The sequence below is a fragment of the Pongo pygmaeus genome, chromosome 2 (assembly GCF_028885625.2).
Source record: "Pongo pygmaeus isolate AG05252 chromosome 2, NHGRI_mPonPyg2-v2.0_pri, whole genome shotgun sequence".
NCBI classification, from domain to species: Eukaryota; Metazoa; Chordata; class Mammalia; order Primates; family Hominidae; genus Pongo; species Pongo pygmaeus.
This window is the reverse complement of record NC_085930.1, coordinates 5852576-6429291: the sequence shown is the minus strand read 5'-3', so window position 1 is coordinate 6429291 and position 576716 is coordinate 5852576. Positions and strand designations below refer to the sequence as shown.

General features: G+C 35.2%; 1 protein-coding gene and 1 pseudogene across 3 annotated transcripts; both read left to right on the top strand.

Annotated features, from left to right (window-relative positions):
* Positions 1-19046: 19046 nt before the first annotated feature.
* On the top strand, positions 19047-21848 carry LOC129033541 (little elongation complex subunit 2-like; annotated as a pseudogene).
* A 176988-nt stretch (positions 21849-198836) lies between these two features.
* EPHA3 (EPH receptor A3) lies at positions 198837-566667 on the top strand. 3 transcript variants are annotated; one of them, XM_054482953.2, is made up of 17 exons: positions 198837-199072; positions 224347-224411; positions 307974-308634; positions 438830-438985; positions 439669-440004; positions 485577-485701; positions 489062-489224; positions 496943-497045; positions 497739-497803; positions 502764-502889; positions 508859-509044; positions 518804-518865; positions 520802-521011; positions 539121-539270; positions 540066-540259; positions 556215-556370; positions 563938-566667. In XM_054482953.2, the coding sequence occupies exons 1-17, from the start codon at positions 198985-198987 to the stop codon at positions 564041-564043; spliced, it is 2952 nt and encodes a 983-aa protein (XP_054338928.1). In that variant the 5' UTR covers positions 198837-198984; the 3' UTR covers positions 564044-566667. The 3 variants fall into 3 exon arrangements, with proteins under 3 accessions (XP_054338928.1, XP_054338929.1, XP_063517533.1); XM_054482954.2 differs by having other exon boundaries at positions 198852-199072; positions 489065-489224; XM_063661463.1 differs by lacking the exon at positions 198837-199072 and adding an exon at positions 298132-298214 and having other exon boundaries at positions 224356-224411.
* Positions 566668-576716: the final 10049 nt, after the last annotated feature.

Sequence of the window (576716 nt, the reverse complement as noted above, 5' to 3'; positions counted from 1 at the left end):
TTACACAGAATAATTTTGTGTATCAAATGCCACAATGAATGCAAAACTCGACATTGATACTTATCGTTAGAGTCACTATACAAAGTATTGACAACTAATCACTATTTTTTCTAATGATATTCAAAATTTAATGAAGATCAAAACATTTAATTAAAAAAATGAAACTATGAGCAGAATTCCCGGTTTGTGCAGGATTTTATGGCAGGGACAAAGTCTCCCTGAGGCCCTTCAAATCACACCGGGTTCATATTAAGCACACAAATATTTGGTACCTACTATGGGGACATTACCACGGAAAAGAGAGATGGCAAAGTCATAAATCTACAGGGGCCCAGTGGTGTGCAAATGAGTGAATTAAACCACGTTTTGAAAGCTCAGTTAAGAGATTAAGAGAGACAAAGCTGGGTGGCTGGCAAGATGGCCGAACAGGAACAGCTCGAGTCTGCAGCTCCTAGGAGATCAACGCAGAAGGTGGGTGATTTCTGCGTTTCCAACTGAGCTAACCGCTTCATCTCATTGGGACTGGTTAGACAGTGGGTGCAACCCACGGAGGGCAAGCGGAAGGAGGGTGGGGCTAGGGGAACTCCTTCCGCTAGCCAAGGGAACCCCTGAGTTTTCATGGGACTTTTCAAACTCCCGAAAGCAAATGCGACTGAAGTTTGCCAGTTAAAACGTATAATGAATGATGAGGAAGATAGTGAAGCAGAGAATTTACTTCTTGCCTTCCTGCCTAAAATGTTTCCAAACATTATGCTTTAAAAAAAAAACTAAAATGGAAATTTTTATTGAAAATATTCCAATTCTTAAAAGTTGGCACAATGTATTTTTTTAAGTACGGGCACCAAAGCCAAACCAAAGCCACAGCAAAAACATGCTCCGGATGTTGGCCGGTAATAGTAAAGAACACAGACATGATCAACTGTAAGTTATATATTTACAATTTGAAAGGTGTCTTTCAATTTTTATTTGTTTTGTTTAATTATTAAAAAAATCCACTGGAAAATTATCTTCAGTTTATAAATGAGAAAACAGAAGTCAAAAGAAGTAAAGTAAATTGTTCCGGTAATGTAGCTGAAAGATTGCAGAGTTTACACTCATGCTCTAATCCAAAATGAATTTGAAATAGATTTGAAAATTCAGCGCAAAGTTTAAAGAAGTCCCTGATATAGCTTTATTATTTATCAATATATTTATTTATCTTGTTATACAACAAATATGTACCGGGCAACTGCTATGTGTCAGGCACTCTAAACACTGAGAAACTTTCAGATTAAAGATAGTAAGGCTACAATGAGACAGAGGAACATTCTTTTTGAATCTTACTTTTTAATTATTATAGAAGCTTATGCAATTGCAGATAGGACTGGCAGAAAAATGTTAGGCTTAAAGGTAGAGGATGTTGAATGCTGAAATAAGCGATTTTGACTTGAGTAGTTGAAAATGTGGCTTATACACGAAATTGTCGTAAACATTAGTAGATGTTTGAGCCATTACAAATTTTTATCAAAGGAGTAAAATAGAAGTCTCTTAATCTGTGAGTTATGAGCTTTTGTGAACTGTCCTAATTTTTGTTTAAAAGTTTATAAGCGCACCTGCATGCATGTGAATGTTTTTCTGGAGACGGGGCTCAGGATTTCCACATATTTTTGAAGGATTCTGTGACCACAAGGTTAATAAAAGCTAGAATTGAGTTTTCCCTTAAGAAAATTAATCTAGCAGCCGTAGGGAAAGAAGAGACTACCAAAGGCCACTTGAGAGATGACTAAGTATAGTAGTCCTGGTAAGAAGTAATTGAAACTTTGGCTAAGAAAGGAGAATCATTAACACATGAAATAATGTCAGTAAAACTTTTTTCTTCTTTTCTTCCCTCACTTTTCTTCTTTCCTTCCTCTTTCCCTTACTTCCTTTACTCTTGCCTTTTTTAGCCCTATACTGAAGCCTTCACACAGCTTCTTACAAGAACCAATTGTGAACATCTTTTCCAAACTGCTCAGTAATGTAATTTTTGTAACTAAAAATCAGCTATGGATGGGAGCATTTATACCAATTAAAGTGGAAAACACTAGAAATCAAGTTTTCCCACCTATAGAAATGATTGTTAAACATTTACAGATATACAACTTCTCTCTTCCTTCCTCTCTTTCTCCTTCCTTCCCTTCTTCCCTTTCTTCTTTCCTTCTTTCTTTCCTTCCTTTCTTCTTTCCTTCCCTCCCTCCCTTCCTTCCTTCCTCCTTCCCTCCCTCCCTTCCATTCTGCCTTCCTTCCCTACATCCCTTTTTAAACTTCCTTCCTTCTTTATTTATTATCCAGTTTCTAATCCACATTTCTGCTTGATTTATACAAGATCAGGAAGAAAGTGCACATGTAGCACATATGTTGAAAAAATCAAATTAAATAATTTGAATAATATTGAGCACATTGAACTAAGTTCTGTATGTAATCATCCATATTGCATATTAACCACAAATGAGGCATTCTATCTTCAAATGTATTTCAGTCATCTTCTGAAAATGTTTACTTCTTTGTAAACAATATTTTGGCCTTGATTAATTTTCTTGGTGAATGCAATGTAACATCACAGAATTTAAACATGTGTAAAAAAATAGCGCTCAGTCTCTGAAAGAACAATGAAGTCAAAACACAATATTTCAAGTCCTAGCTGTGCCACCTAATAAATTTGTGACATTGATCAAGTGACTACATCTTTTTGTGCATTAGCCTCTTAATAAACATGGATTGCTAATTTGTTTCTAGCTCTAAAACTCAAAAACTGTGCAAGTATAGAATGTTTGACGTAAATGTTTTTCCGTATTACATAATAGATCTGTGCTGACACAAAATATAATCAAACAGTCCAGTACTTAATTTACATTATCACTTAAGATATTATCAGTAAGAAGTAAGAGAGTGAGGCTACTGTGTGTATACCACAGACTATACCGAATTATATCTAAATGTGATCTTCTAAATGCCTGCACCTGCTTTGAATGATAATACTTATGTATAACTTTTAATACCTATGCATTCATTGGCCAATATCTTCAATCTTATTTATCAAATTTCTGTGATGTTTCTCTCAGTTGCATGTAATCATATAGCTTTCTGAATATTCACTGTAGATTCTTGTTTTTAATCTCTTCTAATTTTCCTTCTGTGGAGGAAAAAGTTTCCATAAAATAAACTTTAAGAATCAGGAAAATGAGAATATGAATTCTATACAATGAAATAACTATATATGTATTTACATCTGCATATGTAAGTAAGATTAAAAGAAAACACAATGGAAGTGTTTTTATTTAATATATTTAGGTTATACATATGTCAAAAAGGGCAGGTTAGCAATTACTAAAAGAAAAAATGCAAAACTTAAAAAATTGTGTTATCGATGGCTGTCCCTTTTTTTCCCTGAACAGTAATATTTAAAAACACTTATTTAAAATATAAAAGCAAATGTTTTAAAAGAAAATAATCTATATTTACTTAAATGCATATATTTACTATCTTTGGTTCCATTCCTAAAATTAGAAAGTATTCTTGCCTCTAATTGGATGAAACATGCAGGCTTTCAGTTTTACATTGTTGCTGTTACCTTTAATTTAATTATGTTAGTGTACTGAAGAGTTGTATAGATTTACTGGGTATTATTATAAATGTCATTTAACTCTGATGTTGGACATTAAAATGTCAGTTTTTTGCTTTTAGGTTAATAAAATGTTTTTACAGGAACAAGAATGGTGATATAAAATGCAATGCATAAACCCATTTTGATATGCACTTCATGTAATCACAGAAACTACTCCATAAACAATCTATTTAAGTTGTTTCTCCTAACAAAGTTGTACTAGAAGCTCTTACTTTTAGCATCATTATAGTGAGCAATGTAGCCTTCCTGCCTAGTTTATTCTATACCAGACAATTTCAGAATCTTCGAAGACTACAGAATCATTTCCTTCATTCCTGCTTTGCTAGTGATACAATCATCTGTCTGATAGGATGGCTATTAGGGAAGATAGCAAAGTGGCTAGGATATCTTTTGAGGCTGATAAAACATAGAGTGGCATCAGATAGTGACTGAGCGTCATTATATAAAATTGGAATCCTGCACCCTAGAGACCTCTCACTTGATCAGGTACCTATTTATGCCTCCTTGCAATACTTACTTTCAAGATAGAACAGAAAGCTTTAGTCTGCCAGATAATTACAGATTACCAGATTACTTGTGTTTTTGTTACCTGCATGAGTATAAGTTTAAACATTAATGTGTAAACATGAGAAAACCAAAGATCCCCTGATTCCGATGAGGCAGTGCTAGTCATTTATAAGCAAAGTCAAGATCTCCTTCAGCCTCAATTACTCAATTAGAATGCCGGTGGTTCTTGCCGATGACTTAGTTCATAGCCACAGGAAAATAGAAGAAATGTATGAAGGAGGGAGAACTGGGGTGGGAGGGGGGGAAGCAGCTACAATAGATGAAGGAATAGAGAAATTTTATTGATCAACCTTTACTATATTTAATAATTAATTTTATGGAGACAGACTATTTTATGTAATAGTCTGACCTATTTTTGATGCTTTGCTGCTGGCAAATTTTGAGCCTCGGCCTTCCCTCTTCCCCTTCTGCCTGTCCAACACGTGGGAAATCTGACAAGAATGCCTGATGCTTCCTGTTTTGGTGACGGCAAGAAGTTCAAAGAACACAAGCTCCTGTCACACATGGGAATCCTCACCATGGACCCACCCCTTAACCATCATAAAAAACCTGAAGCTAGTAACCTTATTTAGCTCTCTCAAGCCACCTTTGGACCTGCTTGGAAGGCCTGCCATGTTCTCCCTGGAAAGCCCTATTTGGTAAGGAATAAACCCTTTTAATATGCTTTTGGTGTGTGTGTGCTGTCATCATTCTTGACATCCAAACCTCATTTTGGGTATGGTTTCACCCTAATTCTATAAAGTGGCTACACAGAAACATAAATTTGTAAGAAAAAATCAATGACCAAGAAGTTGGTAGACATTTTCAATGATTTCAAATGATTAATGATGTCTAAATTATAAAATCATCGACTATTATCCTTTGCAATCACAGTAGTTCTTTTCATTTCTCTTTCAAATTTTATGTAATATTCTTGCCCAGTGGAGATCCTGATGAATATTAATGCTTTGCCAAGAAATATTCATACAACATTTAGCAAAATGACATATTTAAGAGAGAAAAATTACCATTTTCCTTATATATTAGTTTTTTAAGGCTGCTGTAAGAAGTTGGCACAAATTCAGTGGCTGAAAACAACAGAAATTTATTTTCTCACAGTTCTAGAAGTCAGTAGTCTGAAATCAGAGTACAAGCATGGAAGCTAAATTCACTCTGGAGGCTCCAAGGGAGTTGGTTTTTCCCCTTGTCTCTTTGTTTTTTTGTGGTTATCAGCATCCCTTGGCTTTGGCTTTATCTCTTTCTGCTCTTTCTCTCTCTTTTTTTTTTTTTTTTTTAACAACAGATTCTTGCTCTATCACCCAGGCTGGAGTGCAATGGCACAATCTTAGCTCATTGTAACCCCTGCCTCCCAGGTTCAAGTGATTCTACTGCCTCAGCCTCCCCAGCAGCTGGGATTACAGGTGACCACCACCATGCCCAGCCAATTTTTGTATTTTTATTAGAGACGGGGTTTCACCGTGTTGGCCTGGCTAGTCTTGAACTCCTAACCTCATGATCCACCCGCCTCGGCCTCCCAGAGTGCTGGGATGACAGGTGTGAGCCACCCCTCCTGGCCTCTACTCTCTTTTATATCGCCTTTTCTGTGGCATATCTGTGTCCTCCTTTATGTATTCCTCTTCTACTGCCTACTTCTTAAAATAACACTAGTAACTACTTTTATATCCCCATCGATAATCCAAGCTAAACTATGCTTCTCAAAGTCTTAACTTAATCACATATTTTTCCATACGAGATAATATATACTCTTTTACCATATAAGTTAGTATTCCGAGGTTCTGGGGATCTTGGAGGGTGCCACTATTCATTCACAACACTTTCGCTAATATTAATAGATACAAAACACCAAGGAATCTTTCCCCTGTACCAATGCCATGTTGAGACAGAGAATATTTGGACCTCTTCTTTCATTGAATTTATGGGAAGAATTCAGTTGATGTGAAGATAAACAAAGCAATTAACATGGATTTATCCAGATGACTTCAAAACTTATCTCACCTGTTTATGACCTTTTTCATACTCTTTGATCGTTGTAATGAACCACCTGGTATTCACTCTATAAGCCCTAAATTTCTGCACCCGGAATTCTTTTAGAAAAGTTCATTTAGCTCACAGTGTCCTTTTTTCTATTATGTAATGTTCATTTTGTATTATCCTGTATGATTTGTTAAAAAACCAATTGTTTAATCAAGTCTAACTAAACTATAAAATAACTAAGGGAATAAGTTCTACTAGTCACTTTTTTTCAGTACTAACATAATTCTTTTACACACTGTTACATAAATATTTAATGAAGTGATGAGTTGAAAGTGTCAATTTTTTCTTAAAGCTACAAATTTATTTCTGGACTCCATCCAAAGCACTCCCTATCTTTGATTTTTATTCATGACTACACTAGATTTCCTATATGACTGAGTGCTTCTCATACTTGCTCTTTAGGCTGATTCCTTGGATCATCTTTAGGTTGAGTTAGGGTTTTCTAAGTCCCCAATTTCAAATACGTGTTGTCCATGTCTGTAGGATTACTAAGCATTCCCCTATAGGATTCTGACCTGATTCTTTCATTCTAAGAGTCTGAGTTCTCTTGAATCACCAAAACTTAACTTTTAATATCATCTTTATGTCTCCTGCATATTCCTAGATTGAGATAAATGAGGTCGATTGGCCACATTTGCTAATGAGGTCAAACAGATTATCCCATCCAGCTCCTTGAACTTAGATCCCAACTGCTTGTCACGAAAAGAAATAGACCAACACTTTTAAAAACAGAAACACACAAAATCCTTACTTCCATCTGTTGGGGAAAATTGGATGGCTATGTTGAGACTAGAAGAGGCTATGTAACATTACCTTGCTCCCATTGGAAACAATCCTTATTTGACCTTCTTTTGTGTCATGGGCTCCCTAAAGGAGGAGCTGTGTGGCTGCCTTCCTGTTGTGCAGGTTGTAGAGAAAAGCATCTTCCTTGCCACTAATGGCGTTGGGTTCAGATAATCTGGGACCAATTTTCTCCTATGCTGCTCACTTACTTTATGACTTGGGCAAGTCGCAGACTATCTCTGGTCCTCTATGTCCAGAGATGGTTGGATTCAATGATAGAACTGACACTATTCATGACTATTGTTTACACATGATATAATTTAATACTATTTACTTCATCCTAGACTCATTAAATAGGTAACGTACCAAGCATTATGTTCCATGTTGTGATAAAGGGGACATAATTGCTGCACTCAAGAAACTCAGTTCCTCAGAGCCCCATGAAGAAGACAGACAAGTAAGTAAATTATTAGTAGCACAGATATTGTGGTGAGCATTATTGAGGTTTTAGTATCAGTGCATAGAAAGACATAACAGATGCCATGGAAAGACAAATAAAAAATAGTGAACATATTTGGGATAAGAAAATACTTGGAGAGAGATTGGTAAGTGATCTGAAATTTAAAAGACACTATCCAGATAAAGAAAGTACAGGGACAGAATCTCAGGCAAAGGCAATAGAATATACTAAACCATGGAGGCAAGAAAATATGATACATGCAGAGAAGTAGTATATTCATTTTTAACTTTCCAACAAATATTTATCGATCACTTATACTCCAGATACTAGTTATGCAATAATTTATAAGGCAAACAGTCTGTGTCATCACAGATGGTACAGTTCAGTGTTCAGAAGACAATTGCAGCTTACAGCAATTACTGCCAGCTGTCAGTGTGAAGACTCGAGCCTGGGAAGAGATGAAGCTATGGCGGTGGAGGGACATAAGTACAAAAACCTGATCTGCTGTACTAAGGGACTTACATTGCATTCAGTGGGCAATAATCACAAAGCAATAATAATTGATTATAAGCAAAGTGAAAATGTAATGAAATTATGTTTTTAAAGTATCACTCTGTGGCCAAGAAAATAACAGATTGAAAGGAGATATTATTAGAGAACTAGAAATTTATTAGGAGACAACCACAAGAATTCAAGAAGTGAATTATGGATGTTAACGTAAGATACTGAATATAAAGTTATTTTAAAAAAAGAGAACCCAAAGGAGTTGACAATGTCTTGTCTTTAAAGTGTCATAGAAGAGTCTGACATGGGTGGCAGATTTTATTCATTTGACTATTCAATAAATACTTATTGTTACTGCTAATAATTTACTAGTACAGAGCTAATATGGATTCTAACCATATATGAACAAAATCAACAAAAAATTTAGCCTGTATGAACCTTCTATCCAGTTTAGTGGAAACTAAACACAAACAAGATGAATAAGTAAATTATATGATTAAGTTGTAAGTATTACAGAATATAGAGAAGGAAAAGGAAGATTGCTACTGATTTGGGGAGTTAAATTTTTAATATAGTGGTCAGGGTAGGCCTTGTTGAGAAGGTGATAATTGAGAAAAGACATGAAACAGATGAGAACGTAAGTCATAAGCATATTTTAAAGGATATCATACAGAAGGAAGAAACTTAGCAAATGTTTTGAGGCATAGCACGCGTCTGGCATGTTGAAGTAAATAGCAGCTTGAAGGCCAGTGTGGACAAGAATCAGGGGCAATGAAGCAGAGTGAGATGAGGTGAGCCAGAGAGCAGGCAGAGGCCAGACAAAGTAGAACTTCAAGACCATCTTGCGAAGTTTGGATTGTTTTCAGATAGGGAAGATTTTGTGCCAAAGAGTGACCCAAATATACTTAAATTCTAAAAGGAATATGACACTGGATCTGTCATAAATAAGCAAAAAACCAAGGCAAACATGCAAAAAACACAGAGGCAAGAGAATATTTCAAGACAAGAATTGATTGTGACTTGGATATAGTGGTAGCTGTAGAGATGGTAAGAATTAGCTGTATTCTAGATATATTTTAAAAGTCAAGCAAACAAGATTTGTAGTTACATTGGATATTCAATAACAATAACTTTGTATACTAATGTAAAGATACAGGGGAGAACTACATTTGAAATAGTAAAAAAAGATAGGTAAGAGAATCAAGTGTGCAAGAAGAGTGCTTCCTTAGATAGAATCAGATAAGTTTCATCTTTAGAAATGGATTAGAAGGCAGAAGCATGAATATTGACTGTGGTAGTTAGATAGATGGGTTCCTGTGAATTTGAGAAAGTTCTCTTTGAACGATGTCACTTTGTTTGATGAAACAGGAACAATGATTACTTGAGAGTGAAAATGCGAAATTATGTGTTGTACCTTGAGAAAAGAAGAAAAACAATGCAATAGTCTGTATTAGTCCATTCTCACACTGTTATGAAGAAATACCTGAGACTGCGTAATTTATAAAGGAAAGAGGTTTAATTGAATAACAGTTCCACATGGCTGAGGAGTTCTCAGAATAATTACAATCATGGCGAAGACAAAGAAGAAGCAGGCACCTTCTTTACAGGGCACCAGGATGAAGCAAGCAGGGGAAATGTCAGCACCTTCTTCACAGGGCAGCAGTGAGTGCAAGCAGGGGAAATGCCAGATGCTTATGAAACCATCAGATCTCGTGAGAATCACTCACTATCATGAGAACTGCATGGTGGAAACCACCCCTATGATCCAATTGCCTGCACTCTGTCCCACCCTTGCCATGTGGTGATTATGGGGATTATAATTCAAAATGAGATTTGGGTGGAGACACAACCAAACCATATCACATTGTTTGCGATATATACTCTGGGGTTCATTGTCGCGTGCAAAGAAAATTTAGGATATGGGCACATACAAAGAGTCTAGAAGTGGAGGTTTAATAGGCAGAAAAGAATAGAAAGAGAAACACCTTTCTCTATAGAGAAAGGAGTCTCCAAGCAGAAAGGACTGGCTGGTGGCAAATGCGCTGGATTTTATAATCCAGTTTGAGGAGGCAGTGTCTGATTTACACAGGGCTTATAGATTGGCTTGATCAGGTATGTCCTTTACATAGTGCGCAGGGAAGGCTGGTCATCTCCCCCCAATCTTATCATCCAAATGGACTTTCCAGTTGATGGGTGCCATCTTGTCTGCTTCTTACTGTAGACGTTGCTGGCAGAGAGGGGAAGATGGAGTTGCCATCTTGAACATGTCTAATTCCTAGTTCCTGCCAGCATTCACCAGTTCAAGCTCCCAGCTTGCTTGTCTATATTTGCAGATCAGCTTTGCAGGTTGTTCTTTGTTAGGTAATGATTTGGATCTGCTTTTCAGAAAAGCCATACTGAGGACTTCCATACCCTTACTATCTGCCTAAGCAATTTCTTCTTAACTCCTGTAACCTGTTCACAATAGCAAAGACTTGGAACCAACCCAGATGCCCGTCAATGATAGACGGGATAAAGAAAATGTGGCTAATATACACCATGGAATGCTATGCAGCTGTAAAAAAGGATGAGTTCATGTCTTTTGCAGGGACATGGATGAAGCTGGAAACAATCATTCTCAGAAAACTAACACAGGAACAGAAAACCAAACACTGCATGTTCTCACTCATAAGTGGGAGTTGAAAAATGAGAACACATGGACACAGGGAGGGGAACATCACACACTGGGGCCTGTCAGGGCGTGGGGGACTAGGGGAGGGATAACATTAGGAGAAATACCTAATGAAGATGACGGGTTGATGGGGGCAGCAAATCACCATGGCATGTGTACACCTATGTAACAAACCTACACATTCTGCACATGTATCCCAGAACTTAAAGTATAACAATAATAATAAAACATAGTTTCAAGACTTCAGAATTTGAACTGCATGTTTTGGTTCAAACATCTATTCTCTCTCCATAATATTTCTGTCTCATGAATCCTACAAAATCAGTCCTACCATGACTTCTGAAAATATATTTATTTCTTATTTAAATACAAACAATAGGATTTATGCTACAACCATTATAGAGACTATTAATATGACAAATGCCTGTGCTTTGTTGTCTACAAAAAAATGTGTTTTGCCATGGTCATGCTATATAAGGTATGGCTGTAGAGATGATTTACCTAAGATATTCTACCTAAATTTGCTGGTTGACAGGAAAGGTTTTGCCTAATAACCAAATTGAAAATGCCAATAATGATTTTCAATAGATGTGAAAATATAAAGACTAAACAAATTCAATGTGGGCCAGATTTCCCCTGGGTGTTATTAACCCATAGATCAGCAGCTGAAGATAGATACAGGCCAGGCACAAGGCAGCAAATCAGTGTCATCCTAAGCATTGAAATGAACTCTAAAAGAAAAGCAAGGCAGTAAATTGTGACATTATCCCCTGGGTATTTAGTATGTATGCGACTACGTGCTCCAGACCTATATCACATCTATATCAAGAACAGCCCTATGCTTGTGAAATCATGTATGACAAATTAGTATTTAGGAGTGGTATGAAATATTTTTCCAATCAACGTCCCTTAACTATCATTTCAGTGTACATTCTTCACAGTGAACATTTTACCTAAGCTTAAAAAAAAGAGAATTTTATTAAAATTTATTGCTGAGACAAATCACAAAAACACTTTTATTTAAAAAAACAGATGTATAGATGCTGCAGAGGCTGATGATAATACTACTTAATTGATGGTTCCTTTTTTTCCTTGTTGCACACATCACTAAGGCAATCCTATGAACATCAGCATTACTCTTCAAGGTTTATCACCATTTTCGTAGGTCAATTTAGGTTTCCTGGAAATATATTAACTTTGTAATTCAATTAATATGAAAATCCATAGCAAGCTATTTGATTAAAATGTGTCCTATACTTCCCGTATGTGTATATTTTCCTTCTTTGAATCCCTTGAAGGAAGATTAATCTTAGAAACTTTCAAATTACTTTTAGTTTTTGAATTTTCAGTTTTTTCAAACAATTAACAAATTGGAGAAGAAAGCAGCCATAAAGTAGTTCCTTGTTAACACATATATTATGTTGTTAACACATATTTAGAGATCATTTGAAATTTAAGTGCCCGTTTATGGTCACGAAAATTATCTCTGAACATTTGTGTTCCACACACTCAGAGACAGTGAACATGGCAGTTTCACCTGGCTGGGGTTTAGATCTTATCAATACTCTCTCAATTGAATGGCCTTTGGTGCTAGTAATGGGTTTCCAATTTGTAAAACCCTTTGCAGATATCAGGGCTTACAGAGGAATGAAAGAGTGAAATGCAAGTAAAGAAGCAAAATATTAGTGAGAGAGAGAACATATTGTGAACATTTAGTTCCATATTTATATTTTATTTTATACCATTTTTCTATTTCATAAGATAGCCACACATGGCCTCACTCAAGGAGGAAAAGTGATGGTTTGGTGTTCTCCTTACTCAATTAGGACAAACATTAGAGCAGTTTATGTTCATGAATCAACTGTGCCAGAATCACCAGGAATACTTGTTTAGGATGACCATATAATGCATCTTCCAATCCAATACCCTTTTGAGAGAGAAACAGGGGGCTTTGATAATTAATCCAGGAGAACAAGCTCAAGACAATTATGCTTTATTGTCACCTTAGCTAAAATGCAGATTACTCATTCCCATTCTAGATCAAATAAATAAAAACAAATTCTTGGTTTAAAAGAGTAGAAAGAATTTGATATTTTTCAGTATTCTTTCATAAAAGGGAGATAATCTGAAGAGGAGAAGAAATAATATGAAGGAAAATTTCAAAATTATAGCAAGAGGCTATAATTATAATCATATTATAGCAAGAGGCCCTGGGGTGCCGCCCACATGGTAGGACATGCCTGACAATTTTTTGCACAGTGATGTCTACTGTTACAATTTAAGTTATTGCCAGTATTAACTGTAATATGTGTTTCTCTTCTTTGCATCCAAATATGAATTAAAATGTTTTTCCAATAGTACTTGACGATTAAGTAATACGTTTTTGAGAAGTGGTACTTTAAGATAAAGAGAAAATAGGGGTAGAATCCAAAATTCAGGAAAATGGCAAACAAAAAAACTTTTTGAGACAAGATGCACAGTGGAAACTGAGAATGCAAAGGAAACAGGCCATTGGAACAATATATGTGCGCAAGATAAATATACACTTCCTCAGTATCATCAACAGCATGGTGGAGCAAGTGAGTTTCTCATAGTATATGGAGTGGGAACCATTATAATAAAGGTCCACTCAAGTCTCAGGGACTTCGGTAACGAGTCACTTGAGTAACACTGATAATGTGAAGAACATGCTCATGCATAAAACTTTTTTGGGTGATTTTATGAAGGTAAATCTATTAATGGTGAGAGAGAGAGCTTAGAGCAACAGAGATTAGGAAGACTAGTTAGTGTGATATTGTGGAATATATATTTGGTCCTCATCTTCTTGTGTACAACTTCTGAAATCTCTAGAATCTTCAAAGTGATAAGTGTCATTTGTATGCTAATGAGATGATTAATGGCTGGCAATCCCTAGATAGCTTTGGGATGGGAGCTGGCCACCAGAAAAGCCAAGGCGGGATTAGAGGGTTGGAACTTTCAGCCCCACACTCCAACCATCAGGGAGGGGACATGGGGGTGCTGAAGGATATGTTGATCACCAATGGCCAGTGATTTAATAAATTAGGCCTATGCAATGTAGCTTCCGTTGAAAACCCAAAACGATTGGGTTTGGGGAATTTCAAGATAGCTGAACATGTGGATGTTCCTAAAGGGTGGCACACAAGGAGAAGCATGGGATCTCCAAACTCCTTCTCCCATACCTTTTTGTATGCATCTCTTCATCTACATCTTCTGTAATATTCTTTATAATAAACCTGTAAAAATAAGTAAGTGTTTCCCTGAGTTCTGTGAGCCGCTCTTGCAAATTAATCGAACCTAAAGAAGGAACTATGGGAACCTGGATTTACAGCCAGCCTGTCAGATGCACAGGTAAAGCAACCTGGGGCTTGTGATTGACATCAGAAATGAGGGGTAGTCTTTGGGGCTGAGCCCTCAACCTGTAGGATCTGAACCTATGCCCAGGTAGATAGTGTCAGAATTGAATTGAACTGAACTGGAGGAAACCCAGCTGGTATCTGTTGCAGAACTGATTGTTAGCTTAAGGTGTGGGAATAAACCTCTGCACACCTGATGTCAGAAGCATGTTGTGAAAGTATAGTAGGAGAAACTGAGGTTGTTTTTCTCTACTCTGTCAGCAACTGCAGAAATATGAATGAATGGAAATAATTTGCTGGAAGAGTATGACCAGAATTTATAGTAGAAATAGAAGAACTTTCACGTAAAGATTGATATGAACATCTCTACAAAATTCAAATAAAGTTATAGTACATGAAAACTAATTAAATATGGATTAGAGAGCATAGGAGGAGTCAAATAACTATATTTTTTAGATTTAAATAAGCATGCTCATAATAGTTTAGGCGATAGGCAAAGATATCTAGTCTCTCTGTGCCTCACTGTTCATATCAGTAATATAGCTATTTAGTACCTATAAATTATTTGTAACAGTACCTGCCTTATAGGTCATTGTGTTAATCATACATCTATATCACATATGATACACACACACGTATACATATACGTAAACACACACACATATATTCAATATAATATCAAGCTAAATAAGTACTGGCTGACTGGCTGTGAATTTATGGTTGTTTTGTTGTTATTATTATAAAATGATGCTTTTTCTTAAACATAACAGGGCCTCACAAAGGTGAATTATACTGATTACGTACATTTTTCCAGCCCGTATTATGTGCCAAGCCCTACCTCAACATTCTGTAACCATTACCTTGGTAAAGTGTGTTCAGTTCACCTGTGACCCCAACTAATTATTTTGGAAATCAGTAAATGCCTTCAATCATAAAGAGGCTTGGGTACATACGAATAGATGAAAACACATCCATCTGATTTCCTTGAAAAAACAGCTACACCACACAGGGCTCCTGATAGTTCAGCAGAGGCATTTCCTAAAAGAAGCACTGTGCTTGGTGGAGTAAACTGCTCTATAGAGAGCAATGCATTTCCAATAACTCAACCTTAAATGTCTCTCCTCAGTCATCTGTCTCTTTTTGTTATTTTTCTTTTGTGTGTTTCTGAATTCTTTTTTCTTTCTAATTTACACACACACACACACACACACACACACCCTTTATGCCTACAGCAAACATTTTCCTCACATAGGAAACTTAGCTTTAATCCTAAGGCTCTCAAGATACACGAGTTCTCTTAAAGTTCTAAAACACAGTAATGTCAAGCATTTGATTGTCTGAATCACCCTTATTATCCAAGGTGTAATATTATAAGGTAATTGTAATAATAAAATCCTACACCATTCTAAATCATAGCTTGCCATGTGCCACTGGAAATAATAAACAAAATAGGATACTTATTATTTCCTAAATGACTCATTGGTTCAATGTTTTTAGACCACAAAAAAAGACTGGCATAAAACTGTTTAACTGTGATGCCAAATGTAAATGACTATGACAACAGCCACTGGTGACAAATGATACTGTCAATGCAATCCATGATAATTACTTTTGTATCTATGAATGTATATAAGTTGATATTGACCTGACTTGAATACAAAAACCCCTTCTGCATTCTTCAGCTATAGTGGGAAGCAAGGCACATGAGCTACAAACATTTGTTGATCCAAACTATGTTTTGAAATAATTACTTCAGATTTTATTGACCCCAGCCATTACTCAGTGTTCACTCTATGACTCCAGCTGAAGCTTTTTCTTAGAATTCTCAATGAGGCCGCATTATTAAAACATGGCTTTAAGTTTCTTATCTTACAGGGTGATGCTGTGAAAGGCATTAGTATAACAGATTAAGGAGGGCATGTCTTATAAAAGCAAGTCACTAACCTTTCATGTCTACTTCTGCACTTTGTGTGCCACAATGCTCCCTAGATATTAAAAAACAGTGAATCAAATGGGGCTGTTCACTGCAAGGAAAGATCAAATTTTTTTTTTAGGAGATTCCCACAGATAGCCAAAGAAACTCACTCAATACATTTTTATATAAAGCTCTTAAATATCAATACGAATTGTATGTATCCAAAGGGGAGCCTAAATCAAGAAAAACATTAAGCAATGCTGACATTTAGGAGTTTTCCTGATAGCCATCATGAATAGAATTAGTATGTTACAAAATCAGTCACAAAGAAAGCCTAAATTTAGACCTTCTAAATTTTAAAAAAATTACTGGAATAATTAAAAATGCTAATATCGTTCTTAGATGTTACATAAAGTGTACCCCACTAGCAACACCACCACCAAAAACAAAAAGACCTTTCAAATTTTCAACACTTCCTCAGGTAGCAAATTATAGAAATGTTGTTATGATTTTCAAAAAGAACTAGGAATTCTTTTTAAGTTTGAGTTTAACATTGTGGATTGCTTCCTTTTATTTGAATATTTTCAATATGCCCATTTCATTATATCATATTCTTCTGAGAACAGATAATATTAAATCCTCTAATTCAGAGAGGGACTAAAATTCTATTCTTAGTCTCCATTATAAAAGTGAAAACTTCTATAAATCTATTGGATCTAGGACCTTAAAATTAAATATTTTACTTTACATTTCAGATGTTAATGATTACTTTCATAGAATTACTGTAATGTTTTTATTAGCAACTTGAAATTACGTGACTGTTTCAAAGTCTCTTGCATCATATTACAATTTTTATATATCTATAAAATCTTTTAGTAGTCAATTCAACAACCATTATGATGAAGCATACTGTATTTTCTACATTAAATCAACCTCTACTTTTAGAGAGGGTCATTCTCTATTCTTGAATGGTTCTTCCTAGTACATGCATACCTCATTTTATTACATTTCAATTTATTATGCTTTGAAAATATTGCATTTTTTACAAATTGAAGGTCTGTGGCATCCCTGTGTCGAGAAAGTCTATGAGCACCACTTTTCAACAGCGTGTACTCACTTCATGTCTCCGTATCACATTTTAGTAATTCTCACAAATTTTTAAAATGTTTTCATTATTATTATATGTGTTATACTGATTTGTGATCAGTGATCTTTTTCTACTATCGTAAACGTTTTGGGTTCCCCATGAACCACATCCATATTAAGATGGCAAATATAATCAATAAATGTGTGCGTGTTCTGACTACTCTGCCAACCAGTTCTTCTCTCAACGCTCTCATACACCTTGGCCCTCATTATTTCCTGACACAAAACTATATTGAAATTAGGACAATTAATAACATTACAATGGTGCCTAATAGTTCAAGTGAAAGGAAGAATTGCACATCCTTTACTTTAAATCAAAATCTAAAAAAGATGAAGTTTAGTGAGGAAGTCATGGCATAAGTCAAGATAGGGTGAAAGCTAGGCTTTCAATGCCAGTGAGCCAAATTATGAATGCAAAGGAAAATTTCTTGAAGGAAATTAAAAGTGCTACTCCAATAAACATATGAATGATAAGAAAGCAAAACAGCCTTATTGTTGATGTAAAGTTTTAGTGGACCAGATAGAAAATCAAACCAGCCACAACATTCCCTTAAGCCAAAGCCTAATCCAGAGCAAGTCCTTAAATCTCTTCAATTCTATGAAGACTGAGAGAGACAAAGAAGCTGCAGGAGAAAAGATTGAAGCTAACAGAGATTGGTTCATGATATTTAAGGGAAAAAGCTTTCTCCATAGCATAAAATTGCAAAAGAAGCAGAAAGTGCTGATGGAGAAACTATAGCAACTTATCCTGAAGACCTAATTAACATAATTGATGAAAGTGGCTACACTAAACAACAGATTTTTCAATGTAGAAGAAACCACCTTCTTTTGGAAGAATGTCATTTAGGGCCTTCATAACTAGGGAGGAGAAATCACTGCCTGGCTTCAAAGCTTCAAAGGGAAGTCTGACTCTCTTGTTAGAGGCCAATGCAGGGGATGACTTTAAGATGAAGTCAACGTTCATTTACTATTCTGACAATCCTAGGCCCTTAAGAACAATGCTAAATCTACTCTGCATGTGCTGTATAAATGAAACAAAGCCTGGATGACAATACATCTGTTTACAGCATGGTTTACTGAATATTTAAGCCCACTGTTGAGACCTAGTGCTTAGAAAAGAATTCTTTCAAACAATTACTCTTCATTTACAACGCACCTGGTCACCAAGAGCTCTGCTGGAGATGTACAAGGAGACTAATGTTTTCATGACTCCTAACACAGCATCAATTCTGCAGCCCATGAGTCAAGAAATAATTTGACTTTCAGGTCTTATTATTTAAGAAATATATTTTGTAAGGCTACAGCTGCCACAAATAGTGATCACAGTGGTTCCTCTGATGGATCTGAAAAATCACTTAAATCTACAAAGTAAATTGGAAATCTTCTGGAAAGGATTCATTCTCCTAGATGCTTAAAAACATTTGTGATTCATGTAAGAAGGACAAATATCAACATTAACAGGAGCTTAGAATAAGAGGATTCCAAACCTCATGGTTGACTTTGAGAGGTTCAAGACTTGAACTGAGAAAGTAACTACAGATCTGGTAAAAATGTCAAGGGAACTAGAATTAAAAGTGGAATCTGAAGATGTAACTGAACTACTACATCCTTGTGGTAAAACTTGAACAGATGAGTTGCATCTTATGAATAACCTAAAGAAGTGGTTTCTTCAGAGATGAAATTTATTCCTAGGGAAGATGCTGTGAACATTATCAAAATGACAACAAAAATTACATAACTTGGGCCATGTCCTTTAAATATGGCTTTCCCAGGTGCACACGACAATGTGAGGAGTGGGGTGGAGCATGTGTGGTGTGTGGCTGCCACCTGGGCAACATCCACCGCGGACCATGAGTTGAGTAAATTCTGGAGGGATTGTGCCTCTGTTGGAGCCTTTGCAGCCAGGCAGTTGTGAACTATGAGCTAGAGTGAAGCAGAAATCTAGGAAGATGAGTTCCAAGTTGGTCATAAGTGAACCAGGACTGAATTGGGATATTTTCCCCCAAAATGGCCTTAAGACATTTTTCTCTTGAGAAAATTATAAAGATGATCCCATGGCTCCAAGTTTAAAAGAACTATGTGTTTTATTGAACAGAGAGAGCAGAGGAGTTATGTGGACTTGTTGGTTAAATATGCAAAGATTTCTGCAAATTCCAAAGCTATCGGAATAAAGAAAAAATGACTTTTTGCAGTACTTGGATATGAAAAAAACATGTGAATGAAGAAGTTACTGAGTTCCTAAAGTTTTTGCAGAATTCTGCAAAGAAATGTGCACAGGATTATAATATGCTTTCTGAAGATGCTTGTCTCTTCACAGAGAAAATTTTAAGAGCTTGCATTGAACAAGTGAAAAAGTTCCTAGAATTCTATACTCTCCACGAGGTCACCAGCTTAATGGTATTCTTCCCATTCAGAGTAGAGATGGAATTAAAGTTAGAAAAAAAACTCTTCTTGCATTGGGCAGGGTAAAATATGTGAAAACAGTATTTCCCTCAATGCTTATAAAGTTGCAGCTCTCAAAAGATGATATATCTACCATTGAATTGCCAGAATGAACAGCTGAAGCTATGGATTATTATATTAGAAAAGATCCAAATGCAGAGAAGCTTGTTTCAAGATATCACCCTCAGCTAGCTCTAACTAGTCAATCATTATTTACCTTATTAAATAATTTTGGACCAATATACAAGGAACCCTGGGAACTTTCAGTATTGATTCAAGTAATACCTGTCGCAGGTTCAAAACCAGTTAAAGTAATAACTATTAATTTGCCACTTCCCCGAAATAAAATAACTATGAGAGAGAGAAAACAAATCTTTCATGAAGTTCCATTAAAATGTATGATGCCCCAAAACACATTTGTTCCAGTATCTGCAGTCTTTATGGACAAACCTGAAGAGTTTATATCTGAAATGGACATGTCCCATGAATTCAATGAGTGCCGAAAAACTGAGACTCTTGAAAGCTTGTATCTGGATTTTGATGATGAGGTCACAGAACTTGAAACTTTTGGAGTAACCACCACCAAGGCATCAAAGTCACCAATTCCAGCAAGTACTTCCACAGTACCTAACATGACAGATGCTCCTACAGCCCCCAAAGCAGTAACTACACCTGTGGCACCAAGTGCACCAGACATTTCTGCTAATTCTAGAAGTTTATCTCAGATTCTGATTGAACAATTGCAAAAGGAGAAACAACTGGTCACTGGTATGGATGGTGGCCCTGAAGAATGCAAAAATAAAGATGATCAGACTTTGAATCATGTGGTGATAAGGTATCAAATTCTGACAAGTCTTTGATGCAAGATAGTGACTTGAAAACATCTGATGACTTACAGTTAGAAAATTCTGAGGAAATTGAAACTTCTAATAAAAATGATATGACTATAGATATGGTACATGCTGATGGTGAAAGACCCAATGTTCTGGAAAACCTAGACAACTCAAAGGAAAAGACTGTTAGATCAGAAGCAGCTAAAACTGAAGATGCAGTTCTCTTCAGCAGTGGTACAGATGAGGAGTGTTTAATCATTGATAGAGAGTGTAAAAATAATAGTGATGGAAAGACAGATGTTGTGGGTTCTAACTTAAGTTCTAGATCAGCTAGTCCAAATTCTTTCTCAGGACAGGCTTCTGTAGGAAACAAGACTACTATTGTTTGTAGGCCTGCAGAGTCATGTGTTTTTTTTAAAAAAAAAAGTATCAAATGAGTATATAAAAAATATGATCCAGCTGTAGAAATTTTAAAAATGCAGGATGAGCTCTTAAAGCCATTTTCCAGAAAAGTACCCAAATTGTCCTTAATGAATTTAGAAAATTCTAAACAGTCTTCTGTTTCTGAGCAATTGTCTGTTCCTTCAGATGGCTCTAGTTGACTGAAATCTGGATGGCCTTCTGCATTTCAAAAGCCCAAAGGACAATTGCCATATGAACTTCAGGACTATGTTGAAGATACATCAGAATACCTAGCTCCTCAGGAAGGAAATTTTATTTATAAGTTATTTAGCTTGCAAGACCTGTTGTTTCTCATGTGCTGCAGTGTCCAGAGGATAGAGAAAAGACCACATTCTAAAAGAACAGAAGAAAATCAGAAGACAATTTCCAGTTGATGTACTACCAAAAGTAGAGTATCAAGCTCATTATGGAGTTGGAGCTCTGATTGAAAGTGAACTTTGTCACTTATGGACTGAAAGTTTATTACATTCCAACAGCTCATTTCATGTTGGGCATATCTATGCATTTACTTCAAAGCTTTTTCTACTGGAAGAAATTACCTCAGAAGAATTAAAAGAAAAGCTTTCAGCACTCAAGATTTCCAATTTATTTAACATCCTCCAACACATTCTAAAGAAATTAAGTAGCTTGCAGGAAGGTTCCTACTTGTTATATCATGCAGCAGAAGATTCTTCACTCCTGATCTATAAGGTCTCTGATGGAAAAGTTACTAGGACAGCACACAATTTGTATAAAACCCATTGTGGCCTTCCTGGTGTTCCTTCCAGTCTCTCAGTTCCCTGGGTCCCATTAGATCCCAGCCTGTTATTACCATATCATATCCATCATGGAAGAATACCTTGTACTTTTCCACCTAAATCACTGGATACCACAACACAACAAAAGGTTGGTGGAACCAGAATGCCTGTACGCAGCCACAGGATTCCAGTTTCCATAGAAACCAAAAGTAGTTGCTTGCCTGCTCAGCAAGTTGAAACTGAAGGAGTGGTTCCAAATAAAAGAAAAATAACTTGAGGGCTGTACCATGGAAAATTAAATTTAAAAAACAGTTATAACAAGGTTTAATTTAGAAAAGTTTGGTGGTACACCCCTGTAATCCCAGCACTTTGGGAGGCCGAGGTGGGTGGATACCTGAGGTCAGGAGTTTGAGACCAGCCTGGCCAACATGGTGAAACCCCGTCTCTACTAAAAACACAAAAATTAGCCAGGCGTGGTGATGCACGTCTGTAATCCCAGCTACTCGGGAGGCTGAGGCAGCAGAATTGGTTGAACCCGGGAGGCGAAGGTTGCAGTGAGCCGAGATTGCACCACTGCACTCCAGCCTGCACGACAGAGTGGGACTTTGCCTCAAAAAAAAAAAAAAAAAAAAGAAAAGAAAAAAAGTTTGAGGGGAAATATGACAAAAAGATCAGTAGGCAAGAGGAACATTTTTCCTGTAGTATCCTCAAGAGTTCTTAGAGTGCCTTGAAAAAATATGTTAGCTACGTGAAGGAATGCTTCCACTAAAACATAATATTATACTTTTCACCCTTAAAGTTTGAGGAGGATCTCGATAAGTTTGAACATTATCACAGCACGGAAATAGATAAAAACGAAAAATATTTTTACATTAAACCTTTTCTAAAAATTTTAAATAGAAAAATAATTTGCTTTTTTTTAATCAAGACCAACACTTACCATTATGTATTATGTTAGTTATATTGCCAGTCTGTTGAGACTGACTCAAAAGGTTAAATATTGCCACTGTTGAAGATAATTATAAGTATTGCAAACCTTGTTTCTGACCCATTTTGACAGTTTTTATATACTCCTTTAAAATGATGAATGTTGGAGGAGCCAAGATGGCCAAATAGGAACAGTTCCGGTCTACAGCTCCCAGCGTGAGCGACGCAGAAGACGGGTGATTTCTGCATTTCCATCTGAGGTACCGTGTTCATCTCACTAGGGAGTGCCAGACAGTGGGCGCAGGTCAGTCGGTGAGTGCACCGTGCGCCAGCCGAAGCAGGGGCGAGGCATTGCCTCACTCGGGAAGCGCAAGGGGTCAGGGAGTTCCCTTTCCAGGGGTGACAGAGGGCACCTGGAAAATCGGGCCACTCCCACCCGAATGCTGTGCTTTTCCGACGGGCTTAGGAAACGGTGCCCCAGGAGAGTATAGCCCGCACCTGGCTCAGAGGGTCCTACGCCCACGGAGTCTCGCTGATTGCTAGCACAGCAGTCTGAAGTCAAACAGCAAGTCGGCAGCGAGGCTGGGGGAGGGGCGCCCGCCATTGCCCAGGCTCGCTTAGGTAAACAAAGCAGCCTGGAAGCTTGAACTGGGTGGAGCCCACCACAGCTCAAGGAGGCCTGCCTGCCTCTGTAGGCTCCACCTCTGGGGGCAGGGCACAGACAAACAAAAAGACAGCAGTAACCTCTGCAGACTTAAATGTCCCTGTCTGACAGCTTTGAGGAGAGCAGTGGTTCTCCCAGCACGCAGCTGGAGATCTGAGAACGGGCTGACTGCCTCCTCAAGTGGGTCTCTGACCCCTGACCCCCAAGCAGCCTAACTGGGAGGCACCCCCCAGCAGGGGCAGACTGACACCTCACATGGCCGGCCAGGTACTCCAACAGACCTGCAGCTGAGGGTCCTGTCTGTTAGAAGGAAAACTAACAGAAAGGACATCCACACCAAAAACCCATCTGTACATCACCATCATCAAAGACCAAAAGTAGATAAAACCACAAAGATGGGGAAAAAACAGAGCAGAAAAACTGGAAACTCTAAAAAGCAGAGTACCTCTCCTCCTCCAAAGGAACGCAGTTCCTCACCAGCAACGGAACAAAGCTGGATGGAGAATGACTTTGACGAGCTGAGAGAAGAAGGCTTCAGACGATCAAATTACTCTGAGCTACGGGAGGATATTCAAACCAAAGGCAAAGAAGTTGAAAACTTTGAAAAAAATTTAGAAGAATGTATAACTAGAATAACCAATACAGAGAAGTGCTTAAAGGAGCTGATGGAGCTGAAAACCAAGGCTCGAGAACTATGTGAAGAATGCAGAAGCCTCAGGAGCCGATGCGATCAAATGGAAGAAAGGCTATCAGCCCTAGAAGATGAAATGAATGAAATGAAGCGAGAAGGGAAGTTTAGAGAAAAAAGAATAAAAAGAAACGAACAAAGCCTCCAAGAAATGTGGGACTATGTGAAAAGACCAAATCTACGTCTGATTGGTGTACCTGAAAGTGACGGGGAGAATGGAAACAAGTTGGAAAACACTCTGCAGGATATTATCCAGGAGAACTTCCCCAATCTAGCAAGGCAGGCCAACATTCAGATTCAGGAAATACAGAGAATGCCACAAAGATACTCCTCGAGAAGAGCAACTCCAAGACACACAATTGTCAGATTCACCAAAGTTGAAATGAAGGAAAAAATGTTAAGGGCAGCCATAGAGAAAGGTCGGGTTAGGGAAGCCCATCAGACTAACAGCGGATCTCTCAGCAGAAACCCTACAAGCCAGAAGAGAGTGAGGGCCAATATTCAACATTCTTAAAGAAAAGAATTTTCAACCCAGAATTTCATATCCTGCCAAACTAAGCTTCATAAGTGAAGGAGAAATAAAATACTTTACAGACAAGCAAATGCTGAGAGATTTTGTCACCACCAGGCCTGCCCTAAAAGAGCTCCTGAAGGAAGCGCTAAACATGGAAAGGCACAACTGGTACCAGCCACTGCAAAATCATACCGAAATGTAAAGACCATCGAGACTAGGAAGAGACTGCATCAACTAACGAGCAAAATAACCAGCTAACATCATAATGACAGGATCAGATTCACACATAACAATATTAACTTTAAATGTAAATGGACTAAATACTCTAATTAAAAGACACAGACTGGCAAATTGGATAAAGACTCAAGACCCATCAGTGTGCTGTATTCAGGAAACCCATCTCACGTGCAGAGACACACATAGGCTCAAAAATAAAAGGATGGAGGAAGATCTACCAAGCAAATGGAAAACAAAAAAAGGCAGGGGTTGCAATCCTAGTCTCTGATAAAACAGACTTTAAACCAACAAAGATCAAAAGAGAAAAAGAAGGCCATTACATAATGGTAAAGGGATTAATTCAACAAGAAGAGCTAACTATCCTAAATATACATGCACCCAATACAGGAGCACCCAGATTCATAAAGCAAGTCCTGAGTGACCTACAAAGAGACTTAGACTGCCACACATTAATAATGGGAGACTTTAACACCCCACTGTCAACATTAGACAGATCAACGAGACAGAAAGTCAACAAGGATACCCAGGAATTGAACTCAGCTCTGCACCAAGTGGACCTAATAGACATCTACAGAACTCTCCACCCCAAATCAACAGAATATACATTTTTTTCAGCACCACACCACACCTATTCCAAAATTGACCATATACTTGGAAGTAAAGCTCTCCTCAATAAATGTAAAAGAACAGAAATTATAACAAACTATCTCTCAGATCACAGTGCAATCAAGCTAGAACTCAGGATTAAGAATCTCACTGAAAACCACTCAACTACATGGAAACTGAACAACCTGCTCCTGAATGACTACTGGGTACATAACGAAATGAAGGCAGAAATAAAGATGTTCTTTGAAACCAACGAGAACCAAGACACAACATACCAGAATCTCTGGGATGCATTCAAAGCAGTGTGTAGAGGGAAATTTATAGCACTAAATGCCCACAAGAGAAAGCAGGAAAGATCCAAAATTGACACCCTAACATCACAATTAAAAGAACTAGAAAAGCAAGAGCAAACACATTCAAAAGCTAGCAGAAGGCAAGAAATAACTAAAATCAGAGCAGAACTGAAGGAAATAGAGACACAAAAAACCCTTCAAAAAATAAATGAATCCAGGAGCTGGTTTTTTGAAAGGATCAACAAAATTGATAGACTGCTACCAAGATTAATAAAGAAAAAAAGAGAGAAGAATCAAATAGATGCAATAAAAAATGATAAGGGGATATCACCACCGATCCCACGGAAATACAAACTACCATCAGAGAATATTACAAACACCTCTATGCAAATAAACTAGAAAATCTAGAAGAAATGGATAAATTCCTCAACACATACACCCTCCCAAGACTAAACCAGGAAGAAGTTGAATCTCTGAATAGACCAATAACAGGAGCTGAAATTGTGGCAATAATCAATAGCTTACCAACCAAAAAAAGTCCAGGACCAGATGGGTTCACAGCCGAATTCTACCAGAGGTACAAGGAGGAGCTGGTACCATTCCTTCTGAAACTATTCCAATCAATAGAAAAAGAGGGAATCCTCCCTAACTCATTTTATGAGGCCAGCATCATCCTGATACCAAAGCCTGGCAGAGACACAACAAAAAAAGAGAATTTTAGACCAATATCCTTGATGAACATTGATGCAAATATCCTCAATAAAATACTGGCAAACAGAATCCAGCAGCACATCAAAAAGCTTATCCACCATGATCAAGTGGGCTTCATCCCTGGGATGCAAGGCTGGTTCAATATACGCAAATCAATAAATGTAATCCAGCATATAAACAAAACCAAAGACAAAAACCACATGATTATCTCAATAGATGCAGAAAAGGCCTTTGACAAAATTCAACAACCCTTCATGCTAAAAACTCTCAATAAATTAGGTATTGATGGGACGTATCTCAAAATAATAAGAGCTATTTATGACAAACCCACAGCCAATATCATAGTGAATGGGCAAAAACTGGAAGCATTCCCTTTGAAAACTGGCACAAGACAGGGATGCCCTCTCTCACCACTTCTATTCAACATAGTGTTGGAAGTTCTGGCCAGGGCAATTAGGCAAGAGAAGGAAATCAAGGGTATTCAATTAGGAAATGAGGAAGTCAAATTGTCCCTGTTTGCAGATGACATGATTGTATATCTAGAAAACCCCATTGTCTCAGCCCAAAATCTCCTTAAGCTGATAAGCAACTTCAGCAAAGTCTCAGGATACAAAATCAATGTACAAAAATCACAAGCATTCTTATACATCAATAACAGACAAACAGAGAGCCAAATCATGAGTGAACTCCCATTCACAATTGCTTCAAAGAGAATAAAATACCTAGGAATCCAACTTACAAGGGATGTGAAGGACCTCTTCAAGGAGAACTACAAACCACTGCTCAAGGAAATAAAAGAGGATACAAACAAATGGAAGAACATTCCATGCTCATGGGTAGGAAGAATCAATATCATGAAAATGGCCATCCTTCCCAAGGTAATTTACAGATACAATGCCATCTCCATCAAGCTACCAACGACTTTCTTCACAGAATTGGAAAAAACTATTTTAAAGTTCATATGGAACCAAAAAAGAGCCTGCATCGCCAAGTCAATCCTAAGCCAAAAGAATAAAGCTGGAGGCATCACACTACCTGACTTCAAACTATACTACAAGGCTACAGAAACCAAAACAGCATGGTACTGGTACCAAAGCAGAGATATAGATCAACGGAACAGAACAGAGCCGTCAGAAATAATGCCACATATCTACAACTATCTGATCTTTGACAAACCTGAGAAAAACAAGCAATGGGGAAAGGATTCCCTATTTAATAAATGGTGCTGGGAAAACTGGCTAGCCATATGTAGAAAGCTGAAACTGGATCCCTTCCTTACACCTTATACAAAAATCAATTCAAGATGGATTAAAGACTTAAATGTTAGACCTAAAACCATAAAAACCCTAGAAGAAAACATAGGCAATACCATTCAGGACATAGGCATGGGCAAGGACTTCATGTCTATAACACCAAAAGCAATGGCAACAAAAGCCAAAATTGACAAATGGGATCTAATTAAACTAAAGAGCTTCTGCACAGCAAAGGAAACTACCATCAGAGTGAACAGGCAACCTACAAAATGGGAGAAAATTTTCGCAACCTACTCATCTGACAAAGGGCTAATATCCAGAATCTACAATGAACTCCAACAAATTTACAAGAAAAAAACAAACAACCCCATCAAAAAGTGGGCGAAGGATATGAACAGACACTTCTCAAAAGAAGACATTTATGCAGCCAAAAAACACATGAGAAAATGCTCACCATCACTGGCCATCAGAGCAATGCAAATCAAAACCACAATGAGACACCATCTCACACCAGTTAGAATGGCAATCATTAAAAAGTCAGGAAACAACAGGTGCTGGAGAGGATGTGGAGAAATAGGAACACTTTTACACTGTTGGTGGGACTGTAAACTAGTTCAACCCTTGTGGAAGTCAGTGTGGCGATTCCTCAGGGATCTAGAAGTAGAAATTCCATTCGACCCAGCCATCCCATCACTGGGTATATACCCAAAGGACTATAAATCATGCTGCTATAAAGACACATGCACACGTATGTTTATTGCGGCATTATTCACAATAGCAAAGACTTGGAACCAACCCAAATGTCCAACTATGATAGACTGGATTAAGAAAATGTGGCACATGTACACCATGGAATACTATGCAGCCATAAAAAATGATGAGTTCATGTCCTTTGTAGGGACATGGATGAAATTGGAAATCATCATTCTCAGTAAACTATCTCAAGAACAAAAAACCAAACACCGCATATTCTCACTTATAGGTGGGAATTGAACAGTGAGAACACATGGACACAGGAAGGGGAACATCACACTTCGGGGACTGTTGTGGGGTGGGGGGAGGGGGGAGGGATAGCATTGGGAGATATACCTAATGCTAGATGACGAGTTGGTGGGTGCAGCGCACCAGCATGGCACATGTATACATATGTAACTTACCTGCACATTGCGCACATGTACCATAGAGCCTAAAGTATAATAATAATAATAATAATAATAATAATAATAAAAAGAAAAAAAATGATGAATGTTGCAAGTTAAAATTACATAACTTAGTTAAGAAGGCAGTGGAAGGGTTTCAGAAGATTGACTGCAATTTTGAAAGACGTTTTACTGTGGGTGAAATGCTATCAAACATCATTACATGCTACAGAGAAACATTTCAAGAAAGGAAAAGTCAATTGATGAGGCAAACTTTATAGTTGTTTTCTTTTAAGAAATCGCTACAGCCACCACGATCTTTAGCAATACCATCCTGATCTATAAGCAGCCATCAGCATTGAGGGAAGATCTTCCACTAGCTAAGACCTTCCACTATGACTTGCTGAAGGCTCAGGTGATCAGTAGCATTTTTTTTTAGCAATAAAATATTTTTAAATTAAGATACATGCATTGTTTTCTATACTGTGTGCTTGAACACAGAACAGGCTACAATATTGTATAAACATAACTTTCATATGTCCTGAGAAACGAAGAAAAATTGTGTGACTTGCTTTATTGCAATATTTATGTTTTTGAGGTCATCTGGAAATGAACCCACAATATCTCCAAGGTATACCTGTGTTTATCACTATTAATATTCCATATGAAAGAAGGTGTGAATACCTCAGTGTGTAATTCCTTGAAATTATAAAGGAAAACACTTTACCATGTATACATTATCATCCCTAGTTATATTTCTTTAAGTGATAAAGAGAATAAAAGCTAGACAGGAAGCCATAGTGGGAAAATCAGGCCAGGGTTTGTCCAGGAGCACACAGGAATACCTCAAACTGGTAACAAAGTTGTCAATGAGACAGGCCAAAAAGTGGAGACCTAGATTCTAGAATATGTTTTGACAGAAGGATGTATGTAACATCAGAATAACTATATGCTTTCTGGGCTTTTTTTGTTCTTACCTTCAGAGTAAAGGGTGTTGGATGACATGGTAAACAAAGTCCTTTGATTTGTTATTATACTGATATTATATCACCTTGCTTGGAGGTGTATCACAAGCAATATACCCTAAAGGATGTAAGTTGAAATTGTATACTTCTTTTTTCTCTTTCTCTTTTTTTTTTTGGTAATAAGACAGTGTTGTGAAATAATAATCAAGATGCTTTCCACTTTGTAACATTACTACCCCCCCTCATTTTTTTCTGAAATGACCTAGCCAACACCCTAGAGCAGTTAATCAGTTATTATAGTTTCAGTGTGAACTTTTTAAAACAGTGAAGAAATTGATAGACTGGTTCAAAGTATAACGTTTGAAAGAATCCTTGCAGAGCAATTTTAAACTTTATTCGAGTATTTATATGTGTGTGCATGTATGTATGTATGTGTGTATTTTGTATCACAGAAGGAATCTCAACATCCTGGGATGCCAAAGAAAGAAAAAGCAGAGAGTTAGATGGATATTGAGGGCCTCTTATCTATCAGCACTCCCTAGTCCATTAGCTATAGGCCCCTATATACATTTTGTGGGATCGAGAAATTAAGAGAAACTGTATCCAACTTCCTTTTGAAGCCAGAAGAGCAGAGCAGACTGGTAAAAGTTTGCACCACCTCCTAGAGAGAGCATCAGTAAAGGAGTCATAGCTATGTTTGTAGCCAAGGTCAAAGACGTCAATACAGACATTGTAAATACCAATAAAAGATGAGGTACCTTGTAAATTTGTTGGAGTTCATTGTAGATTCTGGATATTAGCCCTTTGTCAGATGAGTAGGTTGCAAAAATTTTCTCCCATTTTGTAGGTTGCCTGTTCACTCTGATGGTAGTTTCTTTTGCTGTGCAGAAGCTCTTGAGTTTAATTAGATCCCATTTGTCAATTTTGGCTTTTGTTGCCATTGCTTTTGGTGTTTTAGACATGAAGTCCTTGCCCATGCCTATGTCCTGAATGGTAATGCCTAGGTTTTCTTCTAGGGTTTTTATGGTTTTAGGTCTAATGTTTAAGTCTTTAATCCATCTTGAATTGATTTTTGTATAAGGTGTAAGGAAGGGATCCAGTTTCAGCTTTCTCTATATGGCTAGCCAGTTTTCCCAGCACCATTTTTTAAATAGGGAATCCTTTCCCCATTGCTTTTTTTCCTCAGGTTTGTCAAAGATCAGATAGTTGTAGATATGCGGCATTATTTCTGAGAGCTCTGTTCTGTTCCATTGATCTATATCTCTGTTTTGGTACCAGTACCATGCCAAAAAGTGGGCAAAGGGCATGAACAGACACTTCTCAAAAGAAGACATTTATGCAGCCAAAAAACACATGAAAAAATGCTCACCATCACTGGCTATCAGAGAAATGCAAATCAAAACCACAATGAGATACCATCTCACACCAGTTAGAATGGCAATCATTAAAAAATCAGGAAACAACAGGTGCTGGAGAGGATGTGGAGAAATAGGAACACTTTTACACTGTTGGTGGGACTGTAAACTAGTTCAACCCTTGTGGAAGTCAGTGTGGTGATTCCTCAGGGGTCTAGAACTAGAAATGCCATTTGACCCAGCGATCCCATTACTGGGTATATACCCAAAGGACTGTAAATCATGCTGCTATAAAGACACATGCACACGTATGTTTATTGAGGCATTAATTGCAAAGACTTGGAACCACCCCAAATGTCCAACAATGACAGACTGGATTAAGAAAATGTGGCACATATACACCATGGAATACTATGCAGCCATAAAAAAGGATGAGTTCATGTCCTTTGTAGGGACATGGATGAACTTGGAAATCATCATTCTCAGTAAACTATCTCAAGAACAAAAAACCAAACACTGCATATTCTCACTCATAGGTGGGATGTGAACAATGAGAACACACAGACACAGGAAGGGGAACATCACACTCTGGGGACTGTTGTGGGGTGGGGGGAGGGGGGAGGGATAGCATTGGGAGATATACCTAAAGTATAATAATAATAAATAAATAAATAAATAAATAAATAAAAAGATGAGGTACCCGAGACACTGGGAATGTACCACAATTAGAGGCTTTAACTCATTTTTAGTAAGCAATTATGAATCTTCTAGCTTTTCTCTGGTGTTATTTTATTATAGCCATCTCAAGTTGTCAACAGCAACCTGCCATCTTTCCCTGTCTAAGAAAATCCTAGCTATCATTCTCATCCTTTTATTTTTTTGCTGGAAGATTTTGTTTTTTATGTTAACTGTACAAGTAGAATAAAAAAAAAACCTTCGGCTAAAATTAAAATTTTACCATGCTTATATTCATATCACAGAGGCCAAAGCCCTGTGAGAAACTTTCCAGTAAGCAGTAATTCTGATTTCATTGTTCATAGCAAGTAGGGAAGATATTATTCCATGAAATGTGATTAAATTTCATGTTGGGAAGAAAGTTTGAGTGTGAAACTATCTAGACTTTTTTGTGCTTAGGTAGAGGACAGAAATTTGAAAATGATAACACTGAGAAGTTATTCATTTCACACATTCCCCTTAAAATGACTAATAAGATAATCTTAACCTTCATGTTTATTAAATAATGTAGGTGAAAAGAAACTATTTCAAAGGAGATGTAAGAATATTTCTTAATTTAGGTTTATCTTCTAAGAAGTTATTTTAAATGTGTAAACATTAATTTTGATTTTGCATGCAAATTGCCTAATCCCATGTCTGGCACATAGTAGCCTCTCGATAAGTAGTTAGGTTTTTTGATGGTTAGCAATATTACTATTAATATCACTTGGCAACCGAATGTAGTTTATAAGGCTGAATATATAAAACTATTCAACATATTTTAGTGGACTTTATTTGATAAAATGACATTCATTAGGTGACATATTAATTTCACAAATAAACACAGATTTTACTAATTTTGTAGGTACATAACATTGGAAACAAAGAATCAAATATAAAATATAGACACTGGCTGGGCGCAGTGGCTCATGCCTCTAATCCCAGCACTTTGGGAAGGTGAGGCGGGTGTATCCCTTAAGGTCAGGTGTTCAAGACCAGCCTGGCCAACATGGCGAAACCCTTGTCGCTACTAAAAAATACAAAAAATAGCTGTGCGTGGTGGCCTATGACTCTAATCCCAGCTACTCGGGAGGCTGAGGCATGAGAATTGCTTAAACCTGGGAGGCGGAGGTTGCAGTGAGCCGAGATCGCACCACTGCACTCCAGCCTGGGCGACGGAGTGAGATACTATCTCAAAAAACAAACAAACAAACAAATACATACATACATACATACATAAATACATAAAAAATAGACATTGTAAAATATACTGCTTTTATGGATTATCTCCCTGAAAACATTAAAATAACTACTGCTGAGCCTGAAATGCTGAAGTGTATTGCAATAACGGTGAAAACGGCATCATGAAATAGTTTTATAAAATAAATAACCTATTCTTTGAAAAAAGTGCCCTTTAGAGACTGTAATGATCACCAGGTAAAAGCAAAATAAATGTTGAAATAAATTGATGATATTTCGGAAATCCTTCCCTTCCTTCAAAAAAAGTAACCTCTCTCCTAGATATTGATAAATGAGATTTTTTATGAAAAAATGAAACTCTGGGCCAGAAAATAGATTTGGGAAGCATCAGTCTTTTGCCCTTTCTCAAAATACAGACATAACTGAAGTGTCAAAAGTGGAACTGACAGTGATGGCCGAGCATCTGACAGCTCAAACACAGCTTGCTCGTCAGTCTGATGCTGCCAAGCAGGAGATGGCACGATTCCACCATATAAATACGTCTGTTATCTTGAGGTTAGGACTGGTTTTTGCCTTCGTGTGATTGGAGCTTATTATTATTATGATGAAGCATTGCTTACCACTTAGTCTACAACTTCAGGGCCAATATTCAAACCTTCACTTCCCCAGTTGCCCAGGATGTGCCTGCAATATTATCTCCCTTTGAATATACTTGATCAGAATGCAAAAAAAAAAAAAAAAAAAAAAAAAAAATGGGCAAGAGGGCGTATGTTCAGAAGCACTTTTGAGATCTGTCATATTTCCTCATTTGCAAGGCAGTATACTACGAAATCAAGTTTTGGATTCTAATTTTCTGGCTCAGTCAGATGATTTGAACTGGTGATGTCAGCACTTCATGATGCTGATGCTAAGCGTTGTTTATGCCTTCCTGTCCTCCAGGGACACGTAAATCCATCCTGCATCCACAAGCTGTCAGAGGAGAAGAAAGGCACTGGTCACTAATCTTGTCATGATCAGCACTGCTCTCAGCACCCTGGTTTATGTCTTGCCTGGATTGGAATGAGCCGGTAATATAAATGTGTACCTTGTACATCCTTTCCGTCATTGCCATCAGTTGATCTTCTTTTCTCTTGACATTCTTTTAAACCATGTTAGACAGGTGTTACACGAAGTTGAAAACATATCTCTACTAAAGAGTTTCATGCGTATGTGTTAAATGGCTATTGAACAATTTATTAGGGTTTTACAGGAGCAAGCAGTCCCTCCAGGTTCCTTTTTTCCCCTCTGAATTCTATTATAGTTAACAGGCTGAATATAAAGGAGAAGCCACTGCACGATGTGATATGAACAGCACTAAGACAGAAAGTTCCCTGCTTAAATGGCCCCATTAAATCCACCATTGCCCTTTGATGACCCATGATGGCTCATTTCTTTCCACAAAGAATACTACCAGTGTCGATGTCACGTTCGATAATCATGGACTGCTGTTCTCAGAAAAATATATATATATATCTTTCCCAAATAGTGAATGTTGAGCTTCAACGCTTCAAATTATTTTCAGTCTTTCAGTTCTCAGAATGAATAGACACAGAAGTTTATTTTCTCTTGTTTAGCATTTTTTATTAGTACACTTGGCTGTTCTTTTTGCCTTCAACAAAAATATTCTGATGTATATGGAGATAAGAGTTGTTTGTTTACTCATAGCCCATGTGCATAAACAAACGTCCTTACTATGTGGGAAGCCTTTATTTGCTACAACACGAGGAGCAATTTTTTAAAAAGCAAATATTTTATAGTTATCACTTCAGCCTGGATTAGAGCCTGTGGCTCATTTTGCAACCTGCACAAGTTTTTGGTACATGTAAATTCGTTGTTGTTAAATTTGGTCTTTCCACCTTTGGCCTGATATCAAAAGCTTTATATTTTCACTTTCTGGAAAAAAAAAAAAAAACCTTGATATTTTGAAATTCTCTGACCTTTCATTTATGCGTATCCATAATAGAAAACATGGCTTAATAGAATGGGCTTCAAATAATTTTGAAGGCAAACTGATTTTAGCACCAACCCTAACACTTCATATTTGTGTGCTTTCTGGCAAGATATTTAAACTCCACATCTTTCAATCGATTCAATAATAATAATAACAGCATCACTAACCTTGCAACGTTTTTGTAAGAAGCAAAGACATTATTTACAAAGTATCCAGAACATTTCCTTATATACAAACAAGGCTTAATATATAATAACTCTATATTTTATTTACGCAAATTACCAAGCTCTTTCACTTATAGTGGAGCCCTGCTTATTAGTAAAAGAAACTAATGCAGGTAAAATGAACATCTAGAGCATTCGTTAATTAAATAAAAGATACCCAGAGATCTGATTTTGTAGAAAAAAATAAAGTATATAAAAGCTGTGTGGACCTATTAATTGCTTTTGTTTTTATTAGAGATTTTATTGTGGATTGATTCAAATGTGCATGCACATGAGGTCTCTTCTGCACTGGCTGACAGTGTTTCCTCCTTCATGTCCTTTATCTATAATACATTTGAGAGTCTACCAATAATCCCAACCCCCAAACGAGCCAGAGCTTCTGTTTGCATTTCTCTGTCTTAGGAATGGCTCTGTCAGGTTTCTTTCTTAATTCATTAATCCAATTTCATCACTCAATAAAATATATGATCAATTCCAACACATATCCACTAGTTGATGACATAGCTCAGAAATATTTTTGTTTCTATGAAATATGAACAATAGTTTCAGTGGTACCTAGCTCAAAAATGTAACTTCCTTCAAGTTCCTCTTTGAAGTAGTTCCTCAGAACTACTTTGCAAGTGTCCACTTTGGTTAGCCAACAAAACAATTGTTTGTATATGAAAAAACAAAAATTGTTTTCTGTATATATCCTTTTCTACTCTTCAACACTAGTTGCACTAATTCCTACCCAAGAGATCACATAGGACGTCATTTCAAGAATAACATACACTTCTAATTCTTCTTGGGTTTATATAGTTCATGAGGCCTCACTCCAGATTCTTACTCGGATTGACCTTAGAGTTAAATGAATAATTTTGGAGACACTGTGTTTTTAGGAAATACTTTAAAGGATGAAAACATTTAGACCTTGTGGCAAAGCAAACAGAAACTCAGCTACTGGCTGGTCTCCATCTGACTTCTTTGAGCCCCTCTTTACCTTCAGTTCTCTCCCTTATGGAAAGCTAGCCTAACCATGCACTGATTATACTTTCAGTAGCAGAATTCTCTCTGAAGTGGTGTGAAAATGGAGATTTCTGGAGGGAGAGTTTCCATGGCTTATCTCAGATGTTGAAAAGAATCTCTGAGTCAAAAAACTTCCTCACGACAGTAATTCTACTGGCTCCCAAATATTCATATTTGTGGTTGCCAGCTCCAGGCTGTGTCATTTTGAGTCAGAAAAAAATAATAATAACCCACAATGTAACTCTCCAAAGAAAGTACTCAGTTGTCTGGCATATTTTTCCCCTGTTCCTCATTGATGCTTTCTTATTGACCTTTCTTTTTTGCTCCAATTTAGAATCTGTTAATCTGTTACCCCTGGGAGGTATGAATTTCCATATTCCGGTTGATTTATATGGATTTCCTGTAAACTGAAGACTGCAGGATGAAATTAATCACTGTGATGCCTATAGCAGTGGCCCAGGATAAGACTTAAAAAATACCTGATGTTTTCCATTCTTATTAGGAGTAAAATGAGGGCATACTATTTTCATGATGCTTCCTGTGCTGTAAAGATTATTTTGAGAACCTCACACTGGTAAGAGAAGAATAGGAACATGACATTTTGTACCTTTAGCTGATGTTTTATGATGGTGATGAAAGAATATCTGAAGGTTTTATCTGACCCTTTCAAGAACTGTAGAGTGTTACAGGACTCCTGTGTGTAGTAATACGATTAGTATCCCAGAATGTAAGAAATTGCTTTATTAACTCAGTTTAGCTATCATGCCAGCATTCACTAAAAAAGGGAATAGTTCTGAAATTCTGAGCTATATTCACATGTTGGAAGGAGAGTTGTTAGTGTGTTTAATTTCATTCGCTTTCTTATGAGATTATTTTTCTTACTGTTCTTCTGCATGTAGAAATATTCCATGTATATTCAGTTACCAAAAATGATGTAAATATCAATTACCTCCTTTTAGAAAGAATGAAATAGCATTCTGACAACCCCTAATATTAACAGCTATTAATTTAAAAAAAAACTACCTGACAAAGAAAATCCTGAGAGTCAAAGCTTAGGCCTTTTCTTTGTAGTTAAACTGCATTTAAGTTTTTTCTTTTCTCTCTCCTTTTTTATTTTAGTGTCCAGATTTCCATTTGTCATGGAAATTTAAAATTAAGCCTCTCCAATGTGCACATTTTAATTTAATATGAGGAAATGTAATTTATTATTTGGCACAGATTTATTGTTGTAAAAAGCTCCCACTGATGTCATGGTGAATTCTGTGCATGAAATGAGGGCAAACAAATGATTCATTTTTCATGAATATTAACAATCAATGTTACGTTCTCCTAAAACTGCAGTATAAGATTCTTTACCAAAATGCTCAACTGTATTTAGATATACTTCTTTTACTAAAGCCATGAGACACAGAAAATTTTCTGAAAAATAATAGTGTGGTTGGTATAACCACAAAAAGTGATATGGGATAAAAAGTCAATTTCCAGGTCCTTTTGAATGCAATAGATCCATGAATCCCTACGTCCAAGCAGTAATAACCCCATAGGTAGGGTCACCTTGTTACCTGTGATATATTTTATTAGAAACATTGCTGTCCTGTCTCTGTTGATTAGATATATGAAATAATTCTTATTTTCACATACAACTGCATCATAGAAATAAAGATCTCTCTTTACGAATCAACCCTTCTTTCATTCAACACATATTTATTACAGTTATTACATGCCTTTGCTGAGACAATACAACAAACAAGATAGACAATGTCACCAACATGTCAAGGAGCTTGTATTCTAGTGGGAAGCACTGACAATAAACCAAGATAAATGGGATAATTACAAATTATAAGTAATATTCAGTTTTTCTAACTGAAATCTAATTGCTTTCTAAAGCCTGATATATTATAAGGTGATTAGTGGAGAATAAGTTTTTAAATCACGAATTAATGCCCTTGTGTTTTATTTAACACACACACATACACACACACTTCTGTTTGTTTTAGTTTTCTCTGTGTCTTTTTCAGGTCAGTATTTCAATAAGAAAATGCTAAATGGATTTAGCTTACCATGCCACTGAGCTAAACAATTTGTGAAGTACTTATATACTCATTTTTGTTTCCTAGGGCTGACATAATAAATTACCACAAACTGAGCATCTCAAAACACCTGAAGTTTTTTTCTCTCACAGTTCTGGGGTCCAAAATTAAGGGTGGCAGGGTTGGTTCCTTCTGTAGGCTCTGAGGGAGAACGCATCCCTTGTCTCTCTCCCAGCTTCTGGTGCCTGTGGGCGATTGTTGGTGTCCCTTAGCTTGTAGATGAACTATTCCAATCTCTGTTTCCATCTTCACAGGGCCTCCTCCTCTGTTTCTCTGTGTCTCAAATGTCCCTGTACTTATTCTTATAAAAGCAAAAGTTATTGGGCTTAGGGCCCATCATAATTCGGGATGGTCTCATCTCGAAATTGTTAATTACATACGCAATGACCGTTATTCCAAATAAGATCAAATTCTGAGGCTCCTAGTGGAGATATCTTTTGGCGGAACAACATTTGCCCAAAACATTTGTAAATTACAATTTTATTCATTCCTGTGCATGTAAATAAGTATTATTTGTTAGGTTAACAAGTTAGCTCCCCCATCATCATCTGAAAACATAAACTTACAGCCATGGAACATGGGCAAGTTATTTCTCCGATATCTGTTGCATGTTCCTCATCTATAATATAATGGAGCTGCAAGGAGAAATAGTAGAATCTACCTTTATAGTTGGAGATGCCACCACCCTGCTACATGTAATGAACAGATCCAGCAAGTAGAAAATCAGTAAGGCTGTAGTTGAACTACATAGCACCATCAATAAACTGGATTTAATTGACAGAAAATACTTCATATAACAACAGCAGAACGCACATTTTTTCTCAAGCTCATACAGAACATTAACCAAGATAAACTGTATTCTGAGCCATGTAACACAACTTAATAAATATAAAAGAACAGAAATTATTCAAAATATGTTTTCAGAACACAATGGAATTAAACTAGAAATCAATAACATAAATATACCTGGACATTTCCAAAATTTTTGTAGACTGAAAACACTCTTAAATAACACCTGGGTCAAATACACCTGGGTCAAATACATTTCAAGAAAAATTTTAAAATACTTTAAACTAAATTAAAATACCTTAAACTAAATTAAAATAAAACAAAACATCAAAATGTGTGGAATGTAATACTTACAGAATTTTTTTCTTTTTTCTGAGATGGAGTTTCACTCTTATCACCCAGACTGGTGTACAATGGCGCAATCTCGGCTCACTGCAACCTCTGCCTCCAGGGTTCAAGCGATTCTCCTGCCTCAGCCTCCCGAGTAGCTTGGATTACAGGTGCCCGCCACCACGTCTGGCTAATTTTTGTATTTTTAGTAGAGACGGAGTTTCACCATGTTGGCCAGGCTGGTCTTGAACTCCTGACCTCAGGTGATCCGCCCACCTTGGCCTCCTGAAGTGCTGGGATTACAGGCGTGAGCCACCCAGCCTGACCTACTTATAGGAAAATTTTTTAGCATTGACTCCATACATCCAAAAAGAACAAAAATCGAAAATCAACAATCTAATCTTTCACTTCAGAAAATCAGATAAAAGAAGAAAATTAATTTGAAGTAAGCGGATTAAACAAATAATAATAATTAGGTGAGAAATCAACAAAATTATAAACAAAATGAATAGAAAAGGAGAATAATACGCAAAGTGTCTTTGACAAGCCAGATTTCAATGGTTTTATGAAACAAAGAACCTAGAAAAGATGAAAGAGATTTTTTAAATCAATAGGCACCTAAGGTTGAAAATTGCAGTAAATGTGAAGATCTAATGTTGATATAATATCACATGCTTTCAGAAGTAAACGAGAAAATAATTTCTATGAGTAAAAAAATGTTCAAAATTTAGTATTTAATGGTTTATTAAGACACCTTGTCAATTTTAAATATGTGATTGATTCTATGTTAAAGTCCTTTATAAACAGTAAAGAGAGTATTTTTATCATGATCCTCAGGTTAAAAACAGTTGCTATCTTAGACATGTGATCTTAAGAAAATCTACCTGTATATTTCTGTGAAACTGATGTGCTAAATTTAAAGAAATTAGGCAGGAACACTGTGTCTAGAAGAGCAGTCATTTCGGGTTATAACAATTCCTTAACAGCTAAAGCTGAACAAATTTTTGGTTTTGCAACACTTGCCTAAATGTATACTAGTACTGACCGAACTATTACCCTGATGCATAACATACTGGTAATTAGCATGATAAACCTGCTTTTTGAACAATGAGAATATCAAAAGTAATGAGAGAGAGATTATGATAATGTGAAATAAAAATTAGTGCATAGACACTATGACCTAGTGTTACTTTGCATGATGTGAGAAAACTCAGGGAAAAGCTCAAAGCACCAACAGTGGTATGTCTGTGTAACCCAAGGCTTTTCAGTCTGCTCTCTCTAGCTCATAAATCAGTGCTTCTCCAAGAGTGTCATGTACCCTGCACCCTCCTCATCAATGTTGATTTCTGCACCCATCTCCCAGGCAGGCTAAATCAGAAATTTTGGTGAGTAGGGCCATGGACTCTATGTTTGCTCATGTATCGTTGTTTGAAAATAACTAAATTAAACTAAATTAAAGCTGTTTAATGACATGAATCAGGTATTCATTTTAATATCGAGTCTCAAAAAAGTACTGTATATGTAGACTGAATATCTTATTACTGCACTAAACTAACAATAAGGTAAATTATAAGGCTATGATATTTAAATGATTTTATACTAGCAACTATAATTTTGTGCAAGTTTTAGGATTATTAGGTAAATGTCACGTTGTGGGTTTCTGAAATATTAGGAAATTATGAAGCTTATTAATAAATATAGTGTAAGAACTTGATGACTGTTAAACATAAATAAATCTTAGTCTAATGCAAAAAAAAATTAGTGCAAACAAAGTCTGCAATGGAGTAAGACACAGAGGTCAGGCAGAGTAGCAGTTATTTATAGAACATCTATATAAAAACTGCCCAACATATATTTTAAGTGCTTTTTTACCAATATTTCTGATATTTCCACCTAATGGCACAAATAAACATCTCACCAGCTGTTGCAAGTCGGGGTCCCTTGGAAAACCATTCTGAGATGGAGTTTAGAGTGCAAGTGTTTTGTTAAACCATTCTGAGATGGAGTTTAGAGTGCAAGTGTTTTGTTAAACCATTCTGAGATGGAGTTTAGAGTGCAAGCGTTTTATTAGAGAGCTGTTGGGTTCAACTGCTTTGGTAATAAATAAAGCAGCTAGGCAGAAGGAGAAGTTGAGCTGTGATACAGTCTCAGTGGAGGCATCAGACAAACCAACTGCAGCCAGAATAACCATTTATATTTATCCTGAACTGGGGTGAGAGAGCCAGATATTTATAGCCCTGTAGTGATTACCAGATGCAGACTGCCCCTAGAAGATGGTATGACCTTGAGCAATGTACCTGTCTGCAGCCAAGGCAAGCCCAGCATGGGGCTGGCAGATGAGGACTAGCTATGCAGACAGTTCTAGCAGCTGCATTCTTGAAGGGGCAGCTGGGAGAAGCCTACTGCTTGAACCACTTGGCATCACTTAATTTAAAAATTCAGGGAACAGTTAGCCCAGGAATCTAGTCAATCTCTCTTCTTAGGGAAATTTGGTTGAAGCAGATTAGTGAGAAAACCATGTACTCTACTGCTATGACTGGTCTTAGAACCACAAACATTATTTTTATTTTCCTCCTCTATCATCCATTCTATATACCCTTCCCTTCAACACTGACTAGCAGTTTTGCTGATCTTCCTGGCATGATGAATACCATAATCTCTGAGAAATTTGAGCCCTTGTTCCTCACGTTCTTATCAAATTAAGGTTGTTGCATTTGTCCATTCACCAATATTGGGAAAGAGAATATCAAAAGAAACTAAATGTACTACCTGAATGCTAAATATGTTTCTTCTTGCCACCACTATGTGACAACAGACCCACTGGATATTCCTGGTCAGATTTAATGAACTCTGCCAAAATGGTGACTGTCCTTCTTGTCTCCTTTTTCCCTTCAACCTTGTCCCCTGAACAAGAATCCTTAGATTCTCATCCCATGCATAATCACGGTGAGTAGGTCCTACAGTTCTTTTGAAGTATTATCAGTTTCCCTCCTTATTAGGCCCTGCTTGTCTCTAGCTGGGGTATATCATGACTTAACCCTAGAGACCAATAGGAGAACTGGGGACAAATCTTGAGGTGCACGAAGGAAGCCTTTTCATCATCTTCAAAAGAAGGGTAGACTGTTAGCCTTAAAAAAGAAGCAGTAAGCCACTTCACCCTCAAGGCTTAGGGGAATTTAGGGAATTCTAGGTCCAATAAATCTAGATGTCTCCATCCCATGTGTCAAGGTCACATTCTTTCCTAACTGGGGTCTTGGTCCTAGCATAGCAAATCTACTTCTATTGAGAGTTAAACCATCTTTGAAGCTCTGCCACTCCTGTGATTAAGTCCTGGACCTAGTCCCCAACTTTCTGTGACTCTAACTTCAGAAAGTGAAAATTTATTTATGTGGTAAAAGTCCCCTAGCTTTCACACTTAGCTTTCAATTATCGATTAATTGAAATTAATTGACAATTTATTATCAAAGGGAGATATTTATTATTTGATTTGATATCAATCAAATAATAATCAAAGGGAGATAATTTATTATCTCCCTTTCTTTTTTCTAAGGCAATAGCACTTATCTGACCCACAAGTTTTATGTCCTTATAGGTACCTTTATCCAATATTTCTCACACACCATACCTGACACAACACACCATTTAATGCAATCCCTTCTACCAATATACCAGCTTGGATAATTGTAAAGGTATTTTGTTTCAGGAGTTGTCTGTATTTTAATGACTCTCTCTCTTTCTAGGTTAAGGTGACTTCTCCCTCCCCACTACATTCAGACCAAGTTTGGCACTTTCTAGACTACTGGTACTTCTACTCTACTTGTGTTTCCTTACGCCATGCCCCCACCTTGGTAATAACTCCATCCGCAAATAAATCCTTCCCAAGTCATCCTAACTTGAGTGTATCCTAACTTATACAAACATCTTTTCTAATATTATCAATTGTCTGTAAACTCCGTTAGTGTTATATATCTGTGCCTGATTTGTATTTGTGTCTCCAATGTGCTCTAAGTGTTTAATAAGTATGCAATAATTGTGTTAAGTGAGGCTTTTTATAAAACAGATACACAGGATTTCTACTTAGGTCAATACTATTATCATTTGAGGTTCCAATTACTTCCTACTTTTGCCATGGTTGGAGAGAATGTCTTAAATGCTGTAACATTCACTGCATGTCATATTTTAGTTATAAATATAATATTGTCTAACTCATATTTTCAGTTATGTGACCTTATTATATAATGCAGAGACCATTTAACTAGATAATGAGAAGTGATAATTACTGAAGAGTCCAGTATGTGTATGTCCTGGTACTTGGTCTCAGGGCCTTATTTCTACATCTGTGCAATAAAAAAGTGGGAAAATAAAAATATCACTGAATACTTTGCAGTTCTAATCTTTTCTAGTGCTCTGATGCAAAAAGTTGTAAAATAAACACATTGCTTAGAATTTTTATTTTGTGTATCTTTTAACTTCTGGGACATTGTATTTTTTACACGTAATGTTCTAGGCAATTGATCATTATTTCCTGCCTTTTACTGAGACTTTGGCAAAGACAACAATGAGAGGTTCATAAATACTGCATTTCTGCCTTTGGTGAGGTGGCCATTGCTGAAAGTTAATGTCTTTGGCAGACCTAGATCGCCCAATGTTGATTGACTGACATAAAGGTCAACTGCTTAATTTATAAGCTTTCCTTCCAGAATAAAGTCATGATGCTGACCTACTGGCAGGATGGGGCTGCCATTGACACTGTTGTATACAATAGTATAGTAATGATAATTTTAAAATAATCCATTCACCTTATTTTGATCCTCGCTTCTTGTGATCAATGGCACTTAAGCCAGGTCAAGATAAGTTGTAGACACCTCTAAGGATATAGAACAAATTAAGGCCAACTTGCTAAAAGCAGTATTAACTTAATGTGCATTCTGTTCTAACAAGCTGAATAAGCCAGATATATATAGGTACTAACTATTACTCATACCACAAGTAAGTTCAGGATGGCATTTTCTATTAGCTCAAAACTGTTCAAACACAAATTCAGTCATTTAAGCACTCCATGCATTGACATTATTTTAAAATTTTATCTTGGAAGTCATTTTGTAATATCACATTCTATTCTACACGATTTTTGTCATTGAGATAATCAGGGTAATTTATAAAAGCTGGTAACTATAGCTGAATATGACTTAATTTCTTGAATTCCTTGAGAATATGAACACATCATTTAATTCAGAGTTTCTCAATCTAGCCACTATTGACAGTTTGGGCTAGATAATTCTTTCTTGGAAAGGGTTGTCCTATGCATTATACAATGTTTAGCATCAGTACAGGCTTCTACTCACTAGATGTAGTAGCAACTCTCCTCAGTTGTGACAACCAAAAATATTGCTAGACATTGCCAAATATCCCCCTGGGGAGAAAATCATCCCCAGTTGGGAACCACTGACTGATCTAATAATAAATATTTTAATTTTAGCTTCTTGCCAAGCATTGAGCACTGGGGACTCAAAGAACAGAATGTGGCTCTTACTTCCAAGAATCTTACAACTGGTTCAAAAACAGAAGACCACTAAGTACTACCATTGAGGTATGTATGGAAGTTTTTTGGATTTTTAAAAAAACTTTATATGCTTTCAAAGTGTTTTATTTAGTAATAATGTGTTAGACAGTAAATTTGTCATTAATTGATTAGGCTACTCCTTGCAGTTTTGTCTCAAGGGAAAAGGAGAACTTAAAATATCTGGAAGAAAGGATGAGAATAGGGACCGTAATGAAAATAGAATTGAAATAGCTAAAACAGATGCCTTGAACTTTGACACCTTAGTAAGGAAAAACATAAACATTAAGTCTGAAGATGAAAACTAATTTTACTAGCATGGCATCATCCTTTAAAAAAGTTATCAAGCAAATCTTCTAGATATTTGAAGTCAGATGTTATACAAGTTCAACATTTATATCTATATTGCCAGGAGACAACACTTCCAACCAAGTTTGCATGGCACTATCTTGTCATGTTGGTTTATTCACCTGAAAATGTAGGGCAGGTCTTGTTATCTCTCCTTTCCTGCTGCATTTTTAACCCCCAAACTGAAAGTCAAAATGCAGTGACAGTTCTCTGAAATGCAAAGAAATTAGAGGATGAACTCCAGCAGGGAAAAATAATGTTGTACCAATGTTGCTGCCACATACCAAGTGGGTAGGGTGGGACTTTATATAAAAGTCATGCTCAAAAGCAGTAGAAACGAAGATACTGGAATGACTAGACTTAGTGAGATCTACACAATAAAACTCTTCATGGAACACACAATTTTCAGTTGTGACAGTCAAATTGAATTAGTACTCTCTATATTGTTAAAAAAATGGTCACTTAGTTCATCCATTTTGGGACATGTCCAGGAAAATCATGAACTTATACAATTCTGCAATAGAAATCATTAAGACCCATAGCAGGTTTCCTATATATGGAATTATCCAAGTAATTTCAGCAGAAGTCCTGGAGTCAGAAAGGTACTGCAAGAAGTCCAGGAGAGCAGCAGTTATTTTTAGCTTAAAAATTCACATTTTCAGTAGCAACTAAATACTCAGACCAAATACTGAGCACAAATTTTCCAAAAAATGCAGAAAATTTGTACTTTATACAAAATTTAATTTTTTTCACTTGAGTGAAAATTACCTAGGTAGTTGGAAACAAAAATTGGACCATACAATTTTATCTTTTTTTGAGCAACAAAAGGTATTATCTCAAGCATATACCAAGGCCAATAAAAGGAGAATTATTTAATATGCCAACCAAAATTAACATCTTGTCTTAAGATCCATTCAGACTCTAAAGAGCAAATGGCCAGAATATTGTAAGAAACCTTTTTATTTTTTTTTCCTGTTTTCCAGGTTGAAATCAAAGGGCAGGTGTGCAAGCTTGATCCAGTAACAAGTTGACTTGTATAGTTGCACAAACTATTTTACAAATGGAGGCCCATCCTGTCCACAACTGTCCACAACCCACTATAAGAAAAGAGGACACCGCCTGAAATGGCAAAATAACAAGTAACAAAGAAGAGACTTTTAATATTTGCCTTAATTCATTGCCTACTTGGTTTGAACCTGTAATAGTTGCAAAGCTCTGTGTGAGATAATTCAAATACGAATTAGATTCCCTATTCTCAACTTGTTCACAACGTAGTGGGGGAGATTAATGCACAAGCAATTAACTAAAACAGACTTCATTAAAATACTCTTAACTAAAACACAAAGGAAATAATTAAACATAGAACATTGTGGAAAAGGGTACAGGGATAAAAATGGCGAATTGCTTTTTTCCTAGCTCTGGCAAGCTTTTGAAAATTTTTTGTATGTCCATATTCATAAAGTGAGTTAGTCTTATTTTTGTTGCTTATTCTATGTCCTTATATAAAAATTGTAGATAGTATCCTACAAAGATATAAGTGATTATGTTGTGGGTCATTTCAGGAAGGGTCAGTTTCTCTTTCAGCTATTTAAACTGAACCTAAGGTCTTCTTTGAAATTGGGGGTGTTCCAATCAGCATCTCAGAAGTATAAGAAAAACTCGAGCATGTATCAGAATTTTCCTTTTATTTTTTTGAAAGTGTCATTATATTAGAATGGTTGCAACACTTAAGAGTTTTAAAATATATTACACCAGAAAGCTTAGAACTTAATATTTGTTCAACCAGAAAATGCCATTATCCAATAAAAAATTAAGAAGCAGATGTAGTATTACTTTTCTTATAATGTTTCTACACATTTATAATTGTATTTTTATGTTTATATATGTGAGTGAATTTTGAGTGGGCATGTGTTTAATGACATACAGGTTGCAGGCTTATAGGAATGAAAACAATTTATTCTGTTTCTAGTCTCCATTATACTTAATTTTAATCCCAAACTGACTATTTAAATAATAGAATGCACTTACAGTCTAAATTATAGCATATTTATGCTAATATAGGGAATTACTATATATGCTATTTTTATAACTTTTGGCGTTGACATACGTATTACATAGTTGTAAAAATAGGTTCTTAGAGAATCTAAGGTGACTAGTTTAACAATAAGTGGTTATAAAAATGACTTATCTGAGATTTTTAAAAGATAAAAGTATTAATTATTCTTGAACCAGTATTATTTTTGCTAGAAGATAACTTAAAAGTGAGTCCTGACTAGAAAACATAAAACAAGAGCTTTATCAGGTTGAGAATTAAGGTTTCAGAAAATTGCTTCGTAAGTTTCATACACATACAGTTAAAACTGAAACACTTGCATATCACTTAAACCAATTTGATATCAAATGTACCAAGATGATATTTGAGAAGCAAATCAAAAATAAAATTCTGAGAAGTTCTTGTAGCTTAAATAGCAGTCTCAAGGGGGAATTAAACAGTGAGGTGGGTAATGATATGTTTTTACATATGATTAAGTTATTGATTTATAAAATAATGCTGAAGTTCATGTTCTGCCTTTCTACATATGAGTACAGTGCACTTGGAATGATCCTAATTTATCCACATAATGTTTTAAAAGTGTAACAAGAATCTGTATATATTGGGCTGCATAATTAAGAGACGACATTCCAACCACGATCACTAACAAATGAGCTTGGTGATAAACAGCTACCCAGAGAGACCAAATTTCCTAAGAAAGACTATAAAACACTTGGCACCTCTGTTAAAAGATTGTAACTTTTTTTTTTTTTGCATTTCGTTTACTAAATTGAAATCTTTATAACATGCTTGATTATGGCAGTTTTGCTAAACAGATTTCCCACTGAGCAGGTACAAAGTAAAATATCAGCAAAGCTGATTGGTCTTTAGGCAAAACATATTTGTAAAAATCAATTCTGGCACAGGAAAATATCTATGTTATATTTTATCGCCATGAAAAACTGATGTTAAAAAATAGTAATTATGCATCCAAGGAACAATTTTTAAAAACCACATCTTAAACAATGGTGTCATTATAACAATCATCCATAAACAAAATGAATATAAATGATAACACAGTCATTTCAAATACACTGAAAGCGGAATTATATGGTAGAAATAGCACTGTATTCATGTACATTTTAATTCATTAAATGCTATTCAGGAAAATGGAAACACCTTAGCAGGTGCAGAATACAAAGCAGAAAAATGAACATTATTTTAGATGCACCTGGATAGTCACAGCTTGGATAACAATAACTTGAAGAAATTCAATCATTATAGATTGTATGCAATGAGACACCACTACTTTTCTCTGGAAAGTTTCATTATTTCCTGTTCTGTTATATCTTTTCAAATTTAAATGGAATATCATTTGCAGTTTTAATGATGTGATGTAACCCACTAAATATGCGTGTAGATATGGAGTATTTTAGAAGTGTCACTTGAGAGTTATTCTGCAGCCCTCTATTAAGTATATAAACAGACATTACAAATAAAAATGTAATTTTTGAGTACTTATTGCCAAGTTCTTTACAGATATTAATTACCAAGTTGCTTGATCCAGCAAATTTAAGCTTCCTGAGAATCTTGGCCTAACAAAAATCCTAGGAGATAGGGCACAATGATTGCACAGAGTTTTATACACAAAGGTAAGATATGATGTTAAATATCTTGCCCGTTTCAAACAGAGGACATAATAGTAGATGTAGGATTTGAACTGAGTAGTATGGGGTGAAACTGTCATTTTTAAACATGATGCTATATATCCTGAATATAGTTCCTAACAGACACTTGGAGATGTCCCTTTCCCAAAACTAACATAGTTATGAAATACCTTGTTGATATTTTCTAAACATTAGAGAATAAAATTAAATCTATTCTATTTTTATTATTGTCGATTTTTTCTTCTGACCAACATCTTCCTATTGTTTGTAGATAGGATGTTGCCAGCCAGGTTCAGGTTTATTTTGCCCATGCTCAGTAAATCAATCACAATCACACTGGTTTTGCAAAAGAGAAAAGATTTATTTACAAGGGCACCAACCATGGAGGTGGGAGAACAGCTCTCAAATCCACCTCCCTGAAGATAAGGTTTAGAGATATTTATGGGTTAGGGAAATGGGTTGGTCTAAGGCATAGGGAGAGGTAACTGGCAGTGGGGAAAAATGAAGTAACAGACTTATTTTGAGCAACTGTAGTTGGGGTTCATGGCATTTCATAGGACTTATATATGCAGAAAAAGGTGGCGTTAACATGACCTGAGGGTGGAGCTTTTGGCCCTCTAATATCAAAAACTACCTCTAGGGCACTTGCACAGTCCCAGTGAAGGGTCAGTGATCTCAACTGGTTTGAACTGGACAGGAGTTCGCCCGTGTTCCTGAAAAGCAACTGAAATGACCATTACCACGATGACCTATGAATGTTATCTATAAAATAGATAGTGAAAGTTAAGTTTCAGCATTCAACAGCCAAGTTGTAGCCTTCGGCTACAATAGCCTCACCTTTTTTTTGGAAAAAGGAAACAAAAACAAAAATCAAGCACCAGAAGCAAGCGGGGAAGGAAGACATAGTCAAATTAATGCCTCGGTTTCAAGGATCTCAGGGATAATCTTCTCAGGTCAATTTTCTTTGGCAGAAATATTTACTTGATTAGAAGAGAAAGAAGCAGAAAAAGAGAAGGGGGAGAATAATTAAAGAAAGAACAATTCCAGTCTATATTAATAAAGGAAAAATGGAAAAGAAAGCAAAAACTGAAGGCCAAAGGCCTTTTACCAAAACCTAGTCAAGCTGTTCCTGCATTAAATGCACACATTGAAATCTGAGGGCCCCTTTATGGGATAGGATAGAACTGAATGAAGAGTATGCCCTGATAACAAAAAGACTGAAAAAGAAACAAAGAAAAGTTTCTTTGAAATAATTGAAACTCCTACTCCACACCATTCAGGTATCTGAAATGTAAAATAATAATAATAATAATACAAACTCCCCACATTTGGTTATCCAGGTAAATAGAGAAACACACAAAGAATCTATTCACTCTGTTTCTGAAAACCAGCTTTAAGTAAAATTGTCTCCAGTCAGAGGGGGGAAGAGAAAAGAGAATTCACATGGGTTCTGTACAGCTATTTTAGGGAGTAACAAATCAAAGAATGAATGCAGTAATCAAGAGATACACGGGGAACACAATCCAAGTAAATAGAAACAAGAAGAAAGCTTAAAGAAGAAATTCACCAAGTGCTAAAATAAATTTAGTAGACAAGTGCATCAAGTACTCAACCAAGTAGACCATACAATCTATGAAAAAGAGATCGATGATGAGATAATCAGAAAATTGATGAGGTTGTAGGAGAGCTAGTAGTAGTCAGAAAACAAAGTGAGGAGAATGGTGCCATCAGCGATAGTAGGTATATTAGAAACAGGAAGGAGGAATTGGAAAATCATTTCTAATGATAAGATATCTGTCTTGAGATTATCAGAGATTGAAGAGAGAAAAGACAAAGCTGGAGAAAAAAGGGGTAGTGAAATAAATGCTAGATTTTGGGAACAGAAACATACGGAAAATCGGAGCCTCCTTGACGCAGAAAGCAGAACAAATAGAAAAAAAAAAGAAATTAAATATACATTCCTGAAATGAGAAAATACCTGAATCTACACATTGACAAACTTCATTTTGTTCCCAGAAAATTTAATAGAGGACATTCAAAACTAGAACTTATCCTGTTGAATTATTGAATTATAGGGATAAAAAAACCACAATAATGACAAAGGCATGCAAACAAAAGAAGCAAGTCACCTATAAAGAAAAAAATCAAGAGGGCCTCAGACTTCTTTAAGGCAGTCATTGTGGATTGGAGTCAAGTCTGCTATGTTTCTAGGGAAAAGAAGAATACATTCAAATTCCATTCCTAGCCAAGTCACCCTTAATATGTAAAAGAAACAAAAAGACATTATCAGATTGTCTGCAATTTGAGAGACTTGCTTACCTGTAAGCAAATCTTTGTATAATTTATACAACTAAGATACTAACTGAAACAATGAAACCCTGATATGACAACTACTGAAACTAAACAAAATAGAACTATAGAAATATAATAAACTCACCAGTTACAAGGAGAAGTATGTCTTAAAAAAAAAAGTTGTATACAAGTGGCATGTTTAAAGTAAAGTAATTTGATTAAAAATGTTATTACCAGAGGGGCTTCAAGATGGCTCATTAGAGACATCTTTTACCTCTTCCACTATGAAGAACCAAAATTGTGAGTAGATAATTGCACTTCAAATACATTGTCCAAGAGAAAACAGTGGAATTCAACAGAGAAATGATAGGAAACACCTAAAGCAAGTAAAGGGAAGAAGGCAGCTAGCATGCTTATCTGATACTGGCTGACAGAGATTCCCCAATACAGGGAAAGGGTAAGAGAGAGGCCCCAGAAGTCCACATTCCCACCACTGACTCTTCGAATCCTAGCCACAGGAGAGTGTCTAAACCCTCATGGGCCCTGAGATTTATTTAAGGACTTCTTTGGAAGTCGCATTGCTCCATAGATGGTGCTCATGCTGAGTCCTACAATCCCTGGAATCTTTGGCAGTGGCAAAACAATGCCTTTATAAAGCACTGCCCACACCCCATTGGACTTGTCTGTCCTGCAACCAGGGCAAGGTAGCAGCCAAAGATAACAATCCTTCTTACCTTCTTACTATCCTTATACATCTTCTTGCCAAGGGGTGGCCACACAGTCTCATATACCCAGAGGACAAATTCCACTGCCCATAATTGCTTTGGCTATAGACTGCTGTGGACCAAGATACAGACAAAGCTTCTAATCCCCAGCTGGCTGTCTACAATTGCTCCAAAGGAAAGCAACTCTGCCTTCCCCAGTAGCAAGGTCACAACATAGCCATTGCTGCTTCCACCTCAGCATTCTGCTAGTGGTTTGCAACTCACCTCACTGCTGCATACCACAGCCAGTGTATTTTTCCCACTGCGGAGCGGGGTAAGGGGTGGGGGCTGAGGGAACAGCCCCCCCCAGGCTCCATGCTTCCCAGTACCTAGTTATACCATCCAGGGGCTTGGGAATCACCCAGCCCGGTCCACCAGGGATGGCACACGAGCACTTCCCAAGTACAGGAAGAGAATTAAACGTCCAGATACAGATAGCCTCGAGATCTCCAAATAAATATAACACACAAACGTTTTCACGGCACATTACCGTCAACTCTCTAAAGTCGAAGACTTTTTTGACTGAAGTCAAAAAACAGCAAGAGACAAGTGTTTAGTCATCTATAAAGAAATTTCCGTCATGCTAAAAGCAAATTTCTCAGTAAATACCTTACAGAACAGGAGAAAACATTATAATATATTCAAAGTGCTGTAAGAAAAAACTGCCAGCTGGGCGCGGTGGCTCACGCCTGTAATCCCAGCACTTTGGGAGGCCGAGGCGGGCGGATCATGAGGTCAGGAGATCGACACTATCCTGGCTATCACGGTGAAACCCCATCTCTACTAAAAATGCAAAAAATTAGCCGGGCTTGGTGGTGGGCTCCTGTAGTCCCGGCTACTCGGGAGGCTGAGGCAGGAGAATGGCGTGAACCTGGAAGGCGGAGCTTTCAGTGAGCGGAGATCGCTCCACAGCACTCCAACCTGGGCAACAGAGCAAGACTCCGTCTCAAACAGAAAAAAATAATCAAGAAATAAATAAAAAGAAAAAACTGCCATCCAAGGATACTATGTCCAGCAAAAATGAAGGAGAAATAAAGTCTTTCTAAGACAAGCAAATGCTCAAGGAATTCATCACCACTAAACTGGACGTATAATTAATGCTGAAGGGAGTCCTAACCCTGGAAGTGAAAGAGTGATATTTACCTTCATGAAAACACACAAAAGTACAAAACACATGGGTGAAGCAAACATCCAAATAAGAAAGAGAAAGGACTCAAATGGCACCACTAAAGAAAACTACCAAACTACAATAATAATTAAGAGGAAAAGAAAGGAAAAAAGTACATACAAAACAACCAGAAAACAATTAAAAATATGACAGAGACAAAACCTCAGATATCCATAACCTTGAATGAAAATAGATAAAATTAAGCAGGGCACAGTGGCTCACGCCTCTAATCCTAGCATTTTGGAAGGCTGAGGCGGGTGGATCACCTGAGGTCAGGAGTTTGAGACCAGCCTTCCAACATGGTGAAACCCCATCTCTACCGAAAATACAATAATTGGCTGGGCTTGGTGGAGCATGCTTGTAGTCCCAGCTACTGGGGAGGCTGAGGCATGAGAATTGTTTGAATCCAGGAGGTGAAGGTTGCAGTGAGCCAAGATTGCATCACTGCACTCCAGCCTGGGTGACAAAGCAAGACTTTGTCTCAGAAAGATAAAATCAAATAAATAGATTAAATTCTAAATTTAAAGACATAGGCTGGTTAAATCGATTGAAGAACAAGATCTAAATATATCCTGTCAATAAGAAATGCATTTTACTTGTAAAGATACATATAAACTGAAAGTAAATGGATGGAAAAAAATCAACACAAATGAAAATGAAAAGTGAACAGAATTAGCTACATTTATATCAGATAAAACAGACTTTAAGTTAAAAAATAACCAAAAAAATCCAAAAGAGTTATTAAATAATGATAAAGGGACCAAACCAGCAAGAGGATTAACAATCCTAAATATATATGCTTCCAATACTGGAGTACCCACATTCATAAAGCAAATATTATTAAATCTAAAGAGAGAAATAGGCTCTGATACAATAAAAGTAGGAGACTCACCTCACTCTCAGCATTAAACAGATAATCCAGACAGAAAAATCAAGAAGCATTGGATTTAAACTGAACTTTAGATCAATGAACCTAACAGATATTTACAGAACATTTTATTCAATAACTGTAGAATACACATTCTTCTCATTGGCACATGGAACATTCTCTAGAAAAATCGTATGTTAAGCCACAAAACAAGCCTCAGCAAATTTCAAAAAATTGAAATTGTATCAAGCATCTTCTCACATCACCTGGAATAAAATTAGAAATCACTACCAATGAGAACTCTAGAAACTATGCAAATGGATGGAAATTAAACAACATGAATCTGAACAACCATTGGGTCAATGAAGAAATTAAGATGGAAATTTTAAAAAGCTCTGAACCAAAAGAAATTGGAAACACAACAAACCAAAACCTGTGTAACACAGCAAAAGCAGTACCAAGAGGGAATTTTATAGCAATAAACACCTGCATTATAAAAACATAAAGATTTCAAATAAATAATCTAATAATACACCTCAAGGATCTAGAAAAAAAAAACAAGTAAAAGCCAAAATTTACAGAAGAAAATAAACAATAACCCTCAGACCAAAATTAAACAAAATGGAGACTAAAAAAAAAAAACAAATAAAAGATCAATGAAATTAAAAGTTAGTTATTTAAAAAGATAAACAAAATGGATAAACTGCTCACTAAACTAACCCAGAAGAGAGAAGATGCAAATAAACAAAAGCAGAAATAAAAAAGGAGACATTACAACTGATATCACAGAAATACAAAAATCATCAGATACTGTTATGAACGATTATACACTAAGAAATTGGAAAACCTAGAGGAAATGGATAATGTCCTGGAAAGATAAAACCTACAAAGAGTAAATCATGTGGAAAACCTGAATAGACCAATAATGGGTAGGGAGATTGAATCAGTAATAAAAAATCCCCCAGTAAAGAAAAACCCAAGACTGAATAAATTCTCAGCTGAATTCCACCAAACATATATGTAAAAACTAATACCAATCTTCCTCAAACCATTCCAAATAATTGAAGAGAAGAAAATTCTCCCTAACTCATTCTACAAGGCAGGCCAGCATTACCCTGACACCAAAGCTAGACAAGTACACAACAAGAAAAAGAAAAACACAGACCAATATCCCTCATGAACACTGATATAAAAATCCTCAACGAAACACTAGCAAACTGAATCCAACAACACAAGAAAAAGATGACTCAGCATATGCAGATAATAAATATGATATATCACATGAAAAGAACAAAGAACAAAAATCATAGTCATCTCAATAGACACGGAAAAAGCATTTGATAAAATTCAACATTCCATGATGATAAAAATGCTCAACAAACTAGGCATGGAAGTAATATAACTCAAAATAATAAAGGCCATATTTAAGGACTGACAGCTATCATTATATTGAATGGGAAAAATTTAAAAGTTGTTCCTTTAAAAACTGTAAGAAAGTAAAAAATCTCTACAAGAAAAACTACAAAATACTGATGAAAGAAATTGAGGAGGAAACAAACAAATGGAAGGATATCCCTTGATCATAGACAATAAGAATTCATATTGTTAAAATAACCATATTAACCAAAGCAATCTATATGTTCAGTGCAAGTCATATACCTGCAGAGATATATGAAAAAAATGTCCAACATCAGAAATCAAAATCACAATGAAATATAATTTTACCCCAGTTAAGCTGGCTATTACTAAAAAGACAAAAAAAAACCCAACAAAAAAAAAAAAACAGATGTTGGCAAGGATGTAGAGAAAAGGAAACTGTTGTACACTGTTGGTAGAAATGTAAATTAGTGTAACCAATATGGAAAACAATGCAAAGATTTCTCAAGAAACTAAAACTAGAAATACCATATCCAGCAATCCCAGTATTCAGTATTTACCCAAAGCGAAAAAAACACAATATGTCAAAGGGACACATGCATTGCCATGTTGATTGAAGTACTGTTTCAGAAGAACAAAAATATGGAATCAGCCTATGTATCCATCAATAGATGAATGGATAAAGAAAATGTGGTTTATATACACAATGGAATACTATTCAGCCATGAAAGAATGAAATCCTTATACTTGTAGCAGCATGGATGGAAGTGGACGTCATTATGTTAAATGAAATAAGCACATGTATAGCAGACATGTAATGCATACATATATAAACCAGGAGAAAATATTAAGATCACAAGTAACATTAACATCTGTATATTTATGCAAACATAAAACAAGAGATAATGTTAAAATCTGACAAAGCAAAGCGGCATTCAACAAAAAAAAAGTTTTCTTAATTGAGGCAAAGAAAAGTACTTTGATGAGAGATAATGTTTAGGAAAGACATGTGAGTATCATTAATATGTCCCAAATTACACAATATTAAATATTTCTTAAGGTCTTGGAAATTCAAAGAAAATAGTCAGATACAATAGTCCTCCCTTTTCTGCAGTTTCGCTTTCTTCGGTTTCAGTTACCCATAGTCAACTGTGATCCAAAACGAAGTGAATACAGTATGATAAGATATTTTGGCAGAGAGAAAATATATTGACATAACTTTTATTACAGTATACTGTTACAATTGCTCTATTTTATTTATGAGTTATTGTTAATATCTTAATGTGTCTAATTTATAAGTTAAATTCTATCATAAGTAGGTATGTATAAGAAAAAAAGGTATATATAGGGTTTGGTACGGTACACTGATGGTCTTGGAACAGTTCCCCCATGAGTAATGGGGAATGACTGTATACAAAAGTGGATATATATTTTATATATAGTGGGCCCACTGTATGTATGAGTTCTGAATTTGTGAATTCAACCAACCCCAGGTGAAAAATATTTGGAAAAATATTCCAAATAATTTCCAATACCAAAATTTGAATTTGTCATGCACTGAGGCACTGAGTACTAGAGTTTTGTTTGTTTGTTAATTTTTTAAATTTTCTTTTCTTTTCTTTTTCTTTACCTTTTTTTTTTTTTTTTTTTTTTTTGAGACATAGTTTTGCTCTGTCACCCAGGCTGGAGTGCAGTGGCATGATCATAGCTCACTGCAGCCTCAACCTCCTGGACTCAAGCAATCCTGCCCCTCAGCCTCCAGAGTAGCTAGGACTCAGGCATGCAACACCACCACTGGTTAGTTAAAAAAAATTTTTTTTGTAGAGGCAGGGTCTTACTATGTTGCCCAGACTAGTCTCAAACTCCTAGCCTCAAGCAATCCTCCTGCCTCAGCCTCCCAAAGCTTTGGGATTACAGGCATGAGCCACCATGTCTGTCTTGCATTGAGTACCACTTCGAATCTATACTAATGACATTATAAGTAAGTATTCACTTGTGTATTATAAGTAATCTAGAGATGATTTAAAGAATACGACAGGATGTACCTAGAATCTATGCAAATACCACACTATTTTACAGAAGGGTCTTGGGTATGGTCTTAGGTTTGGTATTTGTGAGGGGTCCTGAAACCAATCTTCCGTGGTTACTGAGCAATGACTGTATATAAGAAAACATTTCTATCAATTCTTAGAACAAATATACAAAAATAAATAATGCTCTGAATAACATAATTAATATGGTTGATTTAAAAGAAATATAAGAAACTCTATATGCAAGAAACAGAGAACATATCTTCTCAAGGATCCATAAAACATGAATTTAGCTTGAAATTGGCAAGGTAGAAAAATAATCTACTACTCAAAATTAGTTAATAAATGTGTAATCTTGATGTCTTCCCTCTGTGTTACCTAAGCAACTACTCGAAAGGGATCCCCTTATTAATCCACTTTATATTCAAATATTTCATTCAGTTTTTGATATAAAATAGAATATTTTTACCTGGCCATTTATACCTGGTTCATGTGATTGTATAAAATGAGGCATTTAAAAAGGATTCTTTCCACTAAGAACATTCAAAATACTTGCATATGTGCTTCATGTTCTGAGAAGCAGCATGCAATGTCAGTGATTGATGAGCTAGTTATTTCAGAATTCCATTTTGTGATAGTATTTCAGAAATGTTAAGTCTTGTGGCAGTTTTGCCAGATCAAAAAGCCGTAATTCAGTGTCGACCATAATGCTGAGCAGTTAGTTCTGGCCCTGTAGTTTGATGCCATCTTTACATTCAAAGATCAATCCCCCATACACCACTGCCACATAAAAAACACCCCATCGCACTGTACAATTTGGCATGATTGCCTAAGAGGCTTGGACTGAACTGGCATTAATTAGCTATGTCACACTATTATTCATTCCCCATGAATTTGCTCTTACCATTCAGATCAGGAATGAATTCACTAGTACAGCAGTATGTAGAGACAATATATGATCTACTCGATTGTGTTTGGTCTCATATTTTTACACAGAAGAGTCAGTGTTGCAGAATTTAAAGCGCTCTAAATGCTATTCCATCTTTCATACCTTCCTTTCATTTTTTAGCACAAATAATTCACATGTTAAGAGAATCTCCTCAGTTTGAAAATTCCAAGTGAAGGCTAGTTCCCTTTCTTCCCTTTATGGCAGCCCTGGTTTAGTCTCTTTGCCACATTCTCCCTGTGCCTGTCACATCCTCCTTTCTGTCAAAGGCCTACCTTCCTGGATTCAAATGTTTGAGGACTATTTCATCCTGGCTTCATATATAAATTCAGACATATATCCCTATTTATTCTGAATTGTGACCTTCTAAAAGGGAGAATATATAGTTCATGACTGTGCTTTTAATTAAATAATACGGAAAGATAGCTATTTACTAGGTAACATAAGAACCTTAGGTGACACCCTAACAATGTTCATTTTAAACTATTGTTTAGCATCTTAAAAGCATTTTATTGCTATTTTTTTGTCCAGTATTCTTGTTGCTGCCAGTAACCAGAAAATTATTTTGATTATTATTATTGTTGTTATTATTTTGACATGGAGTCTCCCTCTGTTGCCCAGGCTGGAGTGCAGTGGCACAACCTTGGCTCACTGCAGCCTCCGCCTCCTGGGTTCAAGTGAGTCTCCTGCCTCAGCCTCCTGAGTTGCTGGGAATTCGAGCTCCCTCCACCACGCCTCACTAATTTTTGTATTTTTTAGTAGAGACAGGGTTTCACCATATTGGCCAGGCTGATCTCGAGCTCCTGAGCTCAAGTGATCCACACCCCCTTGGCTTCCCAAAGTGCTGGGATTACAGGCATGAGTCACAGCACCCAACCAGAAAATTATTCTTTCTTAAAACTTGTCTACATCCAAGCAAGAATATAGAACAGAGACTATTTAATTTTGTAACCCAGAATCAGACTAGTCCCACAAAACTGTGGACAGTCTTCCAGATTGTGTGTGTTGAAAATAGTTGAAAAGGAAAAGTACTGCATAATCTTTTTTTCTGCTAATGAGTCTGAAACATAGACTAAAAAGAAAAAAAGTTTGCTGGAATGTCACTGTTAAAATGTATGTCATTAGAAGTTGTTTTAAAAACTCTACTATTACAAAATACTGGTGGTTATTTGTTAGGAAGCATTAAACTAGAAGTGACAGAAAAGTTTGACTCAGCAATAAAAAATACTTATCTCTTAAAAAGTCCTCAGGTAGGGCCTAATGGAGTATTCTAAAGACATCATGAAGGACCTTTAATCCTCAGTATATCAGCTTAGCTTTTGACATAATGGGAAGATCATTGCTACAATTTCGGACATTATATGCCGTCATTTTCCTATCCAGTAAAAGGAAAAAAAAAGAAAAAAAGAAACCTTTTCCAGGATAGTTGAGAAAACATCTTCCTACATTCCTTGGCCAGTATTATGTCACATCTCTAAGGTTAAACCAATGGCAAGTAAGGGGAGTAAGGCCACCATGACTGGCTTAGGCAAATCAGAAATTACCCTTGGACCTAAGAAAAGTGACATCCTTCCCTGAGTGACAATGGGGATTTTGCTATCAATAAAGGGGATTAAGGAAGCAACCAATCATATCTGGGAAATTCTTTTGCTGAATTTACCAATACATATTTTGTTTCTTATGAAAGTGAAACTCAAGGCAAGTTAATAATCTTTAGTGGAATTTATAACATTGATAGGATAAGGCCCACATGACTGAAGCAAATAATAAGGGATTAGACCAGAAAAAAACATTCATGTAGTGAAGATTTCATACTCATCTGACACGTTTATGTTAATGGGAACTGGCAAAGGGGGTTAGGGAGACTCAGTAGTTAAGGAGATGAAAGAGAAGGGAAGGTACTGAAAACACAATGTTTAAGGTGACAAATTTATCTTTTCATTTTGTTCTTAATTTAGACTAGGACGAAGAATTCAAACCATCTTTGCTCAGATTTTACAGATTCCAGGCAAATAGTTTTTCCTTCTATATTTCCCTCTCTTCATTCTGCCATAAATTTAACAAATATTTTTCTAGCTGACTGGACTGTGGCCATGAACGACATGGGAGAGAAATGTAAGGCAGGGTAATAAAGCAGGTGGGGTACACTTTAAAATCATGTATTTACATCACACTGTGTTGCAATGATATTTGAGCAAAGACTTTCTACTGTTCAAATCAGTTCGGTCTTAGTGTTAAGTTGTAATGCGAGTGTGAAGTCTTTGAGATAATAAACATCCCTCACAAAATATGAAAATGTGCTTATTAACTATTCTATAAAATCAAATATATTTTGTTAAACTATGTTATAAAAACCTTTTATTCTACTTTCTCTTTAAGTATCTCTAGAGGTAGCTTTTGGTTTCTGATATGTACTAAAAATTACCATGAAAATTGATTTCTTCCTTAAGTTATAACCAGTTCTAGGTTTATTCAAGCTACTATGCATTCCTTTAAGTTCTGCCACTCACTTGGCTGAACACTTGGCTTTCTAACTGGCTAAAATAGAGCCTCCTTATTTTCTTTCTGGGAAGGCTATCGTTCACTAAATAGAAGGAAGACTTGAGAAGAAGAGGGACACAAGTTTATGAGGAACTGAAAGGGGAAAGCTTCACCCACTTCCAAAATAGCCAATAATCAATCTTAGTGATCAAAGGTGTAAAAGATCGCCTTAGTATCTAGGTGGCTTTCTAGAAAAGCTATTGATTTATTTTCTGTGAAATAGAGAAAGCAGTACTCTTGGGCATAATTTTAAATCAATCAATGTTTATTTTTGATGTCTTTTGATGCCTTCTTCGTCTACATTCTCTGGATACCTAATGCACTTGTTATCTCGTTCTCCTTTCCCAAACTGTCCTAGGCTTTGAAGGTTTTGAATCTCTTCTTGTCATCCTTGTACACAGACTTCGTAGGTCCATGCCAGGTTACAGTACTAACTTGATAGATTATTTTGCACAAAAGTGAATATGGAAAAGGATATTATCATTTGTTCTAAGTTATATACTCAGATTTTTTCAAGGGTCTTGTACATCTTAATCCATATGGATGTAGTGGATAGTAATAGACATACAGGAAGCATCTTATAAAACAGGTGTGCTTCAAATCATAGTTCTGGCCAGAACATGAAGGCAGCACTCCCTAGGTTTTACTCTGTAGAAAATATTTCCTCTTCAGTTTGTTTTCTATCTCTCATTTCTAGAAATTTGAATTGTGGTATGATGTAATAGAGATTTTACAAACTCCTATAGGCAGGACATAAAAGTTTTAATGAATTGATAGTGTGGAACTTAGATTATAAGGCATATTACTCCCACCTAGAATTATTACCACCCCCCCTCCCCACCACTGCTAGAAATGTTTGGAAAATTGGGGGTATTTTAGAAGCAACACATACTTTGGGTGAGATCTCATACTAGTGGATGGAGATGCAACACATACTTTGGGTGAGGTCTCATACTTGTGGATGGAGATGAGCATGTTGAATATTCTTCAAGAGTAAGGGAATTTGTGTATTATAAAAACCTCCCACCCAAAATGCTCATAGTGCTCTTGTAAAGAAATGCTGAAACATGTAAGCTGGTAGGAGCAGTGAAGGGAGAAGAAAAGAAGAGCCTCCAGTTAACACTATTGAATATGTGGTGGATATTCAATATGGTGGTATGGTGGATAGGTATGGTGGATAGGTTAGGGGAAGTAGGAAAGAAGACAAACAAGCATGGGCAAAGTATCTGATCTGCTTCAAATACAAATGTAGGTAACCTTTTTATACTTTTCATATTAACAGAGCAATTCTCATTTTTACCACTGAAAACACTGAAGCTCAGAGATGTTAAATAATTCATACAAATTCAACATATTAGTAAGGGATGAAGCCAATATTCAAACACAATTTCATTTAACTCTAGAGTTCACATCCTTTCTCCTAGAGTGAAGGACACCAAAGCACTGCTGTGATCCCAAATGTAATTCATTGATTTATTTGCTTTACAAACACTATATATAAATATATATACTTCCCTTACAAACTTGTTTTGTCTATGGTGTCAGGATTTGTGTAAAAATATTGGATGCCAATAACATGGTTATTCGTAATAACACATTATACATAATAAAATAAAACAAAAGTAGTATTTTATTCTCTCTCTGAGGCTTCAGATGACTAGTGTGCTGAAGAATGAAAGCCCAGGCTGATACGATAATGTGATAAGCTCAGGCTGATATGATAATGTGATAGATTAACTGATTGCGTTCTTGGCCCCAATTCATAAATTAATGGCCTCTATTTAGCCCAGCTATCAGCCCTGTAACTTTATAGTCCCCTCCTAAGCTGACTCTGAACTGGCCTTGTGACTTGCCTTAGCCAAGAGAAAGCTACAGGGGTCATGGTGCACTAGTTATAGTCCTAAATCTTAAAAGGTCTTGCATTCCTTCTCTATCTTTCTTGTTTCCTCTTTGGACCTTGCTACCTCCACAAGAACAAGACTGGACTAGCTGCTAGAATACAAGAAACCATATGGAGCACAGCCCAGTTATCTCAGTCAAAGCCATCCTGGACTGTTCTATGGCAAGATGATCTCAAACATATGTGATGGACTAGAAAATCCATCGATATCTCTCTTAACTGTCTCTAGACATGACATATAAGGGAGCACAGTTGAGAACAAAACTATTGTGCAGCTGACCTATAGACATATGAATATTAAAAACAATTGTCATTTTTAACCATTAATATTTGGAGTGGCATGTTACATAGCAATAGACAACTAATACCGATGGTTTTCTTGAGTTATTTTTAATGACTAGTGTTAATGTCCCATGAGAACCAACACTGCTTTAGCTTCTCAGGACCTGGCAGTTCCGAGTGCATCAGAAGACCATATTCTTAATATAGATCTGGCAAACCCATCAAGGGAATGAGAGCATTAACTCATGAGAGCTCCTTCAGGAAGCTTCAAGGTCAGGAGCCATCTGCTAAGGGGAGCTGTCTAACAAGGAAGAACTTGGTACACAGATGATACATAAATAAATTGATCTGCTAAAAACATGAGTCATTCCTTTGGGGTACCCTAGACAGTGAACATTTCCTTTAGTCAAGCTTCTGATAGTTGAGTTATTATAATTCAGATTGAAAACAAATTTCTTCAAATTTTGGATCCTTAGAATAATAAGGCATTTGGCCTACCAGTTATACAAGCAAAGCTATCTTTCAATGCAGTTAATCACATGTGTCTGGAATGGTTCAGCTGAAGCCAGGGTGTTTGTCCAAATGACTTTTTGGCATCCTTTCTGACCCATAAATTCATAACTTTAAACAGAATTTTTCCAAAGGAATTGCCTATTCTTTATAGCACATTATTACTTATAATTGATACTTAAAAATGTTATATAATTCAGATCTCATATTTTAAAAAATTCACTAAATCCTTAAAGCTCATTATTGGGCAATCAGCATGCAATAAACCTGGAAGCCATTTTCAAAGAAAAAGAAGATTTACATGGGAGGATCTAAAGTCTAGGAATTACAATAATCAAATCTTGTGGTCAGGAGGCATTAGTTGCTGCTGTGAGGTCTATGGAACATAAACATGGCTGAAACCCACATTGAACCAATAGCTTACATCAACAAGTTTTGTACTATGTCCTACACAAACAGATTGGGTGGAAAGAGAAATCTTCCAGATTAAATCAGCTCATCATTTCCAGACAACATTCTTGTAACCCTACTGCCATCCAAATTAGGGAGGAGGTGAAGAAGGAAGATTGGAACCTCAGTAAAACATCTTATAACCACCAAAATGTCAGCTTTCCTGGTTTGGAATTAAGTAGGGTTGGCTTGTTCACCCAAGAATGTTCCTATGAGTGTCCTGGAAAACAATAAAAAATACTAAGAAAATATTTAAGAATAAGCTATAGGCTCATATTTTACTAATATGTTCTGCGTCTATAGTAATACTTTGTTAAAAACATTTTTCGTAGCATGAATGATAAAAGTATTAGTTCATGAAAATATGTTATGTGAAGTTTATATATGTGTGATTACTATTACAAGTCAAACCCTGTCATAACAAATAAGCACTTGTATAAAGTATTATCCAAATCTTAGTTATTCGATCACTTGTTTCACATATAAATATTTGAAAAAATTAACTTCCTTTAAAATAAAGGAAGGCAAATGTCTCTCTTCCTAATTTCATTTTAATCAAATCTTATCTGAATAAATAATAAAAATATGAATCAGCCAATTAGTTAGCAAACAATGTACTATGAATGTTTTATAACTTAGAAAGTATCTCATCAACCTAACAGTCTCAGCTAATGGAAAGTTTTTGGTTGAAACAGGAAGTCAGTACTATCTAAATGTGCAATTTCACCATTTCAAACAAAGATTACTATTTAAATTTTATTTGTTTTAAATATTCATCTAAGTAATGTTACAGATATTAACAAATTCTACAGTTTACAAAAGGTTATAAGGAATTGCAATAGCCTCTCACTCTCATCTCTTCCTACTAACCCTCTTATTTCACAAATCGTAAGAAAAAAATGGGTTTTACTCCATGAAAGTAAGTATTTCTGCTCAATGAAGGACACTATAGACAAAATCAACAGCTACTTCATAGATCAGGAAACAATATTTAAAATATCTAAAGCATCTGAAGATTAACAGTAAAAACATAAAAGGAACTCTTGAAAACCAAAATGAAAAAAATTAGAAAATGCTATGGATAACAGGCTACAGGTTATGAACAGATCCGTCACAGGAAAGAAAATTAGAATGCCTAAGAAGTAGACAAAGATATGACTAAACTCACTTTTAATAAGATGTTTCACTTATGTAATGCTACATAACACAAAACCCAAAATGCAGAGGCCTGAAACAAAAAAGTGATTTCTTCTTTGCCTCATGGGATAATGACTGGCTTATTACTCATTCAGCTGCATTTATCTTTGAGCTTTTCTAGAACTGGAACATCAAGGCTTGCTTCTCTTACATATGTGGAACCTCAGCTGGGATGGTTTGAACAGATGGGACCACACATCTCACTTTATCTGGGTATGTTTTCTATCAATGTAGATCACCTCGTTATACAGTTCAGGGGTCTCAGAGAGCAAAAGCAGAAGCATAAACTGGCATAGTATCATTTCTGCCACAATCTATTGGTTATAGTAAGTCACATAGCCAGATAAAGAAGGGGGAAATCGTCCAGGCGCGGTGGCTAACACCTGTAATCCCAGCACTTTGGGAGGCAAGCGGATCACCTGATGTCAGGAGTTCAAGAGCAGCCTGGCCAACATGATGAAACCCTTTTCTGCTAAATATACAAAAATTAGCCAGGTATGGTGGTGGGCGCCTGTAATCCCAGCTATTACGGAGGCTGAGGCAGAAGAATCACTTGAACCCGGGAGGCAGAGGTTGCAGTGAGCCGAGATCGTACCACTGCACTCCAGCCTGGGGACAGAGCCAGACTCCATCTCAAACAAACAAACAAACAAAAACAGAAAGAGGAAATAGTCGCAGTCTTTTAGTGCCAGAAGTGGTCAAGAGCTTGTGATTATATTTAACTGCAACATTAGTTAGGTGAAAAATCTTAAAACAATAGTAGTATACTACTTCTCACACATCAGATTGGTAAAAGGCATGAAATTTGAATAGGGTTGGTAAGGATCTAAGAAAGCAAAAACCTTAATGCACTTATATATAGGTAATATCAATATTGAGAGGACTCTGGTGAAGCAAAGAAATAAGTAGGATTTGCTTTCTGACCCAATATTTGTGATTATACATTCCAGAAATATTTTTGAAAAGCTCCCTAGGTGAACCTCTAAGAAAATATTCTTTGCAGTATTTTTTGTGGCAGTGAAGCTATGAAGGCATCTTATATGACAATCACTGTGGAATTCAGCAAGTAAAACAGGGTGGATTTATATTGAATCTCGTAAAGCTATTAGAATCAATGAAATAAATATACTCACGGAAACATGGAAACATCTTTAAAAACATAACGTTGACTGAAATAAAGCCAAAATGAAATAAATAAGCAATATAGCTCAATACACTTAATGTAAAGGAAAATAACACATCTGAGTTAATAAAAAAACTTTTCCCCCAAAAAAAAAATTGGAGAGGCAAAGCAAGATGGCCAAATAAAAGGCTCCAGTAGTCATCTGCCCCACAGGAGCACCTAATTTAACAACTATCTACATACACAAAAACACCTTCATGAGGACCAAAAATCAAATGAGCACTCACAGTACCTGGTTTTAACTTCATATCTGAAAGAGGCACTGAAGAAGGTAGGAAAGACAGTCTTGAATTACTGATGCCACCCCTTCCCCATTCACCCACAGAAGTGCCTTGCCACAGAGAGAATCTGTGCACTCAGGAGAGGGAGAACACAGTGACTGCGAGTCTTTGCATTGATCTTATTGCTGTCTTGTCATAGTAGAAAGCAGAACTAGGTTGGAACTAAGCTCACATCAATCCACGGAGGGCACATTTAGAATAGCCCTAGCCAGAGAGGAATTGCCCATCCCAGTGGCTGGAAGTTGAGTTCCAGCAAGCCTTGTCACTGTACTCTAAAGTACTTTGAGGCCCTAAATAAAGTTGAGAGGCAGTCTAGGCCATGAGGACTGCAACTCCTAGACAAATCATATTGCTGAGCCCAGTGTGGAGCTAGCGGATTCGGGGGGCATGCAAACTACTGAGACACCACCCAGAATGGCTAAGGCAGTGGTTGTGCAATGCTGCACAGGCAGCACAAACTGCAGCTCCAAAAGAGACCCCTTCCTTCCACTTGAGGAGAGGACAGGGAAGAGTAAAGAGCACTTTATCTTGCATCTTGGATATCAGCTAAGCCACGGTAGGATAAGGCACAGTCAGAGTCATGAGGCCCCCATTCCAGGCCCTAACTACCAGATGACATATCTATGCATGCCTGGGGCCAGAAGGGAACCTGTTGCCTTGAAGGAAATGACTCAATCCTGTCAGGATCCATCACCTGCTGAAAGACCTCTTGGGCCCTGAATAACAAACGGTGATACCTAGGTAGTAAGCCAATGGGATTAGGTGAGGCTCTGAGATGTGCTGGCTTCAGGTGACACCCAGCATATTCACGGTGGCTATGATGGGAAACTCTGCCTGCTTGACAGAAGCAGAGGAAAAAGTAAAGGGGACTTTGTCTTGTATCTGAGATACCAGCTTGGCTACAGGAGGGAAAAGCACCAAGTGGGCTCTTGGAGTCCTTGATTCCAGGCATTGGGTCCAGGATGGCATTTCTGGACTTTCCCTAGGCCAGATGGGAGGCCACTTCCCTGAAGGGGGAGTCTCAGGCCAGGCAGCATTCATGACAAGCTGACTGAAGAGCCCTCGGATCGTAAAGGGACATTGGTAGCCTGGCAGTACTCTCTAAGGGCCTTTGATGGTGTTAGCCACAGGCGGAGACTCCTCTGCATGTGGAAAAGGGAGGAAAGAGTGGGAAGGACTGCATCTCATGGTTTGAGTGCCAGTTCAGTCACAATAGACCACCAGGCTGATATCTAAGGTTCTTGAATTCAGTCTCTGGCTTATTATTAATCTCTTACTGCACCTAATTTATACATTAAACTTTATCATAGCTACGTATGCATAGGAAAAACCTCAGTATATATAGGGTTTGGTACTATCTGCAGTTTCACTAGGAATCTTTATCCACTGACAGTCTTAGAATGCACTCAAGAATAAGGAGTGAATACTGTGATATCTAAGATCAGCAGAAAATTTTTGGTTTACTTTTCTCTTTGCTATAAAGGTCACTTATTGTAGCTCTTGTTTAGTTTAGACCAATTAACATTTGCAATAGGTTTTGCAGAACAGCCAATATAACGAAAATACAAATTGAAGTTGTAAAATATGCTGCATGTGTATTGACTTGGGTCTGGATGATTAACCTTGATTAATACTATAGTCTAGTTAACATAATTAGTTAGCCATAATATGTATACCTCATGTTGTCTTTAGCACAAGAGATAATAATTTTGTGGAAAACTAAGTTTTATTTGGAAAATTACCACTTTCAATACAAATACTCAGAGAAACTTTCAACTCCACCTAAGTAAATCATCTTGAGAATAATATCTTAGTGATAATACAAATTAATAATTGCAGTGGGTCAAGTGGGAGTTTTGAAAATTCAAGAAGCAAACCAAAAAATTATCACAGTCTGGGCAACATGGAGAGACCTTATCTCTACAAAAAGGAAAAATAAATAAATTAGCTGGGCATGGTGGTGCTCACCTGTGATACAAGATGCTCAGAAGATTGAGGTAGGAAGATCCTTTGAGACAAGGAGGCAGAAGCTGCCGTTAGAATAGAGACCCTGTCTCAAAGGAAAAAAAAAACAAAACTGGGCGTGGTGGCTCACGCCTATAATACCAGTAGTATGGGAGGCCAAAGTGGGAGAATAACTTCAGCCCAGGAGTTCGAAACCAGCCTCCTCAACATAAGTGAGACCTTGTCCCTACAAAAAATTAGAAAAATTAGCCAGGCCTGGTGATGCCTAGCTGGGACTTCTGGTCCCAGCTATTCGAGTGGGGCTGAGGTGGGAGGACCGCTTAGGCCTGGGAGGTCTAGGCTGCAGTGAGCCGTGATTGTACCACTGCACTCCAGCCTGGGTGACAGAGCGAGGCACCGTCTAAATAAATCAGTAAAATTCATGACACTCAGTGCGATTCAAAAGGGGCAATGAAGTTGTGCTTATCCTGCAGATGTCAGCTGGTTCTCTTAAGTCATCATATATTGTTGTTACCTTTTTATTTGGTGAGTAGATAGGTGACTGGCTGTATAATCTAGAATGTATCCTTAAAATTATTTTCAAGGAAATCAAATTATGTGGTTTTGAGAGGAAAAAGTTTTCAATTTCAAGTAGAAAATGGATTATGTATTAATCCATAAAATTTTATATGCTAGTCCCCAATTATACTTTATATAGCTATAGTATTACATGTTTTGAGCATAGGAATGAATCTCTGTCTAGTCATCCCAGTCATTTATCTTTTATTTTCCCCATAGTATAGGACTAGAAGTAAGATGGATGAGCTGCCACTTTTCCACAGAGGGATACCAGTGAGATACAGACATTCCTGATGTAGGTTTTGGCAGTAGATGTAGGTTGGCATAAAACTCTCCAAAATTTCCTTAAATAACACTGATTAAGGTTTTATATGCCAACCTCTGCTCTTGACTGCATCTCTTTTGTGAAGGTTCTGGATAAATTTTGAATTTCGTTTGATTGGTAGGTTTATTCAATTGCAGAAAAAGCTGCTTTTTCCCATCACACACATTCTAGCCTTTTCCAAATTACCACTATCCTCATACCTTGGAAGGTACAGTTAGGTTGAGTAACAAATCCCTGAAGCAAATCTCTTTAAAAAATAAAAATCAATTTTTCACACTTATTCAAAAATGCATAATAATTTGGAGTTTGTCTACAGGGAGGTATTACTTTCTCAACCACAAGTTCCCTCCCTCCTGCTCAGTCTCCTTATTAGAAAACGCTTTGTGTAAACCTTAGGTGCACAGTATACTGCTATGATTCACTCTGCAGAGCAGTACATGCTGTGAGTGTCCTGCCTGAAGCAATTGTTCTGCATTCCTTTGGGGCACTAACATTCTCTGAACTAAAATTATGCTTGAAAGCCTGATAATTTAATAAATCTTTTAATTGTGAGCTGTAAATCGTCAAGTTCCTTTTTAGTTTGGTGTTAACAATATTAGCTCTCTGCAAAGAGCACACTGAAATGATTAGCTAGACAGCATCCTTTTAAAAGGCCAGACTATGGATTCTCTTTTTTTGTACCATCTTCCAGAAGCAGCCAAATAATGTAGACACTTTACTCTTATTATATTGAGATGAAGAAAGCTGAAAGTCTGACACATTCTTGGAAAGAATCAAAGAGTTCATTCCTTATCTCAGAAATTGGGTTTGCATTAATGTGCTGCCTTTAGGTATTTCAATCCATAGTACCAAGTATGTTCTTTCTTTTCTTGTACATAGCAACAATGCTGACACCAGAGATTTTTCTCTTTTTTACTCATTTCATTATAATACATTTTTATGTTCACTATGAAGAGGTGTGGAGTCAACATTTTACTTTGAAAGTTTTGAAATTAATGCAGAAATTTTCAATGGGTGTGTCACAAAAGGGTTTTGTAGTATCTATCTGACAACAGATAGCTTTTTTTGGCATTCATGTTATCAAAACAGGACAAATATTTTTGTCCAGTTACTCAGGAAAGAGGCCAAGAGGTACTAAAAAATTCTGGAAGAATCAGAGAGAGAAGACAGAGTTATACAATGGGTTAAAATTATATATATATGAAAAATTGGGGAGAGAATTTGAATCCTTGATAGTATGTCATAGCAACTTTATGCTTAATTTGAGTTTATTCAATTTTCGATATTTACACTTGAATATTAGTGCATAATATAGGCACAGAAATTAATCCCAGGAGGCTTCACACTTTATTTTTACAATATTTTATTTTTCCTGAAGACATAAATGTGCATGTTGAGATATTTATTTCTTTGCCTCAAGCAATACTGTCATCAACCTCCTGGTAGCAGCATTTTTTATGGTTTGAAATCTAATCTAGGCTAATTGGCAGCTGTTTTAGCTTGGCTATACATTTTACATCCTGGAGTTCCTGTTTCTTTATCTAGAAAATAAGTCAATAGCATGTTTTTTAATGGTATTTTAAATATCAAATGAAATAATATATGAGAAGACAAAATGTCTAGAAGTGTCTCATAAATGTTAGTCCTTTCTCAATTAAAAAGCAAATGTTCATTCAAGGTATAACACAAAAACTAACTGGGCATTAAAAATATCAAGTACATTTGGTTTGCAAATAGCTGTGCCAGTAACCTTAGTTTCTTAAGTACTAATTACCAGCGTCCTTTTGGAATACACAAAATGCACTAGATCTCTCTTAAATATATTTCTCATATAACAGCAGATAAAAATGAACTCGTAGTATGTTGTGAGGAATTTTATACTTCTTAGTTCTTTTGTATTCCTATTGCCTACAATTTCAGATTTTCAAAACTTTTTATCTGAATAGTGTTGTAGCCTTGTTATTTTTAATTACTTTTTATATCTCTATTATTAATATTATAAAGATAAGTGATGATCCTAAAATTGTCTATACAAATATCTTCAAAGGTTATTCATATCCCATTGAAAATATCTGATTTTTTTCCATTTTGGCCTTTGGCTTCAAAATTTATAACCATTATTTCTAGTTATTCCTATACATGTACCTTACACTTCAGCCAAATTAAGCTCTTTCTCATCTCTAAACATGTCTTACGTGCCCTTATGTTCTCTTACTCAAACCAACCTTTCTGTATGGGATAACGTCCCACCTGAAACAACCTTCTGCCTTTCATTCATTTGATAGAATTGTATGCATCTCTCGTAATCCAGGTCAAATGTGATGTCCTATACAAATGTATCCCTCGTGATACTGAGAAAATAATTCAATGTTCTCTACATTCTCTCTCTCTCTCTCTCTGTGTGTGTGTGTGTGTTTATCATATATATGTGGTAAAAAAAAATGGAAATTTCTCTGAGAGAGAGAGAGAGAGAGAAAGAGAGAGAGAGAGATTCATCTATCTTATGGCTATTACCATATTCCTAGTTTTTAGTTTACCTCCACATATGCCTTTGGAGCTTTATTTACAATCATCTTTTTGATACTGGGAATAGCTAGTATAATGAAATTAAATGAATCCCTTAATCCTTCTTCTAGATTAGAGTACTATGTCACAACAATGAGTATTTTTAAATGAAAAGGAATTGAGAAGTAGAAGGAAGAAATAACCTGGTAGAATAGATGTCCTGTCAGGAACTTGATGAGCTGGTGCTGGGGTGGGGATAGTAAGTGAGCAGGTTCTGAGCAAAAACAATTAGAGCACAATGAATGGAAGTGTATATACAGGTGAGAGATACTATTTCATGTTCTTGGCTAATGGTAACTCTGTTCCTATAGAAAATGGTGATGTAGAGCAACTCAGCCACCGGAGAAAAAAGAAGACTGTTTTCAAATGCAAAATTTGACCTTTAAACTCCATAAATGTTGCAGACTGTGCCCTAATAGCACACCTTTGCTCACATAATTCTGACACTGATCCCCTCAGAAACATTCAGATTCCTCTCATGACCTCTTTAGTCAACTGAAACTCTGTGTAGTGCCTGATCTATGATCTGGCACCTTTCAAAGTTGCCTTTGCCTAGTCTGATGCAGATACTGAAAACTCTAGCCAAACTAGGCTGCTCCAATATTTCACACATGACCTAGTTTTCCACTGTCATACAGTTTCTCATATTCTTTGATCTGACTGAAATACACTTCCATCTAACTTGTCTTCACTCCCCACAATCTCCATCTCTATTTATGTATTGAAATGCTACTCATGCTTCAAGACATAATTAAAATATCTGTTTTTATTTGAGGACTTCCGAGATTCCTAGAAGTATGTCACAAATAAGATATGATTTCTTCTTTGTACAAGCAAAATAATTTAAATAATTTGTAGAAATCATGGTATTCTGTTATAATGTATGCATACTTTTTAATATCCTTTATTAGTCTATAAATACCTAAAAATGGAGTACACATTTTTAAAAATTGCACATTGAATGAGCCAAGAAATATCCTACGAATCCACATGTAAATGATAGGAACTGTTTTCATAAATAAAGTCAGAATAAAATTAAGAAAGTAAAATATTTGATTTTTATGTGAAATAGAAAATTTCATTCTATTGAGAGATTAATATGGAATATGTTAAACTGGAGTTTGCAACAAAACATCAATTGGTTAGTTTCACAGAGATAGAAAAGGTTGTCGGGCATGGTGGCTTACACCTGTAATCTCAGCACTTTGGGTGTTCGGGGCATAGGATCACTTGAGCGCAGGTATTTGAGGGCAGTCTGAAAAACATAGGAAGATCCCATCTCTACCAAAAATAAAAAAATAAAAATAAAAATAAAATAAAATAAAAAGGCTGGGCATGGTGGTTCGCACCTGTATTCCCTGCTACTTGGGAGGCTGAAGTGAGAGGATCACTTGAGCCAGGAACCTGATGCTGTGAGCTGTGATTGTACCATTGCACTGCAGCCAGTGTGACAGAGCAAGGCCCTGTCTTTAAGAGAGAGAGGAAGGAAGGAAGGAGAAAAAGAAAGAAAGAAAGAAAGAGAGAAGGAGAGAGAGAGAGAGAAGGAAGGAAGGGAGGAAGGAAGGAAGGAAAGAAAGAAAAAGAAAGAAAGAGAAAGAAAGAAAGAAAGAAAAGAAAGAAAGAAAGAGAAAGAAAGAAAGAAAGAAAGAAAGAAAGAAAGAAAGAAAGAAAAAGAAAGGAAGAAAGGAAGGAAAAGAAAGTTGACAAACATCAGGAAAACAACTAGCATGAAAAAAAGTGACATCATAATCTAACAATTTTATAATAAAAAGAAATATTGACTGCTTTTGCATCAAGAAGCACCAAATCTCTCAGGAGTTCCAATGTCTAATTAATGCTGGTTCCCCACCAAAAAACTCTTAGTGAGAGTAGGAGACTAAAACTTCTGATGGCTGTGTATCTTGAATTCTCTACCAAAAGGCCATCACTAGATTTCTTGCTTGTTAAAATCTTAATTCTCTCACCCCTGGGCTATGATTTCTCCATCAAGCCCAGGCTTGGCTACTTTATTCATTTATTTGAATTCATTCATTTGACACCAAAAAAAAAATATAATCATTTGAAACACAAAAAAAGTATCACTCTTTGCTTGCCTCCCAAAGCAGTCCAGTTTATCTCTAAGATTGCAATAAAAGACAAAATTAAATTTCAAGAAGCAATTAGAAAGAAACATATAAGAATACATATGGAACGCCGAAAAATAACAGTAGTTATTTTAGGTAATGTTTCTCTTTAAAAATTCTAATTTGCTCAGATAGGTCATGTTTTAAATTGAATATTCCATATACAAGCTCAATCCACTTTTAATTATTATTTTGTATTTGAGATGCTTTCTTATCAGCCAATCTTGTGTATGGTATGTGATTTGGTATAATCATCTCAACAAATAATGAAATCCTCAACCATGATATCTAGCCTTTAACAGAAATTACTGTAGCACACACAATGATTTTATAAAATAAAGGTGGTAATGGGAAGCAGGCAATTAAACATCATCAGGAAAATGTTAAGTTGATTTTCTTCGCAACTAATTCAATCCATGACATAAAAATTTCTATGTTCTAAACTAAATTGATTTAACCTTTAACTTCAACAGATAACTAAAGAATTATGTTCCAAATGTATTTATTATTTAAAATGCATAATCATACATAAACCTGGAATGAATGCAATGTGATGCTATGTTAAATAGAGCAACAAGAAAAAGTGAAATGTATGACCTTGTTTTAACTAATCACTCATTGTCCTTATTGGGAGAGATTTCAATCCTTCCACCTCTTAACTTTTACACAATAGCTAAGGCAACAAGAGGAACACAGCCCTTTCTATGGAATGCACAACAACAAAATTCTGTCAGTATTCACTCTGCCAAAGTGCTATAATTAGAACTTGCCGGAAGTGAAATTACAGTGATAAATAATTATATTTTCTCTACCAACAGCACATGTGGGAATACAATAGAGGTAAACACAATGAGAGGGAGAGAGAGACAGAGTACTCTTTCTGTCTAACATCTCTGATAAAAACGGCACCAGAGACAGGCAATAAACTTAGTATGCAAGTAGTAACTCTCTCCCACGAACCCAGAGCTCCCCAGTTTGTCAGTGTCGAGAAAGAAAGAGTCCCAGGCATTCTTAGGAAATCAGTGACGGCGCCATGTTAAATGCTCCTTCATGGGTTATTACAGGTCAGTCTAAGAATCCCTTTATCCTCATTTTCTGTCACTTTGCTATTTTCTTTATGAGTTTTTAGTTTTCCTTATTGGGACATCATGATTAAACAAACATCAGAACTGCCAGTTAAATGCAGGTGGATTTGCTGGGCAAATATGAAAAGCAACATGACCTACAAATAGCACAAGGGATGTGTTATACAGAATGTGCTTTTCCACAGAAAAGACAATAAAGACTGAGTTGACAGTTGTAGAAAAATATTTATTTTGTCCAAATTACCTGGAAGAACTCTATTATGGAAATTGAAGCTGTTTTGTTTTGTTTTGTTTTCTTTTAAAAGGGATGTGATGTCTGTTCACAGGGAAACAGTCTCAACACAGAAACACCCCTAGATCACAGCTGGATTGTCCGGCACTCCAGCTCTTCCTTACTCTGTTCTTTCATATAATTAGTCCCCAGAAAGCCTGTCTAACCTATACCTCCAGCCAGTTCAGACTTGTCAAGGCATGTTGGTAGAGCTGGAGTCTTGAGCTCAAGGTGGATCTAACTTCTTGAAGAATCAGAAGCTGAAAAGAACAAAATATAACTAGGAGGCCAGCTATATGGTTTCAGGGACATAAATCTCTAGGCTGGTTGAGAAAGGTTCTCACATAGATCTGAGCACCAGTCTCATGTGGAATGGTCTGTTAAGTAAGGACTATCTGTGCATATTAATGGGGTGAAACCCAGATAGGCATATAACACAATTCCTGTTTGTTCTGAAGGGCTTGTGTGTGTGTGTGTGTGTGTGTGTGTGTGTGTGTGTGTGTGTTATGTTGGGGGACAAGGGAAATCAGAAAATGTAATAATAAAATAGAGGTAGTTTCACTGGAAATTCTTTATGAGACTAAAAGCAGAGTATTTTGTGACCTACCTGCTACACAGAGGAAATGTGTCCTGTATTTTCTCCAAGTTGATTGGTCTCTGGATAGCATCCTAGTAGCTAGCAGTTAGGGCTCCTTTCCATGAGCTACACACTTGAAGCTCAGTAGGGTCTTCTGTTTTTGAGACCCATTTCCTCCAACATTTTTATTATATTGAATCATTTTGCTTTTTCCACAAGACCTTCTTTTTTCCTACACTTCTGTTCTATGTGAGCAACAATTATGATTTTAAAAAAGCAAATATTACTACTTGTAGACTATTAACAACCTAATCGGTACTTTAGGCAAAGAGCCTCTGGATATTAGAATAAGTGGGGTCTTTATGGTTTTTCATCCATAATCTGGACCCTAGGTGAGATTTTATAATGAAACCAAGTGTTAAACTATGTGCTGTCCAGAATCTATGCTGTGGTCTGAATGTTTGTGTCCCCCTAAAATTCATATGCTTAAATCTTAATCCCCAAGGTGATGGTATTAGGAGTTGGGGTCCTTTGGAGTTGGTTTGTTCATGAGTGCTTTGCCCCTATTAATGAAATAAGTACCCTTAGAAAAGAGGCCCAAGAGAAACCTATTTCCATTCCACCACATAAGAACACAATGAGAAGCCACCCTCTATAAACCAGAAAGTGTGTCATCACCAGAGACAGAATCAGTAGAGAACTTGATCTTGAAATTACCAGCCACGAGACTGAAAGTAAATTTCTATTTATATGCCACCCAGTTTATGGTATTTTGTAATAGCAGTTTAAATGGACTAAGGCAACCTATAAGCACTCAGATATATAAAGTGATTCAGCTTCTACTTGTAGTATGGAGAAACTCCTCTCTTGGTCCCCCATCATGCTGAGATAGAAGACTCTCAATTCTGAGGATCTGGAGCAACCAGCCTTGTGGTTGGTTTAGGGGAATTAATCTGCCAAGAATCAAAGCTTTGCAGGAACAAGTGGGCTCTAGCATTTGACTCCTACATGAAAAAGAAGGCCCGTGTCACCTCTCTAAACACCTGTCTCGAACACCATCATTTTACCAGTGAACAATTACTTCCAACATCCTTTGGAGGCAGAGAAGCTGGATTGATATACTTGTGATAGGAAAAGGAGGCAGGAAAATTCTGGGCAGAAGAGGGCGAGTCTGTTGAGGGCCTCACCCTCAAGCGTGGAACCACGGCCCAAAGTGAGAACATGCATTCCTCTTTTCCTGCTGGAATGTTGCCTTTTCCAAAAGCACCCATGGCCCGCCTGCCCCCCATCCTCTACCGTTAAAACCCTCAGGCTTCACTGGCAGAGAGAGAGGAGAAGAGGAGAAGCAGCTGGAGGCCAGAGATTATGGTTTGATGTTGGAGAGAAGCAGCTTAACTTCAGAGGGATGGCTTGATGGCATTGCTTTGTAGAGATGTCCAGCTGGGGACAGTCAGACTCTGGGGGAAGATCCCCTTTCCAGCTCCCCTTCCAGCTGAGAGCCACTTTCATTGGCAATGAAATCCTCTGTATTCACCACCCTTCAATTCGTTTGTGTGACCTGATTTTTCCTCAATGCTGAACAAGAGCTCAGGTGCCATGGGCGCAGATGCTAAAGGCTGTCACACTGACCCTCTATCCTCACTGACAAAGAGCAACCACCTCATGCAAAAAAGCAGAGGGCCCACTGAGTTGTTTAACACTTAAGCTGTCTGTGGCTGGCAAAGCTATAAAAGCACTGTAACACACACCCTCTGGGGCTTTGTGGGTCACGGGTACTCCCTGTTAGATGCTGCAGGAGACCCACAAGGAATTTTGCTCCTACAGGCACTTAAAGGCACTCGCCCCAGCTCCTGCACCCTCTCACCTGTGCTGCCGCTCCTGCAAGGGGTGGAACACAGCAGGACCCAACAAGAGGAGTCTTCCCCTGCGAACACAGAAGTGGATGGCTAGTTCTAGCACCCGCGCACTCCCAGTAGCCGCCTGCAAAAGGGTCAGGAAAAATGTCCTGCTTCTCTTGGACCTTATGAAAACTCTATTATAATTTCTTTAATTTTCTCAGTGATGTAAGGATGTAATCAATTGAAAGTAGAGATGGAGAAGAAGGGTTGGAGGTGAAGAAAAAAGGAAGGGTATGAAATCAACATATAAGATAGTGGGAACATGGATGGATTAGGGAATGAAGTTTTATTTATTTGCAGTATTAGGTGCCCATTTGTTGTTATTAGTCATGATTTCAAGGTTGTTCACTTTGGTGATGCATTTTTTTCCTGACATATTCAACTGCATGAATGCAGATGTGGAATAAGCAAAACAAATGCACTTAAGTGGAATTAGAATTACATTCCATAACCAATGCTGAAATATTTTCAAAGAAATACAATATAAAGTATATAACATTATTTGTGACCCAAACTGTATATTTCCAGTTTCTTCTTCTCATTGTTACTTATTTAAATTGATAGTCTCAGAGATCCCAAATTGAACATGCCATCCCATTACCAACCTGTGTAAAATAGATTCTTTTTATTTATTCTATCCCTCAGCCCCATCCCCACTACCAACACCAAAGCATTCATCAAAATTATAATTAATCCATTTATTTGTTCTTTATCACTCTCTCTTTTTGAAATTATATGTGTAAAACATACATAATTCTTTGTTTGCCATTCTATTCTCAGCATCTGGCACAAAGTCTAGCATATAATAGATACTCAATACATATTTATAGAATGACTGCATGAATGAAGAAATGAATATGAGCAAATAAGTAACTGAAGGAAGAGAAAGATCTGGCTATGGTTTGTATCTTCCAATTTTCTGGTTGTGATGAACTAGAGATAGGTGGTTTATCACCATCCCTTGTGATTTCATAATACTTAGGCTGTTGACTTGGTGAGTTCTCGGGACTAGAGCCAGTCCTATCTCCTCTGCGGCCCTTCTTTCCCAATCATTATTGGAATATTATACAAGCAGTGAACCATTCATTTGGCATGAAGTAGTTATCTAAATTATGAAGAATCATGGACCAAAAACTCTTCAGGAACACTAAGAAGTGAATTTACTTTCATTGGTGTTGATAATTTTGGTTTAATACAAGCTGGCTTTACAGCTCTTTTCTGTTTCAGTCCTACCCACAGTAGGTTTGGCAATATTTCTAAGCTATTATATTTGGCAGGGCTCCAAATACAACTTCTGGGTTAAAGCTGGAGGTAACTCCTCCCAATTGACTGCTTCACGTGGTGGATAAGAGTCAGGATCTTTGGAACTTCTTTTTAAACATTCATACATGCACAGACTTACTTATTTTTATTTACTACTCTCATTTTTTACACCATATTTTCTTTGACTCTATTTCTTTTTCTTCTCTTATGTTAACCTACACTGCTTGGCAGGTGTTTTGCAGGTTACATACTCTTATTTTATGCTTTATGCTTACCCAGATCCCAAGACCTTAGTCACAATATTCTTCACACATTCTTCATTCAGAACCTGCATTCTTATAACATTAGCATCAATGATGGCCACATTTTCAAAAACATGCATGAGATATATTTTATATTAAGTGTAAAAATGACACATTTACAAAAACAATTGGGAAAAACTTACTCATTTAAAAAATTAGGAAATTATCTTTCTCTTTTTCTTATTTTTTTCTTGTTAAATGTATTTCCCAAAAAGCTTTGGAGAAATTTCCTGCTTTACTAAGCAAAAATAACAATGAAAATTTTGTTGTTAACAAAAATCTTATAATACTTAGGGCCATTACTATTAGCATTGTTTCTGCATTGAGAATATAGAACGTTTAAGACATAGGACTTGGCAATGGCTCATGTTAGATTTATTAGAATTGTTTCATTTGAAAACAAAGTATTATGTGAACTTTCTTTCTCTCTTTCTTTCTTTCTTTCTTTCTTTCATTTTATTTCTTTCTAATTTCTACTTTCTTCCAGGGGCTATATCAAAACTACTTTCTAACAGTGTAGTCATTAAAGGCTTACTCATTATTATGTTCCTACAATAAGTGAAGCCTGAAGTACACTTTGGCTCACTTATCCATCGTGATTTAAGCAAGTGAAATTTTAAAACCAAACTATCAGAAAATTGCCCCAAATCTCTATTTCCTTTGGTATGTGGACACAGTCTATAAAATATTTTGGAAGTGATTATTTGCTTCATTTTAAAACAGCTGATTCCCAGGATAAATTTAATAAAAGTAATTTATCATCACCATTGATTCATGGTAAGTAGCTATCCTGGGACTTTGGCATCACATACTAAACTTTAAAATTTTGCAGAACAGAACTTATAACTGCTACCTTCAAGAGTTTATCCATTGAAATACAGAGGGATGAAAAACTTTTCATAATCAGATGGATGATTCAGCAACAATAATGGCTTAAGCAAAGACCTTTACAGAAATTAATACCATACAGGGAGAAGGATGTATCTGGCCCACATCTTCATGAGGATGTTCTTAAAAATATGTCCAAATAATTATTAGGAACGTGTGAGGCTATGTTTTGTTTTGTAACCCTCACATTTTAACAATAATTATATTCAGAAAAAAATGCAAGTGAATTTTGCCAAACACTTCTCTCTCTTAAATTTTAATCCCAAGGAAATTCCAGTGGAATGCACTGCATATGATTCTGATTTATTTTTACTTATTCAATCATTAAATCATATAGAGACTATAATGAAGCACTGGATTTTACTTTTCTTTGTCTTTTTAACACAATTTCTATAGGAAGCAAATAGGCCTTGAGCTCCTTGCAGGATTCAAACTGTCCGCAAACTGCATGGTCTATAAATTGAAGGGTTTTGCAATTTTTCGGATCATGGTAAGCAGGACACAACAATTGAGAATGCTTCTTACTGTTAAATTATCATTCCTACTCTGAAAATGGAAGGAGAGATAATGACTCCCTATATAATCTACATAGCTTTTAGGGAGTGAGGGAAGAAATTCAAACTTAAAAGCACTAGAGAAACAGTATTATAGGAAGATGGTGGAGTAGAAATCACCACATACCACACACATATAACAATTACTCTAGCCGAATCTGTTTGTTGTAACTATTTTGAAACTGTAGACTCCACTGAAGGCTTATAATTTACAGGGGAAGTCCTGGTTAACAAATTACAGATAATATCAGTCAATTTCAGGTCTTATTTTGACAGCAGCTACCCATCCCTGAACCCTAGCCTCCTGGCAGGCAGCCATGCTCGTGTTCCTAGAACAGCTTGCATGCAGCATGCAAAAGCAAGAGTAGGCAATAAGGATCTGTCCCCCAAATATTGGGGAACTGTGATCTGATTATTGATTGCTGTGCTTGATTACAGAGGTACAGATACAGAGGCAGATAGCTATCGTTTTTGCATCCCCCCATTGTTGCAAACCCCCCAAATCTCTAGCTGAAGTGGTTTCTAAGGGATATAAAGGACTAGTAATTCTTAACCCCCTTTGTTCTTATCTTGTCCTCTTTTTAGGGGCTAGACATTAAATACAAGAACATTCCAAAGCAATCACATACACAGGAAAAATTGGAAAATCACTATGCATGCCCATGGAAATGTGCAGGATCAGAAAAGACCTACAAAGACCTTAAGATTATACCTTAGGCTCATTCTCAGCACAAAGACAGCTGACATCAATTTAAAAAGAAAAACTAAACAACAACATCAAATGCTGAGAAAGGGGAAAAATCTGATTTCCGGGAATTTACACATTATTAGACTCAAATATCCAGTCTTCAACAAAGAAAAAAATCATAAGGCATACAAAAAAGCAGAAAAGTATAACATAGTCAAAGGAAAAAAACAAACGAATGGAGACTGTCACTGAGGAAAACCTAAAAAGTTTAAAACAAGTGTTTTTAAAATTGTTAACAGAACTGAGGAAAGATACAGAGAAAGTGAAGAAAATGATGTATGAACAAAATGGAAAATACATTAAAAAGATAGAAAAGTCAATATGAAACAAAAAATATTCTAAAGCTTAAAAGCACAGTAACTGAAATAAAAAATTCACTACATGGATACAAAGGCAGATTTAAACAGACGGAAGAATTGGTGAACTTGAAGATAAGATCATTGAAATTATTGAGTCTCAGGAAGAGAAAGAAAAAAGACTGAAGAATAGTGGAAAAAGCCTAAGAGATCCATGAGACATCATCAAGCAAACCAACTTATGCACAGCAGCAGTCCCAGAAGGAGAAAAGAGAGAAAGGGGCAGAGACGGTATTTGAAGAAATAAGGCTGAAAAATTCCAAATGTGATAAAATACTTAAATATAAACATGACAGAATCTCAATGAACTCAAAGTAAAATGAAGTCAATGACACCCACACTGAGACACACTACAATCAAAATGTCAAAAGCCAAAAATAAGAATCTTGAAAGTAACAAGAGATGAGTGTTATCACATACAAGGAATTGGTAGTAAGATTGCCAGTACACATAAGAACTTTGGAGGCCAGAAGGCAATGGGTTGATATTCAGGCATACCTAAGATATTGCGGGTTCAGTTCTAAACCACCATGATACAGCCAATATTGCAATAAAACAAGTCACATGAATTCTTTCATTTTCCAGAGCATATAAAAGTTTATATTACTATAGCCTATCAAGTGTGCAATAGTATATCTCTAATAAAAACTACATACCTTAATTAAAAAATACTTTATTGCTCAAAATGCTAATAATCATCAGATCTTAAAGCAAGATTGAATATTTCCTGTTGGCGAGGGGTCTTACCTTCTTATTGATAACTGATGACTGATTAGAGTCATGGTTGCCTAAGGCTGGGGTGGCTGTAGTAATTTCTTAAAATTTATATTTTTCTTTTAAATGAATAAATAAATTACATTTATTAAATTTAAATAAACTTTTCCACATCAATTAAAGCTCCCTTTCACAAAATATTTCTCCATAGCAGGAAACACTATTTGATTGCATTCTGCCCTGAGTAAAAATTCTTTCAAAGTAGGAGTCAATTCTCTCAAACCTTGTTGTTTCACCAATTAAGTTTATGTGATATTTTAAATCCTTGATTGTCATTTCAATAATGTTCTGAATATCTTCAACAGGAGTAAATTTCATCTCAACAAACTAATTTCTTTGCTCATCTATAAGAAACTATTCATTCTTTAAAGTTTTATCACAAGATTGTGGCAAATCAGCCACATCCTCAGGCTCCATTTCTAATTCCAGTTCTCTTGCTATTCCACATGTGCAGCTGCTTCCTCCACTGAGGTCTTGAATGCCTAAAAGTCAACAAGAGGGTTACGATTAAATTCTTCTACACTCCTGCTAATGTTGATACTTTATTTTTTTAATTTTTAATTTTTGTACATACATAGTAGGTATATATATTTATGGGTTACATGAGATATTTTGATACAGGCATGCAATGTGTAATAAACCCATCAGAGTAAATGGGGTATCCACCATCTCAAGTATTTATCCTTTGTGTTTTGAAAAATCCAATTATACTCTTAGTTATTTTAAAATGTACAATTAAATTACTTTTGACTATAGTTACCCTGCGGTGCTAGCAAATACTAGGTCTTATTCATTCTTTCTAATTTTTTTTTTGTACGTATTAACTATCCCCATTTCCTCTCCACCACCACCCCTCGCCGACCACACTATTACTCTTCCTAGCATCTGGTAAACATCCTTCTACTCTCTATCTCCATGAGTTCAATTAATAAGTGAAAACATGCAAAGTTTGTCTTTCCATGCCTGGCTTATTTCACTTAACATAATGACTTCCAGTTACATCTATGTTGTTGTAAAAGACAGGATCTCATTTTTTTATAACTGAATAGTGCCATATATTGTCTATATGTACCACATTTTCTTTATTCATTCATATGAAGATGGACACTTAGGTTGCTTCCATTCTTGGCTATTGTGAATAGTGCTGCAATAAACATAGCAGTGCAGTTATCTCTTCAGATAAAGAAAATCTACTGATTTTCTTTCTTTTGGACATATACCTAAGAGTGGGATTGCTGGACTGTGTGGTAACTCAATTTTTAATTTTTGAGGAAGCTCTAAACTGTTCCCATAGGGGTTGTACTGATTTACATTTTAATCAACAGTGCATGAGGGTTCCTTGTTCTCCACATGCTTGCCCACATTAGTTATTGCTTGAATTTTGGATAAAAAACATTTTAACTGGGGTGAGATGATATCTGATTTTTAGTTTTGATTTCCATTTCTCTGGTGATATATGATATTGAGGACCTTTACATATGCCTGTGTTCCAGGCTACTTAACTTGATGTGATCCCATTTGTCTATTTTTGCTTTGGTTGCCTGTGCTTATGGGGTACTTCTCAAGAAATCATTGACTACTTCAATATCCTGGAGTTTCCCCAGTGTTTTCTTTCAGTAGTTTCTTAGGTTCAGATCTTAGATTTGGTCTTTAATCTACTTTTGATTTGATTTTTATATGTGGTGAGAGATAGGGATCAAATATCATTGTTTTGCATATAGATATCCAGTTTTCCCATCACCATTTATTAAAGAGATTCTCCTTTCACCAGTGTGTGTTATTGGCGCCTTTGTTGAGAATTAGTTCACTGTAGATGTATAGATTATCTCTGGGTTCTCCATTATGTTTCATGGACATGGGTATCTGGTTTTATTCCAGTAACATAATATTTTGTTTACTGTAGCCTTATAGTATAAAGTCAGGTAACATGATTCTTCCAGTTTTGTTCTTTGTGCTTAGGATAGGTTTGGCTATTCTGGGCCTTTTGTGGTACATATTAATTTTAGGAATTTTTTTTCTTTTCTGTGAAGAATACCATTGTTATTTTGATAAGAATTGCATTAAATATGTAGATTGCTTTGTGTAGTATGGACATCTTAACAATTTTGATTCTTCCAATCCATGAACATAAAACATCTTTCCATTTTTTTGTGTCCTCTTCAATTTCTTGCATCAATGATTTTTTAGTTTTTATTGTAGAGATCTTTCACTTCTTTGGTTAAGTTTACCCCTGGATATTTTATTTGTCATTATTTTAAATGGGATTACATTCTTGGTTTCTTTTTTGGATTGTTCACTGTTGGCATATAGAAGTGCTAGTGAATTTTGTATGTTGACTTTGTATATTGCAACATTATGGGATTTGTTATCAGTTCTAATAGCTTCTTGGCAGATCCTTTAGATTGTTTCCACATACAAGATTATATTATCTGCAAACAACGATAATTTGACTTCTTCCATTCCAATTTGGATCCCTTTATTTTTTTTCCTCCTGTCTTATTGCTCCAGCTGGGACTTCCAGTGCTATGTTGAATAACAGTATTGAAAGTGGACATCCTTATTGTGTTCTAGATCTTGGAAAAAAGACTTTCCATTTTTCCCCATTCAGTATAATACTAGCTATGGGTCTGTCATATATGGCTTTTATTAGGTTGAGATATGTTCCTCATATACATATTTTTTTGAGAATTTTTCTCATGAAAAAATGATGAATTTTATAAAATGTTTTTTCAGCTTCAATTGAAATGATCATGTGGTTTTTGCCCTTCATTCCTTTGATATGATGTGTCACAATGACAGATTTGCCTATGTTGAACCACTTGCATCCCTGGGGTAAATCCCACGTGGTCATGATGTGTAATCTTTTTTGCATTGTTGGATTCAATTTTCCAGTATTTTCTTGAGAATTTTTGAGTCAATATTTATCAGAGATAATGACCTATAGTTTTCTTTTCTCAATGTGTCTTTGTCTCATTTTGGTATCAGAGTAATACAGACCATGTAGAATTAGTTTGGAAGTATTCCCTCATCCTCTGTTTTTTAGAGTAGTTTGAGTAATATTGGTATTAGTTCTTCCTTAAATGTTGGTAAAATTCAGCAGTGAAGCCAAGGGGTCCCAGGCTTTTGGTGCTGAGAGAATTTTTATTATGACATTGATCTTGTTACTTGTTATTGTTCTGTTTACATCTGGAATTTCTTCATGTTTCAATGTTGGTAGGTTGTCTGTGTTTAGGAATTTATCCATTTCTCGTAGATTTTCCAATGTATTGCATATAATGGTTCACAGTGGCAACTAATGATCCTCTGAATTTCTGCAGTATCAGCTGTAATATCTACTTTTTCATCTCCGATTTTAATTATTTGGGTCTTACCTATTTTTTCTCGGTCTGGCTAAAGGTTTGTCACTGTTGTTTAATTTTTCTAACAATCAACTTTTTAATTGAGTTTTGTACTGTTTTCTTTGTTTTAATTTTATTTCTGTTCTGATTTTTATTATTTCTAACTTTGGGTTAAATTTGCTTTTGCTTTTCTGTTTCTTTCAGATGCATTGTTAGGTTGTTTATTTGACGTTTTTCTTCTTTCTCATATAGGCACTTACAGCTATAATCTTCTCTCTTAATACTTCTCTTCCTGTACATCATAGGTTTTGGTATGTTGTGTTTCCATCATCATTTGTTTCAAGAAATTGTTCGATTTTCTTTTTAATTTTTTCATTGACTTCCTGGTCATTCATGAGCACATTTTAAAATTTCCACGTATTTGTATAATTTCCAAAATTCCTCTTGTCCCTCCTGTTCTTGATTTCTAGTTTTACTTCATTGTGATCAGGGAAAATACTTGATAATATTTCAATTTTTTAATGTGTTAAGATTTGCTTGCGACCTAACATGTGGTCTATTCTTGAGAATGACCTGCGTCCTGAGGAAAAAAAATTGTCTTCAGCAGCCATTGGATGAAGTGTGTTGTAAACGTCTGCTTAATACATTTGGTCTCTAATGCAGATTAAGTACAATGTTTCATTATTGATTTTCTTTTTTTTTATTTTATTATTATTATACTTTAAGTTTTAGGGTACATGTGCACAGTGTGCAGGTTAGTTACATATGTGTACATGTGCCATGCTGGTGTGCTGCACCCATTAACTCGTCATTTAGCATTAGGTATATCTCCTAATGCTATCCCTCCCCCCTCCCCCCACCCCACAACAGTCCCCAGAGTGTGATGTTCCCCTTCCTGTGTCCATGTGTTCTCATTGTTCAATTCCCACCTATGAGTGAGAATATGCGGCGTTTGGTTTTTTGTCCTTGCGATAGTTTACTGAGAATGATGATTTCCAATTTCATCCATGTCCCTACAGAGGACGTGAACTCATCATTTTTTATGGCTGCATAATATTCCATGGTGTATGAACTCAAACAAATTTACAAGAAAAAAACAAACAACCCCATCAAAAAGTGGGTGAAGGACATCAACAGACACTTCTCAAAAGAAGACATTTATGCAGCCAAAAATCACATGAAAAAATGCTCACCATCACTGGCTATCAGAGAAATGCAAATCAAAACCACAATGAGATATCATCTCACACCAGTTAGAATGCTGATCATTAAAAAGTCAGGAAACAACAGGTGCTGGAGAGGATGTGGAGAAATAGGAACACTTTTACACTGCTGGTGGGACTGTAAACTAGTTCAACCATTGTGGAAGTCAGTGTGGGGATTCCTCAGGGATCTAGAACTAGAAATACCATTTAACCCAGCCATCCCATTACTGGGTATCTACAACTAAAAATACCATTTGACCCAGCCATCCCATTACTGGGTATATACCCAAAGGACTATAAATCATGCTGCTATAAAGACACATGCACACGTATGTTTATTGTGGCACTATTCACAATAGCAAAGACTTGGAACCAACCCAAATGTCCAACAATGATAGACTGGATCATTATTGATTTTCTATATGGACACTTTGTTCAATGTTGAAAGTAGATGATGAAGTCTCCAGCTATTATTGCATTGGGGTCTATCTCTTAGCTCCAATAGTATTTGCCTTACATATCTCAGTGCTTCAGTGTTGGGTGCATATATATTACAGCTGTTATATTCTCTTGATAATTTGATACCTTTATCATTATATAATCACCTTATTTCTCTTTTTCTTATACTTTTTGTCTTGAAACCTATTTTGTCTAACATAAGGACAGCTGCTCCAGCTTTTTTGTGGTTTCCACTGGTATGGAATATCTTCTTCCATCCCTTTATTTTAAGTCTATGTGTGTCTGTATAGATGAAGTGTGTTTCTTGTAGATAACAGATCATTGGTTCCTGTGGTTTTAACCATTCAGCTCCTCTATGTCTTTTAATCAGAGAGTTTAGTCCATTTACATTCAGTGTTACTATTGATGAGTCAGGACTCACTTCTGTCATTTTGTTATTTATTTTCTGGTTAGTTTGTGGTCCCCTCTCCTTTCTTTCCTTCCTGTCTTCCTATTAGTGAACAGTGGCCTTTCTGGGGTGGTATAACTTAATTTCTTGCTTTTTATTTCTTATGTATCTACTGCATGATTTTCTGATTTGATGTTAACATGATTCTTACAAATGCTATCTTATAACCCATTATTTTGAGCTGATAATGTGTCCGGAATTGGTGGGTTCTTGGTCTCACTGACTTCAAGAATGAAGCCGTGGACCCTCGCGGTGAGTGTTACAGCTCTTAAGGTGGCGCGTCTGGAGTTTGTTCCTTCTGATGCTCAGATGTGTTCGGAGTTTCTTCCTTCTGGTGGGTTCGTAGTCTCACTGGCTCAGGAGTGAAGCTGCAGACCTTCATGGTGAGTGTTACAGCTCTTAAGGCAGTGCGTCTGGAGTTGTTCATTCCTCCCGGTGGGCTCATGGTCTCGCTGGGTTTAGGAGTGAAGCTGCAGATCTTCGCGGTGAGTGTTACAGCTCATAAAAGCAGTGTGGACCCAAAGAGTGAGCAGTAGCAAGATTTATTGTGCATAGGGAAAGGACAAAGCTTCCACAATGTGGAAGGGGACCCGAGCGGGTTGCCAATGCTGGCTCCGGCAGCCTGCTTTTATTCTCTTATCTGGCCCCACCCACATCCTGCTGATTGGTAGAGCCAAGTGGCCTGTTTTGACAGGGTGCTGATTGGTGCGTTTACAATCCCTGAACTAGATACAAAGGTTCTCCATGTCCCCATCAGATTAGTTAGATACAGAGTTTCGACACACAGGTTCTCTAAGGCCCCACCAGAGCAGCTAGATACAAAGTATCGTTTGGTGCACTCACAAACCTTGAGCTAAACACAGAGTGCCAATTGGTGTGTTTACAATCCCTGAGCTAGACATAAAGGTTCTCCAAGGCCCCACCAGAGCAGCTAGATACAGAGTGTCGATTGGTGCACTCACAAACCTTGAGCTAAACACAGGGTGCTGATTGGCGTGTTTACAAACCTTGAGCTAGCTACAGAGTGCTGATTGGTGTGTTTACAATCCCTGAGCTAGACATAAAGGTTCTCCAAGTCCCCACCAGAGCAGCTAGATACAGAGCATCGATTGGTGCACTCACAGACCTTGAGCTAAATACAGAGTGCCGATTGGTGTGTTTACAAGCCCTGAACTAGATATAAAGACTCTCCACGTCCTCACCAGACTCAGGAGCCCAGCTGGCTTCACCTAGTGGATCCCGCACTGAGGCTGCAGGTGGAGCTGCCTGCCAATGGCGCTCGCACTCCTCAGCCCTTGGGTGGTGGATGGGACTGGGCGCCATGGAGCAGGGGGCGGCGCTCCTCGGGGAGGCTCCAGCTGCACTGGAACTCATGGAGGTGGGGGAAGGCTCAGGCATGGTGGGTTGCGGGTCCCGAGGCCTGCCCAGCGGGAAGGCAGCCAAGGCCCGGCGAGAAATCAAGCACAGCGCCAGTGGGCTGGCACTGCTGGGGGACCCGGTACACCCTCCGCAGCCGCTGGCCTGGATGCTAAGTCCCTCATTGCCAGGCCAGCAGGGCCGGCCTGCTGATCCGAGTGCGGGGCCGCCAAGCTCACGCCCACCCAGAACTCCAGCTGGCCCGCAAGCGCCGCACGCAGCCCCGGTTCCCGCTCGCGCCTCTCCCTCCACATCTCCCTGCAAGCTGAGGGAGCCGGCTCCGGCCTTGGCCAGCCCAGAAAGGGGCTCCCACAGTGCAGCGGTGGGCTGAAGGGCTCCTCAAGTGCCGCCAAAATAGTAGCCCAGGCAGAGGAGGCACCGAGAGCGAGCAAGGGCTGTAAGGACTGCCAGCACGCTGTCACCTCTCAATAACAGCTTAACACTGCTTGCATAAACAAAGAAGCAAAGTCAACTAATAAAAACCCTATACCTCAATGTCATCCCCAGTTTTTGTTACATTTTGTTGTTTTTATTTATATTTTATTGTATTGTCTGCATGTTAAAAAGTTGTTGTAATTATTTTTGATTGGTCATCATAGTCTTTCTACTTAAGAGTAGTATACACTTCACAGTTACATTGTTATAATATTTTGTATTTTTCTGTGTACTACCAAATGTAAATGATGGGTTGATGGGTGCAGCAGACCACCATGGCACATGTATACCTATGTAGCCAACCTGCACTTTCTGCACGTGTCCCAGAACTGAAAGTATAATTAAAAAAAAAAAAAGAACATGGAGATTACTCCAGTAATCAAAAATATCTGGAAAAGGAAAGTAATGGATCTGATGGCTTCATTTGTGAATTCTACCAAACATTTAAAGAAGAACTAAAATCAATCATTCTCAAAATTTTCAACGAAATTCAAAAGTAGGGAACAATTTGTAAATTACTCTATAAGGCCGGCAGTGCTGTGATTCCAAAACGAGACAAATGCACTACAAGAAAAAACTACAGACCAGTACCTCTTATGAACATTGATTAAAATGTCCTCAACAAAATGCTGTCAAACTAAATTCAGCAGCATATTCAAAGGATTATACACGATGACCAAGTGGAATTTATTCTTGGGATGCAAGGATGTTTCAGTATTTGAAAATTGATCAATATAACATACCACATTAGCAGAATGAAGGAAATAAAAAAAAACACATAACCATCTCCATTGATGCCGAAATCACATTTGACAAAATTCAACACACTTTTATGGTTAAAATAACATATTAAACAAACTAGAAATCAAAGAAAAATGCATATATATATATATATATATATATATATGGTGCCATATATAAAAACTCACAGCAGGCAGCAGGCATCAAACTAAATGGTGAAAGACTTAAGCTTTTTCTTTAGGATTAGGAAAACAGCAAGGATGCCCACTTTAACAACTTCTATTTAACATATTGCTTGGAATTCCAGCCAGATTATTTAAAGAAAAGGAAATAAAAGTCATCCAAATTGGAAAGCAAAGGTAAAATTATCTCTGTTTGCAGATGTTATGATCTTATACATAGAAAATCCTGAAAATTTCACTCCCCCCAAAAAAATGGTAAAACTAATAAATCTGGAAAAGTGACAGGATATGAAGCCAACACTCAAAAATCAGTTCCATTTCTACACACTAACAATGAACAATTTGAAAGGAATCAAGAAAACAATTCTATTTATGATCGCATCAAACAAATAAAATACTTAGTAATTAACCAAAAAACTAAAGACTTGTACAATGAAAACAACAAAACATTGCTGAAAGAAATTTAAAAAGACATAAATAAATAGAATATCTCATCTTCATGTATTGGAAGACTTAATATCTTTAAAATGTCAATACTATCCAAAGTGATCTAAAGATTCAGTACAATATTTTCAAAATCCCACTGATGTATTTGTAGATATAAAAACAATTCTGAAAATTTTTACATGAAATTTCAAGGGACCTTCAACAGCCAAAACAATCTTGAAAAAGAAGGACAAACCTGGAGAATTCATACTCTGATTTCAAAACTTACTACAAAGCTACAGTAGTCAAAACAATGTAGTTCTGTCACAAAGATAGGTTTATTGACCAATGGAATGAAATAAAAAGCCTAAATATAAACCCATGCATATATGGTCAAATGATTTTTTACAATGGGGCCAAAATTATTCAACAGGAAAAGGGCCTTCTTCTCAACAAGAGATTCTGGGAAAACTAAATATTCACATGCAAAAGAATGAAATTGGACCCTTACCTCCTACTGTATACAAGAATTAACTAAAATGAGTCGAAGACCTAAATGTAAGATCTAAAACTATAAAACTCCTATAAGAAAACGTAAGGAAAAAGCTTTATGACATTGGATTTAGCAATGGTTTGGATATGACACCAAAGACACAGGCAAAAACAACAAAAATATACACAAATCAGACTTCATGAAAACTTAAAAATTTTTGTGCATTAAAAGGCACCATCAACAAAGTAAAAATGCAACCTACAGAATGGGACAAAATATTTGCAAATCATATGTCTGGTAAGGAATTAATATCCAGACTATATTTCTAAATATAATATATTTCTAAAATTCATAGACAAAAGAAAAAAAGTAAAAACCAACAAAGAACTTGATTTGTAACTTATCAAAAGACAACATACAAATTACAAATAGGGACATAAGATGTTCAACATCACCAATCATTAGGGAAATGCAAATCAAAATTACCATGAGATACCACCTCATGTCCAATAAAATGGTTAGTCTCAAAAAAACCAACAAAACAAACAACAACAATAACAACAACAACAACAAAAAAAACCAGAAAATAACTATTGTTTGGAGGATATGGAGAAATTGGAACCATTGTACACTGTTGCAGAGAATGCAAAATGGTGCAACTGTCATGGAAAGCTGTATGGCAGTTCATAAAAAATTAAATATAGAATTAACATACGATTCAGCAATTCTGCTTCTGGGTATATGCCCAAAGTATTAAAAGCAGGGCCTTGAAGATATGTTTGCACACCCATGTTTACAGCAGCATTTATCTACAATAGGCAAAACATGGAAGAACCCAAGTGGCCTTTGACAGACAAATGCATTTTTTTTTCTTTTTTTGAGACGGAGTCTCCTTCTGTCGCCAAGGCTGGAGTGCAGTGGCATGATCTTGGCTTACTGCAACCTCTTCCTCTCGGGTTCAAGAGATTCTCCTGCCTCATCCTCCAGAGTAGCTGGGATTACAGACATGCACCACCACGCCAGGCTAATTTTTGTAGTTTTAGTAGAGACAGGGTTTCACCACGTTGGTCAGGCTGGTCTCGAACTCCTGACCTCGTGATACACCTACCTTGGCCTCCCAAAGTGCTGGGATTACAGGCTTGAGCCACAACACCTGGCCTGAATTTTTAAAATGTAGTGTGTATATATACGTGTGTGTGTGTGTGTGTGTATGCAGCATATATATATATATATATATATATATATATATATATGATCTCCATTATTTATCTCTATATAGTGGAACATTGATAAGCCTTAAAAAGGAAGAAAATTCTGACTTATGCGGCAACATGGATAAACCTTGAGGACATTATGCTAAGTGAAATAGCCAATCACGCACACAAAAATACTCTTTAATTTTATTTATATAAGGTATTTAGAGTAGCCAAATTCACTGAGACAGAAAGTAGAATGGAGGTTGGTGGGGGCTCAGGGAGAGGAGAATGGAGAGTAGTTTAGTGCGTATAGAGTTTCAATTTGTGAAGATAAATGAGCAGTGGAGATGGGTTGTGGTGATGCTAATACAATAACATGAAAGTACTTAATACTACTGAAATATAGACTTAAAAACAGTTAAGATGGTAAATGTTATTTTATGTGTATTTTACAACACTGATCAAAATCTGGGGGAAAAAAGAGTACCAGAGTTATACAAACATCCCTTTTAGTTATCATGCTCATAGATGTGATAAAAATGTTTATGTTAATGTAATTTAAATATTTATATTGGTGTTTCATCACGCTTGAGTTACCATTATTCTGTTTGTGTAAAAAATATGTCCTGCCTCCCTTCTTGAGATATGGACAGGGTCACTCCCTTTCTTTATTAAATTCTGCTTAAATGTTGTCTCTTTAGTGAGTTCTTTTCTGAACAACTTATGAAGAAGGATTATCTTCTCCTATCAGACCCCAAAGTCTCCTTGACTTTTATTCTTTTAAGTAAAATATTCATATTAAAACATATTAATCTGCTTACTTCTTTATTATCTGTCTCCCAATTTTGCCATAACTCACTGAGTGCAGAAACATGGTTCCATGTACCTCTTGTCTCCTGCAGAGAGAAAAGGGGTTCAATACAAATTTACTGGACAAATGGATGAGTCACATAATGCACTAAAATGGCAGGGGGCTATCTCTGCCAGCTGTTAACATTTTGGAGAAAAGGGCATTTACTTACTAACAGGGTTTTTTGTACATAAGACATAGTCAATACATATTAGTAGAAAAGAGTTCAAATGAAAGGATATTCTTTCAGAAATGTCTAATATCTTCCAGAGCTGAATTGGCAGGGGTAACAGTTTCAGTGACTGACATAGTTACAGATGGAACCTTTGCATAAGACAGTGAATGAAATAGCACCAACTGCAAGAAGCTAGCTCATTTGCAGTTCGTTGTTTTCATTAAACATACCCATCAATCAACTGAAACCAGCTGCTCAATTTTCAGAAACTATGGGTAACATTTTTTACTGAAAAGGATAATGAACTTATGACAAAAATACATGTGAGCCTTTAAATCAGAATTACTCGGCTAAGCTTTTATTAAACTCACATAGATTTTTTTTTCATTTAACTTTTGAATTTGTCTTGAGTTCGAATAACCTTCAGGGGTGAGAGAAATAGAAATCTTATTTTAGTGAAGCCTTTATATTCTGCTTCTGATAGATGAATACAGTTGAGGTAATCCTGAAGGATTTTTTTTTTCAATTTAAAAATATGATTTTAATCACAAGAACACATTTCAATCACTACTCACCCATTTGACTGAATTCATGCCTGACTGTAAACTACATGATTTACAGACCTCATAACTCAATCAAGCTTAGTCTTCTCACTACTCCTCAAGTGTGTGCCAACCACATTAGTGTTCCTTTAGTGTAGCTTTTCATCACATCCCAGATTCCTTAGGTATTTAGGATTTCCAAAATAATTTTCTATTACCAATTATAATGCTCAAGACAGCTCAGTTCTCTTTGTGTGACATATAGAATTCTGTAAGTGAGGTTTGATCAGAGCTTTAGCTCTAAGTTTCTCCTGTAAAAGCTGACTTTTCATATTCACAAGCTGTGTGAGTAGAAATTACGGTGTCAGTTCTGTGCCTTGCTCTTTATTTATATGGTATAATAAATGCATCTGGCAAAAGCATTCAGAACTAAAAAGAAGCCTATTTTCTTACTCCAGACTTGGATTATCCATACATTAGCCACTTTCTCCTGCTTTAGATCAATCCCTGCTATCAGAACACATCTTATTTATTAGCATTAATTGGACATCTAGATGTGCCTTTTTCTTAAGCTAAATAATTCTGCAGTGTTGATGGTCCCTGATCTAAAACGGGACTCATTATGTTAATTTCAATGGGTAGGCAGCAGAAACCCTGTCTGTCTAAGCTCTATTCTAGGAATGGCTAGGGTTTTAGAAATAAATGACTCTACTAAAGTATGTCTGAACTCTTTCGGCAAGACATTTATCTGAAAGGAGAATACAAAGGTAAGCTTTAACTTTGTCATTATATTTAATCTATTAGTTGAGCACCTACAAATGTGAAAAAATGAGCTCCAAAATAAATCATGCCTTCCTTGCATTCAAGAGGTCAAATGTGAAAGGAAATATAGATATGCAGGCAGTAACTAAAAACAATATACAAAAGACACACACAAACATAAGCATGCATTGCGGAGGATGTGCCGTTAAGAATGAGGTAGACTTCAATGCTCATATAAAATAAAATAAATGATCCATGCAGAAAGAATATAGTGAACAAAGATGTAAATATATAAAAGTGCACAGAAGTTTTGGGGAATAGAAAATGGTTCCATCTGGTCTATTGGTCAACCATTGATACTCAGAGATTCTGGGTGGCAAATGAGCCTGGGTATCAATCTGTATCTACTCAAGTGGGTCAGAGGTCTTATAGATTAGATCAGTGGCTCTAAAATGTTAGTGTCCTTAAGATTAACTGACAAGTTTGTTAAACATAAATTTATGATTGATCCACAAAGGTCTTGTTTCGGTATGTTTAGAGTGAAGTAAGAACTATGCATATTCAATGAGCACCTCAGGAAATTTTGATTTAGATCAATACCACTCTTAGGTCTAGGTAAGTGGGGTCCCTGCTGCAGGTCCTCACATCAGAGGCTCCTCATGTTTTGGAATGCTTTTCTCAAAACTTTCTAAGCTTCTATCAGGTACTTAGAATCAGCTGTTCTGGCTGTGTGGCACATACCAGTACCCACATGGGCTTTGGTCTAGTTTCTCTGAGTCCTCTTCAACCCTTTCCCACAGTTATGGGTTCAACATATGCCCAAGGACTTATGAGGTTGTTTCATGGCTCCAGTATTTCCTCCATGGGATCAGGTGAGATTGGGCTATGATCATAGAGATGGCACGCTGATTTAGGTAACACTCACATTAGACACCGAACAAGTTTAGCCCTCTAGGCTACCTACAGCTCTGACACTTAGGCTGTGAGTTCTGTATAGACCTGTGAATAAGCTTTTGACTTTCTGTTGGCTGTCATCTATCTGTGTTATGTCCCCTTGCTCTGTAGCACCTAAGTGTGGCAGATGTGATTGCAAGGATTCTTTATCCTATATTGTCATCACTACTAGAACCAAAGGAAGTTTTCCATTACCTTCACCAATTTTGTGTCATGAGTCAGGCAGTCCTTCATTGGTAGCCGTGCACTGCTCCATAATGTCAATGGGCCATTCTGATTCATATTCTTTTTTGCTTCTGAGTGATTCAGTCACCTGCTGCTCTTCTAGGTTAGTCTTAAGCTATGTCAGCTGAGGGATGGAGATTCCTATGACTTCTACATAATTCGGGTCCACAAATGTTTGTTGAGTGCCTATTGTATTCTAGACATGGTTCTAGGTGTGAGAACATAATGCTCAATTAAGTAATGACCGGGACACTCAAGGCAGTCAAAGTTTGTGAGATGGACACATAAAATAAAAGAGTACCTGTTATTACAGCACATTCTAGAAGAATAGAAAGCACACATTATTAGGAGAACATAGAAAAGTAAGTAATAATTAATGCCTGAACTTGCATTTAAATCGACCCAGAATATGTTTTTAAGTAAGTATTTGTTTATTCTTTCAAAAGGAACTATTTTGGTGCATGTCTACACCAGTATAATATGTGCTCGATATTACACTAGTCACTGACAATGGAGAAAACTGTCAAAGAATGGCATGAAGGGCACACAATTACACACAGAAACAAGCTGAACAATAAATGAACCTTTCTTAGGCTGTGGTTTTCCTCAGGGATATGTCCCTCGTCTGTTGATAATAAAGGCAAGATTTTTGTTTCAGAATTTTTGAATAAGTGAAAGGAAAAAGATTTGATGTTTTCAGAATTTAAAAAGGAAAGAAACAACAAACAACCAAACAGCATGTATCTCAGGCCCTTGAAGTCACTTTCTCCCTAATTACAAACTACCCACAGCAAGTTTGTTTAGAGTTGATCCCTACTTGACGGATGAATTGCTTGTCAAAGATTTAAGAGATGAAAATAATCTGAACGACGAGGAACTGGATAATATAGCATCCATGAATATAAGGTTCTCTATATTTTGTCATCATTCCTAACAGCAAACCTCTTAATTGACTCCTACACAGATGAACTTCTACATGTTAACTCAGTGAGCTGTTGGTTTGTTATTATTCCAGCCTCATCTCATCATTAGAAGGAGTTATTCATTATGCTTATTTGTTGAGTTCCTGTAATGTAACATATCCTGTTTGCCAATTGAGATAGTGAACTCTGAAAATAGCAGCAATTATTATTCTTATTATTGTCAATATTTTATTTTATATATATATAAAAGTACCTCCTGAGCTTAACATCACAATTATAAAAATAATAATTAATAGTATAGATTTTTGAAGCCATCTATTAATCTGCATTGTGTAGTTTGCTAAAGGAGGTCTTAGTGTTTGAAAACCACTGACTCGACCTATGTGGATGATCTAATTAGGACAGGGAGCAGTTGAAATGATATGAGATGAAAATTTTCATTGCATCGAATTTGGCAACTTTTCCTTGTGTCATCTCTGAAACATCCAACTGATGAACAATCATGTTACAAAACAGTGGATGTTTCATTCCATTTAAACCCTGTGTGGAAACAAAAAATATGATAGTCAAAACATTTGTGATGTCATTTCTTCAAGACACTGAAATATGAAATCAGTTAATGGTAGTCAGCATTGAGTCTTTTTTAAATGACAATTACCATTTAAATACATACATATATATATATATATATACATATATACATATATATATATATACATATATACATATATATATATACATATATACATATATATATATATTCATCCTGATAGTGACTCTAGGTTTTATACACACACACATGCATGCACGTGCACACACATACAAATAGCATAATATAGGGTAAATATTTATATAATTCAAGCTTTCTAGAGTGCTATATTATGCTGTCACTTCATAAAATACTTCTATTAGCTTGCATTTTGGACATATTTTGGCTTCCTCTGTAAATGATATTTTAGTTGAGATAGTTTCCAGGAGGAAATTGAGTTCCACAGAATTCTGTCTTTGAACTTCATCTTCAAATTAGTCATTACCAACAAGTATACAAATCAGTGCACAGAAATCTCAATGGCCTACATATTATCACCTTCAGGTATTTTGCCATGAAAAGGTACATCTGGCTACCTTATTCCAGAACACTTTAAGACATATATTTTTACCACGTTAAGACATGTAAGAATCATGTGGGGGCCTTTGAAATACAAAGATTTCTAGCCTCTGCAGAGATTGTGATTTATTTAGTGTGGAGGAAGGCTCTAACGATACTCAGCCACACTCAGACACGTTGCCTATAGAGAGGAGACCTAATGATTAGAATCTAAAATTATAGTGTCTCTTTATATTTGATAGTGATTTTTTTTCTTAATTATCTCTACATCAATTTCATGGTCTCATTAACTTCTGGATCAGTGATCTCCAAAGTAAAATGCAGGTATTTGAGGAGCAAAGATACTAGATTGAAATGTAGTAAAAGTATTAGAGCCCAATTTATTTTTAAAAATTCATCCTTTTTAATTTTTAATTTTTTACCTTTTGACTATATTTTATACTATAAAAATTTATAAGTAAAATACTAAAACACCAAAAGCAATGGCAACAAAAGCCAAATTGACAAATGGGATCTAATTAAACTAAAGAGCTTCCGCACAGCAAAAGAAACTATCATCAAAATGAACAGGCAACCTACATAATGGGAGAAAATTTTTGCAATCTATCCATCTGACAAAGGGCTAATATCCAGAATCTACAAGGAACTTAAACAAATTTACAAGAAAAAAACAACCCCATCAAAATGTGGGCAAAGGGTATGAACAGACACTTGTCAAAAGAAGACATTTATGCAGCCAAGAAACATGAAAAAAAGCTCATCATCACTGGTCATTAGAGAAATGCAAATCAAAACCACAATGAGATACCATCTCATGCCAGTTAGAATGGTGATCATTAAAAAGTCAGGAAACAACAGATACTGGAGAGGATGTGGAGAAATAGGGATGCTTTTACACTGTTGTGGGAGTGTAAATTAGTTCCACCATTGTGTAAGACAGTATGGTGATTCCTCAAGGATCTAGAACCAGAAATACTATTTGACTCAGCAATCGCATTACTGGGTACATACCGAAAGGATTATAAATCATTACTACTATAAAACACATGCACACATATGTTTATTGCAGCACCATTCACAATAGCAAAGACTTGGAACCAACCCAAATGCCCATCAGTGATTGACCGGAAAAAGGAAATGTGGCACATATACACCATAGAGTACTATGCAGCCCTAGAAAACGATGAGTTCATGTCCTTTGTAGGAACATAGATGAAACTGGAAACCATCATTCTAAGCAAACTAACACAGGAACATAAAGCCAAGCACCATATTTTCTCACTCATAAGAGGGAGCTGAACAATGAGAGCACATGGACACAGGGAGGGGAACATCACACACCTGTCCGGGCCTGTTGAGGGGTGAGGGGTTAGGGAAGCAACAGCATTAGGAGAAATACCTAATGTAGATGACGGGTTGATGGGTCCAGCAAACCACCATAGCACGTGTATACCTATGTAACAAGCCTGCACGTTCTACACATTGTATCCCAGAAGTTAATTTAAAAAAACTGCAAAAAAAACAAGCTATCACTTTTATAAATATGTATACATATTCCCCTATGTATATAAAATACTCAAAAATTTCAAAAGTTTGAAAATTACTGTTTCTAGATTACTGCCAATCTGGATTATGAATCCATAATAAATAAAATACAAATATCAGATCCTCAGTAGTACAAAAGTGTTGTTTTTATCTTACACAATGTCTGTTATAGATCTGGGCATCTCTCCAAGGCAGCTGTCCTTCATACAGCAACTTGGTGGGGAGGGTCAAGCATTCAGTAACTGCTTCATTATAAACACATGGCCTCAGGACAACAGGGGTCTCGGCAACAGGGAAAGAAAGAGGGGAGAGTTGTGCATAAGCTCTTTGATAGAGTTTGGTCGTGTGTGCCCGTCCAAATCACATATTGAAAAATAATCCCCAATGTCAGAGGTGGGGCCTGGTGGGAAGTGATTGGATCATTGTGTGGATTTCTCATTAATGGTTTAGTACCATCTCCCATGGGACCGTCCCCATGGTAGTCAGTTCTCCTGAGATCTGGTTGTTTAAAAGTGTGAAACTCCTTCCCCTCACTCTCTTGCTCGTGCTCTGGCCATGTGATAAGCCTACTCTCACTTCGCTTTGCCTTCTACCATGATTATAAGTTCCTGAGGCCTCCTCAGAAGCTGAGCAGTTGCCAGCACCATGCTTCCTCTACAGCCTGTGGAACCATGAGACAATTAAACCTCTTTTTTTTTTTTTTTTTTTTTGAGAAGGAGTCTCGCTCTGTCGCCCAGGCTGGAGTGCAGTAGTACAGTGGTGCAACCTTGGCTGACTGCAAGCTCCACCTCCCAGGTTCACGCCATTCTCCTGCCTCAGCCTCCTGAGTAGCTGGGACTACAGGCGCCGGCCACCATGTCCGGCTAATTATTTTTGTTTTTTGGGTTTTTTTTGTTTTTTTTTTTGGTATTTTTAGTAGAGACGGAGTTTCACCGTGTTAGCCAGGATGGTCTTGATCTCCTGACCTCGGCCTCCCAAAGTGCTGGGATTATAGGCGTTTCAACCACTTTTCTTTATAAATCACCCCATCTCAAGTCCCGTATCTTTTATAGCAATGTGAGAATGGACTAATACTCTCTTAAAGTCATATTTTGTTGGCAAAGCAAAGTCCAAGGCCATGATTTATTGTAGGGCAGTGGGGAATTGCAATAGTCACATGTACAAAAAATATTGGTAAGCAAATCTAATATCTACTACATAATTTAAACAAATTTTAATATTTAATACAATTTATCCAGTTCTAAATATTACATTGTAGTTGTTCAAACACAGTAACATACTTGCATATCAGTGCTGATCATAGAACTGAGAGGTGACAGCGTGCTGGCAGTCCTCACAGCCCTCGCTCACTCTCGTCGCCTCCTCTGCCTGGGCTCCCACTTTGGCAGCACTTGAGGAGCTCTTCAGCCCACCGCTGCACTGTGGGAGCCCCTTTCTGGGTTGGCCAAGGCCGGAGCCCACTCCCTCAGCTTGCAGGGAGGTGTGGAGGGAGAGGCGCCAGCGGGAACCGGGGCTGCGAGGGGTGCTTGTGGGCCAGCTGGAGTTCTGGGTGGGGGTGAGCTTGGCGGCCCCGCACTAGGAGCAGCCGGCCGGCCCTGCTGGCCCCGGGCAATGAGGGACTTAGCACCCGGGCCAGCGGCTGCGGAGGGTGTACTGGGTCCCCCAGCAGTGCTAGCCTACTGGCGCTGCACTCGATTTCTCGCCTGGCCTTAGCTGCCTTCCCGTGGGGCAGGCCTCTGGACTGCAGCCCGCCATGCCTGAGCCTTCCCCCGCCTCTGTGGGTTCCTGTGCAGCTGGAGCCTCCCCGAGGAGCGCAGCCCCCTGCTCCAGGGCACCCAGTCCCATCGACCGCCCAAGGGCTGAGGAATGCCAGCGCATGGTGCGGGACCTGCAGGCAGCTCCACCTGCAGCCTCGGTGCGGGATCCACTGAGTGAAGCCAGCTGGGCTCCTGAGTCTGGTGGGGCCTTGGAGAACCTTTATGTCTAGCTCAGGGATTATAAATACACCAATCCACACTCTGTATCAAGCTCAAGGTTTGTAAACACACCAGTCAGCACCCTGTGTCTAGCTCAGGGTTTCTGAGCGCACCAATCCACACTCTGTATCTAGCTGCTCTGGTGGGGCCTTGGAGAACCTTTATGTCTAGCTCAGGGATTGTAAATACACCAATCAGCACTCTGTACCTAGCTCAAGGTTTGTGAACACACCAATCAGCACCCTGTGTCTAGCTCAGGGTTTGTGAATACACCAATCCACACTCTGTATCTAGCTGCTCTGGTGGGGCCTTGGAGAACCTATGTGTCCATACTCTGTATCTAACTAATCTGATGGGGAAGTGGAGAACCTTTGTATCTAGCTCAAGGATTGTAAAGGCACCAATCAGCGCCCTGTCAAAACAGGCCACTGGACTCTACCAATCAGCAGGATGTGGGTGGGGCCAGATAAGAGAATAAAAGCAGGCTGCCTGAGCCAGCAGTAGCAACCCGCTTGGGGTCCGGCTCCACATTGTGGAAGGTTTGTTCTTTCACTCTTTGCAATAAATCTTGCTACTGCTCACTCTTTGGGTCCACACTGCTTTTATGAGCTGCAACACTCACCGCGAAGGTCTGCAGCTTCACCCCTGGAAACCAGCGAGACCACGAGCCCACCCGGAGGAAGGGACAACTCCAGATGCGCCGCCTTAAGAGCTGTAACACTCACCGCAAAGGTCTGCAGCTTCACTCCTGAGACAGCGAGACTACGAACCCACCAGAAGGAAGAAACTCCAAACACATCCAAACATCAGAAGGAACAAACTCCGGACGCACCACCTTAAGAGCTGTAACACTCACCGCGAGGGTCCGCGGTTTCATTCTTGAAGTAAGTGAGACCAAGAACCCACTAATTCCGGACGCAGAACGACATATATGTTTATATTATTACAAAAAATATTTTAGTTAATATACTGCATTTCACAATAGAGCTTATACGTTAAAGTTCTGCTAGCATATATTCCTTTTTATTTGAAAATCATCCTTTGATATAACATATCATATTATCTAACGCGAAGGAGTAAAGAATATTACTTTATATGGATAACTATTACACATAATGTAAAAGCAGTTGAAAACTAATAGTTTTCAGCATCGTTATCACATTAGGTATTTAAGTTGGAGGGGTGGAAATATGATTACAGAGAAACCTGAAATTTGGCATTCCTGTTCCACAGAAGCAACTGAGGTATTTAAAATATTTATTTGTTTAATTTAATTTAATTTAATTTTAGTATTATTATTATCCAGGCTGAGTCTTGCTCTGTTGCCCAGGCTGGAGTGCAGTGGCGTGATCTAGGCTCACTGCAACCTCTGTCTCCTGGGTTCAGGCGATGCTCCTGTCTCAGCCTCCAGAGTAGCTAGGACTACAGGCGCATGCCAACACACCCGGCTAATTTTTTTGTATTTTTAGTGGAGACGGGGTTTCGACGTGTTAGCCAGGATGGTCTTGATCTCCTGACCTCCTGAGTGCTGGGATTACAGGCATGAGTCACCATGACCGGGCTAAACTAGTTTTAAGAACAGGCAATTCACTGGTTTCTATGCCAAATTTCATCCACTTGAAGGGACTTGGCTTTTCACAGCCAAGTTTTAAGCATGAGGAAATTATAACTGGAAACATATTGTGTCCCCTGATCTTTGAGGTGGCAACTTTTCCTACAAAACTGGGTGGGAGATTAATCTCATTCTTTGGTTTTCTACTTTTTTTTTTTTTTTTTTTTTTTTTGCTGAAGAATTTAAATTTACTGTATTTTAACCAATAGTTTAAAAAAAATTGCACAGCCTCAGTTAAAAAAACATTGCTTCATAACTACATAATAGCTTCATCAACAAATAAGAGTCTGTTTCCTGCAATGAAGCCACAAATATGTTGAAAGGCCCCAGCTTTCTGCAGGATGTACAAAGATGTCCTTTCGAGTCACTTTTGGACTATTTTCCTTCTTTGTGGTGGCAGTGGTTGTCTGGATGCATGGGTGTACATTTAAAACACATCTTACAGATTTTTAATAATGCATTCTTTGGGAGGAAAGAAGACCAATTTTTTCCTATGCTGTGAGCACTTAAAGCACTTGTCTGATGACTTATTGGTTTTCTTTAGCAATTGAAGATTGATTGAACAGGGAAATAAAGAGGATTTTTGAAGGAAAGTAGAAAAAAGTACCTAAAACTTTTTATTATTATCAGGCTCATTTTATATTCATTTCTTGTCAGTGCCACAAAGTCTTTCATAGCCAAGTTAAAATCTCAACTGGAATTTATCATGGTGAATTAAAATATGTCAAACTCATTTATTTTGAAAGCTTTTCATCTGGTGATATTAGGTCCATAATGTTTATTTGTTAATTCACTCTCAATTTCCATTTGACATATTCAGTGATGGTGTGTTTCCAGCTCTAATTCATTATCATCTCAAAAGAAAAAAGAATTCTTCCAGGTCAGACTTTCTAGGGGCAAGTATCTTGAGTATTTTCATGACCTACTTATACTGATTATATGATTAGATGATGACTTTGGCAAATTTTCCCTGGAGAGTTTCCTTCTGATCTGTGTCTTTCACAGCAATTTGGATCTGTATTAGAGCAAACACATCTGATCCATTTCTATTGTTCTTTGTTTCAGGAGTAGGTTTCACATTCTTCAATGATATCATATAGAGGATAGTATCAATATGTTATGAGCAATTTTCTATGTTTACCTTGCTGTATGTCTAAAATGGATATTTAAACAAATCAATGTATTCATTTCAATGTTTTTAAGCTTATCATAAAATCCAATCCCTTTTCTCATCTAGTAAATATAAATTTTATCTGTTTGTCTCCAAGCTAGATTATAATTTAAGCATAATATATAGATGCATAAATAGGTAAAATAAAATAAACAGGTAAAATCAAAGGTTTGGTTGAAATTATTTCTCATGTCTCCAAACTCTTACATTTCATATTGTGTTATTTTAAAATCATTAAGGATGATTCTTTACCAATTTTAAGGAACTTTTTTTATTATAGATCCTTGTTTTTAGAAAATACATTCCTCATTAATAATCTGAATTACTCAAGTTTACATCGCTATTTTGTACCATTTTAAAAAATACTAAGTAATAAATAAATTTTAGAATTCCTGAACAATATACTAGATCACATCCCTTTTCTTAACCCCAAGAAAAAAATAATAATTTCTCAATTTTTCCAATGTTTAGACTCTTAGCAAAATGCTTTGTTTGTGCCATTTTCAGTTTTTCTGATTTTTTTCTTAATTTGTGATCTTCAGTCCTGTGTGATCACTAGGATAAAAGAGACAAGTTCACAGTTCTCAGCACCTGTGCTCTAATACTCCAATTTATGCATGGTAGCCTCTTCTACAGGACCTTTAGCTCACTGGTTTTTAAGCATCATCTTTATCTCACACCTCATATCCCGGAAAAATCTAGCAAAATGAACAGGCAATATCTTGCCCACCCCCTTGGAGAGTTTTTATAACTTAATAGAGAAAATATATAATAAAATTGATCCTTGAGCTTATATATCAAGAATAAACTCTCACAAAAATTTCTCATTCAACAGGTAAATGTGTGGATTCAGAAATAACAGAAGAAGGGATTTCAGGTTCAGGAAGGAATTTGATTTTGGAAAGCCTCTGAAGGCAAGCTTACTGTTTCCATAGACCTTACTTTGCAAGATACTTCATGAGGAGAGACATTGATTACACTGAAGCACATACAATGGCCACCAGAATTTATCCCTCTTCACTGCACACTCAGTTCAGCCCAAACTCAGGGAACATTTACTGTGAGTCAAGTACTGTCTACACATTACCTCGTGTAATGCTCATATCAGCCCTGTAAAATCCATGTCATAATTATCATAAGTTCACGTGAGGAAATAAATATTTACAGGCATGACATTATCCAAGGTCACACAACCAGTAAGTGACAGAATTGGAAATCAAACCCCAGACTCATCTGACTGCAAAGTCAGTGTTTCTACTGTGTAGGCTCTACTGTCTGTGCTTTATGACTGCTTTATGTGCCACATCACTTTTGTCCCTTTCATCATGGTCTTCCCCATTCAGATCAAGTGGTATTCCTGGGAATTTATTATTTAGCGTCTCTACTTGTTGAATTTCCCCACGTTTTACAAAAATGAATGAAAATAATTGTTTTAAATTCCCCCAAGTTTATTGTTTCTTCTTAATTTATGTTATTATTATTTTTTGAGATGTAGCCTCAACCCAGGCTGGAGTATAGTAGCGCTATATTGGCCCACTGCAACCTCTGCCTCCTGGGTTCAAGCGATTCTCCTGCCTCAGCTTCCCAAATAGCTGGGATTACAGAGAAGCCCCACCATGACCGGCTAATTTTTGTATTTTTGCTGAGATGGGATTTCACCATGTTGGCCAGGCTGCTCTCAAACTCCTGACCTCAAGTGATCTGCTTGCCTCAGCCTCCCAAAGTGCTGAGATTACAGTCGTGAGCCACTGCACCCAGTCAAATTCAAAATTTAAATTAACACAAATTCAAACGTTAAATATCAGCTGTTGAGATAAAGCAACTAAAATGTAATTGTGTTAAATTTTAGCTTTTTCAATAAAACAACAACAACAACAAAAAAGTGACATAAAGTAATTATTGATTGCAGAGTACACTATCTCCTACTCTCAGGAGACCTATTTCAACTAGGAAGTGTAGTTCATGCTCAGATTAAACTCTTCTCCATTTTCACTTATAAATATATGTGATTTGAAGCCAACATTGTCACAGACAGGACATCTAATATTTTCAGGATTGTGTCTTGATATTATATACTAGACTCAAAGCATCTGTAAAGCAATATGAAGTTTTAGATACTACATGAATCTTTCAACCCTGCCTGCCTTGATTACCCAGGGTCATTGCAAAGCTGTCCTCTCAGTTCCTATGGAGCCACTATTATAAATTAAAAATTAGAATAATTATTTCACAACAGAGGAGATGGAGAGTATACCTCTAAAGAGCAATATTGTTCTTTTTAAAAATTTATATGGCTTTAAAGACATTTTAGTTTCACTTGATGAATTTCCCTAATTGATCAGTAACCAAAAGATCAAAAGTAGGTCCAAATAATTTTATGATGTTGAACAGTAAGGAAAATTCAAAAATATTTCTTCTTGGCTGCCAACTTTTTCTTTGTTTTAGGACTGGATGCAGCTCCCAGTTAAAGCATCCTGGCTTTTTTTTTGAAAGCTACTTATTTGCTTCCTGACTACGATCATGTGCTTTCAATTTCTTTTGCATTTTACCACTTACTTTCTACAGCATTCTTTTATGGATGAATGACTGCCTGGCAAAATAGAAACTGAACCACACTATGTAATTAAGTTCTTTGCACAATGGAAGTTAGTCATCGACACAATTAAACCACTGGCTTCAGGATCCAGCGCTGAGGGAATGAACAGCACAACCAAAGAGTATTCATTTCAATAAGACTTTCCTAAATCATTGAATTGAAGAGTTCTGCCTGCTTTTTTGATGTCACAACAAGAATCCAAAGCAAACTCTCTTTCATAAACTGAAAAGAATTCATGTCATATAGTATTTTTTTCTATGTATTTTTTAAAGATTTTTTTTACCGTTTCTGAACTGTTAATAGAGATTTCAGAATATTGGTGGGAAGGTATAATTTAGGGATTATTTTCTTGTTAAAGCCTAGAAAAACTGTTCTAAAACATAAAGTGTAGTTTTTGAAAACAGAATATTTAAATATTTTTCTATTTTAATATAAAGTATTATCCAATAATAAATACAATAAATATAAAATCATTAAATAGATTTTAATATGTTTCAGTTTTTTAAAATATAAGTAACTTTTAGAGTTAGTTAAGAATGCTCTAGGACTGTTTTAACTTATTACATAAAATTCAATTTCAAGTGATGACCAGATACGTATCTAGATTAAAAGATGTAATAAAACAGCTATTAAGTTGCTGGAAAAGTATTTTTTAAAGAAATTTTTTAAATTGTAAGTATGTTTTTTTTAAAAAAAATTTTGAAGTGAGATATGAAGAAAAAAATCTTGAAGAGGAAACTATCAAAGGTCAATTGAGTTAATAAAAAGTTTCAAATTGCTCTTTGCCTTTTGATCATATTATTGATCAAAAACACATTCATAGAGTCTAGCTGAAGCACCTATGAAATCAGACAAAAGCACAAAATATAGAAAATAATCCCACAATGTCACAAAATTGTGATAACATTCAGTATTTCTGTGACTGCAATTGCTATTGATATGTTGAAGAAATACATTTATGTAAAGAATGAGTGTTATATGATCTTATTGTTTGTAAGTTAACAGGAACATTTCTTCTTTGATATTTTGCTGTAAAGTTTTCATTACAATAACTAGCATGTTTAGACTTGACCACACTCAAATGTGTAAAACTATAAATATCCAGAGAACTCCAAAGAAATTGGAGTTGCAATTAGTGTTTCTGTTGCAACTAATTTTTGTGATACTAGTTTTTGACTAGACATTTATTTTTCCTTTGAGGGAGGGTTATAAATAGTTTCTGGTTGATAGTAATTAAATATGGTCACTTGAGTTACTCCTACAACTAGTACACTATTTTATGAACTTTGAATTTAAGGACAACCACTAAATTCCTGGCAGAATAGTGGAAGAAATAAAACAAACATGTCCAAGTACAGTCTGACTTTGGAAAACTTGTTTTTTTCAAATTGCCTATGATCATTCCCCATCCACCTCCCTCTGATTGCACCATCCTTAGCTTTTCCCATGAGACATTTAAAAAATGTTTCTTCCCCCTTAAATATTACCATTCCCTCACAGGGCTTTTTCTCGGTGTTTTGCTATAGCTATTTTCTCCAATGAATTTATCCAATAATGCATTGGTGAATACCTGTCGGTTAATACACTGACTCTTTAGGAAAACAGGGAAGGCATTGTGACTTATACCAGAGAGAAAGGTTTCTTAAACACATAAGAACTTTCAGGTCCTCACTGTTGTTGGATAATATTTTGAGACAAATTTTTCCTTTCACACAAATGATGAAGGCAGCCACTTGCTTGACCTATGTCAGGGAAAAGCAACATCTGGCCTCAGGGTTAATATCATCATCATCTAACTTGATTTACACAAGTTTGTAGTATTCTGAGTCTCTGAAGGACAGCGTGGAATGTACCATTAACTATCCATTAATCAAGTTAGAGAGTAACATAAGTGGGCTGTCAGAGAGAACTAGGATTAAAAAATAAAATCTGCATTGGATAAAAATACTGGCAGCGTGGAGCTTATTGATTTTGCAGCTCAAAGAATTTTCAAAAGATTAAGTAGTTGGGAAATGGGTTGGAATGCTGGCAAGGGATGGTCATGGAAAGGAAGCAGGTTGCCATGTGGGCTGGGGTTTGGTGAAGAACCCGAAATCAGGAGTGGATGGTGGGAAGAACACCAAGGGTGTGCCAGCCTGGGCTTCTACTGACTGCCATCCCAGGTCTTCTTTGGTCTCCAGTGGAAACACTGTCAAAGTATGTACGTGGATTCTCACAGGAATTATTTTATGTGAGATGATTTTCAGTTCAATATTCATTCCTTTATGCATCTGCCCAAAAAGTTATTATTAAGTGATTATCACCTATCACCTAAGATGAGAATCTTGATGTTTACAAAGATGTAAGAATCTACGTAAAGGGAGAAATAAGTACCCAAACAGTACAAAGGGCTTGGTGAGAATATAGAAGATACGTGTAATATAAACTAAGAAGCTCAATGAGTTTACTGAAAGAGGAGACTCCTCAACAGTAATAATAATAATAAAAAAAAAAGATTAAGATGAAAAAATATTAGAAGTTTCCAGGTAGAGCATGAGCAAGGTCCGGAGGTGATGATTGAGCTCTTCAATACTTTAGAATCATACACAGAGTGAGAAAGAGAATGCTTCCAGTTTTTGCCCATTCAGTATGATATTGGCTGTGGGTTTGTCTTAAATAGCTCTTATTATTTTGAGATACGTCCCATCAATACCTAATGTATTGAGAGTTTTTAGCATGAAGGGTTGTTGAATTTTGTCAAAGGCCTTTTCTGCATCTATTGAGATAATCATGTGGTTTTTGTCTTTGGTTCTGTTGATATGCTGGGTTACATTTACTGATTTGCGTATATTGAACCAGCCTTGCATCCCAGGGATGAAGCCCACTTGATCATGGTGGATAAGCTTTTTGATGTGCTGCTGGATTCTGTTTGCCAGTATTTTATTGAGGATTTTTGCATCAATGTTCATCAAGGATATTGGTCTAAAATTCTCTTTTTTGGTTGTGTCTCTGCCAGGCTTTGGTATCAGGATGATGCTGGCCTCATAAAATGAGTTAGGGAGGATTCCCTCTTTTTCTATTGATTGGAATAGTTTCAGAAGGAATGGCACCAGCTCCTCCTTGTACCTCTGGTAGAATTCGGCTGTGAACCCATCTGGTCCTGGACTTTTTTTGGTTGGTAAGCTATTGATTATTGCCACAATTTCGGCTCCTGTTATTGGTCTATTCAGAGATTCAACTTCTTCCTGGTTTAGTCTTGGGAGGGTGTATGTGTTGAAGAATTTATCCATTTCTTCTAGATTTTCTAGTTTATTTGCGTAGAGGTGTTTGTAATATTCTCTGATGGTAGTTTGTATTTCTGTGGGATCAGTGGTGATATCCCCTTTATCATTTTTTATTGCATCTATTTGATTCTTCTCTCTTGTTTTCTTTATTAATCTTGCTAGCGGTCTATCAATTTTGTTGATCCTTTCAAAAAACCAGCTCCTGGATTCATTGATTTTTTGAAGGGTTTTTTGTGTCTCTATTTCCTTCAGTTCTGCTCTGATTTTAGTTATTTCTTGCCTTCTGCTAGCTTTTGAATGTGTTTGCTCTTGCTTTTCTAGTTCTTTTAATTGTGATGTTAGGGTGTCAATTTTGGATCTTTCCTGCTTTCTCTTGTGGGCATTTAGTGCTATAAATTTCTCTCTACACACTGCTTTGAATGCATCCCAGAGATTCTGGTATGTTGTGTCTTGGTTCTCGTTGGTTTCAAAGAACATCTTTATTTCTGCCTTCATTTCGTTATGTACCCAGTAGTCATTCAGGAGCAGGTTGTTCAGTTTCCATGTAGTTGAGTGGTTTTGAGTGAGATTCTTAATCCTGAGTTCTAGCTTGATTGCACTGTGATCTGAGAGATAGTTTGTTATAATTTCTGTTCTTTTACATTTATTGAGGAGAGCTTTACTTCCAAGTATATGGTCAATTTTGGAATAGGTGTGGTGTGGTGCTGAAAAAAAATGTATATTCTGTTGATTTGGGGTGGAGAGTTCTGTAGATGTCTATTAGGTCCGCTTGGTGCAGAGCTGAGTTCAATTCCTGTGTATCCTTGTTGACTTTCTGTCTCGTTGATCTGTCTAATGTTGACAGTGGGGTGTTAAAGTCTCCCATTATTAATGTGAAAGGATTCCCTATTTAATAAATGGTGCTGGGAAAACTGGCTAGCCATATGTAGAAAGCTGAAACTGTATCCCTACACCTTATACAAAAATCAATTCAAGATGGATTAAAGACTTAAATGTTAGACCTAAAACCATAAAAACCCTAGAAGAAAACCTAGGCATTACCATTCAGGACATAGGCATGGGCAAGGACTTCATGTCTAAAACACCAAAAGCAATGGCAACAAAAGCCAAAATTGACAAATGGGATCTAATTAAACTAAAGAGCTTCTGCACAGCAAAGGAAACTACCATCAGAGTGAACAGGCAACCTACAAAATGGGAGAAAATTTTCGCAACCTACTCATCTGACAAAGGGCTAATATCCAGAATCTACAATGAACTCCAACAAATTTACAAGAAAAAAACAAACAACCCCATCAAAAAGTGGGCAAAGGACATGAACAGACACTTCTCAAAAGAAGACATTTATGCAGCCAAAAAACACATGAAAAAATGTTCACCATCACTGGCCATCAGAGAAATGCAAATCAAAACCACAATGAGATACCATCTCACACCAGTTAGAATGGCAATCATTAAAAAGTCAGGAAACAACAGGTGCTGGAGAGGATGTGGAGAAATAGGAACACTTTTACACTGTTGGTGGGATTGTAAACTAGTTCAACCCTTGTGGAAGTCAGTGTGGCGATTCCTCAGGGATCTAGAACTAGAAATTCCATTTGACCCAGCCATCCCATTACTGGGTATATACCCAAAGGACTATAAATCATGCTGCTATAAAGACACATGCACACGTATGTTTATTGCGGCATTATTCACAATAGCAAAGACTTGGAACCAACCCAAATGTCCAACAATGATAGACTGGATTAAGAAAATGTGGCACATATACACCATGGAATACTAAGCAGCCATAAAAAAGGATGAGTTCATGTCCTTTGTAGGGACATGGATGAAATTGGAAATCATCATTCTCAGTAAACTATCGCAAGAACAAAAAATCAAACACCGCATGTTCTCACTCATAGGTGGGAATTGAACAATGAGAACACATGGACACAGGAAGGGGAACATCACACTTCGGGGACTGTTGTGGGGTGGGGGGAGGGGGGACGGATAGCACTGAGAGATATACCTAATGCTAGATGACGAGTTGGTGGGTGCAGCGCACCAGCATGGCACATGTATACATATGTAACTTACCTGCACATTGCGCACATGTACCATAGAGCCTAAAGTATAATAATAATAATAATAATAATAAAAAGAAAAAAAAAAAGAGTGAGAAAGAGGGCAAATGGCCATCTGACTTTAAAGGACATCTAATGTCTCAAACATAAGTTTGGACTTTATCCTCTAGGGAAAAAGGAACCATTGAAGGGTTTCAAGCAGAGAGGTGACACCTTTAGATTTGCCTTTTAAGAAGATTGTTCTGGGCACAGTGAAGAAAATTATTTGGAAAAGATCAAGATTAGAGGTGGGAAAACCAGTTCAGCGGTTGTGGCAGTTAGAAGGATAAATGGCAAAAATTTATTGTTTATGTAAGTGGTGACCATGAAGATTTTATACTTAATGTCATGAATTCTCATGTTTATTTAAATATCATTCAATTATTTAGCCTTTCCTGCTCCCTTTTAAACTTTTGATATCTCTTTTATTGTTTTAAATTAACCAAATTTCTGGACAAGGAATGTAATGGACTCTGTCAGAAATTAATAAACTTTTATCAAGAAAATATTATTTTCACCAAACAAGATATTTTCACCAAACAAGTAAACAGGAAATTCAGAAATGAGGCATCAGGTTCTAAATACCTTTCTATAACTAATTTTCATAATGAGATTTTATAAGATTTTTTTCTTTAAAACCAGTACCCAGGAAGGGTTCAAGCTAGTGCGGGTTGCTACTTCATTTTAAGGGTGGTCTGACCATTTATACAAAAATATATTAATAAAACACTCAACTCTTCCCATTTCTACAATCTATCTCTGCTGAACCGACTTTTCTCAAATTAATGGAAACTTTATTTACAGAAATAAAATTATTTTAATAAATATAAGAGGGCATTGATGTGGACATTTATAGAACATTAATTGGAACAAAAATCTGGCATATTGTTAATAAGAAATCAAGATGTGACACTCCTAGAAGGTAACCAAAGTTCTGCTTCTGTTAGTTTACCCTATGTGAAAATCAATAATTCTAAATTTTACATGTGAATCATATTTATTGATAGGAGAGCCTGGACATAAAGCCAGAATATGTGGGTCTAAATTTTAGTTTATTCTGCTGATTGTATATCAAAACTTGTCCATATTTTTGAGAATTTAGATGAGATAAACTAGATCAAGCTTACCTAACCCACAACCTATGGGCTGCATATGACCCAGGATGCCTTTGAATTTGATTTGATTCGAATTGGATTTAAAAGACAAATTTGTAATCTTTCTTGAAACGTTTTGAGTTTTGTTTTTTTTTTTTTTTGCGTTTTTGTTTGGTTTTGTTTCAGTTCATCAGCTATCGTTGGTGTTAGTGTATTTCATGTGTGAACACAGACAATTCTTTTCTTCCAGTGTGGCCCAGGGCAGCCAAAAGATTGGACACCCCTGAACCAGCTAATACCTAAAGGTTTTTTAAATTCTAGATTACTGTGAGTCTTTAGTTCTAATCATGTATAAATTTATAAACATATATACTATTTAGTAAAATGCAATAATGAAATATTTACAATCATTGATATCTATTTTTAATCACTTAATATTCCATCTCAATTTTCTTGAAATTATCCTTGCTCTATTACAAAGTCAATTTTTTCTCATCCATTCTTAATCATCTAAGACCATTTCTATTTAGTTGTGCATAAATATATGTATATCAACAATTCCAAATGTTGAAATTGAACTTATTCTATAATGTATAGAGTAACACTAGTCTTTGGATTTGGGGGTTGGTTCATTTAGATAAAAATAAAATAGTTGTAACAAAATAAATACATTAAAAACTCACACCATCAAGACTGAACTTCATGAAATTCTTTTTTTAATTTTTTTAATATTTTTATTTAATTAAATTAATTAATTAATTACTTTATTTATTTATTTTGAGACAAATCTCACTCTGTCAACCAGGCTGGAGTGCAGAGGCATGATCTCGGCTCACTGCAACTTCCGCCTCCTGGGTTCAAGTGATACTCCTGCCTCAGCCTCCCGAGTAGCTGGGATCACAGGCACGCACCACCACACCCGACTAATTTTTGTATTTTTAGTAGAGATGGGGTTTCACCATGTTGCCCAGGCTCATCTTGTACTTCTGACCTCAGGTGATCCACCCACATTGGCCTTCCAAAGTGCTGTGATTAAAGGCGTGAGCCACCGAGCTGGGCCTAAACTTCCATGAAATTCTGAAGATCTTCAAACCCCTTCATATATGTTACATAACACAATTATTAAAGATATTTAAATTTGACAGATACTCATTGTATGTTTTTTATTAAAATCACAGTTTTTAAATGAAGTTTCAATTGCACATTAGAGGTCTATTACCTAGGGAAGTATCGCATCATATTAATAGAAATCTTTTAAGTGCAAACTTATTCTCAAATCAGTGAAATAGTGGTGAATCTGCCTTAACTGGCTATGACCTAAGTATTCTCTTTAAATGTTACATTTTAGTATTTTTTTAATTGCAGAGATTTGAAAATAATGCTTTGATAAATTTTTTTCTCAAGACAACATAAACGTTGATGACTTGCTTCCACAGGCTTAGGAAATATAAGAGCTTTATATGACAATTTTATCTAGACATACGCTGCTTATCAAATGTCATTTGCAAGCTACATGCTTGGATATATTCTGTCTAGTATATAGGATGCTTCTACCGCTTGAGCAATGTGCGTGTTTCAGTAAGAGTACAATAAAACATTTGAGAGTTTGTGACAGCTAAAATCATGACCAAGATAAATCAATCATTTTCTGTGATCCTTAAAGCCAAAGTTTCATGTGCGTTTCAAAAATATATGTGTGTTTTGGAAAAGGTCATGTTTCATTAAACAAAATATGAACATTTTGATAATGTTCACTATTTTTGAAAACTACAACCGTATTCCCTATGATTCCCTCACTTTAGCAAAAGTAACTGTGTCCACTATCTCTTCAACCAAACATTACAATTGTCATTATTTGAATTGAATAAGAATGTATCAAGTACAAAAAAAAGTATAATCAATGGGGGTATTATGAAATATAGATGTCAAACTTCATATGTTCACTCTTGCAAATTAAATTTTAGGTATATAGATGGAAACGTTTAAGTGTTAAATCAGTTTCTAAAGCATCATAGATTTGTCAGAAGGCTTCACTTGGACCTAGGTGGGGTGCATGCGTGCGTGTGTGTGTGTGTGTGTGTGCGTGTGTGTGTTTCAGTGATAAGTTTGTGTGTGATTTCTGATTATAGAGTTTGAAATTTTTTCATTAAAACTTTTTGAACCAATACTAAAAATCGGAAATTTTCATATAACAATCTAGATGTTATTCTCTTTTTGAAAACCAGAAATAATGTGGAGATGCATAGAGGCTTTAGTTTGACACTCATTTACATTCACTTGAGACCTATAAGCATTTGAGTTTTAAACACAGTTTTAGACCAACTCAATGCGTTCATGGCTTCTTCTTACATTAGGCCCCAGAGATAGTGTAGAGGGGGAATTCAACTGTACAAAATAGTGGAATTTATATAGTAGCAGAAGCAAAGAGAGTAGATTTTAATTTTAGTTATGCTTATACAGATTTCAGGCATTTCTTGCTAAATGTCAGAAAACAGTTTCTGAAAATTAGACAACCTTAATGAATGCACTAACCTGGAACTTATTTTATCCTATTGTAACTATAAGAAATCATGACATGCCTTGTGGACTCAATATGTCTCATTTATTTTATGAATCATTATGCAAGTTTTGTCACATCTGTTTTAACTGTTAATTTTTTTTATTTCAGTAACTTGTTTCTAATAGATAACATTGTTCTGTGGTTAAATTTGTCAAAAGTGCCATTATTGTACATCCAAAGTAGGTCTTCACTATAACAGACTATGATGATTATAAAGAGTAATGCAATAATGAAAGGAAGACTTTGGAAACATCATACACAAATTAGCTATAATTTTCTATGTGAAAATTCAGAGTTATTATAAAAAGGAAAATTTGACAATAAATTTTCTTAGAAAACATTTGAGAGAAAACATCTATAAGTAGCCATTCAGGAATATGGAAATTTCATTTTGGAGGGCAACACACTTTAAATTTCTTTGCTAGAAGATTTTCCAATTTTCATATTTGGTTTTCTAAGCTGTAGTAAGTGGAAATTCTTTCTTTGTTTTTTGTTTTTTTTTTTTTTGACCATGGCAACAAAGGGCAAGTTCTATTCTAACCTTAAGCAATAAATTACGATTGGAATTGTTCATATACTTTGCTAATGAAAACACTGAAAAACGTGCTAACAAATATCTCTGAACCTTAAAAGTAATCCTTCCTTCCTTCCTTCCTTCCCTCCTTCCTTCCTCTCCCTTTCTTTTCTTTTTTCTTTCTTTCTCTTTCTTTTTCTTTTCTTTTTCTTTCTTTCTTTCTCTTTCTTTCTTCTTTCCTGCTTTCTTTCCTCTTTTTCTTTTGTTTATTCATTCTTTAGAGAGAGAGAAAAAGAAACTCTGTGTGTGTGTGTGTGATGTTTGTAGTTATGCAATAGTCTAATACTCATTAGCTAGGAAGTAGTCTTGATACGTAGTTTACCACAGACACTATTTCAAGTATTCGGGAAGCATAAAGAGTACATACATACATGCATACTTTCAAAAAAATCAATATACAAAGCTCGCTGGGAAAAAAAAATCATGTTAACTTTGTGCTATGGAAATTTTTTTTCAGAAAGAATAGGAAATACACACACATACATACACATTTAAGAGTATTTCATTGTTGGTTTTAAGATAATAATAGGAAACATAATTTTATGAGTCATAGTCTGCTTGACTTTAATCCTTTTAGACATTGCAACCATTTGATTAAGTGCTATATGAGCTTTCTCCCCCAACACTCTCAAAGTGTCATCTGTCATAGCCTTGCTGTCACAGCTATAAAATATGACTGTCTAATGATATTAGAACTAAGAAATATGATGTTGGGTTTGGCTTTTCAGATCACAATGATTCCTTACTGTAAGCCATGTAGCATGGTCCCAATGTACATAATGGAAAAGGAGATATTAAATCGAACACATAAACATAGCAGATTTTGGGGGGAAAGACTGGAAAAGTAACATTATTTTATGGTTAGACATATTCAATCCAGGATCGCATGAAAATAAAGACCTACTGTCCCCAAATTTTATTTTTTTCTAAGACCATTCCTATAAATTTATTATTTTGAGGATATGAAAAATTATATACATAAGCTAAATCACCTGATCAGAATATTTGCTTGAGTTGTCTATATTAATATTGTACCTAGATTTGTTATTATCTGGTCCCTAAAAATATCCTAATGCCTTGCTGACACTATAAGTGTCACCTAAATGTGGAGCATGATCTCATGGGATTTGTGATAAGAGAAAATATTTTCTATTTCCTGTTAAAATATATAATTCAGCTGTGTCACTGTGTCATATTGGGCAAGTTACTTAACTTCTCTTTCTTATTGTCCTTATGTATAAAACAATGCTTTCAATATTTGACTAGCAGAGACTAGAGTGAATTAAATTTAAAAAATACATGTGAAAAAATTAGGAGAAGTCTTGATTCATAGAAAGTGCTCAATAACATATAGTTATATTTATCATTGGGAATATTGCTGAAAACATGTGGTAAATCTATTCCTGTTCATATACACTGCCATAATTTAGATCTGTAATTTGGGAACTTTGGTCCCGTACTTCTAAAATAATTAAACAACTTGTAGAGAATACAAAGAACATAACAAAATTAATTGAGGAGATTAGGGTACATCCAAGAATCACTGCTTTGGTTCACAGAGCTTTATGAATTATGAGACATGTCAAAGTAGACAATAAAGAAATGTGAAAAGTAGAAATACCCTAAAAGGCAATAAAGATGACCTTTAGGGGAAAATATAATATTTTGAATGGATGAGGTTTAGCCAGACTATTATATGTGGAAAGTATGGTGTATTCTTTAGCAAACACCAACTGAGAAAAGTGTACAAAACTCAGATGCATAGAATCTGTCCTCTAAAAATACACGTGCGAGTAGAGGAACTGGAAAATACATAAATACCATAAGACAAACTTGCCAGACTGCAAAAATGTGCAAAGGGCAGGAAATACTTGTGGAATGGTAGTGTGAGGATTGCTTTGGACCCTCTTCTAAAACAAAACAACCATAGCTTTCCACAAAACAACTATAGCTCATGATAATTACAAAAAAAAAATTAAAATTAAAATTAAACCTCTTTAAGTCTCTGGAAATTGTCCTAAGGGCATACAGCAAACGGAGAAACATTTACTCAAGACAGTCTATGCAATTGGAATCTCTGCCATTTCACCTATAACCTACTCACCCTCCTCCGCCAGCTCAGTGTGATAAAAGTTCTACTGTAGGCAGGTGTAGCCAAGAAGATGGAATTTACTCTTCTCCCAGCTCCCTGTCTAACATTTTGACTTCTTCCTAAGAAGTAAAAGCTATGAGCATTACTCATCCATTCTTCCCAGCTCCAGTGAAAAAGCTTTATTCGGAGGGGCAGTTACAAGATGGCCGAATAGGGACAGCTCCAGTCTACAGCTCCCAGTGTAAGCAACACAGAAGATGGGTGATTTCTGCATTTCCATCTGAGGTACTGGGTTCATCTCACTGGGGCTTGTCGGACAGTGGGTGCAGGACAGTGGGTGCAGCACACCGAGCATGAGCCAAAGCAGGGCGAGGCATCGCCTCACCCGGGAAGCACGATGGGTCAGGGAATTCCCTTTCATAGCCAAGCAAAGCTGTGACAGAGGGCACCTGGAAAATCAATTCACTCCCACCCTAATACTGCACTTTTCCAATGGTCTTAGCAAATGGCACACCAGGAGATTATATCCCACCACCTGGCACAGAGGGTCCCACACCCACGGAACCTGGCTCATTGCTAGCACAGCAGTCTGAGATCGAACTGCAAGGCAGCAGCGAGGCTGAGGGAGGGACGCCCACCACTGCTGAGGCTTAAGTAGGTAAACAAAGCAGCCTGGAAGCTCGAACTGGGTGGAGCCTACCGCAGCTCAAGGAGGCCTGCCTGCCTCTGTAAACTCCACCTCTGGGGGCAGGGCATACCAAACAAAAGGCAGCAGAAACCTCTGCAGACTTAAATGTCCCTGTCTGACAGCTTTGAAGAGAGTAGTGGTTCTCCCAGCATGGAGTTTGAGATCTGAGAATGGACAGACTGCCTCCCAAAGTGGGTCCCTGACCCCCAACTAGCCTATCTGGGAGGCACCCCCCAGTAGGGACAGACTGACACACCTCACATGGCCAGATACCCCTCTGAGTTGAAACCTCCAGAACATTGCTGTTCAGCAATATTCGCTGTTCTGCAGCCTCCGATGCTGATACCCAGGCAAACAAGGTCTGGAGTGGACCTCCAGCAAACTCCAACAGACCTGTAGCTGAGGGTCCTGACTGTTAAAAGGAAAACTAACAAACAGAAAGGACATCCACACCAAAACCCCATCTGTACATAGCCATCATCAAAGACCAAAGGTAGATAAAACCACAAAGATGGGGAAAAAACAGAACAGAAAAACTGAAAATTCTAAAAATCAGAGTGCCTCTCCTCCTCCAAAGGAACACAGCTCCTCACCAGCAATGGAACAAAGTTGGACGGAGAATGACTTTGACGAGTTGAGAGAAGAAGGCTTCAGACGATCAAACTTCTCTGAGCTAAAGGAGGAAGTTAGAACCCATCGCAAAGAAGTTAAAAACCTTGAAAAAAGATTGGATGAATAGCTAACTAGAACAACCAATGCAGAGAAGGCCTTAAAGGACCTGATGGAGCTGAAAACCACGACACGAGAACTACGTGACAAATGCACAAGCTTCAGTAGCTGATTCGATCAACTGGAAGAAAGGGTATCAGTGATTGAAGATCAAATGAATGAAATGAAGCGAGAAGAGAAGTTTAGAGAAAAAAGAATAAAAAGAAATGAACAAAGCCTCCAAGAAATATGGGACTATGTGAAAAGACCAAATCTATGTCTGATTTGTGTACCTGAAAGTGACAGGGAGAATGGAACCAAGTTGGAAAACATTCCGCAGGATATTATCCAGGAGAACTTCCCCAATCTAGCAAGGCAGGCCAACATTCAAATTCAGGAAGTACAGAGAACGCCACAAAGATACTCCTCCAGAAGAGCAACTCCAAGACACGTAATTGTCAGATTCACCAAAGTTGAAATAAAGGAAAAAATGTTAAGGGCAGCCGTAGAGAAAGGTCGGGTTACCCACAAAGGGAAGCCCATCAGACTAACAGCTGATCTCTTGGCAGAAACTCTACAAGCCAGAAGAGAGTGGGGGCCAATATTCAACATTCTTAAAGAATTTTCAACCCAGAATTTCATATCCAGCCAAACTAAACTTCATAAGTGAAGGAGAAATTAAATCCTTTACAGACAAGCAAACGCTGAGAGATTTTGTCCACACCAGGCCTGCCCTACAAGAGCTACTGAAGGAAGCACTAAACATGGAAAGGAACAACCAGTACCAGCCACTGCAAAAACATGCCAAATTGTAAAGACCATTGATGCTAGGAAGAAACTGCATCAACTAACGAGCAAAATAACCAGCTAACCCATTACTGGGCATACACCCAAAGGATTATAAATCATGCTGCTATAAAGACACATGGACACGTATGTTTATTGTGGCACTATTCACAATAGCAAAGACTTGGAACCAACCCAAATGTCCAACAATGATAGACTGGATTAAGAAAATGTGGCACATATACACCATGGAATACTATGCAGCCATAAAAAAGGATGAGTTCATGTCCTTTGTAGGGACATGGATGAAGCTGGAAACCATCATTCTCAGCAAACTATTGCAAGGACAAAAAACCAAACACTGCATGTTCTCACTCATAGGTGGGAATTGAACACTGAGAACACTTGGACACAGGAAGGGGAACATCACACACCGGGGCCTATTGTGGAGTGGGGGGAAGGGGGAGGGATAGCATTAGAAGATATATCTAATGTAAATGAGGAGTTAATGGGTGCAGCACACCAACATGGCACATGTATATGTATGTAACAAACCTGCACATTGTGCACATGTACCCTAGAACTTAAAGTATAAAAAATATATATATATATTTAAAAAAAAAGAAAAAGCTTTATTCCATGCAAACATGACAGAAAGCACTGGGGTTTCCTTTTTCAACCCAGCCCTTACCTGCAAAATGGAAACTCTCAAGCTAGGTGCAGCAGACCAAGAAAACTAAGCCCCAGTTGCCTCCCACCTCAGTTTACTCATATGGTGGAGGTTCCATGCCAGTAGGAAAATTAGAAGACAAAACTACCATAGACCACCATCATTCCAATGTCCAAACCTAGGACAGAATTTTCATTCTAAGAGAACTGGGCCACTATTCCTGCCTCCTGGTCAGAAGCAGTGGAAGACTTTCTGTCCAAGGGGAGATGCATGCTATAAGAATAGAAACTGCTATCACTCTCTCAAAAGACATTGACTTTTAAGGATTCAAACCAAGCCTCAAAGTCCGGCCTGATGAAAATCTTTCAGTTTAATCCTGCAAAAGGGACCACACTCTATTTGGATGTGACTATGGAAAATTTTATGCCCCAGAGCATTGTTAAAAACAATACAACAACCAGCTAGTAATTAGTGAAAGGTAACTAGATTTGATGCCATTCGCAACAGATCATCCAAAGTTTAATAGGAAGATCAGTGAAAGAGACAAAGAGCTAAAACCCCAGCTAAAATCACAGTCATCTGTGTGAAGGTTAGGTGAAGACTCTGCGCATACCCAAGCCTGTCCCCTCTGAAGAGCAATGTGAGAAGCTGCACAGTGTGCAGTAAGTAGACTTCACTGAATTGGTCCAGTCGAGTCACTAAACAAGTATACAACCAAACAATAAGATGGGAAGTGGAGAGGTGTCGGGATCCAGAGTTATTATAACTACTATCTAAAATGTACAGTTTACAACAAAAAATTATCAGTAACGCAAAGAAACAAAAAAAATGGGACCCATACACAAGAAAAAATGCACACAGTAGAAATTGTCTTTGAGGATGCAGTTGATAACACTTAGCAGATAAAAACTTCAAACCAGCTATAACTATTTTGAAAGAAATAAAGACAACCATGTTGAATGAATTAAAGGAAGATATGATAACAATGTCTCATCAAATAGTGAATATCAATAAAGAGATAGAAAGTATTTTTTAATGAACTAAATAAAAATTCTGTAGATGAAAAGCACTGTTACCAAAATGAAGAACTTACCAGAGAGGCTCAATAGTAGTTTTGAGATGTCAGAAGAAAAAAAAGTCAGTAAACTTGAAGACAGATTGATAAAAATGATGTAATGTGAAGAATAGAGAAACAAAGAAAGAAAAATAAACAGAGCCTCAGAGAAACATAGGACACCATTAAATTAACCAATATATGAGCAATGATACTATGTGGAGGGGAAGTGAGAAGTGGAGAAGAAAAAAATATTATAAGACATAATGTCTGAAAATTTACCAAATCTGAAAAAATACATTATTTCACATGTCCAAGATTCTCGAAGAACTCTAGTAGGAGAAAAAACAAAGAGATCCAGCTGGGCGCAGTGGCTCACACCTGTAATCCCAGCACTTCGGGAGGCTGAGGTGGGCAGATCACCTGAGGTCAGGAGTTTGAAACCAGCCTGGCCAACATGCCCAAAACCCCTCTCTATTAAAACATAAAAATTAGCAAGGCATGGTGGTGGGCACCTGTACTTCCCAGCTACTCAGAAGGCTGAGGCAAGAGAATTGCTTGAACCCAGGAGACGGAGGTTGCAGTGAGCCGAGATCATGCCATTGCACTCCAGCCTGGGTGACAGAGCGAGACTCTGTCTCAAAACAATACAAAACAAAAAACAAAGAAATCCTCACTGAAAAATATCATGTTTAAAAAGGTTAAAAGTGTAAAATAAGGAGAAAATCTTACAAGCAGCAAATAAAACTCAACTTGTCACATGAAAATGCAAGGAGACTGGAATAAGAACAGCAGCTGCTTTCTCATCAGAAACAATGAAGTTCAGATGACAGTGGTATGATGCAATGATTCAAAGTGACTAAAAAGACCTGTCAGCCAAGAATCTTATAAATAGCAAATTTTTCAAAAACTGAGGTAAAAACAAATTATTTCCAGATTTTAAGTGAAGTAGTTTCTTGCTAGTAGATACACCATACAAGAAATATGAAATACGTATTTTAGGCAGAAAGCAAGTAACATCCGGCAGTAATTTGATTCCACACACGCTCAACAAAAAGAGCACTGGTAAAAACAAGTAGGTAGGTAATCATAAAGGCAGTATAATTGCATATTACTTCTCCCTTTTTTTTCCAGTTGGTTCTATGAGGCCAGTATTTCCCTGAGGCCAATGTCAGACAAACACATCACAAAATAGAGAAAACTTCAGACCAATATCTCTTATAAATGTAGATGAAAAAATTCTCAATTAAATATAGCAAACAAATCCAGTAACATCTACAAAGTGTTATATTCCATGGCCAAGAGGAATTTATCCCAGGAATGCAAGGTAGGTTTAACCTACAAGATCAATATAATTGATCATATTAATAGAATAAAAGATAAAAATCACATAATTATCTCAATAGGAACAAAAATTCTTTGAAAAAATTCAACACTCTCTCCTAATAAAATCACTCAAAAACTAGAAATCAAGGGGAAATTGTTCAACCTGATGAAGAGAATCTATAAAATGACACTTAATAACACTATAGTTAATGGTGAAAGACTAAAACCTTTCCCTCTAATCCTGAGAACAAGACATATAATTCTACTCTAACATTCTATTCAATATTGTATTTAATTTTTGTCAGGGCAATAAGGCAATACATATATACACACATATGTACATATATATATGTAAACAAGATTGGAAGGAAGGAATTTAAAAATTTCTTCTTTTGAAACTGATATAATTTTGTATGCAGAAATCAGAAGGAATCTACTAAACAATGATATAAGAGCTCATATAAGAGCTAATAAACTACTTCAGCAAGCTTGCAGGATTCAGTATCAATATCCAAAGATCAGCTGTATTTCTATACAGCAGTAATGAATAATCATCAAATAAAAATAAAATAATAAGGAATTAATTTAACAAAAGAAGTGCAGTACTTGTACTGTGAAAACTACACTATTTTGAAAGTTACTAAATGAGACTTAATACATAGAAAGACATCTATATTTATAAAAGCCTTGATATAGTTAGTATATCATGTAACTTTATATGATATAATACTATTTAAATGGAATGTCTAGAATGCCAATACTCCTAAATTGATCTAAATTTAATGCGAGCCCTATCAAAATTCCCACTGCTTTCTTTTTAAAGGAAATTGGTAAATTCATCCTGAAATACATATGAAAATTCAAGAGACCCAGAATAGTCAAAACAATCTTGAAATAGAACAAAGTTGGAGTATTTTCTGATTTCTAAACTTAATACAAAGCGTCTATGATACAGATAGATTGGTCTGCCATAATGATAGGCATATAGAAAAATGAAATTAGATTGAGTTCCAAAGATAACCTTCTACCTTTATTGTTAATTGATTTTTGAAAGTCATGCCAAGAAAATTCAAAGGGGAAAAAATAGTCTTTTCAAGTAATGATGCAGTGACAACTAGATGTTCACATGCAAAATAATTCTATATTCTTATTCATTATTCTTTATTCCAATATTTATATTATTCTATATTCTTATTGGTTATTATCCTATAACCTATAGCTAATTCAAATCCTAACTGTAAGCTAAACCTACAGAAGTCTTAGAGTAAAACATGGAGTTACTATGGGTTAAGAAATGCCTTCTTAGATATGACAATAAAAATACAAGCAACAAAAGAAAAAATAGTTTGGATTTCCTCAAAATTAAAAGACTTTCATGTCAAATCCACAGAATTGGGGAAATATTTGCAAACAATATGTCTGATAAAGGCTAAGTTTTTAGAAAATATAAAGGACTCTGATAACTCAAAAAGATAAATAACCCAATTTTTAAAAAATGCACAAAGCATCTGAATAGATATTTCTCAAAAGAGGATAGGTGAAGCCAAGAAATACGTGAAAAGATGCTCAACATCATTAGCCATTAGGGAAATGCAAATAAAAACTACAATGAGATACTGCTCCTGAAACCCACTGCAATGACTACAATAAAGAAGTAATTACAAGTGTTAGTGAGGAAATGGAGAAATTGGGACTCTCATACATTACTAGTAGGAGTGCAAAGTGGTACAATTGTATTGGAAAATAAAGTGACCATTCTTGAAAATATTAAGCATAGAGTTATCATATGACTCAACAATTCCACTTCTAGGTATACACCCACGAAAAATGGAAAAACACCTTCACACAATATGTGTGCAGGAATGGTCATAACATTATTCATTAAACTTAAAACCAAAAGGTTAAAATGCAAATGCCCATTAACTGCTGAATGAATAAATAAAATGTAATGTATCCATAACAGAATGTCACTTGGCAATAAAAAAAATTGAATACTGATATATGCTGCAATGTTGATGAATTTTTAAAATATTTTGCTAACTGGAATACATCAGTCACAAATAATCTTATATGATATAATGCTATTTAAATGGAATGTCTAGAATAGGAAAATAAACCTCTAGAGACAAAGAATAGATAAATGGTTTTAGAGGTGCCTGTGGCTGGGGGTAGAGAAAGGAGTACGGATTGTGAGTGACTGTTAATGTGTACTAGGTTTCCTTTTAAAATAATGAAAATGTTCTACAGTTAAATTGTGATGATGATTAACAACTCTGTAAGTACACTAAAACACATTGAACTGTACAATTTAAATGCATTATTTGTATAATATGTGAATTATATCTCAATTAAGCTCTTAAGAACTATACAAAGAAAACAGCTAAACTTAGCAGGGTTTAAGTTGGGGAACATTCAAGCAGTATATGGATATCATTGAAATAAAGAAAGAAATCATCTCATTGATATGTGGGTACAGCTCATCTCCAGGAGCCTGGAAGCAGAAAAAATATGTAAAATAAGAAATTCAGAGAGCAGACAGCTGAAAATTTTAGTAATGGGGGTTAGTAGGTAGTGGACATTTTTACAGAATTTCTCCTGAGAACAATTTTCTTTTCAGAAACTGGAAAATAATCAGCGTGAAGACTTTTTTGAAGCAGTCACATCTAGGAAGAGAAAAATAAATACTGTTGTTGGATTAAATAAATATCTGTTATGTCCATACACATGAAACGAACCAGATTCCCGTTGACCACCTCCTCTCTCTAGTTTATTTTAATCTGTTTCCAGTCAGACTGAGGATGAATTTCACAGATAAAAGATGACACATTATTGGAGTTTAGAAATGGTGGTATTAGTTTTGCAGGCTCTCATCCTGAGCCAGGGACACGGGCAGATTTACATTAATTCCAGAATTGGCCGGAAAACTTTAGTTTAGCATGCGAAGAAGAGTGAGATGTGAGTCACAACCACAAAATGCTTTATTTCATGTGAAACTGGTGTAAGTGAGAACTTTAAATGGTATTGACAGGAGTGTGAATTTTCTTTTTTGAGAGTTCCACCTGCCTAAAAGTGGAAGCTTCCCCTGCTGCTGCCCATGCTGTCCTCGTTTGAGGGATAAACAAAAGCCTCCTCTCCAAAAGTCTGTCAATCCAGCACTTTTCTGAGGCACTGAATTCATTTAAAGTAAAAAAAAAAAAAAAAAAAAAAAAAGTGCTAAACGAATACATTGTCAAACTAAAAATGATTTTAATTTTTTAAAGGGGAACTTGGCATACCAATTATTCTGAATAATTATCTCAGCAATGTGTAGTTTTGTGTTACCTATTACTATGATAGCAAGAAATACAATAATATACCTACTATTCTAAACAATAATTACTGCTGGTCTCCAAAGTATAACTAGCAAGAAATGACTCCCAAATTTGTGCACAAATGCTATAGAAGGTAAGCAAAAATGCTGCTTCAGTAAATATTATCAAAAAAAGCTAATACCGTATCAGATTGTCTGCTTTTATTTTATAAAATTAATCAAAAATTATATAAAAACAGGAATCTAATATCGTAAACCAAATAATTATTTTATAATTTCTTGACAACTGTACACTAATTTAATTCACAGGAACAATTTATTGAAGTATCAACTTGCTACCTTTGATTTTTAATATTTCTTTATTTTTCCATTTTGATCCAAGAAAGTTATTTTTAAAATTCTTTATTATTATTATTTTTAAAGCAAAAAAAATTCTGTGCTCTTTTTCAACTTGGAAACTAGTATAGGTCATTTGTTTAGGCTTATACAATAAAAATGTATATAATGTCTCCAGTTTTAATTCATCTCCTTTTTTTTCTTTGCAATAATGAAGTTGGGAACATTTTTTCAAGTGCTCCTTTCAAGTACTGCTCTTTAATTTCAATTCATTGGCTGCTACACATGATCTGATAAAAGATGGGATCTGGTTAATTCTCCTGATCCATTGTGTTCACGTTGGCTTCCTCTGTGGTACCGTGATCCAGAGCAGTGCACAATAGGAGGCATTTTGGTGCTTAATGTGCATAATTATTAAGGTGTGACAAAGGAACAGAGGAATTGCCGAGGCAATCTGTTCTTCAATCTGGGCTGTCTGAGGGCTCTTTCAGAGCAGCAGAGTGTTAATTTCCTGAACATCTCACGATAAGCAAAACAAGGCTTCTCTGACAAGAAGGTTGCCATAAAAACATGCGGTTGGTGCATGATTTATTCCCCAATGTCATAAAAACGCCAGTGAAACAGGATGGTTAGTTCTCAGGTAAAGAAACTCTTAAGCTTTTATAAACCACTTGTGTCCTCCTACCGAGAGGAAAAGAAAAAGGCAACTAGTATTTATTTATTTTTGATGGAGTTTCGCTCTGTCACCAGGCTGAAATGTAGTGCCACAATCTTCTCCTTCCTCAGCCTCCTGAGTAGCTGGGACTACAGGTGCAAGCCACCACGCCCAGCTAATTTTTGTATTTTTAGTAGAGGTGGAGTTTCACCATGTTGGCCAGGATGGTCTCCACCTCCTGACCTGGTGATCTGCCCACCACGGCCTCCCAAAGTGCTGGGATTACAGGCGTGAGCCACTGCACCTGGACTAGCTTATATTTTGAAAGTTAGTGAATCTCCTAATTTGCACTAATTTTTACTTCATATAAGCAGTGACAAATAAACAGAATTTATGATGATTCTGGTGATATGGAAGTCCATTCCTGTCCACATAGTGTAGCTTGCAAAACTTGCTTGACTATTGAAGAAATAGAGCTTACCATTGATAAATATTATTTCCTTGTGCATTGTTACAGATAGCTGTGAAAACCAGTGAACAGTAAAATTCCAGATACATATACCATGTAATAAAGTTATCACTTAAAAAATAAAAATGGATCTATTGTAATATGATGAGCTTGAAAATCAATCCTGTGTACTTCCTCTTCACCAGTCTTTAACATATTCTATTTAAAGCAAATGCCATATCAGAAAATGAAATGAACCAAAATTTACATTTCTTAACTTCCATAAATCTTATAAAAAGTGTTACTATAATGAATGATAAAAAATACCCATTTTCCCTCTTAGCTGGCAGTATCAGGTTGTGTTATATAATTTTGGTCTCCAAAGTAACCCATCAACTCAGAAGTAAAAAGCTGTGTTTCTTGGCCCCCTGTGAGGTTGCAGATCTAGTTGCCTGGGAGATTATTGCCTTTCTTATGCTGCACCTCAGGACTTTCAAAAATCATCCAGAGAGCTAACAGCAGTGGTCTTCAGTCTGAGCCTTTTGAAAGGAAAAAAAAAAAAAATCAAGAGCAGAGGCAGTTTGGAATATCCTCCCTTAGGCTTCTTTTAGGTGTGACTCTATTGGTATGCTCAGCAGCTTATGCTATTCCGCTCTATATGAGTGATTTGTGGATGTCTTTTATGGTGGTTTAAAAATCATCTCAGACTTCTTTTTCTTTGTCACATGGGTAGCAATTTAAGTAGATTAAATAAGAGTTAACCCATCTCAAACTGGGTATCTATTTCATGTAGAGAGAAACAGCAGTCCATTCCAATTAAGGTGTTGCCTAAGGTGGAAGTTAGGAGCCTTAAACAGAGATGTGTAACAAAATGGAATATTTGAGTCACACTCTGAAGACCAGTGATTCTGAAATTTAGTTTGTTAGAAATATAAATTGTTGGTTCTCTGTGTCAGAGTGTCTGACTCAGGTCCAGGTTGAATCAATCTGAATGTTTAACCAGTGTCTTTGGTGTTTTTGCAAATCACACTCTGATAAACCCACAATATGTTAAGTATTACCAAAATACATAAACGTTTCAGTCAGTTACTGACCATTACAATTAATCTCAAGCTGCAGTATGATATGAGCGTAGACTTGATTCAATCCTTCCTCTCATGAAGGGTTTCTGAAAGTTTGCACAATTAGGTGTGTCTCTATTAAATGTGGTAAATATGTGTAGTCTGCTGGGCTTTTTAACCTTTTATTCTCATTATCCCATATATGATTGTATTACCTGTTATTTCGAAGTATTTTTAAAAGTAAATTTTTTATATTTGTAAGGAAGTTTTATCCAGATTTCCAATCTTCATATGTGTTGTAACTAAAAGAGTAAAAATTTTTATTCCCTCAGACTCACTCTACTACCATCTTACCAAGAACTCAAGGTGGGGGCAGGGGTTGCTTATGTAGGGAAACTATAACCTAGAAATGCAATCTAGTCTAAATTTCAGAAAATGGCTGTTGGAAGGGTTGAACACATTTTACACAGTTCTCACTGGGTAGATCATTCTGCACTTCAGATGAAGTGCAAAGGTGAACATTCTGAAAACCAAGATATACACAAAGGGACAGTTAACTTCACACAGTAAACAAAGAGAAACTAGGGGTGAAAGAGAATAGAGAGAACAGAAGTATGGGAGAGGTAAGAGAGATGTGAGAGTGTATTAGTTTCTGTGGCTGTTGTGACAAATTCCCACAAGGTTTTTGGCATAAAGCAACGGAAATAAATTATTTCAGAATTCTTGAGACTAGAAGTCTAAAATCAAGATGGTTGACAGAGCTGCATTCCTTTTGAGGGTCTAGAAGAATCTGTTTCTTGTCTCCTTCAGTTTCTGATGGCTTCTAACATGCTTTGCTTGTGGTGACATCACACCAATCTTCAAGGCTAGCACTTTCAAACCTCTCTCTGCTCCGTCTGCACATCCTCTTCTTTCCTGTGTGACTGCCTGTAAGATCTCCCCTAGACTCCCTGTTATAAAAATGCAGATGATTGGATTTAAGGCCCATCCAGACAGGATAATCTTCCTGCTTCAAGAGCCTTAATTTAATCATAATTTTTTTGTTTTTGTTTTTGTTTTTGCCATCATGAGGTAACATTTACAGGTTCTGGGAATTGGGAATTAAGATGTAGATATCTTCTTGGGGGGGTGGGGGTTGTGATTTTTAAGCCTTCACAGGGGGGTAAGAGAGAACCTTTATCAGGAAGCTGAAGGTAGTACAGAAAGTAATCATTGGAAATATCCTAGATGGAGTAGCAGCCAGAGGCTGTAACAGAAATATCTAAGATCAATTTTAAATGGTATGCCTTGTTGAGATAAAAACTATCTTGATCTTCCTAAATTTTCAGTGACTACTGCTTCAAAAACAAAGCCTTATGGGAGAAGCTATCTGAGTTTCACAGAAGTAGAAATGTCCATCAAAAATGACCATGAGAATTTTAATCCCTGCAAGAATTGGCGGCAGGACTTCCCACAGGACTTGAGGTAAGAGCTTAAGCTAATTTTATCTAAATATCAAATAGCAGCGTTGCTTAGCTGATATCTGGATAGCAGTATTACTGTGGCTTACACTGGAGCTTAACAATGACTAGGTTTTTTTGTTGTCGTTGCATTAACTCTGTTCTTTCTTGACTATTCATACATTTCTGGGAGCCATCTTAGGTAACTCTATGCTTCCTTTTATGTCTTTTTTTGCTGACTCATTGTGACCTGAACACCTCCGGCCTAAGCTTGAATGAAAGAGCTTGCTGACACTCATTTGTATTTATGAAATATAAAAGATCTCAAGTGCATTGCAATAGGAGTTCCCATCTGCTTGCCCCTTGCATCATAGTTTTAACTCATTAAATATTGGCTGTTTTTTGTTTGTTTGTTTTTGCAGGGAGCTTTATTGCAGGGAACTTTATTGATAGTACTTGGTAAAATGTAAGACTCCCATTCTTCAGGGGTTCTGGGTTGAAAAATGCATCACGAAGGACAGAGTCTCAATGTGATAGGCGACTGAGTAGGGGCAGGGACTCTAGCAACTGAGTACCTCTCTCCCTCTCATGTTCTCTCAAAGGCTGGTGGACCAGGGAGCTTTTATTCCTTGGTGGCCATGTGGCCCGTCAGGTCCAACACCCCATTGCTATAGCCAACTTCATTGCCATACCAGGTAATGAGCTTGACAAAGTGGTCTTTGAGAGCAATGCCAGCTCTAACATCAAAGCTGGAAAGGTCGGTGTCACTGTTAAAATCGGAGGGAAAAGCCTGGTGTTCAGTGTAGGCCAGGATGCACCCGAGGAAGTGCCCCAATGCCTGCTTCACCACCTTTTTGATGTTATCATATTTGGCAACTCTCTTCAGATAGCATGCCAGTTCCACAACTGACACACTGGCAGTGGATACAAAAGGCCGTGTTAATGAGCTTCTCATTCAACTCAGAGATGACCTTGTACATAGCCTTGGCAGTGCCAGTAGGTGCAGGGATAATGTTCCGGAGAGCCCCATGGTCATCACCCCCGTCTCCCAGAGGGGCCATCCAGCATTTTCTGGGTAACAGTGATGGCATGCAATGTGGTTATGAAACTCTCCATGAGGCCAGAGTTGTCACAGATGACCTTGGCAAGGGGACTACGCAGTTGGTGAAGCCAGAGGCACAGCTGAAAATCATATGGTTGTTTTCATACCAATTATGGTTCACACATCACAAACGTAGGAGAATCGGCAAAAGGGTCAGAGATAATGACCCTTCTAGTTCTACCTTCTAAGTGAGCCCAAGCCTTCTCCAAGATAGTAAAGACACCAGTGTACTCAACAACATATTCAGCACCAGCATCATCCATTTGATTTTGGTGAGATCTCACTCCTGGAAGATGGAGGTAGGATTCTTGTTGATGACCAGCTTCCTGTTCTCAGCCTTGACAATGCCTTGAAATTTGCCATGGGTGAAATCACACAGGAACATGGAGATCATGTAACTGAGGTCAATGAAAGTGCCACTAATGGTGACAATATCCACTTTACTGGAGTTAAAAGCAACACTGGTGACCGGACATCAACACCACCAAATTCATTTACCCTGGCCTGCACTGTCACCATTGTTTCTCAGGGATGCAGTTGGCATTGTATGAGAAGATGTGGCTATCTGTCCAACAGGGAGGAGAACAGAGCTTTGCTCATAAAACTTAATATTCACATCTACAATGAGAGAGATTATTAATCCCCATCAGGAAACACTTTGGTTTTTGTGGAAAGGAGAGACTTGCCAGACTGACTTCAGAATTATGTAAGTGTTATGCATACCTGGTATTGATTGTCTGCCCTAAAGCTACCTGGCACCTCTAAAAGGCAAGCCTTCTTTAGTTAATTGCAAGGTCCGCATCAGTGTTTATAGTGAAAATAAAGAGATTATATTATATTATGTTATTTATATTATATTACAGAAGAGAAAACAAAGAGATTATCAATGGGCTGGCAGGAACAGGCAAAGAGAAAAGCCACTGATGCTATAAAGCCTTACACAAGTGGGTTTCATAGCACTGGTTCTGGCTTGCATTTCCTTACGTTTCCAGTTTCATAGACATCCCCAAATGCCAAAAAATAGGACACATAGTTCAGAATGAGGTGCTAGGTCACCTTTGCAGGGCATTCTAGTGGGCTGCATTAGAGCTGCTTCACTTACAGGATGAGATTGGACAGCAAAGCGGAGGCTGAGGATTCTCCTGGAGCATCAAGGGCATGAAGGGGAGGAGGTGTTTTCCCTCCGCCTCCAGGTAAAGGGAAAGGGGGTGCTAAGGCCGCTCTTCAAAAAACTTTACATATTTTCTCTAGAGCTTCAGACGCTAACATGTGACTCTTGCCAAGAAAAGAGTCTTGATGCCAGGGAGCTGTGCCTGGAACTGATACTTTCTGGCTGCACAAGGGTTAAGCCTGCATTGGAGTAAAGCTGAGCTTCCCCTGCTGGTGGGAAAAGGGTTTGCGAATTTACCTATGAACTAATCCTGTTTGAAAGAACCAGCCTAGTCTCCTCCCTACAGAAGACTGCCTGGATTCCTGAAGGGAAGCTTTAAAGAATAAAGCCTGTGGGTTGGACCAGGGGAAGGGATCTTTGAGGTTCTAGTTGCATTAGACTGGACCAAAGGTATTCAAATAGTTATTTAAAAGGAGTCAAATGGAATGTGGTGGAGAAACGTAACATTTTATTTTATTTTTTGCTTATACCACATGTAATCCAGAGCCTTTTCAACAAAATAGCTACAATCAGAAAGTAGTTGCATTTGTTCTTTGAATTTTACAGACTAGTAATATAATTTTAAGGAATATTAACAGTTAAGTTTACTCTGTATCATCATACAGCAAATATCAAAAAATAAAAATAAGGTGTTCAGGCCAGGTGCGGTGGCTCACGCCTGTAATCCCAGCACTTTGGGAGGTGGAGATGGATGCATCACCTGAGGTCAGGAGCTCAAGACTAGCCTAGCCAACATGGTGAGACCCCGTCTCTTCTAAAACTACAAAAAGGAGTTGGCGTGGTGGAGGGCGCCTGTAATCCCAGCTACTTAGGAGGCTGAGGCAGGAGAATCACTTCAACCCAGGAGGTGGAGGTTGCATTGAGCCGAGATTGCACCATTGCACTCCAGCCTGGGCAACAAGAGTGAAACTACATCTCAAAAAAAAAAAAAAAATTAAGGTGTCCAGTATTTATTAACTATTTTTTTCCTAAAATTTTTCTATCCTGATTTTCTAATAGCAGCTTTCCCCATTACTCTCATGCATACATCATAACTCTAGGAAAACCCTACCACTGACTTTTCCCTGAATACCCTTTTCTACCTTTATCCCTTGAAACCTATATGTGGATAATGTTAAATGTTACTTATTCATTCAAGCGTTTTTGTTTTTCTCCAGCCATATATAAAATTCTCACTTATTCTATTGAAAAGTGTCATGATGTTTTGTTCTCATGGTCATATTTGCTCTCCTTTAAATTGTATTTCCGTGCTTTGCCAGGTCAACCAATGTATTTATTCTTTCATTCAGCAAACACTTGATCACTGGTTATTATGTGCAAGGAATTGTGTTGCATTCCTTAAGCAAACAGAGATAGTCATTTTATCAAGCATAGTCACTAGGAAATTAATAGTATTCAAAAATTTGTTTTGAAGAAACATCAAACTGAGCATTTAATGAATGCATCTCTGCACAATACACTGTGTGGAATACAAACATGAATCTGATGCAATCTTGCCCACAAAAAGAGGAGCTTGTTATTCAATGATTAATTATGATATCATATTATACATGGTAAAATGTGACAAACGAGAAGCTGTAAGTATTTAGTTACAATAAGACAGTGCCATAAAGACTAAATTTCTGGTGTGGGTTATAAGTGAGTGAGTGTCTTGTTTATAACCTTTCTACCATCTCATATAAGTCTGCTTACCTTTTGAATGAGATAACACCACCACACAGAAATATATTTGTGTATTGAATACTATGTCATAAGTAAAGACTCTAAAGATGACTATGATCTGATCTCTCACCTCAAAAGAGGCTATGAGGCAAAGGGAGTAATAGACTTTTATGGGGATTATATTAATGAAGTGTGCGTGTGCCCAGGTGTGCGCATGTGTTTCCAGAATTGAAAGCCATACAAAGCATCTAGCTCTGTTGAGAAAAGTCAGGATATGGTTAAAGAGAAAATCAAAAATGATTTTAGAAAGAGCAAACTCTTTTACAGTAAAAAATAAAATAAAGTCTCTCTTTTTTCAAAAATAAAAGGAGTTTAAATGTAGAAGTGGTTGTCAGGAAACCAAGGAGATTGACTTAGCTGGGAGGTTTGCTGCTCACTCTGCCCATCTTCAATGTCAAAACAAGGCATGTCTCAAGTGTCGCCACTACTGTGAAGGCACAGCCCCTGGGCATCATATGAGTGAGAACCTTCACCACACACTTAGTTGTCACAATGCTACTTCTCAGGGGCAGTTTTCTGGACATAGAGCTCAATTCTTTTCTCCATTTGATGATATCAGCTACTAATCCTGATCCTCTTTCTCCCATTTTATTTCTCCTTAACCTAAATTTCTTTGTTGATGTCTGAAACTTATTTCTGAAAAATAACCCTACCTTCTCTCAACAAGGTTTTTATACAAATGCTAATCTCTCTTAAGGTAGTGTGATTTAATATACTGCCCAGATTCTGAAACTTTCACAACCAGGATATCACCCTTAGAGGTGAACTACTACCCATCTTGGCTTCATGGGTGAAGTCTGGACACTCTTCACAAGTGCCACTGTTTACAAATGCTAGAAAAATAGAATTTATTCCTCAACAAAGATTACAAAGGTTTACAAGAAAAAAAGTGGAAAGCAAATTTAAAAAAAAAATGACTACCAGATGATTTTTCAGAAGTATATTTGGGTTAGTTAAGTATAAATACTTTTGGAAGAATACATTTTCTATAGAATACATACTAAATGTAATGTGGATTGGCAATTGAACCTTGGAAAATAAACCACTGAAATTTCTTTTTTTCAAAACTAAATGCAAAACCAATTAGGACATTGCTGCTTTGACTAAGATGGACATTTTTAAATGTTTGGGGATTTAAATTTTGTATAACACATGCAGAAAAGAATTGCAAAACAAGGGACAATGTATTTTTTTTTTCATTTTGCAACACTTATCCAGGCATATCAGAAAGACCATATGTTAGTTGCAAGAAAAGTTTGCTCTGAGGGGTTTTAGTTAGAATTTTGCAGTTTGGAGACCGTATATGACAAGATAGGCTTTCAGAAAAGATTTAAGGCTTTTTGGTAATGGTAATACAATCAAACTGCATTATAATGTCTGGAGACCCTACTTACAGATATCGTATGCCAAAATAACTGAAGTGCATTTTGTTGTGGTCACCCCACAGAAGTGAGATGAACCCCCTCCCCCAACTCAAAATTTTGTTTGGATATCAAGATTGATGATGTCACACTCACCAAGAGGGTATTGAAAGGTTTATTACTCACATAAGTATTTCTGAGGAAAACAGAATGAGCTCTCAAGCAGGTCCCTGAATTTCTTGATAAAACAGAGAACAAAGACTGGCTTTAGGGTTTTTATAGTTGATAGGAGATGAGGAGTGGGTGAGGGTTCCTTTGCATGTTCTGGGACCTGCATGGTTTAAAATTCCCACCAGCACCAAGGATAGAGCATCGGGCTTTCTTATCAGCTTGCCCAGACGCAGAGCAGAGGGGAAAGGGAAGTGCTCAGGCTTGAAAGCTGCCAGCAGTCAAACATTAAAAATGGAATCTGACCCTGTTGCAATTCACCTCTGATATTTCACTAGCAGCTAAAGTGTGCAATGTTTCAGTTATCTGAATGTGAACTTGTTTAAATAAGCCATCACCATGTTCTATAGGCCTTTTGCCTGAGGCTGGTATGAGAGGTGAATGTTTTATTGAATGTATCATTCAAGAGTCCAGTATTGTATAGCTTTGGAAGTGAAATGAATGTCTTGGTCACTATCAATAGTGTCTGAAACTGAAGGGAGTATGCGATATCTTCATGAGGCCTTGTATTGTGGTTTTAGCATGTGCAGGACGTGTTTGATTTTTAATTTTTTGTATATTTGTGAAGCAGGAGATCATTAGAGCTCTTTACACGAAAAGAGGCGGTTGGGATATGCAATGTTTGTTGTTGCCATTGCTAGATGAGATAGCCAATCCACCTGCAATGAACAATAATATTTAAAAATAATAGCCAATCCACTGGCAATGACCAATAATATTTAAAAATGTGCAGATGGGGCCAATTGTTGGACAGTTTATCCAATGCTAACATGACTTCCCTAAAGTACAGATAGTTGTGCTGACCTTTGGATCCTATGGTGTCAGGGACATCCTGATAAAGGGATGAAGAGTAATCACCCTTCAGAAATCCTTATCACATGTGATGATGTTGCTGATGTCCATAAATTATCCGAAATCCTTTTCTGTTCACTCTGTTATGGCCAAGGGATATTCCTGTGGAACCATAACATCTACAAAGATTTGGGGGATGGGGATGGAAGGGGTCCTGTTCCTCCAGATGAGATATGCCAGAGCACTCACATTTTATTCTGTCTTCTAAGAGGAAGCCTCTGTGGTTGTATGGAACTTGTGGGGTACTATTTTTTTTAAATAAGGCTTTGCTCTGTCACCCAGGCTGAAGGTATGATCATATGAGGCTGCTCACTGCAGCCTCAGCTTCCTGGGCTCATGCAATCCTCCCCACTTGGCATCCTGAGTAACTAGGACTACAGGCGCTTACCACCGTGCATGGATTTTTTTTTTTTTTTTTTTTTTTTTTTTGGTTAGCGGGTAGAGAGTATGTCTTACAATGTGGTCCAGGCTGGTCTTGAACTCCTGGGATCAAGCAATCCTCCCACCTTGGCCTTCCCAAATGCTAGGATCACAAACTTGAGCCACCATGCCTGGAAAAGTGGGGTACTGCTTTTACATTGAAGATATAAGCACAATTAAATATGTAGAGTCACGGGTTCAGGGCCTGTGACAGCCTCTGTTTTCAGGAAAGCCCAGAATGCAGTCAGTAATGGCCACTGTAAGGGTACGTATGGTGTAGCCAAAGAGGACTATTTCTTACACAAAGAGGTCAATTTCTTAAGGTAGAAGTTCATGGACAATTTGTGGCTATTTTGGGTGGTCCAAAGACCCCAGAAAACTGGATGTTAATAGAGCCTCTAGAGTGAAAGAGTCTCTAACAGGCCCTAATGGAAATGCCTGTTGTCTTGCAATTTAGATGGATTTTGGAGCATTTCAGTGTAGGATGCTACAATCAAGGTTGGCTGACTTGTGAGTAACAGTATAAAAGGCTTAAGTAAAATTTGTAACTGAGGAATATGTTGCCTCCAGACCCCAAAAAGGCCTAAAAGATGTTTGCCTTCTTTAAAAAAAATTGTGGGTGCTGTGTGTTGACAGTGATGGGGGTAGCCATTTGTTGACAGTGTTAGGGATAGAGTGGACCTTAGTTTATCAAATAATTTTTGGAAATTTGTGGAGTCTTGGAGGTTGTGGACTCTGGTACTATTTGTGTGGCACTGGCCTGTTCCCTTTCTGCATGCTCCTTTGTGAGTATTTGTATGTCTTGAATGAGTATGTCAAACAAATCACCTTGGAAGATGATCATTATTATAATATCATACCAATGTTCCTGGAGAAAGGTGGATGTGATTAAGAACATGCCTGCAAACGTTTTGTGTGATGGCAGGGCTGTTGCAGTACTCCATGTGTAGCGAATAAAGGTGCATTAGGCTCTTCAGAGGTAAAGGCAAACTGGCTGAGAAACTGTTGAAATAGGAATAGAACATATCAGTTAAATCTATGACTACAAAGTATTCGCTAGTTGTTGATTGGATGAAACTGGCAATTTCAAGACTATTGGGTATTGGAACCCTAATGAATAAAACCAGGGCATTGAGTAATGCACCATTAGGCGGAATTCATTCTTGCTAAGTCAAAGAATAAATTAGGTTGAACTGCTAAAGAGAGAAGCAGTGGGACAAACCTCCCTTCTCTAAATAGGTCTTACATAATGGGTTTCAATTCTTGAAGGCCCTTTTTAAATTTATAATGCTGTTTAATGGTTATTTTTAACTTGGAAGGAGAAGGCCCGTGGAATTCAATTTTTTCTAGCCATTTGTAAATGGCAAAGACTTAATTAATTTTAATTTTGCATTCAATGAGTGGAAGCTTCTATGTCCACTATGGTAGGTTCTAGTGCAATGGGCTTTATAACTGTGAGGAATTTTGAAAAGGCAATAGCTCAATGGTTAAGGTGAGGCATGTTTCTTGTTGTCTAGTGTATATCCAGGAATTCTTCAGAGATTATAAAGGGGTCCGTTGTTTAAATAAAGTGGGATCATAAATTTAGCTAGAATTTGCACCTCAGTAGTTATTCTAATCTTGAAAGTTCACCAACTGGTGCATTTCAGCAGATATTAAAATTAATTCAGGACCTATGTTGTAGAGGCACAAAAACCAATCACTCTTATTTTATTGTATTATTGCATAAAATTTCTTAGTAAATTTTGAATTTTCAATTGAGTCAGATTGTGAAACTTTGTTTTAGATTTTATTTCTTCACCCTGTATCTGAGTGTTTTTTTTCTTTTTTTTCCTTTTTTTTTTTTTTTGCTAGTTTGTTTGATCATATATGAATATACTTCAGGGAGAAACCAAATTCGCATCTTCAGAGTTAGGAACCCTTCCCATGGCAATAGATGCTTTCTGGGTTTAAGGGCTGTGTACTTAAGTCAGGTTAGAACTAATTCCTTGGTTGTTCCATGGGCATGTCATAAGTGTGTTCCCTACAACTCTGAAAAATCAGGATCTTTGTCAGAGGATTAGGAAGCAGTAGCAACAAAGGAAATTTGTGCCTAGTTAGCCATCTGCTTTTAAAAGTGTTGCCTCAACATGTCACATGATAGATGCTTTTCCTCTACAAGCAACCACCCAATGAACTTATATACCCCACAGAGTATCAGCCTTTCCCCTGATCACTCTATAGTATGGGTTCCTTTCAACGCCTAGTTGAAACAAACAGACACACAGGGTAAGAGTTGCTACCTTGAGCCTGGCTACAGTAACAAAATATGCTGACACAGAAACACATGAATCAATCTAACACACAGAGAAGTCTGGGCCAATACGCATGACCCAGGGCCATTTTAAAAGGGCCCTAATCCCATACTCCTGTCCCTAAGTGCTGATTCTTGAAACCTAATATTCAGGTTAGTGAAAGCTGAAAGAGGCTCAGTAGCACTCAGCAAATGAAGCACAAAACAGCACAACTCAAAGCAAAAGCTTGAGAGCATGGAGGAAATCCAGTTTAGGAGCCAAGGCCAGAGAAAAACGATTCCCGGTGGTGATGGCCACTATCTAGACATCCTGATTGCTATGCCAAATGTTGTGGTCACCCGTAGCAGGGGAGTGGACCCTCCACCCAAAATTTGGTTCAGACGTCAAGACAAACGATGTTACACAATCCACGAAGAAGGTTTGAAAAGGTTTATTACTTACACAATGGGGCTCTCTGGGGAGAGCAAGGTGAACTCTCGACAGTGCAAAAAATGGCTTAGGAGAGGGAGGATAGGAGACTAGCTCTGAAGTTTCTATAGTAGTTAGGGGATGAGGTTCAGGAGAGAGGATCCCCACTCAGGCTGGGACTTACATGGTTTAACCTTTCCACAGCCAAAGGAGGGAGAACCCAAGGTTTCTTATCAGCTTTCACGTAAGCAGGGCCGAAAGGGAAATGATGGGACTCAAAAGCTTTCAGCAGCCGAACATCAAAAATGGAGTCTGATATTATATTACTTTATTACACAGTATGTATGTGGGTGTGTGTGTACATGTGACTGTGTGTGTTATATGTATGTTAGAAGGAAAAAATTGGTTTTGAATATTATACCATATTTTCACCTGAGCTCAGGATGAAATAATGATCTATAAGGAATCAAGATTGGTGTAGAAATAGCATGGATTTTAGAGTCAAACAGACTGAAATTCACTTGCTTTTTCTCAACAAGCAACCTAACCTGCTAAGTATTTATTCCATGCCCTTGGGAATAGATACGTAAATTTTTCGGTTTTCTTCACAATGTAAAATAAAAACTTCGTAGAACTGATGTGTATAGGGGCCAATGTGTGAATGCATATGAACTGTGTGGCGTGGTTCTTGGTATATGGTAGTTATTATTAATGCTAGTTACTTCTCCTTCAGTCACTCAGTAACTTCTATTAACTTCTGAATGGAAACCTTGGCAATAGTAATGTTTTCCCAGATAGTCAATTCCAAATTATTCACAAGGGCGTTCTCCTTTCTTGGAAATAAAGTGATACCCTGGGAGTTTCCTGGTTCCCATTTCAGCTGGCCAGCATTCTTCATCCTAGGGTAAGATCTGAGTCAAACCAGCTAATTTAATCACGTATTTAATTGAACCATTCAAAGTAGTTTCCTCTATTGTGTGCCTTTACATCATAAAAAAGCAAATTTGAATCCTTCCACTTAACGTCTATGGATCAATTATCTTTTTTAGCTATAAATTTTAAGATGCTTACTTATTATGTGAACTCTTATCATGGTACTTTTTCTTTCAACAGACATGAATTGTGCACATTATGGTAGGTCATGGTGACATGGTAGGCCTGAAGACATAGTAAAAAAATAAAAAGGAAAAGAATTCAAAATATGTACATGTAGCAAAGCAGAATATGCTATTGGTTGGTAGGTAGACCATGTGCTGCAGTGTCTTATTCATTTGCTCTGTGGCAGCAAAGGCAACAAACTCAGGACTATGAACTCCTCTAACTTGCTGTTTTCTTCAATTTGCAAGGGACTTTTTTTTTTCTTTTCTTTTCTTTTTTTTTTGATACAGGGTCTCACAGTGCTGTGGTGCCATCACAGCTCACTGCAGCCTCGACCTCCCAGGCTCAAGTTATCCTCCTGCTTTAGCCTTCCAAGTAGCTGGAACTACAGGAGCATGCCACTATGCCTGGCTTATTTCTTTTAAACTTTTTGTTGAGACAGGATCTTACTATGTCGTCCAGGCTGGTCTCAAACTCATGGACTCAAGCAATGCACCCGCCTCAGCCTCCCAAAGTGCTGGGATTATAGGCATGGGCCACCACACCCAGCCTTACAAGGGCCATTTTTAGCACTGTAGGTGATGTGTTGCTGTCCCAACTGTATCCCGTTTATTATATAATTACTGTGGACACAGGCTGATTCCAACTCTAATATTTGCCTCACTATACCTGATGATGCTCTCTAAATTCAGAGACCACTCTACTCACATGCTAGACATGCTTGAAATGCCAAGATTTAATATCCACCAGGGGTATATCCAATCAGTCACTGGTGGGAATTGCTCTGTAAGTAACCACCATTCCCATCTCTTAGAGAGGATAACTCAGAAGCATGTGCTTTATATGGACTTTCAGAGTCAAGTGTCAGGGGGCAAAGCAAAATTAGCTGTCTCTACTCCCTGCTCTCCAGGGGATTTTATCATAAGATAAAGGTCTCTGTTAAAATAAACACCTCCATCATCACAGTCTTACAATAAAGCACTCTTTAAACTTTTTTTCTGTGTCAATAGTAGAGTTTAGTGAGCATGAGAATAATGGGAATGGAATGTGCAGGAGCTAATAATACATCAGGCCCAGAATTCAAACTGTCTTCAATCCCATAGAAGAAACTTCTTAGCAATATGACTTTGGACAAGTTACATAGCATCTCTAGAATTCAATTCCAAATCTGTAAATGGGAATAATACAATTTCATTCATCAGGCATTATGTTCTCATGACTAAATGAGACAAACCATGTAAAGTTAATGGGTGGGCATCTGGCAGACATTAATCATCTCATACAAATAGTTATAATCCTCAGGTTTATACAATTTTCACAGTTGGAAGTTGAAAGTATTTGATACAATAGCACACATAAAATCAAGCCACCAGGCTTATTTGGCTACTGCTAAAGTGTTTTCAAAAGAGTTTTCCAAATGGGAGGTAGTCCTAATGTTTACAAGTTATAATATTTTTATCAAAATTGAAATCAGCTCACTATATAAAAATGTGACTGCGGCTTTCTAAATAGTGCCAACAAATTTTCAAAGAAGTTTTAGAAGACGTATCTATCGTTTATTTTTAAGAAAATCCCTACACATTGATAAGCAAGAAATAACACATTATCTTTATACAAATTATTTCCATGTACCATGGGAGATCTGAAGAGTTAATGTTTCAAAACACTGCTAAGTGGCTGATAAAAGTTTAAGTTTGAGGACAATTAGTCATAGAATTTAATAGCTAAGAAATACCAAACATAGAACACATGGTTCATTACCTGATGTTATTCCAATATGCTTTGCTATAATTGGAAATGAAGAAGGATAAGTATGTGTAAGCCTGCACCACAGGCGTCTGTGACACTTCTCTTGGGCAAGCCCCAACCCCAAAGCCACAAGTATGTCTTATTGGATAAACCTAGGGCTTCCCCACTTGCATGCACTATGACACAAGTCACAAATAGTGCTTGTGCCAACAGTTACATAACTTGCTTTGTAGCCATAATAATCTTGCTTCTTCCTCTCTGGGGCCCATTCAGTCACTGCTCATTTATCTTGTTCCACACCGCCCTGTTCAATTTCCCTATTCCTTTTAAGCCCTGGTGCCTGAGCTCCTTACCACACAACTCGCTCCCTAAAAATTGGCCTGGACTCTGCAAAGTGCAACAGATTCCCTTTTACTATTCACCTCTTATGTGACTCTGCCTCTTCTAAACTGGCTTCTGAACCTTTAGACTGCATCTCCCTTTCTCTGTGCATTTGGCATGAATGTGATATAATTCCTGAGGATGAGAGGGATGATCTTCTAATCCAACCTTCTCACTGTACAGATAATGAAAGGACTTCACTTTAGTTACTTTTAGATTAGAATGTTTCTCATGAAATTTTTGCAAAAATATTTACGAATCACTTCAAATGGTGGGCTAATTTCTGGAAGGTTACCACCAATGGCTAGTCCTCTCTTCTGTGTTATATTGATTCCTAATAGTTTTATTCAGAGGTTAAAATTTATACATTGTTCCCTGAGGTAAAAATGCCTCTTCATTAATAAGCCAATAGATCAGAAGAGAGAACGTATTGTTGTCTTTGCGTAAAAATGCACAGAAAGCAAGTTTTTAAAATGTATTTAAATTCTTTGTGTCATTAATTTAAATTATGTATCATTCATATGAATTATTCTGGAATTTATTTCTTCTTTCCTTGGTGCCCTGAAATTTCCACCTTTTGTGTGTATGTTACTTTATAGTATTTAAGGTATATCACATTCTTCTAATAAAAACAAATAATGCTGGATGGGAAAATGTACAATTTTCTTGTATAAGTGGATAAAATATGGATCATTTCTAGCTGGCTCGGTTAGACTACAGAAAGTAAGAAAAAAAAATTGTGAAAATACCAAGGATGTTGGTGAAAGCTGGAATGTTGATATACTTGAGATCCCAAATTCCATAATTTTCTCTTTCCAAAAGACGAAGTATTTAAAAATACTCACAGATGGTGAAAATATCCAATATACTGTCCCAAGTATGTCATTCTCTAGGTGTGCCAAAAGCATTTCTTTAGGCATTTAAGATTTAAACACTCTTTATGGTGTCCATTTCACAGTTAATTATTCTCTGTCCATGTAACACTGTTGAAAGATTCCAGAATCTATCATTGTCTTTGGAACTAGTTTTTACAAATTATGAGTACAAAGTTACTTTGAATTTTATGTATTTTATTACCTAAATAAACAAATAAAGCATGAGGTGAATAGTTGATAATTTTTTAAACATCTGTCAAGGTATCTCAAACTCCATTGGAAAAATATTGTTTAATGTTCCTGCTTGAAAGAGAGGATTTGAAAAAGAAAAGAAATAGACTGTTGTGTGTCTCATTTTTACCTCAAACCAGTTTCCTGGTTCTTATTTGGAAACCTTGGTTTAAAATCATACTGAGGAAAACCACAAGTGAATCCGTTAACTACTTCAGTGACACACATCCATTTTAAACAATGAAGACCTTCCATCCAAATTTACTAGTGTGTCACAGCTGCACTTTAATCCTTCCTTCTTTATCTAGAATATAGCAACTTCCTCTAATACTTTAAAAGAACGTTGGTCAAAATACTCCATCAACACTCTCTTTGTCCTTCCTAATACTCTTTCTTTCTTGTTATTTAAAGATTTTTGTAAAAGTATCTTTCCCCCTTTAAAATGTCAAGTTTTACTTGTTTAAAATATATGTGCTACTGTACCTCCATAAACCACTGGCTGGGCCTAGTGACAAGAATATGAGTTGGCTCCTCTTTAGGAAAGATGTCATAATTCCCCAACACCACCTTCATTCTGTAGAATATGGCCTCCAATTCTTCATTTAACAAAGCGATTCTGTTGAAAAGAACAACCATCTAACACAAACATTCATAAAATAGTTAAAATGGTTAATTACCTTTATGGTTTTTAACCAAGCATTGCTTTATTTCAGCATTGTCAGCATAATTTTATTCACCATAATATGTAATGTAGATTGTCATGTTGTTGCTAAAATTTAATAAATTGAGCAACTATTATTTAATTAATCCAATAACAGAACTATCAACCAGAACACCCAGCAAAATTTTCGCTTCAGTGTTCTTCTATGCATCAGAACAGAGAATGGTTAAAGTGCTTTACGGTCCTGATTTATATATTTCCTGAGTGATTTGGGACACACTGGAAAAAGTACTCCATAATAACCAGGAGATCTCAGTTCTCTGCAGCTCTGCGGCAAAGTAACCTTGTGAATCTAGGCCTGGGTGGTCTGGGTCTGATTCATACGTCTGCAAGTCTAAGATTAGATAAATAGATAGATACATAGATAGATAGATAGAGGTAAATAGATGAACAAACTGATAGATATAGAAGTAGAGACAGATATACAGTTATAAATGTGAATGTAGACATAGAAATAAACACAGATCTATTGATATATTGATACATAAATATAGAGAGAGCCGAACAGAACCCCTTTCACATATTGTTTTCTCCTGTTTGATCAAAAATTTATGAAAATTACCTGGCACCTGTAGGCATTTGCATGCTTATACTTTGTCCTAAGAAATGCAAAGTGACTAAAACATCTTTTTTCATAGCAAAAGGCCTCTACATGCCTGGAGTGAAGACTTTTCTAAGATACACACGTACAGCTCTTACTGAAGTGTGGCATCAACAAAGCATAGCGAACACTGGGCAAAAAACTGAGCTTTATAATTTTGTTAAAGCCCCATTAAGAAAGGTGTCCAATTACAACTCGCAAACGGAAATCTATATGCTGATCTTTAGAAATCTTTTATCCCACTTTAATGGCAATGTCTCTCAACTTATTTAAGCTTGAAGTTTATTTGCTAGTGTTATGTAAATGAAGAATGGCATATTGGTAGAAAAAGCAAATCTTCATTCCTTAAAAGATCCAAAGATTCATAAGGAAGTAAGTTGCATTAAGCACACACACACAAATATACACACGTGCACATGCATATCACACACATATAGACAGAAGTGAACACTTTCAAATTAATATATTAGATATGATTTTGTTAAATAAGCCAGTGTTACACAAATATAATGTTTTCACTATTTCCTGTTTTTTTTCTAGATATATTGTTTGAAATATGTCCACTTCACCAGAGAGAAGTGATAAAGATCAAATCAGGTTAAAAGTACTCTGCCTTTAATTCCTAGACTAATAACTCAAATTTACATTTTCAGTGACATGGCAACCACTGAATTTCCAAAGCAATGATTTTAGTCACAGTAATGTATACTTTTTGCAAGAAAAAGGGAAATAAGAAATGCCAAAGCCATCCAAGTACATGATAGATAATATGTTTGATTTATATGTTTGATATATATTGACTGGAGTGGCAGTTTGGAATAGTAGTTTTATATTTATCTGCCTCATATGCTATATTCTTAAATGTTGATATACATTTGACTGTTGTTGACTTGTTCTGTTTGCAAATGGTTTTGGCTCACAGAAGGCTGTTAGGTCCCTAAACTATTTCTCTCATGAACTGATGTAATTGTTTGCAAACATAATCTTAAATGCAAGAGACCAAAACCAACAGCAACAACAAAACATAGAAAGCAACATTACTGGAAAGTACTTTGGCTTAAGAAAAATAAAATATTTTTCAATAAACTAAAACATTTGTGTAGAAACCTTATAGACTTCTTTTCATATTTTTCAATCATTTTTGTATTGCTTCAGCTTCTGTAACTATGGTATTCAAGAATCCTGCTGGTAATTATCAAGATTAAACATTTATATATTATTTGGTTTGAAATTAATTACTCCTTAAGTCACAAATTGTTAGAACTTAGAACATACCTGGAATATCATCCAGTTTGTTTTCCATAGATGACTGATGCTAAACCTGAGGAGAAAAACAATACAACTATTTAAAGAAATATAAATATATGACATTTTTAACTTACATTAAGAAGACAGTAATCATCAAATTAATGTAGGTGTATTCTCAGAAAAAAATTCAAGTTTCTTTCAGTAAGACAAATTAAAGATAAAGGTGATTATTTAAAGGGCCATTTGCTTTCAAACTTTGTTTAATACCTACTACTTGCCATTCACAAGTTTATTTACTGAACATGAAGGAATAAACAAAGCAGAGGAAAAAAACAGCTATCTTGGAGCTCATATTTTAGTGGAGGAAGTGAGGTAAATGAGTAAAGTTAGGTATATCTTGTTTACAAATACATAAGCTGTAGGCAAATATTATGTTACCTAATAGTGTGTTGCTTACCTAGATTAATAGAGAAAACATCACAGAATCAAAAGCCCTTAATATTAATCTAGAGTCTGAAACTCTCAAGCCACTTTTATAAGTTATTTAGCAGTTTTAGCTTCAGTTTTGACTCAAGTTAATTGTGAATTATATATACACCCAGTCTTCCTCATACTATTTCTCTGAATCTCACATATGATCAATGTTCAATATAGCACTTTGTAAAGCTGTGTCAAGCATTGCATAAACAGAAAGCAGTGTCATTATAGCTAGAAGCTGATGTGGGGAAGAAGGTAAACTATAACGTGGCAAACAAAATCCATAGAGCATTCCTGGATCTTTTTATTTTTAGTTTTTATTTTAAGTTCAGGGGTACATGTGCAGTTCTGTTGCATAGGTAAACTTGTGTCATGGGGGTTTGTTGTACAGATTATTTCATCGCTTAGGCATTAAGCCTAGCAGCCATTAGTTATTTTTACTGATTCTCTCCTTCCTTTCAACCTCTCTCCTCCAAAAGACCCCTGTGTGTTTGCTTCCCCTCTATGTGTCCATATGTTCTCATCACTTATGTCCCACTTATAAGTGAGAACATGAGGTATTTAGTTTTCTTTTTTTTTTTCTCTCTTTTTTTTTTTTTTGAGATGGAGTCTCTCTCTGTCGCCCAGGCTGGAGTGCAGTGGCGGGATGTCGGCTTACTGCAAGCTCCGTCTCCCAGGTTCACACCATTCTCCTGCCTCAGCCTCCTGAGTAGCTAGGACTACAGGCGCCCACCACCACGCCCAGCTAATTTTTTGTATTTTTAGTAGAGACAGGGTTTCACCGTGTAAGCCAGGATGGTCTCGATCTCCTGACCTCGTGATCCACCCGCCGTGGCCTCCCAAAGTGCTGGGATTACGGGTGTGAGCCACCGCGCCTGGCCAGTATTTGATTTTCAGTTCCTGTGTTAGTTTGCTAAGTATGATGACCTCCAGCTCCATCCATGTCATTGCAAAGGACATAATCTCGTTCCTTTTTATGCTGTATAGTATTGCACTGTGTATCTGTACCAGGTTTTCTTTATCTAGTTTATCATTGATGGGCCTTTAGGTTGATTCCATGTCTTTACTATTGTGAATAATGTTGCAATTGTGAATAGTATTGTAATATCTTAGCAAGTGCTAGCAATTGGCCAGCAAAGTAACATAATTAATATGAGCCAGTAAATGAAGATTGTAAGAACTTTGGACCTGTACATACTCAGTTTTGCCCTATCCAGGTCCACCCTGAGCCTGTAGTGTACTGGAGCCTTCTCCTCAGAGAGGCTCATGTTTTAAGGGGACCAATTTGTTACATGACAAATGGTAATACAACAAGGATTCTAGGAACAGTCACTGGGATAAAAAAAGATCCCTCTCTCACTTACTTGTGCTACAAACCACTGACAACTTCTCAAAAAGGTACGAGAGAGCTGTCTCTACATTTTAAGGTTTTCCATTAATTTTTATTTTTAATTTAAATTTGTTCTTGACAGTCACCTTAAACCCATTGCATCTACTTTAAATGTAGGCATTAGGTCTGGAGTTAGAATGAGAAATCCAAGCAACATTTTTTTCTTAGGTTCTGTGCCTTCGATAGTAGTGGTTCTCAAAATAGTGTGAGTTGAAGTCAACTGTTGATCTTAGAGGACATTGACATCCTGGACACTAGCACAAATATTCTGATTTGGTAAGTCTGGAATGTGTCCCAAATCTGCATACTAGATAGTACCCACCTATCCCTCCATTTTAATTCTCGTGATCTTAATAATACATTTTGAAGAAAACAAATGAAGATTAATAGACAACCCTAAAAATACCTAGATTAATATTTTATTTTAGAAAATTACTTGCAAACTTTATAAATGAGATTACTTTTAGGGTTTTCTACCTAAAGAAACCAGAAAAATAGTGTAAATATATATACTTTGGCTTTCACTAATACATCTCCTACAACAACCTAAAAAATTCTGCCAGAATTGAATAAAGCAAGCTCAGGATTCTAGAAGATTCTACCCTCTGACTTGGGGATGCCAATAAGAAGACTTGGTGTTCAAGAATTTTTGTGTGAGTGTGCCTGTACGTGTGTGAGAGAGAGAGAGAAAGAGAAAGAGAAAGAGAGAGAGAATGTAAGTGTGTGTGTGAGTGTCTGCCCATGCACAACACACACACATTTAATTCCATGAGATAAACACTAATTTGCTTAAGTGTTTGGTGTGTGTTTTTATTTTAAAGATGCTGTTGATGCTTTGGAGAATGGTCAATTCTAAGAAAGCATCTAAAAGTACATTTTCTTTGAAATAACAAATATAAGGGAAGGGAGGAAAAGGAAAAGAATGGTTTTGATTAAGGTTTTCAATTGTCTTATATATGTCAAGAACTTCCTTTTCTCTTCCTACGTTTTAAAAGGCTCAGAAGTATTTGATGGGTTTTTATTTTCCTCTGAGTGTTTTCTTGGATACACTGTCTTGGGTTCTGAGAGTCATAACTCAATAGGATGTGATTGTGGCAACTCCAAAGTTGAAAATAAATAGCAAACTTGGGTAAAGGTTTAGGAAATAACATATATGTGGAATAGTAATAGAACAAAAGCAACCTTCGCTTTCATAAGACATGAATGAAAGATACTACAACTCTTTCAGCAATAACAAGGGCAATTACGTAGAGCCCTTGTCCAGGTGTTCATCTCCATTGAGGGCAGGAGAGGAAATGGATGAAACTGAATTATTTATTTTGAAATAAGAAACAAATTTCTGAGACTGAAGACCAAAAAAACATTGTAATTGTTATTGTGGTGGTGGTGGTTTGTGTGTGTTTCTGTTTTTTGTTTTTTTTTTTGAGACGGAGTCTCGCTCTGTCGCCCAGGCTGGAGTGCTGTGGTGCGATCTCGGCTCACTGCAAGCTCCGCCTCCCAGATTGACGCCATTCTCCTGCCTCAGCCTCCAGAGTAGCTGGGACTACAGGCGCCCGCCACCACACCCAGCTAATTTTTTGTATTTTTTTAGTAGAGACGGGGTTTCACCGTGTTAGCCAGGATGGTCTCGATCTCCTGACCTCATGATCCGCCCGCCTTGGCCTCCAAAGTGCTGGGATTACAGTCGTGAGCCACTGAGCCCGGCCACGTGTCTGTATTTTATGATGTAAAGGAGCCATACAATAAAATTTTCAAATTGGGCCTCGTTGGTCTCAGTTGGTTTAGGTGTGGTGCTGCATGAGAGAGAAAATAGTGTAAGTGAACTCTTAGAATACATTTTATACCTATCATTCTGTAAATTAAAAATCTGAGTGAATAGTTTTTTTTTTTCAGATAGTTTGAAACTAACTGACAAGATGCCTTTAGGGAGTTTTCCCTGAATTAAACATAAATTCTTTCCCACAATCCTCTTCTCCTTTACCCTTCATCCCATTCATTCCCAATTATTTCCTTTCTCATGATAGTGGAAGTTAAAGAGGGTGGGGCACACAGAGAATGTTTCAGATGCAGTCCTTTCTGCCTGAGTTAAAAAGCAGCATTTGGAAAAGTTTATGTTACAATTTCCTATGATCCTAAAATAGAAACCTTATTGAGATTAGTTTTCTGAAAAAGAAAAACACATATCAATAGCATCAGAAATACAAAAAAGTGTATTAATTTAAATGCCACTTTACAATGTGAAATTATGAATTACTCATTTCAAAAATGCAACTAAACTCGATTGATTTAAGGGAATGCCAAACTGTATTTTGTAATTGCAAAATTCTGTAGTGGCACAATACAGTGTAAAGTACAAAGAAAAGAAGGTAAAAACTCACGTCTTAAACCGCATCTTGGATATGAGGCAGATATTAGAGATATCTTACTTTATGAAATACAACCTATATTGAATTCAAATAATAATAGTTACATTTACATTCATATCATACCTTATAACTTATATTTTTAAAATTTAGTTTTATCCCAAAACACATTTCAATGGTGCCCTTTTCTCTGTCACTGAAGAGGATGGAGAAGATTACCCATGATGGAATAAAAAAAGCATTAAATAAAAATGATGCTTGGTGTCAATAGCCATTTCTATTTACCATATTGTTTTTATATCTGAATAATGACCTTGTTTGAGGCAACAATGTGGCCAAACTCGTGATTTTCTGTTTTTTGGTTTTGCCAGATGTTTGCCATTCCAGGTTCTTTCCAGCTGGGTGTGGCCACATGACATAACTCTGGCCAAGATGCAAAAGAAATATGCTAAGGGATTTTTACAAATTGGCACTGACTGTTTCTCATTCTTTGTGCTTTAAACATAGATGTGTTACATAGAGTTGAGGCAACCATGTTTTGACCATGACCAACTGGTAAAAAATGCTTGAAAATACATCCTTCAATAGAGTACACTTCCGGATGAAAAATAATATTTGTAATTATTGTGAGATTACTGAAAATGTTACTGAGTTTTTTAAGACAATTAATGTCCTGTTCAACAACTATAAATTTCATTCAGGCTGAAGAGAAAGATCTCTAAATCAGACAAATACACAAAAATTATTTGTGTTGCAAAAGTAAGTAATATCCTCAAACTGTTTTAATATATTCAAAGTGTTTTAAGGTATCCTTACATTTAATATTGAAAAAAATGTAGAAATATTTGTATTTGTTCTGTCTCTCTCTCTCTCCCCCATTATACATACCACATAAAACAAATGTATTTCGATATAATATGTAAATATTGGCACATATTCATATTTATTCCTAATACAGATCACAATATAACTTATATTGTGGTATTTAAAATATTTTAAGTATAATATACTTAAGCAATTTTTATATTTTCGAAAGGAATTTCTTTTTTTTATTATACTTTAAGTTTTAGGGTACATGTGCCCAACATGCAGGTTTGTTACGTATGTATACATGTGCCATGTTGGTGTGCTGCACCCATTAACTCATCATTTAGCATCCAGTATATCTCCTAATGCTATCCCTACCCCGTCCCTCCAACCCACAACAGGCCCCAGTGTGTGATGTTCCCCTTCCTGTGTCCATGTGTTCTCATTGTTCAATTCCCACCTATGAGTGAGAACATGCCATGTTTGGTTTTTTGCCCTTGCAATAGTTTGCTGAGAATGATGGTTTCCAGCTTCATCCATGTCCCTACAAAGAATATGAACTCATCATTTTTTATGGCTGCATGGTATTCCATGGTGTATATGTGCCACATTTTCTTAATCCAGTCTATCATTGCTGGACATTTGGGTTGGTCCCAAGTCTTTGCTACTGTGAATAGAGCTGCAATAAACATACGTGCGCATGTGTCTTTATAGCAGCATGATTTATAATCCTTTGGGTATATACCCAGTAATGGGATGGCTGGGTCAAATGGTATTTCTAGTTCTAGATCCCTGAGGAATCGCCACACTGACTTCCGCAATGGTTGAACTAGTTTACAGTCCCACCAACAGTGTAAAAGTGTTCCTATTTCTCCACATCCTGTCCAGCACCTGTTGTTTCCTGACTTTTAAATGATTGCCATTCTAACTGGTGTGAGATGGTATCTCATGGTGGTTTTGATTTGCATTTATCTGATGGCCAGTGATGGTGAGCATTTTTTCATGTATTTCTTGGCTGCATAAATGTCTTCTTTTGAGAAATGTCTGTTCATATCCTTTGCCCACTTTTTGATGAGGTTGTTTGTTTTTTTCTTGTAAATTTGTTTGAGTTCATTGTAGATTCTGGATATTAGCCCTTTGTCAGATGAGTAGATTGCAAAAATTTTCTCCCATTCTGTAGGTTGCCTGCTCACTCTGATGGTAGTTTTATTTTTTGCTGTGTAGAAGTTCCTTAGTTTCATTAGATCCCATTTGTCAATTTTGTCTTTTGTTGCCATTGCTTTTGGTGTTTTAGACATGAAGTCCCTGCCCATGCCTATATCCTGAATGGTATTGCCTAGGTTTTGTTCTAGAGTTTTTATGGTTTTAGGTCTAACATTTAAGTCTTTAATCCATCTTGAATTAATTTTTGTATAGGGTGTAAGGAATGGATCCAGTTTCAGCTTTTTACATATGGCTAGCCAGTTTTCCCAGCACCATTTATTAAATAGGGAATCCTTTCCCCTTTGCTTTTTTTTCTCAGGTTTGTCAAAGATCAGATAGTTGTAGATATGTGGCATTATTTCTGAGTCTGAGGGCTCTGTTCTGTTCCATTGGTCTATATCTGTGTTTTGGTACTAGTACCATGCTGTTTTGGTTACTGTAGCCTTGTAGTGTAGTTTGAAGTCAGGTAGTGTGATGCCTTCAGCTTTGTTCTTTTGGCTTAGGACTGACTTGGCAATGCAGGCTCTTTTTTGGTTCCATGTGAACTTTAAAGTAGTTTTTTCCAATTCTGTGAAGAAAGTCATTGGTAGCTTGATGGGGATGGCATTGAATCTATAAATTACCTTGGGCAGTATGTCCATTTTCACAATATTGATTCTTCCTACCCATGAGCATGGAATGTTCTTCCATTTGTTTGTGTCCTCTTTTATTTCATTGAGCAGTGGTTTGTAGTTCTCCTTGAAGAGCTCCTTCACATCTCTTGTAAGTTGTATTCCTAGGTATTTTATTCTCTTTGAAGCAATTGTGAATGGGAGTTCACTCATGATTTGGTTCTCTGTTTGTCTGTTATTGGTGTATAAGAATGCTTGTGATTTTTGCCCATTGATTTTGTATCCTGAGACTTTGCTGAAGTTGCCTATCAGCTTAAGGAGATTTTGAGCTGAGATGATGGGGTTTTCTAGATATACAATCATGTCATCTGCAAGAAATGGATAAATTCCTCGACACATACACCCTCCCAAGACTAAACCAGGAAGAAGTTGAATCTCTGAATAGACCAATAGCATGCTCTGAAATTGAGGCAATAATTAATAGCTTACCAATCAAAAAAGTCCAGGACCAGATGGATTCACAGCCAAATTCTACCAGAGGTACAAGGAGGAGCTGGTACCATTCCTTCTGAAACTATTCCAATCAATAGAAAAAGAGGGAATCCTCCCTAACTCATTTTATGAGGCCAGCATCATCCTGATACCAAAGGCTGGCAGAGACACACACAAAAAAGAGAATTTTAGACCAATGTCCCTGTTGAACATCGATGTAAAAATGCTCAATAAAATACTGGCAAACCAAATCCAGCAGCACATCAAGAAGCTTATCCACCATGATCAAGTGGGCTTCATCCCTGGGATGCAAGGCTGGTTCAACATACACAAATCAATGAACTTAATCCAGCATATAAACAGAACCAAAGACAAAAACCACATGATTATCTCAATAGATGCAGAAAAGGCCTTTGACAAATTCAACAACCCTTCATGCTAAAAACTCTCAATAAATTAGGTATTGATGGGACCTGTCTCAAAATAATAAGAGCTATCTATGGCAAACCCACAGCCAATATCATACTGAATGGACAAAAACTGGAAGCATTCCCTTTGAAAACTGGCACAAGACAGGGATGCCCTCTCTCACCACTCCTATTCAGCACAGTTTTTGAAGTTCTGGCCAGGAATCTCTTAATTACATTTGTGACTTTGAAGATCCACACGTAAATATTAAGGACTTATAAAAATTTTTATTCAACATATTCTGACTTTAGTCATCCTTGTACAAGCATAATTCCAAAGGCTTTTGAAATAAATACTTTGGACTGTGGCTAATAAAATAATTAAAGAGTTTTCAGTAGTTAATTACTTTTGTAATTGGCTAAAAACGTTTACATAAATTCTATTTCTCTTTTAAATTAAGTGATATCATAAAGAAGTATAATTTTTATTTTATGTTACTTTGTGAATCTCTCTGTGACAGAACATTTATTTTCAAATTTTATAATGCTAAATTGAATTTCAATCATGTTTTAAGACATATAATATACTTTAATCCTACTATTGCCATATTGAAACCTCAACTATTCATGTTTTGGGCGAGTGGAACAAAAGAAATAAATTAAAGGTAATAATCTTCATTGTTTTTCACAAACCATGTTGTAATTGTTTTACAAATGTTGAGTAATTTGATTACTTCAAAGAGAAACTGAAACTATAGATGTGTCTCTTTCATAGGAAATAAGACAAGTAGTTGTATACATTTTAAAAATAAGTATTATATACATTATTAAAAAATATATTCTTTTTGTGAGAACATAAAAATATTTACTTCAAAAAGAAGCATTAAGAATACTTAAGAAAAGTATTACCCAACACAATCAATTTGGAGAAGTAGAGAAAAAGCGAATTTGTAAATTTCTGTATATAATTCTGATTTATCCCTGTATTTGCAGAAAGTCCATGAGAAAAGTTATTATAAATTGCATTATATTTTAAAAGTTTATCTTAGAAATTACATTTTGTGGTTACTAACTCTGCTTGTCTTTGACGCTATTGTGGTACCTTTTATATATTCAGGTTGAAAAACTATCTATGGGCAATTTCTCATGTGTACCTAAAAGCTATTAATAAATTCTCATTATTTCCTCTGAACTTGACCCATTACTTTAGTTAAAACATGTATAATATTATGTGCAATGAACTTGATCATTAATGATTTTTACTTTTATTTGAAAGGTCTGAATGAAACAGATCATTCCTAACTCTTCATATATCTCCCCTTAGAAGGGGGTGAATTAAAAACAGTCTTGCTGAATCAAACCAGGTAATTTGGGTACAGATCTTTGAAAAACAATCAGAAATTTAGCCAGATGAAAATGAGTTTTCAGTTGAAATGAGTAAGAATGAGTAAGCAGTTAAAACAAGTTCCTAATCATTTTCATTATGAAAGAAACAAAAAGAAAGAACATAAACTTGATTATCAAATGAACAGAGGCAAAGCTAGGCCTTCATCATAGGGAGTTACATGGCAGTGCTTCTTAGAATTCTTTTTTTTTTCTCAAATAAACCCTCACACACAGAACAAAGAAGCCAATGCCTTTCCTCTCATCTCTCCCCTTGTCCCTACTGTTTTTAATAATGTACGTCTGACATGCTAACAATCAAGCACATGTTCTTTCATTGTTGTCTGATCTCAGCTGTCTGATAATGGCTTAAGAGGAATGATGAGTGGAATCACACATCAAGGGTCTCCTTTGTTGACAGTACAACCAAGGGTGTATTTCCAATTTGCAGTTTGGTGCTGCAGCTTTAGAAGTGCCACATTTGTTTGATATCCACTTGATGCAGTGCCATTAATCCACCAAACTCAGGGGTCAACTATCCCGACAATGTGTGAATGAGGAATCAAAGATACAGACTTTGAAGAAGTTTTTGAAAAATAAAAGAAACAGTTTGTTTCCCAGGTTTCTTTTTTTAATCTTCAGACATAAAATAACAAAATATCACTCTGCAAAAATCTAAGCATACCATATGATATGTACATACGTTCTCTACCATCTATAGATTTGGCCTAAAAAATGTTTCATGTTTTTCATAACGAATAAAGAGTCAATCTGTTCTGTGTTTTACCATTTGGAATTAATTCAAGACCAATTATTTTACAGATTATCCTCACAAATTTTCTGCATCTCAAACTCTTTTGGGGAAAAATACATCTTTTCAATATTTTAAACATTTTCTACTCTGAACATGTGTTACTTGAGCAATACTAAAAATTGTACTTAAAATATAAACTGTAAGATCTGGTAAAGACCTTCAAAAAGGTCTATTATTACAAATTAGAGAAGGCTTATTTATTTTAGAATATTAACTTTTCCCACTTCCAATAGTAGCCCATTGTTTTCATAAAGTTCACTCTCTGATTAACTAAAATATATTTCATAAATATTTTTTGTTTTATATAAAATGATGTTGATTAAAATTAAGTCTTTTCTGGTAGTGAAGCCATATTCACAGGTAAGAGACTTGAAACTATCTACGAATATTTTGTTTTCTTAGTATACATATATGTATGTGTGTATATATATATGCACACACATACAAAATATTTGTTACTTTCTCCTGTTTTATTTGATTAAGAATATAGAAAACAAACTCTACAAACATACAATTCATATCCTTTCAACATTAATAATCTCTCAGAAGATTGGTGCAAATGAATACATGTAGTCTAAATGAATTCATTTTTAATTCAAACATCCCTTTTATTAAAATTGATTTTAAATTTAAGGCACATTGGCATGCAGATTTTCAGAAATACTTTTACTTGCAAAAACACACCAAATTGTAAAGAACAGCGACACTGTGAAGAAACTGCATCAACTAACAGGCAAAACAACAAGCTAGCATCGTAATGACAGGATCAAATTCACACATAACAATATTAACCTTAAATGTAAAAGGGGTAAATGCCCCCAGTTAAAAGACACAGGCTGTCAAATTGGATAAAGAGTCAAGACCCTTCTTCAGTGTCCTGTATTCAGGAGATTCATCTCATGTGCAAAGAGACACATAGGCTCAAAATAAAGGGAAGGAGGAATATTTACCAAGCAAATGGAAAGAAAAACAAAAGGCAGGAGTTGCAATCCTAAACTCTGATAAAACAGACTTTAAACCAACAAAGATCAAAAGAAACAAAGAAAGCCATTACATAATGGTAAAGGGGTCAATGCAGCAAGAAGAGCTAACTATCCTAAATATATATGCACCCAATACAGGAGCATCCAGACTCATAAAGCAACTTCTTAGAGACTTAAAAGAGACATAGACTCCCACACAATAATAGTGGGAGACTTCAACACCCCACTGTTGATATTAGACAGATCAATGAGACAGAAAATTAACAAGGATATTTAGGACTTAAATTCAGCTCTGGACCAAGAGGACCTAATAGACATCTACAGAATTATCCACCCCAAATCAACAGAAGTACATGCTTCTCAGCACCTCATTGCACTTATTCTAAAATTGATCACATAATTGGAAGTAAAACACTCTTCAGCAAATTCAAAGGAATGGAAGTCATAACAGTCTCTCAGACCACAGTGCAATCAAATTAGAACTCAGGATTAAGAAACTCACTCAAAACCACACAACTACATGGAAACTGAACAACCTGCTCCTGAATGACTACTGGGTAAATAATGAAATGAAGGCAGAAATAAAGATGTTCTTTGAAACCAGTGAGAACAAAGACACAACATACAAGAATCTGTGGGACACATTTAAAGCAGTGTGTAGAGGGAAAATTATAAGTGGTCACAAGAGAAAGTAGGAAACATCTAAAACTGACACCCTAACATCAAAATTAAAAGAACTTGGGAAGCAACAGCAAATTCAAAATCTAGCAAAAGACAAGAAATAACTAAGATTAGGGCAGAACTGAAGGAGTAGAGACACAAAAAAAACCTTCAAAAAAATCAATGAATCCAAGAACTGGTTTTTTGAAAAGATCAACAAAATAGATAGACCACTAGCCAGACCAATAAACAAGAAAAGAGAGAAGAATAAAACAGACTCAATAAAAAATGATAAAGGGGATATCACCACTGATCCCACAGAAATACAAACTACCATCAGAGAATACTATCAACACTTCGCAAATAAACTGGAAAACTTGGAAGAAATGCATAAATTCCTGGACACATACACCCTCCCAAGTCTAAACCAGGAAGAAGTCGAATCCATGAATAGACCAATAACAAGTTCTGAAATTTAGGCAGTTGTTATTAGCCTACCAACCCAAAAAAGCCCAGGATGAGAAGGATTTACAGCTGAATTCTACCAGAGGTGCAAAGAGGGGCTGGCACCACTCCTTCTTAAACAATTCCAAACAATAGAAAAAGAAGGGATCATCCCAAACTCCTTTAATGAGGCAAGCATCATCCTGATACCAAAGCCTGGCAGAGACACTACAAAAAAGAAAAATTACAGGCCAATATCCCTAATGAACATCGGTGCAAAAATCTTCAATAAAATAACAACAAACCGAATCCAACAGCACATCAAAAAGCTTACCCACCATGATTAAGCCGGCTTCATACCAAGGATGCAAGGCTGGTTCAACCTATGCAAATCAAAAAATGTAATCCATCACATAAACAAAACCAATGACAAAAACCACATGATTATCTCAATAGACACAGAAAAGGCCTCGACAAAATTCACCAGCCCTTCATGCTAAATACTCTCGGTAAACTAGGTATCAGTGGAACATATCTCAAAATATTTATGACAAACCCACAGCCAATATCATACGGAATGGGCAAAAGCTGGAAGCATTCCCTTTGAAAATGCACAAGACAAGGATGCCCTCTCTCACCACTCCTATTCAACAAAGTATTGGAAGTTCTGACCAGGGCAATCAGGTGAGATTTTCTTGTGATAGTTTGCTAAGAATGATGGTTTCCAGCTTCACCCATGTCCCTGAAAAGAACATGACCTCATCCCTTTTTTATGGCTGCATAGTATTCCATGGTGTATATGTGCTACATTTTCTTTATCCAGTCTATCATTGATGGATGTTTGGGTTGATTCCAAGTCTTTGCTATTGTGAATAGTGCCACAATGAACATACGTGTGCATGTGTTTTTATAGTAGAATGATTTATAATCCTTTGGGTATATACCCAGTAATGGGATTGCTGTGCATGTGTTTTCCTATTTGAATAAGGCTATTCAAATAGGAGGAGAGGAAGTCAAATTGTCTCTGTTTGCAGATGACATGATTGTATATTTAGAAAACCCCATCATCTCAGCCCAAAATCTCCTTAAGCTGATAAGCAACTTCAGCAAAGTCTCAGGATACAAAATCAATGTGCAAAATTCACAAGCATTCTTATACACCAATAACAGACAAACAGAGAGCCAAATCATGAGTGAACTTCCATTCACAATTGCTTCAAAGAGAATAAAATATCTAGGAATATAACTTACAAGGGACGTGAAGGAGGTCTTCAAGGAGAACTACAAACCACTGCTCAAGGAAATAAAAGAGGATACAAACAAATGGAAGAACATTCCATGCTCATGGGTAGGAAGAGTCAACATCGTGAAAATGGCCATACTGCCCAAGGTAATTTATAGAGTCAATGCATGACTTTCTTCACAGAATTGGAAAAAACTACTTTAAAGTTCATGTGGAACCAAAAAAGAGCCTGCATTTCCAAGTCAGTCCTAAGCCAAAAGAACAAAGCTGGAGGCAACATGCTACCTGACTTCAAACTACACTACAAGGCTACAGTAACCAAAACAGCATGATACTGGTACCAAACAAGATATATAGACCAATGGAACAGAATAGAGGCCTCAGAAATCACACCACACATCTACAATCATCTGATCTTTGACAGACCTGACACAAACAAGCAATGGGGAAAGGATTCCCTATTTCATAAATGGTGTTTGGAAAACTGGCTAGCCATATGCAGGAAACTGAAACTGGACCCCTTCCTTACACCTTATACAAAAGCCAACTCAAGATGGATTAAAGGCTTAAACGTAAGACCTAAAACCATAAAAATCCTAGAAGAAAACCTGGGCAATATGATTCAGGGCATAGACATGGGAAAAGACTTCAGGTCTAAAATGCCAAAAGCAATGGCAACAAAAGCTGAAATAGACAAATGGAATCTAATTAACTAAAGAGCTTCTGCACAGCAAAAGAAACTATCATCAGAGTGAACAGGCAACCTACAGAATGGGAGAAATTTTTTGCGATCTATCCATCTGACAGAGGGCTAATATCCAGAGTCTACAAAGAACTTAAACAAATTTACAAGAAAAAAACAAACAACCCCATCAAAAAGTGGGCAAACAATATGAACAGACACTTCTCAAAAGAAGATATTTATGAAGCCAACAAACTTATGAAAAAATGCTCATCATCACTGGTCATTAGAGAAATGCAAATCAAAACCACAATGAGATACTGTCTCATGCCAGTTGGAATGATCATCATTATAAAGTCAGGAAACAACAGATGCTAGACAGGATGTGGAGAAATAGGAATGCTTTTACACTGTTGGTGGGAGTGTAAATTAGTTCAACCATTGTGGAAGACAGTGTGGCGATTCCACAGGGATCTAGAACTAGAAATACTATTTGACTCAGCAATCCCATTACTGGGTATATACCCAAAGGATTATAAATCATTCTACTATAAAAACACATGCACACGTATGTTCATTGTGGCACTATTCACAATAGCAAAGACTTGGAATCAACCCAAACATCCATCAATGATAGACTGGATAAAGAAAATGTAGCACATATACACCATGGAATACTATGCAGCCATAAAAAAGGGATGAGGTCATGTTCTTTTCAGGGACATGGGTGAAGCTGGAAACCATCATTCTTAGCAAACTATCACAAGAAAAGAAAACCAAACACCATATGTTCTCACTCATAAGTGGGAGTTGAACAAGGAGAGCACATGGACACGGAGAGGGGAACATCACATACTGGGGCCTCTCAGAGGATGGGGGGCTAGGGGAGGGATAGCACTAGGAGAAATACCTAATGTAGATGACGGGTTGATGGGTGCAGCAAACCACCGTGGCATGTGTATACCTATGCAACAAAACTGCACGTTCTGCACATGTACCCCAGAACTTAAAGCATAATAAAAAATTTTTTGAAAAAAATATATATACAAGAAACAATAAAAAAAGAATGTCAATTGCTGGACACTATTTCTTCTTTGTTTTGCATTCTTTTTGTAACAATCTTAATCATCTTTCATCAAATCTACTTTCTTGAGATTAATAAGAAACACTGATATTGAGTAGAACACAGAAGAAAAACAATAAATTTAATGTACTTCAAAATTTAATATATTTTAAACAATCTTTACTTTCACAAGTGAAAATTATAATTAAATAATAATTTAAAATAAATAAAATGTTAATGTTTCTTTTAATTAAATTAACTAATTAATAGGTTTGTTTTCTCAACAAACACTTATTGAGTCCTCCTATATTTCAGGTAGTGTTATTTGCCCTTGAGATACATCATTGAACAAGGAAGACAAATCTTTGCTTTATTTTGAGCTTTTTCTGGTGAACAGCGCAGGTATTATGAATTTTATTCTTTATCATGGCTTTAAGTACTATATCTGTATGCATTATATATGTTATATATAAGTACTATTATCTACATGTTGATAACTACTATTATTCAAGGTCTAATCTAGAAAAAATAAACCGTTGTGAGGATTCAAAAAAACTTTAATAGAGTCAACTGATACATAGGAGATTAAAGAGCTGAGAAAAAAAAAGAGAATGTGATAACCATTATGTTACAAACAGCTATACTCTTAGACCAGAGGCTGAAGGAATAGAGACAGAATTATCAAATAGTAGATGCAGGGCCTCAACAGATAAAAGCTGGAATTACAGCCAGGTTATGGGGTGGGAGCCACAGAGAATATTCAGCCACTGATGACACACAAGGCAGAGGGTGACTGAGGGAAATATCCTTGCTTCTCCATTCTTTCACCTTTCAATTTCTCACTAGTGCTTCCCATTGGCCAAACCCAATTTGAGACTTGGCCAACAGTACTTAGCCCACTTGTGAGGCAGAACAGAACAGGGAAGGCTGACAAGTGTATCTGAGGATAAACAGGATAAGATTGGCACAACTACAAAACTTCTATCTCCTAACATTATTTTTCTCCTGAAATTCAGGCACGTGTGTTCAAATGACTATGGGAGATTCTCCTTGAATATACAAAGGGCACATTATACTGCATATGTAAAACATTAAATTTGATTGCTGCCACATTAACTAAACATATACACCAAAAAATCTAAACTAACTAAAATGTGACCTCCTGACAGTGCCCTGATACATTAAAAACCGTATCAATTATCACAGTTGCTCAAGCATTATGGCTAGGGGTTCATCTTTTATCCTTCTCTTACCTGTACCTCCTACTCTTAACTGTACCTTACAGTTCATTGCACATGTAAGTCCTATCTTTAAAACATTCTGGGTCACTCTACTTCTTTTAATTTTCACAAAAACACTCTAGTCTAAGTCACCATTATATTTACCCTGGATTTTTTTAAGAATTTATTTTTGGGGGAAATTTTATGTTCACAGCAAAATTGCAAGGAAGGTACAAAGATTTCTCATTTCTCCTTGTCCCAACACATGCATAGCCTCCTTAGTTATCAGCATCCCCAACACAGTAGTACGTTTGTTATAATTGATGAACCTACATTGACACATCATTTTCACCCAGAGTTGATGGATTACATTAGGGTTCAGGTTTGGTGTTCATTTTATGGGTTTCACAAACGTACAATAACACGCATTTACTGTTATACTATCCTACAGATTAGTTTTATTGCCCTAGAGACCTTCTGTGCCCTCTCTATTCATGCCTTCTTCCGTCTTATCCCTGGCAACCATTAGCCTTCTCACGTCTCCATAGCTTTGCCCTTTCCAAAATATCACATTTTTGAAATCCTAGTTAGCCTTTCACGTATTTTTTTTCACCTAGTAATATGCACTGTAGTTTTCTCCATGCCTTTCAGTGCCTTAATAGTTCATTTCTTTTTAACATTGAATAATATTCTATTGTCTGGACATACCACAGTTTTTATCCTATATTCCTGCAATACCTCCTAACTGTCTGGTTGTGATAGATTGTATTTTTCAAAAATGGCTGCATCAATATCACTTATCTGTCATGATTTTTTTGCAACATGGCATTTCCATATCCCAATCAGGAGGCAAAATCAATTTCTCTATTCATTTGAATGTGACTGCCTTGACCAATAAGATAAAGTAAATGTAACACTGTATCAGTTTCCCACCTTTCAAAGCCATGAGCCGTTTATGAAATATACTTCCAGTAACTGCCATGCTGTGAGATAATCAAGTGGAGAGATTCTCGAGAATGAAACCAGCCATGAGGAGAGAGGGCTCAGGAAGTACTCAACACCAGATAAATGAATGAGATATCTCGGAAGTGCATCCTGCAGCCCCAGCTGCTCCAACCGATTTCCACAGAAAGTACAAGCTATAGAGTTACCATAGGATTCAATATTTCCACTTTTAAATAGCTACCCAAGATAAGTGAAAATATATATCCATATAAAAACTTGTACATGAATGTTCATGGTAGCATTATTCATAGTAGTCAAAAAGTAGAAAAGACTCAAATGCTAACTACTGAAGAATACATAAACAACATTTGGTATATCTATACATATACAATGAAATATTATTCAGCAATAAAGAGGGATGAAATACTGATATATGGTTCAACATGTACTAAACTTGAAAACATTATGCTAAGTGAAAGAATTCAGTTACCAAAAAAACATATCGTATAAACTATTTCCATAAAATTTCCAGAATAGGCAGATCTACAGAGATAGAACATAGATCAATGGCTTCCTAAGGCAAATTTTGTATGTGTGTGTTTGTGTGTGTGTGTATGAAAATGTTCTACAATTAGATTAAAATAATAGTTTCATAAATTGGTGAATATGCTAAAAACCATTGAAGCATTCACTTTCAATGGGGGAACTATACGGTATGTAAGTTACATGTCAGTAAAGTTGGTTAAAAAGAAAACATTGTAGTCAAATAATATCAACCCCTTCTTAAAACCCTTCCTTGCCTTTACATTCACCCAGACTAAATTTCACACTCTTATCCTAGGCCTGTAACCCTAAGAATAAATCTCTGTGGGGTCACAACCTTATCTACCATACTGAATTTGCCTCCTTCAACTCTCCCCAAAGCCCACTATATTTTAGCTGGGTTGACTTTTTTTTCAGGACTTCAGATAGTCTAAATTTGTCCTCTTCTTATGGTATTCACATTATTCCTAAACCTATTCCTGGAAGACTCTTCCCTTAGGTCTCGTGTTTGCATCCTCCTAGGTCTCCAGGTCTCTGCTCAAATATTAACTTCATAGGCCAGATTCAGTCAGTCAAAATAGGCCCGAGTCACTTTTTTACACAATACCCTGTCTCGTCTTTATCTCACTTCTAACACTATAAAACATTGTCAGGTCTGTTTTATTTATTTACTTGCGATGTCTTTTTTCCCCAGTAGAATCTGAGCTCCATGAGAGTTCAAATCTAATCTTTTGATCATCACTTTGCAGCACCTGACTGAGTGCACAGAGTAGATGCTTGGTAAACATTTGTTCAACGAGGAGTTCTTTACACTTAATTATCTTTTTACATTTATCATCATGGAGCAAATAATAGATTTTCACAATAGTGTATGTCCCAAAGATATTTTTTGTAACCTTCACTCTCACCTTTCTCTGCTCACTGCTGAGGAAATCTCAGGCTGCCTGTAGACGAAATAGTGCTATCCAGAGATGGTGCTATATCCCGTTCTTACCTGCCTGCTTCACAAGCTGTCTCGCAGATCTCCCACTGCTACAGTAATTACAGAAATACTTTATAAACTATTTTGTAAGTATTTATGGTTTATATTTTTACAATATGTGGTATACAAAGGTGAACAATGAACACATAGCAGAGAATCAGGAAAGCTGATATCTTGCTTGGATTCTGCCCTCAAAGAGGTCAAGTCACTCAACTGAGTCTGTGAAATATTGAACTTTCTTTAGATAGCTTCTGAAATTTCCTTCTGTTCCAACGTCAAATAAATTAGGCTACAGGAGCAATACCAATATGCCAACATTAAGAAGTCCTAGGTGTATGCCTTGGTGATTGTGTTTGATCTAATCTAAGTGCCTCCTTGGTTTGTCTGTGATGATTTTCTACTTTATTAGCCACACTCTTATGAGAAATTTCATGTGTTGAGCTGATTCACAACCTCGTGGCACTCCCTGGCCAGGCTAGTTTGGCTCAATCTTACAGGTGATGCTGGAGGCATTTTGTCATGTCACCTCCTCCATTCCACTCCTGCTCTGAGGCATAAAAGGAAACAGCTCAGCACTGGCTCAACGGACCAAGCATGAGAGGCTGTAAGCCGCTTGTGGTTGAGATGAGAATGTCTCTTCTTGATCATTCTGCAAGACCTTGTGCATTCCTCATACAGTGTTATGTTAGTTTGCAATTATTGGCTTACTTGTCTCCCTCTCCTAGAGAACTACGACAATGACTTGCTTAATGTAATGACATTTTTATCACAGTATCTGGAATAAAATAAGTGATAAGATAATGGAAGATTTTATTGAGTGCTTATTAATATCAGGTGTCATACTAAATGTTTTCATTTTTACAATAACCCTGTGAAGTAATTTCTATTTGTCCTTCATATTACAGATGATAAAATAAAAGCCCAGAGAGAAGATGTCATTCACCTAATGTCACACATTTCACATGAGGCAAGCTGAGATTTCAATACAGACAGTCTAACTCCAGGCCCATTAAGTACTATGTTATAGTGCATTCTAAGTATAGAATGAATTAATAAAATAAATTTTTAGGATTCAGTGCTCCAAGGTGGTTAAATTAAATGTAATTCAGACAGGCTTTGACTTTCCAACTTAATAGCTGTATGAATTTCAGTAAATTGTCTCACTTTTCTGTACCTCTTTATCTTTATTGCTAATATGTGGAAAAATGGTACATCCTCCTTTTAGGACTAAATGAGATAACTTTTATAAAGTGGTACACAGAGAGTGATTGTATTTGTTGAAATAAGTATAATAAATAGCTGCATTGCTCTTTATAAGCTTAGTTATTCTATGTTAAAACACCAATGCTTCAGTTGCTTAAAACAAAAAGTTTATTTCTTACTCTATCATAGGACTCAGGCTGATGGAGGATCTACCAACTGGCATATTACAGGTCACCAAGAGAGAAAGAAGAGAAGATAAAACATTAAAGATCAACTTTTAAGTGTTTGCTCCCTGGAAATGGCATATATCATTTCTATTCATGTATCTGACTATTAATGTCACATAGCCTTGTCTGTCATCAAGTTTCAATCCTGTCATGTGCTTGGAAGAAGAAAATTAGAATTATTAGTAAATTGTAATATTTATTACAGTAGTCGACATACATTTACTATTTTTTATTTTCATCATGCCTATTATTTAAAAAAGATCCTATATAACTGAATTGTTAGAGATGTATACCCAATTCAGTTCAATGTAGAAATCAGTTCTGAACTCATTCTCATGTTCAAGACACTAGGCTTACCTAAATCAGAGAGTTCTGATGCTCAAGATGCTTATAATAAAACGACAGAGACTGTCATGTATAAATTTGATGTTGGGAATACAATGTAAATTGAAAGGATGATTTCATAAATAAATAACCTCGAGTCAAAAAATGCAGTAATAAATTCTAACTGAAAAAAAAAAAGAAAGATCTACACACAAATGACATCCCAAGTAAAATATACTAGATAACAGTGATGCGTTAGAGAAAGATGGGGGAGATGAGGAAGTCTCATCCAGAGGAAAGATAAAGGCAAAGACCAAGTAGTGCTTCACAACCAGAATTGAGCCCAGGTTGGAGTGTGTAAACTTCGGAAAATGGGGCTAGTCCTCACTGAGGACTGTGCTTACCATGCTAAGGGGGTCAGTCTTTATTCTTTGGGAACTGGAGAACCAACTGAGTTTAAGATCAGAGACATAGGTGACTAGACTTTTATTTTAGAAAGAAGGATGTGTGATTGTAATTTTTTGCCTCCTGGAGGAAAGTGGAAAGAAAATTCTGGATATAGGGTACAAGGAATAATTTCCTCCAGAAGTACGAGAAGATACATTGGAAATAGAAAAGAGAGGTATCAAAGACAGATTTAAAAGACAGTGGAACCATCACACCCAATAAAATAGGAAGCACTAGAGTGTAATGGTCAAGAAAAGAACAAGATGAACATGGCATTAGGATTCTTTAACTACAGAAGAAATTACTGCTAGTAACAATAATTGAGGACCACAAAAAGAAAGGTGTTGTAGCAAAGAAACAGGTTTGACTTGCAAAATATGAGATAGAGGAGTTTGTAGGAGTTTCACGTGGAGCTGTTTAGTAATTAGACAGAGGTCCTAGCACACAGAAACTATGAAGACCAGAAACACAGAAAGAACAGAAGAGCCAAGGAGAGAGGGTGTGTGTGTGTGTGCGTGCATGTGTGTGTGTGTGTAGAAGTGTATGGCAGATTGTGTAAAATGCTGGGCAACGTGGCAATTTAAAAAATCATTGGCAAATTTTTAGTTTATCCTTAGATGAATGGTGAGGGCAGAAGCCAGCAAGCAGTGAAAAGACTAGAGCAGTAAATTGGAGATGATGAAGTGGATTATGAATTCAAGAAATTTGGCAGAAAGAGAAGAGTTATCACATTACCCCACTGCTCTAAGCCCTCCAGTCATTTCCAATCTTACTCCACATGAAATATGAAGTTTTTATCATGGACTACAAACCTCAACATCATCTGGAAGTTTCTGAACTCATATCCTGCACTCCCCTCAAGATCCCCTACAGCTAATACTGCTGTAGCCACATGGGAATCCTGGCTGTTTCTTGAACAAAACGCAGGCCTTCCCCTTGTCTCAGGCTTTTTCATTTGGAATTCTGTTAATTCCCCCAGTTATTCACATGCATTCCGTTGGTTCTTTCTGATAAACATCATCTTAACAAATGGACTATACGTGCTCACGTGATTTAGAAATAACCTGGTCCTTTTTATCACTAATTATCCTTCCGTGCTCTTCCTTTTTTAATACTTATTACAACTTGACATATTAAAATGCATGTTTTTGTATCCTTCCCTATCCTCCACCACCCCCAGAATATAAGCTGTGGTAGAGCAGGAATTTCCTTTCTTTTGACCAATGCCATATTTCTAGGACCTAGCATAGTGTCTGGCAGATACTAGTTTTTCAATAATTAATTGTTAAATGCATGAATAATGATATGAAGCTGTACTGAGAAGAATTCATAATATAAAGAATTTTCTTCGTTGAAGTGAATCTTAAGACTATCTCTGGGGAGAAAGGACAGATATGGAGGAGCAGATCGGTGACTCCTTCAAAGGAGATTGGTTGTAAATAGGCTATGAAGCAATATTCTGAAAGGAGAAGAGTATTGAATCACGTCAACAGGTCAGGGATAAATCTCAGAAAAAAGTAGGAGAATACCTCCATCTGAATCTAAAGAAAGGAATAAATGCACTGAAATAAAAATAACATCTGAGGAATGAATTTGAAACCATTTATTCTTAAACTGAGAAATAGAATTCAGGAATTCTGAGACAGGCCAGCAGAAAAAGTAAGGGAGAAGCTTGAGAAGGTCCAGGAATGGGGACTTTAGACATATTTCCTAGGGTGGAAAGAGACGGCTTCTACATTTCCTGAAAGTGAGCCCAGGGCAGGGTTCTCCCCATCTTTATCTAGTTTTGCAAATTGTTGCTAATGTAATACTCTTTCCAGAACAAAACTACCTGTACCATTTAGAATGAATACTTTATTCTACTAAAATCTTCAGGTTTAGTCTAATTTTCTGAGATAAATAGGATAATATGGGATGTCCTACACAGAAATTAATACACACACGCACACATACAAACATATATATATACACACACATATCTTGATTCTTGCATATATACGTACATACATATATGTTTATATTTGTGTAAATGTACATAAGTATTTAAATATACATATGTATATGTATAGAGATCTTTAATATAGCAAATTAATTACCTGCTTCTTATGTTTTCTTAGAATTGTCTAGTTAACTTTCAAGTATCTAGTATCTTTCTCTCTTGACACTGTATTTTCCACTTCATTCCTGACCAGCCATCATCACGTGCTCAGAATGGTAACTGTTATTTAACCTTTAATGGGAAAAACTACAAAATATTTATCTCCTCTGATAATCCAGCTGCTTTAATAGATGTTGGCATTTCTTTTTACTGTTCTGGCATCAGAAAGCCAGTGATAACAACACTTTTTTTCTATCTATAAAGAAATCCATGCATATTAAAAGGGAGAACATAGAGCAAAGAACATGAAAACTACCTGTGATTTTACAATCCAGTATAATCACTTGGTAATTTTAAAAGATTTTTTTAACCTATTTCTCTCCATATATTTTCAAGTATTACAACTAATACTATGTTTAATTCTACAGTTTGATTTTTTTCACATTTTCTTTTTTTAAAATTAATTAATTAATTAATTAATTATTATTATACTTTACGTTTTAGGGTACATGTGCACAATGTGCAGGTTAGTTACGTATGTATACATATGCCATGCTGGTGGGCTGCACCCACTAACTCGTCATCTAGCATTAGGTATATCTCCCATTGCTATCCCTCCCGCCTCCCCCTACCCCACAACAGTCCCCAGAGTGTGATGTTCCCCTTGCTGTGTCCATGTGTTCTCATTGTTCAATTCCCACCTATGAGTGAGAATATGCGGTGTTTGGTTTTTTGTTCTTGCGATAGTTTACTGAGAATGATGATTTCCAATTTCATCCATGTCCCTACAAAGGACATGAACTCATCATTTTTGATGGCTGCATAGTATTCCATGGTGTATATGTGCCACATTTTCTTAATCCAGTCTATCATTGTTGGACATTTGGGTTGGTTCCAAGTCTTTGCTATTGTGAATAATGCTGCAATAAACATACGTGTGCATGTGTCTTTATACCAGCATGATTTATAGTCCTTTGGGTATATACCCAGTAATGGGATGGCTGGGTCAAATGGAATTTCTAGTTCTAGATCCCTGAGGAATCGCCACACTGACTTCCACAAGGGTTGAACTAGTTTACAGTCCCACCAACAGTGTAAAAGTGTTCCTACTTCTCCACATCCTCTCCAGCACCTGTTGTTTCCTGACTTTTGAATGATTGCCATTCTAACTGGTGTGAGATGGTATCTCATGGTGGTTTTGATTTGCATTTCTCTGATGGCCAGTGATGGTGAGCATTTTTTCAGGTGTTTTTTGGCTGCATAAATGTCTTCTTTTGAGAAGTGTCTGTTCATGTCCTTTGCCCACTTTTTGATGGAGTTGTTTTTTTTTTTCTTGTAAATTTGTTTGAGTTCATTGTAGATTCTGGATATCAGCCCTTTGTCAGATGAGTAGGTTGCGAAAATTTTCTCCCATTTTGTAGGTTGCCTGTTCACTCTGATGGTAGTTTCTTTTGTTGTGCAGAAGCTCTTGAGTTTAATTAGATCCCATTTGTCAATTTTGGCTTTTGTTGCCATTGCTTTTGGTGTTTTAGACATGAAGTCCTTGCCCATGCCTATGTCCTGAATGGTAATGCCTAGGTTTTCTTCTAGGGTTTTTATGGTTTTAGGTCTAACATTTAAGTCTTTAATCCATCTTGAATTGATTTTTGTATAAGGTGTAAGGAAGGAATCCAGTTTCAGCTTTTTACATATGGCTAGCCAGTTTTCCCAGCACCATTTATTAAATAGGGAATCCTTTCCCCATTGTTTATTTTTCTCAGGTTTGTCAAAGATCAGATAGTTGTAGATATGTGGTGTTATCTCTGAGGGCTCTGTTCTGTTCCGTTGATCTATATCTCTGTTTTGGTACCAGTACCATGCTGTTTTGGTTACTGTAGCCTTGTAGTATAGTTTGAAGTCAGGTAGTGTGATGCCTCCAGCTTTGTTCTTTTGGCTTAGGATTGACTTGGCGATGCGGGCTCTTTTTTGGTTCCATATGAACTTTAAAGTAGTTTTTTCCAATTCTGTGAAGAAAGTCATTGGTAACTTGATGGGGATGGCATTGAATCTGTAAATTACCTTGGGCAGTATGGCCATTTTCACGATATTGATTCTTCCTACCCATGAGCATGGAATGTTCTTCCATTTGTTTGTATCCTCTTTTATTTGCTTGAGCAGTGGTTTGTAGTTCTCCTTGAAGAGGTCCTTCACGTCCCTTGTAAGTTGGATTCCTAGGTATTTTATTCTCTTTGAAGCAATTGTGAATGGGAGTTCACTCATGATTTGGCTCTCTGTTTGTCTGTTGTTGGTGTGTAAGAATGCTTGTGATTTTTGCCCATTGATTTTGTATCCTGAGACTTTGCTGAAGTTGCTTATCAGCTTAAGGAGATTTTGGGCTGAGACAATGGGGTTTTCTAGATATACAATCATGTCATCTGCAAACAGGGACAATTTGACTTCCTCTTTTCCTAATTGAATACCCTTTATTTCCTTCTCCTGCTTAATTTCCCTGGCCAGAACTTCCAACACTATGTTGAATAGAAGTGGTAAGAGAGGGCATCCCTGTCTTGTGCCAGTTTTCAAAGAGAAAGCTTCCAGTTTTTGCCCATTCCGTATGATATTGGCTGTGGGTTTGTCATAGATAGCTCTTATTATTTTGAGATACGTCCCATCAATACCTAATTTATTGAGAGTTTTTAGCATGAAGGGTTGTTGAATTTTGTCAAAGGCCTTTTCTGCATCTATTGAGATAATCAGGTGGTTTCTGTCTTTGGTTCTGTTTATATGCTGGATTACATTTATTGATTTGCGTATATTGAACCAGTCTTGCATCCCAGGGATGAAGCCCACTTGATCATGGTGGATAAGCTTTTTGATGTGCTGCTGGATTCAGTTTGCCAGTATTTTATTGAGGATTTTTGCATCAATGTTCATCAAGGATATTGGTCTAAAATTCTCTTTTTTGGTTGTGTCTCTGCCTGGCTTTGGTATCAGGATGATGTTGGCCTCATAAAATGAGTTAGGGAGGATTCCCTCTTTTTCTATTGATTGGAATAGTTTCAGAAGGAATGGTACCAGTTCCTCATTGTACCTCTGGTAGAATTCAGCTGTGAATCCATCTGGTCCTGGACTCTTTTTGGTTGGTAAGCTATTGATTATTGCCACAATTTCAGCTCCTGTTATTGGTCTATTCAGAGATCCGACTTCTTCCTGGTTTAGTCTTGGGAGAGTGTATGTGTCGAGGAATTTATCCATTTCTTCTAGATTTTCTAGTTTATTTGCGTAGAGGTGTTTGTAGTATTCTCTGATGGTAGTTAGTATTTCTGTATTTCTGTGGGATCGGTGGTGATATCCCGTTTATCATTTTTTATTGCATCTATTTGATTCTTCTCTCTTTTTTTCTTTATTAGTCTTGCTAGTGGTCTATCAATTTTGTTGATCCTTTCAAAAAACCAGCTCCTGGTTTCATTGATTTTTTGAAGGGTTTTTTGTGTCTCTATTTCCTTCAGTTCTGCTCTGATTTTAGTTATTTCTTGCCTTCTGCTAGCTTTTGAATGTGTTTGTTTTTGCTTTTCTAGTTCTTTTAATTGTGATGTTAGGGTGTCAATTTTGGATCTTTCCTGCTTTCTCTTGTGGGCATTTAGTGCTATAAATTTCCCTCTACACACTGCTTTGAATGCATCCCAGAGATTCTGGTATGTTGTGTCTTTGTTGTCGTTGGTTTCAAAGAACATCTTTATTTCTGCCTTCATTTCATTATGTACCCAGTAGTCATTCAGGAGCAGGTTATTCAGTTTCCATGTAGTTGAGCAGTTTTGAGTGAAATTCTTAATCCTGAATTCTAGCTTGATTGGACTGTGATCTGAGAGATAGTTTGTTATAATTTCTGTTCTTTTACATTTACTGAGGAGAGCTTTACTTCCAAGTATGTGGTCAATTTTGGAATAGGTGTGGTGTGGTGCTGAAAAAAATGTGTATTCTGTTGATTTGGGGTGGAGAGTTCTGTAGATGTCTACTAGGTCCGCTTGGTGCAGAGCTGAGTTCAATTCCTGTGTATCCTTGTTGACTTTCTGTGTCGTTGATCTGTCTAATATTGTCAGTGGGGTGTTAAAGTCTCCCATTATTAATGTGTGGGAGTCTAAGTCTCTTTGTAGGTCACTCAGGTCTTGCTTTATGAATCTGGGTGCTCCTGTATTGGGTGCATATATATTTAGAATAGTTAGCTCTTCTTGTTGAATTGATCCCTTTACCATTATGTAATGGCCTTCTTTGTCTCTTTTGATCTTTGTTGGTTTAAAGTCTGTTTTATCAGAGACTAGGATTGCAACCCCTGCCTTTTTTTGTTTTCCATTTGCTTGGTAGATCTTCCTCCATCCTTTTATTTTGAGCCTATGTGTGTCTCTGCACGTGAGATGGGTTTCCTGAATACAGCACACTGATGGGTCTTGAGTCTTTATCCAGTTTGCCAGTCTGTGTCTTTTAATTGGAGCATTTAGTCCATTTACATTTAAAGTTAATATTGTTATGTGTGAATTTGATCCTGTCATTATGATGTTAGCTGGTTATTTTGCTCGTTAGTTGATGCTGTCTCTTCCTAGTCTCGATGGTCTTTACATTTTGGCATGATTTTGCAGCGGCTGGTACTGGTTGTGCCTTTCCATGTTTAGCGCTTCCTTCAGGAGCTCTTTTAGGGCAGGCCTGGTGGTGACAAAATCTCTCAGCATTTGCTTGTCTGTAAAATATTTTATTTCTCCTTCACTTATGAAGCTTAGTTTGGCTGGATATGAAATTCTGGGTTGAAAATTCTTTTCTTTAAGAATGTTGAATATTGGCCCCCACTCTCTTCTGGCTTGTAGGGTTTCTGCCGAGAGATCCGCTGTTAGTCTGATGGGCTTCCCTTTGAGGGTAACCCGACTTTTCTCTCTGGCTGCCCTTAACATTTTTTCCTTCATTTCAACTTTGGTGAATCTGACAATTATGTGTCTTGGAGTTGCTCTTCTCGAGGAGTATCTTTATGGTGTTCTCTGTATTTCCTGAATCTGAATGTTGGCCTGCCTTGCTAGATTGGGGAAGTTCTCCTGGATAATATCCTGCAGTGTTTTCCAACTTGGTTCCATTCTCCCCGTCACTCTCAGGTACACGAATCAGACGTAGATTTGGTCTTTTCACATAGTCCCATATTTCTTGGAGGCTTTGCTTGTTTCTTTTTATTCTTTTTTCTCTAAACTTCCCTTCTCACTTCATTTATTTCATTTCATCTTCCAACGCTGACACCCTTTCTTCCATTTGATCGCATTGACTCCTGAGGCTTCTGCATTCTTCATGTAGTTCTCGAACCTTGGTTTTCAGCTCCATCAGCTCCTTTAAGCACTTCTCTGTATTGGTTATTCTAGTTATACATTCTTCTAATTTTTTTTCAAAGTTTTCAACTTCTTTGCCTTTGGTTTGAATATTCTCCCATAGCTCGGAGTAATTTGATCGTCTGAAGCCTTCTTCTCTCAGCTCGTCAAAGTCATTCTCCGTCCAGCTTTGATCCGTTGCTGGTGAGGAACTGCATTCCTTTGGAGGAGGAGAGGCACTCTGCTTTTTAGAGTTTCCAGTTTTTCTGCTCTGTTTTTTCCCCATCTTTGTGGTTTTATCTACTTTTGGTCTTTGATGATGGTGATGTACAGATGGGTTTTTGGTGTGGATGTCCTTTCTGTTTGTTAGTTTTCCTTCTAACAGACAGGACCCTCAGCTGCAGGTCTGTTGGAGTACCTGGCCGGCCGTGTGAGGTGTCAGTCTGCCCCTGCTAGGGGGTGCCTCCCAGTTAGGCTGCTCGGGGGTCAGGGGTCAGGGACCCACTTGAGGAGGCAGTCAGCCCGTTCTCAGATCTCCAGCTGCGTGCTGGGAGAACCACTGCTCTCCTCAAAGCTGTCAGACAGGGACATTTAAGTCTGCAGAGGTTACTGCTGTCTTTTTGTTTGTCTGTGCCCTGCCCCCAGAGGTGGAGCCTACAGAGGCAGGCAGGCCTCCTTGAGCTGTGGTGGGCTCCACCCAGTTCAAGCTTCCAGGCTGCTTTGTTTACCTAAGCGAGCCTGGGCAATGGCGGGCGCCCCTTCCCCAGCCTCGCTGCCGACTTGCTGTTTGATCTCAGACTGCTGAGCTAGCAATCAGCGAGACTCCGTGGGCGTACGACCCTCTGAGCCAGGTGTGGAATACAATCTCCTGGTGCGCTGTTTTTTAAGCCCGTCGGAAAAGCGCAGTATTCGGGTGGGAGTGACCTGATTATCCAGGTGTTGTCTGTCACCCCTTTCTTTGACTAGGAAAGGGAACTCCCTGACCCCTTGCACTTCCCGAGTGAGGCAATGCCTCGCCCTTCTTCGACTCATGCACGGTGCGCTCACCCACTGACCTGCGCCCACTGTCTGGCACTCCCTAGTGAGATGAACACGGTACCTCAGATGGAAATGCAGAAATCACCCGTCTTCTGTGTCGCTCACGCTGGGAGCTGTAGACCGGAGCTGTTCCTATTCGGCCATCTTGGCTCCTCCCCCCATATTTTCTGTCATTAGCAATTTGGCAACTAATTGAATGCTCTTTAGAAAATTATAGATTTCTAATAGCTATATAATACTCTGTCATATGGTATTTATTTAACCATTGTTCTATTTGGAATTTCTTCAATTTTTATTTTCCATTATTAACACTACCACAAAAAAATTCTACATAAATTCTTTATTTCAGGTCATGTATCTTAAAATCCTTTAAAATGTTATTGTTTCTGTGAAGAATTATAATTATAGCTGCTGCTACATTTTCAGTTTTAAACCAATATTTCAGACACAACATGAAATACTAATACATAATTCTGAATTTATATTTTCATAATTGTAATGTCTGAGAGGTTTCCATTTTGGGTTGTTACATTATCTTACCTAAGTATTCACAGTTGTGAATTTTCATGAATTTGTGCTCTAAGGCTGTTTGTATTGTGCATTTGTTAAGCTTACTTAAATTAAAAAATGTTGTGCCATATGCCTTCTTGGATATACTATATTAGAATTGGCACTAAATTTAGTATTTGTATCAAACTTTTTATAATCATCATGAGAAAGTACATTATTTTAATTTTGTTGAAAATAGCAAATGACATTGTCATCAAGATCAATATTTGGATACTGGGAGTTACCTTAAAAATTGTTTTATTTAAACCTCAGTGGATTTTTTGCATCAAAATATTCGCTGGTAGTATTAAAGCAGACATTATAAAGTCTTTAAGAATATACTTCATAAAAAATAGTTATGTGAAGGATTTCTTCCTCCCTGGGCAGAAATATCCTTCCTCGTTGCATTTCAAGAGCTCTTTCTTTTTGTTGTTATTGTTCCAGGAACATAAGTGCTCCTGAGTGAATGGGTAATGTTAGTTGAGAGAAGGGCATAGAAGAGGATAAATCTCATTGTTTCTATTTGGAATTCATCGATGACATCTGCTGATGTTCAAGGCAGACCAAGTTGCTTAAAATGCAAACTTTTTGCTGTTCCCACCACAATCAATATTGCACATCTTTCATACTTTAAAAGCATATTTTACTGTAAATCTTCAAACATTCCTTAGGTGATAAATGGCAGGCTTTTAGAGATCAGGCCATTTCAACTAAGATGGCAACTATATTTCTAAGATTCAGTTCTCTTTAAGATAAAATGGACTTTCTCTCTGATATAATAACAAGAAAAGAAAGGAAGACTTACTACCATTCTTACCCCTTTTGCTGCCGAATCATAGAATGACATACAGACAGTGTTTAGTTTCATTTGTTTGTTTGTTTCCTATTGGGATTTAAAATGTTCTTCTTCGAAAATTGCACCGTGAAGAAAAGAAAGCTTTTTTAAAAAATGTGGTACTTTCTCTTAGATCTTTTATGTTTTAGCTGAAGGCCATTGTAGAAAGCTTACTAAAGCCCATATTTTTCTCTGGGGAAACACTCTGTATCCAGCCAAAATCTCCAATAGGCAAATTTATATATATATATATATATATATATAAAAATTATGGTGATAGAATTTTTTTAAAAAAGATCATCTCTGGAAAGGGGACATAGAATTTCTATTCCTGTCACATCAGAACTGAGCTGCTGTTCACCAAGTAACAAATTTTATTTTTGCAGATTTGGGGTTGAAAAAGTGAGGAAAATAAAGTAGCTTGAGTAATGATTCAAGAAAAATGTAATCTAACACTTTTAAAAATTGGTTTGTACTGAATGGAGCTCAAAAATTAGTCGGAATGTCAAATGTTCTAACCATCCTCAGCTTTGTAAAAATAGAGACTTGAATTAGCTATAGGGGTCACTTATTTTTCATTTGTTCATTTTATTTCTTCTAAAGATATTTCTAATTACAGGAGATATATATAAAGATGAAAGACACTGTGTTTTCTGGGATCTCATATGACTGCTTTTCTTGAAGTGGATGTTATTTTTGGCTTTGAGTTGAAGGAAGAGGATGCTAATAGAGGGTATATCATGGTAGCCAACACCTTGACTATTGGTATCAAATGATTTTTTTAATCTATTAACAATAGCCAAGATATGGAAGCGACTTAAGGGTCCATCAACAGATGAATGGGTAAATAAAATGTGATATATATACAATAAAATATTACTGAGTCATAAAAATAATGAAATTCTGTAATTTACAATGACATGGGTAGAACTAGAGGCTATTATGTTAAGTGAAATAAGCCAGGCACAGAAAGACAAATATCGCATGTTCTCACTCATACACGATAGCCTAAAAAATTGATCTCATGGAGGTAGCGAGTAGAATGATGATTACCAGAAGCTCAGAAGAGCAGTGAGGACGGGGTATATAAAGGGTTGGTTAATGAGCACAAACACAGTTTGATAAAAGAAATAAGACCTAGTGTTTGATAGATAATACCTTGACTGTGGTTTACAATAATCTGTTGTATATTTCAAAATGACTACAGGGTCAGATTTGGAATGTTCCCAACACAAAGAAATAATACATTTTTAAGGTAGAATATCTCACTTATCCTGATTTTGTTATTACACACTGTTTTTTTTAGCGAAAGAACACATGCATCCCATAAATATATACAACTATTATATAACCATCAAAAATCAAAAATTTAAAATTTAAAAGTTTAAAATTAAAATAAGATGATTTTGAGAGGATGCCAGAACAATAAATAGAAAAAATATAGTCTTTTCAACAAATGATATTAGGACAACTGGTTATCCATATGCAAAACAATTAAGTTGGTCTCCTCCTTATACCATAACTCCCGCCTAAAATAATAACAGACCCACATGTAATAGCTAAAACTATAAAAGTCTTAGAAGCCCATGATTTCTCAAAAAAAAGTAATAGAGGTGGGATTACACATTGAGGGCTATGCTACGATGGCTGCAATAAAAAAGACAAACAATAACAAATCCTGGGGAGGATGTGGAGAAACTCAAACTCTCATCAATTGGTGGTAAAATATGTAAAACGGTGTAGCATCTTTGGAAAATGTTTTTCAGTTCCTCAAAAAGTTAATCATTGGGTTATTATATGGCCCAGCAACTTCACTTCTAAGTACATATCCAAAGGGAATGAAAACATAAATCTGCAGAAAAACTTGGACATAAATGTTTCTAGCAGCATCATTCATAATAGCCAAAAAGTGGAACCAACCCCAGTGTTTATGCCAACAGAAGAATTGATAAATAAAATGCAATATATACTAGAATAGCATATTATTAGTCAATAAAAAGAAATGAAAAAATAATGTATGCTACACCAAAGATGACAACAAAAGAAAGACTTTTCAACAAGTAGTGCTAAAACAACTGGATATCCATATTGGGAAAAAAGTGAACATTTTACCTCACACCGTAAGTAAAAATTAGCTTTAATCAGATATTTAAACAGAAAAAAACTAGAATTTCAAAAACCCAGGAAAAAAAAAAAGAAGAACGTTTTGACACTTTAAAACAAAAATTGCTTAGATAGGACACAAAAGCACAATATATGCAAAAATATGTAAACTGGACTTTATCAAAATGAAAAACTTATGTCTTAAAACACAACATTAGAACAACAAAGAGGTAAACCAAAGGATGAAAGAAAATGTTCCTAATACATTTATCTTACAAAAAATTATATTCAGAAAATATAATTAGTCTTTCTGATGCAATAATATGCAGACAACCAATTCAAAAATAAAGTGAAAGATTTGAGAGGCTATCACAAAGAAAGCTATACAAATGATGAACAGCACATGAAAAATTGTATGACACTATTAATAATAAGGTAAAATGCAAATGAAAACCAAAACGAGACACCACTATTCACAAATAGAATGGCTAAAATTAAAAGGTCAAATATAGACAAGAGTTGGAACAACTGGCTTTTGCATACTACACTGCTGTTACAAAATCAAAATTAAAAAATATATATTTAAAGCATTAATACAATTACTGTATAATCTAGCCATTTCATTTCTTGGTATTTACCCAATAAGAATGAAAATAAATATTTACAAAAATAAATATTTACAAAAATGCTTGTATGTGAATTTCTGTAGCAATTTTATTCACAAAAGCCAAAAACTAGAAAAAATGTGAAATGTCATCCAGAGTTGAAAAATATGCTATATTTCTACAGTGGAACATTTCTCAGCAATAAAAAGAAACAAACTCCTGATATGTACCAACAACATGAACGAATCTGAAATTCATGTTTCTGCATGCAAAAATACACAATAATATGTACTATAAGATTTTGTTCAATTAAAAGTCTGGAGAAACCAAGCTAATGGATAGTAACAGTGGTTGCTTGGGATTGTAAACAGACATAAGAAAACTTCCCGTCACGATGGAAACTTTCTGCATCCTGATTGTAGTGGGCGTTTCATGAGTGTACATATCTATCAAAATTCAAGTCACTTACAGTTTAAATGGATGCAGTTATGTGAAAATTATAAGTAAATGAAGGCTAATTTTAAAATGGAAATAAATAAATTGTCAAAGTATAGTATGTCCATAGGACTAAATGTTCATATAACCATAAAAATGATTTTAAAATGTTGGTAATATATATTTAAATGTAATAAAATGAATAGCTAATGGATGTTAGTTTGTCTAGGTGGACCAAAACTGTAAATCTATACATGCAAAACAACAAACAAAAAGAAAATACATCTCTTTCAGGAAGTTTTTTCTAATTTTGGAAAATCCTAAACACTGCATATATAAAAGAAATGTGTTTTGTTCTAAAACTATTTTTTAAGTAGCAAAAACTTTATTCAATACCCATACTATACATTAAGAATACAATCATTAGAAACAATATTTTAGGAGCCAAAAATGATATATACATCAATGTAATCAATATTTAATTTTACTTTTCTTTTAGATGGGGTTTTATTCTGTCACCCAGGCTGGAGTGCAGTGACACAATCTCAGCTCACTGCAACCTCTGCCTCCCGGGCCTCAAGTGATTCTCCTGCCTCAACCTCCTGAGTAGCTGGGACTACAGGCGCATGCCACCATGCCTGGCTAATTTTTTTTTAAATTATATTCTAAGTTCTAGGGTACATGTGCAGGTTTGTTACATATGTATACATGTGCCATGTTGGTATGCTGCACCCATTAACTCATCATTTAGCATTAGGTATATCTCCTAATGCTATCCCTCCCCCTCCCCGCACCCCACAACAGGCCCTGGTGTGTGATGTTCCCCTTCCTGTGTCCAAGTGTTCTTATTGTTCAATTCCCACCTATGAGTGAGAACATGTGGTATTTGTTTTTTTTGTCCTTGTGATAGTTTGCTGAGAATGATGGTTTCCAGCTTCATCCATGTCCCCACAAAGGACATGAACTCATCATTTTTTATGGCTGCATAGTATTCCATGGTGTATATGTGCCACATTTTCTTAATTCAGTCTATCATTGATGGACATTTGGGTTGGTTCCAAGTCTTTGCTATTGTGAATAGTGCCGCAATAAACATACATGTACATGTGTCTTTATAGCAGCATGATTTATAATTCTTTGGGTATATACCCAGTAATGGGATGGCTGGGTCAAATGGTATTTCTAGTTCTAGATCCTTGAGGAATCGCCACACTGACTTCTACAATGGTTGAACTAGTTTACAGTCCCACCAACAGTGTCAAAGTGTTCCTATTTCTCCACATCCTCTCCAGCACCTGTTGTTTCCTGACTTTTTAATGATCGCCATTCTAACTGGTGTGAGATGGTATCTCATTGTGGTTTTGATTTGCATTTCTCTGATGGCCAGTGATGATGAGCATTTTTTCATGTGTCTTTTGGCTGCATAAATATCATCTTTTGAGAAGTGTCTGTTCATATCGTTTGCCCCCTTTTGGATGGGGTTGTTTGCTTTTTTCTTGTAAATTTGTTTGAGTTCATCGTAGATTCTCGATATTAGCCCTTTGTCAGATGAGTAGATTGCAAAAGTTTTCTCCCATTCTGTAGGTTGTCTGTTCTCTCTGATGGTAGTTTCTTTTGCTGTGCAGAAGCTCTTTAGTTTAATTAGATCCCATTTGTCAATTTTGGCTTTTGTTGCCATTGCTTTTGGTGTTTTAGACATGAAGTCCTTGCTCATGCCCATGTCCTGAATGGTATTGCCTAGGTTTTCTTCCAGAGTTTTTATGGTTTTAGGTCTAACATTTAAGTCTTTAATCCATCTTGAATTAATTTTTGCATAAGGTGTAAGGAAGGGATCCAGTTTCAGCTTTCTACATATGGCTAGCCAGTTTTCCCAGCACCATTTATTAAACAGGGAATCCTTTCCCCATTTCTTGTTTTTGTGAGGTTTGTCAAAGATCGGATAGTTGTAGATGTGTGGTATTATTTCTGAGGGCCCTATTTTTATGAAATGTTGAGTGAGAAAGGTAGTAGGACTGGAGAATACTCAGGGAATTTCTATGTCCCATTTCAGTATTACTTAACTGTGTCCTATTTCTTCTAAAGAGGCTCTTCTAATGAGCTGCCTGCATTGCTTCTTGGGAGTCAGATGGGTAGTAGACAACCAGTTAACTTAGGCATTTCTTACTAAGTTGATAGTATTTGAAGTGGTTTTAAAGAGGAAAAGCAGGCAAAATACATAATAATGGCCATATACATTGAAGGAGCAAGTAAGTACACTACTGTTGAGATACTAAAACCAATTATATAATTTTCCACTTCAAATAAGTATGATGGTGTAGTACCCTAAAAGATATTTGTTTTTCCATTTCCTTTCTATATAAAAAATGTTTTAGAGTTAAAGAGGACTGTATAAGTCATAGGCCATAAAAACTTACTTTTAAGATTAAGACACTAGGACCTCAGGGGCTTTTGTTCAAGATCATACACCTAGTTTGGACAGAAATGAGACAGATACTTATCAGAACTTGGTTACTTTTATGAAAGCATAGGTCTTATTAGTCTTCGGGACCATATTGAATTAATTTTAAATGAACTTTTGTGTTTTTATTTCACTCAAAAAGCCTGGGTGAGCGTAAATTTTTAATCCATATCTTGCACATCTTTTAATTTCTGGATTACAGGAAATATCAAATTATAAAATTATCATTTGATGACTAAGGGTTTATAGTTACATTTAAAATGTAACCCTCTTTTTAAAGTTCCTATTTAGATTAGATAACTGCAATCACTGTAAAATCATATCTAAAGTATATGGCCTGACTCTCACCACAGCAACCATATACTCCAATCAATTGGATCCGTAAAATATAATAGAAAGAAAAAATCCTTTTTCACATTAAACTCTACATTACTCATCTTTTCTTTCTAGTGGTATAATGTTATAATATGACAAATAAAATAATTTGTCTTTGATCTTCACTATAGAACAAAAATCTAAAGAGCTTTTGTGTGTGTTCACATGTTGCTTAAAATGTCGATATTGACATTCCCATCACCGCATTCAAGTGATTATCATCATTCCCTTCACCAAACGTGTTGCTCTTAAATGTCTTTGGAGTTCATTCATTGTATAAAATTACTCTGATTGGAGTGAGCTTGTAGGTTCTGATCAATGACGACAATTGTATGTATCTCCTACTAAATAAAACGCCAATGTCTTCATAGTATTTTAGATATCTTTTTAAACAATGGAACTTTGCAGACAAGTTATAGCTGATGAAATCTATGAAACTATAGCTAATATTTTATTGTTTCCACAAGTCTAAAATCAAATGTTGATTTTGATAAGACACATAATTTTAGTAAGGGATTATAGGATCTTTATATATACATAGTAGGTGGTCTTGGATATTTAATTCCATGATATATGTTCTAACATCTTGCTAGCAAGGTAATTTTTTTCCCTCTAATTGAAGCAAGGCCTCACTCGAAATTACCATTCACTGGTCTTTCCACAAAAATAGGTAAGTGGAATATGCAAATTACTGTTTTCCCCATGGAAATATCTTGGAATTCCATTTTCTGGCAGAAGTGTCTTTGAAGACGTGTATCTGATATGCTGGTTCAACCCCCTAAATAATAGATACACCCTCTTTCAACTTTCCAAATTAATGTTTTTTATATTATATACATTTGGTCCAGGTTAGCTGCTTTTAAATGTCTAGTAAGAGATATTAATTAATAATATAATTCCAAATAGCAAATAAATATATTTTAAGAATCAGTGTATTCTTTTAATCTCTACCTTTAATTCATGCTTTTTAAATTTTAATTTTAAAATATTAGATTTCTGAAATTTTAAAACCTCTTAAACGAAATGTAGTTCTTCAAAACCAAATTACCATTCTTAGGAATATGGCTTAAGTCAATGATGCTAAGGTGATAACTATCAAGGAGTGGAGTGTCATTATTTGTTAAATTCCGTATTATCCCATTGGTTTTTACTTTCACACTCTTTTCCTTTGCTGTCATTATTTGCATAGAAGAAAAATACAAGATCGCTAAGAATGAGAAAACATTACTCCACATAAATCACTAATAAAATGCATCTATTGATCTCTAAATGTGGCCTGTTATCTAAATAGCTTTAAAGAGGCCATGCCTTCTGTATGTTCTGAGCTTGAACATTTACTCTCATTGTTATTTCTTGTTCTAGCTGCTGCTGATTGTTGCTTAATTACCCTGCCCAGTTTTTCTCTGGAAGTCATTAGCAAGCAGTAATACAGACATCTACATTTTTAGACTTCTTCCCAAAATATAGAAAGTTGTGATTCTCCATAAGGTAGCAAGTTCAGATAAAAAATTTGCTCTTAAGAAGACCTCTTGAAAAATTACTAATAATGAGATCATGTAGGAATTTCGAAATAGTTATTAAATGTTCATACATGGAGTAAGGTGATAGAAAGTGATATCTTGATCAGATAGATTGAATCATCGTGTCTGTCACATAAAATTATATTTACCCTATTTATCCAAGAGTTTATTGCTTTCTAGAGACTTCATGATTGAGCAAAAATAACTATTAGAATTTATTTTCAATATTAGGATAATTTGGGGAATATTATTAATCTTCTACAACCATAATTTACCTCAGCTTTTTCTTTTCCCATTTTATTTTTTTCTATTTATTTTATTGCAATAGAACTTGGTGCAAGATGTTTCCAGTTTTCCAAGTCCTAAGATTTCTTTGAAGAACTCCTCTAGTGTTGTAGGTCTTACTGAAACATCATTGACTGTTTTTTGTTTTGGACTGCAATGCTCCCTAAATCATAGACGCATACAACGGAATAAAGACTCATTTTTCCAAGTTGGGAAACCTCTCTAATGTTCAGAAGCTGTCTGTTAAACAGGCTAAATTCTGTTTTTAGCCCTACTACAAATATTTTCTTCAACCAAAGCCCTGTTAATTCTTAAATTACTGAATAACTGAATATAAAATTGTTGATGAAGGGGCTAGTTTGCTTTTTTACCTCACAAATAATGCATTAATTTTTTTTCTAAATTCTTTCCTATAATCTTTAAGACTGACGAAATGCAATTGGCTGTAAAAGGGTATTCAGATAATTTTAAATTGATGAGCAAAACAAATTAAACTCATAAAAGACTATATAATAGATACGAGCTGACCCATGAATGGGTAGAGCCACATAAAGGGAGCTGTGTGGCAGTATCTTTCCCTGTTATGTGCTTGTCCTGAGGACACATAAGGACTTTAAATCTCACAGCTACAAACAAGACTCTCTCTATAAATCAGATATTACATGTGTTTCCCTGCACAGTGAGTTATTTTCTTTATTTAAAAAGCTATTGCTACTCTGTTGAATATTTATGCTCCTAAAATGAATACCACTTACATGTGGCACAATTAATTAAAAATACAAATGAAAACTTGTGGAGATTAAGTAGTTTATTTAGTAAAGACTTTATTTTTCTGAGCAGTTTGAGGTTTACAACAAAACTAAGAGGAAAATACAGAGATTTCCCATATACCTCCTGCCCTCACACACGCATAGCCTCCTGCATTATCAGCACCGCCCAACAGAGTGGTACACTTGTTACAACTGATGAACCTACATCGACACATCACTTCACCCAAAGTCTATAGTTTACATTAGGGTATATTCTATGGGTTTGGACTCATTTATAATGATACACAGCTATCATTATAATATCATGCAGTATTTTCTCTGCCCTCAAAAATCTCTGTAGTCCCTTTATTCACCCTTCTCCATTAAATAGCTTTTGTGTAGGAAGTCAAAAAATTGAAATTTGTCTGCATATAATAATTATTTCTGGAGCCATTTAAAATGTTCATATAAAACAGTTAACTCCTTTATTATTTATGCAAGCATGAGGCCTAGGCTCTCTGTCTGTGTGATTTGATTTGCTGGAAGCTTAGTAGTATAAGAATGTCCTCCTTCTTGTTTTGGGAAAAGAAATCCATAAAATAAAATATTGCTTTTTAAGGATTTTAAATTTCAAAAACTAAAACTAAAGAGATGTAATAATCTTCCACATAGAAAATAATTTACATTATTTTGTTCAATTGCAATTTTGTTTCGCTTTCCTCACTCTTTAAATTTCTTTATATAAAATCAATTTATTATGAATGATAAATAAGTTAACATAAAGTTTGTTAAATAAATTAAAACAACAAACAGAAATATTTTGTCATTTATTTATTGATTATCCTGAGGATAATTTTTGACTATTTCTCTCTAGGGTCAATAGTTTATGTAAACAGTCCCTTAACATTGTTTGGTCAACCAGTTGTCTATGTTTTAAAGGACAGTATACGATTTCTGGTTTAATCTTTCATCAAAATGCAAGAAATGTATTAATTTATTGAAATATAATTGAATAATTATTATTAACACATTAGTATGTGATTAACTTATTTTGCTTAATTTTCTGGGCTATGTTAAACTGTTTGAAATGGAAAATTAAAGAAGTAAGTGAATAGGTAGGGTGTTGAAATCTGGCTTAAAATTAATCCAAAAGGAGACGAAACATAACTACAAAAAATAAAACTTTAATTATCATAAATAATAATTACATTTTCACTCATTCACCCAATATTGATTATAGACCTACTATGTGCCAGGCACCGTTCTAGATGCTGGGAATACAACAGTGAACAAAGCAGACCACAATCACTGCTCCCCTGGCACTTAATTCCAGAGTGTTTTGGATGAAGACATTCTTTGGCAGGATCAGACTTTGGTCACAGGTGGTCTGTAAGGCTACTTAGCATTCATGAGTTATCCTTATATTTCTAACAAAATAGTATTCTGCACTTCACTGCTCTCATCATAATACAACATTGTATTTCTTAAGTTTGGCATATTACTCCATAAATGAAGGATAACCAGCAACCCATGACATATAATGCTGACTTAGAATATTGTTAAACAATAACATTGTTAGATACTGTAGAAGTTATGCTTCTGAGGAATATTAAAAATAGATGATTGCAAGTTTTTATAGTAGATACAGAACATAGATTTTTTTTTCTACGTTAGGCATGTTCTTCTCCAAAGAAGATCACCCTCACAAAGATTTTATATATATATATATATGTATATTTTATTATACTTTAAGTTCTAGGGTACATGTGCACAACGTGCAGGTTTGTTACATATGTATACATGTGCCATGTTGGTGTGCTGCACCCATTAACTCGTCATTTACATTAGGTATATCTCCTAATGCTATCCCTCCCCTCTCCCCCACCCTACAATAGGTCCCGGTGTTTGATGTTCCCCTTCCTGTGTCCAGGTGTTCTCATCTTACAAAGATTTTTATGCACTATTCAAACAGTGAGTCATGCCTCTTCTGAAAATCACACTAGGGTACATCACTTTTACTGAAGTGAGCAAGACACATTCCACAGGAATGTCAGGTATGCTGCTGCCAAAAAAGGTTTAGGACATTTGGTCTATCCATTTTTCTCTTGATCTTCCTTGAAGCTTACACCTTTAAATAAAAGTGCTAAAAATAATTCAGTTTTTCCTATAGTTGTTGCTTTCCACAATACCTTTGTGAAGGCAAGCCACTGTCTTCCCTCTGTCCCAGACACTAAAGGGACTTCTTAAGACAACTATTCATTGTAGTGATCCTGTTTTTTAAATGTCAATTTTATCATATTTCCTTACCTTTTACTGCAAATTTTACAAAAACACTTTTTCTTTTTTTTTTTAGGAAATATCTGGAATATACGTAAATCTTACACTCCTGCCATTCTCATAAACATTTTCATGGGGAAATTAAATGAGGAAACACTGCATATAAAGAAGAAAGATTTAAAAATAAAGAAAATGTGCCACTTATCTAAACACTCTTTAGTGTGGAAATGGGTAGATTTATCTGAACAGGAAATCAAATGTGACAATGTGACACCTTTTCTTGATTCCTCAGGGCTATAATGAACTAATCATACAGTCCAGATAAGGTAAATACGAGGTTATGTGATTAGTTAAAACTCACAGATGTACACATGAATTCATACCCTTCTTAATTACTACCAATCAGGAAATTAATTAAACTGAACCTAAAAATAAAATTTGTGCTTATTCCTGTGAAGGCCTCTATGTCAAATCTGCCTCAATGAACAGATCTAAATACCCTAATCTTCAGCTGCAGAGGCTGCTGCCTCTTTAGAGCCCTCTAGTGGAGAGCACGGCCTATAGCAGTGCCCTATGCCGGCGACTTGACAATAAAAAAATCTTTCATGAAATCGACGGAAGTGAGGACTGGTATGTGACTCTATTCCTTCATTTGTTTAGATGTGATGATACCACCCAACAGACAGATTTCCTGCATGTGGACCTGTAAATGTATTCCAGCTTGTTTACTCTAAGGTGGATTGAAAAACGTCCAAGTTTTCAGTTGAGGCTTTACTTGTGCATATGTTTCAAAAACAATTACTGAATATTTGAGATGCTTAAATTAATTAAATCGTAGGAACTGCAAAATAAATGCACCTTAAATAAGAATATAAAACCAAAAGTTTGAATCCCCTCATTGCCATGATTAAAAATTGAATGAGGGCATACTCATTTTTCTAGAAAACTGTATCACTATATTTGTAATTATTTTTAAGTATTTTAGGTGCAATCTCCCTTACTTTGATTTATTTTTCAAACTGAGTTAATTCTGAGTTTCAATCATCTCTGTAAAACCTGTAATTTTGTGTGTAAAAAAACCATATTTGAATAGTAAAAAACCCAGAGTTAGAAACGGAAATAGCTTCCATTTAACTTGGGAAATATTGCATGGATAAAGATGACTGACATTAAGATGTGGACTACCTGCCATACTTTAAATTATTTATCATTATTTAACCACTGTATTGATGTGATATAATAGGGATCACTGACCCACAGCATAGTCTAGGAGACAAATTGGAAAAGCAGGTGAGGTTATTTGGACACTTGTGGAAACCAGAGCATCCGTGAAAAATCACAAATGTTTGACACTGTTGAATATAAGGCCTCAATGACTTAATAGGGATTATTTTTCCAGTTCCCAGCTGAATTGATGACTACGGTTAGACAAGTACATAATCAGTTAATTTTTCTGTATTGAGTAATTCTATTTTATGTTCAGGCTTGTGACATAGTTCAGAAACAAAACTGAAGTCACGTGTTCTCAAAATATACTTCTACAGAGCATTTAATAATCCTTTATCACCTTTCACTTTATGTAGAAAACTATTTTGGATGTCCTCTTGCTTTGATCTGAGCCGTAAAGATAGCATCTTTTATGACCTCCTTTAAAAAGTCCCTTCAATCAGTAGGCCATATTGCCATTACTTGTTCTACTGAACCATATAACAACACATTAAGGAATGAAAATGCCATTTTATATTTAAAATTAATTGATAAATAAAAGGACATTAATTTTTCATCTTTAGATAAATTTCTTAATATTTGCAAACACAAATTCATTTTGTATTAAATCATGGGTTTAACAGTGGTATTCTCATATTTGTTACGCCCTATATATCTTCTTGGATAGTTGAAATTTGGTCTTTTAATATATATCTCAAGAAATTATCATGCCACTATATTATCACCCATTTAACGTATCTGAAACAAAATGAAATAAGTTATTTTACGTTCTTGTGCTGAATAATGTTTTCACTTTTCTGGATTATGTTAGGTAATTTATTTTGTGGTTAAAGAACTTAAAATATTGGGAAGAAAATTCATATACTTGAAACAGTTAACTTACAATGCAGATCAGCAAATGATGAAATGCTTATGAGTGATTTAGATAAAGGAAAAGATGGTGTAGTCTTGACTACATAAAGCCATAAAGATAGCATCTGTTATGACATCCTTCAAGAAGAAAGGGATATAGAACAACGTAGTGTTATCTAAATAGTTGACTGGAGCAGTAGGTTAGTTTTGAAGTTTACTGGGAGATGAGTTTGAATAGACTGAGCCATGTATTCTCATTTTTTTTTTTTTACCATATCTGACTTTTTAATATTATAATGTCTGTATTTGAATATATTGTACATATTTACACTAATTTTCCAAATCAACCTATGTATTTTAGAACTTTGCTGCAAAGTGTCGTCACTTGCAGCAGACATCATCACCTCGGAGCTTGTTGGAAATGCAGAATCTCAGGTCCCGCTCAAGATTGCCTAAATAAAGTTCTGCATTTTAACACGCCCTGCTCTAAGAAAATACGATTGGATAGTGTATGGTATTTCTTGTTGATGGATACAATATTCCATATGTATGTGTATGATGAATGTACATATGTATGTATATTCATAATTATTTCTCAAAAATGGGTTTTAAAAGGACTACGATATAAGTCCTGTCTCATCCAAAATGTTCCCTTCACTCCTCCACCATCTCAAGCCCCATATGCTCTTGCTCAGAGTTTGCTCAGAGCCTTGGGATGTTTTCCTTAGATGTTAAGATGAACTCTTGGCTTGTTTTGACTGTCTTTTGGCAAGAGAAACAGAAGAGTAGGAAGTAGTGATAGTAGTAAAATTTGTTTTAAAAATGGAAAAATGTTTCAGAAGTAATTATAAAATTGAATGTAAGAGTATGTTTTAAATAGCATTGGTTTATCCTAACCAGCAAATCATATTTGTAAGTCTTTTTTTGCTTTTTTTGGACAGCTTTATAATAATTGGATTAAATCTTTCTAATTTATAATTAGTATTTTTCAATTAATTTGGGCATGCTAATTTTTATATTGATTGCATAAACTTGCATGTTTAAGACATATTAATTCAGTGGATATCAGTTAAAATACAGTAAATTAATTTGTGCAATCTGCTGTGACAATTTTCAAAGCCAAAATTTAGTAATTGTCCTGAAAAATCACTGTCCTTCAAGAAGCTTTCTTAGATTCTGAGATTATTCCATTCTTCTAATCACTTTCAAATACTTAGGCATCAAAGATTTCCTGCAGGGTTTCCCATATGTATTTTTTCTATTTTTTTAATAACTTTTTTTTATACTTTCTCTATTGTTGCCTTTGACCCTGTGAACATAATAATGTCACTAATGTTTGACTCTTTCTCTAACTGTAAAATGATAGGTTCTAAAAAATTTTGCAGCTGTAAACATAATTTTCTGGGAGAGAATTCCCAATCTTGTGGTCTTCCCACTCACTGGAAAGACTGTTTTCAGTTTTGATCAAACTTGACGTCTGTTTCGGTTGATTGTCCCCTTCTGGAAATTTTCATCTCTATTGTCCTCTCTGACTCATTCTCTTTACCTTGTTTTACAATATTTACTCCTATTCAGTTAATTGAGATAATTATTCAGTTTCCTTCTGCCTTTTGGATATTCTGTTTAATCTAAATCGAGGTTGGTTGTGATGGCTCATGCCTGGAATCCCAGCACTTTGGGAGGCCGAGGGGAGTGGATTGCTTGAGCCCAAGAGTTTGAGACCAGCTTGCACAAAATAGCAAAACCCCACCTCTACAAAAAAATACAAAAGTTAGCTGGGCATGCTGGCACACTCCTGTAGTCCCAGCTACTGGGGAGGCTGAGGTGGAGGGAGCACTTGAGCCCAGGAGGTAGAGGCTACGGTGAGCCAAGATCATGCCACTGCACTCAGTCCTAGGTGACAGGGTGAGACTGTCTCAAAATAATAATAATAATCTGAATTGTACACTGGGTTCTCATTTTCCCTCATTGTTCATAGTCTTTCTACTCTCACAGATTAAACTACTTTCATTTACCAACAATTTCCTGGCTTGCACTTTATGCCCTTCTGGGTTTCTTATTTTATATCAAACTACTGGCTTTATTGATTGCACTTAGATCTCACCAGGTTGTAAATAAAAAATTGATATTTTCCCCCCTTTTCTCTACCTCCCAAATTTGAACCACCGTATTTCTTGTCAATTAATTGCATCACTAATCAGCTAAGCACAGGAGAAGGAAACATATCAGCCTCTTCTATTTTACAATACTCTCATTGGATCTCACTTACCTCTTTTCCAGGCTTCTCTTCTCTTCTAAGCTTACCTTCTTGAAAGCGTAGGATATGTACTATTTCTATATCCTCACTTACCATTTACTTCTTTATCCTAATTGAACTTGTGATCCCATTACTATACCAAAAGTATCACGAAAGTCATCAAAATCTTCCCTGTAGAAAGAGGTATTCATGTTTGAAGGAAACTTACACGAGTGTCAAAATGAGCACAAAGCAAAACCAAGCCTGGGAATTAACATAAACAATATAGGATATTGAAATAGTAGACTCTCCAGATTAAGATACATCAAACATTAAGTAAAGAGTTTCTATAACCTGAGCACCATTCTGGATAGATGTGAAAAAGAGGGATGTCAACAGAGGAGAACAATAAATTTAACTGCAATGGGAATGGGAAAGATAGAGGTAAGGGCAGCAGATTCAGAGAAGGCCTCATCCAGAATGTTGTCAAATTCAGTTGTGACTTTTCAATCATCTTTTGGGATTTTTTTTTTTTTTGGCATGCACCACAGCTAAGAATGAATTATTTTTCAAAATTTTCATAAGCTTGATTTCTAATAAGTTATTTTTTCTAGTCCTTTGCTATTTATTTCTACCTGCCTTTTAAATACAGGTGTATGCTAGGGCTTCATACCCGGCCATCCAGCTGATCTTCCTACCAACACTCTGTCACCCAGGCTGGAGTCCAGGGATGCGATCTTGGCTCACTGCCACCTCTGCCTCCAGCGCTAAAGAGATCCTACCACCTCAGCCACCCCAGTAGCTGGGACTCCAGGCATGTGCTACCATGACTGGCTAGATTTTGTAGAGATAGGGTTTCTCCATTTTGCCCAGGCTGGTCTTGAACTCCTGGGCTCAAGCAATCCACCCACCCATCTCGGCCTCCCAAAGTGCTGGGATTATAGGGCTGAGCCTCCACTCCCAGCCTATTTTCATATACTAATGATTTCCAAAGAAATAACTCCATCTAGTTCCTTTTCTCCTAATATTTCATTTACCCTTGGCTTTCCCTCAGGTCTTTCCAACTAGACATATGTAAAACAGAAACCCTTACATTCCACGTCTGTTTTCTACCCTCAAACCTCTCTTACTCCTCACTAACTCCTCATTCAAGCCAGGAATTGAAAGGCCTTCTAGGCACTACCATCTGCCTAATTTCTCATAATCAATCTATTATGAAGTGTTGCCATTTCTCCCACTTAACATGTGCCTGGTTTCAGTTCTACTGTCACTGCTCAGTGTCACACTCTCTAGATCTCTCTTTTGGATCAAGATTTTTAAAAAACAGTATTGAATGCTTTTAATAATTCAGACACTAGGCTAACACTTTATCTGTACCATCCCAAATCTGATATAATCCTTACAACATTCCGATGAGATAGGATCTGTTATTATCCGGATTTCACTAAGAGTGACAGAGCCAGGTCAGTGACCTAGATTGCTCTGATTCAAGAGCCCCACTGGTAACCTCTACGTGGTATTGGCCATCCTACCGCAAAGGACTCCTAATTTGTCTTTTGGCTTCTCATTGGAGTTTTCACTTTCATTTTCCCCTCCTTTCTTAAATATGTCAAACTGATCTTTCTAAAATGCAAATGGAACTATTTCTGCCTTGCCCCTCAGCACCCCTGTCCAAGCTTTTTAGAGCAGCTAATACAACTCCTCATGACCCTGCTTCTTCCTAGCCGGTGTCTCCTCTTTCCCATACCCGCTGACACAATTTTGAAATCTATACTCTAATAATAGAGACATTTGTCATTTCCTCCAGAAATCTTGTTTTTCACTTTTCTTTAAAACGCTCCTTTTCAGTTTCCTCTCAATTGCCATCTCCCCCAGGGAACTATTCTTTAACTCCTAACTTGAGTTATGTACTAAATCCAGTTTTCCTTGGGGGAGTATTGTTTGTTTAACCTAAAATGGTCTTCTCATTTTCCCTTTTATCTTTCTTCTTTCTGAGAGATCCTAGTTCAGTTCCTTATCACTTTAGTCTTACTTGAAAAATAGCCTGAAGTCTAACTGGCCTACCTCTAATATTCCCTCCTTCACATTGAGCAGTGGTTCTCTGGGGACCCCAAGGATTACCTGAGAAGCTTTTGTGAAATTGCAGATTCCTGGGTTCCAACCTCGGAGGTTTAGATCCAGTAAGTCTGTGGTGGGAAGAAGGCATCACTTCTTAATAAGCATTGCACCCAGGTGGAGACATCCTGTTTTATGCTATCAGTAAAATTTTGTCCCCAGACTGAGACATGATCAATTTATTACTTGCTGAAATGCTTTCGATGTCTCTCTTTAGTTTAAAATATATTGTAAAATCATTGACATGTAGCATCTCTGCAGTTTTCAACCTGTCCTTTGAAGAATATTTCCCTACATTTTGTTTCCAATCCATACCTCCTCCTATTCTGGCCCTTTACCTACCACAAATACGCTAATATACTCTGTATTCCATATGTGCCAAATGCTTTCTTTTTTGGCTCAGTTGGACAGTCTCCCGCCTTGCCTGCCTGCAGTGCCTTCTGAATCATTTTCTTCCTAGTGAACTCCTACCCATCCTTCAAGCTACAACTCAACTACCACTTTCTTAATAAGGGCTTCCCTGCATCTGCTGCCCCCACCTCATCCTTTCCGCTCCTGCTATGGGCAAATCGATTGCTCTTCTGTGATTGTTGGCATCACTCCTTTTTCCCCATCTGCCCAGAATGGCGCCCACATAATGGAAACCTTTTACTTTTCACTAGAGAGTTGACAATTTAGAGATTCTATATCATTTACATTCTATTTTCAGGCCAGGTATTGCTTTGTACTCATCTTGCCACTCCTGTAGCTTTCTGCAAACGTGAATGCCTTTTTTTCCCAGTGACAAGCAGTTTTTAAGTTTTCAAGTGTGAAAAGAGAAATAGCATGAGGGGCGCCAATGTATCTGTGTGTCAGCCCATTGGCAGATTCTCCAAAATGTTTTCAAATTGTCAATTCCAAATAAGATTTTAGTTTCTTTCAAGTTTCAGAAAACGTGTATCTAACTTTGGAACAATATAAGTGTTGTGCTGGAACTTTGAAAAAACACCAGAGTCACCACTGTCTAAGTTCTCTGGGCAGTATCTGTTATTATTTTCAATTCTGACAGATTTGGCACTTGAGGATTGCACAGCCTCTGGTGACACAATGTGGAAAGAAGCTAGAGACACAAAGTAACATGGCACATACAGAAAAGTGAGAGGGGTCTCTCTTTTCCCCTGGCTGCTTCTATCCACCCCAATTCCCCACCCCAGTCATCAAACTATTATCTGGCACCATTAACTTAAATTCAAGTGAAAATTGTGTTCTCTAACTAAAAACATTGTGTTTGTGGACTGAATATATTATTAGCAAGGCCTTTTCAAACTTTCATTTAAATTTCATTACCAAGAACTCTAAAATTGATCACTGATCTTAAGATTATCAACGTACCTTTATTTTCTGAAGTTGTGAGAGGAATATAATAATCTTGTTTTCTTTTTAGTATAAGAAGAGATAGATGGGTGGAAGGATATCTGAGTAACCATTTTCTGGGAGATATTTTAAAGATAAATGATACTAGTTATTAAAATATAAATTACAAAATTGTTTGGCTGAAATAGATTGCAATAGATTGTTCAGCAATTGGATTGGAAATAACAGAGACCATTGATAGTCATGGTGTAAAATAAGTGAGAAAGTACAAGGACATTATTATTTAGCCTTTAGATTTGGAATGTTAAAGAATAAGAATACCCCAATATTATCAGACTATCAGTGGTTGAAAGTTGAATGGAGGAGCTGTGAATTATGCATTGTTTCTCTCGCAGAACCCAGAGATCCTAATGTGAGATGGTGAGGGAGGGGGATATGTATTGTTAAGAAATTTAGGTTTGATCTGTATTACTTTTACAACACAGAACGAGAAAAGAATGTAGACCTCAGGCTGGGGCTAGACTTGCTCCCTTCCCTAAGATGATGAAGGTTAACTTCCCTGTTTAAAAAAAAAACCAAAGTATGCTCTATGTGCGCAGAAAATCACTGTGCCATATCTAATAAAAAGCCACGATACCATTGGCTGTAGAAATGCAGAGACCCTCTGATCCAGGCTGTGTATTAGTGTCTTTCTGAATCACAAAGAACTCATGGAGAGTTATGATCATATTGAATACAGTAAAGGAATAACTATAATCATTTTTTTCAATTATACAAACACGATTGACTTTTTAACGAAAGACTGCTATTCTTTCAATAACACACGTTTCTCTCGCATTTCGGTTCCTTTTGCACTCACATTGCCATATGACACTCCTAGCAAGGTTGTGATATCTTCGGCGAATTAAGCAACAGAGCATGGATAGCAAACAATAAAATAGCTACTTTTCATGGAACACAAAAGAGGGAGCATTTTTCTCAGCACCGCGGCCTCATCACAACTTCTGTGTTTCCTGTCCCATGGGCGACGCCCCCACTCCCACCACGTCTCCTTCCCGAGCAGCTCTGGGCTGCAGAGCCAGCTGCGTGCCAGCCCCCTCTGCTTTAGCGCCCTCTGAAGACGGCACTAGGACCCAGGGAAGTCCCCGAGCGGGGTTCGCGGAAAGGCGGCCAGACTCCTCCTTATCTCCAGTGTCAAACTTGACATCAGCCTGCGAGCGGAGCATGGTAACTTCTCCAGCAATCAGAGCGCTCCCCCTCACATCAGTGGCATGCTTCATGGAGATATGCTCCTCTCACTGCCCTCTGCACCAGCAACATGGATTGTCACCTCTCCATCCTCCTCCTTCTCAGCTGCTCTGTTCTCAACTGCTTCGGGGAACTGATTCCGCAGCCTTCCAATGAAGGTAAGCCAGGTACCGCGACGCGCGGAGCTCTGCCCCGCGGGGCTCACGCTCTTCAAAGCACGTTCTCACCGAAGCCTTGCACGTCGGGAAGGTGCCTCCGAATAGAGCAGTTTGCTCTGAGAGTGAAGGAAAGATGTGCCTTTTTTTTCCAACTGTCTTCTAAAACACTTCAGGAGATCATTTTAGATGGTCTAAACCTTGAAAATGTGTTTTTAATCTGATACCAATTCGAGCAATTACCTTGTTTGCCAATTTGAGCAGAAAGAAAGAAAGAAAATCCTCCAGCGTTGCAACCCAGTTATGTTAATTGCCAAATAGCCAAGGCAGTATTTTATTTTCTAATTATGACCATGTGGTACTCCGAGAAGTTTGAAAGAAAATTCAGCCTTCCTCTCTAGACTCTTTAGTATGTTTAAAGGTAATGACAGGTTGTTCCTACTTGGGATCATGGCATTTATGAATGGACTAAAGGGAAATCAGAGTTTGCCGAAGCGGAGGTGCGTGTTTATGGTGCAAGGGCTGTACTGAAGTTGTGTGTATCCAGCCAGGCAATGGTTTGCTGTATGGTACAGGTTCTAATGAGCAGCATATGCCACATTAACATAAGTAATATTTGCAGGAATTACAATAAGCTTAGGTTGGATTCTCTTTGTTTAAAGGCTTATATACAAATAGGAGAATGTATTTAATGAATAGTGGATAGCTCCTGGGAAGATATAGTAAATAACTGAATAGTAGATTAAGAGAGAATGTTCATATGCAGCAAATGGCATTTCCTTGATGTTGTGTTATTTATTACCCTTGTAATGAGCATTAATTCCTTTTCAGTGGGTTAAAGTGCAAACCTAATGTTAAGGACACCAATGTGTTCTATAAGATTGTGTACTTAATACATACATTTTCTTTCTCCTGTATTCCTTTTATGATCTATTCTTGTGAATACAGTCACTAACTCTTAAAACAAACTTCTCTAAATAATTGATTAGTGTAAAGCCACACTTACAACATTAATTTCCTCTTAGTGATTTTGAACTTATAACAATAACATTTAGCAATTTATTTTGCAAGTTAACAATACCAAGCAACCGATATGCAAACATCATGTTATATACATCACGCCTTAGAAAATATATTGTCAAGTCAATACTGTTGTATATGTACCTTAATTTTAAAAACACGAGTAAAAACAAAATACTTAGAAAGTTTTTTATTAAATGTAAAAACTGCCTGATACTCGGTGACCTACTTTCACTGCTAATAGAGCAGTAATTTATCTCCTTCCTTACTGACTGCCTTTATCAATTTGGCAGATTTCATTAAATGTTCTGAATCTTTTTTCTAAATAAGAAAATGAAAATTCTAAAATATAAGGATCAAGAAAATTATCTTACCCACAAATGACTTTTTATTTTACAAACCAAATTAACATGTTTATTTGAAAGTAAGAGTCAATCATTCTTCCTGAATGAAAGGTAAGAGTATTCATTTGTATAACGGGTAACATGTATAATAGGTAACATATCAATAAATTAAAATTAATGTTTTAAAAATTTTTGTTCTTCACAGATATTAAAATATTGACAATAACTAGAAAAATAGTATTAAAATTCCCACATTGTCATGATAAGTTATATTTTCCAGATAGAATGTTTATGAACTATGTAGATATGGATATTACTGAATTAATTATGCACAAGAATGTAGCTGTTAGTCAGTATTTTTGTGGAAAACAACCTTTAGGTAAACTGCAAGAGAAAAAAAAAAGACACCAAACTATTTCACACTTATATAAAATTAATCAGTATTAATTCAATGAAACAGAGTTAATCAAATGCAAATTGCTTTTAAGCCTCACCTCATGTATGTTTGGGGATATAATGTACCTAATTACACAGACAGGTACACATTAACAATACGGATATAGAAAGGTAAATGTATTCAGAAAGCTGACATAATTGCATTTAATTTGCTTGGATAAAAGTTTATCCATCATTCATGGGATTATTCTTTCCAGATTGTGTCCTATGGGTAGTGTCTCTTTTCCTTCCTGTGATTGTGAAGGGAAGCTTTAAAACAAATTTAAGATGATTTAACTTAGGTAATACTTGAGTGAGATTTTAAATATTCATCCATAGCTTGGCTCTCAGTTGAGTTGAATAACATGAAAAGTGAAAATGCCAAGTATGTGCCAAGATTTCCGTGCGATTTTTCTAACAACGTAATTTAAATAGAAAGCAATTCTTTTGAAAATGTATATATGAGAGGAGTGGTGATTTAAAGATGGTATTAATGTAGTTTTCTGATATAATTTTTTAATTTTGAAATATGAAATACTAGACTGTATTTAAAATATTACGACTGAAATATTTCAACACTGTAAAAAATTTACGAGAAATTTACTGGAACATATTTACTAGAATATATTCTTCAATCTGTTATGAAGTTAGGCATTTGAGAACCAAAGAGAACAAAACCAGGCCATTGACTTAATTGCTAGGACATTTGCAGTTGTGTGATATGTTTTTAAATTTGAGATTTAATCATTAACTATCAATATTGAAATGCCATGGGTCCCTGATAAGAAAAATAACTTAGAAAATGTTTAATCTGAATTTTCCTTCTATTAATGTGTTTACGAATATCTCTCTTATATGCTTTCAAGAAAATGACTCCAGGTGATAATAGGGACTCATCAACGATAACAGATATTCATAATTCCAGTGATCACTTGACTCAGCAATTGGCCTATATACTTAAACAGAACTTTATAAAAACTTTATTAAATTCTTATCAGGTCTCTCTGTTTACGTGGCTTAAGAAAAGACTTTTAATGGGAAATCAGCTGTTTTTCATGGCAAAATATGATTGCTACACTATGTATTATTTTAAAAGTTCATATACTTACTCCTAGTTTGCATACCAGAGGGATGATTAATGGTAAACAGAAATAACGTTGGAACAAAGTTAAAACTGGATATAAAATAAAATTATCAACTGTGGTTACTTCAACCGTTTCAGAATTGGTAAAAGTACTTTCTTTAAACACTTTTATACATTTATGGCAGTCTGGGGTACAATGCACTATTAATTCATCAGTACATAATACACTAAATCATTTTTTTTATCCAGAAGAGTTCATCAATTGGATTAACATTTACCTAGAAAGCTCTTTATATTGAAAATAGAGTATCCAAAATAAAACTGAATAAAACTAAATTTTCTTATTTATATACTACCTTTTTTAAAGACTTTTTTTTTAGTAGCTAAGACACTATTTCTATGAAATGCATTTCCCTAAATATAAATATTCTAAATACTAGAGGAAACTATGCGATTGTTTAAAACTTAAAAGTAAAACTTGTATATGAACATTATAAGCTTCCCTCTGAGTATTAGGCAAATGTTGGAGAAAATAAATAATCAATTTTTTCATTTTTAAAAATTACTATAAATTAGCATCACTTTTCATATATAAACACTTTTCCTCAAATAAGAACACACTGTGATTAAAACATTAATAGAGAACTAAGCTATCATATCATCTTTATAAGTTTTTTTGGTTTGGAAGAGGGTTTACATTTGCTTTTAATAGCACTTCATCATGCTAGACTAAATAATTGAATGCATTATACATTTTTGTAATTTAATAGCTCTCCTAATAGCTCACCCCTACATACCCCCCGCCCGCCTCCATGGTTAACTGTGCTATTTGCCTCAAGGTAGGAGAAACCTTAATTTCACTATTTTATAACCCACAATAGTTAACACTTGACCTAGGTCATTAACAGGATTATCAGCAAATTTGTTTAAGCTTTTACTGACAATCTGAATTGCTATGATAATATTTTGAATGTCCCGTAAAGAAACTTTTTGTAACCTCTCAAAATCTATCATGAAATTAATTCATTCTGAATCTATATCTTTGTGAAGAGTAGTATTTATAATAGTAATTTGAGTGGTGAAAATGTTCACTCGGATACCTCAATCTCTTTATTTTTATGTTTCATAATCACACTATTCCAGTCCTTGTCATAAATGAGCAATTATAAACTCTTTTAGATATTATATCTTCTAGTAGTAACAATAGATTTATCAATACAAAAGTTTCGTAACTATCAATATTTCTAATTTTATATTTTTAAATTATTGTTACTGTAGTTGATAGGGTTTTTTTTTTTTTTTGCCTATTTTAAGGTTAAAAGTTAGTTGGATATACTTCTAACTCAGAAGTGACTGGACCTATAAAAGGGGAACTACATGTAATAAAACACCATTGCCACGTGTTAGATCATGGTTGTATTTTATATAAAGTTGTCTTTCCATGAGACGCTAGAAATTGGGAGCTATAATGAAAAACACGTTAATATAAAAATTTAAAACAAAATATTGTACAGAATCAGATCTTAGATAGTTATTTTTAACATTTTTTAGTAGGTTTAGGAAGTTTTCGGTAAAGTTTTTCATTTCTTCAATTTAATTATGGTTGGCTCCTTGGTCATATTAACAACTTAGTAATCTCACATTGCCCTTAATAAGTTTATTATTAAATAAATGATTTAGTAACATTCTTTATGTATTGCCTACATTTAACAGTCAAACTTTGGTGTGTTCCTTAAGGGTCCAACCATTTTTAATACTTTACCACAATAACTTTCTTTCTAATGTTAAAACCCTTTCAGAAATTTAAATTTTTTTCTGAAATAAAATATATGCAATTTTTAAATATCAAATAGTTACTTTTGCAAAGGATTTTTAAAGGCAAAATATATTTCCACAATATATTTGATTCACTAATTTCAACCCAAATGAAAAAAAATGTTCTTGAAAGTTACATTTTCCAAGTCATAAGATCTTCAGGAAAATATTAATAAAACTTTCCTCAAATAATCAAACTCGATAAGGTTTTATAGACATTTACTTAAAAAAATCTGTGATCTGGGCTACTTTTTATTTGAATCATTCTTTCAATGATTCGGTTTGGCATAAATACTAGATATAAGGGGAAATGTGTATTTCTTGGAAGAACATTAAGTTTTACAAGTTATTTTCTGTCAAGATCCTCAACTTTATTTATTTTTTTAGCCTGTACATTTTTTCTTTAAAATATTTAATATACCTTGTTCCTTTAATTCGTGTTTGAGAGAAGATTTAGAAGAACAGATGCAGGTGTCTCCTTTTGGGTTCTGTTTTCAGAGATCTGGATTTTATCATCAGGGAAGGTCAATAAAGGGCTTTTACCAAGTACACAAGTAGCTTTCCACAGATTTTTTAAATAAAGGGTTGACCAGTAGTGTGAAACATTCATTATATTATTCATCCAGGTATACAGAAAACCAGGATTAGAAATTTACTTCTCAAAAATGTGGAAACCTTAGCTAACTCTTCTGTAACAACTTTAGAAATATTAGTAAAAGCAATATTGTGACATTTATAAAATGCAAAGTCTTCCAAGTCACAAATCAATTCACCTAGGAAGACATCCCTCAATGTGTTCAGGGTGTGGATACATGTGCGACACTTGCTTGATTTCATTAAGTCTGTTCCCAGCTGCTTGGTATCAGGTAGTTCTTGGAACCTGGCAGGAGGTTTTCTCCAGGAAAAGTCTGAAAGTCAGCAAGTTTTAGTTTGCCTCCTACCAGCTTCCTTTATACAAAAAAAAAAAAAAAAAAAAAAAACAACAACAACAAAAAAAGAGGGGAGGGTGGTCGATTACAAAGAAAAAAGTTTTTGCAAGTGAAAAGAAAATAAAAAAAAGTTGATTAGAAAACTGGAGAAGTAGAGAAAAGCAAAGGTTTTAAAGCCAGTGTTAATATATAAATCATTTGCTTAAAAGAAAGACATTTATCACGTAAAACGTCTGGCTAATCAATTTTTATTAAATCCCTAAAAATCCCGCACACTTAAAATGGGGTTGAGGTGGGGGGGCGGGGGCTGCATTTCTTTGTTTCTCCTCCCAAGTTTACAAACTTTTGATTTTTTCCCAGAAGAAAATGTTTTATCCAGGAAAGTTTTAAGAGTGTCAGCCAAAAAATGCTAAAATGCTTCCCCCTTTGAATGTGTGGACGAATGCATGTGGAGGGGTGGATGGAATCAAAACCAGTTCAGCAAATAAAGCCTCAAACTTCGAGTGATGTTATTAAACTGGAAGCCCTGAGTGTGGACATCCCCCAACCCTTCATTTTCTAAATCATGTCCCGCTGTTCCAGTCAAAGCAAAGGGTGGAAATCCACATAATCCAAACCAACATGGTGAGAGAATAATAGGTGAGGAAGGAGGAGGAAAGCAAGTGGCAGCACTGTACAAACTGTTGTGAATATTCCTCGCCATGGACAGGAGTGGCCACAGGAGGGGATAACTACGTTTCTTTTTCTTCGACTTACACTTTCCACATTTGATAATGCAATCTTCATTAAATTACAAGTGTGTCGTGCGAAATTTTAGCACAAAGCAGAGCCGTACGGGTAGCGACAGTAATGTGGCAACAGGGAGATGAGCAAGTGCTCCTTGCTGCCACCACACCCACCATCAGGGTGTCTTAACCACAAACTATTCTCCGCTAGGTCCAGGCTCATTGGTGCAAAGGGAAAACAACGGTGTCTCTCAACAGTTCACTGCTTGCTCACTCTGCATCAAATTAAACATGAGATCATAAAAAAACATCTCCGGGTGCGCGTAACGCAGTCTCAGCCCTCTGGAGGCCAGTGGGTTCTTTGTGCACGAGTCTCTCCGCGCCTGGCTGCCCAAGTCCCTTCCCGGAGCGCGACCAGGGTGCCACGGCCTCCGTCCCGAGGTAGGGTGGGTGGGCGAGAGCAGTCTGATGCTCTTTTGCTCCGGGTTTCTGCCTCCGGGCGGACGGTGTAGACTCTGCGCTGTAGGCTGTAGCTAGCGGAGAGCGAAGGTGCAAAGTTAAGCGAACACGAGCGCCAGGCGGAGACTGGCAAACGTGCGCCCTCTGCCTGCTGCCGCGGATCTGCTGGCACTGGGAGAGCACGGCGTACTCCTTGCCACCTGGACCCTCCTTACCTGGGCGTCAGTAAGACGCCAGAGAGTCCGTGCGCCTTGGACGGGCCTGGCAGGTCCTGACTTGAGGAACAGACTTTAATTCAGGATCTACGATCGCCCTGCTGCCTTTCACATTGCTGTCAGCTAGGCTTTTCAGTTTGATGTCTGGAAGTGGCGTGTCTCTTTTCCATCCATTTTCATGGGTTCACCAGGCGACAGCCGGGGGAAGGAGATATTCTGCAAGGTTCGCTGCAGGATTGAGAAAGCATCTCTTACTGGGTGCGCTTGGTTGAGACTCACAGGAATTGCCTCATACGCCCTGTTGTCCAGCTTGCTGATTTCTAACCCTATCCCTTTACTATTTCTTCACCTTTTGGACATTCAACTCTTTTGGTGTCGCTAGACTAAAATGAAGAATCTCTTTTTTTTTTTTTTTTAGACAAATTTTCTTTAAAACTACCTGCTAGTGCCACCTGTTAGGCCCCTAGTAATTGCTGAGGGGATGTCAGTAAACTTTTCCCCTGTGCATATTCAAAAGTTGTCTGTGTTCTCCCAAAGCCCGTATTTGACTGACACCGTTTTATTAAAACAGGATTTTTCCTCTTCCAATATTGGGAGTAAACATGGAATGGGTCAGAGAGGGTTTTTGGGAGCTGTGCTATCGAGATAGCTTGGTGGTTGGATGATCCTGATGTCTCTGTGACTGTGTTAGAACTTCAGTGTTTTTCATAAAAGATGGTTTTGTTAAATCCTGTAGACTTCAAGACTAATATATCCTCAGTGCCGTGTTCAACATCGAGAAAATAATTGCTCAGTGTTCTGCTGGCAAATAGATTTTTCCCTTACATTATCATTCATGACTTACTGAACCTCATTTAATCGTTAAAGCAGCCCTAAAATAGGTAACATGACGTTTCCCATTGTTACAACTGAGGAAACTGAGAAAATGGATCACAATAAAGCAGTAACTAAGCGAAGCCCTCTCTCGTCTTTGTCTTTTGATTTTAACCTCATATGTTTTCTCCTAGACACAAATGCCTATGAACTAGGGAGGCATCATTGTCAGGAAAAGCACTAGCTTCTCAACCTTAATCCCGGTGACTGTACTAATTTGTCTTCTGACTTTTCAAGGATAATTTAGAAACATTCAGAAATTTGTAGTGAAAAATTGAAGAAAACCATATAAATGAGGATACTTTGGAACTGTAAAGTGGTTACACTCATAAGTTATGATTATCTGCATATGTGGGGGACCCACTAAGAAACTCAGTTAAAGGAATTTGATGTGGACAGAAGAGTAGATGAAAATATCTGTGATGACTGTTCTTCACGCGTTCTTACCTCTGTGTTCCTTTCCTGACACTCAAACACTCCTTTCCTCACCCTGGAAAGAAGATTTTGTCAGGAATTCCGTACATACAGATAGTGAGGAAATTGTCAATATAACCAGAGTGTGATTATTTAGGGTTATGTGTAATAAAAATGAAGTGTGAATTGACAATTGGATAGGAGAGAATAGAACATGGTCCAAAAAGTAGACTTTAGTCTCTGTGGAAATTTCCCCCCATTTAAAATATAATTTTTAAATTACTTAAGATGAGAAAATACATTTTCGTGATTTAGCTCGTCTTTCATAAAAACACTTGTATTCTATTTAACTCCAACCGTTGAGAAAAGGTAGCTAAAACAGGCTTTTGAAAGGCAGCAAATTAAGTTGGGGGCAATTATATTTTTCATGTGGGTATTTCAGCACATATGTTTTGCATTAATTGCTGCAATAAATTCTGTTAACCCGGCAAAGAGCACAAATAGCATATTGATGACATCAGGCTTCCATACAGAAAGCAGCTTTTAGTATCTTGCTTTCTTCACTGTAACATTAAAAAAAAGAAACAAAAAAAAAACTAATGTGTTGGCTAACTAAAGAGCTAGCCAATCTTTCAAGCTATTGGCACATTTTCCATGAACAAAAGTGAAGAATTAGCAACAAACTTTTTCCCCCTTACTTCCAGAGAATTCATGTCAATTACTCATTTTCCTATTATTTGATTTTTTTATATTCATATTTGTTACTCATTTTCCTATTATTTGATTTTTTTATATTTATATTTGGGTCTTCAGAGCTCTCCCAAATCAAGACAAATGTAAACTGACTTTAAAGGCTCCAAACTGAGCTGTCTTCCCTTTTAAGACAAACATCTTGACTGATTACATAGCAGGGCCTCAAAAGGGACTTAAGCAAATAGAGAATTGTGGGTTAATGTTATTACTGAGAAGTTTAGTTGGTCAATATCAAAACTGTTTCTTCTTGAATTTTAATACATTCATTTTGAGAAAGTTAATGTAGGTTTTTTCAATTAGTAGTTAAGAAAAATAGATGAATAAGCTCTACAGGTCCAGTAAGTGTAAATTGCCTCATGTAAGGCCTTAAAATTTTATTTTTTGCCTACGATAAAGTTGATTGATTTCCAATCAACAGGAAATTGTAACATTTCCTATCTACCTCAGATTGACTAAGGGAAACACAGAGTGGCTTGTTAGTAGTTAACATATATTTATGTCCTGATTTTCAAACCCAATTTAGCAATTAATAAAACTGTATGGCTTTTAAAGGGATATATTCTTTCATTGCATCTGATGGCAGTCTTCACACTGAGGGAAAGTCTGGGAAGCTAATTTGCAGTGTCTTCCATGTGGATTATCTAACTAATCCTCTGGGTAAGCAAAACACCACTCACAGGAAAAGTCTATTTGCAGCACTGTGTGGTGTGTTATATCACCAACAGTATTGTCCTCTTACAAAACTGAGCTATTCCCAAACTGTAAGCAAAATCTTATGAATAAATATATACCTTTTGACCTCACTATGGCATAATTTTTTTTTTTTGATTACAAACAGGTGGTGTGAAAAAAACAAAAACAACCATTGATTTATTTGTCACTATCTAATCTTGTTCATTTTCCCCAATTGTCCTCTAATCATCTATAATATTCAAAGGTGGCAAAAAGGCTAGAGTTATATACAAATTGAGATTTTTTTCCCCCTTGAATAAGTCACAGCTGATCATGGTAGATTTTGCTTTTTTACAGAATAAAAGAACTGACAGCATCATAGAAAACTAGAACTAGAATTAAGTCAGATTGTTGTTACTCTTTTATGAAATCTATAAACACCACCAAATCCAGTAACTGCCAAATATTGGAAATATTTTCAAAGATGCAATATAAAAGGACATAATATTTTTCTCTTGGTTTACTTTTACTATCTGGTTTACTATAGATAAATTAATACTCATTTACATTAGATAACTCAAAAAGTTAAACTTATTGATTTTATTATAGTGTTCTTGACACTTCTGATCTAAATTATGATTTGATTGTCCTTGTTCTCTGAAAAAGAAATTTCCACGTGTAATTATATGTATTTCATCTGACTAAACTAGTTAATCTCTGCTTAACAATGGTTTTTTTCTATATTTTCAGATACAAGTGATTTTCTTTGACATTTGTACATTGCATAAGGAAAATTTTTCTTATCTTTCAAAGTGATGTTCCAAATCATACTAAATGTTTTAATATTCCCACAAGAAATATAAAATGAGAGGAAGAAAACTAAAAAGATATAAAATTCGTAATATTCCTTTAAATTTTTCTTTCCAAAGGTGATCCTTTGGAAATTAACTAAGCATGTTTTGTTTTATGTTTGCCAGGTTTGTAGGAGGTTTACTACCCTAACCCTATTAGTGAAAATTTTGGAACTCTAAATGTAACGACAAAGGCACAACTTTAAGAATCATTACAATGAGTCAAGAAAAGGGTTGATATATAACTAATTGCCTATTACTTAATAATAACTCATCTTTTATATTATAATAATTTATTGTTTGTTTATTTACCAAACAGTGCTTATCTGAAGATTAGTTACCCACTGGAGTTTGAAAAAAATATACGCCAGGGACTGGAATGCTCTGTGCTCTTGAAGATGTCAAATTCAATGGGATAAATGAATCTAAAATAAATACTTATATAAAAATTGTTATAACATGGACATGAAAATTATGAAAAATACGATATGAATCTTTAGTGGAGGGTGAAATTTAAGTCCCAGAACAGAGTCCCTGAGAGACAGGGAGAATTTTTTTAAGGTAAAAGATAATAATAAATTCATAAAAACAAGGACTAGGAGATTAGATGATTTGCTTAAATTCATGTGGTGGGGATAATTTTAACCCAGATTTATTTTTAACTGCATGTAACTTTAAAAATAATTTAAATGAATATATAACAAAGACACACTTTTAAGCATGTCCAAAATAACTAAATATTCAGAAATAGTTCTTCTTATTAAGCACATACCTAAACTAATGTAAATTCTTTACATTACATGTGAGTGCATGTGAATGTATTCGAAACACATGTGACTGAATATCAAAATAGAACCATCGCCATATAAAAACTTCTGTAGGTGCTATTCCTGTTATGACTACACTACCCAAAAATATCTCATTGGTCTTTATTTGCATTCTGCCATCTCTTTCATCAATAAATTAAAAGTTTTCTGACTATTCCAGTGCAGAGTTTGATGCTTTCCATTCACACCATGCTCCTAAGATGCAAAGGAAAAGACTAGTGTTTTGAAATAAACTGCTAAGAATGTGGTACCATATTTGATCCTTTGTGGACCATTATAAAGACCCAAAAACAAATCTTGAAGAGTTTGTTCATGTGTGTGTGACCATGTTTGTAGATGTCAGTCAAATTTGTATTGTCATGATCAAAATAAATGATACACCTGAGATTTTAGACAATCCAGATATTCTGCAGAATATGATGAAGTCAAAGCTTTATTCTGATTTTAGTTTTCCAGAAACTTGTTTAATAAGGAAACCAATTTCTTCTAAGTGGGGTTCTTTCAAAAGAAATATGTGTGTATGTATGTGCACATGTGTGTTTGGGGATGCCAAAATATCCAGAGGATGTTTTTAAATTTAAACTTACTTTTGTTTCGTCACTACATTCTTTGTTTCCTATGCTAGAATTTTGAATCTTATATCCAACAGACTTCTAGGAACAATTTTTTTTTTCTTTTATTATTATTATTATTATTATTATACTTTAGGTTTTATGGTACATGTGCCCAATGTGCAGGTAAGTTACATATGTATACATGTGCCATGCTGGTGCGCTGCACCCACCAACTTGTCATCTCGCATTAGGTATATCTCCCAATGCTATCCCTCCCCCCTCCCCCCACCCCACAACAGTCCCCAGAGTGTGATGTTCCCCTTCCTGTGTCCATGTGTTCTCATTGTTCAATTCCCACCTATGAGTGAGAATATGCGGTGTTTGGTTTTTTGTTCTTGCGATAGTTTACTGAGAATGATGATTTCCAAATTCATCCATGTCCCTACAAAGGACGTGAACTCATCATTTTTTATGGCTGCATAGTATTCCATGGTGTATATGTGCCACATTTTCTTAATCCAGTCTATCATTGTTGGACATTTGGGTTGGTTCCAAGTCTTTGCTATTGTGAATAATGCCGCAATAAACATACGTGTGCATGTGTCTTTATAGCAGCATGATTTATAGTCCTTTGGGTATATACCCAGTAATGGGATGGCTGGGTCGAATGGAATTTCTACTTCTAGATCCCTGAGGAATCGCCACACTGACTTCCACAAGGGTTGAACTAGTTTACAGTCCCACCAACAGTGTAAAAGTGTTCCTATTTCTCCACATCCTCTCCAGCACCTGTTGTTTCCTGACTTTTTAATGATTGCCATTCTAACTGGTGTGAGATGGTATCTCATTGTGGTTTTGATTTGCATTTCTCTGATGGCCAGTGATGGTGAGCATTTTTTCATGTGTTTTTTGGCTGCATAAATGTCTTCTTTTGAGAAGTGTCTGTTCATGTCCTTCGCCCACTTTTTGATGGGGTTGTTTGTTTTTTTCTTGTAAATTTGTTTGAGTTCATTGTAGATTCTGGATATTAGCCCTTTGTCAGATGAGTAGGTTGCAAAAATTTTCTCCCATTTTGTAGGTTGCCTGTTCACTCTGACGGTAGTTTCTTTTGCTGTGCAGAAGCTCTTGAGTTTAATTAGATCCCATTTGTCAATTTTGGCTTTTGTTGCCATTGCTTTTGGTGTTTTAGACATGAAGTCCTTGCCCATGCCTATGTCCTGAATGGTAATGCCTAGGTTTTCTTCTAGGGTTTTTATGGTTTTAGGTCTAACATTTAAGTCTTTAATCCATCTTGAATTGATTTTTGTATAAGGTGTAAGGAAGGGATCCAGTTTCAGCTTTCTACATATGGCTAGCCAGTTTTCCCAGCACCATTTATTAAATAGGGAATCCTTTCCCCATTTCTTGTTTTTGTCAGGTTTGTCAAAGATCAGATACTTGTAGATATGAGGCATTATTTCTGACGGCTCTGTTCTGTTCCATTGATCTATATCTCTGTTTTGGTACCAGTACCATGCTGTTTTAGTTACTGTAGCCTTGTAGTATAGTTTGAAGTCAGGTAATGTGATGCCTCCAGCTTTGTTCTTTTGGCTTAGGATTGACTTGGCGATGCGGGCTCTTTTTTGGTTCCATATGAACTTTAGAGTAGTTTTTTCCAATTCTGTGAAGAAAGTCATTGGTGGCTTGATGGGGATGGCATTGAATCTGTAAATTACCTTGGGAAGGATGGCCATTTTCATGATATTGATTCTTCCTACCCATGAGCATGGAATGTTCTTCCATTTGTTTGTATCCTCTTTTATTTCCTTGAGCAGTGGTTTGTACTTCTCCTTGAAGAGGTCTTTCACATCCCTTGTAAGTTGGATTCCTAGGTATTTTATTCTCTTTGAAGCAATTGTGAATGGGAGTTCACTCATGATTTGGCTCTCTGTTTGTCTGTTATTGATGTATAAGAATGCTTGTGATTTTTGCACATTGATTTTGTATCCTGAGACTTTGCTGAAGTTGCTTATCAGCTTAAGGAGATTTTGGGCTGAGACAATGGGGTTTTCTAGATATACTATCATGTCATCTGCAAACAGGGACAATTTGACTTCCTCTTTTCCTAATTGAATACACTTGATTTCCTTCTCCTGCCTAATTGCCCTGGCCAGAACTTCCAACACTATGTTGAATAGAAGTGGTGAGAGAGGGCATCCCTGTCTTGTGCCAGTTTTCAAAGGGAATGCTTCCAGTTTTTGCCCATTCAGTATGATATTGGCTGTGGGTTTGTCATACATAGCTCTTACTATTTTGAGATATGTCCCATCAATTCCTAATTTATTGAGAGTTTTTAGCATGAAGGGTTGTTGAATTTTGTCAAAGGCCTTTTCTGCATCTATTGAGATAATCATGTGGTTTTTGTCTTTCGTTCTGTTTATATGCTGGATTACATTTATTGATTTGCGTATATTGAACCAGCCTTGCATCCCAGGTATGAAGCCCACTTGATCATGGTGGATAAGCTTTTTGATGTGCTGCTGGATTCTGTTTGCCAGTATTTTATTGAGGATTTTTGCATCAATGTTCATCAAGGATATTGGTCTAAAATTCTCTTTTTTGGTTGTGTCTCTGCCTGGCTTTGGTATCAGGATGATGCTGGCCTCATAAAATGAGTTAGGGAGGATTCCCTCTTTTTCTATTGATTGGAATAGTTTCAGAAGGAATGGTACCAGCTCCTCCTTGTACCTCTGGTAGAATTCGGCTGTGAACCCATCTGGTCCTGGACTTTTTTTGGTTGGTAAGCTATTGATTATTGCCACAATTTCAGCTCCTGTTATTGGTCTATTCAGAGATTCGACTTCTTCCTGGTTTAGTCTTGGGAGGGTGTATGTGTTGAGGAATTTATCCATTTCTTCCAGATTTTCTAGTTTATTTGCATAGAGGTGTTTGTAATATTCTCTGATGGTAGTTTGTATTTCTGTGGGATCGGTGGTGATATCCCCTTTATCATTTTTTATTGCATCTATTTGATTCTTCTCTCTTTTTTTCTTTATTAATCTTGCTAGCGGTCTATCAATTTTGTTGATCCTTTCAAAAAACCAGCTCCTGGATTCATTTATTTTTTGAAGGGTTTTTTGTGTCTCTATTTCCTTCAGTTCTGCTCTGATTTTAGTTATTTCTTGCCTTCTGCTAGCTTTTGAATGTGTTTGCTCTTGCTTTTCTAGTTCTTTTAATTGTGATGTTAGGGTGTCAATTTTGGATCTTTCCTGCTTTCTCTTGTGGGCATTTAGTGCTATAAATTTCCCTCTACACACTGCTTTGAATGCATCCCAGAGATTCTGGTATGTTGTGTCTTGGTTCTCGTTGGTTTCAAAGAACATCTTTATTTCTGCCTTCATTTCATTATGTACCCAGTAGTCATTCAGGAGCAGGTTGTTCAGTTTCCATGTAGTTGAGCGGTTTTGAGTGAGATTCTTAATCCTGAGTTCTAGCTTGATTGCACTGTGATCTGAGAGACAGTTTGTTACAATTTCTGTTCTTTTACATTTATTGAGGAGAGCTTTACTTCCATGTATATGGTCAATTTTGGAATAGGTGTGGTGTGGTGCTGAAAAAAATGTATATTCTGTTGATTTGGGGTGGAGAGTTCTGTAGATGTCTATTAGGTCCGCTTGGTGCAGAGCTGAGTTCAATTCCTGGGTATCCTTGTTGACTTTCTGTCTCGTTGATCTGTCTAATGTTGACAGTGGGGTTTTAAAGTCTCCCATTATTAATGTGTGGGAGTCTAAGTCTCTTTGTAGGTCACTCAGGACTTGCTTTATGAATCTGGGTGCTCCTGTATTGGCTGCATATATATTTAGGATAGTTAGCTCTTCTTGTTGAATTAATCCCTTTACTATTATGTAATGGCCTTCTTTGTCTCTTTTGATCTTTGTTGGTTTAAAGTCTGTTTTATCAGAGACTAGGATTGCAACCCCTGCCTTTTTTTGTTTTCCATTTGCTTGGTAGATCTTCCTCCATCCTTTTATTTTGAGCCTATGTGTGTCTCTGCACGTGAGATGGGTTTCCTGAATACAGCACACTGATGGGTCTTGAGTCTTTATCCAGTTTGCCAGTCTGTGTCTTTTAATTGGAGCATTTAGTCCATTTACATTTAAAGTTAATATTGTTATATGTGAATTTGATCCTGTCATTATGATGTTAGCTGGATATTTTGCTCGGTAGTTGATGCAGTCTCTTCCTAGTCTCGATGTTCTTTACATTTCGGTATGATTTTGCAGTGGCTGGTACCGGTTGTGCCTTTCCATGTTTAGCGCTTCCTTCAGGAGCTCTTTTAGGGCAGGCCTGGTGGTGACAAAATCTCTCAGCATTTGCTTGTCTGTAAAGTATTTTATTTCTCCTTCACTTATGAAGCTTAGTTTGGCAGGATATGAAATTCTGGGTTGAAAATTCTTTTCTTTAAGAATGTTGAATATTGGCCCCCACTCTCTTCTGGCTTGTAGGGTTTCTGCCGAGAGATCCGCTGTTAGTCTGATGGGCTTCCCTTTGATGGTAACCCGACCTTTCTCTCTGGCTGCCCTTAACATTTTTTCCTTCATTTCAACTTTGGTGAATCTGACAATTATGTGTCTTGGAGTTGCTCTTCTCGAGGAGTATCTTTGTGGCGTTCTCTGTATTTCCTGAATCTGAATGTTGGCCTGCCTTGCTAGATTGGGGAAGTTCTCCTGGATAATATCCTGCAGAGTGTTTTCCAACTTGTTTCCATTCTCCCCGTCACTTTCAGGTACACCAATCAGACGTAGATTTGGTCTTTTCACATAGTCCCACATTTCTTGGAGGCTTTGCTCGTTTCTTTTTATTCTTTTTTCTCTAAACTTCCCTTCTCGCTTCATTTCATTCATTTCATCTTCCAGGGCTGATACCCTTTCTTCCATTTGATCACATCAGCTCCTGAGGCTTCTGCATTCTTCACGTAGTTCTCGAGCCTTGGTTTTCAGCTCCATCAGCTCCTTTAAGCACTTCTCTGTATTGGTTATTCTAGTTATACATTCTTCTAAATTTTTTTCAAAGTTTTCAACTTCTTTGCCTTTGGTTTGAATATCCTCCCGTAGCTCGGAGTAATTTGATCGTCTGAAGCCTTCTTCTCTCAGCTCGAGATGTCTTTTCTGTGGATGTCTTTTCTGTTAGTTTTCCTTCTAACAGACAGGACCCTCAGCTGCAGGTCTGTTGGAGTACCTGGCCGGCCATGTGAGGTGTCAGTCTGCCCCTGCTGGGGGGTGCCTCCCAGTTAGGCTGCTCGGGGGTCAGGGGTCAGGGACCCACTTGAGGAGGCAGTCAGCCCATTCTCAGATCTCCAGCTGCGTGCTGGGAGAACCACTGCTCTCCTCAAAGCTGTCAGACAGGGACATTTAAGTCTGCAGAGGTTACTGCTGTCTTTTTGTTTGTCTGTGTCCTGCCCCCAGAGGTGGAGCCTACAGAGGCAGGCAGGCCTCCTTGAGCTGTGGTGGGCTCCACCCAGTTCAAGCTTCCCGGCTGCTTTGTTTACCTAAGCGAGCCTGGGCAATGGCGGGCGCCCCTCCCCCAGCCTCGCTGCCGACTTGCTGTTTGATCTCAGACTGCTGTGCTAGCAATCAGCGAGACTCCGTGGGCGTAGGACCCTCTGAGCCAGGTGCGGGCTATACTCTCCTGGGACACCGTTTCCTAAGCCCGTCGGAAAAGCACAGTATTCGGGTGGGAGTGGCCCGATTTTCCAGGTGCCCTCTGTCACCCCTGGAAGGGGAACTCCCTGACCCCTTGCACTTCCCGAGTGAGGCAATGCCTCGCCCCTGCTTCGGCTGGCGCACGGTGCGTTCACCCACTGACCTGCACCCACTGTCTGGCACTCCCTGGTAAGATGAACACGGTACCTCAGATGGAAATGCAGAAATCACCCGTCTTCTGCGTCGCTCGCGCTGGGAGCTGTAGACCGGAGCTGTTCCTATTCGGCCATCTTGGCTCCTCCCCGAACAATTTTATTTCTAAAGGAAATACTATATTAGAGTTATTCTATAGGCCAATTTTCTTCTTCTATTCTATTTTCACAGCCAACAGTCAAACTCTGGCTGAACAGATAGCCTGTACTATCTGGATGTCGATATTCTACATTTTATGATAATATGATTTTTTAAATACCAAGATAGACTGATTTTATGGGGTGAAGGAAAAATGCATATGCTGTAGTTTAAACTGCTATTTCCCTTAATGACTATTTGTATTTCATAATTGAGTAATATGTTTTCATTTTTCACTTTTTAATCTTTCAAAAAGGTCTCTCTGAATTGGATATAAACAAGTCATTCTATTACTTCTGGAACACTTTAAAAAGCAAAACTGTGAAAAATAAAATGCTGTTTACATAATAATGTCCTGGTTTTAGAAACTTACATTTTGGGAGACACATTTTACTTGTCTGAATGATTCATAATATCAGTTAACAATGGAGAGAAACAAAGAGCTGTTATTTAAGTCAGGCTGTTAGTGTACTAAAAATTTACTGGCAGTAGAGCATCACAACTCATTTATGTGAAAGGATTATTTTATTATAAGAACACATTTTCTACTGGTATCTTGATACCTGTTTGTTCCATAATAGTTTTGATATCAGTATGAACTTTATATTTCTCTGATTAAAAGAAAAGAAAAGGAAATTTTAACACTTTATGAGCAGCATAGGATTGACATTTACTAAAGTGTCCCAGTTTCTAGTAGAATTTTGTTCTATGTTATTTCCTGAATCACTCTAGTTATAAAAACACAGACTCATCTTACTGTGAGACTCTGTTTTGATTCCAAGGAGTTCCCCTTACTGTTGGCAAAGATTGAGACGAGACAGCTAATTACAGTTTCTTCTATAACTAAGATCTTTATAGAAATAAATCCAAAATTATTGCCCAGGAGAAAAAGCTAATGAGAAAGAATAAGTTAAGGGCAGAAATCTTCTTATATCACATAAATAGGCTGTTAAAATACCACCTGACCGAAGGTTTTTCATAACAATGTTTAATATGGCAGCATTTAAAAAATTATTACATCGGCCTGGCGTGGTGGCTCACACCTGTAATCCCAGCACTTTGGGAGGCCGAGGCGGGCAGATCACGAGGTAAGGAGATCAAGACCATCCTGACTAACGCGGTGAAACCCCGTCTCTACACAAAAACAAAATTAGCCGGGCGTGGTGGCAGGCGCCTGTAGTCCCAGCTACTCGGGAGGCTGAGGCAGGAGAATGGCGTGAACCTGTGAGGTGGAGCTGGCAGTGAGCGGAGATTGTGCCACTGCACTCCAGCCTGGGCAACAGAGCGAGACTCCGTCTCAAAAAAAATAAAATAAAATAAATTATTACATCATAATTTTAGCTGTTCATTTGATAAAAATTGCATAAATTAACATTTCTGTGATATAAAATGCTGCTAAATTTAACACAGTTTACAGGAACTTTTATCTGCACACAATTGCTGCATAATAGCTGACTTCGTTTATTGTACAACATTTTTATAATTTTTTATCTGTGAAATAAAATACTAATTAGATCTATTAAAATATTTTGGCTGGGTGCGGTGGCTCATGCCTTTAATCCCAGTACTTTGGGAGGCCAAGGCGTGCGGATCATGAGGTCAAGAGATCGAGACCATCCTGGCCAACATAGTGAAACCCCGTCTCTACTAAAAGTACAAAAATTAGCTGGGCGTGGTGGCACACGCCTCTAGTCCCAGTTACTCGGGAGGCTGAGGCAGGAGAATAGCTTGCATCCAGGAGGCAGAGGTTGCAGTGAGCCAAGTTTGTGCCACTGCACTCTAGCCTGGCAACACAGGGAGACCCTGTCTCAAAGAAAAAAAAAAAAAAATTATGCTTGGGTAGAAAGAAAATAAATACAAACAGGAAGCCCACAGGAATGATTAAATTAAGAATATACAAGCATGGTAGATAAAAGTTATGTTGCAATACATAAGTACATCAAAAAAACTATCTTCTCTAAACTTCTCAATGTCGTACCCTGGTGCTTACAGTAAAACAGAAAAGCTGAGCTTTGGTGAATTCCTATCAGAAAATATAGGTCGATTTCTTAATTCTGTATTATGTTTGACCAGAGAACTACACAGAGAATGATAACACAGAGAATGATAACACTGAGAACAAAATTTATTTCTTTCTGTATCATTTTCTTCAATTTGTGACATTTAAATATACTTAGAAGCAGTTTGAAGAGCTGTGTGTAGTCCTGTAACCTAGAGCAAAGTTATTCTGCTTATTATAACAGAAAGTGATGAAAATGATAAAGATAATTATTTGTGAAATGAGGCTGGGACAATTACAGTGATGGTGTGCATAGAAAGAAACTGTCATTACTCTAGTGAAAACAAGATGTAATCAAAGGATGGGCTTATTTTTGTTGTAGTGGTTTTATAGTTATTTGTACTTGGCTATAAAAGTCCCTTATAACTGAAGGTTTTACAAGAAAACATGTGCATTATTATATGAGTTTGAAATTCTTTAGCCATTAAAGCCTACTGTTCACCTTGAAATGATTGTTTAATAATTATTTATAACTCAGTTTCATAAAATGCAACTATAGCATTACCACAAAGCCTATGGGTGTATTATTAGGTAATTGGAAAGATCTGCTTCAGTAAAAAACTGTGGCATTTAATTTTAAAAACCTTTTAGAACTGTCTGCATGTTTGTGGCACTTAAAAGTCTTTCAAGGTGTGAATATTAGTTTCACTCTCAGTCTTTCTAAGTGGACAAGTAGCCACTATGAGTCAGAATTTAGAAATGTCCTTTAAAAATCTTTATGCATTAATAATTCTCTAAAAATCAAAACTCCAGAAACTTGTGCATTTTTAATCTGCCCTCACTAACTGGGAACATTTGTTTCAAGCTCTTATTTTAGTAACTGAGAGCTTGAAAAAAAAATCTTAGTTTGTTCCTTTTACTAAGAAGAAAAGACGATGTAAATTATTTGAATAGGCAATTATTTGTGACACTACCAATACTAATGAGCAATTTTACTAGGAGTGGACTTTTGATTGAGTCTCTCCATTGTGATAGAGGATAGGAAAGAAAGAGAGAGGATGACTCCGGGAATCTGAATCCCACAATCCAACAGACGGGGAAATGTAACAGTAGAAATCAGTGGCAGAAATGACATCCAGGTTTCCTCCTTTCCATAAGTAGTTATTACCAATTTGAGCCAATTTGCTCTATACTTTGTTCCTTTTTTTGTTTGTTTGCTTTGTTTTGTTTTGTTTGTTTTTGAGACGGAGTCTCGCTCTGTTTCCCAGGCTGCATTGCTGTGGCGCAATCTCAGCTCACTGCAAGCTCCGCCTCCGGGTTCAAGCGATTCTCCTGCCTCAGCCTCCCGAGTAGCTGGGATTACAGGCGTGTGCCGCCACGCTGGCTAATTTTTGTATTTTTAGTAGAGATGAGTTTTCGCCATGTTGGCCAGGCTGGTCTTGAACTCCTGACCTCCGGTGATCTACCCGCCTCGGCCTCCCAAAGTGCTGGGATTACAGGCATGAGCCACCGCGCCCGCCACTATACTTTGTTTTTACTCCTTTACTCCATTCTACACCTTCTTATTTACGTCAGAAACCACTATTTCTTCTTTCCAGATCTCAGTAACTTAGTGCCCATCTGAAAGCCAAATCAACAGTCCAAGTAAGGATTGCCTTCCCCTTCTTATGAATATAAGCCCCTTCTAGTCATACATCTCTATTTAAAAGCAATGAGAGGCAGTAAAACATGTGAAAGAAAAACCGAGAACCATATCCATCTATACTTAAGACAGTGATTTCCAAATTCATTTTTGCCCAGAAAAACTCCACTTATTTATTTACCAACTTAAATAGAATCATGACACTTAAAAAGATTTCCAATTTAAATCACTTTCATTAAAAAAGTTAATATATTCCACATACTTTTTTGAATATAAAATATTCTAAAATTAACAAAATAATGTGTTTTCTGTTACACACCAAAAATATTTGGCAATCACATCATTAGAATATGAAATCTGGGAAGGGGTAACTTACAGCTTTGATAGATAACTGGCATGAGATAGCCGTTAAGGAATGAAGTTTGCATATGTTCCTATCTAGCCTTAAGAAAGTTTTCTTTTTGTCAGATTTTATCATTGTGAACTCGCATTGTCCAGCAATTGAAATAAACTATCCAATTACTAGCGCAATTAAAACTCAGTCCACAGTAGTATATTTGTACGTCGCAACTCATCAGCCTATCCCATCTGTCCTAGCGTTTGAAAGGAAATGATCAGGTCTACATATGTTTAGAGAGGGGACAGCATTATAGTAACCAAAGTTCTTGCCTGTATCAGTGCGAGGTTTAAGATATGTATTGCAATGTTGCATTGAGTCAATGTATGCAGAGAAATCGCTCACAGATTTACTTTGAAATTCCATTCATTTTCTTTTCTTACCTCAATTACGCTATATACTCAAACAGTTCTACAATGGATCACGGGAGATTTGAGGTTTGTATCCTGGGAGTCCCAATTAAGTAACCATTCACTTTAAAGTATTTAGAATTCTTAGATGGTGTTATTTTTATTTGGGTACAAACAAAAGGCACTTTATAAATCCACAGTATGTGCTTTTAAAATGTGTTTTGAAGTTAACTATTCTACTCCACTAGATCATGTATTTAGGTCATGTAATTGAATTATAAATGTAATTCAGAAGCCAAAATGGAACTGTTGTTAAATAATATTAATGTATTAAATTTACAAGAAGGAAGTCTGTACAGCATGTTATAAACTCATGGTGGTTTTAAAGATATTTATGGTATTTGAACATCACAGCAACATTGCAAGATACTCAGGGTAGATATAATTGATAGACAATAGAATCAGAGTCAGAAGTAATGCTGCTAACTGTGTTTTTCTCATTTATGCTAAATGGAGTGCACTAAAAATTTAATTTCTGAGTAAATGCAATAAATTTAATTAATCTTCTACACTTACTTTAATTGACTGTATGGTCTAACCTATTTTGGTTTATTTGTTCTCCTTTGAGTAGAAACCAAATGCTGATGTGATTAGTCCAGTTCTTTTTCATTGTTCTTATTATCAGAAGAAACTTAAGGATATGGTAGTTCATTAGTTGACAACCTACATTCCAATAAGTAATTTACTAAATGGAGTCTGTGTAATAACCATATCTTCTTCTTCTCACTCTGGTTACTAATACTGAGATTAAACTAGTGATTGATCTTAGCATGTGGAGTAACGTATAATTATCATTTACTAATGTGCAATTATTACCTGAACACAATGATACATTAAGCCATTTAAACCCCTAAGGACATTGCAAATGTAATCTAATAATTTATGTATACTGGCAAGCTGATTTCTACTATGCAAATCCCATATAAAGCTCAGAGAAATTAAATGATTGGTATGACACAGCTAACAATTGAACTAGTTATATCTTTTATCGGAATGAATGTTGGTAATATCCTTTAATTCAAAGGTGAGGAAGTATTTTCATATTTTCGAAAATTTTCTAATACTGATCTGAAATATAATCTATAACATTGATTAATTGGTTGAGGTTTTTAAATTATTTTTCAGAGATAATTGCAATATAATTGAGCATACTGTTAATTTCCAAGCTGATATCCTGGGAAATAATTCAATTATGGAAATTATACTATGTAATCCATGCAGCGGCTATCTTCTGTTTTAATCTAAATACAATTACTTCTCATTAGGATTAATTTATTGGGAAAAATTCTTTAATCATTAAGGAATTATAATGTAAAAGGTAAAGTTTATGTTTGTCTTTCACTAGCAAAACTTAAAGAATCTAACTTTGAGAATTGTATTTCTTTTAAATTGTAATGATCAAGAGCCTTTTACCCACCTAATGTATTTATCAACTAACCAGGTAATCAAAATTTTAGTACTGCTTGAAAATTTAGAAACCTAATGTCTATCAAATATGTAATTTATTTTTCTTAACATTTTATAAGATTAATATTTCCTTCACCAAAAAAAGTTGAGATTATTTTTGAAAGTCTATCGAATACATAATTTATTTTTCTTAACATTTTATAAGATTAATGTTTGCTTTGCAAAAAAAATACTTGAGATGATTTTTAAAAGGATGGTGCTTTTCATGTATCAGGAAACACTTTATAAACAACATGAGAACATGTTGTGCAGTGTATGTATTTACATTATGTTTTGGTTTGTGTATATAAGTAACCCCTGAAAATGATTCCCTTCTATTGTATTTATTGATTTTCATGGTCTGGTTCATGTTAATAATGCATGCTTAGTTTATGTAACCTTCCTTCACATCCTCCATTAGTCAATCATGGGATTGTTTTCTAATTTGGAAGAAAGATGAGGTAAAACCATAGTTTCCATTATTTAATGGGTCAGATAGACAATCAAAGTGAACCTTTTGTTATTAATTGTATTTGAAGTGCCGTTGTGTATTTTATTTTCTAACCTATTACAAATGAATATTCAGTATGGAAAATAAACAATGTTCCATCTTCTTTTAATAATATATTAAAAATGCAACCATATGCATGTTATATTTTACTTTTTGTGTACAAATATCGATTAAAAGTCATTAGAACGAGCACAAAGTTCTGAGTAAAACCACTAAAGCCTTTGAGTAAAAATAACTACTTTAAATAAGTAAAGCTTTACACAGGTGTTATTATAAAACATGGTTTTACTTTGATTTCTCCTCAAATTGGTAGTTAAGCTTTTTGTGTGTTACATATAAGTAAATAATGAATACATTTTTAAAAAATACACATTGCAGAATAATATGTTGAGTATTAGCCAGGGATGATATGAAGGTGTCATATTAGATATAAATAAACAGATATATTGATTCACCCTGGCAACATATTTAAGAAATGAATTAATTGTGGAATCATATATAAATTTATCAAGTTTAATATTTTTGAAGTTATTTTGATATGCTAGCATTAATGTTGTTTTCTATTTTGCATTTTCATTGTTTCCTCTTTAAACCCGTAATTATTATGTCAGAAATTGTCAGTATATTGAACATTAACCTATCCTTGTAAACAAATGCAAACAGTTTAAAAGGACACAGAAACTTTTGATCTCTTAACTTTCCCTGTGTATTTTTTGTAATTTCCTTTTTTATACTAATTATAGACTTATAATGAGAAGGAAGAGTTATGTTTTTTGAGCAATATCAACAACAAACAATGTGAACCCAACAGAAGCAAATAGAAATAATTCACTGCTATTAACTGTGTTTGTGTATTATGTTTTATTTTAGTCAATCTACTGGATTCAAAAACAATTCAAGGGGAGCTGGGCTGGATCTCTTATCCGTCACATGGGGTGAGTTCAATAAACTATCAAAAGGAAACATTTTCTCCATTACCTGTCTTAGGGAGCAGATGAATTTATTGTATTCTCTAAAGAGAACTCTTGTACATCTGGTGACAAATTATACTTATAAGAGTATTCAATATATGGAGTAGCACAGCTTGACATTTGTGTCCAATGGAGCTACTGAGAATTTTGAAGATTTTTTTTCTTCTTAATTTATCAATTGCTTGAATGGACTGATTAAATCGTTTAATTATTATTGGCATCATGTCAATGATCTAAGAGTGGCTTTTTTTGATGTGATCAGAATAGGTGAATTAATTAGACTGCCTACATTTCAGGTAATGTAGGAAGTGTGTATTTAGAGATGGTGATCTCCAAATGTAGAAAGTGTGTATTTAGAGATGGTGATCTCCAAATGTAGGAAGTGTGTATTCAGAGATGGTGATCTCCAAATGTAGGAAGTGTGTATTCAGAGATGGTGATCTCCAAATGTAGAAAGTGTGTATTTAGAGATGGTGATCTCCAAATGTAGGAAGTGTGTATTTAGAGATGGTGATCTCCAAATGTAGGAAGTGTGTATTTAGAGATGGTGATCTCCAAATGTAGAAAGTGTGTATTTAGAGATGGTGATCTCCAAATGTAGGAAGTGTGTATTTAGAGATGGTGCTCTCCAAATGTAGGAAGTGTGTATTTAGAGATGGTGATCTCCAAATGTAGGAAGTGTGTATTTAGAGATGGTGATCTCCAAATGTAGAAAGTGTGTATTTAGAGATGGTGATCTCCAAATGTAGGAAGTGTGTATTTAGAGATGGTGATCTCCAAATGTAGGAAGTGTGTATTTAGAGATGGTGATCTCCAAATGTAGAAAGTGTGTATTTAGAGATGGTGATCTCCAAATGTAGGAAGTGTGTATTTAGAGATGGTGATCTCCAAATGTAGAAAGTGTGTATTTAGAGATGGTGATCTCCAAAGTCGTAGCCTTAGAATCAACCTCGGTAACTGCTCTTCCAAGTAGTTAGAATTTATTGGTCAACAGTATAAACCTATGTTGTCTTCATTTATTTGTTTAAAATGTCTACAATTTGCCAAGATCAGCTTAAAAATGGGAATATTACTTAGAAAAAATCTGCTGCTGCCTTTAAGTTTTAAACTTTTTATATAGCTTTGGTATTTTATCAGTCCAGATACAAATTACAGAGTGTGTAGCATTTTGGTGTTCTGAATGACTATAATGAGACTTTTCTGGGAGAATATTTTTCTTTTATTTTTTCTGAAAAATGGGGGGGTGTGTTACATTTCTCAAACTCTTTTCCCTACACAATTGTGTAATAAATTCCTGAGCATACCTTTTTGTTTCTAAGTAAAGTTTGTGAAATATGTGAAGTGCTATTTTGAAATATTTGTCATAGGAACAAATTTATGTATTCCTGTCCTTCTATGATAGTCATCTTTTCAAGAGATTGTAATTACTTCCACTTCGTATTGGCGTTCAGTCTTTAGATTTTTGTGCCTAAATATACACATTTTTATGATAGCACCAGCTTCTTCACCAGCGGATGTTTTCCATCATAGATACTTCATCTATCTGTCATCTTTGTATCTGCTTCTCTTCCTGACACACCTTGACTTTGACAATATGCCAAAACCTAAAATCAAGCCTTCATTAGTTACTTTAGAGGAGAGAGTATGAAGTAAGCCAGGATTTGATTTTCCCAGAGATGTAAAAGGAATCAAATGATTAGGATAAAAGCACAGCCTAGGTTTTCATAAAGAGTGAATTGAAACTCAAGATTGAGCTGGAAAACTCATTTGAAACTAATCATCTAAAAGTCAAACCTCACCTTAATTTGATTTTAGAAATTTAAATTTTTCATGACTCCTTCAGATAATATACCAGAGAAACTGCTGCTTCAGGATATAAGAAAAGCAAAAGCTATGGTAACATTTAGTAACTATATATTAGTGTATAGTATACTATATGCTAAATAATATAGTATATATATTACTATATTAGTATCTATAACTAATAGATATGTATATGTTTATTTTTTAAAACAAGAAATCATCTTATATTTCACAGCAACAGTCTGGCTTATGTTTTCCTTTAAAGAAGGTATAATGGTAACACATTTTTATATGTTGAGAATTGGGGAAAATGAATTCCCCCATTGTTATTCTCATAGATAATGTGATGGGATAGAGTTGGCACTTCTACTTCCAGAGCTATGTTGGAGGTAGACAGTGGGGTATTCTTAGCACCTTGCTGGATGAAGTGTGGCACAGGGACAAACCAGCAACATCAACATGTGGGAGATTATTAGAAATGCAGACTACCAGACCCTGCTCCAGACATTGTGAATCAGAATCTGCATCTCAATAGGTGACTCTTTAGCACATTAAATTTGAGAAACACTCCTCTGGATAAATTACCTCTTCACATTTCCCGTCTCTGGCCCAATTTACTATCTCTTCGTTGCCTAGAAATCTCTTGTAGCTTCCACAATCAAGTTTTCAGTTTCTTCTTTGGTTTACTGTTGCCTCAGAGATCCCCACTCGGACCCATTAGCTCCTCTTCATTGCTGTCCTCTGTTGATCTTGCAACTGTGATTTTCCTATTTCTGATGCATAAAATAGCCTAAAACAGTTGGTCATTCTCTTCAGGCTTATCATTATTATTTGCAGGGAGAAAAGAGAAACTCCCAATAGTTCATGAAACTTACAATACCTAAGAACTCCAAAGCTAAAAAAAAAGAATAAAATCAAATGATGTGAATTATTGTTCTGTGGTGATATGCGGTGTATATTTCCTTTAAATTTCCCACATATTATGTTAACCATAATATATATAAGGAAATATATGGTGCAGATTTAGAAAACATTAGATCAATTGTTTTTTTTTTTTTTTGAGAAACTGACCAAATTACTGGGTGAAAATAATGTATGGTAAGTTTAGATTTTGGATTTAATAGCCTGGCATATACAAATATTTGTGCCTCTAGATTCAATTAATTATTGTTATTGCTCTCATTTTTAATACGACAAGGATAGATTAGTTTTGTGGTTGTATTGTTTTTAAAGGAAATAGGTACTCATAACAATTGTGATATCCTTGCTGAAACGTTTTTCATTAAAAAAAGACAAGAGCTGGAAATGACTTTGAGTTTGTTATTTTTCAAATTAATTAACTCTAATAACTGGCAGTACATCTGACTGGAGGATAAGTAAAATATGACTGTAAACTTAAGAGGAAAAAAAATCATAATAACAATATTATACCATATTAAATCACTGCAAATTCTCACTCTTGATTTAGGGTAATGGTTCTTAACAGGTTGAGCGAGTAAGGGAAGAGGGAATTTTTATTTTGCCTCGGGGAGATATTTGGCAATGTTTGAAGACTTTTGTAACAACTGGGGAAAGCAGGCACTTTTACATTTAGTAGGGGAGACCAGGGGTACTGCTACATATCTTCCAATGAACATGGCAGCCCCTAAAAAGAAGAATGACCTGGTCTAAAATGACAGTGCCTAAATTGAGAAACTCTTACTTAGGGGATTAATAATAGCATTCCATCAGGAACTGTCCATAACTAAGGAGATTTGGGAGACTGCCAGCTCCTCCTCTAACTTCCAATCGTATTCTCATCAGAAGCTCTAAATTCCAAACCTGTTGAAATATAAATTTTAAAAAAATAAATAAGTGATTCATTTCAAATTTGAATCTTTCATGGAATGCTTGTATCATCTGAGCTATAAAAAATTAACATATTTGGAGAAAAATGGTGAAGAGTAGTTCATTCCTACGTATAATTTCTTTTCTATTTCTATTCTTCCTTTTCCTCCAAAGACGTATTCATACATGAAACTTTACAATTCGCCTAGGTAATTTTCTTGGGAGTAGTATTTCCATCTCCATTTTTTTTTTTTTTTTTTTTTTTTGAGATGGAGTCTCGCTCTGTCGCCCAGGCTGGAGTGCAGTGGCGCGATCTCGGCTCACTGCAAGCTCCGCCTCCCGGGTTCACGCCATTCTCCTGCCTCAGCCTCCCGAGTAGCTGGGACTACAGGCGCCCGCCACCACGCCCGGCTAATTTTTTGTATTTTTTAGTAGAGACGGGGGTTTCACCATGTTAGCCAGGATGGTCTGAATCTCCTGACCTCGTGATCCACCCGCCTCGGCCTCCCAAAGTGCTGGGATTACAGGCGTGAGCCACCGCGCCCGGCCCCTATCTCTATTTTTAAATGGTGCTTCATATCTTAGAGATAACCTTGTAGGGAAATACGATACTACATATATTATTAAGCCTTGGACTAATTCTCCAAATAAATATCTGGGAGTAAATTTAATGAAACTTTAATTTTCTACAAATGAAGGTCATGAAAATAATACTCAAATTTGTAAACTGAAATTATTTGTGGAGGTCGTGAATAGCAATTCATTTTTCAATGAAAGAGTTTTATTTGACACTCATATAATCTGGCATTATATTTGGTGCCTTTAGCAAAGCAGACAGAAGCAGTTACCTTCTCTGGCCGTATAAACTATGAATTATAATATGATATTTGAATCCAGGGCTTAATTTTATTCAGAAATTTGGGTAAATAATTCAATAGTTCTAATATTAATATTTGATTTTGAGAACAATAAACACATATCAAAGCTTCTATATATTGTTAGTTTATTGTTTTTTCTAAAAACAGCCTTTTGCTTACACATGACTTAAATTGATTGTACTTAAATTGATTGATTGATTGACTGATTGATAGTGTCAATCTACCACGTAAACTTTCTTAGGCTACATATCACTACATAAATGCATTGGAGGAGAGATCCAAGGAAGGTCGAGCTACACAGTTTTCACTTAGTATAGTATTGATATTCTGATTAACTAGTACAAAGAAATCATGAGCTATGACTCACTTAATTAAAGAAACTCCAATAAGAAGAGAGTGAGGACTGGCAGGGTTCAGGGAATGTAGAAAAAGCACTGTCTGAAATGAGTAATATATATTTGTGGAAAACAGAAAGAGGTATCGGAATTAGTAATTGTGGAATTAAGGTTTCTTTAGATATTTATTGATGTCTTAGCGGTGAACATGCACTTAAAGGAAAACACTCTTTTGGCAAATAGAGAGCTTGTTGATTGCCCACCCAATATCTGTTCGCTGGATTCTCCTTGCTGATGAAAGAAACATCGATATTATTCAAGTTTTCACCCTCCCAGGTGTTCCTGGAAAATGGCCCCTCTGCGACTCCGTGGGTTGAATGTTGATTCATCTGAGAACTAATCGTGACCATGACAGTTATTTTGGCAGGGATTGGTTGAAGCAAGTGTAAGTAAAGCCAATGAGACTGGTGCAGAATTCCAGTGATTTCTAGGAAAGGTTTTCCTCCTGATAGAGAGATAGGGAGAGACCCAGCATTTCCTCTGTTTGGGCTTGTTGTGTAAAGGTTCTGGGTCTGCAGCAGCTGCATTTCTCTCAGGACTAGGAAGGCAGAGCCCAGTGAGCATAAGAGAAGCCAACATGGAACGTTGATATCACGGAACCACTGAATTACGTGAAAGAATACCTCTTCTTTGTTATTTAAGCCATTCTTAGTGTTTTTCGTGCTTTCAAATAAAAGGCATCCTGATAGGAAGAATGTTTTATCTTTGCTCAAATATTCTAATTTCTAAATGGAGGCTATGGCTATGGCATAATTGTTTATTATAGTGTTATTTATATTTTCCAGATTGTCTTTTTTAGTACTTTAGTATGATGTCAAAAATAATAGAGTAGTAAAACAGGTTAAGCACATTGGTTAGAATTGAGGCATCTGCATTTCCATTCTCTCTCTACCACTTATTATATAATCAGATGTAAGCCAGCTCATCAAAAACTGACCAGGTGGCTCATACCTGTAATCCCAGCACTTTGAGAGACCAAGGCAGGAGAATCACTTGAGGCCAGGGCTTCAAGATCAGCCTGGGCAAACACAGTGAGAACACCCCATCTCCAATCAATCAATCAATCAATCAATAGAAATTAGCCTGGATTGGTGGCATTCACCTGCAGTTCTAGCTACTCTGGGGGCTGAGGTGAGAGGATTGCTTGAGCCCAAGAGTTCCAGGCTGCAGAGGGGTATGATTGAGCCACTGCACTCTAGCCTGGATGATGGAGCCAGACTCTGTCTCTCAAAAAGAATTTTTTTAAATCTTGAAAAAACATTTGTCTTCACCTCTAAAGAAAGGAATTAGAGTAATTCCTATGTCATATCACTTTAGAGAAAATGAGATTTGAGCAAATGAGATATTTCTATGCATCTAAGAATATATATATATAATACATGTGAAAGAGCTATATAAATATCATTTCTTATTCCAAGACAAGCTTTGAGGTTCTCCCGTTTTAATTCAAACTCTTTTGCTAAATTCATTTACATGTCTCCTTAAATCTCAGTCTACACTTGAGGTCTTGAATTTGTATTTAGGAGAAGGAAAGTTGACAGTGTTGTGTGAAGTCTCAGCAGGCACCTCTTCTCAATTCAGAGCCCAATACATTGCCTCTGATATCACTTCATTTTTATTCCATATAATCTGCACAGACAAAAGTTTGCATACAATCTTGCTGCAAAAGGAATTGCGGTTTTGGACCATGAATTTTAAATCATTATTACTAGGCTCGAACACATCTTTATTAGTCAAAGTAGGAAACATTACAATCATCACATTTTTGCCAACAAGAAATAAGTTTGTTTATTCCTGTAGAATAAAAATCCCTGCTTCGGGATTTCACGAACTCTTGGAAAGCATTTTCTGCATCGTGCTAGTTGTGGAAGCGATTTCCCTGCAAAAGGTTCTCAAGATGCTTGAAGAAGTGGTAGTCGGTTGGCGAGAAGTCAGGTGAATACGGCAGATAAGGCAAAACTTTGTAGCCCAATTTGTTCAACTTTTGAAGCATTGTTTGTGCGACGTGTCTTTGGGCATTGTCTTGGACAAGAATTGGACCCTTTCTGTTAACCAATGCCGGCTGCAGGAATTGCAGTTTTCGATGCCTCTCATCAATTTGCTGAGCATAATCTCTGAAGTAATGGCTTCACCGGGATTCAGAAAACTGTAGTGGATCAGACCAGCAGCAGACCACTAAACAGTGACCAAGGCTTTTTTAATGCAAGTTTGGCTTTGGGAAGTGCTTCGGAGCTTCTTCTTGATCCAACAACTGAGATGCTCATCATCAGTTGTATAAAATCCACTTTTCGTCACACGTTACAATCTGATCGAGAAATGGTTCATTGTTGTGTAGAATAATAAAATGACACTTCAGAACAACATTTTTTTTATTTTACTTTGGCTCAGCTCACGAGGCACCCACTTACCAAGTTTTTTCACCTTTCCAATTTGCTTCAAATGCCGAACGACCGCAGAACGGTCAACATTGAGTTCTTCGGCAACCTCTTGTGTAGTTGTAAGAGGATCAGCTTCAATGATCACTCTCAGTTGGTCCTTGTCAACTTTCTTTTTTCTTTTCTTTTCTTTTTTTTTTTTTTAATTATACTTTAAGTTCTAGGGTACATGAGCACAACGTGCAGGTTAGTTACATATGTATACATGTGCCATGTTGGTGTGCTGCACCCATTAACTCATCATTTACATTAGGTGTATCTCCTAATGTTATCCCTCCCCTCTCCCCACCCCACAACAGTCCCCGGTGTGTGATGTTCCCCTTCCTGTGTCCATGTGTTCTCATTGTTCAATTCCCACCTATGAGTGAGAACACGCGATGTTTGGTTTTTTGTCCTTGCGATAGTTTTCTGAGAATGATGGTTTCCAGCTTCATCCATGTCCCTACAAAGGACATGAACTCATCCTTTTTTATGGCTGCATAGTATTCCGTGGTGTATATGTGCCACATTTTCTTAATCCAGTCTATCGTTGTTGGACATTTGGGTTGGTTCCAAGTCTTTGCTATTGTGAATAGTGCCGCAACTTTCAATGGCCGGTCACTATGCTCCTCATCTTCAAGGCCCTCGTCTCCTGTGCAAAACTTCTTGAACCACCACTGCACTGGACCTTCATTAGCAGTTCCTGAGCCAAATGCGTTGTTGGTGTTGTGAGTTGTCTCCACTGCTTTACAATCCATCTTCAACATCAATAAGAAAATCGCTCAAATTTGCTTTTTGTCTAACATCATTTCCATAGTCTAAAACACATATAAAACAAACAGCAAATAATAAGTCATTACAAAAAATAAAATGAGAAATGCACATTAAAATGATGTGTAACATATTTCACACTTAATTCAGAATGTATTCCAATATCAAATGGCAAATCTCAACTATGCAAACACTGCAATTACTTTTGCACCAACTTAATAATTGAGGCAGTTTAAACATAGTAATTTGGTATGCAGTTTATTTGTAATTTTTAGTGATGAGAATGTTCTCAAATATTGATATTTCAGATTTCAGGTCAAATGTTACTTCTTCATGGAGACCTCCTGACTTTTTACAAGCCACCCTCCTGCCTCACCACCTCCTAAATGACCCTCACCCCTATCCCGAGCATATAACACCTGATAAGCTCATCTACCTCCTTATGCATGTTCTTTGTTGTATATCCACAGCTTACAATTATACATTAATGCAATCATTTGATTGATCTTTATTTCAGCCAGGAAACTGTAAGCTCTGTGAGGCCAATCCCCATTTCATGAAATTCTCCCTTAACTCTCAGCACTTACAGTTTCTATATTAATTGTCCATTAATTAAAATTATCTAAAAAATGAATAATAAAAGCTTTCCCAAATAAGAAAGCTAACACCGATTTCTGTTTTGTTTTGTTTTTTGAAAATAATTTGATGATTTACACTATACTACTTGAAATAATGTCTTTTAGGGATTTCATTGTCTCTTTTAATGGCATAAAATTAAGTACAATTCTTATATATAAACACGTATATCTTTTATAATCTATAATATATATTAAATATATTACATTGTCTTTTGTACTAGCAGACATATTTAGTTAAATGTAACTAGAAAATACAACTGATTTTTGAACTGAAGTTTAACTGAAAAAAAAGCTACGTAAAGATAGCTTCATATTGAAAATTATATTGATTGTTATAAAGGGGAAAAAAGTGAGAATCCTGTAAATAAATCCAGTCGAGCAAATCATAGAACTGTTTAAAATGAATAAATCCTAGAGAGGAATGAAAATAATGAAAATACTTTCTGAAATAAGTAATTATTTTTCTACTTTACAGTATGATGTTATTTGCCTGTAATATTAGAATTATTGCTATTTGGGAAGTTCGAGTTCTAAAAATCTTACCAACTGGATTTCTAGCTTTCGCTTTGTGAATGGGGTTTTATATGCAGAAGTAATATTTTGACAACTGCATGTCAGCAATAACCACCTGGGATTCTGCCTTTATGAATCACAGTCCAAATTCTACTTCATAGGCTGAATAGTCAATCCAGGAACATCAAATTTTTGACATATGTGATATGTGATTCTTGGTCACTTGAAATTTTTCTGCTTAGACTCTATTTTAAGTATGTCACTTTCACCTATTATGCTGACCTTTCAAGGAAAGATGTCTGATTAAATTAGAAAAACATGGCAAAATCTTACAGGCTTTTTTTTGTTTTGTTTTTTGAACCTTTCCTTGAAACAAAATGCACTCTCAAAAAAAAAAAAATGGGAAAATGTGGACAAGTGCTAGAAATCAGATAAGATAGAATTTATTCTAGCAACATTTAATTTATAAAAAATGAAATATTATCTTGGTGCTTTAAAAAAAAGAAGTGATTTTTCTGTTGCTAACACTATGTCTCTATGTGAATTGTGTTCTCTTCATCAAAACAGTGTTTATGTTTTAGGAGATTGCATTAGAATTTTAAAAATACGGCATGTACTATATTTCATTTCTTTTACTTTGATGTAAGCTTAGTGGGATTTAAAATAAAGGACACTTGAAACATAAGTGCATGGATTTTATTTCCTCCAGCTTTACTCATAAATTCATTTGTGCTTTATGATCCTTACCTAACATAGATTAACTATAAAGTTAAATAAAAAGCTAAGATGTAGTCAAATAATTTTCATTTCTATTTTGAGTGTTTAAATATTTCATATATTTGCTATAATCATTCTTTATTTTTTTAAAAGTAGATTTAAAAATTTCAAATAGAAGACAAAATTCTGCTTCTGCTAGTTTCTCATATTGATAACATTTTTTCTCTAAAACAAATAACTTTGGCACTAAGCTCTGTTTTGTTGTGCAAATTCAAATTAGCATATTTTGTGGTCAAAAATGCACAGTTATTAAAATAAAAGTGACCAAAAATATACATATTATAATTTTAAAATAATGGCTTTCATATTCAATTCGTTATACATTACATGTGTTGAAACGTGCAAAATAGTGTATGGTAGACTGAATAGGTTTGTGCACTATTAAGAAATGTCCTATTCCTTTAATATTTTATACAGAGTATATTCAGACTAAACATTATGTTTTCAAGCTTCCAAGTGTTCTTTTGTATGAAGGATATAAAAACAAGATACATACCCTGATGGAAAGGAGTTTCAACTGTGTCATTCCATTATGTGTAAAACAAGAATTTATAAAAATAATTCACACAAAAGCTTTGCTTATTTAAAATATTGCCTTCTTTATTAAAATTTTTAATTATTTTGATCCTTAGGCTTATTACACTCTGGTGCTTAATTTCTTTTGAAAGATTAAAAAAAGAAATTAAATTTAGTCTATAAAAAATATGGTATAGTATACTTTTTATATAAGTCCCATGTCCCAAATGATAGTCATTGAACCTAAGAATGCTTAATGGCTATGATGTATACAATTTAAACCACCTTAAGTATTTCTGCAACCATAATAGCCGGTAGATTACCATTACTTTTTTTCCTGCATATGATGCTCACTTTATTAAAAAATTATTATGTGAATAAAAATATTACCAAAGTAATGTGTGAGATTCCTTGGGAGTTGCTAAAATCATTCATCTCCATTACATGTGACATAAGAAGAAAAATGTCAAAGGGGCTGATACACTTGGATTTTTCTGATATGCCTAAAATCATATTATTACACATTATTTTTATTAATTTTGTTAATAAGGTAGTTTGATATATATAAACTAACAGATCAAAATGTTACCTTTAAACTTGTATACAGTAGTTGTTAGAAATGCAAAATTCTGGGCCCCAATCACGACCTGTTGCATTAGAAACCCTGAGGATGGGGCCCAGCAATAGGATTTTTAATAGGCTGTCCATGGGGTTCTGATGCTACTCAAGTTTGGGGATCGCTGTGTTAGAAAATCATTATCTGATGTAATGAGGCACACAGTACTTACTAAGATATTCAGCTGCTGCTTGATTCAGGGCTGTAGTTCATCTCAACCTCTAAATGCAGCACTGTGCATAATTCATGATTAATATAACTACTGATATTTTTTAAATACTGGATTTTACAATAAACACACAGCAAGAGAGAAAATGTGTTTCCCTGGCAACTTGGGAAATCTATTCCTGGAAATTTGTCATAGGAGTTTATTTCCAAGTCATCAAATTTATTTCATGTAATCTTGGAATTTAGTTTGAACCACATGTAGTATCTTCAATATTTACAAATACTTGTACAGTATTTATATATCTGGAATCCATTGCTCGTGATAAAAGAGATGATACTAAAATCCAAAAACTAAATAAACAATGAATTAAGTGATAGGGAAATGGAAATACAGAATTGGAAAGTCCCTGTCATGTACTTACTAGAATATAAGGTTGTCTGGGAAATGACTATTAACTGTTCCTAGAGTGTTGCTAGGATCAGATTGTGATGAATTTTATGTGCCACCCTAAAATACTCACATTAATCAAAGACAACATTTTAAGCAGGTGATCAGGGAGGATAGTGTAATTGAAGAACAAATAGGAGCCAGAAAGGGCACTGTAAAAGTTCCCATTATAGGTTAATGGGACCTAGAATGAGCCTTTTATTCTTTTGGTTATATATCTTGATGATTTAGCATCAAGTAGAACTTTTATTATTTTGTTAAGACTCCAGGAAGGGCTATTCTTAAAAATCAAATCTTCATTATTTTCTTTTCTTTTTTATTAATCAGATTATAGTATTTATTATAAAGGCACAAAACAAAGAGAAGTCATATATGAAGTCATATATGGAAACCTGAGTAACTTGTAGGACCTATAGAGGACTCAGTGAATATGAAAATTATCTAGTAAACTAAGGAAAGCAAAAGAAACAAACAAAAGAGTGTGTGTTGGGGGACAGAAGGTACTCTCACAGTAGAAGTGATTATGTTTCCCTTCTGTATGACAGTCAATATTCTTTTGGGCCTAAGGTTAAGAATAAGCTAATTTTTAAATAAATGTAAACGGCTACCTCCCTTCTCAATGTAAAGTGACAAGACCAAGAATCCAGCAATCGGGGAGACAGCCTAGCCTATTCAAGAAAGGAGAGATGCAATGCAATGTTTTGAAAGAATTTTAACCATTTTGGATGGTCTATACTTGGATACTATTCCATGCCATGGAATCCCAGGAAAACTGATAGCCGCACACTTCATAGGTTTACTCAAAAGCCTTCAATAGGATTTAAATCTTGTGGGTGATATGAGTCAATTTGGTAAAGTGTGTTTGTCCAGAAATTCCCTGAATAAATATGTAATCTGTACCCATATTGTTGGATGGATGTACTAGGTTGCCATTTCTTAAGTTGAATTAGTTACACAATTTTGATGGAAATTTGCCTATCCTGAGTGCTGAAAAGGCAGCAAATAAGCCATAAAAATATTATCTGTAGAATTTTGTGAAAAGGTTTATTGATAGAGCTGCTTCTCTTTTCCATTAAAGACAGAAAAATTTTACCTTATTTAGAGCAGTAAAATATATTTGAATGAGTAATCAAATTTTAGAGGTGGCAGAAGTGGCAGCGACTATAGAAATCATCTAGTGCAATACTCTAATTAGATAGACAAGCAATTGAGGCTCAAGTAGGCTTAGTGACTTGATGAAGTTCGCATCATTACCTTCTGGGTCTGGGTTCAGTGCTCTTTTCATTCCTCCTCTCTGTGGAGGAGTATTGGTCTGTGGACAGTGACAAAGAAGGATTTAAGATTCTGTGGTTTAATATTATCAGATTATACTTCATAGAATTTCAAGACTACTTCAACCGAGTGTCATGCATTGCAGCAGCACCCAAGGTAATATCCAAATCTTGAGACACAGCAGACAAAATAGAACTACTTTTCGCAGCAGGTGAAAAATGCTGATCTTTCATAAGCCGAAGAGAAAAATCAGGTTGTATAGGATTATTATTAGCTTTCCATTCTCATGAATGTGTATCCCTTCATCACAACTTGATTTATGATCCAGAGACTGAGCTGTCACTTGACGACTAAAGATTCTTAACTCATTTTCTGACAAGTAGAAATTGATTTTAGCTTGAATTCAAAGATTAATCTAAATCTCCTCGCATTTAAAGAGTATTTTCAAATGTTACTATGTAACTAAAATAAATATCACATAGTTTCAATTTCTGTATAAGCCAATTAATTTTTGGAGATCTTTAAAAAGTTGGTATATCATTTTCCTACAACTAGTCTTAAAACAGAAGGATTGGATATGTTATCTTCTAGCCAGTAAATCCTCAAGATTTAAAATATCTCTAAATTGTTGGCTTTATTTTGTGCTTTCTGAACTGCTAAAATAATCACTAAATACATGTTGTTCATATGTAGCTTTCAAAATAATTTGATAATATAAATTAGAGTAACAAGTTAGTCCTTCAACAATTTTTGGAGACTAAAATATAAAACAGAACAAACGAGCTTTATAACTCCCAAAAAACCTTTGTGGTGAAATTTGCTTTAATGATTATATCTTGGAAAATAAACACTTTTATTTTCTGAAATAAGTGATTCTGATTCAAAGAAAAGTTTAGGGGTAGAAAACATTTAGGGGAAGGTTAAGAGTAATAGCATTATTTCAGAAGTGAAAATATATGAGGTAATATTCATTTCTAGAACCTATCAAATTCTTAATAGTTTATGTAGCATACAAGGGGCTTGTAGAATCTTTGGTACATTGAAATTTGTTCACTCTGTTATCCAACAACTGCTTTAGCTCCTGCTATGTACTAGGTACTATTGTTGGCAGTAGAGATGCAAACAACACAATAGCTAATATTTCTCTAAAGGGCTATATACTATTCCTAGTGCTTTTGATGTATCATTTCATTTAATTCTCACCACAATGCCATGAAGTTTTATAAGAGAGAAGAGTAAGGCCCAAAGAATTTAAATAAATTGAACAAATTCACAAATCTAGTAAGTAAAAACATCAGGAATGGAAAGCAGACAATCTGATTCCCATAAAATGCATGTCACCACTACTTTATACTACATCTTGTAAGAGAAGTCAGCTATTTCCAAGGAAATCTTAAAGTTTAGTGGAAAAGACCAATACAGAGCCTCATACATTATGCCAAGGGTTTGGGTTCTATCTTAATGCAAAATTGTTATGAAGTCTGAGAATTAGGATGTTTACTCCATGGACTTAGACTGGAGGTGCAGAGATCAGACGGTCTACCAAAGTCATCAGAGAAAGAGGTCTAACAAGATATGGAAAGGAGGTAATAGATACCAGGTGATTTATGCTATCTGTTCTATAAGAAAGGGTATCAACTAGGCAGAAAGGGGGTAGAGAAATCAAGGATAATTTCCATGATTTCATGATTGATGATAACTGATGCATGTCTAGGTTTCTCCTAGATCAATGTTTCCCAAACTTTAGAGTACATCAGAACCATCTGAAGGATACCACCCTTATAGTTATGGATTGCGCTGCTAATGGTGCTTGTCCAAAGATCACACTTTAAGAACCAATGTCCTACATTAATACTAAGGCTTCAGCCTGCAAATAAATTTAAATGGTTTGATATTATGAAAGTTTAAAGGATAGAACTTAAATGAATCTTTAAAAAGAGATGTGATCTATTATTTATATATATATATATATATATATACACACATACATCTAGGTATGAATATATCTATGTATACATCTACATATGTATCTGCATCTATAACACATATCCTAACATATCCAGTGGTATCTCATGCGCTATTTCAATGTATGAAATTGTTTCATGGCCCCTATATTATGAGTAATTTCTAAATTGCTGGAAATTTAGAAGCTATAAATAGGAAATTCTTACACAGATTCCTCCAGGCAGTTGAAGAAATTTCTATAATGTACTTCCAGAGTTTTGGCAGAGTCAATTATGGGTATTTTGGCAGTAGAGTATATATAGAAGCTAAAAGTAAAACTTTTTTCTAAATATTAATTTTATATTGTATGCTATTTGCTATCTAAAACTGGTAGTTTCTAAAAATAATTATAAAATACACTCATGATATTTGGTTGACAAAAGGGAGGTAATCCTGAAACTTTAAATAGAATTTTAAACAATAATAGCCTTAGGAAATGTCTACCATATCACTTTTTTCCCCAATGTTCAATTTCCCTTTGAAAAGCACTGAAATGACACATACAACATTTGTAGAAATTATGATTCTTAATAGAAACTTTGGTATACATTTACCGCAATGTTTAAATGGGAGAGGAGTTATTGTTTAATCTGTTACTAGATCAGGGGATGTTCCATAGCAAGTGGCTGTAAACAAACAGAGCATGAAACCTCTCAAGGCACTTATAAGTAAGTGAGCTAACTTTTGTGGCCATAGGCCTGCTTTAAACATACCAAAAAGATCTCATGATTATTAGCATTAATTTCATCCCAAAATGTTTACAATAAAGTAAAAAGATGTTTTAATTGTTTAATTATTGGTCTTTATTCAAAATTGAAATAAACTGTTACTTATATTAACGTGCTTTTAGAGTACTTCCTCAGGAAATAGACACTTTTGAATTGTCATCTTAGAAGAATAGGATATCTTTCATCAAAGTACTGTGGCCAAAGTGCACGAAAAAAAGAAGATTTTTAAAATGTAAAAGCCATTTCTTTAAATTGTACATCCTTTTTTTATTCTTATAATCATTAGGAATTTCATAGATTGATTTAGACCAGTGAGCCATCAAATCTTTCCATAACCTCATGCAGTAGAGGTCCGCTTTATGCCTTTTCAAAAAAGGGCATGGATCAGGCACAATGCTAAATAAAGATTATATTCAAACAATTGAAATGACTGAACAGTTAACTAGCTGTAACATGTTTAACAATAGAATGGGGAAATCCTCTTTTAACCTTTTAGCTAATTATTAAATATCTTAATATGAAAGAATCTAAATATTATTTATAGAATATTCTATAAAATGTAACTAATGAAAAAATGGAAAGGTTGCCTGTACAAAAGGAACTATAACATTATATTTAATAAAATCTTTAAGTCGGGAATTCTGCATGATACCTACATAGTTTAGGAAAAAAAAATTAAATTGTTTTAATGGGACTAGATTTCTCTTTACTTTTCTAGTAATACTTTTGTGTTTCTTTTGGAATATACAATGTAGCTGGTCTATAAGCAATAATTCAAATTAAATAGAAAGCTGTCATATTAATTAATACAACCCAATCTGTACTACTAACTGGCGTTGAAAGATCTTGTTTTCACTTGATTCTAGGTGATTAAGTCATTAGTAATGTATAAGCACTTTTTTCGCTAGATATTTCAGAGTCAAAAGAAAGCTAGAAACAAGTCTTACCCACAAGGACCAAGTATATTAGTGTGTTTTGCCTTGTTCTTGCACTACAGCTATCAAAGTCAAGAAAGAATATGGTCTATAGTGGTTGGAAATTTCACTCTAGCTGTTAATTATTTCATGTATAATGTGGGTTTTACAAAATTTCTTTTTAAAATAATTTTAGATATATGGAAAAGTTGCGAAGATAGTACAGAGTTGCCGTTCTCTCCACCTACTTTCTCATAATGTTAAATCTTACATAACTGTGGTACACTATCAAAGCTAAGAAATTATGTAGGTACATTACTATAAGCTACAGACTTTATTCAGATTTCACTATATTTTCCAGTTACCTCCTTTTTCTGTTCCAGGATCCAATCCAGGGTACCACATTGCATTTAGTAGGAAGGAATTTTTTTCTTGTCTATTTATAGTCAATAATATATTTTACCACATATCATTTTGTCATCAGTTTAACTTTTTAAAATTAATAGATTTATTTTTAGAGCAGTTTTAAGTTTATAGAATGATTGAACAGCAAGTACAGAGAGTTCACATATATTCCCCATTTACCCCCACAATTTCCTCCATAAATAACATCTTGCACTGCTGGGGTATGTTTTTTGAAAACTGATGAACCAATATTGGTACATTATTTTAACTTAAGTACGTAGTCTGCATTAGAGTTCACTCTTTGTATTGTACAGTTCTGTTGGTTTTGCCAAATGCATAATACATATTTTCACCATTTCAATATCATACAGAACGGTTTAATTGCCCTAAATATCCCTTGTGCTCCACCTACTCATTCCTTTCCTCTTCTCACTCATCCATGGCAACCACGGATCTTTTGGCTGACTGTCGTCTTCCCTGTCAGAATGTCATATAGTTGGGGTGATGCAGTCCGCGTCTATTTCAGACTGGCTTTATTCACTTAGTGATATGCATGTAAGATTCCTGCACATCTTTTCACATATGATGCTGTTTTGTGTTGGCTTTGACCATCTATGTATCCTTCCAGTTCTACATATGTCATTTTGAATTCTGAGTTTACAAAAGAAGGCTTTGTCCATGTGTGCCTTCCATTTTGTACTTATTGAGGTGTGCTTCTTTTTGAACTTAGTTTTCTTTTGGAATTATTAATTGTAACATTACAACAAAACTTTCAGTGCAGTTTACTATTAGAAAATATCTGCACATATGAACACTTTCATTTCTTTGCATATTATCACTTGTAAGATGACCGTGTGCATTTCTTTTACATTTCTTGTTATTTTTACAATACCATACTATTATTTATTTTTGCTTAAACTGAGTCCTGAATACTAGGCTTGCTCCTCATTTCCAAACACTCTGTGGTTGTATTTTGTTTTGGTTTGATTCTTTTTACAGTAATAACAGATGGCAATTGTTTATATCTTCAATGCCCAAAGCTGATTATTAAACTTTGGGTGTTTAATAAGATTTGAGGAAAAAAGTCCAGAATAGGCATAATTTACCAATTGAAATAGACCAGTTTGTTGACCTACTTTGGTTGAACTGTTTGAAACAAATTAAGAAATAACAATCATATCATTCTTATAGTATCAATAGTAAGCATTTAATAAAACCACTGGATTTGATCGATGATTTAACAGGATAAAAATAAAATTGAATCTACCTTCATAAAATAAGATAAGTTTCTTTTCCCTTCCCAGGAAGAAAAGAATTCATCCTCTAAACAACATTTTGTTTTCTTGATAGAGGAGGAGGGGAGACAGGGACAGGGATTAAAAAGTTGATATTCTTTTCCCTACCTGAGTCATTGTTCTCAAAACTTTGCTGCTAATGCATTACTTTATTTTCTATAAATCAAACAAGTTAGAAACATTCTATTTTAGTTGTGTGTATTACATATATTCACAAACAGAAACACAGACACACACAAACATAATAGTATATTTACCTTTATATAGAGATTCTTCAAGGAAACATACAAAAATATTGTGTTTATTTTAAAATAATATCCATCATATCAACATTCTTAGTAAAACTACTGTGTGAACATACTCAATTTCTAGATATGTATATACACATGTATTATTTGAGCTAAATCAATTCTTAACACAGTTATTTAAAGCAATATAGAATGATCTTCATAATATAGCTCTTTGAAAGATCTTATCTTGCAATCTTTTCTTTATAAATTTGTCTGAATTTATAGCATTCAATAGCTTATATCCTTCTATTCTTTTCACTAAGTTGATTTAAATAAGTCAAATTTTTAAAATATGCTTTTTCTATATTGTCTATTTCAAATAATGTATCAAATATCCACTTAGTCACCTAATGTAGAGACCTTTGAGTCAGTCCTTATTTGTTGTTTTATTTTTATTCATATTCAGTATTTACCATTTCCTGAGGATTTTTTTTCTCAAGTGTGTCTAGAATCAATTTCTCACTCTCCATTTCACTGTTGCTTTATTTCCTTCAGTCAAACAAGTATCATCAAAGAAGACACCACTGTGTAATAATATCTTTGGCTTTAAAATAAGTTGCATAATTTAGTTAAAAAATAAAAATTAACATCAAAATAATAAATGAGATGTAGTGTTAAAAATGAATAGATGCTAATTTTGGAAAGAAAATCCTGACAGTAGTTCTCACTTATATGTGATTTTGATTTCTGTGCTTTCAGTTACCAGAAGTCAACAGAGGTCTGAAAACATTAAATGGAAAATTCTAGAAATAGTTCATAAGTTTTGAATTGCCTACTGCTCTGAGTAGTGTGATGAGATCTCTCTCTGTCCTGCTCCATCCCACTCAGGGCATGAATCACCCCTTTCTCCAGGGTATCCTCAATGTATACACAGGACCAGCCCATTAGTCACTTAGTAGCTGCCCCAGCTATCAGACCAACTGCTGCAGTTTCACATGGCTTGTGTTCAAATAATCCCCCAAAGTGCATGAGTAATGATGCTGCCAATTCAGATAGGCCAACAAAAAGTCATAAAGTATTTCTCTAATGACAACTGATCATGAGCTTTTTTTTTCATATATTTGTTGGCTGCATAAATGTCTTCTTTTGAGAAGTGTCTGTTCATATCCTTTGCCCACTTTTTTGATGGGTGGTTTGTATTTTTCTTGTAAATTTAAGATCCTTGTAGATTCTGGATATTAGACCTTTGTCAGATAGGTAGATTGAAAAAATTTTCTCCCATTCTGTAGGTTGCCTGTTCACTCTGATGATAGTTTCTTTTGCCGTACAGAAGCTCTTTAATTTAATTAGATCCAATTTTTCAATTTTGGCTTTTGTTGCAATTGCTTTTGGTACTTTAGTCATGAAGTCTTTGCCCATGCCTATGTCCTGAATGGTAATGCCTAGGTTTTCTTCTAGGGTTTTTATGGTTTTAGGTTTTACATTTAAGTCTTTAGTTCATCTAGAGTTAATTTTTGTAAAAGGTGTAAGAAAGCGGCCCAGTTTCTGTTTTCTGCATATGGCTAGCCAGTTTTCCCAACACACATATGTTTATTACAGCACTATTTACAATAGCAAAAACTTGGAACCAACCCAAATGTCCATCAATGATAGGCTGGATAAAGAAAATATGGTGTATATACACAATGGAATACCATGCAGCCATAGAGAAAATGAGTCCATGTCCTTTGCAGGGACATGGATAAAGCTGGAAACCATCATCCTCAGCAAACTAACACAGGAACAAAAAACCAAACACCACATGTTCTCACTCATAAGTGGGAGCTGAATAATGAGAACACATGGACACAGGAAGGGGAAGATCACATACCAGGGCCTGTCAGGGGTGGGGGTAAGGGAAGGGAGAGCATTAGGACAAATACGTAATGCATGTGGGGCTTAAAACCTAGATGATGGATTGGTAGGTACAGCAAACCCCCATGGCACATATATACCTATGTAATAAACCTGCACATTCTGCACATGTATCCCAGAACATAAAGAAAAAAAAAGTCATAGAGTGCTTTTCTAAATGTAAAGTTCTTAAGAAAAAAAAATCTTACAATAAAGTTGCTAAGATGTATGGTGAGAATAAATCTTCTATCCATATAATTGTGAAGAAGAAAAGGGAAATTTGTGCTAATTTTGCTTTGGCACCTCACACTGCAAAAGTTACAGCCACAGTGTGTGATAAGTGCTCAGTTAGGATGAAAACAACATTAAATTTGCGGACACGAACAGAATCGTGTTTCAATTGACCGCAATCAGTTCAATACTGTCTAGGATTTCAGGCATCCACTGGGGGTTTTGGAATGTACCCCCTAGAAAAAGCAGAGACTACTGTATTTACATTCAGTCTGATCTCAGGAATAATTCCTCACCCCTGAGGAATTTTGACCTGGAAGTATAATATGGGGCATCAAAAGATGCTAGTATGAAGGTGGAAATAATAACTACTAACAATTGAGAAAACAAAATGACTCATATATTAGCACAAAATAGGTTCAGTAAAAATCAGTCAGTTCTTTGACAGTAGCATGGAGTAGCTGGTCAAAAAGGAGGAAAACCAAAATGGAAAAGTCTTTATGTTTTGCCTATGGAATATTAAGGAAAAATAATGGATGGTGCATTAGGCTAGGAGAGTACAATACCATGAGAAAGAAAAAGGCATTTGGGTGTAATGATGTTATATTCTAGAAGTATACAATGTCTAGAATGTGCTAAGATTTTTACGAAAAAAAGGCATGAACTTGTGTGTTGATTAAATGCAAATATCAGTCAGTAACACACACATGTGCTCTCTGTGTGTGGGTATTTGTGCATGTGTGCCTGCGTTTTTAAAATGTATTATTGGAAAACTAAAATATTTATTAAAATGAAAACACTAACATATAAGGCACTTAATATCAGGGTCATTATTACTGAGAATAAGAGTCTATTCAAGTAACTGTTTTTAAAGCATCTAAAAGATAATGGAGAGTAGAGTTTATGAATTTACTGTTTTACCGGAAAGATTTTACTGATTAAGCAGAGAAGACAAGAAGCGTTAAGCAAATTTATTTAAAAGCAAACAAAAGAATTTATGAATAAATTAAGATTTTATGACAATACCAAAGGTTATACAAAATGTTTGTGTCTTTCATGAAACAGACATCCAAACTGAAGTTAAATTTAGTTTTCTCTAGGTTTTTTCTTCTTAAAGATTGAAAAGTTATCAGGGAAAATTGTGCTTTTAAACTTTGTGATAACATATGCTTTTAAGGAGCATGTATAACTTTCAGAATAATAAAACAAAAATGGCTATTTTAGAATATTCCTTGATGAATTAATCTTACGTTGTTTTCCAACATACCCATCTTAGGAAAGTTCTGTTTATCACGTCACTTATAGAAACAATTGGTGAATGCATCTGAATTATTTTCAATTCCTGTCACTTGCCTGTCAACCTGGAAAGGAAAAGAGGAAATCACCATCTTCCGCCATTCCTAAGTTAGGTATTTGCAAATAGAAAATAGAAATTATTGTTTATTTGGAGTCATAATTATAAACATATAATATATTATTGTTTCATTGGAGTCATATATATAATAAACTAATTATGTAAAATAGACATCAGGAACCTGAGGATACCGAGTCAGAGAAAGCTAGAATGCCATAATGCAAATTTTGAAGCCAGCACATACCAATCAGAGATTATAGTTCTTCAAAAGAGACAGAAAAACGGGAGCATGGTTTTTCCATTGAAACAGAAGATACTATTGCCTAAACAATCATAAAATATTATATGGTTCAAGGGATTTTATAGAGTGCTGGTTTCTACCTGAAACCAGATATGTCTGACATGGCTGTATGCAGGTCTGCTTTTGAAAAATATTTTCTTAGTCTATAAATATTTACCAAAAGCAATCTATTTACTGAAGCAGTACCAGACATTTTGTAAAGTATTACTTTGAGGATGGAACAACCACTATTTTACACTATCAGTCATATTTTGGGTTTCCTTTTCTGAAATAGAAAACCATTGAATTAAGTCACATAGGAGTGATATGTCACCCATCAGACACGAGGATTTGTTCTTCCCTTCAAGTGCTTGGTGTGTATTAAAAACTGCCCACATTAAATGCAGAGAATAATCTTTTTTTATTATTATTATACTTCAAGTTTTAGGGTACATGTGCACAACGTGCAGGTTAGTTACATGTGTATACATGTGCCATGTTGGTGTGCTGCAGCCATTAACTCATCATTTAACATTAGGTATATCTCCTAATGCTATCCCTCCCCCCTCCCCCCACTCCACAATAGGCCCCAGTGTGTGATGTTCCCCTTCCTGTGTCCATGTGTTCTCTTTGTTCAATTCGGCATTACAAAACTCCTATGGAAAATATGAGTTGTGGGTATTTATCTTTATAATATTTAAAAAGTTATAAGAAACTAAAGTTAAGATTCTTTAAAAGCAAAAAGAATTCACTGGTGTGTGACTATGTGATAAACAATGGAGGGGTGATTGATATTAATTAATAAGAAAGTTTAGGTCAAATATTCTCTCTCATCTCAGCTGTTATAATAAACAAATTAAATATTTAGTGAGAGTTTGCAAGTAAAAGCACCAAAATATATTTCTGTGTACAAGTGCCAGCTTGTTCTCAGGTATCACTAAAATCTACCTTTAAGCAGTAGTTGCTTCAAAGGTCCTGTGGTTGTACATCCATTTCCTTGTATCTCTGGCTCTCCTTTTAGTGACAATTTGGATGGGAAAGTATAAGATTCTTAACGGATATTGATTTCATGCTAATGACTTCATGATTAATTATTTAAGCATCTATCAAGTCAAATTATGTTAAATCACACCACAGACATTGCAGATATGAAAGTCTAAATGGTAGCCAACAATTTCAGATTTTCATGGGGTATATTTGGTCAGATGAACAAATACTGTAAATTTTAAGCTAGAAGTAAAGTCAACATGGTCTTCAGGAAATTCAGACAATAAAATTTGATACATATTCCCAAGATATATGTAACTTTTATTTATATGTTTTTTGTATAGATGGATAATAATGTGCATTTGTTATTGGAAAAAAAGATAAATTTAAAAGGCCAAAGCAGATATCAATAGGGGGTACCCATGCACCTCATTTTGGAGACCTTCTAGAGTAGGTAATAGATAATATACTTCATTTTATGACCAATAGTGATTTCTAGAATTTAAAAATTCATATAACTTCCCCAGATGCACATATACATATTATTGAGAAAACTCCAAAATGTTGAAAATGGATCCATATTCTATGTTACTGAAATGTTTACCAGATATCAATATGAATTTTATGCGTATTCAGTTTTTCCATAGCATTAATTCCTTACTTCATGTATCACCAAAATGACGGACTGTTTCAAGCAGACCAGAATATCATTTGTACCTTTAGAATACTTGTAATTTGACATTTTTAGTATAGAATTTATGCTTAGAAATTACAGCCTGGTATGGTGACTCATGCCTGTACTCCTAGCTACTCAGGAGGCTGATGCAGGAGGATCACTTGACCCCACGAGTTAGAGGCTGCAGTGAGCTATGGATCATGCCACTGCACTCCCGCCTGGGTGACAGAATGAGACCCTGTTTATAAAAAAGAAGACAATATAGAGAAGTTCTAACACCTTTTCTTGTTTACGCTTAACAGTAGACCCTGTAGAAGAAGTAACGCTTGATCTTTTAAGTCTGATAATAAGAGATATATTGTGAAAAAGCTAAATATTATACAGGAAAAGGAAAAATTCATGATGCCTAAAAGCAGCAGAGAGGTATATCTAATTATCATAGCTAAAGAATGTGCCGTCGAAAGCCATGTGTATCTAATAGTCTACTCTCAAATCCATTATCTTTACTAGAAGAAACCCGATTTTTATTCAGACATTCAGAGAATGTTTCATATATTTACTTCACTGGACTTCTACGACACCATTATACTGGCATTCTACTCAGCTAAAGGAGTACATTTCCCAGCTTCTATCGAATTGAAGTGTGTCTGCATGAAAGAATTTTAACTGAAGGGACATAAGTAGGGGTGTGGGACTCCTACAAAGATGCTGTACAGGAGATCTGGCATTTTGGTGGTGACTGGCACTACAGAAGCACCTTGGGGACATTAGAATGAGAGCTATGTCTTAGGGTCAGCATAGGGAGGAGCAGGAAGACACAGCTCACTGGTGCTTTGTGGGAGATGCCACAGCAGGTGCCAGCTGCCTATTTCTGAACTGTTTATGCAAGAAAATTAGACTTGTATATGACTGAAGATTTTCTAGTTTCAATCATTAGAGCATAATTCCAAACTAATATACAAACAATATATTATTTTAGGAAAAATTAACATAAATCAAACATGGATATGTGTATAAATACACAAATTCTCCATTCTCTACATGAGCATAATAGAAATAATAGTAATAAAATAAAGCATAGAATTTAAATATTAATATCAAAACACCCAAATCCATTTTGTGGTCTGGCATGGCCTGAAGCTCAAGTAAGAAAACTTTTCTCCAAATTCTGTTTGCAATGATTCACTTACCTTTACTCTTGGAAACAGTGAGAGGCCTTTACAGAAGGCTGCAGAATAGCTTTTTGTTTTTTAAATTATAGATTTTCCACATTTAAATTTTAATATTGTTTGGTAGAAAGGTTTGTTTTAATGAAGACTTCTGCCTTACCTTGAGATTATTCAGTGCATATGTTTATGTTATCTCACATACATTCCTTGGTATTTTAATTCATTTTTCTGTGGATCACGAAGGTACTCATCAACATTATGGTGTCCTTATTAATTTATATCCATGTGTTCTCTGCTTTACCTGATTAAAATTCCAAATTCTATCTCTAACTCAACAAATGATCAGAGGGAACACAACATACATAAGTCACCCATACATTAGAATTAACATAATACTCTCTGTTGTGTTCTGGTAAACCTAAAACGACCTCCTCATGCTGTTCTTTATTATGATTAAACACTCTCAGAAACTGCACAGGCCTTCTCTTTCCACCCACAACCTCCTTTCACATATGGAAGTTTTAACTTAGGGTCAAGACCATTCAAGATGTCTAGGTGATTTTACTCATCTGTTGTTATGAATAATTCTCAGGCCCTAAAACGTTCATACTGTTAAACTTTTTAGGGAAGACTAATGGAATACATACTATTATATATTTTTTAAAATGCTGGAATTCACATCATTATTCTTTCACTTATAGTTTCAACCTCCAGAAACTTAATTATACTTTTTAAAAAGAACATGCTTACATTTTCCATCTAGTCAATGTTTTTTACAGAGTCAAAATACACTAGGGTAAAAAGTAAAAACCATCTTTGTGGTTATAGGAATATATTTAACAAAAATGACTGTGAAAAATCACAAAGGAATGGTTAATATGCTTCTAAATGAACAAAGGAATGTAGGCATTATATATGGTGAGGAAAGTTTGAAAAGATTCATTACAAACTAGCAACTAAATTCCAGAATTTTGATACTAATTAGTTTGGTAAATTTAGAAAAATCACCCAAGGCTCAGTTTGTAGTATTTATCTGTAAAATTGTCTAATTATTTTTTGTCTACTATTTCATAAATATCATGTGTGTATTTATAAGCTATTATAGGTTGATGGATATAAAACCTAAACATAGATTTCTACAATAAAGCATATTTAAATAAGCACCACTGTAATAAGCACTATGCTATAAGTTAATTACTAAATGGGCTATGTATGCAAAAAAGCCACAGATGTTTGGAAAATGAAGAGTTCCATTGTGGATTGACATGGGTAAAGGCAAAGGCACTTAAATCTAGAATTTCAGCTTTGTCTTGAAGCAGGTAAATGAGTCAGAGAGAAGATGAGAATGTTTCATATATTCACTTCACTTAAGATACTATGCTCTCCTGCTTTAATTTTTTCACACTTGCGGGTCCTTCTTCATTGACTTTGCTGTTGCCTCTTTATTTTCAGCCTTTCGCAAAATGTAGATTCGTATATCCAACTTTCTTATTAATATCTCCATTTCTGAGATATTAAAAGGAAAAAAGTTGTTTTCCTCTTTTTCTTTGAGCCCACCCCCAAAACATACTTCTCCTGCAGTCTTCCTCATCTCAAGTCATGGCCACTTCTTCCTTCCAGGCATCAGGCCAAAAACTCTGGAGTCAACTTTGATTATTTTCCTTCTCTCACATTTCACTTGCCGTGGTGGCAATTCTTGTTGACTTTACTTTCAAAACATATCAAAAATATAACCATTTCTTACCCACCATCAATGCTACCATTCTGACCAAGCCACCACCATCTTTTACCTGTTTTTTGTTAAATCCAGGCTCCCTGCCCCTGCATGTGTCCTATTATAGTTACACTCTGTGTTCGTCATAGAATGATCCTGAATCTACTTACCTCACTCCTTTGCTGATGATCCTCTAAGGTTTTCCCATCACATTCAGAATAAAAGCCAAAGTCCTCAGAATGACCTGCAAGGCTCATCATGATTTGTCCCCCAGTGACATCTGTGACCTGCTCCTCTCTCTTTCCTTACACTGTTGCATCCTTGCTAGTGTCCACAGTGTCTACAAACAAGTCAGGTCTGCTTGTATCTCTGAGCTTCAGCACTTATTCTTCCCTGTTCCTGCAAATGGTTCCCCTTTGTCCTGAAGCCATGAGGCCCCCCAACATTTATTTCTGTTCTCCTCAAATATCGACCTCTCAATGTGGCTTGCCTTGATCACTCTATTTTAAATTGCATTTACTGCTTTTATTTTCTCCATAACAGTTATCATCTTCTAATATTCTCTTTAGTACATTTACTTGTTACTATTATTATTTATATCCCCGTTCCTTTTGAGCAGGAGAACAGGAACGTTTTGGGCTTCCTTGTTTTTTGTTTTTTTGTTTGTTTGTTTGTTTATTTTTATTTCTCATTCTTTGGATTTATAAAAAGGTGAACACTCAATAGATATTTGTTAAATGCATGAATAAGTTAATGAATTAATAAATGTAGGAAAGTGTCATTTCTCCATGATTTTTTTTTCAGAAAAAGTTATGAGTATCAATGGACTGTGTGGCGCATATATACTGCTAATTATGTATAAATGAAGTGCAGCAAAACATAGTCTCATAATAATTTCAAAAATACTGATTTTGGACCTAGCTTCTAAGATTTATCTATTTAATGAACAGCTATACTGAACAATATTTTAAGTTGTTTGATCGAACTAGGATTAATTATATAAATCATGTGAAAAATTTCAATCATTTGGCAGCCATTTTGTAAACAACTCACTCTATCATTTTGTAATTGGTAGATTGCTCAAATGTTGGAACAGTGTAATACAAAGTTTCCAGATTCAAATAGATCATGATTTTAAAAGGTCGGAACTTTAAAAAAAAACAGGATTTTATTTGAGACATTAGGCAATTATCCATATATTTCATCTAAAGACAAATGTAACACACAGCCAACTTCCTTTAAGCCACATTAAAGCATCTAAGAACATATATATATAAAATATATATTATATAATTATAAATATATAATATTTATAATTATCATTGCTCCACTATTATAACCATTAGAAACATAATTCTGTTTAAAAGTTTCGAACTTTTTAAAATTTTTTTAAAGAATAAATGTAATTAAATTTTCTTGAAGTTTATTCAAAATGACAGCTATTAAGCACTTACTGTGTATATGTCTGATAGTGCTGTACATTAAATATAGAAAGATGAATATATGTCATAATCCCCAGGATGAAGGCATTTTGGAGTTAATAGACTCAGAAATGTGTGTAAAATCAATACATAATGAGAACTATTCTAAAATATGAATAATGATCTTGTACATTTTTTATCGGTAATAGCTTAGGTACTATTTCTTTATTTGTAACTATGGTTCCAGCCTATCTGTGTCATTTAAAACAAACTTCTCAAACTTCAAGAAATATATAAAATATCCTTTTTCTAGTTATATTAATAAGACTATCAAGTAGCATTTAGTGGGTGTATACCTTGTGCCAAGCACTGGTGACAATATGTACTGTTTCATTTAATCTTTCCAAAAGTCCATTGACATTTCAAGCATAGTATTAACCAGACAATGCTCATATAGATAAAAGAGTAAACAAAGTTTGTAAGAAAGATTTCAGATTAGATCACGTTACAATTGCAATCCATTTTGATTTTCATAGGGGCTTTTTGATTGTTCATGGAATTTCTGAATGAGAAAATACATCTTCACAATGCCAGGCTTTACAAATATCATTTATAAAAGCTAAAAAGTAAAGCAAAATAACTACTGTTTTACAATTATGTTTTAATAATATTAACTTAAAAATTAAAAATAAAACCACTTCTCATATACCAGTTTGTGGAGGATTGAGTTCCCTGGAAGGAGTGAAAATATGGTCTTAGTGATTTCTTTTATGAGATTACCCTTTCTCATCTTTGAAAACATTGAACAGATTCATGCTTTATACAGTATGTAGTTGAACGTTGGGAACCAAGTCGTACTGCAGTGGTAGGAGTAATTACAGCTGTCAATTCGTTCAACATGAGAAAACAACCTTGTTTCAACTTTACAAGAAACAGATTGTAAGTATCCAAAGGAAAAGAAATAACAGTCTTTATGTGATGAACAGTGTGGTGATTGTTAAACTAGTAAACTCGGCCATTTGGAGCGATGTATTTACTGGAGGCTGTTGGGAAGAAGATACTGTTTACGTGCAAGTTTGAGAGTGTTTTATGAATGAACAAACAAAAACATGAGCACTAAGTATCTCATCAGGAAGATTATAATGACTGGTGGACTTTTCAGAGTAGAGACATTGTGTCTAAAGAAACTTGTCTTAACTGCTTTCATGTGAGTTTTGTTTTTGTGTGAAAGCACTTCCTTTGTATCTGGGTGTTCCTCACATCTGGTTTATTTGGATGTTAGAAATCCAGGACTTCCTTATATTAAACAAGAAGAGAGCAGATAAAATTGGAAAAAGTTGAAAACACATTATAAAATGAGGAGCAAGTGCTCTTATTTTTAACTACTCTGCAATAAATTGTTTATTTTTTAAGCTATTTGTTTAACATGTGCTTCTTCTCTTAATCTGTGTGGAGGGGGTTATTTGGTGTGCTTTTGGCAAAATTCAGTTTAAGTGCCAAAATCAGATGACTGGGAAACTGACAGAAAAGCAAATCCATTGTTTTTATTCCACTGTTAGGTAAAACTTAAGGTCCTGGTTTCAAGTGTTTGCTATTTTTTTTCTTTTCTTTGTGAAAATGTTTAGTTCTTAGGTAAAAAGAAGAATGATATTAGTTAGCAAATTAACCAAAAAGGTTAGTGTGCAAAAGCTAAAAGATGTTTTTAATGCTAAACAGAGCAGGAACATTTTATTTTAAAAAACGAGACCATGAAAGTGCTAAATATATAAGAACATAAGATTCTGATTACTTTTGGTGGCATCACTTTCCTTTATCTTTACATATTCACTCATGTCCACTACACATTTTATTTTAGTTTTTTGGGAAAAAAATGTAACTAAGGGCAGCCAGATGGCCTAGGACAGAAAACAGGACACCTCTTCTTGCCTGGACAGATTTCAAGATTGACACTGCATCAGTGCACAAATGAATCCAGATAATGTGGCAGAAACAAGGTGTCTGCCTCTTAATATGTAGCATGCAAAAGCTGAAGGAATAAAATAAACTTTCACTGACAGTTCTGGTTTGCAGATATATAAGAATGAAATTGTGATGAAGTGAAGGTTTGTACTGGGAAAGAAGCCAGGATGCTATGGCAGTGCGATCCAGTGTTCCAGTCTTGGCCAACCAAATTCTGCTCTTTTATGATCGAACCACTTATTCTCAAGTTCTGCTTTAGAAAAAGCAAGATTAATGTGGAAGTCTTCATTAAAATTCAATTGCCAGATATTCCTTAATGCAACTTTAATATAATTTTCAAGGATTGCCAAATTTAAATGAATTCTACTTGACCTTTATTAACAGGCACCCCTTCTCATACTTCAGCTGTTATCCATAACACCTGTAGCAAATTCCTATGGTGTTCTTTCACAAAACCAGATCTCTTGCAAAGCTGATGAAAAACGAAGAGGAACAAGGAGCATAGAATATCATATTTCTTTTAGGTGTTTCTCCTGATTTCCTTTGGGTTCTGGAACATGGGCTTAAGTTTACAGTTATCTGAATAACCCTGCTGCTCCAAGCAGATGACTGTTGTAAAGGGGTAACCTTGCGAGGATAAAACCAGGGCAGGGGAACCCAGAAGCAGAGATGAAACTCTCTGCGGGCTGATGATGTATGTATATTGATTTCACAATTGTCGTATAGGTACTAATTCCAGGAAGTTGCTTCTACATGTCTCTGGGGATACAGCAGTAAGTAAAAGAGAACAAATCATCCTTGGCAGTAGGGGAGATAGAAAATACCAACACTAATATATACAGTGTAGATAGTAACACTCACTCTGAAGAAAAAGAAAAAAAAAAGGAAAGAAATCAGGGGAAAGAGAGAGTTAATGGGCAGGGTTGAAATTTTGAATAGAATCGACAGAGAAAACCCTGAGAAAGTGACATAAATGCCTAAAGTTTGTGAGGTCTTTTCTGTCCACCTCAGTTGAAAGACCCTACCATTGCTTGTTTGTTTTTTTAACAAATACTTCGGTAGTTCTATGTATACCATTGCTTCACAAATATTAATTCATTTGAATCTACAAGATAACACAATTGGACACATTCTATTATAATTTTGTAGATGAAAAAAAAAACTACAATGAAAATAAGTAAATGATCCAAGGTTGTACAACCAGTTAATGTTGAAGATAAGATTTAAACCTAAACAGCTTGACTCCAGAATGTTCTAAGCCATTTTTAGATGTGTCTTTAAAAGTAGGTTTATTTCTGTGGATTCTATCACTTCGTTGAGGATTACCTTTAATGTTCATGGTAGACAGTATGTGGTTTCTCATCAGGTGACATTGTCTCTCACTTCTCAATTAAGGTATACTTACAAATTCTTGGGGCTTTCTTTCACACTGTCTATTAAAAGGAATGAAAGAATATGCAAAGTATTGGTTGGCTATTTAGTCTGGTCAAGAGTTCCTAAATTTGTTTATCAGAAAACAATGTATTATTACAAAAAATGTTAAAGATGTTAAACAAGATAAAATAAATGTACAGGATGCTACTTATTATGTCTGCTTTTCTCAGATTCATAATAAATGAACACATTAATATTTTATAGATTTGAGTAGTCCTTTTTCAAAGAGACAAGATTTGCTTTTTTATAGCCCATTGCTTCTCAAACATATTTTACAGTGGTCCTCTTCTTCTCAGCAACAACTGCAACATTCAAAGGACCCCAATGTGCTAAGGAGCATTCTTAATAAACAGTGCCAAAAGAGTACTGGATCAAGCCGTCTTCCAAATTTGGAATTAGTTCTATTTGAAAGGAGTGGAAACTTGGTAGGCAAATACGTATGAAAAAATACATATATTTGCCCTTAATTTTGTTAAAGAAAAAATTCCTATGCATGTATTTGGGGAAGAAGAAAAGAAACAACTACTTTTTTTTTTTTTGTTATAGGCCTAAATAATACATCACTGTAGGGCAAGGGCAATATATTATAAATAACCTCACCCACATTTCCTTAAGCATATGTGCATTATTTACCTAATTCATTAATACATTAGTTCATTTTGTACTAATATGTCTGGCATATTTTCAAATGTTTCTAATGTGATTTTACTGATTCATTAAGTCAATATTTATCAAATATCTACTAGGCATTTTGATACTCAAAGATTTTATTTTTAGCATCATTTCTATAGCCCTGATTATTTTAAACAAAACTGAAGTTCCTTTTACCAAAATCACATGCACGTTTTATGAATCAGAGCTCTTAGTTGTAAGCATCGGAAACCTGCTGAAGCTGATTTAGTCAGAAAAGAAATTTACTGAAAAGAGTATTAGTAACCCAGCTCAGAAAGCAGCTGGATACAAGTTAGGGAGGGTACAGTAAGGACCACAGCAAGCACCACCAAAATGCACTAGTGAAGTCCCTGTAATCACCACCACCGTTAGTCCCTGGTTATGGTCTCATTGACACCATGACAAGGCTGTCAATTGAAGTCAGATGGCATTGCCAAAGCTGCTGCCAAAATAATAAATTCTCCACTGCCTCACTCCCATTACAAAGTTCTAGGCAGGAATAGTCAATGAAACCAATTGTAACTACAGAAAATAAGTCCGATGTATTTGATGATTGTGTATCTAAATACAGGAAAGTGGCTCAGTTACTTGGAATCCAAAGTGGATAAATATCTTCATGGCCCCCAACCTTAATTACTATTAGTGCTATAATTTTCATCATTTTCATTGTTACATTGTAGTATATAGAAGTACTCACTGTAACGAAACATCTTAGCTTCACATGGTGATTTATGAGATTGTGTTGAGGTATAAAGAAGACTAATTAAGAAAACTCTAAACACCAACTAGGCTTTATATGGGCTATGAGTTCCTTCCTTCCTTCCTTCCTTCCTTCTTTTCCTTCTTCCTATTTTTGTATTTTTTAACTTTTTCTTCAAAAATAAAAGAAAAATTATACTAGATTTGGAAATATAACTAAATACTGCAATAACCCGACACTCTAAGACTGTTATCCTAAAGCAGTATACCAAAGAGTTTGAATAAGAAATGATGGTAATCAATTTCCTTACATTCTGTAAGGAGAAGGAAGTTTGCAAATGCAGTAAATGAGGATAATATATAATATATTAGAAGTCAATAATGTTTGGAACAATCAGAATGGATCTCACATTTGTTCTGGGGGTAACAGACAACAAATATATAATAAATACATAAATTGTATGCTATGTTAAAGTTTGAAAAGGGATATGAAAAGAGAAAAAGCAGTGTAGCATATCTTGTAAGTGTCTGTTTCTTACAGAAAATGATGGTAATATTTAGATTGTTTTCCTTCGGTTGTCTGGAGAATAAAATGAGACTTCATGTGAAGGCCTTCTGAAAAGTTGTTGATTACAAAATTGTTGATATTCTTAAGTAAATAATTATAAATAAATGTTCATAAGTAAATAAAGCTTTATATTCCACAAGTCAGAGAAAACTAGTATGAGATTGTGTGTGTGTGTGTGCGCGTGCGTTCTTTTTCTGTGTGTATTTCTTTCACCAAAGTTTGGATCATGTTGTAAAGCAAACTTGTATCCTTTTAATTGTCAGCCCTAAAGATTCAACCCTAAAGCTTTCTTCAGTATTGTCACAAACTTGGTATATCTCTTTGGCAACTGCTTTCCAGACTTTTAATAGGAAATCCATCAGCAAATTTTTCACTTTTTGTAGTCTCCTCAGCTTACAAAGTTGCTACTGTCTCAAACTTCAAAGATTTCTACATTAAAAACATTTTTTAACTACCTGTTTCAGAGTGGTTCTCCAATTTTTTGGTCTCAGGATTGTACTCTAAGAAATTATTGATGTTTTGCTTATGTTGGTTATGTCTGTAAATATTTACCCTAATGGAAATTAAACTGGGAAATTTAACGAAATTATTAATGCATCTAAAAATTAGCAGTAAGTCCACTAGAAGGATGTTACCATCTGAGTGATGATGTCATCTCACATCATACAGCTTCTAAAAGTCTCCACCAAACTCTGGTAAGACGATTAGAGTGAAAAAGACAAAGATCACCATACTGTTACTATGAAAATCATTTTGATTTCCCTGGATCACAGTTTAAGGACCATGCCATATTAGAAACTAGAATAAAAAAGGAAAATGTTTGAATGGGTAATACATTCACATGGTTACAATTTCAAAAATTATGGAAGAAATATAGTGAAGCCTCTCTCCACCTCTGCCAGTAAGTCATTGTTTCTCCTCTCTCAAGGCCATTAATAGTATTAGTTATGTGGTTATATGTATACAAAAATTGTGTAATGTTTATATACTATAAATATAACACCTACTTTTATACAAATTGAATCTTTCAATTATGTTTTATAGCTTACTTTTTTTGAAATCTAACAATATGTCTTGGAGATCTTTCATATAAAGAGCTTCCTTGTTCTTTATTTTTATGTTTGCATAGTATTACAGAGTATGGATATACCATGATTTATTTAATTAGTTTTTTACTGATGGGCAGTCATTCCTTTTATATACACATATAAAACAAAAACAGTGGCTGTAATGAATAACCTTGTGTGAATATCCTATAACTTTTATTATTTTAAACCTGACTTGGTCTAGGCACAGTGGCTTATGCCTGTAATCCCAGTATTTTAGGAGGCCAAGGTGGATGAGTCGTTTATCCCAGGAGTTCGATACCAGCCTGGGCAGCATGCTGAAACCCTGTCTCTATGAAAAGATATAAAACATTAGCTGGATATGGTAGCATGCCTGTACTCCCAGCTACCTGAGGGGCTGAGGTGGGAGGATCACCTGAACCTGGGGGGTAGAGGCTGCAGTGAGCCATGATTGCACCACTGCACTCCAGCCTGGGTGATGGGAGTGAGACTCTGTCTCAAAATAATAATAATAATAATAATAACTAATAAAAAATAAACCTTTCTTGCTTAATGAGCCTTCTTATCCAAGTGAGGTAATTCACTTAAAACACAAGTAAGAGATTTACACAGGAACTGGGAATTAGATGAACACATAATTATCCTCAGGGCAGGAATGCTTGAGGCTGAAAAGGGGTATTACTTAAAATTAAAATTGGGGATAACGTGTAGAAAGTAAGACATTCCTGGACATATTAGGTTATATGGTGTCCTGGAAATCATGCATTTTGGAAATGAGGAAAGCAGGAGTAAGTACAGGAACATGCCATATTCCAAATAAATTAGATCAGAAGAAATAAAGTACCTTATTAGTTAATAATGTCCAAATAATATATTTCAACCACTGTGAATGATGATGTTAGTTTTATGCAAAAGCAAATGCAATGGATTAGCAGCATTTGTTCTTTGAGGATCTGATTTCTGCTCATTTTCTAAAATGTTCCTTCACTCAGTATTGTTCTCTTCCTTCCTCTCTTACCCAGAAATCACTTGCCCGACCTCTCTCCCTTCTCCTCAATTGTGGTTTGGGTTCCCCTGGAATCAGACTGTAGGAAGGCATTTTGTATGCTGAATGTTTAGAAAGGAGTGCCTTTGGGATTCAAACCTGTGGAAAGGAAAGAAAGGAAGCAGGAATGGACAGAAGGTGAAGTGAAGCTGTGATCTAGACCTACCAAGGGTTTCAGCCCAACCCTGCGTGCTGGAACTGAGAGGGGCTTTTAGAAAGATCTTGAATTGGGCTGAGATGGCAAGGCCTTTTTATTCCTGCAAAATCACTGGATGTGCCAGCCTTGGGAAGGACCTGAACTCTAGCATGGCCACTCCATGCAGCAGAGACAATATCTGAAAGGGTTAAAAGCTGCAGGCTGTCTGCTGACAGCATCCCAGCAGCTGGGGCCTCAGTCCTTCAGTGAAGAGGTATCCAGGTGGCAAATTGCAGTGTCAGCCTCTTGTATCAACATAGTCACTCAACAAACGTGATTTATACTAAGATATAAATGATTAAAGTTTATGTTTACCAGGATATTTCATTTTAGCATGAGCAAAATAAATGAGCCAAATTACAGGAGTGATTATAGCTTTAGGATCATTCACACCTAAACTTGAATCCTGCCATTGCCTCTTATACACTGTAAGCTTCAGTTTCTTCTTCTATAATATAGGGATAATGATACCTATTTTGGAGGATGGTGTACAGATTAGAGGTTATATTTTATGTAAAGAACTTAAGCGCCTAATACATAGTGAGCATTTAGCAATGATGACCTATTTTTAACGAGTAATCATAAAATTGATATTAACTTGATTAACTTTTAGTCTGATACTAAATACTTTGATATGATTTTGAGGGGGTGGGGGAGAAGGGAACAATAAGAAAATAAGAAAGCTTTCCCAGAACATCTCATTTATATTGCTGCTGATGCTTTATACTAACCCTGTTACCATATTTTTTAATATTATTGATTTTATTACATTATAATAGCAATACATCATATTCATATGATATAAAAATGATATGTAGATGTTTTGTGAGTTCCGTTAATATCCGATGTATTCTTCTATGGAAACGTGGGAATGAAACTTTGTAAATAAACTAAATGAATACTAGTTGTGAGTATCTTAACTACACACCTGGGAAATCGGGGACTCTTGTCCGATTTCCCAGTCAGGCAAGATTGTGAGCTGTGGGTCTCTGCTGTAGCTGGGTGGCAGGTATAAATGGAACACTCCTGAACAAATCAGAATTAATTGCCAAGAGAACCTACAGTGTTACTTTCAAAGGATGATGGTATGGGGAAGGAAGAGACACAAAAACCCATTCTAAAGTGACTGTTTTCTCTTTGAGGTCAGTAAAACTTGTCTGGTGGTTTATCCAGGTGAGTAAGAGGCAGATTAAGGAATGACATCTTTTAACATCTGATTGTGCCTAGTTTTTTTGGATAGAGAAGTCAATAGCTAGGAGCAACAAACCAGAGCAGCAAATAATATTACCATATTATTTTCAAGGGGATAGAAATATCTCAAATTAATCCAGTGATGATTTTGAATTCTTCAGACAGAGGTAGTGTTTCAGACATGAAGGAGTAGAGAAGAGTAATTGATTTAGAAGCGCATGGATCTACCAGGTAGCCTAGACAAGGAATGTCCAATCTTTTGGCTTCCCTGGGCCAAATTGGAAGAAGAAGAATTGTCTTTGCGCCACATATAAAATACACTAACACTAACAACAGCTAATGAGCTTAAAAAGTAATCACAAAAAAAACTTATAATGTTTTAAGAAAATGTACGGATTTGTGTTGAGCCACATTCAAAGCCATCCTGGGCCGCATGCGGCCCCACTGGCTGTGGGTTGAACAAGCTTGGCCTAGACACTCCCCCCTAAAAAATCCAACAAACCTTTGCAGAGTGTATGCTATTGCTGGGATTAACTGGAAATCTTTCTTGGAAGACATTTTTCAGACCTGTGTCATAGCTGACATCTGAATTTTCCCATCCACAGCTTCTCTTGCCCTTTGGATCTGCTTCCACCCAGACTTGCTGTAGGGTAAATCCCACTAGTTTTTCTGTCTTCCTCTGAACTTACTAGAAATCTTCCAACACAAAATTCTAGATGCCTTTATGATCCTTTTCTTTTATGGAGAAAAAAAATTAAGTAGGCCAAGGAAAGGATCTCCAGATTATTCAATGAAAGTATATGCTTTTCTGCCCATTTACTCTCTAGAGAGCATACAATTAGTGCTAATAGAATGTGTGCTGGTAGGATAATGCCCCAGAACACCCTGCACAATAGTCATGGTATATCTCAGGCACTAGAAGAGGGTATTTAATAAATGAAATTATCTGATGATACTACATTTAAAATGGAGGTGTATTTACACAACTACACAGAGACAACTTGTAGTACTACTCAAACAAAAAAAATCTTTCAATGCAGCATTGCTGAGTCAGGGTTTTCATATCCTTATACTTCAGAAACTGTTTCTTACTTGGCTTTTAAACATTTCAGGTCCTCCTTACAGTCTTTCTGTCACCTCTGATTCTAATCAGTGAGGGATTAGGAACATAAAACAGATTAATACAGGAGACATTTTGTAAGTGATTCTAATGCAACAACATTCTAGACACTCCCACTGGGATCCATGGGAAAATTCAACCTCATTTCTTTTGTAGCTACAATTGAAACTCTGGGAAAGCTGAATGAGAACACAAAGAACTTTCACTTAAAATAAGACAAATTGCCAATGCTTAACTAATCCTCAAAAACAGATCTTTCTAAGAATTAAAACGAAATATCATAGTATGTAATCCACCCAACATACATTATCTGTATATAAAACATTCTTGAAAGAAATTATACTTTTCATAATAATTATTTTTAATAAATGCAATGCAATGCAAACATATTTCAAATTGGTTCACTTATTCCATCCCCAATGCTGTCACCATAGAACAGGCCATCTCTTAACTGTTCTAACGCATGGAATAAAAAGCTTCTGTGCTCTTCCGTGCCTTTCCTCTTTACATCTCCATATTGCAGTCAAAATAATCTATTCAAAAATGCAAGTCTTATGCTAATTCTCTGCTTAATTTTTAATGTTATTATCTTCAAAAAAAGTGTTACTTTTGTATTCGCCTTTTGAATTCTTGATCCAAATATCTTGCATCTTTACATACTCATCTTCTGAAATAAAAGAAGACATCAGCTTTTGTGCAACAAAATCCTGACTCCTTTCCAAGGCTGTTCAGGCCTTGGATGATAAAGGCCCCTGCCATTCTGGAACTTGGTCATGCTGTGGTTACACTGGCCAACAATCAGCTCCTCAGAAACACCAAATGCCCATTCAGGGCTTTTCTTCCTGTGTTTTCATTTTCTCAGAACACTTTTCCCTGGCTCTTCAAGCGCCGTTCACCCTATGGTTTGTTTTAGATGGTATCATCATCTTTGTTTTACAGATGATAAAACTAAAGCCAGAGAGGTTAAGTAATTTGCTCAAATGCTCATTAATAGCAAATGAGTGGCAGGATTAAAACCCCGGTGATCTAACTCCAGATTCCGGGCTCTTCACTGCATGAGATCTCTGTCTCAGCACCCTTCAGGTCTGGTTCTCAGCCGAAACGTCCGGGTAGCTTCCCCTGTTCCACTGTCTAAAGTAGGTTTAAGAACCATCTTCATCTTTTCATTCTTCCTTTATCTTCTTCTTCTTCATATAATTTATCAAAATTTGTAATTATTTATTATGGTAGTCGTTCAGCTTTTTAAATTGTACATTAAATTATGAGGTTTCTGTGGGCAAGACCAAAATATGCCCAGCACATATACTATCTTTTGAACAGAAGCACTCACTCCGTACATTTTTGCTTGAAATAACTAAAACACATTGGGAGGAAGGGTAGTTATTGGATGCCTGTAACTTTTGAAAATGATACAAAGTCATTTAAATTATAAATGTTTTTTTCTGATTTTTTACTCTGATAACCATGTTACAAGATTCTATTTCATTCAAAAGTATAAAAACAACACCAACCATAAAAACAGTTCTTTGAAACAATGAAGACAAATTAATTATCTTCTATCCTTAGCCTTTCTCCTTTTCTCTCGCAAATTCACCTGCTTCCTCTGATTTGCTCTCCTTTTTTCTTTTGCTTCTTGAAACTATCTGCATATAATTAGTTTCCAACACAGTGACGTATCATCAGAAATGTCATACTCTCAGAATATTTTAGAATGAGGTCTAGGGAGAACCTAAACAAAATGCACCCTTTTATTAAATTGACCTGACAATATTAAGGGGGTGCTTTTGAATGGATAATTCTTTGAAAGCATCAGTTAACAAATAGCACAAAAACACAAGCACAGCAACCCAGCAAGTATGATGTATTATTTAGGAAGGGGTGGAGTGGGGTCTTTATCTGACAGGTCACAGGCGGAAAACACATTCCTGCAAATTGCCCCATTTCTCCTCAAAATGTGTCTGAGGTGAAATGGAGCATCCTTTGTTTTGTACAAAGAAAGTAACTCAGGAAAATGACAGTTTAGTGATATATATCCTCACAGCCTAAAAGTCAATGACCTGGAAAAAAATGATGAAAACTAATTTGTTTTAATGGACAGATAGCATTGTTTATTTTTATCATGTACAACATAACGTTTTGAAGCATATACACATTGTGAAACAGATAACTAGCTGATTGATAGATGCATTACATCACAGAGTTTTTATTTTGGGATAAAAGTACATAACATTCACTCCGTTTACATTTTTTCAAATATAAAATGCACATACTTGGAAATTCAAAGGACATATAATTTAAAATATCACATTTATATTCTCTTTAATATTTTCTATTCTTTCAATAAGAAGATAAAGCATAACTACAAGGCTTAGCATGGGTAGGGGTAGGGGGAGAAATGAGAAAATGAAGTAGGGAGAAAAGCTATTTCTCTCCCCTGTGTGGGGAGAAATAACATTACAAAAAAGAAATAGAAGCTAAAATGCATCATCTTCAATTGTGTGTTATACTAACTCCATAGTTTGAAATTTGTAATTATTAGAAATCCTGGTGTCTGTGAATTCAAGGTAGTTGTCTCTGTTTTTGTCTTAAATGAAAGTCAAAGTTGAATACACTGAACTTTCTGAGGAGCAGCAGAATTTCAAGGGTTCCTTCCTTTAGAAATTATAGGGATTATCTGAGGACTAACTTGATGCTGGAGAAATATTTGCACATTGCTAAAACCCATTATTCTCTTTTCAACTGGAGCAAGATAGAATTCCCACAGCTAGGTCATTACTATACTTTGACTCCTAAACTCTCATGTTTATACTATGTGTCTACATATTTGAGAATTGCAAAAGCTGGGAGCAACACTTTCTTCACTGATTTCTATTATTTATTACATATACATATATATATACACACACATATATACGTACATATATGTACATATATTTTTAAACAAAATTATGATTAGCATTTTATTTGAAGAGTGTAAAGTACCTAAAAGTCACTAAGACAAAGGTTTGAAGTTGACACTGGATAAAAAGACAACCTTGAAATAATTTTAAAGTTTGCAATTAGCACAGATCACAGTGTGGCAAGTAGAAGTTTTAATAGCAGACTGGCCCAGGCCTTGAGGTAAATTATGCATAATTATTCATAACTGCTATTTTTGGCTTGCCTGATTTGTCCTAGACCTCTGGCTGAGGAAACAATTTGAAATAATTAGTGTACTAGTGCATTGACAATGATGAATGAATTGAATACTTCTTGTGCCAAACATAGATCTTGATAGGAAGCAGATAACTTTGACAACTGTGGTATTTTGTTATTAGATCTCTGAAAGTGGAAAGCTTATGTTATTTTTTGTGATTTTTTATAGGTTGTTTCATAAGTCATTCTCTAATGTCCTCAATCATTAATGAGGCTGTGATTAAAAACAAACCAAAAAAAATTTAAAAACAGCATTGATGTTTATTTATACCAAATTTTTACATGTTTAATGTTAAGAGTTTAAACTATGATATTCTAAAAATAACTTCATGGTAATTAAGGGACTTCCTTTCAATTTTAATTTCATGACTAAATTAGAGTTTAGTATATTATATCAAAACTATATTTAAGAAAAATGATACAGATAATTAAACACAATGCTTCTTGAAATAGAGAAGCTTTAAATTTTACATATGATACTTAGTAATTTTTTCTAAATATTACAAAATGCATATTTGCCTACATGTTGAATTCCTATTGCTAGGAAACAAAACCTTCCCTTTACATATGTTAGTATAGAAAATAATTTTCAATGATTATAATATGTAAATATATTGAAATTTAAAAATTTAGGAATTCTGGTACACCATCAAAAAATAAAACTAGCAGAAAATTATAGAAAACTCTCAGAGACATGTTTTTCCAATTCATTGTATGTAAATTATATAAAGCTCCTCTTTTAATTAAGCAAATACTCAGAACACAATATATTTGCATTTTTCAGTAGAATAAACACTAACAATTGTCTGTCTGGAGACAACTGTTTCTTGGCTGGAAGTTTGAACAGACAGGCAATCTTTGTTTTGGTATAAAAGCATCAGCCCATTTAGGTCACCTGAGTGAAAAGAATTAGACTTATTTTTTTCTGAAACCATAAAATAATTTAAAAGTATAAAAAGATGAATTCGCAGACAAACTTTGGCATCTATAATAATTTTATCACTGCTAATTATACATGTTTTCTTTTTCTAATTTTAAAAGGTTTGTTAGGGCATCCACATTTGCAGTAAAATTTTTTTATAGATATTGTACATATTTTTCAGACCGAAATTATAAACATTCATATTACACATGCACACAGTAGTTGGGTCTTAGCTGTGCTTCTGAAATACAGCATCTAATCAATGTTATCATTCTCTATTACTTATAACCATGACAAAATTATTTAAACGATTCTTGCTTTTCATGTAAAGAATAAATTGCAATCTTAAATAAACTGCTAATAAAATATATCAACTTGTTTGATGATTGTTATATATAAACTATTATTTTATGTAACTCTTACCCATAATGAAGAGATAAAAAATCACACAGGTGACCATACAGTGTTTTTGTGTATATTTTCAGATATCATATATTTCAGAATTGTGCCTCTGACCTTGAAAAAGCTGTTTTTTTGTGGGATCACATGGCTACATAAAGAGACACTTCTCTTAAGTTCTCTTGCATCTATTAGGTTTATTTCTTCAGTTTTACCGGGATGTATGTAAATTCTACTTCATAACCTTAATTTTGGTTTTTTTGTTCATATTTTCTGACAGTAGAAATTGGAGCATTCAATCTACTTTACCTGAAGCCTTTGTTAATTAGATACAGTTACTGGTTTTGACAGAGCCAGATGAACGGCTCTGAAAGTCAACAAACTCTAATATTGAGATTATAGCCGTGGCCGGGCGCGGTGGCTCACGCCTGTAATCCCAGCACTTTGGGAGGCCGAGGCGGGCAGATTCACGAGGTTAGGGGATCGAGACCATCCTGGCTAACCCGATGAAACCCCATCTCTACTAAAACTACAAAAAAAATTAGCCGGGCGTGGTGGCGGGCGCCTGTGGTCCCAGCTGCTCTGCTCGGGAGGCTGAGGCAGGAGAGTGGCGACAGCCCGGGAGGTGGAGCTTGCAGTGAGCAGAGATCGCGCCACTGCTTCCAGCCTGGGCGACAGAGCGAGACTCCGTCTCAGAAAAACAAAAAAGAGATTATAGCCTCATAAAATAATGATTTAATCACAGAACTAGAATTACTTAAGTTTAAACCTAAGGATACTTGGCTTAGTCTGTGAGATAGCTTTTTATTTTATTTTCCTCATAAGTATTTTGTCATATTGGATTACTTTGGACCCAAACCCTCAAGGACACTTAGCCTGGCTCTCTGTCCTGATGGAAACGGAATAGCGGTGGTCTGCGAGTCAAGATTTCAACTGGTCTATGGAATGCACACAACTTGGCTATAAAGTGTAGCCAAGGAGCTGATGACATATGAATTAGTTCTTCTAGACTTTTCTTCTGAGACAGGTGCTGTTGCCACTACTCTTGCTATTGAAGTGAAGATAGAGCAAAAGTGTAGACAGTGGGATCCCAAGCTCAAATATAAATATTTAACCCTAAGTATGAATTATAAAAATGATATGTTTCTATATGTCATTGCAGAAGAGAAACACTTGGGGATTTTGATACCCTTGAGTGAAAAAAAAGAAAAACAAGAATTTATTTGAGAACAATTTGAGAGCAATTTTTGTGAATGCTCATTTTGGTTATTTTTGTTAATATTACCTAGAATTAAGTTAAGTAGTTTTCTGGTCTAGTGGATCGTTAAATAGAAAATGTTTACAGCGTGAAGAGCGTATGCTAACTCTTTAAAACCATTTTTTTTTTTTTTAAGAATTGCATCTGATACTTTTGCTTAGCTGGATAAGGGAGGCAAAATTTTTAACAGATTGAACACTTTTAAAAGGCTTCTGTTTAGTATCACATTATGGGCATGCATTTTCAGATTGGTACAAATTAGCCTTGATATTACATGAAGATTTTTATGTCTCAAATTTATCAACGTTGTTTCAAAAACTATATGAAGAAAGAAGCATTTTACCCATTAAAATAAAATGAACTGTTATATAGCAGGCTTAACTACCTCTGTGGTAAGTTCTCGGTGAGAGAATATAAAATAAGCATATTTTATTTTTCAAATGCCTCTTGTCATTTGAAGCCAAGCAGATTCAAATTTGTGGCAATGGCTACATACTGAACTCTATGAGAACAATAATGTCTCAGATTGATTGAATATCACTAATCGGTACTAAAGAAGGTGATACTGTCTTTAAGTTGGAAGCAATTAATTTTGATGTACAATGAAGCAAGCAATGGATATAATAGGTGTTTTTCTTATGACACAAATTGATAACTTGATTTTGAGGCTTATGTTGAGTGAATGTCATGGGAAGTAATTTTACAAACTCATCTCACATTTGTTTCATTCTAAGAAAATGGTGAATGATAAAATAATGGGAAAGAAAACAGCATCTATAATTTATTCAGGATTGCACACTTTTTTCTTAATTGCTTTAGGGTACAACTTCAGAGCTCACTGCTAAAATGTTATATGTTTTCCTTCTGATGTGATTTTCTAATCACAGGGGAAAAAAATATGATATCATCCCAAAGGAGGTAGTTGAACAAAAGACAACACATAACCAGAAAAACAAAGGTTCATGGCCTGACTTAAAACTCCTTTGAATCAGGAACCACCTTATGATCACAACAGCCATGTTTAAATGCATGACTCGGAGATGTGCCTATCATTGATAACATTCCTGGGTCATTGTGTAAGCCTGACCATAATCTTTCTATAGACAGAAGCCCTCTGTTTGGGTGGAAGGCTTAAAAAGTAGTGTTCTGTGAGATAGATTGCAATTTCTCCCATTCGCTTTTGTTTCTTCCTTCTTCCTAACCAACTGCCCCTTCTTCTTTACTCCCCCACCACCCCCTTTACGTCTGAAGCCATCAATTCATGTGTTTAAATGTCCTTGGAAACTGAAAGTAATCTAGAAGGTTATTAGCATATTGTTATAAATGTTAATGGCCTGACAGCAAGGATGGGCTTTTTCTTTTATGCGTGTTGTTGTGAACATTATGAGTTTAAATGGGGTAAATCTTCCCCATTCAGAGTGTTGCCCTGGCCCTTCATTCACATGTCAGGAGCTCATTGTGTGCTCAAACCTTGTCAGAGGCTTCTAGATGTTTAGTGGCAGCAGCTTGCCATTGAGAGCTGGGAAGAGGGCTGTTTGGGATGGGGGAAAGACCAGCCTAGGCAGCCAGGTGGTGGCCAACTGGCCAGTAACTGACAGACAATTTAACCTAACTAGGCTGTACAGTCAGGCCTGTGTTACAAAAGACCCACATGTGTCCTTAGCAAGCTTCATTAACTCTTTTGGCTAGGGCTGTACTCCTCTGACATATTAATTAGTTGCAATGCTTTCTCCTACTCCAACTTAACCTTTCCATTGGTCACTCGATTCAAGTGGATCCATTGGAGGCTATTAGAATAATATGCAAAATAACTGGAAAAATAGCTGTAGGAGGAACAAGATTCCCTGTCACTTCACTGATTTTGTAAGAAACAACAATGTTGAAAAGAAAATGAGTGATCATTAATATTTCACTCAGAAAGGTGATCTATTCCATATTGTTAATAATAATAGGACATCAATTACGATGTAATTATGTGCATGTCATAGGTATAGAATTGTCATGATTTCTTCTGTCTCTGTAATAAAAATAAAGGAAAATACTGTAAAACAATATTTTGATGTATTTTAGGTTATCTTAATGACCAGAGTGACACGATGTGGGGATTATAAATTGGTTAAGCTGTTTGAGTAATTTTCACAAGTTAAAGTCTTAGTGAAGAAAAAATTGCAATATTCAAAAAAGTTAATATTTTTAATATTATAACAAGTACAGTATTCAGAATCTGTAAATATGTTTCATATGTACATAGGCAGAGATAGATATACATATAAATATATCCACCAAAAAAGATGAGTTTTTTGTGTACTCTTTGATATTTTACATTTCATAATCAAGTGCTGTATCATGTAACTCTAACTAGAGATGCATCAAGTATTGAATTTAATGACTATTGAATCTAATTTTTATCCTTTGTTTGTTTTGCTTATAGAATATTTTTTGTCAGAGGTATTCTATATGCATAAATTAAATGTCCAAATTTAATTTGGAATTCCTAAAATCCAAGGCCAAAAATGCATTTTATATATCAACCCTTACATAGGCAGTAAATCTTCAGTGGTATAATAGTTTTAACTTCTCACAGCAGATAAGTCACCTCTCAAATCCATTGGGTGAGTAAACTCAGTTTCGTTTTATCGTTTTAGATACTGTTATTTTTCCAACTTAAGCAAAGTTTCATATTACTTAGTTCAATATCCTAAAGAAAAAAATAGAAACAAGTACAATGTGTATACTTACTATTAAATGTTTTTATTAGCTATGTAAAATCAATAATTCTAAAAGTAGATTTTGCTTTAAACTCTATTACCAGAAAGAGAGAAGCTGTATTCAAAACCTGATGATGAGCATTGTCTGCTTACTTTTTGGTCAGCTTCACTATATTTTTCCTCACAATAGTTGGTTAATTTGAGTCAGGCTGACTCTAAAATAAGAATATCCTAGGCAATTCTTGAGAACTAAAACAATTTGTTTAGTTTTAAGTTACATATAAAAAATAACATACTGTCACATTTTAAGAAAAAAGAAAAAAAAAGATCCCTTCAACATTGGCTATTGTCTCTAAACCATGTTCTATAAAAAATAAAGTAAATTATAAAAAAAAAATGGTGAACAACCACAGTCTGGTAGCAAAGATGCATCTTATTCCCAAATCACATGTGTGTCTTTTGGGATATATATTTTGGGAAAATAGTTGATATTGGTGATAGAAGCAAGGAAAAATTACTCGGCTTTTACAGAGAACAAACTCAAGAAAAATGCTATGTAAGAAAAATGACTCATGGAGATAAGTTGTAATAGTTTTAATTTCAATTGATTTTAATTTAATTGTGAATCTTAGGGACTCAGAAATGATCTGTTTTCTGTTGGTGAAAGCTGCACATTAAATATCAAGAGGTCTTAGGTTTCCGTGGTACTAGGTGTTCTCATACTTAGTCTCATACATTTCCATAGTAATAAGATTATAATATCTGTCTCTAGGAGTGCTTAAGTCTTCTTTATCATCCACAAGCAATCTGAATTTACCTGATCAAGGCAAAAATGTGAGTGTGCTCATTATGAGTATTTCATTATTATTTTTATCAGGGAAATGAGATTATTTGCAGCTACATACAATGAGCTTATTATCTGTTAGTAGATTGGGTCTCTTTTTTAATCCATTTCTAAGCAGCATGTGCATTTACATAATGTCCATATCACTTCAGGAAGTAAAATTACAAAAAGATTGATTGCAGAGAGTATATTTACCCTATATTCTAGCAAGTTCATCATTTTTTTAAGAATCCCTGTCTTGAATGTAAATCAGAATTAATTATTATATCCTTAATAATATAGTTATAAATCAGAGCCAACAGTCTCAGAACCACACATCTTAATGAAGTTACTTTTTAAAATTAACCAAGTTAAATTATGAAATATATATTAGAGGATGACATTTGCCAGGTGATAATACTTTAAAAAAGATGTAGCTTTGGAAAGAATTTATACTAATCAATTTAATAGGATATAAATAATTATAAGATTTTTTGACCCTACATTTTAAAAAATCAAATCAAATTTGGTAAATCTGATGAGAATAGCATGTGCAGAGGAAAAAAAAAGCATGAAACATTGTGTGAACTAATTTGGTTGTCTCCGTTTAATTGGAAGCATGTATTAACGTTCTGTGGTTCTCCATAATACTTTTTCTGTTAAACTGAGCTTCAAAAATCTGATAACAACAGGTTTGGTAAAGAAAAAAAGTGATAGCATTTTTTTTTTTTTTTTTGTAATCTGGCCTTGAACGTTTCACCTGAGGAAATAAGCATGTGTTGGTTGTATTTGGCAGTAGAATGTTATCTTTGAAAATAGGCCCTTTTTATTTGATGTGATCCAAAATAAAGCTGAAACAAATTGGGTCACAGGTGCCAACACTTGATAATTTACAGTGTGGTAAAACTGATTGGTGTTTATAAGTATAATTTGCTCCGGCAAAATTTGAGACCACTTTAAGTTGGAAAAGTGTCAATATTTTATAATATATTTTCTACCAACCGTACCCAGATTGCAAGATCCTTTTTAACTACAAGCTCTAGTTAACTTTAAACTATTCATTTAAATTTGTGGCTTACAAGTATAGTATAAAGTCACTGGTCATTTATTAAAGCACATTCTTTAAATATTAAGACACAGGAATTGATAAACATATGTATTTTAATATGTGGAAGTTTATTTTGAACCTTGTCGAATTACTAACTTCAAAAAAATTTTGACCAAATTAGTAAAATTATGTTTCAGCCTTATTGGCTTTATAAACTTTAAAAGATTATAGGCGTTGAAGTTCAAAAACTAATATTATTAAACATTAGTAACTAACATTATTCCACTTTAAATTTTGATTTATACAAGTTAATTAAAATACTTCCTAAAAGGACGGGTTTTCATCTAAAATTTTCCTTTTGGTTTTTTTCCTTTTGGTTTCTGAACCATGCTTGCGATTCTATTCTGGTTCTTTTACATTCTGGTACCCTTAGCATTAAAAAAGGAAGAAGGAAGAGGAGAGAGAAGGGCAAAAACATCCTATTCTCCAGGACTGAATTCCTCCTTCTGATTAGAGTTATTCTGTTGTTATTGTTGTTTTTTACAGTTGTTTTCATTTTGGCCACCACTGACCCCAAGTGATGCTATCTCGTGCAACTTTGCTTTTATTTTTTAAGTTTCAGATATTTTTGCGAGATATTTTGTAATACTTTAATATAGAAACTGAAGTTTCTTTTAGCATTTTCCCATTTCATTTCTCTTTATGTGATACACATCTCAATATATTCCAATTTGGAGATATTAGTATATGCCACTGTAGAAAGATTATAGGTTTTGAAGTTCAAAAACTTGACTTAGAAATATCTTTTTTTGGCTGGACATGGTGGCTCACAACTGTAATCCCAGCACTTCAGGAGGCGGAGGCAGGAGGATCACCTGCGGTCAGGAGATCTGGACCAGCCCGGCCAACATATAGTGAAACCCCATCTCTACTAAAAAATGCAAAAATTAGCTGGGCGCCGTGGTGCATGCCTTTAGCCCCAGCTACTTGGGAAGCTGAGGCAGGAGAACAGGAGAATCTCTTGAACCCACCTGGGAGGCAGAGGTTGCGGTGAGCCAAGGTCGCGCCACTCTACTCCACCCTGGGTGACAGAGCAAGATTCCGTCTCTAAAAAAAAAAAACGAAAAAAAAAAGAAATATATGTTTTTTCACCTACTGTTTATTCTTACACCAGTTACCTAATCTTTCTAATTCTCAGGAATTTCTCTTGGAGAATGACAGTAATAATACGTGTCTCACAGAGTTGCCGTGTGCAACAATATTTTGTAAAGCATCTTACACATATTAACAGTCTTAAATATTATTTAGAATAATAGTGTTACTAATGTATTTAACTATAAGTTTATTAATAAATACATCATAAAATCCTTGTCTCTGCTGGCATTTGTTGTGCAAACCACTTGGAATTTATCTGGAATATACTATAGGAAAATGAATTGAAGAAAATAAAGTTTTCAAAATGGCTTTCAAATATTTTATTTTAATTTTATATGGAGATGAAAATAAATACATACAGATATTTTTCTTAATATTTCAGATTCTCTTGTAACAACAAATACACAAACACAGCCACATACGAGACACATATCTCTCTCACACACACACACACACACACACGGTTTTCTTAGACTAATTTGCAAAACCAAAACGCCTACTTGTATGTAGCATAGCATAAACGGTTCACGGTTCACTCTGCGTGTGTGTGTGTGTGTGTGTGTGTGTGTGAGGTATATCACTTCTCATAATCATTTGAAATTTCCTGAATATTATAAGAGTAGTTTTTCTTCTTATATCTGATTCCACATCTTAACAAAAACTTTTACCTCTAAGCATGGACAGAATGCGGTCAGCTACCTGCCAGCAATCTTTACATCAGATCCGCAAAAGGACACTTGTCTGGGTGTTGTGCCTGCCTTGGTGTGCACTGACAATTGAGTGTTAAATTCTCTGGGGGACATCCAGAGCAACCACAAGTCTGAGGTCTTGGATTGCCTGTTCACATTTGGGACTGTAACTGTGAAAAAAAGATTTCTCTCTCATACATCTGCCTTCTCTCTTCCAATTCGATGTTCCCTCTCCCATTGGTAAGATTTCAGTAAACAACTTCAAAGACTGACATAGGCTGACAGCACAAAGCAGATGTGAAGGGTTACTTCCTTTTTCTTTTAGGTTTCATTTTTAAAAAATTTTTGAAATTATCAATTAGCCTTAAGGTTTAGTTTGTTAGAAAGGGTTTTGAAAAGCCACTCAAATTGCCAGAAAAAGTAAAGGATAGCAAATCTTCAAGTTGTTAGTTCAAATTAGTGGTTGCTAATTAAATGCACTGTTTTATCAAATCACTCTGTACATCTCCTGTGGGTAATTTCAACTGTAGTCCTCACAATATTTGATGTGTTTTATGTTTGCATTCACTGTCTTTGATGCCTGCTTTATTTCCTCTTCTACCTCTCTTTCCCTCAATCGTGTTATTTCTCTCCTATGTAAATACTGTGCTATTCAATTAAATATTGATTGATTGATTTACTACACTCAGATTTTTCCAAAGAAGACTGAGTCACAAAGCAAAAATGTAATGTCTAATGATCATGAACATAATATCCTCCAAAGGAACCAAAGTATTAGAGGAAAATCCCAAGGGGTGAACTAAATTCATATCTATTTGTACATTTACATTTTTATTTTGGCTTTTACCACTGAAATTTTTCTCTTCTTTGTGGATAATCTTAAAGTATTGATTACAATTATTCTACTGAACTTTTTCAAGGTGCAGTTCCCCTGGCATGATGATTCATAAACAAATATTTACTAGGAATAAATGACATTTTAAGGGCTTATAATCAAGAGACATATGTAGCCAGTAGATAGATAGATGGTAAACAATTTCAAGTCATTTTTATGTTATTGTATCTTCTAAATATAATTTTGACTTCCATGTTGATATTCCTTTATTCCATTTGTGCAAAGATGGAACTAAGGTATAAAGAAATCCTATTAGCGTACTTATAATTACACATACATTATTGTTGATGAAGGAATTAGAAATAGGAGTCTGGCTGTGGAGTTATATGTCATAGCAAAGATGTACCAACTGTTTTGAAAGAAATTCTTGTTCTGAATTTTTAGTCCTTGGGGAATAATAGCTCGTGTGAATCCATTATTACTGTAGATAGTACGGTATCTATGAAGTTTGTGGATTGGAGCAGATATTGTTTAGATGTTTTAGATGCACTGAAAATTATATTATAAAACCTTTTCTGTTTTATTATTGATTCTGAATAATATAATGTATTAACTAAAATAAGAATATTTTCAATACTGTTATAAAGAATCCTGTATTTCTAAAGCATTTTGAGTACCATAACTTCTATTTGTTGAGCCACAGAAGAAGTTTATATTTTATTTTTATGGGTAAAAGAAAAATAAAGCGTTTTATATCAGTTACTGCTTATAACTAGCATCTGAATCTTCAGAATAACGTTTTCTGTATGTTTAAAGTCATAATTTTATTGCTTTTATCCATTATGTATTAAATCATAGTAAGGTAGTCAAAGTCAATAAATGTTTGTGGTATAAAAACTATATGCATATTATATTATTAATGTGGTATGTTTTTCTAAAAGCAAAATGGTACAAACTATATCACTTATATTTTATTATAAAAATTTTCATTTTTCTTTTTTTACTTGAATAAAATAATTTCTTTATACCTAATGAACCATTTGAGTAGTGTTATTTGTGTTTCTTGCAATGTTGAATTGTTTCATGTGCATTTTTATGTTTGCCAAAGATTCAAGTATTGTGAAATGATATTTGAGATGGAATTTATTTGGAAGACTAATTAATATGTCTTTTTCTAGTGTTTTTCCTACTGTTTTACTGATCTCTGATAGCTCTTACTCCTCCCTCAAAAATCACATGGGAATGGAGTATAGACAGAGTTATCAGAGAAGGGGTTTTAAACCAGTCTAATTTCTTTAAAAAGGAGGGGAACTTTTATAATTAGTTACCACTATTTGCCTTCATTTTTCATATAATAGGATACTTACTCCATCAACTAATAAGAAATAAATCATGATTCATAGTGAGTCTCTTTATGATCTTTGGTCCAGACCAGACCAAGGGGAATACAAACATAAAGTTTGAATCTTCTCTCATCTTTCTCGCTTAGATTGAGGTCACTGTTTGGGCAGAGCAGGGAACTGTGTGGTTAACTGTAGTGAAGACAGCCTTTGAGCCCAATGCTAAGTGTTATGTTCAAATGTTGCCAATATTTTTAAAGTCTGTTTAAAAAAAAAAAAGATCTTCAAAAAATGTGGACAATGAAATCCTTGTCTAGCTCCTTTTTCACTTTTTCCTATTAACACAGAAAGTCACAAATGCATGTTACCAAGTCAAACATACTCACACTTGTAGATACATGTTCCCAGCAGGGTTTCATTTGTGCTTAGTGCTGCGGTTTGGTGAAAAACCCTCTCATGTGTATAGTTGTTTTCATTTTTGAGCTTGTCACAGCACGAAATCAGTGTCTCACTGAGAGCAGGTTTTTTTTTTTCAATACCCTGAGACTTAGAGGCCAAGTAATTTAAATGTTTAAATATGCAGAAATACAACTCAAGTGCAGTTTGTCTATTCATATCAATTTCTTTTATAAAAGGTTATAACAAAATGCTGTAATCTGAGTTGAGGGTGTTTAGAAAACCTGTTCTATTTGTTTCCATGTTTTTCTACAACAGCATAAATTTCTTCCCTAAAAATCTACAAATGCATAGTGTGCCAATTAAATGATGTCAAAACAGCTCTACATTAATTTTTTTTTCATGAAAGCTTTCTTACCTGCTATACATCTAAGATATCTTAAATAGACCAGGCTTGAATGTGGAAATATTTAGGCATTGTCCTTTACGCAATTCCAAATCTGATTTTTTTTTTTTAAAAAAGTAAGTTATCCACTATACCATAAACAGAGTCAGAAGTTAGTTTCTCTTGATTTTCAAGTCTGTGTGTATTCAATTCCCTAAAGAGAAAGATGAAACCATTCTCTTAAATTTATGGTGTGTATATTTACTGACTGGCATGTGACAGGAACACTGGTTAGAAAGCCACAGCTTTATGATGCATTGGGTCAAATATTGTTTTGACATTATGCTTACTTTACAGTAATCAGCATATTAAACTGAGGAGCGTTTTCATACATATGCAAAATGCAGAGTATAAAGGCAGCAGTTTAGTAGCATTATAAGGCCATAGAAGGTTAAGGTTTGCTTGCCTTGTGGTGCAGCTGATAAAACAATTGGACTGTTTCCAAAATTCCTTGACTCCAGCTTTGTCATTTATTTTTCTCTGTCGTTATTTTTTAAGGAAAAAAATAGACTTATTTCCATGAAACTCTGAGGTGGCAAACCTGTACTTCACATAAAATAAAAACTTTTTTTGTAAGTGAAGTGCATATGGGACTACTCTGGCAAGTTTAGTTTGTGTAATTTGCTAAGACTTGCTTGTATAGGAGGAGCTAAAATAATTTCCAGAGAGTTGGAAAAAAAGAGATTTTGTCACAGCCTTTTGGACAAGATGTTGATAAACCAAGTGAATGATAAATCCCTTTAAATGGGATATTTTCCATACTCTAACACATAGTATGAAAATTTATTTTCATAGTTTTGAAAATGTTTCTTTTCATGTAAACAAAAACACTCATATTATAATTATGTAATTTGAGTTTGACAGACTTAAGTAATCTTCTAGTTTTATTTAAATGACTTTTGTATTCTACCTGTTTCTTTGATATTGAAGTTGACTCTTTGAGCATTTCAGTGAATTTATTGGTGTTCGTTGGTTTTCTGCCTCGTTTTCAAAATTGCAATAGGCATGTTGAAGACCACAAAAGAATTTCTGAGTTAATTTCCAGTTGAGCAAATATGACAAAGATATATTAAATAAATGAATACCGCCACAGAGTTTAATTCTTTTAACTTCTACTGATTATTTTTTTCTTACAGCAAAATATATCAATTATATATTTTGTCACATAGCTCAGTTTTGTACACTGATTAAAATATTTGAGAAGCCAGGCAGACATTCAAATAGACCTGTTTAATAGGTAGTCAATGACAGCCTCAGAAGGTGATGCGGCCAAATAAACAGAAAAATAAATAAAAGACAATGTAATGGAGATGGTAGTGGAGAGAGATATACTTAATACTGTGGTGTTTTAAATTTGAGCTTTTGGATTATTAGTGCCGTATGCAATCAGTAAGTATGCCATAAATCTTGTCCTTCAGAATTATGAGATATCAAGACCAGCTACATAATCTGAGGGGTATAGGGTATTTTTGAAATACCTTGTTCAAAAACTAACAACTTTAAGATTGTGAAAGCAGATCGTTAAATCTAAGCAGAGAGCCCTAGGAAACTACACAGATTGCATGCTCAGAAAGCTGGCCTGTCAAGCATGCTAATTGAGTGAAAGTCTTCAAAGTAAGAAATGGTTTTCAATTATTTGAATCATTATTCCTTGGCAAAACGCTAGTACCTTTTTTAAGGGTTCCTGGGAAGGTTGATGAAATATTTCATGTAAACTTCTTAGGCAACAGTGAGCACTTCAGATAGCATTTGACCAATGATAATTATTTTCATCCTTACTTATCTGTTAGCCCTTTTTTTGTACTATGGTTTTCCTCTTATTTGATGACCATACTATCATAAATTTTCCTTTATTTTTCCCCTTTATCCTTCTCTTCTCTTCTTTATGACTTTAATCGGTTTTTTCTCCTTTCATTGAAAATAAATACTGGTTTTATACCACTCTTTATTTCCTGTAACAAGGACATGCCATACTCAGCAGTGCCACTTTATAGCCCCAACCATGCCTCCATGCTGAGTGTGTCCTTTCATCAGATTTCCTTGACATCTGTAAAAGATCAGTCCGGGAATGTATAATTGCTAATGGTATAGTCTGTACAGTACAGAAAATATGGCTATTCATTGTGGAGAGTAGCCTAGTCGCTGAAGTTTAAATACATCAGAGTGTCCTTTAACAATAAGAGGTAGGAATGCATTGATAGCTTGGTGTAGGAAATTTTATAGTCTGAATAGATTCTCAATTGATTTTTCGTATAGTACACATAGATTTCTATTCACTTTAGTGGATAATTTACAAAAGGTATGCCTTACATTATGTCATGAAAAGGAAAATATTGAAAAAAAGGTCAATCCATACATAAATTTTGAACAGGGAAAGTATAGCTTAAATGAAATAGGTTTTTCTAATTATTGGTAATTTGTGTGGTGCGTGCATAGGCGTGTGTGTAATTCTTTTGCTTTACCTGGAAATAGTCTATGTATGTAAAAGTTGAGGTATAATCAACAAAAACTTAGCATATCTTTCTACATCTGTAACAATGTCAGGGAACTATGATGTCTCTCACACTCCTTTGACAGAGAACATTAAAAAAATCAAAACTGCCTCTAAGTAATATAAAAATCTATTCATTACTGGTTTTCAGAATCACATGGTATATATTACATTGTTTCTAAAATATTTTGAATGAAAATTATCTACAATAAATAGCTTATTATTTCCATTGAATTGCACAAAGCAGACATTGAAACTTGTCAGAATGTCAGACATTTTTTAAGATGAAAGGAAAACTGATTACAAATGTGATTTCAATTTGAGGACTCGGAGAGGTACTCCTTGAAGTCAGAGTTCCAGTATAATTTAAAACCATCCAAAACTTTTGATGATGCACTCTGATAGTTAAAATAATTATTGAGTTCCCACTATATGTATATTTATAGATAGCTACAGGTTTAGTTAATAAATTTCTACATGTACCTTTCTATATATTGTACACACAATTGAAATTAAATATAAATTTTAAAATGGACTGCACAAGGATGGATGAATTCCTAATCTCTTCCCGCTGTCTCACATGCGTCATTGAGCTCCTAAGAGGTTTATTCTATTACGCATAGTCCTGTATGGTGCTTTGGGTGAGATCTGCAAGATTTGGTCTTTTCTCATGGCTGCAATTAGGTCTTCTCTTGCTACATCACCCTACCAAACACCAAAAGATATGTCAATATTACCCTGATTAGAAGGTATGGTAAACCCACAGGACCTTTATAAATCAACTTTTGCCTCACCTTCCTCTCTATCACTTAGGGTCTTAATAATTATTGCCTGGAGTTCTGAAGTACTCCCTACACACACACACACGGTCTCCAACTTTATATTAAGGTGATTTAATAAAGAAACTATTTTTTAATGAAAACAGATGCATTCTAAGCCTTTTCTATTAACATGATGATTTTTAAAATAATTTATGTTCCTTTTGCTTTATGAAAAGAAATCTAGAATTTTATAACCCTTTATACTTTGTTTAATGGCTCAGGAAGTAGCTGTCGCTTTTTGGGAACTGGGAATTAGCTACAGATTTTATACTGCTGTCTTATCTGAAATTCATTTGCAAAACTCTAGGGTTGAAACTAATTGTAATTGTTAACGTCTGTGAGATTCTGCTGGTTACATGGAGACATTGAAATGATTAAGTAAATGATCATTTAAATCATATGACTGTATCCTATCCTATGACTATAAAAATATTTTAAGATATAATTTTTATAAACAGTATTTTGCGTTTTTTTAAAGGTTTGACCTTTTCCTTTAAATATATTCACATGATTCGGAGCAGTATTTGGAATTTTCAAGATGTTGGTATTCGAATATTTCAGGGACCAAGTAGTTATAGAGATCACTGGAAAATGATGGTGATTTTCCTCCTCAACTTATTCTTAGATAGAAATTGAAAGAAACCAGTTCCCCGAAGGGAAAATATTTTCCCTTGGCTTCATGAAGAAAACACAAGGATATGTGTGTAGAAGTAGTTGAATGGCTGGTTGACTTGAGTGGCTTCATCAAAATGGAGGCCCCTGTAGAGTAATGGTATCCTTAGTAGGTTCCAAGTTACAAGGATTTCTTGGCATCAAAACCATTGTGCTCTATTTGTGTTTAAAAGGCCTCCATTCATTGGGTTGGTGGTTTACATTGGCATTAATCTAATTACATTCCGGTTGTTTTGAATTTAGTTTAGATATGCCATAAGTGAGTCTACTTTCTATAATCATATGCAGAAATTACAAAGTAGCAGTCAACGAATTACTTTTAAAATAAGCAAACACTGGAACAACCAAACTCTTATGTTTTTCAGGAGCAAAATCCAAAATGTAAACACACTCTGAAAAGCTCTTTAAAAGTCAGTGAAAGATACTGTGCTCGTGGCACTCAAACTTTTCCAAGCCAGAATTCTTGGTTTCCCTTGTGATTGTTAAAACAAAAGGAAGCAAAAGTCTTGAAGTGGAATCGTTTTAGCATTTTCTTCCCCACATCTAATAAGAGGGAATGTTTTCCAGGAAGATAATGATGGGGAGTCAGGCAGTAAGATAGGGGACTTAAGAAAAGGGATAGCAGCAGTGATATTAGAATGTGAAGCTGGAAACTGCTGCTCCCAGGACTAAATCGTCTAAGTGCTCCCAACTCTTGTGTCCATTACCAACAGGGAGATTGGCATCCCTGGTTTGGAAAGCATGTTTTTAACTTGTATTTGTCTAAAATTAAAAAGCCAACTTCTTATTGGGTTCTTTTTTCCCCCTGCTGTCTCTGGATCATTTTTCTGCTGTGAGCTCGTGCTTTATCTGCATGTGTAGGCTGTGAAGATAGCATATGACTGTGCACCTATAATCAAAGTATGGTAAAGAATCTAAACCTAGAAACATATGTTGTTTCCTGTATAATTCAAAGTCAAAGCAGCATCAGTAATATAATTGTAACAAGGTCCAGCAAAGTTCTAGCTTTTCTCCTTTTCAAACATTTATTTATTTTCTTTTTAAATATCAAACACCATTTTAGATTTTAGAAATTAGGAAAAGAAAGTTTGGTGACTTTGCTGTCCCCTACATACATGTTGAACTCTCTGGTGGGTACTCCAGCACCTGTTGGGGCTGAATTAAGTATTTTATTGGCTACTTATGTAGAAAGGAAACTATATTTGATATATTAATATATTTAGTAGTTGAGAAAATAGATCTTAGGAAAGTTAAGTAATTTAACAGATATCAACCGATATTGTGAAAACAAGAATTAAAATCCAATTTTCTTAATTGTTCAATTCCCTGGTCCTCCTCTACGTTTTTCACTACTGGCTAGAGGACTGTCTTTTGTATCTTCTCTAGGGCTTAAACTTGGCAAAAATGTGAAGTAGGTGGGATTGGAGGAATGTGTTTTGTTCCTTCAGTTCTACCCTCTCACTTTTCATTTCACATGCATCCTCACAATTTCCACACAGCTCTCCCCTTCTACTTTGTCTACTGTCAGAGCCTTCTTGGTTCACATACTCACATTTACACAAATGATGGTTTAGGTTTAACATTCTGTTTTACCCAGGGGTGTGGTCATTTTTAGGGTCAAGCAACAGGATTTAGAGGGAAAAATTGTTCAGTAGTGGAATGTTGTCTTTTGAAAAGTGATATTTTGAGAGGAATAGCCCCTCTTTGTCTATTACTCAAATTTAATGAATATTACAAATAATGCTTATTTTGTTTGCAAGAAGTTTCATTTTTTTCTTTCTTCCTTCTTTTTACTTTCTCTTTTTTCTTTCTCTCTCTCCTCTCATTCTTTCTCTTTTTTTCTTCTTTCTCTCTCTCTCCCATTCATTCTTTCTTTCATCAAGTGGTACATGTCTACTGTTTGTTTCTAGAGATGAAACCTAAATTATAGTCTTACATTCATAATTGGCAGTTAGTGAGTCCACCTTATTTTTCATATAGACTTCTTTTGGTAAAATTTCACTGCATTATCATGATATATTAATCCATCTTGATACTATATTGTAACTTCCTCTAGATCTAACACCCTTTACCTTGTCTTTGAGGTCCAGGGACCTGTTTAAATGCCTCTGTTCATTTTTATAATGATACAATCTTTAACTATCAATACATGTCCCTGGTTTAAAAAAAATGTAAATAAGACAGTACGTTCACAACTCACCTATAGCTTTGTTAACCTTTTTTTCTTTAATTCTTAAAAATTATTTCAAAGTCAAAACTGCTTAAATTCACTTTCCACTGTCACAAATTTCACTCTGTGAAATGAGAACAACTCAAACTTCACATTGAGAAGTATTTTCTGATGTTTGTTAATTGTGCTTGTATAGTACTGCCAATTACATTTATTAGCCCTAAATATTAAACAGCAGTCAGAATTCCATTGTATATAAATAAGACATTTGAGACCTGGACAAGTGCCATGTTGAATACAGCCAGCTGGTGCTTTTTACAGTTTTATTCAGGCTACTAGTACTGATGCCAAAGTACATTCAGTGTTTAGGTAAATGACAATAGAAAAACATGTTGTGAATTGGGAATTGGAAATTCCATTATGTAGGAATATAGCATTTCAAAGACTTTTAAACCAAGGAAATGATACGTTATGCACCTGTTGATTGAATTTGTTGAATTTTGTGTCACCTGGACTATGTTTTTAATCTTTAATTTGCTGTGTGCCCATTTTATATTGCTGAGTTATGCCATGCAAAATGACAACTGCTTTTATGTTTCGTCTTCTAATAAAATAAATTTTTATTTCAGTTTTATTTTAATTATAAAAGTGTATTGAACTTAATAGTAGTATACAGTTTAGATTCTCACTTTATATGTAGAATTTACTCTTTCAGAGTACTACAGACTTTAATTTTTATCCTCACGAATATTTTTACGTTCATATTCTACCTTTGTTGAATTACTGTATAAAAGCCCTTTATTATTACATCAAATTTGTGTTTTTGAAAAGCAAACATATTTATAATATGCTTAATGTATATTAATAAGTAATTGATATTTATTTATGAATATATTTAATATATGAGTCTATACATTACCGATTTATTAGTATTCATTAATAAATTAATAAACATTAATAAATAATATACATTATAAATAAATGTATATATCTATGCATTTAATACATATGTATTTATATATTATTCATAAATGTATGAAGCTATACATGTATTATATAATTAATTTATCTTATTTAATGTATATAAATAAATAATTGACATACATTTACAATATGCTTATTGGATTGAATAAGACAGATAAATGATAGTAAAGTGACTTGAACTGTTGCAAATATAAAAAATATGTTAATTTAAATTAAAAAATAAATTTGAGCTGATGAATGTCAATGTGATTCTAAAAATGTCCCTTTGTTTTAAAAGACTATGTGTTCTTAAATTTAACTGGTAAATACTGTAGAAAATATTTGTTGATTTACATGATGTGCGAGAGTGTGTGTATGTATACAAGCATGTGTATGAAAAGTTTAAATTAAACAGTAGCCTTGTCACCATAAACACTTATCTGAGATAACTGGCCATGACATAGCTTTGTGGGAACACTTAAGAGGCTGCGTTGGGCTTGAGAAATGTAATATAACAACTCTCTTGACTTCAGTGAAATAAATGTATATTATATATTAATTAACACTAAAAATCTCTTAGCGCCACAAACCTGCTTTTTTGACAATTCTACATATATTTTAAAGTGTATAACTGGTATCTCCTAAAGAGAAACAAGTAATCTGAAAAAATTCAGGATTTTAATGGGCAATATATAACAAGTTACTTTATTCCAATAATATAAAAGGAAACTAGTAGGCAGAATTTTGTTTTTATTTATTTTGTGATTTAATGATTTTCATGATGACAATAAATGGATGCATTCTCGTTTGTAGTTCCCCCTTTAACACCCAAACATAATACTTACTCAAGAAAATGTTATTGAAGAAACAAATAGATGAAACACATCCAGATAAAAATAAGCCAGCTACGATCTCGTTCTATCATAGGCACGTGAATGACACCCACGTTGCCAAACGCTGTGGCTCAGTCGTCAACCGTCACCTTCCTCATCTTGCAGAAGTATTTGGAAGTGCTTACTGACTTTTCTTCTTTTCATCATCGACTTTTATTCTTCCAGAAACTTCTTCATTTGGTGTCAGCATACTATTTTCATAGTTCTCTTGCTTTACTGGACACTTTTTCTTAAGCTCTTTGCTAGATTATCCCAAAAATTCTTGATTTCTAATAAATGAAAAATTCTAGAACTCATTCTTCAAATTCCTTCTATTCTGTGTACAATGTTTTCCTAGCCAATATCACCATCTACATATTGACAGTCCTTCTATTATATCCTTGACTTCATCATGCTCCTAAATTCCAGACTCATAACAGGTGCTATTACAAACTCCACTTCTAACTAATATATCCAAGATAATTTTATATTCTTTCACCAAACCTGCTCCTTCTTCAGTTAATCTTTCCCATCTTAATAAATGATTTTCTTCTTCACATCATTCACACCTCTGCCCATGACAATGTATCAGAGCAGTGATCCTTGACCGCTGTGTCCCTCTATCCTCCTTCATTCTTCACTATCTGTTCTCTTTTTCCTCCTTAAAAGTAAGTTCCATGAAACTTGAGACTGCTATTTGTTTATCTAACAGCCTCTATCCCCAGTTTTGAAAAGTGTATGGTTCATACTAGGCCCTCAAGAAATACTTTTGAGTTAGTTAAATATAAGACTATAGTAAGTGCTTGTCTCGTGTGCTATCTAGACTAGACGCCTGTGCCTGGAGTGTAATACCTGGAGTCAAATTGATTCCAGTCTATGTAGAAAGTTTAAAAAACATTTCTGAAAGGAATAAATTTTAGTCTTTCTCAGGAGTATGAAGAGGACTAAATGGGAAGGACTGTCCTTACCTTATGAAATGAGAAACATACCTTAGACTATAATTGATATTAAGTGGGATTCTAGTATTAGTGTCCAAACCTTCATTGCATTAGTATTAATGTCCAGTTCTTCAGTTCTAATATAATATTGAAAACTATACCAAGAGACTGGGCACGGTGGCTCACGTCTGTAATCCCAGCACTTTGGGAGGCCAAGGCAGGTGGATCACGAGGTCAAGAGATCGAGACCTTCCTGGACAACATGGTGAAACCCCATCTCCACTAAAAATACAAAAATTAGCTGGGCATGGTGGCGCGCACCTGTCGTCCCATCTACTTGGGAGGCCGAGGCAGGAGAATTGCTTGAACCCAGGAGGCGGAGGTTGCAGTGAGCCAAGATTGTGCCACTGTACTCCAGTCTGGTGACAGAGCAAGACTCCGTCTCAAAACAAAAAACAAGAAAACTATACTAAGAGACCTAGCTCTAGTCTAAGCCACTTTTCTCTTCTTGAAAATTCCTCGTTTCCTGAGCGTTACTTTGAGTTCTGTATTGCTCCCCGTGTGCCAGCCCTGACAAATTCTTTTTATTCCAAAACAGAACCCTTGCTTTCATTTGCAATATTTTTTCACATTATCTATTTTTTAAAACTAAATTACTGTAAGTGCTCTATTTTAAACAACTGGTTACTAAGGAGGCATTAATTGTGTTCATTATGATCTGCAATTTATTATTAGTACGCCTTCCTTTGTTTAGTAGCCTTGCCATTTTTCACCGAGATTTAATACTGGAAAACAAATTTTAAACCCAGTTCACCTTATTTGGAAGTATAATTTCAATATGAGGTCTGAGCTGAAAACAGGTACTTCGTTCAGAAATTTGAACCTAAAACACTTCCTGTGCAACGGTATTAAACATCCTCCATCTGTAGCAGCTCAAGGTTTTACTATTTAACCATTTTATGACTGCTTTACCTAAAGGCTGCACCTGCTTCTTTGATTTATATTATATATCTTATTGAAATCAGGCCACACTTTCCTTTACTTATTTTTTTAACACTTACTAAGAGAAGCTGATAAAGAAAAATTTTAACATTTCTGGACTGGTCTGATGATAGTACTTTAAATTATTTTTTCTAACTCTCTTCAAGACTCGTTGTTTGCCAGGTGAGTCTATGAAAACAAATGAACCAGTCATTTCAGAGAACAATATATCTACCAATTAACTGGGTAACCAATTAACCAATTACCTATAAACATAAGCTTTATTTTAATATTAAACATTAAAATTTTGTGTAAATATTGTTACAAGATGTATTCTTTGTTACATATACTGTGACTAAAGACCACAGACTGGGTGGTTTAAACAAAAAATGTATTTTTCTCACAGGCTGGAAGTGTGAAATCAACATATTGACAGGATTGCTTCCTCTGATAACCTTGAAATACAGGTGTAATTGCATAAAGTTGTAGTTTTTATAAATATAACATTTGAAACCACAAAATAATATATTCTGTGAATATCTTCTCTTTATGTAGGCCATTTACAAAATATGGAAACCTTTGAGATACCACAGTTGAGAAGTATCTGTTTCAAGCCGCTCTTTCTGGCTTATAAAGGGCTGTCTTCTGTCTCTTCACATTGTCTTCCCTCAATATGTGTCTGTGTCCAGATTTCCTCTTCTTATAAGGCCTCCCTAGTATCTAATTAGAGCTCACAATAATAACTTCATTTTCATCTAATTACCTCTTTACAGATCTTCTCTCCAAATATACTCCCATCCGGAGATCCTGAGGGTTAGAACATCAACGTATGAATTTTGGGGGTATACGAATCAGCCCATAATATATGTTTAAACGTTTACCCATTTCATTTTATCCTTTTTATTGGAAATATTAAAATACAATGTTCCTCTTTCATTGGTGTAGTAAACATTGATTGGGTGACGCCTGCCAGATATTATGCTAGGTTAGAAGACAAAAATGGATGGATACATTTGAACCACAGTGCTTATTAAAAATTAAAGTGGAGTTTCTTCTGACCATTAATGCACTCTCCAGCTTACCAGAGTTCCCATGATTCCTAATCGTACCCAACTAGTATTATATTTTTATATTTTTTTATTTTTATTTTCATTTTTTAAATTTTTATTATTTTTTTTTTTTTGAGACGGAGTCTCGCTCTGTCGCCCAGGCTGGAGGGCAGTGGCACCATCTCGGCTCCCTGCAAGCTCCGCCTCCCGGGTTCACGCCATTCTCCTGCCTCAGCCTCCCGAGTAGCTGAGACTACAGGCGCCCGCCACCACGCCCGGCTAATTTTTTGTATTTTTAGTAGAGACGGGGTTTCACTGTGGTAGCCAGGATAGTTTCGATCTCCTGACCTCGTGATCCGCCCGCCTCAGCCTCCCAAAGTGCTGAGATTACAGGCCTGAGCCACCGCGCCCGGCCCCAACTAGTATTATAGATTTATAGATCTGCCTCTGCAAGTATATATTTCCAGCACTACGCTACAGTCTGCAGTTACACGGAGAATTTTTACTCTTGGAGATCACATGATTTTACCTTGAGGTAAAGTATAACCTTTTTGGAGGAAAACGTTAAGCAACTCAGTGCTGTGCTAGGTAATATATGCCGTAGTGGAACTGTTTAGAAAGTGGTGCAAGTGTACAGCTGAGGACCCAGTGACTCAAACTTGGCGAGGAGGGAAGAAAATCTTGGACAAGGTGCCAGTTAAACTGGGTCTTAAAATCAGCGAGTAGGCACTCACTGGGTCGGCACTCGAGGAGCAGGGGAAAAGCAAAAACAAAAATACAAAACAGAAAGAGAACTGAGATCAGCCAAACGAAACCAACAGGGAAGCAAGATTTTAGTATGTAAACTAGAACGCTGAAGTCAAAGCTCCTTTGTCTCGCCCTAGTGTGTGACTTCAGGACCTTCCTTAATCTTTTGGCAGCACCCTGTCTTCATCTTTTGAAAGGAGATATTATTTATTTTTAACTTGTAGGTTGGTTATGAGGACTATATTAGATTTATAAATATCAAGAACTTAGAAAAGTGTCTGGCCCATGAAAAACATGTAGTGTGTGATTAAGGATTTGGCAAACCCAGTGAAAGAACGTCCAGATCTAAGAGGAGAATCCTAGGTATAATATTTTGTTCTAGAAACCACACTACATTATGGAGTGTTCATTAACTTACATTCAACACCTACAATACTGTGAGTGACTGTTGATATTGAAAATGATGTACTCTGAGCCTTCTTAGATCCAGAGTTATAGGAGTAAAAGTTTAATTTTCTTCAAAATAGTAAGGCTAAGATTTGAAGCAGGAAACTATAATAATAAATATAAATAAAGGATAAAATATACTATGTATACTACATACACTAAGAAATATTTTATGTACCAAAATATATTCATATATGTATACACATCAAGTAGAAATAAATAAAATGACTGTAGGATTTAGGAATTAGTTCTCCAATAACCAGAATACACAATTGACCAAAATATTTGCCTTCTGGTATACTTGTAAAAATCTATAAAATATAGAGTTAGTGTTGGTTTTTTTCAATGTCATCCTACTTAATTGCATGGTATTGACTTGGATTTCAGATTTTGAATAGAGGATCCTAATACAGAGAAAACTGGCATATGTTACCATTTTAGGTGTCATAAAGCTCTAGAAGCTGAAGAATTCTCTGGAGACATGTAATATTAGGCAAATAAAATAAGGAGCCATCCCGCTCCTTATTCAGAGTAAGTAACTGCTTTAAAATATACTGGATTTATTTAGCCTCATCAGATTAGGATATAGCCAAAAGAAATAAATAATCACTTGTAAAATTTTAGGTAGAATTTGGAGAAATATTTTCAAATAAATATATTTTTACACACCTATTATTAATACGTAAACTTTGAGTTAGTTTGTAAACAATCTCTGAAATCTTTTGTACAAAGTTGGAACAAAAAAAATTTATCTGGATAATAAATAGAGGTATAATTGCATAACATTGTAGTTTACATAAATACAGTATTTGAAACCACAAAGTAATATCTGAATATCTTCTCTTTATGTAGGCTATTTGCAAAATATGAAAACATTTGAGATGCCACGCAAAAAAAATGGTTAAGCTGTGAATAAAGACAACAAGATCTTTGTAGCTTAAGTAGCTGGCCATTGTTTTTGGGTTTAAAAATTTCTTTTAAGTTCAAAATATTGCTCTGATGAGCTACAAGTTTGTAGCTGCTCCCCACCAAATGATAGTGGCCTTGGCATTACCATGGGAACAATTGTTACAATTTGATAATCCTATTTTTCACAATTCAATTTGTGATTAGAAAGATTTTCTTCATCCTTGATCATTTTGATGTAGAAAGGATTTGTTAAAAGACACAAAATTGCAGTTAGAGAGGAGGAGTAAGTGCTAGTGTTTTATACCACTGCAGGATAGCTACAGTTAATAAAATATTATATAGTTTCAAATAACTAGAAGGAAGATATTGAACATTTCCAACAGAAAGAGATGATAAATGTATGAGATCATAGATATACTCATTACCCTGATCTGTTCACTGTATGTTATATATTCCAAAATGTGACTATGTGCCCTATGAATATATACAATTATTATTTGTCAATTAAAATAATATTTTAAATGATATTAAACTACTTTTTTAGAAAAATTTACACAAAATGATATGAGTACACACTATTTAGCTTTTTAAGTGTTTCCCAATATGTTTACCTGCTATGAACATGTTATATAAATAGTATTGAACCATTTTTCTGAGCTCAAAATTTATAAATGTTCCTTCATCTCTGAAATTTCATGTCCAAGTGGCTATTTATGGTTCTAATGTATTTCATTATTTTTGCTTGTACACACATTCACATTAGGCTATGAAACTGAATGCACTATATATTATAGAACATTTGTGATCATATGATAATTTTCAAAGTGGAATACTTATCACTTATGATTTATTTATAATCATTTTTAGGTCAGGATTAAAATGAGATTTAGTCCATTCCCAAATATTCTTCCAGAAATGTAACTTTTCTTTAAAAATACTAATATTTCAGAACTTTTTAAAACGTACTCTTTATAGTACATAGATTGATGTGCTAACATGATATTTTAATAACTATGTTCATCTAAAATTATAGTAATACTATATTTCTGTATTTGTTTCAAAGTTATTAATATTTGCCTGTAACTGGCAAATCTCATATTAATCATTAGTAGAGCAGAGTTTTATCCAAACTGACTTTACAATTAGTCCCCTCTGCCTTGCAGAAACAATGTGGTTTACTGGCACTTGAACAGGTCTGAGTAAGAAGATCTGGTCTAGGTTGGACTTTAATTAGCTTTGACATTGGATGTGTTTCTGTCTCTCTCTCTAGATATCAATTAAGAAACCTGTAAAGAAAGTTCTCCAATCTCCTATAGAATCTATTGAATATTTTTCTATTTAGTAATAAAAGTGTTTGTTAGGACAAAATCTCTGTATCTGCTTTGACTTCTTCTCTGCTATGCTTTATGAAGTAAATGATGTTTTGTGAAAACCTCTGCTAACAAAAATACATGTATTTTTTATAGTCAGTATCTGTCTTCTTTTTTTTTTTTTTTTTTTTTTTTACTTTCAAAATATATATAGATTTTATTTCTTTAAAACAAACAATTTTTAAAAATATCAGATTGTTTATGATATGAAGTCATGGTTACAGTCACATTGCAGTTTACCATCTGTTCTTGTCCAAAATACAGGTCCAAGTTAGAGCCAGAATTGCAAAACGACAGTAAATGTCTGTTGGTCTTGTACAAAGCTCTTCTCAGTTAGACCATACTTTTTTTTTTTTTTTTCTTTTTTTTTTTTTCTTTTATTATTATTATTATTATTATCATTATTATACTTTAGGTTTTATGGTACATGTGCGCAATGTGCAGGTAAGTTACATATGTATACATGTGCCATGCTGGCACGCTGCACCCACCAACTTGTCATCTAGCATTAGGTATATCTCCCAATGCCATCCCTCCCCCCTCCCCGTCTTCTTGTCAGTTCACTCTCCTCAGACCATACTTTGCTCTAAAGCATCCTCTATAATACCTATACAGTTATTGAAATTCTGTTCTCTCTGGCAACTCTGACATTGTTTTTTCCTTATTCTATTCTCACCTCTGTAAATGCTCCTTTTCCAGCCGTATATACCACGCCGAACTTGAAAAACTTTTTGATGTGGGAACATTTCAATATGGATGTTGGAAAGAGCAATTTCGATAATACAGTACTTCCACTTCTCTCATCAGCTCATCGTTCTCTTCCTACCCTGTAAACACAAGCATTTCATAATACAGTTTCTGACATTTCATTTTTCTTGTATTTTTTCTTTTTTAATCATAAGATTTCTAAAACTTTAGTTATATGACTCCAAAATCTGAATTTATAAGCATGTAATTTTTTTTCTGAATTCTGGATATCCATTTCAACTTTTGAAAACATTTTCTTCTGTGTTTCATGTTGACATTATTAGATTCTACCCATATTAAATTTTTGCTCCTCTTCTTTGCATAAGTTCTCACACCTGTTTTGCTGCTCTTTCTGCTCATAACATTATTTCCAAGTCACCAGGACAGGTTCATATAAAACAGGAAAGCTGTGCAACTGAAGAGTTCTGGGTTTGAATCTAGGCTCCACCATTAACAGCTAACAGATTTAGGGGAAGTTATTGAACCCCTTCCTAAGCTTCATTTTGTCTCATCTATAGAATTAGTAGATGATGGCACCTGCAGCACAGGGTTTTCAAGGATAAAATGATGCAATGCCAGAAAGGCCCATTACCTTGAACATAAAATGGTCAATATGATTATCCAATGTTAGCTTAAAACCTCAGAGTCATTTTCAGGTTTTCAGTTTTCTCAAAGCAAATATCAATCATTTGTCAAGTCCTTGTCCTACTCCTAAAATATTTCTCTCATTCGAAAATTAGTTCATTTATTTGCTTATTCAATGAGTGGATTATGTGAAACTGTCCTGGGTGTTGGATATCAGTAATAAGCAAAATGAACAAGTCCTCATTACCTGTCCCTTAGCTAACCACAGTAACTCAGATCCATCTGCCTCCATTCCTCATCTAGCCCATCCTAAACACCCTTGCCAAAGCAATGTACTTAAATCTAATTGTTGCTTATATCTCACGAGTGATGAGAAAAACTTCCATTATATTGCAAACCATCCACATGGTCATTTCCCACTCTTCTAATTTTCTACTATTGTCTTTATAGCACCCAGAGTGATTCTAGGAAAAAGTAAGACTTGTCAGTCTTCTGCTCAGATCCCAGGATTGGGCTAAACTCTTCAACCCTTCCCCTTCCTTCTTCTCCCAGTCATTCTCTTTACCTCTCTCCTCTAAGGACATACAAGATACTGTCTACCTTGGGATTCTTTACTGCTGTTTCCTTTGCCTTGAATGATGTTTCCTGATGTATTCATATTCCTTTATTCACATAGTTCACCACGAAGTCTTCCTGTGACTTGTGTCATCCGTTGAGGTTTTATTTAAGTATCACATTTTCAGTGAAGACTTCCTAGGCCATTCATTTTGAAATCTTCCCCTCCTCTCAACATACACAACTGTGTCCTCTCTCTGGCTTCCTTCGTTGCTTCTCCTGAAAACATAACACTATGTAAGAAAACACATTTTAACACTTAATTTTGTTTTGTTGTATATCTCTCCCACTGGTATGGAAGCTCCCTGATGAGAGATTTCAAGTCATAGATTTCAAGTCATCATTTTCACTGCTGTAATAGCACCTCATAGAGTCACTAGTGCATAACCGGTGTTTGATAAATACATGTTGAGTTAGTCAATGAAAGATCAACTTCATCTCTCACTGCAGCTGCCCAGTGATGTCCAAATTCAGTTGGAATTTTGGGGGTTTTATGCCTTTTTCCATATCATTTCACCTGCCTGGAATGTGCTCATCCTCCTTCTTCCTCCTCATCTATTTTCGCTAGTCATAGTAGTCAAAATTATATATTTTGACATAGTAGTCAAAATTCTACTTATGTTTAAATTTCTTCCCTAAATGCCACCTCCTGACTGCTATTTTTTTCCTCTGGTTTTTGTACTGGGAGTGGCGACTTTCAACAGCATAAATCACATTCTCCACTTTTCTCTCATGTCCCACATCAAATCTATAAAATCCCGTGGCTCTACCACCCAGATGGTTTTGGAATCTGTTATTTTCTTCCTATTTCCACCAATGCTATCCTATCCAGACTCCATCCTATGTCACAAAAGTATTACAACAACCTCCCATCTCACTTCTTAGACCGTCACTCCTTGCTGTTTCTCTTCTGCACAGCAGCCTGTGACCCTTTTTTGACATGATTCAAATCATGTCACTCCTCTATTCAAACCCTTTACTAAATTTCCATTTGTCTAAGGATAAAATCCAGTCTCTCATATGACCTAAAAGGACCTCAATGACCTTCTACTCAACTACTTCTCTGACGTAATGTTTCATGACATCTTGATCATAATGGTAGCACCAAAAAACGGTTTTGTAGAATGTAAGGGCTCAATAAACATTTGTTTTACTCAGCAGGTAACAACTGTGTAAGCACTTACTATCGATATTATCTATTAAGCCACTAAGCAATCCTGTTAGAAAGGTGCTATTACTATCTCCATTTTAAACGTGATATACCTGAGGCTTAACATATTGCCTGATATGAAATAAAAACATAAAAGGAATACTTATTTTTATTAAAGTATGGAATATATCTCTTGACATGTTATGCAGATAGATGGCAGATATATTTTACTTTTAAAAAAGATAATAGTGAAAAGAAGTGAAGTCAAATATCTAATAAAATTACAGAAATATAGAACATGGTAAAGTGTGGAATACTATTGGCAAAGATTTTATTCCAGTTTAGAAGGGCAAATTTATCTTAGAAAAAAGACAGCAGACTCATTTCTAATAAAATTGTGGCTTGGGCACGGTGGCTCACACTATATTCCCAGCACTTTGGGATGCCAAGACAGGTGGATTTCTTGAGGTCAGGAATTCGAGACTAGCCTGGCCAACATGGTGAAACCCTCTTTCTACCAAAAATTACAAAGATTAGCCTGGTGTGGTGGTGTGTGCCTTAGTCCCAGCTACCGGGGAGGCTGAGGGGGAAGAATCGCTTGAACCCGGGAGACAGAGGTTGCAGTGAGCCAAGATCATGCCACTGTACTCCAGCCTGGGTGACAGAGCAAGACCCCGTCTCAAAAAAACAAAAATAAAAAAATAAATATGCAAAGCAGCCAAATATTCAGTTACCTTTTGTCAATTATATTTAGTGATTTTCAAGAGTGAAACAGACTTAGACTTGTCATAATTGTTATAGCCTCAAATTAGAAGAAACAGAAACTCTAGCAAATGAAAAGGAATAATAAATAGACAAACTTTGGATTTAAAATACATTTATACTATTTTATAAGGAAAACAAACTAGTATATTCCAGTGATATTTTTGGTTAACTCAGCTTTGTCAGCATAATAATAATGAATGTTTATTTGCTGCTTCCCAAGTGGCAAACACAGTTACAACCATTTTAAATGGGCAATCCAATTTTGTTCACAACATCTCTAGAAAATGTTAATTATTATTTTTCCCATTTTACAGATGTGTAAATTAAATCATACTCTATTGAATCTCTTAGTTATTAAGTAGTAGAGCTAGGTTTCAAACACAGGGTCTTTTATCTCTACAGGTTAGACCCTTAAATCTAGGCTCCCCAGGATACTCAATGGATAAAAGATTAAACATGTTTCTATGAAGTATTGTTGCTACCCTTGTGAAGAGAACAACAGAAGAGGTCTCTGTAGCTTTAAAATTGGTGCTATAAAACAGCTTGCATTTCAGAGAAGTGCTCTCAAAAATTACACTTATTTTGTTAAAAAGTTAATTTAGCTATCTGAAGATCTGTAAAACTTAGCATATGTTCCATAGTGCCACGAGTTAATTTCATTTCCGTCACTGGGAGTGCTCCGCAGGTATATTGTAAATTGCTATGAATTACTGTGGCTGTGACCCATTATCATAGCAGGAAATTGCATGAATCTCACAACTGATATGAAATGTACTGCTGTCACTGTTATGCATTAATTTCTAAGTAGTTGGCCATTTGTAATAATTCTGTAAATGTCCATCTTAGCACAGCTTTCAGTCTAGACAAGTTAAGCCAATGTGCATGGAATTTTCCTCATTATCTTCAAGCAGTTATACTGAATTCTAAAATTACTTTTTTATTGGACAATTTCACCTTGAACATCTTTCCAAGAATTGGAAACATGCTAGTCTCATTGTCCTGCTCTCTAATACTTAAGGGAAATTTACTCTATAAAAAGTAAAGCCATTTGGCTATATATGATTAGAAAGACAGAGTGAGAAAATCTCTGATGAATGTCAACAGTGTATTTTTTTCTTTCTAACTTGTATTGAATATATTAATGATTTATTAGATTATTTTTAAATCATATTGATCCTGACTTTACTGAGGTAATTTTCAGATGAGGGTACACTTCATCACTATAGTTTTAAAAAGAACATTTTTGCAGTAAGTGTCCTTTACATTATAAATAAACATATTTCACCATTTAAAAACCAAACCTTTGCAATGCAAATTATACTTTTCTTCTCTTTTCTATGATATTGACATTATTCTCCTCACAAGAAAGATAAATTCAAATAGCACACTTCAATGATACTTCTTGACAATGGTGAATTATATGTGGTCTCCCTATGTTATACTTTATATTTTAGCATATCATATCTGTTTCAAGTCAATGCTTCTGGCTAGAAATTCTCTTTGGTAAATCTTTGAGTGCTTTTAATAATTTTTGAATTTTTTTATTTCCACCCCACCGTATCTCAGGTTTTCAGATGCTTTTTCCTTTATCTTCCAAAATTATTTTCACCCTCTATTTCAAAAATCTGAATTATAAATTTACTGACGCATAGTTTCTAGAAATGTATACCTTCTTCTTTTTTCCTGTAAGTCTGTCATTGGTCTTATAGTTACTCAGTTAGGGATACTCTGACAGATAACTGTCTGCATTACTGATTTTCTAAATCCAATGCCTCATGTAGCCAAAAGCACACTTCTGTCTGTACTTTATAAATTACATAAGTTTGACATTTGGCACGTTGCATGCCATTTAATTTTAGTAAATTAAAATAGGGCGCTTACTTGGTTTTAGGCACAGGGCTAGATGCTTGGGAGCGGAAGATGAACAAAACCAGAGACCACGGAGGGCAGCAAGACTAATGAATCGAGAAATGAGTGAGTATGTTGTATATAAAATAACAGTAGATATAACTGGTAGACATTATGTTCTATAAGAACAGCTATCCTGTCTATCTCTGTTATAACTGCATTATCAATATACAGCCTGATACACAGTAGTCAATAAACAAAAATTTGAATGTTCTTGAAAGGAGAAATGGAGTCTAAATAGGACATTATTTCACAGAGAAAAATTAAAGATATCAATTTATTTATGTACGCGTACCTTGTCTATTTTTGTTGATGCTGCATCTTTCAGTACAAAAAAGAACCATTCTGAAATGTGTTTTGGTATATCAAAAATTCTAAGATAAGCTGAGTTACTATCTTCACATGTAGATATTCACTGTGTGCATTCATAAGAAAAAAGAGCATCTCTTTATAATCTTTCTGGGGAATGTTCAGTATATAATTATTCAACAGAAGTCATTTTAAGAAGTCTTGCCTGGGTCTTTGCCACGGTCTTCCTAAAGCTGTCCTCTTTTTTATTCTCTATTGTACCAACTCCCAGTCCAGAGCTAACCATGCACCTCTCTTCAGTAGTTTCTCACTGCAGCAAATGAGGCAGAGACACGTTGCACTGCCCAAATTGTTCCTGGCCTTACATTCCTAAGTATGCCAGGTCCTTGAATAAGGTAGTTTTGTCCAATATCTTTCATTGTAACACTGATGAGAAATAAATGTAATTCACAGCCAGGGACACTGTGTGAAGTGTTCACATTGTCACCATGGCTGCATGAGTTTTCCCCAGGTACTCTGTTTTTCTCCCGTAAACCAAAGATGTGCCCATTAGGTGAACTGGCATGTCTAAGTGTTCCCAGTCTGAGTGAATATGGTCTGTGTGAGTGTGCCCTTCAATACGATAGCTTCCTGTCCAGGGCTGGCTCCTGCCTTGTGCCCTGAGCTGCTGGGGTAGGTTCCAGCCACCCCAGCTCTAAACTGAAATAAGCAGGTGTATTAGTCTGTTTTCACGTTGCTATAAAAACACTACCTAAGACTGGGTAATTTAAAAAGAAAAGAAGTTTAATTGGCTTACAGTTCTGTAAGCTGTACAGGAAGCATGGCTGAGGAGGCCTCAGGAAACTTACAATCATGGCAGAAGGCAAAAGGGAAGCCAGCATATCCTACGTGGCTGGAGCAGGAGGAAGAAAGAGCAAAGAGGGAAGGTTTGCACACTTTCAAACAAGCAGATATCATGAGAACTCACTCAATATCATGAAAACAGAAGGGGAAAATCCACCCCCATGTTCCAATCACCTCCCACCACGTCCCTCCCCCAACATTGGGGATTACCATTCAACATGAGATTTAGGTGGGGACACAGAGCCAAAGGTTAGAGAATGAATGAATGAATGAATACAAATTATTTTAAAATAAAAATTTGTCATGTGTACAATAATCATACAAATACATGGCATTAAATGAGGCAGTACTGAGGCAGTACTAAGGCACTCGGCGAGCCACCGTATTTGCCGTGGTTTTTGAACTACACAGTGGGAGGAGGTGCTCCTTAAAGTGTTTACTTTGCAAATGTTCATTCCCAGATGTAACCCACTACCCATTCTGACCACTGTCTCGCAGCTATTCACCAAAAATTGGGTTAATAATCATCTTGTTTTCATGAATTTTTCTTAAATGAATCTGTACCTTACATTTATTTCCATGTTTAATATTAGAAGTGCTTTGAGTGTTTATTTAGAAATTTGGTGATGTTTTCATAACCAGAAATATGCCATGGGAAGTTAACTCTTGTTTATATCAATTAGCCCAGGGTAAAATTGGTTTTGTTATACATTGTTTAAAGTCACAGTTTCTAAGAATCTATCAAGGGTGTTAAGTGCGAACTTCAAGTACTTGTCCACATATCCACAGCCCACTGCCCTATATTCCAATCATACTGGAACCCAGTTACTTAAACAGGTTCTGTCCTCACATTTGCTAAGCCTGCTGACATTTTTTTTCCCTCTCTGTGTCCTCCTTAATTTTCACTTACAGAAGTTCCAATAATCCTATCTTTTCATTTCCGTATCCTTTTCCAGGACCTTCCTTCACATGATGATCTTTCCTTTCTCGATAACTCCTTGCAGTACCTCAAATACAGAACATATTGTCATCTACTGTATGTGTTATGCCTCCTCCACCAGCATCAATTTCTGATAAGAAAAATCACATTTTGTGGCCAAGCGTGATGTCTCACTCTTGTAATCTCAGCACTTTGGGAGGCCGAGGCAGGTGGATCACTTGAGGCCAGGGGTTAGAGACCAGCCTGGCCAACATGGCAAAACACCGTCTCTACTGAAAATACAAAATAAATAAATAAATAATTAAAAAGTAGCTGGGCATGGCGGTGCGTGCCTGTAATCCCAGCTACTCCGGAGACTGAGGCAGGAGAATCGCTTGAACCCAGGACGTGGAGGTTGCAGTGAGCCGAGATCGCCCCACTGCACTCCAGTCTGGATGACTGAGCGAGACTCTGTCTTAAAAATATATATATATATATATATATATATATGAAAAATTACATTTTACTTATCTTTTTACTGTACACAGTTTCTAATTTAAGCTTTGCACATATAAATATTTAATATGTCCATGTAAAATTGAATAAAACTGCAATTATAAGGGCGTTTTCAAAAATCACAAGTCACCACAGAAAATCACAGTGGAATGCTATCAAACTACAGCAAACTATAAAAATAGTAGCATGTCTAAAATCAATTGTCTTCTTCATACCAGTATAAATATGTGATTGAAACTTATTTCCCCACACACTGTTCGCATGTTTTTGTAATACACCTGTTTTGTCAGGTGTACTACCACCAGATGTGAAATAGAACACTGTGAGGATTTACTTGGTTTGTTATAATAATATCTTATCATTCCTTGTAGGAGGTAGAAGATGAGGTTATTCAGGTGAGCTTCTGTGTAAGGCATGTCTAGGCCTTGGCAAATCTGGAGTGAAAAACCAGATGGGATAAGGGCCTAACATAAGACCATGCTACAGAGACAGGGGAAGGACGACACTTTAGACGCAGTTTCTAAGGAGACCCAGAATTCATGGAAGCTGATATTGGAGAATCCTATCAGTTCAGGTAGAGCGCAGAAGTTAAAAGTCCAGTTGGCCAAAGGATATATAGCATTAGTTCTCAGTGTTGGGGGTTAGAATGTTAGAATCACCTAGGTTGTTTTTTTTTTTTTTTTTTTTTTTTTTATCTGGGAAGCAGTATTTTTGAAAAGCTTCCTGGTTCCCTGCTTAGCTGGAATTAAAAAAAACAATTACATAAAGGAATTAAACAGACTTAAAGGTATGGGACATTTGTCCAAAAGTGCAGTATCATTGCAACAGACCTGAGATCTCAGTACAGTAACCCTGAATTCCAGCTGGGAGGAAAATAACTTAAAGCTCCAGCCGGGCGCGGTGGCTCAGGCCTGTAAACCTAGCACTTTGGGAGGCCGAGGCGGGCGGATACGAGGTCAGGAGCTCGAGACCATCCTGGCTAGCACGGTGAAACCCCGTCTCTACTAAAAAAAATACAAAAAATTAGCCGGGGTCAGTGGCGGGCGCCTGCAGTCCCAGCTACTCGGGAGGCTGAGGCGGGAGAATGGCGTGAACCCGGGAGGCGGCGCCTGCAGTGAACCAACATCGCGCCACTGCACTCCAGCCTGGGCGACAGAGCGAAACTCTGTCTCAAAAATAAAATAAAATAAAATAGAAATATTAAGAAAAAAAATCTTAAAGCTCCTAGAATAGTGGAGCTGAGGCTACTTCAGGTCTTGTCTCAGTCTAGGGGTATTAAGGAACTAGAAGACAGAGAAGAAAAACACAGACATCTATGAACCCAGCTGCGAGGTTGCTGGGTAAAGTGGAGACAGAGGGGACAACATACTCAAACTTTCTGGAGACATTGTGCCTTTAATAGCCTGTATCTTGTTAAAACCACAGAAAGTACTGAGGTGTGCCCAATATTGATGAGAATTCTAAGCAGGGATCTTACGTGATTCTGTTCCTAGCTCTTCTCACTCTCTAAAATACTTTGTTGGCTTTCCTCATAATAATTCTGATTCTTTTACATTTGTCTTTGTTTCCCAGATCTTTTCAGTATACTTTGCCAAACTGTGATGTTGGCTTTTCTATATTCCATAAGGCAGTTCTACTACCATTACCAAATTTCTGCTGAAAACTTAGGGGCTAAAGGTGGTTGGGGACTGAATAGTAGCCATTATTATTATTAAGATAACTGTCCACATCTTCCCACATATGCCCTTTTCGGTCATATTTGTCTTCGGATCCTGTCCCACATCTTGTTAATCATAGGGATTTTCCAACATCAAATCTCCATCTTCTGTCTTCCCGACTCCTTGGCCACAAATGTAATTCTCTGATTTGACACACCACACAGACACACACACACACACACCACACAGACACACACACCACACAGACACACACACACACACACACCTCAAACAAAAAATAATTCTAGTCCTCATTTGTCTCAACTATTTGATATTACTCTGATCTTTTTATAATATACCTTTAGAAATATCTATCTGTGTGTAAATGTGTGTGTGTGTGTGTGTGTACTTTTGAGACCAGAATGGGCTAAGGAAAACTACTTATGAATAAATAGAAATATAATGATTTTTGTAGATATATTTGTGTGTGACACTTGACAGTGACAGCCTTGCTGTAAGAGATTCTGCATGCATGCTTAAAATGCTGCTGCCTGGTAAATGCCCAAATACTTCCAGGATGAAGACTGGATTTTGAAATGGCTATGAGTGTACAAGGGGAAATAAACATAAGAATAAAAAACTTGAGTGGAGAAAGGAATAACATGAACCAACTTAATATCACTTAAAATTACTGGGTGCAAGATTAATCATCATCAGCATTTTGTAAAGTGCAGAAATAGGTGTTTCTTATAAACCATTGAAATGCAAAAATAATGTAAATGTGACAATATTGCTGATGCATTTTCCTTATATTGTCATCCATAAATTTCTTAGAAACTGGTTTTAAGTCTTAAAAGGTAAATCATGATTATTTTGCACTCTTAATAGTTTCTAAATTATATTAGCTTGTGCACTAAATTTATTGCAGCTTCTGCTTCTCTTAAAGGAAGTGTAAACTTCCTCCTCACCTTACTACCCCTTGTTAGCAAATAACTAAAAATGTTTTCCATGAAAGTAATTAATATCAACAATAAATATAAATTCTTAATTACCATAATGATGATGATATACTAGCATAATAGTTATTAGGTTAAATGCCAGTTAATTATTAAAATATATGTTTCCCTCAAAAATATATGTTTGATTCAGTGACAAGGAACTGTGCTATCTAGAAATAAAAACTAAGAGCCTCCTTAGTATCTTATACTACCTTTGATGGTGGAGAGGTTTGGTGTGGTTATTTTCAGAATGGACTGTCCAGGGGGAGAAAGTTTGGATGCATACATTTCTTATACTTGAAATGATCCAGAAAAAGATGAAAATACAAGGAACCCGGTCTTGGCCTATGGGGTCTAATAATTAAAGCTTAAAGTCAAAATCTGGAAGCTAGGCTGAATATCAGAATTGTTGATTTTAATGAGTTAGAGCTTGAAAAAGTATTCTGAGCTCCTCTTTAGTTTATATTCCCTTTTGCTGAAGCTGTTACTGGTGGATACCAATCACAGAGATTTCTTGTAAGCATTAAGAAAATGAAGAGAAAGATGCTTTTCATCACCAAATTCTATGTTACCATTGCTATGTCTCCCTCTTTTTTTTCGTCTCTGCCTTGAGACAATTACTATAGCAGGATAGAATCTCTGATAATATATAATGATAATATATAATGAATATTATACATTAGTTCTTACAGTAGAAAAATGAATGAAACATGGGCATTCTTTACATTTACAAAGCATGAGCATTATAACAGCCACTTTAATTAATGATTTTTTCTTGTTGCTGCTGCTATGAGAAAATATTCATTTAAGGATTTTATTTCTACTGCCTTTAGTCCTCAGCAAATGCTAGAGTTAGAGACTTGTTGTTTTCACAAGTGGCCTGAGATGGCACATCACCATCCCTTACAAGCAATTTGGCCTTCATTACAAATTAATGAAGTGATAATTGCTCCTTGCAACCTTTTATGTGCAAAGAATGCCGGTGATGTTTGCATTATCTTCTTGCAATGTACACCTCTGTTTTCAAGGACTTGTAGTATCTTGCCAAATGTTAAACTACACTGAGATCTCCATAATTAAAATCATATTTTACATCAAGTTATGAAAATCTCTACACAATATGTTCTGTTTGATGTCCAGTAAAATGCTGTTCGTTGCAGAATAAATTTGCAAATGATTCATCAAAGTAACAATCTCATTTATTACTAAAAGGAAATATTGACTTAAGAAATTTAAAGTCAATTGGTTTACATTCAAATAATATTGTCACGATCGAACTTTCTATAAGATGATTGTGGAAAGCATTTATTCTCTAGAGTTTTTGCTACATCTGTACTTTAAAATGCCATTGTAGAACCAAGGTAATGATACTAGAGAAGACTCTATAAAACACTAACTTTTAACACCAGAGATTTTTGGAGCACCAAGTCTGCTGACTCTTTTTTTATATTCAACATATACATTCATTTTGCTTTGAATGTGACTGTATTATTATAGGCACCTCAATGTAAAACTCTAAGGACTGAGACTCTCATGTGATCTTATCTTCTTAAAAACTCAGTATATTACATACACATAGAGTGGATGCATGAAAATTGTATATTGGCAATTATTACAAATACAATGTGAATATTTTCTTTCCTTAAACTGACATTAGAATGTATCTTGTATATTACTTTTGAGATCCTCTAAAATAGTCTCAACTTGTTTCGTTGTTGAATCTCGGATGTGACAATGAAGCTAGGTCAATTTTGCCTCCAGAAAATGAGTGCCTATCTTGTAATTTAGATCCTGAATGATCAAGGTTTTTAAAATAAATAGTGCTGTTAACTTGTTTTGTTTGTAAGTTAATAGGTGAGCCATGAAGAACTAGAAGTTTTTAAACTGTGATTGTCACCCCAGTAAATTTCACAAATTGTTTTTTATAATTTAAGAATTTAGTATAAAAAAATTTCCCCAAATGAGGCTTAAAGGCCAAATAAATGTCATGTTCCTTTGCTTGTAATTACCAACAATTTAATAAATTAATATTTTATTTTATTTTGTGATTAGAAGGTGTGAATTAAAATTTCTGTGTCTCTAAAGATGGCAACAATAAAAACTAGGGACTGCTGAAGGAAAAAGGGAGGGAGGCAGCAAGATTTGAAAAACTAACTGTTGGGTACTGTGCTCACTCACAACCTGGGTGAGGGGATCAATCGTACTCAAAACTCGACCTCATGCGATGGACCAATGTAACAAACCTGCACGTGGCCCAAATTGGGAAAATATTCATACAGATGAATTTTAGGCAGTAATATTTTTTATTGTTTCTTTAAACAAACAAAGCAAAAAACATACAAGAAAATCATAACATAGTGTGAATAGAAATAGAAAAAAAGTGTTAATGCATTTTATATGATGTTGATTTAGTTAAAAGTGTTTAATGTCTATTGTTCCTGATGAAAATTATTAACTCCTTTATTGGAGAAAAATGTAGGAACACATTTATAATGGGCTTCACAAGGATTTTATTCATAAATTTAACTACAATATTTAAATATTTTCTCTAAGAAAAACATTTTGTTGTATTCCCATGAATAACTCTTACTTATATTATAAGAAAAATAATATTTGTGCATATACCAAAAGGTGAAGTTTTGTGCTCCATACTATAGTGAATATGAAGAGACCTGCCTAAAATTTAGCAAATGCCTATGAAACAAAATTAAACTAACTTTAGCATGTATCATGAATTAAATTTACAAATGAATAGTGGATTCAATAAGGGTTATAGAATACAGAAATTTTCTTAAGATTGTCAGGGTTATGGAAGGCATAAGGCAGAAGAATGCACAGTCCCATGGGGTTATACCGTAAGAAAGGTATATTCCGGATGGGCACAGTGGCTCATGCCTATAATCCCAGCACTTTGGGAGGCCAGGGCGGGTGGATCACAAGGCCAGGAGTTCAAGACCAGCCTGGCCAACATGGAGAAACCCCGTCTCTATTAAAAATATCAAAATTAGCCAGGTGTGGTGTCGGGGGCCTATCATCCCAGCTATTCAGGAGGCTGAGGCAGGAGAATCGCTTTAACCCAGGAGACAGAGGTTGCAGTGAGCTGAGATCGTGCCATTGCACTGTAGCCTGGGTGACAGGAGCAAGACTCTGTAAAAAAAAAAAAAAAAAAAGAAAGAAAGGAAGGAAAGAAAGAAAGAGAAAGAAAGGAGGGAGGGAAGGAAGGAAGGAAAGAAGGGAAAGAAAGAGAAAGAAAGAAAAAGAAAGGAAGGAAAGAAGGAAGGAAGGGAGGAAGGAAGGAAGGAAAGAAGGAAGGAAGGAAAGAAGGAAGGAAGGAAAGAAGGAAGGAAGGAAAGATTCCACAAGTTCCACAAGAAAAGAATAAAGGACAGAATATCCACCACATCTTTCGTAAACAATAAAAGAGTTTACATTGACAATAATACAATATGTGGAAATATTACTTATCTCGATTCAAACACTTAGAAAAATTAACATGTGGCTTAGGACCAGTTTTAAGAGGAACACAAATGTGAAACTTAAGAGTTAGAAAGTTTCTGCATAAATAACAGAGATCCCTAGAAAACTTGACATTCAAGAATGGCATGGCAAAAGATGTAGTTTCTTGCAAGAAGTAAGCAAAATGAGGCATGATAAGAAGAAAGTATGGACACATAGATAACAAAAACAATTGGTCTAATAGTTTTAGGATCATAAGTAACACACACTTATGATGCTAAGTTAAAAACTTCTCTAAATTTGTCCTAAGGATCACAGAAAATAGTGCTTCACTGTTCTCAAAAGTCTTAATGCTTTTAAAGGCTTTTTACAGTGATAAAAGTTGTACTAAGATAACCTTAACTACTATAAGAACAAAACCCCAAATATCTATCTATTTCTTGACTAAGAAAAAGTCCAGTGTGGGTGTAAAAGGCTTTAAGAATCGAATGTTTGCCATGTCTTCTGTTTTTCACACATAACTTGGTTATATATTTGGTGGGAGGCTGGGGGGTGAGGAACATTTGTATTTTTACTTCAGATTTTCTTTCACAGTTCTGCAACACATGTCCATTGAAATGACAGTACATTAAAAAATGTCATGCATGATGATACATAGCACAAATATCATTTATATTCACTTTATTTTACCTTATATCAGTTTTACCAAAAACCTGGCACAAATTGGGAAAAGGTTAATAAGCATGAATTTTAGGCAGTATTATTAATTTTTTCTTTTTTAAACAGAGAAAAACACCCAAAAACATATGAGAAAATAATATTATAGTGTCATTGGAGAAAACTGATTTGAGATTTTGATCCTGGAATGTTTGATTAGGCTCTATTAACTGCTAAGTGTCTTTTTCCTGAATATTCAACAAACTGCAATGCAATTGAAATGTGTTCATCAAAATTATAAATTACTTTATGTCCATTAACTCAGAGAACCTTGCAAATAAGAACGACAAACAAGAATGTTTTTAACGAGTAAATGATGATGTATTATATAGTGATGGCTCTGACACCCTTATGTTGTATTCTTTATCATTAATTCTGCCTCACTCTCTGTTTCTCTTTGATTCTTCAGTGGGAAGAGATCAGTGGTGTGGATGAACATTACACACCCATCAGGACTTACCAGGTGTGCAATGTCATGGATCACAGTCAAAACAATTGGCTGAGAACAAACTGGGTCCCCAGGAACTCAGCTCAGAAGATTTATGTGGAGCTCAAGTTCACTCTACGAGACTGCAATAGCATTCCATTGGTTTTAGGAACTTGCAAGGAAACATTCAACCTGTACTACATGGAGTCGGATGATGATCATGGGGTGAAATTTCGAGAGCATCAGTTTACAAAGATTGACACCATTGCAGCTGATGAAAGTTTCACTCAAATGGATCTTGGGGACCGTATTCTTAAGCTCAACACTGAGATTAGAGAAGTAGGTCCTGTCAACAAGAAGGGATTTTATTTGGCATTTCAAGATGTTGGTGCTTGTGTTGCCTTGGTGTCTGTGAGAGTATACTTCAAAAAGTGCCCATTTACAGTGAAGAATCTAGCTATGTTTCCAGACACGGTACCCATGGACTCCCAGTCCCTGGTGGAGGTTAGAGGGTCTTGTGTCAACAATTCTAAGGAGGAAGATCCTCCAAGGATGTACTGCAGTACAGAAGGCGAATGGCTTGTACCCATTGGCAAGTGTTCCTGCAATGCTGGCTATGAAGAAAGAGGTTTTATGTGCCAAGGTAAGAGCCTTCTCTATTTTTCTTTGAGTAATATTTCTCACCTGTGAGTTTATCATAGTGTCATTAAATGAAATGCACTCAGTCTCAACTCACTTGGCAGGAAAACATGCCTCAAACTGACCATAGTCTATTTATGGACTAAAATTAATTCCACTGGATGTGGTAATTCATGCTTTGCTGTAGAAATATTAAAGTAGTTGATTATACAGTGCTGGCCTGCACCCTATAAGAGGTGTTATATATACTATATTTAAGTTTTTCTGCTGTTTAATAACTAAGGTAATCTAATTCTAGACCACCTGAAAGAAAAACATTCTATCTTTTTATGTAGAAAGTTGAGAAATCTTTAGCACTCAGCTAACCTAATTCTAACAGAATTAGATTCTCTGGTGGTTATTTATGCTGGTGCTCATCTATCTTATAGCAATATTTACTTCATTGTTATAAAGTACAGTCTTTTCTTCACTGACATCTGGGTATCAAATACGTGTTTACTTACAAGAGATTAGTGCTTTTAGAAGATTATTTGATTTAAAAATCCAGAGCTGATGCCTCAATGTTTAATGTATACAGGCATGATTTTTAAGTGTCTTTTGCACCATGATTTGGCTCGTTTTAGTGCTCAAAAATTATGTGTATCATCCTTTAGGCTTGAATGCATATTTAATATTAATATAATATCACAGAACCAGAACTCTTTAATTAAGTTAATATGTATTAAAATCACTTTATATTTTAAGTGGAATCAGTTAAAAGATCATTTTATATAAAATTATGTATATCAGCTGTGCTTATCATATCATAATTTCACTTAATCCCAAAATTTACCTAGCATTAGGCAAGGTTTTATGCTGAAGAACACACTAAAATTGTTACTCAAATTTTAAATGAATAAATATATAGGAGAAGTTAAGCATATTGTCCTTGAAATTTTGTCCGTTTTAATGCCCTTGCTTGCTGTTACACTCTGTCAACTCTGGTGTTCTACTCCTGATCGCATAATCAGTCACTTTTCTCAAATGCATGTGGAATAAATGAGACTACTTTGTATATAAATTGTCCTCTTTAAATCTGGACAGAACATAATATTTTGCTTTTGACTATAGACATGGTTTACAGAATAAATTCCTCTTCCTCTTCCTCCTCCTCCTCCCCCTCCTCCCCCTCTCCCTCTTCCTTTTCCTCTTCCTCTTCCTCCTCTTCTTCTTCTTCTCCTCTTCCTCCTCCTCATCCTCCTCCTCCTCCTTCTCCTCTTTCTTTTGGCTAGGTAGGATAAGGAAAAAAGAAAGCTAAGAATAGTAAATGGTGAATTTTTCTCTTTCAATGGCTGTTTAGAGAGAGAAAATAAAGGAGGGTAGAAAGAAATATTGGTGGCTAAAGAATGATTTAAGAATCGCATGCCAAACAAACTCCAAAAAGCGCCAGGAAGGTAAAGAGTACTTATTACAATAAATTTGGTAAAATAGAAATGCATATAAAAATAACTATGCAAGCTTAAACTGACAAGGAGTAGTATAAAAATTAGTAAGGAAGGTAAGAAATTATGTGTCATACTGTTTACCAGGAATTTATCTAATATATTTTAAAATGTGACTTTTATTTAAATACATTATCTCTCATATTTGATGAAAGAGAAGGATACTGTAATATATTTTATTTAATTTACCATGTATGTAACTAAAAATTTATTTGGACCATGTTTCTGGGATCTGGGCAGACTTGCTGGATTTTGACAGCATGCTCAAATGGCAGGTGGGGTTGTTTTTTGGGGAGGATGTTCATAAACCTCCTTTTAAAAGGGTAACACTGAAAAATTAACATTATAAAGTGACATACTAAAACGGAGTCATCTGGCATTTGCTTTCAAGCATTGACGATATTTTACTTGATTATTTCATTTGGACATTTCATATTTTTTACATCCCAGCATAACTCTTCTTACTGGTTTTCTCTTTTTAAGATTGGAAGTGTGGGAAAATTTTGTACTAATACCGAGGAAACATCATGATCTTTTTTTTGCTCTTTTTAATCCTGGCTAATGAATTATGTTATCTGTTTTGGTTTAGTTTGGAGGGGAGAGATGAGAATGCTAATGGCTTTTTATATAGTCAGTTAATTACATTTGAGCCAGATAGCAGAAGGTTACTATAAATATTCCTTCTCATACAAACTTTGTTTAGACTTAGTGTACCAAATACCTTATTAATGTCACTGAAGAATTTGTTGCTCTGTGTTTTATCTCTGCACATTCATTGTGGAATGCTAACGTTGTTCCTTCTTCTTTTACACTAGCAGCTAAATAGAAAAGTGTGTTTGATGTGATGTATGAAGACACCTAGACTTTTTGATGACTATCCAAAATTATATTTGTTTTACTTATGACTTAGGATACCAGTTCTTACTCTCCACTCATTTCTCTGTTAATTCAGAAACTCTTAAAACAGCTGCCAAAGCTTCAATAACAGGATGATTTTAAGACTCTGCTTGCTCTAACAGAGGCACTAGAGAAAATTGAAAACCTTAGTATATTCTTTGCACCTACTAAGTCTGTGTGCACAATCAGAAGGCACCCTCTGGAACTGCAAGGTGTTCATGAGTGTAAATGAATTCAGAAGCATTCCTTTCTACTTGTTTTTTGCCTGGAAGTTCCTTAAGGGGAGACACCAGGAATGTCTTTTCTTAGAAACATCTTGCTTAGAACATAGCAGAATCTAATTGAGTAGGTTCTCAATTAGATACTTATAGGACATGTAATTACTGTGAGATTTCTATACCAACTATCCATTCTTAAAATAGAGGTCCTGAAGAGAACAGACTTTACATTATTTATCTTTGATTCCACTAGGCCTTTCAGAATGCATTGCAAATAAAGATGTTAACTTTATCTAATCTGAAATAAACATATTTGATTATTAGGTCACATACAGTTGCAGCCAGGCAATAATAGATTCATCTGACTTCTTGTTAGAATAACAAATAGATGATGAAGTAAAAGAATAACAAATATTTTTATGGTACCAAAGATCATACTTTTTTCTTTTATGAATTTATGATGAATATTATCTTTCTGCTTTAAAATAATCAACTGTTTCTAGATTAATACCTGTAATAAAGCAACGGTCTAAACAATTTTTGTAGATGCTGAAATAAATGTGGCATTTTTGTCCCTTAAATTTACTGATCTAGTGCTTAAAGCATTGGCTCACCTTGTAAAGACTACCCTATAATTATTGAGTTTCTTACCTTCAGTTATGAAAAATTTCCTTTCTCTGAGGTTAAAATGGCAGCTGTCTGTTTCCTCTTTGCCTTTAGCAGTTATACATCCATGATTTTTCCAACCAATAAATTTATTTAAATAAAAAGTATGGCACTGATAAGTAATAAGATAAATAACTTTAACATAACAAATTAAACAGATACATTATAGCTTTATAATAGCTATCAAGCCTCTGATTTTACAAGATTCTATGTCTTCTCATCAATTTATGTACATTAGCATAATGCAAAAAAATTTCTGCACTTGTCTTCAAATTACAGTTTGCATTTAATTGTTCTATTTAGCCAAAGGCTCTTGTCACTAACAAGTGTTTGAGGGCTTGGGCTTAGGAGTCCCAGGAATGCAGCTTGTTAATTTTGTGGCTAAACATTTTGAGCCTTAGTTTCTTCATCCACAAAAGAGATGGCCTTCAAAATGGCCAGTGGATGTATTGCTTAGTCCACTGCAAAATATACAACACTAGACACAAGGTACTTGAACGTCATTATTTTCAGTCATCAGAATCCCTGAAATGTGTTACCTTCCTTGTTTTCTTGTTTCAATACATTTTAAAACATTTAGATATGATGAAGTCACCCATTCAACAGCTTACCTTAGACCTTAGACATATTTTAAGAGATAAAACATGTATTTAATGAATGTATATATTTGTGTATTCATTATTTATTCATTGATTGCCCACCTTCTTCCAAACAAGGATCCAAAAGGATTGTGCTTTTCTAAAGAGACTTTTTTTTTGTTCAATTAAACCTCTAGTCTATTAAACTATGGGTGATATTTCCTCCATTATCTTATTGTTAAGTGTTATTTTTCTTCCAAACAGCAGTCACGCTTGATTTTTCCCATCTGGTATTGGACTCAGTCTCTTTTTTTTTTTTATAGTATGAATCTTCCCACTGATCTTTCAAAAGTGCCTTGAGTTTATAAATGTACATTTTTATATTGTATATTCAGAAAGACTTTTAGGTTTTAACTGATTTGATTTAAGAAAGTATGATTTAGGAAATAAGCAAACAACTGCAATGCAAAAATAAAATTAAAACTCTACATTTCAAAAATGTTAAGCCTAGGTTTTGTTCATACTGTGTTTGTGTCTTAACATTCCTTCTATAAAAGACGAGGTTAGATAGTTGGAAAGGATATACCAATAAATAATGCCCTTGCCTTGAAGGAATTATGTGAATCAAAAATAAGTAAGCAACTAGGAAAAAGAAAAATATCTGTTGAAACATTTTACCTGACTCTGGATAGAGCTAGCTTATCTATTTACTTTGCTTTAGGTAGTTATTATATATACTTAAGAATGGCCCAAATACTATAAAGGCAGTGGAGAAACAGTATAAGTTGTATGAAGTATTTGTCAAATGTGCTTACATGAATTATTATGTGATATTACTGGAAATCTGTGATCAAATTATGTGAGTGCACTATCTAAAAAGTAGTTAAAGTAAAAACTTATGATCAAATTATGTCAATGCACTATCTACAAAGTAGTTAAAGTAAAAACTTATTTTTTAATATGAAAAGTGAGGGAAAGCAAGGGAATATATTTGGTTTGTGACTTCTTAAATATTGCAGCTCATTTTTGAGTCTGTATAAAAACAATATAAATTTAAACCGTGGATTTGCATGTTTAGGAAAATAGAAATGTGAATTCTTTGTTCTGTATATACTACAAATCAGATTATTTTGAACACTCAGACACAATGTAATTGCAAACATGTTTAGGAGAAATATGTCTGTGGTTAAATTTAGGGAGTAGAACAAATTCATATCTAAGCATTTGAATACCTCGTAATGAATAAGAATAAGTTAAATGATCAGCAATGAACCACTATAACAGGCCTTAAAAATCACAAGAAGTTCCATAAATGTAGTAACATTCTTACACAGGATTACAATTAAATAAGACTTACAGTGTTTTAGTAAAATATGATCTGTTTTACCTTATTTGGGTTAACTTTAGTAATATAATCTCACCAATTCTGTTCAGAGGGAAAAATCTTCAAACACATTTTCTCTTTAAATAGGCATTTCACTCTACTTTATCCCAACCTAAAAGATGATTTTATAGGTCATTATTAAAGCGTACTTCTAAAGCTCTAATTTAGCTTACAGGCATTCCTTATCAAATGGCTGTGGGGTATCTGCTTTATAGTATCAAGTTCTTTTCATTAAGTTATTATTCTTACACTAAGTTCTTTGGGCTTTTAGATGCTTTGACTGGTCTAGTGTTTCAAATGTGCAAATAGTAATTTAGGTAATATCTATATGCCAAATGTATAATCTGTGGGAAACTTAAATGTGTCCATTGAGTAGTTTATTTGTTTGAGAGACTATGGTAATGTATGGGTTAATCTTCCCAGGATAGTATTCACTATGAGACTCTAAGGCATCAGAAAATAATTTCAGTTGCAGAAAAAAAGTAGCTCTCATTTTACTTGACAGGGGTTCTTTCCATTATTTCATTTTCAGTTTTCTGTCCAAAGGAAGATAGAACATTGCTTTGTAGACAACTCACTAAATATCTATTAAATGTAAACTTATCTGTAAAGTGATTGAAATTGTCCAAGAAAAAGACATGTCTAAGCTTCTTTTTTCTGTGAAGGGTGGGATATTGGTTATTGTGAATGTGTAAAAATTATAGTTCTCCTATCATCTTAATGAATATTATCTTGTCAGATAGCTCGTGAATCTGCCATCATAATTTACTGTCAAGGCTGGTTGGACCCTAAAGAAAGTCTTGAAATTCCTTTTCTTTAACTTAAGGTGTTTTATATGGATGACCTTCCTTAGCTCTGATTTGCTGCATGCCACTTTGTTAAACAACTTCTGTTAAAGTATACATGTTATATAATTTATGGCTTTTGTAAAGAACATTCATCTTTAATTCAAACATCCTTTTTATTCTAACTATTCAGATATTATAAAAGCTTTTGTGTTTTCAACTTTCAAGATGCAATGTAACCACTTTTTTCAGAATACATGTAATGATTCCAAAGAACGATTATTGATATTTCATTAACTTTTCCAACTAATGTTTCATTTTCTTTAGTCAACTTCTTCCAGTGTAAGGGGAATAAAACCCTATGCAAAATAAACTGAGAACTAGATCTTTTTTTCCCTCCTGATGGACTCAGATTCTGTGAAATATACTGGTAATAGTTTCACAAAGATTGCTTTGTCAGTGCAGATTCATTGAACACTTTCCACCTTTTTATCCTGTGATTTCTCCACCCCTTTCACTTCTGTCTGTGTTTAGAGTTTTGACAATCCCTTATTAGTTCCAGAGTAGAACTTATGAGAGCTAATAAGGGTTTACATTACAGCTCTGACAGCTGGCACTAAAGTTTAATAGAGAGCAATTGTAAAGAAATATAAGTGTTGATAATATTTGATGAAAGTGCTCTTAAAGAAAGAGCCTTTTGGAAATAATCACATAACTAGAAAAACTGCATATATGCTCTCTTTTTGTAGCTTCTCATCTTCCAGGATGCGGACAAAACATCCTGTTGGCAGATGACTCTGTAATTGCTTATGGATGCCTTTTCTAGGAACAGAATCCAGGATCGTTAAAAAAACAAAAACAAAAACAAAAAGAACTCTAAACTTTGGTCATATTCTTACCACTATTTGTATAAATCTCTGAAATTCATGTTAATTGTCCTTTAGAAACACAATCATAATGTAGACATCTAATCGCAGATTCATTCTGTGAGAAGAAACCCCAGGGATTCCAAAGGCGAGTCACTGAGATCATGAAACCCGTAAACCCCACATAATCCACCACAGACTTTTTGTATTATTAAAAATAAAAAAATAAAAAGCAAGAATGGCTTCAAATATAGAAAGACCCTGAGTGTAAAATATTTTTGAATTATCTGTTCGTTGGTCAGTTGCAATGCCACAAAAGGTTAAAAGAAAATGCTGCAATTGAAAACAGCTGTGGCTTTTTTGACATGAAGACTTTCAACAAAGAGAAAGCGTATGCTATGAGATGAAGGAACACCTGAATTTATTTGTGCACCAGGAACATGTGAAGTTTTATGAAACTGAGAAGTGAATCTGAATATATAAATAATTGGAAAGGAACATTTTTGCTTCTCTGAAAGTTATTGGAGAGGAAAATTTGTATTTCAGAGATTTAGATTCATTTACTGTTTATCTCATGCTTCTACATTGAATATAGAATACTTCACTCTATCTATCATCATGCATAAATGTTTTGTGGCATACAGAATTTATTAATGTATTGAATTGGGGGAAAGGAGGATATAGTTCTGGCTGTAAAGCATCTTGGATTTTATTATTATTATTATTATTATTATTATTATACGTTAAGTTTTAGGGTACATGTGCACAACGTGCAGGTTTGTTACATATGTATACATGTGCCATGTTGGTGTGCTGCACCCATTATCTCATCATTTAGCATTAGGTATATCTCCTAATGCTATCCCTCCCCACTTCCCCCATCCCACAACAGTCCCCGGTGTGTGATGTTCCCCTTCCTGTGTCCATGTGTTCTCATTGTTCAATTCCCACCTATGAGTGAGAACATGTTTGGTTTTTTGTCCTCGTGATAGTTTGCTGAGAATGATGGTTTCCAGCTTCATCCATGTCCCTACAAAGAACATGAACTCACCATTTTTTATGGCTGCATAGTATTCCATGGTGTATATGTGCCACATTTTCTTAATCCAGTCTATCATTGTTGGACATTTGGGTTGGTTCCAAGTCTTCGCTATTGTGAATAGTGCCGCAATAAACATACGTGTGCATGTGTCTTTATAGCAGCATGATTTATAATCCTTTGGGTATATACCCAGTAATGGGATGGCTGGATCAAATGGTATTTCTAGTTCTAGAAGAAGACATTTATGCATCCAAAAAACATATGAAAAAATGCTCATCATCACTGGCCATCAGAGAAGTGCAAATCAAAACCACAATGAGATACCACCTCACACCAGTTAGAATGGCAATCATTAAAAAGTCAGGAAACAACAGATGCTGGAGAGGATGTGGAGACATAGGAACATTTTTACACTGTTGGTGGGACTGTAAACTAGTTCAACCATTGTGGAAGTCAGTGTGGCAATTCCCCAGGGATCTAGAACTAGAAGCATCTTGGATTCTAAAGGAGATATGAACTGAATCTCTCTTAAAAGGAGGCAAGTATCCTATTCATAAGGAAAAATGTCTGGTAAGCATGAAAGACAAATGCTGTTTAGAGACTCATAATCTGCTTCTAAAGTGTCATCAAAGAGTTAAAGAGTTAAGGTTTCAATCTCCATGGAGTTTAATATTTCATCATTTGTCCATTTTTTCACAACAACTCTTTTTTTTTTTCGAGGTGGAGTTTTGCTCTTGTTGCCCAGGCTAAAGTGCAGTGGCATGATCTCGGCTCACCGCAACCTCCACCTCCCAGGTTCAAGTGATTCTCCTGCCTCAGCCTCCTGAGTAGCTGGGATTACAGGCATGTGCCACCCCGCTCAGATAATTTTGTGTTTTCAGTAGAGATGGGGTTTCTCCATGTTGGTCAGGCTGGTCTCAAACTCTTGACCTCAGGTGATCTGCCTGCCTCGGCCTCCCAAAGTGCTGGGATTACAGGCATGAACCTCCGTGCCCTGCCCCCCACAACAATTTATGAGTGTGTGCTATACCAAACGTCAACTGGAAATGTGGCACTAAACAAAACAGAAAAATGTTCCTGCCCTCAAGGAACTTAGATTTTAGTGGAAATATTAAGAAACCAAATGTTAATAGAGACCCTTCCAGTGTATTACCCATAGAATTTTGGAGTCTACACCAGTGTTCCTAGCCCAGGTGATGGTACCTCCAAGAGACATTTGGCAGTGTTTAAAAATATTTTTGGTTCTCACAGCTGAAGGAAGGGGTTGCTTACTGGCACCTCCTGTTTAGATGCCACACATGTTGCTAAATATTCTACAATGCACAGGGCAATGTTTATAGTAAAGAGTTATGCAGACCAAGATATAAATATGTAGTGGAAGAGTTGAGAAACTCTGGTCTAGTTTAATCATTGTCCTTTACAGATATGTCTATTAAGGCTAAAGGTTCGAATTATACATTAGCAGAGCCCGAATTGGTACTTGACATCTTGCGATTGTGCTTCAGGACACATTCGTTCAGGGATTTTCTTTAAAAATTAGTGAATTTTTGAAGGCATATAAAGTCTTACTAACTACTTAGATGATTGGAAAGTGACACCTCTGCAAGAAAAACATAACTAAGATGGCTTTTTTTCTGGGAGAAAGAAGAAAGATTTCAGGAATAGTGACATGAAGACGGATATTTTAAAACTGAAAAAAAAAGTTACCTGCAAAGAGCTGGTTAAGGTGACTGACATTCAGCGGGTAGAGTTTCGTAGTCTAAGAACTGAGAATGTGAATGGAGTAATAAAAGAGATATCAAAGATAAAGCATTTGGAGGTTGAGGGTGTTTCCGTATGCAAACAGTTCAGACAGCTGTTATAGAGTTAGTTTCCTTTGAGGATATTCTGACGTGCTGACATGAAATCAAATCTGACATTTGACTCCATTTTTTTCTGTAATGTGATACTAATACAAAAAATGACACGTAGATGTGGTTCTATTCCAGGACATATTGTGTTAATAGTCTTTGTATAAAAAGTTTCTATGCTTTAGTTTTAGTACTGGTCCTTTGACAATTAGAGCGGCACTTCGATATCAGCTGTTTCTTTTAAAAATAGCCATTTCTTTCCTTTAGCATGTAACTGAGCTTGGCACTTCATTTAATCCTCTCAACAACATATGAGGTTGGTGGAATCATGTCTTCATTTTGCATGATAGAAAACTGGAGGCTTAGAAAAATCAGACAATTGTCCAAGGTCACAATTAGTAAGTGGTTCAACTGGAATTTGAATGGTAAAACCGGAATTTGAAAGCGGAACACATTACTTGTGTGGGACCACTGTTTCCTATGCTTCCTGGCATACAGAGTCTGGGGTACCTGAAGCTCATCAGCCTGCTTTACCAGAAATAGTCCCTGAAGCACAGAGTATGTTTACTGTAAGGATGCTTCTCAGGATGTTATTCAATACTTTTCATTGTGTCCTCTCTCTGGGACCAATCACAGACATTTACTTCTGACTCCAAGGGTGGGAGTGATTGTGTTCCTTAAGCTACTCACTTGTTTTTTGCTTTTGGATATTGATTCACGTAATGGTCATCGTGTCTTGTTTGCATTCCCTATAGAAGAGCAGAAAATTACGTGTCTTCCTGTATCTGAAAAACATACATAGACATGCTCTCGTCCCATGCCTTTTAAATACTAAACTCACTATTTTATTTGTTCTCTTTATGTACCCTTTTTGGTCTACTCTTCACCTTCTAAAATGTATTTTATTGTAATCTATTCCATCTTGAATTGTGGGAATGCTTTCTCAAATATGAAAAGTCATACACACATTTAAATTGCTATTTATTGATTGCCTACTATGTACCCAGTGATTAATATACCATTTGATCCTCAACAAAAGCCTTACGAGGTAAATCTTATTATCGTTATTTTATCAGAACAGGTCTAAGAAAATTTACTAATTTGACCAGTGTTACAATGCCAGAATGTAAATTCAGGTCTGGCTGACTCTGAAACCTGATGCTTTTCATAATATAATATGTCAATAATTTTCATCTGAAATGCTTCTGCAAGTCACCATAATGAGAAAATTTGCAAGTTCTTGCTGCCAAGGGGATGGTTGGAGAAATTGGTCATAAGAGTTGAGAAAAAAAGATTGGCAATGGTTATATAAAAAGGCAAAAACTTCATATTAGTTAGCATAACACCTCTTTCTTTAATATAGAATTAGGTAAGCCTCTAACACGCAAATCTTTTCACAGGGCATCAATGGCCTTTATTTTCTAGGCATGTGGAACTGAGCCACACCTCTAATTGCTTCTGCTTCTGTTTCCATTGCTCCCGCTGTTGCTGAGGACATGATTGATAGGAGATGATGGCTAGTGGAGAACCAGGGCTCAGAAAGATACTTGCTATGTGCCCAATGTGTATGCTTGCACAATATGCTTCATTATTAGCTTGACAGATCTCCAAGTGGCAGATTGGGAATGAATTTTGGACCTGGCTAGCATTTCTGTTATAGACATTGGGTTTTTAAAAAAGCTCATAAGTACATATATATATGTATATACCTATATATCCACACACATATATATACATATATGTACACACACATGCATGTAAATATATACAGATGTACATGCATACTTGTGTGTGTATATCTATATAGACATAAAATGCAAAATTATGTATTATAGAAATATATATAAATATATGTACGTATAGATGTGTATATATGTGCATGTCTATACATGTCCATATACATATATGCACTTAGCACTCTATACTTGGTACATATACATTTTTAATAAATGTGTACTTATAAGTGTACTTTAAATTCTTTGTTTCTAAAAAATTGAGAAGAGCGAAGGCTGTAATAAAATATCACATCAATTTCTGATGGTATTGGACTGCTGCACACATTCCTACATTTCTTTTCTTGCTTTTAGAATGAGGCAGCACACAAAATACGTTGACATATATAATATGTATAACTTCCAAAACTTGAAGTGGTAACACATACTGATGAAGCTTTATACTTCATTAAGTAAATGAATGTGACTTAAAGTTACAGACTTCTTAAGTATCTGACCTGGTTGTTTTATACAAGGATCATGTGTGGAACTAATTTTCTTTGAAAATGTTATTGGTGTTACAGATTACAAACTTTTGTGTTGCTGTTAAATATTTCTTAGTCTTTTAACCTTTACAAAATCTAAAAGCTTATTTAAAGCAACCCTTTCATTAATATAATACAACTCTTTAAAAACATTGATAGTCAAGAACAGAAGTAATTACCAAGGGCTTTCATTGTTTATACTTGTTATGTTTTCATGACAAGATGTATGCTGCTTTAAAATCTATTTTTTCTCCTTTCTAGAAAACTCCTCTTACTATCATTCCCAATAAATCAAAATCTCTGCAAGATGATGGGTGGCATCATGGTGTTCTATGAGTGCTTCAGTGCAGAACTATTAGGAAAGGGAGGCTGAAAGGAAATGCTGACTCCATCCTTCATACGGTTGATGGTTGCTCTTATTAGTGATGAAAAGAAAATGAGAAAATGCATTGGCTTGCTTTTCATTAAGCACAGTAGGTAAAACAGATGAATGCTTGAAGGCTCATTGAGCTGCCATAAAGAAATTTAAACATTGTTCATATTGGCTAGTCGCCAGGCTCATGCTGCGAACTCCAGACGAGGCTCATGATTGCAGAGGAATTGTCAGCTCTATTGGTAGACAGTTTCTGTACGTTCCTAGTCTAGTAATAAACCTGAGATTTACCCAGCAGGGTTGGTGGGATTATGCTTGTCGTACACGACTTGGTATCCATCTTAATTCCTACAAAATAATTAAGATTTCTTAGCGTAAAATGATGGCGTGACTTGACTTTATACATTTGGATTTTGTTTGTATCGTTATATTATAATACCTTATATGTGTGAATAAATTTAGCTTCCTCATATGTAGATCTAGAATAATATCTAAGAGTAAGAGTGGAGAGAAAACCATATAATAAAGTACTAAAATATGGTTAGTAAATATGGTTCTAAAATATAGTAATGAATTTTTTGTTAAAAAATAAAGCTTTGTTATCATTATAATTTGTAATCTTTCTAAGATTAGCAGTGTGCTGTCCACTTCTTTGTAAATTCTTTCAAAGCCTGGTTCAAAATCTGAACACAGCTTTTGTGTGAATAATGATGATTATTTTATCGATCAATATTTTTGCTTCTTTATTAATAAATGTACTATAGCAATATCTAACAAAAAATGTGAAGCAATAAGAAAAGGCAGATAACTTTCTTGAACGTAGGCACACATGACGGATGTAAACGTGGACATTTGTTACGCTGTCATTTGTAGTTTATTTCAGAGATTTATAGCATCTCTCCTATCTACACAAATAATTTTCCATAAAATTTATTCAAAATTAAGCTTCATAAAATAGAGACATAATCCAAATATTTGGCTGAGTGATCATGCTGGCTGACTAAATCTTTAAATATTGAGATTGCCAGGGCAAATGAGTTGGAATAGTTAATTTACAAGAAAATGATAAAACAAATTCTGCTGTATTAGGTAACACCAAATTTGCCTCGTATCAGTTTACCTTTTTTTCCCACCTTCATTTTATTTTTAAAAAGTTACAAAAGAAAGTAATAAGAAGGTAACTGTTTTTATTTCTGAAGAAGGAAGATGGTTAGAAATAGTCATTAATTTCTGTTAAAGGTATAGATACTCTTATAAAGCATACACTTTTTGGTCAGGCATAGTGGCTCATGCCTGTAATCTCAGCACTTTGGGAGGCCAAGGCGGGCAGATCACTTGAGGTCAGTAGTTCGGGACTAGCCTGGCAATCATGGTGAAGCACTATCTCTACTAACAATACAAAAATTAGCTGGGAGTGGTGTCATGCATCTGTAATCCCAGCTACTCGGGAGGCTGAGGCAGGAAAATTGCTTGAATCCTGGGGGCGGAGGTTGCAGTGAGACAAGATCATGTCGCTGCACTCCAGCCTGGGCAACAGAGCAAGACTCTGTCTCAAAATAGTAATAATAATAATGATAATAAATAATAATAAAAAATAAAAAGCATACACTTTCTAAATACTCTTTGAATGCTGAAAATATAGATGGGAAAGGTTAAAGAGTGGCTGTGATTAGTGAGATTAGCTTTCCAATTTAAAGAAAAATTTAGCAATCAAATTCAGTTAAAAAGAAATGGATTACTTTAAGGATGTAAAAATGTGAAAGTTATTTGGAAATTCTCAAGTTATTTACAAGTGAAATTATCCATCTTGGAATCTCTATGTTAAGATATAAAGACGTGAAGGTAGTAATTTGTAATCACATTTTATTTGCTATTATTCATTCACTGGTCAGTCATGGCTATGATTATGTGCTACTGCTTTGATGGCTGTAATGATCAGAAAAAAAAATGCCTTTATAATCCAGTAGATTCTATGACTGGAAAAGTCAGTGAAAATATTCTATGAATCCTCGGAAAATACTCTTTACTTACTCCAAAAGTTTTTGGTGTGTTCAAAACAATTTTCTAAAACTACACTAGATATGAAAGTAAATTTTGTGGAACCTTTACATTTTCAACCAACTGTACCATGTTATACATCTCAGCCTCTTGCATATTGCTACATTTCTCTTAGCTTAATAGCTATTGTGTTCTCTAAGATGATGCCAGTTTATAAAATTTGGTCATAGTAGCCTAATATATTTTCAAAGAAAGTTGCATTTTTTCCCCAAATAATTTTACAGAAAACGTCTTTGGTAAAATTGCTAAGTGAGGAACACGGGCTTACAAATACATCCTCTAGGTATGCCATAAGTTCGTAGTGAAGTTCTTTACACTTTCAGGAACACTGAGGCTGCAGTCAGAGCCTACCCTATTTTAGGTACATAGTTTTAATATGCTGAGTAATTTGGTTTCAAAGCTCATAGGAGATGAAAATCTGAAAGTTGAAAGGGGTAAAGAAGTACATAGAATGAGTATAGTAAACATCACAATTGGCAGCCTGAGAATAGGAAAAGAACCCAAGGGGCTATGATAACATACACACGTGTTCAGGTTACATTTGCCTGGGGCCACTGTGGGACCACAGCCTTCTATGCCTCAGTAAACTCTGAGTGTTCACAGGACTGCAAAGTACATACAGCAAATAAAAATATTCGTAGTTGTGGCCTTGAGACATCAATAAATGTTTAAATTATATTCACTCCACTCTGGTAAAGAATCAAATCATTATGTAATATATTTTATATTTCCTCCATGGAAAACAAAGATTAGAAACATCATTGCTTTAATCAGCATAAATGGTATAAATCAGAGGTCCTGGGGTTTAGCTTGGCTCTATCCCTTATTTGCTATGGGACTGTGGACAAACTATGTAACAATTCTGGGTCCCAGTTTCCTCACATATAAATTGGAGCTAACAAGAGATAACAATAGCATCTCCTTAGTAGTGTCATTGAGAGGATAAAGTGACATCATGTTTTTAAAATGTTCAACACAGGTCCTGGCACCTAACAAGTACTTTATAAGTGTTAGGTTTATCATAAGAGGAATAAATCCTTACTATGGGGAAACATTAGCTATCTAGAAAGTCTTTTTCCTAAAAGTTCCAGGAATACAGACAACTGAAGGTTTATTATACGTCAAGTAAAATACCAAAATAAACAAAATAAAATTTAACTAAACAGTATACAATTTGTCATAACATACAGTATTTCTGCACTCTAATTTAAGAGATCTTCAATTCTTAATTATATTTAGAACTTCAACTGATCCATGATTGGATAGGTTTTCAGAATTAAATAGCTTTACTTGGTTCAGTAATTGGTTTTGATGGTCTGTCTAACATGGTTCAGGATTGTTTCTTTTAAAACAAGGCATGTCATACCATTCTGAATTCCTTATAAGTTCTGAATTACCTTGCTGTGACAGTATTTTTTTTTTATCATGTAGAAAACCAGTTCTTATTCAGCACCAGATAATTAGCTACTTTGCAAATGTCATGAAGTTTGGAGCTTAGGCATGATTACTGAGACTTAATCACACTAAAATCCTTCATATACATTCCATTGCATAAGATTGTAAGTATAAAGTGGAGGTGCAGGGATATAGATGGTGATGTGTCTATGAATAGGCAGGAAATCAGAAGACATTTTGAGGCAGACGGAGAGCACATACACCTTACATAATAAATTTGGTTAAACATAGTCAAAAGAGAAAAATCAGTGAAGACTTGTTACTTAGGAGTCCATCAATATTATATGCAAACGTTCAGTCAGGTATATAATCAGTAACTGTCCTGAATGGCATGTGTATTCATATTTTTATATGTTAAACATATCATTTCTACATTTACTTTTTATTTTTTCCTTTTTTTCTGCAAATAGACCAAAGTTCTCACATTGGGAAACATATTATGGCTACAAAATATTTAATCATTTTTAAGTGAATTATTTCAAAATTTCTTTGAGAAACAAATAACAACTACTCTCTTGGAGGTTCTGAAAATTGACTTCAGACATGGGAGGTAGTCTTGTTTAGATATCGAGGGTCTAAGCCCAGGGGATCACTTGCAGGTCTCTGATCCCTCATGGATGAATCATGCATTTCCTGTGTATTTCTTGAGTAAATATTAAATCGAAGTAAAGAACTTATACGTTATGAGAGACTGAATATTTAAGTCAGTGTTTACCACATTATGGAAAACATGTATAAGTCGTGGTATAAATGTAAATCCTGGAATGTGGGGCAAATTCTCAATTACCTTATACGTATCCAGGAACAACTAGTGAGTCTTCTATTTGTGCATACTTAGGTACTGGAGAGTGATTGATTCATAGCTTCACCTGTGATTTCAGAAGGCTGAGTATTATTATTTTTATTAATTTAAATATTTCAGGTAAATTTACTATAATAATTCAGAGTAAGCATATCCTAGAACATGATGGCTGTTATTTTGGGCAGTTTATTTGTAATGTTCCATGTCCAAGAATGACTCACTCTTATATTAGGTTGTTTAAATTGGAAAGGTCAAATTACTTAAGCTTCCAAAAATTCGTTTGGCAAATTTCACATTTACTTTCAGCATTGTAGTTCCTTTCACCAAGGTACATGCATGTTAGGGCTCTATGTACAGAGAATTTACAAGGTTAATTAAAGTGTATTGTGCATAACACAGTCGTTTAGTTGGTAGTTCAATATTATGTTTGGCATGTGTGATAACACTGCAGAGTAGATTTGCTGTAACTTTGACTTTGGTATCCTTAGGTAGAAATAACTACTCTCTTAGACACATGGTCCCCAGATAAAATGCCTACTCAGATTCACTGTTAAACAATAAGAAAAATAGTTTCTGCTGAAAACTGTTTCGTCCATGGGTTGATAGTCACGGACAGAGTGTGTATAATTGGCAATGTGTATTTAAGTGTTCCACAAAAGCAGAAAAGAAAACTGAATATTGAAGATGAAAACTTGCCCGTGATATAGTGTTCCTTTGAAAAAATTAGACAAAATAGGAATGGGAAAGCCTGCCAGCACAGTTATAAAGGACTAATTTCCTGGTATTCACATACAGGACTGATAAACATAGTATATCTACAACTTCATTATGCATAGTGCTGTTGTCATTCAACGTGTTAGGGAATGAATATGGAGACGCATAATAACAAGTCATATTGATTTACATAAAAATTTTGTGTGTAGAATGATTAGATACACTATCATATGGTATAAATTTGGAAAGATAAATGCTATATGCAGTCATGATTTTAGGAATTATTAATGTTATATATACACACTGATTAACCATTAAGTTTAAGGCATTATACAAAATACTGTGTAAGATGTAACACCTATGAAAAATGTGCCGTGTTCTCTAGATACGTAAAATCTGGTGGATGAGTAACCCATAAACATACCAAAGAAGTACGTAAGGACTGTATAAATGGAAACATACACTTGATAGTGATAACCAAGAATATAAACATTTTTTAAAAGTTTTCTGAAACCCAGAGAGCAGCAGTTTTCAGGTTGAAGTACATATAAACTAAAGATTCACAGAGACTTCCCAAGGGAGTACATGAACATTAGTGGTTTAATGGAAATTAATGCTTATATCCTCAACTTTCATATGTAGTGAAGTTAACTTGTGTGAGAATTTGACTATGTTTAAGCCCAAGCTCTTAAGCTAGTTCTCCTTCCTCACTTCCCATTTCACTATTTCTCTTTCGCTATTTTCTAAAGAAAAGCATTCTTCTCATTTTTCTGAAATCTTGCTAAGATGCTTTGTTCGTAGGATGTAAGTGCTAAACAAAAGGAAATTTTAAAATGTGTTAAGAATGTGAATGAATGTGAATCAAATTACATTTCAGGTCAAGTGGTATCAGTTCTTGGCTCTGATTCAAATTGAAGAAAGACTTACTAAAGTTGTCAGTGAATAAAGAAGTAAAAATCACTTTAGTGATAAATTACTCTGTAATTTAGCATATAACTCAAGTTTGAAGAACTCACACTACTATAGAAAAACTATTTTTATTCCTGCCTAATTATTTATGTAAATAAGATTTTCTGGTGCTTGCATTGATAACAATGAAAATTAGAAAATGAATTGATTTTCAGTGCATAAAAATAAGTTACATCTATCTTAAATGGGGAAAAAGCCTAGCTCATCTCAGTATGACATCAATTTCTAATAAAAATTTTCTTTTCATTAAAATAGTTTAAAAATATATAATATTTAATTAGGTTTCATGAGTTATTTACTAAAAATAATCATAATAAGAAAATTTAGGAAGACAATTTGCAGGCTTAAAGCATCAAAATTAAATAAACTATTAAGTTCAATTTCAATATTTGATTACTGCAATATATGATAGATTCATCAATATGAGATGTTCAAACATAAAAAATATAAATCCTTAGCATAATATTTTAAAAGGCGAGTTAATTGGAAATATGAACTCAAGGGACAGAAAGCAAACAACATAAAAGTTCTGACTATTAAAGAAAAACTTGATCATTTATTTTTACATGGGTGACATTGAGTAACAAAGCACTGGAGTATTTAGATTCCATTGGGTGCATTTAGGAATAGTGTAACTGCTTTATTTTAAAATGTCAATATTTACAATATGTTAGAAATGGCATAATTTTCAATTATTTACACTCGAGGAAACATTTTACATATCACCTTGAAATATATGTCAGTATATATGAGCTTTAAAAATTATTTTAGAATGTATATGAGTAATAAAAGTTAGAAATTTACAGATCTAAGCTCATCACTTTATATTACCAGTGAAGAGAGGAAGACCCAGAGCAATTAAGTAAACTCGCCAAGGTTATTCCAGCTCTTTGTAGCAGATCCCAACTAGAAGGAAGGGTCTATGGAGAATAGAAAGGTTTCAAGAAGTGGGTAATATTTAAGGTAAAATTTTGCTGGGTGAAAATGGCCTCTAGACAGGAGGAGTTTTTGCCTAGGTGTATCATCTCCATCATCACCAAACCATAGAAAATTTCACTTTGCCTAAATTATGAATTTTTGTTGGAATGTATTGGCGTGCAAGAGTGCAAAGTTATGTTGGAGGTACATGGTTCAGGGCAAAGATTTTAAATGTTCTTCAGACATTGTATGTGGAGTGAGCTGTTGAAGGTTTTTAAGTAGAGTGAAGGAGAAAAGTAGTATGAAGCTACTATAAAACTTGTGGATGAACACTATGGTACATGGTTTTGATCATCTATCCAAATTCTTCTTTCTATAGTATTGTGATTATACTAAATAAAAACAATATTTTTAGATGTTGTTGTTTAGTTGTTTGTGTTTGGGCAATATCAGGGAAAGTGTTTTGATCAAGGTGCTATATTTATAAAATCAATCAGTTATTACTTTACTTCCCTTTATCTTCCTTCAGATTTTATAGTACATCTAGATCCACTGGTATGGTTCCACTTCCCAATATACATATTTCTCTCTCTCTCTCTCCCTCTCTCTCTCTCAAACACACACACTCACACACACACACACCACCCTTTGCTTCTATCTGCTCCCCAGAAGAGCTTTATATTTTAGGCTATGGGCTTTGTTTTAAGGTACAGGCATGGTTGCGGCCATCACTGGCTTTCTCCACGGCTAAGTATCTATGAATCTGTAATTTTTTTATAATATTATGTTTATTCTAAATAAAAGCAATATATTAATCACACACAAAACTCATTTGTTATACATTGCCCATCAAATTTTAAAATAATTGAATTTATGTAACGGGGAATAGACAGTAATCAATTCTATTAATAATTTGCACTGAGATGAATAGGATAAGTTTGTTGACACAATTAATTGTTCCCTAAAGAACATTTTTCTGTCATTTAATTGGAGAAACTATTTACCTGCCATTTCTCTTAATATATGATATTAGTAAGTTATTTATTATACAAAACATTAATGACCCCTATTAGACCAAACTCAATGAATGACAACATTTTAGGCATATTATTATATTATCTAGTGCTTTCTATATTGTTTGAATACACATCTAAATATGTATGTACCTAAATGAAAACAACCTAGATTTTAGGTAAAACCACGATTTTCTATTAAATACCTAATTTAGAAAGAAAGCAATTTGTTTGCTATTTGCCTTTTTCCTTCTTGTTTCCTTCCCTCATCTAGCTCCTAATTGTGTTGTTACTGCTCTTGTGTGTGTGTGTTTGTTTTTGTTTTGGGCAATATACAATAGTGCTTTTCAAACATCGTGCAGATGGATAACCTGGTGATCGCGTTAGAAATGCAATCCTTAGGTTTGGGGCAGGGCCTGAGATTCTGCCTTTCTAACAAGCTCTCAGGTGATATGAACTTTAGAGGCGAAAAAATAATATTCTTTCCCCACCCATTATAAAGTTCATGGCTGACATGCTATAGCAAAAACAGATTAACAAGAGGAAATAATACATCTATTTAAACAAAGTTTTATGTGACATGGGAGTCTTCACAAATGATGACCCAAAGATGCAGGGAAAAGTGTATATTTGCATGCTTCAGTTTGATGAAGAATGGACAGTCATGTAGAAATGGGATTAGAAAGGGTATGATCTAATAGTAATGGTTTACTTAACAAGGCTGTTAATGGACAGTTCTTTTTCGTCTTCCTTCTTTCCTCCAAGTGTAGGGCAGGACACCTGTCACACGTAGATCTGAAGGGCAGAAGGGAGGAGAGATTCTTTTTATAACTCACGGGAGAAAGACAGGAGAAGGTCAGAAGGTGCCCTTTCTGCTTATGCCAAGACGTTATATTTTGGGGTGTCGTGTTCTGAGCCCCAATGGGACCACAGTTTAGTAAGGCTTGAGAGACTAAAATAACACATATTTCCATTTGCTTACAAAAAATTCCTTAAGGAAGTTTAATTCACATGTATATATTTAAAGAATGAAGAGCAAAAATTTGGTGGTTGGGCAAGGAAGACTCATTTCTGGCCGGGCTGATAGATTAGAGGAAGCTTTGTTCCTGGGAGAATCTGGAGGCCAGGCTGGCGGATGTGGGGGCAGCAGGTCTTAAGGTGTGTCTTGTCAGGTGGAACAAATTGGGTGGGAAAGGATAGACTGGTGAAAGGCCTTGACAAACCAATGATGTTGGAACCAGAAAGGTGTCAGAGGCTTCAAATAATTTTTAGGAGAATAGCATGCTTGCTATACATAGGTTTCATGTAAAACGATATAACCATACCTTCTTTTGGAGATATCTTTCCATTTTAGGTTAATGGGGAAATTTAAATACTAGTGGGGCAAGGTGAAGTTTGTAACAATTCAATTTAGGCACAAATGCCACTTCTTAGTTTTATGCCAGCTTAAATAATGAAAGGCAATTAATGTTACAATGTGTTATACAAAATGGCCTCTCAAACTTGAGAATATTCAAATAGTCAAGAAGAAATTGAGGTGCTCTATAATTAATTCTAAACTTTGTATTCCTATACTCTAAGCTAGAAGAGACTTAGCTATTTGCCTATCATTCATTGAGGTCATTTCTTGTACCAAAATTAGAAAGATAACAGGCAATGAACTTTCAATTTTACTGAACCGTAGCTGTTAGCTCTCTTTTCTCCCTGTACCTGAATTCATGTATAAGCAGAGTTTCCTTTTCATGGTGTCGGAAAATGAACTCCTACTTTATAACCAAAAATAGTCAAGTTGAGGCTTTACTAAAATATGGTAATTTTATTTCAGTATGCAAGACCACAGAGATCTCATTTCTAAATACTTACATTACAAAGTACAGAGACATCTCAGATAACAAAAAGGTTAGAATTTAGGAGAATAGCTTTTTGTCCAGAGTATTTGAAATATATATATATACATATATATATATACATGCACGTATATATTTTAGCCTATGTCTGAAGATGAATTATTTAGAAAATCAAAGAAATATTAAAAAGAAAAAGTGGAAAGCCTTGTTCATGGGTAACTATTTTTTTGTGTCTAATAGATGCAATAATAATGCCATCAACTGCAATGCTTCCCCCAAAACCTACATTGTCCCCCCACTTTTCTGCCTTTGGCATTGAACTAGTGTGCGTAAATGAGGTTGCTCTTTTTTTCCAGTTGTTAAGGCATGAACAGCGGGGCTTGCCTTTGGTACTGAGGCTATTCATCAGAGCTTTTAAAAATGTTTTCATTGTTATTGTTGTTGACAGGACTTTTTGCTTCTACCTCCCCTGCGGAGCCAGACCCTAAGAACTTTGCACCGGCTGTTGTTTTTTCTCATGTGCTGAATTGCTGTTGGTTTGAAGACTGCAAGGGGAGAGTGAAAATTATATTGGTTTCTCAATTGGTGTTGGCTATAGGTCTTGCGCAATTTCTAACCAAAGGCTAGAGTATAGTACTACCTCTCTTTAAGGGAAACAGTGGAAGGCATAACTGAGATAAATGGATGCATTTTGGAGTTTGTGAGCTGGAATGCATGTTTTACACATATATTCTTATGGAAAAGCTCTGTGGTATGTGATACTTTTGTAGGTCTATATAATGATGATTTGCTATTTTCCAAGCATCTATATCAGGTGCTTATAAACCAAATTACTAGTGTCATAGTTAAGTGACTAAGATTTTTCTATTCTCTTATCCTTTGTGAAGGCAGAAGTATGACCATTTTGGGCTTGCAGTTAAAGTGGGGTTTAGTGGGAAAGTAGAACGATTGAAGAAAAACAGCAGAAATCTGAGTGGTAAGTCTTCATAGTTACACCTTTTAGAGTTTCACTTCTTGTAAACAAAAGGCAAATAACATAGAGTAGGAATTTAACAAATTATGCCATGAAAGAAAAAAGTGCCACTTTGAAGTGATTGTAAATAAAAGATCAATTTAAATATAATTATACAGAGCAATAAGGATGAAATATATAAACAAGAATATAAAATAGAATAGAAATTGCATTATTGAAGTAATTCTACAAAATCGTAATATCAACAGAAAGGAGAACTTACTGTTTACTGGAACTTAACATTCTGGTGTTACTCATTTTCCATGTGACAGCTGTTTTCATGTATTTTAATCAATAAAATCTCATAAAGCTCTGCAAAACTGTTTGGAAAACTAATTATTTGAACTACACAGTCATGTGCCACAATTAATCTATGTGAGTGTTTTTTATTTATATTTCATTGTTTATTTTGGTCAATTTTGTAACTAGGTAATTTTGATGGGTTGAGATTTGAAATCCATATGGACCAATCGAATGTGCTGGTGTCTTCCTTAGTAATGGGGAATATCAATTACATCTAGAGGTGAATTTCAGTAGTGTACTTGAGTTAGGAGATTATGAGGCTTTCCATCATGCTACAGTGTTTGGAGGGGATTTATTTCTTCCTTTCTTCCTTTCCTCCTTTCCTCCTTTCCTTCCTTCTTTCCCCCTTCCCTTCCCTTCCCTTTTCTTTCCTTCCTTCCTTCCTTCTTTCTTTGTCTTCCTTCCTTCCTTCCCTCCCTTCTTTCCTCCCTCTCTCCTTCCATCCCTCCTTCCTTCCTTCCCTCCTCCTTTCTTTCCTTCCTTTCCTTTTCTTTCTTTCTTTCCTTCCTTCCTTCCTCCCTTCTTTCCTTCTCTTCCTTCCTTCCCTCCCTTCCTTCCTCCCTCTCTCCCTCCCTCCTTCCTTCCTTCCCTCCTCCTTTCTTTCCTTCTCTTCCTTCTTTCCTTCCTTCCTTCCTTCCCTCCCTTCCTTCCTCCCTCTCTCCCTCCCTCTCTCCCTCCCTCTTTCCCTCCCTCCTTCCTTCCCTCCTCCTTTCTTTTCTTTTTTCTCTTTTCTTTTCCCTCCCTCCCTCCCTCCCTCTCTCTCTCTTTCTTTCTTTATTTCTCTTTTTTGTCTCAACATTTGTAGTTTTAGTAGAGATGGGGTTTCTCCATGTTGGCCAGTCTGGTCTCGAACTCCTGACCTCAGGTGATCCACCCACCTCAACCTCCCAAAGTGCTGGGATTACAGGCGTGAGCCACCCTGCCCAGCCTGGATTTTCTTGACAATAAATGTAATCCTGACACTCACTGATAGATTTGTAGATTTTAAAAATTTTCATTAAAAGTACATTATTTAATACTGTTTCGACATTCAAATAGATAAAACAAAATGATTTCTAATAACAATCTAGAGATGTGAGCCTAAGATCAGATATATTTTACATAAATATATCAACCCATGTGCCAATTCTTTACTTTCTTAGTATAGCATCGTAATAAATCTTGGTATCTGAAACAGAAAAACTCTCATTCCTGACTTTAATATTATAGATAATTCTTGCCTTTCATTTTTTCATATGCATGTAAGAGTAATGTTATTAAATGCCGTGAAAATCTGTATTGAGATTTTTCTTAGAATTCTACAATGTGTAGATACATTTAGAAAAAAAAAGAGCATATTTTCAATATACCATAATTTTTCATGAACGTGGTGTATCTATAAACCTATTAAAACTACCCTATCTTTTCATACGTTTTATCATTTCTCTTTTAGGAAACTTGTTGAATTCTTAACACTATAATTTTTATTTATATTAAAATAAAAATCAGTTTACACATTTTATACATTTTAAGAAAGTAAAAAAGTTACAAACTGAGAGAAATTATTCTCACACATATAATTGAAAATATATGTATTAGTAATATATAAAGAATTTCTGTGTATTAATAAATAAATAATAAAAAGTGGAGTAAAAGTTATAAAGTAGAATTCCCCCCACAAAGCAAACATATATATTCAATAAACATGGGAAGAAATGTTCCATATCATTAGTGGTCAGTGACATACCAGTCAAGTCGAGAAAGCAATGAATTACAATTTTAAGCTGTTTAGTTATGAATATATACATTTGTTTATTTTAGATATTTCAAGGATTGAAGAAAATTTTTACACCTTCCATCTAAAATTAATATAACTTATAGGAATCTAAATGTTTTAGCTACTTTAGGAATCTGTTTGACATTATCATCTGGAGTAAACTAAGCCTCTCTTCTCCTAAATATATACCCGCCAAAAACCCTTGCATATTTTTAACAAGATATATTTTCATAAAGCACTATTAAAACTATATAAGACCTCAAAATAATATAAATATTATTAAAAATAGAGTAAATGAATAAAAGGTGGTATGTTAATACAATGAATTATTACACTACAATCAAGATTAATAACAAATGACATTAAAACTGTGTACGAAATTTAGCAATATAGTATTCAGTAAAGAATAAGTCCTTAAAGTCACATCTATAGTAGTATTTTTTTAAAATAAATTAAAGAAAGCTACATTTTTTTATATCTAAAAGCAAAATTATGATGTAAACGTGACTTAGAGTATCAATAACCCAGTGTGTAGGGAGACAGGGATGAAGTGAGGAAGACAGTATGATTAGATGCATGTAGTTGTTATCAAGTTTATATTCTGCATGATAGATTTACAGATACTTATTACAGTACTGAATGAATGTAATCATGAATCAATGAATCAGTGCATGGATTGAATGAATAAATGAATGCATGGATTGATAATTGAACAAATATGTAAACAAATACATAAATATAAGCCGGACATGGTGACTCATGCCTGTAATCCCAGCACTTTGGGAGGCCAAGGCAGTTGGATCACTTAAGGCCACGAGTTCAAGACCAGCCTGGCCAAGAGGCCAACAGGGCAAAACCCTATCTCTACTAAAAATACAAAAAAATCAGCCTGGCGTGGTGGTGCGTGCCTGTAATCCCAGGTACTCAGGAGGCTGAGGCATGAGAATCGCTTGAACCAAGAGGTAGAGGTTGCGATAAGCCGAGATGGTGCCACTGCACCTCATCCTGGGTGACAAAGCGAGATTCTGACTCAAAACAAAACAAAACATAAATATATAAATAATGGCCATACATGAGCCAATTTCACAAACCAAGGATTATGATTAATGTAGTTCTGTGAATTTAGTTTCAATAGAAATAGAGATATCCATAATTGTCACAAAATGTTACTTTTTGTTGACTTTTCATTTTTTCCTAAGAGTTTCTGCCCTATGATTTCAACTGATTTGTATAAAAAGTTAGTTGGTGGTGGATGTGTACTGTTGATATCCAAGAATAACTTTTATCTGTTTTGTTAAGTCATGGCCAATTTTTTAGTTTGTAATGTTATGTTAGATGAGGATTGGGCTGGGTGCCATGGCTCACACCTATAATTTCAGCTCTTTTGGAGGCCAAGGCAGGAGGATTGCTTGAAACCAGGAATTCAAGAGCAGCCTGGGCAACAAAGCAAGATCCTTTCTCTACAAAAAATAAAACAAAATTTTAAAAAAATTAGCTGGGCATGGTGGTAAATTCTTGTAGCCCTAGCTACTTGCAAGGCTGAGGTGGGAGGATTGCTAGAGCTCGGAAGTTTCAGGATGAAGTTAGCTATGATTGCACCACTGCACTCCAGCCTGGGCTACAGAGTGAGACCATGCCTCAGGAAAAAAAAAAAAAAAAAAAAGAGGATATGACTTTTACACTTAAAACCCTACATGAGGAGAAAAGATCAATTGGTTCTCAGTATATTAATGTCAAATTCCAAGGCAGAAATTTTCTTGCTGGGACATTTTAGCTAACAGCAATGACAATATGCAGGACAATCTTTAAATAACGGGTATTCACTATTCACTAGTATGTTGATTATTTTCTCAAACCTTAAGAAAACTATATTTTTAAGGGGAGGTAATTACACAGTATGGGGTAGCCAGATGGATATGTGAGAAGAATTTCTATTCACTTTGGTAGTTGGTTCAACATGCTCTGCCAAAAACCAACACAAAAATATTATATAATGATCTCACCAAGTAACAATAGAGAATTCAGAGACTTAAAAAATTTTATTTTGCTAGTAGCTTGAAATCTTGTAGAGGTATGTGAGCCCAATTTTGAATTTGATAATTGAATTTTTTTCTAAAGATTTCAATATTGTACTTTATGCCTCTGCTGTTAGAACCACAGTTAAGTCAGTTCCAGCATGAAGAAACTATTCTTCTTTAACCACAGTTCTAAACTCAATTCTTGAGTTTAACATCTCTTACTTTAGGAAAGTATTTCATTTTACTGTTTTTAAAATGTGGATAGTTGTCATTTATGACAATTTACCTGTAACCAATATAGGTTTCGAGAAACACTATTGCCCAGGAAAATCTGTTAAATGGTGGCCTAAAATATGGAATTGATCTTATTTTCTATAGAGTGTTCTTAACCTTAACAAATCACTTACTTCATTTCCATAACTTTAAATGCCAAATACTTGTAAAACAATAGCAAATATTTAAAATTAAACAACTCATAAGTGTTTATAATAAACTATACTGTGGACTTGATTATATTTTAGGGGGAAAGAAAGTTTTCTAAGAGTTATTTGGTATCCATGAATCTACCCTTTATTAATCTCAGAAACAGAAACCTATTGTATTCTGTCTCAAACAGCTAGGTTTATATTAGGTTAAAAAAGTCATACTCAGCATGGTATAAATACATCTTAAATTTGGCCACATTCCCATGCTCAAGAATATGACGTAAGAAGTCACACAGTATGCGAGAGCGATTAAACATCTTTAATCTTTGGTCCTTCTAGGCTTTGTAGCTCAAAGTCAAAAAGAAAGCCCATATGCTCTATCTCTAACTGTATACACTGCACTATGGAATATCAAAAGCAGTCATTCCTCACTCAAAGAAGATTGCACTGCTCAAAGTAAATGCTGTCTTACCGTGAGTTTTATTGCTGAAAGCAATTCATGTAAATAAAATGAGGATAAAGCAACACAGGAATATTTCACCAGTGATTTAATTTCATTCCACATTTCAAAATAACGGTTGTATAATTTGGATAATTCCTCTAATTCCTACTGATTTAAGGAAATAGCTCAGCCAAGCCAACAGAATAATAATGACAATAATAATAATAATAATAATAATAATAATAAATCTTACATCTTAGGGATATTATACCTTACTGCTGGTGCTGTAAATTTTAAAACCAAAAGCCATTATTTGTGCAGTATATATTTTAACACAACAATAAAATATTAGGTTTTGAATGAAGTAAATGGGAATTCATAGTAGCATTTTAAAAAATCAACTAGCCTTTCTGAACCTGTAACTCAGGATTACAGATATAAACACATCACAGACTTTTATCACCACTATTCTTCTCTTTTATGACCTTTTGAAAAGCACATAATTTCTCAAAAAAAATATTTTTCAGTAATCTCTGCACAAGATAATTTGCCCTTTTTCTAGTCTTCAAAGTGACAGATTGCATAGGTTGAGGCTTTCTGACTTACATCACAGAGAGTTTCATGTTTCAGTATGCTTTTCTGTCTCACTGGCTGACTTGATTGATAATAGTTGAGGTAGTGCAAAATTAAAAATTAATTAATTTGAGTGAATTGGTAATAAAGGGGACTGAGCAGTTGTATTGAGATGCTAATAGGTCTATTCCAGACCTATTCTGGCCATCTGATCCTCTGGAAGAGCCAACAGCTGTGGTAGGCAAAACTGACAACTGAGCACATTCAAGGGTAAGGGTCAAGAGTTTGTCATCTAACCCCAGTGGGGCCAAAGCAGGGGCTGTTCTTCGCAAGACTCTAGTTCTGGAACAAAAGCAGGTCGCATGGTTGAAATAATATATTTGTATGGCATTACTAGAAAATATTTTTATAAAATAATAATATAGTCTCAGATGATTTTCTGTTTTGTTTTTTGTGTGTGTGTGTGAATTAGAACTTTCTGAGCAAATTTCTGTAAGGCCTCCAGTAACTATAATGCCTGCTTCATTCACTATTTTATTGGGAAAAAGCATAATTAATGCAATTAAGACTAGTAGAAAAATACTTAACTGGTATTTTGCTATACATATAGTGTTATGCACATATTTATACCTGCCTAAAATGCAATACATTTGTATTATTTTAAAGGATGACAGGCAGTTAATTAAGAAAATTACATTTCATGGCACATATAATAAAGAATATTCTTTATTTTATGATAGTCAAATATTTCAACTATCCAGTAAACCAGTAAAGTGTGTAGTATAGGATGTTTTTATATCTATCACAAAACTAATATATAGTGTGTATATTTTTTATAATTATGCAGATAGTACCCATTCATTTATGAGATTTTTAATAAAAATTCAGAATATTTTTAGAAAATAAAAACCATTCGCATTCTAGTTAAAATTATGATTTTTTGTCTATCTAACTAAATTATAGAAAAATAATATTAAAGCAGAAGAAATTATGGACAATTTGTTACCAATAAAAATAACAGAAAGCACCACTGATTTAGGTTATGAAGATTGATAAGCTGATTTGAGACAATTGAGTTCAATAATTATTATAGAGCAAACTCTGAGAAACAAAACTTTGAAATTGAAATGTTAAATTCAGAGATGAATAAAATAACACAGTACATCTTGAAAAGTAAGGACATGGATTAAAATAATCAAATGAAATGTTTAATTTTTACTTTATAAACATATAATTTATCTTTTAAAAAATTTTTTTTTCATTTACCTGAAGAACACATTATATACCTTGTAGCTTCCTAGAGATAGTGTCACCAGCCTGTTAATTTGAAGCAGTCAAATATCTAATATAAACATTTAAAAAACACCAGTCATTGCATAATAATATACTTTTTAATGTCTCTCCTATTTGATTTCTTTTTGTTTTTCCTTAGGAAGAATAAGAAAAAGATGATTAGCTATTTTACTCGAAACCCAATTAGCTCCACGTGTCTGGTGGGAATTTTCACACCACACACCAATCAGTAAATCAGCCAATCAGTGTTGACCTACTGTAGCTAAATATTAGGTATTTGAAAACTGATTGGCATTTGCCACTGACTCAATGCATTCAGCTAAAATTTACTATGGTGGTGGTGATGATTTTCATATATTTTAGCAATCCTGAAATAACTATTTCTATTACATCTACTAACAATGCCAATAATGATAACATTTCTGCTATTGTTTATATTAAGACTATTATACCTGCTTATTAATTCCACTACCATTACTAATACATAGCATTTATTGGGCTCTTTGTGACAGGCATTGTTCATTTGTATAGTAGTGTATTTAATCCTCATAACAACTCTCATTGCCAAATACCATTATTTTCTCCATTTTAAAAATGAGAAAATCTAGATGGTTTATCAGTCAGTTTCTTTTAGCACCCCCCTACATGATTTTAAGAGAATGCAACGTACGTTCTTTGTTTCTTATCTGAATAGTCTATTATTTCTTGGAACACAACTAAATTAAAATACAGTATATTTCAGGTTTTTCAAACAGAAGATTAAAAGGAAACATATTTTAAGAAATAAACTAATTGTTTTTTCCAATGATTGTTTAACTTTATCCCCCTCTCAGCCCCGAGATTAAGGGATCATCAAGCAGAATTATAAAACCTCAAGCCTTAAGCTCATATTGATAGGAAGGTAAATAAAATTATATTTCTCTGCATCAGAAAACAAGATTAAATTGTCCTTTAGTGCAATAAAATGCTGATCTCAAGCCTAGGTTGATTCTTTTAAGGTGCTTTCTAATCAATGAGGATATGAAAGGAAATACATGGTTGGCAGAGTTGGGAATCCAACTCAAAATCTAAAGAGGACCATCGTTGTCTAATTGCTACAAATGGTTGTAATATGAGCTGCTGAGTTTTAAAGTGATTCAAGTCAAGAACTGTAATTCTACTGAGACAATTATTCCCACTGCAGGTTAAAATCCATAGACCATTTCCATTAAAAATAATTAGCAATCATGTCTTGGGAGATACACATTGATATGAATGTTTCAAATAACTTTAGAATTACTGTAACTTTCAGTGTGAATACAATGTCCAGTTGTGCACTGCAACATAATGTTTTAGTATTTTCTTTTTTTGTTGTTGTTGTTTTTTTGTTTTCGTTTTGTGTTTCTTTGTTTTTTGAGATGGAGTCTCGCTCTGTTGCCCAGGCTGGAGTGCAGTGGCATGATCTTGGCTCACTGCAAGCTCTGCCTCCCAGGTTCACGCCATTCTCCTGCCTCAGCCTCCCCAGCAGCTGGGACTACAGGTGCCCGCCACCACGCCTGGCTAATTTTTTGTATTTTTAGTAGAGACGGGGTTTCACCATGTTAGCCAGGATGGTCTCGATCTCCTGACCTTGTGATCTCTCTGCCTCAGCCTCCCAAAGTCCTGGGATTACAGGCGTGAGCCACTGCACCTGGCCTAGTATTTTCTTTCTTTTCTTTTCTTTTTTTTTTTTTATTATACTTTAAGTTTTAGGGTACATGTGCACAAGGTGCAGGTTTGCTACATATGTATATATGTGCCATGTTGGTGTGTTGCACCCATTAACTCATCATTTAACGTTAGGTATATCTCCTATTGCTATCCCTCCCCATTCCCCCCACCCCACAACAGGCCCCAGTATGTGATGTTCCCTTTCCTGTGTCCATGTGTTCTCATCGTTCAATTCCCACCTATGAGTGAGAACATGCAGTGTTTGGTTTTTGGTCCTTGCAATAGTTCGCTGAGAATGATGGTTTCCAGCTTCATCCATGTCCCTACAAAGGACATGAACTCATCCTTTTTTATGGCTGCATAGTATTCCATGGTGTATATGTGCCACATTTTCTTAATCCAGTCTATCATTGTTGGACATTTGGGTTGGTTCCAAGTCTTTGCCATTGTGAATAGCGCCGCGATAAACATACATGTGCATGTGTCTTTAGAGCAGCATGATTTATAATCCTTTGGGTATATACCCAGTAATGGGATGGCTGGGTCAAATGGTATTTCTAGTTCTAGATTCCTGAGGAATCGCCACACTGAATTCCACAATGGTTGAACTAGTTTACAGTCCCACCAACAGTGTCAAAGTGTTCCTATTTCTCCACATCCTCTCCAGCACCTGTTGTTTCCTGACTTTTTAATGATTGCCATTCTAACTGGTGTGAGATGGTATCTCATTGTGGTTTTGATTTGCATTTCTCTGATGGCCAGTGATGGTGAGCATTTTCTCATGTGTCTTTTGGCTGCATAAATATCTTCTTTTGAGAAGTGTCTGTTCATATCCTTGGCCCACTTTTTGATGGGGTTGTTTTTTTTTTCTTGTAAATTTGTTTGAGTTCATTGTAGATTCTGGATATTAGCCCTTTGTCAGATGAGTAGGTTGCAAAAATTTTCTCCCATTTTATAGGTTGCCTGTTCACTCTGATGGCAGTTTCTTTTGCTGTGCAGAAGCTCTTTAGCCTAGCATTTTCTTTATAATTTTTGTCTTCTTTAGTTAATGCTTAAAACACTTGAACTGGTAGAGTTCTTAAAGCCATTTTGTGAGACATTATGTAAACATTATCTCACTGCCAGGACTCATTTATGTTACCACTTGTTGTTTTACACCATCCTATATATTTTATTTAGTGAAGTACAAAAATATTTCCACTCAGGAAAAAAATAAAGCCCCTCCCTTTGATATTGTCTCCTATATTACTTCTGACAATGCTTATATTTATAATTTACAAATATGGTGTTGTGACTTGTCTTAGGAATTTGATTATTTAAAAATATGAAAATATGGCCCTTACATATCATTTTACATTTGTGTAATACTAATTTTATGTGACATTATTGATACATAAACCGTAATTCTGAAAAAATATTATTGGGGGAAATTGGCTCATAATAAAATATTTTTATGAAAATCAAACAGATTTTTAAGCCAATAAAATAGCTAGGTTACCAGGATTATTAATTTTTAGAAAATCTGAATGCAAGTATCTTTGTTATATTTTGTTTATTTTGCTTATATGTTTAAACTTTTATCACACTGAAATATATGCTAATATCTAAAAAATTTAAGTAGGAAGATTTCTAAAATGATATGAGCTAATAGTGTTCACATGGTTACATATTTCTGTACATCCAACATATTTAAATTTTTTCCAGTTAAAAAAAGATGAGTACCTTAAAAAATGTTTTATACTATCCATTAAATTTTTGAAACCAATGTATTTATATTATTTTTCTGTATTTTTGTAATTCATACAAAAGTATGAATTTAGTAATCATAAAGTTTGAATAGTAGTATTTTCATGAATATGAATATGAGAAAAGAAGTATTATAGAAAATACAAAGAAATATTTTAAATCAGCTCTACTTCCTATATTAAAATATTATTTTAGCCACCGCGGTAGTGATACCAGTAATAGCGATGTGGATATACAGCTTTATCAGTGGCTATAATGTGAACATTTCCTCAGCTATATGCCACACAGTTGAATGATCCAATTGCAGGTCTGGGCTTTTCAATTTTTCCAAATTCTGGCTATTGTGTTAAGCATTGGTTTCGGAAATGAAGTGACACTTTTTCTTATGAAAATGCAATTGAGTAGATTGTTTTGGGCAAAGTTCAATTGCAGTTAACCCTCCAGATGAACAGTTACGCTCTCATTATTCAGTGTCACTCAGGTCAATCTGAATTATTAAAGTGGATCGCAGAAAGGGTAAGTATGGTTGGCCATTCTTGAAGAAACATTAAAAAAAATTACCAAACCAGTGGTTTGTTTGTAATGGTTTTGATTCACTTTCATTTTATTGTTTCTTAAAGATAAATAGCACAGATCATGCCTATCCAGAAATAATTAGTACATACATGGTCTTTTTTGAAAAACTTTGAGTTACTTTAAAGATTTATATACTCTTTATGTCCTTATTTTAAAAGATAAATTTAAAGCTAGTATAATATATTGTTAAATTCTAGAATTCTAGAATATCCAGTTATATAGTTATTTGAAGAACACTTGAAGGAAAAAGAGTAGAAAATAGTAAGATATATCAGTGCTTTGTTTTTCTTTTAATGCATTTCACAGTTAATAATATTCAAAAAGCATTATGCTATTCTCATGTCTGTATACTAATCAAACCTTATGATATGGTTTTATATAACTTGTAATTGATGAATATTATAAATATGAAAAACAATATTACGCCTTGCCAAATAAATTATTTTCAACTTGATTTCATAAAAAGAGAGAGAAATTTAAAGATTCCTTATGTTGATTGTTCTGGTGAGATAGAACAAATACAGAAATCTATTGGACTCCCATAATTGTGAAAAATCCTACTGCAATGGGCAAGATTAATTGGTAACACTTTCTCTGAAGTGCGAATTAAATCTGATGTTTCATGACGATCTGTAGTCGATGTGAATGCCTGTGTACGTTATAGACCTAGCCATCCAGCTGGCATCTACTGTTATCAGAGTGCTAGCCCTGGCTGGTTAAATGGATTTTGCCTCAGGTTAAAAAGCCTTTAGGGAAGTGGGTCAAATTGTACAAGGACAGCTTTTCTAATTCCTTGCTTGTGATGTAAAAGTAAGAGGATAATAAGGTTATGTAAAGCCCTGCAATATACAAGCTCATTTAGAAATACTCACATGGAGAATCTCAAGAGACTAAATTAGATCCACAGTTGGGTATTGCAAAAAGTCATTTACTGAAATGGTAGACAAGTTCCTCTTTAATTTTTTTTCATATCATATGACTCTCTTATGCTCAATTTAAACAATAGGAATGCTGACTATTCAAAGGGAAATCCACTGAGATAGTGACATATATTTCACATATGATATGGGATAGTTAAAATTATGCCACCTTCTGCATTTTAGATTATGTGATTCTGAAGATTGTAGCATGTGTGATAAATATCACACTTCCAGTGCAGTATGGAAACTTGAAGTTTATATTTTATTTATAACAGAATTTAGTGTTTTAGGCACTCAAAGGCTGAAAGAAATCCTCCCAGGAAAGAATAAATAAACTCTTAGAAATCACTGAATCCCACAATTAATTGTTTATTTGATATGTTTCCATTTTGAGAAAAAATAAGTTTAAAAAGTTATTTATTTGGAAGATCGAATAACATTTTGATGGCTCTCACAACACTTTAACGCGACATAGGACACAGCTGTCTGTACCAGGATCCTCTACTGAATAGGTCTGGCCCCCTGATGGCCTAACTCTTTGACCCTCCCACTAGGTTGTATCAAAGAGCTTGCAAGGGACACAATGAAGTTGCCATCATTCCCATGGGCAATGGCAGTTCAATTATTTTACATGTGAATATATCGAATGTCAATTGCTACTCTGCCCTTTATATGATACAGTGGACATACTTTCAATAACTTTTCTTTGATAGAAATACGTATAATAGCTAAGGGAATGAAATATGAGTTGTTGTAAGAAGCATTCCCGGCTTTCTCAGATATTCATTGCTAACATTTACATTATTTAAATCTATTTTTTTATTTTGCTCCTTATTACTGTTGAAATAATCAGAAAGTAATGCTGGTTTAATGTCCTTTGGAACAGTAGATTTTCCTGCTGTACAATTTCAAATTGAAGTTCTTGTCCTTGAGTTCTTACTGATGCTTTATATAGAACAAGAGCAAATGTTAGCATATAGCATGTAGCATGTAGTGCCTGTGGTCTTTACTGACTCAATCTCCTGATAAGAGTTTTCAGTACCATTCAACAAGTACTTCTTGAGCATCTACTCTTTGTCCATGTTTTTCTAGATACCGGGAATAATTAGAAAGATAAGTAAATCCCAGTCATCATTACCAAAAAGGTCCTAGTTTGGGAGATAAAGAATAGGGAGAAGACAAATAAGGTAAATCATTTCAAGGTAATACTGTAGAGATATACAGACTCCATCCTCTGAGACTGGGAAAGATCCAGCTCAAGTTGAGGGGATGGGGAATAATTCTAAAGAGCAGATAAACTTAAGGCCATACTTAAATAATTAATAGAAAATAATCAGGCACATAAAAGGTGAAAATGGATAAATGAATCTTAAATAATATCATGGCAAAGTTCTGAAGGTAAATAAGGTTTAAGCAAGGGAAGTATTTGGTATTGCTGAAACATAAATTGTGAGGGATTCAAGAACAGATAATGTTATCTGGAGCTTTAACTTTATTTATGTGTTGTCAGTTCAAGAAATTGTGATGGGTTTATCTAGACTAGTTTTATAAACCTGTAAAGAAAGAAGCAGAACCCAAAAGTACATAGGATTTGAAGACCATGGAAACAGGTTACTTGGAAAAAGAAGTCTAGGTAATGCAGTTTTCTGATCGTAGGAAATATGAGGCAAAAACCAGATTGTGAAAAAAGTGATGAGTTCAGTTTTGGGTATTTTGTGGCCAAAGTCATTTGGGACATCCAAGCATAATAATTCAGCAAACGAAATTTGAGTCTAAATTTTATTGTAAAAGATGATTGACATGCAGATTTATGATCTTCATTGATAACATAGATACTGCTAAAAATCTAGAGAGTGGATGAAATTGTCTATAGAGACTAGAAAAAGTAGAGACAGTGCTGATGTAAGGAGCTTGGGCAATGCAGATGCTTAAAAGAATTTTCACTTCCTTGATGTTCTTTGTCTATTGTTTATGATACATATATTTAATTTACCCTTCCTACTTGTTCCCTCTGTTAATGAATATACCTGCATCCTCACAATTAAAAACAAAACCCCAAATATTTTCTCAATATATCAAGTTACCTTACTCTTTATCTCATTTCCTTAATCTAGACTAATAAGGCAATCAATCTAATCATCTCCTTAAATGCGCTGCAACATCTACTGCCTGCACTTTTTCACCATGAAATCCATGCCCATTTTTCTTTGTGGCACTGTATGAAAATATTGTTCCTGGAGTTTATAGCATGAGACCTCCACGTTACCAGACAGATGATGTTTTTTCTCAACTCATCTGTCCTGATCTATCTGCAGCAAGTGCTCTGTTGATCACTAGACTCTTTCTAAAACGTCTGACTTCCTGCAACTCAGGGATTTATCACTCTCGGTCGCTTTTTAATCCCCACAATTTGGGTCAACCTAGCTATTTTCTCTAGTTGAAGACATGAGTGCCCGGTTGCCAGAACTTTGTCTTCATTTTTATTTCTCTTCAGCTAATATTTAATATCGTGAATTCTTTAAAATATCTTTAGCAGCTGAAATGCATTTGGGTATAGTAATAGATACACTTAGTTGAACTGGCATAAACACTGTATATAATGAATATAACATTACATCTCAGGAAGTCCAAAGGATAGAAGTGTAACAATACAATAGTCAACCAGATTATTCCTCTATTATGCTATAATCCCTGCAGCTTCATCATTGGTGACTGGCAGGAATTTGGTTGTGGCAATTCCAGGCATTATATCCAGAAAAAAGGAGATTGTCTTTCAAGGTAATCCTACTAATGAATGTGCAGATTTGGAAAAGAATCACTTTGCTTCTACATAAATTCATGTTCTTTAAAGGACAAAATGAAAAACCATGTGCACAGGTCCGTAACACACAGCATACTTCAAATTCTTCTGAACAGAGAGAATAAGGAAGTCTTGTTCTTACATGAAATTAAGTATTTTTTTAATCCTATGTGTCAGTCCTCATGTGTCAGAGATTTTAATCTGCACCAAAAATCTATTTGCAATCTCCTTTTCCCAGTATCCCTTGCAGTTATATTTGGGTCAAAAGAGTAGTTCTTACCAATGAGCTGTGAGTAAAAGTGACTAATGCCACTTTTGGGTGGAAGAAGTTAAGAATTGTGTTGCTCCTTCATTTGCCTATTGCCTTTGCCATGGAGAGCTTTTGTTCTTGAAACAATCTTCCTCATTCATTAATTCTTCAAAGGCCCTGGTTTTGTCTCCTTCCTCATTATTTTATAAGAACACATGGGATATGAGTGGTCCTCGCATTGAGAAGCTTTGGCATCTCACTTCCTCTTGTTTCCTGTTTGGGCTTTAATTTCTTTACGTATTGAACGGCGGTGGCATTTTAATTTTTGATAAATTCATGGTTTCTTTGTTAGTACAGTTTCATTCATCGTTATTAGCTTCTGATCAAGCAGTTGTTTAGATTTATTTTTTATTTTTTTATTATTAGTAGTAGTGATTTTGAGACAGGGTCTGGCTCTGGCACCCAGGCTTGAATGTAGTGACACAATCTCTGCTCACTGCAACCTCCACCTCCTGGGCTCAAGCAATTCCCCCGCCTCAGCCTCCCTAGTAGCTGGGACTACAGTCGTATGCCACCAGGCCCTGCTAATTTTTGTATTTTTTGTAGAGATGAGGTTTCACCATGTTGCCCTCACTGGCCTCAAACTCCTGAGTACAAGCAATCTGCCTGCCTCAGCCTCCCAAAGTTCGGGATTACAGGCCGTTGTAACCTTTAAAACTAAGAATTTCTTATAGTGATAAGTTTTTGCTGTTTCTATATCTCAGGATAATAACATGTTTTGACATAATTCGAATAAAAAATAATTCATTCCTGGCCAACAAGTTGCCATTTCTTACTATAAACAACCACAAGATTCACCCAACATTCATTCTAATGCTACAATTCTGATAGATACACAATTAATATCTTTAAATATTATGGAAAATGCCAGAGCCAATTGCTTGTAAAAAAATGTTACATCACAAGATTTACTAGCTTCCTAACCAAATAATGTGGGGTCTTCCTGTTTTGTGATGGATCTTTTCACCTGGACAATTTCCAGTTTTAAAGTACTTTTAATTGAAGTTCCACATTTCTAGTATACATTCCTGAATAAGGACAGTCACTTTTGATTTAAATCCAGGAAGGTTAACTGATGTCATACAAAAATCAAAGTCAGCATTCTCCTTATCAAATCAGCTTCTCTGAGCCACTTTCCTCTATTAGCAAAACTTCTTTATTTCTTGAGTGGAATCATGGAAACTTCATCGACAAATATGCCTATGCATTTACTCAGTTGCTTCTTTCCATCATATTTATAGCCCTTTTCCCATATCTTCCATCCTGTTTCAGGACTTCAGTATTTTTTTTCATGTAATATCAAGGTATTGCTATTTTGTTTTCTGTCTCATGTCATCGTACCTTTATCTACCCTATTATCACCTGCAAAATTGATCTTCCTAATTTGTTGTTCTAGTCATGTTACTTTCTTACTTAAGTCTTCATTCTATAATATACCAAATTCTTAAACTTGGTTATCCAGAATTCAATCTTGGTTACTTTCTCTTCTTATCCCCACTGCTATCCTGTGCTAACCTAATACCTAAACCAAACTGGAAATGCCTCTGAGTTCACCAAACTGGATGTAATAACTACATCAGAATTTCCTTAAAAGGCTCAAACTTATGGCATCACTGCCCATTAGCAAGACCCTTTCCTACTAATCTCTTTCTTGAAATGGCTTCTGGATGTAAAATCCCGCCATATATTTTTAAAATATTTTATGTCTAATAGCATTTACATATGAAGCCTCAACTGATCACTGTAACTAGGTAAAATTTATTTCCCCTTAATGAATGCTTGGTGATATCTTTCTATAAGACTGTAAACTTCACAAGCAGCATTAGTCATGTGTGTCCAAGAAAGCTCTGCAGCCCTTCTCAAGAGGCTGTGTAATTAGAAAGGATTAACAATCTTTCATGGAACTGCTAGAAACATTAGATATGGAATTATTTCTCTGAGACTATAAAATAAAAGGTTTAGCCTTAGATCAAAGCAGTCAGGCATATAGAATAATGTATAATGATTTTGCCCTTGAAAATTTAGAAGTCTTGACAGGTTTAATAACCAATGTTCTTCTGGAGATACTCTTATCAAACTACTAGGGTTTTTTGGTTTGTTTTTTTAAAATCAGAATCTTCCAGAATAAAAAACAAACTAGAAAAACAAGATAAGAGAAAAACAAATAAACCCTCTTGAATATAAATCTGTGGGAAATCACCTACTTGGGGGATTTTTAAAATCTTTCCAATAGATTATAATTTTTTTAAAAAAGGAGATTAATATAATAACTTATAGAAAGTGATAAATGTATCAATCACAGTAACAATTCTGGGCCAAATAAATATATCATATATAAATTGAAAATGATATGTGGGAAAGATCACTCAAATTTATGAAAGCATAGTATGTGTTAGATATGTTTTGCATAATATTGCAACCCTGAAGGAAGTGGCTATTAATCTAATTAATAGAGATAGAAACCACAATCAGTAAAAGCTACAACTCTAATTTAAATATGAATCAGTCTGATTACTAAGCCCCTGCTCTTTCAACTATCATATGAGTATAAAGATAAAATATATGAAGTAATCAAGTGCAATTCATAATAATATTCAAATATCATTTTTATTTCATAACAATTTAAATTTTTATTGATTTTTCTAATCCATTGGCATGTCTTGCTTTACTCCTAGGATGTGTTCCAAGAAATTGTGTGTAGAAAAAAAACATCAGATTGATTAGCATCACAGCCATACATTCTACTTAATAGAAAAATATAATGAGGCATTTTACCATTTCAAGTATTTCAGGGTATCTCTATTTTAAAGTATGTTTTGTATGTTTATTGTTAATTGCTGTATTTTGTTTTATTTTACTTTTCAAATGGAACATACATGGATAAAAGTAATTATGGTATATACAGCCTAAGAGAAATAAAATTATGAATTATTACTATGAGTCTTAGTTTCTATAGATCCGCTATTCAGGAATAATAAATTATAAAGGAAAAACATGTCACAGTTATAGGAACATTTCTTTTAAAAAGAAATATGAAATATTTGCAGAGTAAATGTGATTCCATACACTTCTTATACTGCAAACCATTTCCAAATTTCCACATATGCTTGCCAAAACCAATGATAATTAATGTTTCATTGAATTCTTTGAGAAATGTTGAATTCCAGGACTGGTTTGGACCATATTTAAACATATATTATGCTGGATTAAATTCCAGAATCAGAGAGAATATTTTATGTTTTTTGGCTATTTGTGTAAAGAAAAATTCTCAAGTGGAGTACAGATGTAAAATAGATTTGGTATAAAAACAATCCATATTCTATTTACTAGTTGTTTCTTCAGCATTTAAGAAAATATTTGGGGCCAGATACAGTGGCTTATGCCTGTAATCCCAACACTTTAGGAGGATGAGGATCTCTTACCCCAGGGGTTCAAAACTGGCCTGGGCAACACAGGGAGATTCCATCTCTACAAAAATTTGAAAAATTAGTCAGGCATGGTGGTGCATGCTTGTAGTCCCAGCTACTCTGGAGGCTGAGGTGGGGGGATCTCTTGAGCCCAGGAAGTCAAAGGGGCAGTTCACTATGATTATGCCACTGTACTCCGTTGAAACATTAACCTTTTTGTCCATTCATATTTTTAAAATATTATTCAAGTTTTTCATGCTCTTATCTTAAGAGATGTCAACATCAGATACAATACGATTTGCAGGGAGTTTATTGTTCATTAATATTTGTAATTCATATATAATTTTTATATACACTATACTTAATATAACATGATATTTCTTATCTAATGGAATAGTATAAAAGATCAAAATAGTTTAGGCAAAACATTGTCTGAATTTAGTTTCTCTAATTGGTTTACTTTAAACTTACTTTACTTCTCTCTGCCCCCAACTTAGTCATTCTCCGTTGCCAGAGGCTGTTTAGTTATTCCGAGCAATAGAGAAAGATTTATGGATTGACAAGTGGGGAGGTGAAACGCTGGTTAAAAGAGTTCTGCAAATGATACTTCTGATCCCAGCAGGAGTTATAGGCTTACAGTTTTTCAAAAAAACCAAAGTTTTCCCTGTTAATAACTGTAAATTATATACTATAATATTTTATCCCTTTTTTCTTTTTCCAATGACTAACTATACCTCACTTTAGGGATAAAATCCCTCAAGTGCATGACAGAAATGAATACAATGTGTTTATATTTGGGAAACTCTTGAGATTTTCTTTGAAAAGAATGGATTTATGAGATTGAAAGACACACACAATTCACACCCACACCATGCCCTCCTCCCATCTCAAAGTTACATGTTCTTTTACAATAAAAGAACAAAAGTTCTCAAAAACATGTGAGGCTTAAAGCAGTCTTTAATCATTAGAGCACTTCTCTGTTCCCTGAGCCTCTATTAAGACATGTATATAGCTTGAACTTGAAAGTATATGCCTATATTTATTAGAGAGAAATACCCACAGGTGGAGGTCAGTTGTCTATGTCTTGCAAAAATGTAAACTTTAAAGATATTGTTTTAAAGAAATAGGAATTTAGGAAGACATCCTTGTCTGTAAATTTTATTAAATGTCATCTTCGTTTCATTTTAGCTTACACACTTTACTGTGCACTGATCAAACAGTCAATAATCCTTGTACATTTACTTCTGTGATTAGCATTATTTCCTTCAGGGATACATTTACTCTGAATAATGGGAGGAGCCAGCAAATGGATAAATCTATTTATAACTGCATGTCTAATAAACCCTGGAATGATTTTCTCAGGCCAAAATGCTTGAGGCACCTCTGCCTCATCTCTTTCTGTTAAACTCCACATCCTATCTGTGTAAAACTCTATCTTGATAACATTAAAAAATCCAACCACTTCCCACTATGTTGAATTGTACTCGGCTAATCCAGTCACATTTAGGTCTGGTCAAGATTGCAATGGCTTCCTAACTCCTCTCCTTGCTTCCACCCCACTCCCTTATCCTTATAACGGTTTAACATTTCCTATCTATATAAATAAAGCAAGTTCTTTTGAATGACCAACACACTGATAGCATTTAATAGATTTAGACCATCTTTCAATGTGTGACTACCACTTTCTTGATGAAGGTCCTTAATTACTAATGTTCAAGAGAGCTGGAAGCTTCAGTGCCCATCAGAACTGGCAAGACATCTCATTTCTGAACTCTAAAGGGCTTCCTATAAGGAAGGCTTGTTTTAAATAGCATTCAGTGACTTGAGTTGAACTAAATTGCTCTGTTGCCTGAATAATATAGCAAAGTGAAGCAGACTTCTGTTATAATATTGTGTCAGTAGAAAAATGCTTTCTGAGATTCGAACAATTAATTTATAAAAAATTTTCAGATCAGAAATTTAACAAATAATTTCCTTTCATAAAAAAGTTTATGTAAAATAACTTTCATAAATAATGTTTACTTAAAAGAACTTTTATAAAATATTCAGATATTAGAAAATTCTCATAGCATATACTTAAAAAAATAATTTTAGAAATATTTTACCTCAAGACGGAAGTCTATGGTAGCATTTTATTACACGTATAACCACACATTTCATTGTCAGCAATAAACTTTTTTTTAACATTTGGGATTCTGATATTCTTGCTTTAACTCTGGTTTCCTATATCGTGGCCAAAGAGAGAGAGAGCTGCCCTTAGTCTGTTCATTTGGGACCTCCCTTAAATTAGGGCTTGGTAAACTATGGCCTAGCAGGCCAAATTCTGCCTGCCACTTGTTTTTGTAAATACAATTTTATTGAAACACCGACATGTTAATTTGTTTAGATATTTTCCATGGCTGCTTTCACATGACAATGTCAGTAGTTATGATAGGGGCCATACAGCCTGTGAAGCCTAAAATATTTACTGTCTGGCTCTTTACTGAAAAACTGTGTCCAACCCTGCCCAGATAAAATTCCATGGTCTGGCTGGGTGAGGTGGCTCATGCCTGTAATCCTAACACTTTGGGAGGCCAAGGCAGGTGGATTGCCTGAGGTGAGGGGTTCAAGACCAGCCTGGCCAACTTGGCAAAACACCATCCCTAGTAAAAATACAAAAATTAGCCTGGCGTGGTGGCACATCCCTGTAGTCTCAGCTACTCAGGAGGCTGAGATAGGAGAATCGCTTGAACCCAGGAGATGGAGGATGCAGTGAGCCAATATCGTGCCACTGCACTCCAGCCTGGGTGACAGAGTGAGACTCCATCTCAAAAAAAAAAAATAAAATAAAATAAATAAATAAATAAATAAATAAATAAAAATAAAAAATAGGCCGGGCATGGTGGCTTACATCTGTCTGTATACCCGGCACTTTGGGAGGCCAAGGTCGGCAGATCACAAGGTCAGGAGTTCGAGACCAGTCTGTCCAAGGAGTTCGAGACCAGTCTGTCCAACATGGTGAAACCCCATCTCTACTTAAAAATACAAAAGGTAGCCGGGCCCAGTGGTGTGCACCTGTAGTCCCAGCTACTTGGGAGGCTGAGGCAGGAGAATCACTTGAACCCAGGAGGCAGAGGTTGCAGTGAGCCGAGATTGCACCACTGCACTCCTGCCTGGGCAGCAGAGTGAGACTCTGTCTCAAAAAATAAAAAATAGGCCAGGCACGGTGGCTCACGCCTGTAATTCCCAGCACTTTGGGAAGCCAAGGCAGGCAGATCACGAGGTCAGGAATTCAAGACCAGTCTGGACAAGGAGTTCGAGACCAGCCTGGCCAACATGGTGAAACCCTGTCTCTACTAAAAACAAAAAAATTAGCTGGCTGTGTTGGAGTGCACCTGTAGTCCCAGCTACTCGGGAGCCTGAGGCAGGAGGATCGTTTGGACTCGGGAGGCGGAGGTTGCAGTGGGCCGAGATCGCGCCATTGCACTCCAGCTGGTGACAGAGTGAGACTCTGTCTCAAAAATAAATAAATAAATAAACAAACAAACAAACAAACAAATAAATAAAATTCTGTGGTTTAGTCCTCTCAGTATATCCGTAGATATGTCCCATGAAGGCTAAAGGAATTTCTTGTCAATGCATGACTTTCAAGCTCAGAGTCTTGCTGAATATGCAAAAAATAATTTCATTCAGTAGCAAATGTTAAGCAATTATATTTCTCTATCATTTATCTTTCTTTTATGAAGAAATCTATGGGTAACATAGTGAAAATACCCAAGGAAAAATCACTTTATACCATACGGTAATGAATCTGAATCTATAGGAATCTTAATACATATGAGCACATGTCCTTAGAGGAAAAATGAGGATGTTGCTAAAGGAGAATCTCTTTCACAATCTAATGGTGTTTTTTTGCTGATACAGATTGTAAATATTAAAGTAACAGTTCACTGTTCTAAGTATGTATGTGTACACATGTAATACTGAAGATAATAAAACTGGATGTTTCAACGGCTAAATTATTTCACCATGTTTGAACAACTTCAAATGGCTGGAAAAGCAAATAATTCACAACACTGAACTTTTGAACTATTGATCCTTGTCTTATTGCACCTCCTTCCCCAAATTCCCTTCTTCTAGCAGCTCAGGCCAAAATGCTTGAGGCACCTCTACCTCATCTCTTTCTCTTAAACTCCACATCCTATCTGTGTAGAACTCTACCTTGATAACGTTAAAAAATCCAACCACTTCCCACTATGTTGAATTGTACTCAGCTAATTCAGTCACATTTAGGTCTGGTCAAGATCGCAATGGCTTCCTAACTCCTCTCCTTGCTTCCATCCCTTATCTTTATCCCACTCCCTTCTCAAAACAACAAGGTGATCTTTGCCACTTCCCCACACAAAGGGACCAGGGACTTTTGGAGAAATAGTTGATTCCTCATTTGAAGCAGAGAAAGTTTGAGGTGATTCTTGAGTATTTTATTATTTGAAAGCTAGAAAGTGTTTGAAGACTAATGGGAATATAACAAAGTCAAAGGGGCTTGAATTAGCTTCCATGGGCCAAACAGCTTAACTTGACAATTAAAAGAAAAAAATACAACATGTTAGGAAATAATAAAAATAACAACCGGAATGACAGTAGTAATACAAATATCAACATTATCAAAAACTCTTAAGTCCACACTGATCCTAAATAAAAGGTGGTAGGAGTGAGATGAGAGAAAGAGCATCTTCACAGAGTGTTAGTGGACAAATGCATTATATTTCGCCACCTAAAGTAATAATTAACTTAGATAAGCATTATCAATGGATGCTAAAACCACTGGCCAACATGGATGCTAAGTTAAAGGTGCTGAGAAACAGAATATTCACGTGAACTCTGTGTCACTCCATAAATTTTTAAAAATTAATTACAAAGAGAATAAACTATCTTTAAAAGCGAAAGATTTAATGAACACTAAACTATTCAACAAATTTAGCAGGATTCATGAGATAAACTGCTGCTCTATGCCTCATGATATGATGCAGTAGGAAGTACACAATTACTTATCTCATGTTCTTGCTGAAATGTCCAGTCAAAATTTGATCAGGAGGAAATAATCAGACAAATCCATCCAGACTGTAGGACGTTCAATAAGCAACTAGCTTATGTACTGAAAGACAAAAACAGGGAGCCATGCAGGAGACATGGAGATATTTGTCCAGGATAGGGATGACGAGAGAAATGACAAGCAAGTGTGATACGTGATCTTGATTGGATTTTTTATTTAAAATTTTTAAAGAATATTTTAAGACAATGAGAGAAATTTGTGGCCTGTATACTAGAAGACATTGTATCAAAGTTAATCTTGGAAGGTGTGATAATGTTGTGCTTATGAGACGAATTTCCCTATTGTTAGATGACTCGTGTATTTAGTAGTAATTGCCGTTGTACATGACAAATTACTTTGAAATGGCTCACCACATAGAGTAGGAAAAACAACATGAAATTGAAATAACATATATGGAAAAATAAAACAAATCAAATAAAGTGCAAGTATTTGAAAATGTAGACATAAAGAAATACAGGGGTTCATTTTATTCTTTTAACATTCTATAGATTTGAATTAAGTACAAAAACAAAAGAAATATATACATTACATATAATATAGCAGATTATGCCACTTATTTGCTTAAAATCTTCCAAAGGAGCCCCACCTCACTCAAAGATAAAGTCAATGCCATTAAAATCAATGACAGGTGGTTGATAGAGGTGGGATGAACATGTGACAACAAAAGAAGGACATTTTGGGGAGTAATGGAACAGTTTTGCACCCTGAGTGTTGTGGTTATCTCCATAAACCTGTACATGTCATAAAATCCAAACAACTTTACACCAAACAACAATGAAAAGTCAACGTATGGGAAATCTCTTGGCACCTGAATAAGGTCTGTATCTTAGTTTATTGAATTGTACCAATTCCAATTTTCTGGTCTTAATATATATGGTTACATATATGTTATCATTGAGGGAAGCTGAGTGAAGAGTATGTGGGGATGCTGTGCAATTTTACAAATTCTGTAGTCTAAATTTATTTCACAATATTATTTTTTAAATTACCTGCAAGAGTTTGCATGATCTGCCCTAGTTACCTCTCTGACCTTTGCTACTCTCAAGCTCACCAGTTCTTCTTCACCTGTGGCCACCTTGCTGCTGCTTGCAGGGACAGGCCATCTTTGGGGCTCTGTGTTCCCTAACTCTGACCACCTCCTATCACATCACAATCTTTTTAGCCATTATGTCCATCATCCTTCTTTTTGGCTAAAATGAATTTTGTAATAAAACAAGAATCTTTATTTTGTTGAAGGATGATATTGCCTGAAATATGCTTGGAACATGTTAGGCATTCACTAAATAAGTGTTAAATTAACTAACAAATCTTGAAATGTATGTACTGGAAGTTTTTGTGTGAAAAGTGGGGCATGCCATATTTCAAGAGAATACTGTTTTTTAAAAAAGGTAAATTGTATTGTGTATATTTGAGGTTTACCATATGATGTTATGGGATATATATAGATAGTAAAATGGTTACTCTACTGAAGCAGATTAACATATCTGTCATCTTACTTAGTTACATTTTTTAACCACAGAAGCTAACATCTACTTATTTACAAAAATTTCTAATACAATATAATTTTGGTCACTGTAGTCCTTGTGTTTTACATTAGATCTTTAGATTTGTTCATGTTACCTATCTGTTACTTTGTATTATTTGACCTACATCTCCCCATTTCCTTTCTCCCCATCCCACCCATGAAAACTGCTGTTTTATTTTCTGTCTATTTTTTCAGACGCCACTATAAGTGAGATCATACAATATTTTTCTTTCTGTGTTTTGCTTATTTCATGTAGCATAATGTCCTCCAGGTCCTTCCACATTGTCACAAATAGCAGCATCTTCTTTTTCAAAGGCTAAGTAATATTCTTGCCTCTGGATGTGTGTGTGTGTATTCATGTGTGTGTATTCATGTGTGTGTTTGTTTATAATTTTCTTTATCCTTTCTTCTGTCAACAGACACTTAGGTTGTTTCCATTATCTTGGCTATTGTGAGTAATGCTGAAATGAACATGAGAGTGCAGATATCTTTACAAGGCTGTGATTCCATCTCATTTGGGTATATACTCAGAGGAGAGATTGTTGGGTGTATATGGAAGTTCTATTGTTAATTTCTATTGAACCTCCATACTCTTTTCCACAATGGCTTTTCCACAGTGTACTGTTTCACCCACAGTGTACTGGGGTTCTCTTTTCTCCCCACCCTAGCCAACATTCATTATCTCTTGTTTTTTTGATAATAGCCAATCTATTGGGTATGAAGTGATATCTCATAGTGGTTTTAATTTGAATTTCCCTGATGATTAGTGATGTTGAGCACCTTTTCATATATACGTTAGCCATTTTTATGTCTTCTTTGGAGCTATACCTGTTTTGGTCTTTTGCCCATTTTTAAATCAGGTTATTTATTTTTCTGCTATTGAGTTGTAGGGTTTTTTAATATAAATTTTGGATATTAACACCTTATCAGCTGTGTGATATATTTTGCCAGTCGCAGGCTGCCCTTTGTTTGCATTTGGTTGCATTTTGTCAATTGTTTTCTTTTCTGTGCCAAAGCTTTTAGTGTGTAAGATTTACCTAAAGCTTTAACAACAAAATTTAACAATATTCTTCAGCTTGCACTATTGACAGAACATATTACTCCTTTCTTTGCCTTTTGTTTTGCACACAGTCAAAATCTCCCTCTGTGCTGACTTCCACACCAGACTGATTCATGAATGGCTGCTTTTTCCCATTGTTTCCTGTTAGGACTCTATGGTCCTCCACAGCATTTCCACTGAAATCTTTGAGGCCGTCCTGCTATTTCTCAATACGTAGCAGCTGCTAAGCTATCCTGCTGTCTTCCATTCTCTGCACGTTTCCTTCTGTGGAGTTATATTCCAACAAAGGCTCCTGACATGCTGGCTGAGCTTGCCCTTCTTACAATGCCATTTGATTTTCAGTAAGGTTTGCTAGCAGATGATGAGATGGCAGAGGAAGCCAGTTATGGTATTTGCTATTAGACTCGGTCTTCAAGAGGCTGTAAGGACTTCCTTGTTTGAAAATCTGCTAAAAATTATTTTATATTCTTCAGAATTATTTGATTTTATTTTAACACTTGTATATTCTTTCTTCTTGATGCTCTTAGAAAAGTCACTCATGCCTCAGACTGTCTTTATACCTGCATTTTTTTCCCATCAGAATGCTGACCTCCTGCCTTGTTCTTTGTATGTTCAGCTCCTTTGAATACTTCAGCCTTCAGTTAAAAGTCGTCTGCACTGAGAGCTGTTTCCTTACCCCTGGATTGAAAATACACTTTTACTTGTTCTTCTCCATGCGGACCTTGCTTAGAACTTGTTATTTTTCATGTATTTTTAAGTTGTGTGCATTGTCTCTTTTCCAATGGCATGCATGCTCTGTAAGAGCAAGTGGATCTTTGACTCCCCACTGTAGCCTGTCACCCAGCACAGGGTTTGTATATAATAGGTGCTCAAAATAAATATTTCTTAAATAAATGGATATTTGACAAAAGTAATTTCTGGATGCTATTAGAGCATGTACCCAGAAAATAATTATTTGGACCCAAAGTGGCCACAAGTATCAGATATGCACTCACTTATAACTCTAGTATATTGTCCTTAACATTGCTCTTTGAAAGCCAGTTTCAGTCATTTTATATTTTCAAGTAGTTTTTTAAAAAGTGATACTATTAGTTTGGTGCAAAAGTCATTGCGGTTTTTGCCATACTTTTAATGGCAAAAACCGCAATGACTTTTGCACCAACCTAATACCTTTGACCATCAACACACAGACACACATACATATGAACACACACATTTATTTTATACCATTATTAGTAAAATATTGATATTATTTAATTGGTTTACCTTTTTGAATGGCTACATCCAAAGATAACACAAAATATGCAATAGTTTAAGTCATAATTTTAGTTTTCACTGGAAAGAACCCAAGCACTCCCTGGCTTGTAGCTATGTCACTCTAATTTTTGTCTCGGTCTTTACAAGGCCTTATTCACAGTGTGTGAGCATTTTCCTGACCACTTTATGAGGACACTAATCATTAGATTTACAGTCTACCCTAATCAATACGACCTCATCTTAATGTAACTAATTATATCTGCAAAGACCTTTTTGAAACATGGTATTTCCCCGACCCGGTCGCATGATGCGTGACAGGGGTGCCTTGTTTACTCAGCTCCTCTCTCTCAACTCCTCGCAGGAGGGAGTGCGTGAGTGAACACAGCAGTAACTGGAATCAGAAGCACTGGAACAGGCTGGCCGTTTCGGTGCCTGCAGGATCAAACTCCATTCACTCTCACCCACTGCGTTCCACCCACCGTGGGAGGGAGCGCGCAGGTGAGTGGGTGCAGGAGCCACAGCAAGCCCTTTTGGGCGCCTGCAGGAGCTAACTCCGTTCAGGCCCCTCAGCAGCATCCAAGCAGGATGCACGCAACCTCCGAAGGCCCCGAGGGCATGCATGTTACAGTGCTCTTTTTTTTTTTTAAATTATACTTTAAGTTCTCCGATACATGTGCAGAACGTGCAGGTTTGTTACCTAGGTATATATACGAGCCATGGTGGTTTGCTGCACCCATCAACCCGTCATCTTCATTAGGTATTTCTCCTAATGCTACCTCTGCCCTCGTCTCCCACTCCCTGACAGGCCCCACGCGTGATGATCCCCTCCCTGTGTCCATGTGTTCTCTCACATGTGAGAGCATGTGTTTGGTTTTCTGTTCCTGTGTTAGTTTGCTGAGAATGATCATTTCCAGCTTCATCCATGTCCGTACATTGCTCTTTTCGCTCTGCTGTCTGCGGATGGCTCAAGTGTTAACAGCTCAGTAAGCCCTTTGCCTTTTCGCGTGAGGAGGCTGCCCTCCACCAGCAAGGTCAAAAGGCCAGTGTGATAGGCTTTTGTATCCACACTTGTGGCTCCCAAGCTCTTGTACAGCATTCAGGAAAAATGAGTTTGCAGGAACGAATTGAAGGATGGTAAATGCGGGGGATTTTATCGCTGGTGCAAGTGGCTCTCAGCAGGAAGGGGAGCTGAAAAGGAGATGGGGCGGGTAGGTAATCTTCCCCTGAAGTCTGGCCGTCTCGGGCCAGATTCATTTCTGAAGTTACGCCGTCAAGCTGTCACTCTGAAGTCAATCTGCTTCTCTCTGAAGTCCAGCCATAGTCCCCAATGTCCAACTGCTTCTCTCTGCCAGCTGAGTGTGGGGTCTTTCTAGGCACAGGATGGGGATGGGGTGGGCCACGGTAGTTTAGGAAAAGACAACATTCAAGCAGGAAAACAGGGATAGAAATTCTAATTTTGGGCCGTGGTTTCAGGCTTTTTGGCTTGATGGTGGAGTTTCATTGTGGACACTCCCTTTTCTTCTTAGAATTGCTCTGCCCCCTGTCCCTATCACTATTTCCAAGTAAGGTTACATTCCGAAGTTTTAGGTGGACATGAATTTCTATTTCAGGGGAGGGGATGCGTTACTCAACCTAGTAGAGTCTGCCCTCTGGCCTCAACAATCCATGTCCATCCCATGTGCAACACATCCCAACATTCCCAAAAGTCTTAACCCATTCAGGCATCAACTCTAAGTCCAAAATCTCATTTAAATATCATTGGTTCAAAAAGTTTCAAATCTTATCATCTGAATCAAGTATGGCCAAGACTCTGGGTGTGATCTATCCTGGGGCAAAATTTCTTTTCATCTGTAAATCTGTGAAACTCTTAAATGGGCTATCCGCTTCCTAAACACAATGCTGGGATAAGTATAGGATAGGCATTCTCATTCTCACAGGGGGAAACTGGAAGGAATAAAGGAGTTGCTTGTCATAAGCAAGTGTGAAACCCAGTAGGGAAAATTCCAATGGGTTTCAAGGCCGGAGAATAATCCTCTGTGGCTTGATGTTCAATCCTATGAATCTGCAGATTCCTGGTCAGCCCTGTCCTATGTTCCTTTCCCCACCAACTCCTACCTCCCTTCTACCCCTTGCTCAGTGAAATCCTACTCATTTTTCAGTCTTAGTTTGACTGTTAGTTACATATTCTAATGTAGATGAGTTCTCTTTTTATAAATTCTCATATAAACGTTCATTCTTATCTTTGCTTACTAGAAATTATAAAGTTGAATAATTTCGCAAATAAATTAATCCTTGTTCCCCCAAGCAGGATTCAAATGAGAACAGGAGAAGCATATGTCTTATTTGCTGTGACATCCTCAAAGCATAGGTCTATGCTTGCCACATCCTAGGCTGTCAGGAAATATTTATTGAATTAATGAATAAAATGGAATTCCGTCTTAAAAGAAAACAGTAGGAGTTTTGTGCCTTTTGAGTTAAAATAATGTCATGGGCAAAATACCTGATTTCATATTGAAGTTCCAAAGAGTCATTAAGAATATTGATGAAATGAAAAGGTACTCTTATGCTTTAAATGTTTTTCTTTAATTTTTGTGGTATATAGTAGGTGAATATATTTATGGGGTACATTAGATGTTTTGATATAACTCTTATGGTTTTAATGCAGTAATTTTAAGATTCCAGACAGAATTGCAGACATTTAAAAATTTTAACATATCCTTTGGAAATTGATTAAAAATTAAAAATTATGTTCAGCAACAATACAGAGAGACTCTCCCATAGGTGTTTTGGCCTAATTTAATTTTTGTTGTTATCACCATTTTCTACTGTAAGTGCATCTCTGACTTATAATTGTAATAAATAAAAAATGCAACAAATCTTCTTTCCAAAGCTACATTTCCCAAAACTGGTGTCATAGAGCATAACATTTATTTAGAGATGCATCAAGAAAAATGGGGAACCCCTGGCCAGATAATTTTGGGAAATGTCATATTCAATATCCTCCTTCAACAATTAATTTTCATGAAGTTTGTTAGTGAGGTGATATTAATAGCTCTGAGTAGTTCTACAGAAAAAAAGTTATTTTCTAAAAAAAATTGCTCCTTCAAAAACTTTTATTTTAATATTTTTTGTAAATATCTCGATACACCATTACTTTATGAAATAATTTTGGCAAAATATGTAATGCAAAATGTGATATGGCTTTTATTATTTAAATTAATTTATGTTCTCATTTAGGATAAAGCAGTTTAACAATGCCTTCTTTAAAATAAATATAATCTGATTTCTTATTATATCTGTTTATTTGCTGAAATTATAATTTTAGAGAAAAGTATAGCAGAACCAATTGCTTAATTTCTGACCCAAGTGCAGACGTCAAGGAGTAGGCAGTGTGTCACTCCTGTTGTCATGTGGACATTATGAAATTTAGTGCATTCTCAGTAACTGTCAACTCCTGAGAATGAGCACTGGTTAGACACCTGGGCAACCTTCTTTTTGTACCCTCTTCATCCATGTCGTTTCTCTGCCTTTGGGGAATGTGATACTAGGAAAAAATTCCTATAAGATATACACAAGGTAATTTCTATTTCTCATTTCTGCTTTAGAAAGTTTTAGGATTTGATTGAAAATTTGCTTAGGAACTTGTTGTTACTCAGGATTTTCCAGTCTGATGGACACTACCAGAAGATATATAAACACAGTTAAATTCCTAGCTTAGCTCTGAGCTCTGTCTTCTGGACTTCAAGATAATCCAGAGAGACACAATCCTACCAAGATACTCTAAACTCATTGAATAATAAAAATAGCATAAAGTATGAACTCATTTGATATTCATAAATATTCTATGAAGTGGGCATTTGTATTGATTTCATTTTGTAGATAAAGAAACTGAAACCTACAGTTCAAGTCACTAGTCCTAGGTCACACAGTTACTAAGTGAAACAGATGAGATTTGAAACCAGGTCAGCTGGTTCCTTACTCTTAATTACTACACCCTACAGCTATCATGTTCATTGGAAACTATTGTTTTATTGAAGTCAGCTTAGTTCCCAGATAGCTGAATTTATCTTCACATTATTAGACTTTAAAGAGTTCTGTTTCACATTTTAGTGTCTCAATGTTGAATTGAGGACTTAAATTCAATTTTAGCATAACACATAAATCAGTGAACTTCAATTACTACAGATTTTGACTGAAAGTCTTTTGATTTTTTTAAAGTAAATATTTATAAATTAACTCTCAATTTTTCTCTAACCCTAAGAATATAACTTTTCTTACATAACTAGCATACTCTGTCATCACTGGTAATTTTAATGCTTTCTTTATGTTTCTTTATCCTTTATGCTGTATATTTTTATGTTCTCCTTTGATCTCTATAATTCTTCTGATATTTCTGTTCGGACTATAAACAATTGGTTTTATTAAAAAATAATTATTTACAAAAACAATTCAATAACAAATGAGTAGACACACAAATTAGCAATGAAAAATATGATCACATACCAAATACAAAATAACATTCTCAAAACCCATTTTAACGTGTTCTAATACAATTTTCTTCAGAAATAGAAATTCACCTATTCAACCTTGAAAGGGCTAAAACCTCTGAAAATCAATGACTTTAAAAAAATATTTGAAATAGTATTTCATTAAAAAAATGAAATTGTCTAATGTTTTCTACCACTTCTCATATTATGCTTGGATGCGTTTTTCCTCAGAGAGCATAAGACAATTTGCAGAGTATAAGCAAACTGGATGAATAGAAATCAGATCCTTTCTAAGGCAGAGCTAGAAAGGAAATAGGATGAAACATGTAACAGAAGGTGAGTGAAAACAAAACAGGAGCAGTGGGTAAAGTAAGCTTATCTTGCCAAATGTTCGATTATAAAAGTTATAGTATTAATGATAGAAACTTTAGGAAATTTAAGATGGCGGACATCCTTATAATTTTCTTTGTAAGTACATTTAAAAAAGATGTCTCTGTACTTCAATTGGAAGGGAATGAGGGTTGACTCAAAGCATGTAATTAATTATCCTTGGCTATTTTACACCGTGGCTAATTCAGATGTTACTCTCTCAGGAAGACAGGGAGAAACTTGATTTATTTGGTCTGGAATCCTATTCTCATTAAAAAAAGAAAGGCTTAGGCACCTACTGACTGACACAAGTCACAGCCCTGCCATTCCCCCTGGAAACCAGGGAGCAGAATAGCAAAGAAAGGGTGTTTCTAAATCAGCGTTAAAAGCCCTTCACCATGGAGGAAGCTACATTAAAGGTAACGTCTTGGCAAGGAAATATTGCTGTTTAGCTATTTTTTTTTAAATTAACCTTATGAAGGCTGTCCTGGTATGTTTAAATAACACAAAGTCAATCTTTGGTTTATTTCTGTTTGAGCTTTGGCTTGCTTTTTTAATCAAAAATTTTAAAACCATAAAAAATTAAAAGCTTAGAATAAATGAAGGCCAAACTGACTTAATGTTTTATACTAGAATATTAACAGTTGCTGAGGTGATGCTGAGCTCACTTTTGAGAAAAGAACGACAGATGAACTGATAGGATAACATTTTATTTTAAAACAGTGTGATTCCATTAGGCTACAAGTATGTTTTGTTAGTAATTTTAACTGATTTGAAGCTTTCTTTGCTATTGCTCTCATTTCACATTGACCTTCAATAAAGTTTGCAAATTGTTACAATGATGACAAAAGATATGTGCAGTTCCTAATAGCTGGGATGAGCTTACTGATACAGGTTAAGAAAAATTATGAAGTTCATTACTTGTGGTAGGTTGATGTAACTCAATCCATTTTTCCTAGGGATGCATTTAAATGCCAAAAGAAACAATTAACTTGCCCCAGGCCACACAAGTCAGTAGCACAGGGTGGTGTTTGAGAGGGATTAAAATTCACAAATTCTGACACCTAGTCTACTAAACCACATCAGGTTCAAACTGCCCTCAGTAGATCAACTTTCTTCTTTCTGGAAACATGTGCTTCCTAATGCTATTGCTGATGAAAGATATGCCTGTTCATGTGGTTAATCTTCATTGCTTAGAAACAATAAGAAAGGCTCGCTCATATTAAAGAAGTTCAGTGCATTCTCAGAAATTTAAAGGGATATTTCAAGTTTCTAAAAACTCCAAATTTTATTTTCCTTTTTCTTATTTCTTGATATGTGTGGTCTATCTGGTTTTCCATGTTTCTGTTTTTTTTAAGCCACCAACAATTTTATCATATAATTAATGTGTTTGAAATCAAGAAAATCGAATTCACTTTTAGTAGTGTAGACAGTTACACTATTATAAATTATATCTACGACATATTTAAAAAGAAAACTTAATTGCTGATTTTTTAGGAAAAAGAAATCTTGTCTATAGCACTTTAGCTATAGCAGTAAATCAGGTGAGGTATTAGAATTTTACAGTGTTCTTTGAGGAAAGTGAAATTTACTATTGGCTTTTATATACTCCATTATTTTCACAAAGTGCTATAAAATTATTTTACAAGTTTTTTTAAACCTTCTTGTGTTGTGATAAATGGTACAATTTTTCTTATTTATAAGTTAGGAAAAAAAAAAAAAACAACCTCAGGTCAAAGCAAGGTTGTGTATTTTATACAAGGTTGTGTGTCTTATACAAGGTCCTAGGATAAACCCATGGGCATTAGTTAGAATTTAAAAAGTAATACGGTATTATGGCATTACTACTTTTACTTTTCTATTCTTTTAAACATCACATCTACTTCAAGTGTTGCTTTTGTAAATCTACTGACCAATAAGATCTTTTAAGCATTTAATGTATATCATGTGCAAGACCCAGTTTTAAGTGCCTTACGTGGGGTAAACTAAACTATTGAAACCTCAAAACAACTTATGAAGAATACTTTTTACACATTTTACAGAAAGACTGAGGCACAGAGACTTTATTATGACACGTCCATATCCAAGAAAGAGTATAGAGCAGTGACGTGGAACATTAGTTCCCGAAGTGTGAATTCCAGACAAATAGCATTGGTATCATCTGAGAATATATTAAAAATGCAAATCCTTGGTTCCCATCCCAGACTGAGTTAAAAGCTTGATGTACGGGGCATAGAAAATAGTTTTTTTTATAATTTATTATTATTACTGTAGACACAGGGTACTGCTTTGTTGCTCAGGCTGGTCTCAAACTCCTGGCTTTAGGTGATCCTCAGTGATCCTCCTACCTTGGACTCCCAAAATGCTGTGATTATAGGCATAAGCCACCCAGCCTGAGTGACAAAAATTTTTTTAACAAATGATTTTGATGCATGCCCTTGTCTGAGAACTACTAGTTCAGAAGATAGAGTCTAAATTCTCTGCTTTTGACTCACAAGATTTTCATTTACAAAGTGCGTGGCTTCAAATCACTGGTCTTTCAGGGTCTGAGTTGGGTTATCTTTAGAATAACACTGGGAATACTAGTAGCTCTTCGATGGGGCTGCCAAAAGGACCCAATGTGAAAGCCTACTTCAGGCAGGTAGTATGTCTTCTGTGAATACCAAATCCAAAACTCAATTTTATTGTTTATAAGATTGAAACTAATTATTATATAAAAGATTCATTAATTTAATGTATTAAGGCATTCTGCATGGTACCTGACACTTAGTAAATGGTTAGAAACTGATATCATGTTATTATTGTTATTACTGCTACTATGATTCATCATTATCACTGCCAGTCATTATCTGAGTTGTGGAAAACTAGGCTATTGGTTTACCTATGACCTTTATACTCAGAAATCCCTTTACAGCCTCCTTCTGCCAGGACTTCCACCCGCGGTCTACTCATTTGTGTCTGTCTGTCTTTGGCCAGCTGTTAGTCCACCTGTTTTAGTCATGTAGACAGCTTCTCCTGATCTACAGCCAGCCTGATCCTCACTTCTGTCTTATTTCCTTAAGGAGAGATGCAATAATGTTTTAAATTGTGTAGCCTGAGTATGAATTCAGTCCACCATAAATATTTAAATGCATGACCTCTCTTATTGAGTGTGTTTGTTTTCATTGATGTTCATAAAACTTAAACAAATACATGTGATCAATCTTGTCTGTGCCCCAGAGTTGTAACTTTTTGAATGAATTCAGTGTCAACTTGCAAATATTATTTCTTCAAAATTTCCTCTGTATGTTATTTTTTCTTCTATTTGTTTCTGATAAAAATTGTCTGTGCTTTTTGATTAAAAAGCAAAGAAAACACACTGGGCTCCTCTAGCAAATTATTTCTCAAGCTACATATAAAGTAAACTAGAGAAAAGAAAAAGTTAAGAAAATCATAAGGAAGAAAAAATATATTTGCTATTTGTTAAATGGGAGTAGATCATCACAGCAGTCATCCTCATTGTATTCACATTAAGTAAGCTGAAAAGGAGGAAGAGGAGGGATTGGTCTTAATAATACTTCTCTTTAATCAAGTTAAAAAAACTGATATGGAAAGAATAAGCCCTCCCTACTATTTGTAGCTATCGTACAAACAAAATATAGATTATACTCAACATGTTCTTCCTTATTAATGTTATTGCTTCCTTATTAATATTGTTATATGTTCTGCTTGAGCATTGAGACAAAACATCTGTTTATTCTTATTCTTCAGGAAATGTTAGGTCCAATAATATGGAGAAAGGCATAACTTTACATATAAAGTCACTGTATTACCTTTTGTATAAGCAAGAAACCACAAGACAAGACCAAAAAAAAAAAAAAAAGCTTAGCTAGAAATGGCAATCTAGGGTGGGGTTTTTTAAAATGTGAAGAAAGTATTATAATTCCCTTGCAGCATACAGCAAAGTTAGGTGTATTTCTGAATGGTGTTCATGATAAATGTATTTTTCTTATTTTTTTTTTAATGGCTGAAATTCCTAAGGTTCACTATCACATGGAGGAGTCAAGAAACCTGCAGGAACTTGGCTTTCTCTCACCTTTAGTGTTCTTGAAACTGATCATGTCTAATATGCTTTCAATCTCTGGATTTATGTTCAAGTCTTCCATTTAACTGGTAGTATGTAAAACAAAACATATACTGTTTTTACCTGCCTCTGTTTATCTCCATCCATACCGATAGCTGATGGTTGATTGTAATATGTTGAAATAGAAGAATAGCAATAGAAACAGCAAAAGGAGGAGGATTAGAAGGGGAAGGAAAAGCAGAAAAGAAGAAAGAAAAAGAAAAATACTTCCCAGGAATAAAAATAAATTACTAGAAATTAAAAATAGAAAATGCCATCAAGTGAGTCACTTTTATACTGGGCCCTTGAACAACATGGGTTTGAAATTCATGGTTTCACTTATATGTAGATTTTCTTCCAACACTGTCACCCTTGAGACAGTAAGACCAACCCCTCCCCTTCCTCTTTTTCAGCTTACTTAATGTGAATACAATGAGGATGACCGCTATGATGATCCACTCCCATTTAATAAATAGCAAATGTATTTTTTCTTCCTTATGATTTTCTTAATAAACTTTTCTTTTCTCTAGTTTACTTTATTGTAATAATACAGTATATAATACCTACAACATACAAGTATGCATTAATCGACTGTTTAAGTTGTCAGTAAGGCTTTTGGTCAACAGTAGGCTATTAGTAAAGTTTTTGGGAAGTCAAAAGTTATGCATGGATTTTCAGCTGCATGGGGAATCAGTGACCCTAATTCCTGCATTCATTGTTCAAGGGTCAACCATACTATCATTTTTTTGTACCAACTGTATTACCAACTATATTACCTTTTTTTTTTTTTTGGCTATGATCCTTAAAAATGAAAATAAATTCTATTCTTTTTAAAAATTTAAATAAAAATATTTTATAAGTCATATCATTTGGCTAATATGTCACACAGCTGTGGTTGTATTGATAGATTACATAAAAATTTCATCAGCCTTTAAACCAAAGCCCTCTCTTAAAAATGATGCAGTGTACTTCAACTTTGCCTTGTTAAAGTGTCAAGAAATGTTAATCCATTAAGAGTTGTTAAAAAGTGGAAAATAAGGCATGTGCTATGCCAGATTTTTAAGTGCCCATGTGTTTGCTCTTAGACAAAGAGTTGTGTTAAGTAGAATCGTATTTCTCATTTTTCTAGTTGTATGTGATAATTGCACGTTAAACTCCTCAAATTCACTTCTGTCTAACGTGGCTTTGATCTTTCACTTGGTCCACATTTTACTTACTCTTTTTCTCTTTGTCCATGTTCATATTCATAACCAATCATGTTTAAAAGTAACTATGGAGCACATGGAAAGTCGGAATATTATTGGGATAATGAAACAACTTATTTTTTACAACTTGATGGCATAGGATTTAAAGTAAACATGTAAATCTGGGAGGCGCTTTATAGAATTAATGTTCTCTGATGGTCACTGTAAAAGACTTAAGAAACCATGTATCTCTTGCTTAAAATAAATTCTGACCATATTATTTATTACAAAATTATAATCTACGTACATTGGTTAAGTGATTATTAAAGGAAGTGAATATTTTTCTTATCTAAGCAAGTAGCTTGTAGGCCAAAAATACATTTGGTTTGATGGGAAGATAAATTTTCAACATTTTAAAGTAGTTTTTTAACGTTTGTATGCATTGTGAGCCAAAATATTTGATTTCTTATTCCAACTGCTCTAACTCTAGCCACGTTCTTTTGAAGACATTACTTTCTCTCTGAGAATCACTTTGCTTATTTGTTAATTGAATATGGAAATGCTTGTAAATACCTAAAAAGGAGGTACAAGTGACATAAAGTAAAAAACCTTAAAAGGCAGTAGGAATGTAAGTCATTGTTATTTTCTTTGTTGCCATTTCTGTATTCTATCTATTCATGTTATATCTCTCACTGTTTATACCTTAGTTTAAACCTTATATTAATAGAACAGTAGCCAACTTTTCTTTTTGCCCATTTCCATCAGTCTTATTTGTGCAATCTAACTTCGAAGAGAGCTTTTAATAAATATAATTGATGCGAATGGGTGCTTGTGAAGTGGAAATTGGAGTAGCAAAAAATATGCCAAGAGTGAGAAGATATTCAGTTGTAGTGTTTACAGTAAGTTTTCTTTATCCATGGTAGTTATATTGTATAAAGTTGCTGTGACTATTGAATTGCTGCTCCTAGGGGAAATACAAGTTTAGCTTCCTGAGGGCACCTGGTCACAACATTGTCATCAAATGATCAATACATAATCTTATTTTATGTATGTTTCTGTTTTAAAGCACCTTATTGAATATACAGTTGATTCATTAACATTAAAATCATGGCCAATAGCATGTAACTACTGCCAGAAAGGATATTTTATAACACATGTATTTTCTCTGTAAGGCATATTACAGCCTTCTTGCATTTAGGAACACTGGCTGACATTTTAGCACTGTGCTTTCGGGTCATTTTATACAGCAAAATCACTAACAAAAAGCACAGAAATGTGAAAAATGTGGCACTAAGTAGACAGTTATTTACAGTGTGAGAGTTGAAATAAGAAGGCAGAGAGTTGCCTTATTTGACCTCAGCTGAGAACATGCATGTCAGGCAACTCAAGTTTTTGCCATTCTGTCATGTCTACAAATGACCAGAAAGTGCCACAAGTATTGACTTTTGGGTCACAAATAAGTTTTAGCAAATATGTGAATTTGCAAATACAAAGTCCCCAAGTAATAAGATCAACTTTGTTATTTTCTATTTACCCACCACCTTCCCACTTTGTACCAGCCTCAACAAATAATTGATGTTTTGTATACTGTGCTTTAAATTTATTTTCATTTTAAAGCTTCAAAAAAAATAATTCCATCTCTGTTATGTTAGTACTCTAGTATTTTTTATTTTTAGCATTATTTAATACTTTATGAATATTGCAAATACTCAAACATTAACTGACTGAACTAAGTAATTTCTAAGCAATAAGCAGTATATTTAGAGAGGAGAAGAGTAAGGGCAATTTATTTAAGTGTAATCATTAGACTTTGTCTAATGATCTGTGTTAAATTCTTACATTTTCTAAAGAGTAAGGAATAATACCCTCATCTGAAAGCCATAGATTTATGTGAATTAATAGAGAACAGACAAATGTGTTTAAAAGAGATATCGGTTGTATCATAATTAAAATGACTTATCTAGAAGTGAAAATCAATACTCTTGATAGGGCCATCAGTTTAATATAGTAAATTGAATGCCTGCCTTGTACCTTGGGCTGTCAAAGTTTTCTGCACTTTTGAAGAATGGACAGTGATTTAGAATCGTAACCAAGGAGGGAAGAAAAGGCAGATTAACCAAAAAATTTTAAGAAGATTGGAGCCCAATAATCATGCATAATCTTCACCAAGCCACTCCTCCCAGTACAAAGATGATATAAGTGAAATTGCCATCTTTCCTGTCCATATGTATCAATCAGATTTCATATTGTCATTTCACTAGCATGACATATATGTCAGGCATGTCATTTTTACTTTATAATTCTAGTGCTGTTAACATCCTGCTCCATAGACATTAATACTTTCGGAATTTTGCTAATGATGAAACTGAAGCTTTGAGTGGCTGTGACTTGTTCAAGGTCAGATAGCTAGTAAGTAGTTTAATTAAAATTGAAGTTCAAGGCTGAGTGATTCCAAAGTCCATAATTTTTTCGCTACATCAGGTTTTATATATATCAACCCACAATTCCTACTATTGGATATGCGATGAGACAGTCCTTGGGGGAGCAATGTCAATTCTACACACGCCTTTCCCTGGAGATTCATGTTCTTCAGAAATCACTGACAGCTCCTAAAATCAAGAAGCTATGGTGGAAGAAAGAAAAACTGTCGGCACCAGAGCCCCATGATTTTCCTAATACTCAGCATCTTCATGACTCAGGAAACTGGATTTCCCTCTACAACTATATGTTCCTTAAACCTTCAAAGTGTGTAGCTGGGAAAATATGGATTCGTAGTCATACTAATAAAGTTCTTAATTTGTGAGAGCTCCAAATCCTTACCTATAATAAGTGAGGATTAGGAATCTTATCTCTGTCTTGGACACTAAGAGCTTCAAATGAGATATTGTAAGTGAAAATGCCTTTCAAAATGCAAGTCCATAACCCATTTACAAATGCGCTCACTGCCACCAGATTCTTTTCCAACACCAAATTTTCTCAGAAATATGAAAATTCTTCGATATTTTCCGCAACTGATAGCAGACAGGGTGAAATAGAAGGTTTGTGCATTTTATGTGCAGCTTTCATATTTGGTTTAAGTTTTCTGACTCTGTATCACCGAAAAATCTTGGTTTATTTTATTCATTGACTCAATACTTATTGAAGGCATACTAAAAGCTACGAACTTTGCTGAGAGCTGGTACTATAATAATGAATAAAGCAAATCTCTGCCCTCAGTTAAAGGGAATGCAATACAATGCAATACAATATAAACCATATTTTTCATAACCCAGGAAATACACCTGGCCAAATTTTGGAGAGTTGCAGATGTCTGAACTAGAACCAGCAGGGTGAATAGCAGCCAGTGAGGCATAGTACGGGGGAGAAAAAGCAGAGGTAGAAACACTTAGGAAATAGAAAAATGGCTGTGCTTGCATTTTTAAAATAGATGCTCTCAAGGATAGGCATCTTCTAAAAATATCCATACTCTCAAATCGTATACAGGTAATTTCTCCCCCAGAAAATACTCTGATTGCTTTATCAATGTCACAGGATGTCATCCATAAAAATATGTCAACCTTTTAAAGAAGTGAAAGTATGAAAAGGCTCATAACATTTTCTCTTAATCCCCTTCCCTCTCAGATAGGATGTCTGTCAAGCATTGTACTGTACAGAATAAGGATGCCTCTGCCTGGGTGCTTAAATTATTGATCAAACCTGTCACTAGCAAATTCTTTAAACTGGATACATTTTGATTGAGTAGGAAGGAATGTTTAAATGGATGCCTGACTGTGAAGAGAATGGTTTTGCAAATGTCTCCACAGTGCTCCTAAAGTTCTGATAATACAGCATTGCAAGATAACTTGTTCTCCTCTATTTTTAATATGGCAATTTAAAATGTGCATATAAATTAAAAAACGCAGGAGTAGAAAGCATCAGAGATTGATAATTCTCCTTTCCTCTCCTCTTAGATGTTATTTGGGAAACAATATGAAATATGTTTCACTGAGTGAGAAAGTAAGTTTTACCATGCCTTCTGTATTCAGGAGAAAGATTTATTATTCTAATATGAATAGCCTTCTCAGGAAATCTAGGTTCCCATAGAAGACAGGAAATCATGTATTTTTCTATAGCACTAAAAGACACCTTATGTATTAAAGAGAATATCTAAATGTCAGTCTGTTTTGAAGCTATCCAGCTGCAGTATTCACTTAAAAAGATCATAGCAACTTTTCTCTTATAGTTTCCAAAGTGATGTTATGGATCAATTTAACAGTTTTCAATGAGTATATCCCTTTTAAAATGTCATCTTATAAAGTTCATGATTAATTGCATGAATATCCATGTGAAACAGTATTGCCTCTCCCTAATCCACCTCCCCAATGAAAAGCTAAATGCATATGGAGTAGCCAAAACTTTAGAAGACATGGTATTTTCGTGTTTGCTACTGAATTACCAACTTGCGTGTCCCAGGAACAGTTTAATATGAAGGCTTACAATTTCTCTGAAAACTACTTTTTCTTATCTCTAAATAATGGCTGCTTCATCTCAATGCAAATAATATTAAATTAAAAATGCATACTCTAATTCTGAATTTTAAAGTGGGAGAAATATACGTTTAAAGAAGTAATGATACCTAAAATCTAACTATAAAGTGACAGTATAAGAAATCCTTTAAGCTCTTGAATATATTTCTAGCTAACATTAGAATGGATATTTCATTCAGTACAATATTTAGTATATAGCCATATCATAGATGACTAGGTTCGATATTTGAAAATTTTAAAGTCTAAATTGGCAATCCAAAGATAAATCTTCTCCACAAAACTAGTTCAGAACTAGATAGCAATAGTAAAATTGTTCTAGACCACTGAAAACATGATAGTTTTAAATAAAGTGTTTTTATTTATGCATTTAAAGATATGTCACTGGGGTAGCATACCCTGGCCTGCTTTTGTTTTATAGGTTTATAATTCAAACTCTAAACCACCCATTTTAATGAGAAAAATGATCCCAGTATATTATATTTTTGTCATAATACGATGCCCTAGTGTTCTATTGCTCTTTCTCAAAAATTTCCTGAAACTTTATTTTCCAGTGACTATTCCTTTTCCCATTTATGAAAATTCCCTATGCATTAGCTAATATGATTTAAAGCAATTTTGTTCTTTTTTCTCCTTTTTAAACATGTTTCACACAATGATTCTCTTTTGGACCCTCCATGGATGGTGAATATAATTTCAATGGGGTGTTTAACTCTTACTTCTCATACCATAGTCAGGAGGTTGCCTTCAGCTGCCTTTTCAAGGAAAGTTTCTGAGGTTTGTCTCAAATGTATTTGATTTTTTTTTGACGAAGAGCTGTGCTTTTACAAGCTTTATGATGGGTTTATACTTTCTACAAGTTGCCTTTCTAAAAACATGTGTAATTCCCCAGCAGTCCTTTAAAATAGTCAAAATACTTTTCTTTTGGAGAAGTTTTACCCCAAAGGCTAGTATGTTATATATATTTCCTGCTTTACTTTTCATTTTAAAAGATTTATTCTTAATCCCAGGCATATTGAAACATTATTCAGACAGGGTATCAGGTTTGCTGGGTCTCTGTGGCATACTGGCAGCCTGCATCTTGCCACAAGGGTAGCTAGAAGCAGGTCTCTGCCCTGTAGGTGGCTGAAGTCAGAGAAGCTTGGCTCTTTCAGGTGGGAAATCAACCTGTCAAGAAGAGTCATGGAAACATGATTAGTTTACTAACTTCATTAAATGAAAACGTTTGCAACACAGGGCTCCCTTTGCTCTCAGTGTCTGCCGTTGCTAAACAATCCAGTGTTTCATGGGGCGAATGGAATGCCATGTGTACTCCCAGCAGGAGGACATTCCCAAAGGCCATGGGCTTCCTTTACCTGATGATCTTGGGGACTTCATGTGCAATGGCCTATTTTGTGACTCTTTCTCTTCTGCATTTCTCAGTAACCCATAACCACAGGTACACAAATTAGGAATAAAATGAAATAGAGGTCGCTCTGCTATTTTCAGATCTTGATAAACCTGATTTAAGATTTGTATATATAAGCTATCAACTTCTTGAGTAAAGCATTTCTGACGACTAGGCCCATTGCCCCAGAGGTTTGCCTTAATTTCCCAAAAGAAATGTGCTAAAATGAGTGCAAATTAACTTTCAAAAAGAGGATAGATTTCATTACTCTAAGTGCCTCATGCTGGGAGAAAGGTGCTGTTGAGCTCATATTTAAGGGTGATTAGAACTGCATCTTTATAACTCGAGGATTCTCAAGTATGCATTCAACTTACTTGGTGGTAGTTTAAACTGTGGAAAATTTGAACCAAATGTGTATATAGTGTTTTTTTCCCCTCAGATTTTTAAATAACAGACTGTGGAACTGTGGATCATTTAAATTCTAAGAGTAGTCTTTTATTTTAAATTTAAAATTGTTTTGCAAGTAAATAGCTAAGTCAAGTGAATTAAAATTGTTTTGCAAACACATAGCTATGTCACTGTTTCCTTAGAGTTTTTTTTTAAATTAACATACATACACACTCAGAAAACCTCATTTAGTTAGGCAGAAATATGTTCTCTTAAGTAATGAGTTTGAAAGAAAGAGTTTTTTCTTATTAATGGAATTGACACACTCTGTTTACCATTCTAGAAAAAGTTACAGAAAAGTTCGGGAACCTGTACTTGTTCTACACTTTAATATTTATAATCATTGAATACATTATATTCATAATAACTTACGTTTGCCACCATTAATTAATTTTAAATTTTTGGGTTTTTCAAACAAAATATATAGCTACCTATTGTGTTATTGGCTAAGAAATATGTCTAAGAAATGTTAAAAAATAAATGATACTAAAAGTTATAAGAAATTACACATTGGTATTCAGTGATGTGAGCTAGTCTGTAAGCTTATTTTTAATGTAAAACTTTGGCTAAGTGATTTTTTTTCTCATACCAGACAAATATTTCTTCATAAGGCCATCTTTTTCTAGAGTGGATCCTGCAACACTTATTTGGTGCAATTCTAAAGTAAAGGTAGTACAAACATATTATATATTTGACTACTAATTTATCTTCTCATTAATTTGGTTACAGTCCTCCTTGCTAAGTAGTGAACAATCCTCAAAGAAAAATAACAATAAATAATATCAAAGGGTTCAGTATTATTAATACGCTGCATTGGGAAAAGCCACTCTAAATATAACACAAAAAGAAGGTAATTACTTCAATAATAAGAAATGATCTTTATTAAACACATTAAGTTGTGAACTATATTTTATTCATTGAGCTTATGAACTCAGGGGAAAATATGTAGAGTTATTGGTCACAATGTTTCAACAATTCTTGTGTGCACCTGTGTGTGTGTGTGTGTGTGTGCGTCTGCATTCATGCACATGTCAGAGATGGGAACACAGTATAATATTACATCAAAATATCTAGCTACAGAATTGATGTAATGGCATAAATATTAAAATTACAGGCATTTATTTCCTGCAAAAATAGGTTTATTCAGTAAGGGCCATATTTCTTAATAACTTTTGAATACTATTTCATAGAAAATACTGATATTTCGAGTGGAAGTTGGATGGACTTTTAAATAGGATTCAAGAAGTGAGTAGGTATAGACAGTCTGTTTACAAATCTGTGCTTCAGGTATATATAGAGAGTATCTCAGAGTTAATAGTAATCAATAAAAAGGCTCCAGAGGGTTGAAGTAAAAAAATGGGGTTGGGGTTAGGCAAAGGGTGGCACAGTCACCACATCTCTGTCTATTTTACAGCTTAAACAAATCAGAGCACCTGGATTGTGACAAGGGATGTTTCTATTCTCACTGATTAGTGCTGAGTGAACTATTCCGGAGGGAATGATTGCTTTTCGGAGAATCACCTGTGGTATAATTGGGTTTTAGTTGCATTGAGCAATGCATCAATGTAGTTACAAGACAGGTTTGGTACTCAAAGGCATCTGCACTGTATTTATGCATGTTTCATGTATGTACACATCCATAAAATATATCAAGGACATACCACCTAGGAATAAATATGGCACAATCATACCTATTATGTGAGAACACATTAACAATACTGACTATATTACAACTATATCTTGCTATCTATAAGTAGGGCAGATTTTGAGTTATTTTCCAAGAATTTGAAACAAATTATGGTAAAACAGCTGAAGTCTGTGACATAATCATGATTCTCGTGATTAGAATTGTATATTTTGCTCAGAAGAGTAGCTTATAATAATACTAGGTATTATTTACTAAATACCATCCATGGTGTTCACATATTATCTAACCATATGAATCTCACAATATTTTTATTATTTATTTATTTATTTATTATGACAGAGTCTCGCTGTGTCGCCCAGGCTGGAGTGCAGTGGTGCGATCTTGGCTCAGTGCCTCCTGGGTTCAAGTAATTATCCTGCCTCAGCCTCTTGAGTAGTTGGGACTACAGGCCCACGCCGCCACGCCCGGCTGATTTCTTTTGTACTTTAGTAGAGACGGGGTTTCACTGTGTTGCCCAGGCTGGTCTCGAACTCCTGAGCTCAGGCAATCTGCCTGCCTCGGCCTCCTAAAATGCTAGGATTACAGGCATGGGCCACCACACCCGGCTTCTCACAACATATTATAGCTGTTTTATATATGAGAAAATCAGAGAAGGTAAGTATCTTGCCCAAGACCAAAAACCACTAGCAGATTTCTGAGCCAAGATATGAATGCAGCTCCCTTTGAAATGGAAACCTGCTCTAATTCTGCTGCAGGAGGTTTTCTCCATTATTGATACTGTGCCCTAAAATATTAACCAAACATGCATTATGTACAAATGTACAGCCAGATACTGTCTGTAGTCCATCCCTCCTTTCAACAAATATTTACTGTTTAATATTTGTATAAATAATATATGCAATGCATATATTAAAATAAGTAATTTTATTTAAAAAGTAATGTTTTCAGGATGCTCCATTGGAGATACAGCTTTGTTCTATAGTACATGGGCTTCAAGGAGAAATTTAGAACATACTTACATTTTACATTTTGCCTTTCTGCAACAAATCTTGTGTACCCTGAAACTCTCCAGTGGGAATAGTGAACAGGGAGGGTGCCATACTAAACAACTCTCTTGATTTTATACCCACTGAAAAAAAGCATACCCATGGCTAATTCCAATCATTGTACATATGTGTTAGAAAATGGTAATATAGTTCTTTCAACACCTATTTTTAAGTGTCTAGTTATTGGGCTGATGTGTCAGTTTCAATTTATCTGATAAAATTATGATTATCAAAGGTGCAGATTATGTGAATTATATATTAAATAATTCACTGATTTACCTGTGAAAGTTTATTTGTGCAGTTTCATTCAGTAGTTTTATTAAACATCTACTATGAGTCAGACATACATCTAGAGTCAGATACAATGGTTGGTAAATACAGGCACTATCTTGCCTTTTCTGACATTTCTCATGCTTGAACTAAAACAACCACAAAGTATCCAACTAATAATTTATTCAGAGATGAATGCTATAATAATCTACCTTCTAAGGTCACTGAGAGGTGACATTTAAGCTGAGATCCTACAAATATGTACTGAGCACATACTATATGCCAGACATTGTTTTGAGTATTGAGGAAATAGCAGATATTTATTCTCCAATATAGAATTTATTATACTTGTTGATTAATCATAAGTACATTTTTTTGGGGAGAAATATGTAAAAAGCATAGGTCATCTGCTATATACTTTTCATTTGGGAGTTTCCTTTCCCACCTTCTTTTTTATAGTTTCCACTTCCACCATCTTCTTACACATGGAAGAGCAAACCTACATTATCTATTTTCATGGAAATTTATAATTCATTGCCTTTAATAACAGGCCATAATTTTATTTGATTGCATACCATGTTTTCCCCCATATTTTTATTTACTTTATTGATGTTCTTAAAAGATTTACAATCAATTATAAGTACCAATTTGGGGACTTAAATGTAAAAAGTGAATAAATGTGAAAAATGAACTGGGTTATTGAATCACGCATGATCTGTAGCCAATAGAGTGTCTTTTCTTTATGAGAAATAAACAGTCTCCTGCACCAAAACGGAAATGTGTTATGACTTTTTCAATATCATAATTTAAATTACTGTGAGCTGTGATGATTATTTTGATCATGTTAACTGGAACATGAATAATAGGAGCCACGGAAAGGCTTTGCCTTTATTTCATTGTATTAATCCTTGTATTGTACAATCTTTGTTGTACTAATCTTTGTATGAATATCACTTTAAAAGTTGACAGTTTCTGTACTCTATTTGATACAAGAGAAGCCAGGCAAAAGAATTATCGTGGATCCAATCAATACAAATAACTACTCTTGGAAGTGTAGGCTTAAGGAATTTGCTTTTAGGTGCAGTAACAGGGCATGAACAAGTTTTAACTATCATTATGGGTAATGGAAAGAATTTATTGTAGATGAATTAGAATCAACAGCAAAGTGAAAAAAGCTTAAACTGATTAGTGGTATTAGGTTTTCTGAAGATTCAAGCCCTTGTGTAACTGAAGCATCATAGAATTCTAAGTAGGTAGCTTCCTGAAGCAGAGGAAAAACATAATGTTTCGTTCTTTCTGACATTTATCCGGTGGGGGCTGGTGAGGGAATATGGTGGGAAATAGAGCACCTGAACATAGAAAGTAACAAAATGGGGTAAACTACTAATAATATTATGAGGGGAGAAAAACTGAATTACGTATTTTTACTTTGTAGAAAACTTCTGGCTAATTTTGCAACAGAAGAATAAACAACAATTCTGAAATGCGACAACTCTTTTAATCTCAATATGCGTTTCCCAACCAATGATGACATTTTATGTATGCATTGCCACATAGTGAAATGAGAGCAGAAGCAAAGTAACTGAAGGACAGGCCAAATTAGGTCAAAAAGAGAACCCACTTCTATCCAGTTTTATTTTATCATATTATAACTCTTTAGATACAAATCTTATTGCACAGCACAGTGAAACACAAGAGAGAATGGATGTTCTATAAACATGGAGGTGCTCACTTTGCTGCTTGTGTAAACTTGAAAATTCATTCTTCCCCTTTTAAAAATGCTCTAAAATGAAAGAAAATAATTATAATTAAACAAATGGAATATGTTTTGTCTTCTCTTTATTTTTTAAAAACAGAAGTTCATTTTTTCAATTACATTATTTACATTAAAAAGAAATCCTAAGGATGTCAATAGACTTTCATGCCCATATTTCCATGTCAGGTTTATAATCAACAGTTTTTAGTTATATATTTTAGTGGAATACTAAACATGAATACAGAGACATTTGTGTGGTCACAAATGTTTAAATTCCTACTGCCATACCATAAAAAACTAGGATTTTATTAATAAAATTTACTTTATACACATGTATAAAATAATGATCAGAAACTGCTATCAGAGTAATTCCAAATAAATGAAATCAGATTTATATCTAAAGCCCACATTTGTTGTTATAGGAATGTGTTCTGGATTATGTAATACCTATCTTCACTTTTTAAAGTCCGTAGTCATTTACGTTCATAAACTACACATGTGGGGTAGTTCTGTAAATTCATCTTGCTACCTTTATGACAGTTTTTTAATAGACTCAGGTAGAGTGACTGGAGTGATTAGTCAACTGGAAGCTATTGAAAAAAATAAACCATTTCTGGTGATGAGACTGCGGATAAATCAATCTAGAACATTCAGAAATATCTGACTTTTTTACAAAGTCAGTTCAAACAGCGAAATTTTTATCTACCATCACCTTTTTTTATCAGTTATATAATCTTAGGTACTTAACTTTATAATTTTCATGTTACTGATTTTAAAACCTTGAGTTTGACTTCTCCTGATTATTTCCTCTATGTAGAAAATAACGATTTCCTGCCATACAAATGATTATTTAGAATAAAATCAAAATGATATTTTAAAACAAAATAAAATTATATTATTTCCCATAATCTATGCCTCCATCAGACCCCTTCAATGGCACTTTCTTTTGCATCTAAGGTGAAATTCAACTTATTACCATAGCCTAAAAGGCCCCAAATGAATTGTCCTCTCCTTCCTTCTCAGAACTTAGCTCCTTTGTCTCTCCCCTTTACTTAATTTACTCCAACCACGTTCTTCCACTTTAGTTAACATAGAATTAGAACAATTATTTTAAAATATGTTGGCAGGTGCGGTGGCTCATGCCTGTAATTCCAGCAGTTTGGGAGGCTGAGGCGGGTGGATCACTTGAGGTCAGGAGTTCGAGACCAGCCTGGCCAACAGGGTGAAACCCATTTCTACTAAAAATACTAAAATTAGCTGGGCATGGTGGTGAGGGCCTGTAATCCCGGCTACTCAGGGGCTGAGGCAGGGGAATCACTGAACCCAGGAGGCAGAGGTGCAGTGAGCCGAGATAATGCCACTGCACTCCAGCTTGGGCAACAGAGCAAGACTCTGTCTCAAATAAATAAATAAAATAAAAAAATTAAAATATGTCATGTCACTCCTCTTTTTGTTTAATGGCTGACAGTTCTAAAGGTCATTACATCTGCCTAGAATAGTCTCTGCCTCAAGTACCTAATGATGCATCTCTCTCAATATTTTGGGCTCAGAGAAGTCTTCCTGGTTTACATTCATTTACTTTTTCATTTATTCAGTAAATATTGGGAAAACACTTAGGTGCTAGGCAATTTTCTATGCAATTGGAATATAGCCTTGAATGACAGACAAAAATATCTGCACTGGTATTATTTGTACCCTAACAGAAAAGAGATAATAATGCAACAAAATACACCTATTAGGAGGTAATCGTTACTATGAAGCAAAGAAATGTATAGAAAGTTCTAGGGTTTGGGGATCCAGTTTTAAAGAGGGCCCTACTAAAAAGGTGACATTTGATTAAAGTCCTGAAAGAATTGAGTGGGCAAACCATGCTGATAAAGGGTGAGCATGTCTGCTATTTGCAAATGAGCAAAGGCCCTGGCTGGAAGAATTGTCGGTGTATTTCATGAATATTAATGTTTCCAAAATACCAAGGATTCCGTCTAGGTCCTGTTGCCCAATGCACAGAAAGTCAATCACTGAGACAACAAGTATTGCCAGGGAAGTAGTCGTTATTTTATTATACTCCTGGTGATGTCAGCAGAAGATAATTCTTAAATCTGTTCCTACCTCCCAACTAAAGTTAGGAGTTTATATAGCAGGAAAGGAATGTAGCTAAGTGTGGGGAATTAAGGAATTAAGGAGGGTTAAGGAAGAGGCGTTGGTCAACTGGAAGCAGGTGATCAGGCAATCATGATAGATGAGGTCTCTGCTGCCTTAATTGCTTGCATATGGTGATCTTTTAGTTTCAGTCCCTGGATACTGTCTGGGAGGCCTGAGAGTCAGTTTCCTGAGGAAGGAACTCAGATAAGGCAAATGTAAGTTTCAAACTTTAAACTAGGGGGATCAATTTCTATGTGTGTGTGTGTGTGTGTGTGTGTGTGTGTGTTTGTGTGTGTTTTTCCATAAGCATCAGTTCTATGGGACCCTTGGGCTGGTTCCATTAAGAAAGCTAGTTTTCCTGGTGCTACGTGAAGTAGGGAGAGAGGAGTGGAACGTGGGACAAGTGAGTAAGAGAAGTGAGGCAGATCAGGTAGGACCAAGCAGAAGTACAAGGCGAGCCTTCTGATTCTATTCTGTATGAAATCAGAGCCATTGTAGCCTTTGAACTGAGGAGGTACATCATCTGATTAATGTTTCCTCTGGCTCTGTGTTGGAATTAAACTGTACATTGGCAAAGGTGAAAGCAGGGAGACCAATTAGGAAGGTTTTCCAGTAATTAATTGAGAGATTATGGAGTCTTGGACTATCATGGCAGCAGTGAAAGTGATGAGAATGGGTAAAATACTGAGTATGTTTTGAAAGTAGAGTTGACATGTTTTCTGCTGGTTTAGCTATAAAATGACACAGAGGAGTCAGAATAGTTCCAGAGGTTGTGTTCTTGGCAATGGAAAAATGTCATTTACTGTAAAAGGAAAAGACTGCTAGTGTAACAGGTTTTAGGAAGACAACCAAATTATATGGTATGTTTGAAAGTCATTTTTAGTCCCTGGACTTGGGTGAGGAAATGAAGAAGGGTACATAAACAAAACAGAAATAATGTGCAGACCCTGAGCCTTGATTCACTTCAACTTCAAGAGGTATGCATATCAGCAAGTAAAAGCACGTTTCCCCCCACTCCCACTCTCCTACACTCTTATTCTATGCGACATGTCCTTGTTTTATTTTCTTAGTTGTTCTTATTTCTATCTGAAAATACCTTATTTATTTTTTAGACTCACTTTATATCATCTTTTTGCCTCCACTGGAATGTAAGCTTTATGAAAACAGGAACATGTTCTATCTTTTCATAGAACCTGACTCCTGGCAAGTCTTCCAAAACACTTTTTGAATGGATTACTTAATTTTCCAACCTATTTTTGGTTTCAACAGGAAAAACATTTCAAGCTGCAGAACAATTACGAACAGAAAAATAATAATTAGCATTTATTGAACGTCAAGCACAGTTCTTAGTCTTTATATGTAATAAATCTAAGCCACAGAACAACCCTGATTGGTTGGCATTATCATTATCCTGATTTTACAGGTGGGAGAATTTTACAGATAGGATCATAGGAATACTAAATACCTTGCCAAAATTTATGTGGAGAACGGTCAGAGAATTGATATTGTAAACCAAATCAGTGTCCTTTTGGCATTCAAGTGAGTGTCCTTTTACCATCATGTTGATAATTCTCAATGAAAAGAAATGATAATGATGGGGTCAATAAAAGCGTGACATCTACAAGGTTTGGAGATTTTCATGGGCTGACTCAGTTAAGGGAAGGTGTGTTGTCAGCTAAGAAAAAGAAAGAAGCATTACCATCCAGAGTAACTCTAGTATTCTGGGAATATATATTATACAGCAAAGAAGTTAATTAAACCTCCCACCAAAATACCCAGGGACAAAAGAAAGAAAATAAGGAAGAGTGAGCCAACATATTTAAATACACTTAATTTAGTATTACATTTTTTAGAAGAAAATTTTAACAAAAATCACTGAGGCCAACACTCTTACCTACAGGTAGAGAAATTGTGGAAATTAGTTCATGTTACACAGGTAGATATTGACCCAAATAAGTGCTGAATTTTACCTCAACTATCCCTTCTTCCCACTCAAGATTCTCCCGTGGTATGACATTGACCTTGTGTTTTCTTTAGAAGTAGAAGAAAACACATCAACTGTCCATCTTTTATTTTTTTTCTGACAGCTAAAAATATGTCTGAATATGTTAATATAACTCAGATTACTGTTTCAGCTACATAGGGTTATGCCTACCTGACAGGAAAACATACCAGAATTTATTTTTTTTGGAATAAAAAAACTAGAAAATAACCTAATATGTGCATGCTTTCTGATAAAAGGTGATTACCCATACCTACAAAAGAATGCAATTACAAATTAAAAAAACACCTGGTGAATACTTGCATATAATAGTTAGCATAATGCAAAACAATGTCACATAGTCAATGTTGTATATTCAGGCTAGAGTACATATGCATTTTTAAAGCACAGTGCTCTCTGTGAGCAAAACATCTTTCTAAATGGATGTGTCACACCATTACTTGGTAGGACATGAATGATTATAGCCTTAAACTGGTAATATGCCTTCCTGACACAAATATAGAGCTATGATGCTGTATAATGTTGACATTTATAGCTACTTCTATAGACTTCACCTCAAATCTTTAAGTGGATACAGAATGTACTGTATATCTATTTTAAGGTGCCTGTATGTGGACAAGCATAGCAACCATTAAGTGATTAAAAGTGTTATAGGCTTGAGTATTCTATTACTGCACGGTTTTCAGGAGGCGATAGAGATACCGACTTGTACCAATACTTCTATGTGAGTGGCAAAGGGCTGCTATCACCCAGTAATGTTCTCAGATGAAAAATCCAAGTAAATATTCCCATAATTAGTTTCATAGTAAATACTGTTTGTGTGAGCCTTTGAACATTATTAGGCATATTAAACTCAAAAGCACCATAATGGTTGCATAAATGATATTGCATTTCTTCAGTGTTACAAGAAAAGGAGGCATTGTGGTTGAGAAAATGGTCAGGTAATTAAAGTGTAAGCTTAAAAATAGAAAGCATGTTTATTTAACCTGAGATTGATTAAAATGCTTCTAAACAGTTTTAAAAGTTCTTTGGCCTTAATAAAGAATTCTGAAGATACTTTCAATTGATATGGATAACAATATCATTTGTGTATACATTAAATATACTTTGACAACTACCATAGTAACAGCTTATATTAACATGGCACCTACGATGTGTCAAAGTTCCATGTCTTTACCTATACTAATCCAGGTAGTCATCAGAAGAACCCTATGAGGTAAACACTGTTACCTGGATTTTACAAGCTAAGGAACTACAACAGAGAGATAAGTGGGCATGCTCATGGTCACAGAGCTAGAAAGCAATCTCTATCTACCATTGGTGATAACTGAAACATACAGAACTTAACTTTTCTGTATCTGATTTCCTTCAGTATGGAGAATCTCAGCTAGCAGAGAGAAGCTGAGGCTTGGTTCTGCCTTTTACTCTTTATTCCCACTGACAGTACAGGATGCTCATTAAGTTGCCTTATGGTTGGCTAAATTTGATATTAAAGTTGGTACTCCACATTGGTACTAAAAATTAATGGTTTCAGAATTAACTCCTGGGGGTGTTCTATGAAAATGAAAAAAATTATATGTAGTATATTAAAGTAATTCATCCTGTATAATGGGATCCTGGAGTAGACAGGATGTGCTAAGCACATTTATCTGAGAGCCTTGAGCCAACTGTTAAATTTCTATATCTGAGATATATACATATTATATATCTTTATATATATCCTGTCTGTACACACATATATTAATAGGTACTGTATTAATGTTAGAAATTAAAATTTTAGCTAATTTTATAAGTTCTTCCCAGTGACAGGGAATAACTCAGAGGTTCAATATGTGCGTGCGTGTGTGCGTGTGTTCATGCAAGGGGTGACAGAGAGAGTTGAGACTCACAGAGACACGCGCAGCAGGAAAGAAATGTGTGGAGGAGCTAAAAGGCTGTGATTCCTACCCCTTGCCACTCTGCCATTCTTCCTTTGTTTCCACTCAGGTTTGATTAATAGAAAGTGGATCCCTTTATACTGCATTTTAGTCAGAGGCCTTTCTGTTGAGTGAAACCATTGTAGGTAAAGTTTAGGTTTCCGGGTTGTGAACATCAAAGAAAGCACAGCCTCAGAGGTACCTAATATAACAGACCATGCTGTTTTGCCTTCAGTTTAGGATTTATCCTCTGAATACTCACCTGTGTTTTATCAAAGATAATGTCAAATAATACAAACTGTGAGGCTGCCAACAGCTTCTTGTTGGACGGTTCTTCTGTTGTGGTTCTAAGAGCTCCTTTCTGGAGGTTTTATCACCTTTTCTTCTTATCATTCTAACTACACACTTCTCTCTGAGGTTTTATATGAGTGCAGATAAGCAAAAATTATATGTTCCTTTACAAACTTATCAAAGTAATGGATGTTTAATTATTTTAACCAATTTCATCATTAATTCAATAATCTTTTGAGAATTTCTGCCAAACTTGCTCTGATATATTCCTCCCTCCTCTCTGATGAATCAATGATGAAAATACTGTTGAATGTGTGGTCTCATCAGAATTGTGTGGGGAGGAAAACATGCTTTTACACATATAGCATACATCATATGGAAAGAATGGGTACCCTCTCCTCCACCAAAACACTTGAAAACAATACAATAGTAAGTTATGAAAAAGGAATTGTGACAAGTGTTAATTAAAAATTCCTTATTAATTATTACTTTGTTTTTCATTTTTAGCACAATTTAAAGCTAAGTGTCATTATGTGTTTGGTTAACAGTAAAACTGTATCCTATTGCAAAGGAGGTTGAGGCATATCTATAAATAAGAATCACAATCTCTAGTTAATTTTAGGCCCTGATTTTCAAAGTTTTATCACTGCTGATGAATTTGTTTTTATTGTCACTGTGTGAGTTTTCAGTCACATAAAATTCAGTTAAAGTCATTGAGCAGGCAGCTATCTTTTGAGCACTCAACTCTTTTTTACATTTGGGTGTCTTTTATAATTGAAATAAATTATTAAATCCACAAGCCAAGTTGTTAGATGTAAGATTATTAATATTTTGTTTGTTATGTATTTTTAATGACAGATTTATTTAAGAAAAGAACAATGAATACCAAGCATATATTGAGTTGAGTGACAGATAGCTCAGTTTCTTCCCTGCCAGGCTCAAATCACTTGGATGACTGGATTGGTGCCATTTTTCTTTATATACCCTTTGTAGTCAGCATAATGTTTGACTCATCACTGGAACTCTCTAATGAATGAATGCAGAAAGGGATTCAGGTTCAGTTAAAGCATTTACTCACTCTGTGACCTTGAGTAAGTCACTAAATCTCTTTCTCCTCTAATATCATCATATATATTATGGGGTTGGTTTAGTTCACCTTTGGTGTTCCTCCAACTTCTCATGTAGTTTGTTTATAGGATTTTATGAGTCAGATTATATATCTAAGAAATAATTATGGAGGCTAGAAAACTCTACTGTACATATTTTCATTATTTTGTTGTATTATAGAGAAAAATGAGTGTGTACTATGGTATATCATGCAGTATATAAAATTTTCAGTATTTTGGATTTCAAAGTATTATCTAGAAATTATGTAATGTGACAAACAAAAAGATGAGACAGATATATAGAGATATAGATAAAGAACATTTGCTTATGTTTTAAGAATTAATGGTTGGTTTAGGAAAACCTTCCATAATCATAAAAAGATGAAAAAAGATGAGAGTTATTTACAGGATTCTTGAGTAGTAAAATCAATAAGAGGGCAGATATAAGATAACTTATGGTCAATTGTAGGCACTTAAAACTGAAGAGTTACTATTAAATTGCTAACTGAGGGCCTTGAAGTGTGATGTTGCATGAGATTATGTGTAAGGATCATTTGCTCCACTTTATGACTCTGTCACTTTAAAGATCAGAACTTTCTACCCTGTGATGCTCACATTTGGTCTGGTTTATAGGACATGTGCCAGCTGGCCAGGCTAAATGAAAATGTCTACTTCTTCAACAAACTTGTAATCTATGATCCTTACTCTACTTTTCTAAGAAAGATTACTGTGGATGTATGGTAGCATCAATGACTAGGAAACAGAGGTGAAGTACATTACCTGGCAATTAAATTATAATAATATAAAGTTGACAAATTCACATGATCCGGTGCCAAATGAAACTTTAGTCTCTCTGAGAATAGTAAGACCAATTATTTCTATAGTTCTAAGAAAAATGGAACAAAGACACTATAATTCCTTCCAGAAATCTCTGTAATAAAGATAAAGATCATTTTACTGGAAAGTAAGGAGGGATAATTCACTTATAAGAATTACAGTTAGTGCCCTGTATCCATGGGTTCTGATCCACAGATTCAACCAACCATAAATCAAAAAAGGTTTTAAAAAAGAGCAACAGTAATAATACGGCAATAAAAATAACACAAATTTTAATATACAGTATAACTACTATTTCCATATCATTTACGTTGTATTAGGTATTTTAAGCAATCTGGAGATGATTTAAAGTATACAAGAGAATGTGCGGAGGTTGTATGCAAATACTATGGCGTTTTATATAAGGGACTGGACATCCACAAATTTTGACATCCACAGGGGTCCTGGAACCAGTTCCCTGTGCCCATCCCTTGTGGATGACTATAATTTAGTGAAACTTTTACATGAAATGTAGAAAGCATACCTTTCTTTATTGAATAAAATTCCCTCCTTGAAAAGACTTTATTAATCCAAATTTTGATTTTCAAATTTGTAAATATGTAAAGAATACAATTCTTAACTCTATTTGATCTATAGAAAGCATAGCATATCAATTCAGAACCCTATCTTCCCCAGTAAACTCTGCAAATCCCCCAATATTTCATTTATTTTTTTAACTTTGTTCTTTTCCTCTTACACACACACACAGAAAATGACTACTGAAGTTTATTACAAATTTCAAAAGTCTTTGAATTGTGTACATATTTATGCACAAGGCTTTATTTATAAAGGTATGTTTCATTTCTTTTGGATAATTATGGAAGATTGGGCTGGCTAAATCATGTGACTTTTACACTTCTAACAAAATGTCGACATGTTTTCCATAGGATTTGAAACATTTTGTATCTCTGCCTGCTGTGTATGAGAACTCTAATTTCTTTATATCTTCACCACCCCTTTGTATTGTCAGTCTTTTTAATTTTTTGCCATTCTGATAGGTATGTAATGGTATCTCATTGTGGCTTTAATTTGCATTTCCATAAAGCTAATGATGTTGAGTGTCACTTCGTGTGCTTATATTCCATATGTGTATTTTCTTTGGTGAAGAGTCTATTTAAAGGTTTTGTCCTTTTTGAGCAGGGAGATTATTTTTTTAAACTATGGAATTTTGAAAGTTCTTTGTATTTTCTAAACACAAGTACTTTATCAGATATTTGATTTATAAATACTTTTTTCCCAGTCTGTATTTTGCTTTTCATTCTCTTATTAGCATCTTTTGAAGAGCAGAATTTTGAATGTTGATGAAGTCCAACTTATCAATTTAACAAAAATTATTGTGCTTTTGCTGTTATACATTTGCCTATTCAAAGAGTCGGGGAACTTTCTATTAAGGGGCCAGATAATAAATAGTTTAGACTTTGTGCTCCATACACCCTCTGTGATATAGTTTGTATCTGTGTCCCCGCTCAAATCTCATCTCAAACTGTAATCCCCGTGTGTCAGGGGAGGAACTTGGTGGGGGGTGATTGGGTCATGGGGACAATTTCCCCATGCCTTTCTCATGATAATGAGTGAGTTTTCATAAGATCTGATGGTTTAAAAGAGTATGGAAGTTCCCTCCTTGCTCTCTTTCTCTCTTTTCTGCTGCCATGTAAGACGTGCCTTGCTTTTCCTTCATCTACTGCCACGATTGTAAGTTTCCTGAGGCCTCCCCAGCCTTGTGGAAATGTGAGTCAGTTAAACCTCTTTTCTTTATAAATTACTCAGTCTTAGGTAGTTCTTTATAGCAGTGTGAAAACGGACTAATACCTTCTGCCTCAACTAATCATCTCTGTAGTTGTAGTGTAAAAGCAATCACAAAAATATATTTAAATGAATGAGTATGGCTATGTTCTAATAATTAAAATTTGAATTTTACATAATTTTCATGTAATGAAGTAGTATACTTTTTCCATTCCACTAATCATTTAAAGATCTAAAAAAAGATTCTTAGTTCATACATTATAGAAATACAGATAGAGGGTAAGATTTGTCCCATTGGCCATGGGTAGGCTGCCAACTTTTCTCCTAACCCAAAGTGACAATGGTTTTCTCTTATGTTTTCTTCTATAAATTTTATAGTTTTAGGTTTTAACATTGTCTATAATTTATTTTTATTAATTTTATTATGTGTTCCAAAGTATGAGTCTTAGTTCATCTTTTGCAAATGACTGTCTAATTGTTTCAATACCATTAGCCCAATGCTCTTCACATTTTAGAATGCTTTTTCTCTGTGTTCTTCATTTTTGGTAGTTTCATTTATTCCTTTAACTTTGTTCTTTTCCTCTTACACACACACACAGAAGATGACTACTGAAGTTTATTATAATAGTACACATAGATGATTGCTATGCTTTTTCCAGCTCATGAAAATTTTCCAGTATAATATTTAATCTGCCACCATCCAATTCAATGTATTTTTCATATCAGGCATTTTAGTTTTTATCTCTTGTTTTATTTGGGCCTCCTAAAATATATTCCTTATTTGTATTTCAGTATTTGGACATATAGAGCACAGTTACATTCACTGTTCTAATGTCCATGCCTAGTAATGCTAACATCTATGGCAGTTCTGAGTTAATTTTGACTGATTGGTTTCTCTCTCTATTATGAGTTGTATTTTCTTGCATGCCAGGTAATTATTTTTTTGGTTGCCAAACATTGTGAATTTTATCTTTTGCATGCTTCATATTTTTGTATTCTTATTAATATTCTTGAACTTTTCTATGGGACACAGTTAAATTATTGAAAAACAGTTTGATCCTTGTGAGTTCTGTTTTTTACATTTGTTACATGGATTCAGAGAAGTGTTTAATCAAGGTCTGATCATTTCTCACTCACACTTGTATGTATACACATACCTTGGAAATATTGTGGATTTATTTCAGACTATAGCAATTAAGCTAATATAGCAATAAAATGAGTCACACAAATGTTTTGGTCTCCCAGTGCATATGAAAGTTATGTTTACTCTATACCATAGTCTATTAAGTGTGCAATAGTGGTATGTCTAAAAAACAGTGTACATACATTAGTTAAAAATACTTTATTACTAAAAAATGCTGATGATCATCTCAGCCTTAGTGAGTTATAATCTTTATGTTCATGGAGGATCTTGCCTCAATGTTGATGGCTGCTGACTGATCATGATGGTGGTTGCTGAAGGGTGGAGTGGCTGTGGCAATTTCTCAAAAGACAATAAGGTTCACTGCATCTTTCATGAAAGATTTCTCTGTAGCATACAATGCCATTTAACAACATTTTCTCCACCATAGAACTTCTTTCAAAATTGTGGTGAATTCTCTCAAACCCTGCTTCTGGTTTATCAACTAAGTTTATGTAATATTCTAAGTCCTTTATTGTCATTTCCTTTTTTTCCTATATTTTGAGACAGACTCTGTCACTCAGGTTGGAGTGCCGTGGTGCAATCTCAGCTTGCTGCAACCTCTGCCACTGGGTCCAAGAGATTCTCATGCCTCAGCCTGTCAAGTAGCTGGGATTGTAGGCATGCACCACCACACCTGGCTAATTTTTGTATTTTTAGTAGAGACGAGTTTCACTTTGTTGGCCAGGCTGATCTCGAACTCCCAACCTCAGGTGATCTGCCTGCCTCTGCCTCCCAAAGTGCTGGGATTACAGGCATGACCCACCACGCCCGGCCTCTTTGTTGTCATTTCAACAACATTCATAGCATGTTCACCAGGAGTAGATTTCATCTCAAGGAATAATGTTCTTTGCTCATCCATAAGCAGCAACTCCTCGTCCACTGAAGTTTTATCATAAGATTGTAGCACTTCAGACACACATTCATGCTCCTCTTCAAATTCTAGTTCTCTTGCCATTTCCACAACATATGCAGTTAGTTCTTCCTCTGAAGTCTTAAATCCCTCTATGTCATCCATAAGGATTGGAATCAACTTCTTCCAAACTCTTGTTACTGATGATATTTTGACCTCCTCTCCTGAATCACAAATATTTTTAATGGAATCTAGAATGGTGAATTTTTTCCAGAAGGTTTTCCCTTTTCTTTAGCCAGATTCATCACAGGAATCACTATTTATAGCATCTATAGCCTTACAAAATATATTTCTTAGACAATAAGACATGAAAGTCAAAATTACTACTTGATTCGTGGTCTTCAGAATGGATGTTATGTTAACAGGCATAGAAAATCTTTGTATGTACATCTTCCTCAGAGTTCTTGGGTGACTAGGTGCATTGTCAATGAGAAGTAATATTCTGAAAGAAATGTTTTTTTGAGCAATAGGTCTCAATAGTGGGCTTGAAATATTAAGTAACCCATACTGTAAACAGATGTGCTGTCATCCAGGCTTTGTTGTTCCATTTGTAGAGCACAGGCAGAGTAAATTTAGCAAGATTATTAAGGGCCCTTGGATTTTCAGAATGGCAAATGTGTGTTGGTTTCAGCTTAAAGTCACCAGCTGCTGCATTAGCTTCTACTAAGGGAGTCAGCCTGCCTTTTGAAACTTCAAAGCTAGGTATTGACTTCTTCTCTTTAGCTGTGAAAGTCTCAGATGGTATCTTCTTCAAATATAAGACTATTTTGTCTACATTGAAAATTTCTTGTTACGTGTAGCCATCTTTATCAATTATCTTAGCTAGATCTCCTGGATAACTTGCTTCAGTTTTTCTATCAGTACTTGCGGCTTCACCTTACAGTTTTATATTATGCAGATAGCTTCTTTCTTTAAGTGTCATGAACCAACCTCTGCTAGCTTCCAACATTTCTTCTGCAGCTTTCTCACTTCTCCAACTTTCGTAGAATTGAAGAATGTTAGGACACTGCTCAGGATTGGGCTTTGGCTAAAAAGAATGTTGTGAATGTTTTGATCTTCTCTGCAGACCACTACGACTTCTTTCATATCAGCAATAAGGCTGTTTTATTTTTCTATCATTAGTTTGTTCAATAGATTAGTGCCTTTAATTTCCTTCAAGAACTCCTTTTCATTCACAACTTGGCTGTTTGCCATAAGAGGCCCATCTTTTAGCTTCTGTGGGCTTTTGACACTCTTCCTCACTGAGCTTAATCATTCTAGTTTTTGATTTAAAGTAAGAGGCATGCAATACTTTCTTTCACTTGAACACTTACAGGCCATTGCAGGGTTATGAATTGGGTTAATTTTAATAATGTGTCTCAGGGGATAGGGAGGCCAGAGGAGAAGCAGAGAGATAGGAATACTGCTAGTGAATGGAGCAGACAATATTTATCAATTAAGGTTGCCATCTTTTATGGGCATGGTTCATGCTATCCCAAAACAATTACAATAAGGAACATCAAAGATCACCGATCATAGATCACCATAAAAGGTATAATAGTAATGAAATCATTTATAATATTGTGAGAATTACCAAAATGTGACACAGAAATATGAAGTGAGCATATGCTGTTGGAAAAAGTGGTGCAGATAGGCTTATTTGATACAAGGTTGCCACAAACCTTTGGTTTTTGCAAAAAACTCAATATCTGTACAATAAGCTAAGCACAATAAAACGAGATATGTTGGCCGGGCATGGTGGCTCACACCTGTAATCCCAGCACTTTGGGAGGCTGAGGTGGGCAGATCACTTGAGGTCAGGAGTTTGAGACCAGCCTGGCCAACATGGCAAAAACCTGTCTCTACTAAAAATACAGAAACTAGCTGGGCATGATGGTGCATGCCTGTAATCCCAGCTACTCAGGAGGTTGAGGCAAGAGAATCACTTGAACCTGGGAGGTGGAGGTTGCAGTGAGATGAGATCGTGCCACTGTACTCCAGCCTGGGCAACAAAGCGAGACTTCCTCTCAAAAAACAAAACAAACAAACAAACAAAAACATTGAGATATGTCTGTACTCTACCTAACGCCCCATGAATCTTGAGGTTTTCCAGTTTGGCTGGTGGGAACAAGCATTTTTCCCTGTCATGTGAGAGCACCAAATCCCATGCCTCTACTACATTTGGATAGTTCTTTCCCTGACCTCAGGAGATTTGGTGACACATGGGTTGATTGGCACTCTGCTAAAAACTGAAGGGGGAACTTTTGCAAATGGCCTTTCTCTCTCTCTGTGCAGCTTTCTTCTCTGTGGTGTTCTCTGCAAAAAAACCTCTAGTCATCTTGGTCTCCATGGACTTTCATCTTCATTTCCTAAAACCTAAGAATTTTCTGAGCTCTACTTTGGTTTTCTGTCCTCCTGTTTCAGCCTGGAAATTCTTACAGCAGTAAAATATTGCACCGTAGGGTCATCCATTTCCCTTTTGTTAAGGATCTCTGTTCTTTGTTGCCTGATATCCAGTGACTTGAAAACTGTTGTTTTAGATGGATTTTCTATTTCATTTTGTTTCTTATTTTTTGTTTTGGTTGTTTCATATGAGATGGTAAATTCAGTCTCTGTTACTTTTTCCTGACCAGGATTCAAGGATTAAGTTTTGTTATGTATTAATTCTATTAAAGATATTTGTTGTGTTTTTAAAAATTATACATTGGAGATGCCAAGACATAAAATCCTATAAAATAGTTAAGTGTGCTGAAAATTATTTTAACATGGAGTAAATATATGGGATATGTAAATTAGATATTATAAAACAGGTTAAAGTAATATATGATTAACTGTGAAATTAAAGATGGTAAGGAAAAGAACCCAAAATAAGGAGAATTTATTGATAATTATATGTTTAGAGACCTCTTCATGGGGTCTCTACTATCATCGTGAAGATGCTAATACAGGAAAACTCTCGATAGCTGGTATGGAATATTTTCATAAAGTCTTTTTATGCAGGTAAATGACATTATATAAAGATGTGTTGTACAAAATGATTACTGAAGAGATTATTTTATGTCAGAGGGCAATAAAGGATTAAATGTTTGAAGACATATGTAAATATCAGATTTTAGAAACTTTAAGTTTGTCTTTTTATATAAAGGCAATGGTAAACCATTAAAATTTTTGGCATTCATTTGTAATAAGATGGTGAATGCCACTTTGAACAAGAATAATCAGGAGGAAGTGACAAGGAAGCAAATACTAGACAGACTAGAAAGAAAACTATTATAATTAACCAAGGTGGATTAAATCATTGTAACAAAGATGAAAAGAAAAGACAGAGCAGCATTACATTATATAAATTTCCAGTAGTTGGTGACTAATTATATGCAGGAATGAGAATAGGGGAAATTTTTAAGATGAATGAAATTTTAATAGAAAGAGCATAATGAAACTATCAACAGAAAAATGTAATATCCATAGCCTATAAAACTAAAATAAAGGAACCCAGGAAAAAATAACGGCATCATCATAAAATATAAAAAATAAAATAAATTATGAAGTGTGCAATAAGTGCCAGCACTATTAAGTCTTTACATGGAATACTTCATTTCATCACTACAGCATTATTATCAGCTTATGTGACTGTCTTTCTGTAATTTAAAAGTAAGAAAGTAAGTATGCTATCCAAGATGATAGGAAGTGAAGGGGGCAGGATTTGAATTTCAATATATCCAACTTCAGAATCCAGTCTCTTATTACAGATAATTACGAAAATGTTATAGGCATAGTTTTAAAGAAAATATATTGGGCAGGAGCTTGTCTAACATTGTATATGAAATAGGAAAATATGGTTGATTTGTGTGATATCCAGCCTTAAGGAAAATTTTTGATAGCCGTAAGTAACGACTACTCTCACAGTTCTGCCTTTCAACAATCTAAGATAGTATTGCAATGTTCTACATATTTAAGTGTCGATTATATTAATTTTTCATTTGGGCATAATAATATTATTTTATTTTATTTATCATGATTTTTCCGTTAAGCCAAATAAACAACAAAAAAAAGAATTTAAAAATATTAATGGTAGTACTTACCAGGACTTGATTCACAGTACATTTATGTCTTCGATAATTGGGATTACTTAACTTTCTTTATTATTTAGCTACTCAGTAAATCTAATTGACAAGAAACTATTAAAGTCTCAAATCCCATAGTGCATTTTCTTTACACAATGGATTATTATTTTTTAATCAGGAAGATAGTATTCCTCCAATTATATTTGTTTTCTGTAATAAAAGAGTTATAGTTAGTGTCACTATAAACTACTCTCACAGCCTATTTAGAATTGTCAAAGTATCAAACTTATATGTAAAGTTATATATTAATATGTAAAGTATATGTTTCAAACTTATATATGTAAAGTTTGGTATATTGACAATGCTACACACACAGAGACATACAACACACAGACATTCACAACACAGACATACAAATGAACACACAAACACACACACAGATTAATAAGCAGAGAGAAAATGGGGGGACTGAATTACTTGGTACATGCTACGTTACAGACACCATGTTAAACATTTTTATTTAGATTATCTCATTTATTATTTTAAAAAATTATCTTTATTGTCTGAAATCTGGTCAAAGTTACTCAGGTAATAAGCTTTGGAGCCAGATTTCAGCCTTCGATGTCTGACTTCAGAGTTCAAGTTCTTAACCACAGTGTCATACAGCTCTGTACTCTAAGATATACTGAGTCACTGTAGTGCCTGCCATTTATTTTAATAAAGGACATCCTGTGTCCAATTTTTTAAAAGGGAGGCCAATTTTTTAAAAGGGAAACCTCTCAAATAAAATGCACAGCCTGTGTCTCCTTACCATACAGCCATACCTGTTCTCTAGAGATCTCTGGGTACCTCTTTCCTCACCTTCATTTCTGAGTTACCTGATTTGTGAGACATGGTTATAAAGCAAGGTAGCTGATGTTTCCATGAAAGTATCACAAATGTCTTCAGCACTTTTGTGTCCCCGACCCCTCTAAATTAAATGCAACAGCAACAAATTCTGATTTTTGCTTAAGGTGAATTTCACTTTTCATAGTGCTTATCAATGATCTAGAGTCAAACCTGGCGGCTAAAAGAAATGACCAAATAAGAAATAACATTTAGGGTTAAAAATATATGAGTCATGGATTTTTTTTTCTCTTTATTTTTTATTTATTTATTTATTTTTTATTATTATTATACTTTAGTTTTAGGGTACATGCGCACAATGTTCAGGTTAGTTACATATGTATACATGTGCCATGCTGGTGTGCTGCACCCATTAACTCGTCATTTAGCATTAGGTATATCTCCTAATGCTATCCCTCCCCATTACCCCCACCCCACAACAGTCCCCAGAGTGTGATGTTCCCCTTCCTGTGTCCATGTGTTCTCATTGTTCAATTCCCACCTATGAGTGAGAACATGCAGTGTTTGGTTTTTGTCCTTGCCATAGTTTGCTGAGAATGATGGTTTCCAGTTTCATCCATGTCCCTACAAAGGACATGAACTCATCATTTTTGATGGCTGCATAGTATTCCATGGTGTATATGTGCCACATTTTCTTAATCCAGTCTATCATTGTTGGACATTTGGGTTGGTTCCAAGTCTTTGCTATTGTGAATAGTGCCACAATACACATACATGTGCATGTGTCCTTATAGCAGCATGATTTATAATCCTTTGGGTATATACCCAGTAATGGGATGGCTGGGTCAAATGGTATTTCCAGTTCTAGATCCCTGAGGAATCGCCACACCGACTTCCACAATGGTTGAACTAGTTTACAGTCCCACCAACAGTGTAAAAGTGTTCCTATTTCTCCACATCCTCTCCAGCACCTGTTGTTTCCTGACTTTTTAATGATCGCCATTCTAACTGGTGTGAGATGGTATCTCATTGTGGTTTTGATTTGCATTTCTCTGATGGCCAGTGATGATGAGCATTTTTTCATGTGTCTTTTGGCTGCATAAATGTCTTCTTTTGAGAAGTGTCTGTTCATATCCTTTGCCCACTTTTTGATGGGGTTGTTTGTTTTTTTCTTGTAAATTTGTTTGAGTTCATTGTAGATTCTGGATATTAGCCCTTTGTCAGATGAGTAGGTTGCGAAAATTTTCTCCCATTTTGTAGGTTGCCTGTTCACTCTGACGGTAGTTTCTTTTGCTGTGCAGAAGCTCTTGAGTTTAATTAGATCCCATTTGTCAATTTTGGCTTTTGTTGCCATTGCTTTTGGTGTTTTAGACATGAAGTCCTTGTCCATGCTTATGTCCTGAATGGTAATGCCTAGGTTTTCTTCTAAGGTTTTTATGGTTTTAGGTCTAACGTTTAAGTCTTTAATCCATCTTGAATTGATTTTTGTATAGGGTGTAAGGAAGGGATCCAGTTTCAGCTTTCTCCATATGGCTAGCCAGTTTTCCCAGCACCATTTATTAAATAGGGAGTCCTTTCCCCATTGCTTGTTTTTCTCAGGTTTGTCCAAGATCAGATAGTTGTAGATATGCGGCATTATTTCTGAGGCCACAGTAACCAAAACAGCATGGTACTGGTACCAAAACAGAGATCTAGATCAATGGAACAGAACAGAGTCATGGATTTTAAGCACCGAGGGAAGTTTTCTCCTGTGGCTCATAAAATGTCTCTCATGGTGATGCAGAAAAGAATTTTCAAAAATATTTTGAGTGTAGCAACATTGTAGGATGAATGTACAGCCTTCTCAATCTTTTCATTTTAAAGCTGCCACAATAATTTGGATTTATATATAATGAGAAAATTTTTGTGAGGAAAAGCTGATAATGTCACTTTTTAGTAATAAAATATACATCTACTCCTAAAAGAGAAGGTATTTTGTGAGCTCACCCTGAGACTAAACAGAGACTAGTACATTACTAGACGCAGGGGGTTAATAAATGTCTCTTTCAGTAATAAAATTGGATTTCATATTAATTGAACTGAATCACATGACCCCTCAATTTACATATTTAAGTATTTTCACTCCTCATGTTGGTGGAAGTTTATTATGATTTCAGCAACTATATTCACAGAATAATTTTAGTTATCTAAATCTTAAATATAAAATGTTAGGTGACTGGAAAGTAGTGTAAATTGAGAGTTAAGCATACAATATCAGAGGATACTTATTTGGAGTTGCAATCATGATCTCTTTCACAAAATTCCATGAATGGAAATGTATTCTAATTTTTTAGTCTCTAGGAAGCTCCACAGAATAGAACCTGCCATTAAATTATAATCCAGAATATTATGATATGGGTGTTGATAAACTCTGTAAAAGTCAGTGGATGATGTTTAAGAAAAAATGGCAGGGACATAGGAAACTGAAACCAGTGTCATATGGCTATTTTTTGAACACTAAACTTTTAAACTTTGGGTGTATTTAAGTAATGAAGGGAAAATAAAATAAAATGTGGCTACCTCACTGCCTTAGAAAAGTTATAAATTCTTCGTACCATGGAAGGAATCTTGTCTTGTCCTATGCGGACAATTTATTTCATAAATAAATAAATAAAATAATGTTTTAAAATGTAAAACAGATTTTTATGTTAGAGGATGGCATAGTGTCATCTTAATAATTTTATGTTTAAATCTATGAAATTCAAAAATGTTCTCATCTGTCATTGAAATAGCAACCTACTTACTTCATATTCTAAAGGCAATCATATTCATACTATATCATAATTTTACATTTTTAGTAGTAACTAAGATCTATTTATATGGTTACATGGTTTTCCCTACTTACAGTTCCTTTCCCTTCATTCATAACCTTTTTTTATGTGTTTTATAACAGTCTGTCTTTATACTTTATTCTAGTTGATATAAAAGACCAAAAGGTGTTCTAACATTCAACTTGCTCTGTGGGAGGTAGAAAATTCTTTTATTTTCTATCCATTTGAGGAGTTTGACTCTATCCTAAGTCAGTAGAAGCTGAGAGTAAGGAACTGAGGAGGTGGAAATGATTAGAGAATTACAGTCAGGGGCAAAGTGGTGAAAGATATTGTATGTGAATGAAGAATACCATATGGTATTGATTTCATTTGTATGTCATGACTGCTTATTTTTTCTAATACCCTTCTCTCCACAGGTTTTAAGATATCTTTAAAAAATCTTCACAATGTCTATATTTTCTGAATTTAGAATCCATAGAATCCTTGCTTGCTAATACTCTTCTAAAGTTTAGCTCTATACAATTGTTATTTTATGTCTATACAATTGTTATTCAAGTTCTGAATAACACTAGCATTATAAAACATCAGTATTATATGGTCCAGTAGCAATATTCATTTATTGTATTACAGGATTATGCGTAGTAACATAGTAACACTTGAACTTATTCTTTTTTTATTTTATTTTATTTTTTTGAGACAGGGTCTCACTCTGTTGCCCAGGCTGTAGTAGAGTGGCATAATCAGGGCTCACAGCAACCTTGACGCCCTGAGCTCAAGTGATCCTTCTACTTCAGCTTCCCGGGTACCTGGGATTACTGGTATCTGCCGCCACCCCTGGCTAAGTTTTTTCTATTTTTTTGTAGAGACAGGGTTTCACCATGTTGCCCACGTTGGTCTTGAACTCCTAGGCTCAAGCAGTCCACCCACCTTGGCCTCCCAATGTGCTGGGATTACAGACTTGAGCTACTGCACCCAGCCTCTTGGCTTTAGTTTAAACTGTATTTCTTGGGTTTTAAAATAATTTTAATTGATGGTATTTGCCCTCCGTACTCCTTATTGCTTTTTCTATTTGCAATTTCCATAATTATTATTTTCTGTCTATTGTTCACTGTCTTCTTCAAAAGCTTCTATCCCAGCACCAGTTATAAATATAAATATTCTTTATATATTTTCTCTTTAATTCAAAAGGGAGATCTTAAGATGCAAAACCTGATATCTATACAAAGGCAAAAAAAAAAAAAAAGAAGGAGAGGAAGAAAATAAAGGAGGAAGGAGGATATAAAATGAGGGAAGAAGAGAACAGGAAGGGATAGATTATTAAATTAGAATAGGTTGTCACATATAGTTTTATTATTCCTACACATGAGTCTAAAAAGATCAATTTCTTATACAAAAATATGAAAGAGGCAATTTAGTCCACATTAAAAAATTGATTTTTTTCTATATCAATTATCCAGGAGAATTTTAAAGAAATAACCATGTCATGCTGCTTTGATTAGTCTCTACAACATATTTAGAATTTTTAAAAATAAAGCAACTATTTTTTATGACATGAAGAAATGGAATTCTCACGCCAGAAAGAAAGCAAGTGACTTTAGTACAGAGAACTTCCTCCATACATACAAATAGTTCAGATGACTCTTTGTGCACTTCTGTGTTTTTATGTCCAAAGTGACTAAGGGGAGTTTAAACTGGCTATCCCTTCATGTATTTCTGCCAAATAATAGTATGAGCTCATTCTGTGTGGGTTTTGAACCAGACTTACTTTTCTTTTCCTTGCTGATTTTCAAACTATTGAACATCTTTAGACCATTTTCTTCTACACTGGCAAACTGTTGAAATCTGTAACTAAGAGAACTCTTAGTCTCTGTTGTATCCCCAGCCCCTGCTTCGCTACTCACTTGGTGTGGAAATTTAAAGGTCCTTGAATCTTTGGAACCAACTGTGGCTTTTCCCTCCAACTTTTATCACTAGCACTTTCACCAGAGAGCATTTCAGCAACAAACTCCCCACTTCTTTTCTAGTCCAGTATGAACTGTATTTCAGCCTCAATTTTAGCTGTTCTTACCCTCTACTATTTATTTCCGATGCAGACATGGTGATATTATTTGTTAAAATTAGTCAGTTGTTGTTTCTCTCCAGTACCCTCCAATGGTTTTCCCATTTATTCAGAATTAAAGCCAAAATCCTTACAGGACTTTGACTACCATATACAATTTGACTTTTGAGACTCGTTACTTGCCCCATCAGTCCTACCACTCAAGGCACACTAGACCCCTTGATGTTCCTCAAATATATCCTCACCTTTGGGATTTGCCCTGGCTGTTCACTAGGCCAGGAACAGTCTTTTCCAGGTGTGTGCATGACTAATATCCTCAGCTCCCCTAAATGTTTCATCAGATCAGTGATGAGCTGACTTTTATTCAAAATATTCCATTCACGTACTCCCTTCTTTAGCTTCCCAGTGTATTTTTCATTTTTCATATTAATTGTTATATCATACAAACAATATAATATGCATATTTATTATGTTTGTGATAGCTTGTCTATTTCCTTTTCCTCTCTCCCTTTTCCTGTTTTCTGCTCACTGCATACTACAACATAAACTCCAAAAGGGAGAGATTCTTTCTTCTACTTACTGATGAATCCTAAGCACCTTGAAAAGATCGTGGACCACAATTGCCATTCAATACATATTTAAGGAATTTATAAATGCAAGTATTTCCAGAGGTGTCATTAGGTTAATAAGCATTTTATTTTGATGTTGGCCTTCTTTAGCCATGTAATTAAAAGATTGTTCATTTCATGGATTATTTTTCAATTTTATTTCTGATTATTTAAGACTGTGTTGGCATAGCAATTTTTATGTGATCCAGGAATGTCTCCTGCATTTGGAATTGTTCCTATTGTTAAGGAATTCTCCATAGACACTTGCAATACTTTCCATAGTCTCACAAGTTTTTTTTGTTGTTTAACCTCTTTCTATTAAAATCATCTTCCTATTCTGAATACATATTTCAGTCTTACAGTTTTATACTTTTCAACATGATGAGTTATTTATCATAGCAAATAAAAATTATCATTTAATGAAAAATGTAACGGCCAAGAAAAATATTATTTTGCATGGCAAATCACGCCATCTGTCAGCAAAATACAGAATTGACAAGCTTTCACTCTAGTTTTATTCTATGAAGACTTACACGTTTAAAGTTTACAAATACAGGCACTTTTTTGCATCCACCTGTAAGGTAGAAGAAGTTACATTGGATTGATATTTAGAAAATCTTAAATTAAAGTTGCTTAGTGTTACTATATTCTTATTATGTAATATGAATATGTCATACCTCCAAAAGTTATTCTTTAATATCTCCTTTACCTCTAAAATTCAGTCATTCTATATCTGGGTTTCTTGATTGTTAGGGGAAAAAACCTATAATATGTTTTCTGAACTAGTGTGTGCCACCAATTTTAGTGTTGACCCCATTAACCCTTTGGCTGCTTCCACTTTCACATTATTGCTTTCCTGTGTTTGATTCCAGTCTCCCGACTATGTGCGTTCAACCAGACTACTTGGCCCTATTTTATAATACAGAGAATAAAACTTTGTGTTAATCAACTTCCTTGAATGTTTTCCTTATTTTTCTAACATGTTATCGATGAAACACCAGCTTAAAAATCATACCAAAGTAATTTTTATGGAAAGTTCTATTTCCTAGAGTAGGAGAAGTAAGTAGAAAAGAAAAGGACTACATATTATGTGCAATTATCATAAATGGAGTCAATAGGTAAGCCTTCCCAGATGTGGCTATAAACTTCTCATCATCATTGTCGCCATCATCATCATCATTACTGTCCTTATCATTGCCAGTGCTTTCTGATTGCTTACTATGTTCCAGGTACTGTTCTCAGTACCTTAAATTTAATAATGATTAGTTTCTACCACAATGGTACTGGGGAGTTAATATTTCAATCCATTACACAAAAAAATAAACCTGAGGCACAAAGAGATTAGGTAATTTTTGAAAAGGTATATAGCTTGTAAATAATAACACCAGAATTCTAACTGAAGTGTCTGGCTGGAAGCCCATGTTCTTAATTACTATGCCCATTTTTATTTCATCTTAGAGCAGGCAATTTAAGTCACCTCAAGACAAGATAATTAACTCTATTGAAATCATCATGAAAGACCAAAGTAGAAAGTGTTAGATGATGCTATGACTATTCTGTGGCTACAGTAGAATTAATGTTAACAGTGGCTTTCAGAAAATTTAATTTTCTATTTTAACCATCTTAACAAACTTTCTCTAAAAGTATTAAAATAAAATTTTGAATAACAAGTTATAGTTGAATGTGGCCCGACCTTCTAGAAACAAAGGAATGGGCTGTACAATGGCAGTAAAATTAATGATATAAATCTCAGCTCTGATACATTACCAGACTCTCTGGCTTCTCCAGGCTGGCTTACCTAAGCTCAGTCTAGCCATCCATTCATAGCAAATTGTGAATAATACTGAGAAAAGCCCTGTGGATTTGGATCTGTTTGGTCAGAACCATGCTGTGGTTTGGCTAGCTTGAAAGCAAAAGAGCAGAATTCTGTCTTCCAATACTTGTGAAGTGGATACTTGCCAACTATAAAGTTGGTCTTTTGAATTGGATATAATCCTTTGTAGATGAAGCACCTTTCATGGTTTCTTTGGTTAGGGATAAAGAAAAATGTCTCGGAATTGAAAACACACATTAACATAGTTCTCTGTTATTCTCACATTTCAAAAATCAGACTTTAAATTATCAAATTTAAAAGAACAGTAATTAGACATTAAAACATAGATTAATATATGCATAATGATATAAGTTATTACCTTTTGCTAGGTTTCAGGAAGTTTGATAAATTCCTATTCCTCATGTGCATTGACTATGGTATAGGTTTTCAAAGCTTGTTCTCTAAAATAAAAATGTTAAAAAGAAAATCTAGCATAACCATGGAAACCAAGAAAGCCTAAAATTGTCTTGAATGTTTTCAAGAAGGAAACATAAACTTCTTTGTAGCCAGCATCCATAATTAGTTTTGGGGAAGCCTTAAGATTTTCAAGCACAGAGTCTTGGCTCAAAGGATTGAGTTGCTAAACCTAATAAGGACCAAATAAATCAAAATCCATGAAATAAATTAATAAAAAAAGACAAAGTCTGAAGAAATACAAAATGTAAAGGCTTAATTATTCAGCTGGTAGCATTATTCAACTGGTTAAGAGTGTGGAAAAAGTCAAGAGGCTAACCACATACAAATATTGTCTAAATGGTACATTTATGGTTACCAGAATAGTAACAGTGCTAATGTTTGTTGGATTAGGATCATCTGTCTTTCATTTTATAATTTGAGACAAGGTGTCTGCTGCTCAGGCTGAAGTGCAGTGGTGCAATCACAGCTCACTGCAGCCTCAACGTCCCAGGCTCCTACCTCCACCTCCCAAGTAGCTGGGACAGCAGGCATGCACCACCATACCTGGCTAATTTTTGTATTTTTTTGTAGAGACAGGGTCTGTTCATGTTGCCCAGATTGGTCTCGAACTCCTGGGCTCGAATGATCTGCCCACCTGGGCCTCCCAAAGTGCTTGGATTACAGACATGAGTCACTGCTCCAGGCCTAGATCATCTCTTTTGGATTGTTTACCTTTTTTCCATGTACTTCCAAAGTTTGGTTTAATATGGTAAGTTTAACCATATAAGTGGAATAAAATGTAGCTGACAGTTGTGATTTACGATAGCATCTAGAAATTATTGCTATTGAAAATTGACGCTTTAGAGTGTAGTCATTAAACGCATAGTGATTGACTGAATCATCTAATGAGGTCTTGGTGATTTTTTAATGTTCTTTGCCAATTAAGCAACCATTAAGTAATGATTGAGTGTGCATTATATACTTGGCTTTCTGATAAGTTGTGTGAAATATTTAAAAGAAGGATAAAATGGTATTAAGTCTCCCTTTTCAAAGAACTAACTGTAGAAGAGTAAAAAAAAAATCCTATACATGAAAAGTAGTACATAACAAAACTGTGTATAAGTAAAGCTAAGTTGCATGACACAAACAGTTTGATTATATGACATTACATTAATACATGTAAAATAACACAAAGATAAGAGCAAAATAGTTTGAGAAGGGTTAGCAATGTCAACTGGGACCATCAGAGATGAAAACATAACAAGAAATTAAAAAGGGAAGCTGGCTATAATAGTGTGTGGGTGGGTGGTAGAGGCAGGAGTGCAAGAAGAACATCAGGAACCCTGGCATAGGAAGCAGCTGATTATGTTGAAGTGACAGTTATGTTAAGAATTCTGCTTGCACAAGTTAAGTAGAAACAACTAAAAAGGGGACACATTATTTATGGACTATAGCCAAGGGAATTTTTTTTTTTTAGTTTTCCAATAATTTGCAACTACATATTTTGAGCGGAGAAATGACATTCAACTCAGCAAACATTATAAATCCTCTCCTGGGTTATAGTTTGGTTATAGTCGGTATAAGTGGGGTGTTGAGATTTTGAAATAGTGGAAAGGTTTGTGTAAAGGGATCTGGGAATAACAATTTTAACGAAACTCAGTAATCTTTTGTAGATAACATTGAATTAACGAAGAAGATTCATACTGAATGCATATATGAAATGGATTAGATGACAAAGGCAATGAATTCAGGAAGATATTCAGTCTTTTCTTAGACTATCTTTCCATTATGATTGATCACTTCTTCCTAACTACAGCATCTGGGAAAAACAGAGGAAGATTCGGAGAAGTGTTCTAGAAGTTGGACAGTAAAATGAGAGAGTGGTGTCTTAGAAGCCAGGATTAGGAAAGCTTTTAAGATGAAGAAAGCAGTGAAAGTATCAAATGTTGCATAGCAGATCAAGTAGGCCGAGTGAAGAAAAAGAGCCTTTGGATTTAGCAACTGGGAGATTATTTTTGACAGTATCCAAATGGTTTCATTGAATTGGTAGGAGTCAGAGAATGAATGGGTATAAGAAAGTAGAAAGAGAAAGAATAGGATACTCTTTCCGTAAATATTTTCAAGAGGGAAACTTAATTGTTACATCAGCATTTTGATACGGAGAAGGGGAATAGGAGAGAATATTGTTTTGTTTGCTTTGTTTAGGAAAGTTGTATCTTGAGCCTATTTAGAAACCTCTGGAAAAGAGATTAACAACTGTGAGAGACATCACCTTTTATGGTGTCTAACATGAGAGAAGTAGAGAGGGTATGGGAGAGGGAAGGAATAATTCTTAGTTTTAGCCTCTCAAAGTCATGAGATGTTCTATTATTACTGCCTTGCCCTTTCAACTTCGTGCCATGTACACACACACACGCACACACGCTCACATCTAACAGTACTTTTACTAGCCTATCCCATACTGGGGCACCAGAGCACTAAGCATAGCTAGATTAATCTACTTTACTGTTGTTATTATTATTCTAATTCATTTATTTGATAGCCTTCAAATAGAAATATTTTTGGTTTCAGTGCCAAACCGATGTTCCCTAGGTCAATAGTAATATGTCGAATTTCTAAACATTCAAGAAAAACATGTTTTTAGTAAATAATTTAATACAAATTTAAAGAAGACCTTAAGAGATCTTTGGGCCCATTCCTTCTTTCTTCTCTTTTCACAATAAAGTGCCACCCCCCACCCCCCACACACATTCTATTTCATAATACCATTCTCATATCCTGTGGTTTTTATTACTACAAGTTACAAATCTTGTGAATTAAAACTTGGAAGCAAACTAAATGCATCACCTCAGAATTAAGATTCTTATACCAAGTCAGGTCTCTGATGGAAAACTCACAGGATGAGCTTCACATGCCTTTAAACTCTCTGTTCTCTATAGAAAGCAGTACAATTGCTAAAATGTTCACTGACCTCTCAGCAGAGTTTTTAATGAGCTGGTACCTGTATAGCCCTTTGAGCAGTTCAAGCCAGGGTTCTTTATATATAAAGTAGACATATGAAAGTAAAAGGCAAGTGAGTAAAAAGCATAATAGTCCATGTGAGTACTAATTGTAAGGGATAGGAAAAAGATACAATATAATAGCTTTAAAGGAAAAATAGAAATTGAAGACCTTATCACAATTATCCTTATAAATGCACAGAATAATGTCAGACTGCTTTGGAAAATTCATTAATTTTTTTTAAAGTTAGTATTGATATTAATTTTTGGGGTATATCTTCTCAATGATAAGTAGGTTAACCAAAAAGCACTTTGATTAAGGAGATGAAGTCTAACTTAAATTATGTTAATGCCTTCCTTTCTTATTGTATACTTTGTTTTTACATTTTTTTCATAGCCTGGGTCTTACATCCTCCAAATACCTTACTTATTCACCTCGCCAAAAAACAGGGACACGGTCTGTTAAGTAAGTCTAACAGAATACAGATATTATATATGCCATCCAATTTAATAGATATTCTATATAGATATCTATATAGATATTCATAATATATATTAATTAGAAGTAAACTCCTAAAGGTCAATAAACAAAGCGAATTCCCTGATAATTCATCACCTTATGACTTGTCATCTGTTTAAATATAAGAGCTAGATAATTTAATTGGAATGCTGATATTTTATGACAAATATATGAAGTATCAGCAATAGTAAAAAAGCAAATTTTAGTCTTCTGAAGATGTCTTAGCCTGTATTTTTTTTAAGCACAGTGATTTGTTGCACAGTCTTTGAAGCCAAAATGCCTAGGTTCTCATCCTGACTCTGCCGTTTCCTAGCTGGTTACTTCACCTTTCTGCTATTTGGTTTTCTTATCTGTATAATAGGCTTCATAGTAGTACTCCTATAAAGGTCTGTAATGAAGATTAAATAAAATGCTGGAGTGATACCTGGCAGACAGTAAGCATTTTACAGATGGTTGCAGTTATTATTTAAGAAATTATTTTAAGGACAAAAAGTGTATACATATATGATGCCCCTCCCTATGTTGTAAAAATAAATAAAATGCATTTCAGATTATGGATTACAAAGAGAAGAAATATAAAATGAAAGCATTTAACATCAACACATTTCCCTTTGTTCTCCTAACTACGAACCTTGATAAAAGAGTGCTGACATTTTGAAGAAATGGACTTTCTGGTGAATATTACAATTTCTTTGTTCTTGCTTTTGACATTTACTATTTCAACCAACAATCTAAGTGAAACCATGCAAACTTTGGTGCCTAAAATAGTGACAAAAGGTGGTGGTGTGATTTGAGAAATAGAGGAGGATTTTAAAACTCTGCATTTTGTTTCCATATATATCATTTACTTAGCCTGGAAAGAAACAAATTATAATCATAATTGAGTCAAGATATTTTCAGAATTTTGAGACGTGCTCAAGTTTAACGTTCTCTTCAGTGCTAGCCAAAGGACCCAATGGATTTAGGAGATTCATGGTCCAAGCCATCAACTATCTCTTAAAATTCATGTTTATTATTCTGGCTTAGTGAATATGGATTGTCTTTCTTCAGCAAATGCCAGCTCTGGAATTGTTTATTGAGTATCTACATCATTAAAACTTCCAAGGGACTCTTTGACCTCAAGCGTATGTTTCCTTGGCACAGGCACTTGTATTTTCAACACTTCGAAGCTGGCAATATAACTTGGAATATTTTCTATTTAATGTCTGAATAATATCCTGAGATTTGTTGTCCAATGTGAAATGGCCAAGAATATTGAAGAGTGGCTTTGAGGATGATAGAAGTAGGCAAGATTTTGTTGAAAAGGTGAGAAAAGAGGGGCACAGAAAACAAAAACAAAATCCTTAAAGAAAATTAAATAACAATTAAAAGACATAGAGGTAGAAGTACAGAACCTATATAGTTTATCAAAGTCTTTGCACCTCAATTTTCTATGGTCAGCACATTACTCCCTATGTATTTCCTGGTTTCACTTCTTTCAGGACTTTTGGTCACATGTATTTATAACTTCTGATAATAATAGAATCAAAATGTAATGTAAGCAATATTGCTGAAGGACTTAGTGCACTCAGAGATTATAATAATGTTTGTCTTTGATTTTTATTTATTAATTCCACACATTTCAAGAAAACTCTGAAGTTGGGGAAGATTTTTTTAGAGAAAGCTTAAAACGTGAGAGTTCATTCACAGTTACGCAATTCTGTTTTTTTTTTTTTTTTGTAGATTTATTAAGATTTTCTACATACACAGTCATGGTTTATGGAATAAAGACAGTTTTAATTATTCCTTTCTGATATTATCTTTCTTCTTTAAATTGTGTACATTTTGCCTCAGTTTTTTTCTATTTTTAGCTTGATACATTTATAAGTATTATTTCTTCTTCTTATATTGATATTTTCATTATACCCTTTATAGTTTCTTTTTTTTTAAACTTTTATTTTAAGTTCAGGGATACATGTGCAGGTGTGTTACATAAGTAAACTTCTATCATGGGAGTTTGTTGAACAGATTATTTCATCACCCAGGTATTAACCCTAATATCCATTAGTTATTTTTTCTGATGCCGTCCTCCTCCCACCTACCATGCTCCAGAAGGCCCCAGTGTGTGTGGTTCCTCACCATGTGTCCGTACCTTCTCATCATTCAGCTCCCACTTACAAGTGAGAAAATGCGGCCTTTGGTTTCCTGTTCCTGTGATAGTTTGCTGAGGATAATGGCTTCTAGTTCCCTCCATGTCCCTGCAAAGGACATAATCTTGTGACTTTTTGTGGCTGCATAATATTCCCTGGTATATATGTACCACATCTTCTTTATCCAGTCTGTAATTAATGGGCATTTAGGTTGATTCCAGGTCTTTGCTATTGTGAATTGTGTTGCAGTGAACATATGTGTGCATGTATCTTTATAATAATATGATTTGTATTCCTTTGGGTATATACCCAGATATTATTATTTTCCTTGAATCCGTTTTGTGTAATAATAGAGTTACGCCAATTATTTTATTTTACAATATGCATAGTAATCTTCTCTAACCTTTTCACTTTCAAATTATTTTTGTTTCTATATTTAAAGTATCTATCATTTCTTATAGATAGCATATAACTGGATCTTGATTTTTTAATTTAATCTGACAAATTCTGCTATATGTTTGAAAAGTTTCATTCCCTCACATTTAATTTAAACAGCACATTTGGCTTTAGGTTTGCCATTTGCTATTTGTTTTCTGCTTCTCTGAATGATGTTTCGTTCTTCTGTTTTTCCTTTAATCTTTTGTTTTTGTTACACTGTTAGTTTAACACAATGATTAGTAAAATATGTAATTTTCAGTCCTCCATTGACCTTCTTGCATTATCTGTTCATAGTTTCTCTAGTGATTTCAATGTTTATCTGTAACTTAGTACAATGTACTTCAAGTTGGCACTAAATTACTTTTGGTAAAATATAGGAAATTTTCATGTCTATGTCCTCTGTGGGTTCCATGCTATTGTTTCCATATGTATTATATCATATATTTTATAAAGCCAAATATACAGTCTTATGTTTACTTTAAAGTAGTCATGTGACTTTAAAACAATTTGAAAAGAGATATATTAGTGAATGGTAACAAAAAGTGAATAAAAGCAAAAATTATCACTTCCCCTGTTACACCTGTCATTCCAGCTTCTAAGCACTACATATTGTTGTTTAAAACTGTCAGCAGTAAAATAAAAAGAAATATTCTCTTGTTATCATGGCAGGTATATATTTTTTATAAAGTAAACTATTTTAAGAATTTAAAATTTGATTTTTTTAGTGGGAATAACTTAGAAGTAAGTTAATTTTAATATTAATTTGATACTGTATGTACACACACACACACACACACACACAAAGAATTAATATTTTATAATACTTTTCATTTTACTAGGCATCTCAACATGCCCCATCCATTTGGTTATATTTGAGGTAGCTGCTATCATGAAATTTTTCACAGAAGTCAAATATGTTTTGAGAGGTCAATTTTACTACCTCAAATCATATAGTCAAATTTCAAATTTTGTCAAATTTACTTGCCTTCTTCACCATAAAATAATCAGCACAAGGTCAAACTAATGTTTGCCCTATATAAAAGCTACTTTTCTATTTTCTAAAGTTTCTAATCAGTATTTTAGGTTTGGTTTCTTCTCATAACAACATTAGAGGTATGTGACTAACTTTTTTATATAAATTATGAGGATCACATGAGGACAAATAAGATTTTTTTTTCAAACAAAGATCTTTAATAGTGTAGGAATCAATGCTAATGTGATACACAGCAATCTATACTGTATTAATCAAAGATCCAAAGCACTCTGATTACAAAGAGTGAAAGCTCATGCAAATAAATTATGAAGGAATACAAATGAAGACACACTTACATGACTGCCTCCTTTCCAGAGCCTGGTGACAGTCCTGCTGTTCTCAGCATGCTGCTTCGTGATGACCTCATCAGTAACATAAGATGCATTCAGCTATCTGGCACCTAGATGGCAGCCTACAAAATCTAAACACAGTGATTTCAAATGGACCATAAAGCCTGGCTAAAATCTTACAAATTAGTAATAGAAATACCTGTAACATCATGATATCATTTGGGTACACTCAGAAAATTATTCCCTGATGGAAATTATTTGAAAAAATATATATGCAGTTATGCATTACTTAACAACGGGAGTACATTCTAAGAAATGCATCCTTAGGTGATTTTGTCATTGTGCAAATATCATAGAAGGTACTTACACAAACCTAGATAGTATAGCTTACCACATACTTTGGCTCTATGGTGTAGCCTTTTGCTCCTAGGCTACAAATCTGTACAGCATGTTATGGCACTGATTATTGTTAAGGAAATAATAACACACTGGTATTGTGTATCTAAGCATATCTAAACATAGAAAAGGTATAGTAAAAATATGGCATTGTAATCTTATGGGTCCACTGTCATGCACGCTGTCCATCATTGACTGAAACATTGTTATGTGCTATGTGACTGTGTATATTACATATATGTCATATATATTTTTTATATATATGGTTTGTGTGTATACAATGTGTGTGAATGTGTGTATGCAAAATATTTATTCCATTTGTTAAAATATAATATCTTATAATGAGAGTGTATGCGTACAGAGATGAAGTTGAATAGAACAGCAATTAAGGAGCACGGTTTGTTTCTGAATCAACTATAGTATGTGATGAGACATTTGGTATAAGTGCTACAGTTCAGAACTCAGGGAACATGAACACTTCAGTGCACCTTCAGGGATTAATGAAAGCTTTTTTTGTCCTGTGGATGATAGCGATTCATACCAATGTGTTACCACTGATTTGGCTTAAAAATGACATTTAATCATTTTTTTAGGAGAATCTTCCCTAAAGCTAAATAAATATCACTATCCCTTTTGATTTAGGATGCTTGAAACCTGTGAAGAGAAATTTCCTTATTAATTAAAAAAAAAAGCAATCTTGTCCACTTAACCATCTCAGCTTTAGCAGTTCTGAAAGGGTTCTTTTTCTTCAGGGCTCATGCTGGATTTGCCTTGCAGTTAGTTTCATGGAGAAAAAGCAGCAATGCTAAAATTATAGGTGCCAGTAAGTCTAATTGTGATAGATGATGCATGGTTTCAGAAAAAGGATTTATTCTTATTTCAGAATGTCAAATTTAGTTGACATTATTCCCTGAGGATGGAAAGTTAGGAACTGGATCCCCTGAATCATCTCTAAAGTATTATAAGAAAAATCTGTTCCCTGAGGTACTTATCAGTCAAGGGACAGCCTGAGTGTGGTGACCCACGTATAGAGTCAGGGAGAATGGATGAATCATAAAAAGGTCCACTTGAAATACCTTTTTAAATACTTAATATAAATGTAAAAGGCGCTCCTTGAAACAAATAACGCAAAAAATAAATTGCCATAACCCACAGCTTGCCTGGGACGGAATACGAAAAAGAAAGTGTTCATCAGTGCTGTTTCAAATACTATAGCTGGCACGCAAGTAGGCACAGGAGGAGAAAATCACCCTGAATTATAAATGTTGTGTGCTGTTTTCATGGCACCAGGTGGGAATGTTAACACTTAATCAGTCTCTCTGGCACTATTTCCCATCCATATTGCCAGCTTTATCACCATGAAAGATGCTTTGACCCTCCTCGGTGGTGTCAAAAACAACAGGCCACAGCATCAATGACATTCCAATCAGTGCGGCATCACTGCGCATTAGTTTTTATCAGATATGATGTTTCACTAACGCATTTTGACCACATCTGGTACAATACAGAGGTCTCTCAGAGTATACACTGTATATATATATGTGTGTGTGTATATATATATTTTATTTTATATATATATATTTAAAAAAATATATAAGGGTATATACCTTTTTCCTATGTCCTTAAAAGGAGATTAATCACAAAGCACTTCTCTTTTACTGTTGTAGATTTTGAAAGCAGGAGGAAAAGTTCTCTTTTAAATATGCTACAGTTTTCTCTTTGGTAATACTTAATGCTGTCTTACAGAAAATGAAATTCTTAGATTTCTAACATACTTGAGAGTTACCTTATGTTAAAACAATGCCTTTGAAAATAGGCATTGGTAAGATTTGTACAAAAGTATCAGTTGTGAATATAACTGTTGTGTAATGGCAAAATCTTTCTTTTAGTAAGTACCTCCTTTGTGTCAGACACTTTATGAATGGTCATTTCAATGTTCACAACCACTCTTTGAGGGAGATATTTTTGTACTCAGTATAAATATATGAAAATAAGTTCAGAGAGGCTGAATAACCTTTCTAAGATCACTTAGAAAGTGTCCAAACTCTGATGCTCCCTGAGATCCAACTTACCATATTATAACCATCCTACTGCCACTCAAGGCTGCCCTCCTTTTTAAAATCTACTTAACCAAACATTAAATTATTCTGTAATTAGACAAATAGAAATTTTTGGCCATAATTAAAGGAAAGATGTTGCAACATGATATCAAATGATGGTTATAGAAAATCAGATTAAAATTGTTCAAAACATCCCAACAATTAGATTTTTCTCTTGATTTGCCATTTCTTTTATTGTTTACTGATAAACTCACTAGGTTTATCAGCTAGCAGGAAGAAACAAAACAGGACTATTCCTATTGATGTGGAGCAGATGCAAGATAGATTTGGAGCACAGGAAAATTTCAGATCTGGATGTGTTTAAATCTGGCCCTGAGCTGCCAATAGGAACAGCATGACATTACTGGCAAATGGGGGAGGAGAGGGTTATGTGTAAATAGAGGGATAAAGCAAAGTAGCAAAATATTCTGAAATGAACTCACAACATACTCCCTGATTCCATTAAGGCCAGTCTTAATCTGTATCTATACCATGATAAACTGTATCTTGCCATATATTGACCTGAAAAGTTAGACCTGTGATACATCATAGGTAAAAAACAAAGAATCATTTTCCCAATATAACATCAAAGAAATGTTAAACCTTCCTCATTTCCTGCCCCAAATGTACACATTTTAAAAAGTAATGCAATATATTTATATTAATATATTCTATCCATTCAATATATAAAAGACAGCCTAGACACTTTTATGGAATATTTTTACAATAAAAAAGTTAGAAAGAGAACATTTTGTATTAGACCAAAAATAATTCAAAGAAATGAGGTAATGCATTCTTTTGTATCACTTCTACATAAGCAATAGTCTTTGAGGTTTCTAAGTGGCTTAAAAAGAGATTTGATAAGTGAAAATATTGTCTTTTCTCATTTTATAGCCAGAGAAAAATAGTACTTGTCTGGAATATATATAATATTGCACACGGGGTTAATTAGGTTAGGAATGAATTAATTTGTAACAATTTCCGTTGTTTGACAGGCATCAATAATATAGCAGCATATTACATGCATTCCAGACATCAGCATATGCTTCCGTGACCCCGTCAGATTCAATCTGGAAAAACCTTGGATCATATGAATATTTTATTCTTGATTTTTGTAACATCATATTTTACAATCAGTTCTGGTCATAAAAGACCGTAATAACTTAAAGAGATATTTTAGAAAGCCATATTGTTGATGAATGGAAAGTATGCTTTCTGCAGTGAAAAGAAAACTTACTGTCTTTTTCCTGAGACAAAATGTCAAGGTATAATTTTGTGCTTTATTAACAGCTGTGAAGGAAGTTCATTTTCTGAGCAATTTTTTCATCCTTTGATTTGATATTTTGGGTGTGGAGCATAGGGGTATGATGATAGTTTGTATTTCTTGGTTCTCCTGGCTACTTTCAAATTCTTTTCATTTCAGACTGTTTTCTGTTGAATGATTTGACTTCTCCTAAAAATCTTTCTGGTATCCTCGCCCTCAATCATTTGCACATAATAATCCAATAAAATATCAAAGTCTGCAAGTAAATGGTCAGACGACCGGCCAGCTTGATACAGAAATGTTATGTTGATGGTACCCATGGTTAAATGCATTTCATTTCCAAACACATGCTTACATTCATCAGAAACCTAATTGTAGAACTTTTGCTTACGGAGATGCCAAGCATAATCTATTGACCACGTATAAAAATACAATAATGACACCTCTAAAGAATGGTAGAGTAAATCACAAGACTTGATATTAGTCATGAGTTTTCTTATACTGTCTATATTTGAAAATGTGTAATACTTTACACAAATACTATGTTAGTTACATTTAAACAATTTTGTGAAATGAGAACACACACACAGATCCTTCCCCAGAGGAGTGCAAATGTTGATGTTCTGTAGGCTCAAAGAATGATTGCTCGAATCCACATTTCCTTGGTTGTCTTACTCACCATATGTTATTCAGAATATTTTGCTCTTAGTTATGCTTTTGATTAAATTATTGATCTCTAGTATCAGTATTCACCATTTGTCATTTTCTGAATCTCCTTGCCAGTATCACTTATTTTTTCTCCAGGTTCCAAAATGTAGGCAATTTTCTGATTTTCTAGTCTAAGTGCCATTTTCTTCTTTTTCTCCTTTCTTTTCTACTATAGAACCTAATAACTTTTGGGGAGAAAGATTGAGAGTAAGAGAGAGAAGGGAGAAGAGAAGTAGGGGCAGAGACATATCATGCCATGACATGTGGTATTATCAGTGCACACCCATGCCGCACACATGTATGCATGTATGTATGCATGCAGTTTATTTGTGTCAATGAATAATAATTACCAATTTTGTATTAGGCAGTATTAGGATATCCGATACGCAAGGATATATAGGACACAATTCTTCTCACTGAATTTACAGTGTAATAGGGCCAAAGCCCCGAAGAGAGATAATGACAATACACTATACTAAAATAGAAGCACGCACAGATGTTAATATTACAAACAGGAGAGCTGCATAGTCACCAGAGAGCCAGAAAGAGTGGTGAAAAAACTGAAGCTCATAGAAACTAAGCACAGTGACTATACCCATCAAAACCCTATCTAGAGGAAGGGCCGTCTCTCATGGCTCAATTTGTTCTGTCAGGAGAGAGCCTTTTATAGTTTGTGCAAAAACTGGGGGCCTCAGATGACCTAAACTGATGCCATAAAATGTTAAAATAGCTCCTCTCTCTTTTAATTTCTAAGCTATTATGTGAATTCCCCACAATTAAAAATTATTAGTGGTTTTCAGTAGAGGCTCATGGTGTAACAACTTGATCTTAATATGCTTTCTATAACTAATCTGGAAACTTTTAAAACTCTTGGGCTTGTTTTTAATAAGTAATGCTATATATTGTATATAATGCTATATACAATAACACAACAAAGTGGTATTTATAAATGACTTACAGGTACCTACGAGCAAAATAAGTATGTATTTAAGCATGACTTTTTCCAAAATGTTCACAATTCTGAGCACAAGACAATTTCTGATATTGAGAAACATAGCATAATTCTAAGAAGAATGACTCATTCTTTAGCCATTACCAGTCAAAATTAGTCTTACTAGTAATATATAGAAGAAAGATATACATACTTGCAAGTACAAAGAATTCAAATAGAAAATAATAAAATAATGGGGGAAACCACATGTAAGTGCCAGCTCCTACAGTTATCTTCCATGACACCCAAGCCTTTCACTTCCTCTGGTGCAGCAGCATTTCAGTGGCCTCCAGCTGTGGTCAGAATAGTGTTCATCTCGTGCTATTCTCTAGTGTCCCAAAGGTGTTTAATTTTCAAGTTATAGTTGACACAGAGGAATAGAATTCAGCAAATGCAAGAGGAACTTGAGATAAGAAACTAAAGGTGACTACAGGGATATTATCTTCGCTTTAGGGGAAACATATTCTCCAATGTAATCACTGAACCATCTTGTGTCATCTTCTAATCCTGGGAGATGAGTGCTAAATAGATGAAGCAGTCTATTTACTCTAGGATATGAGATTTTAAATGAAACGATCCCACGGACATTTTTTTTTAAAGCCATGAGGCTACATGGCAAGATTTTTTATATCTTTGTTCACACTTAATCATATGCCTATTTAGGATCTTGATGAACAAAAATTAGATATTAGATTACCAGCAATGAACGTAGATGTAAAACACCACAAAAATATTTGAAAGTCTTTTATAACTCCTGAAAAATTGTTACTGAAATATTCAAAACACTACTAGTCACCAAAATTACCCTATTCATGTGATGAGTATGTAATGATCTATCTCTATCAGTAGTTGCTATGTATTCCTCTGTGATGTGAAATTGGGAAGATTCGTAAGACAGAATCAGTATCATCTTGGCTATTGAAAAGTCAATCCTGTGTGTATAGTAAGTGATAGAGGAAGAAATGATGGGCTATGTATATTTTATGAGAGACTGCCTTTTTTTCTCTCTCTCTCTACAACAAAGTTCACACCACTGGCTTGTTGTATGACACTGTTCCTGGATTGCAGTATATTCACACATGTATGTGGAGTAAAATGTACTCAAAAGCACATGCATCCCTTGCTAAATTGACCCAGGAACAATTTGTTAGCTTTTTTTAAGGTTCTATGCTGCGAGCATAATGGAAGCAGCATGTGAGTACAAGAGGGAAGATCTTTTGGCAAGTCCATCTCCACCATCCATTGGCTTTGAGATCTGGGACTAGTTCTTAATGTAAGACACTAGCCAGCTAAACAGTGCCGATCAGAAATAATATACAGATCTGCTGCCTCCTGGTCTGAAGCTATTCCTTTTCCTACATGAAAAGATGCCATTCAATAACGAAGCTGTGCCTATATAGTTCAAGCTCATTTAAAATAATTTCTGCTCTAAGAAATGTTCTGATACCACTCCATTAAGTCAGTTCTGAAATACCTTGGGTACAGCACTTCCTTTAAATGTCTGCTATTCCTTTAGAAGCACCACAATATTCTCCGTCTCATTTGCTGATTACTTGTGAGTCTAAGAAATGTTTAACTTATTACCAAGTACAAGCAAATAGAAAGAGGTTGGAAAGAAACTGAAAGGAGCATGGCAGAGCCTTATAAACCAGTGGGGACAAAAGAGCACATTTCGAATTATAAATAAAGGTACTGTATATAAAATTGAATCCTAAAACATGAATTTAATAAATGCCTTAATAGCAACAGATTGAATGTTGTATTACTTTTGAAGAATAAAAAGAAAGAGAAAATTTGGTTAAAATAACATTCTATAAATAGCATTAAGCTTCTTGATAAAAAGTCATTTACAAAACTGAGCTGCTGCTTCTAGTATCATGGTATTTAGATGTATAAAGATGTTGTCTTCCATTACTTTAATTCTATAATACCTTATGCAGCATAGAAATGAATTATCTTATTTCTGAGCTTGCATTTGGTATGAAGTTAACTTTAGAAGTCTGGTAAAATTGCATAAATTCTGGTACAGATTATTCAAATGAATCTACTTCAGTGGAAAAATCCATGGAAAAATAGTAACTGCACACACACACACACACACACACACACACACACACACAGAGGGAGGGAGAGAGACAGAGAGAGAGAGAGAGAGAGAGAGAGAAAACAGTATATACTTATCGCATTCAAGAGAGTTTCCTATTTGGCACCGTGGAATCATTCAAGTATCCATTGAGTCTTTGGAAATAATGCTATGATCACCTAAAAGAGCCTGCCAATTATTGCCATATGTGAATGTGGTTTTTATAATCTGGATCCTTGTGCCCTAGGATTTGGACTAATAGCTCTAACTTTTACTTCTCATTAACCGCTAGAAAAACTATGAGGCAGAGGAGACATTGGTCAGTGTCAACATGATATAAATTTGAACAAGTGGCTGAAAGTTGAGAGGATCAGTATCACCTTAGCGATGGTGCTGTATTTACTGAGAAAAAAGAGTGGGAACACTAAAGTATTTGAAAGTCATACATATTTGGAAACTATGTAAAAGAAGGCTCCTTCCAAAAGTGAGGACGAGATGTAGAGGGAAGGCAGCCAGGTTTGGAAGTGTTTGCTAGTGCATGTGGCAGCCTAAGAAATAAAAATTTATAATTGCCAGTATTGGAAGTGGGAAGAGTGTACCTATATAAAAAAGCAAAGCAGCTTTGAGCTACAAAGTCAAAGGTAATCATTTCAATTACCCCTGAGGAGATCCATTCAGCTTTGGTGCTTTTACCAGCAAGTACAAAGATTTCAGAGGATGGTAAATGTATTAGATATATGTGATCAGATGGCCTGGCATATACACCAAGAACCAAAAGCAAAAATTGCTTTGACTTGTCTAATTTGCTTAAGTTATCTAGACATAATGTATCTATGGAAATCTCTAGGCTCACAAAGTAGGGTGTGGCAAAAGACTTGCCATATATCTATTAATAACATACTTGGAAAAGAAGATGCTGTTTTGTGATATTTCTTTGTGAATTATATTTAAAAAGTATAATTTTAACAGAAAAGTATGTTGGCATAATGTTCCAAGAAAAAGCAAATGTCCAATACATCTCTAAAAGTAGAAAACCAAGAAAAGGCAAATGTGGTTTAATATTGGTTAAATATATTGACACATCTACCTATGTTGCAGATTTTAGAAATGTTTATACACAATATGTAAGCATTTATTTATATAAATGTGTGTCAATACTAATTTCTAATATGCTAATGTGTATTAGAGAATATTTATACTCACATGTAATTCCTACAAAATCCTATTATAAAGTTTTTACTATCCCCATTTTACAGACAAACTGAAGTGTGAGGAGGCTTTGTAACTTGTTCAGTTACATATATAGTAACTGGCAGAGCCAAGATTTGAACCTGAGCAGTCTGAACCTGGGCGCTTAACAATTAAAATGTGCAGATCAAAATAATATCTCCTACCAGCATTGAGGATGCACTTTAAATTGTTGGTCCAATAGTCATGATATGATTTTTGTTGATGTGTTCTAATTTTTTTCTTTTCTATTTTGTTATAAATAGTATTTATTAGCCAACAACAACAAAAAAGCTTATATTGGAGTCCTTAAAACACAGATTTTCTATTTTTGAAGACAAGTATCTGGTTCATGAAGAAATCAAAACCAGTATTCTGGTTTAATAAGCACTATATTCTAAGACAATGAATCACCCAACTCAGTAAAGATAGTTTATTTTTCTTATATATCAGTAATGTGGAAGATTTCTCCAGCAATATTTTATTGAATTGTTTTTACATAGAAATTATGTATTTCTAGATCACGTTGGCTTCTCTAGAAACCCATATTTTTGCTAACCAACTTTATTTAGTGTCAATAAACAGAAGCCTATGTGACAAAGAAAACTAAATGTGGCATTTTTCATAACATGAAAATATTGGAATCCATTTTTTTTGCAGTACAAATACTATAAATACCACACAATTTACTACAGCAAATGCTAACTTGGCATTTCCTATTGGCTAACTCAATGTAACATATCCAAATTATAACTCCTGTGCCTTTGCTCATATAGCCATTCCTTCTGTAACTCAAAACATAGGAATAGTTCCCAACTGCTCAATGTGGAACTTTAGATGTCAGTTTTTTGTTTGTTTGTTTGTTTGTTTTTAATTTTTGAGACAACATCTCACTCTGTCACCCAGGCTGGAGTACAGTGATGCAATCTTGGCTCACGGCAACCTCCACTTTCCAGGTTGAAGCGATTCTCATGCTTCAGCCTCCCAAGTAGCTGGGATTACAGACGTGTGCAACCATGCCGTGCTAATTTTTTTGTATTTTTAGTACAGACGAGGTTTCCCCATGTTGGCCAGGCTGGTCTAATCCTGAACTCAAGTGATCCACCTGCCTAGACCTCCAGGCGCTGTGGCTCACGCCTGTGCTGGGATTAAAGGCATGACCCACAGCTCCCGGCTAGTTTATTTTTTAATTTTTTTTAACTAGTTTATCCAGATTTATTTTTTCTACTTCTATTGCTATATAATTGACAAACATTACATATATTTAAGGTATACAATGTGACAATTTCTTATACATATACACTGTGAAATGATTACCAAAACATATCTATCACTACATATAATTACCAGCTTTTAGATGTCATTCTATTTCTTTGTAATTTCAACTTTTATTTTAGATTCAGAGCATACATGTTCAGGTTTGTTATATGGGTATATTGTGTGATGCTGAGATTTGGGATATGAATGATCCCATCACCAAGATAGTGAGCATAATACCCACTTAATTTTTAAACCCTTACCCACCTCCCTCTCTCCTTGCCATTGGTCCCCAATGTCTATTGTAGCCATCTTTATATTTGTGAGTACCCAGTGTTTAGCTCCCAGTTATAAGTGAGAATGTGCACTATTTGGTTTTCTGTTCCTGCCTAATTCACTTCGCATAACGGCCTCCAGTTGCATCCATGTTGCTGCAAAGGACATGATTTCCTTCTTTCTTATGGTTGCGTGGTGTCCCACTGTGTATATGTACTATATTTTGTTTATCCACCACTGATGGGCACCTCGGTTGATTCCATGTCTTTCTATGGAGAATAGTATTGTGATGAACATATGAGTTCATGTGTCTTTTTGGAAGAATGATTTATTTTATGCTTTCTTCCACTTTGCATTCTGCATCACCTAAAATCTCCATATCATCCACATAATATATCTCAAATAAATACATTTCTTTCTATGTCCATAACCACTTCTCTACCTATGTCTTATGATTTCTTATTTAGATTATTTCAGTAGTTTCCCATCTGTTCCATTCTTGACTCAGTTTAACACATTTTCCCGATAGAAGCAAGCATAATCTCTTTGAAATGTAAATCTGATTATGGTGTACCTCATGCATGAAACCTTTCAATAACCCCTGATAGCACTTAATGTAGAAAAACAAGCTACCTTAATATAAGCCTGAAGACATGGCATGACCTAATTGGCCTGCATGTGCCACCAAACTAATCTGAGGCCCTCATATCATTTCTTTTCCAGCTATACTCTTTTTCTTTCACTTTCATTTACTCTCCAGTTCTTTCCTGCCTCAAGACTTTTACCCTAGAATTCTCTGCCTTCTACTTTATTTTTTCCTTTTACATATCATGTGAATACTTTAGTACTTTGTATATATCGCAGAAAATGATAGATCTCTTTTAAAGGTTAGACACTGTACATACCATAAATATTATTCAACTGGAAATTCACTTACTCCATTTCTTTTCTATGCCAACTTAAATGTTTATTTAATAAAAAAAGTTTCCTTAGTAAATGTAACTCATATTTTCCTTTATTGTTGTGATATTTTCTTTAATATAATTAAGATTTATACAGTTAAGATATTATATATATTAAGATTTTTTAAAACAAAACCTTTAATATAACTAAAGATTATATTAAAGAATAAAAAATTAAAATATAATTAAAGATTTTGTTTTAAATAAATGCTTATAGGACACTGGGAAGTCCTTTTTTTCTGGTTTTAAAATGTGATTATGATGATCATTAATTATATATATTATTATATATTATGTGCATATTACATATATTATACAGAGTTGTCCCTTGGTATCAATAAGGGATTGGTTCCAGGACCCCTGAGGATACCAAAATCCATGGGTGCTCAAGTCCCTTGTATATAATAGTGTTGTATTTGCAAATAGCCTATTGCATGCTTCTATATACTTTAAAACACCTCTAGATTACTTATAATACCTAATACAATGTAAATGCTAATAAGTGGTTGTTATACTTTATTATTTAGGGAACAATGGCAAGAAAAAGATCTGTACATGTTCAATACAAGTACAACCATCTTTTTTTGAGACAAGATCTTGCTCTATTGCCCAGGCTGGAGAGCAGTAATGCAATCATGACTCACTGAAGCCTTGACTCCCCTGGGCTAAGGTGATCCTCCCACATCAGCCTCCTGAGTAGCTAGGGCTACAGGCAAGCGCCACCACACCCTGCCAATTTTTGTATTTTTTGTAGAGATGAGGTTTCGCCATGTTGCCCAGGCTGGTCTGGAACTCCAGAGCTCGAGAGATCCACCTGTCTCAGCCTCCTAAAGTGCTAAGATTTCAGGAGTGAGCCACTGCACCTGGCCCTTGACTAGCCTTTTTTTTTTTTTTTAAATTGATCTGTGGTTGATTGAATCCATAGATGCAGAACCCGTAAATACAGAGGCCAACTGTATTTCTGTATTTAGCACCTAATGAAACACATAAATATCTTTACACATTCGTCCATCCTCTTTCTGTTTTTTTTTTTAATTTGGAAACTTCATGATTGGTTCATAGCATGAGACTGATTATTTAAAGGGAAATTAGACTTACTAAGGTATACGTGTTTGGTTGAACCAAGTAATTGGGCATAGGACACGTGATAATGGGGAATTGCTGTGGAGAGATGAAAGAGGCCTCCATTCTTCCCTGAAAGTTTTTTGGTTGCCTTATATAAGCCAGTCATTCTGGTACATGGTAAGAAATAAAGGTAAATAAAAGAAAGATGCCCATGAAGTGCACTTACCTTATCTATCACACTGCAGTAATCTAATAGGAGTGGAGTTTTAAACACATGTAGAATGTGCTTTCTACATGTGTTTTATGAAAACATGATTATACTGTCAGTGTTTAGAGTGACTAGATTGCCTTACAAGATATATCAATTTTCAACTGAATATAGCACACTGTTTTAGAAAGAAGATTTTCAGGTAGTTGAAATTTTTATCTGGCCTGTAAACACACAGACGATGAAATGTTAAGACAGTTAGAAATGACTCCTAGAATATGAGTTCAAATGATTTTATATAATAGTTCCATGAACTTGCCTAGTCATAAAAATGTTCTTTTCAGATATATCCCCACACTATGTATCATCAAATAAACTGTAAGCGCTAAGAAACCAAGATTTACTCAGAAGGAAAGTGGTACAGACTCTATCATATGTTATACTGAGGGCACATTAGATGTACTATTAGATATATTTTTCCAGTTCTAATTGACAAAAAAGTTAATTGGTTTTTAAATACTTTACTTAGTTGTGCCAAATGTATAATCAAATTGGTAAGTGCAGTTGGGGGACAGTGTGGAAAGTTTTTTTAGGCATCTTTTCTGAAGTGCATCAATATACCCCTGAAAGTCTTGAGAACTGTGCTTTTTTTGTTTGTTGGTTTTGTTTTTTTCTGTATTGCTTTCAGATACATGGTACGGACACATAGTAGGGCGTTATATCTGTAAATGCCATAAACTGTTTCCGATCAAAACTCAAAGAACTTGGGAGGCTGAGGCGCATGGATCACTTGAGGTGAGAATTTTGAGACCAGCCTGGCCAATATGGTGGAACCCCGTCTCCACTAAAAATACAAAAATAAGCTGCGCATGGTGGCTGTCACCTGTAATCCCAGCTATTCAGGAGGCTGAGGCAGGAGAATCGCTTAAACCCGGGAGGCAGAGGTTGCAGTGAGCCGAGATCATGCCACGGTACTCCAGCCTGGGTGATAGAGTGGGACTCCATCTCAAAAAAAGAAAAAAAGAAAAAAACAGAAAAAACTCAAATAATTTATGCAATCTCACTTTATTACTTTATTCTGTCAGACGTTAAGCACACTCCACTAATACAGGAACATAAAACGCTTTATTTTTTCCCTCTACACAATAAAGTTCCGTGTTTCGACTAATAACATGTAGTAGACAATCCATTACATGGGAAGCAGGCAGATCCCCCCACAAAATAATTCAGCTCACAAATACCTTTTCAGCAGGTTTGCATAAATTAAGCATTCTCTACTCCTAAGAAAGTTTCTTTGCATCAGAGCCAGTCACTTGACTAGACCTATAAGATATTGTTGAAGAAAACTACTGTGAAACTAACAGTGACTGGAAAGAGATGAGGCGATCAGTTTCCCTGTGTGCCTTGGAAGATGTCTCTATCTTCATAGTCGCGCTTCCATTAAATTGGTTACGTTATTTTTACAGTGCAGGATTGTATGTTAATGCTGTGTTAGTTGTCCTTTTACAATTTTACATGAATAAGAAGAAATTGGATGCAAACACAGAATACCTATGTCTTGGAAGCCCTCAAACATAAGTTTCATTTCTGTTTACAACACTTAAATCTTGGGATAAACAGCCAATGCACTTAATACTTTTAAGCCCTAATCTTCTCCTCAGGAAAAAGAGATAATACCAGTCTCACATAATTGTTATGAATATGGAATTAAAACACAGGTGCAATGCTAGGCATGGAGTAGGTTTCAGTAAATGCTGCTTTTTGCATTACATGTAGGTATGAACTGTTCTCTCCAGGCACATGGTTCTGGAAAAGGTGATGTAAACATTGTAGTTCAATGTACCTGGGTTTTCAAAGGCAACAAAATGTGTGCCGCTGTCTAAGATGTAACAATCTCAGGGAACTCCCTTTCCCACCCTCTTCCCAATCCCTCACCTCTTTAGGTCTCATTTTTTTGCACATTATAAAAAGGACACAATTATCCTGAATGAGTATCTCAAGGCAATCAATGAAATTCTAAAAAGTAACTCCAAAGGGTTAATGGAATATGTAATTATCTCTACTAAGAAATAGAGTGATGGTTTAAATTCATACATAAACATACACACATACCCTGGGCGTGTCCATTTTAACACACACAAACAAACCAATTCTCTCTCCTCCTTCTCCCTCCCACTCCCCGTTCCACCCCCCACCATCCTCTCCACACTTCTAGGGTAGCAACACTGAACACAGATGACCAAGTCTGAGGTTATGTGACATTTCCAGATAAAGTGAACAAAAATGGCAGAGATCCTTCTGTTGTTCTTCCTTATGGTCCAGACTCCTAATGTGTCCCAGTTATTTATACTATGAGTGTTTTATATTTGCCAACTATAAGCAATCCGTCTTAGTATTTCCAATATGCTATTTTCTCGTCTTTTCTCCCATTCTTCCTGTCCTCTAAAGGACAGGAAGAGAGAATTGCTTCCTTTTAAACGGATTTAATCATTGTATTCCTTTTATTGCCATTCATCTTCCAAGTTGAAGATAAAGTTTTAGAATAACATAGTGAAGAAAAAAATTTTAATCTCTATATTTAGAAATTAACCATTTTAAAGAATGTAAACTTGTTATTAGTGCATCTTAAAGTTTTGGGATATTTTATTTTCATAACACCGTTAAATACTACTATATTATACTGCTGTGGTATCTGCCCATGAGATTGTTCTATATACTTGAGAAGTTGCTTCCCGCCTTCACTGGGGGAGGGGAATATTTTTGTGTTTCTGACATACAAATTTCAGTGAATATACAAATCTGAAACTTTATAGAGGCAAGTTTTTAAAAATATTTTTATTCTTAGAAAAATATTTTTTCTTGAATAAGATAGAACTCATGTGAAAATCAAATATATAAATGTTTCTATACAATTACAAATATTTATGTCTTTATAGTTTCAAAAAAGAGGATTCTTTTAAGATATTTGAAAAACTCATTCGGTCAAGTTTTGTTGATCCCCTAAGCACTTATTTATGATGGTTTTTATGTTTTCCTTGAGAAATCCATTCTTACCTATTTAGGGAATAAGCTTCAGGATACCTTAAGTAGAAACCCCCTTTCTGTCTTAGAACAAATACTTACCATAAACATAAAAATAAATAAAAAACAGACCCTAAAATTGCACTAACTCTTACTTTATTTTTCCGTTACCTGATAAATGTCTGTCTGCCATGAAATTACTCAAAGCAAATATTGAATACTTTTAAATGATAAACTTCTCCTAGTTGGTAATATTATGTGATAATAAAAATCCAATGTATAAATTATATATCATAGGTTTATTTTAAATCCATTGGCTTTTTAACAATAATATTATCACATAAGTCATTTTAATAAATTTCAAAAAATAAAATGGGATGGAAAGCTGATAGGATGGTATGAAATATTAAGGTGTGAATTTGAAAGCTGAGTTAATTCCTCAGAATAGAAATGTATGTTAATTTAAAATAAATTTATCTAAACAGTAAAGCCAATTTAAAGGACTTATAATAAAATGCAATGATGTCACCATTTTTCAAAGTTTCAGTTTGTCATCTTTTATTTGCAGAGTGGATAATCAACAATATAACTAAGACAGCAAATAATTGCACATTGTATTTTGCAGCATCCACAGAAATTTGTCTTTTATCCCTCTAAATTTTCCACTCTGTACAGGTTTTCATTTAAATCCTGGATTTAAAAAAGTGCTGTCTTCTGTATACATCTTACCAAGTGGGGACGCAATTACTTAATCTGGAAAGTGTGAAAATTCACGTTAGTGGACTATCAACATTTTCTGTCAATTATAAATCCCCTCCATGTTGCATGTTTTTGAAGGGAAAAAAGCAAGAAGAAAAAGGAAGCTCTTAGATCAGTGAAATGGAAGTAAGAACAAATAAAAACTGTGGTGAGTGGATGTTTGTGCATCTATATGTGTGTGTGCAGACAGAGAGTGAGAGACAGATATGGATATGCAGATGTTTGCCCCACATAGAGTGTGCAAGTGTGCAATGTAGTTACATACTTTACATGTACATAACTGCACGCGCATGCACCCAAACCTCAAATTATACAAACACACATATTCTTTGACTAAGATATTTTGATTTTTTATTGTGTATGTGCAATAATTTTACTTCTAAGAACCTTTTAGTTTTTAAATTTATGAAATAAGTGATCAAGTTAATGTTTGATGAATAAGAAAGTACAAACAACAACAACAAAATTATATATACATTTTTATCCTGCCTGTTTCCCGTAAAAATATTATGAGCATCTTTCCATGTGAGACATTAATACCATTATACAAGTGTATGAAAATAGCATAACTTATTTATAAAAATGTGAACATAGCATAATTTATTTAGCTGCTTTTCTAATTTAGGGCATCACACTTTTTTTCTAATTTGCCAATTTTATAAATAGTGTTGCTTATATAACTTTGTGTAGATGAACATACCTAGGACCTAAGTGTTCTTCCTACATTCATGTACAATATTGATGCTTTAGAAATTACAGCATCTAGGTTTTCGTCATTTCTGTCTCAGACTCCTTCTCTGGGTGACATTGTACACTCCAAAATTCAATTTATGAAGGTAATTCTGTTCATCTAAAATTAAATTATAAAGGTGGGTATTTGATTGGTAACCAAACCTCATGTTCTAGTTACGATTCCAAATCAGCCTGGGAAATGCTAATTTATAGTAGAGAGTATTCAGATGTAGTAGTGATTTAGCATCTCCAAAACTCCTTTCTAGGAGTTTTCCTATACATTCCAATGCTGTTCTGATATTTAACAAAACAAACAAACAAGCAAACAAAACACTTCAAAAAAGCTTTTCAGCACTATTCTGAAAAGCTTCTCCAGGCTGTCTGCTAATATATCCTGAGTATAGAGTTGAGCCCTATGCATTTTGACATTCACCTTAATAACATCTTCATAAATACGACTTTCTATCCCATTCTCGCTCTGGCCCTTCCCCTGTAATCGTCTGCTCATTATATGCATATTCTGTTAATTGATCTCATTCTCTGAGTACTGATCATGAAGAACAGAAAACCCAACTAGTGCTACTCTTAGGATATACAGTTCCTTGAAAGTGGACAGCCAAAAAGCTGGCAAAACACGAGCATCCTCAGGACCAGAAGCTGTTTTAACATTCTCTTTGTGGTGAATGTACATTGGACATATTTTAGTGTTACTGGCACCTGTCTTGCTAAATCTGATGCAACAACAACAAACACAATAAAGGCTTGTTACTAAGCTATCTTTGAGCCATACTAGATTGTGATTGATTTTGTTGTGTTTAATGGTGTGGTGGCATTTTGCCTTAGGCCTTTTTTATTGAACAGTGGAAGGAACAGAAGAAGGAAACTCTTGATCACTTTGTAAATGCTGCACATTGCAGGCAGAGTTTAATGACTGAACGTAGCCACTTCCAGTGTATTGAAATGCCTGGGCCTTGCCTCAAAGCATTGTACCTCTATTCAGATGGCAAAGAATAGAGTTCCTGTAACATTGTGGAGTGCAGCTCATTTTGGGAATAAACAGTTGCTTTGACCTTGTACAGGCAAATAGACCCTGTCAGACCTGGAATTGCAAAGCCAGGAAATCATCTGTTTAGTCAGTGCTGGTTCTAGTCATTAGTTTGTGTTTATGGCTGGGAATTGCTAATATAGCCCTGTGTGGAGGGAGCTAACGTCTGAATACTAAAAGAGACCTATTTACCAACAGCTTTATTTTTTTAAGTTAAAGTTAATTCAAATTGAAATGAGCCTTTTAACCCTTAATTAGGACCATGTTTCTTCTAAAAGTCAACCACATTAGTCAACTGGAGACAAAATTCACTTTGCAATTGAAAGGCTGCCTTCTTTCTTTCAACAGTAGCCACCATGGTTTACTAAGTGCATTTGTTTCCCTTTCACTATGGTAACTTTACCCGTTCCCTGTATCAGCATGGTTCAAAGTCATCAATTACAGCTGTGACAAAAATGTGTTTTGTGCTTTGGGAATGAGGCCAAGATTCTATCTGGAAGCTCTTCCGTAATGATTATTCATTGTATCGGTAGTGCTCATAATACTCCCTGTTTCATACTCGTTTCCATATTATTTTTCAGAGCTGGCAGTTTGCTATTTTACCTTCATATGGGCCCACAGTGTTTAGTTCCTGTTTTATTGTTTCCCCTTCATAAATATGAAATCAGCAGGTTCCCAAAATATTTCTAATTCATCCACTACAAATTGGTATTATTTTGGCTTCCTTCTATTATCTTACTCATATTTTTAGTATTTCTTAATAGAAAATTAACATTTGGCAAAGTCCTCATCTAATTTGTTTCACTGTGGCCCATTCTGGGTGTTTTTTAAAACAAGTTTTGGCGTTTGCTTGATAATGCACAAGCATACCGTTACTAACTCGGCACTTAAACTTGAAGAGCTGAAGACTAGATTAGCAAGAAAAGGGCAAATAGAACCTAACTGCAGCCTGGGCAGGGTGGCTCATGCCTGTAATCCTAGCAGTTTGGGAGGTTGAGGCGGGGAGATCACCTAAGGTCAGGAGTTCGAGACCAGCCTGACCAGTGTGGTGAAACCCCATCTTTACTAAAAATACAAAAATTAGTTGGTGTGGTGGCATGCGACTGTAGTCCCAGCTACCTGGGAGGCTGAGATAGGAGAATTGCTTGAACCAAGGAGGGAGAGCTTGCAGCGAGCCAAGATCGCGCTGCTAACTCCAGCCTGGGTTACAGAGCAGAACGAGACTCCGTCTCAAAAAGAAAAAAAAAAAACACCTCACTGCAGACTAACAGAAGGCAAATGTGCTCTCTTTTCAGTTGTCTTTTTAATACTGTGCTTATTTTTCTTGTCATTAAAAGAGAAAATATATTATCTTATATTTTTAAAATTAGAAATAATTAATTTTGATTGATGTTATCAAATTTGATTTTTATATCTATTCATTCCCATAAAATTCACAAACTTCTAAACATTCTGCACAATGTAAAATGTGAAAAAGGGATGACTATCATAACATATAGTTTTATTATGTTATTGGTTATGATGAAAGTTTAACAGGGAATGATTTGTTTGGCAGTCAATGTATATCATTCAGTCCATTTGACGATAAAACCAATATGCCCTTTGAATATACACTACTCTGCTAGAGGAAAGCACTGCAAAATCCATCATTTCTTTTTCAAGTATATTTGTTCTCAGCCAGGAAAGAATTTCGTTTCCTTGTTCTGTTGCCATATGTCATTTTATAATTCCAATGGCTAATTTTAATCCTTAAAGCAGTGATGAACATGAAGCGAATTTGTTCTTTTATCTCCACTTAGAAAGTGTTACTAATCCTACAAATTTGGGCATACAGGGTATTAACATTTTAAAGTGTCTAGGCTAAGAAGAGTCTTTAGAGACAACTTAGCCAACATCTGTCATTTTTTAAATGAGGAAATTGAAGTTCTGATAAGACAACTTGTTGCAAATGATTCACTCACTTTAAAAATTCATCTCATCCAGGGCTAGGTGCTGGATGGTGTGCCAGATATAGGGTGCACAAAATGAATAGGAAATAACTCCTCTCTCTGTATGGCTCAGGGTCTCATCTGGGAATACATAATTACTTAGAGTAGAACCTTAGAGTTATTTATAGAAGAGGAAGTCACCATCTCAAACACCTCATTAAAGTTTGAAGATACCTGATCAGTAAATCTAAGCCAACACCTATTTAATAGGAAAAGCTAGATCAAAATATGCATTTCCCGCTCCCTAGTCCAGTGCTTTTCCTCTAACATGCTGAAGACAACTTGAAGTATTGGGATAAAAAGAAGAAATTTCAGGAAATTTCTTAGTGAAGATAACATATAAATGACATATAAAAACATATCTCGCAACTCCAATTCTCAAGTGAGAAGATCCATTTATAAAATAACCATGATATGAAACTGATCTCCTTTTTAAAAGCTGGGATTTTGACTTTTATTACTATAAGACACAATAAGTGGTTGTTTTCATTTCTTTGGGCTGCTATATCAAAATACCATAAGCTGGTTAGTTTATAAACAGTGGAAATTTATTTCTCCCTGTTCTGAAAGCTGGGAAGTCCAAGATCAAGGGGCCAGCATATTCAGTGTCTGGTGAAGACTTATTTCCGAGTTCATAGATGGCACCTGCTAGCTGGGTCCTTTGATGATAGAAGGGACAAGGCAGCTCTCTGGGACCTCTTTTATAAAGGCACTAATCTCATTCATGAGGACTCTGCCTTCATGATCTAAACCTCCCCAAGATCTCACCTCCTAAAACCAACATATTGGTCATTAGATTTCAACGTATATATTTTAGGGAAACACAATCATTCATATCATAGCAAGTGTCTAGGTCATTTTAGGAAATCGATACATGTTTGATAAAAGTGGAGGAATGAATTCAAACATTATGTGAACAAATACAATTCCTAGCAAATCCATGATGATATCTAGTAAGGCTTGAGAAGGTGCTGCCTTCCATTTTAATTGTTATTAACTTAGACTCATGGATCATCTTACTTGAATATATCAATATGATATTAAAGATAAGAGATGCTGCCACAATTAACTAGTTTAAAAATCTTCTTACAAAATGGGAGAAAGCATCTCTGGAGCCACATAAAAAGGTGGCAGTTTGCTTCCACTTGAAAGATTTTAAACTATTCGATCACTCTTTGGTTTTGCTATCCTAGGGTTAAGATCCATGAATAATTTTTCCCCATGTTTGACTGACAAGAACATTTACTACTGGATTACCTGAGGGAAGACGTAAATCAGAATTGTGTCATTTTGGCAGCAGCTTTTTGATATGTGTGTATCTGCCTTAGTTAAGTATTGATTTAATAGCTGGTCTCCACTACAGACAAACTTGACTATATAGCTGGGGCTTTTTATTTTAAAATTTGTCTCTGGATAAATCTTTTGTCCACCCTTCTTGTCTAATATCTTTTTTCTTTGTTATTCTCTAATAAGTTGACCGGGACTTATTTTCATTAACAAAAGGAAAGAAAGCACGTTAATATTTCTACTTTTTATTTCCTACTTTTACTCTCTTGTGTGTGCAACCTCCTTCAGCTTATAAAAATGCTTAAATGAGAGAAATGTGTAGATTGTTACTCACTAGTTTTACATTCAAGGAAGGAAAGGAGATGTTTTCAATATGCAATCATTGTCTTTGCTACTATAAGCCAAGATAACACACACACACACACACACACACACACAAACATAGATGCTCCTTAAAGTCTTTAATACTCTCAGGAGGATTTTTTGAAGGATAAAGAAGGCATGACAGACAGACAGGTAATTGAGCACAAGTTGATTTACTGCAAGGGAGAGAGATTACTTATTGATGAGATAAATTTAAAAATTGGCTTGTTATAGAAAAATACATTTATAGAGATTGTTTCTTTACAAAATAATAATTTTATACATCTCCACTCATATTCTCAAATTCATTGAACAGTTTTGGTGGCAAATTGAGATACTACTTGAACAAGAATTGGAAAATTTACTTATATGCCTCCCAAATACAGCATGTCACTGTCGTCCTATTCGTGAAATTGAAAAATTCCCACTGCCCTTCCAACTAAAAGGACACTTACTCATCCGCCCATACCAATGTTAGACATCAAATAGATAGCAAATCCTAGAGAAAGGCTGGGTGCAGTGGCCCAAGCCTGTAACCCCAGCACTTTGGGAAGCTGAAGGGGGAGAAACACTTAAGGCCAGGAGTACAGTACTAGCCTGGGTAATATAGTGAGACCTCATCTCTACAAAAAGTTTTAAAAATTAGCCAAGCATGGTAGCATGCACCTGTCGTCCCAGGCTGAGGTGGGAGGATTGCTTGAGCCCAGGAGGTGGAGGCTGTAGTGAGCTGTTATGCCTCTGCACTCCAACCTGGACAGTAGGGTGAGAAGAGCAAGACCCTGGCTCAAAAAAAAAAAAAAAAAAAAAAAAAGAAAAAGAAAACTCCTAAATCCTAGAGAAAGACATGTACAAGGGAGCATTAGCCTTTCTGAGATGTTTTCTCACTTGGAATAGATGACAAAGTCTTGCAATTTTTAATTAAACAAAAGTTTAAATGACTATTTTTCAATTTCATATCAACAGCTTAGAATTGGTAGAAAAATAATTTGTGTTTTAAGGAAGTAATTTGCTTTCAATGATTGATTTTTATAAAATTGAAAGAAAGATACCTTCCCTGTTCAAACTATACCGTTGAATTTCTTTGTTATCTTGGGCATGCTGTCCTTTCCATTGGTGCTTCAGTTGTACAGTCTATAAAATACACAGACTAATACCTACACCGATAATTTCAATAGAACTGTGATAAGATTTAATTGAGATGGTACATATAAAAGTCCTACCGAAGAAGTAAAGACATCTACAAAAATCAAAATGTTATTATAGAGTCTAGCATTTTACTCTGCATATAGTTGACATTAAATGACTATCTATACATTCGTGGTTAAAGCCTATCAGCTAGTTATCAGGTGGCAGATGTTGCAATATCTGTCCCTAAACTGTGTGTCACTTAACTTTCTGGACTTCAGTGACCTCAGATGTAAAACACACATACTGATCAATGTGATTTCTAAGGATCTTTTAGCTTCATTAGGCTATTATTCTATTTAATTAGTACATCTCAACTGAATTTTCTATTCATCTTCCTATGTCACTCAGGGGTGCCATCTGCTACAAGTAAAAGAAACCTAGGCCGCAGTGAACAAACACACTTAAACAAACAGGGTATTATCTTTCTGACATTATAAGAAATCTTGAGATTGGTGGTTCCTGGATCACGTACAGAAAACATATCATGCTGAATTTCTTGGCCTTTCACTCATGATCACATGTCAGCTGCTGCAATTCCAGCCATAATGTCCATAATCAAGGCTGGAATAACTTGGCTACAGTTGCATTTGTACCATCTTGTTAGGAAACAAAAAGATATCACAAATATTTTAATCAGACTTCTGTGTACATTTCTTTGCCCACCTTTATGGCCATAACTTTGGCTGTTCATCTCCAGCTTCACTGGTCTAAGGAAGGAAGGATTTGGCTGGCTTCATCTGTGGGCAAAATCAGGATTCTGCTGGCAAGAAGGAAGCAGAATTTGGGTATTGAGTACCAACACTACTTGCCATATAATTCTATGTAACAGTTTGTATTTTTCATGTTGATTTATTTGTATATTGAATTATGCTTCATACTGGCCACTTCTACTATCTATGTATGATCTTTCTCAAATGGCGCTCCTTCTGTGGAGTCTCTTCCAACCACCAATCACAATGGAGTGATTGCTCAGCATGATTTGTATTAAATGCCCGCTGCCCACTTTCTATTGCAAGGGCCCTTTGGGTATGGGCAGAATTAGGGACATTTTTGTCTTTTTGGGAATCAAAGAGCCCAAACAAGAATAGATGTTTGACAAATATTTATTTATTTATTTATTTATTTATTTATTTATTGAGACGGAGTCTCACTCTTTCGCCCAGGCCGGACTGCAGTGGCGCTATATGTGCTCACTGCAAGCTCCGCCTGCCGGGTTCAGGCCATTCTCCTGCCTCAGCCTCCCGAGTAGCTGGGAGAACAGGCGCCCGCCACTGCGCCCGGCTAATTTTTTGTATTTTTAGTAGAGATGGGGTTTCACCGTGTTAGCCAAGATGGTCTCGATCTCCTGACTTTTATGGTTTTTACGGCATTTGTTATACAGGTATTCACTAAACACTCAGTCACATTTGTTACTATTACAGATGGCTATACCATATGATACTTGAAAAGAGAGTCACATAATCACTTTCTAGGTACTGCGGAAATTATCAAGATTATTGATAGTATCTTGAAGGTAGCTACAGTTAATAAACCTAAAAGTTAAGAATGCTACTCAAAGTAGTCACTAGACTTTATCCAGTTATGACTAAATAATAACCCTGAGATAATAACAATAAAAGATACGTAGGCACATACACATACAGCTTCATAAATATTTGTCGGCCGGGTGCGGTGGCTCACGCCTGTAATCCCAGGACTTTGGGAGGCCAAGGCGGGCAGATCACGAGGTCAGGAGTTCGAGACCAGCCTAACCAATATGGTAAAACTCTGTCTCTACTAAAAATACAAAAATTAGCCAGGACTGGTGGCACACGCCTGTAATCCCAGCTACCTGGGAGGCTGAGGCAGGAGAATAGATTGAACCTGGAAGGCGGAGATTGCGGTGAGCCGAGATTGTGCCACTGCACTCCAGCCTGGGTGACAGAGTAAGACTCCATCTCAAAAAAAAAAAAAAAGAAAAATTACAATTGTTAGGGCAGTAGAACTGACTATATGGAATGGATCTCAATGTGACACCAAAAGTTGTTCAATATATTGGAAATTGGTCCTGCAGCAGCCATTCTTGGTAGGAACTAGAAAACAGTAAGACTAGATTAATGATTGCTGTCATTTTAAGTTATTTCAGTAGTTTATTTTGGCAGTGTATTTCCCTTGTCTTGTTTTAAGAAACTTTCAGTAAGAAGATATTCTACCATGGATATATTGTGTTTCTTTTCAGAAACATGTTTAGTAATTATAAATATTGATTTGTCCACACAGGTTTTACTTTAATGCAAATAATCTTCTCTTCACAATATGAAGTTAATATAAGAAAATTCTAGAATGTAATGACCATCTGTAGGGCCTATTCTATATATAAGTTCTGTGAATCAAGTCTATATAAGTTCTGTAAATCATCAAGTCCAAATGTGGCACTGAAATTGAGCTTTAGAAGTTTTAGAAATTCTTGACTTCCAAGGATAATCTTGAATCTAAAATTTAGATCCCAAATTCCTTCTCAAATGAATTACTAGAGACTTCTTGGAATTTTCACTATGATTTTAGTTCTCAATGTAATTATAAAAATGCATCAAAAGAAGTAATGCAGCGTTTTGAATTTTCTATCAGACAAAATGAAAATAATATAGTAGAGGCAGTTAGGCATATCTCTGTAAAACAGTAAATAGATGCTGAACACTAAATTATAAGCTGAAATCAATGTTCAATAACCAGTTCAATAGGCTTACAAAAACCATTTTATGCAGAGATATGGCCAGAAATTAAAAAGATAACACAGTTATTAAAAGAACTCTCATCTAGTAACAGTTCATAAGTGTATTAGTTTAAATAGGAACTGTATATCCCTCTGTATTTCAGATATAGACAAAGGAATATATTTAAATCTTTATTTTAGGCCATTGCCATAGGAGGTAAGGAAAAATACTGTCAAGCCAGAAAAAAATATTGTAGCTCATGAAAATTATTTATCAAGAATCTTAAAAATATACGGGAAGCCATGATCTCTTCTTTCAGTTGCTTACACTTTGTGGGACAAAGTTGTACCCACAGAGCAATTAGAAAACTAGTCAATGTTAATATACTGCTTACTGCAGTGCAGATAGTATACGCATTGCATCATGTTTTAAAAAGGGAATTACTACATGGTGACATGGTTTTGCTTTATTTTCTCCACAAATAGTCCAATGCCAAGTAAAGCTGTGAAAACACAAGCTGGAAATTTCATCATACACTAGTGCCAAAATAATCTAAATCTTGTGTGTGTGTGTTTTTTTTTTCTTAACATTTGGTGCAAATTCAAGCATATATGTAGAAAAACTGCAGTAGGCGCTATCATTTGCTTCTGTAAATTCTTGGAGGAAAAAACTTGATTTTTATTTATAATAAATTCATATTCGAACTTACTTAAATGTGTTTTACGTATTTTCAAAAAAATTATCACAGACTTTTAAAAGAGAGTTATTTTGTTTGTAGCTTGTCGACCAGGTTTCTACAAGGCGTTGGATGGTAATATGAAGTGTGCTAAGTGCCCACCTCACAGTTCTACTCAGGAAGATGGTTCAATGAACTGCAGGTGTGAGAATAATTACTTCCGGGCAGACAAAGACCCTCCATCCATGGCTTGTACCCGTGAGTAGTTTTGCTGCAACCCATGCCTCCACGTTTGTTTTGTTTTCTTCTTGTTACTGTGCTGTTTGTTTTTGTTTTAAAGCATTTGGCCCATTTCCTTCTGTTGCCCGTGTGCAAATTGAAAGCTTTCTCTGCTTCACTCTCCATGCGTGGCTCACCACAAATGCAACATTTATCACACAAAATGAATTACATTTTAAAGCACTTCCTGCAACACAACCCCCTGAAAGAGAGAACATTTTCTGTGTCTTGTTTAGATCCTGCATTACATATGACAGGATAGGGGAGGTTATAGACAGGGGATTTATGTTTTTACATTTCTATTCCCTCTTGCTGTATGTTGGTCATAGGTCATAGGGAAAAAGGACTAAGAGTTATAAAACTAATACTAAAGTTTTCATAACTATTCACAAGGGTTTTGAACATAGTGATGAGTTACTTTGTTAGAATTTGTGAATGTATCCTTACCCTTGAGTCAAAACTCCCCCATTCACAGCTTGGGAAAGACAGTGTTCTTGAATCCATGTGTCTATAATCTCATGGATCCTCTAAGGATGAACTGAAAGTTGATAATAAAGAAAGGATCGTTATTTACCTCATTCAGTTCCATTGTAAATTATCTATTTCCCTTGTAGTAGAAAACAGAAGTGAGGCTCATTAATCTTTGTTGAACTACTTTGCAGGACCTCCATCTTCACCAAGAAATGTTATCTCTAATATAAACGAGACCTCAGTTATCCTGGACTGGAGTTGGCCCCTGGACACAGGAGGCCGGAAAGATGTTACCTTCAACATCATATGTAAAAAATGTGGGTGGAATATAAAACAGTGTGAGCCATGCAGCCCAAATGTCCGCTTCCTCCCTCGACAGTTTGGACTCACCAACACCACGGTGACAGTGACAGACCTTCTGGCACATACTAACTACACCTTTGAGATTGATGCCGTTAATGGGGTGTCAGAGCTGAGCTCCCCACCAAGACAGTTTGCTGCGGTCAGCATCACAACTAATCAGGCTGGTGAGTACAGACTAGATGCTTCTTACTCCTATCGTATCAAGTCCAAGTAATGGTTTTGACTCTGGGTGGAAAACTGGGTGGAAGGAAAAAAAGATTTGATACAGCCCCGGGATTTTGCCTTCTAACACATTTAAACAGTTATGGCACATTAAATAATTTAATTCTTCAAGTGAGAATAAACCATATTTGTTAGGTGATTTTTAAACTAGTTTATACCCATTGTTTCCCAATTTGAAATCCTTAAATATCCGAGACTCTCAGATAGTAGTAGGGGGGCTCCTTGGGGGAAACATTTTTATATTTCAGAGAACTTAGGCAATGAATCTTAGCTTTAAAAAAAGTTATGCAGGATATGAAAAATTATAAATATCTTCGGCTTAGTTAAAATTAGGTATTCCTTTGTTATTTTATACTTCTAAGAAGCTCTGTGTATTATAACTGATAGTTATAAATCTCTGCTTGCTTAATAATAACTATGTAGATTACTTATGGATTTTACTTGTGGGATTTTAATTGTGAATCTCTTGAACATATAGATGGATTATATATTACATAGAAATAATGCCCCTTTGAGATGTAACAATCATTTTTCAATATTGATAACTGATAAATGAGTAATAAACAGTTTTCTTTTGTATTCAAAATGTCTCATACAAAGTTAAACTGATAGGTATTTGTTGTGCTTAATTATTGCTACAAAATGTCATAATTAGGTATACATTCCAAGAAGCTCAATTCAGAGATATTATTGTCTTATTTTTACAGACACACACACACACACACACACACACACACACACACGCACACAAACATTGGAGCCAAATGGAGAGGGAAGAGAGAGACCAGATGCCACTCTGATTCTCCTGAGAACTACAGATTCTCCAGCTCTCTCCCACGTGGGGTTGCCTCTGAGCTGTTTGTCAAGATTGAGTATAAACTTGGCTTCTGCTCTTCATTTGGCTTACATTGTGGACGTCCCTCTGGTCCCTGGTGGGAATCACCCTTTGCTCTGAGAATATCAGAATGTGTCCTGGATGCTGTAGGCAAAAGGAAACCAGAGATGACTAAATTATCTTATCACCTAGGTCTTCTAGTAGCCAAATAATGAGCCAAAAAAACTCACCACATTCTGTTTCCGTCACTTGGCTTACTCAGAAAGGTTAGTTCAACTAGCAAAGACGCACAGTAAGTGTCATCTACAAAAGCAAGTATGCATCAGTATGACTCTGCTGGTTGTTAACATTTTCATCTGTTTATCTACTGGTTAAATGTAGTTCTATCTATTCCTGCAGGTTATTACAGAAATGCCTCTCTACTGGTTAATTTCTCAAATACACTGAGTAGCCCCCTAAGCTCAGTATGTCAGGTCCATCTCCATTCTCCCCATCATTCAGCAACCAAAGGGATAAATCCTTGCATAAGAGGGGTATCCAGAGCCTTTGGCTAGCACCCGTCTTTCTTGAGGGGCCCCTGTCTTCCCCATGCCAATGGATAGATATTTTAAATATAAGCCATGGAGGAGTCCATCCATGTTCAAATATGTATCTTTCTGATTCTAAATTTCTCTTTCGTTTCCACTTTGCTTCTGGTCTCATATATTAATGAAAATCTTGTATTTTTACATTCCTCATGATGATAAGTAAACTTAATTTGTGGAAAATACATGAATTTTAAATGAAGTGCACTGAATCATTATTTTAATCTTGCTCACTGTATCTGTAATTTCTCCCACTTGGAGCTAGATCCCAGACCAACCAGTATATGCTTTGCTTTGCTTCAGTTAATGGTATTTATACTTTGTAACTAATGATATTTAAAAGTTTATAACTTAGGTTTATTTAACCGTCTTCTATGGGAAAAAATGAGTACTGCAATACTGTTGCTATATATTGCATGATTATGACTTCTCATCTTCAGGGAACACAGGAATTTTAACAAATTATAATCATGTGGCAAATGGTTTTCCGGAGCCCTATATTTCAAGCTGATTTACTACCTTGTTTAAAATCATAGCATCAATCTGTGTTATAATTATCTCTTAAGTCAAACAGAATTGTATAAAAACAAGCAAGAGCTCCTTATTTCCTATCTTATCATTCCCCTCTGGCTTTCTGACAATGCATTTATCAGGAAACTAATAGTTCCAAATATATATAGTAAATGAATCTAGGTAAACTGGCAACCAAGACCAGGCCAAGACATTAAAAAATAAATGAGGTTGATGCTTTGGCCCTCCCAGTTACAAATCACAGTTTAAGACAGATTCAGCAAAGGTGATATAAGTTACTTACCCTAGTCTCTCTCTCATTTAAAACAAATCACAAATGCGTTTATAATATGCACCACCAGGCATTTTATATATTTATCTCAGGATGTCTGTATCATTTTGTGTGCCTGGGGAGATAGAGGTCTTTGTTCTATCTTCAAATCTCCAGGGTAAGATATATAAGCATGATTAGAAGCAATGCCTTTTCTGAAGGGAGTGTTTCTTTGTTTTGCTTTATTTTTGTTCTTGTGAAGGTTAATGGACTGGTAGCCTTGAAAAATAAGCTCCCTACCACTGGAAGGATATGGCTGTGACAGATATGATGCCAGGGTATTCAAATTCCTCCTAGCCTCTATCTTTGACGTGGATATAAAGGGGAAGCATGAATGTGTCCCTTTTAATTTAGTTTGTGAGATCGAGTTTGTTGATTCTTCTCTTGGTTACATTGTAAAAGCATTGTGATGATCAAATGATAAGGCACCTTCTAAATTGTAGAAGATTATGTTGTAAATTCAGATATTAGTTCTCAGCTCTCAATACTTTCACAAAGTATGTCAGTGAGATAAGAAAGTAGGCCTCCATATAAAGATTGTATCTGTGAATCCATCAGCCAAACAAGTAAAGAAAGAATTGCAGTTTACAAAACAAAAATCTTCAAACTTATAATGACATAAATTGCTGCTTTTTGTTTTCTTTCATAGAATGAGTATATTCATCTTTTTTCTTCTGGACAAAAACAATCATTCCACTAGTAGAATATGCATATCTGTTCATTCTTAACTGCCATTATAGAATCTGCCCTTTTCCACTATTCTATAGCATATAATGATCTCAGACTAGAATAAGGAGCACTAATAGAGAATTTATGTGGCCTTGGGGTTTTGAGGTCCACCTCTACTTTTATTTTACTACTTGGATGAACTGAGATCTGAGAAGCTTTTTCAACATTTCATCAAGACAGCAAAGTTCTGAGTAAATTGACATTTCCTTCCTTTTCCAGTTTACCCTATTGGAATTCAGCATGTGTGTGTACAATTCCTATCATAAAATTGGATTAATTCACCATGTGTGAAAATATTGCAATAGTGTACATTATGCCTATATACCTTCACCCAGATTTCTCCTAGATTAATAATTTATTCCACATGCTTTATCAATCCAACCCCCATCTCTCTCTCTATGTAAATGTTACTTATTTCTGAACCACTTGCAGATATTATGCCCTTTTCCTCCTGAACACTTCAGTGAGAATTTCTTAAAAACAATAATGCTTTTACATAGTCTCAATATATTTATTAAAATCAAGACATTAGCATTGTTCTGTACTATAATCTCATCTGAAGATACTAATCAACTTTTGTTCCTTGTTTCACTCATATCCAAATGGCAAAAACAAATTGATGTTCTGTTTACCTCCAGTTTCTATTTATAATAATATAATAACATATACTGATATAATATATTTCCCATTCATAAAAATAAATAAGTAATTTTCTGTAAATTCAAGGCAGATGCAAAAAAAAAAAAAGTGGAGAAGGAAGGAGACCAACACTTATTGATAGGACTTTCCAGGTGCTGGATATGACACAGGGAATTTCAGAGTTGCCATTCCATTCAAAAATGATCAGCAAATTATGATATTTAAAAGAGAGTACGTGAGTTCATTTTATGTAGATTTTCAATTGAAGGTGCACTAATTTATGTAAAGGAAAAGATCTTTGAGGCTGTTAGATATAATAAAGGAATTCCTATCCTCTGCTTTAGGCAGAATGACCTCTATTATCTATTTAATTTGATGATCAAAGACAACCTCCTTCTTTTCCTCTTAGATAAACCCTTTCCTTTCTTCTGGCTGAAAATTGCCATCCATCACATGAATGGATTAAACTGGAAATCCAATAATTATTTTTGTTTTTAATTTATTTTTTGGCATTCTGGGACTATAATTCAAAATGTTGTCACTAATATAATTTTAAACAATTAATTATTTTTGACCTTTAAGATCACCTATGGACTCACTTACTATAAAAAACGTTTAGAGGCTTTCTCATTCATGGTTTTATGGGCTTTTATTTCACAGAATAAAGCAATAGTATCCATTCATTAAAAAAAGTAAATACTTTAATAAATGTTAAATAAACAAGATATACTTAAAAAAAAGAACCGTAAAATATTACAGCCCTTTGACTAAATTTAGAATCCACACTAGGCTAGGTGTGGTGGCTCATGTCTGTAATTCCAGCACTTTGGGAGGCTGAAGTGGGTGGATTACTTGAGGTCAGGAATTCAAGACCAGCCTGGTCAACATGGTGAAACCCTGTCTCTACAAAAATACAAAAATTAGCCAGGCATGATGGCAGGTGCCTGTAATTCCAGCTACTCGGGGGGCTGAGGCAGGAGAATTGCTTGAACCCAGGAGGCGGAGGTTGCAGTGAGCTGAGATCGCGCCATTGCACTCCAGCCTGGGTGATAGAGCAAGACTCTGTCTCAAAAAAAAAAAAAAAAAAAAGAAAAAGGAAAAAGAAAGAAAGAAAGAATCCACAGTATTTTTTTTGCATTTGATAAAGAAAATATTTCTAAGTTTTCTGTAGTTTCATTCTGGAATATGTTTCCTCTAGCCACCTTATTTTTCTTTTGGAACTTAGTGTATGTAGATATGACAAAGAAATAACTCATGTTAAAGATATCAGTCAGGCTTCAGCATTTCTGAAGAAGCAAACATTTTAAAAGAAAGGTAGAATAAATGCTTAGCTGAATCTGCCATTAAACTATGGCCACCTATTGGTATAGTCCCTATAGAACTGTATGTTGCCGTGTAATTATACTCCTTAGAAGTAAATTAAACACCAGAAGGATCTACATGAATTCTTTCAGAACATGAAGGTAGACATTTTTCAGCGCCAATGTAGCGAATCGGAAACTTTAAACATAATGAAAATCACCTAACAAAATAGTGAACATCATATGACTTTAGTAATGTTCTATGATGCATCCTTCTCTTTGTTTCATTTTATGATTAATGTAACCTAAAAATTGAAGTCTTAACATTTTGTTTATCTCAACAAACAAATAAGGTCTGAATTTGGCCGTGAGATTATAAGTGGTTATATACATTACGATTTTCACAGTACATCATACTTGACTGGCAATTCAGCTTCTTCCTGTTTTGAAATCGAGGCAGATACCTGTGATTCTGGGAATGTCACTCTGCAGTGATGTGTCATAGTGTGGCCAAGTCTTCCACATCATTTAACACATTAAGGATGCCTTTCAGCCATCACACCCTGGTGTGGAGGCACATTACGTATCTGTAGAATGAGCAATAAGCTGAACAAAAGCAAAAACCATATATTGTCCTGACAGTTATTCAAAACTCTTATATGAGCTTAGAGGCCATAACAAAATGGAACATGAGCTAAGGAAGACAGTTGGAGAGCTTCGTGAATCTAAACTGAATTTTCCTTCTGTCTTCATTTCTGATTTTATATACGACTCTAATTAATGGAGAAGACATGTACTTGGAAGGGTATGATTACAACTTTCATTCAAGAGTTTTCACTAGAAAAAGAATATTAATAACCAGTTAGAGGAGTAAGTATAGTGTTAACTAAAGCACATGGAAATTAAGAAAGAATTAGCCTTTCGATGCTAACTTGTTGTGTGTGTGTGTGTTTTTATTTGAGACGGAGTCTCGCTCTGTCACCCAGGCTGGAGTGCAGTGGCACGATCTCGGCTCACTGCAAGCTCCACCTCCCAAGTTCACGCCGTGCTCCTGCCTCAGCCTCCTGAGTAGCTGGGACTACAGGGGACCGCCACCACGCCCGGCTAATTTTTTGTATTTTTAGTAGAGACGGGGTTTCACCATGGTCTCGATCTCCTGACCTCGTGATCCGCCTGCCTCGGCCTCCCAAAGTGCTGGGATTACAAGCGTGAGCCACCGCACCGGGCCATAACTTGTTGTATGTTAACTATATTCCCCCAAGGGCAAAAAATATTTAATTTGCAGAAAGTTTTCTCATCCTTATCTTCCAAGGAGAACATTTTTAGTCTCAAATCACAATAAAATCATATTTTATACTTTAAATGTGTTCTACCTCCCTAAATTTAACTGAAATATAGCCCTTAGGATATAATAGCATTGTATGTGAGTAATTGAGAAATTTAATAAATGCAAGTATTTAGAAAGAAAAAAAATGTTCTGTTTCCAAAAGCAGATATATTAATACCACTGGCAAAACTCTTTTATAATAAATTCTTAATTATATTTCAGCGTCTCCCAGAGTATTATCTCAGTGTGAATAACCATTATGTAGCTCAGCATTCTGACTTTATAATCCTATCAATATAGTACCAGTGTTCAAATAGAAAAAAAAATACATCCCTTTCTTAAATGACTTTATAAATATCTGTCAGGAAATTATTGCAATAAGTATCCAAATTACAAAGACTGTGACTATGAGGTATGGCACCCCTATAAGCAGGGACCCTGACATTCTATACCATTTGCACCAAAGTAAAAGAATGCCAAGGCCAAAAAGGTGAGAAGTTCATATTTTCTGCTGCCTTTTATTATTATTAATTGCTGACCTAACTCTTCTTGACATGATTAGCACTGCATTCAAGTCCTTTATGTAATAATCTTATTCAATCCTACAACAATTTTGTATGGCTATAAGTGAATAAGTGTCTTGTCCATGGCCGCACAACTCCAGAGCCCCTATCTACATATTCTTTTTCCTATGGGTTGCAAAGGAGAGGCTTTGCACAAAATCTAAGTAAGGCTGAAGAAAGAAAATATAAAGATGGTTTTTATATTATAGTAAAATCTTGACTGCCTGGTACACAGGTGGTGTGATTTCTTCTTTGAAATCAAAATTTCACATGATTCTATTTACTTTTAATCAATGCTAATTCAAAAGCATCCTCTTGACAATTCATCATCCAGAAATAACCTCTTACTCCTTTCCCTTTTCATTTCAATTGGAAAAAAAATAATTATAACAAACTGACAGAAAAAAAAAATCTGTCTCTGGTCACAAGTTTTTCCCCAGGAAATACCTTTAAAGGCAAGCCCATCGCCTGAGTAGGAAGAGTTCTGGAATGTGTGTCCAAAGAGGTAAATATTCATCTATGATCCCACTCTGATTGGGCCTCAGAGTAGGTCAGAGCTATTGCTTTATCTTTCTGTGAAATGTAACATTTGGACTAGACCATTTCTAAGTTTCTTTCCAATTATGTATTCTAGGAAACTAAGTTAATGCACATTGTATCATGTACTTATGAAAATATGATCCACTGTTTATTTATAAGTGAAGCAAATATGCCTTGGAAAAAAAGGTATTTGAAAAACAAAGTGGAACAGGACAGTAGCAAAAGTCTAATGGTAAATTCAGGTACTGTCACTTAATAATGAAGTGACTATTTTTTGTATTTTTAAATTTGGTTTGTTTATGCATTAATTCGCAATTTTGTTTAGAAATGAATTTAAGGGAGCTATTGGACTAAACTTACTGGCATCTTTATATCCTTTTTGATTATTGGTGCAATAAGTCCTACACATAGATTGTTGTGAGGACTAAATAAAATGAGAGAGCATTTATGACTGGGAAAGTGCTTGAATAAGTTGTGCCCTGTCTCCATAATAATCACGCAGATCTTCCTGTGTCTGGGGGAAATAGAAACTCTTTTTTTAAATTAAAAATATGAATAAATATTAAGAAGTATAAAATCAAATTCTGATATATTTCTTTGGTTTGGCTTAGGCCCCAAGTTTTTTTCAAAATTGTAATTCATATCTGTAATGTGTGACAATCCTCAATGTAATAGGTCATTCTCGCATTGTTCATTGCACACATATACATATGTATATATAATGTATGTATATCCATTGATTCTGTGCCATCACTGAGGTGCCCTACATAGGATGTAATGGAAATGACTGATCGAAAGTTATATATATTGGCCTATATCTCTCAGTTGGGCTAGAACAAGAACCAAAGGCACACATAAAATAAGAAATTGGTAAGACTAATAAAAGGACAATCAACACTTTGGGCAGCCAAGGGGGGCGGATCAGGAGGTCAGGAGATTGAAACCATCATGGCAAACGTAGTGAAACCCTGTCTCTACTGAAAATACAAAAATTAGCTGGGTGTGGTCGTTGGTTGTGCATCTGTAATCCCAGCTACTTGGAAGGCTGAGGCAGGAGAATACTTTGAACCCGGGAGGTGGAGGTCGCAGTGAGCTGAGACTGTGCCACTGCACTCCAGCCTGGTGAAAGAGCGAGACCCTGTCTCAAAAAAAAAAAAACACACACACACAAAAAAAGGACAATCAAACAACAGATATCCGCAAAGATTAAAGAAAAGAGACGGTGATATGGGAAGAAACCAGGTGACAACAAATGTTCTAATAATCATTCTGGATAAAGAGTTACAATAATACACTTTACCAAGGCCCAGGTTGTGACAGGAGACAAAGATTTTACAACTACTTAGGAAATGCTCACTTTTTAATTTTTCTTCACTAGACTGTTAGTTGTTGGCTTTTTCTACAAGTTTATTTTAATAGATTCACTATAATTCCAAGATGAGAATGTCAGATGACCCCAAAATTAATTGTGCATACCACAGATATTTTAAAGAAAGAAAATTTTTGCATCTTTACTTTTATTTGTTTAGTTTATCATGCTGTTTGAATATATTTGTGGGCAAAGTTCGTCTATCTTTGTCCACCTAACGAGGGCAATTGGGTATATATCCTCTAAAATGAAGTACATGTTATGGATATTTATGCAGATTTTCAACATATCAAAGAATAACATTCTCTATTTCTGTTTCACTTAGTAAAGCTTGTTTTATTTCTCTTCTATTGAAATGATTTCAAAAGGTTTTTCATAGTTGATATCTGGGATACATTGCCTGCTGTTCCATTAACTCCCAGTTAAAATAAAACAACTAGGCTAAGAACATAGCATGCTTTTCTCTTGATTTGAATTGATATAGTAAAAAATTTAGTTTAATTTGACATTTTTGTATCTGAAAAGTTTGAAAAAAATCCCATCCATCTTCCCTGAGGTATGTTTCCATTCTAAGCTGCTTTTACAAATTCTTATTATTGCAGATATAAGATAGATGTCCTTATTAAAATCCTAATATAAAACAGCTAGAAAAAGAACTAGGTTTTACAACTATTCATATGTGTATGTGTTTATATTTGTATATTCATGTGCGTGTGTATATATGTACATGTATAAATTAGGAATGTAAAGATCTAGAAAGAATGAAGTTATAGAAAGTATGTGGAGTCTAACAGATATGAAAGAAGAAAGACTTTTTTTTACTAAAATATTTGAACAGGATAGTCTTTTTCTTAACCATCTCATCTGTTAAATAAGGATTATGGCTACATTGAGATATTGTGAAGTCAAGAAAAAAGCATATATAATACCTTGTGTGGTGCTGGCTGCTTATTAAGTGATCATTACTTGGTAGTTAATATCTTTCATAAACGTTTGGAACATTTAGCAGTAAATGCATTCTAAAAAAAAAAAAACCCCATTTAGATAACTCCAGGTTTTCTTTGGCAATAAATAACACACTCAATTAATTGTCTTTTTCTGTTCCCAAAGCATTGACTAAGCCCTTAGTATGAGCCAGTTACTATACTGGATCTACTGGGATAAAATGATGATTAAGATGTGGTCACTACTTTCGAGGAGCTCTCAGTTTAGGACATCTTAAAGGTTTCATGAACACAGCATGAAATTGATTGGTTTGGCCAAGAAAAGACAGGCAAAGCCAGCTGCCAAGTGAATTCAAAAAGCATCAACAGCTCAATGAAGCCCCCCAGTGAAACAGATTGGTCTTGAATTCACAGATTATATGAAATTATGTATAATAGTGTTATCTTTTTTTTCATTACTAAAGCAGAGGAAAAAAAGAAAAACTTACCGATTACACATGATGCTAGAAAACTCGCATGCTGTCCCAAAGTTTTTCACTAAAGAGAAGGAAAGTAAATGAAATGCTTTAAGTTATGTACAAATTTGATGATAATTGCATGTGTATTTTAATGATCTCTCAATTGCATGTATCTGGTTTATGAAAGCACATAGAATATGTGAACTTATAACAATGGGACAAGAACAGATGTTTAAAGTTGTGCAGTAAAACTCTCCACGTTAATCTGACTTATTTGTCTATCTGTCAATTTACTTACCTATTTGATTAAGCTTATTGTTATTAGTTTGGAATTAAATACTCTAGTTAAATAGACAGTTACCACATAAAGTATATAAAACTAGAATGCATTAAAATATAATCAACAGTAATTAGTATGAAAGTAACTCCTCATTTCCGATAAAGACAATGTCAAAAGTTTAGAAATGTTCAGAATAATCATTTTAATTATGAATTATAATTGTTTTGAAGATACATGGCCATAATTTGACACTAACATAATAGTAAGTCAGGTTTTACTAGTTTGCTAATATTTAAGACATACACATTTACAAACATTGCTTATTTGTGAAAGTTAAAAGATATTGCTTTCTCTGTATGTAAAGTAAAAATGATTAAAATGAGTTTCAAAAAAGATATAAAGGAAAAATCCACTATTTTATCTATGTTAATCTACATGCACACTTTGTTGAGAAGTAAGAATTTAGCTGTCTTGTTGGGTAGTACTTAAGGAGATTTTATAATTTGTGTACATTTCACATGTAATACTGGTATTTACACAGTATTTGCTGTATTTTTTAGCACTGTATGATGTTTTTTAAATTGTGATATATTTTCAGATAATATATATTCCTCTACTATCAGTAGCCATTTCTTCTTTAGATGAACTGGCAAGCATTATATATATATATATATAGTGTGTGTGTGTGTATATATATATATATATATATATATGCATATCTTTGGATTGTTGCAGTAGCCTGAGGGAATTCTTGCCCACATTAAAAATCAGAATATTTATTATTTAAACTAACAACCAACACTGTACTGTACTGTACTGGGCATTTTTGAGATATCATTTAAGCCTTAAATCAACTCTGTAATGGAGACATTATTACCGTTATTTTTAGAAGAAACTTATCAAGAGTTTGCTAGTCCTATTTATCTAACTCAAGTTGCTAAGGAGAATTTGAACCTAGATCTTTCCAGTGCACCAATAATTTCCAAATTTCAGTAAACAACTTACTGCTTTTAGGAATTTTGCTTCATCCATATGCCACCAGGACTCCTATAACATAATGTGCTTAAATCAAGCCTCTCTTTGTTTTGTTTTGTTTTACTCTGAAATGTGAAAACAGTTTGCTCCTATAAATAGAAAACTAATATTATTTGCCAAAAATTTATGACTAATTAGATAATAAATGCTTTTCCACATAACACCTAAAATTCTTTCACCAAACACCATGGGTAAACTTGGGACACTATGAGTAATAGGCTGATTCCTATCAATACTACCTCACTGGCAATTGCTTGTAAGGATCACAGGCCATCCCATTTCAGGTAATTGCAACTCTATGCTTTTAGTTATTCCAGTCCAAGCTCTTGGAGTCATTTGGCTCTTCTCTTTTTCTCAAACTGTATATCTACATCAGCATAGTCTATAAAACATGCCTTCAAAATATCACAAGAATCTCATCACTTCTTACAAGATCCCTTGCTACCACCCTAGTAGTATCGTCTTGCCCAGATTATCGAAAATTCTCCCAACTGCATTTCTTTTTTCACCCTTGCCTTGAGAACACATGGACACAGGGAGGGGAACATGAAAAACAAGCCTCTTATAACTATACTTATGTTTATTCTTATTTATTTTATTGCATAAATTAACAATGTTTGCAGTTTTTTAAATTATAACTAATCAAATTTCCTGTGTAACTTCAAATATTTAATTCACTTCTCATGTATTATTTCAAAGGTGACTGGCATTACTTTTTATTTGACCAATGAAAAAATTTTTGACACTCACTTCTCATATGAACAGATAGGTTTATTTAAAAAATGGCTCAGGCAGGAATTGCTAGTGAACATGTGCCCTTAAATGCTAACTCACAATTATGGCAACTTACTGAGTCAATGGTTTGGGCACTTGGCAAGTCTTTCTTCAGTTAACATCTTGCATATAAAATATTCATTTTCAGAATTTTACCTAGAGTGCACATATGGTTTTTCAACTCAAAAGACTACACTAAAACAATTGGAAAAAAGATGCCATTAGTGTTGCCCAAGGTACAGAGAAGGCCGTCTTGTATCCTTTGCCTTTCTTTGGAAATAAAGACCTATGAATTCCTAATCTATACTTTTTGTTAAGATCCCTTTTTAAAGGGTGTCATGTGTAGCCTAAGATATAGCTTGAAAGTTGATATGAGTGGTGCTTTGTGACAGAACCACAGATGTTCAGTACATGATATATTTATTTTTTACCCCAGTGGCCCTTATAAAAAGGGCTAGAAAATCAGCTTATAACAAGCCAACTAATGACATGATATAGAGAGGCCCCTGGTTCAGTGACTGTTAGTACAGCTGTGTCCCATTACATATTAGATACCTAGAACATACTTGCATTCTGAATGGCATTTATCTTTTGAATTTCAAACATTCCTACCATAAATAAGGATTTTATGCTTTTCACAAATGTTTCACAGTTTAGTCTAGGGAATACTGAAAGGTTGCTTTTACTTAATGAAATTTACCCTTTAAAGTTTCCTGGAGCTAAGACGAACATTTTCTGAGCGCTCACCTCAACAGACCTGCCTCACTCTTCTCTATGCCCATTCTCTGCTATCCCCTTAGCCTGGAGAGGTGATAATAACTTGACTTTCACAAAACCAACAGTGTGGGGACCACATGAGAGCTGGCTTTTGATCATGATTTAATAATTCCCTCTTTGTTACTTCTCCCTAATAAGAGGTATCTGAGTCTAACATAGAATTGCTACACTTCTGCTGTGGGAAAATCAATATTTTTATATGTATTTTGTTTGCAAAATGTACACTATGTCTAAAAAGTATTTTAAGTGAAAATATTTTCACAACCCCCTCAAGGTCCTGATTATAATTTGAAGGTACTAAAGACTCATGCTTCTAAAGTAGAGTAGTATGACACCTTAAGAAATGTTATGTGAGATGACCTCACTTCTGAAATAATGACCACAATTGTTTCTTTTTAAATAAGTGTGATGTTCCATCTCATCTTCTTCAAGCGCGAGTAGCTGCTATTAATCCAGAAGATGTTGATTTCTTTTTGAGATGAACGTATCTCCCATCTTGAGGAATGAACCGTGGAAAAGAAGGAAAATCATTACTTGTGATTCAGGCAGGAACTCAGTCATTTTCCTTTTGTCCTTCAAATAGTTGTCGAAATGGTGGGAGATTAGCCTAGATAGTGACTGCTGCAGTAACAACTGCTGCCTAGAAGTGAGCTTCATTCCACCTCCATGTAAAGAAAGCAGCTGTCTTTCTATTGCAGTTGGCGCCAGGCAGCTGCTTTTACTTTCTATATTTCTTTATAGAGCCCTTTGTCTTAAATGCAGTCACCTGCACACAGCCTACACTTTTTTTAGTCACAAAGGCTACAACAAGAAAGCTTCATATGACTCCTGTAATGAGCAATGCAGAAAGTAATATGGAAAGACGTTCCTTGAGCATTGTATAAGGAGTGTACTGGGTGGATGTTGGGAGATGGGGCAAGGGAGAAGGAGTTTAACATGTGTGATTGGGTGTTTGTGAAAAGCACCAGATTGTCAGATGGCAGGGTGTGCACAACATGGGAGGAGTGGCAGGAAAGGCTCCAGTCATCAGTTCTTGTCCTACACAAAAAATTCACAGCACAATGATAACCAAAGATATCTCCAATAAATGAAGTTTCACTTCTTCCCAGTTAAAAGAAAATATTCTCATTGACCAAGGTTATATTTACTAACTCAAACTAAGATTATAGTCCTGTGTATGTTTCAATCTCCTCTTTCCTCCTAGAGTTTTACTAAAGAAGATTTATGCAAACCCCAACTGTGATAAGATTTGTAAGATGATTGACTGTGGCACCAAAGAAAATTACTCTTATTGTTTCATCCTATACAAAGCTAGGTATCTATCTACTCTCTTTTTAAACATAGGTTTGGGGTTCATGCATAGATTTGCAAAGTAATTTTTCAATTATATTAGTCCACATACTAATGAAGTTTCTCCAGAGAAGCAGAACCAATAGACTGTGTGTATCTATCTATCTATTGAGAGAGAGCGAGGGGGCAGGGAAAGAATACACCAATAGACTGTGTGTGTGTATCTATCTATCTATTGAGAGAGAGATAGAGAGGGGGCAGGAGACAGAGAGAGAGAGAGAGAGAGAAAGAGAGAGAGTTTAAGGAATAGGCTCATGTGATTGTGGAGGCTGCCAAATCCACAGTTTGCAGGGTAAGCTGATAGGCTGGAAACCCGGGGAACAGTTGATATTGCAGCTTGAGTCTGAATGCACTCTGAAGCTAGAATTCCCTTGGTCTTAAGGGTTCTCTATTTTTTCTCTTAAGGCCTTCAACTGACTGAATGAGGCCCACACGTATTATGGAGTACAATCTGCTTTACTCAAAAGTGTGCTGATTTAAATGTTAATATCATCTGAAAAACACCTTCACAGTGAGTCCAGACTGGTGTTTGACCAAATATCTGCATACCATGGCATAGCTCAGTTGACATATAAATTTAACCATCATAGTCAGTGGTGTGTGTGTGTGTGTGTGTGTGTGTGTGCATGCACATGATTGCTGTTTCTCTTTTGAGTTAATTTCTAGACTATATTTTTAAAAGAAATGTCAAGATAAATTGATATAAAGAAAATATTAATCTTTTAATTTCACCCACTGACCATATTGGAATTCTCTTTTAATGGATCTTCATTCTTCCTTGAGAGTCTTTTTTTAGGTTTTTGGAAGACAATGCCCAGTGCATTAGAAAGTGTCCCCTCCCCTAATCCTATCTCAAATATATTCAGTTTCAAAGTCTCACTTGGATGACCACTTATCAATAGCAATGTAAACTGACAAACTGGTTTGTGGAAAAGGCACACTATAGGTTTTTTTAATTGGTAAATATTTTCATGTCAACATTATCCTTTTGGAGATCACCTTCTTATGTGCCCTCTGTGCATAGAATTTCAGGAATAGTGTCAGGCCTGATAAGACAGTCTTCACTACACTGTTTCCCTTTACCCACCTTTGAGAGACATCCCTATTTTCAGGACAGTGCTGTGACTGCTATTAGCACCACTTGAGGGCTTGTGAATCATCTTTGGGTACTGCTGTTGATGAAAACTCTCAGCTCAGTGATTTTTTAAACCAGAATTGCTTAAAATATCATTCAGAGGCCTTTCAGCACACCAGTATTTACCTACTCCAAGCCAATTCTACAGATGCAGTCTCTGAAAATAAGCATAGGGATCCCTAGTAGCACATGCATTTTTAAATCACTCTACAGATGAATCTGGTCAACAAGCACTTGGGAAGTTCTTAGGAAGAAAAACTCTTTCCCAGTTGCAAGGCTGCAGACAGGCAGAAAATCTATAGCTCCTTCACATTACAGTTTGTGTTTCCATGAACTGCCTGGCCTGAGGCCATGCAAATTGAACTTTCAGAAAGAGAAGTTGGGTAAACTCTTGTTAAAAAACCAGATATATTTATACTAATATTATCTTGGCCTCATAAAGGTAACACTTGTTTTTCTAGACTTTATGCAAATTTAAGATATTGTCATTATCTTCTCAATATCCTCTAAATCTCTTTAATTCTGAAGAATGATGTTAAACCTGTTGAAGAGTAATGCTGAGATAGTCAATCAGTGTAATACATAGATTGTACTTAAAACTGTTCATTAACTAATACTGAGTTATCTTTTCTTCTGCATTTTCATCACTCTTTGCTACTTTTAAAAGATTTCCTTAATATTTGTTTTATAAAGTGACTTTACTTCCTAACAATGAAATGTAATTATTCAACTTAATTCCAACAATATTTGTTGCATACTGTTATGTGACCAACACTGTGCTGTATGTTGTGGTGAGAGATAATGATAATTAATACCTACTTTCTACCCTCAATGAATTTATAATTACCTCAACATTTATTCAACTAGATATAGTTTGTGCAAAGAAAACACATCGTAATAAAGAAAAAGAATGATTATTCTCTGCCTGAGAATAGAGAAAGGTTTTCTTGAAGAGGTGGGGTTTGAGGTGGACAATAAAAGGTAAATAAGGGTTTAACAGGAGCCAGCATGCTGAAGACTGGGAAAAGGAATAAAGAGGTTAGGAAGATAATTGTCTCCTCAGGTATAGCCTTTCAGCTGAGGCAGAGTAGAGGGGAAGACTGAAAGGGCAATGTTGGATGGAATGGTGGCTTAAGGTCTACAGTCTTTTGGGGGGATTTTGTTAGTCCACTGGAGTGGACACACACTTACATTTCCAAACATATTTAGTCATGGATACAAAACATAATGCAAATAAAGGGGCTACAGGCATAAGAGCAGATACAACATAGCTTTTCACCTTGGTTTGATTTTCTACAGGGCAACACCTGACTGTCTGTGCAGCAAGGGCCCTGCCAGACTTGGAAACATAGACTAATGTTGCTGCACCATTGCTTGTTGGTACTCAGTTCTGTGTCATGCATTCCAGAAAAAATAACACCAAGAAATTGTGTTCATCAGTTTAAGGGAATATTCACAAATACTGACTTCCTTTTGGTTCCTGAACCTAGTCGGCATCAACAATACCAACAAGTAGAGAGGAATAGAGGACAAAGCGGTATGACTGTCCTGATGTCCTTGAATAGGGTCTCTGCCTCCACTTTCCCTGGAAACAGAAAGCCCATTTCCCTGCAGAGCCTGCCATGCAATTTCTTCACCTGGACAGAAACGCATGGGTATTTTTCCTTCATTTTATAGGTAGTGGTGCTTGTGTATGATATAGATGGTTTGGGATGGGATGGTTTAGCAGAAATGCTTGTTGATTTTTGTGTAGAAAAGTGACACAATCAGGCCTATGACTTAGAAAAATAAATGAAGATGCAAGGAAAACAAAGCAGTTGACACACTAATGATAACCCAAATGAGAGATTATAAACGTCTGAAATAAACCTGGGGAAAGGAGGGAGATGACCTTTCAGAGATTAAAACCAGAACAATTAAAACCATGACCAGTTCTCTGTCATGCATTTGGGAAAAAAACAGCACCAATAAATTCATCAGTTTAAGGGAATATTTACACATATTGAGTTCCTTTTGGTTCCAGAACCAACTCAGCATCAACAATACCAACAGGCAGAGGGGAATAGAGGATAAATTGACCAGAAATGAATAAAGGAGCAAGGGGGAGTTGTAGCTCACTCAAATATGAGAATAATTTAAATACGTGTGGAAGAAAGGATGATAATGCCATTGATCAAGATCAAAAACATGAACGCATAATAAGATAATATACTGCATTTTAGAATTGATGAAATTAAGGCAAAAAACAGGTATTCTGTGCGGGTGGTTGTACAAAGTAAGCAATTGACCACTAAGATCTGATTCTTGGGAAAGATCTTAAATATAAGTTGTATATTTGAAAGCCATGAAAGTTGAAGAGAAAAAGTGTAGATAATAGAGCATGGAATTTAATTTTAAAATAGCATCAAGGAAAAGATCTTGGGAACAGCAATAGATACCTGCTGAGTATAGATGGAGTCAGCTTTGGAATCAAAGCCCAGACTTTAACCGGGAAACAGTCATCTACAAAGTCATTTATGAAATCTTACTCTGTTTTTGCCCTCTCACTTAGTCCTCCTCAAGGAATATAAGCCTAATGAGGGTGGGGAATTGTTGTTCACTTTGTTCATTAGTATGTATTTGGTTCATTTTGTTCATTAGATGTATTTCCTCAGCAACTAAAATGTATTGGATATTTTTAAAAAGTCTATCAAATGAAGAGGTAGCCAGTTAGCATGTCCCATAGATTCCACCAGCAGAAACTCTCTTCTATTTCTATAACATTCTTTCTATCTTCACTTGATATTACTAACTTCAGGTTCTCATCATCCCTCATCTTGATTATTACAATAGCCACTAGTCTGCAGTTGCGTTTCCACCCCATCTGTTTCACAAAGTACCTTAATCCAGGTGCTTTACTGTGACTTACAAAGCTTTCCATGAGCTGTTCAAAAACTACCTGCCAATTAATACCTTTCTACTTTATGCTCCATGAATACATTTTCCTGTAAACTTGCATAAACTCGCTACAGTTTCATGCCTTTTAAAATTTATTTATATACATATATGGAAATTTCAACTATTTCTTCACCTGTTCATTTCTCATCTCTCGAAAGTCAGTTCATGAGTCACTTCTTGCAGGATGTTTCCCATTTCTTCACTAGAGTAAGCTGGCCTCCCGTGTACTCCCATAAGGAATCAGTTTCTAGCTCTGTCGCTGCTCTTATAGATGAAGTGACTCCTCAAAGGCAGGGACCTAGCTTTATCCATGTTTGCTGAACTCTTGATAAAATCATTGCCAGATTAATCACATTGGCATACAGTTTCAATCACATAACTTAGCTCCTTTAAATAGTGGCTTCCATTACAGAGGAGAAAAAAAAAAACAACAAAACTTAGCCTCGAAATTAAGGTTCCTCTTATGTGACAGCACACAAATTTCCAATCATAATTTCCTTTACTCCTTGTTACAAAGATGGATTTAACTCCTTCCTATTCTCCAGGATATTTTGAAAGTTTGGCAACCTTCACCTAAAATACAATTATTCTATATGCATGTGTTTAAAATTTGTAATTCTGCAAGACTCAGACTAAGTGCCAGCACTTTGTTAATTTGTCTCTAATTCTTCTCAGCTGGAAATAGTTGTCCTTTTATCAGCACTCCCATAGGGCTACAGAATCAGTATTTCTCTTATGGTGTATTTCTCTTATGTGCTCCTCTGTGCTCTTATGTGCTCTCTTATGTGCTCTTATGTGCTCCTCTGTATTTCTCTTATGGTGCTCCTCTGTTCTAATTTGTATTAGAATGCTGTTTCCTATTCATTTAATCTTTCTTACTGCACTCTAGGTTCCTTGAGGGCGTGACCAAGGCATGGCTCACATTTGTCTGCTTCATAGTGGCTAACTTGGTCCTTATCCAATAGGCATTTTTATATACATTTTAAGTGAGAGAGCTGTAAGAAGAAGAAGAGCTGAGCGGGAGATTTCAGTCCTAGTGGTTTCATACAATTAGATCAGAATACTAAAGCATGTGCTGTTGGTAGTTGTGGAGGTATGGGTTTTTTTTTAAATTATTATTTTAAGAGAAAACTGAGTGAAATTTGGGGACAGAATTTAGATCATAAGTGTTAGAGTACATCATTTAAAGCAATCTTCATTAATTAAAAAAAGACAAAGCAGAACTATAAGGTAGTATATTAGTTAGGGCACTCCAGAAAAACAGAACCAGTGGGTTATGTAGAGATATGTAAGAGATTTATTATGGGAATTTATTCACATAATTATGGAGGCGAGGAAGTTCCACAGTCTGCTGCCTGGGAGCTAGGGAACTAGAAAAGACTGACACAATTCAGTCTGAGGCCAAAGGCTTATGAACCAGGGGAGTCAATAGTATAACTTCCAATATGAAGTCCAAGCCTGAAAACTGGAGGGTATGATATTGTAATTCTTAGAATTAGCAGACCCAAGAAGCTGGATCTTCAATATCTGAGATCAGGAAAAGATATATTTCCCAGCTCATGAAGAGAGAACAAGTTCACTGCCCTCTGCCTTGTTCTATTCAGGCCTTCAATGGGTTAGATGATGCCCACCCACCTTAGTGAGGGTAGATCTTTACTCAATCCATCTATTAAAATGCCCGTATCTTCTAGAAACACCCTCATAGATACACCCAGAAAACAAACAAACAAACAAACAAACAAACAAAAAACCACTTCACCAGCAATCTGAGCATCCCTTAGCCCAGTCAAATTGACACATAAAATTAACCTTTATAGTTAGCAACCATTAATTTTCCAGTTTTTCAATGTGGAAAACTGAGGCAAGGATGTGAAGTAAGATGCCTAGTTCATACTGGTGTTGCTGAGTCACAGTTTGAACTTAAGTAATCTGACAGCTGTGCCCACATTCTTAGTCATCGTTTTCTGTGCTGTTGAAGCGTGTCATGGAAGGGAAGAAGAATATGAATTAGCAACTCACTGACAAGAGAGGCTGGGTTTTTTGAGAACTCAGGGGATGGTAAGAAGGAATGGAAACAACAAAGTAGAAATGAATAAGGAAGTCTCTTTCTCTCAACATTGAGAAAAAAGGAAGAAAGTATAGGAGAAACTAAAAAGTCAAATTACCTGAAACAGGTTGTGAAGTGAATTGGGCGAAGTATTAAGAAGTTGCTAAGACCTGAAATAAAACAGTACAGTAGCCCCTCAAACTGGTACTGCAGTTTTTCATCTTTTCTGTGCACCTAGACAAAACATCTACAATTTGGTAATGGATATAAAGTAAGAAAATAAAAGAACTACCAAGGAATTTTTAAAGTGAATATGGAAATTTTATTACATCTGCTCTTAAATGGTATGAAAATAAATATTTCAAGGTAGTCAGGTTCTCTGGGAAATCAGCTTTGTATAGTCATTATAGATTTGTGTTTAAAAAATTCTTCATATTAGTTATTCATATATTTGTTTGTTTGTTTTCATTCCAGTGATTATTTTTATTTAAACTTGTTTTTGGTTGATGATTTTGAGACATTATAATTTGTACCAATGACTACAGTTACCATAAAATTCTACTTTAGCACATTTAAACAAAAACATCTTTTATCTGTTCTCATGTCTTTAAGTTTCCCTGGAGGATTACTCTTTTTACTCATTTAATGAACATGCCCTTAACTATCTTTGACTTTTTGGTGCCTATTGTGCAGGAATCTTTTCATTCTGGTATCAGGTAAACTGAGGAAGAGATGATACAAGTAAGATAGATAAAAGATAAGATAAGATAGGATAAGATAATGCGTGGGCTGGTATATTTGTGTTCCTTATAAGGAGATTTGTAGAGTTTCTCTCTCAAAGTACTGACTGTCAGCCAGGGCCACCTCCAGTTCAGTAATCTACAACTGTACCGTGTGGCACATTTACATTGTTTAAGGGAAGTCTGTTAATGGGAAGAGTTTTGCTAGTTTGTCTTCCTCTACTTAGTTTATTGTACAAGGCACAGTGATACACACACACACACACACACACACACACACACACATATGTATATGACTAAGATTGAAAAGTAGCAAAGTTTTAAGACTGGATAATTTATTATATGGAAATCTTTCATATCCTAGTCAACCCTGCTTGCCTATATTGAAGAGGAACAGTTTCTAAATGACTCAACATTTGAAGAGTTACTAGAATATGTCTGGAGTGGGCTTTACTCTCAAACCAGTTGTTTCTGTAGGGCAATTCTCTATGATTAACTTCCAGCCTAGGGAGTTATCTAAAAGCTTTCTTCAATTAAAAAAAAATTAAAACCATTATAGCAGAGAGAGGGAGGAAAGAAAAAAAAATGTCACCACAAGTTTAAGTTTCTGCATAATTGATCATCAATCTGGTCTGAAACATTCCGATAAAATTGGCATTGACATTTGCCCATCTTGGAATCTATGGATTGATCCATCTGAAGGTTTTGGAACCAGTCAGCCTCAGTGGGATGTGCTGACAAGAAGGTAGTGTATCTCAAGACAGGAGTTCCTAGGACAACTCATAGCTTCACTAGTCATGACCTAGTATTGAAGAGGCTTCATATACAAATTTAGGGCTTAAAGACTTTATAGTGTGATGGGGACTATTGGTTACTTCTAGCAGCACCCCCCTCACCCTCATACTTAGGTTCAAGCCTTTATATTCCAAGATATTTTTTAAAAACACAGCAGCTTTTATTCATATATAGCACAGACTTTTTATTCCTTTTAATTGAAAAAAAAACTTTGCAATTTGCAATTGGCATATGTGCCACTTCTAGGAATGCTCTTAACCACTTCTTCAGACTTGGCACTGTCTAGATGTTGGTTTTGATTGCCAACCTATGAAATTGAAAGGAAATCACAAAAGAGAAAATTAACAAGTGAGCACATTTCCAAAATTTGCTCAACAAATGTGTTTTAAATCAAATGAATCATCCTTTGGCATAAGCTATTCACTTTATAGTCATTCATTTGAACAGCTTAGTCTCTGTCTCCTACAGACTGCGGTTAACATTATTCTTGATGAATGAGACAGTTACCTTAAAACATAAATAAAACAAATAGAATAACTTAACATCTGACTCTCAAAGGAGGGTATGTTATCTTACCTTGCACTGGTAATATATTTTAAATGAAAGTACTCAGAAAATCAGCTAAAACCACAAAAGAACCAAGGATATGTCTACATAGAACTGCTGCATGAAAAAAGTAGTTTGATCAAATACATATATCTTGATTGAGAAAATATGTGACCCTTCCAAATATTTTATCAGTTTTCTTTTCTAGTCTTTTCACTCCATAAAAGCAGTTTCCATTCTTATTATTTTTACTTACTAATTTGATTAAAAGTCTCTGGCACAAAATAGGTTTCAAGCCGTAGAGTATTGTATTTATTGCTGAAATCAACATTTTAAAATTAATTTCAAGTCTTTGCAAGGGCAAAGACTTACAGAAGTAAATAATTATGTAAATCTTAACCTGTAAGATAATCTTTTTTTCTTGTTGTTTTTTGTCATCCCATTTAATCTTTACTTTTAAAGAAATTCTATTGCTAATTTAAAATTTCTTCCAGGCACTTTTTCAACTGAATCCTTAGGCAAGATAACAACCTTTTAAATGTGTAGAACATTTTTTTTCTTATTTATGTAGGCTTTATATAGATAAGTTTGCATATATTTCTGCATCATTTTCCAACATCCATCTTACCTCACAAAACAAAACTCTGGTGTAATAATTGTGAAATGGCAATGTTATTTCAGAAAATTCTTTTAGCAGCAAATGGGAACTTAGAGAGTCAGAAACAGAAAAGATGTCTGTGTAAGCCCACTGGTCTCATTCCTGTGTGACAGGTGTCTCTGTTGGTGAAGTCTGCTAGTCAGTGGGAAACCAGGATATCATCATCCTACTGTGAATGAGTCTCTCCCGGAGGGAACTTGCTTATCTGCCTCTGTCTCTGACTCCTACTAGACTCTAATTCTCACTCACCATGAGAATTGACAGGAAAGATCTATTCAGAGATATATTTCACTTCACTTTCCATCCTAGATCAGGCTTCTATTTGTGGGTTTGTTCAACATATTATATTAACATAGAACTAAATTGCATTGTATAAGGCTTTGAGATGTAGAGGATAAGGCCGATGTCATTACATGGTTTTATTCATTCTAAGTACTAGAATTTAACTCTAAGAGTCAAATAGAGTCCATTTGGTCTGATTACTATGAGATAGGTATTATTAAATACTATATATAATAAATATCAGCTTTTATTAAGACAACAAAAGGATTTGTTAAAAATGAGTTTCCGAACTAAAAGTTCAAATATGTACAATTATACACTCTGCACACACACACGTACTCAGAAATATAGTCATATATAAAATGTTCAGTAAGATATTTTATTGTTGCTTGGGAATTGGCAACCAGAATTAAAAAGTCAGGCAAAAATACACCAAGTATACCACATACAAAAGAGAACTGCAAACAATTGGAGCCAGACACATCTTGAGGCATTTTTAAGAGGAATTAAATGGGTCCTTGCCATGTAGATTTTTGCAGAATCATCTGAAAATGTCATGAGTGCCTACAGAAAGCTAGCACACAATAGTAAAAGTCAGTATTAGTCAAGAAAACAGTGGAAGTCAACAAATACAGTGCAAATGTGTGCACAGCTAAGTATAACCTCTATTTTCCACAGTCTCTCCACAGTCCTCCAACATTGGAAAAGATGTAAATGAGCTGACTTTTTTTCCTCTTCCACCCATGAAATTGCTGTTTTATACTGTTATACACTGGGCATTAATAACCAAAAGTGAACAGCAGGCTATGAGATATTACAGCAATTTCATCAAAGAACAAGAACTTGAGGTTCAACAGATCAGAGGGTCTCTGTTCTCTGTATTTTACTTTTTAGAAAAATCCCATTGGTCTGGTCTGCATTAGGATGTCTGCTGCTTGTTTGAGGGCCAGTTGTCATGATACATCTTAGTTATTTCTTGGGAATTTCCAGGAATGACCAAGTAATGAAGTAGCTCTTATTTTCTAACCTGAGAATGTCACATTCTGAGCACAGAACAGAATAAAAAACTAAATTTTTGGTTCAGAATAGCCACCCAACTTAGAGTAGACAGAAAAATAGAGACTTCATTGAACAAAAGTGATGCTACTAAACCTCTATATAACACCACAAACTATCCTTCATTCCACTATAGCAACTGTAGGTCCTGTTAATCAAATAATTTTCAATATTATCTGTATCACAGCTTACAACTCAAATTCACAATTCAAGAATAAGTTTGATGCATCGATGTTGCTGGGGTAGAGATATATTTGTGTATGTGTGTGTGTTAGCTCTGTGTATGTGTATGCTTGTATGTTTGTGTGTTTTTTTAGTTTTCCTAAACTTTGTCCCACTCGAAGCCAAAACTACCCAATGACACATAATGAGCCATTAACTAGAATAGACCTAAACTGTTAAAGTGTCTTGCAAACCCAAATAAAGCTTTATATGGTCTCGGCTGTCACCAATATCCCTAAGTATTTACAATGATGCAAGGTCTCTTAGTTTGAATTCTCCCAGAAGTAGGCATTGAGATGAGAATTTGAATATAGGTTGTTTATTTGGGAATGATCCCTGAAAACACAGGCAGGGGAGCATAAAAATGAAACAAGGAAAGGAAGGCAGCCACTGAAGAATAAGTATTAATCAATTTACCCTGTGGGAAACTGGAGCTTAATCCTGTTGCTGAAGAGTGGGAGCCCGTGTGGAATACTTGCTTCAGAGTTGTCCCACGCTAGATAAGAGGAAGCTGGGATATTTATACGTGAACTCTTCATCAGTCATTGACTAAGAGCTGTTCCAAAGATGAGAGGTAATTGAAGAGTATTATTTTTTATCCCCAAGACTTCCAGCCTAAAGTGCATGAACAGAAGAGACTCTGATAACAAAAGAAGCCCTCAGTCATACAGATTAAGTAGCTGACACCTTGAAATTGGAAAGTTGCCCTTATAGTAGATTCCAAAGGGATATTGTACAGACACAAACAAAATAGGCCCATTAGGTATCCTGGAGGAGTTGTAGTACTTCAAATCCTTCAGTGGTTAACTGAGATGGTGATAGGTTCCATATGCATTTGAGGGAACATAGGTTATCAGAGGGTAATTTGTAAAGAAATCCAACTCTAGCGATGAGAATGTTTCAGATCTCCATAAAGGCAGGCAACACATCTGCCTTTTTACACTACTACTTTAACCTTCACACCTTACGTGGCACCTGGCATATAGTAAGCACAGAAAATCTTGAATGAAATCAGTTTATGATATTTACTTTAATAATTTTTACTAAACTGTTAAGCAAAGGTAAGCAAAAAGGAACATATAAAGAGATATTCCATACATTATTAATTTTAAAAAGACCCTAGAACCATAATAAGGGGCACTATAAGACTAATTAAGATTGTTGCTTTATTGAATGAAATGCAAAATTATCTTTGAAACAATTTTCAAATGATTCCAGAATTTTTTAGATTACTTTTGGAATTAAATAAAAGAATACATGAATCTAATATATAATGATTAGTAATTGAGCTTTATGTAGGATGTGTGTATATAAATATATATATACACACAACTAAAAGTGTATATTTGTAACATGTATACATGTTATAGATATTGTATATACATATAAGTATGTCCTCCAAGTTGTACCTTTAAAATCAGTACAATCAGATTTTGCTTTCCTCAGTTTTCTTTCTTTCTATATCAACTGTGAATAAATGATTTTCTAACTGGTGTAGGCTTTCTGATGATTCATATGGTTTCAATAATTTATGTTTTAATTTCATCAATATTTGTGCCCATATTTTTGTGATTTTTATATTCATATTTAAAAATATAAACAGAGTCTCCTCTATACTGCATGTCTCCCACCTATATTTGGATTAAAATGTGTTGATAAGATTTCAAAGTCAAAAGAAAGGTTGACACTAAGCCTTCAGATGCCAGTTTTCACAGCAGCCACTCTTGGGATAGTTTGTCATCAGCGTTATTTGCCATTTCCTTAAATGAACATTGGTAGTTAGCAATTTGTAGTCCATAAGGGCCTTTTAATTTGTCTTCAAAAAGTGGCTTTGAACATATGTTATTTTGTTAAATTATAGATGTTAACTGAATAAATTATTTGGTTGCATGTTTTCTTTCTACAATCACTTGATTGTTTCCTATAAAACCCTGCTGACTTTTTAAGGAATGTGTTGGAAAATTTTTCTCACAACTTTCCTTCTGTGCCTGTAGTTCTTGGAGTTGCTTCCCTCATTATAAATTTAATTGCCAGGGGTTTTGTCACAGGAATATGATCTTTTTAAATTCAAAACTTTCATTCTGCTTATATAGATTGTTTTTTCTTATCTGATTTCATGTCCCATCATGTTAATAAAACCTAGTGGTGAATTACCTAAAGCACTTCCCAACCTGTCTGTATACATTCTTTTAATGAATGAAGAGAATACGAACATTATATTATGTGTAATTGCCTGTGCATCAGATGCTTTATATTGAACACAAATGTTATGGAAGATTCATTTCATATGTACCCATTTGCAAACTTTACGTATTGTTTAGAACCAACATCTGGTCTTACTGAACTCTTATTTCAGGATCTCTTTTAGAGATTAAACCAACACATTAAAGCCAAAAATCCATTTAATAGTTATTCCTAAGGTTAACAAAGAGTAAAAATACCACACTTTAGCCATCCAGGAAAGCAAGGTATAACATAGATTCATAGATGCATGTATGAAAACCAACTGTGAACCACTCTAGAATGTACAGGGTAACGAAACCCACTCGTATTTGGAAAATAGACTACCAGACTTTGTAAACTTCAAGTTTGCTTTGCCTCTAGCATTTTTCCCTCATTTTTTTTTTTTCCTATCTAGGTGCATTTTGAAGGAAATTTAACTTGAAAAGCATGTTTCTAAAGCTAAACCACAGACTGTGCGATGTGAATAATAATGATTCTTGGCTTATTGTTTTTTCAATTCCAGAAGAAATCTGACAGACCAGGCCAGCAACACTTTATAATGCTTATATAATAGTTTCATGCAGATCTTTATTTCAACAAATGGCTCTGAAAATTAGAAAAAAATATGGAACACAATAGAAAAATATTCAAAATCATTCAAAGCCATATAATTAGTTTAACTACCCCTTAATTCTGGTAAACCACATGTACTACTTTTTACTTCAAGTTATTCTTTTTTAAAACTAAGTATATTGGCAAGAACAGAAAACCAAACACCGCATGGTCTCACTCATAAGTGAGAGTTGAACAACGAGAACACTTGGACACAGAGAGAGGGACTGCCACAGGATGGGGGACGAGGAGAGGGATAGCATTAGGAGAAATACCTAATGTAGATGATGGGTTGATGGGTGCAGCAAACCACCATAGCACGTGTATACCTATGCAACAAACCTGGACGTTCTACACATGTATCCTAGAACTTAAAGTATAATAAAAATTTTTTTAAGTGTATTGGGATATATTTACGTCTCATGAAATCCATTCATTTCAAGTGGACAATCAATAATTTTTAGTTACTTTATTGACTCATGTCAGCATCCCCAGAAATCAGTTTTACAATGATTTTACAACTAACTAATAATGATGATAAACTCATCATTGCATTTTTAACTGTTTTTCATGCCAATTCTAACTTAAGAATCATTACATGTAATTTAGTTTTTTACAAATAAAACCCATCATGAAAAGGCTTAAGTTTACTTCACAAGCTTGGAAATAATGTTTAGAATCTTTCCACACATTAGGTAAAATGTAGTATCTCCCTGTAAAACTGAAGTCTTCACACCTGTGTTTGAGAACACTTGCTCTATATAGGCTAATGACAATTTTCTGTAAGCTATTGAGGTTAACAATTAGAAGTGCAGGAACCTAAATACATACATTGGATTGAAAGCCAAAGCCTGGAAAGAAACAAGTGTTGCATGATTTTCTTTTTAGCTTTACTTATGAAATCCAAAAATTGAGCAGCTTAAGGCTATTTTTTCTAATGTGCTAAAATAGTAAAAGTGTGTATAAACATCAATCAGTTAATCAGTTCTCAAAATTCTGAGATCAATTATGTGAAATAGTCATAATGGCAGAAATAAGTATTGATGCAATTTACTTATTTGGATGGACTTAAGAAATAGAATCGCTCCAAAATTTATGGCTAGCTAAAAAGTTACTTGACAAAAATTCTTCAGATAAATTAATCCTGTGCCTGGAACTAAACAGGTCAAGCCACAAGCATCATGGAAATTAAGCAGCAGGTAATCTTCCTCTGCAATTTCCCCTTTGCTTTCTGCTCAGATTTTTAAAAATTTCTGTTTGTGAGGTATAAAGTTATTTATTGCCACTCAATGTTTGCATTTCTTAATGAAGTAATATGGGGCAGAGAAACAGTAAATTTGTTTGGGATAAAAAGAGACTGAGAAGTATTAGTAAACCCAAGCATAGACAATGCAAATTTTACAGCCAAAATAGAAATTTTGCAGGCATCATTGCTTTTGGAAACTGTAAGTCTCTGCTGGTGTTCACTTTGTTTGTATAAATATGTATAAATATGCAAACAGACCCAAATTAGCGTATTCCCCACCTGCACCCTTCAGAAAGCTAAACTAGAAAAAATTAATACACACAGTCTCTTTTTGTAGTACTTAATTTGTTAACATTTTAATTGAAATTTGATAATGGGTTTAGGATGTATACTTGGAGGAGAAGTAGAGTGGATATTAGGATTCCAGTTATAATTGTCAAGTGCATTTCACTTTTTCCTATTATATTTTTAGGTGATTTCTTCTGAGTTAAAAAATAAAGACTGTGCTCTTTAAGAGTATGCCTATGTTACAAATAAGTTTCTGGTATTGTGGTAACATGGAACTAGGGCTTCTCAGAAAGATTTCGTGGTAATCAAAATGTTTTACATTGTATACAATGACCAACCAAAATGATTCTTATTTTCTGAAATACTATATTGTCCCATTTTTTCAAGCCAATGAGTATTTTTATATGTGAGTAAATTGGATAGCTCTGAGCTAATTTCCCAAATCTGATTTCCAAATGTTTGAATTGACTTCATAAGTTTTCTGTTATGGGAGGTCTGGGATTTTACCCTCTTAAAGGAGGGGATCAACCTACACAACTTTCAATAGGACCTCTCTTTCTGCTTCAATTAGTCTCTATTGCACGTTGGGTGGGGTTGCCAGGCATATACAAGCCATATGGGCCAGGCACATATAGGCCATATGTTAAGCAATGTTTTTTTTCTGTTTCCACACACATGGTGAATAATATTTTGATGCAATGCATACTTCTATGTTGTCCACCATATTAAAAAAGTTTTGAAGAGAGATAATTCCCTTTGAAAACTCATGAGTCATGTAACAATGTAGAGTTAAGCAATGATGACTCACTCAGGCATGTGATATGTATAAGGACAGTTGTCATTCCTGTAGGAGTAAATCAATTTCTTTCTCACTCACCTCAGAAGGTATTTATGTGAGAATGAAGTTATTATGGAGCCACAGTTGAATCCACACACACATATATGTGCATGTGTCTGTGTGTTTTTGTGTATGTTTCAAATTTGGCTCCTCAATTAAAGTTAGCAGTTTATTGTTTGTCACACAGACCCCAAACACAACAGTGTTTGTGTATGACACCTTTGATAACTCTGGTCTGGTGTAACAATGCCCTCATTTTCTTTACTTACTTACACGAATGAAAGGAGCCAGCCAAGACTAAACAACATTGTTTATTTTGGGCCTCAACAGTACCCACCAAGAGGAGGTAGTGCTAGAAAAGGGGTTTAGCTTATAATTTAGTATAACCATCTAATTAATAATGTAAGCTGACTAAAATCATAGGGGCTAATCAGCAGAGACACAGAGCCACACATAGTAAACCTGTAAGTGTAAGAATACCTACTGTTTAAACAGCATAATAGGTAGTAGCTTTTTTTTTTTTTTAGATGAAATTTTGCTCTGTTGCCCAAGCTGGGGGGCAGTGGCTCAGTCTTGGCTCACTGCAACCTCCGCCTCCTGGGTTCAAGCAATTTGCCTGCCTTAGCCTCCCAAGTAGCTAGGATTACAGGTGCCTGCCACCACTCTGGGTTAATCGTAGTAGCTTTTTAACCAAAGCTACTATAGGCTGGTTTTTTTTTTTCTTTTTTTTGAGACGAAGTCTCGCTCTGTCGCCCAGGCTGGAGTGCAGTGGCGCGATGTTGGCTGACTGCAAACTCCGCCTCCCGGGTTCACGTCATTCTCCTGCCTCGGCCTCCCGAGTAGCTGGGACTACAGGCACCCGCCACCACGCCCGGCTAATTTTTTTGTATTTTTAGTAGAGACGGGGTTTCACCGTGTTAGCCAGGATGGTCTCGATCTCCTGACTTCATGATCCGCCCACCTCAGCCTCCCAGAGTGCTGGGATTACAGACGTGAGCCACTGTGCCCGGCCTATAGGCTGGTTTTAAACCTGTGTATAAGTTAAACATCAAAGACTGCATCATAGAGGTCTTTCACTATCTGAATGTTTCTGTCCCCTCCACATTTATACATTGAAACCCAATCATCAGCGTGTTATGATGGCTCACGCCTGTGACCCCAGCACTTCAGGAGGTGGAGGTGGGCGGATCACTTGAAGCCAGGAGTTCAAGACCAGCCTGGCCAATATGGTGAAACCCCATCACTACTCAAAATACAAAAATTAGCCCGGCATGGTGGCACATGCCTGTAATTCCATCTACTGGGGAGGCTGAAGCACGAGAATCACTTGAACCTGGGAGGCAGAGGTTGCAATGAGCCAAGATTATATGACAGCACTCCAGCCTGGGTGACAGAGTGAGACTTTGTCTCAAAAAGAAAAAAAAAATCAGGATGTCAGCCCTTGGAAAGAAGATGATTAGGTCATGAGATTAGAACCATCATAAATGGGGTTAGTGCTCTTATAATGAAGGCTCCATAGAGCTACCTTGTCCTTCCATCATGTGAAGACACAGCTAGAATGCGCAATCTATGAATCAGGAAATAGACTCTCCCCAGACACCAAATCTGCTGGCACCTTCATCTTGAACTTTCTAGTCTTCACAACTGTAAGAAACATCCATTGTTTATAAGCTGTTCAGTTTGTAGTATTGTTATAGCAGCCCAAATAGATTAAGATGAGATCTCTGGGTGTAAAGAGTGCGAAAAAAAATTACAGCAAGATTGTGTATGTGCCAAATAGCCAGCTATTTCTTTAGATAGCTTATTACCTCTCTGTCAAGCAGAGGTCTTTTGCTTGCTTGAAGAAAGTTCTAGATGATATTTCTCTACTGCAATTGCTTTGAAATGCATGTTTTATTGTAACTCAGGTATGGTGAGGCCAACAGATCAGAAGGTTGCCGCTGAAAAATAGAGGATATGGCTGGGGGTGGTGGCTCGCACATGTAATCTTAGCACTTCGAGAGGCCAAACTGGGTGGATCACCTGAGGTCAAGATTTCATTACCAGCCTGGCCAACATGGTGAAGCCTCATCTCTACTACAAATACAAAAATTAGCCAGGCATGGTGGTGGGAACCTATAATCCCAGCTACTTGGGAGGCTGAGGCAGGAGAATCTCTTGAACCAAGGAAGTGGAGGCTGCTGTGTGCTAAGATTGCACCATTACACTCCAACCTGGGCAACAGAGCAAAAACTCCATGTCAAAAAAAAGAGAATATTCCATGTCACATAATGCCACAAAGAGAAGCACCAGGGTCAGTCAGGAGGCAGAGGGAGCAAGAGAAAAGCATGGATGGGAGCATTTATTGTGGTTTCATGAGAAAGGCAAGACAGGGTAAACAGACTCGGGGTTGGTTTGCTTGAATAATTTCAGTTAGCTCTGAGGTATAGGGACTGTCTCTAGCAGTCTGGTACCTGACCCTGACATGATTAGGACAGAAGAGTATTTCTTGCTGGAAAGTAAGAGCCAGAAAGAGGAGGTGTTTCAGAGGGAGGGCTCTGGATTGGTTAGTTTGCACATGAAAGGCATGTTCCTGGACTAGAATTTGCTATCTCTAAGAATGGACTAGCCCTAGAAGAGGCAGTTTCTCCCCAGTCAGTGAGGCCTCAGATGCCAGAGCATCAGGAATACAAAAAGAAGAAAATATTCAGAGTAACTTCATATATTGATATACTGATATCTAATAATATAAACCATATGTTTTACTTCTTTTAACATTGAGTAAAACATACAATGAATTATTCTATTCATAAGTGTGAAAGTTAATGGCCTTTCACAAAGATATATCCCCCAATCAAGATACAGATTATTTCTAGTTACTGTAGAATGTTCTCTGCTGTTCACTTCCACTCTATAGTTGTAGTTTGCTAATAAAAGATTAAGACCAGTACATATTTTGTTTAGTGTCTGAATATAACATAACATAATATATAATGGAATTTTGCTTTACTCCTTTCTATCCTATGCTTGGGCACGTGAGCCAAACAACCCAAGAATAGCCTTTCCGAAAAGTTTTCTTACCATTATCTGTTAGAATGGAGGGTGGGCAAATATCAATCCTTTCTTGAACTAAAGATATGTTTAAGTTACATCTCTCAACTTTTGCCTCTAATTAAAAGTGACCAAACCGTTTTTCAGAAGCTCCACAAAGAATCCTGCCAGCATCCACCTGCCCTGTGCTGGAACTGCCAGGCAGTTCTAGCCCTGAATGACCCTCACTCAGAACAGACTTATGACCTCAGCAGTGCTTTAAGACAAACAAACGAACAAGAAACAAAACTTCACAGTGTGGTCAGCCTACTTCTTTTTTTTTTTTTTTTTTTTTTTTGAGACGGAGTCTCGCTCTGTCGCCCAGGCTGGGGTGCAGTGGCGCGATGTCAGCTCACTGCAAGCTCCGCCTCCCGGGTTCACGCCATTCTCCTGCCTCAGCCTCCCGAGTAGCTGGGACTACAAGTGCCCGCCACCACGCCTGGCTAATTTTTTTGTATTTTTAGTAGAGACGGGGTTTCACCATGTTAGCCAGGATTGTCTGGATCTCCTGACCTCGAGATCTGCCCGCCTCGGCCTCCCAAAGTGCTGGGATTACAGGCGTGAGCCACTGTGCCTGGCCAGTCAGCCAATTTCTAATCTGAAATTTGTTCCGCATTGATTTCAGCTTGATTTTATAGAATCATTCAAAACCACATGTTCATCAGCCATATACTTTCAATAGTTGTCCCTCCTCGATCTTTGGAGCCATCTATACTGAGATATATGTGATTTACTGTACAGACTAAAAAGTTGTATAAGATACTATCTAATTTTTTTCTAAGATTTCATATTTAGTCCTTTCAATTTTGATTATCAACTGTAGTTTTAAAGTTTCTACTTTGTCATCTTAATTTTGTGGAAACCAATGAATTAAGACAACAAGCAGAAGATATTGTCTAAAGCAATCTTGCACTGGTTGGGGACTTGGGCTATTAAAATTCCATCAAAGTTAATGTGCTTACCCAAGATTAACAAAGCCAGTGGTTAAACATATTTTTCACTTGCAAATCTAAGCTATATTTTCTGGAAAGTGAAAGACAGAAACTTACTGAATTTAGGAATTTTGCAAAAATTTTTTTGGCCCTCTGGGAATAAAGATTTGATCTTCTCCTTGTGGATTGTTTATCTTGTCTCTGAAATGTATTTTTTCCAAAACGTTTAGGCTCTAACAAATAGAAGTGTGAAGCATATATTTTTCAGACATAAAATTAAGAATATTGCCTTTTAAAAATTCATACAATTAAATGCATATCTGTCTAAGCATTTTGAGGGTATCTTATGTTTCAGGTACAACTGATGAAAAAAAGAAAGAATGTCATAGATGCGGTTGAATTTCAATTGTCTCATGTTAAAAGACCACCAGATCCGTTAGCAGCTTCATATGATATATGTAAAGAATAAGCACTAGGCTGAAAGACACACATAAATACACACATACGCAAATATTTAGATGAATAACCATCATTCTCATCACCTTGTATATCAATGTATGGACATCCTAGGATAGGGATCACTAGATGCTCAAACTGCAGGTGTATTATATGTACCACAGCCCTCTAAAGGACCTAAAGAGATAAAAATATTGTAGAACATCCCAGAAAAGAGATAAGAATGTTGTAGAACATCCCCGCAATCCAAGGATCATTTTTTCTAAAACATACTGATTTTATACACACACACACATACATAAATACAAATATTATACATACATATTTCCTCTAAGAGTCACAGTATTTTATGATAGGTTTGCTAATATACTGCATTTTCTAAAAGGATTTCATTATGAAAAAAATTATTTGCTCTATATGTATTATTTCCTACCAACATAATTTCTTATTTTAGAGATAATCAACTTCAATTTCAAGTGGACAATAAGAGTTTTAAATATAGCTGTTTATCAATATTAACCTCTTATATGGTTTGACTCTGTGTCCCACCCAAATCTCAACTGGAATTATAGTTCCCACAATCCCCACATGTTATGGGAGGGACCCAGTGGGAGGTAATTGAATCATGGGGTCAGTTACCCTCATGCTGTTCTCATCATAGTGAGTTCTCACAAGATATGATGGTTTTATAAGGATCTTTTCCCCCTTTTGCTTAGCACTTCTACTTCCTGCTGCCATGTGAAGGACATGTTTGCTTCAACTTCTGCCATGATTGTAAGTTTCCTGAGGCCTCCCTAGTCCTGAAGAACTGGGAGTCGATTAACCCACTTTCCTTTATAAATTATCCAGTCTTGAGTAGTTCTTTATAGCAGTGTGAGAGCAGACTAATATAGTAAATTGGTACCACAGAGAGTGGGGTGCTGCTATAAGGATACCCAAAAATGTGGAAGCAACTTAGGAACTGGGAAACAGGCTAAGGTTAGAACAATTTGGAAGACTCAGAAGAAGACAGGAAAATATGGGATAGTTTAGAATTTCTAAGAGACTTGGAAGGCTTAGAAGACAGAAAGATGTGGGAAAGTTTGGAACTTCCTAGAAACTTGTTAAATGGCTTTGACCAAAATATTGATAGTGATATAAACAACGATGACCAGGCTGAGGTGGTCTCAGATGGAGATGAGGAACTTGTTGGCAGCTGGAATAAAGTGCTTCTTTTAATAGCTTAGCAAAGAGACTGGTGGCATTTTGCCCCTGCCCTAGAGATCAGTAGAACTTTAAACTTGTGAGAGATAATTTAGGGTATCTGGTGGAACAATTTTTTTTAGTAGCACAACATTCAAGAGGAAGCAGAGCATTAAAGTTAGGAAAATTTGCAGCCTGATAATGGAGTAGAAAAGAAAAACCCATTTTGGGGGGAGAAATTCAAGCTGGCTGCATAAATTTGCATAAGTAATAAGGAGCCAAATATTAATTGCCAAGACAATCGGGAAAATATCTCCAGGGCATGTCAGATATCTTTTTGACAGGCCAGGAGGTCAAGGAGGGAAAAATGGTTTTGTGGGCCAGTCCAGGGACCCCCTGCTGTGTGCAGCATTGAGACTTGTTGCCTTGTGTCCCAGCTGCTCCACCTGTGGCTAAAAGAGGCCAAGGTATAGCTTGGGCCATGGCTTCAGAGGTGCAAGACCCAAGCCTTGGCAGCTTCCTCCTAGTGTTGAGCCTGCAGGTGCACAGAAGTCATAAACTAAGGTTTGGGAACCTCCACCTATATTTCAGAGGATATTTAGAAATGCCTGGATGTCCAGTCAGAAGTTTGCTGCAGGGGCAGAGCCCTCATGGAGACCTCTGCTAGGGCAGTAGGGAAATGTGGGGTCGCCAGTGGGGCACTGCGTAGTGAAGCTGTGAGAAGGCCACTCTCCTCTAGACCCCAGAATTGTGGATCCACTGACAGCTTGCATTGGATGCACCTGGAAAAGCCACAAACACTCAACACCAGCCCATGAAAGTAAATGGGAGGAGGGCTGTACCCTGAAAAACCCAAGGCTGTGGGAGCCCATCTCTTGCATCAGCATGACTTGGATATGAGACACGGAGTCAAAAGAGATTATTTCAGGGCTTTAAGATTTAATTATTGCCTTGTTAGATTTTGGACTTGCATGGGCCTGGAGTCCCTTTGTTTTGGCCAACTTCTTTCATTTGGAATAGGTGTATTTACCCAATGGCCATACCCTCATTGTATCTGGGAAGTAAGTGACTTGCTTTTGATTTTACAGGCTCATAGGCAGAAGGGACTTGACTTGTCCCAGATGACACTTTGGATTTGAACTTTTGGGTTAATGCTGGAATGAGTTAAGACTTGGGGGACCATTGGAAGGGCATGATTGTGTTTTAAAATGTGAAGACATGAGATTTGGGAGGTGTCGGGTGGAATGACATGGTTTGGCTCTGTGTCCCCACCCAAATCTCGTCTTGTATTATAATTCCCATAATCCCCATATGTCCTAGGAGGGACCCACAGGTGGGAGGTAATTAAATCATGGGGGCAGTTACACTCATGCCATTCTCATGATAGGGAGTGAGTTCTCATGTTATCTGATAGTTTTATAAGGGCTTCCCTGCCACTTCACTCTGCACTTCTCCTTGCTGCTGCCATGTGAAGAAGGAAGTGTTTGCTTCCCCTTCTCTCGTGATAAGTTTCTTGAGGCCTACTCAGCCCTGAGTAACTGTGTCAATTATGCCTCTTTCATTTATAAATTACCCAGTCTTGGGCAGTGCTTTATAGCAGCGCGAGAATGAACTAATACAACCTCTTTCACACTAAAACCTTATATTTAGAAATCTATGATTATCCCTAGATTTTCAGAACCGTATCACATATATCATATATATGAAGATTGCTCTAATTCTGTGAGGATACTCGGGGATATTAAAAAGAAGAAGACCTTTATATTTTTATAAAAAGGGATATGTTGATTAATTGATAAAATAAAAAATAAGATTTCATTTTGGTGAATTTATGCAATAAATGACTATGAAATGCATACTTCATTTGTCATTACTTTTAAAAATTTTTTTATTTCTCCATGCTGAGAAAAGGATAAGATTATAAATTGTAACAAAATTCTCCAGTCTTTAAAACTACTTTAGATCTTTAAAATTCAATGATTAAAATTTTGGAGTTTTAGTCTTTAGAAAAGATTAAATCTTGTATATACTGTTATCAAAAAATCGGGGGAGGAAATTCTGGTCAAAATTTATTTTCAGTGTATTATGTCTTAGAATATTTTTCTCCCAGCACAATTAATTCTATTGAGAAAATTACTTTTCTTTTTACTATAGAATTTGAGTAACATAAGTTTATAGAGAGTAGTCTCTCTTCTAAGCACATTTTAATTGCCATTTTGATTTTAATTTTATTATTTTAATATCAGGGGCTAAATAGAATTTATTTTTCAGAGGAACCAGCCACAAAATATGCTGTATACTTTATTCCAAGGCTAACCAAATTCCATGGTAGATTTATGCAAAGCTGGCACTATGCTAGGCACCTAAGATTCTGAGGGACATACAGTCTAGTGGGAAGACATACTGTAAGCAAATGATGTAATTACAACACAATGCAGTGGGCTAAATAATGGGAGAAGGAGCAACTATACTATAAGAGGCCAGAGGAAGGACCTGATTAACTTTTGCCTAAGGGACTCAGGAGAAACTTTATGAGGGAATTATATTAGCAAAGGATTTTGGAGAATAATGAGTAGTAGAAGCAGTTTTCCAGGTGGAAATGAAAGAGATCTAGTGTTGCAGACAGGGAGTACAGCATACACAAATAACTGAAAAAAAAAAATTGTCTTTAGAATTTTAGCTTCGTATGGAGAGCAATAAATGACAAAGCTGGTATGTATGTTGCAGTCTTGTGAAGAGCACTAAATAACAATGAAATGAATTTCAAATTTTGTATCCTACTGTAGTCTAAAGTTTCCCAACTGTTTGTGATCCTAAGAGTTTTCTGCTATCGTCTTCTTAAAAATACAGATCTCCAGACCATTCTGTTGGAGCTTATTATTTGCTTAACATTTTAGAAAACCTAGATTTGAAATTATGCGAATTTGAAAGAGAAGGGAATCAATGTTTCATTTGCTTTATAAAATACTAAATCATCAAAATGTATAGAAAGTTGAAATTCTGAAAATATTAAGCTAAAAGGCATAGAATCCAATGCTGTTGGTAAATGGCAAGGGTTTGAACTAAGCCATGGCTGGAAAAGTAAAAAAGTGATCAGCTTTCAGAAAGTGGAGCTGATTGGCAAGCTGAATTATTGGTGAGAAAAAATATAAAGTATAACTCTGAGATTTCAAACTGGATACACTACAAATTGATAAGGCTTTGTAGCTAAAATAGAAAATCAGAACACCAGGTTTGGGGAAATCAGTGTAGGAATGGTGAGTTGGAGAACATTAAGCTATGAATGATTATGCTAAATCAAACCCAAGAGAGTTTCTGGATTTAATAGAAGTGTTCACTTCTGAAAAAACTGAGAAGGAAATGTTCCTCAGTAGGCTTTGTAATGAATGGTAAAGAAAAATAAGAGACTAATGCTTTTAAAGTCATGTCTGATTCAAAAGAAAAATCTTTCAACCATTTACTGCATGTATTTTCCCATGAAGATAATTTTTAAAAGCTTTGGCTCACTTGGAAAAGAAATCCTGAGCCCTTTTTGTTATTACTTTAACTTGTCCAATCTCTAAACCACAGAGATACCTCAGAGGTTCATTAGAAATTCCCAAATCTAGAAAGAGGAAGGTCCCAATAAAAACAAATAAACCAAACCAGATCCTTTAGGGTTGAATTTTGAAGTTTACACTTCCTGATTTTAAGGAAGGGTCATATTTTAGAGGCAGAATAATGGTAAATGTAGATTTTAAAACACCATAGTTAAAACAAAGAATCCCTTCCATGTCTGTCACTAGGTCTGGCACACACATGTATCAAGTGTAATTCTAACACAGACTGTGAATGATGCAGGTCTCATCCCTAACCAGATCCCTTCACAAGGAGACACTTTCTAGCCAACATTTTTGCTTTACCATTGTAATTTGTTTTTCTATTATTTTATTGAATGTAGTCAATGACTCCGGTTACAATGTGCAAACATCTTCCTTCTATACTTCAAATAGATGAAGAAACAATCTTTTAGAAAAAGTTCTTCTCTACTTCTCGGCTGAGGTTCAATTATTAACTTTTTTTTTTTTTTAAGACTGAGTCTCACTCTGTCGCCCCGGCTGAAGTATGGTGGTGCCATCTTGGCTCATTGTAACCTCCACCTCCAGGGTTCAAGTGATTCTCCTGCCTCAGCCTCCCAAGTAGCTGGGATTACAGTCACACACCACCACAACCAGCTAATTTTTGAATTTTAGTAGAGATGGGGTTTTGCCATGTTGGTCAAGCTGGTCTTGACCTCCTGACCTCATGATTTGCCCACCTCAGCCTCCCAAAGTGCTGGGATTACAGACGTGAGCCACCATGCCTGGCCAATTATTAACTACTAAGAGTGGTACTTTGGCTGGGTGTGGTGGCTCATGCCTGTAATGCTAGCACTTTGGGAGGCCAAGGCAAACAGAACACTTGAGGTCAGGAGTTCAAAACAATCCTGCTCATCATGATGAAACCCCATCTCTACTAAAAATACAAAAAATTAGCTGGGCATGGGGGCCTGCACCTGTAATCCCAGCTACTCGGGTGGCTGAGGCAGGAGAATCGCTTGAACCCGGGAGGCAGAGGTTGCAGTGAGCCAAGATTGTGCCACCGCACTCCAGCCTGGGTGACAGAGCAAGACTCCGTTTCCAAAAAAAAAAAAAAAAAAAAAAAAAAGTGGTACTTTTCATCTCTCTGTCATATATGTCAACTAGTCATTGCATGTTGCTGATTCAAGAGGCTGTCATTGCAGTGGCCTGGATTTAGGGAAGAAAACACTGTGAGCAAGTCAACCCTTGGTTTCCAGAAAGTTGTGTCTTCTTAAAAGAGAAATTGAAAAGCACTTTTTTTTTTGAGACAGAGTTTTACTCTGTTTTCCAGGCTGGAGTGCAATGGCATGCAATCTCTGCTCACTTGCAACCTCCACCTCCTGGGTTCAAGTGATTCTCCTGCCTCAGCCTCCCGAGTAGCTGGGATTACAGGTGCCCGGCACTACATCCAGCTAGTTTTTTTTGTATTTTTAGTAGAGCCGGGTTTCATCATGTTGGCCAGGCTGGTCTCGAACTCCTGACTGCAGGTGATCAACCTGCCTCGGCCTCCCGAGTAGCTGGGATTACAGTCACGAACCACTGTGCCTGGCCTGAAAAGCACTTTTATATCAGGTTTTATAAAACATATATTACTAGATATATAGGGTGAAAATATCTGTCTAGTCCTATGTCATGATCAAAGAAACATTTGAAAGAAGAATAGATTGAAAGCATCATGCAATTCCACTGACACACAGTTAAGAGTTTCTTTAGTACTGGCGGTGTTTGGAAGTTTTCAGTACCGCTGTGTAAGTCCAGAGAAGCTTCATGGAGAATGGTCAGCTGTGTGATGCATGAGCTGCCCCTCCCTCTTAGTCTTAACTATTTTTTTCTCCTTTATTTGTATTTTTTTCTTTTCTTTCTTTTTTTTTTTTTTTTTTTTTTTGAGATGGAGTCTCACTCTGTCACCCAGGCTGGAGTGTAGTGGCGTGATCTGGACTCACTGCAGGCCTGCAAGCTCTGCCTCCCAGGTTCACGCCATTCTCCTGCCTCAGCCTCCCGTGTAGCTGGGACTATAGGTGCCCGCCACCACGCCCAGCTGATTTTTTGTATTTTTTTTTTTTTTTAGTAGAGACGGGATTTCACCGTGTTAGCCAGGATGGTCTCGATCTCCTGACCTCATGATCCGCCTGCCTCGGCCTCCCAAAGTGCTGGGATTACAGGCGTGAGCCACCGCGCCCGGCCTATTTGTATTCTTTTAAGAAATATTTCATTTAAAATATAATCAATGCCACTTTACAAAGTATATTATGTCTCCTTTCTTTATGGTTTTACAAAGGGCACATATATCAGCTGTACCCAGAAGAGCAAAAGTTAAAAATCAAATATTAATATTATTTCTCTCTTTTAAATACCAATACAACAAAAATGTATTTTACATACCAGACATTATTTTGAATTTGCTAAAAATTATTACCTTTATATGGTTTTAAATTTTCTTTTTACCAGTTTCTTCATTTGTTTTTCTACAGAACTATTTGCTAACTTGCATCAGTGCCTGCACCAGTTTCTCAGCATCCTATTCTGTCATCAACTTCTTTCTTTTAATAAAGGGAACCATTTCAGTAATCTATCAATTAGGGTGTATAAGAGGCAGAAAATTAAAAATCTGGACGGGTGCGGTGGCTCACTCCTGTAATCCCAGCACTTAGGGAGGCTGAGGCAGGTGGATCACCTGAGGTCAGGAGTTCGAGACCAGCCTTGCCAACATGGCGAAACCCTGTCTCTACGAAAAATACAAAAATTAGCTGGGTGTGGTAGCACGCATCTGTAATCCCAGCTATTTGGGAGGCTGAGGCAGTAGAGTCTCTCGAACCCGGGAACTGGAGGTGCAGTGAGCTGAGATTGCGCCATTCCACTCCAGCCTGGGCAACAAGAGTGAAACTCCATCTAAAAAAAAAAAATCCTAGGCTATCAGGTCATTTACTGGCAATTGCGATTTTAGCAATTGCGATTTTAGCGATTTTAGCAATTGCGATTTTGCCAAAAAATCCCTGAGCTTTCTCTTCCTTCTTAATTTCGCCTGTAGCTCCCAGCATTTTTCCAGTCTTAAGGAAATTGAAAGTTTTTTTTCCCATTTTGTTTAACCATTAACCTCCATTCTCTCAAATTGCAAATTTAAAAAACAGAAGAAAGAAAAGAAAATAAATCTGTCATACAGTGCACACTGCAATATCATGATTTTTGTACAGAAAAATACTGACTTAAAGAATTTCTATGAATTTGCAAATTAGTAATTTGAACAAATCACTCTTTGATATCTGAAAATTAATGAAAAGCATAATTTGTGTCACTGTTTCTCATTAATATTCTAAATTGTGTTACAGCACATAAAAAATCGATAAATTATACCTCAAAACATGAATTAAAAAGTGTTCTAGAAAACTTTTTAAAAGCATTGATACAATGGATTGCCCATAAAATTTGTCTCTTTCTCCATTATGTTTTATTATGTCCACATTATTTATCAGGGGAAAGAAAAACAATTCCTGTTAATTATTAATATTAAAATATTGATGAGTATTACCTAAAAGTACTGGGCTTCCAGCTGGTGTACTGAGTTGAACTTTGCTGAAATGCAGCCAGCACAAGGGGCGTGTATTAAAAGAGCAGAACAAATGACTTAATAGGGGTCCAAAAGCAGCAATCAGAAAAGGTTCATTTAGCATAGCGATGGCACAAGCTTCAAGCAATTGCCTCTACTTAAGTAAGTGTGGAATTACAAAAGCCTATTTATTACAGTCCAACAGGACCCTGCAGCTTGCTCAAAGAGCTTTGAAGAAATTCAACAGTTATAAAGTCCTGCTCACTGCAGAAACAGTAAAATTTGGACAGATCCCCAAAACAGCCGGCAAAGCTTTCATTAAAAAGTTAATACAAACCTCATCGCAATTGTTCTTTGAAATAAATTGTTTTCTCACTTTTCTTTTTTTAAAGGAGAGATGCTGTACCTGGTTATTTTCAAAACCTCTTTGAAAATGAATTTTAGCCACTAGGAAAAAATGAAAGTTTCATGATGCTATCAAATTAAATGTAGGACCTCATGTGTTCCAACATTAAGCTTCTTGAAATGCTCTTGAACCTGACATTAAATGTGACTCCATTAATGGACTTACTTCAGCAGAAAAATTAGTAGGATTTCCTCATTGTAGAAAATGCAAAATTTGAGTCCAAAGACATTGGGGCTGCAATTTTTTTATTAGTGATTGGATAATGATTTGATTTTTCTAAGTATTAAAGTAAGTAAAAATAAAATATTTTTTAAAAAATCCACATATCCATTTATTTATAATTCAGCAATACATTTATAAATATTGGATATGTTTATGAAGCTTCAACTAAAGTATAAGAAAAATAACTTATCTTTTGCTTGGAATCAATTTTAGAGAGCAAATCGCAGGGTTGTGGGGGTGAAGCCAATTTAGGGACTAAAATAGAGGATTGTTGAATAGATGAAGAATTGATAATGAAAGGTAAATTATGTTAATTTATATGAAAAGATATTAATTTCTAATGGGAGCAAAAAGTTGGTAAGAAAATGAATTTACTTTTCCATCAGAAAAGCAACACCTACATTTTTCCTTAGCAAAAGATTAAGTCAGGCCAAGTGTGGTGGTTCATGCCTGTAATTCTAGCACCGTGGGAGGCCTACCGGGGAGAATCACTTGAGCCCAGGAGTTGAAGATCAGCCTGGGCAACATGACAAAACTTTGTCTCTATGAATAATAAAAAATCAGCTGATTGTGATGACACAAGCCTGTAGTCTCAGCCAGAAGGATTGCTTTAGCCTGGGAGGTGGAGGCTGCAGTAAGCCGAGATCACATCACTACACTCTAGCCTGGAAAACAAGGGCAAAACCCTGTCTTAAAAAAAGAAAAAAATAATAAAAGATTAAGTCGTCATTCCCAGGCCAATCCATGCTTCAATTAGAAGGAGTTCCTATGAGTTCTCACAAATAATAAAACCCAGTGGATGGGAAATATTGCAGTAGAGTCTATTTTTTGGTGTACAGTTTTCTCTGAAGTGGCACAAGGCAAGCATCATGAAAGTTTCTATTATAGATGAAGAATAAAAATGAAAAGTGTTTCTAGATAGGAAAGTTTGAACGAGAGGTCAGATGCAAAAGTCATGTGATAATCATAGAAACAACAACAAACATGGAACTTCTGCTAACTTGTGGGAAATACAAATACATGAGGTTCTTATGGTCCTTGATTTGAGAAAAATCTATATAAAAATAAGTTCTTTAACAATGAAAACAATTCAACAGTTAATGTATCTAAAGATTCCTGAGTTTTTGTTTGTTGTGTGTTTGTAGTTTATTTTGCTGCATTCCATTAAGGCAGGGTGCCACTGAACTCCAGTGAGACATTTCGACTGGCGAGTGAACCAAGATTGAGATTTGAAAGCAGAAGTACTTTGATGATAGTATGCATTTTTCCTTTTAGTGGAAGGGTTTGAAGAAGGAAATCACTTAAAATATTTTTAATCTTCAGTTAGAAATGAATTTGACCCTATGATATCTGATCCAAACAGATGGGGTTTTTATTCATATTCCATACTTTCGATAATGCTTAGCAAAACATAGCAAATGTAGAATCACCATCAAATAAGACATTTCAAAACATGTCTAGGTAATTGTAACACATATAGCAGTCATTTCCTTGGTACCTCTCGTTAAGTATTTTTTTAAGAAATAAAACTGTACAAAAGAAGATTGTTGTTTCCTTTTCTTTGTAGTCAAGAGATGTTTGTCAGAAGTCAAGACCTATTGTAATATGTCCTAAATCATATGTATTTTACAATATACTAAATATTATTATTACCTATGGATACCATGGGACTCCTTGTGCATAATGGATTCCAGTCCTCTTGCAGAGCTGCATATGAAAATGTTATCAATGAGGTGAAGAATCTGGCATTAATAACTTTGCAACATTATAACAAATAGGTAGTCCTGATGTTTTGTTCTTTTTTTAATACATCAAATATATTTCATTGCTTACATTGTAGTAGCAGATTGAAAACATCTGCTCACTTGCCACTAGTCCACCAGCAGCAGAGAATCTCAGCACATTTTCCCTAGGCCTGCATGTACCAGGGCTATAATCCAGCTGTTGAGTCTGGATATGGGGCCAGATTAATACTCAAGAGCCTTGGAAATGGAAATAGCGCTTTCTTGCCAAAAATTGGAACAATGATAGACTCCATTTGCATGTTCCCTTCTCTCTCTGTTCTTATTCGCCACCCTTTCCAACCCATTAATTTGCTTCCTTCCACCTTCCCCTCCCATCCTCTCTTTACAGCTCCATCGCCTGTCCTGACGATTAAGAAAGATCGGACCTCCAGAAATAGCATCTCTTTGTCCTGGCAAGAACCTGAACATCCTAATGGGATCATATTGGACTACGAGGTCAAATACTATGAAAAGGTGGGGAAACAATGTTTCAGGGTTGGGCTGTGTAGGCAAGAAGCTGTTTCCTCATGAGCTGTGCTCTTGCAAAGAAACCAGTGACATTGCTGGTAAATGGTAGAGCACTGTTTAGAACTGTGGCCCTGTGACCCCTTTGATTTATTGGTAAAGGAAGGTTTAGAAAGAATCTTGTTGAATACCCCCTATTCTACAGCAATAAACAACATCAAAGATTCCACTGCCAACTTAATCCAGTTAGTTATGGCAATAGCATGACATTTATATCCTTTTACACCAAGACCCCTACTCTACCAACTATTTTATTGTGGTTTCTTAGTCTATTTGTGAACTGTTTTTTTAGTTCATTGCCTCAAGCATCATTTCCTGATCTTCAAATTCACATGCATTTCATTCAATACAAATAGCAACATTGTGCTAGTAACAAAAATATTGTATTATTTAACTGATGATGAAAAGATTTTCTTGACCCTGTAGAAGGAAATTTAAAAGGTTGGGGATAGATGGATAAATTTGCCTGACATAAAGTTGTGGCTTGGTAATGCAATTATTAACAAAAATAGGTGCATGGTTATTTTTACCCCAAATTTAAAAATTATTAAAAAATAGTTATGTGGTTATTTTGCCCTGAGTGGAGTGGCGAGTATTCCATCGTTCTAAATAACTCATTTTTTTCTGTTTGTAAATGATAGTAAAGTTTAAAGACAAGATATGTTTAAACCTTAGAATCACAGCTAGTTAGTTTCACAGCTACTAACATGAACACTACATATTTGTGTATCTACTTCAGTTTATAAAGTGTGTTAAAGTGAATTAAATGCAAATTGTGCATTTATATGGCAGTTTATATTTACAGAACATTTCTGTGGACATTACTTAAGTCTGAGCTGTATAACAACCTTATGGAAGTAGCAAAGTAAGTTGTTTTACAAATAAGAAAACTGAGAGTGACGTTATATGAATTTCCCACAGCCTCATTGCTAATAAATGTTAGGCATCTGTTTTGAATTGTGGTAGCCATGAGTCCTCCTTTAGTAGGTTTTTCCCTATATCAGGTACCTTTTTCTACATGATAATAGATCCTTATGAGAATTATTGGCATAATCAACTGTGCAAAAATGCATAATATAAAAACATTGTTTTGCGTTATGTAGTTATTTCCTTGCTTGAAGTTAATGTATTTCTCTAGTATAATGTCATTTTTTTCATAGTCTTTCTTACAGAAAGCCTAGAGTATGTCTTTTTCATTAAAAGAAATTGATGCCAAATAAACTTCATTGTTCCAAAATTGTAGTAGAAATAAATTTTCTCTTAGCTTTGAGTCCTCTGCTGTGGTAAAGTCAAATACTCATAGGATTGTGATCTATTTTCAGAAGTGTGACAAGATAGAATGGGCAAATATAATAATTCATGTTCATAAATGATGCCACAAAATTTTTAAAAATCAGTAATGTGCCTCAGTTCAAACTAGATTTCAGAACTGGGAGAAGAACACCTAACATTTAGATCTATGAGGCTGATCTCAAATTTTAATTGTATACATCTGTACCTTTCACAAACATGAGAAGTATGCTGCCTTATTTCAAACTCTCTCAACAAACGCAACAAGCATCATTACCTTTTTTTTTTTTTTTTTTTTTTGAGACGGAGTTTAACTCTTGTTGCCCAGGCTGGAGTGCAATGGCATGATCTCGGCTCACCACAACCTCCGCCTCCCAGGTTCAAGCAATTCTCCTGCCTCAGCCTCCCAAGTAGCTGGGATTATAGGCATGTGCCACCATGCCCAGCTAATTTTGTATTTTTAGTAGAGATGAGGTTTCTCCACGTTGGTCAGGCTGGTCTTAAACTCCTGACCTCAGGTGATCCACTTGCCTCTGCCTCCCAAAGTGCTGGGATTACAGGCGTGAGCCACTGCCCCTGGACATTACTTTTAAACAATATTAACCATTGCAGGAAAAAAATGGTCAAATCTATTGATTATTCCCTAAGTATTTTTTGATACATACATATCTGTAATATTATTTAAAATATATTCCTTTAAATACATATTTGCATCACATATACCTAAATTTAAAAATTAATTCTAAATATTTATAGTATGCTTGGTAATATTTAGAAAGATTGTCTAGGATTTAAGGTCCACAAGGTCTAGCTTTCTTGACTGGTTATTTCACTGATGGTGATTAACAGTATATGTAATGTATGGCGTGTTTTCTGTACTATTCAATCTCGTTTTGGTTGAGGATATACAGTGTTTCATATTACCCACTCTAGGTCCTACCCTAGGTGCAGGGACATTGTACCATTGCTTGAAATCAGGTTCCCCATAGGAGCTCTATGTATAATAATATATGTGAGAGAAAAAACGTAATTCTTGATAAATTCAATATTTGTAAACAAAGCTTGACACAAAGAGACCACTAAAATATGTGGTGTGAATCTAATGTACAATGTGAATCTCCTAGAGATCCTTTTTGGGAAATATTTCTAGCCTTTGATCTGGAGATTTTTGTCTCTACCAAACCACAGTGACTTAGATTAAATACAGCACAAATACAGTTAAGCTAAAAATAATGTAGAGCTACATATAAAACCTTGATTTTTTATGTTTAATATTTTAAGGTTGATTAAGAAAATGTTCTACTCCAGAATCAATAGAGCATTCTTATTAGGTTTAATTCAAAGGGATATTTTCTTCTTTGTAAGTTTGTTATTGGAATTAGATTTAAGCTTTCTCTCAGCCTTGACTTTGAAGAGAACATATCTTCTCTCACATATTTACTGGTTAGAATAAAGCCAAATTTTTCCTGTTTTACATGCAGGGCAGAAATCACAATATTCAAATTAGGAAATTCTGTAAATATTTTTATTTTTAGAAATGCCCATGTTGGGCCAGGTGCGGTGGCTCATGCCTGTAATCCCAAGCACTTTGGGTGGCTGAGGCAGGTGGATCACCTGATGTCAGGAGTTCAAGACCAGCCTGGCCAACATGGTGAAACCTCGTCTCTACTAAAAATACAAAAATTACCTGGGAGTGATTGTGAGCACCTGTAGTCCCAGCTACTCAGGAGGCTGAGGCAGGAAAATCGCTTGAACCCGGGAAGCAGAGGTTTCAGTGAGCTGAGATCGTGCCACTGCACTCCAGCCTGGTGACAGAGCAAGACTTCGTCTAAAAAACAAAAAATGCCTAAGTTGCGTTCAGAGAATAAAATAATTGAAATAATCGATATGACTTTTTAAATCCATCCTATGATTTGTGTTAAAATATAAAAGAATCAGGTTTGAGTGGTTCACTGTTTATCATTTTATAGCATTACGAAGATTAGATTTTAACATGATTTTTTTTTTCTGACCTCAAAGCAGGAACAAGAGACGAGTTATACCATTCTGAGGGCAAGAGGCACAAATGTTACCATCAGTAGCCTCAAGCCTGACACTATATACGTATTCCAAATCCGAGCCCGAACAGCCGCTGGATACGGGACGAACAGCCGCAAGTTTGAGTTTGAAACTAGTCCAGACTGTATGTATTATTTCAATGTAGTCTAGAGGAGGGGGCAGGGATCTTGCAAAAGATGTCTGATTATTTATTCTCACTGTTTCTAAGTTTTAAACAAATGTGATACGTCTAAGGTATATTGCTTGGGACATTGCAATTTGCGGAGCCCTATGTCTGTATACAGTATTTGTGTTTGTGTGGGTGTACATTTTGTGTTTCTTTTTTTCTCATATGGAAATCAAACATATTCTAATGCCTGAAATGCTTTTGTTTTGTTGTTAGCCATAAATTGCTTTCGAGGAACATTATTTAATATAGTAACACACTTCCAGTGCCCGTCATTTCAGATATTCCAGGTTCATCGCATGATTCAATGAACCACAAAAAAGAAACTTGCTGATCCATGAGAATCTTAATTCTGTTTTAATCCTTAACACATTCAATAGCATATCACAGAGAGAATAAGGATTTTCTAAAATGTGTTTTATCACTTCATTCACATTCAGAAGTAATTTGAATAGCCTGTTCCTTTAACCCCAAATTTGGCTAAAATTGGCCTAAAACTGGCAAACATTTTTCCAGTAACTTTTCTTTTTTTTAAATGAATTTTCTTCATACTTAAAAAAGCCCTTTGCTAAAATATAATTTTCAAAAAGGTAAAATTATGTCTATGGCACTAATATAAAATGAGTAGAAGTTAATGATTTTACTTAACTCATTTTTTTTTTTTTTTTTTGAGCCGGAGTCTTGCTCTTGTCGCCCAGGCTGCAAAACAGCAGCGCGATCTGGGCTCACCGCAAGCTCCTGCAAGCTCTGCCTCCCGGGTTCACGCCATTCTCCTGCCTCAGCCTCCCTAATAGCTGGGACTACAGGCGCCCGCCACCACGCCCGGCTAATTTTTTGTATTTTTGGTAGAGACGGGGTTTCACCGTGTTAGCCAGGATGGTCTCAATCTCCTGACCTGGTGATCCGCCAGCCTCGGCCTCCCAAAGTGCTAGGATTATAGGCGTGAGCCACCGCGCCCGGCTACTTAACTCATTAATAAACAGATTAGCAAGAGATTAAAACCTGTTCTAAGAAAAACCTGAAGAACAGATACATAATTATGTGTGTTTGTGTGTGTGTGTGCGCGCGTGTGTTTAGGTAATCATAAAATGTTAAAAATGTGCTAATATATCCCAAACTGGTTAATATTCAATGAGGGTAATAAATGTAATGATTGAGGTCATCTTTCTTACAGGGCACAAATCAGTTGTCTTTCTAGTAAATAAGTGCTATTTCAATTGTTAAAGGAAAAAGGATATATATCACTATCAGTTTTCTACAACTTAAATTCACTGTTGTAAGGTAGCCTAGAAAGATGAGCGAAGATGCACACCCTTTAGAAATAGATTACCTAGGAAAGGTCTGCCAATGCTCAACACTCTGCTGAAAGAGATATAATAGTCTTCTGACCATTCCCATTCCCCATTCTTCCCCGACACCTGTGTTTCCCATTTTCTAGTTTGTTCCTGACGTAAAAATCTCCTTGTTATTGGTATATTTTTGTGTCCAAATTTGATACCTGATAAAAACTTTCATGATTGGCCTAAAAATATGGGAATCATTCTAGTTATATAGTATTTATTCCATCAAGTTCACTCATGTTGGAGTACATATTTTATGGCACACTTTCTGTCAGACAATTAGAAATGCTGCTTACAATAAGGAGCTGTAAATTCTACCAGGTGTTGAAATGCTAATGTTTTTAGAAATCATCTGCTCGTAGCTGAACCATGACAATTCTACTCAAAGGAGAGCTGCCATCCTCAAATACGTAAATCTATTCTTAAAAGACTTCTTTTAATCCTCACAATAAAATGTGTATGGAGAAATCACCCTCAGAGGATATTAGAGACAAAACATGAAATATGATGGAAATGCAAGTGCCAACAAGGTTTAAAACAAATTAAAAACTTCAGATGGCTCAATAATAAAATATAAGTGTAACTTAACATTAGTACTTCTACAACTTTTTGCAAATGTTAAGTGGTAGAAAGAAAGTTTCTCCTTCTGAAACGATTACAGATTAACTTTTCTCAATATCTTTTTTTTTTTTTTTTTTTTTTGAGACAAAATCCTGCTCTGTTGCCCAGGCTGGAGTGCAATGGCATGATCTCAGCTCACTGCAACCTCTGCCTCCCTGATTCAAGCAATTCTTCTGTCTCAGCCTCCCGAGTGGCTGGGACTACAGGCTCACGTGCCCACATCTAGCTAATTTTTTTTGTATTTTTAGTACAGATGTGGTTTCACCATATTGGTCAGGCTGATCTTGAACTCCTGACCTCAGGGTGATCCACCCACCTCAGCCTCCCAAAGTACTGGGACTTAAATGAATATTTGAAATAACAGCAATAACAAAATCTATATTTGATTTATCAGGAGAGATCTGAAATCATAGAATTAGCAAAAGCTAGTATTTATTGTGTCCCGTGGTAGAAATCAGGCATATTATGAGGCAAAAGGCTCAGAGCACTATCAGATAAACATGTTTTATGCATATTTGGGAACATCCCTGTAATATTACATGGTCTTAACACTTAACCCTCTCTGATAAGTAAATTTGCAAAAACAATATATTTTAAAATTCTAATATAATTCCAGATTTACTACAGATATTGCTGTGGTAGCATTTTTGCATAAACTTCTAATGAGGCTTCAGTGTCTGAGGTTTAGGAAATATCTCATTTGAAAACTTCAGGGTCTTAGGATTTTTGCCAAGTAAGTTTTGTATTAGCAATGCTTCCATTGATTGAGAGAGAGAAGAGGAAAAAAGGATGGAAAAATATGAGCCTTTTTCTCCCTCCTCATTTATTTAAAAACTGTGAGTTACACATTTTAATTTTTTTACAAAAGTTAGTTTACTTTTGCCCTTATTTCACCATAATATTTCCAGATTTTAAATATAAATGAGAAAAAAATGCCTTTTGTCTTAGGAGGTAAAAGACAAAATTTTTTTTGTTTCACTCTCTCTATTGTTTTTACTAAATCAAAATGACATATTCCTAAATGCTCGAAGTATTTAATAAGAATCTTATTTGTTATATGTTGATTTTTTAAAAAAATAGACGTAAGACTTATGTTTGTATTTAACAGTTTGCTTTTTCCCTCTAGTTTTAATTTTTTATTTTATTTATGTATTTATTTGTTCTTTTTTGAGACCGAGTCTTGCTGTGTCACCCAGGTGGGAATGCAGTGGTGAGATCTCAGCTCCCTACAAAATCCGCCTCCTGGGTTCAAGTGATTCTATAGCTGGGATTACAGGCGTGTGCCACAACACCCAGCTAATTTTGGTATTTTTAGTAGAGACGGGGTTTCACCATGTTGACCAGGCTGGTCTTGAACTCCTGACCTCGAGTAATCCGACTGCTTTGGTCTCCAAAAGTGCTGGGATTACAGGTGTGAGCCACTGTGCCTGGCCGGTCTTAATTTTTTAATTACATAAGAATGTCTCATTCATGACATGTATGCATATTTCTTGGTAGAACACGATGTATTTTGAGCTGGAATTTAGATAACATTTTCTGAACTTTATAGGGAAGTGATGGAGGCAGAGTAGAGCACATTTTTTTTCTAAGTGCTTTAAAGTATCTTATTTTTGTATGTCAGTATTTGATATTTATTATCATCTTCATTTTACAGGTGAGGAAACTGAGGCAAAGAGAGGTTAAGGAAGTTTTCCAAAGTCACACAATTGGCAAGGGATACATCGATTCCACAATCCATGTTTCTACATGACAGTATATAAAGCAGTATGATAAACATTTCATTTGATTCTGTTCTATAACTTATTCAGATACTATTGTATCCTTTTATACATGATCTAAGATACAGATTTTGTGTGTTTTTTTCTGAGTTTGCATATCTAGTCAGTGGGGGCAACAAACCTAGAATCTCCAGGATATGAAGTCTTGAACCGTGCAATTATTGCACATGAAAAAAAAATACTAAGCTAAGACCCATAGAAAGCACGGAGTATAAAAGAGTAAAAGGATTTTCCTAGCATGAAGGTAGCTTCCACCAATACAAGAAGTACATACATTAGGGCATGTTTGGAAAAGCAGATAGTCCAACTGTTTGGAAACCCTCAGTGGGGAAAAACTGAAGCCGTGGTGTGTGCTTTGTGCACAAGAAAACCAGGGATAAAGTGAGAGTTAAGATCAAATACATTAGAGCAGATGAGCATTATTAAGGTGAACTTGACAAGTCATTTCAAGTCTCCATGTCTCAGTTTTTCTATCTGGGAATTGGGGAACATCATGTGATAACTCATGAGATTTTAATGTTTATTAAATATGTTATTACTTGTAAAGTGCTTAAAATAGTACCTCATATAGCCTCATATAGTAGGTACTCACTGTGCATGTGTGTTGCGTTTAAACAAATAGTCCATAATTTGAACATCTGAAGAATTTCAAGAATAACCATCTATGGAATAAAGTTGAGTTTTAAAATGAGAGGATTTCACTGGATATTGCTATGAAGAAGACAACCCCAGGGATAATTAAATTCACGCTCCCTAATGCCTCACACCCTCATTATTTGTTGTTTTGAAGAGTAAAAATGGTACAACTTTACTTTCTTGGGCCCTATTACTAGGGGACATAAAGGAAGCCTGACAAAGGGAGAATGGAATCATTAAATGGAGAAATTTCTATGTAAAAATTAGGCATTCATCATCTATAATTTTGTAGGAAATAGAGTACTTTTGCAAAGTTTTAACCAGGGAAATGATATAAACGTTTGTAGCATTTATTGAGCACTTAGTGTATGCTTGGCACTACTGTGTTTTACTAGTACTAACTCATTTAATTCTCAAACAACAAAATTATGTCACACAGCAAATAAATATAAATCCAGGAGTTCTGACTCAAAAGAATGAACTCTGAATCACTCTTTTGAGAGAGAAAGCCAGCACTCTGCGTAGGATGGAGTAAAATGGAAATGAATAGAAACAGAGGGAGCAGAAAACATTCAAATTGAATTATTAAGAAATGTAATAGCTATCAATTACATTAAATTATTAGACACCTATGTAACTCATCACTATTATTCATTCACATATTTGCTAATTTTAGCAATGGAAATGATCTGATTTAGTTATGTGCTTTAGATAGCCTCTGTGAGTCATATATTTTAGAGACAGAAAAAACTGTAGAGAAATTCTAGTTTAATTCTGTTTTCAACAGAAAAAGAAATAGAGAATTATTTTTTCTTCTATCATATTTCCCTTCCCACTTTCACTGAGCTTTATTTTATAAACTGGCTAATCAAAATAACCAGAGAATTCAAACCTTGCTGCTTTCTATAAATTATTACAATATGCAAAGTGAAAAGCATGAGTTCAAGTCACCACTATATGTTTATGGAGCATTTTTGAAATATTGGATTAAGCTATTTCACAAATCATTCACAGATCTGTAGCCAATGGATAGGGATGTAACAGCCAGATGCTCTGGGAGGAAGATACCAAGATGAAACTACAAGAGCTTTATAGGAGAAATATTTGTGAAGGATAAAAGGCAGATGGAGCTGAGCCAGGCAAGCAGAACCTCAGACTGAGATGTAGGTCTGTCATTTATAAAGGCAAGGAGGGAAAGAAGAAAGAGTTGAGGAGGGGAAGCCCCAGACAGCAGTGCAGCTCTAAGGGTTTTGGCCAAGCCAATGGGGAGTTTCAGAGCACAGATCACCCATTTGAGGAGTGTTGCATTGGGCAGGGATGGCCAGGCTCCAGTAACCCTTTGCCAGTACTGTCAAGTCACTAAGGGGAACATAACCTGTGCTTGAAGGCTGTAGCTGAAGGTGCAGCAGCTGGAGGCTGTCTGCTGACTGTACTCTCTGCAGCGGGAACATCTGAGCAAGCACTCCTGTGACTGCCATAGAGGTATAAACAATAGTTTGCTGGTAGTAAAGAATAAAGGGCTTGCAACAGTTTATATTATGAGTGTGCCATCCTGCCACACTCTGAGCACTTTTCTTCAGATGCTACTCACAGGAAACTCCTAACAACCTATCTGTCATGTTTCTTTTCTTGCATTATTTAACTATCCCTAAAACCACATATTTTAGAGAAAATCTTCCAAACTTAGATTTGTTCAGGCTGAAGATGACATGTTGGCTCCTGGGGAGGTGATAGTATTCGGATAACTAAAATCTGCTCTTCTTTTGAGTCCTGAGGTGTTCATGTATTTAATCAGCATTTACCACAAGAACAACATATGCAAATAAGAGCATAAAAGAGGCTGTTCCAGGAATTGTGTGTATTTAAAAATATCTAGAGATTAGGATGCTTATGGAGTTTGTAGGAGATGTGGCTGGGGATTTAAACATGAAAAAGATTCTAAATGGCTTTTACATGCTCTGCTATGAAATTTGCATCTTATCCTGAACGTTATAGAGAGCCAAAATTTTCCTATGCAAAACTTTTATGCATAGGAATGACATGGTCAAATTCATGGTTTAGAAGGAATATTCTGAAAGATAAAATATGTGAAAAGCATACAAACAGAGACCAAATTAGGAATTTCTAATTATAATTCAGAAGATAAATGAAGACTTAAACTAGGATATTTAAGAGTGTTTGGTGATTAATTGGAGGCAGAATGATTAGGAGATGGAGAGGAGAAGGTTATTTTATATTTATGGTCTAGATTCTTGCTCCTCAAAATGTTGTGGTCTGGAATCAGCATAATCAGCACTGCCTGTGTGTTCATAAGAAATGTACAATCTCATTCCCCACTCCGGATTGACTGAATCTGAAACTGCTTTTCCAGAGATTCTTGAGTGGCTTTTGTGAACATTAAAGTCTGAGAAGCATTGGTCTGGGTCAAGAGTCAGTAAACTTTTTTCTCTAATAGGCCAGATAATAAATATTTTAGGCTTTGTGCACATCATTCTCTGTTGCTGCTACTCAACTTGCCCATTCTAGCATAAAATCAGTCACAGACAATATACAAATTAATGATTGATTGTGGCTATATTCCAATAAAACTTTATTTATAAACAGCAAAATTTGAACTTCCTAGATTTAGAATTTTCACATGTCATGAAATCTCATACTTTTGACTTTTTACAACTGTTAAAAGAAATGTAAAACCATTCTAAGCTCGTGAGCTGTACAAAAACAGGGGATGGGCAAGATTTGGCTCCTGGGCCTTTTTGCCAACCATTTGTCTAGGTGAATAAATGGGCCATTTATAAAGGTAGGAAATAGAGGGACAGTTTGTTGGTGGTATGTGTTGAGGTCCATGTATTATATCACTTTTCAAATGAATATGGATATTGGAGGTAAAACAAGCTTAATTAGAAAGCTTTTTATAATTTTATGCTGAGAAATCTTCCTCTCTTCTCTAAGATCCTCCCATAACTTCTGTTTCATTCAACGAGTTTTTTGCCATTGAGGACAGAGAAACCCAGTACAGCATATTTTGGACAGGAGACATTTAGATAATGTTTGATTGATGTCATTGAAACAAAGTATTTACCCTTATTAATTAGGTAGAAATTTCAAGCAAAATTATGGGAAATGTCTATTTTTTTAAACATTAAGTAAAGAATACTTTCAACATTGTATCAGACATTAAGCCATACTTCAGGTAAAAGTAGAACACAAATTAATTAATTAATTAATCAATCAACTGTTCCATGTAGATGTTAGTCATGATTATAATACCTGTTCTTATTTTTTCTCTTCAACTTCACAGCTTTCTCCATCTCTGGTGAAAGTAGCCAAGTGGTCATGATTGCCATTTCAGCGGCAGTAGCAATTATTCTCCTCACTGTTGTCATCTATGTTTTGATTGGGAGGTGAGTTCACAGTCTGTTTTACTATTCACTTTCATTGTTGCTTTGTTTGCTGCCATTGATTGCTGTTAAAATGTGAAGAGTGTGCTCAATAACATATTTAACATATAAGAATGTCTCTACTTGTAGTTTAGGTCCTCTCTTTCTCCTCCTTTTCTTTGTTTCTCCATCCTTAGTTTTGATTTTCTGCTCTACATTAAATTCCTGTCCCCACTCTGTAACATGCACCCCTCCTCTTCTCTCTTCTGACACTACTCCTAGTTTTTACTTTCTTTCTCTAATTATCTCCTCACTCTTCAAATAACCCCAGATTTCCTTGACACTTTCTCACCCAGAACAGGGGTAACACTGCACAGCACTAATCATTACCCATGGAGACTTTATCCTTCATTCCTTCTAACAGAAGTTGTTAAAAAATACTATAAACACATTCTAAGGCCATTATAAAAACTGAACTGGAGGGTCTGCACAGTGGGAAGCAACTCTGTGTATCTCCTCATTAGGCAGCTTTCCAGGGTCCCCAGAGAGAGGGGCTTTCTTCAGAGGATTTAGAAAATATGAAGTTATTAAACTTTCACTAAAGCATTTAATTGTTTGAAGAAAATGTTTTATTTTTATGCTTTGCACATTCTGAGCATAGGTAACTATTTTAAATATATTCCTCTTATGTGTTCACTTTCCTTGATTTACCTCCAGGTTCTGTGGCTATAAGTCAAAACATGGGGCAGATGAAAAAAGACTTCACTTTGGCAACGGGCATTGTGAGTTTCTAAACTTGGCTTTTTGTTTTGCTTCACCATTTTAGTTTTAGCAGTTATTGATTTACAATTGGTTAACTTCCTCCTGACAAAGAGACTTCAAAAGTAGTTTTATGGAAAAACTGAGTACATTAAATTTATTTTAGAAAAAGAGGGAAATTCATGGTTCTGCATTAAATAATTTTTACATGTGTACATTTCAGCATACTTAAGCTAAAATCAAGGGTAATCTGTGGTTTACATTCAAATAACGCACATGATAGGTAGTAGAAACTGTAGTCTGTTCTGCATGGCTGAAATGCAAAGCGTATCTTCAATTTCCTTATTACTAGTCCTTTGCTAAACTCTAAATAGGAGGCTTTTCTCTTTCCTAACTGCCAAGTAAATATAAACAACCTTTGTTTATTTGAAGTGCCTTATTCCATTTTATCAACCAACCTAGAAAGAGCCTTTAAAATAAACTGTTTATTTTGCAGTTACATGATATCCAACTAGTAGTAAAGCCAGAACTTTCTCTCAACATTTTAATTTACCCTTTTAATTTTTTTTAAATACACATTTAAGAAACAAAGTGTTTACAACTAACAAAAAGACTTTTACTTTTTTTTTTTTTTTTTCCCCTGGTGAAATGAATCGTTCCCGGTGTTTTGCGTTCCAAACTGTGGCTTAGCTTAGTGTGGCAATTACTAATCAGTAGCTTAAATAGCATGTTCTCATGGAAATTAGTACAAAGACTATACTCATGCTTATGTGCTCCAAAATAATCTCAATATAACTAATGTAGTCTTGTAAGCATTACTTTCTTTAGTATTCACTATTGCCTTCTAAAATTATTTGAAAATTGACATGATACTTTGCATCAGCCGTTAGATTATCATCTAAAAATGATAGCTTTAGTTGTAATTCAAGTAAAAAACTTGACTACCTGTTGCTAACCTGCAGGAAGCATACAGTAGCTTGAAAATAATGCCTTTCAAAATATAAATTGATATGAAATGAAAGCAGTATAGGAGTTTGCAGAAGCATTATTTTGTTCATCCAATTGCAGAGTCTATAAAATAATTCACACAAAAAAGCCAAAGTACTACATTCCTAAAATCAACATCACATCAGTCCAGATTAATTAGGTGACCAACTCAAAAGTCTAAAAAGAATGCCTGAACAAGTTACAGGATACTTGTCTTTCTTTTTCTCAATGGGCCCAGAAAACACTAGTGTTACAATTTTTTTGCATAAATTAGAGCAGTGGCATTCTTGTGGATTAAGTCACCCTCAATTTGACTTGGACAATTGTTGTAAATATCATCTTTAGAGCAAGACCGTGCTGATTTGATTTTTTTTAGGGAAGTCTACATCTTACGAATTTTGAGCTTTGGTAAATTTCTGTGTGCCAATTATTAAACAGGTTCCTCTATCATCCCAGTCTGTTTTGCTATTGTTTTTATGGTGGATTTTTGTTGAAACTTTAATTTTTTTCAAACGCACAATATCCTTATGACAAACAAAAGAGAAATGCATTTCATCCTGGCTGCAAAGGCATAAAGTAACTTATATGCATGTCATAAACTTTCTGCCTCTTAATACTACAGCTGGTTTATTTCAGACCATTTATTTGGTATTACTTTAAAAAGCTCTAGCTACGAACTGTTCCCTACAGCCTTGTTACAAATCCTATAATATTGCTTCAAAAGGAAAGAAATGTGTTTCACCTCCTAAGATCCTGTCCCCTTGCCCTTTCTGGCTGGGCCTTTTTACTTCTTTGCTATCCTTAGGGCAACTCATGCTGGTAAAATGGAAATGTAAATTATTGTGTTTGCACAGAACGAGCTGTAAAGTAGTGCAGCTTAACACGTGTGCATGTGTTTATTTTCTGGTTTTCATGACAGAGCCCAGTTACTCTGTATGTTGCCCTTAATTATTGGTGTGAAGGGATTATGTGCCTTGCAGCCTGAATCACCTGATTCCTGGAATCTCTGGGGTCAGCAGTTAAAAATCGACTTCTACAGTGAACAGATGATTTTACTTGGGGGTGTATATGTTTATGTTTGTTTTTTTTCCCCAAATGTCTTATGGATGGAGAAGAAATTCACTTTATTTTAATCAATAGCAATTAATAGGATGGATTTTATTTGGGAATGGTTATTTAATTTTCAAATTATTTAGTAATAGTAGTATTGCATATAGGTATTCATCATACATATATTCTCTACAAGCTGACTGGTACTGAAGGGTAAATCTAAATCACAATTTCAAGACTGTTTAAGGCCAATGCTTATTTAAAATATGTGAGACATTGTTCCTAACAACTCATTTTATAATCTTTGTAAATTCTGATGGCAGGAAATCTCCCCCACGTTAATTTTCTTAACTTCAGCAAAGTAAAGCAGTTATAATTATGTACAAGACAGTTCCATTTTACCTTATGTTTAAAGTCTCATTTTATTTCCTTGAAAAAGATTGCTAGATTTCTTTACCTTACTGTTACTAAGTAAAGGCAAGTAAAAACTGGAAGATCACACATTATAGGGTCGATCTGATGTGAGTTTCCAACCATAAAATGTAACTAAATTGACTAAATGAAAAGACTCCAACAAGACTTTGTTTCCTAACATATTTTAGTAATTGTTACTTACTTTTACAGTTTTTCTTACTCCACATCTAGAAAAGTATGATAGCTTTTCCTTAATCTTAAAGAAATTTCTTCTTTTAAAGGTAAAGGGTTTTAGTACTGATAATGTTAGAAGTTATTTTAATGTAATAATAAAACACAATAGATTACTGTATTAAAGGGTGACTCTCCCATCTGTTTTTAAAGGAAGGATTCATGCTTATATGGAAGAAGCATGCAAGCTGATCTGTGAGCTCAAAAGAAATGGACATTTCTAAGCTTAAATTCTACCATTAGGAAACCTCAATTATATCAATAATTGTAAATAAATGTTCTTAACAATAAAAACACTCATTAGGGCAATGAGGTCTATCAAATTGAGTGAGAACTGTGTAACAGTCTCTCATGCTAGGCATTTGAATAGCATAGCTTTTTTTTTTTTTTTATCAGAGCCCTAGCTTGTCTTTTCTGCCAAGTTATTCAAGATGCAAAACTCTAAAAGTGAAGTTCTCACTTCAAAAGCTACTTCACTCAGAGTTTGCCCAAAGCAAGGGACAGAACTTGTATTTCCCCATTTCTGTGGATATTGACTTTAGATAGTGGTGTCCTTTCAAATTATCCACACCTCGCCTCAAGCTGGATAGTGGCTGCTCTTTTGTTGTAGCTATATCAGCACCAGGCAGAAGTAGGAGTCGTGTTAGCTTTTCTTCTGCATTCTCTATTTGCCCTATCACCACCATCCCTGCTTTCTATTATGCTGTGTCAAAGTCATCCAAATAATAGCTGAGGAAAACAGAGTTTTTACCTAACCTCTCTCTCAGCCACCATTTCTTTTACAACAGTTTATTCTCACACTTATGTTTCTTTACTCAAAATCTCTACGAAAGCTTCATAAGAACATAAATGGTAATGCATTACAACTATGAGTTTCATGAAGTTGTCTTGTAGTTCAAAGAATTGATCATTTGTTAACACATACTGTGAAATCCTAGACTTGTTGGCCTAATGTCCATTGTACTGAGGCTTCCCAGAAAAACTGCGGGCATCTGCAGTCTCCACAACTATTTAATACAAACTACTAAACTAACTCAAAGAAATGATTGGTTCACGCAGGGTGTTCAATTGCAACTTCATCAATGAGATTCTCCCATTACAAAGTAATATTGGAAACAGTAGTATCTGATTTCATTTGTTATAATTTAATGTAATGAATGAAAATATATTTCACTATTAAGTATCCATATTCTGTGCTAAAACAATGCTATCAATGTTATCAAAATTAAAAGCAAAATCAGTCTTAGCAGATATACCATAGGAGTTACATTGCAATTTCCTTTAATGTTAGATCATATTTATATACTTTAGTAGATCTTGGAATCACTTTTTTAAAACTCAGGGTTTTTGTTTAGAGAAAGTTAATTTATTGAAAATTGCAAATTGTCTCCACTGTTATTTTTCCAAATTATAGGAATCTTATTAATATTAAATCAAATCTAAAATGATTATCCTGTATCAGTTGTCTGTAATATTTTAACTATAGGATACGAACATTTTTACCTTCAGAATAATTTAATGAATAAATATAATATGAAGGAGATTTTTATTTAATAAATTATATATATGACTTATGTTTGGAACTTAGCTCCTTAGCGCCATTATTCAACTCATAGACAATATTTATTTTACCTCTAATTATGTCGTAAAGCTACACAATATGATTATATTTAACTGATACTATGTTGGTGTGTATATATAATACATACATGTATACACATACTAACAGCTTAAAGTAGATTTGTAATTACAGTGGGAGATTTTGATTGTGGAAGTTAATATAAGCAATATAGTGTCAGAAGGTATGCCATTATATATCATTTAATTTATCTGTAATTGCAGCCATTATCTCACCTTATAATTGTATTAAATTATTTTCCAATCTTGCATTGTAATAGATATGTGGTTATTATGACATTAGTGTAATCATAAATATGCAATAGCATAATGGTATTCACTCACTGTTGCTCCTGGTAGTAATGACTAGGTCTAATCAATTCTGAATTATCTTTCTTCTTAAGATCATCTTTTTTGAATATGCATTTTCCTTCTGATGTTTTTGCAAAGAAAGCTCCTCATTGTGGTTCCTTTTTCTAATTCATCATAGAGAACATGTTTCCTTAAATTTTTCAACACTTAGTCCAATGTCACTGCCAGTTTCTGTGATACTACAGAATAAACTGAAGGTTGTGCACCTTGTGGGGTAGGGATTTTTTTAAACCAACAATGTCATAACATTTGACCTATAATTGTTTTTATAAATCTAGCTACAATTGCGCCTTTCTTTCTTTCCTCAAACAGTAAAACTTCCAGGTCTCAGGACTTATGTTGACCCACATACATATGAAGACCCTACCCAAGCTGTTCACGAGTTTGCCAAGGAATTGGATGCCACCAACATATCCATTGATAAAGTTGTTGGAGCAGGTAACCACAATGACCCTACTGCCAACTTAGTACTGTATGTGAATCACGATTGCTCAGTCTCCGAAACCTAAGTATATTGCCAGGGAAATGGGAATTTTCTGATTTCATGATCAAAGGCAAGTAATAAATAAGTGCAATATTTAATGGAATGTAATGAGTTCAAAGGTGCCAGACTTACCGGCTCATAGACCATGGCTGCTTTTGATTTATTAAATTTCTGATGTGCCAGCAGCAACACCTCAATCTTCCCATAGCTGTGCTGATCATGTGTCACAAAACCTATTTGGCTAAATAAGGATAACTGGATAAAAGTCTATTTCAACTTAGACAACCCGGGTAATTTGAAGTTTTGATTTTCAATTTTAGAATCATGTTTGGAATTAGAACAAACAACACAAAGTAAAATCATGACTCATCTTACATAAATTTTATCACAACTATCTTGAGTGGATATTTTAAATAATATAAGGTGCTCCATTTTAATGCTTGCTTGACTTTGAATAGTCTTATTGTGTTAAAGTTTTTTTTATAAAGGTATCTCTTTGTTCTAATTAATAATTTAAACAATGATAAATTCGTTAACAATCACCTATTAAGTGATTAATAACAGTTGCATATTTATAAGAAAAAGTTCACATATTTGTAAAATAACAGTATTTTATATACTTACACATAAACACATAATATGTGCAGTATGCATGGGAATAAAACTACTATTCAAAAGTAAAAATGAACCATGCTCAACAATAAAAAATTTTGTACCATCATCTAATTCTTCAATGTCACTCCCCAAAACAAACATAAACTAGTTACGTTGATACAGGAATTCTCTGTGTAACATCAGATCACATTTTCTGCAAGTACTGTATTTATATATGTATGAGTGATGTGTCTTTACAAAAATGTACATGTAGTGCTTTGTTTCTTTTTCTATATACCAAAGTAGTACTTAAAAATCAAGTAGTGGTTACTATGTGAACAGGACAATCTTATTATTCATATTATGTAAATATTATGTTAATTTACTAGAGCTTCTCTTCTAATTATCTTAATTTCTTATCCTAAAATTTACATGTGCAGGTAATATTAAAATAAGAAACTTGTGTTCATAGAAGGAAAATGGAGTAGTAACTTCTTTTTTACAATCTAAGACTTGAGAGTAAACATATTCGCTGTACGTCTGTGGTGATCCAGTGCCAAAACAGATATATATTGTTTACTCTGTTTCATTTCCACAGTCCTGATTTGTGAACAGCTCCATGGTGCAGAAGGGTTTAGTCTGGCTGGTTTTAATGTTTCCCCACAAGAGTGCACTTTTCTCCAGCATAGAGTCTGCAGTAGCAAATGCAGCACAAGGACTTTGAACACTCAACTGGAGAATATGTTGAGAGGAGGAAAATGTTACTTATGCTAAGCCACTGTCCAGAAGCCAGGCAGACATTATTATGATGTTGAAATTTAGGTACCTCTCCACTGATAAAATATCTTTATATAGATATTATTGACAGACTCAGATATCCAGAACATAGTGATTTGGGAAAAAGCACACCACTGAAAACAGCAGCTGATAAATGAGATAAGGAGAGGTCTATTTATCCTGAATCACTTAATCCCTGATGCTCATTAAAGATTAGAATAGAGCCTCCTTCCTATTTCTGTCTTCAAGTATATATGTAAATAATTAGATATATGCCCATGTTCAGGATTTTTCAGTCAATATTCACATTTGCCACATTAAGAACAATAAAACTGTACTTATTTTATTTGCAAATAGGTATATCTTCAAGGTTAGTTATACTTTTCCTGAAATAATTCAACATAATATACACACCCAATTCTAGACTGCCTTGATGACCTTTGAGAGGGTTTGTATTTACCAAGTTTGAAAATGAAATTATTATTCTTAAAAGCCACCAATTTGTTAAACATTTTGTTTTGTAGAATGTAAAATATGTACACAAATAAATTAAATAATATAATAATAAATAAACCTGCATGTTACTCATTTCTAAAATAGCTTTTATAACAATGAACAAATGGCAACCTTGTTTGGTATATACATTTACCTACTTCCTACATTCTTGTTAATTTTAAAAAACAATTTGTTATTTATAAAAATTTAATAATTATTCTAAATTGATTACCAACTGGCTTCCATTGTTAGTTAGAAAGGCAAACCTTTCAGCCAATTACATAACTTTCACAGTCAAATTTACAGAAAGAATATATATATATATACACACACACATATATAAGCTAATTCTCTTAATTCTCTTAAATTTCTGTCAGAAATTTTACATAAATAAATTGATGTTACCGAAACTCTCTTGTATACATTGGACTATTGAAAGAATTATGCTTATACTATAAATCATAAAACTAAGACATGAATTAGCTTCCCACAGCAGTAAATTACTATGAGGAATTCATGACTACAATTCCTAATTTTACTCCTCAATCCAACCATTCTTTCGATGACTGAATACTAAAAATTTCTGAGAAAGTAAATACTTATTAAGTCCTTAATTTATCCTGTGCATTCCTATGATATTTAATCTTATTATCCTTTTTAGATAGGTATTATTATCTCCATTTCAGCACATGAATAAACAAAAGCTAGGAATTTGAATAGACTTGTTTGCATCAAATGCAAAACCAAAATTTGAATCTTGTACTTTCCAACTTTAAAGCCCACGCTGGACACTGGAGATCATGACAGTGTCTTCTTCATGGTATTTTTCGTGAGGATTAAACAAGATAATTTATGTAGGGGACTTAGCTGACACAGAAGCATTGTTCAATATGTGTTTTTATTATGCTTACTTTATTAAAACAGTAGAAGGAGGGTAGGCTTTAAGGCTAGTGCTGGAGGGGGTCATTCTACTTAAATGTTGGCTTTTTTTTCTTGTTTAAATGAAATTAGCATAAGAAATTTTATTTTGAGCAGCTTTTACATTGTGCATCTTAATCAGAATACAGTCCCCATTCTCATAAACATACCTATTTTGAAGAGCAAATAAAAATTGCTGCACTTATTAGATTTAAAAAATCAAGATCTAGTAGCCATGCTTTTATCTAAAAATGACAAGATCTAAATTTTTTTTTCATGTGGGTGCCAAGTTAATTGAAAAAGACAGTATAAAACTTGGCCAGATGAAATGATTGCAAATTGCATTTGCCCAGTCTTTGTTAACTTTTACAATACAGTTCTTTTAGTTTTTTATTTTTAATCTTTTTCTATTTTTTGCAGCTTTATTGAGATACAATTTACCAACCATGAAGTCCACCTGTTTAAGTATACAATTCAGTGATTTTTACTATATTTTCAGAGTTGTATAACCATCATTGCTATCCCAATGCAGTTATTGTAAATTATTAAAAATATAATTGAATTAATATTAAGCATTTCTATGTCTTTTATAATATATTGGTGGCTATTTCTAGTGGCTATATCTGATGAAATAATCGCATTACTAAATGTGGGGATTTTTAAAAACTAGCATTGCTGAAACACAATTTTCATGAATTTCGAAGGTAAATAAATACATGTACATGTTTATGTGTCCAGGTGTCCCACTTACAACAAAGAACACTATTAATTGGCTCATTTAAAATTTGAACTCCTACCTTTCATATCTCTAGTATGCTCTCCTTTACAAATATGTGTCCAGTAAGACATGAGCCTTGTTATCACCATCATTACCATAACCATCTCTTACATTAACATAGAATTTGGCATTTTATAAAGCACTTTCATATTCATTTGTCAGTTTGATTTAAACAGAAACTCTTAAAGGGTATTTAGGCAATTTATCCTTTAGGTGGGTCTGAACTCAGAGAGATAAATAGTGACCAACACTTAGATGTCACCTACTGTGTGTCTGGGACTGTTTCAAGTACTTAACATACATTAGTTCCTTTAATCCCACAACAGCTTTATGAGGTAGATACAATTAGTGTCCCCGTAGAGATAAGAAAAGATAGGTACAGAGAGGTTAAGTTACTTAAAATCACACAGCTAATATGTGGCAGAGTCAGAATTAGACCCGAAGCAATTCGGCTGCAGGATCCATGCTCTTAACCACAGTTCTGTACTATCACTCCTGTAAACTGACAAGTGACATGTCACTTAGAATATGTGGTGATGACATCTACATTTAAAACATGCTCTATTATACCACGTTGACGTATGATAATGGCAGAACTTTCTGGTTTTCCCAAGCTTAGTGTTTATACAAAGTGAAACAAAGTAAATGGGAGCTCTCTGATAATGTTCGGATAACCCTGTATAAGGAAAGAAACTCTTACTCTTGTTTACAATTCTGAGAATAATTTTATCACACCATAACTTCTCTTTCTCCTAATATTCTCATATCTAAATGGCATATTCTTCCTTCGAATTAGCAAGATCAATGAACTTTCTCAAGTTCTACTCCCTGATTCTTTCTGTATCCTAAGGAACACTATAGCTGTAGATATCATTATCTTGTCTACACTTCCTCAAAGGGAATAAACCAGTCCTGTCTTGTTTACCATTATATCTATCTCTGTGTGTTTCATGCTGTATGCAATACTGTTGCTATTATGAATATTTATTAAATAAATGCATGAATATCTGCTTTTGGATTTTAAGTGACTTTGCCAAATTAAAGCATAAGTCATTGCTTTGAAAACAGGGCAAGAATGGATTTCTGGGAATGAGTCAAGCCGGGGGAAGGTTAAAGCTTCCCAGGGAGAGAGACACCATTTGTAGTAATGTAGTTGGCAAATCAATAGGACAACCTGCTACTTCTGTGGATCAAACCACTTGCTTGAAAACAAAAATAGAGAAGAATCATATCACTTCAATCTGACTGACACGTGGGGCATGAAGCTCATAGAAAATTCACAGAGAGAAAATTGGACCAAGATTATGATTCCACTCCATCAAGAGCCAAAAATTAATCATATAATTAATTCTAAAATATTTCAGGAAAAGCTCATTTGATATTAAAAACTATTTTTAATGTGACACAAAACATATCTGATAATCCACACTATGTTAGAAGTTCTTCTGTGAACAAAGGACATTCTATAGAACTCCCATGTGGCAATCATCGTGGCAGCACGGGTACAGATAAATAAATGTAAAAGGTCTCTACTCTAAGTGAGCTCCAAATGTAATGAATTGATGATGAGTAAATCTCTCAGTAAAAATGTATTTTGAAGGTAGTGTCCATACTAGTTCTAGGCAGTTTTATATCAACTGGACTATAATATTTAAAAGTCAGTAACACTCTATATGGGACAAATTCTGGATTAATTGCACATATAAGACTTTTTTTTTAAATTGAAGAAGATGAATCTAAAATATTTCTATGGTATTTAGATAAGGTATGTTGTTTTTATTTGATACTGTTATATTGTTGTTGTCCTCCAGAAGCCCAGAGACTTTTATAGCTGGTATGTCAGTAAAGCAACACACCAATACTCCAATAAAATAAATTGATAGCAGATGCTTTCCTTCTCATCTTTAGAGTCTGAATATATAGCCAAATTGGCCCTCGGTAAAAACAGAACTGTTAAAATATCTGAAATTTAATCCAATGCTCACATTTAGTCACTGTTTGTGCTGTCCTGTTAATTTCTCTGAGGTAATGGTAGCTATGACAACAAGGGGTAAAAAAATCTAATATATGCAGCTTTCAACTTATCTCTCCTTTTACATTACATTATTTATAGTGTCATACTTTAAAATATATGGAATTTTCACAAGGTTCATTTTCCAACAGGGGGTGACTATCCTGAGGTTTTCTAGGCAGTTTCATATGATTATCTTTCAAAATAATTTGGAGTACTAGAATGTACATCTTGCAGGTCAAAGGCACAAATATTTTAAATGGAAATTTTGAAAGAAAACAGTTGCTCTCTACTGATGAATTTTTATTATATAATTCCTTACATTTTGTTGCTGTTCTGCTTTATAACAGGTGAATTTGGAGAGGTGTGCAGTGGTCGCTTAAAACTTCCTTCAAAAAAAGAGATTTCAGTGGCCATCAAGACCCTGAAAGTCGGCTACACAGAAAAGCAGAGGAGAGACTTCCTGGGAGAAGCAAGCATTATGGGACAGTTTGACCACCCCAATATCATTCGACTGGAAGGAGTTGTTACTAAAAGTAGGTAAAGTAGTCGTAAGACCTGTGTTTCCATATGTTGAGCAAAGGTTGTTTAAACCCAACCCCAACCATTTAAGAATTTTGACTGTTTTTCATAAGTATCTCAGTTTTACCAAAAAGAAAAATTTAGGAATAGCATGACTTCCTTTGAAAATAGAGCAGACCTTTAAATAGTATTCTATTGACAGTACTGTTTTAGACCTCAAAAAATTTAAAAAAATGTTAGAAGCCACACATTAGACCATTTAAAGGTATGCTGATTAGCAGATGGTTAAGAAAAGAATTGTGGGGAACTCTCAGCTATGTAAGTAGCAAAGAAAAACAATGACTCAAGCTTGACAGGAACTCCCAGCTAGCTGCCTTTTCTTTTATTGTTCATCAGTTTTATTTAAGTTTCCAAATCTTTAACCTCCTCCCACCCCCTGCATCCCTGCCTTTGGGAAAATTTTGGGAGTCTAGGAAATGCTTCTGAGCTGTACAGATTGGAATCACAATAGACCCAAGGCCGTTTCTTGGTTCTCTGTGGATTTTAAATAGTTCTGATCTAGAAACCCAGGTGGATTCCTACTGCTCTGGGGAAGCTCTGGCTCACAGCCCATGATAGAGATGTGAACTTATTTCCATGATGGTTTCTCCAGCAGGGTTCAAAAGGGATCCTGTGAGGCGGATCTGTGATTTTTGGCTCCAATCCCTATATAAGTCTCTTGAGAATACTCTGGGACTTTTTTCCTCAAGATTTTGGAGCTCAGGATGAAGAATAAGTGAAATTGGCAGCAAACTCTTTAGAGTGAAAGACAACATATGGCAGGGAATTTGGCATCCTTTAGGGGATAATTCATTGGCACCACATTTACATACTCTATGGTTACCAGCAGACGTATTTTTCATAATGATATTTCTCTTTACCATTATATAGAGCATTTTCCAAATGGCACTAATACCTATTCTCACTTTAGCGTGACTAAAAAGGCATTTCCTTCCTCATGAGAGCATGGTTTAATTGAAATAGACTTTGATTTCCTTTTGAGTTTTCATATATAAAAAGTGGAATTAAGAATTTAACAATGTGGAATAGTTCAACCATATATTGTAAGCCCATATTAATTCTTATAAGGCTTTTTATTTGTTTGCCTATGTACTCTACAAAACCAGGCCATATTAATAGAAATATTTTCTGATAAAAAACATTTTTAAATTTTAAGTTAATAATTAATTAAAAAATGGGCATAAGTAGTAAGGATTGGGAAATGTATGAATCCTTTCTTCTTTCTGAACAAGGGTATACTGTTTTATGTCTGTACAGTTATAGTATCATGTCTCATTGAGATTTTAGTGTCATTTAGCCATTTAATGTTCTCCATTACATCTGCCTCAGGTGGTTGCCTTTTAGCTCTTGAGCCTCCTGGGAAGAGAAAACTCCCTTGTACTTATGAAGCCATTCTTCTAACTCTCAATTTTTACAAGTTTTTCATTATGAAGTATCTGTTATGTGCCCACATTATACTATGACATTATTTCATTCTTACCACTACCCTGTGAGTTAGACATGATAATTTCTCTCTTACATTTGAACAAACAATAACTGTAAAGGGTAATTAGCTTGTATAACTAGAAAGTGCTAGAGGTAGCACTGGGAACTTGTTCTGTTCATTTCACCCCTATCCCCAACTCTGAACCCAAACAGGTTTCTACTTGTCTTTTCCTGTATTCTACTTATTCTTTTATATCGTTACTTTAAAAATCTTCTCTAACATAGTGAGACATTCCTCAGTCTTCAAAAATTTCTGGAACTATTAGTAATCCTTAATATCTAAAACAAAATATAAACTCTCAAAGAGAGCAAAAACCCATGTTATTTGATGACAAGTGACTAAAATAAATCCTGGATCATAATAGATACTTAATTTACCAATATTGAAAAATAAAAAAAAATATTGATGAAGGAAGGAAGGAAGAAAGAAAGGAAGGAAGGAAGGAAGGGAGGACACAACAGTATCTTCTAACAATAGGTCTTTCTTTAGTATTTGATTCATTAAATTGAATACACTTTTCAAAGGAGTGCATTTAAATACCTACTTCTATCACCCAGAGAGTGATGAAAAAAAAATGATTACTTTTTAGCTTGAATAGAATCATAAACTAACTTCTTCAACATGTATAATTAAGAAAAAAATGAGCTAAAAGTCACTATCAAACAAATATTAGGTTCTAATTTAAGCTTACTAATAAACTCTATTATTTTGTCAGTCATGAGTTGATTTTTTTGTTTTCAGTGTTATGAATTATGAAAGCTACTCATTATATTTTCCTGTTTCCTATAAATGCATTTACTGAATGATAAGCCACATTAAACTATAAATATTGTGGCAAATTTCCTTTAGATATAAAACTGAAATTTCCTTTAGATATAAAACTGAAATTATATTTATATAATTAAATATAGATTATGGTAAACTGACAAATAAATCTATGAAACAATCTCTAAGACAAAAAATGTAGAAAAATACACTAAAATTACCTTTAAAAATTGCAGGTATTATATATTAAACATCTTACTCAAGCCTGACTCTGTAACATTCTAATATGGATTACAACTGCCTTATTCTTAGGGTGAGAGTTCTAAATTTGATATATCTCCCTGGTCAAATAAGCATGTAAGAAGCTGCCAAATCTGACTATATAAATCCCAGTCATCTCATATATTGTAAATATAATAGAGTAGTAGCCCTAGAATTAGATTTTGAACTCCTTGGTGGCATATTTATAAGCTCTTAGTCTGGCACCCGGTAACATCTGAGAGGAAATAGAAACTCCTTACAATAAAGTTGATATGTTGTATTTAACACACACACACACACACACACACACCGAGCGATTGTGTCTCCAAAAGAAGCTATTTATTCTACTGCTATTATTTTCTTAGTTTCCTGAGATTTATAAAACAATCTACCTGCAGAGATCAGAAAGCACATCTATACATGCACACATGAACAGGCACACACACAACTAGAGTGATGCAGAGCTTATAATTTAATGAACAAAATAGTATTTTCAAAAGCAGGCATATCAGTATCTAGATTAATAATCAATGATCTGAGTTCAAGTTCTGAAACAACCTTACTCCTCTGAGAACTCCTACAAATCAGACAATTCACAGATAATTCATTTCTTCACTTGTAACATAAAATTTAAAAGCACTACTTTACTATTTTCAGATACTAAAGATCAAATGACATTGCGTAAGAATATATTAAGTGGCAAAGAACTGTGCAAATCTAAATTACTCCTCTGGTTGTTTGAGATTTTACCAATCAATTTGGGTGTATAGAAAAAAATTCTTGAAAATAATTCTTTTTTTGCTTAAAGATAAATCTGTTTATTGTTGTTATTCGATTGTGTGCTTTGAAACACTAGGTCAAATACAATGTATCGTTTTCAAATCATTTGAAGAAAACTTTAATTAAAGTTTTTATTCAGTCATTGTATTTTCATTTAGCCACAAACAATTTTAATGTTTTTGAGCCTGATGGTCTTAAAACAGGAGAAGGTGAGAGAGTCTCTGATCTTCAAAGTAGCAGAAAGCGGGGGGCACAGGCTCTGCTCGCAACAAGTCACTAACATGTGTTATCAATTTTAGCTGAAGTTCAAAAGAATAGAACTTGTTCTTAGCAAATGTTTGATATTTCTGCCATCACACCATTAGTCAAATAATGTTCAGACTCCAAGAACACCTTCCATTGGCCACTTTTCACCTAGTGAAATAGAAGGAATTATATTGGATGAGATTAATGTATTTTGTCTTGCATTATTTTCAGGAAATTTTAAAAAATTACCATGTCACTTAACTGTAACTTTGCATTATTGAGGAATGTCATGGGCAGAACGTTAAGATGATTTTCATAATTAAAACCTATCTATAGTGGCGTGAGTATCCACTTTCACTAAAAGCTTAGTCATTGGCTTCCAGTTGCCTATTTCCCTGCATGTACAGTAAGGACACATTTCTGGAATAAGAGGTCATCATTTAGTAACAATGCCAAATTCTAGTTATTTTCTGTTTGTTTTTCTCTAAAAATATTCTGAATTTATCTCAAGTGTACTACACTTCTTGTCATCTTAAAAGACAATACATACATTGTACTTACTTTACTAGTAATTTACAGAGATAGTTTGTTAGGATAACAAATTTTGGAAACTCTAATGACCCAAGTTTTATCATGACTTCACGGCTGCAAATTGTTAAAATGAGTTCAGAACATGTCTGTCTAAGTGTCCACATCAAAAAATTATAAAAATCACTGCTCGATATATTAGAAAAATATAAGACGGGGAATGTTATTTTTACATATTTAAACAGTTTTTGTTACTTCTTCATCACTGTCCAATTATGTCCTTTGGATGAATAGGCCATTTTGACTTACAGAAAAGTGTGGTATTGTGTATTTTTCTCATTTATATGCATAGGATGGTTTTCTGATATTTTTGAAAAATTAAGATCAACTTACGAAATTTGTTAGAGCATGATTTGCATGTGCCCAAAGACAGCATTTCTAGAGCACTAGTTTACATATACAGTAAATCTCCTAGAGAAAGAATAAATCTGATGATGCACTAGTTTAGTAGCTGTCTGAGTAGTTGTGGTCTTACACAACCTTTGCAGAAAGGGAGAAAAAGTATCACCTCTAAATCCTGGGGCTAGTAATATCTTGATACCAAACTATACAGCTATTATCAGAATGTATAATAACATTATTGTAATGCATAAACAAAAATTTAATAACACTAGAATAATTGTGAAGCCATATCTGAAAATGTATCAAAAAAGATACTACATCATTTCCCAAGTGTAGGTTATTCCAAGTATGAAAAGTTGGTTGTGTATTTAACAATTCTAAAAACTCATAACATTAGTAGGTAATAAGAAAGTTTTATCTTAATAAATGCAAAAAATAAACTATTTTATTTTTAATTTTTTACTAGCCCATCATACATAGAAAATATGTATTCCTGATAAAGGTATGTAAACAGCCCCCAAACAAATACAAACAAACCTACAAATGTCACATTTAATAGTAAAACTTTAAAAGCATTTCTTTTCAAGAAAAAACAAAAGCCTGTTATTATTATTTCAATTCAATATTGTACAGGAAATCTTAAACCTTATTTTTTGACTTTTACAAATAAATCAGTTCCTTTATTTGCATTATTTTGAGCACTCTGATAATGACAGTCTTCCCTGATATACTTGAAATCCTGTTTTTTGTTAAATAAACTTTTCCAATTAGGCAAGCAAATAAATAAAAGATAGAAAGCTTGGAAAGGAGAAAAAAAACAAAACTTTTTATGAAATCAAACAACATATTCAGAGCATTATATACATTCATTCCACTTACTGTATGACTTACATTATTATGCTTACTGCTTGACTCAGCTCTAACTAGCATAATGGACAGTAAATTAGTTGTTATCTTTGAAGATGTTAAATTTTGTTTCAAGTTAAGCATAAATAAATATAAATATTTTTCAAGCAGCTGAATATAAAGCATTCTATGTGTTAGGATTGATAGAGTAGGGTTGATTAAGGAAGTCTTGGAGAAAGTGTTTCTCATCCTGATTTTGAAGAAAGAGATTATCCCTAGCCAGTCTGAAATTATAGACCTAATTTGATCAATTGTAAATGGCACACTGGTAGGTGGTGGATTTAGAACTACAGACAAATGGGCTTGGTCTTTGCTCTCATTAACTCACAGAAGTAATAGGGTCATTTCCACACAATAATGTCTTGATTAAAATGGAATTTGGAAGACGTTGCCCTGTACTTTTATAATGATTTAATGAGAAACCCACAAAAAAAAAATAACCTAAGTCAGTTCAATATTTCATTTCAATATTTCAGTTCAATATTCATTACAATATTGTTATCAGTTAGGTATAATATGTGAAAATCTATGATACATTTTTTATTCTCATCAAAGATGATTCAAATCTTCTTTCCTGGAAATAGGCAAATTTTGTCAATGTTTTTCAACTTTCCATCTCCCGTTTTTTTTTTTTTTCCTTCCATCCTGACACTGATTATATAGATTGCTAGCAGCTAAGGTCAAGGGTTTTGATTTTATAATAGACCCTCATTAGAGTGTGTTTAATCCTTTTGAAAATAAGACATAGAGTGTTAGACCCAATTACTGTTGTTAATAGGGAGTTAATAGCATTTCCATTTGAAATAATTAAATGTAAATATTTAATAATGTTTCAATATCTGATAAACAGTTTATGTTTGAATGAAAATATTTTAGTCTAAAAAACAAAGTTGGTTAGAAAATTTCAAAGAAAATATCTTTATGACTGACTATATATGTATTATATATGCGTATGTATGTATATATATTTCACATTATTCTACTCTTTATAAGAAATGTGATTGAGAAGGTTGTGTTAAAATAGCTGGCGCTGAATCTGGAATTCTTAGACATTTTGAATCACATTTCTTCTGTCATCAAGCAGCGATTCAATGATTAGTAATAGCTCCGAGCCACTGGGGATAGTTGGGAAAAGGAACTGATTATAACAGACTGATTTGCTTCCCTTTACTCTACAATTGTGAAAGATCACCATTTTATCTAAACTCATAAATCAACTTGAGAACAAAAGCAAAACTCCACTGCAAATTTTGTTTTGCTCATTTTTGATGGTTTCATTTCAGCAAGTCATAGAACAGTACTTTCATTGAGTTTAGTATGTATACCCAGATGTGTTTTGGGGTTTCTGAGAGCAGCAAATGATACAGGCTTTGTCTTGAGGAAGCTGATCATGTCATTTGTAAATCAAAATACACCTGGAAGAGCATGCAAACTTGAGTACGAATACATGGCATAATGCACAGATGAGCTGGCATTTTATAAATAATTTCCCACCACATTTAATGCATGTTGGAACTAGTTCTTGCCACTACAGAAGTCTCTTTTTCTTTAACCCTATTTACCATAATCAAAATCACAAGGGAAACTCTAAGTCAAGACACTGATTTCCAAGGTAGAATATTTGTGATTCTGTTTACTCTTTGTACATTTGATTTGCAGAATCTTTGAACGTAATGCAAAGCACATTTTCAGACATGCCCATCTTAACTGATGTGTTTACAAATACCTGAATTATAGAGTTAAATGCAAGCTGATGTGATTTCTGAATGGTCATGGGGCTTTGACTTAATTGACTGGTTTCATTTTTCAGCTACTTTTATTTCCCTTCCCAAACATTCCACTAGACATGTTAATGAGAAATGAAATGGTCATAAGGCTGGGAGCCAGAAGGAAAGGAGTGATAAGTAAAGGTCTGAGTAGTATAAAGATGCAGTAACTGGCCAATGATATTGAGAGTTGGTGGTGTGAGGCAAAATATCTGTGACTGCATTTGAAGTGTGCATTGAATTTTGGTAACATATCATTCCTCCCAGCACTGTATGAAGGAGGAAAGACAGAAACTGATGGTGATTTATAGAAAGTATACATATGCAGGATTTTATTCATTCATCCACTTATTCATTCATTTCATTTCAGGCCAGGCATCTAGAATCAAACAGTCTTTAGGGATCTGATACTAATTCAGGAGAGATCTAAGTTTCCAAGGAAATGGTGAATCTTCCCTTTCTTTCTGAATATTTTTTAATCAAACTTTAGTTGGAATTTTGATAAAGCAAGTTCTGGGGGCTCAAGGTTTTGACTGAAGCAATTTTTCAGATATTACTACATTAACTAGATAGATGTTATATGGTGCCTTAAAAACACAAATCAGTGTCTTAATGGAAAATAGATCAATGTATCAAGTAGTTGTAACATGTATAAAAATTATCTCAAAAACTATAGAATTTAAATAGATTTTTCCTTAATAAATAAGACATAATTCCTGGAATATATTCAAGTTACTGAATGTAAAAGTATAACCTTCATGATGCTAACTCATAATTTACATTTTGTATAAATTAAAGAGTTTTTTACACATGAAAGGAAAAAATCAAGAAAAGGAAGGTATTTTCTAGCATCAGAATGGCAAACTAACCTCATGATAAATAAGACACATATGAGGAAAAGTTGTGTTATACAGTTAGGTGTACATTAATGTTTGTTTAAATCTGTTATTTGCTCATGAGTTTTCAGCAGTACTCAGTTAAGACTCAACCCAGGTCTTCTGGACTTGGAAAAGGAGTGATTTTCCTTCCTGTAAAATGCTGGACTTACAACTAAAATAGTATGACAGTAATAAAGTACGGGAATTACAGTGTGGTAATATGTATAGGTTTTGAAATTAGAGACAGTCATGTTTAAAATTTTCTTGACTACTAGCTAATTGTATTACCTCAACAAGTTGCTTAAACCCACAATGTTTTCTGGGTAGGAATCAGTAAAATGGGAATAATGCATATTGCTAAAGCATAAGTAAGCTGTGAGGATTAAGTGATATAACAAATGTCAAGTACCTAATGCAATGTTACATAATTCTAATCATGAAAAAAAATTACCAGTATTTTGTGTATATCAAAGCATCATTTTTTTGGTATTTTTCTTTTTAAAATGTTAGTTTTACATGATCTTCCTAATTGTTACCATAATGTATATAGAATTATATTTTCAGCTTTGCATAATATTATGCTGTAACAATTGTCTAAAGTGCTTAAGTCTTCAGGTCATCATTTTAATTTAAAATCATCCATAGCTTTAACATGCAATAACCGACTAAATCATTATCTGTAGTGGAACATTTGTTATATTCATAGCTCTATGTATGCAGTATACTTAGCACCTTTGTGTCTGATGCTTTTTCATATGTTACATTTTTCCCTCATCATCAGTTTCTGAAAGTGACAGCACAGTGTGTACAGGTTGCAACTTTTAGCTTTATAACTTATTAGATGTATGATGCCCAGCAAGTTAATTAGCCTCTGTGTCTCAGTTTTCTCATGTGTAAAATGGAAATAATACTTAATATGTTAATATATAAATCAATTACACCAGCATCATGCTCACAGTAACTACTATTTAAATACATTAAAATGCTGGTTTAAAGGTTTCATGGTATTTTAGACTACATATTTGCAAACTGGTTATTACAAGTTACTGCCAATAGCAATTTTAATTTCAGTTTTATTTTCCATTTAAACATAGCATTCATTTCATAATTTTTAAGTGTTAATCAAATATTGTAAATAATTATAACTATTATTCTGAATTGTTTTGTAGAAATCATGTGTAGAATCCATAGAGGCAGAATTTTGATCTACTTGCTCCCCACGAGGCGGCACAAAAGGGAATACCTAGCACAGTGCCCTACACATATATATGTGTGTGTGCACATATAGCACATATAAATACCCATAGAAAGAATAAATAAATGTTAAATTCCTAACGTTATCTTGGGCTTGGAGGCAGAAATATTTGGTGTTGGAGATTAGTGAGAATTTAATTAAAGAGAGGAAAGGGGTGTATTTTTTGTTTACTTGAAAGGCCTGTCAAACCAATTTAGATACTATTGGTCATGGGCTTTTGTTCTGGAAAGCAATCTTCTCCAATTTTTGTGGTTTTTAAAGTTTTATTTTCTAATGAAACCCAGGGCTTTTTATTGCAACTGTTTAAAAATTAGAAGACAGGCAAAGTTCTTACATCTCTATAATCATCAGGTAAATACAACTATATTATATATGTTCATTGTATAATACTTGTTGAACTGTACTGATTAACTATTATTTCTGATTTACTGTATATCTAGGTAAGCCAGTTATGATTGTCACAGAATACATGGAGAATGGTTCCTTGGATAGTTTCCTACGTGTAAGTAAGATGCACACACATACATATATATGAATAAATTGCTGAAAACATTAGAGACACCCTCCAACATTGTGCCAAGCAATTCAGTAATCTAAGTTTAAAGAAAAACTGAAATCTTCCGCAGCTAAAAAGACAGAGGAGGGCTGTAAAATTGCATCTTTTTTTGCAGCATTCAAATGTTAATGGTTTATATTTTTAAAACAAATTTGTGAGTTCTTCTTCAAAAGACTCTTTTTGTACTGCCAAGATTCACACTTGTTAAATAAAAATCAAAAAGAATCCTAAAGCAAGTAATAAAACCCACTGATGTAAGACAGAAAGTCTCTTTTTTAAGTAATCTCAGTCTGATATAATTATTTAATCACAGTCTGATATAAGACAGACCATCTACTTTCCAAATAGTGCTGTCTACTCAGAAAATAAGCATGTGCTATAATGCTAAAGTGTATATAGTTTTAATTTAGAGATATCATTTTGGTGTTAGATATGTACATTAATTTTTTAGATTGAGAAGCTTTATACATTTATCTATCATCTATCTATCTATCTATCTATCTATCTATCTATATTTTTTGAGATGGAGTTTTACTCTTGTTGCCCAGGCTGGAGTGCAATGGTGCAACCTTGGCTCACTGTGATCCCAGCCTGCTGGGTTCAAGTGATTCTCCTGCCTCAGCCTTCCAAATAGCAGGAATTACAGGCACCCACCATACACCTGGCTAGTTTTTGTATTTTTAGTAGAGGTGAGGTTTCACCATGTTGGCCAGACTGGTTTAGAACTACTGACCTCAGGTGATCCGTCCTCCTCAGCCTCCCAAAGTGCTAGGATTACAGACGTTGCACCTGGCCATAATTTGACATACTATATTTCACCATAAGAAAGTGAATATATTAAATTTACATCTATTTCAACAAATGTTATGTTCAACAATTTCATGGAGTTCAAGACAATACCAATTACCAGTCATTGCAGGGGATAAGAAAAGACATAGGCCCTGTCCTCAAGGTGCTTTTGGTGCTATATAAATTGAGATGGATAGATGACAGAAAGATAGATAGATAAATAGACAGAGAAAATACGTAGTATCATTCATAATCATGAAGGAAAATTTTAAATTTTCTAAGAGTGAGAAAGGATATGCTTTATCTTAAAATCCATTAGCCAAATAAAAATTTTAATAGCAATTATTTTCACAATCCTTATTTCAAAAATAAACATTTCCAAAATCAGGTGAGTTAAAATATTATGATAAATATTCTTTCAAAATTATTGTTTGTAATTAAACATAGAATTTTATATTAATACATTATCTATACGTTTTAAGCCTTATGTTTCTATTTTAATACAAGATTAAATTAGATTGGGAGCTGGATTATGTGATTTAGTTTCTTATTGCTTTCTATGTTGTGACCTACAACTCAGAGGTGGGTAGAAAAACAAATATCAAATTAATATTTTTGACTAATTATGAACTAATTATTTATGATAATGTTTAAAAATGTAGCATCTACCTTATTTGAAATAATTCATAAAATATCAGGAAACAAAGCAGGGGAAATGCAAATTCAATCAAACAAATTAATATCAACCTAAACTAGCCACAAGATTCATTTCATTTTTTTGTTCTTAACCTTAATGAGTCTGAGGAGGAGTTAGTTTTTTTGTCACATAAGGACCAGGAAAGTCCTTGCTTTTAAACTGAAGTCAGAGAACGTTAAGATACTTCCTGTTACAAAGTATTTGATAACATAGCCACTGTGTTATTTTGTTTCAGCCTTGTATCCATTTGCCACATACCTTTGTCTTGAGTGCTTAGGACTAAAGTGTGTATAGTCAGTCTTGTTACAAAATTCAATATGTGAGATTTTAACCAATAAAGAGATATCTTTAAGAAATAGGAACATATCTTAATTGTACATTTGAAATGCTTCCCAGAAACACGATGCCCAGTTTACTGTCATTCAGCTAGTGGGGATGCTTCGAGGGATAGCATCTGGCATGAAGTACCTGTCAGATATGGGCTACGTTCACCGAGACCTCGCTGCTCGGAACATCTTGATCAACAGCAACTTGGTGTGTAAGGTTTCTGATTTCGGACTTTCGCGTGTCCTGGAGGATGACCCAGAAGCTGCTTATACAACAAGAGTGAGTAACTTAGATTTTCTCCTTTTTTATCATTGTTTTCCATCTTGTATCATGTTGATTTGTAAATAAGTAGAAATCATGACCCAAAATGTGTTGTCAACTATGCTTTCCACAAAAGAAAACATATCTTAAAATTAAAATATTATTATTTATTGTGGGTAAATAGATGGTCACTGTTTTAACATTTAATGATTTTAATTCTGAAATTCTATACCTCAGTTTAATGTTCCCCACCAAAAGCAGCAAGATTCTCACATTCCTCAAATCTTGATATTTTTAAATGTACCCATCTTTTCACCATGGTTGAGTCACCCTGAGCTAGCAGATTGGATAAATTCTAAGGACCTTATCCCAGTACATATCATTTTAAAGCACTTTCAAATCAATTTTTTAATAAGTAACACTTATTTATACTGTAAAAATGTCAAAACAGACCTATAAAGAAAAGTTGTCCATAATTGTGCCATCCACAGACAACATTTATAAGATTGTGAGTCAATTCTTGCAAATTTTTCTTCATACTCATATGTACAAACATGTTCATGAATATATTATTTAAATATAATTATTCATAATACAATTGTATGCCATTTCTCTCCTTACCAATACACTTCTTGAATATATTTCATTGTCAATAAATAATCTTTAAATTTTTATGTGTAGTAGGTTGCTGTATTCTATATTGTTGTATCTTTTTTAAAGCAAATCCTAATTAGTGAGCAAATTATTATTATATTTAATTTTTCCATATTTTATACCAATGTATGTGATCTGCCTGCATTCATAATTGTTATAAGCCTCATGATTTTCTAATGATACATTCCTAAAAATGAATGTTTTGTGTCAAAGATTACGTGAATATTTTAAAAGCACACTTTACTACACTCTTGATAAAACTAGGTATTATCATTAATTTTACTATTATCAGTTAGGATAAATTGAATGTATATGTTTTAATTTGCATCCATTTAATTCAAAATGCATTTGAATTTTTTGTGAGCTTTTCTGTTGTTGTTTTGTTTTGTGTTTGTTTTTTAGACAGGGTCTCACTCTGTCACCCAGCCTGGAGTGCAGTGGCACAATTATGACTCATTGTAGCAGCCTCAAACTCCTGGCCTCAAGTGATTCTCCCGGGCTCAAGTGATCCTTCCTCCTCAGCCTGCTGAGTAGCTGGGATTACAGGCATGGACCACCAGCCCCAGCTAATTTTTAAGTTTTTCTTTAAAGAAAATTATTTCCATTGTAGAAATTTAGAAAATATAGATAAACAACAAGTAAATGTCTAATAATCATTACTATTAATACTACACAAACATAATTATTAGCATTTTAAATTTAGCCTTTCCATTTTTTAAAATAAATTTTCACAAATCAATAACTCCTCTTTTGGCATGAAGTTACAAAAATGGGATTATACTTTATATACTGATATATAAAATGATTTCTACATACTGACAAGTTCAGCACTTTAGTTATATGTAAATCAATGCCATTCTGTTATCTGCCTTGTTTTAACTTAAAAATATAAAATACATAAGTTTCCAGATGATTAAATATTTTTACAATATTCAATAATGTCTAATACTCTATTCATATACATAACTTAATTAAATAAAGCACTATTAATTGGGCAGAATTACAATATTTTCATATTATGAATGGTACTTTGATGTCATGATATCTATTTTGTGTCTGTCCATGATTACCTCCTTGGGATACTTCTACAGAATTAACATTACAGGATCAAAACGTATACAAGTATGTGAGAATTTTTGGCGTATATATTGCCCAATTGTCTTTGCTGTAGTTTGTTATCAGTTTTCTTTCCTAATGGCAGTATCTTTCTCCATATCCTCATCAGCTAAGAGAATGGGTGGTTCCAAAGATGGTAGTCTTCTGCTGTTTTCTTGTTATCTAATTTTAAAAGTTTATTCCTGATTTAAAAAAAAAGCTCATCCTATTTGCAAATCACTCGAGAACTCCAATAATCAAAATTGTCACATGGCATGCATATCATGCTATAATAAAGAACCTAATATGCCAGACAGCATTTCATCCACAAGTAAAGCCGCAATAATAGAACCGCTGAATAGTGATGGCACAGTGCTGTTGGGATATTTCTAGATGCATTGATATAGGAGCTAGGACTCTCCCAATGGCTTTTAATAATAAACCCTTTTTGTTTTTCCAATTTTCAAATATACTCTGTAGTGCATTTACTTTGTTCATGAATCTAAATATTTTTTTTAATCTGAGTATTTTTTAAAAAGTCCTTAGACACTTAAAATGTGTCCTACATAAAAATGTTGTTCTTGACAAACACAATTCAAACAGATAAGAGCATGACAAATTAAGACAAATTTCTTATCTTGTAGCTAGTTGAATTAAATGTACAAGTGACTACAAGTATGTAGCTCTGAACATGATGCAATTGCAAAACGTGGATAAATGCCTCAACAGTGCTTTTTAGTTCTCCTTCTCTGATCACCAGAAAAATTAGTCAGCCAATGTATCTGCAACAAAGCATCATTTTAATAACCGAACTAGCAATTCAGTAGACACTATATGCAACAAGTGATACTTATAGTCATTCTACTCACTTCTACTCTTTTTCTAAGGCTATCCCTCTTAACCTGTCATGACATAAGTACTTCTAACAGTCCATGAAAAGTATCATGCTTACTTATATTGTCCTTGTTACAACAATCATATTATGCCAGAAAAATACTTTTAGGTTAAATAAAAACTATTTGATAAAAAAATTATTTGAAATGTTAAATTTCTGGTTATTCAGTCAGGTTCTAATTTCTATGCCATATTAAATTATTTATTTATTTATTTATTTATTTATTTATTTATTTATTTTTGAGACAGAGCCTCACGGTGTCTCCCAGGCTGGAGTGCAGTGGCACAGTCTCGGTTCACTGCAACCTCCGCCTCCTAGATTCAAGCAACTCCCATGCCTCAGCCTCACAAGCAGTTTGGATAACAGTGGCTTGCCACCACGCCTGGCTAATTTTTGTATTTTTAGTAGAGATGGGGTTACTCTATGTTGACCAGGCTAGTCTCAAACTCCTGATCTCAGGTGATCCACCTGCCTCAGCCTCCCAAAGTGCTGGGATTACAGGCGTGAGCCACTGTTCCCAGCCCCATATTAAATTATTATGTGAGAGCATAATAATTTATGCCAGGATACTCAAAAGAATAGTTTCTCTGGCAGGAATTGGAAACATTTGTCCAACATTAGATGATTCATACTCTGGAGAACACTGGGGGTTAACTCTAAATGTTTCATTTACACTGATTGTTGCTTTGTCAGGGCCTCTTGAACGTTAGAAGAAAGGTGTCGTATGGAAGTTGCTCTTTAACATTTCTGAAATAAAAGTGCAACAGGCTCTTTGCATTTCTGTTTCAGTCACTGAAGATTCTTAAAAACACACTGAACAAATAGGCTCATTCACCACCAATAAATAGCTGTTTCGAGTTCTTCAATGTTCATCTTTGTATTTTCTTGGAACTCCCTCAAAATATCCACGGGAGTCCTGGCTTTCTTCCGAGAAGCTGTAATTTGCATGTGCATTTCTAGAGTAATTTAAACATCATTGACTTAATCTCCCATAAGAGGCCTTATTTAGTACAATAAGTTTATAGTTTACTCTAAATATGAGATATGGTTTATGAAGTAATAAGACTTCAATTTTTTAAAAAAACAAATATACCAAACAGCTAAATGAGGCAGCATTCTAAGTTTTCCTTTTGGAAATAAATGTATACTTACTCCAGGAATGCTGATATTGCACAAAATGTTTTGGGAATTTCTCTTTTGGAATTATATTTAAAGCTAAATTATAACTGATGCATTAATCAAATATTTTTAAGCAGGTAGTATTTTGGGATATAGGCTTGACTAAGATAAAATCTGGTCTTGATAAGCAGAGTGGGGTGGCTCACGCCTATAATCTTGACACTTCAAGTGGCCAAGGCAGGAGGACCTCTTAAGCTCAGGAGTTTGAGACCAGTCTGGGCAACATAGCAAGACTTCATCTCTGTTAAAAAATATATAAATATATACTAATATATATATTTATATATAAATATATACTAATATATATATTTATATATAAATATATATTAATATATAAATAATATATATTTTATATATAAATAATATAGTATATATACACTTTTACATATAAATGCTATATCTATATAAATACTATATCCATATAAAGTGTGTATATACTATATATAGTATATATAATTTTATATATAATGCTATATCTATATTTATATATAAATAAAATATATATGTTATATATAAATACTATATATATGTGTGTATATATATTAAAATAATATAGGACAGGTGCGGTGGCTCATGCCTGTAATCCCAGCACTTTGGGAGGCTAAAGCAGGTGGATCACCTGAGGTCAGAAGCTCAATACCAGCCTGGCCAACACGGTGAAACCCTGTGTCTACTAAAAATACAAAAATTAGCTGGGTATGGTGGCGTGCGCCTGTAATCCCAGCTACTTGGGAGGCTGAGGCATAAGAATTGCTTGAACCTGGGAGGCAGAGGTTGCAGTGAACGGAGATTGTGCCATTGCACTCTAGCCTGGGGGACAGAGTGAGAATCCATCTCAATAATAATAATAATAATTAATAAATAAAAATAAAAACATATATTAGGCATGGAGATAGTCACCTGTGCTCCCAACTACTCAGGAGGCTGAGGTGGAAAGATCACTTGAGTCCAGGAGGTTGAAGCTGCAGTGAGCTAAAGCCTGGTGATGGAGCAGGACCCTTTTTCAAAAAATAAATAAATAATAATAAATTTAAAAGGAAGAAGAAAAGAAAAAGAAAAAATACTATTACATTTTTGTGTATATATTGTCTGTTTGTCAACCCAAAGCAGTATATCCAGCTTAGACATCTGTCTTGTTTATTTGATTTAGTGTGCTCTGATTATTGTTATTTCAGAAAAACAAGTTCACCATTCAAAACAATTTGCTGAGGCATTCCTTTTGGATAACAAATCCTGGTTAATCTGCATTAAAAAGTCAGTCACATTAATAACGTTTAACGCAGTTCATCTAGTGTCTGAAGTTGTTTAACGCAGTTCATCTAGTGTCTGAAGTTTCTACAATTTGGAGATTAACATTTGGTGCCTCAATGCAGTGACCCTTTCCTGGTTGCTCCTCTGAAAGTTATTCCCTGTAAGTAGAGCATAGTTGCACTGAAGAGTCATGAAGGACATTTGAATCAATGTCGGTGGAAAAGAATACTGAACATAGAATGTCTGTTGCTCTTGGTTTAAAACATCTCTGTGAGTAACAGGCAGGATAGAGGAATGTATAGAAATTATATAATCTAATTATGTATTTAAAACTTCTTAAACTTTGAAGAGTATTTGAGGAGTTGAGGAAACATCTAAGCTCAAAACTTAATTGATCAGACACTCAGATATTTTCTCACACCGTGTTCTATACTGTCTTAGGTGTATCACAAGCTTTCCTTCCCTATGTTCTCAATAGCATGCCTGATATGAAAGGGTCAGCTAAGATAGTACTATACATTTTTATGTTTATTTTCTCTTTTACATGAAGATATTGTGTAAGAAATCAGATTTTTTTTCCCCAATACTGACTTCTTATTTCTTCTCGTTTCTCACTGCTGTGTTATGCAGAAATTGCAAATGTTGATATTTTCCATTATACAATATTATTATGCATCCTGTAAAACTCCACTGTACCCCCATGGGATGTTCAGAATGAATAAGGCTATGAAGTTTCAGTATTATTATGAAAATAGTTTCTATCTTGTGGACCCCTAAAATGCTCTTGGGGACCCACATACATGCTTGGATGACAGATTGAAAGCCACTGTTACAGATACTTTACTGGGAAAAAAGCCCCTTAATAACTAAATGAATATTTTTGTCATTATTCACTGATATAAATCTAAATTATGGCACAGTTTTATGTGATATAATATATTTTAAAGAAGTAGCCATGAAAGCAGAACTGTAGCTGCATACCAAAGTTTGCAAATCATCTTGAAAGTCCCTGGATTTCGTTTGGGATGGATATGATTAGACCATTTAGCTCCACAAATTTAAATCATCAAAGAAGTTTTGTGTCTGAAAAAAAAAAAAAACTCAAAAATTAATTCCTTTCCTTTGGTTTCTCATCGTGTGACTTTGAAAGTATAATTATAACATGTTTGTTGTATTTTTGCCCTGGTCTACTAATTTACTTTACTTCATTCTAACAGAATCATAACACTATTGTAGAACAGTTTGCCACTGAATGATTTTTCAATTTTTGCTTTTATGAAATTTTATTTTTAACTGATTAGTATTTTTGTATATATGCATTCATGCATCTATATAGATGAATCTTTCTATATTCATATGTTGAAGTACATGGAATCCAAAATTCGAAAATTGTAGTGTTTAATTTTCTGTTTTACACAGGATCAAGTTACTGAAAGTACCGACTGTTATCTTATTTAGATGCTGGGTAATCCATCACTTCAATTCTTCCTATGTCCTTAAGTTCATTTTGGGAGCATAATTACCACATAAACTGAGTTGGAAAATTTGAGAAAACAAAATTGAGTTGTCCTTGGCTATATTCTCCATTATTAGATTTTTTTGTTTTCATTTCTATTCTGAAGTTGCCTACTTAGTAAATACTAACTGGATTTTGTTAGAATATTTTATTTTACATAATAATTTATTTGGCTTTTTAGATCTGTGACTCTGCCACATAGATGCCAGATATATTCTAGTACAATTTTGTTTTATTTGATTTCATTTTTGTTTTGTTTTTTTGAGATGGAGTCTCACTCTGTTGCCCAGGCTGGAGTACAGTGGTGGGATCTCGGCTCACTGCAAGCTCCGCCTCCTGGGTTCACGCCATTCTCCTGCCTCAGCCTCCCGAGTAGCTGGGACCACAGGGGCCTGCCACCACGCCCGGCTAATTTTTTGTATTTTTAGTAGAGACGGAGTTTCACCATGTTAGCCAGGATGGTCTCGATCTCCTGATCTCCTGATCCGTCAGCCTTGGCCTCCCAAAGTGCTGGGATTACAGGCGTGAGCTACCGTGCCCAGCCTATTTGATTTCATTTTAAGGATAAGGCAAAAAAAGAAAAGTGGCCAAGCAAGTGGTTAAAAGCTAAGAGGTTAAATATTTCCTTTCAGGTAACTCCAATTTGATAACATAAATAACAGAAAACAGGAGCCTTTGTTCTGTAACATTTTCAAGAACTAAAAAAAACCATGCATATCAAAATTGGTATAATACAAAAGACACATATTAATTTGATAAGTAATATATGTCACATGTCATTTATACCTAAATGAAAAAGGTAATAACAAAATATCTAATTTGTGTCCTTCATATAGTAAAATTATTTTAAACTGTGAACCAAAAAAATGTCAACTATGAATTTATTGCCTCCCCTCTTATGATCAATATGAATATGCCTGCATGTAGCATCAGAAAATACAGCCACTTATTCAGTAACTAGAAAACTCTCAAAGGTTCAGTGATTTTAGTGATTAATGTTGAATCGAAACTTAATGAAAAGTCTAGTACTTTCTACCCATCTATTTCAGAGAGATGAGTAGCATGAACATTTAAACATGTAAAAAACAACTATCCAGGTTTATGTGGTGAAAAATTAAAACTATAATTGTGAAGTGGAACACAGGAGCACACCAGTAAAGGCAGAAAAGTAAAATGAGGAATGCAGACAGTCTGGAGAATGCAATTTTACATAGGATCGTCAGAGAAATTGGTAAAATGACACTAGAGCAGCAAATGGGTTTGAATGAAGGAGCAAATACTGAGGCTAAAGAAACATTAATTTTGCTTTCACTAATTTTCAATTGAATAGAATAATTTTAATAGCTGCATTGATTCCAAGAGTCCCATCTTGCAGGAAGACCATTTAAGTCATTAGATTAATGATTTAGCTCAGACTAAATGTCAAGCTAATAGTAACTAGTCCTCTTTTTCTATTGGTGATGCATGCCTTTAGTCTCAGCTACTCAGGAGGCTGACGTGGGAGGGTCACTTGAGCCCAGGAGGTCAGGGCTGCAGTGAGCCTTGGTTACGCCGTTGCACTTTAGGCTGGGGCAACAGAGTGAGACCTTATCTCAAAACAATTATTAGAATGAATTTAATATTATTTCTATCATTTCAATTGCAAATTGTCAGTATCCCCTGCTATGTTTCTACTAATTTACCATCGCTTCTTCAAAAAATTGTGTTCAGAGTGCTACAATTTCAGACTTTGAATTACTATAACTTAAAAAAAAAAAAAAAGAAAAGGGTAATAGATAGAGTCAAATGCCTCAAAACATACTTTTCGTCGATGAGCTTCTTTCATGATGCGCTGTTCCTGAATCTGGCTGTAGACAGATTTTGGTAGATGTCGATGACGAGCTATACGTTTTATATGCGGATAATGCTGAAATTTCTCCTTCAATTTCTGGTTATAATCCTTGGCTGCTTTTTCTCGTGATGTAAGCTGAAAATACACATTTTGGTATCCCAAAAAAAAAAAAATTAGAGATTTTAAAAAGTAGAGATTGAATACATATAAAAAATACAAAATTTAACATTAAAACCTCATTGAACTTTTAAAAAAGCCAGACTCATATTAGGGCATATATATATATATATATATATATAGACTTACTCCCCAATTTTTGCATTATTTTTGTTGAAGATAGATATCATACATCAGATTACTTAGTTTTTACACTGTTTCATGAGAGTCTGAAAGTAACATAAGCCTTATGAGTTTGTGTTTTATTTCCTGGATAGCCATTATAATAATTTGGAATATGGAGATTTTCCTGTATTTCAGGAAATGCTTAATCATTTCACATGAGGTTGAAAGATCTCAAAAGTTCAAAGAATGAGGTTTTGCTACCTAAAGGATCATTTATCTCTGATGTCTTGTGGCAATCAACATTTGCTGAAACTATTCTCTCAGTGGCTCTGAGATTTGAACTACTGGGGATAAGACTAGATGCTTCCTTTGGGAGCCTTGTTGGATCACCCTTCACCTTGTTGTCTGCAGTGAATGAATTTTAGTCCGTGACAATGGACAGATGCTAAATCTTTTAGCCAAATAATTTATCTCTATAGTTCCACTTTTAACCTGAGTAGCTAATATTTCCCTCCAGGTTAAATACTCAATTACTTGGGTTTACTCAGATAAACTCTCCAAAGTCCTTTGTCACTCTAAGTATAACCTGACAAAGCTCAAAAACAGGAAATGTGAACTATAACCAGCAAGCCTTTCCTAAATCGGCAGGCAGAGATTTGTACATATAATTAGAGAAACATTTGGCAGCTATGTGATATTATGCCTCAATACCCAGAGATTTCAGCAATTACACTCCTTCTCTTTGGAAATCAGAACTTGAAGCCCCGTAACCCATACTGCATGAGCTGACTTCAGTTAAGCTCCTGAAAAATTCAGGCTTTTAGCCGCATGTCTCATTGAACTGTCTAAATTCGTTGAGCTTAGGGAACTGAACTGCAGAATCTTTCAAGAACAGGGTTACTGTGTGATTCCTCATCTAACTGCTGTTTCTAGGCAAAGTGGACAAGGTTTTAGACTCTCAACTAATCCTGGAGTGGAGTTTAGCAGTTATGTAATGCCTTTTCCAGAGAATCACTGGCATCTTTACCTGTAGCACTTTATTCATCTCCTTTAAATTTTCTGTAAAACTCTATAGACATAAGTCGAGGTGACACCCATGTGAATATGCAATTTATTCCAAAGTTAGTCTTTCTTTAAGAGTCCAAAATAATTAACATTGAAAATGTCAGCATCCTTGATATTCATGTAGGTTTAAGATAGAAAGTTGAAAGAGCTATGGTTCATAAGTCAGCAAAGCTGTTAAGCTGTTAGATAAAACTGAATGTAAAGTCAAATTTTATATAGTCCATGACCCTGTTTTTGAATGACGAGACAGCTGTGCAGAGAGGTTAAGACACTTGGCTAAAATTAAATAGGAGGGTCAAAACTGAGCCCAGAAACCAAGACTCCTGATTCTTATTAAACTTCGGAATCCAAATGGAGCAAATGACTAAACTTACCCTGTACCTCCAGTTATTTAGCTATACCTAAATAAGAAGTCAGCACTTGGAGGAACTGGCTGAAGGTTTGGCATTGGAGATGTAAGGAGCAAACATTAGCTTCTGATTCTCTTAAGTTTGAATTGGAGGTCTTTCTAAAATTGAGGTTTTAGATACACTCCATACGCTATGATTCTGGGCTTGCTCCAAGCAATTGGAAGCTTTTCTGAAATACATAAATATATCTTGGGAGCTTACATTAGGATATAGAGACCAGTGAAAGTAAATGCTTCATTTTAAATGTTTAAATATGGTTAAAAAACACATCTTCATAAATAACTTTTATAGTGACTAGCTGTGCTTTTATAATATTCTGAATGCCTAGTGTGGCACATCCCTCTAAAGCATCTACATTTTAAAAATGTCCTTCACATATATAAGCTGGGAAAGCAATTTCTAAACCAGAAAAAAATAATAGTCATGCAATATGAGCTTGAATTTGTTGAGGTGGGAGGTGAGAAGGGAAGAGGAATTTTTGTGGTCACAATCAAGAACAGAAATATGCATAAGCTCTGTGATGAATTACTTGTAGGAAACTTAGACTCCTATATATTCAATTTATTTTAGTTTGATAGTCTCAGAACTACAGATCCTCAGCTTAAATGCAGCAAGTCTTATTGTAAAGTGTGACTCAGTTAAAATTTATTGCCCCAGCTTCTTCTTTTAACCATATTTCAGAACCAAATTGGGCCCTCAAGGACTCTTATTCAGTGTCTCTCTATGCCAATAACGTTTACGTTTTTGTAGCTGTAGACAGTGTTTACTGTTGGAGCAAGCACTTGTATCTTACTAAAATGCTTGGTTACTGATACCTCCATTTAATTAAAAAAATTGATGCTTAATTTATAAAGTTAATTTAAGTTTTACTAGCAAAGCTTAAATTAACAGGAAGTTATCCTAAAAAAGAAAAAGAAAAGGAAGGAAGATAGGAAAAAAGAAGAAAGGAGAAAATAAAATAAAACATAAAAAAAATCCAGAAGGGATATTATTACATCATCAAAACCCAAGTATTAGAAGATTGGCTCTGGTGAACTTGACCCCTGCTTTTCTATTAGTAAAGGTATAGCCTGTGACAGGTATAAAATATCCCTAGAAAGTTGATTTCACTTAGTCAATATAAAATCCCAGATAATTTGTAGACCTCATGTGCATTACTTTCCCTTGATGATTGTATGACATTCAAAGCAGTAGTTCTCAAATGGGGATGATTTTGTTCCCCAGAAGATACTTGGTATTGTCTAGAGGCATTTTTGGGGAGATGCTAATGTAATCTAGATGACAGCGGCAGAAGGGCTGCTAGATATCCTACAATGCACAGGACAGCCGTTACAGCAAAGAATGATCTGGGGTGAAAGGTCAACAGTGCCCTTCTAGAGAAACCTTGCCTACAAGCTTCCTATCATGTGCAAAGAATGAGAGTGGGGATCAAATGTTTCTCTCAGGTACTTTCTATTTTTTCCTGTCCATATTGGACTGCAAGTTGCATGGGACAATATAGACTGTACCATTTGTGAAAAAATGTGCAACAGACTAGCCATCTGTTATCAGGCCTCCCAGAATGTGGAACTTGAAGCTATCACAGACATAATGCCACAAATCATAAGTCTTGTGTGACTGTTCAAATTTTATTTTCATTTGGTTTCAATTAAACACTTGAAATTACTTACCACCCTCCACCCCAGGCTCTAAATTTCAAACATAGCCACTTTAGTTTTGATGTTCTATTTTCATTTTATTAAGACATCATGGAGTAAAATCATACATAGATGTATACCTCCGGAAGATCAATATATCAGATATTTTAGTTAGTATATAAGTCTTACCCTTGTGTAATTTTTTTAATGTTTTAACATTTTACTTAGCCTCATTCTACAAAGGGGTAATGTCCATGTGTGTAGACTAAAATTATTTTTTAATTAATTGTATTTTTAGGTTGGTAAAGTAGCTACAACATTAATATTGAAGCAGTTGATGTAGAATGTGTATTGTTTATGGAGTCAAATGAAAATCTTTATAGCATTCTACAAACTCTAAAACACACAATCCATACAACATCCTGTGACATATTTTCATAATTCTACAGATACTCTAAAAAAGTTGATGCTCAGTGAATCTTATGCTGACTATCATTGTGGAGTTCTTAAAATGTATTAATGTAACAACACTATTAAATAGTAGCATAAGAAAAAAGAGGACATTAGAAAGCAGTATGATTTAAGAAAATAAACTATTATGTTTATATTGGCTCATTCACATTCACATATATTGTGAAAAACTAGATGTAACTCATTATCAACTGAAAATGAACTGCACATTTAAAATGCTCAAAATTATCAGAAATCTTTAGTAAAATCTACTTTGCCAAGTCCACAAAATAAATCATATTCTCACTTGACAGAACAACATGCTTTTTTGCAAGCAACAAAGTTTCGTAAACAGCAGAGGTAGAAAATAAGACATACTTTAAACTGGGGGAATACAGTGGTGAAGGGGGGCGGGTGGTTATTCCTCTACATCCCAGATTAGGCAGGATAATAAAGCAGAAGGATCACAGAGGATGGAATGACCAACTCTTGCTGGAAGACTCCCAGATGTTCACCCAAAGAGTTTACATTTGACCAAGATGTTCAGATAAGAACTTTACCAGTTACAGAAATCAGGAAAAAAAGCCTCCCAAGAAGAAAGACCATGTATTTGGGAAGATAGCGTGCTCACAGGGGGAATTCAATTAAGATCAGTGAGCATCTGTTGAACGCCTACACTGCACATTTGCCAAGATAATACCTAAAGAAGAAAATTGCTCTCTGTAGTGAATGTGTATTGTTTATGGAGAGCACAGGTTCATGTGAGTTAATACTCTTTATCTTCAGCTTTATAATCTATTCAGTTTTTCATAAGCTTATGATTTGAAATAATAGTCCGGGTTTACTATTTTTGTTTGTTGCAACTGATATAACAGGCACTGCTACTACTACTTTTACTAGTGTTGAACATAAAGAGTTTGAAACTACAATGAAGAATTTAAAGAGTTTATGAGAATGTATGCATCTATCTTTTCTTAAATTCCATAATAATTTTGCTGGTTTGAAATTTCACCTGTAGTTTGATTTTTTTTACTTCAAATTAAATGTGTACAATGTTGGTTTATTATTCTTTTATTTTTAAAGCCAGAGCAATTTGATGTTATTTGCTTGCCATGGAAAAAGAGAATTTTTAAAAATTTCTTTTTATCTGATTTAGTATTAATTGCTAAATTTGAATTGTTCTTTGTAGTTAACAGTGAGCTTTCCCTTGTAGCGTCTTTTAATAAATTTGTTATATCGACAGTAAATGTATCAGTTAAAGGGAATTGAAAGAAAGGAACAGGCATAACATTTATTGAACACTCTACTGAGGAGCAGACACTTTTTAAATTGTTTCATATATATTATAAATTCATGACAAATGACAAAATTTTCTAAATAATAATATATAATTCTCAACCACCTTTATTCTCTTCCTGATTCCTTCAATGATGGATGGCATCATTTACAATATGGTTAGATAGAAAAGAGATAAGAGTCTTGAATCTGTGATTATTTCATTATTGGAGCTAAACTAATCATTCTAATAAGCTACCTATTAGCAGATAATGAAAATTCTCTAATGAAAAGGCTAAATGTTTCATGAATATTGAATAAATTCTAGGCTAAACAGCTAACTCTTGGCCAGGTGCGATGGCTCACACCTGTAACCCCAGCACATTGGTAGGTGGAGGTGGGAAAATGACTTGAGGCCAGGAGTTAGAGACTAGCCTGGCCAACATGGCAAAACCTTGTCTCTATCAAAAATACAAAAATTAGCCAGGCTTGGTGGCGCACACCTCTAATCCCAGCTACTAAGGAGGCTGAGGCACAAGAATTGCTTGAGCCTGAGAGGGGGAGGTTGCAGTGAGCCGAGAATGCACGACACAACTGAACTCCAGACCTGTCTATGGACTTCAGCACTAAAATTGGGCAAAGCAAATCACTCATTCACATCTTCTTCTAAAGAAAGAGTTTAAATTAGCCCCAGCTCTTCTTTTAGACTGAATTGTTTGGATATCATATATAAAAATATAAATTAAGAGTTTTTCATTAAAAATAAAAATAAATATGCTTACTTCTAAGTATATAAGCTCAATTAACTGTGACCTGTGACAGAATCTGGCCAGCAAGGAAAAGAACTGGTACAACAAAAGTTGATCAATAGCAGTATCTGGATAAATTACAGAAACATTTAAAGCACTGCACCCTGGTTTCATTGTTGAACTGATTGAATGCCACTTAATTTTTGAGTGTTTGTAATAACATGTCCAAAATAAAATGAAAATAAATTAGATTGCCCCACTTCCTCATGCTTTCCCATAAGGGCAACAACTGAACTCTTGGTATAGTTAAGAGACAAAAAGGAAAAGGAAAGTGTAAATCAAAAACCGGATGACACAAGTGAAAAGACCATACCTACATTTCCAAAGCTAGCAAATCTTGTAGCAGGAGGCCTTTGTCATTTCACAGGTATCTACTGCACAATGCGGCCGAGATACTTTTTCCAAGGTACTACAGTGAGCTAAGAGCCAGAATATTTTGTTAAAAATTAGTACGAAGGTAAAGATAGTGTAAAGGTCACCTGATCAGCAAGTATGTTACATTGAAAGGTTTAAAGTTGTCATTCTAACAATAATATGTGTGTGTGTGTGTGCGCGTGTGTGTGCAGGCTACAACAATTACAAAACACAACCAGAAGAGCAGAATTGAAAATTTAACTTTTTCTTATTAAAATAATTTACTATACATTTTTCCAAACATATATCCCCTTTGTGTAAGTTTTAAACATTTTAAAAAGATTTACACAGGTGTACACAAATAGACCACATCTAATTGGGAAATATTCTGGAAATAATTTGCTTGAATCTATAACCATGTATTTCATTAGAGAACATACTGTATAAGTCCCAGGCAAGTTAAGAGATTCAGGTGAGTGAAGCTTTCCTTGAAGATATGATCATGCGACCACAGCAGATATCTCTCCAACATTATTATGTCTGTACTTAGAACAGAGTAGAAGAGGATTCTCCTTCCAAGCTTAAGCAGAAATATGGCTCTGTTCTTCCTAAAAAAGATCACCTTTCAGAATATCATTATTTTAAGAAATTCTGTTAATCTCAATGCTCTTCTCTCTGGAAAATGAAGAAACACTTAAAATGAAACAACTCTTCTGTGTTTCTTTTTAACCCTGATTGAATTAAACCAAATAAATACACTTCTCTTTCGTGGCTGTCATCAACCTATTGTTTTTTTCTTATGACTCTATTTTAATTTCAACTAGAGACCATGGTAAGTCAACAAATATCTGGGCCTAATATTTTCTAAATAGGTACAAAGTTTTCAGCATATAAAGGGCTTTTTTTTCCTTTTTTCTTTTTTTAGTGCCATTTAAGTACACTTTACACTTTTAGTATGACTGAAAGTATACTGAAATGATCCTTTCAGTATAAGTATACTCATATACCTTCAGTAATACTGAAAGTATACTTATATGCTTTCAGTAATTTGGTTCTGGAAAAAGAGAAGTAGCAAAGGCGGTTAGAAAAATGACAAGTGTCTGTAACAGACCTAAGATAATTAATTGAGATTTTTAAGATACTGTATCTGCCTTGTCCTATGAATACAGCTCTGCTTGACTTTTGTTAGTTCTCTGAGTTCTTAAGAAGGAGAAAGTAGGCCCAATGATTCCATTTGGCATCCTGAGTAGATTTTGTTCACTGCCACATGTATAAGTCCACTTTTGTCGATGTCAAGGGGTAGTATTTGAAATTTTGAATTATAAAAACATAAACTTGGTCTAGGCATATGTAGATGAGTGCTTTGGGGGTTTTAGTGCACTTTGCACACTGTAGTTTATCTCCCTAACTTCAAAGGCTGTCTTTTCTGGCCCTGGTCTCTCCAATTTCATTTGTTTTACTTCATCGATAGAAACTGTCAACTATTCTTCACCTGGTAGCTTCTTAGCAAGATTGTGCTCACTGTGTGTCTTTGCAGGCTTATTCTTCCTGCTGATGGTGTTTTTCCATTTCCTCAATTCTCTGCACAGTTTCATGCATTCTTCATGACTGTGTAAGCTCTACCTTTTCAAAGAGCTTCTGGCAGTACTCTCCCTGAACAGCTCATTTGTGCCAAAACACCAAGGAGAAGTGCTCAGTTTTACTGAGTTAGTTCCAATCTTATCACTCTCCTAGCCAGGATAAAGTTTCCCAAGTGCATCTGTGATTAAATAAAAATTTGACATTTTAGCTTCCTCTTCCATTATGTTTCTTCACACCGGAAACTGTTCTTCTAGAACATACAGTTTTCTCCTCTGTGCTTTGATGTATGCCATTTGCTCAGAATATGAAAGTATTGAGCTAACATTTATTGAGTCCTTACTATGTCCTAGGAAAAAGACTAAAGATTTTACTGAAATTTGTCGTTTAGTCCCACAACAATACTCTGAACCAGGACTATTACATTCTCAATAACAGATGAGGACACTCCAGCACAACAAGGCTTAGAAACTTGTCTCCTAAGTTGCTAATCCATTTGTGTAAAGCACTATATTGCCCCCTTGAGCATCACTTCAAATCCAGTGGCATGCTATGAGGTCCAATAGAAATCGGTCACATTTTGATGAAGATGGCTTAAGATTTTGATGATGTGAGTTCTTTGAAATATCCATCCCTTTTTTCTTATATCAAATATTGTACTTATCTTTCAAGTGACTTCACTTGAAATTGAGGTCACTTAATTCATAAGGGCCATCCTCAGTCTCTCTAGTGAGAATCTTGGCTCCACATTCCACATTACGGTGGCTTTCACTACTGTCTTACTACTCAGGGTAAGTTCCATGGACCAGCATCACGTGGAGATCGTTGGAAATGCAGACACTGGCTACACACTCAACCTCCTGAATCAAAATTTTCATTTTACTGGGAGTAAGCTGTGTATGATTTATATGCATTACAAAGTTTGAGAAACAATATACTAGATACCTATTTCGTTCTGTATTTAGTTTTTCAGAGTAACTCATTATTATTCCTGTTTGCCTGACACTTTCCAAACAAAAGAGCCAGTATGTTATTTATCATTGTTTCACCCAAAATAACTAGCCTAATACTTCCTATATGGTTGACAATCAGTACATCTTTATTAAATGTATTTATTGAACTAAGAGCAAATTCCATAGACATTACGCTTTTATATCTCCCATAACTCATAAAAGCAATATTATTCCCCTCTAAATTGTAAGTTCTGGGAATGTAATTATTATGTGTACCTAATTTATATGGTGCTTGCCTACTATCCAGAAGACACGTCAATGATTAATGATGAAATGAAGCACAAAGTAAATTAATCAAGATGATTATTGTGTTGAAGAGAGTTTTTTAAAATATAATTTTATTTTGAGTTTATTTAGGTAACAAACACCTGTAAGTAATTATGTGTCTGAGTTCTTTACGAATATTGACTTATTCACATTCCGAACTTCGATTGCTTGGTCAAGCATTAATCTAGGTTAAATCAATAAAGGTTGATTTGTGATACCGCTTTTAATTCTAATACATGTCATATCACATCTACTTCAGGTTGTTTTGTTGCAGATGATTAATTGACATGCCATAGTTGATATAAAATGTCAATATTTAAGCAACTTTCTTTTTTATATATAATTTCAAAATCCTTCCAAATTATTTGGAAGTAAAATTTGCTGTAAATGGTATGCTACTTCTGGTTGGTATTAAAATAGAATAACATCAAAATGTTTCACAGAAATGCATATTCCATTTCAGAACAGAAATGCTATGAGAAATTCTGTCCAGTTTCAGATTATGTTATGTATATTATATGTTCTATGCATTGCTCATTTATGTAGACATGATTTTATATTCAAAGGGAGGGAAGATCCCAATCAGGTGGACATCACCAGAAGCTATAGCCTACCGCAAGTTCACGTCAGCCAGCGATGTGTGGAGTTATGGGATTGTTCTCTGGGAGGTGATGTCTTACGGAGAGAGACCATACTGGGAGATGTCCAATCAGGATGTAAGTATTTGTGGTCTATGAGTTATGAGTTCAGATGAAAAGGTCAAGCTGTGCAATGAAGTGGAACATAATGTGACTGGGTGGCTGCTGGTTTGTAACACTGAAATAAAATATTTAGCAGCAATGAAACTGTTTCCAAGTCCTGCAAGGATATTATATTAATTGAATTGTTCTTACAGATTTACATATTTCCCTCCAGCAAGGGTTTAGAAATAAGACAAAAGAAACATTTGTAGTGAAAATGTAATGAAATAAGTGACCAATAAGATAACCTCTAGATTCCAATACACATTGAAGTTTGAAAGTCACTGCTTTACACCGTTGAAAAGTGCTAATGAACTAATGGTTACTTAATTTTACAGCACTTAGAATTTTACAAAAAAAAATTACTATAATTTGGAAGGCACCATTTGAACTGCAGTATAACTAAAACCTGTATAGTGATTTTGTCCATATTCATTCATATGTGTTTTCCATAGAGAACTATATAACCAAATAATAATTTCTTTATAACACCAAATTTACTCTATCATTTCACATTTCTTTTTATTTTAACCCAAAAAGGATCTTTACATACTCTCCTTTCCTAAATTTATGTTCTTTCAATCTTCCTTTATATAATATTTTAGGCATACATAATTTCGTATTTATTTGATCAGTTGTTATCCTTTTAGGCAACTAAAAATGAGAAGTTTTCCCACTTACCTTTAAAATAAGCATATTTGTGAGCCCCGCCCATGAAAACGTAAAATAAGTGACACTTCCTGGTTCCTGAAAACTTTGCTTCTCACACAGGTAATTAAAGCTGTAGATGAGGGCTATCGACTGCCACCCCCCATGGACTGCCCAGCTGCCTTGTATCAGCTGATGCTGGACTGCTGGCAGAAAGACAGGAACAACAGACCCAAGTTTGAGCAGATTGTTAGTATTCTGGACAAGCTTATCCGTAATCCCAGCAGCCTGAAGATCATCACCAGTGCGGCAGCAAGGTGACACATTCAATTTGTTATCCTGCATTCACTCTGAAATTTGTGTTTGCTATCTCCAAGTTGTTAATTTTTTTAGCCCACCCCCAAAATGCATTATTTGAAGCTTGTATTCCACAATATTAGAGAGATGTATTTCCCCTTTCTTTTTTAATCTTTAGAACTAATTATCATCCTTCTTAATAGTAATGATAAAATTCTGAGATATTTTTTAACATCTATCTTGACTCTACATTCAGGATTGTTTAAGTCTTTGGGAAATAGGAATACTGGTGGGGTGCGGTGGCTCATGTCTGTAATCCAAGCACTTTGGTGGATCACTTGAGGTCAGGAGTTCAAAATCAGCCTGGCCAACATAGTGAAATGCCTTTTCTACTAAAAATACAAAAATTAGCCTGGTGTGGTGGCAGGCACCTGTAATCCTAGCTACTTGGGAGGCTGAGGCAGGAGAATCTGTGAACCTGGGAGGCAGAGGTTGCAATGAGCTGATATCATGCCACTGCACTCCAGCCTGGTCAACAGAGAGAGACTCTGTCTCTAAATAAATAAATATACTGAACACATACTTCTTTTCACCCTTCATGAATAAAGAAGTCCTGATTCATCTTTCATTCAAAATAAAGAAAAAAAAATTATCCAAAATACTGCACTGGCTAGCAAAATGCAAATTTTCCCCAGTTAATTAAACAAATATTTGTCTAATCTATATTGCATATCAATTACTTTGCTAGACACCATTGAAGATAAAACTAAGAGTAAGATAAAGCCAGTGCCCCTGGACAACAACACAAATGTTAATACTCTGCAGCTGTAATGCAATCCTGGATGCACAAAGTCTGTTTAATTTTATGCATATTCCTCTGGGTTAAGAATCACTGAGTTCTCTCAGTGGCTAGAACAATGTAAATTAAAGTGTATCTACAAAGTACAGTGGAAGAAAGAAGGAAGAAGAGATTAATTTTGTCACGGGCCATATAAGAAGAAAATAAATATTAATATATTTGGTGCCTCTCAGAGTAATTAAAGGCAAAAATATCTTGTTTAATAATTTTGATTCTCATGGTACGCATAAGGAAAAAAGTTCTTTTACATTTTGATAATGCGTTCTATTACAGGCTTTTAATTTTTCTTTCTGATTTATCACATGAGTTAGTACGTATTTTATACTTCTGAAACATTCCTCTTGACAACTAGAGAGAGAAGCATTTCAGACCTATTTGGGACCTCTAGCTATGTGCCTACTCAATGGCTTGGACTTGTGAGTTCAATAATATCTTGATTGGTACAATGGAGTTTTATCAGTGATGATGACTTGTGGGTCATTCTGCCTTCTTTGTGTAACCAGTTGCTTCTCAATATTGATTCTCAATTGTCTTACTTTTAAGTCTCAATAATACTATCCCGCCCTGTTGTTTCCATTGCTACAAAGCTTAGTGACTAAAGCTGGCATTCAATGCATGGGAAATTCCTTGCATTTTGCCTTAAGTTATCTGTTTGAAGATCAAGCAGGGCGTGTGTGTGTGTGTGTGTGTGTGTGTGTGTGTATGTGTTGGTGAGTGAATACGTAGGTACAAGTTTGATTAACAATGCCTTAGTATCATATTTTTGTAAAAAAAATCATATTTAAAACAATATTTTAAGATGTCAAAAATCAATGCCCCTGAAATCCACAGGGAATAAAATAGCAAAATTTTAACATATAAACGTTTTTTATCCATTCTTCTGTCAGTGGATACCTATGTTGATTTCATATCTTGGCTATTGTGAATAATGCTGCAATGAACATGGGAATATAGATATCTCCTTGAAATACTGACTTCATTTCCTTTGGCTATATACCCAGAGTGGGATTGCTGGATCATATGGTGATTCTATTTTTAGTTTTTTGTGGAACCTCCATACATTTTTCCATATGGCTGTCCCAATTTACATTCCCTTACATGCCAATGTTCCCTTTCTCCACATCTTCACTAACAGTTGTTATCTTTTGACTTTTTGATAATAGCCATCCTAACAAGTGTGAGGTTCTAGCTCATTGTGGTTTTGATTTTCATTTCTCTAATGATTAGCGATGTTGGGCACCTTTACATAAACCTGTTGGCCATTTGTCTTCCTCAGAACAAAATGTCTATTCAGGTCCTTTGCCCATTTTTAATAGGGATATTATTATTTTTGCTATCAAATTCTATGAGTTCCTTATATATTTTGGATATTAGCCACCTATAAGATATATTGACTGTAAATATTTTCTCTTCTTCTGTGGATTGCCTTTCATTTTCTTGTTTTCTTTACTGTGCAGAAAATTTTTAATTTGATACAATCCTTCTTGTTTAATTTGGCTTTTGTTCCTATGATTTTGATGTCATCTCTACAAAATTGTTACCAAGACCAGTGTCATAGAGCTTTCTTCCTGTATTTCCTTCTAGAAGCTTTACAGTATTAGGTCTTCAGTTTATCCATTTTGTGTTGATTATACTGAGAGCACATTACCCAGTTTTTACATAATAGTTTAATGAGTTAAGTAGGAGAATCATAAAAAAGATCTTAATATCATTATATAAGAATCATAGATTATTTATTGAAAATAACACTTAGGAATCACTATGATTGAATTTAGTAATAAGTCCTTAAATAAAACTACCCATAACTTATTCCATAAGGATAAATCTCTATCCCAAACTTCAGAGACTGTATAGACTCTTAGAAATTCACCTGACAGTTTAACAACTAACAGGATAACAAACCTGTCCTTCCCTGGGCCATATGGTCCTCATTTTGTACCCTGAAGGCATTTATTTTGATCTTTACGGCATAGATAGTAATCACAGAAAAAAAAAGACTTTACCTATCATAAAAACATTCAAAGCATTTTCAAAGCTAACTCATGTCATGTAATGTAATGTAGGGGTATCTAATACCAGTTTCACAGAGATAAGTAGTCTTACTATCAGATCATAATATGTGAGGCTATGTCCTAGCGTCCAAATTTTAACATACTTTCATAATTCACTTTTCCACTCTTATTGAAATATATCAAATACTTTTTCCTTATATATTTTTCTTTAATACATGAACAAGTTTGATGTATTTTGTCATAAAACATCATTTTAAAAAAATCAATATTTTCTATGAAAACACAACCATCTCAATGTACAGAATACAAACATTTGGGCAATTATATTTATATTTTTACTTATTACCATTAAAATACACGATGGGTTAGATTTTGTCATAATACATTTATTTTTAACAACCTCACATTACTATATGCAACTATGTCAAGAAGTTTTTTTCTCTTTAGAAAATTTGCTTTCCTACTTTTGACAATGATTATTTCTTCCTTTTCATAACTGATTTAAATAAATTCCTTCTTTAATTTTTAGTGATGTCCTTGCCAAATGCTTTATTGAGAAAATAAGCCATTAGATGGGAACTTCCCACAGCAAAACAGAAATGTAGTGGCACCTGCACCTACCCATATTGTCCTTCTTGCCTCTAATTATAAAAGGAAGTGTCCCTCTGTTTGTCAGAGGCTAATCCTCTACTCTCCCTCTCTCCCTGTCTCCCTCTCTCTCTTCTGCACATCCAGGCTCTTTTTTTCTGTAGGATCATTGCCACAGACGTATGTTCTATTATATTCTTTCTCATTATCTTATTCTTATCACCAGGGGAACCTATTACACATACAAATATCCAGGTCTATCCCAAGGATCTCCAGGAAAAGAGAATGGAGTTTGGATGTTTTATAAAAACTCCAGGTAATTTTTTTCTCCTCTGGAAAATTTAGGTGATATTGCTTGTCAATATTACCCCTGCTGGCCCCACGTCTGCCAACTACTTCGCTACTTCTCTAACACTCTTCACAGCCAAACTTCTCAAATAATGGACTCATAGACATAAAGTCAATATTCTGAAAATTTATCAATTTTCTCCCCCAGCCTGATCCTTCCACTGCCTAATTAATTGCATACACCAGCAGCTACCCATTCACCTAACCAGGAATTGGAGCAACTCTTGGTACCTCTTTCTTGCCCTCCACACTGTGATCATCTGGATCAATGAGATCTATCTCTACCCCTTTTCACTGGAAATATTCTCCTCATGGCTGTTTCGTCTTCTGACCTGGACCACTGCAATAGGCTCCTAACTTGTCCCCAGCTTTGACTGCTGTCAAACTCCAAACATTTTTTTTGCACAGCCTCCAGAATCTTCTTATCAAAACATATATGATATAGTTTCAGTCACCTGTTTATAATCAATATTGAATTCACGTTACACTTATAAAAAAATCTAGTCTCCTTTTGATTGTTTAAAAAGCCCTGCTGGCTGGGTAGAGTGGCTCAAAACTGCAATATCAGCTATTCAGGAGGCTGGGGCTGGAGGATAACTTGTGGCCAGGAGTTGGAGACCAGTCTGGGTGTTATAGCAAGACCCTCGTCTCTACAAATTTTGTTTTTTAAAAATGGGCCAGGCATGGTGGTGTTTGCCAGTGGTCCTGGCTACTCAGGAGGCTGAAGCGGAAGGATTGCTTAAGTCCAGGAGTTTGAGGTTACAGTGAGCAATGATAACAGCACTGCACTGGGCCTGGGTGACACAGCAAGACACTGTCTCTTGAAAAAAATTATAAATTAATTAAAAAAGAAAATTTTGAAAAGTCTTGCTTCTCCAATGTTATTTATCTTATTCAAAAAAATTTTATTCAGAAACTATTTTTATATAATACAATGAGATGACTATAGTCAATAATACCTTAATTGTGTATTTTAAAATAAATAGTGTTTTCTGCCACTCTTGTAAACAACAGACAAGTACAGACCAGAGGAAGGAAATAAGTAAATGGCCGTGATGGGCAATAAAGGAGGAGCTGGGAAAGGGTCTGAGGAGTTGATGTTTGGGACCTGCAGGAAGGGAATGAGCCAGCTGTGTAAACTCCCCCTCAACAAAAAGAATATTCTTGGCACAGGATTAAAAAATGCAAAAGTCTTGAGATGAGAAAGGGTTTGGAGAGTTCTAGGAAGTGGCAGAGAATAATATGACTGAAGGGAGTCTGTCATGAACCTAAGGAGGTAAACAGAAGCCAGAGCCCCTGAGGCTACACAAGCCATGGTGAGGACTTTGAAATATTTTTCAAATGCATGAGGAATTCATTAGGCATCTGAACCAGCGAAGTAAGATGATATGATTTATATGACTGCTTTGTAGAGGGAGGAGCAAAAGTATGAGGAGGTGGGGGTCATTTTAACCTTTCGACTTGTGCCATCTTCACCTAAACAATACTCTAACCTCAGTGGCCACTTCTAGTTCTTTCAGAAAACAAAAGCATTTCAGAAGATTGCAGCCCACGCTGTTTGCCTTGTCTCAGATTGTCCTTTGAACCTTTCTTCCTTAAGGAAGCAACTTACACATCATGTATGTATTGAGTCATTCTGTGGCAGCACCAGTGAAATGAAGTTTAACCTCATTATTCTTTTACAGAGCACCATATTCTCGTTCTTCATCACTATTTTAATTCTGTTTTCTGTGTTTGTGTGTGTATTCTTTATAACTATCCATTTTCTCAATAAACTCTAAGCCCCGTGAGAGCACACACCATGCTTCTCTTGTGTTACCAGTGCAGGTTGATAATGGGTGCTCAGTAAATATCTCCTAAATACCTAATAAATATTTGCTGACGTCATTAGTAAATTTCCATTTCAAAAGATGCAATTTATAGAAAAAATTCCAGTGTTTTTCTGTTCTCTGAACAGATTTTTTTTATAGACATTGATCATATGGTAAAAGCCTCAACCTGTTCTCCTAAGCAAAATTCTACATGTGTACCTTTCTGTCAACTCAACTCCAGAAATACACTCCTAAAAATATAATAGGAGACCTCAAAACTGAATTCGTGGCTGGTACAAAGCATTCAAGTTTCTGAATGATGTAGTTATTCAGATCAGTGCATAGAACTGTGTTTATACACGTACTCTGTAGTGTCTTTTAAGAAAAACAACATCATTCTGATAGAAATGATGTTTCTTCAGTCTTTCTGGATTTAGTAAGTTTTATGGTCAAATTTTATTTTTTTCTTGGTGGCTAAGTACCTTTTGAAACTAATTGAATTTAAAAACGTTGTTGCATGTACTGCAATAGAAGTCTTTTTATAATGCATCATTTCACTTTTCAGCCTTCATTAGAGTTGATGATTTATAGCAGTATCATCCTCAAAGAATCTTCCACTTAGAGTGTCTCCATGAATATCATCACTGGAAGTGGGGAAGGTGGAAATCTGATGGTCAGGGTGGGCCAGATCAAACAATTACTTAGATGCTGCAAAGAATGATGATAAGGGAAAGACAGTTATATTTAAACTTTGTGTTATGCTTGTTCCCTAGTCATTGATTACTTTTTCTAAAAGTAGAGTAAATCAGAGGAGATGTGAGTGTTTTAAGTTTTGATTGTACCTCAGTACAAGGCTACAGATGTTTATTCAACAATAACCTTGTGTGAGACATTATGTTAGGTCCTGTGATGATTATATAGATAACAGGCGTAGCTTCCACCCTCAACAGCTTACGTTTAAATGTGGAAGAAAAAAGAATATTCAGAAAACTCTCATACCCCTCACAACATGTAATTGTTAGAGCAAAAATAAAAGGCATTTGGGAATCCTGAGGGGAGGTGAGTCTACTTTTATATTTGGAGTGTTCTGGTATTTGTATGTAAAAGGGACTTTTGGATAGTGGATGAAATTTCTACAGGCAGGTAACAGGAAAACAGGCTGGGGGAACACTACAGAAAAGGGAAGACACGCAAATAGGGAGGATGCTTCCAAATCACATTGCATAATACGGTTTTGCTAGACTACAGGATAAAAAAAGGAAATTATGGGGAAAAAACCTGATAGATCAGGGATCCTCAGCCCCCGTGCCATGGACTGCTACCAGGCCATGGCCTGTTAGGAACCAGGTGCCAAAGCAGAAGGCAAATGGAGGGCTGGTGAGCATTACCGCCTGAGCTCTACCTACTGCAGATCAGCAGCGGCATTAGATTATCATAGGAGTGCAAACCCTGTTGTGAACTGCACACACGAGGAATCTAGGTTGTGCGCTCCTTATGATAATCTAATGCCTGATGATCTGAGGCAGAACAGTTTCATACTGAAACCATCCCCCACCACACCCCCATTCATGGAAAAATTGTCTCCCATGAAACCGGCCCCTGGTGCCAAACAGGTTGGGGACCACTGCGATAGATGATTCGTCAGGTAATGGAAGACTGAATGTCATTTCTAGACATTTGGGCTTTTATCCATAAGGAAAGGGGAGACATTGAAGTTACTTAAGTGATATGTTGCCGTGTGTTTAGGGAATAGTTCTTTGACAGCTACTTCTGAAAAGGGCTGGAGGTGAAGGGATTCATACGAGAGAATTAGGATTTCAATAGTCTAAGAAAAGGATCTGCTATGGTAGAGCAGGGAAAGTAGACAGTGTGTGAATTCAATATGTTGTATTAAAGCGAGTTCTATAGGACATAGTGACTGAGACGTGCAGAGTGACAGAGAAAGTATCAGAGAATACTTCCAGGTTCTGAATGCGGAGCCTTTGAGATCAGACTTCTCATTGACAGTGGTAGGAAGAACAGAAGGAAGAACAGGTCTGCCATGCAGATAAGCATTCTTGGCAACAGTCAAGAAACTAATTAGAATGTTTGAATGCCTCCTGTTTCCATTGTATGTAACAAGGTGTAGTGGCAGCCAATCCAGATTTTAGGCACCTTGTAAGGGGGCTGTGGAGCCAATCAGTGCCAGGAAATGGCAATACAAGAAGGAAAACAAATATGAAACATTCATTAATATCTCAGAATGTTAACTCACTACGTTGACTTCCACCAAGAGAGAAAGAAAATTCCCTTTATTTTGAGCTTTGGAGAGCAGTGCCAGTTATATCACAGAAGAATGTGAAATGGTAGGTAGAAACGAGGAACAATCAGGGTGATAGGATGAGGTTTAGACTACTGCAGAAAACCACAGTGCAAGGCATTTCCAAAAAGTAGATTCAAACGGTGTTATCAAAAGCTGAAAAAGGGAAAGAAAAACAAAAACTGAGGGAAAAGACTTCTAGTTACAAAATAGAAGGATTTATAATCCATTGAGTATATACCCAGTAATGTGATTGCTAGGTCAAATGGTATTTCTGGTTCTATATCTTTGTGGAATCACCACACTCTCTTCTACAATGGTTGAACTAATTTACACTCCCACCAACAGTGTAAAAGCATTCCTATTTCTCTACATCTTCGCTGGCATCTGTTGTTTCTAGACTTTTTAATGATCGCCATTCTAACTGGCGTGCACACGTATGTTTATTGCAGGACTGTTTACAATAGCAAAAACTTGGAACCAACCCAAACGCCCATCAATAAAGAAAATGTAGCACATATACACCATGGAATACTATGCAGCCATAAAAAAGAATGAGTTCATATCCTTTGCAGGGACGTGGATGAAGCTGGAGACCATCATTCTCAGCAAACTAACACAGGAACAGAAAACCAAACACCGCATGTTCTCACTCATGAGTGGGAGTTGAACAATGAGAACACATGGACACAGGGAGGGGAACATCACACACCAGGGCCTATCGGAGGGTGAGGGGAAAGGGAAGGGACAGCATTCTGACAAATACCTAATGCATGTGGAGCTTAAAACCTAGACGATGTGTTGATGGGTGCAGCAAACCACCATGTCACATGTATACCTATGTAACAAACCTGCAGGTTCAACACATGTATCCCAGAACTTAAAGTAAAATTTAAAAAAAGATAGAAGTAACATTGAGGTATTAAGAAAACTATTTTGAATTTTGGAATAATATATATTACATTGTGAGAGACCTAATTATAAAATTGGATAATGAAAAGGCAAGGCAGAAGAAGATGTGCATAAAAGAATGAAAAAAAAAGAAGCTCTCCTCTCTTTTTTTATAAGAATCAAAGAAATGTTTATTTCTTCTCTCTCTCTCTCTCTTTCTTTCTCTTTCTTTCTTTTCCTTCTTTCTCTCCTTCCTTCTCTCCTTCTTCCCTTCCTTTCTTCCTTTCTTCCTTTCTTTCTTTCTTGACAGTGTTTCACTCTTGTCACCCGGGCTGGCATGCAATGGTGCCATCCTCCGCCTCTTGGGTTCAGGCGATTCTCCTGCCTCAGCCTCCTGAGTATCTGGAATTATAGGCACTCCCCACCATGCCTGACTAATGTTTGTATTCTTAGTGGAGATGGGGTTTCACCATGTTGACCAGGCTGGTCTCGAACTCCTGACCTCAGGTGATCCACCTGCCTTGGCCTTTCAAATTGCTGAGAATTCAGGCTTAAGCCACCACATCCAGCCCAAAGGAATGTTTCTTAAAGATGTTCTTGATAGAAAATGCCACCATGAAAATAAATAGAAAAGAGTCTTAAAAATATTCTTTAACTTCCCAACACATTGTATTGTACATATAAGAGAAATACACATTTATTTTTTAAAAACATATTTTGAAAGATTATAATATAACTTCTAGATTTAAAGAAATTTGTTCACTTATTTTATAACTGAAGCTAAATTAAAACTTAAGACTAATAACAGAAAAATGAGAATGTGTTTCTATTCAAGTAGTAAGATAGCCTTTTTATTTTTGAAGATATGAGATTTTTATTATTGACAATATTAATTTTGAAGAGATGTGTATGTGTGCATATGTGTGTAAAATGAAATAGAGAAATAATTTCTTCTTAAGTTCACAGAATTTCCACTAGCCAGGTATTGAATTCTTCTATACTGTTGTAAATTGATAAAATTCAAATTCTTGACACAAAAAAATTAGATAATACATTCAAAATATTTAGAACGAGGTTTTAAATGGAAGGCAACACAATTCATGACACAAAGACTTAAGCAATATATTTAATAATATTTAGAACAAGGTTCTGCAGACCCAATTATATTTAGTGAATTTAATTGAAATGTTTTTAAATATGTTGTTTCATTGCGTTGATCACTAACTTTGAAGGAATTTATTTTTATTAACTTGCAGCATAGAGAGGAGTAAAAATAAACAATACTCATATTTTTCCCAGTTAATGAAAATCAACAAGTATTAATAAAAAGCTTCTGATCTCTAAGAGTACATAATAGAATTCTTTTTGAGAATAACTGCTGTTTTGACAAATACCATATCCTTCAAGATAAATCTAACAACCAAAAAACAATCTGCCTTTATTTCTCAAAATGACTTTGACCTCAAATTCTGAAACTGACAGGGTGACTTTGCTCAGTGAACAAATATGATACAGAACCTTTTAGAGGGAATCAAATATGCCGAATACCCAAGTGATCTCTCTCTCTCTCTCTCTTTTTTAATCTTAAAATCAAAGCAGCTAATTTTACCACAGGGAGGAATTAAACCAGATGTAACGGCTATAACTTCAAAGATTTTTGTCCTTAAGGCCTAGAGATAATTAAAATAAACACAATGACTTTATTTCTCCTTAATGTGTCATTTATGTACTAGGTTCCTGTTGGGAACTGTATATATTCAAAATTATTTTTAGTTACTGATGAAAAATTAAATTCATTTTATCGTATCTGGATTTTTAATTTCAGTGATAAAGATCAAGGTCATCGGCAATCAACATTAAAATAAATTGGCAAATATAAGATTTTCCCCCTAAAATACATTGGGGAATCATTTGAAATTTAAAAAAAAAGTTATAAAATGTACTGAAAAAATATATTACTATTCTCAAACAATAATAAATTCGGATATAATTATTAGTATTTTGGCTTTAAAAAGTTGCTTTTTAGGTTTAATGTATTTCCTGAAACTATTCACAACAAATAAAAAATAATTATAATGTTACAGTATGCATCTCGAATATTATTACCTCCTTCTAGACATAATAGGCATATACTTATTCATTCAAGAAATGTGTATTAGTTATTATTTTTGATATTTGAGGAGTAAATCTCTTTGTAAATCAAAAGGAGTCTATTAAGTCAGAAATGGATAACTAGTGATTCAGACTTCTAAGGTAGCATTGAAATAAGATTATTATCCGAAGATATTCCTGGGATTGGCAGTTGTTTATTGAGATTTTTCCCCAGTATCTGGTGCTAATTTTTATGCACCTATTTACAGCTAAAATAGGAATTGATGGGAAGAAAATATATGTGTAACTCCCTAATGCAACAGTATGAAAACCCATGAAAGAATAATTCACAAATCTTAATAGAAAGAGGGAGAAAGAAAGGGAAGAAAGTTATTTTTCACTTCCCCTGAGCAAACATGTAATTTCCATGATTTCTTTTTAATGACTGCGGTCTGCAGCCAGTAGGTACTGATTTATGAAAAGCTGTAAAAGATCAGGTGGAGCTCTGTAGGACATCGTTTACAGCTGCATGGATTGAAACCTATCTAATTTGTCTAGTAAAAGTGTGAGCTCACGGTGCACATCACCCAGCCTATAAATTTCCCCTTCAGACCCAATGTCTGGGGCTGGGTCTGAAAAAACGCCAATGCCTGCAGCTGCTCAAAGGCCCAGATTCCCTTGGTGCGCATGAAGAGACATCACAGGCTCTTCACAGTGAGAGACAAATTCCTATCCATTGATAAACTCTCCAGATGTCCTCTCTGAGGAGGAAAGGAACCAAGTTTTATTTGAAATCCCCAGAGAAATCCTGGAAGTGGAAAAATGATACTTTGCAGGGCTGGTTATTCTGAGGTCACTGGCATTAAAATTAGGTCATTTTTTTTTTTTGTCTTGGATGCACTTTGATCCAAGTCATAAACAGACAAACTCAGTTGGGGTCACTAATCCTTAATCCACACGTCCTGTTCTATTTCAATTTGTTTATACTAATTTTCTCTAAACTCTTGTTGAGTCTGGCTAAAGTGTTGAGTGTAAAAGTACAAACTATTTTGAACTGAGAAGAAAGAATTCTGCATTTTGCTATTAGGCACACTTCATAAATATTCTGAATAAATGTCCTGGGGTTTGATTCTTCATACCCACAAACCCATAAATAAAAAAGTATTACTATTCATGGGACTAAAACTTGACATAAGGTTCTGTGCTCCAGCTACTGTAGACAGAGAAACTGTGGCGTGTGCGCGCGCATGCCTGTAGATAGTTTAATGTCTTGTCTCATTCTAGGTTTCACATCATTTTTCCTATAAAATCTTCTCACACCTGACTTAATGCTATTCTTATCAATTTTTTAGTGGTTCAATGACTTATCCAGTGAGTCTAGTGTAATGTCTAATGCTTGCTAGTGACAAAGACTATTTCATTCATGATAGTTATGCTGAAACAACCCATGAATATTGTGTACATTTTGATGTGTATCTGTAATCTGAAGTTCTTAGGAAAAGAATAAAAATACAAAATTTTCAATTATAAAAATAAGCTGTTTTTCTTCCTCAGATGAGTAATTTAAAAAATCATAGAAAGTTGTTTGCATATATGTTTCAGAAGAAAATAACTTATGAAATGTTATATTGATATTTTATAGTTTTCCAGATATTGCTTAAGGAAAAAATTAATATTTATATAATAAGGCCTAATCCTTTTTTAGATAATCTCTGAGAGTTAGTAAAACTAAACTATATCACAGAAATAGAAATTATAAACTCCATAATTAAGATTTTCAATTTATAATTTGAACTTGTGAAGTAGAAAGGATTGAAGTAATTGAGTTCAGTCTAATGGACAGAAGGTTGAAGAATCCCTCCCTTTCAACTTCCCTCCACTACACAAATGACAATCACAGGGAGGGGACTATTAATCTATATTTTCCACAGAGTATGAAAATAGAGTCAGAACCAATGTTGCAATTTTTCTTCTGAAACTCAGGGTTAAAACTGCACTAACATGTGACCGTTTTTATCAAATACGTTTCATGCCTCACTGTAAAAATCCAGATAGTGAGTTCACAAATTTCTCATATGTTCCAAGTAATAGCATGTAGGTGTAGGGCACGATGATCTGAAATTGTCCTGGCTCACAAATCAACTTTACACTTGAGCAGGTCTTTTGTACATAAGAGAGTAAGCTGAAGAATATCACCAGAAGTGGTATAAACCTCTCAATTAAAAGACCTATTTAAGTGTGGGCGGAGCTGGCACAGATTTGCTTCATAGATTTTCTCATTTAGAACAGGAGCTTTTACCACGTATCCTAGATGGTAATCAGTGACTGCTACTCATATGTAAAACATTATACAGTTTTATTTCGTGTATATTGTTCATTTTGCTGTTTCATTCTATTTCTAAAGATATTGAAATTAGCCCCTTAGAGACCTAAATTTATTTCTAAAATAAGGATAAATGCATGTCAATATATTATTTGTTCTGGTGTCTTCTCACCACAAATTCTAAACTTTGAATTTAAGCACTTCAAATGACGGACTTCACTTAGACTAATCTTTCATTTCAAGTATATAAGAAAAATATGAAGTTCTAGTTTTAATACTCCTAATTTTGGAGATTTTTATTGAAAGATTCTGAATAACTAAAATGGCAAAAAATCAAAATGTACCCTCGTAATTATTAAATAAGATTAAGTTATGATATATACAGTTTTAATATTAATACTATATTTTGTTACAATACTGAAAAAAATCACAGCAGAATAGCACTTCAGTTTTCAAACATTTGCTGTGGAATGATTGTGAAGTTGTAAAAGTTATTGACTATTCTAATGAAGCCCCTAATAATGGCTACTTCTCAGGGTTGTTGTACTATTATGTACATAATATTATATATGACTAAATTTCTAGTTACTTAAAATGGTGGTTAACAAGATCATTGCATTCCCAGCATTATATATAAACTGATATTTACTCTGCTATTTTCTTTTTGAAGTTTTCAGAAGTTTAACCATTTCACCATTTACATAAGAATAATGAACAGCTAACAGACAGTGCTTATTATGAGCCAGCACTATTCTAAGTGCTTCCTACATATGCTCATTTAATCTTCATTTGTGTGAAATCGATATCCTCACCGTCATCCCCATTTTACAGACGAGGAAACAGACAAGAAATTCACCAAGGTCACACAAATAGTATGTGGTATACCTGGGATTCAATCCAGGCCTTACGGTTCCAGTATCTGTGCACTAAACTTCAAGGCATATAAACATCGAATACGCCACATGATGGAATCAATAAATCGTTTAAGAAAAAACAGGGGAAATGCAATATGAACAAAGTTTTACCTAAATGGCACAGTGTAGCAGTCAAGTATGTGGGCTGTGGTATAGAATAATGTGGGTCTAAAGGCCAGCTCTGCCTCTTTTGCCTGAGGAAACTTAGATTTGTAACTTAATGTGATTTAGTTTCAGCTTCTTTATCTATCTCAGAGGATAGCATCAGGGCCTAACAGGTACTGTAAAGATTAAGGTCCTTCATGTCTGTGTAATATTCTTAGCATGATGCCTGCCACATTGAGTGCACATGAACGTTCAATATAATATGAAAACAAGGGCCTTCAAAACTTATTTCTGTCATTGTTATTATTTATCCAAAACTAAAGGCTTTTATAACTACCTTGTGCCCAAGCTCCCTTCCTTAGGAGAAAAGAAGAGAGAAGTCAATAAATTGTTCACCTAGTGACTGGCTCCAGTCTTATAAGTCAAAGGACAATTAAAGAGGCCACTAAGAGCTGAAAAAAAAAAACACACCAAAGACATTTCACCAGCAGGCTGCTTCTTTTGCCTCTTCAGGGAGGCAAACATTGTCTCCTTCATTTCCTTTATGCCTCTTCTGTTCCATTGATTTACCAGGTCTTGCAGGTGGTTATAGATAGATGTTTAAGCCTGTATTTATATAAAAAAAAAATCCTAGAAGGAAGTCCTTTTTCTTTTTCTCTTTCTTTTTGAGACGGAGTTTCGCTCCTGTTGCCCAGGCTGGAGTGCAATGGCGCGATCTTGGCTCACCGCAACCTTCGCCTCCCAGGTTCAAGCGATTCTCCTGCTTCAGCGTCCCGAGTAGCTGGGATTACAGGCATGTGCCACCATGGCTAATTTGGTATTTTTAGTAGAGATGGAGTTTCTCCATGTTGGTGAGGCTGGTCTCGAACTCCTGACCTCAGGTGACCTGCCGGCCTCAACCTCCCAAAGTGCTGGGATTACAGGAGTGAGCCACTGTGCCCCGCCCTTTTTCTTAAAGCTGATTGTATTGTGCAATATAAATCACAATTACAATCCCTCTCTGAGTCTCTGTGTATGTGTGTGAGTGTGTATATATATAAAATATTATGTATATATCGTGTATATAAACACATTACATATATAATGTGTATATCATGAATAATGTGTTGCATATATATATCATGAACTTCATTTGGTGTCAAGTATGCAAGAATGTTTTTTCTTATCAGTCATCTACTTTTTTCTATTATTTTTTATTTTTAATGACATGCAGCATTATTTAACTGCGTTGAGTTTATGTCCTGCTGTAAGTATAGCCTAGATTGTTCAAGCCATTCTTTAGACAGCAACCTGTGCAATGTCTAACAAACAAACATCCAGTGGGAAATACTTAAAATATTGAAACTGAATCCATCATCAAAGCAGACAGCAAAGAATTCAGTGTGTCCTGCCTACTGTAACTGTATCCTAAATTACTACCATTTTTGCTAGTGATTAAATTCAATGATAATAAAATATGTATGGATATATTTATGTCTTTCACTGGCAAATTTTCAGCGATTTAAAAAGCATTTGTGGATGGAGAAGGGGAGAACTTAGACAAGATGATTACACGGCGTTCCTCCAAGCTGCCAGCTTGAACAGATGAAGCTTTCATGGCAGATAAATTCCACAAATGAACAGGAACACCATATGAAGTCTGGAAGTTCCTGCTGATGTTAGTGTCAAATTTTGACACACAGCAACTCTGCTGACTCCTGATCTGTCTCCCTTTGGTGTTTTCTTTTCTTACAGGCCATCAAACCTTCTTCTGGACCAAAGCAATGTGGATATCACTACCTTCCGCACAACAGGTGACTGGCTTAATGGTGTCCGGACAGCACACTGCAAGGAAATCTTCACAGGCGTGGAGTACAGTTCTTGTGACACAATAGCCAAGATTTCCACAGAGTAAGAAAAAAAATTCATTAAGAAGAATGAATGATTCTTTTGAACTTTCTGCTGAATAGTAACATCTTGGCTTGACATGTTATAAATATTAGTGGTAGATCTGAGGTACTGACTATCTCCTGGAACTGCTAATCAGGGCCCTGGGTCTCCTTGTGGCCCACAGCTTCTGGATTGATACATATTGATGTGTCTTCCTCTCTCAAGATAGTACCCAGGATCGGTGTCTTTAGATATGACCTTCAGATCAATCAATAGATTCACACCCATAACCATACTGCAGACTGAAGCCCCTAATTTAAAACATAAGCAGACATAGATTGATGATTATTATATTTCTGCATTTTGTGATTTATCTGTTATTTTTACTAAAGCTTAACATCTGTGAATCAGGAAAATTGAGAACCAAGTAGATAATGTGGTATACAAGGAAACAGTAAAGTCTAAAACTAGTTTTCATAGTTGCTAAATAAACATAACATCATGTATTCATCATTGTCTACTCTGTAAAAGATATCATGCTAGAAAATGAAGTTATAATTAGGTTTAAGATAGAATTTTTGGGTTTTCCTCAAAAGGCTTATTGCCACATGAGAAAGAAAAAATATGCATCATAATATTAATATTAATTTATAGCTTTATGTGTTAAAAGCCAATAAATAATCAAGTATAATATGCTGTATTTTTTGGACAATAATCTTTTGGTAACAGGAATCTTTTGATATGAGAAACACATGGACTCAAGGAAAGGGGGTATATAAAGAATCAAGCGAATCCAGTGAATAGCCAAAAATTTGGTTCTTATTCACAAAGTAGGGTGTTTGGGAACTGATAAATTAAGAGTTGGAAGTCACATTCTTCATCTCACTGTGATTGAGAACCAATTTACTTCACTTCCTAATGTGACTGCATCATTTTTTCTTTTTCTGCACAATGACATTTTCTGGATTCCCATGCACATAACTAAAAACTGGCTTTCTCAACTCTTGGTCATATAGCCTTATAATGCCATTCAACTGACCAGGGTCCAACTCCCTTAATTTTAAGTTACCAGGAGAGAAAGTAGGACTGGCTCAGTCCCACTTGTACATTGGCACCTCCAAAGTCATATGTTTGCTAGTATCTAGTCATTTATCTTCAAAAGAAGTAGAATGAGATAGTATGAACTTGGCTCTAGGGGCCTTTTCCTGAAGATAAGATGGAGAACTGTCCCAAAGAAAGAAGTCTATACTGGATACATACACCAAAAGTTGTCCAGAATGTTGTCGCTTGCATGGTCTATTGGGAAAGTGTTCATCTTTGTGTCAGTCTTTCTTTGATCTTTGTTAAATTAAATAAACCCTTTAGTCCCCCAAGTTTCTTTAAGTGTTATCATTGCCCACTAATACTTAAATATTTAAATATTGTTGAATATTTAAAGACTTTCATTGTCACCCTGTCAATCATTTAACATCACTGTGAAAAATAACAGGTTAGATGCCAAAAAAGAATGTGCTATGTAATTAATAGATGTAAGTGCCCAACAAACAAATAAATAAGTTTATAATTTATGGTGTAACATTACAATCAGAAAGACATAAAGCCAAAGAAGGACTTACAGGAACAGTTTATGATTATTGAAGAAGAGGACTTGTTCTAAAAAAAATAAACTTACCCTAGTCAATTTAACATGCACCAGCATTCCTGTTCAAAGTGGAATGTGGTGTTTATTGAATAGACTTCTGACCCAATCGACAGTACACTTGGGTTTCTGTGGTACTTATTTTGATCAGATACAGTCTCAGGATATAGTCATGTATTTAAATATTTTTATAAATTCTTATTTTTGTAATATAAACAGTTAGGGTTATGATATACAAAACATGTGCTGTAGAGCACAGAAGCCTAGTGAAAAGCAAACACAAAGTTGAACATGTCCACATCATTGCCAGATTTTCAAAGGCAAAGTTACGCAAATGTTTATTCTCAATAAAATATCAACACTCAAAACTTTTAGATATCGAAACACTATATTGAAATGTATGAGGCAGAACACTGTTAATAAGATTAACTGCTAGTTTGCAATTCAAATATTGTCGGCCATTATAAGCTATGAATGTGATAAGAAAGCTATTTGCTTTAAAAAAGTGAATGACAGCATTTGTCATACTTTCCAAGTTAGCAACGTTACTTGTGTCAACAATACCATGTTGGACGTCAAACTCTTTTTGGCTGGTTGGAATATATTTACTTAATTGTTATTATTATTTGAACAACCTGTGAATATACATTCAAGATGAAAGCTGACTTTTCCTGAAAGACAGCTTTTTCAGGTTTGTCCTGCACACTGAGTCAGGTGGTATGGATATGTCCATATTGCACTCCCCACAATATTCCTTCTTCTGTCCTTTCTCCTCAATTCAGGGACAATATAGGATTAACACCTTTGCCCTAACACTCCTTCTTGAAAGGAGCTGCTTTTTTCCTTGAGTCTTCATAGTGTCATACAGCTCATGCTCCTAGTTTATATTACAAAATGATAATTTATTAAAAGTCTTTAATATACTAATAATTTGGGTAAATATAATGAGGCAACATTTTCAGCATAAATGCTGTAAAATATTGAGCTAGATATTTTAGCTTTCTTTCAGGTTCTTGGCTTATTGTTTGAATTTGATTGCTTTCAGTCTCTATTTTCATTGTGCCATCCAGAATCAATTCAGAAATGATTTGCTTGACCAAATAACTATGGAGATCCTCCTAGAATAGAAAAACATACCTTTATTCCTATTCAGGCTGCCAAAGTATAGGAAAAGATCAATAAAATTTCACATTCAAATGCATATTAATTTATTTTCGTTAGTTTAGAGATTTCATTGACATGTAAGCTACTCAAGTTATCTCATTTTTGAACAAAGCCCAGAGCATATGCGATTTTATTTAATAAATACATATTTCAAGGCATTACTTCATAACCTAAGATGGATTTAGGAAGGTTAAAGTGGGAAAGGAAGAGAGAAAGGGAAAGGTTAGAATGACTGTGACTGTGAAACTAGAGAGAGAATTAAGTGTGTGGAATGAATATTAAGCAGATTCATTGCCACATGTCATTATCCTTCACCCATGGATGCCATTTTCAAAGTGTCATCACCTATCCCTTTGCCTTTGAAGTACCAGATAACACATTAACCTCTGGTCTCAGTCTGGAATTGCTCTTTAGTCTTGAACTTTTCCACCACTCTTCTGAATAGGACAGTCAAAATGAAATGAGCACACAGAGTGTTACAGAGACAGCAGCAACTGGGGGTTCCAAATTATTTTGGACATGGCAGAGTAGTGGACAGAAGATATTTGGGCAAGAATAGCGAGACTAGAGGGTGTTTATAAACCCTAGCTAAGGAATAACCCAAATGGATAATTACTTTAATTCTCTTTTCAAAAGTCCAATATAATCATTTGCATTAAGTAAAAAAATTATATATAAAACATATGTAGTATATTTATATAAATATATAAAAATATATATTACATATTATATGTTTATATATAATATATTACATATTATATGTTTATATATAATATATTACATATTATATGTTTATATATAATATATTACATATTATATGTTTATATATAATATATTACATATTATATGTTTATATATAATATATTACATATTATATGTTTATATAATATATTACATATTATATGTTTATATATAATATATTACATATTATATGTTTATATAATATATTACATATTATATGTTTATATATAATATATTACATATTATATGTTTATATAATATATTACATATTATATGTTTATATAATATATTATATATTATATGTTTATATAATATATTATATATTATATGTTTATATATAATGTACAATATATTATGTGTTTATATATAATGTACTATATATTATGTGTTTATATATAATATATTATATATTATGTGTTTATATATAATATATTATATATTATGTGTTTATATATAATATATTATATATTATGTGTTTATATATAATATATTATATATTATGTGTTTATATATAATATATTATATATTATGTGTTTATATATAATATATTATATATTATGTGTTTATATATAATATATTATATATTATATATATCTACAATATATAAACATTATATATAATATATTATATAATGTTTATATATAATATATAAACATATAATATATAATATATTATATATAATGTTTATATATTGTAGATAACATATATAAACATGTATATATATAAACATATAATATATAATATATTATATATAATGTTTATATATTGTAGATAACATATATAAACATGTATATATAAAAACATATAATATATAATATATTATATATAATGTTTATACATTGTAGATAACATATATAAACATGTATATATATAAACATATATATATATGTTTGCTTATACTGGGTTCACAGACACAATGTAAAACAGTTTGTTGCAGAACACTTCTTGAGGAATACACTCAGGAGGTGCAGCTATGAAGAAATGATGAGGAATGTCTCAAATCGGTCTGTGAACTCAGCATCACATTTTTGCAGTCACTTGGGGATGAGTGCTTCAGTTCAGAAGGAGGATCAGGGCCAAACATCATAGCAAGTAGTACTCAGTAACTATGCTTAAATTTCTCAAAGAGCTCAGGCAATTACTGCATTGGAATATATAAATATTATATATATATATTTACTCATATAATATAAATATTATATATATATTTACTTTCCATGACTATTATTATTTTTATTTATTTATTTATTTATTCATTTATTTTTGAGGCGGATTCTCGCTCTGTCGCCCAGGCTGGAGTGCAGTGGCGTGATCTCGGCTCACTGCAAGCTCCGCCTCCCGGCTTCACGCCATTCTCCTGCCTCAGCCTCCGGAGTAGCTGGGACTACAGGCACCCGCCAACGCGCCCGGCTAATTTTTTGTATTTTTAGTAGAGACGGGTTATCACCGTGTTAGTCAGGATGGTCTTGATCTCCTGACCTCGTGATCCACCCGCCTCGGCCTCCCAAAGTGCTGGGATTACATTCCATGACTATTATTTTAAGAAGGGGAAAGGGAAGAGACAAAGGACAAAAAATCATCTAGTCATAAAACATATGATATGGTATTGGAAGAAGATGAAAGAAAGAAGAAAGAGTGAGAATCTATTGATTTGCATACCCATACTTGTATCCGTCCTGTTTTCTGGCTCTAGACTCATAAACTGACTTTGCTATAGTTTGGGGATAAGTGGAGAAATGTTTATTCTTTGTTTTAAAGATAGATTCATGGTATGTTTATCAAAATCCTGTAATGCACATTCTCAAAGGCAGGGATCAACAGAAGTAGCATACATTACTCTAAGTGAAGGCTTTCATCGTCCACAGTTACACTAAGCGTGGCAAGCCTCACGTTCCCATACATCCCCACTAGCCTTCCTGAGGAAGAGTATGATCAGATACAGCCTAAGGCAAGGCACAAGCTCTCCATAGAGGATTTATCAGCCTTTTGACAGTCAGCGGGGAGGGAACCTGCAGGTCATCAGGAACTTTGTCAGCTCAGATGGTAGGAATTCAGTAGAGTCTTGGTTAATTTAATGCCCTGATGCTTAAATAACAACTACATTTCTTCTCAAATGGTTACCTATTGTTTTCTTGAACACCTTTATTGCCTAGGAACCCATTTCTTAAGAAATTGATTAATCCATTTCTATGTAGTTGAATTCCCAATTTTTTCTTTCTTTATGCTCAGTATAAAGGAAACCCCTCTGTGTGCGTGTGTGTGTGTGTGTGTGTCTGTGTGTGGTGTGTTCACACATGTTCTTTTTTCCTTGCCATTCTCAATTTTCCTGGCTGTCCTTGACAAATGATACTTTACGCCTGGTCGTCTTTACCCAGAAAAACATATTTTGTATGTTTCTTTCTTTAGCAAATTTGTATTGAGCCCAGTAACTGGCAGCCATTGTTTAGGTTGCTGTTGATAAACAGAGTACAAAAAAAAAAAAAAAAAAAAAAGAATCCCAGTTCACATGGAATTTACCTTCTTGTGGAGTAAGATAGGGAATAAAGAAAATAAATCAGAAAGAAACTCAATATGTTAGATGGTAATAAATGCTTTGGAAGAAAATGAAAGAAGAAAACAGAAAGTGCAGATACAAGTATAGAAAAGTTTTAAAATATTAAATAGGAAGGTTGGGGAAGCTTTCATTGGAGGGGGATGTTTGAGCATCTCTTAATCCTGAAAGGTGTGAATATATGAACTAATTACTTGAAACAAGAATATATAATTAACCGTTTGCACATTAGCTGTCTTTTTTACCTAAATGAAATTCCTTATGTTTTTATAATCTTTATTTTAATGCCTACTTTCCGACTTTAAATTATTATATATTTAATAAAAAGAGATATGTCTTTGTCATTGTTTTTCTACTTTGAAAGAACTGTGTACTTTAATGAGATTATTCCAGTTATCTATGGCTGCACAGCAGCCTCCCTGAAAACTTAAAGGCTAAAACAGCAAGAGGTTTATTATACATCATAGTGTTGTGGGTTATAAATTAGGGCAGAGCTCAGGTGGGTGATTCTTTGTGCTCTACTGTTGATGTTGACAGAAGCTTACAGCTGCCAAATGGACTGATCTGGTGTAGAGGGCTGGAGATGCTTTCATTTCGACGTCTGCCTTGATGCAGTTAGCTATACAGCTGGTCTCATCTGGGATTGTAGGCCAAAGTGCTTACATGTGGCCTCTCCTGTGCAATAGTGTCAGGTGGTCAGACTTTTTATATGGCAGCTCTAGAGCCCCCAGAGAGGATGTCTCAAGCAATAAGTAGAGGCTGGCAGTTTCCTAAGACCTGAATGGAGAAAGTGATACAATGCCAATTCTGGCATACTCTGTTAGCCAAAGCAGTCCCCAGGTTCAAGGGAAAGAGATAAAACCCCACAAAGCATGTGTGATCATTGATATTAGTTTCCTAAGGCTGCCACAAGAAGTTACCACAAATTTATTGGCTTAAACAACAGAAGTTTTTTTCTTAGAATTCTGGTGGCAGAAGTCTGAAATAAAGATGTTGGCAGTACCACAATTGCTCCAGTCTCTAGGGGTGAATTCTTCCTCGTCTCTTCTAGCTTCTGGTGGATCCTGGTATTCTCTGGATTGTGGCAATATAACTCCAATCTCTGACTCCATTTGTACGTCGCCTTCTTCTCTATGTGTCCTATTCTCTTATAAGGAAACTGTCACTGAATTTATATACTACCCTAATCCAGTAAGATATTTTCCCAATCGGTGTATTAATTACATCTAATACACCCTCTATCCAAATAAAATCGCATTGTGAGGTTTGGGATTGACAGAGATTTTGAGGAAACCCTATTCAACCCACTACACCATCTATATAGTCTTCTACAAGACGGTGGAACGGTCGGGAAATAACACAGATGATGTAAATATCAGACAATGAGGTCTACAGTACTAGAATACATCGTTGTGCAAATTGTGCTAATTGAAAATCTCCTGCTTATGTACTATCGAAGAAACCGATTCTTATATTGTTTTCTTTTCTTACAGTGACATGAAAAAGGTTGGTGTCACCGTGGTTGGGCCACAGAAGAAGGTCATCAGTAGCATTAAAGCTCTAGAAACGCAATCAAAGAATGGCCCAGTTCCTGTGTAAAGCACTGCTTCTGGAAGGAAGTGGTGGCTGTGGAAGGTGTAGCATCATCCTGCAGACAGACAATAATGCTGGAGATACTGGTGGAAGTTCCAAGTCCAATAAGACACTCAAATATGAGTACAAATGCCTTAAAATGGAATTGAAAAACTCTTTATTTTCCCCTATCATTTAGTGGATGGGTGGGTGGGGTATTTTTTTGTAATTGCTTTTTTAAATATTAGTTAATGGATTAAATTTAATTCTTCAGCATAAAATGGTGAAGAACTAGTATATAGCCATTGATCATAAACTGACTATCGTAAAATCAAAGCAAGTGAAATAACAAAACGGACATGGTGGCTTTGTTTAGGTAGAGCCACAAAAGAAAAGACTTGTAATATTTTTATATACAGAGGAAATCTGTAACAGGTATTTTGTTTCTTTTAAAGCAAGCAACATAGAGGAATTTATACCTCAAACTATCTGGCCATATTTACTACCTTATCACTGCATTATTCTCTTTTATCTGTTTAAAGCATATAGAGATGAAGTTTGTAGTTGTTTTAAGTACTACACATTTTTAAATTGTTAGCTTCCTTAAGTATATCATGTAAAGAAATGTCTTAATTTTTGAAAAAAGTACATATTTATTTTCTTTTGAATTGTTTTTATTGTTTTCTATTTATGCCTTGATGATTTAATATGGATTTGTTACAGCCAAGTGCCAAATGCTCTCTCAAATTGTCAGCAATTTAACTAGACACAGATAATAATGGGTTTCTTTCAGATTTTTTGAACCATCCACTTACATATATTTTTAAAAAATGAAATCCTTTTCCTGTTCATACACTAACCAAATCTCTCATAATCTGTTATCCCAATCATTGTTGCCTCTCCGTTTATTATAAACTGTATGCTCACAACTTAGTGTAATATACTAGCTTGTATGCAATGGATTTTCAACCAGATAACATACCTTTCCTGCTCTGGTGCTTAGAGACTATCAACTCCCTCCTTTAATGGAGGAGCCGTGTTAGAGCTTCCGAGAATAGCTCCACTGGACAGAAGTGGAATCCTATATAGAATGCTGCACTAATTGACAACACAGCCTATAGGCCAATGCATGAGTAAAAAAAAAAAAAAAATTACTTGCTCACTGGCTTTGAAAAGTCACTTACTATTGTTGCTGAAATTTGCTGAGCTGTTTATAGAGAATGATGATAACAGAACTACTCCTCTGTATCACTGGTGTTTAGGTGAATTAATTAAATATTGTGATCATTAGTACCAGGTATTATTATCTTTAAGAGTCTTCGACTTCAATGTACATGGTGCAGTTTTGGTGTGTAACTTAGAAGGACTGAACTTCTTTGAATTTACTGGACATAACATTTTCAGAATAGTTGGTCATCTAGCAAACGCCTCAAAATGTGTAGGCAGGAGAGAAATTTCTCATCACAGGGATTTAGACTTACTATTACATAAAGGCTAACTATGAGCTTGCTCAGTAATTTTGAAAAGATGTACCTGGTGGATATCTAGCTAGTAATATATTCTGAAGCAACGTTTTCGCGCTATCGATACTCTTTGTAATGCTGATATGATCTTGAGTATAAGAAATGCATATGTCACAAGAATGGAATGGATAAAACAATGCCGCAAACTTAATGTTCTTATGCAAAATGGAACGCTAATGAAACACAGCTTACAATCACGAATCAAAATTCACAAGTGCTAATCTGTTGTAGGTTTAGTGTAATAAGACTTAGATTGCACTCCTTCATATATAAGATTGTTTCTCAAATCTTGGCAATATTCCTTAGTCAAATCAGGCTACTAGAATTCTGTATTGGATATATAAGAGCATGAAATTTTTAAAAATACACTTGTGATTATAAAATTAATCACAAATTTCACTTATACCTGCTATCAGCAGCTAGAAAACATTTTTTTTTAATCAAGTATTTTGTGTTTGGAATGTTAGAATGAGATCTGAATATGGTTTCAATCTAATTTTTTCCCAGACTAATATTTTCTTTTTTAGGTACTATTCTGAGCATACTCAACAAAACCCATGCATTTCATAAACTAATAGAAGTTGAGGATTGTTGAATCTATTTCACTTATTTTGGCTGTGGTTTCCATCTGAAAGTAGAGGTTGTATACACCATATACTGTTCTTCATTTTATTAATATTTTTCTACTTGACCTCTCATAAATTTACTTTACACAATTCTTACCCTGTACATATGTAAACATAAGTGTACGATTCTTAACCGTGGAGTAGAGGTACTAGAATGCTTACGGCCATCTCTTTGTACAGGAACTGCATTGACTTTCAGTAAACATAAAGCCACAACTCCTACACGATGTTATGTACCATATGATCTGTTTTGTATCTTAAATTTGATTTACGTATATTATTTATTTCTGGTAACTCACTCAGTTTATGCTGTGCTAAATATCAATCAAGCCATGTATAAATGTGATATGATTGGCATTATGTGTTTACTTTAAACTTGTCTTTTCAAAATATTACTCAGTTTATGTTGTACAATGTAGATGGCCTCTTACTAATGTAAAATGATTTGTAGTGGAAACATTTATATTTTTATAATAAACATAATGAAAATATTTTTTACAGATTGGAATACAGAAGTGGTCTTTGAAGTTTTTTACAAAAATATAAAAATATGTGCTTATTTAAACTGCAAAATAATGAAATTTACATAAGTCACAAAAAATATGCTTCTGGGCTTTTATTCTCCATTAGTGAGGAGGGATTTACATTGTATAATCCACATGTTTTTGGTCTACATCTCATTATGAATAAGCCAGAAAAATAATCAGTAAATATTATTTCAAAGTTAATAAACACAACTGTAATAGGCAATTCTCTTTTGATTACAAATAACAGAAAACAAATAAAGTGGATTAATTTTCTAAAAAAGAAAATGTTTAGAAGAAGTGACAGAATTATCTGGAGATAAACTCCTTAGCTAAGAGATCAGACACAGATTGAACCAGGAATTCAAACAATGTCAACAGGGTTAATTCTCTCATTCTTTGTCTTCTTCCCTTGGCCCTATTTTTCTTCCAACTGGGTTAATTTGCAAGCTATACCTTTCTACAAGGTAAAAAATACTACTCTCTTTAATCTAATTCTGCATTGCAACTCCTATGAAAGAATTACTGTCTCTCTAGTTCCAACAGAGATCATGAGGCCTTTCTTGGATCACAAGCCCTATCATTCTGGGCTGGAGAATGAATCACTCAGATTGGCAAGTACTGACTCCTGTGCTTGCCCTTGGAAATAGTGTGTGGGGTTATATGAAAGTGATGCTCTTCAGGGTTTAGAGGTGTAAAAGTAGTTTATGTCCAACAGAAAGTCAGAATACTGTTTATGACAAACGAAGAAAGGAATTCTGGCCAGGTCAAATAAAGCAAGTAAAAATTTTTAAAAAAAAAAGTACAATTGTAAACCACATGCTAAAGCACACCTGACACTTTGTATACAATAGGTCCCTTGTCATTGCAGTCCACTTAAAGAAAATGATTATATATGAAAATCAAAAAAAGCTAATTCAAAAATATGCAAAATAAAATAAGTGATCAACATTCCCACAGAGAAGGAAGTGGTTAGGAAGAGATTAAAAAAACAGATCTGATTTGTGTTTGCCTTGAAGGAGAAATAGCATTTGGTCAAGTTGAGTGGAGTAGAGAATACCTTGTAAGCAGGAGATTAGTTAAGTTAAGGGGAAGGGAAGAGGTAAATAATATATTTATTCATTCAATAAATACATAGTATGCATTATCATGAGCCAGCTGTTTTGCTATCATCATTTATAAGTTACCTCATTAAATCGTTTGCAACAGTTCTGTGAATGGAGATGAGCTACTTTTATGTGAGAAGGGACTCTAGGCTCAGAATGTCCAAGTAACCTTCCCAAGGTCACCCTAGTATGTAGATAGATATTTCAAACTGGAATCTTCCTATTCTGTATTCCTCCCATCATGTGATAGCTACTATAATCTCCACGGTGCTCTGGAGACAGTGGCAATGACAATTTGCAGAAGAGGCTTGAGGGAGACTAGGTCTAATAGACTATGTGATGTTAGAAATCTATTTTGGTATTCTATGCACAAAGCTATACATCTACCCCAGGATGGTGGTAATAGAGATGTGAAGAATGGAAAGCATACAAAAATATATAAAAGAAAGAGGATTAACAAAATTTACCGATTTGTTCTGAGAATTCTTCAAAAGATAGAAATCAAAGCAAACCAAAAATTTAGGTCTTGAGTGTCTGTGGAAATGATGGCACCATTAGTCGAAGTAGAGAATAAGGAGAAGTCAGCTTAACGTCACGGGTTTGTCAAATATATAGTGTAAGCCAAACTTTAATAAGTTACTAAGTATTGGGGATGAGAATCTGAAGCTTTAGGAAAAAGAATTCAAGGGTAAAAATGTATATGGAAAGATGTCTCTGAAAATATGTAAAGATCTACATTACAAATATTTATGTGTTTCCTATATAGACATATATTTTTCTTGGAAGACCTCTTAGGTTAATGGTAGCTACATAGTTAAGTTCTCAAATATTATCAACTTAAAATAATAAAAATATGTTTTTTAACACAGAATGATCCAAAGTAGGTGTTTGCCAGGTGGCCTTCTTTGCAATAATTAAGAATCTACACTTACTCCATCTTGTGGAGCCTTGAAATCCTCTACTTCCAGCCAGGAAAATGAAGGAGAGGATCATTTGGGGGGATTTTATGAACTCTGCTTGTAAGTGGTACATGCCACTTCTTCTCTGGTTCCATTGGTAACAACTCAACCACATTGGCATACTTCACTGCAAGAGAACATAAAGAAAGTTGTCTGACAGTGTGCCTAAATAAAAATGGAAAGTTTCTGGAATTTATATCACAATCTCTGCCACAACTCCTTTTAACATAAATAATACGTCAGAGGCAGATTGTTCTAAAAAGCGTATCAGAGAAACATCAGTTTCTTGCTAACTGTGCCAATTTCTTTTCCTCTATAGGCAACAATTTTTAATTCTTTTCTCTTATTACATAAATCCAATACCTCTACTAATGGCACCTGTCAGCTATGTGAGTACACTGCTCAGATTTCCTTTCAAGAGAGTTTCTTGCAAGAGAGCAGTCAGCTGACAACTGTGAGCTGCTATATTTTCAAAATCCCCAGCATATTTTTAGCAGGCCATGCTCTACCTTGGTTAATGCCTGTCAATGACTGAGTATGGTGGAAGTACTAGTGCCAGGCCATTTCTTCACAAGTGGTAAATCCCTTTAACAAGCAGTCTTGTATTTCATGTTCTAATCATCCTGGCTGAAGCTTGCTCAGGCGTATCCTACAGTCTGAGCTCCTTACTATTCAGTTTTCCTTCCTTCACTCTTTCCTTTTATATGTGTCAGACCTGTATTTCTAACTGAAAGCTCCTTGTGTTTTCTCTTAAACCCCATTCCAATGCTTCCCAGACATTTCTAGCAAAAAATATTTGTGGGTTTAATTCTTTCTGTGTCTGATTCTTGAAAATCTTAAACTTAGATGACTCTCAAGTTGACTCACTTGGAAAACTAAAATGTTATCCTTCATTCTTCCCTCTACCTTTTCTTCAGTGTCTAATTGATCCCGTAACAATGCCACCTTAGAAACGCTCACTCTCATCCCTTTTCTCTACTGCCCAGCAGAATCTCTGCTGGATCTTCATTACTTTTCTGAATTACAGAAGGAATTTCTTAAATTGTGCCCCTGATTCTAGTCTTGATATCTTCAACCTACTCTTCAACCTACTCTTAATATTAGTCAATATTAGCTAGACTAATACAGCAAAGTTAATGTTGTAGTTCCTCCTCAGGAGGCTTGCAAACTCAAATGCCTCAGGGAACTGGCAGGTTATATAAATGAGTGGAGCAAGTGAAGAGTGTGGTGACCCATAAAAGTGCCTTTTCTTCCACTAAAAGCAAATTTCTCAGGTGTAAGGCAACACCGATCCAGTGTGAATTCCTGGTTTTTGCTTTTCTTTGTTTTTAAGGTTTAAGGAAACTAGGTTTTAATTTTTTAAAAGTTTTTGTAGGTACATGGTAAGTGTATATATTAATTCTTGATTTTTCAAGAGAATCCTTAATCTGAGTCTTTGTGGAAAATTTCCATATATTTAAATTATAACCCACTTAATTATGAACACACACACACACAAACACACACACACACACATACACTGAAGTTACCCTGCAGCTGCCAACTATTTGTTTCTAAAATACAGACTACTCGTTGGTATTGGCACATGAGACCTATCTTGAATAAAACCTGGCTTCTCTCCTTATTTTCTGGTTAACCCACTACCTCCTTACACTCTATACAACTGTACTGACCCACTTGTAGTTCTCTGAGTATTCCACTTTCTTAATGCATCATAGCTTTTGACTTTTTTGATCTTTTGTCTAGAATCACTTAGCCAATCTCTAATCATTCTTCAAGTCCTCTTATATCCCTAAAAACTGGGTTAGGTAACCCTTCCTCGTGCAGCAGTAGAACCCTGTACTTAATACTGACACATATTATCTTAACCAAAATTGCCTATTCTTTATGCCCTATCTTTACTTCTAGCTGAAGACACCTTGAACTGTGCTTTGCAAACCATTGTTGCTGCATCACCTATTGCAATTTTCCTGGTATATAATAAACACAAAATTTTTTTGAGTTGAATTAATATATTAAAACAATGTTTGATGGCATTATAAACGGCAATGTATCTGATTATTTTTTCCCCATAGGAAAAAGTGTAAATTTCCTTCAGCTCAATAAAGCTAGTTAATGTTCTAGTTATATATCTTGGGTCATTGAATATACTGATCTCTGCTAGAACTGGTTCATTTTCATAGAATTTTGTGGACTCATTTCATTGGTCTCAATGCTCCCACTTTTCTTAGTGCAGTTAAGTTGTTTAAGTAGACCCTTGAACCAGAGCTTAGCTATAAAAATTTAACAAGGTAAATGCCAAAGCTTTTCTGATCCTTTCTACTTTCTCACTATGTACAAATAATGTCAACACGCCTACTAAAAGCTACCCTTCTTATGAGGCTTTTGGGATGCACATTCTATTGACACACAGGCTCTAGATGCCATTTGGGAAAATAAGTGGTGGAGTTAGATGTGCCATAAAATGAAGAGTTTGGAGGTTTGCAGAAGTCCTCACCCTGAAATTCTCTGGGAAAACTCAGTTACATGTTGATGAAGAATAGTAATAATTGAATCACATTTTCCAACAGGGTGGGCTATCAGCTTTCCTCTTTGAAGAAAGGTAATTTTCCACTTAACTTAGAAATAAAGTGGTGCTAGCAATAGTAATAATAGAAGAAAAGAAGTTGCTTGATGTGCATGTTACATGTATGTACACACACATATAAACTTTAACTTTTCTGAATAATTACAATTAATGTTCATTGAACTTTTACTATGTACAAAGCCCTTAACATATATTATTTGATTTAATTTTTCCAAGAACTTAATGAAATAAGTATGTTGTTATCCACTTTATAGGTTGCAACTTAGAATAGCTAATAATCACACAAGGTCATACAGCTAGCAAGCAGAAGAACTGAAGTCAAAATCGCTCCAGATCTCTTTTTCTGAACTATTATGTTTTATTAGCTGTCAGTATAATATTACAACTTGAGGATAAAATCTGAAGGACAATAATAAAAAGTATTCCAGAATTAAGATCTTGGGTAGTCTCTATTTTCCACTTTTCAATGTGCAATTGTAATTCAGTAATTCTGCTAGTAGAGACACAGTTCTGCAGAATCCGTTGATTGTTACTACCATGGTAGAGGAAGGAACAGGCAGTTATCCTTGATTTCATTTCTAAGAACTCCATTTCAATAGCATGAGATTTGCTTGACATATGGTGAACCCTTCAAGCAAACATGTTCCCTTGAACATTCAACAAATAATCTAATTTGGAAACACCAAATACCACAAGGAAAAAGTAGTACTCTTGTGCTATTTTCTGACAGATTTCCACACCAATGATTTATGGACGTGTGTTAAGTTTAGGATTCTTATCTGAAGCCAAGAAAAAAACCTTTATATTTTTGAAGCCTATCACCCTCAATGATAGAAGCCAAACCCTTGGAATGTTGCTAAAATCAAGGATGAGAGAATACAGAATGTCATGTACTATCAAGAACTTATTGACTTTCATATGGTTCTCATTTATTTTCGTACATGGCAAATTGAAAGCCTTGGGAGGAAGCCAATACAAATTGTTACAGATAACACTATCTAAATTTAACTGCCATAGGTATGCTTCATATAATAAATATATATTTCGTATCAGCAACTCAGCAATGCAAAAATTGAAACAGACTCTAGTCAAAATTCATTTGGATACAATCCTTCAGAGAAGGCTCAATTTGCCAATATAACTATTTATCTTGGTCTGGAGAGCCCTTAATTTCATGTTTCTGACTCTAGAAATTTTACACACGCACATATATATATACACATATATACATACACATAACATACTCTATGGAAGTTAGAACATTGAAATCATAACAATATCTTAGGGTAATAAAATTAAGTTTAAATACATGAAAGTTTAGTACCTACCTGCAGAATCAAATAGATTAATTTGTTGATATTTTCAAATTTTTAAAGACATTTTTGCAACAGAATTTTTTCTTGGTTTAATGGGTTCAGTTTGAGGCATCATTTGAGCATTAAAGGCTGTGGCATGACATTAATTTTTAGCCTAGTGTGATGGTTCATTTATCTAGTGCTTAACAGAGTACCTAGTATACAATGGGTTAGTAGGCATACAATTAGTCTTTGTTGAATGAATATTAAATGTATTGTTGGAGGACAAATGAGCAATATTATTGATTTCAACAATTGTAGCATAGATTCTGTGCAACATGCAATTGCTTTCCATTTAGATTAATGTTTCTCTGAAACAGAAAGTTTCGTAGAGGAAAGTCTTATCTAACACATGGACAGATTCAGGGCCCAGCACATAGAATAAACCCATAATTGTTAAATAATACACATTTATAAGGTAAAATCACTATGGGTAACAAAGGAATCCTATTATACACTTTCCTACTCTGGAGAAAGAGAAATATACACATTTACATACATATATACACATATTTAATTATTAAATGGATTACTTATATATATATAAATATGAATACAATATATATGAATAAGAATACAATATATAAATACGAATATGAATACATACATACATATGTTTATATATACTTGTAAATACATATATACATATATACGCATATAAACATAAATTTATTTATATATATACACATATATTTATTTATTATCTGGCTTACTAATACTTGAAGAATTAATAAACGCCAAAGCCAGGGATACGACTAAAAAACTAAGAAATCTTTCTAAGATAGCTATGATTGCATAACATGAGACACTATGGTTGCATAATATCATTCAGTGACTTAAAACAACAAAAGTCACTTATTTCATGTTTTTTGCAGGTCAGGAATTTATACATGGGAAAGCTTGTCTCTGGCTCCATGTTGCCTAAACTTCACATGGAATACTCAAACTCTGGCACTGGATTCTTCTAAATATTTATTTGCTCGCCTATCTGGTTATTGGTGTTGGCTATTATCGGGCATCCAGCTAAGCTCACACGTGCCTTCATAATGTGGTGGTTTGTTCCAAGTACAGACATCTGAGGGGAGGGGAGGAGAAAGAGGAAGGGTGTGAGATTTTACCCTACTTACAAGCCAACAATTTGGCCTGCCACATTTTCATGGATATTGGCAGATGTCATGAGGTTTCTGGGTCAGAGACAAAGAATAGTTTGGTACTCACAGCAGTGGCAGTATCCAGTGTCACCATTTTCATACATGAATTCCCCAAGGCCTAATTTCTACAAAGTTCTGCAAAGAGAGCCAAGTCTTGCCTGCATATGCAATGAGTTTTGTTGAAGAAAAGGAAACTCATGTTTAAGGAACTACAATCTTTTATAATTGGCTGCAAGCAAACCTGCCTAACAATTTCTTCAGAGAGAAATGTCTTTATCATATCGGAGAGTTAACAAATCTACCATTTGCTGCAGAGGGAAGTACTATGTCTTTATCTTTCCATTTAGATTAATGTTTCTCTGAAACAGAAAGTTTCGTAGAGGAAAGTCTTTTTCCTGTAAGAGGAAAAAGGTTTGTATGGTAAAGGTTATTTACCATACAAATATCTTTGAAAAGATAATGCGGAAAAGAGGGCAGTTAGTACCTCTGCTTGAAAGATATGCAGAAACATGAAAGACCCATAGAGAATCTTTTCCTCTAAAACACTCCTTTCAATCTTTGTGGTTAAGAACAATGAATAAATTTAATATAAACTCATTAAAAGATTTAACCTCAAAAAATTTCAATATCCACATTTAAGATTTCTTTAGGAGAGAAGAAATCAACTCCCTTACCCTCATCCTCCTTTGGTTAGGAATGACAGCATAGAAAACTTGGGACTGTTAGGCATTAAACAATCAAAAGATTCTTCTCAAATTAAGATCATAGCTTATATGAATATTTAATGAAAAATGGCCACATTTGATAGGCTTTTCATTAAACCTATATGTAATTTGGGTAGAATTCACATCTTTACAATACTGAGTTTTTCAATCCACACATATGGTATATGCCTCTTCCTTTATCTAGGTCTTCTCTGATGTCTTTCATTAGCATTTTGTAATTTGTAGCATAAAGATCTTATACAAGTTTTTTTTTTCTTTTTATTATTATTATTATTATTATTATTATTATAATACTTTAGGCTCTATGGTACATGTGCGCAATGTGCAGGTAAGTTACATATGTATACATGTGCCATGCTGGTGCGCTGCACCCACCAACTCGTCATCTAGCATTAGGTATATCTCCCAATGCTATCCCTCCCCCCTCCCCCCACCCCACAACAGTCCCTGAAGTGTGATGTTCCCCTTCGTGTGTCCATGTGTTCTCATTGTTCAATTCCCACCTATGAGTGAGAATATGCGGTGTTTGGTTTTTTGTTCTTGCGATAGTTTACTGAGAATGATGATTTCCAATTTCATCCATGTCCCTACAAAGGACATGAACTCATCATTTTTGATGGCTGCATAGTATTCCATGGTGTATATGTGCCACATTTTCTTAATCCAGTCTATCATTGTTGGACATTTGGGTTGGTTCCAAGTCTTTGGTATTGTGAATAATGCTGCAATAAACATACGTGTGCATGTGTCTTTATAGCAGCATGATTTATAATCCTTTGGGTATATACCCAGTAATGGGATGGCTGGGTCAAATGGAATTTCTAGTTCTAGATCCCTGAGGAATCGCCACACTGACTTCCACATGGGTTGGACTAGTTTACAGTCCCACCAACAGTGTAAAAGTGTTCCTATTTCTCCACATCCTCTCCAGCACCTGTTGTTTCCTGACTTTTGAATGATTGCCATTCTAACTGGTGTGAGATGGTATCTCATTGTGGTTTTGATTTGCATTTCTCTGATGGCCAGTGATGGTGAGCATTTTTTAATGTGTTTTTTGCCTGCATAAATGTCTTCTTTTGAGAAGTGTCTGTTCATGTCCTTTGCCCACTTTTTGATGGGGTTGTTTGTTTTTTTCTTGTAAATTTGTTGGAGTTCATTGTAGATTCTGGATATTAGCCCTTTGTCAGATGAGTAGGTTGCGAAAATTTTCTCCCATTTTGTAGGTTGCCTGTTCACTCTGATGGTAGTTTCCTTTGCTGTGCAGAAGCTCTTTAGTTTAATTAGATCCCATTTGTCAATTTTGGCTTTTGTTGCCATTGCTTTTGGTGTTTTAGACATGAAGTCCTTGCTCATGCCTATGTCCTGAATGGTAATGCCTAGGTTTTCTTCTAGGGTTTTTATGGTTTTAGGTCTAATATTTAAGTCTTTAATCCATCTTGAATTGAGTTTTGTATAAGGTGTAAGGAAGGGATCCAGTTTCAGCTTTCTGCATATGACTAGCCAGTTTTCCCAGCACCATTTATTAAATAGGGAATCCTTTCCCCATTTCTTGTTTTTGTCAGGTTTGTCAAAGATCAGATAGTTGTAGATATGTGGCATTATTTCTGACGGCTCTGTTCTGTTCCATTGATCTATATCTCTGTTTTGGTACCAGTACCATGCTGTTTTGGTTACTGTAGCCTTGTAGTATAGTTTGAAGTCAGGTAGTGTGATGCCTCCAGCTTTGTTCTTTTGGCTTAGGATTGACTTGGCGATGCGGGCTCTTTTTTGGTTCCATATGAACTTTAAAGTAGTTTTTTCCAATTCTGTGAAGAAAGTCATTGGTAGCTTGATGGGGATGGCATTGAATCTGTAAATTACCTTGGGAAGGATGGCCATTTTCATGATATTGATTCTTCCTACCCATGAGCATGGAATGTTCTTCCATTTGTTTGTATCCTCTTTTATTTCCTTGAGCAGTGGTTTGTAGTTCTCCTTGAAGAGGTCCTTCACATCCCTTGTAAGTTGGATTCCTAGGTATTTTATTCTCTTTGAAGCAATTGTGAATGGGAGTTCACTCATGATTTGGCTCTCTGTTTGTCTATTATTGATGTATAAGAATGCTTGTGATTTTTGTACATTGATTTTGTATCCTGAGACTTTGC

Bases quoted from the DNA above. Each gene is read 5' to 3' on its own strand.
- EPHA3 (XM_054482953.2), top strand. From the start codon at position 198,985: ATGGATTGTCACCTCTCCATCCTCCTCCTTCTCAGCTGCTCTGTTCTC. The intron at 502,890-508,858 runs GTAACCACAATG...GCTTTATAACAG, and splicing joins TGATAAAGTTGTTGGAGCAG to GTGAATTTGGAGAGGTGTGC. The intron at 521,012-539,120 runs GTGAGTAACTTA...TTATATTCAAAG, and splicing joins AAGCTGCTTATACAACAAGA to GGAGGGAAGATCCCAATCAG.